Genomic DNA, 576,716 nt, shown 5'->3' with positions numbered 1-576,716 from the left:
GTATAAGGATGCATACTGAGCATCATCCTCCTTCTGCCCACTCCTTCTTGAAAAACCAGCCCCAGTATTCTCCAGCTACCTCCCTCCACTCCAAACTCAATACCTTTCCTCCCTGCAGGCAAGGTCTCCTTGTCTGCCTGCACTACCTGGTGGACCTCACTGCACTCCTTGCCTGAGTCCCCCTTCCAGAAGTATCTGCATGCCAGATGCCACCAAGGCCTCCTCTCAAAACCCTTTATCCTGCCAACACCCACACAGAGACATCTCCTCTTCCCCCTCTGTCACTGAGCCATGTTGCTATCTTGCTCTAACCAGTGACTTTTCCTCTTCCTTGTCAAGCAGCAGCACTGACACATTTTGTCCTTTCCCTTTTCTCTTAGGTTGTCATCCCACTTCACAGCGGAGATGGAAATGGAGAGACAGCCAAACTTTTGGTCCATCCCCACGTATTCTGCACTATTGACCCTGGGGTGGTTGGCTCAGTGTGTTATGAAGGTGGAAAGTGAAGAAGGAAAGACACAAAGGCTGGAAGCAATTCCCTTGTGTTACTCGGGTGCCCAATTTGTGTTCTCCACTTTGGTGTGCCCCTTTCTTGAGGAATCACTCACCCAGGGTCACTAGATTCATTACCTTGGGGGGCTAGAGGAGTCCTGCATTGTCCCTCAGACATGCTGAAGAGCACAGCACCCTTTATTGATGCCCAAACGGTCTTTAGCAAAGAATCATTTGAAACTGAGCTGGGTCCTGCTCTCTCCCCGCAATGCTGGAAAACTTCCCACGGCCATGCCTGCAAATCAGAGAGGGGAAGAAACAGTGCTGGCCATGAGAATTAAGAGCAGAGAGGGGAACAGCAGCTTCAAGTCTCTATTAGAGGTATGTTTTACCCTTTCCCTGAGGAAAACAAGGAAAACATGAAAGCTCAAAGTAAATGTGTATTTCCAAGAAAAATGCTGTGTGATTAAGTGATAAGTTTTGATCACTTGCGGTGGGTATTTCGTCACACAGGAAATTGCTGTTAAGGGTCACTGTGCACGAATTAAGCTTTATTTGCTCCGCATCACCTCATCACACCCCACAGCGTCTGCACTGCCTTAACGCCGTCTCCGCTCGTCCAGTTCTGGGCACACACACACACACACAGAACTGCCGAAGAGATGCTCTGCCGGGCGTGCGGAGTGCTGCTCCCCGGCCGTGCTGGCAGGCCACGCTGCGCAGGGAGCTGCAGGCTCCGCTCCTCACCCCGACGGCCACAACTTGCAGACATCATAAGAGCACCATGACTTGCGAACATAAAAGCACCATGACTTGCATAAATAAGAGCACCACGACTTGCGGACATAAGAGCACCACCTCGTGTCTGTCCTAGAAAGAAACACCCGTCTCTGCTGCTTTCTGCTGCGGCCTTTTGGGGCTGTGTTTTGCCAGATGACGGATGCACATTTTTGAGAGCAAGCATAACCTTGTAAGGAGCACATCCACGGCTCTCCTCTCCTGATAAGCACTGCTCTTCCTTCACACGGAGCAGATGAGGGCTGTTTATTTCACTACTGCTTTACGTAACACAATAAAACAGTGTGCGTGAAGGCGCAGGGGGACGTTGCGGGTTAACAGCGTAGCTCGCCTTGACAGGAATCGGTGAGGTTTGCAGCAGTGATTCTGGTAATTACCTTGATCTCTGACTAAGGTGAGCTCACATCAGTCATTGCTAGCTGCAGTTTCCAAACCAGCTTTACTGTGTGAGCTTGCTGCAGACGGAGAAGTGGGCCATATGTTGAGAAGTCACTGTAAAGCCTCAGTGAGCCCAGGGGAATCTCTATGTTGATTTTGATGGGCTTTAGACTGGGCCGTTACGCTCCAGCAGCCTGCTAACGCAGAACAGCGATTTCAGCGAGGCTGTGCTCAGGCACACAAGGCAGTCTTAGTGAAGAGGTTGAATCAAAGTGACAACGAACAGATAGACAGAGAGTGACTTTGGGGGTAATTAGATACATCAGCAATGAGGGATTCAGACCAATATTTGGTGTGAACTGGAGACCCTCCCTGCTCCTCTGCACGTCACATTAAGAAGAGCTGATCTCTGGGGAAATCCTGTTTGGTTTCCACCTGGATACAGGTGTATTGGCTCTGGAGCTGGCGGCTGTGCTGCATGCAAGCCTCTGAGTGAATATTTATCCAGGCCAGACATAAGCTAGACGACATCTATTGCTTATGCTGCTCTGGAAGCTTCTGGATTTAATTTTCAGAACAGCCAGTAAGCAGAGCCATGGGAACCAGATCCAGTCCTGCTCTGATGGATTCCAAGGCCATCAGGGACTTACAAGCCTCTTGTTTGACCTTCTGCAAAACTGAGTCCATAAACCTCACCCAGAGTTTCCTGCCAGTGGGCCAAGAAGATGAGGGGAATGAGGCTAAGCGTTCGGAGCATGGCTGGCTGGCTTTCTACCGGACTTCCTGCCAGTTACAACCATGGGACCCCACAAGCTTCAGATGTTTTGCGCCATGGTGTACATATAATTTGGCCATGCCTTTCCATTCTGCATCTTGGTTAAGCCTCAGTATTTCTACCTACTCAGTACTCATTTTACCTTAAATAAAAAGGACTGTTACCAGCATGTAAAAGATATATGTAATGTTGATCTGTCAGGCCTGGTTCTTGGCATATCTTTCTGAGACTGTAGACCAGGGCATATGCCTACAAGCATGATTTCCGTTTCCTTGTTGCCAAAGGACTCATGTTGATCTTATTGAGTTTATTTGTGGGAAGGAAAAAAACAGTCAATAAACATAAAATCCAACAAAAGAAAATGCCAAACTAACTCTGACAGGCTTTCTTCATACCACTTCCTTTTGTGGAGAAAGAGCATCTGTCCACTTAAATTAGAGCAAAATATTGAGAAGAAGTTTCCTAATGAATTGGCAAATAAAGATGCCAAAGGGGTGAGCGCCGAACTCTGGAGAGGATATTAGCTTTTCCCCCCTGATTTAAATTCGGTCTTTATTATTATTGTTATTATTGTTTCTTCTTTCCATATCATTTGGCAACGGACTTTTACAAGAAGTAAGCTTTTTAGTGTTCTCCCTTCTATGAACTCAGACTGAACACAGACAAAATTAACTTCTCCCTGGGAGGTGAAGATAGAAGAAAAGGAAACTAATCTTCATTTCCTACCTCTGTCCCCCCGACATTTTATCCTTTATTTGCAAGGCCCTCACATCATCTGTATATAAGAAAGGGAAAGAAAATAATATATCAAATTGGAATCCACTATCTGGAAATATTTATCCACTTTACAGTGGCATTGCCATAAGTATTTTGATTTCTCATCTACTCCAAATTGCACTGCTGTAGGAAAAGTAACCTCTTTAGCCCACCACTGAATTCTGTGATTCATCAGTGAAACAACAGGGTTTTGGAGGGTTCAAAGTATTTCCTTTCTAGTCTGGCAATACAAAGACAAAAAGGAGTTGTTTCTGAGGAGGGGCCAAAGGGGGGAGGGAGAGGTTTGCTGTTCAAAGCAAAGAATGGATTGAAAACAATGGAATAAATTGATGATTTTTAGACAAACACTTTAGAAGATGTCTGCCTCTAGAAACCAAAACAAATACTTCACTAGCATTTAGTTGAAATACTAGTATCTCTTTCGTACTTAGGCACTCTGTAGGCAGAGGTAGGAAATTTTGTTGATTCTGCCGGGAAAAGTTCTGACTTCGTAAGTGTAATGCTTCTGATTTTATAATGTAATTTTTCCTACAGGTTATCTTTAAAATGTAGAAAATATAATTCTTTCATATTTTTGTTTATGCTGCAGTCAGATATAAAGGTTGTAAAGTTGCGTTGATCACAGACCTTGTCTAAAGCACGTGTGCACTTCCATGACACTGTTTATCTTTAGTGTTTGGCCAGATGAGATAACACGGTGGTGTGTCAAACACGTGACATGTGTTATCTAGATACCATGAACACTTTTGTTGCAGGGACATGTTGACACAGCGCTTTCGAGTAGATGAAGACAACATGATGGCTCCACTTATGCTAAGGAACAAGATGAGTGTTCTTATGTTAATCCCCCCCCACGCTTAACACTATCGGCTTGAGCTTGCAAAATGGAATTGCGCACATGAATTCAGCAACAGAAATGTTAAAAAACAAACCTTATGACGGGTACAAGAAGAATTTCATTTTTTTATTGTAGAATTAGAGACAAAAAGGTAGCCAGTTCTTTTATACAAAAAACGTATACCTGCATGGGAACTTGCTTTCAGGTTGGTTTTTTTTAATGTTCTTTTCCTTTGTTAAGAATAAAAGCACAGTATTTGAGATTGACAGGCTTGAGAACATTTGGAGTGAGAAAAATGAAGAAATATCATTCTTAAATTCCACCTTGACCGCTAGCACAAATCACAGCTGGGGCCTCACAAAACATCCCATGCCAAATTTTGCCATGCCTGCATACCTGACACACAAGGTCTGTAAAACTACAGTATTTCAAGTCTGCATCCTTTCTTGGGGGACTCTAAAGTCCACTCTGAGCACCCTACAGACATCCCTCGACATACAAGGAAATCAGAAAGGACATAATTTAGCTGGAAAGCTGCATTTTTGTGAGTACAGGGAGAAATTTAATCTCAAAATAAATAGCTCCTTATGGGCATGTCTACCCTGTGGTATGGAAGACAGCAGAGGAGGGCAGAAGCTGGTAGGGATCTGAACTGAAAGTCCACTGAACCCTGTGTGAAGGTATCAGATTAGATCTAGAAGTACAACAGACACATTTGTGGGATACGAGACTTAACTCCAAGCCTCACAGCTCCAAAGGTAGAACTGGAACGAGGTGATTTCTGGAGGTAACACTACAGAAACCAACCTGGGTCCAGCTGCCTCCCAGTCTCTCTCCCATACAAACGATTTCAGGGGAGGTGAGGATTGCATGACAAATTCAATTAGAGATGAGCCTAAGGGGGAAAGAGGTTGTCAAAACAGACGATTAAAATGAATGCAGTTTGAAGCCAAGGGGAGTAACCAGCATTAAGTCATGCCCACAAGCAAGGAAAAATAACGTGCTAGGAGCTACGAGGTAAACTGGACTCATTTGTTTTTTTCATTGTGTTCCTTCAGTTTCTCGTTTTCCTCCCCTCCCACTCTCTATAATGCTACCGCTTGGCTACACATTAAACACTTTGACGGTCACACAAAATCATCTAACATTTCCATGGCAGTGAAACACTAAAGCATAAACAGTTTATTTCTCGTGAAATTTGTAAGGAAAACAAACATTTTATAAGGCTCCAGTTCCCTCTGCCTTTTCCTCCCCTGTAGCCCCCAAAATTACTGCCAATGTAAAAGACAAGAGAGAAAATAGACCTTAAGTAAACAGAGTCATGAGTGTTATTTACTATCTGCTGGTTATATGCCAAGGAGATATCAACCAAGCAGACATTAGGAAAATATTTATCCAAGCATTAATATATTCTTTACACATGACACATTGCACATCATTATTTAGCTGGGCTGATAACACAGAAGCTTTACTAACAGCATATTTCTTCCTGTGCTTAGAAGTCTTTAAAGTATTTTTAAGCCTAGCAGTAAATCACAGCCTGGTTTGCAGATATATTCTGTATACACATGCATATTCCACTTCAGCCCTTCTAATCACATGGCTGAACATCCACGTCTTTTCTTCCTTGGTCCTTCAGTGTCATTCTTGTGATTGAAAAAGGAAAAGTAAAACAATCAATGTCTGCCATACCCTGAGTTCCTACTAAAATTCCCAGCAGCATCCATCTCCACTGCTTAATGAGGGGACTTAACGGGGTGAAGCAGGTCAGATAATACAAGAACTGAGACAAATCTGACAAGACTCCTGAACAAATCAAGAAAGCCTTTAAAATGTCTAAAGTACTCTATTGTTGCAGGGGTGCAAGGTGGTGGGCCGATCCTGGTGATCTGTCAATATGTCTGTCCCCAGGATAAATCCCAAGATTTCTTATTTTTGGTCTTACTCTCTCTTTTTTTTTTTTTTTTTTTTTTTTTTTTCCCCTAAGCACAGCAAATGAAACTGTTTAGATACTTCCCATATGTCCCAGACAAGGAGATGAACCTCTGGCTGTTCAGACTGTTCCTGTGGAACAAATACCAATTCCTACCTACAGGAATTAAAGTGAACCTGATCATATTGATCGGAAGTGGCATTAATAGGCACAGAATTAGAGGCATGGATTTCTTAACTGTTCAGTTAGCATAAAAGATGTGGGACCCACTGACCAGAGGACACCTTGGACTGAGCTCTGAAGGAGAGGAAGAAGAGGGACAAGGCATGGATGTGGGTGGAAAAGTTCCCTTGCATCAGACCTCACACCAACCCCACCAGGACTCTGAGCCCTTTACAGGGTTGTTTTCAGCTACAAGCCTAAGGGAAAGACAGAGGTGCGGACACCAGGTGTCTTGTATCTCAGCACTGATCTGAAACACTTTGTACTTCTTGATGATGCCATTTTGCCAGCCCTTTCTCAAGTATTAACAAAACATTAAAAGACTCCAGGTCTTACTATGCCTGTTTTATATGGAAAGCTGGAGCCTGGAGAACTTTAGTGACACGGCCAGAGTGGGTGACACCCTCAGGAACAGAAACTGAGTCGTGACTCCTCCTGTCCTGTCTGAACTCCCAGGCCCTCATCAAAGGGCCTGGACAGTCTTTGCAGCTACAGATTTGTGCAGCGATCCACAGGGACTCGTAAAGGCTAAAGCTGCCTTTAAAAATGACTTCTTAGGCATGCAAAAGCATAAAGTTAAAACTTTCTGAGATAAGTTGTAACTTACAGCTCCAGCACATGCCTGCCTGCTAATCCATCATTTCAGTGAAAAACGTCACGAGGAATTGCAAACATTCTCTTTATAACAGCAAGATCCACAGGCCACTCAGTCCAACAGCATCCCACTTTCACTTAGTTAGGGATTTGTCATGCTCTCTAACAAAGGGTTGACTTAATAATGTTCTAATAATTTATCATGCGAAATAGAGAAATAAAGAAGGGAATTGTTAACATAGTGAGATTTCCCTCCCCAACTTAAAGGTTTGAAACCTGGGTCCTGTGACCTCTCTGTGCCATTGGCTAGTGACACATGTAATCGTTTGCATCTGGGACCTGATTTTCCAGCTCTTGAATCAAACTCCCCAAAATCTCTAAGACTACTGAAGTAAGTGAATTGTTCCAATTAGGCTTGTGACTGCTGGTTTGCAGTTTACCAATTATAGTGCACTCCATTTGACAGAAAGGGCAGGGAGAAAAAAAGTCTTCACATTATTTCCCAGTGAGAAACTCTAGAAAAGATAAGAACATTTCAGAAATAACTGATAAGCTACATCCTGCTGGTCCTTGTTTTTATTTATATTAATGGATTAGCTGAGCTGAATCAAGGATTCAGGGTGAGGAATGTCTCCAAGATGGATGGTAAGACAGCGCTCATGTGAGTGATGCTCCACTGGCAGAACAGACTGAACATTGCCTATTGATTTAATGGCAAGAGTAAGGCTTGCTTCAGGAAGAGAGGATTCAACTCATAAATTCATAAATTTATTTTTAAGCTCAGATGGGATCATTTTCCTCAAACTGGTCTCCTGTGTGACAAAGGTTTTCTGCAGCACCTGCCTCAAGCCCATAACTTCTGGTTGAATTGTAACACCTCTCTTAGGACTGTAAGCAGTCTGGATTGAGATATTCCAAAAGTTAAAAAGTGCACCTTCTCCCAGAAAATGTCTTCCATTTCAATGCAACATTAATAGTTCAGCAAGATTCGTAACTTGAACTTGAAATACAAGTGGCAATAACAATATTCCAGCATGGAATTTGTTTGTTTAGAAAGTCTGCTATCATGTTTTCCTAGTATCTTTCCCATGCTTAAGCTGATACCAGTTAATTCTGTTTCCTACATACCTCTGGGATACACATCTCTAGCCTAACTGGTGGAAAATTGGTTGTTGATGCTCAGGAAATAACCGATTTTCCATCTATTATAATGTGGCCTTACCAAAAGTATACGCTGCTGATATACAAACCACTGATTACAGTTTTTAGTTAACAAATGGGTTTTGTCAATTGCCCCAGGCACTGCCTAACAAAGTTGTGCTTAACGGCTAAGACGACCGATTTCTTTGGGGATATTGCTTAAATGGAGCACAGATCTAGCGTGCACAACAGTTGCTATTCATCAGGCGCTGGGAAAAAAAAGCCTGGCAGCAAGCCAGAAATGTAAAGCAGCCCTGTAAGTTGGCAGAGTAGTTTATAATTACTGCTATTAAAATATACACACACACACACACATATATATATGCATACACACACACACGTGAGATTTGCTGAGATATAAAATGCCAATGCTAACTTCAGGGCAATATTTCTCTGATGATTTCATTCCATGATTAAGTATTTCGGAAGGAAGATACAAGAAATTAATTAAAGCAGAGGATAAATACCTTCTTAATTAGCTGATGAAATACAATTTGCATGGAAGTGAATTCTTTTTAATAACTGCTGAATATGCCGGGGGCAATGTTTCAGCACATCCCCAGTTTTTCCCTTCTGTCATCCTCAGGGAATTCTAAATAAATGTTTAGAGGCTAATTCTGATCTCGCTCACTGGTTTTCTGAATTTATTTAACTTTGATGGAATACTCTGGTCTGAGAAATCAGAAAGAGAAATCAGAAAGGGAAATCAGGCCAGCTGATTTTGCTGCTTCTTCTTTCCTTCCTCCTACACAGCAGAGTGAAAAGAACCACTTAGATCAAGGAAAGGGTGAGATATCCTAGGTCTGAACGCAGAAGGGAGCAAGAGAGTTGCCAGTGAATGGATGGGCTTTACTACCCTTACACTAGTATCATGTGAATCCTCATTTGGGCCTGTTTCCTCACCCTCTTCGTTTTCTGACTCCATTAGATATTCCCTGATTAGACATATGCCAGTCCAGAAACTGAAGGATATTCTTGCAGCTATGGAATTGCCGGTGGCTGAGAGATATCATTGTTTATTTGTTTTTGCTTTGATAACATCTTTGCCTCATTAAACAGCCTACAATTAGTGCTAACTTAATATGCAGATGGCTGAATATTTTACTTTAACATCTATGATCAACATGTGGTCCCAGGTCATCTCTTTTCAACATGCTACTCAAACTCTGCTCTGAAGTTGGGATTATTCATTTCCTTGTGGCCTAGTCTATGTCATTTATCACAATGGAATCCAAGCATTTCATAAATGATGATGATAATGGGTTTATTTTCACAGCTCGCTGGTGAGGAGTTAGTTTGGCTGGTGTCACCGTTGCTTTATGGATGGGTGATGGATGTAGACATGTATTAAGAGCCACATTTCTCCCAGGCTTGAGAAATTCAAATGGCCTGTGATTTGATTTTTCAGCTGATATTGCATCCTAGTTCATTGCATATGTTCTGACTATCTTTACCACAGGTAAAACTGTGAAAGCTCAGGACTTCCATAAACCCAAGCTTTGCGAAGCCAGGATCCATCTAAATAACTCCATATGAGTAACTGATTTAAAGATTTGCCCCGAGCCAGATCACAACATGATAGCATGTTCTGCCTCCTCCAGAACTGCAGACTGAGCTTCTGGCTACACTTTCCTCACCCCCTTCTCACATTTGCACCTCCAGTCTTACAAGACCTCCGTATCAGCATGGCCAAAAGAGACATCTCTAAGAGTGTAGAGAAGACAATTAAAGCCTAATTTACAGGTGGCAGCTACTGGTTCCCTGGAGCCTCCTAGGTGTGGTTCAGGTTCCCGTACTACGGAAAACCCACTCTGAATCTCTGACCTCACCAACATTTTAGAATTTGCCTTCTCTTTCACTACTTTTTCCTTTGAATGCAAGTGGTGCCTGGCACCATGTAGGGACTAAAACTGTAGTTTTAGAGAGGGTTTTGACCTTCCCAGTTAGAAGTTTGCTGGCAGCAGAGGCAGATGTGTCCAGAAGATAATCTATTTCAATCTGCAGAGTGAGACTTTCCTCTACATTAAAAAGAGGACTAGAGTTGGGGGTGGGAGAATCATGCGTATAATCATCTGAGACAGTAAAGACTGTCATAAAAAGAGGCTGAATTAACGTTTTCAGGGGCATTTGGTTTCATTATTAAACAGCTAACAAAAGAAATACAGAGACTGCATTATCTGGATGGGATGGGCTTCAGCCATCTGAACAAAGGCCAGATCAGCCAGCTCCACAAGTTGTCATCTCAGCAGGGCACAATAATAAAGGCAGTTTGCCCCTGGGAGCCGAGGTCTTTGCTGACGGCTGAGGAATAGGAAAAGCCAGGTATTACAGGCCCTGTTCTAAGCTTGTATATGAGTGAGGTGTTGTCAGTGGTCTCTTCTTCCCGTGCTTTCCAGAGTTGTTCATTTTCCTCATTCTATTCCCCCTGACAGAAATTCAAAACAAAAGAGGAATTGGAAATGTCAAATTAGTTATTTCTTTCACCATGCTGTAACTAGAAGGGGGAAGCTTTAGGGGGAGGGAGAAGATGGAAGAGGTATTCACAAGCCATAATGTGCCAGGTACAAACAATGGCCCCCAAGTTTATGCTTTTCAGATTTTTTGAGATGAATATTTGTGGGTTTTACACAAGCGAAATAATGTATTTTTCCCCTCTACACACACACTGGGAATTTTTTCTTGTTTTCTTTTAGTGCAATAAAGTCATTGTTGACACCCAACTTGTTAGATATCAACCCGAAGTTCAAATACATTACAAACAGGTGAAAACAGAGTTTTGTAAGGACAAGGTCTGGCCCACCCTAATAACACAGCTGTGCTTGTCCCCTGACCTGTACTAACCAGAGGGTAGGTGAAAGATTGCCTGCCTTAAACAATATTGAATGTACAAAACCAACTTCAGCCTCGCCATGCAGACCAAGACAGAATTTGCAGCCGCCTCCTCATTTTAAAAATCTCCCCACTGCAGGCATCAAAGCCTCAAGGCCAAATTTTCCCTGCATGCTTCTTCTACCTAGGCACCATTATGCTCCCAGTGCTGCAGAAAGCACAGTCTCTCTTACCAAGGAAACTTCTTCTACAGCCCAAGTTGCACAGGTCAGCCTCTTTATTGGGTTACTAAACCTATTCTGGTCATCTGTTCTGCTTTATTGCATCGACAATTTCCTTTCAAAAGTCCAACATTTTCCCTTGGCTTCTGATTTAATTTTCCAAAGCATTTTCACCGTGCTATCAGGAGATACTTCATACTGAATCCTCCCGTCTTCCTTATGGTGCTGCATTCCTACCTGTCGGGGATGGACAGGTGCTTTCAGACGCACTACAGACCCTCAAAAAGCAGTGTAGCTGAGGATTAAAATAGTTACCTGCCCCAGCATTTGACCCCAACTCCAGAGTAACACATGATTTTGGGAGAGGGACCCTCATACTGGGTTTTTAATGGATGTCATCTAAGGCACAAACTTAGACTGATGTCACATGTAGATGACAACACAATGCATGTCAGGAAACATAGTATATAAGGGGGGGGATACTATTTTTTTGTGTGTTTTTAAAGTGTGGGGGAAGTGAAGGGGGAGAATTCAGAACTAGAGAGTTCAACAAATGATTTCTACAAAGAAAAATGCTATTCTTTTTATGCCAGCACCTTTTAGTTGTAGGACTTAAAAGAGTTTGGGGTTCTTTGTTAACCACTTGGACTGATGCCCAACAGTTGTTTTCATTTATCCTCAACATTTTCAACTGCTCCCATTGAAGTGAGATAAAGTAGCAGAAAGAAAAATAAACGGGCTTTCTTTCTCTCTTCTTTCCCCAGCCGCTTGGGTCACTGTTCTGTCTTGTTTTCTGGAGATCTGAACGGGTGCCGTACAAGCCGGCCAAGCAGACGTGGAGGGTGAGGCAGGAAGGACAGCCTGCGGTTGTGGCGAGGGGCTCGCAGCACTGGGGTGCACCTCCCAGCTCTGCTGCAGCCTTCCTGCGCTGTCTTTGCCAAGTCACTTCACCTCTCCATGCCTCAGTTCCTCATCTGAGAAAGAAGATACCACTCCTTTTTTCTCATCTTGTACCAGCTTTGTGTCTACACACCGGAAGATTTTTCAGGCCACGGTAATTTCTTACTACCTGTTTCTTGCCCTGCCTAAAACAATGGGGCTTTGGTCTGTGCAAACACTTAGTTAACAGAAAAATTTAGCTAATAACAAGAGTACTTGTCCAGATCTGCATGTCCTCTGGGTTTGCTTTAGCTTCCTCATGGCCAGAGCTGTTGGAACAGTTTTAATCACTCTGTGAATATACTTGACAGCTTTGAATCAAACCCAAATCCAAATTGAAAACTGATTTGAATTTTTATTTCTTTTCAAACCCAGAACTGAACCTACACTCTTACTTTGAAGACTATGCAAGACTCAAAAAAACCCAACCAACAGAGCAAAACTTTCTCTGTAGCTGGACCAGAACTCAACTAAAAAAATGACTGGTTTGAGTCCATAACAGATTTATTTCCTTGATGATTTCAGTTCCCAGTTATTCATCATGTCACGTCAGCTGAAGTTATTAGGAAATCCACTATTATTTGTGTAAAAATTAATAGCTCCTGAAAGCTTTAAGGACTTTGGCATAAATGGTTACTTGGTAGAAATTTGTTATGAAATTTCATGGTCACTAGCACTCAGACTTCCATTTAGAAAACTTTGGTCAACTAATTAGGGCGAAAAGACAACTAATAAACAACCAAAAAACAACCTGCAGGTGGCAAGCTCTTCCCTGGAACCACCAAAATAGATAAAAATAACAAAGGTCAGCCTGACAGAAATGGTGTTTGGATGTGATTTTCCAGCTCTGTTCTGGCTGCTGATGTGCCTAAGTTACTGTGCTTGGACTTGAGTTCCTCTCAGCTTTAGTTAAAAAAAAAAGGTAAAGAGGAACTTGGGATGTTGTGTTCTAGACAGTGAGGTGAGCAGCAACAATAAAACCCAGACATGGAGCCAAAATGCTCCTGAGAAAGAACCATCCCAATGTCTTGCCATATCTCAAGGGGTATGAGTTTGTGCCTGGCTCTGGATGGCTAAGAAAAGCTGTCCCTTGTTACCAGAGGTGTGCGAGATATCAGGTCGCTCCTGTTGGGGAGCCAGAGGCAGCCCAGTACAAATGCTAGTTGTGCCTTGTTTATGGCGGGCCAGGGAGGCTGGTGCACCTTAATCATGCCAGCTAGAACCAGTTGAAATTTCTTGCCTCACTTCAGTTACGTTTTTTGACCAAGTCTTCTGATTCAGCACAAAGTATACATTATGTTTTGTCTTCTGGTTTTCTTAGTTTGACTTTGAAATGAAAAGTCCTGCAAAAAGCGAAGAATCCAAACATTTCACTTTGATTTTCATGAGGTGTTGGAGTTACTTACCAGTCAGTCTTGTGTATTTAGGTACAGTTTCTTTATGGACTTTGATCTCTGCAACTGCAGACAGCCACTGTCAGAAGCCAAAATCATTACAGATTATCTCACATATGAGACAGGCGTGCACGCGACTGTGCTCTTCTTGGAAACCTTCTGCCTGATGCTGTTTTCATAATCATAAAATCGAGGCCGCGTTGAGTGAACAGCACAGCCTTGTTTTTGACTGGACAAAGAGAGAAAAGAAGAGAGAAGAAACAGGCCTGGGAAAAGCCCACGTATGCCAAATGCCTGCAATTACCTGCCTCTGCCCTTCCTTTCGCCATCTGTGAACAAGTAGTGACGAGTGACTGCAACGACTGGAGTTATTAACCTACAGCTCAGATGAATTAATTCAATTTTAGCTGGAAAAAAATGTTCCCAAACATCCAGGGCTAGGCCAGCAAAATTAAGCAAAAGAAGGAGAAGAGGGAAGACGAAAAAAACAGCCATTGCTCTAAAAATCCTCATATCTTCTTCATTCTTACCCTCACCCATCCCAGGAAAAACTTCAGTCTCAGCCCTATCTGAGCCTTTTGCAGCCACCAGAACAAGGGTCTGGATGATGTGACGAGGCAGCCGGTGGGTCAGGATCAGTGAAGCAGATGTGTTCCTGTGCAGATTATCTCCTGTGTAATATTTGAGATTTGTTCCCCTAGATGGGGCTGTAAAACACATTGCCCGCCACATAGCAGGTAAAAAGAAAGAGCAACCTTCCTTTCTATGGGAGGCAGTTATAGGATTGTCCTTGTTGAGCACTGTGATAAGGTTAGTTTTGCCATGCCAGAAAAGAGATGCACAGAGAGCATCCATGTATGGTATGACAACCCCAGTTCATGTTGCGTTCCCACTGGAGAAGAAAGAGAAGTCTGAAACCAAAGATGAGTCCCTGCTCAGGTGTTGTTCATAAGCTCAGATGGAAAAACAATCAGACAAGATCATTCCAGAAACAGGAAGGTTTCTAGTGGCAGTAACCGCTGTCTGTCTCCTAAGAAAGCCACAGCCATTTGTGAAAACATAAAGGCCATCTTTCCTTCATATCCTTCCCTCCCGCACCCCAACTGCACGGCAGCTCTGCCAAATCTCTGCTACCTACAGGGCTGACATGACCCAAGGCGCTGTGCACACAGCCCAGTGACAGAGATAAGGCCAGTGGTGTTAAAGCAGATGTCTCCTGTCTCCCCGGCTCCCTTCCTTCTTTGTTTGTTGCTATGACCCGTAAGCTGCTTCCACTCCACTAAGTGACTGGTGAGTCACTGCAACCCACTGCGTTGGGAAGATAAAGGCAGTATCCAGAGCACTGTGTGATCAAATGTGCCCAGACACCTGATAAAATCCTCCCTCCCTCTTTCCTCCTCATGGAGGGTCTGTAGGCAGTCCTTCCTGCAGGCATCTGTTTATGCAGCCGTGTTTGAAACCCTCTTCTATGACACCTATGCGGAGACCGGCTGGCTTGGGCTAAGTCCTCTACAAAAACTCTTTGGTCTTCCCCCTCTTCTGCGTTGAATGGTGAAGATGGGGTCAGTGACTTGTGAAAATGTGCCAAACCGGATCAGGTGATCGTGTAGGATTAGGTGCAGTTCCCCACCGGGTGTCAAATCCCAGCACACCCACTGCTAGCCCATTATATTTTAATGGGAGGTGGATGATAAGTCAACACTTCAAAGAGAGAAGGCACGCTGTGGAGAGCTTCCTGGATTCCTCTTTAAGGGAAAGAAAGAATCAGCCTTAATTGAATTCACTTCTTATCTGCTTCCATCATTTTTGTTTCATGAAAGTGGGAGGCTAAAATGGACAAGAAGAATAGCACAGGAAGAGTCTGAAAGAGAAAACAGTTGTTCCCTGTTGCTGCATGTCCCCTTTGTGATTTTCTTCCTTTGCCCTGCATGGATAAAATGACACAAACCTGCCAAAACCTGCACAGAGTCAGATTTTTATCTCCACCCTCCATTACCAGAGCTTTGTCCTTTGCAGTTCGCCAGACCCCACTCCCTGATTTTTGCCCCTTTGCTTCTGTACCTGAAAGGAGAGTTAAGAGGGTTGACCTCTTTTGGACCTGCTGCTACCTAGATAGGTGTAATGTGGCATTTATGTCATTGCGCTGGGAAACAGTCACCGCTTTTGGCTATTGGGTTGCACCTCAAGTGATCTGCAAGGCCCTCAGCTGAGAAGGAAAAGCATTGGCTTTACCCATAGCAAAAGTCATAGCAAAAGGCAGAATTGAGAGGATTTATGTCACACAAGTGTTTTCTCAAAGCTACAAAGGATTTTTTTTCACTGTGGGAAGAGGCATATGTCTTCTTCAGTTTGCCAGTATGGGAAGTAAAATGACAAAGCCAGTGAAGATGGAGCAGCAGTCATAAAAGTACGTGGTGAGAGGTAAATGTTGGCTTCTCCCCATAACCTTTATTGTAGCCTGCTCACACTTGTTCACACAACAAACTTGTCTCCACTAGGTTTTCACCTCAGGCCAGGTGCCTCATGAAAGTGAACCCCAGAGGAACATGGTGTTTTCTTGTAGTGGAGGCACAGCCTGAACCTCTGTGTTCTCTTCCTGACGTCACACCGGATGCAATGGCCTGGGCAAGAACAGGAGCAAAGAGCGAAGTAGGCAAAACCCTAAGGTTACTGCCACAGACTAGCTTCAAGCGCATCAATTACTGTGCCAGTAAAGCATGGTTTGTTTGTCTTTTCTTCTTCTTTTTTTTTTTTTTAAGAAAAGCTCCCATTTCCTGTCCCTCTGGGAGGAATTTCTTCAAAGCCCATTGTTGGAGAAGCCATCGCAAAAGGAACTACTTGGCATTGAAGCTGACCCTGATTTAACATCCGGAGCCAGATTCATGAACAACTATTATACCCTAAAGGTAACTGTTGCTGTCCTGTCACAGACACAGATGGTGAGATTATGCTGCTGTTTCTGCTGCACTATGTTTGGCAGAGGCATGGATTAGGAAATATTAAAAAAGATATTTTGATATCTGTAGTATCTTTGTGTCTCCCTCCATCATACACAGAAATCATGTATGTTCTACTTGGAAGGAACGTGAAAGTTAGGACCTGTAGCTCCTGGGGAAAATGGGAATAAGGGCAACACTCTGGTGTGAAAAAGGGGAACAGCATGATAAAAGGATCTGGGTGAGGTGGGCCAAGTGTGCTGTCAACATACAGCTCTCCCAGAACTAGGAGGTCACCTTGGTGAAAACTCAAGTCAGGAAACAAGAAGGTGTCACTGGCTGCACTTCCAAACTAACGTGGAATAACTAAGGCAGGGCAGCTGGGTAAAGGAAAATCCAACAAAAATGTCAGAGGAATTACGTTTAGATTGGTTTCACAAGGAAATTAAACTTGTGAGCCTGTCCTGTTTGTGTCTCTGTACATGACATGAAATACGTGATAGTATTTCCCAACAATTTTTAAGTCTGTCTGCTTCTTCCAGCCAAATTTAGCACAGATGTGGAAGAATAAAAATTATGTTCTTGCCTATTTCTTGAGAAGAGCTCACTGGGTAGAGGCAAATCCCTCAGAGAAGGACTGTATGGATATTTCCACCTCGACCATTGGAAAATCCGCATTAGTGTGCCACCCTTGATGCACAAATTCATAGGATGTCATTGGAAGTGATGCTCATGGCACAATCTGTTTTAAACTAACACAGACTTAGATCATGAAATAAGTTCTCCATAGTGTCGGGGTTTTGCCCTTAGTGAAGATACCAAAAGGTCAGACTAGCCAAAACCAGTTCCATATAAATGTAATGGAAAACATGATGAGTGAAAGCAACACAAAGTAAATCCTTGTGGTCAGGGAAAACAAGCGTACAAATCCCCCAAACTGAGTAAAACATGCACTTTGGAAAATATCCATCATTTCAGTCCTACATACTTGGGTTATAAAACTGCACCAAGTTTTGAAATGTAATATAGGATACTGACATACTAATTCACACACCCAGGTTACAGATATGCTACATACTGGTTAAAAACTATGCATTTTACAAACTCTTCTGCTTCTAGAAATGAACCAGTAAGAATGAAGCCACTTGTTACCAGGACAGACAGGACACTCTACATACCTCCTAATCCAAGCTGTTGGTTTCTTCAAATACCTCTCATAGAGCAACTTGACTGGAAATGGATATGTGAGCAGTTCCTTATAGCTGAGAAGACCTGACACTACTTTTCCAGTAACTCATCAGAATGAAATGGTGATTTGTGTGTAATCTAGGTGTTAGACTGGGAAAAAAGGTATACGACTGTAAAACTGTCTCCCTCTCCCTAATGGGCATGTGCTGCCTGGTGTATCGTAGGTGTTGGGTGGGAAGGATTCATAGTGGCATGGAAGGAACAAAGGAAAATGAAAATGAAAGGGGCAGAGTGTTCAGATATTAAATGATTCCATTTTACACTGCTGATGCAATCTGAGCAAACCAGCAATTTCCTTTCGGCCTCCGTTTTATGAGCGATCCTATTCAAGCCTTGATAATAAAAGGAACACAGGTGGGTAATTAAGGAGGTGTGAAACACGAACGAATAGCCAGCTTTCTGCTAGTGCTTTTCGCAATGTGTTCTGGAAGACTATCTGCATCGAAGTGCTGAGTGATTGAGTGACCTCACAGACTGACCTGGGGACTAATTTTCTTCGAAAACAGACCAAAACTCAAAAGGTTTCTGTAAAAATTTTGCTCAAAAAAATTACTGACAGGCTTGCCATTCCAAGAACTGTTTAGTAACAACACTACCTCACTTGTAATCATGCTTTTCATAGGTCGTAGCAAAACACAGAGAAAGCCATAGTGGGTCAAACCAAAGGTCCATCTAGCACAAGATGCATCTGTCAGTAGTCAGCAGTGGATGTTTAGCGAAGAGTGTAATTGGGCAAGTATAGAGTAATCCTTACCCTTGCGTTGCCTCTAAGTTCTTGGTTTACAGACTTATTGGAGAGGTTGCATTTTAACCAGCAAGTTTAATAACCTTCTATGGAGCTCTCCTTCACAACTCAATGGGAATACACCATCTATGCACCAACCTGAGCACCAGCCCTCTGAAAACTTGCAGAGGTAACTTCCATCTCCTTTGTTGTTTTTTTTTCTGTTTTGGTCTCCTGGGAGAAACTGAGCACTGCTTGCCTTTCAAGTGAGGTCCTGAATGAGTCATTTTGATTTGGACTATGAGGTTACATTCCAGCAATGGTGATTTTAATTTTTCAGCAACTCCACAGTTGCACAAATTTCAGAGTCACCAATAAGGGTAAAACTCAGAAACCCTCACTCCAACAATACAGATCACTCATCAGAAGTATAGTAACACCTGCAGTGTAAAACCAGAGAAAGCCGTGTAGTTAACGTGCGTTTGCACAGTCTGAAGTTCTGCCTAGTTCAAGGGCACTCCTGAAGCAGGACTAAACCATACAGTTAACATTTTGATTGACCTAACCATGTAAATATGTATATTTTTAGCATGTGTAATATGTCTTAATACGTATGGACAGATGAATTTATATGAATATGTTTAATTATATTACATATACTACCTAAATATTACATATGCACATAGGAGAGGAGAGTGCTAACTGCTTTTTTTATTTTGTTGAGAAGGCTCACAATGAACAATGTATTTAATCCATCTCAGACATCAATTTTTTTCCATATTAATTTTTCTAATATTCAAGTCGGACAAATCTAATTTGAAAGTATTCAGAGTCAACAACAGAAAAGTTTCACTCAGAAAACACTCCAATGAAATGAACTGAGAATTTTTTTTTCTTCTTCCTGATATGAATGCCTTGGTAAACAAGCAGCAACATACCCATATATGCCGCCTTCCTCAAAAGATCAACCTCCTAAGCCTGTCAGAAAATCTTACAAAGGCCAAATACAGAGGACACGAGCAGCTATACTGAGTGACAAAAAGATGCCCTTTGGTCCAGTACACTGCCTCTTACAGCAGCCAGAGTGCAAAGAAGCAGAAAAAGGCGACTACTGTAAAGTTTCCCCTCTACCCTTCAAGGTCTCGGTAAGTGGTAGTTCACGGTCTTCTTAAGCAAGAGTTGCCTTTGGGCAAATCATGTTTAACAGTGTGTGCTGAACTTCTCCTCTGCTAATATGGCCAAACCCTTTTTAACATATTTATCCTTGAGAACTGTGTGTGTACAGCCAGGGCAGAAGGCGACCGATAGATCACCCTCCACCTTCGGTTCCTGTGCTTTTTTCCTCATTCAATTAAACTCTCAGTCAGTTCAGCTGTATGAAGCCCATACACAATGCTAACCAAGCATGGAGAGCTGCAGTTAAACATCAAGGAGCAGCCTCCCTACTTCTGGAGAGGGCAAGTTTGCTTAGTTCTTTTCCTCGGTCTATTTTGGTCTGTGAGAAAGTAAATCTAAGATCACTGGTGCTGCAGCTTACAGCCTCCCTAACCATTTCTCACATTCATGGACATTATGGGAGCCAAGAAAAGGAAAAGGAAAGGAAGCCTGAGCATTTACAGAGCTACATCCTTAAAATTACCCCATACGCCGTTTCCATCTGACTTGTGGGGATAAAAGGGTTTATCTCCTGTTAACTTCTGCCTGTATCACTGAACTTCCATGTTGTTTGCATGTTTTACTGGAAACCATGATTCAAACTCTGCTTTGATTTTTACATTGTTATTTCAGGTTTGCATTTTGTTTTTCTGGGGTTGTTTTTGTTTGTTTTCCTAAAGACTACTTCAGGATGCAGCAAAGTTTCTCAGCCACAGAAATAAAGCTAGATTGCAAAGCTGATGTCTAGATGTTCCTTCTGGGTGCAGCCGAACTGCTGGCATCCTTTCCCAGGGATAAATTTTAAGGTTTGCTGATTACAGTCAGCTAAAAATTTGCTATCTGTTCTAGCCCTCCTGTCCATGGCTTAGCAGGGATGGTTTTAAATGGGGAAGTCACGGTTGTAATGAATCCAACCAGAGCACAGTGATATATCCACAAGAAAAATAATTTCAGAGTGCATATACGCTGTTCCAAGGGTTAATTATGACAACTTCTAAAAATACACAGATGTGTGTGTTTTGGTCTTTCTTTCTCGCCCCAATCCTTGCAAACTGGCACCTCCACTATTTCTGGAAAGGTCCCTCCCATAATGAAATGAGTACAATAATGTCGTTCCTGTGCATGTCCTTCTCGTCACCTAAAGTGTGGAAAGCTGGGTAATTACAAAGTGACCCCAATGGCTCCATAGAGAACTATAATCTTGAGATTAAGTCCATTTAGGAAGCCTGATACCAAATATCCAACCGCATCAGAGTGAAAACAAAATTGCCTACCAACTATCTCTGCTCATAAAAGTGATTTAGATTGGTTCTCCCCATACATGAGTTCTCTGCTGGCCGTCTGAATCAATTAACAAAACAAATAATAGATTGCAATGTTTTTCTTTCCAGCCAGGTTTGTGTTTTATACGAGTGAGCAGTTAAAACATACATCTTAAAATGTAAAATCCTGGAACCTCAGAGGTCTCTTCGCTGCCGAGTGAAAAAGGAACCAGCAAAGCTCATTTTGGGGGGAACAGCAACCAAAGTGGTGTAATTCCTGCTGGAGATGCTCGCTTCAGGGTAGGACTGCAAACTGAACTGCTCAGATCCTTAGCTCCTGTCTGACCATCCCAACACTCACCTTATTAATTCAGTGCATTTAATTTTTCAAGGGGAAAAAAAATGGAGAAGGACCGAGCTTTTAACCAGATCCAGTTTTATCCCTTCTCTGTGCTGCTAGCTTGATTTTCATGCCATAAAATGGAAGCAATTTACCAAATTCTGCTTAGCAGCAGGTTGATGTCTGGCTGTACACACAGCCTTGCTATCTGGATAGATCTGGGCACTTTATTACTGACCTCGTAAGTCACTCTTTCCTCTCACAACTCTTCTGTGCTGCAATGCCATTTTCCAGCATCTATTATCAGCTCCAGCTTTCTGCACTGGCCTTCCCAGCAATTATCAGTATGTGTTGCCTAGGACTGCACTCCCAAGGACTCCGGTAGGCTGCGGGGATCTCAGCTTTCTCTTAATCTCAAAAAAGTCCAGGGTAGCACTGATGAACACAGAAATATTAAAACTTTTTTGCACCCTCCATGTGACACACACGGAGGTGCATCCAGAGTCTGCAAAGACAGACTCAAATGAATTCGTGCCAACCATGAGCTCAGGATACAGCATGAGCTGCCGAGCTCTCCAGAAAAGACCTGAACACCTTTAGCACCTTCAAGCAGGCTCAAAGGAGATAGCCCAGACCCAGCAGCTTTCACGCAGCTGTGGCTGCTTTCAGCCCATGCTGCAGCCAGACCAGCACTCAACAGCGCAAGGGAGAGCACACAGATCACAGCTGAGCATGTTTATCACCCCTCTTGAGCTTTCTTTCAGCCTTGCAGGGCAGACACAGACAATCTACTTTTCTCATCTTTCAGCCTGTCATGTAGTAAATCCTGCTAAGGACACAGGGTCTCTGAGTTCCCCACAGATGTGGAATATCACCCAGATCCAGAACAACATGCGGATTCCCCATGTGCTCGTTCGTGGCTTCTGCAGAAATTTAGCAGCCAAATTCATGCTAGGCCAAACTCCTAAAAACATAAATAGATTGGCTGATACATCTGTTAAATCCCGAAGGGCAAACAGCAGAGACTGTTCTCCCCTCCAGCAACTGTTGCAAGAAGTGGTGCAGCTCACGTCCTTTGAGACGCAAAAGATCTCCTCCCATCTGGCACATAGGTTTGCTGCAAGGAGAAGGAGATCCCGAAGTGGGTGATTGCTTTATTGGTGCTGGGCAGAGCACAGGAGGTGAACAGAGCGGTCCCGGGCTCAGGGAAGCCCCAGGTGCTCCAACACGACTGTGCAGACGCACAAGCCAGGTCTGGCACAGGCACAGGCAGCCAGCTGAGGCTATTTACACTTTGCCTGTGTTGTTGCTGTTTTACTGTTCAAAGTCGCTGCAAAGAACATTGCTGTCCAGGCAAGAGCATGAGGGATTTACATCCCTCTGGCGTAACATGGGTGGTGCATCCAGCCAGGTGATGTGGCTTAACAAAGAGCCCCAGAAAATCCCCAGAGCTTGAGCAGATAAAGGGGAAAGCATCAGGAGCTCTAGAGAGCTGGCAAGATAAATTGTAAGAGGCCTGAGTAGAGAGTAGACATAGTTGTACTCTGCTTATTTTCATTCCCTTTGAAAATTCAGAGGCTTCCATTGCCTAGAGAAAGATGTGGAAAAAGGTGGGCAGACCTCTAATTATCCCACAAAGTCTCCGCCATCATAAAACCTCCAGGGCCTTTATTCTTTGGCAAAGGCACTGGTAAACATGTTTTATCAATTGGCCACTGTAAACAAAGCTGAGGCTTGCTTTGGAGCACGATAAATATGAAATGCAAGTACAGTAGATGCCTGCTAGCCAAACCTGATTCCTAGGAGAGATGGGGGAAATGCAGAAAGGAAGATCCTTGTCAGAGCAAAGATGAATAATATCTTGCACATGAACATGTCAGATGCTTGGGAATCCAAACTAGGAACTATCCAGTTTCCAGTCACATCATCAGAGTTTACTCTGGAGTAAAAATTAGTGACTTTTTCCATTAAAGTCTATTGATCTCTTTCTCCACCAAGAAGCTTCTTCATCTAAATCACAGGTTTATTGTGCCTCTGATTGCTTAAGAGGATGTCACGGGAGCCATTGAAGAGTCACTTAAAATGCTATTTGTCCTACCACACATAGGCAAGCTGTGTTTCCATTTGAAACCTTGCCGCACAAATTAAATCTTTCAACATAAAGTGGGCTTTGTTTGCAAAATTAAAATAATATGTATATGTATTTTACATGTTCAGAGACTCTTGCAGAAGAACGGCTAAACCACTCTGCTGTTCAGCTGTTTAGGCCTGAAATGCAAAGGGAATATTAACTGATGAAATCCAAATACACTGGTTACAGCTTTCTAAATGGGATACAGGTACACGATGCTTTTGCATCAGCAGGTGTAAACAAGGTTTGGTAATTTACACGCATACTTACAGACGGGTCACTCAGGGCCTAAAATAGAATGTGCTTTGTATTCCTGCCTCCTTACCTAAGGAGAACAATTTAGCACTTTTGCAGGTCAAGTAGCAGAGATTTTTGCTTTGACCTGGGAGGTCTTGGTATATTCTCTGACAACCAGTGATGCCCACAGTGTATTTTGAATGCAAAAAATAAAAGAACAGCCAGTCCTGTCAGCGGGCAGACGTTCACTGTTTGTGCACTGTAGGGTAGGAGGATATGCGAGGTACTTCACTGTTTGGAAGTGTGCCTCCTTCCAGAAGATGCCCCTGAGCATTTGGGATGACAAAGCAGTTCAAATGAAATATGGTCTGGGAGACAGTGCTCCAAAAAAGGGCATACAGCTCCCTTATAATGCCCTTCTTTCTGGCAGCATTACCCCAAAACTTTGGAAAAGAACAATTTTCTGTTATCCTCAGCTTAACAAGCAACAGAATGTAGCCCTTTTACTTATTCCTGTATATTTTATGCTTTGGGAGAGACACTGATATCACAGTCTTGGAAAATTGACATTACATGAAACAGAAATAATCCCTTCCACTTTAAACCTTATATCCCAAGATCTCTGAACTTCATTATATTATTGTACTGTCCAAAAATGTTTAAAAGTGTCTCAGGCATTCCACTGAGCAACTAGAAATAGACATTCCTTTCCCAAATCATCTAACATTTATGTCCCAAATATAGAATAAGAAGCAGTAGAGAAAAGTGGTGGGAAAGATAAGGAAAAGAAAGAAAAATTGTCTTTCGTTTTACTGGCTCTTTATTCTGGAGAGGGGTATGTTCAGAAGACTTCAAGTTTGAGAAAGAAGCATTTCACATCTTCCTTTCAAAGCACAATGTTGTTTTGACATTTTTAAAATCTTGCATCCCACAAGGTTTTAAGAATCAGCACTGAAATCAGACATGCTGATTTCCTCAGAATGAAATACTTCCATTTGTCCCAAAAAAACATAGTCCTCAACATCCTTCACAAAGAATTTGCTATTTCAAATCAGAATTAACAGATCTCTGACACTTTCTCTTTTCTGACTGATTTTACAATGTAGAATCTCTTCTCTTGCAAGCTGATGAGGAGAACATTTCTCCAAGGGGAACGGTAGCCCTTTGACACTTAAGAATCAGTCCCACCAAGGGCACAAGAGCCCAACACAGAAAGAGGGAGAATATTCAAATGTCTCACTTTTTCCACTGTTCAGCTTTTCTTGGACTGTTACGTGGATTTTCGTTAGGCTCCCAAGTTTCGAGAACTTTTATTATTGTTATAAACTCTGCTCATGAAGTGGATTTTCTAACCCTTTCATGCCAGACATTTGGCTAAGTTCAAGAGTAGTATCGGTTTAATATCTGACACACGGTCTCATGGGAACCATATCCTGCCACTGACACAGGAATAGATGTTGTCATCAGATAGACCCATTCCTCTGCTGCGCTTCTTGCAGAGCTACCTGTTTTTAATAATGGCGATATTTGAGGAAAACATCTGTGTTACCTTGCCATGTGACTAGAGTTCAAGAGAACGAGCCACACGCTGCAAACATTTCTTGGAATTGTGAACTACTGTTCTATTCAGCATTCAGCTGGAGGTTGATATTCCCAAATACTCGTGAGTGTAGATCAGCAAATGCCTGTCTTTCATCTTGAAACTCAGATTCCTGTGTCAACAAGGCCAGGCAGGATTCATGACCATCTCTCTGCCATCTGCGGTTTCAGACTTCAGATGGCTATGAGACAGCTCCAACTGAATGAGGGGGCTAATTCATAACTGACAAGTAGAGAACCATCACTGAATTCTAAATGAGTTGAAGGCAGAAGTTATTAATTAATCTGGTTTTAGTCTATTTAGTAATATTCCCAGCAAGTTGTGTAATGAAACTGCTGTGTAACTGGGGACACAAAGGGGTGTCAGCTCATCCTGACATTAACCAAGGCTTAATACTTTGAGAACTGACCACCTCCAGAACAATGACAAGATTATTCAACTTGAATTTAATGGAAAGCAACAGCAATCATCACCATTCTGGGAGAATCCAGAACTGCACAGGACAGAACCATATGGCAGTTTTCAAATTTCTAATATGACTGCTATTGAAATTCAGAAATGTTCCATTTCCTAAATTATGACTCAGGGAAGATCGTGCTTTAGCATCCGTCCTATTTCTGATCATCTCCTGGCACTGTCTAGACATACACTCAGGCGTCATTTCCGTGGAGTTTGTTTTCCTTTCAGTCGTGCAAAAGAACAAAAGGAACCTGGGAGAGAATTATTGTTATTTTTGCATTCTTCTACAACTCTATCTACTTCCTATCTCCAAAGCTCTTTGTAAAACAATGGATTTTCCAGTACATTAGGACTTGCCACTAGCCCAAGGATTTTCGCTGCTCCTGGCAGCCCACTGCATTGGCAGAGTTCCCTCTGAATCCTCGACCTGCTGCTGATTGATCCCCGTAATCCAATCCATTTTCAACAAGCCACTTCAGCTCCAATAAAAACAAGGGGCCTTGCTGATTGCTGGTTTCAACTGCAGCTGTTGGAGCCACAAATCTAAAGAGAAATATTTTAAGTCTATTTGTAAAAAATCTACTGGTAAAAATAAAATGATTCACTGCTTTTATTCAGTTAAGCTCAAAGGGAAATTAATTGCAGCTTCTTTTATGCATTGTACCTTCTTTATTATTTTATTCCTATATACCTCTGTTGGTGTGATCATGGTGTTCCTCTAATTAAGTAGATAAAGAAATGTTAGGACTGAATTTCCCCAGGGCTTTGGTATATGTAACAGTGAAATAGCTTGCATAACATGGGTGCTGCAAACATTTCATAGACTTTAAATCTTTAATTTAGAAGAGACTGTTCTAATCTGCCCCTTCTACAGAGCACTAGGCAAACAAAAATCCCATGTCACTCAAGAAACCTTGCACTACAATTACAATTTTTATTTGAGCTGGAAAAAAAACCCCAAAACATTGCAAGATACAAATCCTGACATCCAGACAGCAAACTAGGGACAATTCCCAATGCCTTCAGGTACATTATTCCAGTTCTGGAGTTACCTGCAAAACTGCATTTTATTTTCAGACTGAATTGGGCAAGCTGCAGCTTCCAATCATGTGATCTATCAAAGGTTTTTGTTGTTGTTGGTGGTGTAGAATAAAGCACCTATTTCGTGTAAAATTTTAGGTAGCTTCTAGACCAAGTAATCCATTTTAGGAAAAGATTTCAGAGCAGAGCCAACCTTCTCTTTCCCCTTTGTAATGAATGTTCTCTAGATTCAGACTAACATTGTTCTTTCTCATATCTTTTCCAGCCTTTTATAACTGTATTTCTGCTATGAATATCTGCACCTCCATTGGTTTGACTAAAGTTGCGGACAAATATAGAAACTGTCATGGGATCTCCCAAAGTAGTAGTCATATTTTGAAGACATGCTTCTAGCACAACCCCTTCTAGCACTAAAAGTCACAAAAGAAAAACTGATATAGGCTGATATATTGTAAAAAAAGTAGTACAGAGAAGTCTACAACAGATAGCTGTCAACTATGGTAAATTCTGTTTGAGCTATAAGTTTTTCAGAAATCAGAGTGAGTTACTTTGATTCACTGCAGTAGTTAGTGGCCTTTGGCTAATAGTTCAGCTGTCCTTTTTTTTTTTTTTTAAAGGCTGTTGTCTGCAATAGCTAATTTTACTATGAAGGGCAAGGAGGCAGTAGAAAGTATGGGCCAGAGAACTGTATTGGGAAAATTATGAAAGCCAGTGATTTTTTTTTTTCATTGAACCTTATATGCTACATTTGGCACAGCAGGGGTCTAATGAAATTTTATTGATTCCAAGGAAAGCTTCCAAGGGAAATCTGCGCAGATTCCTGGGGGTCTCTGCTGAGGCTGGAGACCTTAGATGTGCTGATCCTTGGCTGTAGCCCTTCTGTTAACGGGTCTGTCCTTCAGACAGTGGACCAGGAAAGCTCCAAAGAAGCTCTCTGTAAAATGATGCTCCTCTCGGCAGTGCTGCTGCCATTTGCTCGGAAACTAAAAAGATGATAATTTCCCAGAGCACTAGTGAAGTCTGAGGAACTTCTGGTATATTAAGAATTAAAAAGAGAATACTTTCTGGCCCAATTTAGCCAAATATTTGGGGGGGAGAGGGAAAAAAATGGAAATCCTTACAATCTGAAAAGCCCTGTCCCTCAATATCAGTGTAGAACAAAGAAACAATAACTCAGAGTTTGAGCATGAAAAGATATTTGTTTGGGAAACGGGAGAAGGATGGAGAGCTGATCACCCAAAGACACAAAAAGGACCATCTCAGATGATAGTTTCCTTGCAAAGGAGAGGACGTATACCAATTTGCAGTGGGGAGGAACGGAGCTGTCGCTACCAGATAAACTAGAGCAGTAGAGAAGGATATAATATTGCCTACTCAATTTCACAGCCAAGAAAGTCTTTTAAACAACTGGTAAGCTTTGAAAAGGACACTTGTATCAGTAAGATAGATAGTTTACAGTCTTGAAATACACTCAGTAGATGCCAGCTCTATCCATCCATGAACAGAAATTAAGTAGTAGAGATCTAGGGCTGTGCAGAGAAATCCGTCAAAAACAGATAGGCTCTCTCAAAGCCTGCAACTGGGAAGCAAGTTCTGTTGTTTTTAAACCGCAAAAGACTACTGAGGGCCCAGCCTGAGGAGCTGGGGGGTTGTTTGACATTTGCACATTTGGGATCCACACAAGACTTAATTCCCTTTGACCACAGAAGAATGTTGATTGGGTGGGGGAAGAAGCTCTTCAGGTCACCCTGCCCTCAGCTACAGCACGAGATTTCCTCTCTTACAGTATATCAAGAATTAATTTTTCTAACCCTCTTCTGAAGCAAGATTAATGTAATCAGAGTAGGAAGAGTAATGCATAACTGGAATAATGGCAGTAACCTTCATTTAATTGAATATGTTCCCCTTTTAAAGAGTCCTAGGATAGGGGGTGAGCCTTTGAACAGATATGGCAGCGTGGCAGTCTATCTCCATGCACTGTAGTTTTATTGTGACACTCCTACTAATTTTCATTTCTCTAATGATATCGTCTCCATGTTGAGCTCAGAGGGGCTTCTTTCTGCAGATCTCATGAAACTTCAAAGGAAAATATGAGTTCAATTTCTTGGAGGACTGTGATTCTCCTAAATTAAACTTTTCTCCTGGTGAAGAGTTTAATGCAATGGGGTAGTTAGGGGAGAATTTACTACTGTGGAGAAAGTCACCCCAGTAACTAGTCATCACTTAACATTTATTCTCAGTTTAGACTAATTTCATCATTATCTAAGACAGAAATTAAGGCTTACCCTTGTCCCCCCCTTTGTGTAAATAGAAATGTTTTCATGGGATTTTCATGCAAGCAGATCAGGTTTTCCTGCTAAGGGGCATTTAAATATTCCTTGCTCTGTTTCCAAGCCTCACAGGAAAAAAAAAAAACCACAACCACAACACAACAACCAACCAACCGTTGCCACACTGTACAGATCCAGTTCTAAGCAAAAAACACCTATTACAGTAAACATCCCCAAAGATGCAGGTCTCAAAGATTTTGCTTCCCACATTTACTAGAGGTCATAGGAAGCCCTCCATCAGAAAGCGGGGAACCTAAGGGCTGAGTAACGTGCAGTCAGATAATATGTACCTCTTTGTAGCACTGGCACCCAAGAGCCGGGAAGTGAAATCAGCTGAAACGGCCTACTCTTGGGCAGCCTCGTGTCAGACAGTTCACAGGGCAGGGTCACCGCTCCAGAGCACAGACGGCATTTACTCTGCGCTCACATTTCCTTCATTCTCAGATGGGGTCAATTCCCCTCACCTCAGTGACCTCGTAATCTTGTTTCTACCTTGTCTGTGTTTCTTTAAATTCACCATTTAAAAAGCTCTTTAAACAACTGGCCGTTCAGCAGCAGAAAGAGGGAGGGTAAGCAAAGCTGAGGCTGGAGCAGCAAAACGGGCGTATGAACATACCCACTTCGTTCTGCCAGATTTTCAGAGGCAACACTGGCTCGCAGAGCTTGAGAGAAGGGGCAGATTTCACACAGCCAATTCAGCAGAGCTGCAGGCTGGGTCGGAGAGGAAGCAGACAGAGAGAAATTTCAGACTAAATGTTGGGTGCCAGGCTCCCCCTTGCCTGCACACTGGAATCTGCCCGGTTTTGTGGCAGAGACAGATCCGCTAATCTGGAGGAAAAAAAATACATCTGAAAACCCCCAATTCACTTCAGATCAGCTAGGAAAATAGATTACTATTAAACAGTTCTTTTTCTACCACCTCTGTGGCACGGCCAGCTCCCAACTGATGTGGATTCAGAGAAATCCAACTTGGAATGAAACATCCTGAAAGTTTCAGAATGTTTCAGAGCATTGCCTGGTGCAAACTGCAGGCAATAGTGAAGCTTGGCTTAAAGTGGCGTTTATGCAGAGGTGGAGAAATGGACGAAATTAACTTGGGGGAGTTCCACTGCTTGGGTTGGAGATTCCCATCAATCATATCAGTCTGTACCCAACACAAAAATTCTGCTTGTAGAGACTATCCTTATAGATGTGATAGATGATAATAATTAATAAAGGCAGGTGGTTTAGGCATAGACTCAAGGCCCCTACTGTTAGAGCACCACTGACTCCAAGGGAATTACTTTCACCCTTGAGATGGAGAAAGATTCTATTTACTTTCCAGTGAAAATTACTTTAGAAAGCAATTCCATCATTGTTCCTCTGTTACAACAAATGAAAGTTTGTGCTCAATATTTGGGCAAGATGTGGTATAGGAAGAGCTCACAGACACCAGTGTATAAGTTGTTATAAAGCCACCAACATTGCTGCAGTTGCGGCCCCTACAGTGATATCTCTGAAGAGGGAATCGCCCATACCATGTGGCCCATCAGTGCCACCGGTTTTATGGCAGAAAACCCAATAGACTCCCCTCTTCAAGGTTTAATGAAGCCTAGGATTCCCATGTCCTCTGTGATCTTCCAGTCCCGTTCCTTTCCCTTCTAAAACTCACGTCCTCACCTCTAGAGTTACTCTTTTTTATTTTTTCTTTGAGTTCTTTGAGACTAATTTCTCCTTTATCCATCTGTGTTGTTTACCATAGGTAATGAGCAATGCACAATCCCCAAAACTAGATTTACTGTGATGCAAAGTTGACATTAATAGTTAGCTTCTAGTTGAATTAATTAATTAGTCCAATCCACTTATTAGAATGCCAGTGCCATCCTGAGTACATTTATCCAGTGTTGCTTTGTGTGATGTGGAGATACTCTGATTTCTTCAGTCAAAGCATCTGGCCTCCTAAATCTGGGGTAGAGGGTGAGGGTGGATTTCATTCATCTGCCACCTCAGAGAACTTAAGATCTTTCACGGCCTCAAATTTCAGTTGAAAAATGAGAAGGAAAGCTGCTTAGGAGAAATTGCTTGAAAAGCAGCAATCAGGGAGAGGGGATGGTGCACAAAAGCAGAGAACAGGTTTACAGGATGGAGTAGGTTTAGCTATTACTGCACATGTTGAAACTGACAACATAATACATGTCACGTAATTGAGAAATGGTGCCATTTCCTTGAAAATCAGAAGCTAATATATGCAGCCCTACACTGTACAAAAATCAGTCTTTCACCTTGCCTTGGAAAAAAAAACACACGCTATGATTTATGGCAGAGGAAAAGAAGCTTAGATTTTCTTTGACTTCGTGCAGTAGTCCTTCCACATGTCTAATGCACTGCCTGCAGCAATGTTTCTTGTGGAAGGTGTGTGTGTCAGCACTGCCCCTAACAGACTTACAGAGACTGATGAGTTTTTCTTACATTCTCAGCTTTTTCTTTTTCCTTTTTTAATTGTTAGTTCTCACTTTTCTCTTTTAATCCAATTATTGCATTTGCTCTTTCAATCTGTGCACCGTTTTATTTTCGCTCATTTAAGATTCTTGGTCACTTCTTGATGATAAACATCTCTAGTGAAATACTCATGAAGAATGACTTAGCTTTGTGGTGGGAGCTATTAGTGTTCTGAGATTGACCCCAGAGGCCACATCTAGAGGTAAGAGAATAAAGTCCTTAATTGTGGTCAATTGCATCTTTGATCCTCCTACTGTGCTGGCCCACAAAAGGGCAAATGATGACAACTCTGATGATTTTTGTGCTGTAAATAAGCCGATATTTCTGAACAGTTGTAAAGTATTTGTTTCCATGTTGTCTAGGAAGAATTGCATAGATCAGCAGGTTTTGCAATATTGGTGCACGAACGGCCTTCCAGTAGCACTAATAAAAGCAACACTTTGCAAATCATCTCTGCGAATCCGAATGCAGACGTGTAATAACTGCTGGTCACTCCTGGTCTGGAATGGCTTTGACCTGCTGACCTCGGGGTGAAAGGCTCTGTACTGCATTACCACTCCCAAGAGCTCTCTGACTCTCTCTGAGGTTGGGGTTTTTATTATTTTGTAGTTAACCTCAAGACAGCATCACCTACAATGGATAACATCTGCAGAACACTATCTAGGCATCTAAAGATTTTTTTCCTTTACAACTAATCATTGGCACTCAATGAATCTGAAGGTTAAAAAGAAATAGTATGGCCAAATACTCACTGCAGAAACAGTGAAATCAGAATGTGTGTGTAGGGAAATCCTTAATAGATCCTTCCTGTCACTATTCATAGGGTCGTGACATTTCTTCTTGAGTAACGGAAGATGTAATGATTTGGGGGGAATTCATCAAAATTTATTCCTTTTAGGAAGAGAGAACAAATCAACCACTGCCCTCAAAAAATACCCAACAAACTATTCTAGATGAACATCAAGAAAGTTTTCATTTGTGTGATGCCTATACTTCTAGCTTCCATCTTTTACCACTCATTCAGCTCTTCAGACATTGCACTCATTCATTCTGATGGACTGTAGAAGACGCACACAAACAAGCCTTCCAGTGGGATAGGCACCATGCAAATATATGCTAAATACACTCTTGCAAGTCAGAAGCAGTCTGCCCTATCAGTTTTATTGCAAGCAGCCCTTTGGGTCCTAAAATGTCCACTCCTACAGTTCAGAGTAGTTTTTCTCAAAACTCAACATAGAAAGTATTGTCCAGCATGACAGAAGTCTTAACCATACCATAAAAATGCAAAATGCAACAAAACTATCCTTTACATTTCAATGACTTTCTGTCACTGGCAAAAACTATTTAAATGCCCACCTGGCATTCTGCAAGGAGGCTGTTAGTGACCTCACTGTGGAGATAATCACAACAGGAATGAAAGAAGACCCACTTTCAGTGACATTAGGAGGACTGTATAGAACTTACATTGATCTCCACACACATTAGATCTGATCGCTGAAAGCCATATTTTCTCCCATTAACAATGAGTCTTTATTAATTCTGATTATTTGGGAAGCTCTGTTTATGTACCTTTGTATACAAACGATAAATCTTCACTTAATGAGCATGAACGGATTTCATATTGAACTGTCCATCTCATAAGTATCAAGATGTCCAAGAAAGGAAACTCACTTGTTTATTCCCAGCAGTGCTTTGGGATACAGCCTGCAAAAGCAGTGGGAATTAGACATGAGGAAGCAGCAAGATATTTTCCCCATTACATATTCACCCATCAATCATAGTTCCCTTTCAAACCTGGCTACTGGCCACTGGTCCCTGCTGGGAAGATGCTAGAAGTGCAAGAAAAAGGGACATTTTTCCTCTTTGTGCCAACTTTCAGCGTAGAGTTAACTTGAAGCTGCAAGTAGCACAGCCCAGATCCTCTCTGGCAGATCTCTGAGAGAAGATCCATTGTGGAATTTCACAGCTGGATCTCAGCATCTCATTCTGCTCCACGGTCTGACATTTTGGACACATTTCACCATTGTTTCCCCAAATTTTCATCTGCAACTTTATTAAAAGAATAAATTAAAAAGAAGTTCAGTCCGTCAGAAAGTGTGTTCTGTTAAATTTCTTTTTCCCAGTATAACAAGAGGCCAATGAATAGAGAACTCAGGGCAGACATATTACTGTAGATATGGTACAGAAGAACAAATTAGATTTAGAGAAAACCCCAGCTGTTTGAAACTGCTGGCATTTTCTGGCCCAGATTTCTAGGACTTCAAAAAGAAGTCTGGTTGGTTGGGAGAAGCAGCTGACTCTGGGGTGGTCATTTTTTGTAGCAGGAAGGGCAAAAGCAAATATCACTACCTCTTGGATGAATGAAACATCTCAAGGGGACACAGAGCCAACAGTACTGTGGGGAGATGCAGTGCATGCCCAAGCTTCTGATCTCCTTTTTGACACTGAGGAACTAGGAGGAGACCAGGCCACAAGTCATATGGGAAAACATGACCCCAGGAAGTGGTAAAACTAAAATAGTCAAGGCAGAAGAATGTTTCTGGGGAAATTAGGAATACACAATGTGAGGATGACAACTTCTAAAATGGCCCAAAACCAACATTTTAGAGCAGCCAGATGTTGAGTCTGCAAGCAAAGATTCTCTCTAGGATAAGTCTATCTCATAGGCAGAGAATCTTTCTTCTAAACTTCTTGCTTTGCTTTTCCATTTTGGAGGTTTACTCTGTCTGACAACCTCTCTCTTTTCACTTAGATGGCACCTAGACAGAGTGACTTTGGAAAAGGTGAATTTCCACGTTCCATATTTATCACTCAGACATACAGGTGGCGCCAGGCTCAGTGGTGAATCTGGCAAGGTCAAGCACTTTGAAGGAAGATTGAAAACTGACCTTGGAAAAATCTGTCTTACAAGACAGCTATTGATCATTCTTGACGCAAATAATTTTTCACTATTGGCAAAAAGCAAGAGGTCCTCTGTATTCCTTCCTGTATCATCACCACTTAGACATAAGGAACTCTGCTACTCAATTCCTGGTCTTTCTGGAAGAAAAGATAAAAGAAAAAAGAAAAGTAAAAAAAAAAGAAAGAAAGAAAGAAGTTGGCATTCAAGTTGACTTTGCTCTCTTCAAAGTCCTGGACCAGCTCTGACCATCCCCTGGATCTGCGCTCTCTCAGTGGAATGGAATTTCCCAATATACCATGGTCATTCTGGCACCTGTTTCTCTGCAGCAGCTATAAATCTCCTGCAGGTCACAGGACTCTGTAAAAGGAAAAAAAGTTACCCAAGTGTTCTTGGCCTGGGCGTGGAGATCAGGAGAGGGACAGAAATGCATGCCTCATCCAAAGAAAACTCTGCTTGGCTTTACACTGCTAATAGCTCAGTGGGAAACTCTGTTTAACTATGCACATCCTGCAGAGGTTTCTGGGATATAACCTGTTAGACCCTCACCTAGAACACATTTCTTCAGCTTTTGAAGGCTTGCTTGTCTGCAGGGTGTCTGCCAAGCAAAAGAAATGAAGATTAGGGAGCAAAGAAACCCAGTGGCAGCTGTGCATCAGGTCCCAATTAAGACATCAAACTAAACCCTTCGGCCCTAGTTCTCAAACATCCTTGTATATAATATTTCCCATGAGACAGAATTCTTCTGCGAGGTTTATGCTGGCTTTAATGTATAGCATCAGGGTTCAGTAAGCTTTCATGGCATTCATATTGCTGTTTGAGACAGCAGGGTATGTTTTTTCACCCCCATCCCTCCAAATAAAAGATAAGGGCATGCCCTCTGTTATGACATGACTTGACTTGGACTGGGGGAGCAGGTCTGAATTGTTTGACATGAAGCTGCATTTGAATCTGACACTGAGTCATGCTGGTTCTGAGCATTCTAATGGCCTAAATTCTTTTTCTAAATCCTTATTCTAGCCCTAACTTTATAATAGTCATTTGGGCCATTACACATTCAATCAAAAGGGAATTCAACTGTCAGGATCAATCTCACCCAAGCCTAGGTAGAGAGGGCATGCCATTGTACGAGAGGCTGAGAGGTCTGTGGAGTAGAAGTCCACTTACTGTGGCTTCTAGTGACAGCCACCTCATTGTGTTTAAGACACCCTCTGTACAATACCTTTGTGAAGGAGCACACTTTGGACCAAATATCCACTTCAGTTCAAGGCTGAAGTTTAGAGGCAACTGATCAAGACCTCTTCATCATGGCATCTGATTTGGGCTCAGGTCCCAAGGAATATTTTGCCCTGATCTCACTAAAAGTCCCATCTGTACATCCCCTTCATTATTGCAGGGAATACTGTATTTCGTACCATTTTCTACAGTCATAGTATCACTGCAGATTCTCACCACGCAGACAGTGCAAAGTGCCTGGCTTACCAGCGCAGTGAAACTATACATTGCTTTCTGCTGAGAGGACCTAAGTCACCCAGCTGTCCTCACTAACAATTAACTGACTAATCCTGCAGGAGACCACTTAAAATTCCTCTCATGGCACTTATGAGACAGCCCTGCTGTGAACAGGAGCAGCATGCCCAGAGTCAACTCCCACTGCTTCACAACAAAAACCAGATTTGGTTCAAAAATAACAGCAGTAAGAACATCTATGCTGCCAAATCGCTGAGCTCCCTGGTTTATTGTCAGATCCTGGTTCTTCAACTGTCTATGGTGCTTTCCCTTGGGATCCCTTTGGGAGTGGGCTATCTAATTCCTTCAGAGAAATCTCAGTGCATCTCTAGAAGCAGTTTGTTCTAGCAGCCCCTGCCATTAAGAAGGTAGGAGCATTCTGTCCAGCTCCCTGAACACTATCACAGTGAAACATCCCTCATTTCGAGCCCCATGATGTGAAACATATCCCTAATACAAAAACATGGCTACTGTTACAGGCTGTGACACAGTCTGCAGCTTTTTCCATGCAAAACTACCTGAAATAAGCACACAAATAAATTCTTCTTATATCTCAAAGCCATGGAGATGTTACATGTGGCTCAGAAGGGATTGAGAAATGTACCGTGAAGCACTAGACAAGGCCCACTCACTTTGGAGAAGGCTACCTTTGAACTTTGTGGCTGCAAACCACTTTTCTCTGCGTAGAGCCAGGAGTCACTCCTTAGAGTGGGGGCTTTTAGAAGCAGAGATACAGCTGACAAAAAGCCTAGTAGCACCGTGATTCCACAATCTTGGTGCCCACTACTAGATTTCCCAGAAACAACACTTCTGATGGAGAAGAGATACAAGTTCACTGTTGCATGGGCATGCAATATGATGTTTAACCTGGCAGTACACCGGCTGCAAGAAGGCAGACAAAGCCTGAATCAGAATGTTAGATAGGGTCTAACATGATTTGTCTGTTCCATTTCATCATAGTGTCTGCCTGGACAAAATCCTTTCTCTGAATTTCTCAGAATTAATAGAGTGAACCTGAATCATTTCAGTCCTCTACATGACAGGAAAAGCCTAGGATGTTTCTGATCTTGAAATAAGCATTCAAAAGACACATCCAGTGTCTTTCTGAGACATGGCTGAAAGAAATTCCTTTTAAAACTTGGAATTCAGCTCAAGTACTTGAGGAACATAAGTCTAAGTTTCTGCAGTTTTTCTAGGACCAATAAGCCAAATAGCCAAACACAATGTGCGTAATTTCACTGCCCTCGCTGAGAAGGCATTGAAAACATTCCTTGGGGCAAGGTAGTTATCCAAAGCAGGGGATGACAAGGCAAAATGGCTCTTTCAGAACTAGTTTAAGGTTGTGAATGACAAAAGCTGTATGAAAACCTGCATAGTCTTGTAGCCAAAAATGAAGAAGAAACGCCCACCAGGAATTTGGGTAGATTGCTGTCGAGAGGAGGTCTTAGCACTACTGGTCTCTGGCTGCAGATTGAAGCCTCAACAGTTTCAGCTCACTTTTAAACATATGCATGATGTCAAAATGTTATCTCTGGACATAACTGTTCTTCAGAATCAAAGAAATAAACAAGTATTTGTAGGAGTAGCAAAACTAGTGAAGTCTGGCTTCCTACAGATGAATGTCTGAGGCTAAATTTTTTTGCTGTCTAACAAGAGTAAGTTCGAGCTGTAAATTGTCTCACGTTACCCAGCGTCTGATTTCCATGACATTTCTAGCAGCTTTATATTTTTGGCAACTGCGCTCCTCTGTTATACTTGTGGTTAAAATAAATCAGCAGATTTTAACACTGTTGGGGCAGGCGGGGGGTGGGGGGGATGACAGAAAGAAACAGACATATGGAGCATGTAATGGCATGTTTCTCACTTCCTTAGGAAACCAATCTTAAAAGATAGAGATGGCAGAGCCCTACCACATTCTGCTGAAGTGGAGTTTTAATTGGTGAGACGGGTGTCAAGAAAATCCCCTTACTAAAGAAAAGTAAGAAAAAGAGCTTATTCCTCTCTTATGACTCATCTCTATCCAGCTCCTTAAACTACACAACAACTAACACCTTTGTTGGAGGTAGAGTAAGAAAAAGATGAATTACCTCTGAAAATGCAAGTCAGATGATGAGGATAAAGTTTTAGAGTGGATAATTCCCCTTTTCAACACCGGATTCAGGCAAAATTAGTGGTTCTGAGTATGATCTAAGGTTTACCCATCAAGTTACTTCCTGGGGTTAAACATATTAGAGAATTGGAACAGTTAAGAAAAGGCCTCTGCATATACTTTCGTAATCTGATTTATGTTCTCTTTTATCTCAGACTCCACCTCTTCAAGTCATCTTTCGACTAACCTACTGAAAATACAGAAATGGAAGACAGGAGTTGAAACATTCCTGAAATCATCACCGCAAGACACACATCAGTAATTTACCTGGCAACACTTTCCTAGGGAGCACTTCGGTTTGAAGAGAAAAAAAACAAAACGAAACAAAAACAAAACCACGCACCCCCCCAGACAGTAAGTTTTTTATCACTAAGTTACCAGTAAGTTATATATCAGAGGTATGTAAACTAGCTTAGTGAAATTAGGATGTGACTTACAGACCAGACTAAATTTGCATATATATTTCAAGGACTAAAATTCCCCAACTAAAGCAAAAAAAGACATCAAGAGCAATAAATTATTCCTAACATTGCAAAACACTGCAAAGTTTGATGCGGGCTGTGGATTGTTAAGTACTAGTTGGTTAAGCACAACAATGGCTCCATAATCATTTTGATAGTATTATTTCTTTTTTAACATTTCATGGTATTTTCCTGTGAATGCTGGAAATTTGCATGACATTTAGGAGACCTTGCTGTAGGGTTCTGTCTGATTTTTAAGTCTCTTTTCTTTTAAGACTCTAGTCTGGGTGAGCCTTTGAATCTCAGGGCCTCTTTCGAGCACTCTTATGATGCAGATGTTCTTGTCTAGCTCTACCTCCTCATGGTTCAATTCCTTATTTCCAAGGTCAGATCTGACCCTGAAGCATTTAAAGCATTTTCTTTCCCTAATCAAAGGAGGAAGCTTGGCACTGAAAAGAGCAAAGCAACACAGAAGGGCTTCACACAGACTTTCTACACACCAGCACTTCAGCCTCAAAACACAAATAAGATTACATATTAGTAGAAAGGCAAATCACTGCACTGTTTCATCCTTTCCTTGAAAGTCCTTGGAAAAGTTAGCCAGTGTGTGAGGGAACAGGGCTGGCAGTAAGACAGATGTGCTCCTGCCTTTTATTATTTATCACTCAAATGATGCTTTGATCAGCCTCTGTGGGAATCACAAACTCCTGCCAGGAGATTTTAATTCCATGGAAACCATCTTCTCCAGTTCCCGTATCAGCCAGCTCTCCTTGGCAGTGCCTACCTCACCACTGTGGTATCACTTCCCACTATTTGGTGTCAGTATCGGATCACTTATGCCAATGGCATCTTGGTGCCAGCTCTGTGCCAGCACCTGCAGGGTGCATCAGAGGAGCACAAGGAAAGCAAAGATCAGTATTAAAGTCAACAGCCAACATGTGGACCATATTCAGAGTCTGTGTGTTGCACACTGTTTCCAGTCTAACAACATTACTCCCAAGCAGTAACTCCAGTCGACTCCCAGATCATTAGAGAACAATCCAGATATAAATGGGCAGAGCCCTGTTTTTGCAGGTGGGGGAGGAAAACGATCAACCAACAGGAAAAACAGAAGGGGAATATGAGGCCATGGGAAGCTTCTGAAAACTTGTTGGTCAAGTCAGTGATTTTCAGTCTGTCTGTGACTGTTGCACCTGCCAGTCTAATTCTGTTAAGCACCCTTTCAGCTGTCATCTGAACTGGTCTGGGTCCAGTCTCAGAGCCAATTTACTCCCAAACAGAAAGAAAAGACAAAAGCAGCCATAGGGCGATGGAAGAGGAAATAGGAGACTGAAGTACTGAGTTATAAGGAAAGACTTTTGCTCTCTCTGACCTGACCATGGCCCAGAGGTAGGTGAGAGTCTTCCAGGGAAATTCCTGGGAGCTGCCCTGCTCATTTCTTAGACCATGGAGGTCCAGTTTGGAATCAGCTCTTTTTAAGCCAAATGTGCTTGGTGAAAGGACCATCTCTTCCCTCTCGCACAGCATGCTGCCCCTGGCTCCATGCCACTGCCACACTTCAAATACAAACACATTCCCAAACATTTGCCTGCCTCCTCTCCTCCTGGGAGAAGTTCCCAATTGTTCAGCTCGACCTTGCTGTTTTCCTATTCCCCTGGAAACAGCTTGGGAAAGCAGACACTATGCACAGCCTTCTGATGAGGTGAGATAACTTTGGTTCCAGGGAGATTTCAACAAAATGCCACAGCTGTGTTTGACATCGCTAAAGCCCGGGCAGAAAGCATTTTGCTTTGAATTCTAGCACTTGTTTTGGCTGAGCTGGGCCCTATCCTAAACCAGCTGTCCATGTATTTGACTATGATGTGAGGCACAATCCCTCAATTGAATAATGTTCACAAAACTGTTATGCTGAAAAAGATCTATCCTTTACTCATCCAACACAGTCAACCACCTTCGTTGGGATCCTGCCCAAGTTTATTTAAGAGAAGGAAAAAGTTATTATGAAAATTACCACAGTATTTTTTTCTTTTTGAAATGAAACATTTTTGTATCAATGCATAAACCACAAGAATGATCATCAGTTTAATAGTTTCCTGCGGGTGAACTCTTTCAAGTTGAGCTGTCAGTTAGGAGCATGGGTGGGGAGCCCATTTAGAGGAAAAGTGAGAATAATTCCCTTTCACAACACCCCCTGAAGGCAACCAAAGATCAGAATTACTCCGGGACGACTTGCTTCACCCTCCACATGTGGGCAGGTCTCAGCCTTCACCATTCAGCAGCATCAGCATGTGCTGAGGAAAAGCCATTCTTTAGCAGATTGATACCTCTGAAAATAAGTACACGATGTTCTCTGATCTGCAGGTGAACAGAAAACACTACACCACCGGATTTGTGCTGCTGCCACCAGTGCTGAATCATTTGCATGACTCACAAAAGGTGGTGTTATGTGGGCCATGAAGATACAGGGGAGGGTCGTAAAGCAATTGTTTTCTACATATGTTAGTGTTGGGTTTTTTTTAATGCAGGTTACATGAGTAACCCAAAATGCGAAGTCCTTCTAAAAAACAGACTTTTTTTTTTTCAGAAAATCTATTTTTTGTTGCATTGGATGCACATGCAATCACTTTCTGCATTGAAAATGTTAATTGAAGTCATGTAATTAGTGAAACAATAAATTCTTGGGGGGATGGAGGGAATGTGCTAGTGCAATGGGATATTCACCCTTCGTCTTCCAATATGACAAATTACTCTCTTCTGATGAAGGCATTCTAGTTTGGGACCTTGGGTAGCCAAAATCTCTTCCAGCAATGGCCACATGATCTTCTGTAGACCTTGCAAAGGCTCTCATCCCCCAGCTATCAGAAGTGGCTTCTAATTCTGTCTAGATCTTGCTGACATTTTTCATTACAAAACCATGGCTTTTCTTTAAATACATGCAAAAAATTAAAATATTTTAGTAAGTGTTTTTATTGAAAACCAGTGGCTGAATTTAGGGCTTTGTGATTTTTTTAAAACTTCAAACATACATTTCAGCTTTGAAGATGTTTCAGCACTGGCACTGCTTCTTTTACCTCTGAGATTTTTACAGGGGATCTGGACAGAAATGAACATTTTCTCATGCTTTCTCATAAAAAGTAAATGCCAAGTATATTTCCAAGCCACTAGAACCTGAGGTGCCTGATTTCCAGGTTACCCGGTTTCAGAGACATCAGTGGGGCTGATGTTAACGATCTGAAATCAAAGCCCACTTTTTAAGATGTCCACCAGAACTGGCCCATTTTTAATAGTACCATGGTGATAATACTCTTTCCCCATTGTAACTCATATTATCATTGCACAAATATGCTTGATCATGTTTGGAATAGAGATACAAGAGAAAAAAAAGTACATTGAAAATCAAAACCAAATAATGATATATAAGCTCAGACAAATGAGAATTAATGATACAAAGAGTGAACACATGGGAGGGAACAACACAATGTTAATGGTGTGATTCAGTATTTCTCATTTTTTGTGTTGGATCAGGAATTTTTTCTGTGTTGTCTGGGGTCCCACGATGCTGGGATCCTTTCTTGTGATGAAGTTCACAGAATTCCTGCCTCTCTCCCCTCCCACATGTATTATCGTGGTAGCCTAATGCTTCTCCAAAACACATAGCATGTCCAGAATAATCTGCCTATCCCTGCTCCTGACACACAGAATAACCTTGAGTGAAAAGTCACCTACTGCCTGCACCTCAGATTCTCAAGAGCTTAGTAATGCCTACAGCAAAGGTAAGTTGTGAGGTAGTTGCCAGCAGTTTAAAGAAGTTCTGAGATCCTTTGATGGGAGGATGATAACTGAACCTGCATTTGAAATAAATTTTCAAATGTCTTTTTGCTAACCCTTCTTTCTACTTCTCTGTTCTCTCAGCTATAAACAGGACTTTCCCTTTCCTCTGTGTAATAAAAACAAAGAATAAAAGGCCCTTTGGTAAAACTGGCACCATAGCATCTTACTTTAATTAACAATGCAGATTTAAAATAATCACAGATCTTTACCCATTACTTAGACTAAAGCATTACCATGATCAAATGTAATTTAAATTATTGTTGCTGTAGAAAAAGTTCTGTTCTGGCTTGGTAGGAACAGGGACAGAGATCTTAATTGTTTCCATCATATTAGAATAATGTGAAGCTTTCAATGTTTTTCTGTTTGAGGACCCTGAAAAATTTTCCAATAAGGATGAAGAATGTTTAGAAAATTCACATGTGGGATGCTGTATCACACAGTACAGCTTGATTCTGCCCCATTTTTAGAAGCCTGCTTCACAGGCTGAAAATCACCAACCTACATGGTCTTCCCCTACATCTGTCCATGCACGAGCCCCCAAAGTTCAAGCTTACACCATGATATGGAGTGTGATGACAAGATACCAATTTCTAGTGCTGGAAGTGGACTGAGCTTCACTGTGGTGGGTGAAAACTATAACAGAGAGTACTTCAGACCTCCAGAGCAGCCCAAAACCTGGAGGCTACAGAGACTATTCAACCTTTTTCAGGGCTATTGCTATATTGCTTCTGTGTGGGTGAGTTTTAAGCTGCAGCTTTCAGAAAGGAGCACCCCAGGGAAGGTAGCTGTCAGTAGCTGAAGATACTGGGTTTCTCGTATTTGTTTTTCCCCTTTCAGGTCAGCAAATCTGAGTTCTTTCTGGGAAATCCTGTCATCTGCAGACAGTGAGACAAAACCACATCTCCCTTTCTCACTCATCAAGGAAGCATGACAGCCATGGTCCCGTGCTTAGGCATTGGAGCAGATACTGAAGACTAATTAATTAACAACATGATTGGGATTTGCCAGAAAAATCTGCTCTACTTAAAAACTGTCAACACAAATTTACAGTTGCAAATACAACTCGTTGGGGCTAAAAAAACGTATTACCTGTGTACCCTGAACACAATTGTTACATTGCAGGTGCACTGAGCCTTAACTGGAACTCAGCTACGAAGGGTTCTTGTAAGAAAACATTTTCTGTTGTGTTGAAAGAAAGGGGAGGGGGCAGACAGAGCTGCAGTTTTAGGTGTGTCGGTCTGCTACGTATTTTGATTCAAAGCCACAGTTATTGATGCCTACCAGGGACTTTGGTGGAGCTCTGAAGGTTTAGAGCCTTTGTGTGTTCACCCAGCTCCATGGTTCACTCCTATTAAAATATGCCTGGTGAATCATTTGTTGAACATGGACTACAATCAGCTCTTATGTGCCATCAGGTGAGCAATATGATTTCATGATGGTTTAGACAGTGAGATACAAAGGAGGGATACCCTAAATCTCCATAAAATTTGTTCTTGGTGATAGAGAGAGAGATATTTGTCTGGACAAAAGTTCCTTGACCCCAGAGAAAGAAATGTACCCAGGTTCTCTGTACTCAGTGCTTCTGGCTACAGAGGCACACAGTATGCTCGAAGGCATGGCTGTTTTGCTTCTGGGTTTGGCTTCCTGAATTGCTCCACCTGGTATGAAGTAAGAGCAGGAAATTATGGCCAAATTCCCTTCTTCCTTGCATCTTGTGCTGGCAATCTGAGACTGTGCAAGCCTGCATAAACAGTTCCTTACTGCAGGGAGCTCCCATTAGTAACACTGTCTCTAAGGCATTCCAGTGGGTTTTTAGCCTGAGACTGAGGTTGACCTCATACCTGACTTTGATTTGGAGGGAATGACTCCAGTCCCAGCCAAAAACCCAAGTAAGGCAGGAGAAGCTCCACTTCAGAAGAAGTCCACTTAATCTATGGCTGTCTTCTGTCCTTGTTACAGTAACTCCTTCTGCAAAGGATTCAAGATCTGTGGTGGAAAATGGAGAGGGATTGTTCTTGCTCTTTCTTTGGCCTGAAAGATCCTGTTACAGGTGGTATCTTCCCAGATTTCCTATTTTTGCACCTTCTTGGTAGAGATGCAATACTCCTGTATTTCTTCTTAATTTCCATATTTTGCCTCCCTTTTCCCCTCAGCTGTGCTTTCTTGCTTTATTCCCACCTCCCCTTGTTTTCATGCCAATTGTGAATGAGCAAGGACATCTTGAGTGCCCCAGTATGTAAGGCAGGCTGAGGGTTTGAATATATATTCTTACTAAACAGGATTAATTAAAAAAGGATTTTATTCCTCTGAAAGCGTAGCCTGTCCCTTTTTACTACCTGGAAGGTTGCACTAAATTAGAGCACCAGTCAAAATTTAGAAATGACCATTCCTTGTTTGTCTTTGTTTGGAGACATATCTTCAACAGGAACAGTCTTTGAGTACATTTCTTCCCAGATCATTTTGTCTTGTCAATTGCCTAAGTATCTTGACATGTAAAATTTCTAAAATCATACATGTCACATTCTGTATTCCTCTTTCACTTACCTCCTTTCACCATGGCAAGCCAGGCCACTAAGCAGTTGAAGTAAAACTGTCTCTAGATTAATTAAGGTGCTGAGAGTTACAGGCTTCTGTTTTAAGAACTCCTTTCTGCGTAGAGGAATTCAGATTTTATGTAGTCGCAGACACATTTCTTCCTGCTTCTGCCTCTCAGTAGCTCTTCACAGTGAGCCCCCAGCACATCTCAGACCTAACGTGCATCCTCCAGAGGAGATGTTTGGCTGCCCCCAGCAGCACCACAATTCCCTTTCTCCCCTCGTATTTCTATTGCTCTTTTAGAAACCCCTGGTCAGAACTTGAAAGAATGTTAAGTGCTTCACTGTCAACCTCAGTCTAGAAACTCACATTTTAAGATATGCCTGTGCTATTCCACAGAGCTGCCTAACTCTGCTGGCGTGAAGTCAGTGATAAAACTATCATTGGCTTCCACAGAAGCTAAGTCAGGCCAAAGCAGCGTGCAAAGTGCACTTGAAAATTTCACCTGCAAGGTCTTCTGGCCATCAGCAGTATATGGCAGCACTTCATCCCTGTCTGGTTGCCGTGTGTGAGGCTGGGCTTGGAACTGGTTCTACTCTGACTCACTTTTTCCATATAGCTTCCCTTAAAACAGAATACTATTACAGAATTAACAAAAGTTTTGCAGATAAAAAAAACCCAAACAAACCCATGATGAGAAAGGAAATATTGCACAGATGAATCATGATGAGGTTGAAACAACAGAAACTTCCCTATCAGCCTTAATAGTGGGAAACATTCAGTTTAATTGAGGTATCTTCTTTTAGATACTGCAGGCAAACAGGGGTATCTGGTTATCGTTAGTGATGAGAGGAGGGTGGGGAGGGGCTGGGAGTCTCAAAGCGGCTCCAGCAAGCATCCAGGAGACAGGATCTCTCCAGCAGCCTGTTGCTCAGGGCATGCTCTGCGGGCTGGACAGCAGAGTATGCAGACAGCTTTCTCTGGCTTGGGTTCCTTCCAAGATCAAAAATTAAATCCACCTGAGGTAAACGGACTCACAAATCACCTTATCTTGTGTGACATGACAGACAGATGTTTTCCTGTTACAATGAACTGCACAAATGGGACATGTTTTCCTCAGGTCAGGTTCCCGGGTTAATGCCTGGCACATGGAGCTGCCTTCTTGCCTTTGTTAAGGGGGAGACCAAAGGTAAAGAACAGACACCATGGGCTTGCCAACAAGTCAAGGGTTGCAGAAACCAACCAGAAGGTACCAAAGGTGCTAACAGCATCAAGCCACCCCTGAAAATATTCCTTGTGTTTTCTCATTTGGACTATAAGAGATGGAAGCAGGGGCATGTGCATTGTTAGATGTTCACATGGCAAGGACTGCGGTACAAAAACCAAAGTCCATCCTGCCTTGTGGCGGTACACAAGCTATGCAAATACAATATCCACTCTTTTCCCATTCTCTGTGATCTGAATTGACACATGTAAAAGAGGAGTATTTCTGAGGCCAAATAAGCACTGCTGTGTTCACAGGAGTTGAGAGAGAAGTCTACACGGAGACATAACAATGCTTGTAGTTGTTACACTGCCTACCTATCAACTGCCACCCAGAGATTGCTCCCCAGCCTATGGAGCCAGGGATTAGTATTGCGTCAGGACATCCTGCTGCAAAGACACATCAGACCTGGTTCCTACAGCAGGACAGTGACTGTCTGGCATCCATTCTCCATCCCCTGATTAGCAAATTGTCTTCTAGAAGTTGAAAAACACACCTGCCACAGTAAAGCAGAAATGCTTTGCATTAGTAATTTGCGGGAACCTTTTTAACTGCAGGGGATATTCCTATCAGCAAAAGGTAACCCCTAATGTAACAAACAGCTCTACGGTCTACCTTCTTATCCTCCAAGCAGAGAGCTCGGTAAGCAATGTTAACTATTTAAATTATTGCTCTTTTTAACTCCTCTCTCTTCAGTGACTAAAGACAGCACCTATGTAAACAGACTCCCTAAATGTGGTGATGTGTTTGAATCATGTAAATTTCCTCATTCCTTATATTACATCCCACACCAAAATGCTGTAGGACACTAAGAGCTTCCTTGCCCACAGAACTCAAGGCAAAACCTTAGTGATGGTCATGATTTGAGGGTGTTCAGCTTCTTCCAGAGCAGGGGCTTTCATTTTGCTTTCTCTGTAGATTTATGGCCAGGACTATAAACTGCCAGATCAGTGTTATGAAGTTTCTGATGTTGAACTAGGGGACTGAACATGCTTCTAACACTTTTATCAAAACTTTGAACTGTCATTTTATGTTGTCCAGCTTCGTGGGCTCAGTCTAAGCCGTTTTGTTGGACAACCAGAATTGCATGAAATATTGCTCAGTGCAGTACAATAGCTGGCACCAGACCAACTGAAACAAGGATTTGCAGAGACAATTTGATATTCCTTTACCTATTTTCACATAGTACCTGTCAACTATTGGTTTGAAAGAAGGACCACTGAACATTGTGGTATCTAGCCTTCGCAGAGAAAAGATGTTTCTAAAATCTCAAGAAATAAAGTAGTCTAAGCCAAGACAGATGAAGAATTTGGAGAATTTATCCTCCCTGTTTCTATGATCATAAAACTGTTGGTACAAATGTCTCCTACCAATACAAGGGTGCAAGCGAAATGTATGCAGTGTGACTGTCTGGGCAAGGACGACCATGGAACAGGACAAGGAGCTAAACAGGTTGCCAGTAGGAGAGACAACTGAGAAAGCTGACCTTCATGGAGAGCTTTGTAGAACATCAGGCTGGTGTACTAGCTTGAACCCAACCTTCATCACCCAAAAGAATGGTAAACTTAATGAAACCGTCTCATCTTTACCCACAGAGGAGCTCCACAAATAAATGATTAAAAAAAAAACCCACCCCATAAAACTATTAATGTTTAAATGTTAGATTCATTGAAAACATTTTTTTAGGATTTTTTTCTCCTTAAGCATATTTCCAGGAAAAAGACAAGGTAAAGATTTTTTTTTAATGTAATGTAGATTTTCTTTTAACTAATAGATCTTCTGCCTGATATGTCAAGAAGATCCACATCAGTTCTGAATTTTACACTGGAATTCATGGATCTATGTAATTAATGTATTTTATCTTTGTTCAGTATTTTACCTTTATATTGGCACAGAGCTTTTGCTAATGGTATGTGGAGACAGAATCACCAAAACATCTTTAGCCTGCACCCTGCACATAGGAAGTTCTCGATTTAACTAAAACAAAGACATAATTTTCATTGCTAATTTATAAATTCCCAACAAAATTCAGGTTTTGGCTAGGTATTCCTCAATTTCTGGAGACACTCAGAAAAGAACCCATAATAGTAGTACTCTATTCTAGCTATGTCATATTGTACAACCCAGCTAAGTTTAAAATCTTACCATGACAATCCGTCATTTCTGGTAGCACCCAGTAAACTAATTTGCCAGAGAGGGAAAGAAACAAAATTTAAAAAATTATAAGATTCATTAAAACTCAAACTGAAATGTTATCTCCAAAAGATCAAAAAAGGTAAAAAAAGATTCCAAAAATTGCCCAGGCTGAGTACATTTCCTTCTTCCTGAAGAGACTTTAAAAAAAATATATAAATATTTATAAAACAGTTTATACTAACCTCAAATTTTACTATTGTTTTGTGAAACAACAGTTTTCCTTGTAGATCAATGGCAACAATTTTATGGCAATTATTTGATTTCTTAAATGTAATTATTTTCCTGATTCTCATTTATGATAGTAAGCATTCAAGCAGATAGTGAACATTTTCAAGGTCAGAATCAGAAGTTGTATTAGCACATTCCTGCTTTCAAGTTAAGCACGTGCTTAAGTGCTTTGCTAGGCTGAGACCTGACACCTGTTTAAATCAAAACATAACTCCATTGAACTCAGTGGTGTTGCATCTGTACGTAAGCAGCATATGTGAGAAGAAAATGAGACCCATATGGTTTTGAAAAAATCACAGCAAAATGTTCAACTAGTGTTGTGGATTAAAAGGAGGCCTAAAACTCACAGAACTATTGTTATTTTAGTTGACAGCGGTGTATTTATCTGGTATATCCTGGCTGTCTATTATATATTTAAGATAACATAGCCTCATCAATTTATACTAGCTAAAACTTTGACCCTAAAAGTGAATTTAAAATGTATTATGCACTCCAGAAATCAAATCTTGAGAATTACCCTCCTTTAATCAGGGAAAAGAAGTGACATCATATGCTTATCACAGCACAGCTCAAATTTCAAACATTGCACTGCTAGGACCAATCCAGCTGAGTGAACGAATAAAATCTTCAGGACTGAAGACAACATCTGAGCAAACCATGAGGAGTTTGCCTATGAAGAAGATGATGGCATTCATTAAATGAACTATTTCTTTCCAGAAAAAATATAAAAGAGACATTGGACACACACACAGAGTACAGCTACACTGTGACCATTAAAGTCAGCAAGACAGTTAATGTACCTTGGACTGAGCTCCATACTCCACAACTAGATTATCAGGAGATGTGTTTAGCTAGACTAGAACAAGCTATGTTTCCATGATCCCCAACAGACATATCTTCATTGTCATTTGACAGAATTTTCAGATAAATGTCAGTCCTCCTACTGCTTCTATAGCTTGTGTTGTACTGGACTTCTTCGAACTATTTGTGGGGGTTCACTGAATGGACCAATATGTCATCTCTATAGGCCATGAAACAAAAATTCTTGATTTTTTCTTGAAAAGGGTCTGTTTCTAGATTGACCTATTCATTCAAGGATGTAAGTAAGTGATACCTAAAGATAAAAAGAGTTGGCCTAGATTCCCAGCTGTTATAGCTTGGCAGAGATTCACCAGCATCCACATAGCTAAGGTAAAGATCTGGTACTCTCTGGTTTCTTTAAAGATAAGTCAGGAAACTGATTCAGTGAACTGCTAGTGAAAATTTTCTTCTGAAAACAGCACAGTACTTATAACTCACATCTCTTGCCACGAATGCTTCAACCAAGGAAATATTTAACACAATATGCACAATTCCCATTCATTTACCCTGGTTTATTTGAAAGATTACACACACAAAAAAAATAATAAAATAAGACAATGCCCTGTGCAGTTGTCTTTCTGGTGTTTCAGCACAACCTTGAGGAACACTTCAGCTTTATTCTCTTTCAGAATAATGGCATGCATATTGCCGGGACAATCAGACAAGGAAGCAATGTGAAAATCCCGTGAATATCTCAGACTTGAGAATTAGATACCCGCTACCTTACGATTGTGGTCACTAGAACAGTGCTACACAAGTTTCTTGCAGAACTATGATAGCCGGCGAATGTCAATTAGCAAATACGAAGTCAGTAATCTTTTCTGCTAGGTGGCTGAGCTGGGAGGTAAACGTTGATACCCCAGAGTGGATTTCTGCAGGTGCACATCACTGGTGTGTCAATCTGACTTGCTACCCAGTGGAGTACAACACTACAAACACTAAAAGACAGTAAATGTTATTATTAGGAGCAAAGACGAAAATGACAAAAAAAGTGTCTCTGCATACACCAGACAGATGAGCTGCTAAACCCCTGGCTACAAGGCACTGTGGACACTAGGAATTTACACAGATTCAAGGGGAGAGTGAACAAGTTCATGGAAGAGAAATCCACTGAGTTTGCCACCAGTCTGTGCCTGCCTTTGCAAGTTCAAAATGATAACAGTTAGAGGTTGGGAATGCATTAGGGAGAGAAATAGTATGCAGTTACCCTTTTCTCATTCCCTTTGCTAATTCCCTACTCTCTGCCACAACTGGACATAAGTTCCTGAGTTTGACGGAACTGTGGTCTGGTCTATTACGGTTATACTCATGGGGCTCTCCATGGCAAAAAATCACAGAGCCGCTGGCCTGCAATCTGCCAGTTTCTAACAATCATTTGTTGGTTGTACACACACTCAGAATTATTCTGATCATTACTGGTTGCTTAGGTAGGCCAAATGCCAGCATTAGAAAAAAAAATGCCTTGGTGGCAAGCATATAAAGGCATTTGACAATGCAGTACTGACATTGGTAAAGAAACCCTGCTACCCTGGCAATGTGCTGTCTTGGAAAGGCATGAGTGCTGAGCACAAGCCAGGGTAGCCCTGGGGAGATGAATGCAGTGTGTCTGGAATGAAGGCGACATCCGACTTCACACAAAAGCAAATGTCTACTACACAGTTGTCATTACTCTTTTGTATGCCTGAAAAGATGGGACAATTTATAGCTGTCATGGCAAGCGGTCTAGTCAATTCTTCATGCAATGCCTCCGAGTGTTGGCTGGTACAGAAGGGCACGATGAGATCTCCACAACCGAGATCTCAGAGCACTGCCAATCCTCCTCTGCTCTTCAGGAAATCTGGGGCACGTGTCAGTTAACAGCAAGTTCAAAGCCATCTCTGATGGCCCACTCTGACAGGGTAAAGAGTTGAAAGACTCTGAAAAAATGCCATCAACCCCTGGTTAGGGCAGACCGTTAGCCATGGGGAACACTGCTGACAATCCTGTCTGGGACAGAAGACATCCTGAGTTGTCCCAGGCCAAGAAGAGTAATGATAAGGTTCAGTATGAAGAGTGACACAGGAAAGCAGGCATAAGAAAGCTGCAAAAGCAGATGTAAGACAGTCAGAAATCTGTAGCATTTGCTACATTGGGGGATTATAAAGCTCAGTTTTGTTTCTCACGTGTAAGGCCACTCAATACTTTCAAGTCCTTGCACCCCAGACAGTCAGTAAGTACAAACTGGCATCCTCTTGAGGGACCTGCAGATTGAGTGGTGGAGCCAGTGCTGTCATCTGCCAAGGCATGGCTTACAGCAGTAGATGGGACAGATTCACTAAGTCATCCTGCTAACTCAGGATCCTTATCATGCAATTTTAATTATGGTTTTTACTCCTGACCCCTTATTTTCAAAAACAGCCATCGCCTGAATACATCGTGTTATCAGGAAGTTTTTCTATGGGATAGCCTTTTCTGCCCATTTTTCTGCAATGCTGTGACATATTCTCAAGCACACTGTGCTCCTGTGGGATCTACTGTCCTTTTGTGCTTCAAGTACCATTTTGCCATGACTCATGTAGTAAGAGTTGTATGGAGGATACTTCTTCAATAGTTGCAAACTAGTGTAGCTCTGGTGAAATGTTGCTGCCTTTAATTTAATTTCCTAACTGTGCAGGAATTATATCCTACTAGTTCTAACAAGTCCCAAAATTTGTATGCAATTGATCAGCTCTTACAGAGCAGGTCCAACATGGGAGTGTGATGACAAGGGTCAAAGCAACTATATGTGTCCTTTGCAAGCTGATTTAGCATTCAGTGATGACTTTCACGTGTCCTGCAGAGGATGGGGATACACTCTTGATCTGTGTATGGGGAGTGGCTATCTTCCCATGTGTAGCTGGTTTCGTAGAGGTTTCTATAGCACTGCTGACAAAGGGAAATGGACTGAATTTTCACTGGTTGAAGCACTGGCCCAGGACAGATAGGAACAGCCAAATGGACCTGCAAATGTCTTCTGGGCATGGAACTAAAGAAGGCTCATGCAGAGAGGAGAGCCCCAGACTCTGGTCTCACTCACTCTGATGTGAATGCACAGTGACTCTGCTGGACTCAGCACAGGCTATTACTCATATAAAACAACAAAGTTAGCTCCTTTAATCTTTATTTTTTCCTTGCTCTTCTCTGAACTGTCTCCAATTTGTCAATATTAGGAATTCAGTGCTTGGCCCCACATGCCAGGTACAGCCATAACAGAGGAGCTATTACTTCCTTGCTCTGTAAGATGATGCCTTTTGCATATGCAGCCTCAAAACTTTAGTTGTGGGGGTTTTTTTGCATCCCATTGAATCATTTTATGTGCCAGAATGATCTCTCCAGAAACACCGCTGTTTCCACCAGTCTTGCTGCTGCATAAGCTTCTTTTTCCTAATAAATAGATTGGTTTCAGATTTATTTTCTCCACAGTCTTCTTGTTTGCTTGCTTCTCTCCCTCTTGCATTATCTTTGTTTTTAGTAACCCATCTCTGCCTTTATCAGCCATCATCCCATCTCCCAATTAAAGATTGCAGCAGATTTCATGACCAAGAACATATAATGCTCTTGAAAATTTGTTTAGTTTAATTTAAAATCAGCTCTGCAAGTCAAGAACCTAGATCTATACTGATGTCTTCAGTGACCCACCAAAAAAAAAAAACCTCTTAAAGCTGTTTTCATTACTCTCTTAGAGAACATTTTCAACCCAGCAACAGTACCTCTCTCCAAGACAGCTTTGCATTGATTACCTTAGTTGGTTACATTGCAAGACACTGTGATTATATATTTCCCTAAAATACAACTGATCTGTTAATAAAAAAAAGCAGGTTTCCCAGGCAAGGTTAACTTTTTATGAAGCCATTCTGCTGATTTTCATGATTAAAATAAAAGTAAAAATCCAATCTGACAAGAAGATCCACTACAGGTATGGCAGCCCCAGAACAGATCACTAGAAAAGCAATAGCAACATTTACGAATTTTTTTTCTGAACTTGAAGATGGACTGTGCTGCTTTCCTCTGCCCTTTCATTACCTCCCATCAAAGGCTTAAGTTTATAAAGTTATTCCCTAAACATCCTAGGATGCATAATAACTTCTTATCTCTGTATGTTCCTATGTTCCCCTAATAGTTATTGAGGCTGGGTCTTTCTGACCTGACTTCACATATTTTTCTTGGAATAGGATTTATTTTTAAAGGGGATCACTATTTCAGCCAACTTTTGCATCATTAACCACCTCCTCCTCCTTATTTATTTATATTTTAATGAGCCACTAATTTTCCAATCAAGGAACAAGGACAGCTTTGGCTAAAAGCCAGCTGAGACACAAAGACAACAGTAATAGAAAAAGCTATATGAAACCATTCTTTTAAAAAAGCAACAGATAGCATTAAGTATCAGTTAGAAGCTATGACCTGCAGGTAACTGATAAAGGAGGCAAAAGATATCAGGAAAATTACTGCTCCAAAGTGAAAGCCAAAGACAAGTGCTTAAGCAAGAATGTAATAACAGAAATTTTAACAACTACAATCGTCTGTTACCTAACTGGAGAGTGTAAAATTGCTGATAAGAGACAACTGAGAAAAGAAAAAAAATTCAGCACGTAGTTTAGCTCTTGATTTGGAATGCCTATAAAGGAGGATAGGAATACAGAGAAGGACGTTTCACCTTAGACAGTGTGGTCTATCTGCATGTGCGAACTCCCGAAGACTTACCCCAATGTCAGTAGATGATTAGCATGTCATAAAAAGATAAGAAATTCAAGAGGACTGACAGATGGCAAATACAAGGTGAGTTTCAGAAGGAAAAAGCATTTTTACCCTGCCAGTTTTTATCCAGGGAGCCTGAAACCAGCAGAGGTGAAAAAATGGAAAAGTTGATAGATGATTCAGCTGAAAGACAAAGGAAGAATGGAAGGTGGAAAATAAAACTAATGCCAGTCAAGGAAGTTTTAGGGAAAACAGAGTTTGATATGCAAACTTGGTATCAGTTGGACAGATGGTTGGTAAATGTAATGTGAGAAATCTGGGTATTGATTTGACTGTACACAATACAACATTCCACATACAAACTGGCATAATAACATAGTGATAAAGGCATGATTTAGGGAAAGCTTAGTTATTTGAGATCTGTAGAAGACTGTAGAGAGGACACACTGACAAAATGGAAAGGAACTAAATATATGACTTTTACTTGACTCTATCAACAGAGGAACAGGCAGACATGTAGGCAGGTGGTTCTCTCTTTCTGTGTAGTCTTAGTACAATACCAAGATAGTTCTTGTGTGAAAAATTAAAATACATAACAAAGTTTGGAGAGGGGTTTTTGCATGGAAAAAGCACAATGCCAGAAGTAAGGGGACAGACAAAACACTTCTTAACAATTAATTTAGAACTTGATTGGTTATCAAAATTGATAGAGACAAGTTGATTAGAAGAAATAAAAATACCTTCACCCAGTGAAAACACCACAGGTGAATGGACTCTTTCAGCCAGCAGAGAAAGGCATAGTTACAGTCTGTGCCTGAAAGGCAGATCCAGAAACTGAGAAATAAAAGACACATTTTAAACGGAGAGGATGATTAATTTTAGGACAAACTACCAGGGGAAGTGCTGAATTCTCATACGATTCAGGTCAGCACAAGGTGGGATCCATCAGTCAGTGACACACAAGGGAGCTGATTAAGTCATTTGCAAACCATTTCTGGGATTAAGGTCTCTGCATTGATGAAGAAACCTAGCAATAAGCCACACCATCTGACCCAATAACCTGCAGCAGGAAAATGTCTCTGGTCAGCTGCACGTTGCGACCTCACTCTTCCTTGCTCCCAGTCGCAGAATGGATTGCTCCCTCATAAAGTGCCCATCCTGGCAACACAGGAGCTTAAGAGATGAACAGAGCTTGCTTTGAATTGGAGGGAAACTCATATACATACCTTACCAGCAGGGAAACACATACTTTACAAGGCAAACCGCACCTAAGACTTTTTTTTCCTTCCCTCTCTTTTCAAATCAATCAGGCCCTGTAAGTTTGACTCTATATGCACCTCTCTTGCTTTCTGTCAAAGAAAAAAATTCAATTTTAGGTGAATATACAATCTCTTCCATTCAGGACCGGTGCTGGCAAAGCACAGGATGATGGGAAGCTGCTGCTGGCAACATGGAGATGGGCTGTGGCCACAGAAATTCAACGAGATTGCCACGTGCTGACAGAGCTTAGATGCCGCCATAGAGAGTTTGGGGATTTGGGTCACAGGATGCAGCAGTCGGGTTTGCTGCAACTCACTCAGGAAGCAGCAGCCACTGTGGGAACAATCTGTCTGCCACAGACGCTGGTCCTACCACCATTGCTGTCTCGTCCCTTCTCCTGCCGGAGCCCAGGACCACACTCAGCCCTTGTCATCCTGTTCATTATCTTGTCACAACCCACATTTTGGAAAAGCCTGATTGCCCCACATACCCCGAGAAAGGCTGGTTACCAGTGAGATGCACAGGTCTTAGATCCCCTTTGAAAGACTTCTCTGAGCACAACTCAAAAGCTGAAGAGGGATTTTAGACTTGCTTGTAATTTGGACTTTGCCAGGTCTGAGCATAGAGACTTTCAGTTTTCAAGCCTGTCAATCCAGTTTCCCATGCCAGCTTCATATTCACTGGAGGAAATAAATGAAAAAGAAGGGGTAGGAGAGATGAACTTCGTAACAAGCCACATCAGTGTAGGGAAGCAGGGAAAGGTAAGTAGAGTTTATTTTATCAGCCCTGCACAGGAAGTCTCAGTACCAAAAATTGCTCTCATCCCAGCCAGCACTCCATGTTATTTCTGGCACCTTTGTAAATTGGTTTGCAAAAAACCTCAGCAGACCGTACCTCTCAGCTCCCTCCACCTTGAGCATTTTACTGAAAATGAGGGCTGTTCCTGTACTGACAGGTTGAAGCATCTCTTCAGGTCTGGTGATACTGCAGCCAGCTTATTGACTCCAGTTGATAAATAAGAAAGGCTGCCACTGAGCAGATTCTGTTCAAAAAGTCAGCTTTGTCACTAGTACTATCCCAACTGAGTAAATCAAGCCAGTTTAGGTATGCAGATACAGAGACTTTGCACCTTCAACTGCAGTACAGATCTAGTTTAAGGGAAATGTCCTGAGCAAGTCCCTGCTTCCTTGTTTCCCTGGGAGTGACCTGTCGCATTTCATTCATGCTGCATGTATGCTTTCATGCTTTTTTTTTCTGTTTTAATTTCAGCTCTTGTCTTCCACAAAAAATCATGCTCCTACTTCCTGGGGCAAAAGATACATTTTTAAAGCTCAGTTTCAAATTTTGCTTCAAAAAGAACTTGCAAGTTATTCATCGATATCGTCTTGGTCAGAGGGGTAAACTGCTCATTTCACAATCTATCTCCTAAATCTGGTTTTGAGGCATGAAAGCTGAAATAGGGGGGTCAGACTCAGGCCCATCGTTTTGGATGGACCCATAGAGGGCACCAGACACCCATTTTTCAGCGCACTGGCCAGGTGCTTGTTCTCTCCTCCCCAATAACTATGCATCAGGGATGCAGGGCTGGGGACTCCCGGGATGAGGAATGGGAGCACCATGGAAATATAAAATTTGGATTCTAATCTCAGCTGCTGGAATGATGGATATTTCGATTTCGTGCCACTTCCAAATTAAATATGAAAATAAAATGTTGGCTTGATCCGCAATTTCTTTCTCAAGTATCTGATGAAATAGGGAAAAAATCAGCCAAAATATTTTCTTTTCCATTTCAAGAATTCAAACAAGAAACAAAAAATAATCTGTGACACCAAAAGTCTCTTCACATAGGAAAATCCAAACCTTTAATTTGGAAACCATCAAGAAGAACTCTTCTGATTTCTTACTTCTTTTTTTCCCTTCTACAACAGAAAATGAAAATAACTTACAGTTTGGTATCACTGACTGCATTTTTCACCAAAAATGTTTAAACAGGACATCCTCCCCCTCTATCCCCAATTTTCTCAAATCATCAGTCTCCAGAGGAAAAGTTTCAGTGGCCTTTGTAAAGATCACACTCTGAGAAACCCATTTCGCTATTTACCCACCACCAGCGATAAATAAGAGGTAAATGGAGGGGAAGAAGACAAACCTACTATGTGACTCACTCTCATGTGAGAAGTGTCCTGTTTGCCATAACCACAAGTCCTGGTATATTATCAATCACAATGGTTTATTTAATCTGTGAGTGAACTCTAGATATCATCTAACACATCTGCTCCCATCTTGCAGCCCATGGATCTCTGTCCTACAGGCAGAGCCTTTCGAAGCTCATTTCCACAGCTGACAGGATAAACAGGAGCTCAGACAACAGCCTGATGCACCCTATGATACAGGGCATCTGAACTACCTACCAAGACTAAAATATTACACCAGAGCTGCATAAGGATTTACCGTTACACAAACATGGATGTAGCTGGTTAAACAGATAGCGTCTAGCAAGTCACTCTCAGTAAACCTAAATAAATTTGGGAAAGGGAGGGCAGGAACATCAGACTCGGAAGCAAGATTATGATGAAAATATTGAGGCAGTTCCACTCTCTTGGTAACTGTCCAAACTAGCATCCTCAATTCCAGATCCTCCAAGTCTCCCCGGGTTTGAAAACTGCTTGCTTCTGTGAATTTCTCAGTTCAGGCTTCTCTCTTTTTTTCAGCAACCTTTACTCCCCCTTGCCTTCCATCTTTCAAATGTCTCTTCACTTCTTGCGGCATGGAGGATGCAACCTTCACAAGTTTTTCATCAACTTTAGTGGAGTTGGATTAAGCCCCAGATTCCTGCAGCAACTAGAATTTGAGTGTCTGTCTAGGAGCAAATATTTCTTACTGCTAGGACAGACTTTGCTCTGTACTCCTCCCCCATTTCTCTTCCTTAAGTAAGAGATTAGATTATCCTTAAATAATATGTTTCCCAACTGTTTTGTGTGGCAAACCCTCTCTGCTTCCTGCTTTATATGTGGTTTGCTTCCTGTGCACATGGCCTAAGAGATCAGTTGTTCAGCCTCAGGGGGCAATTAATCCCCAGCACTGTAATCTGCACAGAGGCATTTAATCTTTCAGGAAAGATGCACCTGAAAGGAGCTTTTTGAGAAGCACATGGCTGGTAGAAACCACTGAGAAAAGCCAACAGCTTAGCCAGAGGCTGGGAATCTCCTTTCTGCTCTGATCAAGTTTCCCCAGCAATTAAATGTGGAGCCTTCCAACAGAAGTATTTTTTCTAAGGCTGATGAGCAAAACTCCCCAGGATTCAATTTCAAGATCTTCTCAGAGGTCCCTGTTGCATAACGGAGCTTCTCCCAGGGGAGTGTTTGATTCTGCTCCAGCTGGTGGGGGAGTCTTTCCTGGCATTGGGCTGATCTTTCCTCAGCTCTCATATAAAAGTTCAATCTCCGGATAGTGGATCCACAGGGCAGAGACTCTCCCTGTTGCACAAACTCCAAATACACAGGGGTCTTAATCTCTCCTTTGGGTCTGGAAGTGCAACTAAGGTCATAGTCATTTGAAAGCTGAGGTAATCACAGAGTGATGCATCCTTCATGTTGCCACCTTGCTCTGCACCAAGATATTCTGGATTACTTTTTCAGACTCTTCAACTTCAGAGCTTTCCAATAAAGCCAAAACCAAACCTTCTGCCAGGGATTTCTCTGTAACTTGGCTGAATTTCCAAAGTTCTCTATTTCTCATTTGGCTTCCTTGACTTCTTTTCCATTTAGACTGTCCCTACCTGTCCCCTCCAATTGCCCAACCTTTTTTTGCTTAGAGGGTTGGCTGAGGACAATGGGAAACAGCAGAGGAATCCAACTTCTAAAGCAATAGCGAACAGGCACTACGTCCTCTTCTTATGACCTATGCTTAGGGGCCCATATAGGAAGTGAGTACTAGGATGTGGACATCACCCCCTCCTGCAGCATGCTCTCTGTGTACCCAGGGGTACTTTACAGCCATTCAAAACTTAGATTTATGGCTCTGGGGACTTGTTCCAACTTAAATCCCTTCAGGCACTCCATGTTGGGAACCACTGCAGTTTAACATCCCTCAAAAGAGATGACTCGTCCTTCTTCCACTGCCTCCCCTGTTTCCACTCTCTGCTTTGGCATCAATCAGGAGTGTTCACCTTTTTACACAGCTGTAGACCCTTAAGCATCGCTAGGAAGGCAAAGCAGCTAGGCTCACTTTTCTGATTTACCCATCCTTAGCACAGCATTTTCTCCCCACCCAGTCCATCAGAATCATGGCCACTGCTTTCAAACCAGTACAACCCAGCTGCGTTCCCCAGTGCTCTCACACACACACAGCTCTTCTCCAGCAGCTGGCTCAACTGAGTGCAAGAAACAATGCTCTGTCCTTCTCCCATCTTTGCAGTAGAGCTGTAGGTCTCTTCAGCCAAGTCATCTCTCTACTGCCTGCAAAGTTGTACCACTGAACCAGTGCCTGGATAAAACAGCTGCATTTGCAAGGTCTAGTGCTTTCCCTTTTACTTGCCTCACCTATGGAACAGGTCTGCCAGGCACGCAGGTGCAGAGACCCCTTCATTTGTAAGAGGTGAGGCTCACAGGTCACCAGCACACATCAAAAGGACCACATAAAGACCTACATTGAGGGCTATGTTTTCAAACACAGGAGACAGGCACATGGACAAAAAAAGACATTAAGCAGATAATAAGCTCTAGGCAAACATCTCTTGTGAAAATGACTCCCTGGAAGCCTATAGGCTTTCCTGCCATTAATGAGGTTCCTGCTCTAGGCTAAGAGATATTTGTAATGCATATCGCATATGAATGTGTTGAGGACAACGGGGCTTCAAATACGCAACTAGTGCTGGAGAAGCATGGGATGAGGTCAGTCAACACAACTAAAATTAAATTACATTTGAACTCGTGTCAGATGAGAAGATGTTTTCCACAAAGCTGGTCTTCTAGGAAAAGCAGAAGGGGAAGAAAAAACCAAACAAAACCCAAACCCAACCAACCTGTGAGTCATCAGGTTGAAATAGGTTATTCAATCATTCAATCACAATGTCCTGCAGCCACATTCCCCCTCCAGTAAAATGGGTTTGAAGTTTGGAGTCTCATGAAATATTCAGGAAGATGAGCTCAGCAGAATGGACATGAGAAGAGCTGCCTTGTCAGAGCAGTGTTCTCTGCCAAGTCCCACCCATCTCCAGCCCTAGATGGCTGCTGTGGCTCCTTGGACAACACAAAGGAGTTGGGCTGGTGCTGCATAAGGCGTGTCCCCTTTAGCATCCCCCTCTGCACCCCTGTTCTTATTTTTTTTTTTAATTATATTTTGCTCCATGCTTTCATTTATTATCTCTATAATTGTTTGATTTCTCCTCAGTTTCTTTTTCTTTAAACCCCTTTTGTCAAGTATTGTTCTTAGTTTTTTTTAGGGATGGGCTGATGACATTTCTAAAGGAAAGATAAATGGGAACAATGGATGTCTTGGGAAAAGAATAAGAACAGAGAAAATATATGGCAATGCTTCTTCTGAAAACCCCCAGCCTCCAAAGGCTTCCAGAGCCAGACTTGGTTGCTTTGTATTTAATAGCCCTTGACAGATTTTTCCCCATAGACTTGTCCAGTCATCCTCTGAACCCCTGTAGGTGTTCAGCAAATATAACTTCCTCCAGCAAGGTGTTCCAGATCGTCGCTATGAACTGGCTACTGTCAAAATGATCACCTAATTCCATATTATGCCTCTTCTATCTTTAGCATCATTATGGTAGCTGAATTTCTGGTAGACTTTCTGATAGATCTGACAATGCACACTATCAGCAGATACCTGCATCCTGAATTCTGGCCGCAAGATTTTTCGGGTGAAAGATGACCTAAATGTAGTTATTGAAGTTAGTATCAGTGTGATTATTTTTTTTTTAATCATCTGAAGGGAGATGAACTGTATTTGTAAGAAGAAATATAACTGAATATCCACTAAGAACTGGTGAACTTTTAAAAGTTTGTAGGGTTGAATATATATCAACAGGTATTAGCTGCTCGGAGAAAACTTTAAAGGTCCAGTCTGTACACTGAAAAAAAGAGGAGCCAGTTCCAGAAAACTCCTGTCCTGACTTAAGCAAAAACGGAAAGCAAAAAGAAAATAAAAGGGAATACAAGGGGCTCAAGTGTATATTTAACTGATTTACCCCTCTCTGCTTATCCCCCCAGCATCACGAACAGCAAGTAGCCAAAAGGAAATAAAGCAAGGGGGAAAGCAAGCTTGAATTTGAGTTTTAGGCAGAAGCTTCCATGGCTCTTTTATTTAAGTTGCTTTGCTCACTAGTAAAAGATACCTTCAAGAGCTCCTCCCCAAAACACTATCCTTAGGGATCCCAGGGAAGAACACTGCAGTGATTTTATCAGCCCTCCCTCGGCGGCATTGCAAGTGTAGGAAAGGATAGACTTCTCTGGCAAACAAGGAGTGTCCTGCTCCTCAGCCCTGAATCCAGCCACTGAGTGAGTCAATGCAAAGGGAGGCCGTAAATAACCGCAGCCTGTTGCACAACTGGGTGGTGGGGAGGGAGGAATACAGCTCCCGGGCAAAAGGAGTAGCCAAACAGACTGAAAAGTAAAAGTCACCTGCAGTGACTACAATCCCGAAACCTTAAACTGAACTCCACGAGATTTTCATCAGCATTTCCAAAGGAGAGGTGAGCAAACTGTGGATCGAAATATGAAATCATTGGGCAAACTGACTGAACCACAAAATGAGTAACTTCCTCCGTGAGCTCCCCCAGAGGGACTGGTATTGCTTTAAGGTGCATGGCCTCTGTTATGTAAATTGTCTTGAACCCTAAGAGGTTTTGCAGATTTACATGATAAGTAATTGTTTTCTCCCCCAGCTATTAAGCACGGTGTGCGGGAGAGATCTCCGAGTGAGAAGGAAAAGCAGAAAGCTAGAAGGAGGCGGTAGGGAAGAAGGTTCTTGCAACAGACTGGTACAGGAGACTGAAAGTCAGCGGGATAAAGAGAGTGAGAGATGGATTTGGGCAGGGTTATGCAAAGGAAACTCCAGGTGGATATAATAACATCTGGAGCCAGCCAGGCCTCAGGCCAATCTACCAGCGTACACTTTCTCCCAGGGCACCCAGGTGCAGAGAGCTAAAAGGTAGCCTAGGACCAATGCAAAGATAGCCCTGCTTCTCTAAAACATTTCTCCAAATTTCAGAAATCATTAGTTTTGGCAATTCTGGAGCCAGTGATAGCGTCTTTGGTTTTAAAAGGACTTGATGGATTTTTCTCTCATGAATTTGCTTAAATTTTTGACCCTTATATAAACTTTTCACTTGATTGCTTCACATGGCAAGGAGTTCCATTATTTAATTAAATATATAACATGTCACCCTTTCAGAGAGGTATTGCTTCTCCTGGGAATGGTGCTTTGAACAGACCCTGCAATGCAGGGGGTTGTCTGAGAGTACTGATCATGCAATCATCCTTTGAGTCTTGGATAACCAATAAAAAGGGTCACAGAGACATAAGGTATTGGAAAGCTCAGGAAAGCAGAACGGAAGTCCTTCATGGTGACAGCAACAAGAGCAGCCTAGGGAGCAGAGGATACAAGCAATGATTTAGGAGATGAAGGCCATTTTCAGGCACATCATATGTATATAAGGAAATAGATGAGTTGGCATGAGACCACATCTCTACATGCAGTAGTGATATGAGCTGAGGCTGGAGAAGAATCTATGTCTGAGGTGCTCCTCCCACGGAGGAGCAACAAGTCAAGCCTGGGAGCATGAAGTGGCTGAGAGGCTAAGATGAAGACATGAGATAAATTGATGTGGGGAACTAATATCATTCAATGAGGGGAACAGGAGCAGAAGGCTGACATGGAAGTGATTTCTCTGCGTCTAAAGGAGATTTTCAATTCTTTCAGGGAACATTTTTCATCTCCCATTCCTCCAGGTCTTGTCACAACAGAAAGCCTCATTCTCTTCATGTTCTCAGTGGTGCAACTCCCTTCACATCAGCAAACTTACATTAATGGAAGAGAGCAGAATGAATCCCAGGGCTGGAAGAACAAAACTCCCTCATCACGAGTCCCCTGGTACAGCATGTGAGAAGACTCTTTCCTTTTAGCCTTGGAGAGGGTATCAAATTGCTTTTAATGTTGCATCTATCAATGCTGGGCCACAAGACGTTTGTTTGCTTCAGGTGTCATGGGAGCTGAAAAATCTTTTTGTGGGGAATGATATTATCCCTCTAAAGCCTTATCTTAAGGAAAACATATGCAATCTTGCAGCGAAGCCTCTCTCGGTTGCATTTTAACTTAACAGGAGGTTCCTTTCCCGACATATCTGTTAGCACAGTAATACAGGCACACACACATACCCACACCACTTTAGCAACCAAAGAATGCGGAACCCTCCTCAGATGGGCTGGGGGAGGGAGGCAGCCAGGGGAAGAAGGCTTCTCATGCCATTCCAGCTCGGAGATATCCCCAGAACGAAGGGGTAATTACACAAAAGCCAACGATGTTGGTTCTGAATGGCTGCCAGCCAGTGGCCTCTGTGTCAGCAGGGCCCAGCCCCACCATCCTCAAAACACCACCCTGGACTTTCCCGCTGCCTTATGCTGTCAAATGGTTGAGACATCTCCCAGCCCTTGCGGAGAATCCTAAAACTTGCTCTGAAAAAGCACTTACTGGGCTTGTTACAGTGCAGTAACTGCACATTGACCATGGTGCTGTGGGTCATGGCCGTGTGAATGGGAGAGAGAAAGTAGCTCGAATGTTGCTGACACTGCCAGAGAGGGAACGAGTGGATTCTGTGGTCTGAGATAGGGCAGAAGAGGTTCAAATTACTGACAGATTTTGGAAAGCTTTTTAAGTGGTATCTTCAAAGGGTATGTTACTTGTCCAAACTCTGATGGTGTCAAAGAATGTTTCAAAGGGGGCATTGTTTGAGCACTTTCAGATGTCTCACCTTTAATGTCTCTGAGCTTCTGCTCCTCCTGTATAAATGTAATTGCCTACCTTGTCTGTGATTCTCTCTATGGGGAAAACTTTTACCCTCTGGAAGGCTCCCGTAGTCCCTGGGATTGTAAGGAGCAGGATGAATAATCACACCAAATATCTCTTGCAGTCTAAATGTTGTGATTGTTAGAAACTGAATTCTTAGATTGTTAGCACAGTTCTATAATAAACTACTTAATTAATTTATGCCATTATTCTCTCCTTACCTTGCAACTGTTAAGATTTTCCAGTATTTTTGTTTCTAGAACACTTTTTCAAGTCACATATTCCTTTAAAAATGTTAGCTGCTTTTACCCATTGCTATCTTATTTCATCCTAATGAAAACTAAGATTTAAGTAGAAATATGATCATGGCTGGCAGGCAAATCTCTGAAGTCAAAATACAATAAACTAATCAAAAGTTGTCACTATCATTTTTCCAGTTCATTGGGTAGTTATGTCTTCTTGGGATGGGTTTGTACAGCATCTTGCACAGTACTAGAGCTGGTCTAAGCGCTACAGCTAGTACTGGAGCTTGTCTAAGGTTTGTGGGCTTCACTTTTAGACAAACAGCAGTAGTAACACAAAATCCAGCAGCGTGAGTTCAGCCCTGCTGCCAAGGATAAAGCTTCATAGGACCAGCTACTCCTCATCCCTTCTGAACCCTGAAGAAATCCATCGACTACACACCGTATCTCAGAGGTCAGCAGTTTTGGGTTGTTACGAACTGGGGGCCTCTTCTAAAACAAACTTAGATCAGCACATATATATACACGCTCCCGCACACACAAACCACATACATCATTTGTATGATAAAACCTTATCAAAACAAGCAGTCCAGTGCTTTCAGATAATTTACCCCCATAAGAAGATGAAGAGAATGAACAGTGTCATAGACACAAGTCACCTCTACTACCAGAAGTCTAAAACTTTGTGGTGATAAGGATGGCATGAAAACATGGCTATGAAGGAATAAGAAGCATTTGGAAGCATGGGTGTTTTCATGGGGATTGTGGCTAGAGAGGGAATAGGCAATGTTAAACAGCAACAGGGGAAAAAACAAGGAAAATTCTGACATTCAGAGGATCTGAAAGACACTGTAGCATCTCAGGACAGATGCTTCTGTCTTCCCTGCCTCCCCCCTGAATACCCTGCTGAAAAACAGGAGGTGGGGTTTAAGGCAGAGGGGAATGTGTCATTTACTGGCATTGCTTAAATCTCCCTTCCCCCTGGCACTCCTACAACCGCTGTGGTTTTGCTCACAGGCCTACTGTAGGTAGGAGGAATCCCATACCAAAGTCTGGAAACACCAGTAAGGAATGAATCAAACCCCAAAGAAACCCTGCCCCTGAACTCGGCCAGTGCACTAGGACTAAAAGTAGATCCGCTGTGACCACTGCACTAAAGCACAGATCACTTTTTTCTGCCCAGCAGCATCTTACCTCGTCCATCAGCCCAGGCTACTCCCCTTGCTTTTACAGAAACATGACTGGAAACTTCCAGCCAGAGTATTTTTACTTTGTGGGTCAGGTTTCTTTCTGAGGGAGCTGGCTGTTACCTCAAAAGGAAGGAAAAAAAAAAAAAGAAAAAAAAAAAAAAGAGAAAGAAAGAGCCAGCGAGCGAGAAAGCATTTGTTGCATTTTACATCCCACAGTGGCCTGAATCAGAACAGCATCCTCCAGCATCCCAGTCCTCTCAATGCTGTACTGTGGCACTGCTCCCCGTCCTAGAGATACTAGGACAACACAGCAATTTGTTACCGGCTCCTCTGTCCTGAGGGATTAGGAAGATCTCCATTTTTTTGCATTGTGACAGAACATTTTGCCTTGGACTTTCCAGGTCTTTGGTGCAATCCTAAGGCTAAGCAGTACTTTAAAATGAAAAAATGTATTTTTCTGGCATTTATTTCTAGAAGAACTGAGAAGAGCCCAATTTAATATGCAAGACTTCAAGAGGTCAAGCAAAATCTATTCTTTGTATACAATCTAATGCGCTTGCCATAAGTTCAGATTTGTTCACGACCACAACAAAGCCCTTCAATGGTTGAGGAAGATCATTACAGGATTTTCCTTGTTATTACAGCCCAGCAGAGAAAGCGGTTTCAGCACAGCTGACAGAAATTTCCATCTAGCAAACTCTGCAGATGGGCCACAGGCTTCCAAAAATTGTATCAGTCAGAGATGAATTGGATTAAAGATAATCTGCAATGTGAAATCCTGTTAGAAAAGCCTATGGGTCTCCACTGCTTCCAGAGCTGAAACTCTCCTGGATTGAAAAAAGGCAGCTGATGTTTGTTTTGACAGCTGTGTAGAGTGAGAGGTGTGTGTGTGCGTGCCGGGGAACACCACATATGGTGACCATGTGACACGACCCACAACCAGATGAAAGAAAATTGTCTAATATCTCCAGCAGTGTGGTTCAAATTCCACTTCAACCAAATTGGCGGGCGTCACAAATGCCAGCTAGTCCCTCTTCCCTACGCTGATTTAGGAGTGAAAGTATTCCATTTGATCACCTGCATGCTGCGGTTTTCATCTACTCCTAAAATTTTGGGACACCAAATAGGAAAAAGCTGCTGGTTGTTGAATCATCTCATTGCTTCTCCAATTCAAGTTTCTTACTCTTTCTTCTCACTTTGTAAAAATGTTTTTTTCCTTGGAGGCTAACACTACTGTGGCAGCTCTGGGAAATGAAACTTAGTGTCCCTGCAGAAGAGCAGAGTGATGCAGCACCAGAAAATTCACCATCAGGGGACAGGACAGAAGCCCAGGACTGCAGCTGAAGGGATCTGACCTGAACACAGACAGGTTCGGGAAGTCACTGGAAAAACTCATGAAAGAGGGATCCATCTGCAGCTATTAAACAAAAAGTGACCTCTGCTCTCAGACCTCTGCTGAAAGGGTCTGCACGGGAAAGAATGGCTCAGCCCATGCTAACAGTTACCTGTCTGCATTACCATTAATTCTGAGTGACAGAGAGATCACCAGGCTTAGGGCTCTCCCCCCTTCACCACTGCCACTGGAGATGGGGCTTCATTAGCATCTGCTACAGAACATCCTCCTTGAGCCCGTACAAATAATACCTATTGCGGTCTTCTTTTACTTTTGACAATAGCACTCATAAGTACTTCATGACCGTACAGGACTCCCAAATATTACTGTGCCCAAAGGAAAAAAAGGTTCCTCCTGCCAACCAATCCATGGATGACACCAGTGCTGAAATATAAATAGCACACACCCTTTTAACATATTTTTATCCTGGGTTGGTCTTAATACAGGGGAATCCTTGGTGTCTTTATTCCTTATCTCTGTCTGACTATGACAGGTCATAAAAGGTTTATACTATTTCATGCTGGCTAGGAATGAGGGGGTCAGTCCTAGAGACTATGCCACTGAGGTGGGAAGTTGGTGACTTATGGTTCTAACCTTCCTTCTGTAATTGGCTTCCTCTGTGGCTTTGGAGAGAACTATTTTCTTCCCGTACTTGTGTCTGTCTGGTTGACTCAGGCATGTCCCCCATTATCAAGGTACCTGAAAAGAAGTGGCTGATCGGGGTCTGTGTTCAGTCGCTGTACACAGTGCACAGTACAATAAAGACTTGATGTTGGCCAAGTCCTCGTGGTCCTGCAGTAACATAGTTGGCATCAGTGGTTAATCTTCACCCCATGAAGTTATAAAACTGGTAAGATTCAACCTGTAGCTTCACCTGCGTTTCCAAAACTGAGCTAGGAAACTCCTTTAAGTACAGTATTTTCCCATGAAGTTCTCAATGGACTTGCCAGTGGCACCAGGGAAGATATGAAGACTGTTCTGCTTCCCAGTCTATTACTGTAAAACATTGAAATACCATCATCTCGGCAAGGGGAGGATCCTGCTTCTCTAAAGATGCTCACTAAAGAACAAATTATATAGTCCCAGCTGAAGAGAGACCACCTCTCAGTTTGACTATCAATCAAACCTTTCTGTGGACAAACAATCCAGGAAAAGTCCTGACTGCGAAGCTGGAGCAGCTTGTTGAATTACTGCAGAGTGACTTTCCCAGGAACTGCTCTGGTTGCATGTGTCCAGAACATTCTGGGCAGAAATCTTAACGGAAGGACTAGTGTATTTAAACGAGATAAATATGTTACAATGATGATGCTAAAAAGTGTCTTGCCTTTTCCAAACCTCTCCTTTGTAGGGACATCAAAAGCAAAGCGGTTTAGTGGATTATACAGCAGCTAATTCTCCCTCCCTGTCTTGAATGGAACCTGTCCACACAGAAATCACTTGAGTTTCATTTAAATTCTTAAGCTGACTTAATAAATGAGCAGAAAACCACATATAACAAGTAGTTAGTTAAATTAAAAATTACTTTTGTTGATCTTAAAGCTTTTCCTAACCATTTTAAATTGGTATTACCAGAAATTTATTTATGTAAAACTGTTCACACAAGCTTTACACTAAATCCATTAGGAGAATAATCATCCTTTAACTCAATCAGCTCGGTGTTGATTGTAGATCAACAACCATTAAGTGGCTGCAAACAGCCTACAGTTTTGTCAAAAATACCTTGTCCAATTCCGTAGTGAGCTTTGCTAGAAAACAAAGCTTGAGAAATGGTAAGCCAAGGAAAGATGCTACAATGCTCTTTGCTTTTCGGGTCAAACTAAAAGTCCCTTCTGCAACTGGTTGCTGAACATCACAAGATATACTTAAGAAATAAAGACTGTTCCCGACAGTAAAGGGGGGGAAATTACACATGACTCAACTATTTCCTTGCTACAATTTATTAGATTTTAAATGTGTTCATGTTGTACCCATCAGCCTCTCTGCTACTATGGAGACTGTGCCAGAATTATGAAAAATTAGATTTTGTGCTCACTACAAGTTTTATCTGAATTATCTACCTTGTTAGAGGTCATGGGTATAACACTTCATTTTTCTCTGTACCATAGATATACGGAAAGTGGATGCCAGATCATGAACTATTTCACAGGCCTGCTGTCATGAACTCACATGAAAAAAAATAAAGTAATGCACAATTAGCCTTATCTTCAAGAGTTCCCAAGGATGAAGTCCAGTCTACACTGATTTATCTGATCTTTCTTATAAACTAGAATGAGGATAGTGTGGGGGCACAGCATTCACTCTGTGTGATTGTGGCAGAACAAAAGCAGGATGACGGGGATGGTGAGCAGTATCTGCGGAGTGGAACCCTTATGTGTCTTAAATGACCTGGCCTTTGAAACAAATTGTCTTCTTCTGAACAATGCCTTGGTAAACACAAACCACACACTCCAATAGCCAGCTGACCCTCACAGCAGAGGAATCTCTGCCACCCGTGTAGAGACAGAGCTGTAGGGAGAGCTTGCTTTCTGCAGCTGTTCTTGACCCTTAGATAACACTGGAATGACCAAGCTGGGATAAAGCCCAGTTAATGTCTTCCTCTCAAAGATGGTGGTGGTGCAGCTTTGTCAAAGTTTGAGGTTACAAAGGAACTCCAAAGCAATGAGAAAACAAAGGAAGAACATGTGAAATGTGGGATCTTCCCAGATGGTGCACTTTTTAACTTCAGTTGGCAAAACCACGACCCGAGTCACCTAGTGAGATGGATTGCAGTGCAACTGGATGTATATTATCCATATTATTGGCCTAATATTTCAAGCTGATCTTCTGCTTACAGTTCACGTCAGCACGTAGACTGGCTTATTCAACCTCTTGAAAACATCTTGCAGAGATAAAACACATGTGTATATATTATAATCTTTGGTAAGTCAGCGTCTTCTTTTGTGAAACAGTGACGTTTATGGGGGGGGAATGATCATTTTCAGATGTTTTGTTTAATTCAACTAAGCAGTTAGACAGATACTCACAACACAAGAACAGTTCTAAATGTTTTAGAGTGAGAATCTCTTCATCATCCTGAACCAGACACTGATCTGCAGTCCTATGAACTACATTTACACTTTGGGTTTCCTTGTCATAAATTGGAATTTGGATGTGCCACCAGTTTTAAAACCTTCTGCAACACTGTCCCTGTGAGGAGCTCATGGGACTTGTGATTAAGTGGGATGTCGCTTCTTTGAGCTAAGCCTTATTTCCCTTCACACACGCTTTTTTTTTAATAGGTGGGAACCTAAAGCAGAGACAGGGGCAATGGAAGATGCAAAGCTGAGCAATGAGTTAGAGCAGAAAGAAACACTGGAGACACAGTCATTTGAACATACACTGGTTACATGCATAGCCTGGTGAATAAAAGCTTCCAGCCCACTGTAATACAACACCTGAAAAACCACTTGATATCCCAGAAGCTGGCCCCTCTATGTAACAGGAGATTGCTTGTAAATTTAGAAAAGAAATAGCCAAGCTACTGAACTACCGTGGGAAACCTGCCAGGGTATCACCTCAAGAAAGGCAGCCCTGGCTACTGGGACTGTGGTTGCCTCTCATTAAATGCACGAACAGCTTCTGGAATAAGACATTTCTCTGTAGTATTACTCTGGCAGACTGGAATTAAAGAGTCAGAGAGGACAAGCCCTGCTCTCAGCTAGCAGGAACCTGACAGCCATTTTCTGGCCCTGCTTTCCCAGCTGCAATTTGGAAAGGATCACCCAGGCTTTCCCTTATGGGGCACAAGTTAAAAAAGCAGCTCTTTTGTCCATCGCTCTTCCTTGTGCAGTTTAGGCATGACAGCAAATCAACCAGAAAGAATCCATTAGTAAATACATTACAAGAGAATATTTGGGGCAAGTTTGGGCAAGAATGCTAGCCAGTTAAAATGGCATGGATATGTTGATTTCAAAAGACTGCTACCAGTGAGAAAGCTCAGGTGACACCCTGCTTGATGACCATCCAGACTTCCACAGGGAACAGAAGAACAAGGTTTGAAGGCTTGCATTCCTGCACAAACCACCAAGATCAACTACTCTTCCCAGTTATCCCTAATTACAGTGGAGCAATCTCTGATTTGAAGGCCAGGAAGCTACATCTATTGCAGAATCAGGATGTGTCTGGCTGAGATTAGGGTGTGCAAATCTTCACATATAAAGTTTGTTCCTTTTTGATGAATGTCACTTGATGAATATCCTACTTTTTTTAAAGGACTGAAAAAAAAGATTGTGATTGCTCAGCAGTCAGGTTGTCAAAACATCCCTTTTGCTGTCTTCACCTAAAAAGTTGAATTAGACTTGTAGAGGTATTTAAATACTTAACGATGATGAAGAACACCGAGAATCAGATCTACCTCTTCCAGCGGCAGAGAGCTACAGAATAAAATACAAAAAATGGAAGATACTTAACTGCACTTTTTCCACAAGGTGAAATGAGCACTTATAGCTGTGACTTCCCTGAACTATTTTGGATGTCTTTGTAAGGGCAGGATCACCTGCACTCTGAAAAGGCCCATTTCTCCCTTAGTGTAATGGTGTTTTTCAGAAGCACTGAGACATTTATCTGCTATTGAAGTTGAATTCTTAAACCATACGAGGACTGGCAGTGTGGCATGCTTTATCTTTGCTTGTCACATGAAGACAAGTTTTCCTCTCAGGGAAGAGCTATTTCTTTATGGTGTTTCAAAGCTTGGCTACCATTTGATACAGTGTGCTCAGGTTTGGAAGGATCTATAATGCAGATTCCTTGGAAGTCCTGAATATTCTGCAAGAAACACACATGAATTTTTACGCCTTATGACCTTTACAGCTATTGATGGAAATACAATTTCTTCTGTTAGCTGTCAATGACTCAGATTAGCTTCGTCCTCCTCATCTGGAGATATACAGGAATATTAAAAAAAGAGAGAGAATCTATTGAACTTAACTGCAAACACAAAGTGAGACAAAGAGCTGGAAATTTGACAACTGGATGGAAGGGGAAGTTCCCAACAGCTTTCAGACACTTTCCTCCCTCTTCTGATGGTTACTTCTTCCTATACAACCTTTTCTTCCTGTACAACCTTTGATCTAAAGCCCTGTGCAGAGTTACAGAAGAAGAAAGGATATTTGCTGACTGTCCTTCTGTCCCCCTGTAGAGAGAAGAGTCTATATGAAAAGCTGCAATTATTCTGACAGAGTCAGAAGTGCACTGCGCTCATTCTTCAATTCTAGACACTGCTCTCAAAGACTATCTGGAGAGACATTCATCAGCATGGCTGCAAACATTTGCATCTGCATAGTACAGCAGAGCCTGAATTTTATCATACATTATAGGACGGCTGGTTAGGCTTATTTAAGTGTGGGATGGGAAGATATTTTCATTAACTAAACCAAAAATGTTTTATATTTTATATGGAAGGGCGAATGTGGCAGAGCAGCTCACAGTTTTGAAGCTTATGCAAAATGCAGTGAGAAGCTTTCAAAACCATCTGCTCCAGAAGGTTTTTTGCATCTCCAGCATATGTGTTTGTGACATACTAGCCATTTTCCTTGTCTCTCGCTCTCTTCTTTATCACACTGCCACTTTGGGAAAGATAAAGAAAAAAAAACAACCCAAAACCTCCCAAAAAACTCCAAACAAAACCCAACAGGCTATTGTACAACTGGAAGTCTCTCTGCCAAGAGTGATAAAATGTTGCTTTTCTCTTTGTTTCAGGATTTCTTTCCTGGAGGTTCTTTCCAATCCTGGGTAAGTCTGAAAATGTTATGATGTGTTCAGAGTTTTTCCCATTTATTTTGAGACCCAGAACGGGATCTGGAGGCAGATTGCCATGGCAACCTCTATAAAATTTTACTAAATGAAACATGGGTTGTGGATGTTGGGGGGAAGGCACTTGGGTGAAGAGTACAACTTATGTATAATTTTGTGGTAAAAAAAGGCAGCAGCAAAAACATGGCTTGAAACTGAACCTCCAAACTTGTCCTAGAGTGAAAGCCCTATGGGTAAGAGTCTGACAGATACAACCATTTTCTTAGCAGGTACTTTTTAAACATGTAGCCCTTCTCTTTATATTCCCTTAGTGCCCTCCTCTGTCTTGCTACTTTAAACATAGTTTCCTGGCTTTTAACATTCCATCTGCACCCTTTTCAGTGGCACTGGTCTTTGCCTTCATAGCCCGCTAAAGATGGACTTTGTCTTTTCAGTGTGTTGCCATCATGCCATGAAGCCATAGAGGCAACTTGTTGCTTTCCTTCAAAGCTGCAATGCATGTAAAAGCTTTGATAATAGGCTGACAGACTGAAGCTGGTGCCTCTTATGATGAGGAAACAATGAAAGATTATTTCATCAGCCGTATCTGCTGTTGTCTCTCATCTCACTCTTGAGCGGAGACTGCCTTTATGTACACTACCTTTATCACATAGCACCAGCAGAGTTAGCTTTTCTCCAGGACAAGGGCTTCTGGGATTTCTAGTAATGCAATAAAAATTACATGTTGTCTCTCTCTCCCAGCACCTCTGGCTTCTGCATTACATCCTGCAACCTCCAGCACACACAAACCCTTAGAAGTGCTGAAAACAGACAAAATGGTACGAAACTACTTGGTAGCCAGCAAGTACCAGTTCTTCAATGGCAGCAAAAGTCACAGCTTTCATCTGTTATACACTTAGCCTACCCTGGAACATGTATCTGATGTAGTTACCAGTATTACCGTGATGGCAAACTATCTTCAGCATCAGCAACAGCATGCCTTAGAACTTCCACCCTGAATGAAACACTCCTCCCCCAAAATGGGTAAAAGCTTTCTGCTAGTCCTGTCTCAGAACAAGGATAGTATCCTATGACTCAAGATGCTTCTAGGGTGTAAGCAAGTCCAAGTGCGGCTTTCCATGTGAGAGCTGCTGGCTTGTCCAAATTCCTGGCTGTGGCAGGAAATGAGCCAGTAGGGACAGCTGAGTCTGAAAAAATGGGTTACTTTAAGACACTTCCCATTGGGACTCTGAAGGGAGCCACTGTCTCTCGCTGAGAAGCAATCCTGTTTTCTGAAAGATCTACTTTGAGTCTTGTGGCTCTTGGCTACACGAAGATTTTGCTGTGAGGCAGAGAAGGTTGGGAAAGTAGGCCACTCCCTCAAAGGACTCTTTTGCTAGTCTAGAAGTATCATTAAAAGTGAAATCACATTCTTAACTTATGCTGGCAAGTGATTAGGGTAGACCCAGCGTGAGGCTGCCAATAGCAATATGTCAGAGTGAGTATGAATAACTCGGGTAGGTTTCATTTCTTTAACAACGCATTGCAACCCGTGGGTCATGCGTCTGCCAGACTCCAGCATTTGAATCGGCATCACTGACATCTGAGCAGCCACTGGCTGACATTTGATACTGCTCCACTGAGCTCACTAACTCTCTCTACTTGTCCTGCTGAACTTTTTGTGGCCACTCCATCCATTACAGCTACCCAAAGGGACGGGAAATCAATGCTGGTATCAAGTAAATGCAAATTCTGAGTCAGCCGCACGGAGCAAAGGAATCACAGCTTCCAAATATGGCATCAGACACAACGTGGAAGCGGAGAATTGTGGTTAACACGGCTCTGAATATTTCTGGGCATTTTACCCAACACAGCAGGAGCGTCTTCAGATGAATGAACTGGGCTCCTGACACTGTGTGTATAAATTTTCAAGTGGGTTTTGCTGTCTCCTTTCTCCAGAGGAAACAAGGGCCACGATAGACACACGCACATACACACACACACACACAAAAACCATTAACAGAGACACACACAGACAGAAGTCCCCAAGATCAGATTGTTGATGTAAACTATAATAGAAAACACACTTCGGTTTGTGGAAGATTCTCTGGAGACTTGCAAGAAAAAAAGAAAAAAAAAATAGAAAAAGTACACATAAATTCTACTATTTTTAAGCCTCAGTTTCAAGTGGATACTCAAGGTTACCTAAGCAGAGCTTTGACAGATGCAATGTTTAGCTGATTGGGAAGAAAATAGCAGGGTGGGATGTGGCAGCAATAAAATATCAGCATTCCATTGTCACGCCTTCTGAATTGCTCAGCGTCTGTGGTGGGACACTGCTCTTTGTGGACCAGCCATCTGGTGGGAGAGTCCTTAGATTTAGGAGGATCTGTCAGATTTCTGGTTTCTCCATGTGTCCTCCTGGGATGAGGAAAGAAGATGTGAACAACCCATGGATGCTGTGTGCAAAAATGTAGCATTCCATTGGTAATGCGCATGGAAAAGTCTAGCTGCTGAGGGCAGAGATAAGATTTGAAAATGATACTTGGCAGCTCTGTTATACTGCCAGCCCCTTCGCCTTCTCCCTTGGGGTCCATATTTCCTTATTGCTGGGGTTACCAACAAAGGGTTATTGTCAAGATAAAAGACATACAGTCAACGAATCCAGTGATAGTCCCCATAATTACCAATTTAGGTATTCCAGTCTGCCTGCCTTTTTTGCCTGATTCAAAACCAATCCAGAAGGTCGAAAACATGTTCTTGGAGTTGTAAAATCCTAATTTTGGGGACAGTGCTAGCACATCTCTTTTTAGACTATTTCAGTCATCATCTGGATAATCTCTCTTTGCTATTCTGCATCTTTAGCTCAAATGCCTGTGGAAAATTTGGGAGAAAAAGATATTTCTGCTAAAAGTGTCACTGATCTCACAAAATGCTTACTGCCACCGCCGTCACCACAAGGGAAATCAGTGGTGAAATAAGCCCTCAAAACTGAACCTTCCAAAGTCCAGGCTAGCATATGATCATGAAGAATCCTTCCTCATGACCAATCTGATATTCTTTACAACTACCATAAAAGTTTTAAAAAAATGCAGGAAAATGCCAACCTTCTTTAAAACTACAAAAGGCAAATTGTTTGGTTTTCAGATCTAGATCAAAAAGATTACTCTGTGATTTAAACACATTCCATTTTTGCAGCCAGCAGTGAAAGGTCCTGAATTACTGGGAATTTACCATCTGTAGAGAGGAAAAGGCTCAGTTGTCTTGCACAGTTCACATACCAATGGCCTGGTTCTGCCTTTAGCTAAATTCCATTGGATTTCCACCACTGTCCAATGAGGCCAATACTGTTCCCTAAATATCTAGCCAATGTGGAGAAAAGTCAGTCAAAAATGTACTCAGTACAAAAACTCCTCTCACCAGTACAAGTCTTCCCCTGCCGTACATTTAATGCTAGACATTTAGCTATTACCATGTACTGAAGACTTGCTAAATCCAGAAACTGTGGCCTCGGTATAGTTTCCCTTCACTATAAGAAGCTATCTTCCTCCCCACCCCTGAACTTCATCTAGAAGATCTTCAGTCTGGAATCTGAAAATCATAACTGTTAACATTTTTAATCTTCTTCCAGCAGGTGGAGGTAGATGTGTGCTAGATTTCCTTTGGGAAAGCAAGTGAGATATATAGCTCAGAAAGCAATTCTACATGCATCTAAACAACTGTTTGCAATATTTGCTATATGATCTACTGTTTCCCTTTATTTACAACTCTCTGTTGTTTCCTTCTCAACACAGTTGAGGGAATGAAGAGGAAAAAGATTTCTGCATTTGGAATGTGAAAACACCTTGTCTCCCTTGAATCCTTGGGAAACCCTGTGTAGATGAAATTAAAAACTCATCACAAAGTTGAAAAAAATCCTATTACTCTTTATTTGTTGTCTCTCATTTTTGGCTTTTTCCAGAGTCTCAATTTGGAGAGGGAAAGTCAGCGCTGTGCTGGAAAATGCTTTTTTTCCAGAAGTCTTCCGTCTTACAAACAAGGGCCAAATGTCTGAGGTAACAGGAGTTTTATCACATCTGGAAAGCCCTTGTGAAGTTTTCTTTACAGGCTTCTTCCCTTCACCTCACCCTTTGCTCAAAACACTCATGAGAAGGAAGAGTTTCAGGAGACATTCTCCATGTGGGTTTCCTCAGACAGCCTTTTCTCAAGCCACCTCCATAAAATTACTGGTGGCCAGGCACATACAAGAGAGAGGTCACAAACCTTGTGGGGAGCTCTCAAGGGGAGCTTTCTCTGAACGGACTTCACTGGGTATGGAAGGGCCTCTCTCCACTAATGACTCAGACACTCAACTCCAAACATTCCTATCCCACGTTGATCAGATAATGATCTTTAAAAAATTATAACTGCCATCACAATGGAGAGCAGAGGGAGCTGAAGACTGAAATTCCTGGAGGATTTGTGTTCCAACCTGAAGGAATCCCTGGCTTGTCAAAGGGATTAGGGTGAGCCTAACAAGGCTCATCCGCATCTTCTCATGGAAGTTATTTGAGTACATTTGGGGCAACGAGGATTTTTCTCATTTGGTTTCATTTGCAGCCCCCTTTTGATAAGGACTTTCCCTGGAAAGCCTCAGTTGTCAGGGTTAATGGCTTAAGCAGTGTTGATAGATTCTGTTTATGTTGGGTGAGGGGGTTCAGGTGGCCCAGTCTAATGTAAGCTTTCCGTCAACTGTAAACAGCAGCTTTTTATGTCAGAGCCGTGTTTCTGCCTTTTGACAAAGCATTAACAGATCTATGAAAGGAAGAACCCAGGGTGACGACAGTGAGAAGAGCAAAGAGGTTTAATAGGTCATTTCCACCACAAATTCTGATAATTTGACAAAGTAGCATGTCTTTTCTGCCAAGGCCCCAGAGAGAGTTCACATCCGCCATATTCTGGCTCCCGTTCTCAACTCTGCTCCAGGAGCTGTAGGGTAATTTGTGGCGGTGTCTCTGCCAGCTGGTAGGAAAAGTCTTTCTGCTGTCTGTGCCTAGACCTCCCCAGTCTTACGGTGAGCTAGTGGAGGTTCTGCCTGTGACCACAGCCTTTTCCTGAGGCACTCATTTAAAAATGGCTTGGCTGAAACGGGTCCTGCCTGGGAGAATATTTCCCATATGGATTCAGAGGTAGCTTCCCATGTGTTGCCTGCAAGCAGAGCTATTCCTAGTCTGTCAGCTCTGTGATGACAATCACACTAAATTAAACCTTATTCTATGCCTGTGGTCTGGCATTAGGACATGACACCTTGGCCGGTATCTTCAATATCTGGTCCCACCCAGAAATGAGACAGATCCAAGACTCTTTGGCTTACAAGATCAGGCAGTTATGAGGAGGATTGGCCACTGGCCCAACATAAAAGCAGAGTGAATGTGGAGCTGTATATCATGTGATGCAGGAACACCATCTTTCCTCTCACATTCCCAGCACTGGAATGGTGACTGGATATGCAGAAAGGGAGAATGCTACAAGGCACATTCTTTGCTCCAGGAGTCCACATGAAATTGGTTCAGAAGCCAAAATGTTGACTTTTATGCATAAGGATGAGCATTCAGTCAGGAAGGGCAGCGTGAGCCTAAGAGTCGTCCTAGGAACAGGAAAGAAAGGCCAATGTGGGAGATGAAATTTTTATCCAGAACAAATTAGAGGGGGTAGTAGGAGGGAGGGGTTCTGTGGGAATTGTATGATTAACTTACTACCACTTGTGTCCTGTGAAGAGAGCGTCCATACCCCAAAAACTTGTGATGAAAAGCCAGTTTTTCAGCAACGTTATTTACCCTTTCACCTCAGCCACCAGAAAAGGTAAGCACAGTCCTGTTTTGGAGGGGAACTGTGTGGTGATGCTTGTGTAATCCAAGGACCCCATTAGCTTTTAGCCTGGCAGCATCTCAGAAACTTTAACACATGAAGACCTTAAAATCCTGTGTAAATGTGATGGTATGTAAATAACTTTGGTTGTTTTTTGCCAAAGCCGTGTTTACCAAGGGCACTTATATGTGGCAAAGTAAAAAAGGTACTTGGGTCTGCTCCAGATCCCTCTTTCTGCTGTAGCAAAGACCTTAGCAGGGAAACGGCAAGCTGTGCAGTGTGTGACATCTTTTACTGGATGCAGGTACCGGGATTGGAGAAAAATCAGAGACAGCGGGATTTTACTGAGATCACACATCACAGCTTCACTCACTCCTTCTGACTCTGTGGAGCGTAGTGATTCCCAGTGAGGTCTTGCCTACTTTTGCTCTACCAAAAAAGCCCCAAGCTGAGACCACCTCTTGCATCTCTTTCTTTCTGCAGGGATTTTTTCCATCACCTGCAGGCCTTCAGGATAAGATGGAACTCATCTTTATCACCATTTATTAATGTCATCGACTGATGAACTGGCAGGAGAACAATCTGTCTGCTGAGAAACGACCAGTGGGAGGGCTGGGTGAGACAGCAACGGACTGTAATCAGGCTTGCACCATCTGATTTTGCTTCTCTTATGCTGACAGATTCTTGGCTCAGACCCAGTAACTTGCAGAGGGTAAAGGATGGCAGCTAATATTTTGGCATGGGAATTAGCAGCGCTATCCTGAGATGGCATTGCAGGATGTCAGAGAGCCATCAGCTCAGAGGGCTGCAAGGTGGTAAAAATGTGGCTTACAGGGTTAAGCCGTGTTAGAATGAACTTGCTCTGCCAGTCCAAAACAGCTGAAAAGTCTGTTATCTCCATTTATTAGTTTAATCCTTTAATCCACCTTGCTGTCCAATTAGATTAATGAAACTGGAATCCTATTTCCAGCTTGACCTGTGTTATCACACTTATAAAATGGGAATAAAGGTATTTATGTGTCTGAAAGGGGCATGGAGGTTCCTGGGTGAAGGCTGCCACACAGTTTATTTACTGAGAGCTGAATAGCTCATTAGTGACCTGAAGAGCATAGGAGGGCTTGGGGGACTAATCCACTGTCGGAAGACGAGGCGGTGTTCGCACTATGATGTTGCCTAACAAAAATTTTAATGGTTCAAAGGAGAATTTATTGCTTTGCTCAAGTGCTCCTGAACTCACAGATTTTTATTTTTTTTTTAAATACATAATGGCTGTGGCCAAACTGCTTTATATATTAAGAAATGGATCTACTTGCAAGCAGGGTCTGTGATAACTATTTAATGGAAACCAGTGAAATGTTTTGCTGGAATGTCTGTAGGACTTTCCTTAAATTGCTAGAGGTGTTCAGATGAGTTTCCCTGACAAGTGCTGACACTCTTTCTCTCTTTTCTTGGGCCAGATTCTGATCCCGTGACTTACTCTCCAGAGCATTTTCACTTCAATAGTCCTCTTGACTGATGAGACTGTTTATGGAGAAAAGCCAATGCTGAGCCACTCTTGACACCAGCGACTTTTGGAAGTCAATGGGATTGAAGGAGTAGCTACTCACCAGAGAAAGACTTTTCTGAAAGGACTCCCACGCTCCACCTTATACAGTGCCTGAGGTGCATATGTCTATCTCGGCATCAAATTAAAATTTGCTCTGTGCCGAAGCATGCTAGGTCGGAAGGCAAAAGTGGTTAAGGCACTCATCGGGATTTGGGAGACCTTTGTTTAATTCTCTGCTCTCAGACTGGTTCCCTGCATGACCCTGAGGCAGTCCCTCAACCCTGCAGTGTTTCATTTGTAAAATGGGCAGGGTATCACAGCGTTCCTACACAGGAATGCAGCAAGGAGAAAGTGTTAGAGACTAGGTTGTCTTTAATGTCCTGGTAAAGATAAGATACCATGGAAGCCATAAGAGGTTATAATCAATTGAAACAAAGCTCTGGGAATTCTACGTGTTTCTTTATTTCTCTCTGAGCATTATCTGCATTAATAGGTAGAGGGCACATGAAAGGTCTACGATTTTTTAACAATCTCTCAACTCCTGCCACTTGTTCTTTGTCCCCAAAGTCTTATTGCTACATCTGAGATACTACATGGTAAATCTATGCTGAACCACATTTTTTTTAGTCACTCCGTACCCTGTGATCTCTGAACTAACATCTGTCAGAGACTGCTGCTTCGGTCAAAGCCACAGGAACATGAGGTAACACACAGCTTTCTCATTCTGAAAAAACCTGGTGTGGGAATGACATGAGCTCACCCACCACTTTTGCACTGGGTAAACAGCCTGCAAATGGAATTAAAAGAAAAAAAAAAAGGTGCTTATGATTGCAAAGGATCCTGGGAAAAACTTTAAAAAAAGCCATAGTGGTGAACTGTTTCTAGGCAAGTTTTTGGCAGTCATATTGTTCGAAGATAAACCTTGCTCCTGCAGGCTTTACTATTCCCAAACAAGTGTTTTCTGGCACAGGACCTTTCTCACAGAGGCTGATTTGGTGACTGATAGCCTGTAAAATCATAGAATAATTTAGGCTGGACAGCACCTTTGGAGGTCTCTGGTCCAACTCATGCCACAAGACTTCTCTGGGTTCCATCAGGGTCTGTCTGGAGGAAAAGGAAAGATAATACAATGCAGTCAGCTTTGGGAACTGTAATAGCAACATCTTTGATGATTAGGATGGTTTTATAGCTTTTCCTGTTAGGGAAATTAATAAAGGTGTCTTCATAAGGCTGCAACATGCAGTGGGTTGGAAACAAGGAATTAACAGCCAAACCTTGGCTCGGTTTTGAATATACATTCTCTTGCTGTATAATGCTGAATAGAACAATTGTTCTTTTTCAATTGCCCAATGAAAATGCTATCATCATCTTCAGCAGCGGTAACAGAGAGCTTTGTCTAGTGGATAAAACACTTCCCATGAGTCAGGAATCCTGATTTCAGCTCTGACATTGGCTTGCTCTGTCACCTCAGACAATTCACTTTAGTTCTGTGTCCTCTTTTTCCCCTCATCTGCAAAATGTCCTTTGAGATGTACTGATGAAAATCTCTATGCGAGAACTCAGAAATGCAAGTTATTATATTAATTGGGAGTAAATTTAGTCCTGCTTGAATGACTGGACGCTCGATATAAAAAGCCTGGAAAACGTAACTTTTGCTTGAAACAAAGTCAGGTGAAAGCTGCCAGAGAAGCAACATTTTTAGCTTTCAGTAAGCATTTACCCGAATCCTGCTTGACTTGAAAAGTTTAATGAAGCCAAATCTCGAGCTTGGTCAAGTAAGCAAGCTGTCCCTTCTATTTGCAAAACAGAGATACTTCTCGAAAGCTGAACTATAACAAGGATGGTCACTTCCAAACACAGGGCTCTAAGCACAGCCTGACTGTTCTTTCTGCTGGGCTCATACTGACTTTAGGGACAAGCAGCATGTGACAGCCCTGAAGGAGTTACGAGCAGAGAAACCAGGTGATAAGTTTCCATTTTTATTAAACATTCAGTTTGGCTCAACAAGTAAATGCCACTGGGGAAAAGCTCTCAGATCCTACATCTTCAAATATGCTGAGGTTAGGCTCTGCTCTTTGGAGGAATCTGGACACAATATTAACTGGCTTAAGTTCTGTTTTGAAGCTGATTCTACATGTGGAAACAGCACGATCTGTAATTATGCCTGAATGGGCACAGAAATCCTGGGCAAAGAAATGGGAGAGGACCTCTGTCCCATGTAAATGAAACCTTAGCACTCTCTCAATCCAGACAGACAACATCGCTGCAGAGTGACTGCACAACCAGGTCTAGAACATTCCCCTTTTCTAGAACATAAAACAGCCATTTCCAAATGGCGGAAGAACAAAGGAGAAAGATCATAATTGGATCTCACTGTTTGTGGTTTTATTTTTCCCCCTCCCTTGGCTCTCTAATGAGAGTCAGAGATTTGAAGAGTTTGTGGACATGGTGTTCACTGGAGGAGCTTTCATTTCATGGTTCCCCATTTGTGTTCATTGCCAACTTTACAGCTAATTGAAACAAAACTGAGCTTGTAGATTAAATGGCAACCCCTGGGATTTGTTTCTGCAATTACCAGCACTCCTCCTAGACAGTTTCTAATTCAATAGCAAGTTCCTGGACCCACATACAGAAAACACTGGGAAAAATCCCATTGCCTGGATGACATCAGAGTTAACTCTGTCCGGTCCATTACAGTCCCTGCAGTCCTTAACTGTAGGCGAAACCCTGGCCTGCTGAAATCTGGGAAATTTGCCATCAGCTCCATATAGTTAGATGAAGGCTAGGATTTCACCTTGGAAGACATAAGGAACTGTCTTTTCTTGACAGCACAACATTTCCAGCTTCGCAGCTTGCCCTGCAATGGCTTAAGTTTTACGGAGTGCATTTTCCCTCAGTGTGGTCAAAGCTATTCATACATTTCATAAAAACACATGCTTAGCTTTGGAGCATAACCTTTTGTAAGCCCCTAGCAGATACCCTTGTGCCCAGATTGAATTCCCTGGATGGGAAGAAAGAGGACTACAAAATGCAGCATTTGCAAAAAGCTTTTTTAAAGCAGTTTCCAGGGGTTAAATAGAAACCAGCCACCTCTGAACTACTTTCACCAACAGATATTCAATTTGAAAAGTATTCACAGATCAGAGAATGAATATGTGGTTAAGCAGATTCATAATACGATCACTAGGCAAGAACAAAGTTGGCTTTTGCTGTATCTTCTCATTGGCAAATAGAGCTAAAGAGAATGCATGATGACTGGCAATGATTTCTACTACCATATCTGTTTCCATGGTGCAAAGCAAAATTCATCTGCCAACTCACTGACAAACTTTCTCCACTTCTAATTGAATTGAACCTGCTCTCATTCCAGATAGTGCAGCTGGAGAGTTAACCTGATAGAACAGAGCAGGAACCAGCCATATCTGGTTCTGGATCACCTTTTCTTGCCCTCTTTCAGCTCACCAGTAGGAATTTAAGCAAGGAACAAACTCTAAATTGCTCTAAGGGATGTTACAAGCCAAACAATCCTTGTCTCGGCCCTGGGAAACAAGCAGTTTTCATCTAGCTTTTCACTGAATACCAAAGGACAAAGTAAAACTAGAATAGGTATGGGAGAGAATGGCTGGAGAACTTCTGAGTGAAAATGGACTAAGATGCTTGGAGGTAGACAAGAAGACAGATAGGCTCAAGGTCTCTAAAATTACAGGGAGCACTGAGTGAGGGATGGACAGCACCTTGCAAGTTCTGAGAGCTGCAGGACAACAGCTGGAACCAGCTGGAGGTGGGTACAGAGCAGAAGAGGGGAGATAGGTCTTTACACAAGTGCACAGGCAGTTAAACCATGGAGCTCTCTGCCACGTGTCAGCCATTTACATGGGCTCGAACATTAGTTAGACAAAAGCATGGAAGAAAAATCAATCACAGAGGTATTAAAACACAACAGATACCACCTCTGGCACAAAGCCTCTGAACCACAATTTCCCAGAGGCTGAGAGAGAACACCTTGGGGAAGTATTGATATCATCTGCCTTTTCTTTATACTTTTCCCTGGACATCTGCTATAAACTACCAGTGCAGACAGGATCCTTAAGAAACGGGGTATAAGAACATAAGAGCTGTCACCCTGGGTCAGGCCAAAGATCCATCTCTGCTCACAACCAGACACTTGCTCATGCTAAAGGAGGGAGCATAAGAAAGAAATACAGCCCCGCTTCTCTCAGCAACTGCCCCCTGCCACTCAGGTTCTCACAATCTGCAGTGTAAAGACATTCTGAGCCAGAGAGTGGATACAGATGTTTATTTACCTTGATAGATTTAAAAAGTGATTGAACAACTCAGTGGGAAGGAAATCCACCTATGATTTCAGTCTTTACATGAGTTCAGCTGCCTGAGCATCTCTGCCTTCCTGTCTATCTCCTTTCTGAAGCACTGTCTGATTCAGTGAAGCACAATGGAGACGGAGAGCTCAGTGATGGCACATTTCTCCACATCTTGTGGAAATAGGCAGGTAGAAGGGAATGAAATCTTATTAGCTCTCCCAGGGAGAGAAAACATGTCTAGCCTAATCCCTATTAGACATCAGAGAACTCACACAGGGTGGTGTGTATTGGAAAGGTGGCAGTATGTGTTCTGCCCTCACAGGGTAATTGGTTTTGTTGTCAAGTTGGCTGCTGAGACCTGGTCCATTTGCCCAATTCAATCCACACTGGGCTTTCCACATCTTTGCTCCAAAGCCCTGTTTATGAAGACAAAAACAGGGACTTGGCAGCTGCCATGCAAATGTCACATTTTATGAGCAAGACAATTGGTGTAAGAAGAGCTTTTTTCTTTTTTTTTTGGCAGGCTTTCAATCTATGTCCTGGGTCTCCATGCCCCCCGGCTCCCCCACCACACAGTACAGAAATGGACACTGCAAATTTCTGTCTGAGGCCAGCCTTGGCAGTGGAGCCAACGAGAAGAGAAACAGCCTGTGCTCTAATAAGTAAAATATTTATGTCTTGCTTTGGCTAACATACCCTCTCTCAATAAAATATTTTTCCCAGGAGGAAATCTATGAAAGGGAGTGGGTTCCTTTATTATGTCCCCAAATCATTCTTTTCTGCTCCCCTTCAAAAGCCTCAAAATCAAAGGACGCTGTACTCTGAAGCTTTTTGTTGCCATTCTTGACTTTGTTATCATTAGTTATTACAATCATTATATTGATTACCATTATGAATTCTCAAGAGGCCCTGGCTAATCAGCACCCCATTCCAGGAAATGCTCTGACAAATCTCTCACAGCATATGCATACACAAAGCTTGTAGTCTAAAAAAAAAGGGCTAAACAGACTGTTAACCCGTTCCCATGCCAGGGAACTGCAGCACGGAAAATTCAAGCTGTTTAGCAACAGCCGCTGCAGGAGCCCAGGTCAGAGAGGGAACAAACCTCTTAACTGATGCTAAAGAGAACAGCCTGGTCATTCCTCACTGCGTTTCAGGTGACCATTCTGCCACATGAAGAGATCCTTGAGGGACTCTACCTGCAGAAGAGTCATCGATGGTGTTCTGCACTTTAGCTCGTTGCTAGCCTCACTGCCAGCCAGTGCTCCAGGTTTACAGCTCAAATAGCCATTCGTGTGATTTCGGGCAGGCCCTAGTTCAGGTGGAGGGTTACTGGCCTGAGATGTACAGGGCAGATTCACCCTGCTGGGAACTGCCACTCCTGCGCACCAGGATAGACGGCACATGCTGCCTTTCAACAGAACACTACTACTGCTACTGAGTCACTAACAAAATTTTAACCTCTTTCTGGGCACATCATCTCCACTACTCTGCAGTGCAGGTTACAAGATCACTCACGACAACTGCTCTCTCTTGCTAATGTTATATTACAGATGCTTTTGGCCTGTCCCAGGCAGTGACTTGTATCACCTTCCTTATTTAAGGGAGGAGACAGAACTCCTGTACCCACACAAGTGAAGAGGAAAACTCTGAGCTTTGATGGAACAAGATTTCACTTTGGAAAGCTACAGATATGCAGTCAAATTTTGATCCTTACAAAGATGTGCCCATCTACTTAGAAACAAAGCTGTGTCGTCACTAACGTCACTAAGACACATCCTTGCCAATCTGAAGTTCCTCCCCACAGTTTTCCTGTAACCAACTGGCAGGGGATAAACATGAACAGAGGTAGCAGACACTTCTGCTGTCGTAGAGACACCTCCTCCTCAGAATGCTTTTTGCTCGCTGCTTACTTGGATTTCAGGTCAATCTCACATGCACTTACAGATCATTCTTCTCTATCTATCTCTGGCTCCCCATTTCCATAACATCACAGATCTTAATCAGCTTTGTTTATATGTTTACAATACCTATGTGTGAATGCATGAACCTTTGTTCTTGGGGTAAATAGATGAAACATCATTTTCTTTACTTGCCTCAGGCCTTCACTGCAAAGCTATTGCATCTTGACCTTTAGAGTTTCCGAAAGGCAGCTGTGGGACAATCCAAGAGGCACAGCTGTGATTTCAGATGGCCCTTATTAGATCCCCAAAAGTATGTGCATGACAGATATTAGGAATGTCTCAATCTTGGAAAAGGTTTCAGTGGCGACTCACCTTGTTATATCCCAGAGAATCCAACTCAGTCATAAATCCCTAGTAACCTGCCTGCATTATGTTTTTGTGATGGAAATCCAGCTACCAGCTCTCAGATGGCAAAACCCTCCAGATTTTGCAGCTCTGTTTGAACTAATGACCTCAAAGCAAAGGTCTCCATGTGTGCCTACTACACTGCAGACTCACGCAGCCTCTCCTTCTCGGTTGCCATCCTCCCAGAAATTGTGGTATGGTGGGGAGGAAGGAAGGAGAACAACAAACAAAAAACAACCCCAGACTCTGTTACCTCTAAAGGAACCACAAGAGGAAAAGTCCCATGGATACCAATGGCAAAAACACACACAAATTGGAAGGAAAAGAGAAAAGAAAACCCTATTTGGGATTTTAAAAGAAGAGTTGAGCATGCACACACAATACCCTTTGGCAAAGGAACCCAGGCCGGAAAGTGTTGCAACTCCAGCATGCTGTGCTCAGAGAAGGTGTTAATGGTCCAGCCATCCTGTATTATTACACACAAACAGGAGAGGCCCTGCAGAACTGTAGGGGTCTTTAAGATCCCCACCCAGATGGAAAGAGCAGAGACCGTTATGTAGGATTAACGCAAGGGGAGAGCAAGGAAAGGGGTGAAGGAAAGGTAATGTCCCCAGCACTAGAGAGCTCTGAGCTAACAAGGCAGGTCTGTTGCGTCTCACACATTGAAATGGGGATGCCCTGACTGCCCCCCCCACCCCCATCTCAGTCTCTGCTTCATGCGCTCACGGCAGGACACCAGGACACCATCCCTCCTTGCTGGGACTCTGTGGGCCAGACTCGTGATTTACTGACCAGCTGCATTCAGGGTCACCAGTCCCAAACTCCTTTAAATTCCCAGTAGGAGTCAGAGGTTTCAGACACTTTGTCTGCTTGGAAGGAACCACCCAAGATGTGTTTGCAGCTGATGCCTGTAGCTGTGGTCTCTTCAGTATCTCATGAAGATACTGGCTCTTATGCTTGGGGAAAGAAATACTGGAAAGGTCGTGACACTGGCCTATGTGTGTTTGCTTAACAAGAGCTAGGGAAATCTTCACCCAAGTGTCAACCTTCCTAGCCCTGCAACCACACACCAAAATCTTCACGTGGCTATGAGCTCCCAGGCACAAAGCTCTGGGTGAAAGCCAGGAGTGTGTGTGCTTGTGGTCTGGGAATTTACATGCAACACGGAATGGGTGGTGTCTTCCCCAAAGCCTGCCACCACAAACACAATGGGATACCCAAGAGCTGCTTTGCTTTGCCAGTGATGCTGTAACAAAATCTCATGTCCAGAAAAAAGAATTGATGGTATCCAAGTACAGGGTAAAGCTTTGTAAGCATTAATACTGAGAGAAGAGACATTATTAGACTGCACAGGGCTACAGGGTGTAGATGATTCTTCATAGTCCAGAGGTTTTAATAAATACTGAAGTTTTCTAAATCAGCCATAAATTAAATGGGCTTAGATGAAGGAGACACTCAATGAAGTTCTGCTAGCTAAACTCTAAAGGAGAGCCATTTGTGATAGTATTGGACACTCACGAATCTCTACTGCAACACATAAAGTTCATGTATAACCTGCATAACCGGCTGCTACGAGAGGTATTTCATGTCCAGAATAAAATACTGCTGAAAATTCAAACAATAAGCTGAATTTCTGGGGAGGCCAGTACTGGCATTCACATTTGCAGACATGATTCATCACCACCATCTCGATAAGAATTGTTTACAGAAATGTTTGGAGACCGTTTTTAACTGGTCTGTTGAGGGGCAATTCCAGAGTTCTAATCAACTGCACACTATTAGGCAAAGTGCTGGACTGTTGAACTCATGTACAATTTTCCTGTGGATTAGATCAAATTCCTGATGTAGGAAAAACTATTAGGGCCTCTGTTCTGTTTTCACTTCTGAGAGCTTAACACACATGTTACTGACTTCAACCAAGTGATTTCCAACATATACCTGTGAGAACGCAGGATCAAACCACAATGTGTTATGTTTCAAAATATTTTTTCACAATAAGTTGGTTTAGTGAACTCACTTTTCACCCCTAGAGAGCTGACTGTAATGAGATCACGCAGAGAAAGGATATGGAGTTTCACCCTAATCTCCAGGAGACAACAGGCCATATCCAAAAATCCTCTCTCAAATCAGTAGTACTTTCAGTTGTGGAGCAATACCATCTGTGGAGATAATTCAAAGGAAGGAGCAAGGTCAGAATTTCAACTGTCACATGAAGATTTGGAGTGTATGTATCAGGGGTGCTCTAAGGATATGTTTGCTCCCAACTTAGGAAATTCTTCAGTCTATGCTTTTCCTAAAGCCTCACCGCCTGGACTCTTGTGAATATCTGAGCCATTTTTTCTATTGCTCTTTTTTCCCTCTACTTTTATTTAGAAAATAAGCAGTTCTTTGGAATCATCTTTTCTAATAGGAACAACTTCAAAATGCATCATCAAGGTGGGACCACATTTAATATCTTACTGTGAATAAATCTGCTGTGACTTTTCCTTTGGGAGCGGAAATCAGCATGACAGGTTGATTTCAGGCACTAGCTAGATTAGAGCCGAACTGTATTGCTACAAACAAACAAGAATCATAAAAGTCACTCTCATAAAATCGTGTAGCAAATTAATGCAATCAGATCCAACACTCCAGCTAACAAATCTGTGAGGCAAAATGTTTGTCCCTGCCCTATCTGCATCACTCCAAGATTTAACTGGCGTATTTAATCCTTCAACACTGACATTTTACATTCAAGAAAAAAAAAAAGTGGTGTTCGTTAGTTCTAATTAAATTACATGCTTTATTTTTTTAATTAAATAGCCTAAAAGGAAATAAACTGGAAGAAATATTCTAACAAATGATTTAGAAGTATTTCATATGTATCTAAGAAGGAAGCCAAATATAAATTGACAGCTTAGTGCAAGAGAACTTCAATCTGGGTTTTATTGCAATAACAAAAGTGCGTATTTAAAAGCCTTCACACAGAGCATCTATTCAGAAACAAGCCCGAAGACAGTCAGGGAATTAAAAAGAGGATAGTGTTTTGAATTAATCTAGAACATTTTTGCGGATTAGTTTACAAGCCCAGAATGCCTCAGGGGGGTAGGGAGAGCACAGAGCACTGAAGTCAGAGGGATCTGTCTTTTTCCTGTTGCTGGTGATTAGTTCATATCTCTTTGACACCATGTTTACAAGCCCCTAATTGCCTCATTAATACCTCATTATTACTTAGAAAGTGAAGAAGCTTTAAGCTTTGAAGCTGCTTTGCTGCACTTGAAGGCAAATATAGGGTGAATTTTGAATGTGTTGGTACTAATTAAAGTTGAAGTCTGTTTCCTGTTGCTTGTGGGTGGGTGTTAATAGCTTCAAAGAAGAAATTAGGCTTCAATTTATATGACACGCCTCCTAACTTACACACGCAGGAATAAGTGCAAGTAAGAAGCCCATTCCTGCAAACTGGATTTACAAAGGGACATAGATCCACACGTCTGTTTTCTTTCATGCTTTTTACACGTGGACCAGACTCTATGAAGGCTCCTTCACTCTTATATCAGAATGTCTGGAGCACACTGAAGCTGGCCAGTTCAGTCCACGCAGATACAGCACGTACCTTCACACACTCTCATGCATGTACAGGGCACCATATTATCTTTTTGTACCAGCACTAGGAAGAGAAACTGATTAACCACTGCCTAAAAGTGACCTGGGTCCATTTGCCTCCGGCTCTGGATGGACATTGTTTCCATGTCACCCTGGAAAAGCTCATCTCATGATCTTTCACTTCCAACCATATGTATTTATTTTTATATATATATATATGCATATTAATTTAAAAATAAGTATGCATGTATATATACAACACATGGCATATCGCTGCATTCTTCCTGAAACGTGTCTGAAGCTGTGAGATCTTTGAACAGGAATCCAGTTTTCAAACAACTCTGCACAACTCTTTCAGTATACATATTGCAAATAAGCCAATGACCACAATTATGGTTACTGGATTATTGTATAAATGAATAAATGAGATGTTTAGAACCTCACTTGGCCTGTAGAGATGTACTGGCTGATAATGTTTTCGAGGAATTTTCTTCCAGCCCCACACAGAAGAGAGACAGAGCAGACGTTAACCACAACAAAATCATTTCCATGGGAAATTTTAAAAAGAAATGTGCTTTCTTTCAATTAGCTTGTTTTGAGGGGTCTGGGGGATGTTGTGAATGGAGAAGGGGTGAAAGGGAAGGAAAAGATACCCATTTTTGGTAAAAGCATTCAGTTTCTTAATAAGAATTTTGGATGAGAAAAATAGTGAAAAATAGTCTTTGCTGAAAGCAAATGGAAAACCCTACACAGACTGGAAGATTTGGATACAAAAATAAAATGTTTTCCATACAAATTAAATTCCCAAAGAGGCATTTTTCACTAGCATTGTTTTTCAGTGGTGGGGGCTGGCGGGTGGGCACAGAAAAAAATCAAGTCTAGAAGGTTGAACATTCCCCAGTGAAGCAGTCAGGATTTGGCCAACAGTCCCCAAGGCTCCGGGTTTAGCTCAGTCTGCTCAGAGTCGCTGCTGATTAACAGGCCGTCTTGTCACAGGCCCAGGACAGCGGAGTCTTGGCTTACCATTAGCACTCTCAAGGCAGAGCTCAGAACTCAGCCTTTTACGTTCCTCTCATACCTTGCATGTCCTCTAAGAGTTGGTAAAATTCTGACTTAATTCTATTTCGGCATTAAAAACAATCTAAAAATGTTGATGACATTAAATTACATACCTAACTTGGCAGCATCCCTTTACACATGTGACTGTAAAGAACTCAAACATGAAACAGAAAGCTTACCTAAAATTATTGCTCAGAAACCCAGCCTACAAAACTGGTAAGGAAGGAACCCCCTCCTCCTGAGTTGTATTTACAGTGTCTTTGATTTATATCAAACATCTAAAAAAGTATTAAAACAAAAATAATTAAGGCAAGCCAAATCCTTTTCTTGCCAGCATGCAAAGCTTGTCCGACTGGACATATTGAGGCTATCAATCGGTGGTGTGTATTTATAACCTAGTGCTCAGACAACTTGGAACGACAAATGCAAACAGCCACAAAGAAGTCACTTTGCTCGCTTGGCACAAACAAATCCCTGAGATGAAAAGCAGCCTGGCGTTTATTTTGGGCCAAGCTTCCTCATCTGACGATCCACGACGTGGCACGGAAAGGGCAGTGTTACAAAAGGACACAAAGCACACGGAGATGCATCGTTAGAGCAAACACAGACCAGGGTGCCAGATTTTGTTATTCTTGCTTCTTCTTTCCCAGAATGGATGTCACTTTCCCTCCCTTCTTCTCCCCAAAGCACATTGGTTTGGAGCTTGTTTTTTTTTTGTTTTTTTTTTTTTTTTTAAGGACCAGGCTTGTCAGCACAGCCTGAAAAGCTCTTAGAGCTATAATTTAAAACGGAATCGTGTTGATTGAAAACACGGCTAGCATCTGACTGCAGACATGTCTGAAGACTTCCACATGCATAGCCAAATGAAGACTGGTGAGGACATGGTAGGATTTGCCAGAAATATTAAAGCAAGCTCTGTTGGAGACATGATCCACAACTGTCCACTGGTAGTAAGGAGCCTGAGAAATGCCCATCTAGAGCTGTGGTAGGTTCCCTTAACCACTGAGCCATGGAGACCTGCACTGCCTGAGCAATACAAGGGAAAACGACACTGTGGTAGCCAGTCATTCCAGTCCTAGACTGGAGGAGGACATCTCAGAGGGCTCTGGGTTGATGTTGATATCTTATTTATCCTCCTACCAAAGCACAAGAGAAGCAACCCCAGCAGAATGGAAGGCGTAAAAGAAATCCAGCAGAGTGGTTAGCCAGCAAACGTGCAGCTTACTTTTGTAAGAAATTGCCTTTCATGGGGAGTTAGCTAAGAGAAGGGCAGCAAGCTGACAACTATCAAAAGATAATGAACAGAGGTTGCAGGAGACCAGGTGCATTTTGGTTTTAGGAACGCTGATATATGTTGCTTCAGTTCAAAGGAAGTATCTTTCCATCTTCCATGGCTCCTTCAGGGCAGGATCTGGTAAGGCTTCTAGTCCTTATCTCAGTGAGCAGACACTGACACCAAGCCTCGAGTCACACTGTCCCATGCATGGATAATGGGAAGCTCGGCTGTTTGATGGTATAATGCCTTCATTCTTCTCATACCTTCATCCCCTTAGATATGTCAGGGAGCCGAATGCACGAGAAAGTCTTAATAAAGCTTTAACCTTCTGATGACACTCAGGCTTTAAAAGGAGGGTCATAGGTGATTTGGGGTACTTTTCTCTCATTTCACTTAAAAAAAGAAATAGATTTCCCACAGCTCCTTAAACAGCAGAATAGATATGCATATATTTTTCAGTGTATGGATTCAAATCCTTGGTTTCTTTGGCAAAAGGCCATATAAATTCTCACGGATTTGTTATTGCCTGCTATAAATTTACTACTCAGAAAGAATACTATTTCATTTGCTTTATTGTCAGTGCCTTTAAAGAGGGTGAAAATGGATCTAAGTCTTTCATTGGGCATCTTGATGACGGCAGAGAAGAAACACAAGAAGCCAAAAAGGACACTTAAAGAATTGATATAAGGCTCCATCATCTATAATTCAGTTGATAAACTTAGGTCTTCTTTGCAATGAATTACAATGCCAAGAGATTTGTTCTGTAAATTCTGTCCAGAACTTGGCAACACTACTTCTAAGAAAGCAAGCAAACTCCTAGGTTTAGTTCATGTAACCCTGGGGACTGAAGCAATACTTTCCATCTGAATAAGCAGAGGGTTTGATCTCAGTCGTGTTGGCTCTTATGCCCTTCCTATTTTACACAGAGGGATAGGGGCAGTAGAGACAGTTCACCAGCACAGGTAGGAAAAGGACTTCAACCTCAAAACCTGTTTACATATTCATGGGTAAATACACAGCTTCATGGAGTTAAATCCATCAAACTAATGCCATTACCAGGGCAGCTCTACTAATTCCATGATCTTTTACTGTCTCCGCAGTGACTCCATTTAGAGAGGACACTGCAGGGATCTTATCACTGTGTATCAGCCCCAAAATGAGGTAGGCTTGGGATGAGACACCAGGACCTGGACTTCACCAGGGGAAAAGATCCAAGTGCGCAGAAAAGCATTCTTTGTTTTCTGTGATGGTGTAGAGTGAAATCAAGGATTCACACTGTTTGTGCTCTGGAGCTTCTCCAAAACTTATGTTCCGACCCAGACTTGCCTCCATTTATCAAGCTTATTTAGCTTGAAGAGTCTGACCATGTGGCTACCACCATATTAGTATCTGAGATATATTGAGTTTATACTACTGAACAAATTTATGACTTGAAAGCCTGATCCTTGTCATTGGGGATCCAAGATGCAGACAGATGAATCAGTTTGCCCAAAGTCAAGGAGAAGGTGTGTTACAAAGCTGAGGATTAAAAGCACAACCCCTGAGTCCCTTTGTGGCTGGCCACCTCCCAGGGTGATCCTTTCTCCAGTGACTGAAAGATCAGTGAATTGCTCTCTAAATGCTGCCAAAACGAACTCTCTAAAACACAGCAAATGGGATTTTTCACACTTTGACTAATGAAAGCTTGGCACATGGCATGAAAAAGAAAATCCTCACTGCCAGCAGTACATATATATAAAATAATGTTTATTTCTACAGGACTTGTGAATAAGCAAGACATTTTTCATCCATGAAAGGCAGTTTCTGTGTGTATGTGTAAGTTAGCAACAACAAGAAAAAGTATGACTGATGATTCCAATGAACATCATCCCAGTGAGATTCAAATAGTTGTAATTTTTTGCTTCCGAAAAGAAAGTCTCTTTTTTACTGCACCCTGCAAACTTCTGCGTTTATTGTGGCTATATTTCTCTGCTCTTGACAAAAATACATACATAATCCATCCTTTTGTTTCATGTTTATAGAACAGCTATCATCATAGGGCTAGGCATTTATAGATAGAGATTCAACAAAAGGATGTGCTCAGAAAGCACAGCTCAGCTTTTACATTGCCTGCAAGATCTACTTCCATATGAAGGCAAGGCTAGTTTCTGAAAAAGTGTGGAGAGCTCATTCTTCTTGCCAAATTATGATATTGTTCTTATTCTGTTCTTTTTTCCCCTGCTTTCTGGGTGCTCTCCACATGACCAATGCTAACACCAGGAGAGATAAGCCTAACTCCGCATGCAGGCAGACTAAAAGTGATTAGACACAAATTGGGAGCAACGGTACACTATGAACACACTTTCAAAACAGATGGTATTTTCTCTTTGTCTGCTGAAAATGTTTTGGAAAAAGAACACACTGAAAAAAACCCTGAAAATCGTAACTTTGGCAATAAAATGATATTGGGATCCTACCCTGTAGATAAAAGATGACCCAGCCACAAACGGTCTTGCAGTTCACAGCTAACATTTGATACCCATAAGGACAGAGCTCAGCAGAGGACCCTTGTAGGTGTTTTAGGGACTTGCAATAGCATGAAAGGTTTACATTTTCTCAAGTGCAAAAGGATTACTGGGGCTATTGTAAATTTGCTTCAAAGAAACAAAAGAAGAGCTTTAAAGTCCTGCAATAATCAGAAGAAATGTAAGAAGAGATAGGTAAGTTATGATGTGCTTTAGCATAGCATAGCATCAGGTTTTATTTGATTAATTCTTCCCTACAGCTTGTAATGGATATACACAGTGTGATTTCGGGGCAGGAGTAGCTTCAAAGTACAATCTGAGTATCACAGATCCAAGCATGCACAGCTGGATTTCAAATATATAAGCCACTTTGAGTTACACAGGAGGAAGGAAAGGGGAAAATTACTACGATCTAAAATGTTAAAGCTTCTTTCTCATGATTAAGTACATTTACATGTCTTACTCAAACCAGCAGAAGTTGTTTCCAGGGAACAGAAAGAAACAAGTAGGACTCCACACTACCTGTGTGTGTGTACAACATACATAAGTCCTGCTCCTCACCTGCGTCTTCCTAAAAATAGGGCAAAATCATGTTTGGTGATTTGGGCAGAGAATTGGCAGTGTTACAAGAAAATTACAGGTATTGAAAAAGCTCCCTGTCATTTTCTTCCTGTGGGAGAGGACAAGGGATACCAGGTTTCCTCACAAAGGGAGGCAGCCAGATTTCTCCTGCAGCAGGTGCCCTAGAAGACTATGTACGGAAAGGGTAGAGCATACTCGCTGCAGTGGTCCCAGTAGTCCATTTATCAGGAAACATTGCCACAGGCTGTGTTGACATCAAGAGAGAGAATACCATTCCCTGGGATGACGCTGCAAAAGCATTGCTGCAGTGCTGGTGTTAACTTCCAGCCTCAGGATCTCTCAGCACCATTAGCAATTCTGCCTAAAGCTGAGTCCTCCTCGTTAGCCTAGTGATCTCCTCTCCCATTATATAACTTCTTAGGCAAATCTGTTATTCCTCCTTTTTAATGGATTTAGGATGTCTTGGAAAGTCTCATCAAGTATTTGCCTACAGGTCCAGAGAAACAAGAGTACATTTTGTTCTGGACTACTATTAAAAAATGGTATGCAGATAACCAGAACCAAAAAGGTGTCTGGTGGCCACACAAAAGACAGCCAGGCGGTATCACTCCTTTCTATACTAACTGGTAAACTGCTACAGTCTTGACGATAGTCTCATTCAGGAAGGATCTTGGATTTGAATATAGCTTTAGAAGTGTTGCCTGTGCTTGATTTGAAACAGCAGGGAGTCTGAATGACCTTTCCCTGAAGACATGAAAGCTTCCCAGTGGAACGTGGCAGGTCAAGTGTCTAATTACCTTCATGGGGAGATCACCTAGACCATCTCTGACTAACTCTACAGCTCAGAAAGGTAAAATGGCTATTGTTGGAAGAACTTGCCAAGGGGGGACAGGACGTGAAGGAACCACCTGAGCTATATTTGCTGATGTATTAAATCTCCACCATGGGAAATTTTTAGGGACAGACTAGATTGGCAGGGAAAGAAATAGCTGACTTGCAAAGGAGGTCCTTCCAAGCACAGGTGGTAGATGAGACATCGAACACCATAGCACCACCCAGGAATAATATGGGAAAGAATAATTTGGGCACAGGATGGATGAAATGAGGTCAGTGGATATTACTGAGTGCTAACCTCAACCCCCACTCCTAAGTGAGAGGGACATCTGGTTGGGATAGTGCAGGTCCATCTGACCCAACTACAGTCAGGCTAGATGAGATCCCTTCTAAACCTACTTGTCTGAGATTCACGAAACCCAACATATAGACCCATATGGCACTTTGAGATTAGGGAAAGTTCAGATACTGGCCAATTTGTGTTGTTAAGCTCACAAAATACTAAGATAAATAATGGAAAATGCTTCAGCTGCTATTTATTTAGGGCATTTTTGCCATGTGACATCAAAAAGTATTCCAGGGTGGAATTTATTAACATAAAAATGGACTTGGTGAGGCTTTGTGATCTATTAAACTTCCAGCTAACTAGACTTTTGTTTATCTAATCGACAGATGGTGTTTTTCTGAACTGGTTATGTTGATTCACAGCACTGAAGTGGTTACTGGAAAAAAGGACCATGAATTTAATAAGGAGCACTCCCATACACACGCAACAAACGTAAGCCATATTCTACCATCTCCAAAAGAAAAAAAGCAGCAGTTTTTGAACCAAATTACCAAAATATTGGCACGTTTTGCATGTCCATTATGCATGTTCAAAGCCCCTGGAACAGGAATGCTGTTGGTAAATCAGCTGCTTCAGACATATGCACCAAGTTACTGCATTTGCTTGGAGTACTCTGCTCCAGGTTAGGAGAAAGACAATCACGCATAGACTCCTCTTGCAGAAGTCCTGTCCTGGAGGGCTGGTTTAGCTATTTTATAATAAAGACTCATCCCACTTAAAAAAAACCTTCTCAGGCTTCTCATTAATAAATGCCAATGAACATAATATGATACAAGGTTGTAGAAACCAATGTCAATTGAGAAACCAGGAAAAGAAAACACAGTCAATGACAATAAAGAGTTGAACATTTAAAGGACTCTCGAGCAGCTGAACTCACAATCATTCTCCAAACACGAAAGATGTTTGAACTGTTTATGAAATGAAGTGGAGCTTCTGTAACTGCACACTGAACCATGCCGAACAGGAAGAAATCTCTTTGCTTATTAGGCCTCAAGGAGATAATATATTGTGCTAAAGAAACAGCTACAGCCTTTGCTATGCATCAGGGAGATTACTCCTGTTCAGGTAGGTGGGATGCTTTCGGACCTTTTTTTCACCATCTCTCTGATTTAATATGTTTTAGGAATGAAGCAGTAATGTTCTGCTTCAGTTGCAGAAAGAAGATCTTGAAAAGATAGGATCAACCATACTTGTCATAGAAGGACAGCAGAGAAGGACAGGCTTCTGCCTCCATGGGCTCAAATTCAGAATATCTTAGAAAGGATGGGAAAAAGAACTGAAAAGCATATAATGGAGCGTTAATAGTACTCCCCTATCCCATCATTTTGTGTGTGTATGCGTGTATATATATACATATGTATATATATACATATAAACACACTAAAATATACAAACACACACACACATGGATACATACACCTTCCTAGGCGTGTGCGTATGTAATATTATATACATACACAAGCGCAGACTAAACTTTATACAGAGGGAGAATGCATACCGGAGTCTGACACTGGGAAAGGTTTTCTTCAGCATATTTACACGCCTAGTCTCAGGCAGGATGTGGTCTGTCATTGCAGAGGCCACAGCACAAGGTGAGACTTTGCAAAATGTAATACAAGCTATTAATGCTGGTTGGTCTGCAAAATTCATACCTAGTCCTTAGGAGGGAGGATGTTAGGGTTGAGAGGGGATTTTCTTCAAAAACTGGATTGGTTGTTTCTGGAACGCTGAAACAAAAGACACTGAATTGGACACAGGAGGACAAACAGGCAAGGAAATATAAGACTGACTACAGTGCCTACATCATGTTGGTTGCAATACACACGAGAAAAAAAAAAGATGTGAAATGTTAAAACAGTTGTGATAATACGACAGCCTTAAGTAGTAGAGGCTTGTTCTTCTGGCAACTGCATGTTTCAAATCATGAATTGCACAACTGAACAATGATGTTATACGTGGATTCAAGTGCTAACATCAAAAACAATTTTCTGCAGGAAAATCTATACTTGCTAGACACAGGTGTCATGGCAAGTAACAAGTCATGGCATAATAGCCAGCAATGCAACTGCTTTGGGCTTATTACTTTTTGAGTCCAGGACAGCTATATATAATGCCACCTGTGCATAAGAGAGCAGGTGAAGGCGGTTAGACCAGAGACCTCATGAAGTCCCTTCCAACCTAAATTATTCTATGATCTGTAGCATACAAAAGATTGAATCTCATCTGCCATCTCTGGCAGGAGCAGAAGACACCTTCAGCTTCATTCATGGAAAAAGGAAAAGCTGGGTTCTTACTCTTCCAGTTTTGGCATAGGACAGCTTTTGGGGGAGTCAGTGGGACAGACAGAGTTCCTTGTTACAGGAAAGGCATAGGAAATGCAGAGCTTGAAATCCACTGGATGCTTTGAAATTGTTCAAAAGAAAGTACACCATGGCAGAAACAGGAAAATACTGATACATAGCACAGGCCAACAACATGATATTTTTCCTGGGAAGAAGGCGAGAGAAGAGGAAGAGACAAAACGGTAGCTAGCCCTGTAAAAGGCCATGTTCTGGTAAAAAAGTGTTATGCTTCCCTGCATGCAAATACTGATCCCTCACAAGCTGTTTCCTCTCAGATCTAATAATCTTTACCTGTTGGAAACACTCTGTAATTACAGGTTCCAATGCCAGCTTCTCATTAACAAAGAAATCTGCCCTCTATTCCATGGGGCTTTGTTTTGCCTGATTAAAGATATTGTTAAAGCCTCCACAAATATTTTTTGTACCCACATGGACTCCTTATTGAATCTGTCTGTCTTCACTTCCTGTCTTAGTACAACTTACTTGTTAAGTTGTTGCCTCACTGCACCCCTGAAGTGCTTGCCTTTAAGTGGTTGGTGAAATGATTAATATTTATTTAGTAAAGCTCTTTGAAGACGATACATGACATAAATATCAGCTAACACTATTATGCTTGCAAAAAACAATACAGCTTTTGTAAGATTAAAAGCCTATTCCCCCATTAGATTTCTTGAAATTTGTTAAAACAAAATAACGTAACCTTCCCTTTGCAGTTTATCCCTCTTATCTCTTCGCAGCTTTTAATAGACAGTATTTCCCATCTGATTACTGCTAATCACATCGTTATACTGCTTTTACAGCCTTGGGGTTTATTACAAAGCTTCTCCATTACTCCAGATAGGCAGAAAACAGTAGCAGGTAGGGAGCAATATACGTTTTCCAAAGATCAGAACCATTATTTAATGTTTTTGTAAATATTTACTTTAGAAGCAGGCTAAACGTTACTTAAGATTCGGTCTAAACTGCTGTGTTTAAAGGAAAAAAATCACGAGGACATATGGAACTCATCTGAAGGAGAAAAAAAAAGTTACAATTACACAAAAGAATTAATTTCCCTTGCTGTTACCAAAGAGTTGTCTTCATAAAATCTTGTGGCATGCCTTTGTATCTTAGGTGGAACATCATGATACATATCATGTGGTTTGTGGTCTTCCCTTCCTACTGCCTGAAGCTTTGGCTGCAGTTTCCCCAACCTGACTGTCCCACCAAATCGGTACACACCCGCATTGTGCTCCCACTGGGATTTCTGTTCCTGTTCTGCTTTTTTTTTTTTTTTTTTCCCCTTCTTCTTAGTCATCTTACCCACAAGCGGCATAAATCAAGGCGAGGCTGTGTTTTCACAGCTAGGCAGTTCTTGCAACATCAGGGATGAGTTCAGGGAAACGGCTGGAAAACTTGCTATACCCACACACACACACCTGCCTTTTGGCTAATGGAAGACGAGCACAGTGCCAAAGATGTTTGTTTATTCTTGCCCTGGGTGCTTTGATATGTATGCCATCGATGAGGGTAATCGCCCTACCTCACAACACGGCACCCATGACTGAATAGGGCCTCACATCTCCTTATAGACCTCCCAGACGTCTTCTCCAGTGCGTGAGTTGTTGGGTCACGTCACTGGAGATGTCCCTACCAGCCTTTTGATGAGGCCCCTCTGTTTTTTCAGTACTTTGGAAGGGATTTGGGATGGAGATAGAAAAAGGATGGACCAAGTCAAAGCCACTCAGGCAGGCAGGCGCAGCCATGTCACTTTGGAAGCAGTGCTTGCTGAACACAAGGATGCAGTTTTGTCCAGCTGTGAACAAATGCAGCAGACCCCCATGCTACAATGTCACCACAGCATCAAGCCTGTAGCTTTTAACTGATTTATGTCACCTTAGTGAAAAACAACAGGATACAGTGTTGCACTGGAATTAGCCCTTGTGGTATCACATGTGCCGGGACATGGGCCGCACAACCCTTTCTGCTCCCTATTTCATTTCATGTGGGGGCACAGCCACCTACGATGACCATCCAGCACCCTGCATGCTGGTGGGTGGGCTGGGAGCAAGTGCTGAGGCACATTTGGGAGAAAGGTGGGGCTGCTCCAGAGAGAGAGGTGGCGTGGGCACGTGCAGCCAGGCCCTGCCCTCCCTGTTCTCGCGGGGTTGTGTTGTCACACTGGCAAAGCCGGGGCGGCCAGTTGAGAGGCCCTGGTGGTGTCACATACCCCAGGGGCAGATGGGGCGGGGAGGGCACCTGAGAGCTCGCTGCCTGCAAAGCAGCACACACCCGCCTGCTGCCACCACCCCGTGTCCCAACGGCACGGGGCCACGGGTGACACCAGGCCACCGGCACCCAGTGCAGCCATAACTCTGTTGTCACAATGGACCATCCCATGCCACAATTTCGGGACACTCTGTGGGCTAAAAAACCTTCTGCCTCTTTCTGTTTCTTTCTCTGAATGTTAAAACCTCAGGGGAGAACCAGAAAATTAAGTATTTCTTTGCAGGAACTAGAAACACCATGAGGAAAAACAGTCCCCTGCTCCCTTCCAGGATTTTTACCTGTCTGGACGATCCAGGAGGAGAAGAGAGAGAAGAGGATGAGAGTCCTGACTTAGACAGGAGCCGCTGGTGCTGATGCCACAGTTAGCATGCTCTCCTGCCTCTGGAGGCCAGGAGCAGAGTCCATGGGACGTGCACATGGCGGTTTGAAAGTCCCTTCAGCAGCCTGTGTAGCTGCATTTGTTCGTCAGTTACCACAGCAAGTGGTGTCCCTCTCAGTCTTCACAGGGCTGTCAGGAAGCTGTGTTTGTAGACGGCCAGGCTTGAGTCTGCCATCATCCTTGGCAAAACCCCTGCTGGCTCAACCCTGAGTTTTGCCAGAGCAAGGACCCTGCCTCATATTAGTAATTACTGTATTTCATCAAGAAAACTTTGGTAGCTGTCATTCTTCTCAATACAGCGAGGAACTTCCCAGTTTTGGAAAGGGTGTGCAGCTGTGGAGGTGGTGGGAAGGCTGGGATCCAGATCCACTCTCTGCACACAGCAGGACGGGTGGCATCTGGGTCCACCAACACAGCGGGGCTGGGTGGTGTCCTGCGGGGAGAAGGGGCCATGTCCGGCACCCCGACCCCCATCCCTGCCCCGAACAGATCCACAGGCAGGAGCTCCTGCAAGCAGCGGCAACTGGCGCTGTCAGACTGTCCTCTCCTCCGAAACCACGCAGCTGAACAGAGGTGGGCACTTGGGAGGAGGCTGGAGTTGCAGCTGCTGCAACAACCTCCGAAGAAAGCTTCCAGATCCTCAGGGATCTTGGATGGGTTTCTATCAGCATGAACCTGCTCCCGTCTTGTTGGAGGAAGGTGATTCCTCCTGAGGCGTCTCAGTCTGAGTGGAAGCTGGATAGCTAACGGTGCAAGAAGGACAAACACACATTGTGCAAACACACAGAGAGAGGTTTCCGTCCATCCTCCTGTGAGGCTGAGGAGCCTGGTGACCCTCCTGGGGCGGCCATACCGGCAAGGACTGCTGAGGTACAGCCTAGGTGCTGCCAGCGCCATGCAGGGCCCACGTCCTTGACCTGCCCTCCGCCCCGCTGCTCGGCGAGGCCCCGCTACCCCTGGTTTCGAGGGGCCGGGGAAGGCAGCGCCTGTGAAGGCGGCGCCTGTGAGGACATGTCGCCTCACGCCCGGGAGCGGAGCGGGGTCAGAGCGGCCGGCGCAGGGCTGAGGGGAGGGCGCGCGCCTCAGGGCATCCCCTCAGGATCGGGCTGCTCTCAGTTCCTGCCCGGCACAAGCCCCGCTTGGACGATTTTGTGACCTTTTTTTTTTTTGAGTGCGGGAATGTCGAAACTTTCCGATTTTCCGTCAGGGAAGCGCCACGCAGGTGCCGGCGCGGCTGAGGGGCGGCTGGCGAGGCGGGAAGGCCGCCGCCGCGCGGCTCGGCCGGGCCGCCATCGCCCCCTGGCGGCGGCCCTGGGCGGCGGCGGCGGCGGCGGCGGCGGAGGGAGGCGCGGGCGGGCCGGGGCGGCTGCGCCAAACTTTCCGCCGGAGCCCGAGTTCGGCCTCCCCGGTGCCGTGTGCGCCGAGCAGCGCCCGCCTTCCCCGGGGCGCCGCGGCAGCCCCCGTTCGCCGCCGAATTTTAAAGGAAAAAAAAAATATTGACTTTTAAAACTTTTTTATTTTCCGGCTTTATTCCGCTCCCTCCCCTCCCGCCCCCCGCTCTCCCTCCCCATCCGCGTCCCGAACCGGCGGGGCGGGAAGGGAGCTTCTCCGGTCTGCAAAATCAAAGCATGGCGGAGGCTGGCGATGAGAACCGTCCTCCCCAAAGCATCCAGCGCCTCTGACAAGCCCGGAGCCAGCGAGGGTGGGGGTGGGAAAGGGCGGGAGGGGGGAGAGCATGGGAGGGAGGGGGCGGCCAGTCCTTCCCCCTGCACTTGTCAGATGCAGATGGGACTGGCAAAGTTTGTTTGAATAAAAAAAAAAAAAAAGGCCAAAAGAAAAAAAAAAGGGGGAAGAGCAGGAGGAGGGAAAAAAAAAAAAAAAGATCCTAGAAATCCAAAAAGGCTCATCTGGGAAGGAGAGAGAGGAGAGCGAGAGGAAGCGGGATGCAACTCAACCTGACGCTGATCTGCTTCGTCTTCGGGGGGTTCCTGCCCGACGCCGCGGCCCGGCGGGAGCAGATGGACACGGGGCAGTGCGACCTGCCCCGCTCGGTGAGCCGGGCCGGGCCGGGCCGGGCCGGGCCGGGGGGCGCGGCCGCTCGGGGATGCGCGGCTGGCGGCGGAGATCCGCGGGAGCCGCCGGGGCGCGGAGGCTGGGGGGGACACGGGGGGGACACGGGAGTCGGGGAGGTGAAGGGAGGGAGGGAGAGGCCCCCCCCCCCGTGCGTGTGCACGCAGTCCCCACGGACACGCGTCTCCCCGCAGGTGTGGCGCTGCCCCGCGTGTCCCCCCCGCGGGGGGCGCCGGTCCCGGGGGGATGCGGCCGTGGGGGAGAGCGGGGGTCACGGCGGGTCCCTGCCCCAGGCGGGTCCCTTCGCGCCCGTGGGCGCTGCTTGCTCCGATCCTGGCTGGGGCTTTTGTGGGGAGCTGGGGGAAAGGGACACCCCCCCCACCCGAGGGTGGTGTTCCCCCCGTGGGCTGCCTCCTGCCCCTCTCTCCCTCCGCTGCTGAAGGGTCCCCCCTTCTCCTTCCCTTTAGCAAGGAGAGCTCAACTCCTTCCTCTGGACCATCCGCCGCGACCCCCCCGCCTATCTCTTCGGCACCATCCACGTGCCCTACACGCGGGTGTGGGACTTCATCCCCGACAACTCCAAGGCTGCCTTCCACGCCAGCTCCAGTGTCTACTTCGAGCTGGACCTCACTGACCCCTACACCATCTCTGGACTGGCCAGCTGCCAGATGCTGCCCCACGGGGAGAACCTGCAGGACGTGCTGCCCCGGGAGCTGTACCGCCGCCTCAAACGCCACCTGGACTACATCAAGCTGATGCTGCCCCACTGGATGACCCCAGACCAGCGGGGCAAAGGGCTCTACGCTGACTACCTCTTCAACGCCATAGCTGGTAACTGGGAGCGCAAGAGGCCCGTCTGGGTGATGCTTATGGTGAACTCCTTGACGGAGACGGACATCCGCTCCAGAGGGGTGCCAGTGCTCGATCTCTACCTTGCCCAGGAGGCCGAGAGGATGAAAAAGACGACAGGCGCAGTGGAGAGGGTGGAGGAGCAGTGTCACCCGCTGAATGGGCTCAACTTCTCCCAGGTAAGGAGGCTCCTGGGCCTTGTGGCTTATCCCAGGAGGTGGGGACCATTCTCCTGGCATTTTGGTTGGGTTTTGGGGACGAACCCCAAGCCCGTTGCAGCGGGGTGGATTGCTTGTGGGCTCCAGCGGCCTTTGCGTCGGGCTGCCCCTTCTCCATTGCGCCTACCCATGCTGCCTGCAAAAAAACCCCTGTGTTGTGTGCAGCAAGTACTGCGTGTTTATGATGTGTGTTATTCATTTGAGAGGCAAATGTCCAGGGTGTGAGTGTGTGTGTCCGCTGGCTTGCCACTTATAAGGGAAACTTCCACGCCTCCCATCCTGTCCTGGAGCTGGGTAAAAAGTGCTTGCCTTTTTTTTTTTGTTTGCTTGTTTTTCAAGTAAAGCAGCTCTGTGGTACTTGTCAGGAAAAGGATGAAACTTGAACAATGAAAAAAGAAATTTCAACATTGTTCAAATAGTTCTAAGTACGTGCAAACTGTCAGTCGTCTTTTTAGTAGTCACTCCAGGTCAAAGCAAACTGGCTCACGTTGCCCTCACGTACTGGGGGAAATTAAGTGTTCGATCTGCATGGATTTTTTTCTCATTTTAGAACAGGTAAAGTTCAGCAAAAAGAAAAGGACGTAGATTAAGAAACAGAAGTTATTGGTGTAACTGGACTCCAGAATTCTTTCAGTGGATTTAGCTTTAAACAACCAAGTACTAAGCCATGCAATCTATTTCATTTCGGTGGATTAATCAGGAACACAGTCACAGCTATTGACTTTGCTTTGTGAAACTGTTTATATGAAATCAGATTTACTAGAAATTCAGGAAATGAATGTGTGTGGAAGAAAACAAATAATCCAGGGGAAATTTAAGATGGTGTCAGTTACTGCTATGATATTTCGTTTTTAACCTGCTTTTCGTCATTAGTTTTGGATCAGGCTATTTCCAGTTTTATCTTACTGTCTTAGTTTGAGCAAAAAAATTCTTGGTGATGTGGGAATAAGGATTAAAGGACTGATCTTTGGTGTGATTAAAATGTCCTTCGAGTGCCTTCACCCCCTTCTCTCCTGAAGTGTAGTGGGAACTGTTTTAAGGGGAAGAAGTCTGGCTTTCACTAACATTCGGTTCATACGATTTTTTAACTAGAAGTCTAACTTTGCGTACAGCCTTCAGAGGAGAAGATTGGTCGCATACACTTTTGGAGGGATTTTCTTGTTTATCAACAAAAATAATTAAAAGAAAGCCCCTCAGGACCTTTGCATTAATTAACACACATGCAAAACAAGGAATTCATTTTACCTTGTTCTGTTTGAAGGGTTTAAGTGCCTATCCTCCCTGTTGAACCCCTTTTTAAGGTGAGGTAAAAATAATTAACCATTCCAGGCATCCAATAGCATTTGGTTGTATTAGGTCAAAAATGTCAGTTAGAATCAAGCACATGAAAGCTCTTGGTTAAAAATGTACCACTCGGAAGCCTTTTAAACATGAATCATATTACATTTTTTTCTTTTTAGAGAGAACGAGTGCGACAGAGAAAGGAAAACGGACAGAGTACAAAACTCACTGCTGCTCTTACCATAATTTTGTTTTTCTCTCATCCTAAATTTTAAAGAAACACAAATTTCCCCTTTTGTTTTGCTACAATAATAATCTAAAAAAGAACAGCAAAGGTATTACTGCTATTGGGAAGTAAAGGACAATCATTTATGCAAAAAGTTTGTGCTGATTAAACAAATACATTACATTTTAATTATTACAGAGAATTGACATTGCTGCTAAAATAGATCAGCATTCAGGAGGATTTTTCCTAGGCTGAATCTTTTTCTGGGAACAAGGCCACCACAACAACATGAGACAAAACTAAACAAAACAAACCAGATATTTATTTTCTTGCTTCCTCTAGATTTCATGCATCCTGACACCTGGCTAGTTGTTTAACAATAGTAATTTGTAATGTTATCACACTGTCTGGCAGTCCTACTGCTTGGTGTATTACAGTGCTAATTTAGTGGAGTGGATTACTACTGCTAGGTTTCGCCTCCCAATTTCAGGTCTTGGAGTCTTCCTTAAGCAACACGTAATTAAAACACACTAAAATGGAAATCAGAAATTGAGCAGCTTTTGTCTTGTAGTGTGTTTGCACAGTTTGATGAGAACATCTGTGATAAATTACGGTCCCAAATCTGCTAAGGGCATCAGCAGTTTTTACCTGTTTTCAGCATTACTGTTACGGGAATACTGCACATAATTTCTGCATTCAGAATTCAAGTTTTAAAACTGTGCCTTGCTGAATAATGTCAATGCTTTTGTTTCCCCTGTCCCCAAAGTCCAGTATTTTTGCCCTAAGCAAATTAAAAAAGAGAAAAAGCTTTTTTTTTTTCACTTCTTCCCCTCAAAGGCAGCTTTGTGCTACTGCAAATATTTAATCTGACTACATGCACCAAATCGGTTAATCTGATACTGCGAGGAGGAGGAAATCTAGGAGTGGTCCTGGTGTGGTACTTAGTTTTGATCTGCTCTGAAAGAAAGCGGATACACTTGCATTTTTGACCAGGAACGATCTTTGAAACGTTCTGTGCGTTGCTTTGAAATGTTGATTGTCTTAGCCGGATGAAAAGATTAAGGTGGCTCATATAATTAGCTGCTTCCTGGAGAGCCAGCTCTTGCAGGTAGAGCACGGGCACATTGTTTTCTATTGTAAACGCAGAAACTTTGTAGTTTGATGCTCTGCTCCCCCTGAAATAGAATCATAGAATGGTTTAGGAAATCTCTGCTCAGTGTTCAGTGCTGCTCTCCCAAAGTGGCACTGTTGGGATTGCCCTCCTTTCCCCATGACTTTTCCTACTTGCTTTCCACAGGGATGGCGGAGGAGGGAGCATCCTCGCTCCCCCCAGGACTCTGGTCACACAAAGTCCGGGTCCTTGGTATTGCATAGCTGGTGGCAAGGTGTCTCAATTGCAGCAAAAGGCTGGGTTGGGAGCCTGTCAGGAGGGGAACTCACATCAGGTTTGGGTCAGGTTGAAATTTCCCCGCTCCTTGTTGTATGAAGTTTCAGGGTTTTCACTGGAGGTGGCACAGAGGGAGCTGAGCCGCACAAAGAAGGGGAAGCAGACGGCTTTTCTGTCAGACAGCACAGATGTTTATTTACAGAGTGGCCAGAAAAGTGCAAAATCAGGTGTGCCAGGACTGAGAAGAGCTGGTGGGGGGGGGGATGGCATTCAGGGCCTTCTCTTGTTGGGGTCCACTGCAGCCGGCTCCATGACAGGCCGTGAGGACTTGTCCACATGGCCTCCCGAGGGCCAGCTCGGGAAAGGATTGATCCTTCCCTCTTCTTTGTGACCCTCACACAAATCTGTAGTGAAAAGCTGTCCCCAGGCTGACATACGCTGTTGCGGGAGCAAGGAGGATGGTGACGGTGACACCTACAGCTGCTCAGGTCTGTCTGTGTCCACCCTGTTCACCCAGGGCTGTGGCGGGACCCCTGCTCAGCACCCTCGGGCAGCATCACCTCCCCACGAGGAGCCTGTGCAGTTGGCAAGGGGAACGTCCTACTCCTCTACCCCAACTGCTCCACCCTGGGGAGGTGGATGGCAGCTCTCGCTCACGTGTGGTTCTGCCTCTCAGCAGGATCCCCGGACTGAGACAGTGTTCATATCCCTTCCTCCAAGTTAGAAATAAAACCCCTCTCCCGTCCCATCCTGACCTTGCTCTCTTGAGGGAGAATCTGCATTCAGCCTGCGCCAGATGCCCTAAATCCCAAGGTTTGTGAGGAGAATTTTGTGTCAGGGCCAGACTCCATCCCGACCTGTCGGCGGGGGAAGCTGTCAGGCCGGAGGGGAGCCGCCGGCACCCCCTTTCCTCTGCCTCCCCTAGTCTGGGCTTGCGGAGCCCTGACTCTGGTCTTCTCTGGCCTGTATCATTTCCAACTGCAGGGGGAGATGTTAAATATCAAACCAGTGTTGATTGGATCAGAGACGGCCTCAAAGAAAGAAACCTTAGACCGTGCCAGATTAAACTTCACACTTCACCATTCTTCCCTTTTCATTTCTTTGCCGCCTCATTCTCTGCACAAATAAACCTTGTCTCCCTGCTTCCTACCGATGAGACAGCATTCAAGGGGCAGGAATGACTTTGTTAACAAAATCAGTCTTCATTTCCCAGGTCCTGCTGTTCTATCAAACCCTGGGACATGGTGGCTTTGATTACTCTAGTGATAGGATTAGAGGGGGAACAAGTGCTGGTTAATAAAAGGCCGATGGGTGGTCCATCACGTTTGGTCACTGACAGATCTGGAGTCTTGGAGCTGGACCTTCAGTGGCAAAACAGCATGACGCAATAAATACATAGACAGGGCCACGGCCTGGACTTGCTATTCCATCTCCCCTGTCCACCTGAAAAACTAAACAGTTCTGTGATCACAAAGCTGGGACTCTTGGAGCTGGCGGGGACCGGTATAGCCGACTTCAAGGGAAATTTGCCTGTTTATACTAATGAAAGATCCAGGCTCAAAGTTTTCTGAAGCGGATTAAAGGGCTCAGTTTCAGAGCTAGTTGACTTTTGACAGTCTGTAGTTTATTTGAGGCAGTATTATTAATTTTTTAATTTTATTTTCTTACAGGAAAAGTGGTTTTTGCCTAATAGAAATTGTGCCTTTTTGCTTTAAAAAAATTTCAGGCTTCATGAAAAGGGCACGAGTTATCAAGAATAGCTTAGTATCATCTGTTTTGATTGCTGAATGTTGTTGAAAGAAATGTTGTTAAAAGTTTTGATTATACATGGTTATACACAGAGCACATAGTTTTCATCTTGCTGGCTTTAATTAAACTATCACCCCCTTCACCTCCCTGCACCTTGGGGTAAAAAAATTCCCCCTGTAAAATTGACCTCGGGGTAGAAATTCATACAGCAGAAATAGAAATCCTTCCATTTCACTCCCTTTGAACACTAGTGGAGCTGCTTTAGGTCTTTACCAGGGGAACTGTTGGAGGGTTAAACTATGCAGGTATTAAAACTACAGTAGTCGCAGTAACACCTGAAAGGATCAGCAGCTGACATTTTATAGCTGTAACTAACTGTACGTGTTGCTCTTTACAGGTAGTTACTGTGTGCTTCTTCACCACAGCCCCCTTGAAAGGCCCACCCTGGCATTTGATGCCTATTAAGAAAAAAGCCAGTCAGTTAACGATGGCTCGAGGGGCAGCTGGCAATTCATCTATTATATATATTATGTATATAACTGCAAGAAGTGTTTTTAGAACAGGTTAGATATGAGCCCTTCCATTCCGTCTGATCCTTCACATCTCCCTTGGTAAGATTCAAGCCCAAGACAGGTGTACCTGCCACCCATGAGCAGATCTGCAGAGGATTCTGCCGGTTGACTTGTTTGCAAAATTATGGGTGCTGCTTGTGATCCGTTTTAAGCAGGAACTGCATCTTTGTAAGGTGGGCTTTGAAAAGAATAATTCCCCAGAAAACAGTGGCAAACAAGTCTGGCACTCTAGGGAGTCCCTGCTATATTTGAGGCAGCCCAATGTTACCGACGTATAGAAGTCAAATTGCAGAATTGGGCCATTTTTTTCTGTGTGTGTGGTGAGAGGTGAGGTCAGAGTGGCGTCTCCGGCTCCAGCGATGCCTGGTCCTGGCTGCAGGGAGCCCTGGTACCCCTGCAGTGTGAGAGGCACGGGGAGCACCCAGGCACACGCTTCATTCCCTGGAGGAGATTCACTCCCCGAGCTCTGCTTCGGGAAAGGGGGAAGAAGAGGGACATTTCACCCAAATCCATCCCCATAATTAGGCACTAACGCTGCTTTCAGATCCCTGTGGGATCTCCCCTGGAGCAGTTTGCCACCTCCAAACTGCTCACCCACTAAGTGCAAAATACCACCCCCTGCTTTTAGTAAATGATATTTCCACAGCAATGATTTTCTCTCTGTTGTCAGCTGTCAGTTTCTGATGCTGTTGTAGCAGCAGTCAGGATCCTGCCCAGGGCCCAGAGTGCTTTGCTTATAAACAGAACGAACCATTGACCTTAAAAACCTCAACTTCAAGTATAGTGCAACCTACAGTCCTCAGAAAGTCTTTAACAGCCTCCCCTCAGCTCCCTAGTGAGTAGCAATCCATGTTATAAAGCCAGCCCACATCATTCAGGCTAGTCAGAGGTTCCTGTATTGAAAAGGCCAGAAATGATCTTAAGCAAGGGCACTCATTCACCCTGCACGCCTGCAGAGATGGAGATCAGCAGCAGGACTCCTGGCAAAGCATATTTGGGAACTTCAGAGGGACATACTATAAAATAACAGGTTTCCCCTGTGCTAGGCTTTACACTGCAAACCCTTATTAATCTCTTCACTGTCATTAGGAGTTGATGAGACAGGTAAAAGGCAGAAGAAATCACAAAGTTATTCCTTCAGCCACATGAAATTGGTGTGATTTCTTTCATCTTTTGGTCCTATTAGAGGGGTTCCCTCCATGCTTGGATGAGGGACTGCAAAATGACTTCCCCAGAGCACAGCGTTTAGGATAGGACAAACCCGGAGATTTTCAGCAACAACCAGTGTTTTGGAAACTTCATTTTTTTTAACTTTCAATAGTCAGAGTTAGAAGAGCCCTGTTTTGCAAGGAAACATATCTGCCTCGTGTCCACATACTTTCCCAAATCCTTCTTTCAAGACAACAAGCAGTTCAGATCCTAGATGCTACCAGACTTAAAATCCACAGAAAGCACTGCGGGTTGAGCACAAAACTTCATTATCTTTCTGCACCTCTCAAAGTATTTATGGGCTGCAGTCAGTGAGACATTTTTCTGAACATTGAAACAATTTGTCAACCTAATATTCTTTCTATAACCCATGAAGCATTATGGTTTCCAGCTTGCTTGAGACACCAGAAATTAAACTGGTGCCTGCAGAGCTGAAAACTGCAGATATCAGTGTTTGAACTTAGTATCTCAGTTCTTGGATGGGAATTGGAACAAGGCTGTGCTCTCTGCAGAGTGGGAACAGACATATAACTAAAATGCATGACTGGTTGTATCCGTCGCAACAGCTAGTAGTTATGGCATCTCATTCATCTCTGTGGATTTGCTTTTTGTGGTGCTCTAGAGAACATTATAGCTGCCTTGTGTCATTGTTATTGTTTATTGCATCTAGTTGTCATTTAAATGCACAGAGAATTAGAAGTGACACAGTTAATACCTGTGTCAGCAGCTCAAGCAGGAATTAGCACAGATGACTGCTACTTTTATCACTAATTATTCCAACAGCAGTCCTTAACATTTGGGTTTCCAATTTTTAGAGCTTCTGCTGCAAGTCATTTCAGGACTTCTAGCACAATATAAATGAAAGTTGCTAAAAACTGTAAATTAAAACCATGTGTTCAGCATTTTGGGATGAATGTTGTATGACTTGAGGAGGCTCATTAGCAAAAGTATTTTTAGTTTGAATGAGATCAAAGACCCTAGATTTTCCACTCTGAGGGTCATTTAACATAGGCCGAGACACCCCATTTCTCATTGTACATAGACTCCCATAGGCCAGTTATGCCTGAAGAAATCATCATCCCTGAAATATTGCAATTAGATTTATTATCAGTGGATCACTGCTGATCACCTCTGACCAGGCACTGTGACAACACTGAGGGTTGAAGAGTCTTGCAGATGTCAAAAGGGAGTTTTATTACTGACTTCTTCAAAATCAGGAGGATTGCAGCCCATACCAGTGGGTAGCAGTGTTAGATGTAAAAGACCATTGGTATGAATCAAATCCTGTATGTTATACTCATTCCATCGTATCCCTTGAAGCCAGGGATAACACTGAACCATTCGCAGGAACTCCTGTTGGCAAACAGAGGAAGGATTGTAAAAAAAGAAAAATAAAGTGTTCTGATTTCTTTTTTTCCTAGGCTCAGTTAACGTGAAAGTTACGAAACCTTTCAAATGGATTCCAGTCCAGAGGTTCTTGATGCTTGGGTATCCCCGCAAAATTTACTGAGATGGGCGTAGAGAAAAGCTAGCAATTTAGTCATTGCCAATGTGTTAGCTGTAACCATGCAATTAAGGGAATAACACTAAATGCTTTACGTTTTCCCCAGATTTCATCAAACTTGCTTCTTCTACCCTAACTCTTGTGTTGGGGCACTCGTCGAGAGACACAGATATCTCCAATACATAAAACAGAGAAGAAGCTGCCTTCATAGAGCAAAGCGATATTCCTCAGGCTCCCTTTGTGAGCCAAGGAATAAGAAAAAGGAAACAGAAATCTTCAAGTTACTTTCAAACCTCTTTCCACTTTAATAAAAGTCAACTTACGAGGAACACAGGGAAAATATTTCTTTAAAGTAGGAGATTCTATATCTTGAAAGTGTCCCCTCAATATTTTAGAGACTGTATTAAATCCAAGGTCTCCATTAGGCTCTCTCACTTTTGTTAACAATCACAATGAAGACTGATTATTCTCTGTACACGTTCTGCCACCACACAAATTTTGCTTTCCTTTGATTTCTTGCAGGCTTTTCCTATTACAGGTGACAGCGTAATAGTGATGGGGAATATTTATTTAAATGTAAGACAAAATGCTCATGGTATAGGAGTTTGCAGAGTCAGCAGAGGGGGAGAGGGCAAAAGAGTGATTTGAGAAACATGCTCAGCTTTTTGAAGGTCTTTGTATTTCTGGCGTGTGATTGATTTACAATTTTAGAAATCATCAAGATTAATGTTATTCCAGCAGTGAAATGTGATGGGACACGTCCCAGTGTGTCCCACTGGTTCTAAAGCACTGGTAAAATCATCATAGAACTACTAACTGGAAAAGAGCTAAGGCTTGCACCATCTGAAGAGCGGGTTCTGACATACTGGGAGCCAGCTGGGATGCTAACTTGTAGCTTGCTAGTAGGATGCTTACTTGTAGCTCATGTAATTCTTTATTTTTGGTATATCACAGAAGCAAGAGAGGCGCAACTATGCTCAAGGGTCTCCAAATGATTTTTTAATAAGAGTTAAATAGTCCTTCTTTTTCATAATGACTTTCTTTCCTGATTAATACAGAAAAAAACTAGAAAGAACATTCTCAAAAAAGTTCATTATTTGCTTGCTGAGGGAAATAACTCACTAAGACATAGAATCAAACTCAAGTTTCTAGAACGAGGTTATAGCCAAAACAATTCTAAGGTTTCTGGGCCCCTCTGTACAAGAGGGACATTGAAGTGCTGGAGCATGTCCAGAGGAGAGCTACCAGGCTGGTGAGGGGTCTGGAGACCAGGTCATATGAGGAGAGGCTGAGGAAGCTGGGCATGTTTAGCTTGGAGAAGAGGAGGCTGAGGGGAGACCTCATTGCCCTCTACAACTACCTGAAAGGAGGTTGGAGAGAGGTGGGTGTTGGCCTCTTCTCCCAAGTGAATAATGACAGGACCAGAGGAAATGGTCTGAAGTTGCGGCAGGGGAGGTTTAGATTAGATATTAGGAAGAATTACTTTACTGAAAGAGTGATCAGGCACTGGAACAGCCTGCCCAGGGAGGTGGTTGAGTCACCATCCCTAGAGGTGTTTAAGAAACGTCTAGATGTGGCACTTCAGGGCATGCTCTAGTGGCAGAGATTGTAGGTTGTTTGGTTGGACTCGATGATCTCAAAGGTCCTTTCCAACCATGAAGATTCTATGATTCTATGATTCTAATATGGCCTGGCCTTCAAACAACTGGGATGCTATGTTGGGAGACAGCTGCAAGCAAACTGAAGTTGAGTTCTTTCAGCATTTCTCCTTTTCATTTGCAGAACACCAGGGAGATATTTCCTTTGCTTAAGGGTGTGAGCATCAGGTCATGAGACCAGTTTATACCATCCTGAAATAATCCAGGTCTTTTGTTGGTGAGATGAAGTTCAGAGGGTCAAGGCAGCAGGCATTCGCAGGCATGAAACACTACTCAACTTCATGGATTGCCTTGTCGCTGTATGCAGACTTGTGCTGACTAGCTTTTTACCCAGCTAATTGTGTGAGGCCAGGGAGGATTTTCTTTATTAACTCAAGTGGCTTGGCTGTGAAATGAGACATACTGTACAGTATATAATTCAAGCTCAGTTTCAAAGGCATTTTTGTTGAAGCTGGGTATCCAGAGAGACCTGAGCCTTTAACATGCATGCATCTGAAATGCGCTCTAGAAACTTAAGGTCAGCATTTACACTGGTTCATGTTCCAGTAATGGAATAGTGCTTGCTTTAAAAAAAATACTCTATTTATATCTTAATGTATAAAGGTGTGTTTTTTCTGAGAAAGAAACTGACTGCTTTGAGCACTTGCTGTGTGTTAGCTGTGACTGGATTAAGCTTGTAAGGGATGTGCCATGTAGAGACTTCAGAAAATTATGGCTCTGAAGCTGAAAGAAAGCATAGTTGGGTGCGCGTGGTGCACATTCTCAAACCTGAAAGTATTAGTTGTTGAGAATCACTTGTAGTAGTACCCTTTTGTGTATTGGGAAGTACAAAGAGCTGTAATCTCCCAAAAGGTGTCATATTTTGGCATATTTTGGATGGATTTTGTCATTACTGACAAAGAGATCCCAGTGGAAGATATCCCTAGGAATGCAAAACACAATCACCAAAACCCACACAAGATCTCTTATCATACTCTCTCTAAAGCTGTTGCAGATTCATTTGAATTACACTGAAAAGATTTATCTCTTATTAATGGAGCACTCTTCATTTTTCAAAATTGAGTTGTTGTGCAACACATCAAGTAACAATGTCATAACACATCATAAATCAGTTTGTTCACTGAAGGATTCTAGATGAGTTAATCTAACATCCTGGACACAGTTCATGAGTAGTTAATTTTAGCAGTTCTCTTTGATATATATCGGTTAAGGCAAAGCAACTCCAGCCATTATGGAGAAGAGTCAAAACTGGTTAACGGCAAAGCAAGTACAGACAAAGATTGTTCAGAGATAAAGCCTTTGGCAGATCATTCAAGGGATCTTTGCTTTATATAGAACAATTGTAGCTCCAATACCAGCCGTGCAGACACTCTGGGACAAAGAGAAAACACACACACACACCAAACCACAGAAGAAAACCACACACACCACTTGGTACTTGCATCTAACAAGAAAGTCAAGCTAAAGTTCACCAACCCTGACGTAGTTACCAAAGAACTCCATGGCAGGCAACGAGATGGGAAGAAATACCCCCAAAAAGGCATTCAGGAATTATTCCCATTGTTACTGGGAGAAACTGAGAACGTTTGATTTGAAACACAAAGTCATCCGGCAGCCTGCCAAATGCCATTTATCTCAAGGTCATGCAACATAAATAACCCCAAGGGTTAGCTCTAAAGCAGAGGAGCAGGAGGTAGCTAAAAAAAATAGGCAAAGGGATTCCTCTCTCTTCCCTGTGGATGTTCGGCATGCTACTGACGAGGTTTCAAGACCTGGCACTCCTAACAAGCCTAGTATATTAAGGGTAGTAAAACACACCAAGAGCAGGGAGTACAGCTGAATGTGGCGTCATGGAAGGGACCGCGGTTTGAGACCAAGCCACTAGGCTGTCATGCATTTTCTGCAAGAATTAGTCAGGGAGACTAATTAAAAAGGAAAAGTCAGCCAGAAAAAAAATTCCTCTTGGAAGTTAAGTCTAAAAAGATGGATCCCTGTTATACAGTAGGAACAACAAACATTTATTTACTCTTCAATTGGGTGGTCACACACATTTTCCCGTTTTTCCAACACACCAAAGTATCAGAGCCTTCTTATGAGCCTTCTTATATTTTTTAAGAGAAGAACAAGCGTAGCAACTGTCACGTCTAGTAATCCATCATCCCTATCAGACAGGGAAGGAAGGGGTGTGTTTTGCGGAGATCGCTTAGACCTGTGAGTATAGCTTTGAAGATACCAATGGGAGAGTCCCCAAAAGACTTGGTACCCGTTCTTTGTTCTCTTTGGTAAAGCTCAGTGCGGTTCCTATTAAAACAAATTTAACAAGTATGCAGTTCTTGAACATAGAACCCAAACCTGCATCCCTGTGGTCCTCAAAACCGGGCACTGTATCTTTCCCCCTGGTTTATGTAGAAAGGAGTTCTGTGTAGCCACATAATTTACTGACAGAATTAGGAACAAAAAAAAAGTTAGTCAATATTCTTCTAATTTACTTGTGATTTAGATATAGGATTAAAAAGCAGACTGAGTGGAATTAGTCGTGGTTTCATGTTGAATTCTTGATGCCATGAAAAAAGTGAACTAAACTCACTAAGTCAGAAGGAGAGTTTCAAACTGCAAGTGTTTTGATCCAGCTTTCCCTTTCCTGGTTTGGCCAGCGCTGTTAGAGATGGCTATGCAGAGTCCTGTACATCTGTATGATCTGAGCACCAGTCCTTCTGAACAGAAAGGAAGCAAGCTGGGCACCTGGATGAGGAACGCTGATCGTTAATATATACATATAGGACAATTTTATATCTGTAAGCCTTACAGAATGTGGTGGAAACTGAGGCATGACTTCAGAAGCTGAACTGTTTCAAATATGTTATTACATCTGGGCTAAGACTGTGATTTATCCATCTAGAAATTTCTCTTATGCCTTTCAACTTATTTAATACTTTTAGAAAAATAAATATTTGTATGTGGAGTGACTAGAGTCAATGAGATGGTGATGTGAAGGGGACATCTACAGAAAAGTCTAGGATGATTGCAAACTCCATAACCTACAGTTCTTCAGGCGAGGGATTATGGGACACATCTGCATCCCTTGGCGAACAGAGCAGCTCCACCCGGCTTTGCACCCTATTTTAATCCCTAACGATACTGATTTTCTCAAACCCAAATGGTCTTTAAAAATGGCAGAGAGCATAGAATTGCATCATTAGCAATGAACCAAAGGCTTTTGTGTTGCAACAGCTTTTGTTGAGGGATTGATTATTGTGTTGAAAATCCACTGATTTTGGCACTGGCTGGAGAACTCAGCAGTTCCACTTTGCATGTCCTGCCATCATTCAATGAGCAGACCCTGTTGCTAGACATCGCAGTAGGGCAGCCAGTTGGCTTCTCCCAACCTCCTTAGGTTTCCAGATGTCATAACAAAATGAGAGAGAGCGACTTAGCCATCTTCCATTTGTTTACGCTGGAGCTGCTAGGCAGAGACCAAGCCACAACACTGCACAGCTTTTCAAAAAGGACTTAATAGGCCTCTCTGTAAACAGATCTAAATATTTGCTCCAGTGACATTTATCGCATCACACGTCTGGCGCGAGTGTTTCGTCCTTGTTTTGCTTGCGTGTTTGGATTCTCTTATAAACATTAATGAAGTGCTTGAATACAAATGAATAATCCTCCCCCATTCTTCCCACCCTGGAGGGGAGGGGAATGGGAGGGCATGAAGTAATAATAGTTCAACCTTCAACCCGTAATTGCTCAGTACATTTTGATGACAGCTTTCGTTCTCACACGCTTTAAAAGACTTTATTCGGCGTGTACATCCATGCAGAAGGCATTGCACCTTTCTTCAAAGGCAGCTGCAGCTGGGGTTGGGGTAGGAGGCAGTTAGCACACAGCAGTGTGTCATTTGATGTTTGATTAGTCGTAGCATGTTGACCTTCTGCTGGGTTCCCAACAGGATGGCAGAATTGTGTCCCATCTACAAGGCTTTTAATAGGGGATATATTTAATACATTATTCCCTAGGCATCTGCTGTTAGCTATTGGCTGGACAGACTAATGTGCCTGAAACACCTCAGATCTAACTCCATATGGCTGTTCATCTACCTCTTGCTGGAGAACTGAGGTCATTTAATAGGTATTTTGCAATTATCTATTGCTCAAATATGACTGGAGACAACGTGCTTCCATATAGCCCCTTCCATTCTCTCAATGCCTTTATGGAGGACATAGGCCCTAGAAAGTGAGAAGCTTGGTTTGGCTTTTGATTTCCTCGCTAAAGGAAGGGGGTGGGCATGGATAAGGAAAGACTGAGCAAACCTTATTTCCATGAGTGGTTATCGTAGGGGCAACCTTTAGAATATTTTTATATTGTCTAGGGTATGAGGCCATAAAAGAAATGTGTTAGATGCCTGTGTCCTGATCATAAGAGGGGTGAAGTTGTGAAGCATATTAAGGCTTCATCTCTCAAGTGGCTTCAGACTGAGAAAACACTGAGTAGCTCCTTCCTGTGAGCAGTTACAATACTACTCCTTTCCCTCTGTGCAGTTCAAAATGTCACAGTATCTTCCACGCACAATGAATTCTCATGATCTCCTGTCAGGTGGGACAGTGCTTTGCTCAAGATGTCTTTAGTTTTTGCGGCTAAGTTTGTAGGAGCAGTGGTTTGGCTTCCTTGGAAGCCAATAATAAAAGAAACTCTGTATTAGACAAGAGGGTCTCTTCAGAAATTCCCCAAACTCATGCAAATAAGCTCTCAGTTCTTTGTTAAGAGCAAAACTGCTGCATTTAAGTGTGGGACATAAAAGAAGTAATCAATGCCTAGAAAGTAATCAAAAGTTCATTCTTCAGATAATCTTTAAGAAAAAAATCATCCTGTACAAGACATTTGTAGGCTTGTTGTCTGCAAGAGTACTAAGCGCAAAGGATTTATTTCACAATAATCAGGCCTTGGGAGGTCAAGATTAATACCCAAGAGGAAAAAAATGCATGTGTTTCCTTCATCTGAATGATTAGGTATAAAGTGGGTTAAAAATTAATACTGTCTTTGGATCTGCATGTATATGAAACGATTCAGTCTGCACATACTTGTGTACTGTTAGAAAGTGCCTGTCAACTCCATTAATTATCAAATTGCTTATTCAGTCTATACATTCCTTGCATAAATCCATATCAACTTTGCCTCTTGTAACAGCATTTGTTTATATGAACCGGAACTCTCAATCCCGAGCAGTCTAAAACGCCTCTCGAAAGAATTTCTTCGTCTGTGCCTACAGAGACCCAGACTAATTGCTATTGAGAGGGTGCTCTGGGGTGCTTTTTTGGTGGGGAGTTGGGAGTAACGAAATCGTCTAGAAAGGTGTTCCCTTGTCACCTCTGTCCATGTTGATACCTCAAATAGAGGAGACTAAAGTTGTTACAGTTCTCAGCAGCTGTAAAGTGCACACTGGAAAAAGAAAAAGCTGGGAGAAAAGGACACAAAAAAGAATTTACTGATATTTTTGTCATCCTTTGCCTGATGTGCCAACACTAGTGGAGGCTTTTTTTTTTTGCTAATTTATAGTCCAGTGCATTCCAGGGTCCCCGTCTCTCAAGCATTCTGCCCTTCGCTCATTTGCTGGAACACAAACATGGAAGTGTATTTGGAACTCGCTGGAGCCTTAAAAAAACAAAATTAAGGCAAGCTGCCAGATCAGAATCTAATACACAACATATGTTTACAGGGTTATAGTCTTTTGCCATGCTGGCTTTAGCAGCACTCCAGTGTGAAGTAGAGTAGATGCCTTCCAAGACCTTTTATCATTCATCGTGCTTATCAAAACAGTAAAAATACTGTTTTTATTTCAGCAAACGTGCCTTTCCTCTTGTCGGAAGCCCTTTGAATTCCCCTCCACATTTGGGATCAATGGAAGAGTATGTCCTTGGTCTTGTTTGTCTAGTTCTCCTCCTCTTCGCAAGAACTCATCTGCCTCAAGGCTGACCGGTTTCATCCACCAGTTTGGCAAGCATCCCTGAACAGGACCCTTAGTTTGTAAGGAGAGAATAATGTTGACCCCCATCTGCCTTGTGCATTTGTAGTGTAAATCATGGCACTCTGTGAGGAGTCTATGAAGAGGAAAGGGTTGTCCAAGTGTAAGACGAAGAGGAAAGGGTTGTCCAAGTGTAAAACAAAGAGGACTGAAGTGAAGGAGGTGTTTTAAGCTAACTCATGTTACCTCAGCTTGTCCTAATGCAAGAGATGCCATTGATTCACACTTAGTTCAGGCCACAGGCTGTAAAGAATTAGCCAGCAGTGACACAGTTTACCTGTTGTCACTTTTTAATAACCTGACTTGGCCATTATCAGATTTGAACCCCAATTTACAGATAGAGTGAGAGTTCTTGATAAACATGTAAACAAGTATAAGGCATTTCCAACCCTGAAAAATGAGACCAGGCTAATTCTAGACAACATAAAGCCAAACCAGTCCATTAGTCCTGTAAAGAAAAGTTGTTTGCTTCAAACTTTATGCCTCTCTTAGGAGCCTTCAGCACTACAGGGAGGTTAGTATTTGGTGTGGCCAATGAGTCCCACTAAGGCTCTATTGTTCCCTTCTGGGGTCTGTTACCTATGCCTTATACAATGCTGGTATCTGCTCATCCAGTGGTACCGCCAATGCCTCCACTCAATCTACAGAAAAATAGGACCATTGAGACTGCAGTGGAAAGCTGTAAACTCAAGGCAAGGACTTTTGTGACAGCCTAAGATTTAGGAGTGGAATGCAATGGACAATGCTGCAAGGCAGAGGTAATGGAAAACCGGGACCAGTTATGCCAGTTTCCTGTCACCTTCTGTGGCTGCTCTGCCCAGCGCGCAGTGTAATAGCTGCTAAGCTGCTACAGCAGCAGCTGGATGTAGTCTCTAGAACGGGTAATCAGTAACAGTATGCAGAATCCAGGAAAACTGAAGTGTCTAAAAATGTTGTGGGATGAGTCAAGGACTTGGTGTGTATGTGGGGCTCTGAAAGAGCTGTAGCCCATCACTTTTTCTTCTCCTGCTCCTTCTCCATATATAGGATGTACCTCACGTGATCCATGAAGCATGCTAGGCCACCTGGACCCCATGAGCTCTACATGCACTACCCCCAGCTTATCAAGGGCTGTGCTTGCAGGCAAGCTGTATTAGCAGGAGGAAAGACTTGTCTGGGACCTCAGAGACAGTCCTGACATGGCCCTTTGTGTTTCAGTTCTCTGCATGTAAGATGGGCAAGATATTAGGGCTATTTATTTTTGTAAAATGCTTTTTTTAAACAGAAACAGTGCTCATGTTATTATCTTTATTTTGAGGGAAAAAAGAAGTTCCTTCAAATGTCTCAATTTCAAATTTAAAGTGAAGCTAGAAAAACCCAGGAGTCTCATCAGCAAAATAACAGTCTGGTGACTGACCTAAATGGACATTTTTGTGCTGTTAGTTCATGACAACAAATTAAAGATAGAAAAGATTGAATTCTTAACTTCTTTCTTGAGATAAAATTGTTGTTCCCTGCTGAACTGTGGAAAGCAACAGAGGTGGAACTCTCTTAGCAGCTTTGGATGAATATGTTAATAGAAGAGAAAGTTCTCGGATACTTCCTTGACGGGAACTCTCTAACACAACTCCAGGGTGCCTGACTAACAGGTTGGTTGATGTTGGGTGACTTTACCTCTACAGAAAATGTTCTTTACAAACATCAGGAAAGTTATAGTGCTTCACAGTTTACGAGTTATTCTTGCTCACAGGAGACTTAATATGTATTTTCATCTTATTTTCAATGGGTCAGATCACATCATCTCTGCTCACATTTAGTAGTGTCATGCTGTGAGCAGACGTTGTTCTTGAAGTAATTTTGGATCAAAATGGGAGGCAGGACGTGGCAGTTTTACCTCAACATTTCATCAGGGAAGTCTCTCCTATAGTGTCCTAGCTTGAAGTTGATTTCAGAAATAAAAATCACATATATGGAAGCCACACAGGCTGAAGTATAAATACAGATCTTGCAGCTCTTGAAGCTCCATGACTTCATTCTTTGTAGCTCACATGACCCAGATCTCTTGCCTTTACCCTTTGACCACAGACAACCAACTTGCCCTTTCACTTGGGGAGACAGATTGAAGAGGTGGTCATGGTTTGGACTTTCAGTCCCTCATCTTTTTCTTCACTCCCAAGAAGTGTCTTCTTTCTGTCGCTAAGGAGATTAGCTGCCTAGTTCAGCTTTTGAATCAAAAGTTTAGCCCTCTGCTTGCAATGCTTGTTTGTCTTTGCTGCTTGGTTTTAAAGCAATTTCTGTATCCATTCCCTATTCTGTTTCAGTTATATATAGTTTTATTTGACTGGTAAGTGCAGAGTAAGGTTTAAAAGAGTCAGTCAGTAAAAGTCCATGTTGGCAAATGCCTTGGACACAGTGACTATTGGGACAATGACGTCTTCCTGACATAGGCTCTGTTTCCTATATTTCAACAGTATTCTAGGTCCTAATCACTTGCTCTATGCAGAAAGCATTTACTGTATGCTTTGCTGCTGCTCAAATGCAGATGTAGGTTTCAGATTATGAGATTTCAAGTTCTGAGAATCAGCATGGGTTTTAATGCTCTTGGTGACACAGCCAAATAGTGTTGTTATGATAAAATTCAAAATTCCTCTCTGAAGCACCTCTTTCTAGTGTTGCCTCATGCATTCTCAACTAGCAACGTATTCCTTTGTCTAAGTGACTTCCACTGTTGGAACTTTTTCCTAACATATTTAAGGTTTTCCTTTACTACTTCCAGATGTAGTCCCTTGTTTTACCATTCTTTGACTCCGTAAATATATTTTCTCTGGTATTAGTACTGCTCAGTTATTTGGATAGAGCTGTCATGATACACAAGATCATGCTCTCTCTTTTAGGAGTCACTTACTAAGGAAATTTTTAAAACTATGGACAAACAGGCTTCTGCAGAGACTGAATTTCAATGTTGTCTTGTTAACCAAGATTCACACCCTTTGTGGGACCAGTTCGTAGAGACACCTCGTGGCTGTCAGGAGCTCTACAGAGCGCATCGCAGTCATGTCAGATTGATTTATACTAAGCCTTAACATCAGTCATTTGTAGAGTTATGAGGGAGGCTGCCAACCTGCTAGTTAAAAGCTAGAAATACGTTAAGTTCTATTCTGATGGGAACAAGTAAGCAAATCTGTTCTTAAGTGGAATTACTGCCACCTCCAAAAACAACAGCAGCATGTTGTCTGCCTGAGTGTAATTAAAACTATCAAAGGCAATTTTCTATTTAAAGAGAAAAAAAATTGGTTAGTTCCTAGATTCCCATACTCCAGTTTACACTCCCACATTTCCCATTCCGTAGAAGTAATGTAGAAGTAACGCAGGCAGCTCAGACTGCATGCATTCAGTTTGTTGGTGCGATTCTTAGCTTCTTAGTCAAAAGCCATGCTAGCCAGTGTCAGAAAAGCAAAAAAACAAGCCCCATTCCCTTCAAACACACAAGTCAGGAGTGAAATAGACAGTAAGCTTTATGCAAGAGAAAGCCAGACTGACTTCTTTAGGTTGCAGGTCATCCATTAATGTAGATAATTTAAGCAAGTGAGTCCTGGTAAGATTGCTCACCAGGCAATAAGTCTTTCAAATGGTAAGTGAGCAAGACTATCTCCCTGAATTGGCAAAGTGTGCAGCTTTTCTTCTGTTTGATAGAAACTCTTCCATGAAAGTGGTATTTTAAAGAACAGAAGCCCTTAGAGGAATAAAGTATATAACCAAGCAGTTTTACTGGATATAATTGCTCTAGGCCCAGCTGAATAGAGGCCTTGTGATTTCATTAGTCTTAGATGTTTAGATCCAATTATTCAAAATCACGTCATAATCAAATCACAATTTTATATATGTATGTAAATCAAAAGGAGAGGTAGGGAAGTAGAAATAGTCCTGAACTGTTTGTCATTTCTGTTACCTCTCCTTTTCTCAGTGAAAACCGAATCATACAAAATGCTGGAAACCATCTTTCTGTAACAAAGGAGAATAAAGTCCTTCATGTGCTTTGCACAAGGCTGAAAGAGGCTTTTCCTGGAGAAATTAGTCAAAAGGTCCAAAGAGTCCCTGAAATTCAGGGGTTAGTTTCTATTTACGGCTGGAACAAAGAGGCACAACAGTCGCAACAAGGACAGACTTATGGAAAGTAAGCATTCAGGGTATTTTGCTTCTAATGGTCAGTCCCCATCTTCATGAACATATAAACACGAGAGCAATAAAAAAATGTCTGTCTGCCTTTCTGATTTCTAGAGCGTCTCAAGGGAATAGGAGAGTGTCGTTACAGAAGATGACAACTCCAAGTCAGCAGTGGGACTTCATAAGGATTTTTCTGCCTTAATCTAAGACCACCTAAAAAAAGTTAGAGCTAGGTGTGTGTGTTGAGTATCATGCTTGAACTGAGACCGTATCAAGGGGCACTTCCACACGTTTTCCTAAAATGCCCATGCATTGGGCTGGATGTCCAGCTAATACTTCTTTCTATTCTATGAAACGCATACACTATGTAGGGTAACATTCAGGTCTTCCAAGTATTAAGGCTTTAAAAAAAAAAACACAACTCACCATGTTTACTTCAACTTTCCCTTTCTAAATTGCTTTGACAGCCCTGTGCTTTTCTAACTCGTTTCGGGGAATATCCAGCCTGCCATTGGAATTATTTGAATTGTACAGAAAGAAAGGAGGGCCTGTTTCCCTCCGAATTCCATATATTGTGTCGCTGGAGCTTTTCATGTTCCATAAACAATGCTCTCTTTTTCTAACCCTCTCCCCCTCCTGCCCATAGCCTGACTTTCTATAATTTTCTTGACATGGACAACTCAGCATTTTTGTGAAAAGCTATGACTGATTTTCTGCAGCTTTACAAACAGGAGCTTGCTAGTGATTTCAAGAGGATCAGGTAGTGTGCAAGCGAGATTGGGTAGGGTCTCTGGGACTTCAAACACGTCTCAGCAGTTCATCTGGTTGTGAATGATTGTTCTCCCTTAAAGCAGTCATGATCTCCCATTGGCAAGTCTCCTCTCATAACTGAGGAGACATTTGGAAAAAGGTTGGTATTTTTAAATGTCTTCTTAATCCCTGTAGATCTCTAGCCACATACAAGCTAGTGGCTTCATTTTTCCACACACCACTCTTTTTTTAGTTAATAATCCAGTGAATAAATAATGTGAGTGAAATCTCAGGAGGTACTTAGAGTTGCGGGGGCTCTGGAGTTTAAATTCATTTCAAGCTTCCTATGAGTCTCTGAATATTTGAATGGTGTTTCATGGTCTGTCTTTGGCGACTCATGAAGTTTGATCCCAGGAGAAAAATCACAGCCTAGATAAGTAGCCATAGTAGATATTGCAAAAGCAGTAGTGCTTCTGTAGCTCTTCAGTGGCTTGATGCCTCAGTATTTTTTTATTTTCTTTACCAGGAAGATGGATAATTTCCAGTTTTAATGACCATGCATGGGAAAGATGAATAAGCAGTATTTGGGAAGGGTGTCTGATTGGTCACACCCTCGTCTGGCTGTGCTTGCTGGGGCATTTTGCGTAGCATTTCTGGAATACTTTTGAAGTAGTGAAAGGGTTATTGCAGCATTTGATTTCAGTCTTATAAAGGCTTTAAAAGAAGTGCCAAGCCCTTGTAGTCTGAAAGCAGCAACACTGATCGTGTGCCATGTCACGAAGAGGAAAAAAATCCCTTTCAGTGTTTGGACTGAACATGAGTGTCACTTTAAAGCTCTAGGTTGCTTTTAAAACTGCCTTGCAGCCCGACAGCTTTGCGGTGGACCTGAGAGGTCCTGGGTTAATGTCATCTAATGCATCCTAATGGGTAGTCTAATTGTAACTGCCATTCCAGCTGTCCCTTGTGTGTTTAACTCATGTAAATGAAAAACACAGCTTTCCAATTTACTCTTCAGCTTGAAATATTATCTTCTCCTTGAGTAATGTGTTTTAATTGCAGAAGCAAGATATAACATATATGGAAAGAGTGGGTGAGACTACGAAGATTGTATATAAATAGCAGGGCTTAGCTTTTTCTTTTCTTCACCGTTGAACTGTCTTTTCTCAGCTGACTGCTGAGGCCCCAGCTGATCCGGAGAGGGGATAAGAGAGCAGGTAGAGGTGTGCGGTCACCTATCCCAACTCCCATCTGCTGCAAGATGTCCAGATAGTTAGACAGCAGCGCTCTGAAGCATGAACATGCCCACTTGATGTCAGTCTGGAGCGACTCTCCTGATTTACACTGGCAGAGAAGATCAAAACCCAGCTTAAAAATTAGGTGGCAGAGACAAAAAAAATAAAAAAAAAAAAGAAAGAAAAGAAAAAAGAGAAGTCAGCAGACACTCGGAGGCCAGGAAAGGCTGCCAAACAAGCATTCCTGCCCTTGCTTACGATTCTCCCCCACATACAACTGGCTGTGTACGTCTGGGAGCAGCCAGCATAGTGATCTATTCATAAAGGGCCAAATTCAGGAACCGACCTGCAAGGCTTGAGTACACTGACTACACACGAGGAAGGTGGGGCGAAGGCTCAGAGGGGCTTCTTGGAGTTGTGCAGGACAAAAATCCCCTTCTTTCCAGCTAGCTGAAAAGCAGGCGCACCAGCCGGAAAGAATGGTGTAGTGGTTAGGGCTTTAACCTGGGACTCGGAACAGCAAGGACTAGTTCTCTAGTCCATCAGAGACTAGGTCAAATTTAACTTCTGGGTTATTTTCTTTCTCTCTCAGGACAGGGGAAATACAGCTCAGCTCTCTTTGTCTTGATGTTGGTAGGATTAGGAGAAAACTTAAGATTTGTTGGGATCACAGAAAGTCATTGCCTAGAAAAGCCTCTATCCTGCAAACGGAGGTGGCCCTGTGCAGACCACAAGCTCTGTCTGGTCTTCTGCACCCTTGCAGTGTCATGCAAACCAGCTGTAGGCAGGCCTTTTCCCAGTCATCGGGAGAGGAGACATGAGGGGTGGAGGTTGAGCTTGATGTGTCCCTCAGTAGCCATTAGAGAACAGCAGTTTTCTCAAAGCATCTTGGTTTGTAGTTTGCAGGCAGCAGGTAAAGATTAATACCCTGATTAATGCACTCCTGGCTCTCCTATCACCCGGCCAGTGCTCTCAAAATCGAGACAGGATTATTCCATTTAGTCATTCAGGAAGCGCCATCTAGGCTTAGAAAGCAAAACAAAACCTAAACCCTGTTGGAATTTCACTGTGTGCACCTGGGCTGAACTTTTCATCTTCCAAAAACCAGAAGGTACAAACACCTCCAAAAGACAAGCCTGAGAATGACCTTAAAAGCTCCCATCTGTGGTTACATATGCTTTGACTGGAGCTGGAGGCAGCCAACAGGCAGATCGCTGAATGGTCCTAAAACAGTGGCTGTAGACACAGGGGAACTGACAGAGGAGTAACACAGTGCCCTGAGGTCCTTCTTGATTGCCCCTTTCTGCTGAGAGGAGAGACAGGGGTAAGGAGGAATCTGGAGATAAGCTATGGAAGAATTCATCCACGCTTTTCCATTTTATGAACATGAAAGGAAGTTAAATGGAGAAGGATATCAAAACATGAATAATTTCAGAAAATTTTGAATGTACTGCTCTGGTTGAGACTGATTTAACAACAAAGACAAATTGCTGGGCTTGCATGGATGCTTGATTTGAGGTAAAGAGAGGTCCTGATTCCAACTCCCTTATGTGAGATAGGAACCACAGTTCCTCGCAGCTATCAAAGTGCTCCATATCTGCATGGAGAACAGAAGGCGCTTACTGACAATGGCCTTCTTGTGCAGACACAGAGACAGCTTGTGCTGCTCAGGGCTAAAGAGAGGAAGGGGGCAAACTCATGTCACTTATAGGTTAATTGAGTAAAAGGGAGCGATGTTTTAATTTTCCTGTAATCGCAGCTGCCTGGGTTCTTGTGAGGGACCTGACATTACTTAGAGCTCCTGCAGGGATACTCTAGTTCAGATACTGCCCCATACTCACTACAGGCCTGAAGCAGAGAATAGCCAACGCTGCAGAGCTATGATCTGGCCTTCCCTGCACTTGATTGGCTGACCTGTGACATGTCCAGTCCTACCAGGGCACATCATGGAGCACATAAGCTACTGTCATCTAATGATGACACTGTTTCTTTACACTGTTATGGAGGACTTCATTGAGATCCCGTATTTGCTTGATGTAGAGCCCCTGAGTCGGACAGCGTAGAGGTTGTGATGGAGACAGGATGCTTCTCCTCAAAATGGACAGCCAACTGATCTAGCTGTGTTTTTCAGGACAGGGGCTTCTGTGTTCTCATTACAGGTTGTGTGTTCTTAGCCTCGCATCATCCATCTTACACCATGGGGAAAGAGTTTGTAATTCCAGATATTTCTGTGGTTCTTCTCAAGTCCTGGTATAAACTCCCATGTGTAATTCACAGCATTGGGTTACCCAGATGAAAAGCCAAGGCAGAAGGTTATTACATGGAGAGAAGGAGATTTGGGTTTAACTCTGCTTCATATATGCAGGAACAATGTGCGGCTTCTGCAATTACATTTGTCTGGGTTTTTAAACTCCTGTGTTAGATGTGGAGAAGTGGAAGTAATACCATTGCACTAATAGTTGGAGACAGAGGGGGGAGATTTGTGAATAGTTTGTTAATCTGAATAAACTGTGAATATGCATATGTAGGCAAGAGAGAGAGAATTTCCTTCTTGTATGTGTTTCTTTTGAAGCAAGTATCTCTCTGCCTTTTTTTTTTTTAATCCTGCTGTTAAATAAGAAGTGATCAGCAGTGAGAGATGACAGTACTGTGCATCCCCTACAGATTAATGTGGTGAGGAAAATCAGCCAAAGCCTAAAAATGTTCCAGCAGTTGGCATATTCTACAAAAGACACCAGCAGTGTATAGCTGGGAAACTGGTCCTTTTTAGAGTTGAACCCTCCAAAATTCATGTCCTCTGCGCCCTCCCAAGATGCTCTCCTGGGATTTTGGTTTCAGGTATGCCTGAATAGGAGGAAAACAAACCATGTCTAGACATGTAGTAGCTTTAATCTCTTTGGTCAAACTAGTAGGTTTTAGTGGCAGCTGTATGGCAGAGGCACAAAGGGATTTCATGCCCATGAGAATTTTATAGCTAGAAGCGTGAGGTTTGAGATTCAAGCCTCTGACCATACACTGTCCTCCTTGGGACAAGAGAAATCCCTGGGGAAGTACTGCACAACTCTAGGAGCAGGACTCAGCCTGAACCAAGACATTGCTGTGCTTATAAAAGTTAAGAAAACATTGCCTTGGTCCATAGCATTCAGCTGCTGACCGTTGCTGTTAGGAGGAGGGGAAGTAAGTTGATTTCTGCACTTCTTTCAGCACTTAAGCACAAATTGAGGTGAGTTTGTATGTGATCTGAACTGGCCTGCCCTTATCCAATATTTACATATCCCTAGTAGCGTCTTCTGGGTCAACTGCTGGTTGAAAAGAATGTTTACAGGGAGCTTCATCTCTATTTTCCTGCCCTGCTTAACATCTAAAAAAGCAAGTAAATCTGATTTCTGTGACTTGTGAGCTGTGTTGAGGAGAACAGTTTTTGCATTTGGAGCTCATTCAGGAAACGTTTAATTTTTCCTGTTATTAGTGGTGTGTAATTGGTAACCAATCGCAGTGGGGATGCCTCTAATCTGATTAGTGAGCCATTCCTAAAAAGGGACAGAAAGACCAACTGTGCATAACAGATATTTTTTGCATGTAATTGAACAGTGCTTCCACTATCTAAGTCCTTATATAGGCCAGGGAATATTGCTGCTCTTGTGTCTCTTCTCATTGGTACCCTCTTAACCTCTGAGATAACCTCAGATCAGCATCTGAACGTGAAAATGCAGTTACCAGTTGCTCCAAGTCTTTCCATGGAAAACCTACTTGCTTTAGCTCAATATTGGCTTTTCCTCTTCTTTTTTTTAACCATGCATTTTAAGATAACTTACCTTTGGGAAACAAAGGTGGTTGGGGCACTGAGCGGATGCTTCTCTGCATTTCAGCTACTGGCTGTCCCCATCCTACGTGCACGCAGGAGTTATCCTGTGCTTAAGTGGCATTGCTTAGACCAGAGGGAGCTGGCCATTTTTCACAAATGCTGTCTACGCTTGGCCAGGGCATTGCAAAATTAATAAGGGATACTAATTATAAGGCACAAATGCTTCAGAAAGGAATTTCTTTGGTGAAAGATCCTTTGCGTATGTGCCTGGGCTAAACTGTTTTCTCTATGTGCTCTGTACAGAAAAGACTTCCCTTACACCTATACCTCTGTGAACCCACCTCCCCGATGCTAAACTCCAAAGGGTTTCAGACAACCTGGACAATTAGGGGCTACTCTCAGTTTTCTCATATGGTACAGCATTTACTAGTACATATCATCTTGCCCTAGTATTTAGACTAAGAGCTCTTTGTAAGAGCAGGCTTATCCCTAGATGGCAGTTGCTGTATAAGCCTACAGAGCAACTGGACTCCATGACACAGGCAGTACATAGTATTGCATCTTTACTGATAGATTTTACTTTTAAGAGGTTAGGTTATCACAGGTATGTGAGTAAAAGTATAATCTTGACTCAGGGTTTATGCTTGATGTATTTAAGGAACAGCCTACAAGGTAGATGGGTTGCTTCAAACCTGCAGGTTCTTTTAATGATCGGCATTTCATATCCCTAAGGTATGTCAGGCTCTGCCAGGTTTTAGCTTTGGGTGATATGAAATTCAGAAGTCAGTTACTAACAGCTACAGCTTGATTGCGTATGTACACACAGAAACACACATGCTGAGGGAAACTAGAAAAACAGATCTACAAAAGAAGCTATTTATCCCATTCTTTGTTTTCCTCCTTCGGCATGTGAGCACAGCTGGGAATCTTGCTTGGCTGGGTGTTTGCAAGAGGGCAGATGGTTCATGCAAAGCTTTCTGCTGAAGGCGAGCTGGGAGTTCGGATCACGACTCCTCCACAGAGGTAACTCAGTGTGAGGAGCAGAGCTGGACTGACCTCACAACATGAGAAAATGAGGCTCAGTAAGTGATTTGGCTAAGAAAAATGGCAGAAGAAAAGAAAGTAAAGAAAGCCTCTTCTGAGAGGGGGGAGTTTCAGTGGCCTATTTTCTAATGATCATTAGAAGATTAACTGCCAGTCATGTTCCCAGTTAGGCACTCTCAGAGCTTATTTGATCCTGGGCAACAGGTTTATTTGCCTAATTTATTGTTGCTCTTAGACTTTTAAGCTCAAATATAAATTAAAGGCTTTTGTTCTGTGCAATTTAAAAGCATGTCCAGGATGGGGAGCCCAATATTTGGCTTGGCTTCGTGTTCTGAGATGTATTTCAAGAGCTTCTGGGCATTACTAGGATGGACTTGGGACTGATGTTTTTTTTCTGAAGTATTTTGGTACTTAATGTTTCTGCATTAAGAAGAAAGTCAGTGCCAGCTGTGAAGTACTAAGGAAGAACAACTGTTGCAAGGAGCCAGTTAGGCAAGCCAGTTGTTGGAGGACGGCTTATAAAACAAGACAAAGTTAGAAGCTGTTTTGTTATCATAGATAATTTCTGTAAGCATTAGGGATAATACTCTGATTTGGAAAGAAACTTCCAAAGAGGTCATGAGTACACATAACCTAGTGAGGTACAGTTAAAAGATCTGCTGATTATTCTCCAAGATGGCTCAGAATGTATCTGCATTCAAGAAACTCTGAATCTGTCAATAAGCTTAATAAATGTATGGGGAATGTCAAAAGGCTGGCCCTCAGGATGTGCTAAGAGAAAAATATCTCCAGCAAGACAAAGAGTGAGTGGAATCCATGCTGAAGGAAGCGAAAAATAAAGTCTTTCTCAAATCTTATAAAAATGAGGTTCTGCTGAATCAAGGTTCAATGCAAAATGGAAGTGGGCTCCACTAAGTAAGTTTGATTTTGGTGACAGAACCTTAGTTCTTTTTCAGAGGTCCCAACATTGAAACAAGGAGGACTGTACTTTGTACGTAATACTGTCTCGGATGGAGGTATTGCGGGTCTGCTGTATCAAGTGCTGGCATGGGACCTCACCGTTTCATCAGTGGCTGATCGTTGTCCTTGGTGCGCTGGCTGACCAGGGCAAGTCTTTTCAACTCTTCCAAATTTTGAATGCTTACTGAGGAACACTCTGAATTGTTATGGATGGTATTTATACCCCCATTATGTAGGGAGACTGTGGGCAAGGAGATCACGGCTTCAAATAGTTTCCACCCAAGTGCCTCTACAGTGCAACGCCTGCCAGATTTGCTAAGCTCTTCAGGGTCCCGTGCCTCTTCTCTCTTTGAAGCGAGTTGAGATATCTTATCCCTCAAAAAAGATACATTTGGGATGTCAGTAATTGGGATATATTGTTCTTGGCCCACAGGGAGTCTGACGCAGCAGCTCTACCTTAAATACAGTGATCAGCCTGCAAAAGCCAACAAAATCCCACAGACCAAGTGATAACAACTGTTTCACTTTCTTAAATCTCCCAGTAATCTGAGGGATGAATAAGCTTCGTAGCTGAGAATTGCTCTTAAGTACAATTTACTGGGGTTTGTTTTTTAATACCCGCATTTATTACAATTTTTTTTTTTTTTAAAGAAAGTCTTTTCACAAGATTTGCCAAAGAACATAAAGGTTTGTCGTAACGGATCAGATCACTTATCCTTATAAATCCAGTACCCCATATCTGCCAGTGATGACTTGGCTCAGCTTGAGAATCAGCTTGTATAGTACAGCTGGGTGCAGACATGACTTTACTACTCCATCCTTCCATCTCCCATTATACTGACCATGGTGGCCTGATGTTAACATCCCCTTTTTGATAGCATCAAGGCTGCACTGCCTCTGGTTGAGAAAGGTTCAGAGGAAGCAAATAGGCTCCAGAGAGGCATGGACGCACCTTTGGGCTGAAAAGCTGTCCTCTGACCAGGTGAGCAGCACTGGTCCTTCCTCTTTTTTCATAGTGCTCAAAACTTCAAGGGAACTTGATGTAGACTTTTTTGTGCCGTGGTTCAAGTTGTTTTAGAGGTTGGAGTGGTGGGAAAGAGAAAAAATCGGAAATGCGGTATGTGGATCACAACCACGGATAGCAACTGCCAAAAATAATGGGATGGGTCTTGTTCTCTGGGTAGTCTGCAGTAAAAACAGAGATTGACTAAGAACTTCATCAGTGATCAAAGGCTTTCAGCTGCTTCTTGTATGCATTGGTGTCACAGATGCTTCCTCCACTTCCCAGAGATGAAGCTGCGGCAACTAAAAGGAGGTGTCACGCATAAGCTGAAGCGAAAACCTCATGCTACTGTTCCTAAGGTTGCAGAAAGCCTAAAAAGACATTTCTGCACTAGGAATAGTTAGACATTTGGAGTTTTTTCCTTGCATGTTACACAGCTATGCCATTATGGAAAAGTAAGTCAGTACTATGCAAGCCATTGGGTGAAATATTGTTCTGAGGGAAGAAATCCAGCTGCTCTCTGCCATGAATAGGCCATGTAACCTTGGGCCAGTTGTGCTCAGTTTCCCTTTTCACCTTGTCAGGCTTTAAACATGTGCCACGAGACAGTTGTGCCTGTTGAAGGAAGAGGCTCAGCCTGCTATCCTGGGGAGATGTGGGAGAAGAGAAAAAATTGAAAACCCTTATGTTTTAGATAGGAAAAAATATCCCAGTTGTGATCTACTGTTGCATGCATAGGTCAGGGAAGGATTACCCTGCGGTTAAGGAAGAGGATTGTATCAAGGGACAAGTTCTGTTCCCAGCTCAGCCACAGACTTCCTTTCGGACCCTAACACTTAATTCTTTGTGACTTTGTTTACTCACCTGTCTGATGGGAATAATACCGCCTACATCAGAGGCGAGTTGTGCTACTCTATGTTGATGCACGTGGTGTTAGTTAGGGACATTAAAATGCTTTGTTATCCATGGATTTTAAAAAAATGCAGTGTAAGTGGTCAGGGCTGTTACTTGAGATTTTAGTTCCAGACACGGTGTCACAAGACAAAATATCTCCTTTTATTTCTCACTGTAGAGTTATAAAACATCCAGTGGGCATAAGGTTGTACTTCAGAAAGCAAGTGCAAGTTTTGGACAGCCCAACTAAAATCTAGTTTCATTTTTAAATTTCGTAGAAGTTCTAGTTTCCATAGGTATTTTTCATTTTACTTTTATTTTATATTTACTTGCAAAATGCTCCTTTGAATTTGTTAGTGTTAGACATCCATTGTCCAGTACCATTAGCTTCCATGTTTGATGTATCACATTTTACATTATGTCTCCCTTAGCTTTAGAGAACTAAATTATTCCCGTGCTCATTACTCAGCTGAAATTTGGAAGGAGCTTCAGATCTTTTTTCCTTAAAGTCTGTTTTTGTTACAGCCTTCACTAACTCACTGAAAAATCCTCTGAGGAAGACACCAAAGAAGAAGGTGCAAGCCTCAATTCACTAATCCTGTCTGATCTCAAGCTGTCTGATACTTGAGGTCAGCTACAGAATATGATTTTATTCATGAGACTTCCTATAGTATAAAGGGTACAAGTTTTATATAGTGTATAAAGATATATTTAAAAAAAAGCAACTTCAGAGTAGGTTGTCTGAGGTCATTAGGAAGGATGTAGCTTCCAGAAGGGCCACCAGTTTAAACAGCCTGACAGGTTTATAGTGGAGAAAAAGCCCCTTGCCCTCAACAGCAGTAGAGTACTAAATTGCAGCTCCATCCAGCCATGCCTTAAGAGCAGCAAGTGCTTTATTGTGTGTGATGAAACCACTGAGCGACCCAGTGGGTAGGCCAGCCTGTCTCACAGGGCCACCAAGGTAACCTCATGAGTCTGTGGTGGTTAGACAAGCCCAGAGCTGTGAGAAAGTCATGGTCCAGCTGAGGTTGTCTTGAGCCATGGCGAAACCCACAGCCCTGATAAAACTAAGCTGTTGCAAGTCATATGATGCCTCACTACCATGTTGGAGAAGAGCTGGATAGGGAATGATTAGTAGGGAAGCCAAGGGTGCTGTAGTCTCCATCTCCACTGGGATGTGGCCATGGCAGCAGGCATTCCTTATTCACCACTTCACTGCTGGCATCCTCAGTTCACAGCTCATAAGCCTAAGGGCTAACATCCTGCTGTAAGTTGCCTTACATTTAGTCAAGAAAGAAGAGGACCTCAATATGCTGAACATACCAGGGAAAGATCTCTATAGGTTTGTGTAAAGAAACTCAGGACCAAGTCCCTTTCTCATCCTATTTATTCCCTTTCAGAAGGCGGCACATGAAGCATGGTGGAGAGCAAGGATTTGCTACCCGGTGTAAGAGGCAGCCTTGTACTCCAGGAGTAGGAAAAGTGTAGCAACTCTGTCACTTGGGCAGGGACAGCCTTGAACATCACCGTTTGTTGCACATTATAACAAGCTGCTTGTTTGCTACAGAAAAATAGCCCAGCTCCATTTGATTTGAGATAAGACAAGCAGCAGCCTTGGCAAGCTTCATCTGCTGTGGGTTTCCCCCCACCTTTCATCCAAACAGCTTAATCTTAAAGCCCAGTAGGAAGGGAGCTTTGTATCTTCCTTTTGAGTCAGATAGGATTAAGTATAGGGCAAGGAAGGAGGAGCCAAAGGAGCAGCTCCACAGACAGTCTCTTCTCACTGCTGCTTCCTCCATGTCCTTGAGAACATGAGGAGAACTTTAGAGCTCAGAAGAAAAGAGTCTTGGTTCCTGCCTTAGTTTTCTTTCTTTAGGGCTATAGAGTCCTATTGGCTCATTTATACACATAATCCAGTTTAGGACTTAAGGAAGCTTCCCCCCCAGTGATATCTTAAGAGCCTTAAGGACTAATTTTCTCTCATTAGCCCTCCATACCTTCCTTCTATTATTTATCAGGTCTGTAGATACATACTCAAGGTAGAGAACTAGCTGAGACATCTCTGTGCAATAAGTAGAATAAAACATACACAAGAGAATAACTAAAGAAAAATTAGAGAAAAAATAAGGTAAATAAAGAAGAAAAGAAAAATATAGAGAAGCTAACAAAGATGCTAACCCCAAAGCATGCTCCCCCTAGCCAACAGCCCCACAACCACAAAGCCATCTAAAGCACCTCCTATGAGCAAGTACTCACTTTTTTTTTTTTTTTTTTGCCTAGCTGAATCTGACCCCCAAAGCCCAAGCAAACTACAGCCATTCATTTTTATACTTCTTCTGGATGAGTCATTCACACCAGGTGAGGGTTTAAGTACACCTTCCTCATAGGCAGGCTGTTTGCATCTTCATTGAAGATGAACACCTGTATAAGGCTTAATTGCTATTAGTTGCAGTTATTCTTGCTATATTAACCATTAGAGGGCTAAGGGGGAGAGGTATTCTGTTTGCTTTCTCCAAAAATGACTTCTTAATATTTGGTTTTCTGTTACAGAGATAATCTCTATAATTACTGCTATACTGGGTAAAAAGTAGAACATACTGATAGTGGGGGATAGGTTAAAAAAATGATGAATTAGAAAGAGAAGTAGGTATATGTGCTTGAACTGTGTAGGCTATAGGGCGTGACTTGATTTATGTAAAGAGCATGTTAGCTATAAAAGCTATTGCAAAAATTTAGTTTGAGACTTCAATGTCTTTTTCACATCCTGGTCTAAAACCGAGACTTCTTCTTAGTACTTTATAAATCCTTACTCCAAGGCTAAAATATTTAATTTTTGTCCTTTCTTAAAGTCAGATGTTTTCCTGGTGTGAAATCAGTATTTCTGGGTTAATGTGTTGTTCCTTCCCTATCTCTTTAGCTAGCTTTAGGGTCTGTAAGCAGGACTCACAGCATCTTCCGCTTCAGCAGCCACTGGGGTACTTTGCTGGTCCAGGATATTGCTGGAATTTCATACCACTATTATCTGTTGCCCTTGGAAAATTTGTCAAAGCCACTTGTGTACTGCCCTTGTATGTAAGAGACACTTCCTCAGGAGTGGAGACAGGAAAGTGGGGGGGGACTGGGGGTGGTGAGGGGGAGCAGGGGTCCATCCCTGTGGTGCACGCGTCTGGATGGGGAGGAAAGAGATGAGGGGAGGGGGGCGGCATAGTTTATTGTGCTAAGGGGAAACAGAGAGGACATTCTGCCGGTGCTTATTGACACAAGCCTCAGCAGTGACTCCGGGCTTCCCCGCTGGCTGTGAGTGATGGGCAGAACAGGCCGCTGCCTTGTTTGGTGGGATCTTGTGCAGACAGACTTCTTGTGGAGGGATGGGTCCTCCTCGGGGAGCTGGCGAGAGGACAGGATCCTTTGGCTGACAGTCTGCCTTCAGGGGACAGACATGTTAGAAAGGCTACAACTATTAAATTAGGGGCATCTTCTACAAGGAGCCACCTTTGAATTCTCCTCAAAGCCAGCTGTTCTGGTGCTCAAAGTAAGAGTTATTTCTGTCTGGGATGGCCACATGGGGCGCATCCAGCCTTAAGCTCACATCCATGACCATTGTCCCCACTGTCCAGGCTGCCTCCTCTTGTCTGGTTAGGAGTGACAGGAGCGGATTTCCCAGCAGAGCAGCTCAGGCACAAGGCAGAAAGTGACTCATCCACAATGTACCATTTTGGTCTGTGAGCTGGTCCTGTGCAGGCTGCCTGTGAGGGCTGAGCCTGTTCAGGGAACCTGAGCCATGGATGCAGCACATCCTTGGTGCATGCTGTGCCCTGGAAATACAGCCAGAGAGTGCTGTTGTTCATTTAATTGTAATTTAGGTAAGGATTTATATATCTATTCTCAGAAAAGCCCCCAGAAGAACCCTGGGTGCCCTGGCAATTTATCTTTCCCATCATGAACAATAAACATGCCGTTAGAGATTGAGGAGGGTTATGAAAATCTTAACTGCAGTTGACTGAGGCAGAGAAATTAAAGCATGACAGGAGTCGGTTCTTGTGTAATCGTAGGAGTTTCCCTCGAGTAAATGGCTTCTGCTGAACGGTTGGAAGACCAAATTGGACTGGTTTGACTTTCAATGCACATATATCTTGACAGGGAGACGGGAAAAGAGGGAGCATTTATGTATGGATGAGCAGGCATAAAATATGTACTGAGATAGAGAAAGATGGGGAGTTAAGGAAACCAAGATAAAGGGGAAAAAAATGTAGGAGAAGGCATTTGCTGTGGCTTTGACCAGCGTTCAGGACTGTATTAATTAGCTAGTGCTAAAAAGGAAGTGATAGGGTTGCAGGTGAATGAGATGTAGATCAGCTGGAACTTGCAGGAAAGGTTTTGCCATTAAGAGTGGTACTCTTCTGGCTGGGCAGGGATATTTGGAGGTGTGAGGAGCTCTGGTTACAGGTCTCTGTGTGTGGGAAGGTTTCTACATTCAGCTCAAAGGACCATTAATCAACAAGTCCAATCCCTTGTTTATCACAGGTCATTGAGAGTGGCAGCTCATTATTCCAGTGGAGAAACACGTAGTGGCTGGGTGGCCGAAGCATATTTTCCAGACAGTTGGCCAGTCTTGATTTTGAAGAGATGAAAAGATGATCCACCTTTTCTCTTGGGAACTGAATGGTTAATCGCACCCTCCTTTTCAAATTTGCACCTATGATGCTTGTCCAGATTTTGCAGGCACTAGAAGCTATGGGGTGGCTTCTTAAGGGGACCTCAGGCAGGATAAGAGCAGCTGATGGTGTGGCGAATTTCCTTGAAGGTGGAAAAATACAGGCAGCTGACTTTCAAGGAGAAACGTTCCTTTACTGGAGGTAAACTCGGGTACTGCCATCCCTGTGAACTTCAGCTGTGTGCCTTAGGACCAATAAATATGTTGCTCTGCCCAAGGTCTGTGCTAATTGAGGGAATGCCCAGTGTTGTTAGCTGACCTTGAGGGAACACAAGTCCCTTTAGAGCAGCAGAGTGCGATAGGTATTTGAGATCTGGAGTAGCTGAGGTTTTGCTGTGGCCAACTTGGAGCTCACGAGTGTGCTAAAACGTCACCCTGAAGCCACAGACATTTGGAGAAAGCCCCATTGTATCAAAATTGTGGTTAGACAGGACAGTCAGTGAAGGTCAGTGGAATACAAAGCAAATAGTGTGTACAGGAGAAAAAACCCCATGTTTTCTTGCAGTATGAAACTGAGACCAAGGTGATTGTTTATGGAGAGAGCCATTCGCAAACAGGGAAAGGCTGCCAATGATACGAGAAGCTTTTCTGATGGATAGCAGGTGCTCCTCAGACCTGAATGAAGAAAGCAGCAACTAGGAGGACCTTTGTTTCTGGACACTGTGAACTAACAGAAGACAAACAAATTTCTAGGTCTGTAGGAAGTAGCAGGAAAACAGATTACTACACTGGAATAAGCCAAAGGTTTGAGCCACGCCGATGTGGGGTATTTACTCGAGACATCCAGAGGTCGTGTGGTGGGAACACATGTGTTCAGGGAGTTGTGTAATGGACACAGGCCTGATCTTGAGCTGGAAAAAAGCTGCAGAGCAAGGAGGTTTAGAAGGGCTTCTCTGGGTGTGAGCATCAGGGTCATGACTCTTCCAGTGCTCTGCATCATATCCACCAAACAAATTTTGGCTAGTTATGGGTGCTTTACACTGCACTGCTTCGCAACTGATTTTTTCCCTTGCACAGGGACTATCAGTATTTCTAAGTAACTTTCCTAATAAGAGCAAGAAGTCAAAATACTTGCCAAGGAGGTGGAAGATGCAGTGAAAGGAAAATTTCAGGAGAGTTTTGAGTTAGAAAAGTTGCGCTCAGTGTATTCAACCTAAGTAAAACACTTGGATTTGACAGGATAACATTATTCTTATACAGACAACAGTTTCTAATGAAACATGCCAGTCTGCTGGGACTAGTAGATTTGGAACTATTTTAGTTTCAGTGTTGTGGATAGGAAAAATAAATTAAAAAAATACGCAATTTGGAAATTTATGTTTTTCCTGCTTACTTACACTAGGTGAGAATTTGGCTCAGACAGCAGGTCACCATCTGGTCTTATGGGGGATTTAGGACTGAGAGTCTCGGAGTACTGGACGTATTTGAATTGAGGCCACTTGTAGCCTAAGCCTTGAATCCAGTAGTGCTTTGCAGCTGCAGATAAGGATGAGGTCATACGCCAGATTGTGGTCTCCACAATACATCATTACCAGGATAATCACATCTGCAAGAAGGACTGTTAGCGTCATGCATTATTGAACGAGATCAGGTACTTGTACATCTGAAATAAGTCCAAGACTGTGTAATTTGCCTGCTTATTAGTTTCCAGGGTGAGGCTGCCAAGAGACCATTACCAGGAGTTATGTGAATTGACAGAGAAGGCTCAGAGGGCAGTTTGAACCTTGTGATGGACAGGCATAGATTTTGCAGTCAGTGGGCTATCAGTCTAGTTAAAAAATGATGGTCTACAGACATCCCATTTCTGGTGTATTTGCTCTATCTTTTTCTTTCCTTAATTGCCTGATTTCCAAATGCAGCTATCTCCAATACTGCCATTAAGGATCAAATCCAACTGGTTTAATTGGATGCTGTTCATTTAAGACAAACAGTTTTGGCCCTGAGAGAATTTCACGTTTTAAAATTTCCACTCAGATACTTGGCGTCGCTGGGGTATGTCTAGATCCAGGCAAACTCACTTTGTCACTGCTCAACAGATGCAGGCTCTTCCGCCTGCGTTCGTCCTCAACAGACATTGTATAGGCATATTAACTCCGCTGTGAGCTTGAGACAATGCGTGATGGCTTTCAGCATGGTACGCCCAGCTGTGTACTCACAGCCAGCATTTGTTTTGGAGCTGGCTCATTTCTAGCCAGTTTGGAGCATAAAGGAAGTGCAAGACCACATCTGCTGGCAAATTCCATCTAGACATACCCAGAGACAACTATATTTTGGAGATTGTGACACTGCACTCTGAAAAATAGGGTTTGGGATTTATTCTTTCTACCAGGCATACAAAGGATAGCAGACCAGAGCAGAGAGACTGAAAATTGGATGCTCAGTCTTAGGCAGTTGAAGCAAAACCTGCCAGAAACGGCCAGTTGTACTGGCTGTTTCAGCTGTAATGGAGAATTTGAATCCTTTTTAGAGAAGTCCTGAATTTTTATTTTTTCAGGCTGATTCCTGGCACTTCTTTCAAATCGGGACTTCTAAGGCACCCTGAAGGGAGCACTTCAAAATGGCTAGACGCTTTTTAGGAATGTAGTCCTAAAATCCATCCTGTGGGTCCTAAATGAGTTTTATAATCCATAAAGAGCACTCTGGTCCAGCCTTCTGCATTACTGGTGAGCCTTACTCAGGAATTAAGCCCGATCTTCTTTTTGAGCTATAGCAGCGTGTTTGGAAAGACTGCAGCCTTGATTTGAAAGACTTTGCTAGAAGGAGGATGTACTCTGGTTCCAGGGACAGCAGTGACGCCTTTGATCTCCTCTACTTCCTTCTCCTGGCAAGCTGCAGTTGTGACATTTGGTGTCTCACCAGAGTCTCAAACTATAGGTTTTTGGGAGCTGTTTTGTGGCCTGGGGGAGGGGTGGCATATGGAACAAATGTTCTGCATTCAATTGCTCCCCTGGGCTTCAGTGCAGGCTCAGCACACTAGCAGATCTAGACAAAGGGACATGGTATTTCTGAATTTTGGGATTTGAAAAACTATTAAAGTCATTTTCCCACTATAATGTACAAGAATTCTTGAAACAAAAATAAGTTCCTGTCTCTGCCACTTACCCAGAGCTTTAAAGATGCAATCAACCCAGCAGTCATCCCCTCGCCAGAAATAAAAATATCCATGGTGGGGTTTTATTTCCTTCTTCTGGAGACCTGGGATAAGCAACACATGATTTGGTGCTGCTGACATCTGGCAGCATCGTTCCTATTTACTGTAAACACGAGTCATCGCCCATGGAGTATTTTATTGCTTGTGGTTTCCATCTTGTTGTATGCAGCAATTATGCACATGGCGCAATCTTTCCATGTCAATAAAAATGTTTCATTCTCAGCAAGGAACATAAGAATAAACCCAGCAATTCTTATGGGCTACTGTGCTGAGTTAAATGGGATGTGATGGGGAGGAGCGCTGCAGGGGGCTCGGCGGGGAGGGCAGGGTGGCTTTCTCCTCTGGGGTCACTAGGTGGGACTCGGGGGCTCAGGGGCAGTGGGCTGAAAGTTGGTGGGAGCAATTGCTTCTCCAGCCTGTGGCTGAGAAAAGGCCTCACAGCTTTTGTTTGCTTTGTTGGCAAAATGTTGTGCGGCAGGATGCCTTGTGAGTGCTGCTGGAGACTTTGCTTCATGCTAATTTCTGTTTCTGTCTTTATAATTTTTTTTCTTTTCTGGTTATCCAGGAGTTTAGAGATGTTTTCAGTAAAGGATTCATGAGAGAATCTTCAAAGGGGACCACAGCCAGGGGAAAATCATAAGCATGAGTGGAAAAGTAGTGTTTTACATTAGTATGAAAGCTTGGGGGAAGTCACTTAGGCCCAAATCCACAAGTTGATTTAAGCCTCTTATTCCTGCTTAGGTGCCCTGCTTTCCCTTTGGAGTTAGACACCTAAAGGTCTTTATGATAAAGTACTTCCCACTTCATTCTTCCCTTGGCTTATTGGGAAACTGAGTACAACGTTTGCCTGCTTTGGTGGGAGCAGCAGGGCATTTGTCTGGGGCTCCAGACAGCGGGGCCAGTCTTAGCAAGTCATCCGGCCTCTCTCTGCAGACGCTGGGGAGGGACAGGCCCTGCTGGTGGGTGATTCATCTCCACAGAAGATAGGTGTCTGAGATACGTGGGATGAATCGCTCCCTGGAGGTGCCAGCTTCTCTCCTCTCTCCTGTCAATGGAGCCTAGCCAAAGAGTTTAGACTAGGCGCCTAATTTTTCGGCAGCTAATGGTATGGGAGGCAAATTTCACCCCCAGGAACTTTGGGTGGAATTTAAGCTGTCTGAAAATGACAGTTGTGCAAGCAATAATAAACAGCCTGTAGTTCCACGTCTGGAATCTCCTTATAAACATGGGCATGCAAATCAATTAGATAAAAATCTGAACATTTCTGAATCTCCTGCCCAAACTTGAACAGAATCTTCCCTTCACTCTCCAAACTACATATATCTCTTGTTCTGCCACACAAGCAACCTTCTCCTTGTTTCACACAGGGATGAGGATGCGGGAGCCTTGTGTTGCTCTCAGAGCATCTCATTTCCGGACATCCCTGACTTGGCCAGGGTGGTGAGAGTTGGTGCTGGGAACCTTCTGGGAAGAGCCCAAAGATCACACTGTGGCATGATTCCTGGCTCAGTGCTGCTGATCGAAGCGTTCCAGATAAGCTAAGATGTAGATAAGCATCCCAACTCCTGAGTGCTTATCCAAACCAAACCTTTCAACATTTATCCACCTTGACTGTACATGACTTTGCCCTTAGCAACAGAGATTACACCCACTTTTTTCTTCTCCACTTCCAGTGGAGGTGCAAGAAACTACTTGAAGACAAGTAAAACACCTTAGGCTTTTAGGTTCCCACACCTTTCTTCTTTCTCTTTCAGAAACTACTCTGATTATATATTCATTTCTCATTGTAGTCACTACCTGAGAAACCGCAAATTCAGGTAGGGGTGCGAGGCAGCCTGTTGCAAGGGCAAGTGCTCCCTAACTCTACTAGAACGGGTGGGTTGGCCAGGGCATGTGGGTCTCCCTTTCAGCAGCATCGGTTCATGGTTCCTCACGGGGATGGGACTGTAGGCTCATGGTACCTGCCCTTGTCTGATGTGCCTTGGTTCTGCTAGCTGCCTCTGAAGGGGGGCATTTTATTTATTTGTTATTTATTATTTTTTGTCTTCCCTTCTAGGCTTGAATGTTTTGTTGGACTTGGTTTTTTTTCCCCTCTTTCTCTTGAATCCCTGGAGAGAAGAGAATAGAAGTGACCCCAACCATTGCTCCCTTTGCTGTCATAAAAATGCTGAGGTGCCTTGGGGCTGTGTCTTGCTCGTGCACTCAGGGTAAAACCAGTATCTGACATAGGGTCAGGAAGAATGTTTCTCTGAGTTAGACTGACAGAAGCCATTTTTTTCCTTCTGTTTTTGTTTCCTGAGTAGCATGGGGTATGGGCCACTTTCTCTGACCAGCAGGCATTATCGCCTAACAAATTACCTGTTCTTGCAGGGACTTAGGGTTTCTTCTTTCTCCCTGTAGCACATTGTATTTTTTTGTGGCTTTTGGTTTTTCAAATTAAAGATTTTAAGTTGTTATAGATTACGTGGAAGTGTTTTGTGGCTTGTGGTGTGTAGAGTTATGTGGAGTCAAGTTTGGTGGACCTTTCTGAATAAATGTTGTTATACATTGACTGCGAGGGGCTGCATGTGATGAACCAGAAGATTTCTGGGTTTGAGTCCAGGGGTTCTTTGGCTTCTCCATTCGTTTGGGCACATACAAGTAAATGTTACTGCACTTTCTTTCAAAAACCGCCTTAATCTTTATATTTATGGGGAATTCAAACTGTCCAGAGGTGCTAACTCACCATGCAGCCTTAGACGTTCATGTACTCTCATTCGTTATTCATAGATCAAGCAACTCATTGGCAACCATATAAGAAGCTTCAGTTCTTACCTGGAAGGTCGCCTCTGAAAAGAGGCCTTTCTTTTCCCATGTATCTCTCCCCTCAGCCTTTCCGTTAGGGAGGACTGGGCCAAGAACACAACTTTTTGCACAGAAAACTGAAATAAAAGTAGTTATACTCATAGAAAAATATAGTTTTATTTATTATGAAGTAAAAAATATATGTTGGGTGGTTCTGTGTATACATACTGTATGGTAAATACTAAAAAGCTTCCATTTTACACCATCTTCCCCCCTTTTCCTTTACAATAAATATTCTGGTTTCAGTGCCTTTTTTGATGGATTGGACAATTCTGATGCACATGATTTATTTTAATCCCATGAAGTGTTAATTTTTGACAAACCCCCCACTTTTCATCAAACATATTTTGATTAAAAACATTTCAGCTAGCCCTACTGTCAAGACTCCAGGCACAGATGCTAATTGGTATAAATTGTGGCATGAATGTGTATGCACAGCAGCTTATTTCCTGGAGTCCTTTGAATGGGCATCAGATGGAAAAACCTTTGAGCACTAGTGATGTGACCTGCGTTCGACCATGGTATCTAGAAACAGTGGGTCCACATCCTATGAGTTATTCACGTTTCGCTACATTTACTTTTAAAATATTGAAACAGTTTTCTGAGTAAATGAAAATTCTCACTGGCAGAATGTGCTGCAATACACATGAATATTATAATCTTGGACATATACCTTAAAAATATTAATTTAAAGTACAGTTGCGTGTTTTGTTTTGCTTTTCCTGAGAAATAAGACCAGACACACCCAGAGAGGTTAAAGAGGGAAGGTAAGAAGAACATTTACAATGACTGTATGAAAAATATGACTAGTTTTCTCCTGGCCCGTGGTTGGAGGAGCACTCTGGAGGTCTGTAATCCAACTTCTTGCTTGAAGCAGGGCTAACTTCAAAGTCAGGTCTGGTAGCTCAGAGCCTGGGCCAGTTGAGCTTTGGAAATCTGCAAGGAGACATCTGCAAGGACCTTTCTGAGCCCCTCTTCCAGTGCTGGACCACTCTCAGGGTGAACATTTTTGTTCCCTGATATCCAGTTGCAACCTACCTTGTGCTATTTGTGTCCATTGCCTTTTGTCATTTTTTCCAGGCACCTCTGGAAAGAGCTCAATTCCATCTTCTCTTTAACCCCTTTTAGGCAGTGGTTAGCTCTCTCCCTTTGCCTTTGCCTCTGAGTACTCAACTAAGAAATATTTAAAAAAATCTCACTGAAGTACCTTGTATTGGTTTAAAAAAAACCCAAAACCCAAACACAACTTACTAAACAGCACTGGCAGTTTTATCAGTAATTTCCAGGAGAGCAGAGTTAGCCCAATAGTAAATCCTTTCATGAGTCCATTCCTTCATGTTTTTAATGCACTTTCCAAACCAAAAGAAGGTTAAATGCTCCCTAATACTCATCCTAACCAAACAGAAGTTATGACCTCTCTAAGCTGTGACCTCGAAGGGCAATATTTGCAAAAACAAAACTGTCAGACCAGAGATGCTAGGTGTTGATAAACGTTAGTGGGCAATTGGCTGTGCAGACATTGGCCACATCTCTCTCTCAGACGGTTTCGGTTTCAGGAAACTCACTTGAGTTGCTGTCTTACGAATGACAACAAAATGAGACCTTTTGGAAGTCAACCTTCCCCTTCTACTGGGGACAAACTTGCAGAAACCAAACACATACTTGGGTCTGTGTATGGAAAATATGTATGGCACTCAAGCACTTGTGAGGTTACTTCAGCAAGGGGAACTTAACCAGCCCAGCCAGACACTTGCACAGATGTGGGAGGTTGGTGGGTGGCGGTGTTTACCCGCTTGGCATATGGTGCTGCAGTATGTCTGTATTTTTATGTGTGTATCTTCTCTGTGCAGCTTCACCCTTCTGCCCTGAGTGCTCAGGAGCAATTCCTCTGCTGGTGTATGTGCCCGCAAGCCCCAAGGAAATCAGCTGGGAAGTTGCCCTAATATTTTCCATTATCTTCCCATGGGTTAAGAGCAACTCTTTCCTAGGTATAACATTATGAATGTTGAGGAGTGCTTAGGTACTTAGAAAAGCTAAAAATGGCCTCCTCAAGTGCAGCTGGATGGTGGTCAGACGGATCTATTTTTACTTGACGTGGGTTTGCACGGAGGCATCCATGCACGACTTTCTGTTGTTCCTGGAGTCTTTCAAGCATATGGTAAATAGAGTTTCAATGGGTTGGAACCTATTGCTTCAGGAAATGTTGTTACAAATTGTTTTTCCACTGCAGCGCATTGAGGGTTTTTCATGCCACCCCCAACATACGCTGTGAAATCCAAGTGGTCTCCAGAAGGGAGTGGCCGAGAGGTTTGAGGCGATGTGAAACACATTAGGCTTGCAGAGAAAGTGGTAAAAGCATCACGAAAACATATCAGAGTGTAGAAAAGCAGGGGCTATTACGCAGAATGCAGTGAAACCATGTTTCTCTAACTAGATTAGTTTACATCTTGTGGTATATAAAGAAATAAAAATTACTTAGATTGCAATAAGCCATGTTTTTCTAACTAAATAGATTGGCTTATGTTTTGTGGCAGGGGGAAAAAATGTTGATTAAGAGACTGTTGTTGTTTTTAAGCCTCACTTGGCAGGCTGGATTTCTGATGCCTGCGTTGTTTAGTGATGATCTTTGGCTATAGTTGTGTTTGGGGCACCTTCTTTTTTGTCTAGGTCTTCTCCTTAGATGCTTATAAAAAGAAGTTGCCCATAAACACCTATGGGCAAAGTACATTTTTCTTTACCAGTCACTCTTCATTCATTACAACTATTCTCCATCTCTCTTGAATCTCAGCCTCACAGGAGGCTTTCTGTTATGTAGGGCATTTCTTGACCAGGAGACCCTTTTTCCTTCACATCAAGTGTTCTCATCTGTTTTACCTGCAAAAATTTTGTATCTGTTTCGAGAATCTCTTTCACACAAGGCACCCTTTATGATGTCAAGGTCTCATACAGTTTTCCTCCTAAATTAAAAAAAAATTAATCCTAACGTATATGGGCAGAGATCCAAGGGTTCCAGTGTGTTTTCCATTTATACCAGCTGGCAGATCTCATTTGGTGAGTTGAAAATGCGAGAAATTGAGCTGAATGCCCAGCACAGCAAACTGTCATAGGTAGGACTAACATGATGAAAAAGAGGGATGGATTTGTTGCATATGGGAGACATGCAGAGAGCTTGAAAAAAAATAGCGTTTTCATGGAAAACATTTAAATCCACAGTGCTGGGATAAGGTTTGAAATATGAGATCAAGCCGTCAAACTTTGATTTAATTTTTTTGGGGGAAAAAGAATGTATCTCCCCCTTTTTGCTAGACTAAAGCATCCATTGGCTTTTGTGGCATCACACTTGTGACCTGGGTTTGGAAGAAGGCAGTCAGTGGATTGTTGGAGAATTCTAGTTTTGTTGCAGATCACACTCACTGATAACTGAGCACTGTAGAAGTCCTCACTTCTTCCTCTGAATCAGCTGATACTGCCTGTGACAAGATACTGGATTTTGAGGCACCACTGTTGTGATATTATCTGTCAATGCCTGTGTTTCCACAGGTTAGAAAAAAACCCCACAGTCCTTTTCTACAGTGTATGCAGACTCAGAAATAATTACCTTCTGGCAAATTGTGGTGCCTCCAAATTGTTCTTTGTAGCTTGCTGAAATGCCGTCTTCTGGGAGTCAGCTTCATATAGTCAAGGTATGCACTGCACATTAGCGTCTGTTGAACACAGTAAAATGAGTAGAGACTAGTCAAATTCATGAAACTTAGAAAATTGGGTACTTGGCTTGTACCCAAAATGAAGAGCAGGCAGAGTAAACCTGGCACAGCAAGGTATCTCTGTGTGGAAGAAATAATTAAACAAAACAGAAGAATATATCTACCTTGAAAGCCTGCTAGAGTCAAATCGAAAGCAGATGGAAGGCATTTAGAAGAAAATTCAGGCTGGCTGAATTGCATTCAGGCAGATAAAAGACTTTGCTAAAGAATATATCTTCCACTTAACACAGAGAGGAAGTCCTACAACTCATGTGGGCTTCAAGTGATGACATATGGTTCAAGTATCATGGTCCTCTTCTGAGGAAACAGCACAAAGGCTTGTCACCACCCTGGTGAAACATTCAGAAGGCTGCGACAGGGCTGAGTCTGTTCTCTTGAAGCAGAAAGCAGAGCCAAGCACTCTGATGACAACAGATGAGCAGAGCTGATATTTTTTTAAGGAAAACAGCTTGTAATTAGAGGCCTTGAACCCCTCACCCGTAAAGGATTTGTCCTTATGTTGCATAGATATGGGGCAGGTGTCTCAACGTATTGAAATGTATCTGAGTTTCATGAAGGAAGAATTGGCCATGCATGTCTTCAGATCCCTGTTTCTTGGTGTGAAACTGCATCCTTCATAAACACACGCAGCAAAATAAACCACATCTATGAGGAAATCTTCATTTCTTTTATGTGCTGCTTTTTGTGAGGCTGTAAAAAGTGCGTGTCCTCTTGTTACAGTTGAAGATTAACTCTTCTGAGTGTGTGAACCACTTTTGGGTTCACTGTGATTACCAGCAGTCTCTTTGTTAAAATAGCAAAGTTTGTGACAGTTGCAAGATGCTTGTGGATAACCACTTCCAGATTTGAGGTGACACCTGCTGGTGTTGAAATTTGAGCCAAAATGTGACAATCATCTCATCACAGTGCAGAATCGCAGTATGTGAGTCACAAGATGTACTCACCGAAAAATCTCAACTTTCAAAGCTAAAATGAACCCCAAAACTGCCTGTCATCAAGCCTCTCCCCCCATTATTCCTGGCCCTAATTAATAAGGAAGAAATTTTAAACACATGTAAGGCAGTTGAAGGTGTGTGTTAGTCACCCAAAGAATAAACAGGGAAATTAATTAAAATAAAATGATTCATTATAATTTATTCTCCCAGCTACATTCATAATGATGTGAGAAATATTCCAAATACTATTAGAAAAGCACTCCCTCCGCCCCTAGTATTTCTGGCACCTCTAGAAACAGCAAGTGCTGAAACTCCCACGTGAGGGATGTTTCCTGTGAGCTGTACTGCCAGATTGTACCTGTATTTTTGGGTAAGTATTTGAACATTTGCCTGCTTATGGAAAAAGAGGCTGAAGCCTGAACTTTTCTGAGGGCAGCTGTTACCAGGTGGATCCCCACATTTCTGTGCTGGGGCCAACCACAAGTAGTTAATAGGAAGAAATGCGAAGCGATGCCTAGAAGAGGTGAAATGTGAGCTAAGGTGGTAGCTCAGGATGGGGCCCTGGAGGTCTGTGATGGGAGATCCTGGAGATCAGAAGAATCCTTGCATTGATTTGACCCCCGGCTTTTTTAAAGGGCAGTGACTTCTTCCTTTCCCATTGGGCTTTTAGCTGCACAACACAGCCTGCCACATCAAGTCCTTCTACTTGCTCATTGTAAAAAACAAAACATGCCGGCTCCTTCTCCCCGAAAAAACCAACCCGGCCGCCCCCCCTGGTAACTGTCTGGGTCTCCTAAGGTGCTCTGAGTGAGTGTGTGTATCTGTCTGCCTGTTACACATGTGTTTAATTCACATATTTTCTACTGGAAGGGATGTGAAAGTGTGAGTTTAGAATTTGAAACAGAACGTTGGGGGTTATAAAAATTTAGCTTGGCTCAGAAAGGCTGTGTGTAAGCACAGACTTAATTGACTTCTGCTGCCTCCGATGGGTCTCTGCCAGTCATTCAGGCTGGATCGACGGACTGTCACGTAATCTTTGCATTGGGGGAGCTGGACCAACAGTTCCACAAACTGGGCATTTATTTTAGGCATCCCAAGGGGATCCTGGAGGACCAGCCACCAGATCTGTAGCCTCTCTTGGGACGTTCTTTGTGAGAAAGACATTCACCTGCTCTGCCTTCATGAGTTTGTTGCCACTGTTTAATTTGCAGCCGTTGACTTGCCTTGCCCCTTTTTCCTTTTGCTGTTGTGTCTTGCGATCTCCTTTCTCAAACTGCTAAATAAACACTCTGTAACAGTGGTAGAAGTTCCTAAAGAGCAAACCTACCAAGTGCTAGAGAAGGAGAGGTTTGCAGTGCTGCTGGAGGTGGAAAACAGTGCCTGGTAACTGCATATCGACTTAAGCAACAAAAAGGAATTCAGTAGAGAAGCCTGATGAGTAGTCCCTGTTGAATTAATGTGGGAAGTTTTATAATACCCGAGAACTACTTAGCATTACCTTTCCAGAGTCCTTTTCTGCTTCAGGTGGTCTTCATGTCCTCAAGCTCCTCAGACCTTCTGGTCCTGCATTAGTACTGTCAAACTCTTAAATCTCTCCTTGCAGGAAGAGCATAAGAAGTAGTTTCAAGCCAAGCTCGAGGTCTGATCTGGGCTGTGTATCTGGAGAGGAATCCCTCCAAGTTTACTTGAAGCAGTTTTGCCATTCACTGAAACACCGTGTTCATTGAAAAACAATGTTCCACCAAAACACTGAAGGGGAAGTTTTATTCTCTTTCATTTGTTTAAGACCAGGGATTTGGCCTGTGAATTTTGTTTATTGAAATATGGAAGGAAAGTCTGTCTGGCCCCATCTTTGTAGTATCTGAACTCTTTCCAAGTTTTTGAGGGTGGGGTTGCAAACTTAGTCTTCTCAGGCCCTTTCTAAAAGTGGTATGACGGTATTTTTTGCTGTGTCTGCGCTGGCATAACGGGGCGTGTTTTTACCCAGTGGTAACTCACACATTGTAGTTATGTGCAATAAAAATACAGCAATGTGTTGCAGCAGTGAGACTCCCCAAGATCAGACAGGGATGCTCAGAGTGCGGAGCTCATCATCTCATAGGGAAAAAACAGCAAACAGCCTGGTCTTAGGTTAGTGTTTTTTTCAGAGATACGTATTATCTATTAGAAGTCTCAAAGTACCTTAATGTAGTTTCACAATCTGTTGAAGGGTAATATTTTTATGACTGTTATCCCGTTTTGTGGGGAAAGCCTTCGTTGGTATACAGCACTTGAAAACTGCATATGAAAAATGTATTATGTATGTTAAATGACGTGTAGATGTGGTGCTTAGTAACAGGGTTTAGTGGTGCTTTTGGCAGTGTTAGGTTGATGGTTGGACTCGATGATCTTAAAGGTCCCTTACAACCTGTGATTCCATATGCGAAGAAGTGATCAGATGGAAACAGAAGGGAGAACTTCTATACTTAACCTTGAAAATGGCAAAAGTTGATGCTATCTTTGCTGGGATTACAGATGACCAAAAAATGTGCATTTACTTATTGTGGAAGATATTGAATAATTTTTATTTGCTCTAAAATGTTGCTATTTAAATTGGGGAATTGTTTTTGTTTTTATTTTATCTTTTCAGTTAAAAAGGGCCATCTACTTTCTTTTCTTTTAAAATAGTTTGATTTCTAAATATGAAAACCTGAACCTTTATTTTAGAAAATGTGTCTTTCATTACTGATTTTAATTGTCACAGAAACTTTTTCACAATGTATGAGGTTTTGGTGAGAAATGCCCCTTTTCATTGAAATATTTCCAGTGAAAACATATTGCCTAGCTCCTCCTTCGCTCACCTGTGTTTGTGCCAGGTGTAATTTAATGATCGCAAGATTGCTAGATAACTAAGATAAGTGGGATGTGATATTTTTTTTTTTTTTAAAGCTACTAGGGGAGTTTTTTAGCCAACTTCTGTGAAATTAATGAGAAAAATGTGGAATTTGAAAAGCACAAACACCAGTTTCCCTGTACTTTATTTTGACACTTGGTGGGAGGCATGTAGCCTTCATTTACTTCTACTGGAAAGGTGCTTATGTTGCACAAAGAGGGCTTCCTGATCCTAAATTAGGCAAGAATAAATAGCCAAAACAACTATAGGAAAAGAAAAATCTGCTTTGTCAGGAAATGAGGAGACATTCACTTCTCATTTCACTAGTTAATAAGGACATTTTAGGTGCTTTCAGCAGGTGAATCCTCTCTTGCAAACATGAATCTCAGGCAGGGTTCCTCAGGGTCCCATGAAACCTCTCAGCAAACCTGCGTCCATTTGGACGCAAGAATGCTGGAATGAGCTTGACCTGCAGTTGGCCTGGAATGAGTTACGTCTCCAGCTGGAAAACATGCGAAGTGTGATGGTTTCATACGGTTAGATATGACCCTAATCCCAGCAGGATTGCTTAGTCCGACATCAGGAACTGAAAATGTGACTGTTTCCTCCAAACCACCTTCCAGTGCTTCCTGAAGCTCATCCATCACTGTTTAGGCGTAACAGCTCTTAATGTGGTAAATTAGTGACCTTAACGAAGAACAGAGGTGCAGTTTGATATCATTTGATACCATTTCAGTTGGTACAAGTCAGTTTGATTAATTTGCCTGAATTTAACCAGAGTTAACCTCCCTTGGATGTTGCAATGATAAATCAGAAGAATAGGTGATCTGATACGTAGAGTTCCCCAGCTTGGGAAGCTGAGAGTGGGTAAACCTGACTTGCCCATGGTGGAAGTCAGTAAGAGTGCATTTATTCTGGGTTGCATCACTGGATCCCTTCTGGTCCTGTGCATAATATTTGTATGAGTATCTATCTGCCCTGTCTGTGAAAGGAACGAAAGCCCATCTGCATCTCCAAGTGGAGAAAGAGCAAATAGTAAATGTGACTATGTTTAAAGTGTCACAGATCACTGAGATAAGAGAAGCTGCAGGTGGCAAACACGCAGTGTAATGGAGGCAGGGCTAGAGCTATGTGGGAGCCAGCATAGGAAATGCGGGCTAAAAGCAACAGTTGTCAGGAAATGAATCTGGAAATTATTGTTGAAACAGCCCAGGGCGAAGCTGCAGAACAGAAATGGCTGCTGACCTCCTAGGGTAACTTGTAAGAGCTGGAATGAGTAAGCAGAAGAAAACACATACTTTGGAGATCAGAAACTTGTATTTGCTCTGCGTTATAATGCAAGGAGGGGACATTTGATTAAAATAGAAAGGTGATGAAAGAATTGCTAATAAAAGAGTACTCCTTCGCAGAGTACGTAATTAAAAAGGGGAACTCATTGCTTCAAGGTGTCTTTGAGATCAGGAACTTAGCAGGAATTAAAAATAAACAAATGCAAATCCCCCAACCTGTGATATTTCCATGGATAAGAAGAATATCCAGTTTTGTCAACGGTTCTGCTTCACTGCATAAATTCACCTCCGACTCGTCAGGGTTAATACTCTTTTCCTCTGAGAAGGCTACTCGAACTGCTTACTGATCGCAGTTTTTCTCTGGAAGTGCTGGCATCACCAGGAGCCAGGCACGGAACAGGGGACTAGGCTGACTACTGATGGGATGCAGTATCCCTAGGTGGTGCTTTTAAGGCGTCTGGCTCTGGGTCTGTCCTCATAAGGAACATTGTTCCGACCAGGGGCCGCTGGACCACAGACAAACGTTATTGCTTTTGGAAGCAGTTGTCTGGGATAATGAGGTGACAGACAGTCTCCGTGAGGAATGCTTAAAGGATGTTAATCTCACCTAGTGAGAAGGGGCTGCAGAACTGTGGCACATATCACGTAATTAAATAGCTCATTGCTACAGGATATTGTGGAGGCCAAGAGTACAGATGGATTTGAGAGGGGAGTAGACACGTTCGTGGAAGGTAAGTCCGTGAGTAGCTCCTAGTCCTGATGCGACCTCCAGTTCAGGCGGTCCTTGAAGTGATGATTTCCAGACACCGGGAGGACGTGCCATGGAAAGCCACCATTTTCTATGTGACTTTTTCTTTTTTACTCTTTCCCTTTCAGTCACCGTGGAAGACAGAAGAGTTAACTCAACGGATGTAGACTCTGATTCTTCTTTTGTTTTTATCTTTATATACTTAAGGGGACTTAGAAATTCCTGAAGGGCAGATGACTCACGTTGGCAAGGGGTTCAGAAATCGGAGGATAGTCTGAAAGCCCTGGGAAGCTAGATGGGAATAAGGCAGACATATTATGCTCAACGAGTACTTAAGCATATGGAATAAGTTACTGGGGAATGGCAGGCAATGTAAAGACATTATACTAAGACTTTAAGATGATACTTTAAGGTGATACTTTCTAAGTTCAAGGGACACCTCCGTCTCTCTTTTGAGGAGGGGCTTGGGAAAAGAGCAGCCTTACGGAAAGGAGTAGGATTAAGAAGATTGCTGGGAAATGGCAGGCAGATCGTGCTGCATGCCCTTTCCCTGTTCCTAAAATTTCTACCGTCCTCATGAGAGGAAGGGAAAATAAACCGACGAATGGTAATGCTCGGGGTTACACAATCAGGGTCGGAGGCTGCTGACCTTGCCGCTAATGGTTTATGGGCAGCCACAGGCGTCCACCGCTGCCCCGTGTTTTTGTTACACATTATCTAGCAGTTGCCAAATGACTCCGTCCCAATATGCAGGAAATTACTTGAGAGCTATATTTAGCAAGATGAGCCCATATCTTGATTTGGCTGGAAGCTGAGGCAGATTGAATTAATCTAGGGGAAAGACGGAGCGTGTGGGGTCCCGGCAGAACATTTTTCCCCAAGTTTCCTGAGGTCCTCTGACCTCCCTGGGGTTTCTGTTGTGTACCAGCCTGAGGGCCGTCACAGTGAAGGCTGAAGAAAAGGGGTTTTTTTGGGTTCCTGGTGCTGCATGTTGCTGCACAGCCCAAGGTAGCTGGTTCCACCACCGCTGCAAAGCGAGGACATCAGCAGTGCGAGTGAATCCTCCTGAGGGACCACAGGGTGGGCTCCATCCTTCTATGGTGGCCCTGACGCTGCGATCTCAGCCAGCTCCTTTGCCTAAGGCTGGACATGATCCACTCGTCAAACACGACGTTTCCCAGCACTCTCCTACCTCAAGCTCCCTCATGAGCTCCCTGGCTCTCATGCAGCTCTGGTTTCTCAGCCTCTTTCCCACCAGAAACTGGGATTAGGAGGCGAGATGGAGGTTCCTCCTCTGGGTGGTCGCCACTCAGAAAAAGATGGCTAACAGTCAGATTCTCCAAGAGCAGCCCTTTTCCCTCCTTGTCCCACCTGGTGGTGCACCAACAAGTTGTCTGTCATGGGGCAAGCCACGGCACTGGCTCAGCCCCAGGAGAGAAGATACTCGCATGGCTTGAAATCTGCACGTGGAGGGTTTCTCTCTGAAGCTGTGCAGGGAGGCTCTCCCTGCAGTTACCTACCCCGTGTGCAGTTGTCTTCTTGGAGGAGTGTGGGGAGTTGTTTACAACAGGCTTGATTCACAGACCACAAAATCAGATTGGTTTTGGATCAGACCCCGTAAGGGGTTTGTGTTGTATTTCAGTGCACAGGAACACAAAAGAGCAGAGTCTGGTTATTTGCTCAATAATTAGCAGCTCCATCCCCTAAGGGGAGATAGATCGGAGCTGGGATGAGTCTCTAACCAAAGTGCCTGACGTTCCCCTGCAGCTACGCAGCAGCCAGGTGTTGTGGGAAGGAGGGATTTTATCAGCACTATGCACCGTTAATGAATATTTACTGTGCAGTGCGCTTTCAGTGAGCTACACTGGTTACAGGCTCAGGTGAGGCACGGAATGTGATCTCCGGGCAAATGCAGAGCCCTGAGTTTCCATTTAACATAGTAAGGTGTTTTGCATGGCCTGAATACACAGTGGAAGGTATCTGACAGGAAAGAAATGACATGATAAATACTCAGTGAGACACAGCATCATAGAATGGTTAGAGTCGGAAGGGACCTTAAAGATCATCCAGTTCCAACCCTCTGCCATGGGCAGGGACACCTCCCACTAGACCAGGCTGCTCAAAGCCCCATCCAGCCTGGCCTTGAACACTTCCAGGGATGGGGCATCCACAGCTTCTCTGGGCAACCTGTTCCAGTGTCTTGTCACCCTCACAGTAAAAAATTTCTTCCTAATATCTGATCTAGATCTGCCCTTTTTCAGTTTAAAACTGTTACCCCTCATTCTATCGCTCCACTCCCTGATAAAGAGTCCCTCTCCATCTCTCCTGTAGCCCCCTTTAAGTACTGAAAGGCCGCTGTAAGGTCTCCCTGGAGCCTTCTCCGGGCTGAACAACCCCAACTCTCTCAGCCTGTTTTCACAGCAGAGGTGCTCCAGCCCTCTGAGCATCTTCATGGCCCTCCGCTGGACCCGCTCCAACAGGTCCATGTCCTTCTTGCGTTGGGGGCTCCAGAGCTGCAGGCAGTGCTGCAGGTGGGGTCTCACCAGAGTGGAGCAGAGAGGCAGTATCACCTCTCTCAACCTGCTGGCCACGCTGCTTTTGATGCAGCCCACGATGCAGTTGGCTCACTGGGGTCTGCCAGGGAGAAATGCTAAGAGAAAGCTTTTAGCTCAAAGAGTCGGTTTGAAATGTCGCCAGTTTTTTTTCCCATCTTCTCGTATTTTCATTAGAGAGTCAGTTTGCTGATCTAAAAACCAAAAGATAGCGTCATGCAAATTGAACTGGGCAGTGAGGTTGTAGTGTTGTGGGTATGGCTGCAGCAAAGCCCCAGGGTCTTCAGCATCCTCCACCATGTGGAGGTGTGTTCCTGTCGTTGGAGCCGGGCCTCAGGGGAGCAGGACAGTGTGGGGTTCCTCATGGTCCTCCGCTTCTCTCATTTGGGGCAAGTAAGTGATAGTGTGTCTTTGCTGCAGGTCTGAGATCTTGTGAGCTCTTCAGGTTGTGTGAGATGATTGCCTTCATTCACTGTAGTATTTAAGCATGTGCAAAGTTCAAAGGGAAACCCAAATGTGGCTGCTTTTGTGAATCGGGGTTATCCTGCCTAGTTTTATTCTTACCAAATTAATTGATGAGATTCTTTATAAATGTTGTCCCAGCATTTGGGCTTCTGACATCTGCCCTTTCAAGTGGGCGATGCAGTGACTGAGTAGGGCAGTTGCATTAATTTATTTCTTTTAGGCGATTGTAGCATTCAGTGCATTTTGAAAGTTGGCAGTGCTAGAACATGGGTGGCTATTGGCATGTCTCTGACGCCAACTCACAGAGAGCCAGTCCTGTCTCCCATTGTCGAAAACATACCCTTGGTTTCAGCATTCATCACCATTTGTCTCTCGTAATTGCATTTTCTTGAGTACTAGAAATTAAATCAGCAGTGACAGAATATTTATGGCTCAGAAATATTCTGGATGATTTCTAGAGAAGCTGTTTCCAGTTTGGTTATTTATGTTCTTTTATCATGGGTTTTATAGTGGGAATGGAGAACTAAACAGCAAAAACCGTATGAAACACGCTGAATGATTTCCTCCTTGCGCCAAACATACATTTACGACAGGCAAAGAGATGCCGGTGTGTGCAGTTCAGACTGTGGCCAGTGCTTCGGCTGCTACCATCGGTGTGCAGAGAGGGGCAGGCTGGTTGCTGAGCTCACCCGGCACGTTTTCTTAATCTGGAGGTTGCCATCATTCCCTGGAGAGAGGGACGAACCGCTTTGATCTTCTCCCCCACCGTCGGTCTCACTCACATACGGGCATTGCAGATGAAGCTTGTCAAGGGGTCTGACCGCTCTCCCTCTGGGAGCACCGCGGAGCCGGGCTTTTCCTTGCTAGTCAGAGTGAAAACTGAAATGTCTAAATTTCCAGTGAAACAAAAAATTGGAGGAAAGCATTCAGGAAATTGAGAAGTGAACTTGTCAGCTCCGTTTCCGTGACGTCAAGTTGTTTAAGACTGACTCGCCTCTTGCACTGTCCCACTCTCTTCTTGTCCATAAGGCAATTGAAGTAAAGCACTTTGGCTTTGCTGAAATCAAAGATTTTGATAATTTTCCTTGCTAGAAATGTTGCCAATGTCAGCATACTTCTAAGAAGCGTTCTTGTATTGGTATTTTCGCAGATAAAACTGTTCCTTATGCAAAACTGCCTATTCTCAGTGATAAGATCTTTTTACAGTCCCTATCCTGGTCTCAGCTCTAGCCTCCCTGTGTACTGTAAATTTTTATCGCATGCTATAAATAAATAGTAATCATCTACAGAAGGAGTCTTGATCTCGCAAGGGTGTGTCACGATCTAGCCGCAATTATGATGTACTGCCAGTTGAACTGATGACCCTGTTACTGTTTGCAATTTTGCACATGGCTTAGATCAGGGTAGAGATACGAGTGGCCAGCCTTCCTGCAGGGTCCCCAAATCTTCCACGTGGCTGTGAGCCACAGGACGTCTTGCCTGTCTCAGAGAGCTGAGGGAAGGAGTGGCTGCAGGGCTGGCTCAGCTGCAGGCAGAAGCAGCGTTTCTCTGGGCATCCCCCGGAGATGAAGAGTGCTGGATAAGGGATGTGAGTGCCCTGGGATCCCACTGCGGCTCGGATGCGCTGGCCCTTGCCGCCATGCTGCATCCTTTCCAGCGATTTGCATGCTTTAAGCAGCCCTCGTCCCTAAAGGCTTACGGAAGGTGTGGGTTAGATGCTTTCAGGACCTCAAGCAGGTTATGGCTGCGAAGATTGACCGTGGCATTGTTCTGCTCTCATCTATAAAGACCGAAATAAATCATTGCATCAATGCTGACAATCCTTTTCAGATTTTTCCCTGGATAGCTTTTACGGCTAGAGCTGACTTTCAAAAGGCCCAAATTGCTATTCCTGAGATACTGTAAAGAAATCCTGTGCAGCAAACAGTGCACATAAAATAAAAAATAAAAAGGGGGACCTTTGTCTGCCTTTAATAGTCCAAGTGTTTCCTCAGGCATTGCAGGCAGCCTGCCCTTCCTGTCGGGATGGCTGGCTGCAGCAATGGAGATAACGGCGTATCTTTTTATAGGATGCTACAGACCGTAGGTGGAGACCCCAGTTCAAAGTGCAGGTCACTGAACTCCTATAAATTGTTCCTGACATCCCCGATAAAACCCATGCTCTCCCTTCCTCTCTGCGTCTTCTTTTAGCAAGGGGAAAGGGCTGGTAGTAAAGATACTATTTTTCCACTTCAGTCAATACTTTGATGTTTAAAGCTGTTTAATATTCATTAAAACCGCTCCTCAGATGTAATTGCAAGAATTACACTTCCCTTTTTATGATTGTCTGTAAGCGTTGTGGGACAGGGAGTTAAAACCACCTCCGGGACAGAAGGATGGTACGTCCAGCACAGGGCTTTCCCCCTGCAGAGGAGCAGGATCAGGCCTGGGGTCCCCCTGCCCCCTGATAGAGGCCAGATGTATGGGGGCAAATAGATTGTTTCCTGGGAGAAGACATTTTTGAGTTAATTGAGAGTGTTTGGAAATCTGTGCTGAGTGGTGACATCCCTGCTCTCCCCTCGCACGCCCCACTCCTGGCAAAAGGCACTGTTTTAATCTTTTCTGAAAGAAACATTTAGATTTCTTATTTCAACATAAAATTAATTTTGAAATTTGTTGAAAAGTTGTCTATGCCTACTTGTCTTTAAAAGGGTTTTGTTTAGGCGATGGAAAATCTCTGAGAGGTGAAGTGAGATGCCTGAGTTTGAGAATCCAGAAACAAAAACTTTTTCTTGACTAAAACTAAGAAAAGTGGAAGGAAAAAATAAAAATCTTTTGAAGGCAACCTAAACCAGTAGTTCCCATTAGTGTTGACAATGGGCTAAAAAAAGAAATACAATCAAGTATTCACCCACCTTGGGATGATCTACTGGGTATCTTTGTCAAGGTCTTTCTTCAATTCCTGCAATCTAAGATCCTTTCATGTCTCGCTGTGACAATGCATCTGAGCATTTCACCCTTTTTCATTAGAATGTGCTCACAGGCAACTGCTAATACCACTATTGTTTCGAAGGGAAAATGGTGAGAGACCGATTTATCTTATCTAATTTTAGTTATCTAAAAATTAGACATCTCGTCTAAGCCACATCGTAGTTGATTTTCTCCCACTGTTAGATCTTCTCATTGGGGTTGTGGAATGTGGGCAGGGAGGCTGTTTCTGCCTTTGGGAAATTTCTGAGCCATACTAGCAGGGGAGGAAGAAAAGACAGGAACTGATTTATTTCTTCTTTGGTAGCATAGTGCTCCAAGTGTCTTCTCAGATGTGAATTTGAACATCGTGCTGCAGCTGTGAGAAATGCTGCTCCTCTGGCCATCTGCTCTTAGAGGATGTATGGTTAATGAGGCTGGGGAGTCATGAAGGAAGGGAAGCCAACCACTTACCGTCTTCGTGAATCTTTGCCTGGGAGACATTTACTAAGGTGACGAATCGGCCAGAGAGGCTCAGATGGACCTTTCTCTATGACTACATCTAAGAGAGAAGTTGTGTACAGATGCAAAAGCCTTGAAACATTTAAACTCAGCAATTAGAGCAGGTGGCAAGACCTTTCAGGGGCATATTTCCACCTGTGATGTTAAGCTCCATTGGGATTTCTTTGCAGTTCAACTCCATGCTTCAAGGACTGTCATTCAGCTCCAAATGCGCTCCAAGAGCTACAAAAGAGCCACTGTCCTCTGCTTAATCCGTGGATTGTATGTCTCTATTGGTGCCTGGCTGAAGTATAGTACACACAGCCCTAATAGAAGCAATTAATGTCAATCAAATGATACCTCCTCCCACACACCATTTGAACTAATACAACCATCTTAATTGCCCAAGTTTCTTTGCTTTCAAAACTACGTTCCACTTAATGATGCCTTTTCTAACACTGAAAGTCTGTTGTAGCAATCCTGTTTCTACCAAAAATAATTTTCACCAACAATTCTCTCTCTCCCTGACTCCCTTTCAGTCCTTTAACTTTTGCTTCCTTCATCCCCAAGCTATGCACAAACCAGTTGGCTCCAGCCAGTACTAATTTCCTTAGTTGTAGTAGTGAAGCACTTGCATAAAGGCAAATCTGACGTTTGACAGGGTGGTATTGTTCTGGTTGTGTTAGTAAAGCTTCTGAGTTGTACAACAGGGTTTGGAAATGCTCTTCTTAGCTCCGGGAGACGTCCCGAGAAAGGAAAAGTGAGTTGGCACACAAGGAAAGTGCAATTGCTCGGTCACATTAAAGCTGAGGCAAAATGTTTCTTTTTAAGGAGCTTTAAAATAGTCCCTAATGTAAAAGCTTAGCAGCTGCAGCAACACAGAGCCTGAATAATTTCCATGTATTTGCTGCAGCAACACGGAGCCTGAATAATTTCCATGTATTTATGTACGTGTGTGTGCCCACATGTGTGTGTATTTTTTTTCCAATCCGTTTGCGCCATTGCCGTAATAAGCGGCACGATGTCGCATGCTCTCAGGTCGACACTGATTTATTTGCCACTCAGGTGTGAAGAACAACCCGTTGGGTTATGTCAATCTGAAGTGGGCCATCTGATTTCAATTCCAGCTCCCAACAATTAATGCCTTACACACAGTTTCGACACAATACCCAGCTTACGGCCCTATTATGTTTATCATCAGACCATGAAGTATTAGTTACAGCAAGCCAAAATATGTCAGATACCTCTGGCTTTCTCTAGCATTCTTGAGAGCGAGTTAAAAAGAAAATGTTTCTTCTATGAGCAGGAAACTGAAGCTTTGAAACCCTTGAACGCACATGGTCAGTCTGTGAAATCTACTTTCAATTCTCCTTGCCAAACTTGCTGGAATGGATTTGAGAAGAAATCAAATTTCCAACACTGAATTAGAAGAAGAATGGTATATTCTGTGCAATGGATGGAAACAGGTGGATATCTAGGTGTAAGATAGGAGCGTAAGATAGGAATCACAAGGGAATTGGTTAATTCTTTTAGGCATGGCAATGCGGAAATTTCTAGGCAAGACATAGGTTTCATGGTATTCAGTGAAAAGGTGATTCTTGGCTTAAATTTTATGTTAAGTAAAATATAAAAGGAGAGCTTGCTGGCCTCATGGGCCAGGTGGAATGAGGAGTGAGCATCATGGCAGGGAGAGCTGAGGAGAAGGATGTGGACTAGTTCCTAAGAGCTAGGGTGGGCTGCTTTGACTTGGTCAAAACCTGTGCTAGACGCTTACATTCTGACAAAGTGAATTTTCTGGAAATCCCCTTCTTGGATGTATGTACTTTTTCTTTTTATCCTACGCTTGCTCTTGGAATTTCTGGGAACTCATGAACTATAAAGCCATGATTTATGGGTCTGCAAGTTCAGTGCTCTCTGAACTTCCTAGGTAAAATGTTCTCTATAAGCAACAACATCATAATACTGTTTTTTTCCACATTTCATACCAGGAAACACAGAATTATCTTACAATCTCTTGCCCTGTGCTTGTATTGGTAGTGTCTAAGTGATCCTATGGCTATAGGGGAAGGATTAAAATGTGGGTAGGTAGGTCGGGACATTTATAGGTTTTTAGTGGAATGGATGGCAAGCAGGTAGGTGATGGGGTTGCTCAAGCTCACTGTGCAGAAAGAGTCTATCACATCTCTTAAAGCGAGTCTGAAGAATCAGACACCTGTCCTTGTGCTTGTCTGCTGATCTGTCAGCATGGTGCTGCTGGCTGTTGTTATGGGAGCTGAACGCTCCCAAACGAAGGCAATGTCAAAGTGCTTAGTGCGCTTCATATGAATTCATGAGTCTGTGATGAGATACTTGTACCTACAAGAACTCTTTGCCTGAGTTTCCCTTGCATGTGGAGGAGCCCAAACATGATAACAGCTCTCATACAGCTTTTATACTCTCTATCCTTCAAAAAATTAGCTAAGAAATTGCTTTGAGGAATGGTTTTGTTTTCTGTTTATTTTCGTGGTTTTTTTTTTTCCCAAAAGAAGGCTGAAGATGTAAATCCTTTGATGTATTCTGTTCTGGATGGTATAAGATATACTTAACAAGAGCATATATTCACTTTATAAATGTGTATTTCCACATATAAGAAGGGAAAATAAAATTTCTAAAATGACTGACCCATTCAGTAAGGGAAGAAAGAGTGACTTACCAGGGCTAAGTGTTTGTCTTGTCACTTGATGGAAGTGGAGGAAGATTTCTCAGACGCTATCATGATACTAAGAGTATTAAGGGTGATTTAATAACAGATATTTTAGAAATAGTGTGGGCAATCCCAGCAATGTGTGTAGAGCAGAAAGCTCTCATCACATCAAGAGGATGCTTCGCAAGCGGTTGATTGGTATGAGACATAAGGATTTTTACCACCCAGCTGTACTCTTCGTCTTATTGCATAGGGTTTTGTTCTGTCTGTATGTGCAAATAACCTTTGAGTAAGCAATTTCAGTTTAGGGGGCTTGTGACTCCTTAACTCAACTTCATGCATTCATGCCTGGAGCTATGGGAGGATCTACCAGTCCTCAGTTTTTCACTAAAGATGGAGGCTATCGTCTTTTGAAGAGATTACGTGCTATGCATTGGGTAATAGGTCTTGAACGGATCATTACCATGAGAAAGTGCTCTTTTGCTGATACAATGATTACTAGCGCTGCACTGAAGAAATTCAAAATTCTCTTCTGTGTTTTTGTGTTCCTAATGTCCTCACCAATTCTTTCCTAGCAAATACTCACAAGCAGCAAAGAGGAACATCTGTGGGACCAGAACTCAGCCCTGCTATATCAAAGGTCCTTGAGTCTGTAAAAGGGGATGGGAGAATCTTGAGGAACATATTTTTTTGTCATAGTCAAGCATTTTCAGAATTGATCAGTGCTTTTATGTCATATTTTGAGACTGTCTTAAAAGGTCCAGATACTCAGAGGGTACTACTTACTTTCAGTGTGTATTGCTGATGAGATAGTCAGGTTCTATTGCTTCATTGAGGTCAAAAATACTTCAGCAAAAGCTGTGTGGTGTTTGAAGTTTCAGTTATATGCATAGGGAAAATCAAGAAGGGACGAGTGTGAAATTTGGACATGTGTTTCTATGGATTCTGTCATCATGAAGTACAAACTCCTCTAAGTCACCCTGTTATTTCTCCTCAGCAATGGTCATGGCAGCAGGGAAGTATAATCGTAAAAAGATAGAATAATTAAGGTTGGAAGGCACCTCTGGAGGTCATCTAATCCAGATTGATCCACCACTCAAATGAAGCACAGATTCAAAGTTAGGTTAAACACTGAAGCTAAGGTTGCTTAGGTTACCAAGACTTTTTTTTGGCAAAGTCAAGAATTAAACTGAAATTTTCTTGTATCCTAGTGTGCAGCCCCGCAATTACAACTCTAATCCATCGTTTGTAAGTGATTTAAAAAAGGAGTTGGAAAACCAGGCTAATCTAGTTTAGTTTATGAGTTGGTAGCATCCCTCCATCCCTGGAGGTATTTAAAAGACGTGTAGAGGTGGTGCTTAGGGACACGGTTTAGTGGTGGACTTGGCAGTGCTACGTTGACGGTTGGACTCAATGACCTTATAGGTCTTTTCCAACCTAAGCGATTCTACGATTCTATGATCATCTTATGTGGGCAAAGGGAGTGTTCAGTGGTAGGACACCAAGTCTAAAGAGTAAGCGACAGAAGGGGCATTTGAAAAAATAGGTATTTTGCTCTGAATGCATTGGGGAAGAAATTTATGATGTATCATGAAGGTTTTAGAAAGGCACCCAAATGCTTTCGTTTTATACAACTGATTACCTAATGCAGTGCTCCAAAGTTCAGGCTTTTACTAGCTGACTAATATCTAAAGACGTTTTCTGCTTGTTTTCTCTGCAAACCTCATTGCACTGACAAGAAATACATTGTCCATATGGGGTGAAGAATGGCATTTAAGTATCGTGTGTTGAAATCCCACTCACTTTTACACATTATGCTTCAAAGCCCTGCTTCCTGGATACAAAAGTAGTTGTGTTTCCAGCAGAAGGTTTACATAGTTTAGCATGAAGTAAAAGCACCAGGGTATGAAGCCAGCCATGTATATAAAGCATTAAACAATTTCAGCGCAAAGCTGCACAAAATGCCTATTAAATTTAACAGTACTATTAAAAATCCACATTTAAGCTTTCTTTGTTTCTAGCAATGAGTCTTTGAAACGTGTAAAAGTCAGTTAAAAAATCCCCGACAATAAAAAACGAAAACCCAGCCTTTGCTTGGTACGTAATTTCATAGCAAAGACGAAACGTCCTGGTCCCATGCTTCCCAATTGGTCTTGCTCCAATCCTGAGCTGACTTTTAAGCTTTCTGGAGTGTAAATGTTCCCTTTATGAAGTGGGCTATAGCCAATGCCCATGGAAGCCTCTCCTAAGGAGGTGTTATTTTAATATATGAAGGGCAGTCATTTCATTTCATAAAGATAGCTTGTTCCACGGAGGAAATAAACATCACACTTGACAGATGCAGGGACGCTCAAAGATCCTCAGCTCCTGTGGGGGCAGGGGAAGGCCTATAAAGCTTTTCTGTGTTCTCTGCATTATGGTGCATGGGCCTTTAGATGTCTTCTCTGAAAACCAATTCTGCGGTATAACTGTAGCCACCTAATAATTTTATTTTACTTTTAAATACCATGCATGAATGCCACGGAATGCAGGGAGAAGCATGGTATTATGCGAAAGGGTGCTGATAGCAAGTGCAGAAGGGTCCTTAGGTACGTACATAACCTTCTCTATATTCGGTTGTAGTGAACTTGCTGGGAACGGGCATCAGGCAAGGTGTGATCTTACACTTGACCAGTTTATGGGTATAGCATCTCTGTTGGCATAAAAGAGTGCAGCTTAATGGACTTCTGCAACTCTTGTTTCTCTTAGCAATTTGTCTTGCCATCTGTCCCAAGCATGTAGGATCTGAGATGGTGGATTGCCCCCAAAAATTCCTATTTTAGATTCCCTCGTTTTGAAGATGTTGTGTCCCAGCATGTTGCAGGTGACTGCCCTTTACAAGATGGGTGCCATCTGTGTCTTTGATTTAATTCCTTTTGGATGTTGTGTGTACTTTGGGCTGATCGACGAGTAGTTCTGATGTGAGGTCTAGAGGCCAAAACGCTGGCTTAGCAGCTGGAGGGAAGAGTTCAGATGAAAGCGATGAGAAACCTCCTGCCTTATCTATTAATCCAATGCTGTATTTGTTATCCAGAAATTATGGGGAGCTGGCTGCCGAGCAGAGGTGAGGCTTATCCAGAGTTATTCCAACCGCATTTCTCAACGTCGTGTTTGTTGTGCTTGGAAGGAACTGGATCACTCTGTCGTCTCTCTCTCTCACTCCCTCTTACTGAACATAGTAGCTATACTATATTCTTACTGGAGACCTGTGGCACTTAATGGTGAACCAAAGTTGCTTCGTTTTTCCCTCATTTGATGAATGGAGCTGGGGTTGAGGTGGGCAGGGGGAGTAGAAGCAAGGAGAGAAGGAAAATTCACCTTGAGAAAACCCAGGTTTCCTTAATGAGCAAAAGATGTTATGCTGAGGACAACACATATTGCAGGAACTTTGTTGGCCAAAAAAAGGAAAAATGCTCTGTCTGTCTCACAGTGCTTACAACCTTTCTGCGCAATGCAAGAATGCAAAGTATATTGGAGAAAAGAAAACTGAAAGAAAGCTTAGGTAAAATTCCCTCTCTGTCATCCCAGTAACCTATATACATGCCATTCTGTTGCCCAACATTACTGCTGCTTGAATGAATGCAAAAGACAGAGGCTGTGCTGAAATCCATAGTGCTTTCTAAATAAAGCTTGTAGTATAGGGAAACATAATTTAATTCCCAGGATAAATAGCCCAGAAATGGAAGAATTTGCTTTTTCATGCACAATGTATAACTTCTCTTGTAATAGAAATAATTTCATCAGCAAATGCTGGTGTTGGCAATACTTTAGCATTGTAGTAACAGTTCTGTGATAAAACAGTTTGTTATTTCTTTTCATTTGTTTTTTCATGATTCATCATATATTATGCACCAGCGATAGTTCTTACCAGTAAAGACTGCTGTGGAAACAACCTCTCAGAACAGTGTTGTATGATGTTGGATCCACTAGTGTCAGGGAGTTTCTTATGGAAGAATTAAATACCACAAAATTAGTTGTACAACGTTCCAATTAAACTTCAGTTTCCTTTTCAAACGCTTGCAGAAATGGCAGCATCTACTATATATTTCTTTCCTTGCAAATTTGTATTTGCTCTTTGGATTTTGCTTTTCAAAAGTTTGTATTTTTATCTAAATTAGTTCAAGCTGTCACCAATACATAAGCATTTTTTATTTTTCTTCCACACAGCAATCCTCCCCAAGAAAACAAAGAAAACAATGCTTAATTCACTGCTTTGCATTTTTCTTATAGATATTGCATGTATTCTATCTCATTATTTATTTCAGCAGCAGATAGACAATACTACTGTAAAAGTGTTTTGTTGCGATGGAGGACTTTTTGGGGGTTTGGTAATAATCTTGGGGGAAGCCAACCAGTGGGATTTGGCAGCTCCATTCTTTTTGCTTTTGCTCCCCTTGGACCAGATGAGTTTCTTACTGGTTCCAATGGGGCTTCTTGTGGGGTAAAATACTATATAACATCAGTGAAGTTATGACAATCTGGCCCTCCCTGTGCAAAGTGATATTCAAAGTCCGCTCCTCTAGGGACTAAGAGAATTAGAGAATCTGCTAAATAACAGCTTTGAAATGTTTTTTTCCTATATAGATGTACTTGTTTTGAATGGGGAGAGGAGTTTCCTGGACAATTTCCGAAGCTGGTGTGAAGGAGGGAGGGTGATGGACCAGCTCAGCAGCTGTTCTGCGAAGCCCCTTGTGTGTTAGGTCCTACACAACCAAAATCGGTCAAGTCTCAGACATCACAGCCTGGCCTCTTGTTTCATCATTTATAACCGTGAAAAGTAAGGGAAAGGTGGGTGCAGAGAGGTCTCATTTTGTTCTAGTGGCATATTTTGACCACTCTGTGGTTATTTTGCTCAGACATAAGCAACACAACACAAGATGTAGGGCACAGTGAAGCAACGCCTGGGAATTCTGCCACTGATGCTAATGGTGTTGCTCTCTAATCCCTTTCCAGCAAAGGCGAGATGATGCATCAGCAAAATGGCCGCCCACACTGGGAGAGACACCAGGACCATTCACAGTTGCCGAGACAGTGAAACAGTATTTTGGGGAGGAAAAAAAAAGAAAAAGCTCATTCCTTAATATATGGTCTTATAGGGTAAATATTTATCCAGCCATCTAAAGGCAGGAGTAATCGCTGCAGTTTTCCCTTCACTCAGAGACTGGAGATTTTCCCTGACTGAAAAAAAAAAAAAGAAGTCCAATTTTGTGTATGTGAAGAAATCAAAGCATTGCCCTTGAAATGGGTTTTTCAGCTGTCTCCTGGGTATTCTGGGGTTAGTTTTCACCACGTGAGGTTCTGAAGTGCATACTCAAAGGTTCAAACACAGGAAAATTGGCTATCACTGCCAGCTCTGTTGGGTGGGGAGAAAGCAGTTCCTTTATAGAAAAAGGGGAAAAAAAAGGAAAGACTTTTTTCTTCTTCTTCTTCCAAGGGACTATACGAGAATGAGCTGGAAGAAGTCTTGACTTTTATTATATCCTGTAATCAAATTTGAGCATCTTATTTGCTTCTTTTCTCCAAGACCACCCTGGCGGTAACAGTCCACACACACACAATTTTGGTATGCATAAACCCATAAATTTCATAACAAAATATAGGAGCTGAGGTTGTAGGAGGACTGTAAGGCAGAAGGTGCTGAAATGTAAAGTCTGTGTGTGTTTGAAGGGATGTCATTTATTACATACTTCTGCCTTTAAAAAAAAAAAAATCCTTACTGTTACCACACAGACTGTATAAATATATATTGCCTAATGCAAGACGGTGTGGTGTAAAGATTTTATGGGCATGCAGTAGCTTAGCTTGAGTAGCAAAAGCCTGAGCAAGCTCTGTATCACCTCAGATGTGTGCCAAGAAAACATGTCCTTGGCATAGGCAGTGAGAACATCCCCAGTGACGCTGCATAGGTGTAAATCTAATGAGGATAATAACCCATATGCTTCAGGGCATCAACCCGTTACTGGCTGCCTGGGATTAGGAAGGAATTTCTCCTTTGGTTGTGTTATTCTAAAGCCATTTATTGTGGGGCTCCACACACTTCTCTCTGAAGCCTCTGCCACTGGCCACTGCCGGAAGAGGATAATGAATTTGATTGACTACCTGGAAGGGCCTGATCTGGCAACTCATGCGCTCTTCTGCGAATTCTGTAATGATGCCTCTTTTATGTGGTTTGGAAAATGTTTTGATGGGGCACTTTGTGCACATCTCTCTGTAATGCCAGCTCCTGTACAGCTTCTTTCATGAATGCATGGAATAATTTAGGTTGGCAGGGAGCTCTGCAGGTCTCCAGTCCAATGTCTGGCTGAAGGCAGGGCTGCTCAGGACCTTGCCCAGTTCAGCTCCGAAAATCTCCAGGGGTAGGAATTTTGCTGTTTCTCTGTCTGTTCCTCCATGGGGACTTCCCAGCAACTTTAGTAGGAGTGACACTTCTACATACATCTGTCTTAACTTGAGCTGTAGAAAGGTGGAGGCTCTCTAGTCACAGTTGGTAATTTTTTCTTTCTCCTGTAATCAAGGGAGAGATATACATGTCTCCTGGTGGAGTTTCTTTCATCCAAAGATAGGTGGCTGAGACCACCCTTGGCCTGAATCATTTCTGGCAAGGTCTGTCTTTCTCCAGTGAACCTGGGAATAACGTAGATATCCCCTTTAGATTTAAGAGCTACGTACTAGGCAGCAATAGTTACCTGGAATGAGTCTCAGCCAAAATACAAAGTCATCCAAGGTGAAGGGAATAGTGACAGCTTATGTAATACAGTCTTATGAGCTGACTAGGAAAAAAAAGGCCCAAAATAGTAGAGAAGGTAATTTCTTAATTTTTAATGGTGTAGAACTACTATTCCTGAGCAACAAGTCCTTAAAGGCAGCAACTTTCTCGATACGACTTTATATCTGACTTATTGTTGCACATCTAAAATCAATGAAGATTTATCCTGTTGAAAAATGGCTTCGGATTTCAACAGTGTCAGCTGAGACTTGAGCTCTGGAAGTTTGATGTGGGCTATCCTTACTGCATCTGCTAGAAAAATTCAGACTGTTACTGTTTCATAGGGAGAGAGAAAGACATTTTAAATAAAATATTGTGAAAAACCACATCTGTCTTTTAGGTGAGAAAGAAAAAATAGTGGGAGGAAAAAGTAGGAAATTCCATCTGACAGAAAGGCAAGTAAAAAAAAAAATAAAAAAAATTACAAAATCTTTTAAAAGATTCTGGCAAGAAAGCATTGGCAGCTCCTAAAATTCCACTGAATTCTAGACTTCCCCAACAAAATCTGCATCCCTGGAACTGGATCTGGAAAATCCCTGGAACATGGTGCTCTCCAAACAGAAAACAAAAGCACAGGTTCTATCACTTGGGGAAAAGAGCCCCCAATATTTTGGGACGAGGTTATTCCAATATATTTCTGCAATGAATTGCTGTTTATTTCTTTTTTCACTTGATAAGCAGAGACCTAATGCTTATCATACAGTCTTTTATATCTCAACAAGTCCCAGTGAATTCTTGAGGATGAGTAAGGTTTTCCTATTCCAGCCTAAAGAGAAAAAACAAGTCAAGGACAATTGAAAAAATCACTTTTTATCCCCATCTAAGAAACTTCCATAGCTTTTATTAGCAAATCCAACTGAAATCCTTCCTGCAAGGCAAAAACTTTGCACACTGTCTTATTTTCAGGATGCCAGGGGAATAAATGGAGTGATGGAATCTGGAAAGACCTCGCTGCAATTCGAAAAGTAACTTTCTCCTTCCTTTCCTCCCCGCCTACTGCCACAGCAGGGGAAAATTATGGGAGTAAGAAAAATAAAGCTCCCGCAATGTTAAAGCTTGCAGCTCTGTCAAATAAAATTTTCGATATTTTTCCGTAAATTATGAAAAAGAGAAAAAAAAAAAAAGGGATTCATGTGTAAGTATGCTGCCTGAATGGTGTGCCAAACTAGTGCGGGCAACCCACACTAAGAGTCCACAGAGCTGCTGCATTCCTCACCCCGCGCACGTGGGCAGCGCTGGATGGGAAGGGAAGCGCGGAGGAGCAGCAGCTTTGGCTTCCCCGGCCTGGGCTGGGGCCAGCATAGCTGTGGCTGGTGCTCCGGAGGCGGTGCGCGGCGACGAGCCCGGACCCGGCACAGGGGGGCTGCCCTCGCTCCCCCGGAGCCAGCAAGAGGCCTCAAAAATGGCAAAGCTAAACACGCTGTCGGTTGCCTTTTTTTTTTTTTTTTTTTATTGTGGGAAAGGGTCTGCTTCTTGAAGGCGGGGGGGAAAAATTTGTTTGTCTTAAAAATCCTGAAAAGGAGGAGGTTTCAGGAAAAAGGAGAAAAAAAGGGTAATGTTTCAATTTGGGTACATTTATATAATATCCCCTTTGGAGCTGTAGTTTGGTTAACCTCTGTGGGTCGAGCTCCCAGCTACAGAAACCTCTCCTCAGGCTCGCTGGCCAGAGAGACTCATGAAACAACCACCACCCTGCTGCTTTGTGGAAGATTTAAGCAGGGAATTTAGTCTCTGGAGAAAAAGGGAACACAACACGCCCAAGCAATCATTGCACTAAGATTTTTTTAATTTTTCTTTGCTAATTTTGTAGGAAGACTACTTTTCTTTTCCAATTAACTCTAGACGGGATTAACATTCTCTGCCTCTGCTTGATCCTCAGGCCATTACAACTGTGTTTTGCTTCTTATTTGGAGGGACATGAAACACATGATTAGGGTCAATGGGATCATGTTGGTTTCTAATGGGAAGAGATTCCATCCAGCGCTTACAAATTGTCCCAGTTAGAAAAAATTAGGTATGCTCAAATCTCCAGGTTTTCCTGCAGGAGTTAGCTCCTGCAGAGCCTCTCTTGATGCTGCTGGTGATGCTGCTGTTGATCCCACTGATGCGTAATACGCGTGCGTGTCTACAAAACCTGGACTTATGGTCTTGTGAGAGTTGGCAGCCAGTTGGTGAATCTCCTTCTCAATATGTAAGATGTCCCAGGTCATGTTTAATGAGTGCCCCGCTGGGTGATGTTTGCAGTCCCGGCACTGGTGTACTTTGGTCGCCCAGGGTAAATCACCTCTTCTCTGCAATGTCGAAAAAGTCACCAACTTTGTAAAAGTGGTGTGAGATGTCATGAGGAAAGTATAATAGGAGAGTTAGGAAATTATGATAATAATTGCAATAGGAGTTTAGGCTGGACCTCTCATTGGGGAGTTATAGGAATAAGTCAGTTGGGGAGTCAATACCAAATTTTAACACAATTTGGTTTAAATATACATCCCTGTGAGTATTCAAGCTATTAATGAGCGGTGTATCTTTTTCAGCCCCTTTCCTCTGCTCTGTCTGCTAGTTATCTGGAGCCTCTTGTAAAGCAGCAGACAGTGGTAATCTCTTTCAGATGCTCCCAGTATCTGTCTGTCTATGTCTTGGCCGGATCACGAGTGAAAAGAGGATCATCAAAACCAGAATAAAACAACACAGCAGCCATCCAGCATGAAGTGATGGAAATTTGTGGGTGAGAGAAGCTGAGTTTCTGCTGTTGCTGTTGTGTTTTGTTTTTAAATGCAGAGGGCATGTCACTGCTTCTCAGTTGTCATTTGCTAGGTCGAAGCGATCTGTGGCTCCAGAAAGCTGTGACGTAAATAGAATAGAAAAGGAAATATTTTGTCAATTGCTGAAGCTGGCCGTATGTTGCAATCAGATGTGCAGGAATTAGAAAAACAAGGAAACTTTGTGTATAGCATCAAAGACAGAGTTGGCTCAGCTTTGGAGAGCAGAAGGATGGCCCTTATTGTTTGTTGACTTTCTCCCAGTTTGCATGCTTACAGCACTTGAGCTCATGGGCATGTTAACGGTGTGTTGACACTGGGAGGCAAAACCCGCGTCTCATGGGTGCAGCGAGCCTGTTAGGCAGCCGAGATATCAGAAGTAGGTTTATAGGGACATTGTCATTGCCCACGGCAGGGGGGTTGGAACTAGAGGATCTTAAGGTCCCTTCCAACCTGAACCATTCTATGATTCTATGATCCTGAGTACCTGGAGCACCTGAGTACCATGACAAGGATATATCTAAAAAAAGAAAAGGTGTCGTTTCAATGGATCCTACAGAATGAGACCGGATATTCGGGGCCATATTGCTATTATAGGTAGTTAAGATCTCTCCCCTGGGCATGTTGTATCATAGCCGTACAGGACTATGCTTGTAGATGCTGAGCAGAATCCTTATCGCCTTTTTGTTCTGCATCAAGTTGTTGTTCTTAGAAGGTTTGACCCACTGTGACCAAATTTCTACTGGAAGTTATTTTTGGCTGGATTCTCAGTGTCTGGTAAGGGTTGATTTTGTGCCGTAGCCATGCTGTTTCTTTAGTGATTTTTAGCAGATTTCTCCTGTGTTTTGTTATTTCTCTTAATGAAAGATGTAGGAGTTAGTGGCCTTACTCTCCCATCATTTTGATGGAAACTGGCCTTGAGGGTTAAAAGTTAGTGGAGAGCTACCGAGACAGGTAGATCCAAAGGGAGCACAGTTAGACAGGACAAAGGAAATTAGTCTATAAAGAGCATTCAATGAGAAGTTCAAGTTGTCTTGGAAAAACACTTGCACAAAAAAATTCCAGTAGGATTTGTTAAAAGTTGGGAAAACGTTGCCAAAACACAATCAAGGTCTTATGCTGGGATGTGTCTGACAATGTTGACTGTTGACTGTACACTGATGCAACATCTGGGGAAGCGTGTTAGGAATTCAGGTCCGACGTGCACTTCACCTCTCTTTCTACCTAATGATCCATATGCACTATTTCAAACATCCCCATTTTTCAAAAATTATCTGATACAAAACACTCCTTTGTTCCCTTCTGGAGCTCAGGTTTCTCTCCCTAACCCCATGTGCTAGGAACCCATAACGGGTGAGATATGCTGCCCGTCTTTGTGTTCATCCAAATGTCAAGCATGCTTCAAGGGATGTTTAGTCCTGAACTATCCTTTTGCGCACCAGGAACAAAGCAACCTTTCCTTGATTTTTGCAGAATGAATGGGCTCTTGACATAGACAGCTTCTCTTTTCCATAACACCTCAAGCACAATATTAGCTCTTGAGTCTTTGTTCATGATTTGAGGCACAGCAGCTCTCCTGTGTCTTCTCTGAAGACTGGATTTTCTTTTGTGTTCACGGGTACATTCTCCAGAGTTCACAGATGCTTGTGTTCGGTGGCACTCTAGGCTGCGTGTTACCAGCCAGTCTCCAAATGTTTGTATAGATTGGAAACATCTCCCATAGCCTATCTGGCCTGGCCCTGTGAGGGACGACAGTAGGGAAGGAAGAGGACATGCATGTGCTGGGTTTATTGCCAGTCCTGAAGCTGCTTGAAGTGTTCTAGATGCAGCTGCTAGGTCCCTCAAACTGTGCTCATCCTGAGAATCTCAAATTAATGGCCATGACTGAAAGCACTGACCACCTGTATTTTCTGAAGTTGTGTCAAAGGAAACAATGGTTAAGGTGAGGAAAGGGAAAGAAAGGGCACTCACTGCTTTCAATATTTTTAAAGAATCATCAGTTTTATTTAAGACTAAAAAAAAAGATTTATATCTAATAAAAGTGGCATTAGTGCAGAGCTAAATAATTAACATAATCGTGTCTAATTTCAGTATAATTAGCATGCTGTAATTAGAAAAGCCATTAGTGTGGCTAATACATAATTAGAACATGTATAAAATTAGCACAAAGGTATTTTAAGTATAGGGTCTGTTGTACTGTTGGTTAATCTGACGCAGTCAGTAAAGCTGCTGCGTCATTTTGCGTTTCAGGTGGCTTCGGGTGGGTAGCTCCTGTACTTGCGTGGCAGAGGGAGCGCTGGAGGGTGGCAGTGCAAATGATACAGCTGTAGTTCTCCGCTGTGAAATCTTTGCTGGCAGAGAGTGTGTTGTCGGGCAAATAATTTTCATGGGAGGATGCTCAAGCGTATAAATTAGCCCTATGTGGATTAACAAGCTTTTCCTGCCTGCATCCAGCAGACAGCACATTTTGGGAATGACCATGCAGTACTCCTCTGGATAGAAAGTGTCTTGGATCCTGTAGTCTTTGGCAGGGCTGTGTCAGTTTTCACCAGCCAGCGGTGTAGTGGCCTTTTGAATTGCGGCTGGACATTCATTAGTGGAGAGGTTAAGCTGCATGAAGGCTATTTAATTACAGACCTACAATGGTTTCTGCATGCTTTCCCTGGAATTCATTGTACGTTCAGGAAGGTGTGTAAATCAAACCACCGGCACATCAGGCGGGGAGGTGGGGGCTGAGCTGGAGGAATTATTGGATGCCCTCATAAAACTTTAAAAGGCTTGAATGTCAAGTTTAAACTCTTGGGGCCTTAAAACTTGAGTCTCAAGGCACTTCTACCTGCTGTTTCATCACATAAGCTTTTCACTGTTCATGAGCTGCAAACCCAAGATGATTATGACTTCTATTTCCCTGCAGTGTATTTAATTTCCCTTTACTGTTGTCATCATACCCATGTCTGAACCACCTTTCATCTCCTCCTACCACTCATCATCCTTTCAGTTGTAGCCAGTGATGCATAGGCTTTTTAAATAGAGTGTTCCTTGTAGGCTCTTATATCAAAATCTGTTTAACCTCTGGTGCTTTCAAGCTTAAGGCAAAATCGCTGCGTATTAACAGTTCTAATGCGTAACTGCACTCAACAGGAGAGTTAGCAAATCTGCAGAGCGATACCGCAGCACAGAGGGGATAAGCGTGCTGCCAGCTGTGGCTGGATGCTCAGCTTTACGCTCCCCAATGAAGCGATGGGTGCCCCACGCTGACCCGATGCAGCAGCCGGAGACCTCTTGTGCCACGGAGCTGTGGACACCCACCCCGGTTGGCCTGTCCTTATAATGTAAGAACTAGAGATGGTCCTAAACCCATCTGGCAGAGTAAGGCAGGCACTGAGCTCTTCCCCCCCAACGCCACAGACAGACTTTCCAGACATTTCCTTGCAATGGTTTTCTTCATGGGAAACACCAAGTGTCTCATCCTCCGCTGTCCCTGCGTCCCAGGGAGCCTCCTTGCATCCTGTCTCCTCGTTCTTTATCTCTGTGTGCGCAGTCTGTCACCGGGGTAATCTTAGACGCTTGGGTCTCTTCTCTGCTGTAGTATTTAAGAGCAAACGCTCTGCATGCACCATCAAAAATGTTGTACATGATACCCTAAGTGACATGGAGATTTACAATCAGATAAAAGTAGCAGCATCCACAGCAAAGCAATTAAGCTGACAACTCGGTGTCTCAGATTTGAATTTAGAGGAAGTTTAGGGTCACGAGCAGTTGAATCTCCCCTTTGATTAGGGTTGGCTGGAGCAAAGCAACTGCAAGTAACAGTTCCTAACGTCTCTGCCAGAAACTAGCTCAGGAAGGCTGGGCTGTGTTGTTGTTTCTGTTTGGCGGCTGGAATTTCTTCATATTGATCCCTTCATCACCCCACAAACCAAACCCTTTAATAGCAGCTGTAGCAAAAATGATAGAAAGTGTGCCTGGGGAGGGGATCCCGTATTGAGCTCTTGGCTTCCCAGTTAGTTCAGACATTACATTTTTTAGGTCAAAGCAACAACAACAATTGTGACAACAGACGAACTTGTAGATAATGGTTTGGTTTGGTAAGTTCCCCATAGAATACTCACTTAATGCAAGATGCTTCAGTTAACACTCAAGTCCAGAGAGAATCTTATCACTTGATGATCATCTTACAAGGGAGAGAAAAATTCTGTGCTACACAGTGCTCATTTCCTACAGTAAGTGAGCCTCTTGGCTCAGTTTAAGGCTTCTTGTCTATTTCCATCCCACATATTTATTGTATCAGTCCAGTTTTATAACATCCTAGAAATAATTCACTCGATTTTCTTTCAGAGTCAGAAACCATGGTTAGGCATTGGATTGCAGAGTATCAAAATGCTTTGCTAATGAGAAATGGGCAAATGAATCTAAGGAAGTAACTCTACTTTCCCTGAATATTTCCTCATGCCTGGGACCAAATCCAAAGCCAAGCTGAGCCTTACTACTAGGATGGATTCGTGTTTTTCCAGTGTTGTTTTTGATTGCTTCTCACATCCCATCCCTGCTTTGGAGTTTGGGTTTGGATAGAAGCAGCAGTGATGAAAGTTATGAAATGGTTGTTTCCGTCATGTCTCTGGCCCAGTCAGCCACAGAAATAGTTAGAAGTTTTGGTGGAGCCTCTGAAAATTCATTTTCAGCCATGAACTTTGGGGAAATCTGGGGATGGCCTGGGAGAGGCTGCGTTCTGGGGCTTTCAAAGCTGCCTAGGAAGATTATCGCTTTGGAAATGCAGACTCTATATGGGAAATAATGGAGATATATCTTCATTTGGTCCTATTTCAGCACCACTGCTAAGGTGCAAGGAGTAAAAGAATAAAGATTCCCCTTTTATCTCATCTTTGTGATGAGAAAAAAACAGGGGGGGGCTTTGGTTTAGCAAACCTTATCAGTTGTTATGATTTGGTTTTGCGAACCTCAAGCTAGGGAGGTTGGGGTCTGTCTTCCATTATATTCTAACCAGAAAGTTCATGCAGAAGAGCTTTTCTGCTCGAACTATCCTGAATTTGTCCTAACTTCAGTTTAATCCCACTCTCAGCCCGTTAAGGTCTGTCTGTCACTGTTGTTAATGCGTTACGATATACTGCACAGGGTTTGATAGACAAGTGAACTCTTGGAGGGTATTTATCATACATGCACACAAGCACACACAGACATATATATCTTATATATATATATATATATATATTGCAGTATTACGAGGTTCTCTTTCATTTGACCACAGTGGTTTCTACTTAGCCACAGAAATCTCATACATATACTAGCCAGCTCCTATTTTCATTTGTGCTGGGGTGAAATCAAAATCTACTCGGCATGCTTCAAGTGAAGGCAGACAGTGTGCCAACACCATGCCACCAAGGGAGAGAGTGCTGTGCTGAATTTTGTCTTCTCTGTCTTTATAGTGCTTGGTGAGCTGCAGCCTAAAGTGGACCAGAAAGAGCAAAATGAACATGGTGATTATGTGCTGGATGTACTGGATGTGAACAAGACTGAGAAATTTAAGATCAACCCTTATAAATACACTTACAGTGTATGCATATAACTAAATTAATAGCAGGCATAACTCTTTTAAAAGTCACTTGACTTTAATTGACATATCAATATAATTGGCAATTATCTTAATTGATATACATGGCATAAATATTGTGCTCTGGAAAGCTTCCAGTCCTTCTTTATTAGCGTATTAAGCCACAACATATGCAGATTACATGGAAATACCACTGAAGCATTTGTTAAAAGAAATTCCTTTCTTATGTTTCTTTCTTATATTTTTTATATACATGTGTATATATGTAAATATGCAGGAAAAAAGTCATGAGGACATACTGAGTATTGTCAATACAGTCTTTTAAACAATTTCAAGTGATTCCACTAAAGGATTTCTACAAGTTTCACACTCTGCTTTTGTGGAAATCAGCTTTCAAGTCAGTCAGGCTAGAGATTAGATCCAAAGATTTAAAACCCCTATAGATCAAAAGCAGATGCTCTTAGAAGACATTTCAGCCAAGACAAGCCGTCTGGGGACATTGTTACAGCGGGAGAAGACAATTTATCATTAAAACATGAAAGCCTCTGTTCAATAATAACCAGATGTATTTAAAAAAAGAAGGAAAGGAAAAGAAAAAGAGAGAGAAAGAAAAAAAAAAATAGGGGTGTCAAGGTCTTGATTCATTTGTCTCCCACTAGAAATCATCTTTATCCCATACTTAGGAAACGAGTGCAGATTCTTTGATGCCAAGACATAATAGAAGAAAAACTGAAACATTTCACATTGTAAATCCTTGGCAATTGTCAAGGAAATTTTAATTATATAAAAATCTGTGATGCCTTCGGTAACGATAAGGAGCAATCAAATTAAAGAACAGTTTCCATGACTTGAAGTAAAAAGGGGGAGAAGATCTAACAGGAGCATTTCAGGTCCTTCTGTCTTTCTTCATACTGGTTTTCCCATCTTCACTCTGACTTAACGCAACTCGGCGACAGTGCTTAGCTTTAACCTAAAACCTCCTCTCCAAATGTCATTTAAGCCTTCCCCATATAGCAGAGGGATTGCTGTGAGCCACAGATGTGTCGGGAAACAAGGGCACAGTGCGATGGGATGAGTTGCCTCCTGGTGTGCAGCATACCCATACGAGAAACAGGAAGTGAAAATATTAAGATCTCATTTTTTCCAGTCTCTAACCACTAGAGAGCATCCCTTCCCAGTGAAATGTATAGCTCTGTAACACAGGAAATGCATTTGCTGCCAGTATATGGGAAGTAGGAAGTCCTCTTCACTCTCTATTCTTGTTTTACAGGCCATACTATAAGAGAGTGGGTGTGATTAACAACATTTGTTATAATATATTTAAAATTATTTCCAGGTCTGTGGTTAGACATTTCAGGCTAAAGTTCCCTCTAGAATGAGTACATCTAAGGACTCGGAGCGAGTGATGTGAAGTCAGGACACGAATTCTTTGCCATTGCCACCAAGCAGGTCACAGAGCAATCTGCCCGAGCTCCCCAGTCCACCCACAAAATGAGACACAAACCTCATGGCTTTTCTCATAGGAATATGGAAGCGAAACGCACATAGCATCAGAGAGATGGGAGGGAACTTGCTGAAAAATGTTTTCATTGATGTTGGTGGAAAACGCTCATTCTTTGACATGGAAGCTTTTGGGAGAAGTATGTTGGTCTTAATAAAGCTCTGGGATGAAATTTTTGATCCGTCAGAAGGAGAGATCTGTGCATCCTGCACAAGTTCAGAGGGGAACACACAACTTGTAGGGCTTTTTTCATACCTTCTTTGAGCCAGGCAGATTTCAACTAAAGTCTCTCATTCCCTGGGTATTCTGAAGGATAGAATCATAGAATCGTAGAATTGTCTAGGTTGGAAGGGACCTTTCAGATCATTTTGTCCAACCATCAACCTAACTCTGCCAAAAACCATCACTAAACCATATGTTTAAGCACTATGTCTAAGCACTAAATACTTCAGGGGTGGTGCCTCAACCACTTCCCTGGGCAGCCTGTTCCAAAATGGAGCAAAAGGATGGGCTCCTCAATCTCTGACTGTGATGAAAACCTTTGTCCTGTCCCTGAGGAACCTTCCCAATAAAACTGTTGTCAAAACCAATAAAGAGAGAGGTTGCCAGATTCAGTAAAATGTGAACCTTATTTTGCCTGTCATATTGAGTATCTTCCATGTGAGGCTGTCTTATCGTCTGCTTTCTGTCTAGCTTCTGCCTGAGGTATCCTTGATAGCGGATTTGCAAGAAGGAACCAACTGATCAGGTAGGCAGAGATGATGGTTGGCCCCTCAAGAGGACAGGGAAGACCGTTTAGAGAGTGTCTCCTAGACTCTGTGACCAGAAATTCTGGAGACACAGGACATAGATGTTTGTAGATTTCCAGGGCTCTTTGAGCACGGAGCACAAGTCAGAGGTCTCTTGGCTGTAGGTGGCTTCTGGGTTCTAATCAAGCACTGCTACAAGGGTTCAAAACCAGGAGATTTTGTCTGGGTGAAAATGTTTTCCAGGGAAAGTATAAGGAGACTGTGCCAAGGTCTGGAAAGCATATCAGCATGCCAGCCCTCTAGGAACTGGAAGCCTTTGGCAAACTAATTCCATTCCTTTTGCTTTGAATAAGAAAAGCAAGGCATTGCCATCTTCTAGTCCAACAAGAACAGTTATGATAGAAAGTACTCAGCTTTCCGGAAAACTCAACTTGGGTGAGCTGGAGAACTGTCACCATAGAAAAAAATGAAATTAATTGTATTTTTATTTCTCCTCTGTGTGCCAAGCATAAATCTGTTTACTGTGCCAAGCATAGTAATGTTGACGTAAAGTATCAAGAAAGCATGAGATGGATGCTAGCTTTTGACTATTCTGTTGATGTCTCTGGAGCCACGTGGTCGTTTGGAGAACTGTGTGGACCAACAGACCCACTGGGGACGACAGTCCTTTAGTGACACATTTTCAAGTTGAAACATGCAGCTATTGGCTGAAGGCATATGGTCTGGTATTGCAATTTCTGCTATTTCAAGTGGGCTTCATCTCCTTTTCTTCATTTGGGAAGAAGTCTCTTTGCATCTGCCTTGAAAGGCAAATGTTCATAAGCAGAGTGGAGTGAAGCAGAGAAATTGAGTCCAGGGCCAGATGACAGCACTGCTGTCATCAGAAAGCCGAGTACTGTCTTTCTTGTTTTGACTCACAGCGGAAGATCTGACTTAATTGGATCCAGACTGGATATCTACGTGGATTTGGAGACCCCAAAAGCTTGGGAGTTCACATCTGGGGTTCTTGCCATAGGTTTAAAGGCAGAAAAAATTGGAGAGAAGGGGCTGTTCAGCAATCAGGGGAAGACAAGATCAAGGCAAGTGTGACTTGCAAGGGAATGAAATTCATTGTCCAATGCTGTTTCAGTTGTACTTGTGTATTCTGCACGTGCAGAACCTCGCCCGTGCTTCTAGGTCCCTTAGTGCCTGGGTTTTGGAAGGTGTAGATCCACTAGCACCTGGGTCCCAACGGCCACCACACTGACGCTGTGGCTGCTGTTGCTGTGCCTGAACAGAAGCTTGTTTAGGGCACAACAAGTGGTTCATGTGGCCACATACACCATTTACACAGTGTGGGAGATCACACACATAAAAGTTTAGTGCAGAAGTGCACAAGCACAGACTCACACAGCCCTCGGGCCTTTTCTGTTAACAATCAGACCCATAAAGCACATTAAAATAAACCTATTTTTACAGCTCTGCACTGCTGTTCAACCAAGCGTTTCAAGAAGCAAACAAAAGCACCCACTGCTCTGGAAATACGAGACTTCATTCCTATCCAGGAGCACAAATTGTACTCAGGAGGGAGTTATGAAACCCTGTTTAAGTTCAAATTTGTATTCAGTTTTACATACCTTTGATTCACCCTTCTGTAGGAGGTGTTTTTAATTTTTAGCTTTTGATAGCTCTATACTTTTGTTGACAAACCATTTCCAAACAGTTTTTCCTCAGGGTTTTGAGAGCATGAGGCAGAAACAAGTGAGGTTTTTTGCTTCTCTTTTCCAAGTGTAAATATATACAAGAGGAAAGTATGTTCAAGTGCAGAGAGCTTTCTTGACAACTGTTTCATGGCTGCCTGCACAGTGAGTTAAAGAGAGCATGAGAAGATGCTCTCTGTCCACTGCGAGCCCGCTCTCGGGCAGGGCTGAGTTTAGGGTCCCTGCGGATGGACCTCGCTGCAGAGTGGCTGAACCCCTCCACGTCTGATCCATCCTGATCACTCAGATGAGGACTGGGTTTCTCATCGGGCACCAAAACACTTTCTGGCTAGAGAGTTCCTCTTTTCGTCAAGGGCAGCCTCGTAGTGTGGACTTAGGACTCAAAGGGGTGACTCTGGGGGGGAGAGGCGGCTACTGTCAGAGAGGCATCCTCTGAGCAAAACAAACAAACAAACAAAAATACTCTCTGTCTTCAAAACAATGTCTTGCAGCATCTGGAACAAAAGAGTCTTGATTTACTCAGAGATCCAAACCCCAAACAAATGAGCATTTATAGTAATTGATTGTAAATGCAGAGTTGTTTGTTCTCCTTCTAATTTCTCTTTGATTTTCCTGAAATCTTTTCAAATAACATCACAAATCCTCTTGCGTTTATCTAGCTAAGCGAGCCACTCATTTTTCCCAAACCTTGCTTGGCTGTAAGGGCTTTAAATATTGCAACACTTGACATAAAGCAAAGATTTTTGCTGATAAGCATGCGTAATGGTTCAAAACTGTTCCAGCAAGCAAATCTGGTTTCTCAAAGGTAAGTGATACAAAAAGCTGGCCTTTGATTAAATATTCCAATCATTACATGCTAATGGTGCATGAAGCTGTGATTTATCAGCCAAAACAATGTGCTGGAAAATGAACATAATTCATTAAGCTTGAACCAAACTCCGCTTGAGCTTTCCACTCACAATAATTCTTGGCCGAGAGCAACTGGTGTCATGCAGCAGAGGCCTGTTTGTAGGAGACTTCTCATTTTTTATGCTGCTCTGCTCTCGAGACAGGAAGCTCGGCCACCTGAGCCGTACTCTGCAGAAAGCAGCCACCTCAGCATCCATCAGCAGCGCTGGCCTGAATGCTTGTAAAAGAACCGGGGGCCACGTGGGGAGGAGGGTATTTTTCTTGCATACCTGTTTCAGGCACTGCGAGCTGGTCCCAGCGTGCCCTGGCCAGACACGAGGTTCAGGACGAGCAGGGACAGATCCTCCCCAGGGCACAATTTCAGGGGCTCGCTCGGCCTCTTCCAACACCGAGTGAAGATGGCAAAGAGTTGTTTTCGCTCATGCTGGGCGCAAGCAGAGAATTACCGCTCGGCTCCGGCGTACCCCTCCTCTCCGCCGGCTCCCGCCTCGCTGCTGGGAAGCTGCGGGAGGATGGACTGGTAGCAGATCCCCTCGCCTTGGCCTCCTGCCTCCGCCCTGGGAGAACAGTGCTGGGCGCCAATGAGATATAATTACTTGTCAGGCCGCAACATGTTTATTTTTAGGCACGCCGATGTGAGCTGGGGACACGGGCTGATCAGAAGTGGTTTCGTGCTCGTTGCTACCTCAGAAGAAGGGTGTTTGACATGGCTGGAGCGCAGGGCTGGAGATGGTGTGCCTGCTGCTAGCAACACGTGGGGCTCTGTTTTGATAACATCCTGGGGCTGGTTATCGTGTGATAACAAGGAGTTAGGTCTGTTTATTAAAAAAAGATGTCTGTTTTGTTACTGTGTCTTTGCTATAAAAGCGGTTGGGGAAAGGAGAGGAGAAGATACCAAATGGATTGTTGGTGTAGCTGCAGAGGAGGTTCATCACTACAGAGATATTTGTACCATCAGATTCAACTCTTAATGTAAATCAGGGCCAGGAAGCAGTTTAGTCTGTTCCCCATAGTCTCAAAACCTCAAAACCGCCGTGATTAAGTTCCTTCTCACCCACTTTGCACATCCAGCTGAACACTGAAGACATAAACCAGAAGAATTTCCTGCCCCTCACATCACTTTATTTCTGTGTTCAAACACAAACACACGGAAGAGAAATAACAAAATGATTTATAAAGTTTAACCAAAACCAACTTGTGAAGCTTTAAGAGGAGGCAAGGGGAGAGGGAGGAAGGTATTTTTGGCCGGAGAGGTGTAGGCAGGCCTGTGGAATTTGTGCCCCGGCTGATATGTGGTCACAGGGCTTGGGCAGCAGCAGCAGTGTCGGGACGCACCGCAGCAGTTTCCCCAGAGGAGACAGTGTGGCTGTCATCACTCCCAATAAAGCCAGAAGTCCAGATAGGATGGGAAAGGGATGCCAAGCACCGTTTGGGAAGGTTGCCCAGCACAGCGTATGTGTGATAACATCGAGCTGCGGGATTGCCGTGCTTTCTGCCCATGTTGCTGCAGCACAGGGTGTCCGAACCGCGCTGGGCACCCACCGGTGGCTGCTGTGTGCCTGCTTTCTGTGGCCCAGCCAGGACTAAGCCAACAAATGTGGTGTCGGGGCATCACGTCTACTGTGGCTTTTCTGCTCCAGAGACAGCAGCGTGAGGCTGGAAGGGCCTCTCAGTTCAAGCTTGATGGTTTATGTCAGGGATGATGGATGGCTCTGCTTGTAGAAGTAGGCTACACCTGCGGTTAGCTGGCAGCGCACACACAGCCGTTCTGGGAGGCTGCCGTGCTGTGCCACTGGTGTGATTGACTGATCTGCTTCTCTTTTGATCTAGCAGAAAGCACTTGATAATTCTCTAAGAGGGAAGAAGGGAAAACCCCTCTCACCTCCATTGCATTGTGTAAGCCCACAGCTGTGGGCTGTGCTGACAGCGTGCTCCTGGGTGGGGGCAAGGAGAGTTAAGAACAGGACTGAGCCTGGCATCTTGGGCAGGGATCAGTGCTTGGCTTCTGCAGAAAAAAGTGGGGGACTACTCTGGAGAGTGGGACGGATGAGCTCTTTGTTGCACCTTGGTTCTGGGAAATGAAAGGATGCCGGGGGCACTGGAGGCACGCGAGAAAACCATCGGGTGGCTCAAGAGTTCATGGTGCTGTAGATTCGAGAAACACAAAGTGGGGAGTGGGTTGTCCTCACTGAAAGCTAAAAGTGTGATGGGATGTCCTGGTAGCTCTGTTGTGTGGACACCAGTGTCCCTCCTCCTGCTGTGTTCTTTCTGCCACTGCTCCTCTTTGAGGATCAAATTAGATGCCAGGATAAGAGCTGTGATCATAAAATACACCCATATATCCAGTGTTTTTAGGGACAAGACATCTCTAAGCGGACAGAGTGCTAAAGACATTGAGCCAGGGAAAGGAATGAGTGTAAGGAAAATGGTGATTAAACACTTAGTTTTTCCAAGGTCTGCCAGAATCTCTCCATATGACCTTTGGAAATTCCTGCATCATCTTGGCCCACCTTCAGTGCTCTGAGTGCAGCCCCAAGGAAGTGCAAACAAGTCCTTTCATCCACTCTTTATTTAAATTACCAGATCTTCTGAGCAGGTACTGTTTTCTGTCTGGGTTTGTACAGCACCTGCCAGTAGTACACTGCTGTAGTGAGTTGTGAGCAGGGGCTCCGATCTCCTGAGATACTTTTGTGCCTAATTCCTATTCAGTAAGAGCTCCTGATTACTCTGGAGATCTTGGTTTAGGGCATAGTGGACCACAAATAATCCTCCTGGCACACTTTGGACTTTTGCAAAAGAATAAAATAATTCTTAAAGTCTGTGTGCCTGTGTTGCTAACCCCTCAGACACATTCTGATTTATTGGAGGACACAAATTTTAACCTTGAGCTTCCTTCTTAATATTCATTCATTATTTTTTCCATTGTCGTTTACATTCCATGTTGCTAAAACTAACAAAATGTTCATGTTAACAGAAAGTCTTCTCCCTGCTGGGCCCCAAATTAAACATTCCTGGAAAGGCAGGAGGCAGTTGCTTTATTCTGCATTGCGAATTAGCATGTTTGCATAACTTAATGGTCAGTGCATAAGGCAGGAATTCCAGAAGAGATCAATCTTCAGAGCTGTGTTTGACTTCATGGGCCGAGCATCCTCCTCTCTGTACGGCATTGCCGCATAGGCTGCTGAAATGGCCTTCTGGTGTGGGGCTATCCATCACTGGCTTTGTGTCTGGTTTCTGTGAGGAAACCACAGAGAATGAAAATACGTCAAACAGCCTACTGAAAAGCAGACTTATCACTTCTCAAAGCAGAGAGCAAGCAGTAGCACATCCCATTGAGAAAACCAGCTCCAGCTTATGAAGAAGAGTGCTGAATTCTTCCATCTTCAGTGGACACACCTCAAAAACCCATCTTTACCTCCAGCTGCAGCTCTCTTAGTGCTGTGAAACCCCATTTGAGGGATCTGGGGAAACTCCACTCCAGTGCTGCCGTATGTGTTGTCTCAGCTGCAGCGTATGAGCTGCTTTGGAGGAGGAAACCACCCATGAGCACATTATTTCCTGTCCTGTGCTCTGCAGAAATTTCTTCTTTAAGAAAACAAGTCAGGATTCTTCCCAAATGTACATTTTTTGTGTGTGTTTGGGGTGTTTCCCTTGCCAAGTTGAGGCCTGATCCAGGCTCGGTCAGATAAAGGGAAAAAGCTCCCCTGGACTTCCACAAGGGTGAAAGTCTAAAGGACGGGGTGTATTTGAAAGAAGAGGAGGGGAGGTTACTGTGCTTGTAGATAGTACACTGAGTAGGAAGTAGCATCACCAATATTTCTAAAACCTGGGGTGGTGCCACCAAGCTCACAAGGTGCGGGTTGAAATCATTACTGTGTACCTCACTATTGCTGTTTATTTGTATTAACAAATTGTTGAGGCAATCGTGGGCCAAGATCCAAATGGCTTAGTTGCCATACAAGCTAAAACCCCCAAAATAAGCTCTGCCTAGGGAGTTCACGGTCTCCAAGGAAGGTTTGCCCACCCTTATTGCCCACAAGCACTGTCTTATCCTATGGAGTGTTTCACTAAAGTCACCGTGCAAGTAGGACAACCTCATGGCCAACATAGCACTGGAACAGGCTGCCCAGAGAGGTGGTGCAGTCTCCTTCTCCGGAGATATTCAAAACCTGCCTGGATGCATTCCTGTCCAGCCTGCTGTAGGTGACCCTGCTTTGGCAGGGATGTTGGACTAGATGATCTCTGAAGGTCCCTTCCAACCCCTACAATTCTGTGATTTGCAGGGAAAGTTTGGGTTAGTAATTAGAATATGACCACTCTCAGGATCCTAAGCACGTATTCCCATTGATGGAGCCCACCCTTCATGTTTCCACCTAGATCCACTCAAAAATTCAGGACACAGTTTCTCATAATGTTTTATGGCAATCTGGGAGTACAGAAGGATGATTCCCTGAAGAGCTGATAGGGCAGAGTTAAGGACTTCCTAGCAGAGTTACTTCAAATTTTTGCTTTTAAAAAAATACCTGGAACTGATTAAACATTTTTTGCACTATAAATATTTACTCTGGTTTCTTAGAACTGATAATACTCAGTTTTAAAAAATGAACCACACGCAGGATGTTAATATTTTTAATATTTTCGCTAGTTCTGCTTCTTAGAAAATTTTCACCCTTTTTGCATAGTTATCTTACAGCCCATGAGGTATTTCTCAGATCGAGTCTAGAAAATCTGTTTCTATTCTGTCTCATTCAATGTCATTCTACTGTCATTTCAGTATTTCTTTCCAGCTGGTCCCCTCTTGCTTTCTTCTTGCTGTGTTCAGTCACACCTCACAGCCAAGCAAGTTAAAATACCAGGCATTTATCACTCTCTGGTAGTATTTTCTTAGTGCTTTTTGCTCAACGTTTTGTGTTTTTCCTTTTGAAGACACAATGGTACGCTTCCCAGGCAGGCACTAAACATTCTTCTTTTATTGTTCAAATCCACTTAAAATCATTGCAGTATGCTTAAAGATTTTTTTTTTTATGTACATCAAAAAAGAATTAAGGAATATATTGAAATTTACAGATAGGCAGTGGTCCTGTAAAACTTGTCTTGTCCATAATCAAGCATTAGAGTTGACAGTCTAAGTTAACAAAATCCTCAAATATCCGGGATGTGTCTTTAAAAACCAGATACTTCATTTTCTGAAGTTTACTGCATGGGACTGAATTTTTTTAGTATATGATCATATTTTTTCACTTTGTGTATTTAGGAAATATGAAACTAATATATGTTATCAATGCATAAGAACTCTCCAAGTTCTCCTTTCTAATAAATTCCCTCTTTTGCTAAAAGAAATTGTTTTGTTTGGGTGGATAACCACTAACTCCTCTCTGCCATATTGCAAATTATGAAGTGGTTTTGGATGTCTGCTTTCTAAATGAGTGTATTTGATGTAATAAATACCCAGACGTAACTGTTGTCTTAAGCTGGTCAAATTATTCATTACAAAAAATATTGTTTTGTAACGACATTAAGTCTCCTCATAACTGTTAAGTGGGCAATTTATGGGAATGCAGGCCATGCCACAGGTTAATTTATGAACTGCCTGCACACGCTTTTCATTATTTATTAATTTGTGATTAGTCACTTGAATCAGCTGATGTTGACTCTGGTTTTTGATTGGACAACAGAAGTGTGATGAATAGGACAAGAATTAATTGTAAATTTAGATTTGTAATGCAGTGGCATCCATCACAAATGCGCAGAAGCATTTGTAAATGAGAAAGGCAGGCATCACCCCAAAGGTCTTCCAGCTGAGCATCTGCTGAGATCATAAGTGCATGCAGAAAAAGGTTGGGAAAATGGACTTTGCCGCTGTAGTGCTCTTGGCAAACAAACTTCTTGCCAGTTTTATTTTAGGCGAAGGAGAGTTTTAAGACAGAGTGACCAGAGGCAATGAGGTGTAGGAGAAAACAGGAGAGACTGAGTGAGTGAATTTCTTTGAAAATGTAGCCAGGGGTGAGGAAGGCAGCATGGGGCAACTGGAAATGTAAATTAACCCTTTGGATACCAAATGAGAGATTATCAGTAGAAAGAGGTTGTCCTTGAAGAGGTAAAGACAAATAGTTCTGGTTCGGCAGCCAAAAAGGAAAAGAGAGCAAAATAGAGGTACAGGCAAGATCATCAAAACGATGGGATTCATAGCAAGAGTGTGGAGGGATATCTGCCCAAAATAACTGTGTATCTCATGCTCAAGAAAAAAGGTGACGTCTGAACTCAAACCGGTAAAGAGAGGCAGGGTCTTTAAGTGTCTGGATGGAAAGGAAGGCCATGTCTTACAGTTACTTTGCTGGAAAAATGTGGAAGGCTTTGACCTACGCTGGATGTGAAGACCTATAAGACCTACAGAGAGGTCCAGTAGATGAGGACACCCTCCCAGGCTGTGGTCCTGAGGGATGAGCAGGAGAATTACTCTCACCTAAAGCACCCAGGATGTCTCCCTGAAAGGTGGTGGTGGAACTGGTGTCTGTAGGTTGAATAACATCAGTTATGGGTGTCTAATTGATTAAGGGAGAATGCAGGCTGTTGTTCAGGAATTTGGTGAGGGTGCTGGTATAGGGTCAATTTTGTTTTAAATGACAGAAAACTAAAGCTGGTGATGTCCTCCTGGGGTCAGCTTGAGGCTGGCTTGTAGTGCACGCATAATGCACAGGTGTATGAAGTTGAATGTTGTGAAGGCTTTCTGTCTTTGTTAACTTTCATCCTATATGTAAGGATGTGTGATAAGGTCAGATGCAGACCTTGCAGTGCCTGCAATGAAAATACAGATATTTGTCCTAGGACAATTTTGGAAGCAGCTATTGGATTCTTTAGTTGGGCGATGCACATCCAAAGCAGTGCAGACAGCAAAATATTCTTAGTATCCACTGGTTGGCCAGCAATAGAGGGGAAGGTTCAAGCCATTCAACAGTATCTGTCATGAAGCTGCTATTTATTCATCTTTATTATACTAAAGTTCCATGTGTTTTTGCTATTCTGTGAGTATGCTGGTCTGGCAAAGTTCTTACAGATCCCTAAAAAGGTGACTGTTTTTAGAATTATGTGTTGTTTCTGGTTTCTTTTTTTTTTAAATTTTATTTTATTTTTCAATGGCTAGAAATCAATTGATCTTTTTGTAGCTGGCAAGCCGGGGTAAAGCATACTTAGAGAAAGCTATATCCCATGGAATTTTTGGCTTGCTTTCTTAAACTGTGGCAGGACATCCTGATGCTATGAAATTACATGGAAAAAAAAGTCTTGGAAGAAAAGGTTGGGATTAGTAGCTTTGTTACTGAATGGATTTGATGAGTTCCTGCTTTGATAGGAACATTACGATGTTGAAAAGTAACAAAATCTTTGAAGAGCACTGGCAGATTTCGAAATGAAAATCGAATGCAAAACTCTGGAACATTTTAAAGAATAGGCACTTCATGTTTATTAAGCCCCCTCCATGACTTACAGGTACTGAGCTTGTCTTTACAACAGAAACATCTGGCTTCTTTGCTGTCTTTATTAAATTATTCCAGTGATTCAGGAAAAAAAAGAGCACTGAGAGAAAAAGGAAGTAAAGCAAAAAAGATACATTTGTGGAGAGGGACTGTGAATAATGCAATAATTTCCCTGTAGTTGCACCCTAAATATCGTATAGAGTGAGGCTGACACAAGGGAGAGGGAGAGAGCGGACATCTGGACCAGCAGTTTTTCAGATTACCAGAAATTTTTGACATGTTACTTGGAAAAGATGTAATTAAGATTTATTTATTTTTTGAATGTTCTGCTCTTTTGTATTGTTTTAGCACACATGGCATTCATATAAATCAATTATAATAATAATAGTCTATGAATATAGCGTCTCATCCACAGCCCACTGAAGTCTATGGGAGGGCTTTCCATTGACTTCACTCGGCACTGAGTCAGCCTCACTGAGAGCCTTTGATCAACCAGTAACAGCCATTAAATTCTCCCACGTCCCTCTGTGTGGGAGAGGTGGCAGTTCTCATTGCACATTCTGCTGCTGGACGCAGCGAGGAAGGGAGCGTGTGGGTGACTGGTGCTGCAGAAACTCAAGCTTTTTGGTCAACTCTCCTCCACCGCTGGCCTCTCCTGGTTCTTGGTGATCGGGAGGATCACGGAAGGTTTATGTTGCTGCATTTGACAGGTTCATTTGACCGCTGGAAAGCTGAGTCATTGAAGTCTTGGTAGGTAGGTCATGCTACACAAAGGAGTGGGAGATACTGGAAGATCTACTGAAGCCTGCTGCTTTGGAGGAGCCCAGCAGACCGTGCATGCAGTTAAAAAGGACCCACTGGCCACCAATACGCTGAGCTGTGGTACCCAAGTTGCCACCAGGAAGGTCTGACCTCCAGAAGTGGTTTTGAACCAACACACCCTGGTTCCCAATTGTGCTAAGAGCATGCACACAGCCTGCTATGGCAGCTCAGCTGACAGCCCCTAATTGCTTTAGTTATGAAAGCCCATTTGTTTCTGAATGTGGGACCATGTGTAAGATAAACATGGGGACTGGGAAAGCAGTGTAACAAAAGCGACATTATACGCTTGGTTTTAGCCAATAGGAAAAGCAATCAACTCATCTTCAGCTCAGCTATGGCTTCTATAACTCACTCGCTTAGCTACTGTCATTTTCCCAATAAATATTTTCTGAATGTAGAACTAGGAAAAGAGTCTATTGTTTAAATCAAACAATTCTACACCACATTAAACGCAGTGGTTTTCTCTTTATTATCTGTTGATGAAAAGAAAAAGATGTCTCCCTAAGAAAAACACTATTACATTAAAATAAGAAATGATGGTAAAGGAATAAATCACATTTGCTATGTAACAATATAGCAGAAAAGAGTCCTCTCTTCCCAGTGCCTCTCAATCGCTGGTGAAATCCAAACTGCTTGGAATTACTTTTAAGCGTATGCATTCGTAAGTAAAGAGAGTAGGAATAATTAATTTGATTTTGAGCAGTTGTCTTCCAAATAAATTCCATTCCACAATGCTGGTAGTGGTTATTTGGTAAAAGAGAAAAGAAAAAAGAGCCAGACCCTGCTCAGGCTGTGGGACTTTGGGGTCATTTTCTAAAGGGTGAAGTTATTTTGTTCACTGTGTCTTGAGCTTGGAACAAACAAACCCAGACACGTTTAATGTAAAAGATATTGCGCTAGTATGCTATTGATATGCCAGCAAAGCCCTAATCCAGTGCCTGTTAACATTGGTTAGTGAGACGCTGTTGACTGCAGTGGGCTTTGGAGCACACCCAGAGACAGCTTCGTGTACTCGCTAGTAATCCTTCTGCAGGGTGGAACCTGGTTCCTGGCATTCGGCAGGAATTTCCTCATTTATTTCATTAGGCTTTGAATCAGACCGATGTGGTGATTTTCATCGCACCCTGTGGTAGCAATCTCAGGATCTGATATCTCATCATTTAGGCTCACTTTTTTATCGGAGGACGACAGGGCCGCATTCGGAGGGCAGTTCAGCTCAGCTGTCTCAGGCTGCTGGCTCCAAACATCTTTCTCTGGATGCTCCCGTCGTCTGTTGGCTCAGTATGATGGAAGGAGCCAAACTGGAGAGATAAAGCAGCTAACTATCAGATCGCTGTTAATCAGATACAATCAGTCCCACCTCTGTTGATCCATGTGTAGCCAGCTTAGGGTATTCTTAATGCATGAAAGATTCAGCTGAATTGTTTGGCACTTGAAGGTCGTTGAGAATGCCATGGAGAATCAAACCCAGAACTTTAATTTGAATAATCACAAGCATAATGGAAAAAAATAATGAATGCAGTGCTTTCTTTTTTGATCCAAAAAGCAATTAGTCCCAAACACATAGGAAGGAGGAGGACAGGACATGGACAAATCTTCAGCATTTACAAATAGTGTGAAAATTCTGCCATCCTGAGAATTACTTTGATTAGCAGCAGTATCGAGTTCCGAAATGAGATCAGGACTCACTGTAGAGGATACAATATATGTACCTGGTAAGGGATGTCCTCTAAAGAGCATGGAGACTGCTAAGTAAAGAGCTAGTATTGGGAGAAACCAAAGTTAGTGACTTGCAAAAGTTTTCTCTGTTAGTGGGAGAGCCCAGACCAGGACCCTGCACTCCTTTCTTATCGTTTGCTGCTCTCTTCTCCCACTTAAGGGATGAGTCAAGGATAGAGATTTCAATCCTAAATTAAAGTATTACCTGAAGTCATTATGCAGCTTTAGGGAGGAACCTTGACTTGTGTTTGCAGTAGACACTTACTTGTGCTATTCTTAAGGAATAATGCATTCTGTTAGTCTTTCTTTTCTTGAAATCACCTGAGTTGGTTTGGCCAGCATGTGTGACTTCTCCCTGGCCTAGAGCCATCACCACTTGGGCTGTGTGCTCATCTTATCTCACCAGCTAATCAAGCTCAGGCATGATCAGGCTTTGCATGGGGGTTTGCCAGGGAGAATCCAGGGTGAGCGAGGAAGGAATGGTGAGGTTTGCGAGGCACGTTTTCTCCCTCTGGGTCAGTGCCGAGCCACTGAGTCAGCCTGGTTTTTGGGGGTGGCACCTTACCTGTGCCATCATGAGTAATCTACTGTTTCTGCTTAATGGCAAAAGGATGCAGTGAATTAAAAACAAAACAAAACAAAAAATCAAAATCAAAAAGCCAAGGTGTTTCAGACCTTTGCCTTAAATAAAGGTTTGTTTTACTGATAACTTCTCTTAGATGAGCAAGGGAAGCCATGATGACATACAGTGAATTATATATGCTGGGGTGAAGGTTGGTGAAGATCTGCTTAGTCTTCTTGCTCCAAACCCTAGGAATATTCAGGGAAAGCAAGACTGGATTGAAAAGTAATGAAGAGAATTGCCTTTTCCACATAAGATGTAATTCATTAAGCAGTAGAGCCCATCACTGTAGGAGGGTATGTGGGACATGAAATTAGCTAGGTTAAAAGGGGGTTGATGAGAAGATCCATGTGGCCATACCAAGCTCCACCCAAGGGCTGTCGCAATGGAGTGCTGCTCAGGGTTTTCTGGAAAGGGGTGAGTGATGCAGGCTGTTTTAGACTGGTGAAGAGGAAGTACAGGGGTGATCAAAGAGCCTCCTATAGCTATTTGAAGGGTAGCTACAAAGACGTCAGTGTCAAACTCTAAGGAATGCCACATGATGAAACAGTAAGCAAGAACAAATTGCAGCTTGGGAGGTTTAAATTAGACAGAAGGAAAAATTTATTCGCGAAGAGGGTGGAGCAGCACTGGAAGCACTCCTGGTTACCCAAGCCGTCACGGTATCTCTGTCCTTGGAGACTTTCAAGACTTGGCTAGACAAAGCGTTGGCTGACCTGACCTAATGTCAGCAATAGTCTTGCTATGAGTGGAAGGCTGGACTGAAGATTTTTAGACATTGCTTCCAACCAGCATTTCTGTGATCTTATGATATCCAGTGTGGAATTTCCTTAAAATTATGTCATTAAAAATTGAGTCCCTGGAACTTGCCAGTCTCCATTACAAATCCCTTGTCCTGATTTCCCTTCTGCTGGTGTCTTTTTTCATCTACACTGCCAAATCACGTCATACCCCCTCGCAGGGTATGTCAGCCACCGCACCTACATGAAGAGTGTCCTCTGCGCTTGCTGAAAAAATATTTGCAAAACAAAAAGCATAGGTTTACTTTTTGTGGTACTTACACCACTTTCTGCAAGCCTCTTTGGCCGATAGCCTGAAAAAGCTTTTTTAGCCCCAGGTTGGCATTGCTTATGCCAGCTTTATTTCTAATGGAGTTTTGAAGTACCTCCTGGATTTTTATTTGAATCCTTGATTACCAGCTTCATCCAAAGGAAAGACAACTCCAGCCTTAACCAACACTTGAAAACCAGAATGGGTCACCTAATGCCACTTTGTTATAGCAGCTTGTGGCAGGAGAAACCCACACCTCATCAGTGAAATTACAAGAAAAGGATGATTTGAGGCTGTACAGTTCTGGCTGCCATCTCTCATTCCTATGGCCATGGAGATGCAGCCACAGTAGGCCCCCATCCAAAGCTGAGCCAGACATATTTTACATAATAAGAAGATAAAATGTTTAGGCAGATAAGTGAAAAATAAGGGGCAATCTGCTTCTTTTATTTTTTTGTCGCTGGCTATTTGCTTTCGGGGCTGTAATAATTTATTGTTCCTTTTCTGTCCAATAGGAGAGATAAATGAGGGTGAATTCTTCAATGAGCAAAACATACATTTGGAAACATCATTTCAGTATCAAAATGAGATTTCCATAAGACCTTGCTGAATGAAGCTGTAGCAGTATGTCTTCATCCCTCACTAGGAAAGGAAAAGCAGCCAGAAATTTCAAGACTAAATTGCCTTGTAGTTCGTCGTCTTCTTTCTTTGTTATTTTTTTGTTTATAGAAAAAGTGAATTTATTGAGCATGGAAAAATACTAGATTGACAGCTCTGGAAAATTAAATCCTCTCTTAATCCAGAGTGCAGATGTGGCACAGTCAGGATTAATGTAAAATGCTTCTTGGAGATCCAAAGAAATCATTGCGAGTCATTTGGCAGAGGACGGACGCTCTGCCCCGGCAGTGATCCAGGGGGGTTTCAGAGGGCGCAAGTGCCGGACAGTGCCGAAGGGCTTAAAAGTCAGTTGTGCCTTTGAATTTCTCTGTGCTGTTCTTGTTGCCGAGCCGCTCTGCCAAGGGGAGTGTGGAGTAAGGGAGAGGGAAGGAAGGCCAAAATGGGGAGGTTTACGCTCATTAAGAAGTCATTTAAGTCACCGGACAGGCTGTCAGCAATTCACTCTGACAGAAATGGATGGGTATCCAGAGTGAACCTGTCTTGAGAAGGTTGGCATCATTTCTGGTTTCTGTAGAGACGATCCTTGAACAGTAAGAAGCTGAATTTTGACCCGAAAGCCTGAGAGCTTGGAAATCTCTGCTTCCAGGCTCTGGGGCTCAGCACCTCTCCATTAAGACCTGGTTGGTGCTGATGAACACAGATAAAAGGTTTCACTGGTAGCAAGGCAATGTAGCCTAATGCATGAATATAGCATGAGTGTATTAAGATGAGACTTGGCATACACCCGCAAAGCCGAAGTCTATACCTGACTGGAAGCATGTGAATTAATGCCTTCTGCAGGTGCCACCTGCCCCTGATGCTGCCTGTGTGCCGGAGTGGGCCTTGGCTTTGGGTCCAGCATGGACCAGGTGATGCCTTTGCACCTGTACAGGCGTGGATAGGCAGCGCTAGAGAGCCCCTCACCTCCGAGCCACAGGGAGTCAGGGAATTAATGCCATTAAGAGCAGAGGATCAAAGCTCCTGCCCAGTTTTTCCTCTTCACCTCACAAGCCCGTAGCCGGAGGAGAGCCGTAGGTGGTAGTGAGTTGGAGTTGGTGCGTTCAGTCTTTATTTTGCATGCTTCAGGGGCACTCTGTTGTGTGTGGGGAAGGTTGTTTGTTTTTATTTTGCATTTTTTCTCTGAAGTGTATGACTTTTTCATCAGGGTGAAAATCTGTCAAATGGCCGTTTCAGACTGCCTAGAAATTATGAGGCTCTGGAATCTATTAAAGCATAAATGTCAAAAGAAAATTACTGCAGAGTTTCTCTGGCCTTTCTTGTTTTACTCCTTGATGTTAACTTTCCTTGTTTGCTGATGTATGCCTTTTGTGCGGGGGTTAAAGAAAAAAAATCTAAAAATCTTCTTAAAAAAGATGCTACAGTTAGTAACTAGTTTTGTGTGTCTGCAGAGTGCAGGCTCTGTATGTGTGTACGTGTATGTAAGGTTTTCCATCAAGATAAACCTGCTTAGAAAAATGTTGTGGTTAAAAAAGAAAAGGGGAGGGAGAGAGACTGTATGCCAGAAAGCCATAACTAAATAATTCTCTTTTTTCCATGTGAATATTTCTGAATTATACTTGTAATGCACCATAACAACAAACAACATGTTTCCTTAAGTGTAAGTAGATTTGCTGTTGGGGAAGTCTGTGCCAAAGCTATTTTTGAGCAAGCAGATGTCAAGGGCCTAAACAAAACCTGAAGTGTGCATAGGCGTTATGAATTGCACTCGCATTTGGAGACAGACTGAAGACAGAGAGCTTGTTAAATTTTACTGCATTGTCTGCAAAAAAATGCTGTTTAGATGACTACGTGGTATGAAATTGATTATGGCGTAGGTACCAGCCCTTTCCAAAGCTCAACCTATAATCCTTGATTTTCTTTTAAAGCACTTTATACTTCCAATATACAATTAAATAAAACTCAAAGAGGGGTCAGATCCTCTGATGGTAGGTATGACTCACCAGCCTTATTTCTGCTAGCCCTGAGGATCAAAACTTGGTCCGGAGTAGGTGCCATGGGTGGCTGTGGGATGTCCCAAGTAGGAGATGAGCAGTACCAGGAGCAAGTGCAGAGAGGGAGAGTGTATCCTTTCTTTTCAAATGCTATGAATAATTTCCATGTCTATAGGAGTCATCAGGACTTACTGATGTATGTGATACTGGGAAAGCAATCTTTAAAGGCAAAATAAGAGACAACGCGGAGTTTAACTGCATTGTGAACTTTTCTTTCTCCAGTTTCTTTCTGCATAGATGTGTGTAGTTTATTACATATTTCAATATAGCACTGGGAAAAGGTTTGGGACAGTCTGAAGGTTCCAAGGATTTAAGAACTGGAAACTTACAATTAATTTTGGTGAAGGAATTGCAATGGATTTAGATGTTTTAAGCAGCAAAGAATGAGCTAAGGGTCTTGCACTGTTCTGTAGGGCTGGAGTAAGTCCAGGCACAGTTTGCTGCTGGGAGGGAAGTTATGACAATACCGCGTCTGGAAGGACAGGACGACTTCTCGGTTCAGTTTAGCAAAGCCTGGGGGCCTGATGCACATTTACACGAGCGCTCCTTTGCACTGTGGTGGAGGTGTTGATTATTGTCAGCAGACTGCGATGCCGTAAGTGAAAATCAGACGTGTTTTACAGAGAACACTAGGAAGGTTGGCAAGAGACCCTTTTTCCATGTTTGCAAATAATGTGATGTGAAATTCAGCAGCTTTGTGGCTGCTGAAAAGGACCGCAGAGAGTCTATTAGGGCACATGTGTTTCCAAACTTTACCAATGCCGAAATACCTCCCAGTAGGTGTGTACCAAAGAATAAGGCATTAATTTCCTTCAGCACATGCTGTAGCACTGAGCTGCACCAGAAGGGAAGTTTACAGAGTTCAGTTTGATCGGTGGAAGTCTGCACAAGGGATCACTAAAATCCAGTGAAATAATATTGCGGTCCTTAGAAAATGAGCTTGGTGAGGCTGCAGCGATACCACATCCCAGTGATCCCCTCGATCGTGCTCAGTGGGGCATCCATCACTAGAAAACATGTCTTGTTGTCTAAAACACCGTCCAGAACTCGTCACATGTTTTATTATTACCTCACCAATTATGTTACAGGATACTCTTAATAAAATACTTCATGGAGAAGATATAGTAAATTTAATATATGTGCAACACCTTTGTTGTACTGTGTCTACTGCTAATTTGTGATCCACCGGCACCTGGTATGATTAGTATTAGCAATAAAAGCCTACAAGGCCATGCAGCAGATCCCAGAGCCTGGCTACAGATATGCCTGAGAGGGTAAAAAAAAAGTGGTTTTTTCCTTTACTTTAGCTTTATGACTGTTAAATGATGCTGAGATTCCCTGAGCATCTCTGAGTCTCATTTGCTGCACAAACACGTGTGATGGCAGATATGATACGTGATTTCAGGAATGACATTTTTCTTCCTTGGAAATTCTCTATATTTACAATGTATAATAGTTTTTTCACTGGAATCTTGGAAGTTTTGAAGAAAGTTAGTATTAGTCCTGAATTTAAAACTAGAGTTTGATCTTTTTTGTATTGCTTCCCATGAGTTGAATTAGCTGGAATTAAGGCAAATAATTTCTTGTTGGATTGCTACCGGTGCTGAAAATCAAATAGTTTGGAGGTGAACTCCAAAGGAAATTTTTTTTCATATCCTGAGTGAAATTAACCAAGAATAGCTTTAATTCAAACACTATTTTCAGACTGCAAGATTTTCCATGACTTCCGACAAGAACGATTGTAGAGTATTTTTAAAACTCAACATGTTATTAAGTTGTGTCAGTCTGAGAAAGAAAAATGTGTAATAACTTATTCTGAAATCTTTGTAGAAAAATGTTTTAAATTATTTTACTTTTTTCCATTTAAACACTTGAGTGAATATTCTATATTTATTTAAATTTTTTAAGTGCTAATAGTTTAAAGTTCATTTAAATAAATCCATGCAACATACGCCATGTTCACAGTTTCTCAAATTTCTAGACAGCAGACATACAAGCATAACATTCTTATTTACTACAAACTATGTAAAAGCTTAGATCAAGAGATTTCATTTGTGAAAACTCCTTTCGACATGTTACTTGTAATTTTGACTTAGAATGACTAAATTCATTGAATGGATTTGGGCAGGAGATGCCATAAAATAGGCTTTAATAAATTCCATGTACCTCTGAATAGCTCGGAGACTATGAAGTGGAAGCCAGCCATACCATCTATACATTGTGCACCCTCATTGCAGCTCAGGTGGTGCAAGCTGGGGTCTTCCCCCTCGTACAAGTGGTCAAACGAAAGGCATAAAAGGTGAAGATATGACTGCCTGACCCAATGCAGAAGGAAATGTTCCTGAGATACTCCACCATCTGAAGTTGGGTAGAAAGGGACTTGAGTTTCTTCTCACAAGCTCTCAACAGGAGTTATCGAGAAGACAAATCCATGGTATGGTTGGAAGGGACATCTTCAGCCTCTGCAAGGTCAAACAGTGCAAATTTTATGGGTGATTATAGGGCTTTGCAGGCCACCACCAGGTCCAGGGCATCTGAATGAAGGAAGACAACACACTGGAGAAGGCAGTCCAGGAGAATGTAATGACAATAGCAGCACTAGACCTAGGTTTGTGAGAGGAAACAAGAAGATTACCTCACAAAATAAATATTACTTAAGCTATTCACTTAAGAAAGGAAAGTTAATGCCTAGGCATCATGCCTAAATGTAAGAGATTTATCCTTCTCTTAGAACTATGCTGCTTCTGCCAGAAGTTCTGCATTACTGCACTAGGTTCTCCCGCGGGACTACACCACCATCTGGTTCAACCTATTGTTCTAAGGACTTCTAAGACTATGTTCAAGTATCTAACCTACATTCTGTATGCAGTTATGCATACGATTATTTACATTGTTACACACGTGCACAGGCTGTTTATTGAGAAGTGCTGAGGTTTACGATATGTAAGCAATGCCCTGTAGGCTGTAGTAAGAGTTTGCAAGACTTCCAACCCAAGGCACAATAGTTCCCCTTATAAACAAAATCCCCAGTCAATGTATGTTTTATTACACTCTTGAAGAATGCACTTTCTTCTCCAAATCTGATTCACTTTCACTTATTGTCTGTTGAAACATGTCTTTTTTATAATTCAGAGGGACTTGCAAGACCCATGGCCAGTAGAAAGACTCTAGTGAAATCCACCTTGGGTAGAGAGGGAGAGGCGGCTGCTATAGTCTTTATCCCAGCATACAATGATATGGACAAGAGTGGGCATGACTGGATGTCCGTATCTGAAACAAGCCACCATGTGAGATAAAGGCCCTTGTGTGGGAAGATGAACTTGATGGAGGTGTGGTTGTCTGGAGCACTGAAAGATGCTGAGTCTCGTGTGTGCTGGTGGGAATTGCACTGAGTCTAGAGATGAGTCTCATCACTGTGGCAGGATCAGTGCCTTGCTGTCCTTGGTAATAATGTTAAAGCCAGGGAAGTCTGGAGAACTGAATTTTCCCCAGGAGTACTGCAGATGTTCGTAGTCAATGGAAACAGTGCAAAAGCTTGTGAAACCCAAGTGAAATGGAGAAACCTGTGGTGCAGGGAGGGTGTCATGCAAGTAGCATGGCTGCCGATGGAGCCAGATTTTCTCCTCACAAACATCAGTGACTCTAATAAAGCCCCAACCTGTCTCCCACCTGAGAGATCATGGCCACACATACAAATGCAAAAACCAAAATCCATCTATTTGATTAACGTTCCCTGGGCTCCTCCCTGTGGGCTTTACACCTCGTCAGTAGGGTTCACTTGTGCAACGAGTCTGCAGGAGGTGAGGATGTTTGGCGCCTCCCTAAGCTGAGACTTTAGTCTGGAAATCCAAGTGACTTTACTCTCCTGACATAGGAGCGCTTTCAGCTTCCTATAATTGCACTTTAATTATTTGCAATTTAACTGGAGTCGAGGAGTTGCTACTCCACAAGGCAAAGTGCTTGTATTTGGATCCTGCCTGGGGCTGTAGTTGCTTGTAGTGGAGTTATCCCTCCCAGGTACAGAGTCCTTGGGGTGGCCTTTTGGAGGTTTGGACAATGCGTGTCCATACCCAGTGCATCCTTTAGGTGTTCAGACAGACTTTCCTTTCAGCTTGAAACTGGTGGTATAGGAACATCATCTAGAACCAGGGTATATCAACATTGTCTACAGCTGGGATGGGATCATGCTAACGATCATTGCATGCACGTGTGTGCACACAAGCTGGAACAGCGTTGCTCCATCCACAGATGGCTCTGAGGGGAGCAACCACAACACTGCGGAGAACCTCTTAACGCTGTGGGCTAGGGCTTTACAAGCAAGAGAAAACCCCAGTGAAAACAAACAGCCCCTGGGCTAATGATGTGCTGCTCGTGTTTTGTGAATGGGGATGTGGGACAAGGATGCTGGAGAAAGGCAGGGTGGATACGGAGCTGTTTAGCGTGCTCAGTAGCTGGGGGTCTTTTTCCTGTCATGGTTCAGTCAAGCACAACCTCAGGTTTCAACGGCTGGTTAGCCACATCCATTCCAGGGTTTAGTTTATTATATTTTATTGTTATTGTTATTGTTATTGTTTTGTAACCAGGAGGGCCGCAGTGGTTTCCAGCGTCCTACATCTCTGCAGACCTTGTGAGCCTCTCCTGTGTGAAGTGGGAAGGAAGGAGAAAGACACATTTGAAATGAAAACAAAATAGGGAAAAAAAGAGCGCTGGTATTCGCTGAGGAATGCTCCCCACAATGCTGAAGTTGCATAAGTGCTGTCTTTGTTTCAATCAAAAATCTGCTTTTTGGGTTGAAACAAGGCCACCACTAACAAGGCCAGGAAAGAAATTTCCTAATGGTTCGAAGTGAATTTAGGATTTTGATGGAGCATTTGATTCTGGGCATGGTTCATATAGCTGAAGAAACAGAAATACAGTCCCTCCACATCAGCCAATACATACAAAAATGCCTGAGCGCAGACGCAGCCCAGGCACCCTCGCCACATGGCTAATGGATTTGAAGGGGAACCCTGTTCCTCTGTGAGCAGGGGAAATGATGAAGTGACAGATAAGGGAACTCAAAGTGAACGACACAAGGTATTTTTGCAGCATTTAGGATGGATTTTATGGTGAGATGGATTGATTACAGGCGCTCTTATTGGGCCATACAAATCCTCGATGGCAATGAACCAGCCCAAGCTGAATTTGGCTTAAAAAGTGCATTATATAATCCTCTGAAGTTGCATGGAGTGTGTTTTCTTATCTGAGGTTTTTCCCCCTTTAATTCCTTCATTTCCTTGGTCAGTTCCTGAAACATTCCCTTTTTTCTGTTTCAACATTCATCACCCTGAGAACTTGTTCGGGAGCAATGGGCAGCCTGTACCAGTGAGCGTGATGGTTTTTCTGCTGTATTTCTGTGTCTCAGAGCATCCTTCCGAGGTTCCAGGAGAGAAGCAGGTAGAGCTGTTTGCCACAAAACACAAGTGCTATGTGGTGCACGTTCATTATTCAGCCTCACATCTTCTCTAGCCATGGGCCCGTCCTGCACGCACCCTGCCCCTTGAGCAAACCATGATTCTCGTTAATCCAGAGCTGCTTCTCAGAAATGGGTATGTGGCTCCTATCGTGGTGTTCGCCTGTAAGAACTGGGTCAGTTCCCACCTCCCACCCAGCCATCAGACAGGATCTGGTGGTAAATATTCAGCATATAAGTGCAGTGATCATTATTTCCCATGTGTTTCTGACCGATTTGGGGCAGACAGGCATTTTGGGAACTTCCTGAGTTGGAGGCTACATCTGCAACAGAGAGCTCAGACCACTCCCGACAGTAAAAAATCTTAGACAACTTCATCCTAAAGTGTCTCTGAGTATCCCAGGTTGGCTTTCCCAGCAGCTGCTAGTCAAATTACACCACCTGAAAGCAATGAAACCCAAAAGGAAAGAAGGGAGAGAGTGCAGAAAAACACTATCCATCGCCTTCATAAGTAACTCACCTTTTCTTCCCGTAGCAATAGTTCTTTCTGTCCCAGCTGATTGAATTTGACACATTTTAGCCATGCCAACCTTTGGCTTTCAACACATCTCTCATATTGTGGTCAATTATTTTTTAGCAAAAAAATCTGCACTTACACTAGTGAAAATAAAATCACAAGGGCCATCAGTTCCCGTCCTTCAAGCATAAACTCGCAACGGTTGAGGTCAGGAAGAAATCACACCGCTCATGGCAGATTGAGGCTTTGTCACCTTCTCCTGTAGCATCTGGAAGCTGCAATTGCTGGAAGCAGGATAACGACCCTGCTGGGCCAAATCCTGCCATGATCAAGAGCAGGTCTCTATGAGGCTTTCCCACTACGGAGTATTGTTGTACTTACCACTTTGTTTTCCTCCCTCGTGAAGCTAAGCCTACGTGATTGGCACTCGTTACTTTTCATTCTTGGCCGTGCGGGCAGTTGTAGCAAGAGTAGGTCACACAAGAAATATGTGGCAGAGCCAGCAGTAAAAACCCATCCGCTTTACCCAACTCACAGGCAAAAGAGACAAGCCCAGCTTTCTGTCTCACAAAAAAAAAAAAAAAAAAAAAGCCATTTTAATGAGAGTAGCCCAGAGGGGTTTGCGTGGGTGGCAGATGAATGATTCAATGTGTGTCCCAGCGCACAGATTTCCTGGACTGTAAAGCCAAAAAGTGAGGATTCCCTACTGCTTGTGCTTTCTTCTGTGAAGCTTTTGCAAATTTCTGCCTCAGTTTCCACATCTTATATAAAGCCTGATGGTCGTCATCTTCTTTTTCTCAGTAAATTGAGATCTCTAGTTGAAAACTACTGAAACTTGTTAGGTTGGTACTTTCCTTAGGGGTGGCATAGTGTGATTGGCTTGCTTGGTTTATGGCAAGGAAGGAAACATGCCTCTTTCTCTCTCAGCTTCGTGTCCTGGCAGGTCGTGCCATGGCCAGGAGGAGCGTCATTCCACCATCACCCATGCCAGAGGCTTCTCTTGGACAAAGCCAGGTGGACTCATGAGGTTCCACCTGCCTGTAATGACTGCCCTCGGATGACATTGGCAGATTTCCTTCCCTTCATCATGTAGGAAGGACTTGACAGTCTGTATTACAGCTTTACAAGAACACAAGCTTGCAGGGAATTTTATGGATGAAATAAATCTCTTTAAAGGAATGCCAAGACTCTAGGACACTTGAGATTTGGGGTTTGAGTGTGTATACATTTATTTGTATATATTTATATGGTTCTCTGTTTCCACATGCCCCTCTCTGTGGAATAGTAATGATCCTGCAGATTCCCCGCTCTCATGACCACCATGAAATGTTGATACATTAAACTGCCTGAGCAAGATGCTGATGCCCTCCATCTTCTCCTCAGGGGAGAGAATACAACGAACCTGAACTTAATGGGGCAGCCAGCTGCTGTGCTGGTGTGAAGCCATTGCTTCCCCAAGGAGTGAAGGTTACAGGACTAATGAGCATCCAGCAGCAAAAAGAGGATCTAAAAGTTTCTGGGTGGTAATATTAACACTTTGGTAATGGCTTAGAGGAAAGCCTTAAGTCTTCTTGGACCTGGCTTCTGCCTGGTCGAGAAACCACGGAGCTCAGATGAACGTTGTTCCAGCTGGAATGGAGCCTCCGAAATGCTCAGTCTTGGAAAGAAGGAGAGGCAAAAGAGAGAAGTGAACATAGACAATGGGGAAGGGAAGATGGAAATATCAGAAGACTCGAAGAGAGGCATGAACCTCTTTTGCTCTCTGGATGCTGCTGAGCCACCCCTTTCACCTTGAGCTGTTCTCAAGAGAAAATGGGAGGGAATCCAAAGTTGCACTTGTGTCTTCAGAAAAGTTCCCAAAGGGCATCTCTTCACATACAGACACAAAGACACACATGCACATTTCCAGATCCCTGTCTTGCACACTTCCCATGCTGAGGAATGTCTTGCAGGGTCGTGCTGTCAGCGTTTCCAGCAAAGACGGTTAATACTCCTACGCTTGCCAAGCAGTGGATATAGCTAGGAGAACACGTTTTTGTTTAAACAGCAAAACAAGCGAATAGGTTCCCCATTCCTTCCCTCCTCGTGTCTGCAATTCAAGTGGACTCCTAGTCCTGGGGTATTATTCCTGGCTGAGAGGGAAAGTTTATACGAGTCCCTTGTTAACGGCTCTTGGCAGCTCATCACACTATTCCTGTAATACTGCAGCACAGGTCTGGCTGGGGAGCAAAGCGCAAAAGAAGATGGGAATTTGGGAGAACCAAGAAATGCTTCAGGTCAGGAGCCATATACCATATGGGGAGACGGAGATGTGGAGGTGGGGTGAACAGATGAGCTCCTTCAGGCCTGTATCCAGTTCATGCCCTGGCCTGGGGAGAGGAGGACAAAGCAAGGAGAAGACAGCAATCGCCTCTTGGGGTGTGTTGCCCAGATAAACCTCTTTCTGAGTATGTCCATTTTCAAATGTAGAAGTCCCTGGAAAAAAAAAATACAGGAGGCGTATTGTTGCCACTTGTACAAGACTTGAAGTACTAGGCTTTAGGTACAGCCAAGAAGAGTCAGGTTTGACCTTAGTGGGGTCTTTTCTAGCAGGAGAGGGGGAAGAGATTGGGCAAGATGTCAAGCTTCCATCGGAGAAGATTTTTCAGGGGAGATTAGGTATGCGTCTGTCAAGAACTGGCTTATTTTCCGAAATTCCATATTAGACCTAGAGATTTCTCCGCATTACAGGTCCCAGGAGACTAAACTGTAGGCTGCCAGCAGATGTCATGGTGATGGTTCCCACAACAGCAGAAGACTGCTTAGGTGATACACACCTAGATAACCCTAAAAGACCATTCTCCACTGTTCCAGGCAATTTGACTGGAGTGAGGTAGAGGAACATCATTGTATCTGAATGCTTAAACCAGGCATCAGTTTTCTGTACTCAGCCTGCAGCACTGGTCTAGGCTGCTCAAGTTCTCCTCTTCCACTGTTAGAGCATCTACAGAAGGTCTAGATCAAAAACAATCTCTAGGCAATTGTGTGTATGCGTATAGGGGAGGAAATCCTTCCTGATCCTGAACACATCTGAAGTCCTGAAACAGAAGGGTTTTGTTCTATCCATTCCCTGCAAGCAGGGCCAGGATTAAGAGAGAGTATGTCAGAGTGGGTCCAGATAACCCCATTCTCTTCAGCCCCATGAATGATGAGAAGGAAAACACAGCCATTTCAGTTGCAAGAGAGGCCATGATGATCGCCCAGCCTGATGCACTGAAGCTGGTTTAAAATGTGCTTTCTTGAGAAGATCATACAATGGTTTGGGTTGGAAGGGGCCTTAAAGATATCTGCTTCTGGATTTATTTTTTTGATGTTAAATACACAAACAGTAACTCCCTCGCCATTCAGATTAGCTTCATAAGGTTTCATAAAGAAAGCAGATTTGACACATTTTCTCCCAAAGTGTTACCCTGTATAGTCCATACTGTCTTTAACTGTCATAATCCAAAATCACTCCTGTGACTGCACCTGTGAAGAATCTGGCCCTGGCTTTGGTGCTTGTCATCTGCACTTTGAGTTTCTGCTCTGAATAGCATAAATGGGAACAGGATTCTGCCACTTTGGACATTCAATGAATTTGGAAAGTATTGCCAGCAAAGGTCTTAAAACTTCATCTCTCTACCACCCAAACCTCTAGTCTGTGTCTTTGGGAAGGATGCTTGACATCCTGAATGTCCATTTTATAAGGGAGGCTTGCCTGTGAGCTTGTGTGGCTTTCATAGTAATTAATTTTAGTACAAGCACCCCTGTGTATTTGCAGAGCTGTAAAAATATGGTCAGATCAAAAGTATTTGATTTTGCCTTTGGATGAACGCTGAAGCCAGCACTTAAGGGAATAAATGAATGTTGGGTGTGCTCTGTGCAATCCTTGCTCCTTGTACAAGATGCAGCATGAATATTCAGTAGTAAAAGGAAGGGCTTCTCTCCTCCAAATTTCACTCCTGGGTAAATGGAATGATTTCAGTTGTTCTCATGAACCAAGGATGGGGCATGAAGGATCCTTCCTTCCTTCTTTCCTTCCTTGCTTCCTTCCTTCCTTCCTTGAAGGATCCTTGAAGGTGCTCAGTTCCTACTGTGAGTGACCACGTCCTCCTTTTCCCCTGGTGTACGTCCTTTTCCATGGTTTACCTTCCTGGGGCAGGACTATGGGAATGCAGGACTGGCAGAGATCTCCTCTGTCACTGCATCCAAGCTCCTGCTTTCTTTAGCAAACAGATTAATTATTTTATACTAATTGCTATTAAAGGTATTATTACCATTTAAGCATGTATGATATATAATTATGCAATTAGGGTAATAACGAGACTCATAAGAGACACTACAACACTATCTTCTCCCCTCTTATACCCAGGCAAGAGAAATGAGGCAGGTCCAGATGAAAGAGGAGTGAAAGAACAAATCTGGCGCTCTCCCCCTTCCTCTGCAAAGTCCTGTGTTGCAGACACCTCAGGCTGAGCTTGGATTTTCAACCCTAAATCCCATTAAGCCTCTGATCCCTCTAGCAGGGAGCCGCGATGACACTGTATCCCAGGGCAGCAGAGCAGAAGCTGGAAGCTTCAGGCCTGGGGTATTAAATCAAAGCTTTCTTGCTGGGTTTAGGTAATCCAAATGGGCACTGTTCCCTTTTGTTCACCAACAGGCCTGAGGGGGCCAACACGCGGTTATTTTACTGGACTGGGAGTACAAAAAGATTTTTAAAGGAACTAATAATAACCATATTAATAATACATCTGGAGAGTATGTCATAAATTAAGGGGCTGAATACCTTTGGAGTGGCGCTCTTGCCCATGTGAAAATTCCTCTGTTGCCTTTCTTCATCAGAGGATAGTTTATGCATTTGAAATAAAAATCAAAATACTTCCTGCTAGGAGATCAGAGTGCAGAAACTGCAAGCATCCCAGGTACTTTACTGCAGCCATCTGTTAAAACCCCAAATCTCACTTCTGGCTGGGAGGAGGACTCGAAGCCATCCCTGGAGAAAGCCATGTCCATGGCTGCCACCTTGACTTAGGAGGTTGTTTTAGGGCATTTCCAAATGAACAGACAAATCCGGCATTACTGGAGCTCAGTTAGAAACTGGGGGAGTCATGGCTGGATGGACTATTGGTCCTACACATGGTGGTGGGCTCCACCTCCCAGATGAAGGTCACTTCAGCAGCTGCCTGTCACACATGGCCATTTACATTCAAGCCACTTCGGGAGCACAGATGATGTTAGGCTGTATTTGAGAATGTCTGCAACTAATGCTCCAGGAAGTTTATTTGTTCTAAAGATAGACGATATTTGACCCAGGGGGAGATCTAACCTCAGTGTTGTTGTGGGGTGAGGTGGGATTGACATTTCAGGCTCCTTTGCACTGGTAGCCAGGTTTCTTGTCTTGCAAAAATTTATTGGGAACTGTGATGGGGTATCTGATGGAAGACTGGCATGCTCCGCATTCCAAGAAGCTTTCCAGCCTACAAGATGCCCATAGCCAACACCACTTCCTGACTCCTAATGGATCACTCGGTGGGAGGGATGTCTGTCCAGACAGCTATACTGAATGTGGGTGTATTTGATGTACTGCCACCAAGTGCCTTCTGATCAGAAGCCAGCTGGGGACCTATAGAGTAGATTTGGCTTTATTTTCTAAGGCATCATTAAGAACAAGTCTGGCTTTTGCTAGAGCTGGACCTTGCCTCCAGCTGGACGTGGGAGAAAGCAAAAATGCAGGTGACGATGGTGACAAGACAGAAGTTATTCCAGGACAGACTTCCCTTGGAGCAACTTGTCTCTCTGAAGTGTGCAGTTATGGGGGGAGAGAGCTGCCTGTCAGCTACCAACGCAGCAAGGGCTTGAGCTTGAGTCTCCTTGGGCTGCAGCCAGGCTGGCTGGAGAGGATCCATGCGTAAGGAAAAGGTGGAAATCCCCTCAGCGTCGCAGCAGAGTTCAGGTTGGAAGGCATCTCCAGAGGTCTCTAGTCCCATCTGTCAGTGAAAGCAGAGCCAGCTTTGAAGTTACAACCCTTCTACGTGCTCCCTTGAGCATCCAAGTCCCTCTCAGTCCAAGTAAGCCGTGTTATCTTTCACACAGGGGATGTGTGCTAGCTCTGCGCATTTGGAGAGCAATGGGTTTGGAAGTGCTCTAAAGCACAGCTGAGCTGGCCAGTCCCAGCACCATCGTCAGCAGCGTGGCTGTGCGTCTGCCAGGAGGTCATCTGTGGGCTGGAGCAGCTGCAGCTGGAAGGGAGTAAGTGAGCACAGCCATTGGGACCACTCCTGCCCTCTGGAATGAAACCGCCAACACAGAAAGAAAACGTGGAAGGGGAAAAGAGAAGTCAAGTTAACATGTACGAAGTCCATGACATAGCTGGGAATAGAAAAAAGCAGGTTTTGAGAGTCATGGGCCAGGAATTATCCAGTTGGTGAGGTTGTCTCTCCAGTGTGGCATACTCTGGCCATGGTCTTCTGCATGAACGCTGCCCTGATGTCCTGCTTCCCCATGCCCAGCTGCACTTCAATGCACAGCTTGATGGCTTCAGTCAAAGGGCCTCCAGGGAAAGAGGAGGCATTTATGCTGCAGAAATCCAATCTTATGCTCGAAAACGTTCTTTTTTTTGAGTAAGAGGTTAACAAGGTTGAACAAAGAAAACGGGAGGCATGGGAGAGTGTTACCTGGGGCAGCATGGGGCTGGAGCTCAGCAGAAGTGGTTTCTGACACCGGCTAGGTGTAGTTATGTCACCCTGACCTCCCATGCTTCAGTTTCCCCATCTCTAAAAGATCTCTAAAAGTAACCCCTTGGGTGTTATTCCTGTGTGTGCTTGCTCACACCATGCAGGGACCTCGAGTTTCATGGCATTCAGGACCTGTTGGCTCTCCTGCTGTTCAAACCATTGCTGGGCTCCGGTCAGCAGAGGCAAGGGGAGGATCTAATAAAGCTTGGTGTTGACTTGCACTTGGTGGTGCGGCTGTCAGATAGAGATCAGCAGCGATACAGCTGAATAAAGGCATGGACAGGAGTTTCCCTCCAAGAGGAATGACTTTGTGCTAAAGGGCAGAGCTAGGGTACCGCAGGGACAACCGATGTTTCTGCAAGTAGAGAGGGGAGGACACGTTTCTGCTGGTCAGTGCGGGGCTGGCTGTCTTGGGTAGGGCAGGTTTGTACCATTTCCAGCAGAGACCGCGTGTTTCTCTTCCATAATGGAGACAAACTGTTGAAATGCACGCATTTTGTCAGGCTGGCACCATCTGATCAGAGCAAGAACCATCTCTGCTGGAAGCACTTCCCTCATCCCTGCATGCTGCTGCTGTTGTCCCTAAACACAAGTGACACTTGGGACTATGTAGGGTTGCCACAGTCAGAAAAGAATGTCCCTTCTCCCTGGAATCTGATAGCATGTTACCAGGCATGCTGATAGAAAGCCTCTATTACCAGGAGGTAGTGACGTCAGGCACAGGCCGTCTACAGGGATAGAAAGTGGTAACGTAGGTAGTTAGGCAGTTTTATTTATTTTTTCCTAGCCATGTACTGGTTTTCTGAAATGTATATTCTGCCCGGGGAGCACCGAGCAGCGTTCAGGCGAGCCCTTTCTCGTAGCTGCGCCTTGAGCATCACTGTAAGCAAACACAGAAATCACCATCGGTGCTCGGTGACCCTCGCTCCCGCTTGACCTGCCGGGCTGGAGATCTCTTTGGTGAAAGTCTGCTATGTGTTAGCAAGTAACTGTTCAAACACAGATGCTGCCTGTGTCAAGGAGGCTTTTTGCTCGGAAAGTACAGACAAATATTGATCCTCTATTGAGCCTGGAGAGCAGGCTGGAGCAGCGCAGTGACGTGCGATAGGAGCTGAAAGAGATCCCACGGCACAGGAATTGAGGACGCTAAAGGGCCTCTTATTTGCTGATCGGGCAAAGCTTGACGTGCGTCTAATCCCCCCGGCCACTGTGGTCACGGGGGTTTAGCTTTAACCAGTTTCTAATTAAAAGTGTTTACAGATGAGCACTTTATTTACCCAGCATTAATTATAAAGGGCTTTACTCTAGCGGGGAGCAAACGAGTTTCCTGTCTGCTCTAGCAAAACCCTTGCTGGGACCTCGCTTTCCCCAGAAGGTCCATAATAAAGTTATTATAACGACAGTCTTTGTGATGAGATCCTGAGCAGATGGGGGCAGGAGAGCTGGGAGCGTTTCCACCACACATGCCCCCACTGTCACAGCTTTAGGAGTCCCCTTTTTCCATGTTTTCTGCCTGGACGCTTGCCAGTCACCATCCAAGGTCTTCTGCGTCCAGAAGTCGTTAGTTTAAACCCCGGTGTAATCACGTATTAAGTTAATACATGCGTAAAATGAAAGCAGGAGGATGTTGTCTGGTTTAAGATGCTCTCTGTGGTTGGAAAAGGGCTGAGAGCACAGGGGGGATGCGGAATCACGGCTTTGTGGGTCCGTACGTGTCCGTAAGAAACAGCAGCGTGTCTCCCAGCAGCTCGAACACAGCCAAACGCTAAGTATTTTTTCATGTTTATCTGCTTTCCTTGTTTGAGTTAAAACCAAGTTTTTCCCCCCCCACGCCATGCCCATTTTGACAAGATTTCTCAGAAGGTGAAAAGCCAGTTGGGAAATTTTCATTGCAGAGCAACGGTGACCTTTGGTTCTGAAAAAAAAAAAAAAGGGTTCATTTTGAAATATCAAGTTTAACGAATTATTCCTTCCTAATTATTTTCTATATATTTTTCCTATATTTCTCTAACAGTACTATTTTATTATATATTGTAACAGTCTGTAATTCTATACACATTTGTAGTAAAAAAACTTCCAGAACTGCTGTTCTTGAGAAATTTCGGTTCCTGGGAACTGAGGCTCCAAGATGTTGACATTTCCCACACAATTTGCTGTTCTGGCAATTTTTAGTGATAGCCACCACTGCCTGCAGAACTGCTAACGCAGTATGTGGGAATAAGGGATCAGATGGTAAGAGCCAGCTTCAGCCTCCTCTCCTTACAGTGATGTCTGTCGATTTATTAAGGAGTTTTGTAGGACTTTTTGTCCCTTTTTCAGGCTTTTTGCTGCAGTTTAAAATTCATTCTTTAACTTCTAAATAAATTATTTCTTCAAAATTCAAAAGAGAAGCTCCAGGTACCGTAGCCAAGACCTGACACAGAAAGAAAAGACTAATTTTGTGAATTGCTTGCATACATCCATATTGAATTCAACTTTATTTAAAAAAGCTGCCACGACGTAATGCCCAGATACCAAAATAGTTAGTTATTCCCTTGTGAGTGTAGTGTTGTGATTCAGGTGCCTTTTCTTTAATGTATTGAGGAGAATTCACCATGAGAGAGACATTCTGGTGAAGAAGTGTATTTGATCATGCATAGCACATGCACTTTAGGAGCAGTCTGTAGATCAGATGATACCTTCTGCCTTGCATTTCTTTCATACCCTATATACGATTTTATTCTTGCCATGATCCAGTACACAGCCTTGCAATGGTTATGTTTAAGCCCTCTCAGTCTAAGTGCAAAATACCATCCTTTAATAATATGGGGAAAAAAGGGAGGGTCCAGGAGGCATCGTTAAAGAACCCCATAAATCTGTGTGTTGCAGATCATTTGGGCTTGTTAGACCCCAGCTGCATTAGCTACGCTGCGGACCGGTTCCTCCCCACGCCTCTCTACTGGGAAGGATGCTTTTAGTGACAATGTCACCTTGGGGTGAGTGCGTGGCTCTTCCTATCACACATCTCCCCGTGTTGCCTGGCCATACCTGGAGAGAGATGTTGGCCCGTGGTGAGAACTCGTGGCGTCTGAGATGGGGGGGCTTTGTCGAGGCTTTACTTCGCTGTGAATTTGCATAAGGCTGTATTATTCAGCTCAGCAGTTCCACCGCGATCCTTAGGGTAAAGTTGTGTTCTAGGCTGGTGCCCTGTCTGCAATGAATATGCCTGTGAAAGCCCGATTAATGCCAAATTACACTTAAGGGAAATCTTTACCTTCAGCTATGATATTGTAAATTATTGAATGCTGCAGAGAAAATTACCACACGGTCCGTCTAAAAATACCTACCTCTGTCATAGTCATACAGAGCTTCAAAAGGTTTATTGAGGGAGACTGGGAGATTAATTTCCGTTAAAGATGCAATTTCCTTATTTAAAAAAAAAAATTATAATTTAAATGGTGCTGTAAAAGCTAAGTTAAAAATAAAGGGGAATCGTATGAATTCAGGGCCATGTGCTCACTGCAAAACTTGCTAGACACGTATTATTCTAAAGCAAGCAAGTGAAGGAGGGACCAGGGACCGGTGACAGCACGTGAGACCTTTCTTTGCTCCGTTTGCGGTGCAAACGATGCACTGCGTGTCTTGAAACCTACCAGAGCCAGCGATTAGCCTGCAGAACCAGGGGATGGGTTGTGGTGGTGCCAGTGCTGTGCTGGGGCCGAGCAGAGCGGGGAGCTGGGGCTCTCCTCTGGCGAGCTGGGCTGCGAGCCCAGCCTTCGGTCCGCTGCAGGATCCTCTCCGGGGTCCTGCGTTGTGTTTGTGTGATGTTTAATTGGTTTGGTGCCTTCTCAGAAATGCCTGGACAGGCTCCCCACGGGCTGTGGGAGGTCCACTGCCTGTCCAGGAAGCCCCTGCGGGGGTGGGAAGTGCCCCAGCAGCAAATAGATCTCGCTCGCTCCTGACCATGGCTCCGGAGCTGTGTCTTCTCTGCATCTACTGCAGGGCCTTAGAAATTACCTGAATTGTTGTGAATTGATGAACTCTTTCCGGAGAATTGCCCATTTGGTGAAATGTGCCCCATGAAAAATACCTCCACTATTCCTGGCAGCAGCAGCCGGGTACCAGTAAGGGCATGGGAGCGGAGTAGTTACCAGTGGGGCCTGAGGTGGGACTGTGCTGAGCACCAGTTCAGAATGGCAAAGGAGCTGTTTGGCCTGGCGGGTCATCCTCGCTAGGTACAAACCCGGTCTGCAAGGACAGACCAACAGCCATCTCCCCATCCAACGCCACATGCTGCAGGCTGGGCGCTGGTTGGTGAGCAAACCGGCTTCGAGCCTCTGGCTGTGGCAAGCAGGACAGTTAGTAGATGAGAAGAGGTGGTGAGAAGCACCTTTGCTTTAGGGAAGCCCTTCACGTGGTGTGAGCAACGCAGGATGCTGTATTTGTACATCCACAATAGCCAGGCGTCTTGCCTTCTTTGTGTGAGTGGGGCCTTGAGTCCCCTAGCGAGCAAAAATCCCCAAACTCTAATCCCACCTATCTCCAGCTGCTATTTTATATCTTTAATCTGACATGGAGGCCCTTTAGCCCATGTAAGCCTGTGGATCTTAAAGACTTACCCCACCAATTTACAGACTGTAAGTAATGGTTTTGTCAGTCCTTCACCATAGGACCTCAGTGAGAAATCATTTCACATCCAGGTCCATCGCATACCCCAAGCGTCATCTGAGGCCAGCAGGGTTTCCTCCACCGCCCCGCGCTGCCTCCCCTCCTCCCTCACACTCAATACGTGATTTCACTTAAAATGACGGTGAAAGATGTGAAAGAAGATACGCACAGCAAGATGTAAAGCCCTCCAGTCTGTCAGCGTGCCTGGGGAAAAAAATAAAGACCATCACGGGCAGGAAAATTGTAATCTGAGAATCGACAAATCGACAAATCAGTATCGTCAAAATTAGGGGTTAGCTTTGGTAGGCAGAGAGGAGTTTGGATGGTGGTCCAAGGTTTTATTAACAGGAAGACTCCCCGATGATGGCAGCATTGAGATCTTGGCCCCGACCGAAACCAGGCTCCTTCGTTCTGCACAACCAAGCTGGAAATTTGAAGAGGCTCGTAATGCTTTCCATTTTGACAGCACTTCTTCAATTCAGACACCATTGAGGCATTAATAAATGAGACCTCTTGACATCCTTGCTGTGAGTAGGACTACATGGCAAATGGATTTTCCAATTTGTTGAGGTTTTGGGTAGCAAGCAAAAGAAATTTTGTTCCGTGTTGGAACAAAAAAAGCAGAATTGTTTTGGGTCATTTGAAACATTTTCAATATATTCAAAGCACTTCATTCAGATTTCAACCCCTTAGAATTTAATAGAAAGTAGAGTCTATTTTAAAGAAAGTAATTTTGCAGGAAGAAACCAAACTTCTCAGTGGAAGTATGGAAAAAGACCATTTGAATCTTAAAAAAATATTTCCCTGAATTTTTCCAGTAAAGAAATATTTTCATAATGACTATAATTTTATTTTTAAACCATTTAATTAAAACAAGAGATTTTCTAAAGAACACTGGACAACCAGTTGATACCTTGTGTCAGCTCTATCTGTTTCTTGTCTCCCCAGGTTGTTCTCCTTCTTACCAGATCTAGTTCACAACTGTGGCTAAGGTTAATCCCTTGGTTTTCCTTTTTTCCCAGGGAAACATCCTGCAAAGGCACCACAATTAAGAGGATCTCCTTAGATGTCCCTTTTCCCAGGGGACAGCTTCAGGCGGTGGCCTGTGACTGTTGAAATTCCCTTGTTGGCTTCAGAATATTTTATGAAGAAAGTTTAATGAAAACTGATGCATTTCCATGGAAATTTTCCAATTTTAACCAATTGGTATTTTCTAACAAAGAACATTTTGTCAAAAACATTCCCATCCAGTTTTTCCTGCCTCCTACCTCAATTACGTCTTTAAAAAACAGACACAAACAACACATGTGTAACTGGATAACAGCATTTCAATAGTCTAGCAAGGGGATGGAAATCTGAAAAAGATTAGGAGAAAACAGGGAGATCGCTATCAATGTTGAACCAGGTGGGGGGACGCATTCAGAACTGCGCAGCCCTGAAGATGTAAGATCCACACTTTTCCCTGTGCACGTTTCTGTGCCGGCTGCCACCTTCAATCGGAGAAATCACCCAGGTCGATGAAATTTATGAAGTTGCCCGGTGATGGGTCTGCATTGTAAATAAAGGCAAATTAGCTGGCAGTATGTTAGCACGTATTTCACATGTGTCACGGCGTAATAATGAACCTTGTATCAAAGTCTGCAACGCCATCTGAGTTTTATATGCCCCATTTCCTACATGTTTTGAACAGTGGAACCAATTTATAACGTTATGATTTTTCCATACATAATTTCTTTCTTATGATTTCCATAACTCGGAGTTTTTACTATGGCTGGGGCTGAAGGCAGCCTCGTAAAGGATATGAAAAGAGGGTTGGCTAAAGTGTCTCATAAAAAAAAATAGCTCAAGCGATTTGCTAGTGACTCTCTATGGGTTTGATTGTGCCTTGAATTTTGGACCATGCCGGGAGCCAGCAACCTGCGTTTCCAACCACCTTCACACCGTGCAGCCTTTCACACCAGGCGTGCGGCGTTGCTGTTTGGCAAAGTGGGGATCGGTGGGCCAGGAGGAAAGGGGGGGGGGCTTGGCTACCTTTGCTCGTTCACCGGCCAACGGGGAGGAATAGAAATTTACTCCCAGTTTAAGCCAATCTGAGGGCGTGTTGATGAAGTGGTTAGAAAAGCTCAGTGCGGAGCCAGAAGCGCGAGTACGTGCCCTGCTCTCAAGCTGGACCCTGTCTCCCGTCAAAGATAAAAATAAGCTGTAAAAGCAGCTGGGTATTAAAAGGAGGGGTGGGTATGTTATTTGCCACGACGCTTCGCCGGGTACGGTTAGTACAGGAGCCAGATTGTTTTCATTGTGCTGGGCAAGGGGATGGGGCGGGTTGGGGAGGTGAGGGTACCTGCACCGGGGGGTGCAAGCCGTTTTCTCTGTTTGGCATCATTCTGTGAGCATCTTGGAGTCAGCGGATACAAACCCAGCATTTTTAGACAGGTGAGACAACTTAGCTATAACCTGGTGGTCAATGAACATCCTTTGCTCTATGGAGAGAAAAAACAAGATACAGAAAGGAGGGGGGAAACCCCAAATATTTGTTTCAGCTACTTCAAGACAAAACCCTTCCAGCTTTTGTTTCCAATTGGAAATTAGTAATTTAGGAAGAGTTTTAATTTAAGCAAGGTTAGAAAAGGAAAACTTTCAACACTGAAGTTCTTTATTTTAGGCTTGAACAATGAGTGTAGTTTGACCCAAATGAAAATTTTGGCTTGTGTTTTAATTACATTGAGGCTCCCCAACAAATCTTCTCCAAAGCCAGCCCAGGTTGAACCAAAACACTCTTTTCATCCCCACCCATTTCCACCCACAAGTTGAAAAAACAGTGTGTTATCCGTGAATTGCAGTATCTTCTGCTGCTGCTCCCGAGATGATGCTATACATCCACCATCCTTGCTCATTGCTGTGCACCTCTGGGCCCTATGTATCAGGACTTTCCAAACATTGCAAGTGAGCTGCTTTACCCCCACACACACTGTGCTTCCTTCCTGGACCCCTGTACCACATGCAGTATAACAAAATCCCTGCAAAAGCAGCCTCTCAATCAAAGCCACTCCCAAATAATTACCTCTTTGCTTTAGGAACACGGTCCTGCCTTTGCCAAAGCCACAGCCTTTGGTTACCTTGGTTTCAGTCATACCAAGTGAAACCTTTTATGGCTTTCTTTCCCCCACCTGGGAAGGGGTTCGTGAGAAGCAGGTGTTGGTTAGCTGATGCTAACCAAGGTCTTTTGCCCTGTGCCTCCTTCCCTGCACAGGAGGATGCTGAGGGATCGAGTGGAAGGGTGGAGAGGCAGATGGGGAATAGGGAACACCTGGCCTAAGAAACACCAGCTTCATAAATCTGTGACATTAAACCCTTTGATCTGTGTCTTTCATATCTCTGCAGTATCACTTCCACCATGGGCCCAAGGTCAGCTTGAGAGTTTACCTCCCTCTCTTTCTTTCTTTATTTGATAAGCTTCCCTGCATTTAGTTAAGCTGGAAAAAAAAAAAAAAAGAATTTCAAGGGCACCATTTATTTCCCTGTACAACTATATATCAAAAGTGTACCCTGCTAGTACTGCGATCTAATCTTGTCACAAGGAGGAGTTAAGAAACTGTCTGTTTAACACATCAGATGATGCAGGTCTTGTCCAAACTAACAAGCATCACAGAAAACAAACTAGCTGGGTAGCGCACAAGAACATGTAAATACTGCCTCCTGTCACTTTCCCCATTTTTAATTTCCAAAGTTTCCTTTTGGAATAGAGTAGATCATTTTCCAGGTTATGGCTATTAGGTTGCTTATTCAATTAGGGAGAAACTACATGTTGATAGGAACTGTCTTTTGGGCATGGATGTGGTCACGCGGTGATGGTGATCTGCTCTGGAAGCCACTGGAGCTTCTGTTCTGCCCGAGCGGGTCTGAAGCCCCTCCAGATCCCGTGTGATGGGTGAGTAAGAGCAAAACGGCCTAATAAAAAATACAGATTCTTAAGTAATCTCCTCTGCTGTGTTTAGAAGTTGATGTGGACAGCACAGCTGTATGAACCAGGCAATCCTCCTAATTGATACATCTGCCAGATGCTAATGATGTCCTTTTCCTAGAAATGTATTACTTGTAATCCAGAGAAATTAGTATTGTGGGTTCATACCACGTGACTCTTGTCTCAGCTGGGTAAATAGCATGAATCACTTTCCCCTTTCAAAGCCTCTCAGCTGCTCGGTTCCAAATACCCATTTAATCTGACTTTATAAGTTAATAAATCACTCACGATAATTAAGCATTAGCTCTATGTGCCAGCAGAGCGCTGGGGAAGGCGAATGGATTGGTGCAGTCCTGTGTCTTATAAACTCTTTTGCACCAGAACCATCTTCCCCGGGGTGCTTGGAGCCCAGCGCTGCCGTGTTTGCTGGGGTTAAGAAGTGATCATTGAGCTGATGACCGGCTGCAAAGTGAGGCTGTATCCTCCTGGGGGTTAGCGATAGCGGTGGCTGTTTTGCAGGGTGAAGAGCAGATCCCTGAGCTGCTGAAGCAGGGAAAGCCCTGGGCTCAGAGTTTGCTGGTCACAGAGGTGCTTGGAAGCCTTAGCTTAAAGGTTGGGAGAAAGGGGACTGTATCTCACCTGGCTTCAGCCATTTAGGAGCTAATACAATCAAAATGGCTTCTCTGGTGGGCAGTGAAGAGGAGGAGACAAGTATAGTCCGCATATCTAAGACACGTTGAGGGTGTGTTTGCTGAGCGGAGATGGGGCCTGGATAGCTAATGCCCTGTGCCCACGTTGTGTTTATGCAGAGCCAAGCTGGAGTCATCTAACCAGGATTCAAAACCTGGCAGCGTAGGTGTGCTCGGGAATTGTCTTTGTGGGTTTATGTATTCTGTAACTATCCCAGTCTGAAGTCAAGATGCATTTACAGAGCCATTCTGAAGCTCTGTAGTACAGAGTCAGGTTTTTTGGGGGTATCTGAGCTGCTATATTTTAGGGAAGATGGTGTGAGTATGTGCTCCCCAGGCAAGCCATGTGTACCTTGAGCTCTGGTTGTAGGAGCCAGTTCAGTGTCAAACATGACTTGAACATCGGTGGCTCTTCGCCTTCTCTCATCCTGTAGTTGCTGTGTCTTTGGCCACAGGTTTTTAAAGGGAGCATAACCTTGAACTCCACCTTCTCCGTTAATATGGTGGTCTGTACCGCGTGGCATTGGGCAATTGATGATTTGTTTTTCAGAGATGCTGAGCACCCTGCTTTGCCCTGAGTCTCTGAAGACTCAAAGCTGTAACTGTGGCCACAACGGCTCGTACCTCTGGATTGGTGTCTGCCACCTCCAGCCCCAAAAGGAGAAGGACCTGGGGGTCCTGGTAGACAGCAAATTATCCATGAGCCAGCAGTGTGCCCTTGTCGCCAAGAAGGCCAATGGCATCCTGGGCTGCATAGGGAAGAGTGTGGCCAGTAGGTCGAGGGAGGTCATTCTCCCCCTCTACTCTGCACTGGTGAGGCCACAACTGGAGTACTGTGTCCAGTTCTGGGCTCCCCAGTTCAAGAGGGACAGGGAACTACTGGAGCGAGTCCAGCGAAGGGCAACCAAGATGATTGTGGGACTGGAGCACCTCCCTTATGAGGAAAGGCTGAAAGAGCTGGGACTCTTTAGCCTGGAGAAGAGAAGGTTGAGGGGGGACCTGATTAATGTTTACAAGTATCTAAAGGGTGGGTTTAAGGAGGACGGAGCCAGGCTCTTTTCAATGGTTCCCAGCGACAGGACAAGGGGCAATGGGCACAAGCTAGAACATAGGAAGTTCCGTTCAAATACACAGAAAAACTTCTTTACAGTGAGGGTGACAGAGCACTGGAACAGGCTGCCCGGGGAGGTTGTGGAGTCCCCTTCTCTGGAGATTTTCAAGACCCGCCTGGATGCAGCCCTGAGGGATGTGCTTTAGGCAATCCTGCTCTAGCAGGGGAGTTGGACTAGATGATCTCTAGAGGTCCCTTCCAACTCTGAAGATTCCGTGATTCCGTGATTCCGTGAAAAGCTGTGGATGCAAAGTTGTAGGTCACTTTTCTGTCCCAAACCTTTTCCCTTGATATCATAACCCCCTCACTCCTACCCTTCGGCTCTTCGGCTTTGCTGTGCGCAGAGATTTATACGCAGGAAATGGAGAATATGACATTTTGTTTGTGCCTCTGTGTATGTGTAATATCTTTAATATGAAAGTAGTTGCCACTTAATTATACAGGCTAAAGACCTCCATTCAGTGTGTTGTATGCAATTTATGGGTCTCGGGTCTCCCAGACACGCATTACAGCCGTGTGGCAACACCCAGGTGACTAACATTCCTTTTTAATTTAATTTCCTTACATAAATAGCTTCATTAAGGATCAGTTATTTGGGCAGAGAAAATACTGTTTGAATAGGTCAGACTAAGCCATTGCATTTAGGACCCTGCTACTGTTACAGCTGAGAGCAGCACCAGACCTCAGCAACACCCTCCCGTTCGATGGTTTGCTCTCACCTTGAGACTGGGCATCTCCCCGGTGAAGGTGACGGACATATTTCAAAGTTAATTCAATGTGCAAGGTAGGATTGGAGCTTTTGTGGGAGCAATGCTAAGGAGGGTGTTTTCAGTCATCTCGTGGGTGAGATCAACCCTTTTGCTGGGATTTCCAGTTTGTTCGGTTTTATCTCTTCAGATAAAAAGTTTTCTTGCTTGCAGAGTCTGTTCACATGACACCTAGAAAATTGATTCCTGTCTTTGATCCTCTAGTTTGGCACCTGGAAAAACATGGAAATCAATTGCTGAACTCCTTGGGAAGCTGCTGGCAGTCCCCTCTAGGCTCTGCTGTGGTGCCCTGTGTACGCGTGGATGTCTCAGGGCTCACGGGACTCATGTCCGAGGCTTCAGGCAGTGAAGGGGAGGGAGAAACACTGGAAATGGGCTGAAGAGGGAGGTATCTTTTCATTCCCTGCACCCAGGGTTGCAACGCTTACACTGCATAACTGCTGTCACAATATCTGCAAAGGCAGATTAGACCAAAATTCCTAACTGATCATGGAAAAATTATCTTCAGGCTCTTATATTAGGGAGTTTTTCCCCAATAATACATTAACTTACCCCTTTCGCATGAGCAGGAGTACAATCCACGTATCAAATTAACATAAAGATCACTTTCTGAGGTAGCCAAGATTTTTTTCCCCCCAGAAGCACCAGCACATTGCAAGCTGCCAGGCCAAAGTTGCACAACATTGCCAGAAAGGTGAATATTGCTGGTGGCTTTGGTATTTCCAGGCTATCTCCACAAGATTGTACTGTTAAAAGCATATTCCAGGAACGTGGGAAAATGAGGGGTAAGTTGCACATTCACGTAGCTCTGCTATTTTGTATGACATTGTGTAAACGTTTGTAAGTGGTATAAACACTCTTTGTCCAGGATATAAGCCAAATCCTAACTGTCTACAGGTAGGACAGAGCACTCTCAGTAGACACACTGTTATATCATTATCTGTTATGTAGAAGCATCTGATTTTTATTACTCTCCAAGATAGGATATCAGGCTCTGTGGACTATCGCCCTGAACGTGTGTGCAAGGCACAGGGATGGCTGTTTCTTAAAACGCTGGCCAAGTGTAAATCTTACAAAACGCTTTCGAGATGGGTGGTCTTGCTTGTTGGACACAGGCTTTCGCTTTTCAGCAGGGAAAGGGTTGAGTGATGATTATCTCTCACTTTTTCCCATTCCTTTTCTTTTCATGATAAATAAAACGAGCCTTGCTTGAAGTGATTGCTTTTTAATGATGCATGTCAGACGTGAAAGCAGTATCGCTCCTGTTTGAAAAGGGCATGTAATGTAACAAGCTGGCTGAGTTTCATTCCCAAATCACCACCGTTCCCTCTATCTGCATGGAAATAAATGAGTTCTCGTTGCCTGCAGAGGCTGAGGGGGCCTTACCTTGCCTGGATATTACCTCCTTGTTCTCTGTGGGGGAAAAAGGATATAAAATAGCAGACCCCCCAACTTTTTTTTTCTGATTGCCAGACGACCTCCGAGTAGAAAATATGTGTGATCCCTGAATACCTGTCCGAGGAATTACATTTCTGCGAGGCTCATAACACCATTAATAACTATGCTAGCTCCCCGTGGGGTCCCAGCTCTCGTTTGGGTATTGCTGACCTAGGAATAGGTTAAGCAGTTTGGAGAGAAAAATCTTAGAGGCAGCTGAGCCTGTGGAGAAACCTTGAGTAGGTCTTTTTTGTTGTCTCAAGGTTGTTCATGTGGACACCAGGGACTGAGAGGTCACCACCTGTTGGTATTGCCAGTCCGTGGCAAGTGCATGTTAAAGCGGGTTGGTTTGAACTCCTCTGGAGGACTATGAAATGCTGCAGCGAAGGGGAGGAGGGAAGGGCTACCTGGGGATGTCAAGACCAGGTATGCATGGCAAGCGCATTCGTTATTTTCCTCAGTAATTACCCTGTGTTGCAGGTGGAAGATAAGCCTGGGCTTGATTTGAACCATGAGCTACTTTCAGCCTGGAGAAGGAAGGCTCCAGGGAGACCTTACTGTGGCCTTTCAGTACTTCAAGGGGACTTATAAGAAAGACGGGGACAGACTTTTTAGTAGGGCCTGTTGCGATCGGACAAGAGTTTTAAATTAAAAGAGGGTAGATTTAGACTAGATATAAGGATGAAGTTTTTTACAATGAGGGTGGTGAAACACTGGCCCAGGTTGCCCAGAGAGGTGGTAGATGCCCCATTCCTGGTCACCCCATTCAAGGTCAGGTTGGACAGGGCTCTAAGCAATCTGATCTAGTTGAAGATGTCCCTGCTCATTGGACTAGATGACCTTTAAAGGTCCCTTCCAACCCAAACATGATTCTATGATTCTATTTGCAGAGCAGGTGATGGAAGACATCAAGTCAAAGAGGCAGAAATGTACCAGCTCTGCCCCTTCATCCTTCGCATTCAGTGCACAGTCTCCCAGAAACGAGGATGCTTTCCAATGCATTATCCAGTCCAATTTGAAATGACCTGAGCGGTGAACCAGCACTTCCCCTGGCAGCTTGTTAGGATGTTTTCTCCTCCTATCCAACTTATATTTCCCGTTTCTTTATTTCAGCTCATTGCTTCCTTTTGCCTGGCTGAGGGCAAATGTGCTTCACCACTAAACAGCCCACAGCAATCAGGACTTCAGTCATGTACCATTAATCCCTGGAGCACAGCATTACTTGTTCACCCTGCTGCATGCTCCAGGAGAGAGTGAATGATTGACACTGGTCATAAATGCTTATAGTGTTAATTCTTTAATGTCTTGCTAATTTTAATTTGCTCTGTTCAGGTTGGGAGGGGTGTGATAACAGATGCTGGACAGAACACTGCCCCTTGTCTGCTGCTTATCACTGCTGGAACCATGCCTCTCCTATCCTAGTTTGCACAGCCCCAAGGCATGGAACAAAAATGAAGGCTATTTTCGTATAAATAAACACCAAACTGCACAGAGTTCTGCATCTTTGGTGGCCAAGAAAGGGAATCTGTGTGCTGGAATCTGCTCCGTGAAGTAGGCATAACCTTTCTCATGCCCCTTATTATATGCGAGGGCTTTGCCTGGCTACTTAAACCCAACGTCATTTTTAGAAGGCCTTTATCCACTAAAACCCTTTCCCGTTTCAGCCTCAGCCTTTGCCAAGCACTTAGGCAGGTGGAGCATGATAAGGCCATGAGCTGCATTACACGAGACGGTGCTTGTACTCATTGTTGCCCTGCTGGAATGTGCTCTGAATTCCTCCCAAGAAGGTGGTTACGTTGGATTCATCTGCTCCCTCAAAATAAATCAAACACTGGTTGCACAAAACCACCTTTTTGGTTCACGTACGATGTCCCGTGCTCCTGAGAGAGAGTGGAGTGTGCTGCGTTGTTTAGGTGGAGATTGAGATACAGCTGATGAACTGGTGGAAGCTGGAGTGATCCTATCCCAACCTTCGGCTTGGATTCGTTGCCCTCCAGGGCTGGCTGCATCATTTGGTCACGGCATTTCTTAGCAGACAGCGCTGTGCTGCTCAATTCTTTTTCACGGTGGTCCATGCCACACTTCTTGGGCTGATCTTGTCAGCATCGCACTCGAGACCTAGATTTCATCAGATTCCAAGCCCGGTCAAAACCACCAAACTTCTGCCAGCATTTTGAATGAAGCAGTTAGAGTTGAGGGTGTTTCCAGTGTGGGCAGTGGTTAGCAGAAACTTCATTTCATGATGGTTTGAGCTGAAATTCATTCATCTTGGTAGGATGCTCAGGAAGACGAGTATCCCTTACATGGGTAGGGAGAGCCTTCCGACAGGTTCACAGAGATGAAAACACAAATGAGTTCATGCCTGGTAATTTGGATAAAGAAGTAATTTCTCCTGTCTCTATTTTTGCTTCCATTTTACAACTAATCATAGATTACCTTTGTATTTTTTTAAAATGTCCATTTTTAGCCTGATTGCAAACAATAAATCCAAACCTAAAGTAAGCAAGAACATCTGACTTTCAGCAGTTGCAAGGGGGGATATGACAGCAAACTGGCCTGTCTATCCAAGCTTACATTTTTAAAAAATATGTGCAAAGTGATGGGATGCAATGAGAGATGATTTCCACGGGTCACCCTGTACTTTCCTTTCCCTTTGAACAGCATCTTGCACGTGCCAAGGGCAAATAAAACATTCTTTAAAAATACAGTCAGCTACACTGACTTGTAGCTAATGGGGCTGCACAATTTTGGGAGGTCGTTTTATCACCTGGTTGCTCCAACAAAATCTGAAGGAGGCTCCGATACCATCGGAGAGGATGATGGAGCTGTTGGCATCGTGGTATTCCTTACATTGTGGCTACTGATGAACGCAGCAGAACCCAGTGGAAATCTTCTGTTCCTGAGCCCAGGTGGCAGTAAATTGTACTTAGTAAAGCATGCAAACCAGATACTTACAAACCTGAGGGGAAAGCCATGAAATATTCATGAAGTCTTTCTTATGAAAGAGGCTTATTCATTTTTTTATATATATATATATATATAAAAATATATATGCACACTTTTGAAATCTATTCAAACCAAATAAGACTTTCTTAGTCACCTTGCATAAAATAGGAAAGCAGATGACTTTGGTTCTACCTCTATTATACAGTCATCAGGAGACTGAAACAGCTCTGGCAAAGGAGCCTCTGGTGCTCTGCCGCCTTCTAAAGACGTGTGCCTTTCTTCGGGCTCTGCTGGTGTTTCGGCAGAGCAGCTGCTCTGGGGGAAATCACTTGCTGCTGCCTCGATGTAGCCAATCAATCAGTCGTTATAATTTATCACCCTTTTTGCAAAAATAATGCATAACTGTTCAAATGTGTCGAGGGACGAAGCTTTTCATAATCCAGGGAATGGCAATGTTGATGATACGGTGGAGGCCAGGCTGCAGCTGTGCGCTCGCTGCCGGCATCCCTGCCCTCTCCATCTGCACCACGGGAGCATCGTTCCCATCTCATCCCACTGTGCCTGCACTGGGGCTCTGCCGTAAATCAGGTTGGTGACTCCAGAAGCCCCAACAGAAAATGTGTCCCTGGGGAGTGTGCCCAAGCCGTGCAGAAACCCAATTCCTTTGCCAAGAGCTTAAATACAGAGACAGCCATCCTCTGTGCTTGTATTGCTTATCCTTGACCTGTCAAGAAGTACCCTAATTTTTTCACCATTTCCAAAGTCCTTTTTGAAAACAAGGAAGAAAAAGAAAGGGGAGAGTGGAGACTGTAAATAAAAACCAGAAGATTATTTTAGGAGTTTTGCTTGATGCCTGAAAACAAGTAGTTCTAAGTTAGACTCTCACTTGACTTTTAAAGCAAAGTCATCTGATTTAGAAAAGAGCCTTCTATTCTTATCCTTATTAAAACATAGGAGAATGTTTGTGGGTACATTTGCTAAAGTAGCTTTTTCTTTTATGGAATTTCGTAAGCAAAGTTTGCCAAATGCTCTCCATATATTATGATATGATAATACTATGATTATATTATGATAATGACAGAAATAGTAAGTTAGGAAGTGAAATCACTGGTGAAATTACTTTAATAGGCAAGAAACAGCTGATGTTGTTTCTGTTTGATTCCGGTGAGGAATGCTGTCCTGCTCCCTTCCTTAGCTCCCAAAATGTCAGGTGCCAGAATAACCGAAGGGTTGCGGGATGGAAGGTATTTTACCCACAAGTATCAACATTTTCCTTCTTGATCACAAATGTAAGGGTCTCTTTTCCCTATTTGGCATTATTCTCGGCTGGAACCGGTTGGCACAGTTTGCCCTTTGGAGCTTTGTGAGTGTTGGGAACCCCTGGCCGGGGGAGAAGGAGCTTCTGCTCGGAGTAGCTGCGCTTGGTAGGGCAATTTGCCACGGCCCCACTTAGCTGAATTTTTTGGTTTTAATCTTTTAGATTTCTTTCTGGTCCCCGTGTTCCGAGAGCTCAGCTGGTAAATACTTGTGGAGTCGTTTTAACATGTGTGCTAGCCAGAGATATGTCAACTTGCTGTCTAATTAATATATAGTAAATTCTGTGGGAAGAGACCGTTTCTCACTGCGTTTGAGGAAAGCTAGCACAGTATTTTCAGTTCCCACGGGAGCTGCCCTGCTCGCTGCAGTCAGACGGCTGGTCTAAGCCGGCCCTTTGGTTTCCTTCTCTAATCCATGGACAGAGAGAGGCACCTGGAGCAGAAAGCTCACTCCTGCAGCGCAAGGATGGGCAGAGCTGCCAGCTGGGGTCTCTGCTGGCTCAGGTTAGCTGTGTCAAACCCCGTGGCTGATTTCAGATCGTGCTGTCACAGGTAGCGGGGTTTATGTTTTTGTCTGGTTTTCAGGAGAACGTCCCCTGAATGGTGGTGTCAGGTTGGGCTTGGTGGGGTTGTGAAGGTCTGGCAGATGGGGGTGCCCTGGTGATGGGTGCCTTCCCAGGTCTGGGAACCAGCACACAAATAGGCAGTGAAGCCTTATACCAGTCCTGGCTGTGGTTACGTTCCCGTGCTGAGGGGCTGGCCTTGGTGACTGCTTGTACGCGTGGTGGCCAGTGCTGCAGTTGTGACCCAGAGTCTGAAAGCTCAGCCCTTCACGCTTCTGGCTGTAGCAAAGATAAAAAGGTGCAGCGAGTACAAAGGGTGCTCCTGCCTCAAATCTGAAAGTGTTTTAGCTTGTGCAGAATTAAATGGCTTCAGGAAATATAAAATGCTTGTTTCCAGTTTCTTAAAAACACTGGAAAAAAAACTGGAAAAACACTTTGGCGGGAAAAACCCGCCAAAGCAAAACCAAACCCTAGCAAAACTCCATTAGATGGAGACGGTTTCCACACAGTTTCTGTTTCAGTGGGAGGCAATCTGTTCCTTTTTACTTTCTGTTATCGCTGGAGAAAAAGGGTTTTGCATGAAGAATACGAAGCTGCTGTAACGTAGGTGTGTGCAGCCTGACTTGGATGCAGTTCTGTGTCTAGGCAGAATTGCAGAGGAGCGAGATTGGGCGAAAGCATAGCAAACTGAAGTTAAGAAGTCGATTCCTTGCCTCACCAGATGGGATCAGGGCATTAAGGATCATGCCTGATGTGGCTCCAGAAGTGAGTTTCCTTGCACACCTCCTCGTTAGCTGCCAGCAGGTACTTAGGCAGGGCTCTCAATGGCCATGGCGATTTCCTTTCCCACCCCAGGTATTCTTCCACTCACATTCCGGTCCACAGGGTTAATATCTTCATCATGTTTTATCTATGGCCAAGTTTGGCAGCCAAACATTCGCTCTCACCTGTTTCTTCATTTGTTTCATGTGCTCTCCTTTTACGGAGAAAATATCACTGGCAAAAACAAAGTCTGACATCACTGTGCCTGGGGTCTGTTTATTTATCCTTTCATCACCTAGTAAGTATCTAGGACAAACAATATTGAACTGGAAGACGCTTATGTACCTTTCATAACCTCTTCATTTTGTTTAAATGCCCCAGCCTTGGGCTGTATTTAACATGAAGCTCTGGGAACTGCGTTCATAAACCAGATACTCAGCTGTTGTAAGTTACTGTAGCTCCATTACAGTCAGCGATACTGGGCTGATTTATAGTAGCTGACCTGTGCAGGAGCCAAGGAGAACACATATAAATGGCAGACATTCCAATAACTAAATTAAGCATGGGAAAATGCAGGCTAGCTCCTTGGAAAATACTCCTAACCAGGTCTGTAAGTGCCTGGAACAGGTACCCAGGCGAAGTGTTGGAAAGTTTGCCTTTTGTATGTGTTGCAACATGGCAGGGATGGAGCGTTTGGAGAGCTAGGAACTACCCAGAAATATATTAACCAGATGCTGCACATGCCTGGGTAAGGAGCACAGTAATAAAATGACTTCACTCTTGAGAAAAATGCTCGGATTGAAACCTGGCCAGTTAGTGGGTATTTCTGTACCGAGTCACAGCGTTTGCTGTCTGCACCTCCTGACGCTGCCCGACAGAGCAGATGACAACATAAACGCAAGATAAAAATTATCAAACCAGGTCTGGGCAAGGATCTGGCTGGTTCAGCTTCCAGTGGCCACAAGCACATTTATAGGCAGATATGCAGACATCGTCCCATCCCCACCTACCTTCCGATGGTGTGCAGCTCACCTCAGATGAAGGCCATGTTTGTATTAAATATCGCTTGATGGATTTTTCCCTGAGGTCTAAGAGTTAAGACATCTGTTTGCTCAGCCTCCCAGCCCGCCCTGGCAGCGTGCTCCACCTCTGCATGGTGGTGGTGTGTTCAGTTGTCCACCCGTTTCATGTCCGTGCGTGGTGGCAGCTCCCTGATGCACGACACAGCTTGTTTCTTGGTATAAGGTAAGGGTAAACAAGGGTTTTGTCCATCTTACATGACGTCATCCACGGTCCCCTTGGGCTGGTGCAGTTTCTTCTGCTGTTTGAAATTCATACAGATTCAGAATTCACTTGTGCTGAATTTTGTACGTTGTATTCCAACATAACTCAAATGGATGTTGGAACTGAATGCAGAAAGAGGCGTGAGGATGCCTGAAGGTAATTCATTGGAGAAGCGAGGGAGAAAGCTGTCCCAGTCCTGAGGCTGCCTGAAGGTAATTCATTGGAGAAGCGAGGGAGAAAGCTGTCCCAGTCCTGAGGCTGGACCTGGCCTCCATGCACTGTGAGTAAGATCCATGCCAGTCTTTCTCCCAGGGGTGATTTTCATCTGAGAGTCCTGGATTTTCTGCAGAGTCCTGGAGAATATTCTGCAGCGTTGGCTTGGCTCCAGGTGGTTCTTGCCTGGGCTCTGCCTCATGCCAAGCAGCTATTGCTTCCATCAGTATCTTTGCTGTAGTTGCTATCTCACTGCATGGTTAAACCATTCAGCGTGGGATTGCTCCTTAGGGATCATCATCCGCCTACATGTAGCAGATCAAAGCCTCAGGCTGCTTCTCCATGTTATATCTAGTGGCTGATGTGTCTTCATGAAGCTCAGATGACGGTAATGTCTTCCTTATAACTCTTGGTGCACAGCAGTGCCATCTGCGTTAGGTCTTCACTCCTCTCTCCACTTTGCCATGAGCTCTGGGTGGAAAGTGTGTTGGCTAGAAACCAGACAGTGCTTCGGTGGAGGGGAGCTTTTCTCATACCGGTCACCTTGTGCGCCTGAGGTGTGTCCCAAGAGTGCTGCCAGCACCTCCTGCTGCCTCTTCACAACCTCTCAAGGTTTCTTGAAAGAGCATCAGTTCTTTGGTTTCAGCAGTAAACGCAGCTGGGCTCTTCTGAGGAGGACCCAGGGCTTGCTGGGCATTTTTCATTGAAGCGTCTGCCGATCCTTAGGCATGATGAGCTCCTTCAAAGAGCCCTTAACGGTGCCCATTGTGTCCTCTGTTGAAACAGAAACCACTCTGAAGAGTAGCGTGTACATAACGAGACCCCTCAGGCTGCTGTGTAATTAGTAAACGAGGCTAACCAGTAGCACCGTGCCGAGGTGTTTTGTCTGGCCTTGCTCTCCACCGGTGTGGGTTGTTCCAGGGGGCACACCATTTTTCATTCCTGCTCTCAAGCGGGCAGCATGCAGTCGAGTTCTGTAATAACAAACAGTGAAAAAGGACTGGGCTTTGTGAGCTTTAGGAAGGAAGGCAGAGAATAAAACATGGTCCATTAACCTGCCAGAAAAGATACATGGAAGACATAGGAACGACTCCTAAACCACCCCGCTAGAACATGAGAATTTTTTTTTTCCTAAACTGATTTCCTTATGAATTATTTTTTTACTGCATAATAACTACCAAGAAAAGTATGTTTTAGTTATTCACACTGACCTTTTAAACTTCCAAGAGAACTGCATATTTTCTGAGGCCCCATGTAGGGCCTATTAATAATTATGCACTCCCACTGAGCTCCATTGATTAGTTTGGGTCTTATTTCACACTGTAAAATGAAAAAAAAAAGTCCCTAGTGTTTGTGTGTGTTTTTTCTTTTTATGTTCAGCTCTCCTCGGCTATAGATCAAGTTTTGCTGTTAGCACAGGTTTCAGCCCGTATGGATGCGTTGCTGTGCTATGGGTTCCAAAAACCAGGGAAAAGGCAAGATTAGATGGCAGGAAAAGAGAGGAAACGTGCAACTTGTGATCCAGCAGTGACAACAGAGTTAAGCTGGTGTGATAAGGGGCAATGTGAGTGACAAGACTGTGCATTAGTATGCTACAGCCCCACTCATGCCTACGCTTTCATTTCGGCTAGCAAACATTTCTTTGTGAATAAATCTACTTTCTTGGCAATGCTGTGTTAGTGCTTTAGTTTCATTAAAGAGCCTGGAAACACCCCAGTGGTTCAGGCTGAGATATATAATACTGCTAACACAGATTTGTTTCATAACCCACAAACTATTAAAAATATTAGTGTCCTCCTGGGAGTTGCCTTTAAAGATTCCCTTTCTCTTTCTCTCTCACTTTCAGAGCTGGGCTAAGAAAGCCAGCAATAATGCAAAGCAAGCTCAATTTATTCAGCTAAAAAAATAGATAACGCAGTATTTTACTACTTCTGAGCAGTTTCTTAGTCTGAATGTTGCTTTGTGTTCCACTTCTTATCCAACGTAAACAGCCATAAAGGCGAGTTGCTGGGACAACATGTGGACATTTCAAAAGGTAGACTTTACCCGTCCAAAGGGAGATGACTTTTTGTTGGGAGTGAATTTAGTCTGGGACTTTGTAATGGGATATGTTGGTCCCTTCAAGACTGAGCAGGGAGCTCCAAGTCCCTTCAGGACTGATCAGGTCTACGTGTGTGTTGAGGGTCTTTATTCTATCCATCTGACAAAGAAAATAATAACTGAAAGAAAAGTTATCAGTCCCTGGAGGGAACTTTGGAAGTGAGCAGGCCCAGCATCCAAGGTGAGAGCTTTGGGGTGTAGGGGGAACGGAGGTCTCCTGGGAGCTACAGCCAACAGGGCTGTTAGGACCTGCAGGTCTGGGAGCAAAGACAGGAGACTGTCTCCAAAACCTCCTCTCCTTTCAGCCAAGGTTGCTCAGGGAGACCGAGGCACCAGGAGTTTATTTTTGGTGGGGAGATGTCTACCAGCTTATGTGCCAGAACTGGTGGGGGGAAGGAGTCTGGAAAGCTGATGGGGACGTTAAGAGGAAGGATGCTCCGGGTGGTGTGCCAGGGTTTGGCTTTTAGTTTTGTTAATGGACCTTTTGGGGTGTTTGTTTGGACTTTGCAACTGGGCATTCAGGAAGAGATGAGACAAGAAGGAGGAGCCCAGAGTCATGGAGTGTGGGAGCAGCCTTGCTGTCCAGAGCATCGGACAGCATCACGGATGGACGGGAGCATCATCTGTTAGAGATGGGCAGGAAAGCCCGTATTTCAGGAACTAAAAGCCTATTCCAAACTTTAATTTGGACGTTCAGTTAGGCATAGTGAGCATCAGATTTCCTCTTCACTTATCTCCTAGGAGAGTCAGGATTGGGTGGAAATTGTTACGAGGAGCTCTTCTGCAGAGCTGCTGCTTCTGTTATTAATGTCCCTCACAATAGCTCCATGAGGTCCCAGCAGAGATGAGAGCTTCCCACCCCACCATCCCGCTGTGGTTTCTGCCGCTTGCTCACGTAGCGCAGGCTGCTCCTGTCTAGTTAAGGAAAAGAAAGGGTGCAGGAAAAGTGGGCTCTTTGTTTTACAGAAAGGGGATGGAGCACAAAGAGAAGCAGTAACTTGTGCAAAGTCAGCCGGGGCGTCACAGACGGAGCTGGGAACTGTGATGTAGCTCTCTTTCATCCCAGTCAGTATCCTACCCACAAAATAATCCAGTTTAGTTCTGCTGAAAAAGCAAAATATATAAATATTTGCTTAAATCCTAGCTACTTTGCATAGCAACCTGATTCGTGTAAAAGTTTTTATGTAAGATTGGCAATTCAAAGCCTGAGATATTTTTTTTTTCTGGGTCGTTTGAAGAAAGTGTGAAGAAACTTCTGAACTGCCGAATCCAAATCTGAACCAAATTTTCCCTGCTTTGAACTCTGCTTATTGCAGACTGTAATAACATTCATCCACATTTCATAGGGTATCCTTGCAGATGGAAGGAAATACAGTAGCGCTGTTTGACACAGAAGAAATTAGATTTACGTGAAATTCCCTTTCCCTGTGTCCCTCGCTTTATTTCCACCAGACCTACAGTTAACAATCAGCAGTGTTTCACTTTCAGACAGTGTGGTTTTCATTACAGAGGCTAAGGGAGTTTAAAATACTCTCAGAGCACACAGCATACATAACATCCTACCCCATTTCTTTTGATTTCCCTTTGCGGCACTAGCGTTACAGATGCTGTACAGAACGTGTTAGAGGACACTGCTTTTATTTGCCATCATTACAAGGAGGAAATCTATTTAGAGACATCTGTTCAGGCTCTTTGATTTCAGCTGAATGTAAGACATCTTTGATGAGGAGTTGGTTTTGGAGCAAGGTTCTGTCAAAGCCTGGCAGCCGTGCAAGCCGAGGGAATATGGCATCGCAACGCGCCTCCAGCCTAATCGGCAGGTGTGGACAGCACGGCTTTACCGGGAGGGGGAATTTAAGCTCTCACCTTGTCAGGGTTACCTTTCCTCAGTGGGAAGTTCAGCTCCGTTGAGGATTCACGTGGGGTCAGCTCCGCTCGGCGTGGAGGGAGAGGAACCTCCACGTGGGGAGTGATCCCGTCTGCTGGAGGCTTCCCGCTTCACGGCAGCCCCGCAGCGAGGGCGCACTGCCTCCGCCTCGCCCTAGGCAGCGTGGGCATCCTTTTTTTTTTTTTGCCAGATTCAGAGCCCGAAGTAAAGTAGGCACAGTGTTTTTGGAAAGAAGCATGCTTTTCCTAGGAGCTGAGGTACTTTAGGAGGTGCTACTGAGACTGAGCTGGAGAGCTGTCTGCCTGTTTCCAAAGAAATGGCGAAATTTCAAAGACAACACTGGAGATTTTGAGAGGCAGGGAGGGTTTTCGAGTATAATCCTCATCCGTTGGCTTTCAGATCCATGCTTGGGTAAAATCTAGGAGCAGTTGTTTTCTTCGCAAGGGCTGAGATACGTTCACACATTGGATTATACCATCCAAGAGCTTGTTTCCAAAATGCCTCCTTACATGATGCCAAAACTTGTAAGGATGAGTTATATGGGGTTTCTGGGACCACGAAGGGCTTGTTCTGACTCTGCTTCTGCCCACCTGATCTTTAGGCTATATTACTGTCAGCTACTCTCAGTCCTAATGGAAAAGGGCAAAAAGAAAGATCTTAGAGATCAAGTACTTCGTAAATAGAGTTTAATGGTTTTTTTTTCCTTTCTACCCAGTTTTAGAGTATATCCCTGAAAGAAAAAGTTACGTCTTAAAGAATTTGCTTTCTACGTTTGGATTTCATAAATATGACAAGCAATATTCAATTTCTGTAAACTCTTGTTTAGGTTGGCATACCACACACCACAGATATCATATGACATACGCAGCGTGGTGTGACTTGATATAACATTAATTTCTTGCTGTGTGAAAACTATATAGCAGCACAAATAGCACAGCTCACTTTTAGTGGTGTGAATCCACGGTAGGTGGCTAATGCTGCACTCATGTGTAGTCAATATAGGTAGAAAATCAGGCTTTGCAATTAAAAAATCATCGGAAACATGCTTAAATTTGTCAACATAAGCCACTATGGGATAAGAATAAAGTTATTTTTTTAAAGTTATGTAAATCTAGGTTTGTATCTTTAATTACCAAAGGTAGGAAATATTGGAAACTCCATATTTTTGGAGTGACCGAGGATGATCCAGGTCTTCATAAAGCTTCCTTTTATTCTCTAAAGTGCTAATCTCATGTATAGTTACTTATAAAAGCAGGGAAATCCTCAATGAAAAATTATAACCACATTAAGCAGTTTCTGGGACATTTCTTTATAAAAAATAAAGAAAGTAAAACAGTTAACTATATATTTTTTTATATATATATATATAAGGTATACACACACACACATATATAAATCAGCAACATTAGAGCAAAGCAGTGTAGGTTACAGCTTTCCCTGGAAAATCCTCATCAGCAGAATGCCAGGCTGAATTATAGATCAGAGAAGATCCCTGGTGTCCTCTGTGCTAAATGCTCTGTGGTGGAGTGAGTTCATTGACTCTAGTGTCAATACTGGTGACATATTCGATACAGCTCGTTTAAAAAATGCTATCAAAACTTTTATGGTGGACAGCTGAGTTCTTGGCAGTATAACTTCTTGGGGTTTTCTCTTTTTACCCAAATGTGCCTGTTTTCTGTGAGAAGTTGGATCCGTATTGAAAGCCCATTGGCCAAACCTAATATTGTTCATTCCAAGAGACTTTGGTGGGTGGCCAAAGGATTAGGGATTTTTCAACAAAACTGCAATATTTTCCATTAGAAAAATCCCCTACGATTTTCTGGGAAACTCTAGTACTTAGCTTCCCATGTATCTTCTCTTTGTCATCATTGTCAGAAACTAACTGGCATTTCTCGCTGACATTTTTAGAAAAGAATATTTATAATAGAAACAATGCAAATAAAAATATGTTGGCAGAAACGGGTGACATTTACAGTATGATATAGTCCTGACATTTTTATGCGACCAGTGGGAATTTCGCCTGTTTGATGACTGATTCTGTCATTCTTCCATCATCTGGGTAGACCCATTCAGCTCAATACAACTACTTAGCTAACATCCCCAGTCTGCTCTCTAGTGAAACTCATGGCTGGGAGAGGAGGTGAAACAAACCCTAATGTCGTAGATAATGAGCGATGTTGTTGACCGACTGCGCTGTGATGAACCTCAGTCACCACCTTGGTTAGAATAGAAAGGTTTGGATCAGAGAGCTTATGTGCTACTTAATATATAAGTAATTAGGTCTTCTAGTTCAAGGGAATCATTAATTCATAACCTCTATGGAATAGGCACAGAGGGTCTTATAGGCTATTATTACTGCAGGGTTGCCAAAGTCCTGCTCTAGAGACGAAACCGCCCTTTATGCTGAAGTCTAGCACAAGGCCTGTGCACTGGTGACTGGCCTTACTTGGAGATCTGAATTTAATTTGAAGGATTTTCTGACATCCTTCATCCCTGTTGAAAAAAGGAGGTTGAACATTTGAAGACGGAAAAAAGGAGACATGCAAACTCAATTATCTGAAACTTGGGAAAATTTCTTACACCGAAAATTTCTTACACAAGTACTGGGTACCAAGAGATGCTTGCCTGTACCCAAGAACGACAGAACTAGCACCAGTAGCAAGAAACAGATGCTGGTGAAACTCTTATTAAATATAGGACAGTGTTTCTGACAGGTGATATGATTACCTGCTCTGAGACAAGTCACCAAAGGCATGGCTGGGTTCTCAATCTCCTGATGAGTTTTAGAGCGGGTGTGATTTTCATATTCAACCTAACACCCTCCTGGAAGAGGAACCCCCCTTCCGTGGAGATTGGCCTCAAGACCAAACTGAAACAATGCAATCAGTCTAAGAGCTTGTGATATTTTATATCTAGGTTATTTCAGGTTTAAGCATCTGAGGGGAGGTTGGATCAAATTATCTAATAATCACCTCTGACCTTAAATTTGGGAGGAAGGAGGAATGATCGCCAAGGAAGAGCTCGGGTGCCCAAATGCTTTGCTTATTTTTTTGACGTACTGCAGCTGTTGTAGTGAAAACATATTGCCTCTTCCAACAAAACTTGTCCTGCTTATGAGCCCTCCATGTGGTTTTGCAATGTTAAAGAAGATTAATGCTAACATTATGCCATTAGGACACAACTAGGTCAACACCAGTGGAATCTGAGAAGTTCTGAGAACTGATCAATTAAATTCTGACTGAAAAGTTTTTCTTAAAAATAAGGCACATTCATTGACGTGGCCTGTGTTGATTTTGACGGCAAGTGAATGACTTCGTATTTCATTTCACTAATGCTTTGATATGGCTTAGCTTTATTGATTTGATTGATTTTTTCATTTTGACATAAAATATCTTCATCTATTATACTCCCGAATTAGAAATAGAATTATGTTGTTAGTCTGTCAAAGGAAAAGGAAACAATTTTGCTGTTACTGAAATGAAATGCTTCAGCAGGTTCAAAATGCATTGTTCGTTGTTGTGTTTCTTTTTATTCCCCAAGTTTTGCTCCAGGAGAAATTTTGAAAACTTGCCCTTTTTGTTCTCAATTTGGAATGAAGACACGCTTCGTGCTTGGTCTCCAGCTGAATAGAAATGCTGCTTCCTTGCAGTGTGGAGGAATAACAAACAATAAAATGATGCTGACATCTCTAAAGAAAAAGCCCTCCAGGTGAACAGATTTTAAAAGCTGGGAAAAACAACATGCTTGGAGCGGGAATTATAGTTCAAATCCATTTGGTCCATGTCTGGTTACAAAAGAAACCCAAGCCCCCTATGTTTTGAAGCAATGGTCTGCCATTCCCCATCCCTTTTGGTCCACTCAGTGCCACAAAAGAGGTGAAGAACAGAGATGAAGAGACAGACAGAGGGACGTCCTGGCTCTGCAGTTTCAGTTACTGGGAGAGCAAATAGGAATGATTTTTTTGAGGTCAGTTTACAATCAAGGCAGACTGGAAAGGGTTGTGTGAGTGGAAGAAAGGGCCAGAAACAGGTCAGCTGAAAGCAGACTCCAACTACATGTCGTTTATCTGGTTGTGAGAAATTTCTAATTTTTCCAGGGCGTGTGAATCTACCCATTTCAGGGAGACAAAACAGGACACTGCAGGTTTTTGGATGAGAAATTTCTTCTTCTCAGCCGATGAAAAGCTAGAAAGAAAAGAGGCCAGCTTCCAATTTCTGAAGCAATGAAGAAGTTGAAATGTGGAGGTAGGGGAGAGACAGGGAGTATTGGTTCAAAATAATTCAGAAGAGGTCAAGAGTTGATGTTCCTTGGCAGGTGCTGAAAGTTGCAGAGCTTTATTTTCATGTTTCTCTCAACAGAGGGAACTGCGCGTTCAGGCACGATTTTTCAGAGGAATTAGGTTTGTTGCTTTTGACCTGCATGTGTTCTGGGAAGAAAGACATTAATAAATTGCAGGTGTCAAACTAGTTAGGGTAGCCAGGTAGCCATCAGAACGAAGGACCCCTTTCAAGCCAAATTCTTCTAGCAAACCCAACCATTTGCTCCATAAAGAAACACACACTTCCTAGTATGCTAAATTTTATAGCCCGTAGGAAAAAGAGAAACACAAACACAGGAAGGGAGGAATGCCGCAGAAATGGTTTTGTTAGAGGGAGGTTTGATTTCTCTTCCAATGCAGCATTCTCGGTTTTGTTGTTTAGTTTTGATATAATTTTTTTTTTCTCCTTGTGGTAATGGCACATGTAGCTGGTTTTGTTTTCTACATGCCAGGTAGTAATTAAAATTAGCAATTTGGTAATCAGCATCTTGGCCTTGGGCATTAGAAACAGATGTACTAAATAGTGCCAAAAGTTGTTTCAAAATCAAAGGAGACTGATGGTGAGGACACGTATTGAGGCAACTCTGTTGAACTCAGTGCGTCCAGTTGACTCATGCGGGAGGGGATGAAGCCCAACATTTCAGTCAAGTCTTGTCATTTGCCGTCCCAGGCAGAAGGTAACAGGTTGTGTGAACTTTGCCACGACTTGGCCTGAAATCTCATAAGTAACATCTTGCGATAGAGATCAAGATCATGTCCCTGAAATCTGTCCATGAAGATGAACCAAGCCTTGCTACACAGCCCAAGCCCTGGCAAACACAGTGCAAGCTGCTTTCTGCTGTTGAAGTTGTTTTTCCTTTAGCTCTGCAGTTCAGCAGTGGGTGAGGAAGCTCTGAGGAGGTTTTGTTTCCTCAGCAGAAAGCCAGATTGACATCAGCTTCACCCTCGCTGAGGAGAGAGAGTGAAAGAAGGAGTAGAACCTCCACCTTCCCATCCTGCTCGGCATCTTCTCCGTCCTTGATGGGAAGCCAGGGACAGGGACACAATGAGGCAGCCCCAAAACATCTTCAGCAACTGGCCAACATTCACACTGGCCAACCTCATACACATATCACCCCTGCAGGAAAGCCTACAAAGGGACCCAAATCTTGATAGTCTTCCATCATAACCCATCCCTGTATTTCTCCTGCTGCTGGGTCCATGCACAGGCTCGCTGCATGGGCTCGGTCTGGACAAATAGCAATGGGTGTGGGGCAAACTAGGGCTGCCGTCACCCGGGGATGCCACCGTCCCTCCATCCCCTGCAAGCACTGATGTCCTCCACACTCCCTCCCCAGGAGCCGGGAGCTGGTCCAGCAAGGCCAGCCAGTGCTAAAACCAAACTCTGCTTTTTTACTTATTTTATTACAGTCCGTAAGAGTGGGCATTGGCTGTGTCAGGCAGCTGTGGTCTCGGCGGATTGTGTTTGTGGTCGGGCTCTCGGGATTCCTGATTTCTAGTCCTGGCGCTGCCGTTTGCTCAGTGTGTGGCCTTGGAAGACTCACTTAGGTCTGCTGTATGACAGTTTTTCCTTCTGTAGGATGTGGAAGTGACACCTGTGTTGCTGAAGGGCCAAGCCGCAGCTGGGGTAAATAGTAGTGTCTTGCTAACGAGTATAACCTCTTATAGTAGCAGCTCAGAGGGAAGACATTAAAATAAAGGGTGTTACATGTGAATCCTGCAGCAGTTATTTTCTATTGCAGACACGAAGATGCTGAGTTCATGGGTCATTCCTGAGTAAGGCTGCGTCTGCAGAGTGTGTGCCTCCATTTCCCCAGCTGTTAAAAGGGAAAGGATTTTTTTCCATTGCTCTAACAAGAGAGAATGAATTAATGTAGCTTAAATCGTTGCCCAAGCTAAATCCCTGGATGGAAACTTCTTTCCGTCTGCCTCACCACTAACAAACCTGTGCGACCCTATTGTCTCTGAGCAGTTGAGGGCACCTGAAGTCCTGAATCCTTGCGGTGAATAGCCAACAGTGCTGATGTCTCTGTGAGGATGGTGGTCTCAAGTGAGAAACCAAGTCAGGTGGTGATTCCTATGTGTACCCACATGACTTAGGAAGGAGTCTACTCCTTTTGTCTCGAGAAGTAACTGGGTGAAGCAAATAGTGGTTCCACCATATTTTTGTCTGAGAGTCTTAAGTGTGTATTGGCCTGTTCCCTGGAGAAGTGGAAGGAGGGCTGAAGTGTCCAGGTTCTCCTTATACTTGGTTCCCTCCATGCCCGTGGCAGTAACCTCAGCAGAATCCACTGTCAGCTGCTCCAACAGATCTTTTTAAGGTGTGAAGGCATCAAGCTGAAGAAATATATGGTAAAACAATACCACATGTTGAAAGCACAATAGGAGTAAGTCCATTTTGGCACAGCCTTCCACCTGAAATCCCTTTTAATTTCAGTGACGTCACATTCCCGGTCTCAGGGAACCTATAGCAATATTTTCTGTGCCATAAATAAATCCACTTGGGGACTAATAAACTAAACTGTTGCTAATTTGTAATGTGCCACTTTTGCAGCAGTATCCAAAATTCATATGCAGTAAGATTCCAGGGCTGGAAAGAATGAGGTGGCTTGTCCCTAACCACTGCTTAACTTTTTAAGTTACACTGGTGAGTCGGGTGCAGTTTGGCTTTTAGTGAGACCCCTGGGGAAGCAAGGCCATCTTAGCCTGCGGTCTTAAAAAAAGGCTATTAAAATAAAAGCATACCTATAAATAAAATAAAATTCAGGGAAATGATGTCTTTGTGACTGAAGCAGGAACACTTGTGCCATTCAGGGGCCTTGCTTGCACTTCTGACTATCATCACTGATAAACATGAGCAACTTTGCCTCCATATAGTTTATAGGCACAGGTGGGCCCTCTTGCATTTCGGATCTCTCTGCTTGGGATTATTGCTTGGCTCAAGGAGGCCTTTTGGTCTGAGGTCTGGTTGTGAGTGGAGGGAAGGGGCGTGTGGCATCTCAGCAGGGCGGGTTGGTGCTTTCTGGCACAGCAGTAACTGCTGGTTATTATTCTGATGGCCAGTGTCCCATGTGTACCTCGGTCCCCTTCTTTCATTGTGTTGTGGTCTGATTGTTGGGGCTGATCTTAGATTAGGCTGAACTTTTTCCAGGGAAAAAGCAATACTCCAGAAAACACAGAGATGCTGCTTCTCCAGGGCAGATCTGTATGAGAGTCATCAGGAGACTGTTTTGAATTTGCCCCCTTTGTTGCCACTGGAGAAGGTGGTGTTCTCTGTTTTGTCACACCCGGGAGCGGAAAATTTTGCTCTTGCAACTTTTTGGGCTCATATCAGCATGAAAGAAAGTGTCAGAGGACTGGGATTTCTCTCAGGACACACTGCCTTTTTTCTGACAGCTCTTTGGGTGGTTCATGACTGGGAAGGCATGCAAAGCAACCTCAGAGAGCCGAGTACCCTACTGTTATCGCAGAAGCATCAAGTCTCTGCCTAGCTTGGCCTCCTCTTTGAAAACCACTTTTGTCCACGACTGGCTCCATCCTCCCATCTATATGGGAGATAATATGCAGCATCTCACCCGGTGAAGTGACACTCTGTCCCAGGATGAAGCTGATAGATCCTCAAGCACAAGGAAAACCCACAGTAAAATAATAATCACAGAATCACAGAATGGTAGGGTTGGAAGGGACCTCTGGAGATCATCTAGTCCAACCCCCTGCCACAGCAGGGTCACCCAGAGCAGGTTACACAGGAACGCATCCAGGCGTGTTTTGAATGTCTCCAGAGACGGAGACTCCACCACCTCTCTGGGCAGCCTGTTCCAGTGCTCTGACACCCTCACAGGAAAGAAGTTCCTCCTCATGTTTAGGTGGAATTTCCTATGGTCAAGTTTGTGCCCATTACCTCTTGTCCTGTCCCCGGGCACCACTGAAAAGAGCCTGGCCCCATCCTCCTGACACCCACCCTTTAAGTATTTATAAGTGTTGATAAAGTCCCCCCCTCAGCCGTCTTTTTTCCAGACTGAAGAGACCCAAATCCCTCAGCCTTTCTTCGTAAGAGAGGTGTTCCAGTCCCCTAATCATCTTTGTAGCCTTTTGCTGCACCCTCTCCAGCAGTTCCCTGTCCTTCTTGAACCGGGGAGCCCACAACTGGACACAGCACTCCAGGTGCGGCCTCACCAGGGCAGAGTAGAGGGGGAGTATGACCTCCCTCGACCTGCTGGCCACACTGTTCTTGATGCACCCCAGGATGCCATTGGCCTTCTTGGCCACAAGGGCACATTGCTGGCTCATGGTCATCCTGTTGTCCACCAGGACTCCCAGGTCTCTTTACACCAAGCCGCTCTCCAGCAGGTCAGCCCCCAACCTGTCCTGGTGCAGGGGGTTATTCCTCCCCAGGTGCAGCACCCTACACTTGCCTTTGTTGAATTTCATAAGGTTCCTCTCTGCCCAACTCTCCAACCTGTCCAGGTCTCTCTGTATGGCGGCACAGCCTTCTGGTGTGTCAGCCACCCCCCCCAGCTTTGTGTCATCGGCAAACTTGCTGAGGGTGCAAGTCATAATCGCATACTTTAAGATTGCAATTTGCTATAGAGTATAAAGAAGGATTTGTCAGTTCTCTCCTGAAGGAGTTACAGTCTGCCACACACTTCCTATGTGGTCCTGGATAAATGGGTTAAAGCATCTCTCTCTTCTCTGAGAAAGGATCCCAGAGCATCTTTTCATCCTGATGTTGTCACTAGAAGGGTGGATGGGACAGCTGAAGTTTTCACGTTGCAATGGGCTCGTGCACGCAGTCCATAACTAACGCACTGGGCACCGGCCAGCCAAGCCCCTCAAGGTCTTCCTAGCAGTACCAGCTGGGGCAAAGAGCAGAAACGCTGATAGTGAAGGTCATGTAAGCACCATAGACAAACAGTGCCTGACAGCCTGAGCTTCTGCAGGGCTGGTTTTGTTCTGTATTTTTACTAGATAAGAGCTCGTGTCCTGTTGCCGTTTCCCTGGGGCTGTATGTCAGCCCTGTGATTCTGCAGCACTGTTTGTACGGGGAGGGCACTGCAGCCCTCCCCAAAGGCTGGAGATCTTCGAGTGGAACAGGTCTCCAGTTTCAGCAGTTTCTCTGACTTGTCCGTGAGTGAATAATTGGCACCTGTCTGGAAAACCTTCTCATATCTTCTATCCTGATCAAACTTGATCTCCTCACTCAGAGGGGACCCACCAAATGCGATGGTTCAGCAGATAAACCAGTATAGGTTTAAATAAGGCCTAATAGGAAGAAGTATTGTTGAGTGTTTATTGCAGGGTCAGGATCTCTCATGTTAATCTTTCCCTCCAGCACTGGTAACCCACCCAAAAGTAACATCTAGAAGTTCAGGTATATGGGGCCTTTGGGAGCTCAGTAAGTTGCTGCCTGCCTGCAGAGCTGCCCTAACAGGCTGCACAAGTGCTCTTAAATGATGATTAAGTCAAGTTACTTTCTTGTGCAGTTGTGGCAGGCTGAGGGTTGGCGTGCGGACAGCTATTTATGCTTTACCTGGCACTCGAACTTGTTGCATCGCAGTAACTTCAACTGTGGTTTGCGTTCTTAGCGCGTGAGGCTCCTTCCCAGCACATCCCTCCCCAAAACACTTACAAACCATAGGGGGACTTAAGCTGGTCTCCACATGAAAATAAATTTGGGGTTGTCCACATCAGCATTTAGTTTGGATTAGGAGCTTGCTTTTGAAATATATCCCTCAGTCGTAACCCGGTGGCACCTTGGTGCTTATTGCAGATTCAATAGGCATTTCGTCCATGGGACCAGCCTTGTGCTAAGCCAAAATAAACCTCCTGAAATGTATATAAAGTTTATATCAGGCCCCACCTCTCCCCGATCCGTTTCTGTCGGGCCACGCTACTTGCCAGTTTACCCAATTCAGACTTTGGTTTTTAACAGCTTCCCCCAACCCCTCCTCCATCTCACACATTACAAGAAACCATTTTCACAGTGTCGCTGTGATCGGTGTGAATCAGTGACACTCACAGGGGCAGGGTTTACTCACTTGAGTAGGAGCTGTGCCTTGAGTAAGGGTTGGCCTGTGAGGTGTGGAAAATTGTCCTCTTTGAGTCTTTTGACCATTTTAGACCCTGAGCGATTAGCTGGTATGTGATTGCCACAGCCAAATTAAGATTCCGTTCCCTGACATTATTCAATACACTGAATAGTGGTAGAGCCTCTGCCTTCTTCTTTGTCTTCTCCCTTTCCCTTTCCCTTTCCGTTTCCGTTTCCCTTTCCCTTTCCCTTCCTCTTTCTCCTTTCCCCTTTCCCCTTTCCATTCCCCCTTTCTCCCTTCCCCTTTTCCCCCCTTCTTTTTTTTCCCAGCCCTGCCATCTGGTCCTTGCTGGGCTGGAAAGTCACAGAAGCTGTTTTCTGTCAATTTGTTGATATCTTCTTCCTCTCCTAGCCTGGCACAGACTCCGCTTTTGTTAGTTTTCCTTTCAGGAATACATGTGCACTTCAGCATGAGGTCTGACAACCTTGACCCTCTAGGCATGACTAATTCCCATTTACAAGACCACTACAAAATCCATCAGATCAAAAGTGTCGGGAAGTCAGGAAAACCCCGGTGCGTACGGCAGGCTGGAGTTGGTCTCCCTGTGCTGCGTGACAGAGTGCGCTCGGTCGGCCGTGCTTGGCTGTGATAAGGTCAAGTAGAAGTGGTGATTGGAAGGAACAGGAGGTGGAGGGGAGGGAAGGAGGGTTTCTCAAGCAGCTGGTGATGTATTCTTCAATACTGTGCTGTTCCTAGCCAGACACCATGGGTCTAATAACAGCCAGGGTTAAGGCAATGATATAAATTGAAACGAAGGAGTTACGAGATGTCTCATGGTGTTCGAAAACCTGGGGGTGGAGGCTTTTGTGGGGTTGAGTTTGAAAGTAGGAAAATAGCAGCACAAAGCTGCTAAGAAGCTTTTTGGAAGCTGCCTTCAAAGTTTTATCTTTACGCTGCTCAGGAGTGGTGGTAGTGATAATCCCGACTGGTTGTGGGGTTTTATGTGGGCTGGGTATTCTGATAGTGTTTTTTATACAAGCCTGTCTTAGAACTGAGAAACAGGATGAGTAGAGCGTCCCAAATATCCCTCTGGTGGTCTTGTCCAACAGCTTCTTCTCAACCAAACTCTCAATGACTTCAGCTCCCTGTGAGGCCAACTCTGAGTGCTCCTCAAAAATCCCACCCAAAGAGACAGGAATCAGGGTTACACAGGCAGTCTGTGGGTCAATCTCTTGACACATTCAGTCATAGCCCACAAAGCCAGCAGAGAAGAAGAAGAATAAAAACTTGCACAGATGTGAGGTCTGAAAGAACGAGAGCGCTCTGTGAACGAGGTCTCAGGAGGCAGGAGGTGGCCTTGAGTCAGCCATGGAAGAGTCACAAAAATGAGGTTTGTATTTAGTTGCCCAAAGGGAGCTGGAAAAGAGCGAGAGAGAAAGACAAGGTCTAGGGGGAACAAGACAGTATTGAAAATAAATGAAAGATCTCTATTTCTGTTGCAAGCATGACCCTTTGACTTCAGCAGGGCTGGAGCAAATAGAGTTTGGTTTTATGGACACAACTCACATACAAATCTGAGCTAGAGTGCACGGGAGAGGCATATAGACAGCTGATTCAGCAATTTTGCTGGCTTTTTCACGTGGAATTGTTTGAGCCCCTTTTCATTTTCCCCTTTGGACTTCAGGATGGGAATTTCAATATTGGTTAAAACCTTCTCAATAACGTCTCTGAAACCAAAACCTGGTATGAACTATGGGAAGGCGGTTTTGTAGAGCTTCTGTTCTAACCTGGAAAGTGCTGAATTCTCTATGTGTGGGCCTGATCCAAGATCCATAGAAATCAGTCTTAGGCTTGCCATATGCTTTAATAGAAATTGGACCAAATTGCAAAAGTTTCCTATTCCTCTGGCCCAGTTCTGTGGATTTTTGCTCACTCAATTTAAAAAGAACAATTTATATCATGAGAAACAAACCACTTGTGTTGTGTTTTTCTGTTTGGATTTTTTTGCTTAATGTTCTTTCCTTACTGTTACTGGCTGAGAAATGGTGGCTGTGACTTTTTTATTGTTTTAACGGGACATAAGGAGGAAAAGTTATTTAAATACTCGCTGAAGGAAGTTTTCTCACTCAACTTGGGAAGTGGAGAGGTTGGTGTGAAAGATGCCCCACTTGAGTACTCAGAAGAAATGAGATGTCCACCATTTGATGGTCAATTACTGTGCAGTGTCTGAGGCTTTCGCCTGGAAAGCAGCAATGCCGTGGCAGAAAATACCATGCTAATTGAAGACAGCTCCTCTCCATGACTGGTTCTTCCCACCTCCATGCATCATAGTCCTTTGGGACGTGGGTTCATGAGGCTGTGACTCATCTCCGCCTTCCCATCACCCCTTCACAAGAAGGACACCCATTGTGTCTCACTCTCCTCTTACCAAAGGGGATTTATCCAAACCCACATGAGCAAAGCTAACCCACATCTTCTAAACACAAGTTAGTGCCTTTGCCACGGGGCACGAACTTTCTTTCTAGCTCCATTGCAAGTCAATACTGAGACACGCTGGCTGAGCTCTTGTATGAATTAGGGCTGGAACAGCAGAAAAATTGTATGGGTGGTTAGGCTGAGGTAATTAGTTTTTGTTAGCTGAGTCTGTAAACCTCTGGCATTCAGTATCCTGCAGTCTACTGGGATTTTCATAGCCTTCACCACCATGGGCCCTCAGCACCTATTGCAGCTCTGGGCCACCCGTGCAGTTTTGAGCTCTGTTGCGTGTCAGGATCTTGTTGGGTTATTACATGTGGGGAGTCCAAAACGTGCCACCTGCTAGCAGCCAGCTTCACGTTCAGCCCCAGCTGCGAAGGCCAAAGAATGCCCGTGCAGTGCAGCACAAGGGGAAGCGTCATCTCTCCAGCGTTTGTGTCTCTAGGATGGAGTCCTGCATGGATTCCTTCCGGGCTGAGTTTACTGCTCAGTCTTCCCTTCACCTCGTCTCTGCCTTGTCACTTTTTTTCACAGGACTTGTAGGAACATAGCTGCTTGGAGACCTGGCCATCACCTGTTCTAAGAAAGGGCAACAAATTCAGTAGCCTTAAACGAGAAGGCTGCAAAACTAACACAGGGACAAACGCATTCTTGTCCCTTCAGGCTTCCAGTGCCTTATACATTTATTTTCAAGGATGAATAAATATGGTGGAAATCATCCACATACTTCAGCAAAGACAAAAATCGAAATAAGCTCAGGAGTGTTTCATTGTTTTCTTTTTTTTTTTTCCCTCTAAACCTTTTTTTAGTTAATCAAGCTTGTAGTTTGCATCGTATTTTTGACAGCTTATACTAATAACTTTGTACAGCCTGCAGCATAAATGTCGCCTGATGGAAATGAGAGAGATCCCTTACATATCCTGTACATATGTCAAGAGTAGCCCAGGACCCTCCTGCTCAGCCTTTGCTGGGGGTGCAAGTGTGGTGTTTCTTGTTTTGGATTTAGGGTTTGGCTTTTTATTTTCCAACTTAATGTACTAACTCTGAAGCAATAAATACTTCGAGAACAAAGTTGGAGCAGCTCATTTAGGGCAAGATCTGACCATAAGCATGTGATGAATGGGCTTCAATTTAAATGCCAGTGGTTGGGGTAGCGGCAGGCGGCGGCTGCCACTCGAATCCTACAGCATCTACATGTTCCAGCCACAGTAGACCTCATTTAATGAGGCAGATTTAGTAGGGGTTTAGCCTGGCCTCTGGGATTTCTGAAGCTGCCTTTAAGAACCCCCACTAAGGAGAAAGGAAAGATGTCTAAGTAAATGCAACTCTCTGAAGGAAATATCTCCATCACCCATAAGAAACTGTTAAAATTGGTCCTTCTCAGTTTGTCCCTTCGTTCAATTTTTGTAATCTATAGGCAAAGAAGGTAGGAGTCCCTCACTTTCATGGTGTAATTGATGGAGTGGTGTAGCTTGGTGCAAATCCATCAGCTTGAAAGAATTACTGCTAGATTATACCAGTGAGAATCTGAACGTAACTGATGTAAAGCCAAACATTTGAAAACCTCAAGGATACTGAGTTCTGACTTAGCACAGCTCAATTTCAGCCAAGCCGGTATTGGTCTGAGATGAGTTTTATTGTCGGGAAGCTGCTCCAGTGAATCAGGCTTCATTTTTCCTTGCTGACAGTCAAGTGAAGATGTGTCTCTGAGCAGTAGGCTCTGCTAAAGTGTAAGTGGTGGCATTTTTTACTTGAGCCTCTTCAAGGAAATGCTTGAGTGCTGTGGAGTTATATGGACCGGGTCCTTACAAAGCTCTTGTGAGCTTAAGGCTTGTCATAATCTTCCTTTAAAAAGGTCGGATTGTGCTGCGCTACTGATCTGAGAGGGTACAGGGTTGTGCCCTGGCTGAGGATCTAGTTCAGAGTATGAATTGCCAAGCTTACTATTATGAATCTGTCATTATTATGACTTAGCATGGTATTAATCAACGAAGTGATGGTACAGGGCAGCAAAGGATCTAGAATGTAATAATCGATGATTTAGCGCTTGTTAAATCAACTGCTGGGGGAAGATGAGCGCTTCCTGAGCCTGGCCTTGCCATTTTCTATTGAGTGAAACACATTTTCTAGTGTTAGCCTTTTTTAATTGAAAGCCATATAAGCCTTTTGGGAGGTAGTGGGGAATCCAACAACTGTAGATCTTTTAGAGAAAATAAATAGACTTTGTCATCTGTTGCAGCACTGTCACACTGGTTTACATTTACAACTGAAAAAAAATGAGGCTGAAGACTATTTATTCCTATTATTTTCCCTTGATTTGTTTCTTTCTGTGCTTGCATGTGTGGGTGGGTTTTTAAAGTTTTTGTCTTGCTTCGTTTTGCAATTTTTTATGGCCCACATTCAGACGTGTTACAGCTCATCTGCAGGCTGCGAGGCTGGAGCGCATGAGGGTGGGCAGTGTTTAATTCCTGCTTATAACTCAAACAGGTAGTAAGTGGGTAGGTTATAGTTTAGGGAGTGGGAGGAAGACAGTAAAACTAAATGTTTGGGAATTTTTCAAAATGTCCAATGACCATAGTTCCTATGTAGGAGGTGTCCTTCCCGTCCCTCTCTGCCCCCCATTTCTGAATGGTTTCGCAGAGCAGCTATGACTAAAGCTTCGCTAAACTGAAAGTGCCACAGCCTGGAATGATAATCAAAAAAGATGCGTGTTGTTATAAACACTCAATCATTTTCCTTTTTTCTTGTGGAGTTGTTATTAAGCCCAGAGGTTCAGAAGTTCAAAAATATAAAGGAATAATTTGTACAAGAAAAGAAAGGAGTCTATTTCACAAGCCATTGATGCTTCCACTGGGAATTAGCAGTAGCTGTTAGAGTAGCCGGGGTCATACAGAGCAACCATGCATTCTGCTCCCACTTAGGAAACCCCTAATTTTTAACTTTTTAACAGCCACAGGCTTAAGTTTCTGGCAATGAGAAGTGGAGGGAATGTTTGAGGAGCTCTTATTAAAAAAATAAACTTCAAATGATGATTGACTCCCCTTTTATGTCTCTAGAATGGGGCTCATAAATCTCAACAGTTTTCTCTTCAATGGCTGCTTGTTCTTTTTGGTTGGTGACAACTTTTATTTTAAGCAAGCTCAATTCTTAAATTAACCCTTGTGTTGACTCAAGCCTCCTTGTTTGTCTTTGCCTCCCACGGATGGAGAAAAGCTTAGCATACGGTAACAGATCCATTCCCATTTCACGGTTGACATGAAATCTGGGCATCGGTGTGTCGCTGGAAGAGGGAGGAACCAGACTTCAGGAGATCCGCTTCCAAAGAAAGCACTGAGGTCGCAGTACTGAGACTCCCCCTCGGGTCCTTGATGTAGGACTTCTGATAGGCAGGTGAGCACTGAAGGTTTAACTTATTTGAGCACAAATGTTCAAATTCACATCTGGGCATTCAAACTCCCAGTCCCATCCAGTATGGATGGGTTCTGGCACTCCCTCCTTTATCATGCTTTTAATAGAAACTATAGGGATATAGTTGTCCAGCGGACCCTGTATTTTTACTGTGTTTAGAACAAAAGAAGCCCAGTAAGGAAATACCTAATAGAAAACCCATAAAAATCTCAAGCAGCATCAGCCACTGAACCCGCCAGAAGACACAACTGAAAAATGGGTTGACGAGGAAGAGTGCCGTGCCCGTGGGGGTCCTTTAGCTACTGAGCCTCCTTCACAGGTATGCAAGCTCTGGGAGCCAGCAATACTTGTACTCCAGTGCCTGCCTGTGTGTGGCCAGCCAAATTTGGAAGCTCTATCTTATATCTTTCTGTCAGTGACCTGTTATACAGTCCTGGGGCCTAATGCTTGTGTCAACATGAGGTTAGGTTTCATGGCATCCTGAGCAGAGCAGGAATGTCCTGGCTTATATTTGTCTCCCCAGGAGAGGGAGAGGGTGGGAGAGAAGCATTCAGCAGCTACTGGGCAATCTTCTGCCATCTCTTGACAGGTAGTGATATAAATCAGAGGCTTGAGTGGGACACGAAGGCAAGACCTTGTTGCTCTGTTTAGATCCCTATCAGCCGTGATTAATTCAGTGCTATAGGTGGAAGGATAAACGTGGCTTCCTGTAATCTTAATTGTTTCCACCGGCCTTTGAACTGATGCATCCATCTGGTAGCATTTAGTTGTGAATACAAAGGGTCAAACCGTGCCCAAGACTGCATGGTAGGCAGCAGGACCAATTCTGAGAAATGCCAGTGCCAACTGGGAATTGGTCTCTTGGTCACACAGCACAACTGAGGCAAGGAGACTCGAGTTAGTCCTGAAGAGGTGGCTTGCAATATCATCTGGAAGCTTGAAGTTGCCAGAGATACTGAATTTGTTACAGAAAAACTGGCAGAAGTGCCTTAAGATGTCTAGGGATGGACCAGAAACTTCATCTGATGCTACAGGGACTTCTGCTCTGCCATTCCCAATGCTCTTATGACAAGTCCGAAGAGAAGACAATGTGCACTGCTCTTCTTGAGCAACTCCCATTGTAATTGAAAGAGATTTGGTGGATCTTTTGCAGAACTACTATCTTCTTGAATCAGGAGTCCTTCCCCTCCTCTCAAAACTCTCTGTAATGGCTTAGGTTGCAGTCTTTGCAAGCAACTGACTCATGCACTCGTCCATCTACCTTCAGCGCTACGCCACAGGGCTTGACTTTGCTTTGACATTCTTGTGTACAAAGCATTCCCATGATAATAACTTGAAAAATACCATGCTAGTTTTACTCCCTCTTTAACGTCGACGTGTACCCATGGGAGATTCTGAAAAGGGCAGCAATCTTGATATATTTGGTGGAGGGGGCGTGTTTTTGAAAGCAGAAAGATCTTTGGCAAACGCAGCCTGCAAGGAACAGAACTAGCTTATTTCAGCTGACAGCTTTGGAGAAAACCAGCATTGCTAAGTTTCAAATTAGTGTGGGTAGACACTAATAAGAAAATTTAGGGCTAGCAATTCAGAGGGAATAGTTTATTGCTTTTTGGTTAATCCCTTTTCAATTTCTATCAGCATGGAAAGAGCAGAGCTTTTTCTCTTAGTCATTTGTGCCCAAAGCAAAATGCGATGAAAACAAGCAAACTAAAATGTAATTTAGCTTCCTAAAAGCAAAGAGGAGAGGTCACCCCGTCAGAAAAAAGGAGTCAGAATTTTCAGTTTAAACAAGACTCCATGAAGTCTTTGTCTTAGTAATGTTTGTATCCTAATGCTTTGAATCCAGTAACTTTAGTTACCAGAGCTCAGTAAAGATTGTTTCTTGGGTAACTTCTTTTGCAATCTATTCAATTTTTGCCTCTCTATATTAACTGTGTGATATTTTTCTCAAATTTATACATGGTTTGGAGTCATTTACTGAATAATTGCAGACCTGCAGTTCATTTTTAAGTGGTCCTGAGCATTTGCTATTCAAAATCTAAGCTAAGATTCTTAAAATTTGATAATTACACCTCAACATCTGAGGAACAATTAAATGGCAAGCATAACTGCTCTTGTACAAAATACAGACATGGGGCAAAATTCCCTGTCAAGTGAATTAGCAAAGCATGCTTGGGGCAAACTAAGCTGACTTACCTTACATCTGCAAAGAACTTGGTCTATAAAACCACCTGAGCCTACTCCCCTTCTTACCTACTTTAGGGAAGGTAAAAAAATCATGAGCAAGGAAGAAATGCAGAACAGATGTTATCCTCAAAATGAGCTGCTCCCCCACAGGTTTGTGGAGGATGTCATTTCCTACCCCCTGCATCATCCCCTTCTCCTCCTCCGGGGCGTGCAGGCAGGATTTCAGCGGGTGTAAATCATCAGAACGATGCTAAATTGCACCAGCTGAGCCCGGCTCAGAAACTCCTTGTGCTCTTAGGACCTCAGCTTAAGAAATTAAGTCAAAGCTGGAAGTGATCCTTTGTGCTCTGCTTCGTACCCACGTGCCGCTTTGGGATTCCTCGCTGGATGTCTTCCCTGCTGTCCCAAGGTAGAAGAGTAGAATGAAGCCTCTGAGCTCCATCCCCACAGTCGCGATTGTGCAAAAGGCTGCTCTTCATCTCAAAATAGGCTTGCTCTGGGGAGTCGCTTTTCTTCACCTTTGGGTCTCCAGGACTTGTCTGAGCTGCGTACCCCGGTGCAATGTCAGCAATGGCTCTAGGATTTCTGGGAATCTTCCTGGTGAAGCACAGCTGTAGAGGGAAAAACCTCCTGAACGTTTATGGAGTGTTTCAGGGGATAGCAGAGTGTGCTTGCCTACACGTGGGTGTATTTACAGAGCATCAGTGTTAGACAGGCAGGGGAAAAAGAGGGGAGGGGGAAAGGGGTTTTTTTGTCTCCGCTTCTGGGAGCGCATCTAAGGAGTGGGAGATGTGGCTAAAAGGGCAGAAGGGAACCCTGAGGTTTATCTCTTTTTCAGGTATTTCTTCTGCTGTTTCTACGTGTGGACTAGAATGGTGCCTGAAAACAGTATTAATTACCTTTTTAGTTATTTCTTTATGTGGGGAAATATCCCACCTTCAGGAATATTTGAAGCTGTGCAAAGAATATTATTCTAGTCCTTTCTTCCTAGGTAGAAGGAAAAAGGAAACCAAAATATTACTTGAATGAAATGCTTTCTTCAGAACTTGCCAGTTTGTGTAAGCGTTTTACAGCAACATCTGATTCTTGGCTCTAGCCAGGACAGCAAAAATCTGAATGCTCTTCTTGATTCCTTAGCGGCTTATCCTCTCTGGTAGCTGGTTTCGTAGGCCTTCTCTGACTGGTGTGGAGACTATTTAGCCTAGGCCAAAAAAAGCTTCAAGCAATACGATCTTTTAGTCCCAATGATAACGAAAATATAGCAGTTATAGCTGTCTCTTGAAAGATAAGCTCCTGTAATTCATAAACAACAGAATTACATTGAGGGAGCCTAATATATAGTAGAAAATAAAGTGTCTGAATTTATCATTCTGACCTTGAAAGTTAACAGGGTAGTTTGTTACAAATAATTAATTTTATAAATTTCTTCCCTCTTGGCAACTTGACTGTGAATAGATTGCAGTTTCTCTGAAGTTATTTGTTAGCTGAATTTATTTGCTGAATAATTGATGTAAATAACTGGGTGAATAGTAAGTAATTATTCTTGGCCTCCGCTTAGTTTGAAGGCAAGTGCTTGGCTACAAGTAGATGATATTAGAAATTTGAGCTGCTGTGGTTTGATGGGAAAGTCACCTTCATTCCCTGGCTAACTGAAGGTTGGATAATTTTTATGTAATTTGCTCCTTCCAGGCAAAAATCCTGTAGACTGCAGCAGAGCTGTAACACCATACAGGGAGTCTGCAGCACTCCCTGGGCCACGAGGGCAGTAGCGTACGGATCTGCTGCCGCCTCCTTCTCCTCCTGGGCAGTCTTGCCCATGTGCCCCGAGCTCTGAAGTGACATTTATTTTGTCTTGGATGTCTCTGCCTCTATGCTAGCCCTTTGCTGCGTCTCCCTCAGAAAGGCAGCTGAAGCAGGAGTGGCTGCATTTATTTCTTGTTAAAGTCCTGGCCGTGTCTGTACCTTTTCCTACCTGTCCCCTTCGACAGAGGACTTGGGGATGAGGCCAGCAGTTGCTTGGAGCAAGCATTGCAGCTCCATGTTAAAACATCCGTGTATCAGCCGTCGTGTGTGGATTGGTGAGAGCACTTTAAAGGGTCCATTCTTGGCGTCAGGCTGCTTCCCTGCAGAGGGACCCCATCGGGCCGCCTTTGAGGAGCACGCTGGTGTAGCTCCAGCCTTGCCCTCCCGCAAAGCGCCTGCTTGTCTTCCCGGTGAATTATGATTGATCACCTCCGGTGCCCTTTCCCAGGCTTTGATAAAACACGCCTCCGAGCAGTTGTCTGCAGGATTTTTGTGGCCATCTGTTGTTACCCAGGACTCTAATGTCACCGCCTAATTGTTTTCCAGACAGGCTCCCTTTGCGCAGGCTTTTTGCTGGAGGAGGAGGTGGCTTTGGGCATGGGCTGTTCACTTGCGCACTGCTTCTGCGCCCAAAAACCCTCTTGCTGTCAGCAGGAGGATCGGGGTGAACCGTTCCTCTGGGCCCACTTGTGCCAGTGCAGCATCTTTATTCACAGAAGTCGTGCCATTTGTGCTGGGCTCTTTCCCCTAATACTTTTAAGGGAATGAGCCTTTTGCTGGGGCTGTCAGTGCGATGGGCAGAGCGCTACGCGCCCCTTCTGCAGCCTCCCTCTCCTGGAGCTGCTACGTCAAAGCACGAAGGGCTGGAGCCGCTGCCGGTGCTCCCCAAATTATGCGCTTTGTAAGGTCTGCATTCGCAACCCTGAAGCTGATCATGAGGATATAATTTTGAATTTCTAGGAGGAAAAAGAACTTGCCCTGGTGAGGTCACCCGGGGATCACTGTGCCCCAATAACAGCTGGCACAGGTGGGATCCCACTGGCCGTTCTGATTAATGACGTGCTTTTTTATAGAATCATCATAGAATGGTTCAGGTTGAAAGGGACCTTAGGGATCATTTAGTTCCACCACCCCCGCCCCGCCATGGGCAGGGACACCTCCCACTAGACCAGGCTGCTCAAAGCCCCATCCAGCCTGGCCTTGGACACCTCCAGGGATGGGGCATCTAGTGGAGGAAGACCTGAAGTGAGTACTCGGCAAGCTCAACCCCGGTGATTATTAACAGGCATGGGGTACCCCGTGCTTGTTCACCAGTTCCCCCAATAACAAGAACATCTTGCATAATAAAATTAATTCAAACTTCAGATAACGCTAAGCTAAAAAAAAAAATATCAACCCAAAACAAGCACTTATCCCTGATGAGTTCAGCTCCCTGCTTCCTCTTGAAGGTTTCCTTTTCTAATGCTGTTCCAAATCTTGACTTTTTTTTTACTCTCCCTCTCTCTCTTTTTTTTTTTTTTTTTTTTTTTTTTTTTTTTCCCCCCTCCCCTTTCCCTGCTGACCCCATGAGGACGCAGTCACCTTCAGGCTTAGGAAACGTTCCCTTTTCTACAGCTGCCAGCTCGCTCGTGTTCACATGGAGACTAGAAAACCGAGGCAGTTGTTGCCCCAAAGTGTTTGTCCTTGGCCAGAGGTTGTAGCTCCATCTGGCTTGCTAGAAAGAGCTCTGCTTCCCGATGGGCTGTGATTTACGCTCCAGCATGCTGACGTATGTTGAAATTGGCACCTGTTTGTGCTGATACCCAGGGCTGGGAGTTGGAAATTCAGGACATATATCTTTACGTCCCCTTCAGCCGTTCTTGCTGCAGGAGCAGCAGTCTGGAAAGGGACCGTGCTGGCATCGCGAGGTGTTAAGCTGGGATGGCTGAAGGAGTTAATCTGCTGCCTCGCTGTAATATAATAGAAAGAAAAACATGCCTGTGGGGCTAGTCCACTTTACTATGTAGCTTCAGCTGGTAATTAAAAAGAAACAGTTCAAAATTAAGCAGTAACATGAATAAAACCCCAAATTAAATACACCCAGGACAGGTCGCGTTTTTCAATGGATGGATGCTTAGCATATCGTGAAACCAGGCTTTTTAAAGAAAAATATCTCAGGCTGGGTGCCTAAAACCAGGAGTTCCCCAAACTCCCCTAGAACTTTGCTTTTTTTCTGTGAGGGTGCCCCTTTCACTGCAGCTCACTCGTCACCGGGGCCGACTGGTACGCTGCGCTTGGGGCACGTTCCCACATTCCTCCTGTTACGCTGGAGACAAAAAAGTAAAACCGAAACCCCAGATGGGCCCGGTGACTATTTTACTTGCGAGTCAAGAGCACAAACGTGGTTTCAGGTTCTTGGGAAGGATTTCATGTGCCTCCTTTGAAGGTGATGATCCTGAAAGTGGGGACAATGTGCCCATTTAAGGTGGAGGAAAGCGATCGTGGGCACTGCCCTTGGGGCATCCTGCCAGGCACCAATTTGGGGAATGCAACTGCTGAGCAAAGTAGCTGGCCGTGACCTCCTCTGTGCATAGATCGGGCAGCTGGCTACTCTTAAATAGAGTGGTGCAACCAAGCACGGTGATAATTTAGAGGTAAAGGCGCGGGGAGCAGGGAGGCGGGTGGGAAGGAGTGATAGGAGAAGAGGTATTTTCAACCACAAGCTCCCCAACTGGCAGACTTCCAGAAGATGGGAAGTGTTGTCTGAGAAAAGCTCACCCTCTGCTTACCTCATTTCTTACATTCTTTCCCAAAGTATCTGTTACCAGACACTTTTGGGGGGTGTTGGATTTATCTGGGATGGCTGCTCTTGTTTCAGTGACACCTTTAGTGCAACGTGCTACAGCCCCCGCGGCACCTCTCCTGGAGCACTGCTCTCCTCCGCAAACCTTCTCACAAACTTCTAGTGCGGATTTCCCTGACATTGAGGCAGCATTTGGGTTTCTGAATATACTGGTTGGCTATTGACTAGTAAGTGGTGAGATACCCACAGGAAAGGAATAACTGAGTGGAGCTGGAGGCCACGCCAGGCTTGCTGGGGTGGTGGGCACAGGAAGGAACAGAGGGGGAACCAAGGCATACAGGAGCCGGGCTTGCAGCCGAGCCCAGGGCATCCCCAAATAGGCGGCAGGGCATGTCCAGTTTGTCCTGCTGGACCATTGCCTGCTTTATATGGGTGAGAAATGTCTCTGCCTTCCTCTACGCCTATGGGTTTCACGTTGTGTGGAAGGGCTACTTTAGACAGCCGTCATCCGGTATCACGCAGTCCATCACCTTTCTCTTTGTGGACTTGGGTCCATCCATGTCAGCTGAACACTCCAGCCTTTAGTTCCCGTAATGGTCTTTCTGATATCTTCTATGAGTCTGTTTAAAATCAAACCAAGTTGCCAGCTGCTCAGCCCTTGGAGAGCTGGTATTCCTCTGCCACAGATTAACATGGAAGGTGTAAAGAAAGAAGAAGGCAACAATTTACACCATCATCTGATTTGATTAAAAACTAATACGGGATTTTTTCAGTCACTGGTAGGCATTTCATACGCAGTGCTGTGTTGTCTGGCAGCGTAACACAGCTCCAAGTCCCATAACTGAGTAGCTGAGGTGAGTTCCAGGGAAAAGGCATTTTCTTCTGAACCACTCTTGCTTCGGCTGTAACAAGAAAAAAACAATAAATGGTGTCCCTTCTAGAGTGTGGTCTCATGCCAGAGCTATGAATAGATTTTACTGTCTGTTTACCTTTTCGTTGACAAGATCTAAGGCTGCAGTCCACAAGTCTAACTGGTAGCACTTGGACCTGCAAGCCATCACTGCTGGGGAAGGTGTTGGTTACTGGAACTTGTTGCACTTCAACAGGAAAAACACTTGCAGAATCAGACTGCTCAGAGTGTAACTATTTTGGTGCAAATATTTAGCCTTTTAGGTAGGTTTAGTCATCAAAATTAATCTACTGAAGTCTGTACAACTGAGAAACTGGACCTGTGCAAGAGTGCTGGATGCAAGTAAATCCTGCATACAAAAGCCATACCTTTAGGTTTCAAATTTAACAGAAGTAATTCTATCCCTTCCAGTATTTCAGTTTTGATTAAGTTGCAAATCCTCCCTCATGTTATTTCTTAATTAATTTGCCTAAGCTTGCGTTTGGGCATTGACCAAAGCAGAGAGTTATCCGACAGACTTACCGCTCGCTTACACCATTACTGGTTGGACATCAAGCTGCGTTATTGGCAAAAGAGACCGTGCCAATTGTGGGGTGAAGGCATTGAAACTAAAACATCCTTCCACCTCAGTGTGGTAGTTCACAAAAGGGGAAAGGATATGGATATTCTGTATCAAAGCTCTTTTTTTCCCTCCCTTTCTTCTAAATTAATCTGGACTGTAAGTACCATTCTTGGAGGAATTTAAAAGACATGTAGATGTGGTGCTGAGGGACATGATTTAGTGGTGGACTTGGCAGTGTTAGGTTACCGGTTAGACTTCATGATCTTAAAGGTCTTTTCCAACATAAATGATTCTATGATTCTACCTTTAGAAAGTAACACAGTTCACTACATTTAGAAGAAGAGGCTTCAGATCTTATCCTTCTTCCAATAGTGCCAGTGGTACAGCTGCTGCCGACTTCAGTTAACAAATTTAAGACCTTGTTTTGAGGTGTTTTGACCTATTTAAGGTGGGTGTGGTATTTATAATATCTGTATTGGGAATGAGACAATGTTTCTAAAGTGCTGCCCAGACAGAAATCAACCCCATGGTCTTTGTTTGTTGTCTTAATGACCTTGTGAAGGGAAGACTTATATCTAAGAGCACAAACTCTAGCCAGCTCACCTGTTCTATCAGGTAACCCTCCAAAACCACAAACAACTGCTCTCCAGGCTTTGAGTTAGTGATGTGCTGGCCCTGGCCCTGCGAAGCCAGGAGCTTGGTGCAGAAGCAATAGTATAGTAGGGTCAGCCCAGGGAACGCGTGAGAGCTGCTATCAACAAGGAGAGTCCTCCTCTGGCTTGGGGGTCTTGGGGATGGGGGAGTGGGGTCTCATACACATCGCAGTGTTTTCTGTCCAGAAATTGTATCTGTTGTTTTCAAATGCCTTGATTCAATCAAAACACAAAGAAAATACAAAAAAAAAAAAAGAAATAAAAAATTCAGTTTTGCACACGTAAGTTCATCATGGGAACTTTGCATAAAGAGAAAAGTCAGGGGGCTGAAGTCCAGCTGTTGGAAGCCAACTTCAGCAGGAGCTCTGGGTGTGTGGGGCTGGAGCCCTCATCTCCCTGCAGCTTTCTCAGCATCAAGAAAACCAGTCGTAGTCCTGGGGCTGCACATTAGTAGTGTGACTGCTCTGCACGGGGCCGTGCCTGCATGTCACTGGCGTGGCTAAGCCGGTAGGATGGGTGATGGTGAGGGGTTTCTCCAAGTGCCTTGGTCAGATTCGAACTGTTTTATTAAACTAGTTAATTGGCAGATTGAAATAGAGGGGGAAAAATCGAGGTCCTTAGGTCTCCCTGGTCAGTGCCAAGCCACAGACTGTTAACTACTCCTGCCTTTCAGAAGCAATAACTGCGGGTTTGGGGAACATATGGAACCAACTAGCCGAAAGGCTTTTATGAGGAGCTTTAACAGGGGGCACGGTTTGTGAGCAGAAATTCCAGTGGATGAGTTAATAGTTTCACTTTCCTTAGCTGTCCCTTTATAGGAACAACAACAACAAAGTCAGGCGCGTTCCTCCCACAGCCCCGGCTGTACAATGTGCCGATGCATCCAGGATTTCGTTTGGACACTGGGGGAGTCCTTTAGTAGATCCCCCAGGACCTGTTTTTTTGGAGCTATTTCCTGATGCTGACCTCATTAGGTGAGTTTCACAGCTCACTAATTCCTAGCAACAGCGCAGGAGATGCAAGGAAAGGGGAAACCCGTCTTCTGGAAACCAATGGAACTGAACAGATTTGGGCAAACACTTTTATTGCTTTTCATTAATCTGTAAGATCAGGGACTTGTTTTTTTTCTTTCTTTTATTTTCTTTTTTTTTTTTCCTTCCCCCAACTCACTATTTTGCTCTGAAACTGTATATTTGATTTTCTATTTGAGTAGAGAGAAGGAAGACACCAAAAGAACACCTGAAGAACCATATACCTCAATGTTTGTGTTGCAGTTTGTTTTGAACCAAGCAGGAGAGGAGGCATTTCTTTTCCAGAAGTGTAATTTGAGCACTGACAGGATATAGTCACACAAACGCTTCCAATAATGCTTATTGAGTATTTGCATTGTGGTGGCATGTCTCCAAAAGAGAGAGCAAAGGAAAACAATAGTTGCCTGCTCGAGAGCTGACATCATAGTATGGAATTTAAGTACTTGTTTTTGAGCTTTTATTATTAATCATGGTTCTATGGAAAGGTCATCCTGTAACTCCAGCTACCGGAGTCCTGTGAATGCAATGTTTGTAGTTCAGCCTTGATAAGTTTAGGACTGTAAAGTCATTTCTCCCCTGTCACGTAAGAGTGAAATTTGTCTGAGCACCAAAGTTTGGCCTGAGAGTTTTCTCAGGGTTGACTTTCTCAAGTCTCCTGTATAGCAAACACACCAGAAGAGCACAGGTCCATTTGTCTTCAGCTTAATGCAAAATCGGTTTCTTCTGTTGTAAATCTTGAGTTTGTTGTCTATTTTATTGGCAATGTATTTTATAAGAAGGTTTGGGACCATTCAAGTATTTTATCTGGTAATAAGGTTTCCTTGTCTTATTTTACGATGGCCTCTTAGATGTCCCACAAAGCTGTTCTTCCATTGTGGCACCATTTGGAACCTTAGTTGGACAAGGGTCTGAAGAGGTGGATCTGGCAACCTTTGCACCTGATTAGAAATCCATAGTATGGTCTCCTAGACAAGACGATAGTCATAGAGTTGAGCTGCCATCAGAGGTTGTCAGAAATTGATTTCTGACACAGCATGTGAGCATTCAGGATAACCAACCAAAGTCACCACACACACACCTACGCAAAAGTATTAAAAATGTAGAGCTGAAAGGATACAGCTAACTCTGCATCCTTGACCTGGTGTCCAGTGATGATCATGGCAAAGAATCCAGGTACTGAATAGCATATTTTAGAAAAGTAAGCATCTTATTTCTTCTTTTGTGCCATTCAGGACCTTATGACCAAAAGATCTTACGAGCAGCTGACATAAGCCAGGCATGATGCTGTGTTTGATGAGGGTTAACTTGGTTTTTGTTCTGTGGGCTTTTTTTACTCTCTTCAGCTAGGGACAAATGCATATAAGATAGATAAGGAGAAATCTCTCCTGTACAAAGGCCATGATTTTTCTTCTTTAGCTGCCACGTACAGCACTAACATGTTGCTGGCTTTCAGGAGCCTTCAGATGTCCAGTCTGAAGTTGCAGACTTGTGGCACGATAAAACAAGATATGTGACTGTTTGTGAGAGTACCTTGGAACAAGTGGGATTTTTATCTAGCTTTGTTCCCAAGACCAAATACGATGAAGAACACAATTTCTGGTGGAAAGGCGCAAGTGTTCCTAAACCCAGTCCAGGTACACATCTATTCACTTCCCCTCCCTGTTTGAAAAGGTGGAAATACTTTTTTAGGTCTGTTTCTGTGGGTTGGATTTACTTGACTAAAAGCCAAATCTCGTTAAAATCTTGCATAAAATCAAACCTCCAGCCTCTCCCATGGGCTTGCAAAACAAAGTTGAAACTGTCCCAAGGCAACTCGCTTCGCTGCTGATACCAACACTTTTATGCAGTGCCAGCCTTCAGACCTTGCGACCCAATGCAGTTCTGTCTGCTCACTTCGTGTGAGGGGTTTGGAGGTCTTCTAACGTTTGATCTTTTTGAAGTTGAAATTTAAACGCCTTAAGTATTCAAGTTTATTTATATATGAGGTAGACTTTTGTAACCCATTCCTTCCATTCACGTGTGACTCCTGGCTCTGTAATCCAGAGGCAGGGGTGGGGGGAATGCTGTTTGAATATCAAGGTAATGAGTAAAGCTGTCAGCTATGGTCTTCACTGGGCTCGTTTGGTCTCTAATCGAGGCCTGCAGTGAGCTTACACATGAGTGGCAAAGGCTGGTCTTTGCAGATTTAGTTGCGACTGAAGTGCATGAGATCATAGAGGCAAAAGAGCAAAGGTTAAAGCACGACAGCAGCACAGATACTGTTGGGTGATGGTGAACAGTTGGCACGAACATAAGAAACGGCCCAGTCTTGTTCACCAAGAAAGGAAACTTGGGGTTCACACAGACCTTCCCCCTGCTGGGGAATCCTCAATCGAAGCCACCAGTGATACAAGAGCTCTTCCCTATCTCAGCTCTGCTGCGTCCCCTCTGACCTTCCCGTGGCAGAAATGACTGGTCCAGCCCCCTTATCCTTGAGATGGCCATAGTCTGTGCAAAAGGGCTCCCAAAAAGTCTGGACCAGTGGTTCCTGGCACTGGCTGGGATTGGTGGTACCCACTCTCTTAGGCACTAAAACAGGACCCATAGGTTTGCTCCGAGGGCTGGGCGGGTGTCTCCAAACATCCAAACAAAATCTGTGCATTGGGCTGCTGCTCTGCACAGGAGAATGACATCGCTCAGATAAAAAGGCTTCCTCCTGGGAGGGTGAAAACCCCTTTCTGTTGTCCATGGTTGATTGGTCACAAACAGGGGCCAGAGACAGCCATGCAAAAATGGCTTTCAAAGCGCGCTGATGTGAGGACCATAAATTGCGTGAATAAAAATGCACTTTCCCAGAGTCAAAGTCATAACTTCCCATCACTTCCCAGAACAAATACTGTCTGCTATGTTTATTAGGTGGGACTGTGTATAGGCAGTCGCTCTAAGTGTGTTTATTTTGAAGTCATCAGTTGTTCAGTAATCTCAGGCACCTCTGGGAGATTTAACTCAGATAGAGGTTTAGGCTGGAGGTCGTGGGGTCACTGATATTAAGATAGAGAGAAGGAAAGGAAACAGCGTTGTTTTTGTGGCATTATCTGAACAGTAAGGAAAAATAAATTCAGGTTTTAAGATGGCTTTAACCTGACTCTGAAGGAAATGGCCTACAAATCCAGCCAACGAGCAGGCGGCTGCGAGGAGACCCCGCTTCTCTTTAAGTTTGTTTTGAGCTGCCTGTCTGAAAACCATGGTGGTTATGGCTTGATTAAGCAAGACTTCTCTAGAAAGCTCTTTAAGTGGTTACAGTCTTCCTTTAGCAGATTCAAGTGTTTGAGATTCTAATTTTAACTTTCCTCCTAGAATAAAATCTCTTGAGTTGCTTTTCGGGCAGGAGTTCGAACCCAGCGATGAGCTGCCCCGCAGTGGCAGCAGCGTGCTGGAGGCCAGCTGGTGGCCAGCATCACCTCGAGGTCCCAAAGCTGCTCTGAGGCAGAGAGCGGGGACATCAACGTCCTGACACTAATGACATCTGGGGTCCGGTGCGTGGGGGTCCATCTGCTGTTATGAACTCCAAATCATTCATTCCCTCTCACGTGAACTCTTTAGTGTCTTATAAGAAGTGAACTTGTACTGTGGGCTTTTCTGCAACCTGGCACTTATATTCAAGGAATATATAGGCAATTTTCTTTAAGACATCTAACCTTCTGCAAATGTGACCGAGATCAGGTAATAGATTCCAAATGTATTAGGAGGGGACAGACAGACATACCCAGACCATTAATGCACAGGACTGGTTTCCTCAGGAAGGCAGAATAACAACAAAAAAAAGACACACACCCCCCAAAAAAAAGGCATTGGGAGTAAAGTAAGGATTTGTTTATCGCCTTCTTAATATTTTATCATAAAACACACTGTCTTATCCTCAGGGTTTGTTAGTGGTTTGTATATGTGTGCGCCTGTGTGTATACATATTTTCATATATAAAAATCCAGCAACCTCCATTGTTTAAAAAATCAAAAATGAGGAGGATTTCACTAAAAGCATTTTGGGAAAACCTCTGCTCTCAGTTTTCATGTCAACGTTTTTCTAAGCTTTTATTTTTATTAGCCAAAATGTTTCGAATCCCCAGGAAATCCTGGGATGAACCATTTCCTCTTCGAGCTGTAGCCCTTAGGGGAAAAAGAAAAAGCTCAGATCCTTTCAAAGGTTAGAAATTTTTCAAACTGTATTTTTTGCAGATTTTTTAAATTAGAGAAAAACTAAGTTAGGAAGATGCTTAACTGCAGGCTGTGGTCCTGGAAAAGATTGATCTCTTTGTAGAAAAGCCTGAAGAAACCTTTAGATCTGGGCAAGGAAATCTTTTAGGCATGGATTTTAATGGGGAACTGATTACCGAATTGAGGTATAACAGGTTCAGTTGAAAGACCGTCTTTATATTTTTTAAAAGTAAATTAAAAAATAACATTTGCTTTTCCTCAACCAATTTGTGTATGTTAGTTAGCATGTAACTGCTTTGTACTAAGAGGCTGTTAATGCCCTGGAGGTACTATGATGATGATGATGGTTGTTATTATTATAAAAAAATCTCAGATCATATTTGTTATATACCTGAGGTTTTGCAGGAGTAAATGCAATTGGCTGTTTCCATTCCTTCAGACAGAAACCATAATTTTAAACTAATAAGAACTTCCATCCTGCAAATACATTATGTACATTTTTAATTTTAAACTCCTCTGAGGTTCGCTTCTTGAAGTGGGTTCAGTTGCTTCAAGTTAAGAAGGTAAGAAGATGTGTCCCAGACTGCAGCTGAGCTGGGCCAGCTGGAGCTCGGCATGGGTTATTTTACCCAGGTTTTGAGATCATGGTTATTCTTTGTGATGGGTACGGCACTGCTGTTAATAAAGGAGAGAAGCTGAAAATGTGGTGAAACGTGAGGCTGAGGGGTAGAGGAGATGTCTTTTCATGAAAAATGACACATCAATGTAATTTTTCAGAACTCTGAATTTGCAGTCACTACATGTCACTTTAGGAGAAGTGCATTTGCTTATTTATATAATTTGTGACAAACTGTGTTAACTGCTGTTCTTCTGATTTATTCGTCTACTTTTTATCAAGTTTGTTTGGAAGGTTCTTGGAAAGCCGAACATGAAAAGCCCAGACTCGGTGGTTCAGTAACTGGTATAAATTATTCCCATAGTCTATCACAAATATACAAAGACTTGTTGTAAAGCATGTGAAATTGAGTAGCCTTTTTGGCAATGCAAGGAAAAAAATATCATCTTTAAGGGCATCTATTTTTTTGGTTACCTAAATTTACCTAGTAAAGAGTGCTTCTGCTTTCTTGGTATTTTCAGGTTTGGGATGGGGACACTGGACTAGTTTTCTGGGACAGTGTTTTAATTTGGTATCTCTGTTTGCTTTGCAAAAGTGTGGGTGAAGGGGGAATAACTAAAGCAGGGAGACAAATAATGAATTTCCTGAAGCTTCTGCTCCTGGAAGCACGCAGAAAGTCCCAATACAACAACTGTGACTTCAAAACATTTTGATTTTTATCAAAAACCTTCCAACTGAGTTTGGGCTTTGAATTTAAGCTAGCGGACAGGAAACAGTCAGAGGCAATAGAAGATTACTAATCTGGGGGCTTTTTCATTCCAGTGTCTCTCATGTAGCCAAGTAGTCAGCAGAGAAAGCCTAAAAGTTCTCAGGCCGTGGCCTCTAAGCAATATAAATGTGTGTGAAGTTGTACTTTGTGTGGAACATCAAGGGGTTTGTGATAAGGTCTTCTGCTAGTAGGGGATCTTGCATCTGACTTCGCTTCCCGTTGGGAATGCCTAAAGATCAGCCCTTGTTCTTGGAAGCCAGGATGGGTCAATGGACTTCAGGTGCAGGAGAGTTTTTCAAAGTTTGGCCTCTTAGGCTTTTCTGCTTTGATTCCCAATATTTTAAACTTCTCACCTGTTTTACTTGTATGTGTTTCTACAGGTGCTGTTTGCCCTAAACCAAACTCTGCTCCAACACGAAAGCCTCCGAGCAGGTAGTCTGCAAGCCCCATATACCACTGAAGATCTCATCAAGCATTATAACTGTGGAGACCTGAATGCTGTCATATTCAACCATGACACTTCTCAGGTAAGAAAAAGTGTTGCAGATGGGCCAGCTGATTGAGGTCAAATCAGCTGTTTTAATAGTGGTCATCACTTTCTCTCCTCTTTTCACCTCTTCCTTTTGATGCCCTGTGTTTTCTTTCCGCACATGCCTCGTTTGCCTGGTGAGAGTGGGGTTTCCTTGATATTGCTTGAGTTCTAGGGAAGGGACTGCCTGGAAAACTTCCCTAGGAATGTGCCTGAAAAAAACGTTAATTATGGATGTTTGTGGGGCTGTTGAATGTAATCCCCTCATTAAGGGGGGTAAAAAAAATCTTTGTAATATTTGAGCTTATATATGAAAAGGAAGTGAACCTTATGTAAATACTCTATAAAGTAAACAACTTCTCAAGCATGTCATAATTCAATAATTTTGTATGCGTCTCAGGCAGCCCTTCCGTCTCTGTTTATCTTAGTTATCCAATGCTATTAAAAACTCTCGATGGAGCAGAAATCTGCTTTCCAGAGCAGTTTGATAGTTGGTGGCAAACTCTGAGATTCTCATCTAATACGTAGGTTCCTCTTTCTCCTTTCCCATTAATTCTATGGAAACTTGGTCTTTGGATGGCATCTCATGCCTCTCCTTTTTTGATAAATGTTCCCAGGTTCCTGTCTCAGGTGCAGTGACTTACTTGGAGTGGACCCATATAAACTTTGGCAGACACAGTATTATATGGTTGAGTGATGGTTTGTGTCACTGTTATGTTGATGGTTGGACTCGATCTTAAAAGTCCCTTCCAACCTAGATATTTCTATGATTCCTTATATGTTTTGCCAATGAAAGTCTATTAAATCATGATAGTGGTTTACCATTAGCAAACACAAATCAAGTATAACTATGTGACTTCAAGAGGGAACTGAGATAGGGTAAGCTCAGTCTGTTGATTGAGGCAGAGGTCTCTGAGACATCTTATCTTGCCACCGCTATCTCCATTTGCACAAGGCTCTTTGGGTCACTTGTTTCTCAGAGGAACAGCTGGGAAAGCGAGGAGGGCCCTAACCTGGCTGTAAGGTAACAGTCGCCCAGCCACACTCCATGGCTCGGGTGCTTTCCCAGAGGTCTTGTATGCCCCTCTGAGAAGTTCCAGGTAGAAATGTAAAAGACACCCAGCAGCATCTGGAGCTGCTCTTTCATGTCACCTATCACAGAACTAGCCTGTGCCTCGACAGGAGAGGAGAGACATCAGCTTGGACAATCAGAGGTCCTTAAATTCTGGACAAATGGTCATGTCTTCTCTTTTGCCTTATCTGGTTATCATTTTCAAATAGCAGAAAGAGTGGTTGATGGTAATGAGTGGGATAAAAACCCTGTGCTGTCCCAGTTAATCCAGTCCTAGAAAGGGAAGCATTGCTTTCGCGTGACTAAGCAGGACATAACGGGGTGGTTAACATGGCAGTACCGAAACAGAAGTCTGCGTAGTACCAAAGCTGCCAGAGCTGGACAGCCTTGCACTGAAAAGTAAAGGAAGAAAGCAACTCAGGTAGGAATATGTCTCCAAAGATGGGATGTGTGAATTAGAAAAGGTAGAGAGCTCATGACTTTAAAGGATCCTGGAGAAGTCGGTGGTTCTAACTATTCCTGCAATGTCAAGGCACAGCACACAAGGAAAGTACATAATGATTTTGGAGAAATAACTCTTGCAAAGTGGGGTGGTATCTTTGCGATGGATGCAAAGAAAGGACTACTAGTAGGTAAAACCACAAAGACAATGCTGGCATCTGAATGTCCCATGTCATCTTTTAGTCTCTATCAGTGTAATTTCCTCAGCAATAAAGCCTTTGTCCTTGAGACAAGTTGTGGCCATTCACACTGGTTGCATTGACTTGCGGACATCTGTGACTTGTTGACACCATGTCCTATAACAGACCTGTGAGTTAGGCATGAGAGGAACAGATAGATTGCTGCAAAAACTCCTTTATCCCTGCAAACTCTTGGATCAAATGTGAGTTTAAAAACAGTGTTAAAGAAAGAAGAAAGAATCCAACAACCAATCAGAGTTCAAGTGCTGGTGTTAATCATGGTCCCAGAGCGCACACAGTTGATAGAGATTATAACGCTTACAGGCTATGGAAAATTAAAATCCCTATAGGTATACTAGTCCCTGCAGAACTCTAAATGTTGTGGAGCATTTTCCTCTCTCGGTTGTTGTTTTTAATTTGGGTAAAGAGGTTTTTTGTTTGGTAGTGTTTTTATAAACCAGCTTTATACCATTTATTTTTAATTGCAAGCAGAACAAAATAGAAAATGAAAACCTAAAATAAACTCCCTATTCAGGTCAACTTTTGCCAGTTGTGGTAATTCCAAATTTATTCTGTGTGTTTTTTGCAAGGATGATGGACTGTTTCTTTGCCCTTTGGTTACCAAATTAGATCAGTCTGGCTTAAATATTACACATGGGATCTTTCTCTTGAGACATAAAGTAGGCACAGGGATTTATCATGTGCTGAGAGTGTATTGCAGGTCTCATCAGGTGACAACAAGTGATTGGCCTCCAAGTGCAGAAAAACTATAAATATCCCAAGTGAGATGTATCATCACTTAAACTTCAGGGTAGGTACCCATGCCAAGCCTGGGAGATGAGGGTATCACAGTGTTTTTAGGAGGTGTGCCCGTTCTTCCATGACATCCAACTGCTGGCCCAGCTCTTCAGAGGTGTGGTAAATCCTTGGAGCTGGTACCGTTAATGCAACTTTGAAATATCACACAGAAAGGAACAAAAGATCAGGAATGGAGTTGTAAGACTCAACGCTTATGTGATGGTGGAGGCCTGGGATTCAGCTCTGTCCCACAGAGGCATGTAGACCCGCAGAAAGCTGTAACTCATTCTGAGGACTCATTTGGGGGCTGTTCATAAGGCTACTAGTCCCTGCTTGACCCTTGAAGGTTAGCGGGAGCTGCAGAGTAAAGGTGAACCTGTCCATCAGTTGCCTCAGTTCAGAGCCATTGGTTTAGGTCACTGTAATGAACCGGGAAGTAGCTGGGAAAGTCTAACACAGCCGTGGGGACCGTGGTGGTGGTCGTGATGTGGAGTATATATCTAGGTGCAGTAACTAAATTCCTCTAGTGTGAATCTTGGGAGATGGAGCATCTTCAGTACCCATCTGCCAGATGCCTTTAGAGCAAAACTTATCCTGGAGCAGAAAGAAGGACCAGAAGTAGAATAGTAATACTGTAGATATGAGGTGTTACGGATGAGTTTCTCGAGCCTCTTCAGCCTCCCCGGGGGAGTTTGGGAAATGTGCAGTTTCTCAGCACCAGTCATGTTGACTGCCGTGGTGTTTGGGGGGAGAGGGCAGAGTCCCCGGGGCTGAGCCTGTGCCAAGGGAGTGCACAGAAGGGACAGTGCTGGGAGGAAAAATGCAGGAAAAGTTATTTCCTAGACTGAAGGCACTGAGCTTGGGCACCAGGTCAGAAAACAGCTCCTTTGGCACTTGGGGACAGGGACAGGGACCGGGATGGGGACAGGACCTCCCCAGGGAGATGCTGCCTGCCTTGGGGCTGGGAAGCCCAGCTTAGCCAGGGCAAGGTGATTGAAATGGAGGGGCGTGAGCAGGCCCCCAAATCCCATCTGCTTTCCTGTGCCAGAGCCATCAGCACTGATGACAGTGGAGGACTAAACAAATCCTACTCAGTTTCAGGTTTTTGTGTTTTTTTTTTTTTTTTTATTTTAATTAAGAACAGTGAAAGGGGGAAACACCTCTGCTTTCCTGTGGTTATATTACATTCTTCATTCCTTTCTCTCTCTCTTTTTCTTAAATTTTGTTTCCAGGCACCAGTTTTCCAAACGTATAAATCCTTATTTAAACTTAATAAAATTTTAAGGGGCTGAGTTTATTCAGTTAGACTATGACCCAAAAGTGGAGTAGGAAACATCTCTCCTGCTTCTACAGCCTTCTGCGAACACTTGATTCTCCTGTGACTTCTGCAGTCAAGAGGCTTACAATGGAGTTTCTGGGCAGAGAGTCAAAATGATACTGAAGAGAAAGTATTCTAAGTTAAAGATAGGATAGGCGTATTTTCTGCTTTTTCTTCAGACTTTTCCCCCTCAAAGAAGTCATAGTTTCTTTCTCTCCTTTTGACAAAAATTCTTTATAAGTAGCGAGGCATCAGATTAGATCAGCAGCTTTAACTTCTGTATTCTGTCTGGCGCTCTCACAAGGGAATTGAGGTCAGTATGTCCAGAGACATTAAAATGCAAAAATCTGTTAGTGCAAAATCAGAAAATGACCTACCCCCAGAGAATACTTTTTCTTACCTGAGATCCTTAAGAAATTGCCTATTGACCTGAAGCTTTGGTGAGGGAAAAGGAGAGTGCAGAGCAATTTATCTAATATTTTATTCCCTAAATCTGATGTGAAAGTCTTTATTTAAACATTTTGAACTGTTGCATTTGAGTTTTGTGTTCAGGGATATCATGCACCATTTATTTCCTGTGGTTGGTTTTGAGATGTTCAATTTTTCGAGGAAAATCCTGTAAAGCAGATTCATGTTTGCCAGCCTGGAATTAGCTGGTTCTGTGTTTCCTTGTAGTATGTGTACACTTTATTAAGAGGGAAATTGAAAAGCCGAGGCTGAGATTTTTCTCCTTCAACCATTTCCAAAAACTGTACCTGCGGCCTCCAGCTGCTGTTTCTCCTCTTCTGTCCTCAGCCACTTTTCCTGACCTGAGGAGAGGCTCCTGTCCAGGAGAAGGTGGTTTCTCCTCTCGTGTTGCTGATCTGGTGTACCAGAGGCATGCAGCTACACTGCTTACTCTGTCGACCGTTTTCTTCAGGCCAGGTCCTACTGGTTGAGTACTTGTTATTTGCCTGTCCCACGTAGGGTTAGCAACGCAATTCTAGAGTCATTCCTGCCACTTATAAAGCATCTTTCACTTAGAGAGCCTTTATGTTCTGCGTGTGGTTTAGACTGTATTGAAAGCCCATTGAAATAACGGAGAATATTGCCATGCCTTCAGCAGTGTGAGTCACAGTGGGCCCAGCCATCATCCAAATATCAAAAGAAAGAAATCAAGTTAGGCCAGTGAATAACCCAGTTTACAGGCTTTATGCACACCTGAGTATAACGAACAACTTCTTGCCAGGAGAGGTGAGGTCTTGGCTTCATCCTACACGGAAAAGCAAGCTGTGCAATGAAGTTACCTGGCTGTCACCACAGCCTGCAGACACGTCTCAACCCCTTTTGGGGCTCGCTGTGCCGCCTCCTTCAATCTGTGTCCGTCAGAAAGAACTGAGCTTTTTGTACAACTTACTAGAATGATGTCACCCGTGTCTTGAGTTGCCTCTGCAGTTCAAAATCCCACGGACTCACGCTGAAACACAGTGTCTGAGCAGTGGGTGTTGCCTTCTGAAAAGCATATGATGGTCCTGATAACACATTAGACATCCATATGCTAACACCGTGTCAGTAGGCAGCCTCCCTAAACTAAAGAAAAGGTTTAGTCCACCACTTCACAATGCACTTGCTGTTTATAAATCACCAGGTTGTGTTATGTACTCCTTTAAAAATGTTATCATCCTGCATTTAAACCTGCTGTTTAAGATTTAAGGGTCCTGATAATTCTAATTACATCATTAACTTGCCCCATTCTCGTTCTGGATAAAATACAACTGTGTTTCTGGCTCACTTCTCAAATCAATGAAAACTATCTGTGGAATGCCCCAGCTTCAATAACTGCAGAAACACACAGCTGAGACCATTAGGTAGAGTGTTGAATGACAAGCAGACCTAATTTGTCCAAGGAATGGAGTTTTATCTAGGGCAAAGGAAGATAAATCCATAAACCGAAGGCACAGCTATTGTAACGCAATGCTTTGGAAGCATCTTATCGTTTTCAGCTGTAACAAAGTGCAGGCGAACTGGCACAGCCTCTCATTCTTCCAGGGAAAATGATTACAGGCTTTCCAGCGAAGCAAGTGCAAGGTTGTCCCGGGCGCCAGGGGTGCGGGTCCCACCAGTTTCTTATTCTGGGTCCAGGCGAAGGGTCAGTAATGCTTCCAGGAGTGCGTGTTATAATGACATTGATGGCAGTCCCGACTCTGCCCGGGTGTCTGGCGACACGTCTGCTCATCGCCGCTTGTGCCCCGATAGCGAGCAGAGGATGTCTCCCACCTTCTCTTCCTTGGGCTGTAGCACGGGATGATGCTGGAGCGGTGTTGCCTTCCCGAGGTTCAGAATCGCTCCTGATCTGCCGCTGTGGGATCGTACTTGCTTTCCACTTGCACCTGAGTTACAGCTTTGTGTCTTGGTATATTGTGAGCATTTGGAAGCAAAAAAACCAGAAGTGCAGCCAAAATTTTCCAAGTCTAATTTTCATATTATGTCAGAACAGGATTCCAGATTGGAGCAATATTATATTTTGGCTTATGTGTTTCATAAAATTGGTTACAGATCCAGATTGTGAAAGTTAAGTCTACTTGTTGATGACAGAGCTGTGGAAAACACTGCAGAGATTATTTTTTTATTAATAATCTGGAACATGCCCAGATAATTTTCATGCTACAGGTTTTCAAAATAGGTTCTTGCTTGAAAATTTTCATTACATGTTTGCATTTAGAGTTACCTTACCTTGGAAGTTCCTTCCTTCCTTCCTCTTCCCAGTTTCCATGGAGAAAGCAATGGGAGAGGAGAGAAAGTCAGAGAGAAATTGGAACAAGGCATTTAACGGCAAAGATTTTTCTTTCAAAGACCGCTGCGTTATTAGAAAAGGAACATATTCACCTACAGAGAAGAGCTGATTTACATTAAAAACTTTCAAGGATTGTTGACTACCTGTATTTATTAGTAAGGGAATAAACTATAAAAGCGTATGAAGGAGTGATTGGTAAAAACATTTGGAGTTCAATGTAGTAGCATGCTGCTTTCTGTGCATTGCTGTATGTTTGCTGTAAAGCACTTACTATCCCTTCTTTTTAAAGAGCTGGTTTATGAAGTGTTTCTTGGAAAGACTTGTTCAAGAGAAATGGGAAAGACTTGTTAGTTTTTGTAAAAATATCTTGTGGGTTGAATGTACAAAATGCTTTTTCTCCCTTTGTGTTTTATCCAGAAAATGTATTTGTCACGTCATTATGACAGGGAGGAGAAAAAGCGGGACAAGGGGGCAATTTGGTTGTCCTGGCTGACTTGGCAGGATTAGTATTAGACATTATCTGAAAAGCCTGTGTTCCTGGGTACTCTTTGACACAACAGTTCTTGGTCTGACGCTGTTGTTGTGCATTCCTGAATTGCCAAAAACTTAAATCAGGTTCTCCAGTGTAAACTGGTTGTGCTTTCTGATGGTGACTTCAGACCTGGAATCTTCTCTCCACTGGGAGAGGTGATTGCTGATAAACCCAAAGTCAAGGCTTACACACTTCCACTAGCTTAGATGCAAAGAAGTCAGTTTCAAGGATAACTTAGTTTGTCTCTACTTCACCGACTTCATCTGAATTATTCCTTATTTTTCTCCTGATTGGTCCCCATTCCATTTCAAAACGCTTTCTTGGAGATATTCTGCAACTTTACATCCTATACTAGACCTCTCAAACAACCCCACCTTAAAAAAACCCCTAAAATTAGTTTGAAAGTCATGATCCAATTTGTTCTAGATGCCAGCATGACTAGAAAGCTTAGGCTGGTTGGACTGGGAGTAGCCTGGAGTTTTGCTAGGACCGAAGACGAGGACGGGGCCATCTCAGCATTCCAAGCTCTGCCTTGTGGTGTCAGCTCCGGAGATCTCGTGTCCAGCCCAGCTGCTGTTGCATTAATTAACCAGCTTTTTGCTCCTTGCTAAGTGACGTGATATTTTGCAAACCATATCTTTTGGATCACGCTTGTCTTGGGTTAAAATTGTATTGCAAACTTCACCTAAATGTCCAGGCTTTCCCTAGCATCACACTAAGCGGGGGTGGGAAGAAACTCATTGAAGAACCCTGAAGAATATATATCCAAGACAACCAAACCCGAGTTTGTACCCGCCACTGACCAGCTGTTCTCCCACTGTGTAACAGAAGACAAAATGAAAAATACCTTTGGAAAAAGAATTGCAATGCTTTAATAAGCCAACCCCAAACCCAAACCTTCTGGCCCCAGCTTTTTTCACTTTATTGCCCTGCTTTGCCCTTTGATAGGTATCTTTACTTGGGTGTCATGGCAATATAATAGGTGATGGTTTTAGTGTCAGAACAGGAAAAAAAAATAATATTCTTTGTCAAAGGAAACAAAGCATTTGGAAGGGAAATAGAAAAACTTGAACTTTTCCATATGTTTGCAAGCTCGTGAAAGCTGGCCTCAAAAAAACCCCAATGTTAAAGGGGTTTTAAATGGGGTGGGAGTATCATTTGGTAGTTAGGATTTACCCTCCCCGCTGAAACCCAAACCTTGATTTGCATACACTGCAGGCTTGTCATCCTTATTCAATTAATGAACAGGTCCCTGTAATCTGGCCCTAAATATACACTGCATAGTTGGGTGAAGCTTGCAGAAGCGGGGCCGGGATCATTGTTCTGACTGTGTTTTGTTAAGATTTCTTTAATCAAAACATTCATTCAGATAGAGAGGCCGGCTGCATATTTTGGCATCGCTACCAAGGGGAGCAGGGATGGGGCTGGGGTGGGGAGGGAGGCCTTGGGGGAGGGGTTGGGGTTGCTGGTACTTACTTTTTTTTTTTTTTTTTTCTCCTAAGTGCTTGGAAAGCAACTATTTAACTGGTGTGGAAAAACAAATAGAAAACATACATGGAGGTCATGACTTCTCAGGGATTTGTTGAAAGTCTTTTTTAACAGGGATAAACCTATCGCCCCCCCAAGCTGTTTTTGAGATGCATGGCCCATCCCTGTCGCCTTTCTGCTTTTATTTTTTTCCTTCTGTTATTATTTTTTTTTAAACTTGCTTTTTCAACCCTAAAGTGTGGGAGGAGAAGGTAAAACCAGGCAGGGCATGCGGCTGTCGTTTGGCCAGGTGCGACCTGGGAGAACAGCCATGGCAAGGGGGCGTTTGGGGCTCCCAGGAAGGGTCTCCACGCAGGTGTGGTGGGGCTGAAGCTGTAGGACACAGGCGTCCGGACTTCTGTGCCACCTGCAGAGCTGTTTTTTAAAAGTATCCTGCACTACCCATAGAGACTTCACTAGCTTTCAACCAGCTTTCCCCCTCCACGTCTTCTGTTTGTAATTTTCCTCTGTTTACCAATTTGGATGCTTCAGTGGCTCATAGACCTGAGCTGGCCAATTTGAAACTCAAAGACCTCTGTTTTCACACTCAAGTTGCTGTGCCATACTGAGACTTTCTTTCCTTCCTCACTTCCCTTCAAGTAAAAAGCATTTTTGCCTTTCCACCCCCCTCTCCAGCATCATCCAGATATTTTCTGTGGGTTTCTGATGCCCTACAATATTGGCTTTGTGAGAGAAGACCCTTCTCCTCCTCTTCATGGCTACTTCCAGGGAGAAGGGTGCAGGCAGGCTGCCAGGGCCACTCGCCTTCTGCCTCTTTCCTCTGAGGCAGCAGACAGAGGAAACAACGCCTTGGAAAAGAGCAGTTGGGCTCATTGGCATGGGGGTGTGAGACACCCCAACGTCAGCCTCTGCCCTGGGAGCCTGAATTCCCCCAGCGGGATGGGAACGGGCGTCCTTATCCATGCAGCACGATAGGAGGTCTTCAGCTCAGAGAGGATTAGACATGCCTAAGTGGAGCAGAAGTGCTGGAAACTGCAACAATGCATCCCGGTTGCGGTGAATCAGAGCCAGAAAATAGTTCAGGGTTCATAAGCCCCTCTCCGTTAGGACACTGGTTCTCAAGACCACAATTTCCACCAAGGGACAGCTGGCTGCCCTTTGCCTTGCAGTTTTTCATGGCTGTTCCCGGCTTTTGGAGCTTTGGGACCCTACAGACTCCTGCTAAGCCAAGGGACGTGATGGAAAATCTGTTCCTGCTGTGGAAATGCCGAGTTGGTCCAAACCCCAGCAGCGCTTCCCGAAGGGCTCGGTGGCACGGGGACGGCTGTGGCCGGGCAGGGTGGCTGGTGGGCGAGTGTGGGTGGTGGAATTGCGACTGGGGTTTTGACGTGTGCTCAAAACTTGCGGTTCTCCGTCTGCTGTGAGAATTGTCCCTGGGGAACTGCTCCTCTTTCTGCAAAGGGGTGGGAAGAAAACTGGATGAACACAGGCTTGGGATGTGTTTCTGGGACTTCAGATCAGTCTGAATCTGTATCCGAGTTTGGTGTCAGGGTATGCTCCGATTAAACCATTTTAGCAGCACTAAATCCACTAAATTGACATAATTATCCTGACTGCGACCTGCAAAATGTGCTGGATGTGCCTGTAATATATTCTCAAGTCCCATGTTAGGTAGATGTTTGCCCTGGGAAAGGGAAAAAAGTGATGCAACTGACTTACCCTGAACATCAAAGACTCACTTAAAGTCCACTCAGGCTTCTAATGTATTGCTTTAAATTTTGGTGCTTAGAAGAAAGCAATAATGGGTTAATCACAATGTTCTTGAACTGGACACCATTTTGCAGAGCTCCTTCCTGGCTTCCCTTTTCCATAACAATCTGAAGCTCATCTTCTTGGTACCTGCCAGTTTTGGGTTAAATCAGATTAACCAGACACCTCCTCCTTGGCCAGTGAAGGTCTCCGTCAGGATGGAAACTCAGGAGCGCTGGTTAGTCCAGTCAGCAGCAGCATTCATCTCTGCAGCAGCCACGTCCTCCTCGTGGAGATGCTTGCTCTTGAGGCCCATTCGCTTTGCACTATTTGAATCCTTTGTATCAGAGGCTGCAGTAAGTGGATATTGCTCTCCCAGATGCCAGAAAGGTCCATAAATCATAGGGAAACAGGTGTCTTCCAAGCCCAGAGCAGTATATTTTGCAGCACTGCCGTAAAAACCACAATGCCCTGTCAAGGCTGGTTAACGGGAGGGTATCCTCCCCTCATAAACGAATGATAACTCGAGCTCAGATGTCAGCCTCTGACCCAAGGAGGGCTGGTGTGAATTTAGGGCCGTTCAGTTTGTCAGAGGAGCTGGCGGGTTTCGGGATGCTGCTTTGGCTCCCTGGCAGCCCCTGTAAGCCCCGCTGTCAGCTCTTGAGATCCTTATCTTGCGTAGCGCTGTCGACCGTATAAAAGTTCCTGACCTGCGTGGTACAGGGGAAATCCCTCAAAGCATGATCCCTTACTTGTCTTCTGGCCTCTGCCCACGTAAAGCTCATAAACTAGAAGACTAATAAAGAGAATGCAATCTTTATCATGTTTTAAAAAAAAAAAAAAATTAATGCGGTCGGTGTGATCTGGGAACAACTCCCTGCTAACAACTGGAGATAAGGATTACTAGCACGGAGGCCGAGCCCTCCTGTCGGGGAAAGATGGATGGGGTTTGTACGGAGGTGCTGGACTGGAACTCGGGAAGCTGATGGCCAACTCTTCGCCTTGCCATAGACATGACCCTGGGCGTGCCTCCTCCTGTTTTCTCTATTTAGCCTGCAAACGCTCTGGGGATAGAAGGAGAAATAAAGCATTTTTATTGTTAAGAGATTCCCTTGCAAGGATCAGTGATGATTCTGTACTTGCGACAGTCTGGAGTTTGGACATTGCACAGGGGGTGAGGCTGGAAAGCCATTAGTTATCTGCTGATTAGGAAACAGTGGGAGAGAGGAGTCTCAGAAGCCAAAAGGGTTGACCAAGACATAGGAAGATAATGGCAGGAAAGATTTCCCATGGCAAGGGTTGGCTTCCCATTTGCCTATCTCAGCTTCCTCTTCTCCATCTGCAGGTAGACTTACAGTTGAAGACCACCTCTGCCTGCACGCAGGCAAGAAAGCGCACACAGCCCTTTATTCTAATGTTGGTAGTACTGGTTTTTCATTGACATAATCTTACAATTTGAACGCACGTTCCAGGCTAGCATCACTGGAACAGAACAAGACTAAAAAAGGTTATCAGAGGATTGGGAAATGTAGCGTATTGGGGTAGGAACGATAACGCTGTTCCTCCACATCTGATTGTGATTTGATACTGGACGGAATCTAGAGCAGTTCCACCGTAGCCAATAGATCCGAAGCAGGGGAAAAAAAAAAATTAACTAAAGTTGATGGTGCTTATATGTGTCCAAAAAAAATTATTTGCAGATATATATTCACAAGTCTGGCATCGGGCCTCTGCCCAGAAAATTTGTCCAAATATTAAAAAATAGTAAATAAGAAAACGTACTTAAATATAGTCCAGTGTTTATGAATTTTTGGCTGAACTTTGGCAGCAAGCCCTAAATGTGATAAAAGACTCTGCACCAATATATTTTGCTTTTCTCTTTTTTTTTTTTTTCCCCATTTCTCTCTCTCTGTCTCTATTGACAAAGCAGACAGCATAGCATAGATCTTGAGATATGGCTGAAGCATTTTTCTAAGCTAAAGAATGTTGCTAGCTCTTATGCTAATGATTGCAGCAGAATCCCAACCTCCTTCCACAAAGTATTTGTGGGAAGAGGGGTTACCACTGAGCATCGTCTTGGACTTTGGATCTTCCTTTGGGTCCTTCAACAGCTAGATTCAGCCAGTGCCTTGTGTGTAACATCTGTTCTCAAGTTGGAAAGCCTTGCTGTCCCCATTTTACAGATGGACTTTTGAGAGACAGGAGGAATAAAGCCAAATGCTTCAAAGATACTTAGTGGAGGTTAAGTGCTGAGTTCCCTTTGAAGGTCTAAACCCGAATGACAAGCTTGTGATCATGCGAGAGATTTGTGTTGCCCATGGGAACAGAACCATTTTTTCAGGGTAGTGTCATAACCACTCCACAATCCTTCCTCTTTCTTCTTCCTAAAGCTCCCACTGACTTCAAAGGTGAAGAATTATGGCCCGCATCCCACAGCACTGTGAGCTCGGACGTGTGCGCAGAGCCTTACCCACACATATATTCCATCAGGGATACTGACTCAAGTAAAATTACACAGGCAGCGTGGAGGGGAAGAAATTTCTGCAAGACTGGGACTTAACTTCTTTTTTGTTCTCATATTCTCTTCCTTTAACCTCAAAAACGTAACTAAGAAACAGGCAGGTTGTGCCTAATGACTGAGTTTGGGGGTCCATCTATACTGTCCATAGGAATGCCATAACCCAAAGTAAATAGGAATAGAAAAAAGAAAGAGTTCTAGCTGATTCAGTCAAACAAAATATTTTTTCTTTTGAAGACCTCTGAATGAAACATATTATTGAGTTTCCATGAGAAATATGTGGATAGTGTGTGTATGAGTTGGTTGGAGTCTCAGAAAGCTGCACGGCTCGCAGAGACTGGGCAGGAATAATCTATTTCTCTCTTGGCGTGTATCCACTACAAAGCGAGCGCGCCCCAGGTGATGGGTAGCACTGTGTTTTCCTGCTGACCAACTGCTGGTCTCCTAGATGAACAGCAAATTCAGAACTCAGGATTTTTCAACAGTCACATCATCCACCCCGCTGCACATTTCAATACTAGTAGCAGTATTCAACTGTTATCAGGAGGTCGGTCCCTAACCCACAGGCACAGGAAACGTCTCATCCATTCACTCTCAGTTCAAAACAGCAAACACCCATCATTAAAATGTTGAAATTATTTTTCATACTGACTGGAAACAAAAATATTCGATAAAGTGGAAGAGGAAGGTGCACCCCTCTGGTGCATTCTTTAGTCCATCCTTTTAAAACAACAGATTTTCTTTTTTCAAAAAAACCCCAAACCTTAAATCCTGGCTGCAGTTAACAGCTTCCTAATTGCATGCGACTGTTTCTTGACTTCCTGATCCCTGTCTGGTGGTTAGGAATCCAAAGGGTTTCTAAAATCAACAGGAGCAGCTGCCTCCTTGAAGCCAGGCATGGTGTATGTCACCGACTGTGGAAAGGATCTGCGATACAGGGAAGAGCGGAGGTGATTAATGGGGCCAGTGTCGTAGCCCAGAGTGTGGTTGCACTACTGTGTACGGGCACACTTACTTCCATCATTTATCTTCTGTCCTCTGCCACACACACGCAGAAAGATACGCACGTGTTTTATTTTTGCCAGTGATGGAGCAGTTATTAGAAATACAGGAATGCACAAGGTGCAGCAGGACCGGTAGCTGATGATGTGCCTCTAGAGGTGATGCTTTCCTTTGTCTTGTTCCTTGGACAAGCATGAGAAATGCTGACAAAACCCAGCCCTTGGTTTTAAATTTATCTCTCTGCCATTGGCAAACTCTTTCCCACAGAAGAGAAAGGAGGAGAAAAAAAAAAAAGCCAAGTAAAGTGATGCATTTTGTGGATGGTATTTTAGGTTAGGTAAGGAGGGGGAAAAAAAATGGGTTGAATGTGGACGTAGGGTTGCAAGTGATGGAGTTGCACAAGCTGAAGGAAGGTGTATGCCTTCTTGGCAAAGATCATCTTGCCCAAGGTCTGAACACGTCTTCTGTCCTTGGGCCATCCGGACCTCCAGCATCAGAGCTTTCCCTTGGCTGGAGTGGGATGCCAGAGCCATTCAATCCCCCAGTACTGATGCTCCCACTTTGGGTAAGAGCAGGTTGTCCTCACAAGCAACGCCATACCTTGCTTTGCCCCAGAGCATCACAGGTGATTCGAGACCAGGTCCCATCAGTTCCCGGCCTTCACTTCCCTTCAGCCAGAAGCGGGGAAGAAGAGGCTTCTCTTATGTGGGTGTTGAGCCTTCAGATGTTCTCAAAAAATTTCACCTTCTGTTTCAGCCTCCGAAGGCTTCTGGCTCAGCTACATCAACCCATTAAACACAGAGCCTCGGTACAGAGGAGATGCAAAGACTTTTGATATCTACTTGGACCGACTGATTTACAGCTGTGTGTTGCAGAGGTCATTGCAAGTGTAAAATGGCTACTCATTGCTCAGACGTTATTCCTACAATAAAAATCTCTCCCTGCCTTTCACCAGGAATTGAAGCCATGACATCCTTTGCTGCCGTAGCCAGCGGCATTTTACCCCTCCGACGCCAGCAGGCTGCTCCTGCGTCCCTTCGAGACAAATGCACGTTCTCGCCAGACATCGAGGCAGCTTCCGTGTGTATTAACAGGAAACTGGTGTCTGCAATAGGTCTGGCTTCAAGGGACTGTTATTATTTGTTGAGTGCTGGCAGAGGGCTAAACTGAGAACAAGGTGCAAAGTTCTTGCATGCTCTGAGGAGTTCACAAGATAACGCTGGCGAAGCCAAGCCATGCTGGAAAGCCCGGAGGAAGGAATGACTCAGGGTAATGCGGTTGAACCCTTAAGGAGGGATGTGCTGTGAGAATTACAGTGATTTGGCAAAGCAGGTTGTGAAGTCGTAATGTTTGGAAAATCAAAGGTCCACCTGGTCCACGTGGACCAATGGGCTAGGGCAGGTCACTGTTGGCAGCAGATGAACTCCAGCCTCACGGGATGCCCCAGCTCAGGAGATGCGGTGCCCGTTTCTGTCTCACCCAGCTGGGTACAACCTGTGGTGGGAATTCAGAGCAAGGCCTAGACTTGTCCTTCTGCATAATGCATGGTGAGAAATCTCTGCTACTCTGTCCCCCATACATTCGGAGAGCTGCAATGAAAAAGCTTTAAGGAGAGCCACTGGGAAGATGGAAATTAGTTCATTCCCTAAGAGCTGCTGAAAGCTTTTGGAGGCGCGGTATGAGTGAAGAGGGTGGGAAGAGAGAAAAATTGTCATAAAATCATGTGGCCAAATGGGAAGGTAAGAGGTGGTCTGAGAAATGGAGACTAAAGGCAAGTTTTAGAAAACGAGTACAGGAATTTGGTATAGTAGAAAACCAGAGAAAAAATTAACCAAAATAACAGTGTCCTTGCATCAAGTATTTCAGCACAGTGCGTGAGTGATGTTCCCCGTATGGGCTGATCAGGCAATAGCATTACCACCGGCACAGATTAACACTGGAAATCCTGGCAGCTTTACATGTACCCGGGGACTCAGAAATCTCAATCTGGGGTTTGCAGCTTAAGCTGCTTTCCAGTGGTGAGGCACAGAAAATTGACAGAAGGTGCCTGGGTCCTCTTAGCGGTCGTCAAACACTGTCCACCTACAGCACTTCTCGCTACAGGGCCCGTGGGCTCCCAAGCCCTCATGGTAGACCTTGGACCACCATGTCAAGGTACCATGTCAGGACCATCATGTCAAAACAAGCTGCCTGTCCTAATAACCAGAGACTTCTGGATTGTCTGTCTGCTATAGCTTTGGTCCCATCTCATTCCTGGTTCTGCTGCCCTGATTTGAATGGTCCTTGGGGTTTCCACTTTTCTTCTGCGCCTATGAACGCAAAAATGGGGACTGAAGGAGCTGGTCTTGTGAAAATCCTTTCCGCTCCCTGGAAATATCAGGAACTTTCCAGGGATTTACGTGCTGCAATGCATGGTCTTCTCTGGTGAGATCCAATAGCATCTAAAGCTGGAAGAAAGATGTGGGGGTTTACCCTGTTTACATCTTCCTGCGTCTGGATTTGCTAAACTTTCCTGCCTTTTTAACTGTTAGGTTATTAAAAAGGAGCATATACAAGCCAAATCTTGCAGTCCTTACTCAAGTTCACGGTGACCTTGTCTGAGAACAGATTACAGGACTTGTTCTGGTATTAAATAGCCAATGAACTGCGTTGAACAAGCACAGAGTAAAGGTTTTAGAAAGTCACCCGAATGTAGCACCTAGAACTACATTCTGATGAATGAACAGAGAAAAGTCAAAATGAACTTCAGTTTCATTTAGTAAAATACTAGTTTAATTTCCAAAAAACCCTGTGTGTTAAATGGTGATTTGTTTTTCCTTTGTAGAGTTCCTAGCAACCTCACAAACTCCCATCCTGCAGTGTTGGGGTTTTTTTCTATGATAGTGATGCTCAGGTGGTTTAAATAAGGCTAGATTAAAACATCCAGTGTTTTGGGCTTTACTTAACCACTGTCACCTGAGCTTCTATCTCTCTCTCTCCATTTCAGGTCCCTAATTTCATCAATACAACCCTCCCGCCCCACGAGCAGGTGACGGCTCAGGAGATAGACAGCTACTTCAGACAGGAGCTCATCTACAAGAGGAATGAGAGGATGGGGAAGAGAGTGATGGCGCTTCTAAGGGAGAACACAGACAAGAGTTTCTTCTTTGCCTTTGGAGCAGGTATGGCATGAATTTCTCTGTTTTAATCGGTTATTGTGATTTGGAAGTAAAGTGGTTTGAGCGCTTCAGGATTTTGTCTCTGGTCCTGCAGGAAGATTTCTCAGGGGACTTACCTTTGAAGAAGAAAGGCTTTTCTTTGTCTAAACCTGCTCCTGAGATGTAGTGAGTTGGTGTAAGAGGTGGGTTGCTTTCTATCAGATAGTAGAAATGTAAAGCTCTTCGTGCTTTTCACGCAGTTGTGTTTGTTCCCTTCCCAGCCCAGCCCATGGGGTGCTTGGGTCATGTTTGCACCCTGGTTGTGTTTGTGGCTGCAGGTGTAGGAGATGGGTGAAGTGCCTTTGCGTTTGCAAGCCCCGGCACTGGTGGCAGCGACTGCGGGAATACGACAACCCTTGCTGTGGCGTAGGCACGTGTGCGTGGCTCGGGGTGCTGGCCTGGGGTTTTCGAACCTTTGGGGGTTGCTGTAGTTAGGCTTTCTTGATGGCTGATTTAGCTACTTCGGTGGTGTGTGTCCGTACAGACTGGCTGGTTTTTGAATGAGCGTATGAGTCATGTGTGTAGCTAAATACCAGCGTTTTAAATCACTAAGTAAAAATCCATTGCGTCCCTCTGCCTATTTAAATTTTCTCTGTGAAGTCTGCGGAACAAAGATATCTACAGTACTTCTGCGAGTCTGTGACAGTACGTGCTACTGTCCTTTTTCTCCCCTTTTCCCCCACTCCCTCCCGCCCTCCTTTCCAATGGAATTCACATTTCTGTGTGATAAGAGTATAAATAATAACTGTTCAGGCCCCAGTTCAGCAGAGTCCTGAGCACCGGCTTAAGTGGCTCTTTGAGCTCCCTCGACTTCAAGGCAGCCCCAGATTGTCGTGCCGAGAAACGATCCACTCCTCCTGCTCCCCCTCCTTGACAATTCCTCATTTTTGACAGAACTTTGCTTCTCATCCCATGGCTCTCGCTATGAACTTTGGCAACAACTTGCCTTTCACTACTCACTTCAGTGGGAATTTTGATTAAAGACTGCGGGGTTTAGCAGAGATACATGCATTTTGATGTATTTATTTTTTGAGTGTATCCAGGCTGAATTTTCCCAAGCTCATTTAATCTCAGGCTTGCCTGATATTTCTGTCCGAGGAGTTTTGCTTAACTGTTTTTACAGTAGGAAAATATATCATGGTCATTCATAATTGGACAGGGATTCATGAAGACCAGCTTGTTGAACCTATGGAGCAAGGTCTATCAGAGATTATTGAACATGATGGTTTTGATGTGGTCTCTGGTTTTGGAAGTCTCTTAGCCAGTATATGCTGGAGCTGGGAGGACAGACTGGACATCATTGCCCGCTGTACATGCTCTTCCTGGGCATCTGTTACAGACCACGGCTTGAAGCAGGACCTTGGACTAGGTGGGTCGTGGATCCGATCCACTGCAGTTATTTGTATGTGCAGATAACAGAAATGAAATTAAGCAAATGGTTACTAATTACACATTGGTTTCCATAGAAAGTCATGTCTGAGTTGTGGAAGGTTTGAGCTTTCATTCCTCGTCTCTATCAGAGAAGGGGAAGCTACCTACCTGAAGCTCCGGGGCAGCACCGCTTGGGAAAGCTGGCTCATAAAGACCAAGTCCCGTTTTGTCCTTTGCTCCCTGTTTTTGGTGCTGTTGAAAACAGCCTTTGTTGCTGGGTTATTTCTTTTTCCCATCACCAACTGTAAGGAGACAGAGCAGACGCGTGCAGCAGGGTTTATTGAAAACTGGGGTGCGGGAGACGCCGAGGCAAACTTTTTGTTTTGGGTTCTTTGTTCCAGCATCCATCCCTTCGGCCTTTCTCACTGAAGCGGGCCATCCCTGCAGGCCGTCCCCACTTTAAGTACAATTAATTCCTCCTTTCTTCTCCGGGGTGCTTTTTTCCTTCATGCAGTAAGTACTGAGAAATTTATTAATTTTTCAATGCCAAAACTTTTATGTGGCCAAAGTGCAAGCAAGTTCATTTTCTCATATGATTCAAATCCAGTTTTTCTCCTGAAGGTTTTTGTTGGTTTGGTATTTTTTTCAGGCACTGAATTACAAGAGTGGCTTTTTTTGATACATTTTTTTATTTTGCATTCTTAAATCTATTATATCTATTTCTTGAATTTTGAGGGGGTTTTTTGGTATGTCATGAATTCAAATTGTTTTCGAAAACCTTGAGGGTTTGGTTTTGCTTTGAATAAAACTGAAGGCTGTTTTTGATGAAAGTTGAGGCTTTCACATATTCCCATGAATTCTGAAGTGCGAAATTTTAGGAATGCACCTTTGGTTAGGACAGGCACAATGGAGTCTGCAGGAGTCCGTTTGCTCTCAGAAGAGTGCAAGTTATTTCGCTTCAGTGAAGATCCTGTATATTTCAGACTGACGTGATAGAGAGGAAATAATTTGAAAAAAAATATTCTGAATAATATATTCCAAAAAGTATTGTTCTTATGCTAAGCATGATCTCTGCATTAAACCATTCATTTTGAGGGTATTGGAACTAATGAATGAATAATAATTTAATTACGTATGTATATTATGAATTGGTTTCCAAATTTCGTAATTGCCATCATAATTTCTGGGAAGGGAAGAATGGAATAAAACTGTGCTGGCAAATAAAATGAGGACAATAAATATTTTCCTAAATAGGAAAATAAGCCTGTTATGAGAAAAGCACCTTGGAAAAACTTCACCAAATGCAATGTTACGGACCCGGGCTGCTGTAAGAGGGATTCCCAAGCCCTGCACGATGATTCATTTGGACGTGGTGGCCTCCTGTAACTCACAGGTATAACTGGAGCTTGGGGACAGCCTCCCACCCTGAAAAGAGCCCTCCCGAGGCAGAGCCCCACATGGTTCCCCTGGTGGCCTCACCGTGGGGAGCCATACCTTCTGGAAACTGCTGTCGTTAGGTTTACCTGGCTTTTGCGCAACAGCATGTAGCAATTGAAGCTCTGTTGCTTTGTCAGGGCACCATCCTCAGCTTGATTTAAGATCCCAGTGCCATGGATGGGTAGTTAGTAGTGTCTAACGCTGCATTAGTTTAATGAGCTTGACTAAGCCAGGAGACATGATGCAGACGTCTTTGCAAATGACAGTCTGGTTCGGTTCAGCATATCCTTCTCAATGACTGCAGCAGCAAGATGTTTTATAGACTCCTTCCTCCAGGATTATGTACTGTTGTTTAGAACAAAAAAAAAAAAAGGAACCTCAAAACCACACACAGGGGTCACCATGACCAAAAGCAGTAGTTTACAGGATGAAAGTCATGGCTGGCTCCTGTTGTCAAACAAGACAATGATCTGGCTGCCCGGTGGTGCAGGAGCCCAGCCCTACTGCGCTTGTGGTTGGAGCTGGAGGATGCCAGTGTCCGTCAGCAGAAAGCGTGGTTGGCGTTGTGGGTTTGGACTGGCGGAAATCCCTTCTGGGTTGAAATAGGGTAGAGTGTCTCCATAACAAAAAATTTCCTTTCCAATCAGAAAAACCATAGCTTATCCAGCGTAAGCTGAATTCCCGCCTGGCTGGATGAGAGCACGCGGCTGGAGGGGAGTGCGGGTGGTGGGAGATGTAGCGACTCCTCTTGCCAGACCCAAATAAAGGCCTTAAGCCTTCACCTAAGGCAAGGTCCTGCGCTTTTATCCCACCTGGTCTGGCTGGTCAGGTCACCGCTGCAAACATCCCCACTGGTTTTGGGTGGAAAAGGATGAAACCCAAGGAAAGGTGCAAGAAATAAGAATTGCGTGGAAATCAGTGCAGAGTGCCACTCAGGTACAGCAAAAGTCACCCCGGGAAAAGCACTGCTGTTTTGTTGAAGAATACTTATTTCCTAGTGAAGCTGTGGCTGTCGGGCTGTTTGGAATATAGCAGGCAATTCATCTAGTTGTCTGTGCAACCCTACATGTTCATGGTCTGGTTATTAGCTATTTTGTGTATGGAATTTTTTACCCTCCTCTTCCTACCTTGCTTTTAAATGAAGGCTGACCAAAGTCAGCTGGAAGTTTTGGGTTTTTTTTTTTTTCAGTAGAAAACTGGGCATTTAGGGAAACAGAATTTTTCTGTTTGCTTCTAAAAAGCAAGTCTGCTTCTTGCAGACGTCGCTCAAAACCCCAAGCGTTTGAGTGTCATCGTTTTTTTTTCCTCTGTAAACCGGGATTCCCAGTTAAACTCTTTTGTTATGTGCTGCTTGGAGCTGAGCCCCAAAGACCTTGTGGTAGAAGAGGTGGTTCAGTCTGGTCCATAAGTGAGCACGAGGGTATGAAACATCGAACAGACAAGTCCTGAGAACGAAGGATTGGTGAGGGGACAGGCATTTGAATATCCAAGCAAGCTGAGATAAAACAGTTTTTAGATCCACAAAGTGAAGCAAAGCATTTTTATGCTGTTGAAAAATCTTAATTTCTTTTTTTGTTTCAGTTAGAGGTATTAAAACAAAATAATTACACATTTCTAAATGGAGCTCTTCAGTTTACTGCCATTATTAAAAATAAAAAGTAGATTTTTTCAATAGATTCCCCCTTCCTTGCCTTCCGTGACATTATTTGCAATTTAAATGCATTGGAGCAGTTCAGACTTCCAATTTACTCCTCTATAAAACACATAGAAGTGAAAATAGCCATTTATTCTTTCTACTTTAATTTCTTTCTCCTCTCCAAGAAAAATACAATCTTTGGGTAAAATGGGACCAGGGTCTATACCCAGCTCTGTACACTTCATTCTTCTCCTGCCAGGGTTTACCGTATTCAGACTTAATGTGAAAATCTCACCATACCGATATTCACAGTAACTATACTCCAGTAATGAAACGGCATTTATTGTTTGTGCAGTGAGGTGATATTTTTTCAGGTAACAGGCATGGTAATTTTTCCCTTTGAGTGAATAAAGGTAGCAAAGTAGAGTACTTTCAAGTAAAATCTTGAGGTTTTCTTGGTTTTTGTGTTTTGAAAATCCATCCGGGGTTGCTAGGAATTATTGATCCGTAATAACAGTGAAGCGCCTCAGACCTGATATATACAGGCAATTTATAAACGTCCGTTTACAGTCCAGGAAGGGAGACACAGCCAAGAGCATATGGGCTGTTAAAAAGAGTTAATGTTTTGGCAACTAAGACTGCACACATGAAGTCGATGTTTAAGCAAAAAAAAAAAAAATCACTCTGGTCTATTTCATTTTTATGGGCGAATAATTTTTGAGTAACACTTATGATAACAGATGGATAAATTTATGTCTGCACTTGATTTGAACGATAATTTCCTTAGGATGTTTTACTTACTTGCATTTCTTTCTTTCTCTCTTTTATGAGAGCTGTCAGTTTTGTATCTGAGAGCTGGATTTACTGCTTCAGAAATTCGGATGCTGCTCTAGTTCACGATGTTTATTAGCAGCCAAATCAGTAGGCTTTAAGACAGTGTGTTTGGTTACTTTTAAAAAAAAAAAATATCATGGAGAATATTATTTTAGTGCTGAGGGAAAGCTGAAGTGCAAGTGCCAAAGCAGCTCCCACGGCAAGAAGGGGATCAAACTGTCTCTGGACCACAGTCCTGCAGTGGAGGAAAGCACATGTTTTTCCCACCCCACCAGGTCCAAGCAGCCCCCTGCATCTGCGAGGCTGGAGAAGACCCAGGCTGTTGGCCATGGTGTGGTGGAAGCCAGAGGGGGCTGGTGGCCACAGCCCCTGGTGAAGTTGGTGTGTATTAACAGGGATCGATGCGCGTGAAAGTGGGACATCTTCTGATCAGGTGTAGGCTTAGATGGCTGAGACTAGGTACCTAATGTTGATGGATTAGGTTTAACTTCCTGAGATGTTCTGCAAGAAAAAAAGATACAGGCTTTGTCGTAGATATCTGTGTGTTCCCATGAAAACAGAGGAATTTCTCCCAGAGCAGGAAGAGCAAAACTAGTATTATTTTTTTTGATCGTTTCTATCCTCAGAACAGGTGAATTCCCTCCTCATCCTGCAGAGTTCTCCCAGCCAGCATTGAGTGGTAGCATCATCAGTAATGGTTCTGATAATCATAAATTAAAATGTTAACGATAATCATAGAATCATAGAATAGTTTGGGTTGGAATTGACTTTTAAAGGTCATTTACTCCAACCTCCCAAAGAATAATGCTACATGTTGTTTCCAAAGTCTTTTGTAAATGTTATCGGGTGGTTCTTCGTAATGGGACTCGGAGAAGTGATTTGCACTGTGTTTTCACTAGGGAAAGAGAATTGTGCAACTTGTCTATAGGATGGGGTTGGTGTGAGAGCACAGTGAGAATATAAAATCTCCCCTTCCTAGTCCTCAGCTGCAGCTCTTTCCCTTTTGTCCTCTCTACAGAGGATTCTCAAGGGAAGTTTCAGCACACGTCCTTTTAGATACTGGAGATACCAAAGGGAGGAACAGGGTCACCCTTCACCCGCTGGAGTGAGTAGGGAGTGACAGACATCTCCAAGGTGACCCAGGTCTTGCGTGGTCTTGACCACTGCTGAGATGTGCTTATTTTTCTACAAAAACTGCAGAGGGCCTGGGGAGGTACCCAGATGATGTAGCTGTCTTGAACATGCTTCATCCACACCTAAAAAGGTGACCACAACTGAGATGGAACGTGATGGCTGTTGAATTTGGGTAGGGGGAGGTGGAGGTGGGAGATTTTATTTTTTTTGTTACTGGAAACCATATTTCTACTTAGTAGTTCAGGAAAGGAAGTGATGGATACTATACGCAGCTTAAACACAAGTAATTAAAATCCAGAGAACCTTTGTGAAAGCCGTTAGCACCTGCCACCAGATCTGGCGGTCAGGTTCACATATGTTACTTGAAAGTGGTTTGTTTTTTTTTCAAAAGGGAAATGCCTCGAGGCCGCCATCCAACTGCACACTGAGGACTCGGGATTTACAGATGTTGAATATGCAAATAGCTGTTTTTCACTCCCAGCTGATGCAATGTGGAGAGCAAATTGGGCACGAGGTTCCCAGCAGCACAACAGTGGGTGTAACTCACTCAGCCTGGCATCGGAAGTCTGGTCCTCCGTCTTCCAGAGTTGTGTAGCTCTTCCCCATTTCTATTCTTCGTCTTGGATCCTCTGTAAAACATAAAAGAAAAAAAAAGGAGGAGGGGAAAAGAAAAAAGAAAAAACACTTGCAGGCTGGAATATAAAGAGACTTTATCCCCCGGGTCAGGCGTCCTGGTCCAACACTGATTAGTGGTGCTACTGACATCACTAGCACAGTTCATCAACGGGTTGTCTCAGTGGAGCAAGAAGTTGGCGACCAGGAGATTGAACTTGGCGAGCCTACAAACGACAAGAACAGGGTGAATTAACAGTTTGCAGATGCTAGAATTCCCTTTGCTCATGTTTATTTGGGCATCCAGATGCTTATAGTGAGGTCGGCCTGTTTTTGTGTATAGACTTCTTTTACTATTCGGTTTTAAGGCAAAGTATCACTTTGCTTTTAAAAATATACTTGAATGCTAATTTCGACCAAAGCCATGTAATTGATTCATTTAAAAGTCTGCATTAAACAGGCAATGCCTGATTCTCTTTTCAGGCACTCTGTTGTAAATCAGGAGATACCCCACTGGGGAAAAGCTTGTTCCAAGTGCAAATCCAGCCTGTAGCCTTCTAAAATAAAAATAAAATTTAAAAAAAAAAAAGGGGGTGGGGTAACTTTTTTTTTAATGTACATTGATCTTGTATCATATGGAGGTTTGGAAGCCTCAGAATATTTCCTTTTCACCTGAGGCTGAAATCCGCAAAGAGAGAGCGCCTGAGTTAGAGAGGCCAAAATAAACGTGCTTGCACTTGCCCTGTTGCGGAAAGGGAACCACCGTTCTGAAGGCTGATTCCTGTAATTCCGATTTAAGAGAAACTCCTGTTGTATAACGAGATATCAATTGTAGAAACACAATATAGCCTGTGCAATGGTGAGAGATATCTTGAGGCTGCTGTCACCTGTACCAACGAAGGAAGGCCGGAGACGTAGGAAGAGAAAGGATGGATTCATGTAGTTGGCCTTGCACTTTGCTTTTTCTCCTGGTGTGTCACCGCCTAAACTGCTGAGGGAAGCTGGACAAGCCCTGGACAGCCTTTGGTCCGGTGGAGAATTCGTGGCGCTCAGCGGGGAGTTTGCCTGGATGCTTCTCCCTGTCGCTTTCGTCATTGCTCCACTCGCGCAGGGTACAGCCCCAAACCCAGGCCTTTATGTTTGCTGGCTGCAGGTATTCAAGTAAATGTTAAAAGCAAATAAAATGGGCCTTGCAAACCGCAGTGTATACATTTACCATCTCTGGTGTAATTCTTCCCATGATGAATAGGGAAAGTTGCCTGCACGCAGTAGGACTTTGGTTTAAAGAAACGCATACGTTAATGTCAGCTCCTCTGAGTCCCTGACATTTTCATATCGTATTTATTATTACGCCTGTGTGCCAAGTTCTACTGTATAAGTCTAATTCTGCCTGCCTGTTCTCAAAGAAAAGAAAACTATATTGGCCCCTCCTGTCCTATAACACAGAGATTTTGGCTATGCCCTTGCTGTATTTCTCTTCAACATTTGCGATGTAAAAATGTAGACATAATTCAGGAAATTTTCTCTTTTCAGAACTGCAAAGAATCATGAGAGATTTACACCCAGGCTTAAGAACTCTGCTGAACAGGAATGGGCTTAAACATGGGCTGAAATACTCTTTCACCCACACACACATGCGAGAACGTGCTGTGGATCCGCAGGCCACCCTGCAAGCTCTCAGGAGACCAGGCAGAGGTCCCATATAACTCTAGATTTCACAACGAGGGTGTTGAAATCAATATATGGATGCCAGACAATTCATCACTTTCTATCCCAAAAGTGTCTCATCAGAAAACTCCCAACCAGCTTTAACAGCACTATTGGGAAGACTTTAAAGGAGCGATATGGAGAACCCCAAGACTTGCGGTGTTTCTCTAATGCTGAGGTTTCTGTGGGATGCTCGTGTGAAAAAGCAAACAGGATACAAATTGCAAAGGATCCGAGGACCGTGTCTCAGCTGGGATACCTCTGTGTGCTACCTGCAGCGATTAAAGTGTCTCCACACCCAAGTGTACTTCCAGTCACCCTGATACGTGTCGTTGTCCCAAAGCAAAAGGAAATTTGGCTACTCGGTTTGCTTATACTCAGAGCCCCATATGCTAGGACAAAACCTTCATTGGTGTTTCACACTAATGTGAGTTGATGGGGTTGACATGGGCTCATGTTCCTTTCTGCTGCCCCTCCTGCCTGGGTCCTTACCTCCGGTGGAGGAGCAGGGATGTCCCAAGGCATCCTAGACCACCAGAGCTGTATCCCCTGCAGCTTCCCTGTCAGAGCCTCAGGCTATTAGAGCAGAAGCTGCGAAGGGAATTTAGTAGAGCAAGGAACCAGTTTGTACTGCTTACGTTGTTGGCTTCTTACAGGTTCAAGCCATTTCTGACCAGTTTCAGGGCCAAGTTGCAGGAGGACAGTGTATGGAGAAGAACCAGCGGTCTTCTCGGTGGATTGGAAAGACAGGGCATGACTGCTGGCTAGAGTTAGTTGTTTTGCAAAAGTAGATGTGAAACCGAAAGCCTTAAAAAGCCTGGCTGTAAATTATGTGGATTTCTTGAGGATTTTTACTGGTATGGAAACTGGGACTGGAAATCTCATTAAACTGGGCGTTCTTGTGAGAGTTCCAGGTTTTTTTGGTCATGGGTATGCCAGGAATACCGTCAGAGCGAACTTGCTGAGAAAGGATTTATGGATTTGGGATCAGATCCTATTCTCCCTGAATTAATGGTAGTTCTGCAACTGACATCAAGGTGACTGGCATGTGCACCTGGATGAGACAACATTTATGTGTCTTTCCAGTTCTTTAATCTAGGCTGCTACTTTCACGTTACTGGAAAACATCAGTGCCCTCTTTATAAACCTGTTAAATCTCAGTTCCATTGTTATTTTCTCTGGAAGATCAGAAGAGACGTGTCAAGGAAAAGAAAACGTGTGCGCTATATACCTCTGCCCAAAAAAATATTTAAGTATCAGAAATGTAAAGTGAAGATAGAATTACTTAGAGAGGCAGAAGGGAAATAATTAGAGCTCCAGCCAGCAAAAAAAAAAGATGTCATAAACTTTAGTTATTCACCTCTCGTAGACATTCAAAACACAAACTCTGCCACTGTTCACCCGTTTTATTGAGGCCTGCAAAAAGCAGCAGAGGTCTGATGGACAAAATTGCTTTGGTGGCAACTGAAACTGGGCTCAAACCCATGTCCAGTAGCTAAGCTGCCACCTGAAATTGGAATAAGTTTGGGTTGATGCCTGAGTCTCAGCTCCCTTTCTGCTCTGTGCAGTAGACCTAATGAAACCTTGAGTCTGGACTTGACTGATGGGGAGTGAGAAGCAACTCCAATCCGTGGAAAATGTCGCTGTTTCAAACTGGTTTTAAAAAAAGATTACTAACAAAATTTGAAAATGTGGGAATTCTTAGCAAATACGGAGAACACTGGTACTGGGGTGCTGCTTTTGGCAGAAGCTCCAGAGCTGTTGCTGCTGGAAGCCCACAGGTCACCAGCTTGGAGGTAGCCCCAGAGGTCTATCTCTCGGTGGACCAGTTTGCTAAAGAGTTCTGAACTGAAACATGGCGAAAGTTCAGAACTATCAGGCTTTACTCCTATTGACTTCCAGGCAGACAGTGGCAAAGGGGAGGCAGATGTATTAGTAAAAGCCAGATGAATCCATTGTGGAACTTCTGTTTTTTCAAGAGGTATTCAATCAAATGCTTTAATTTCGATTAGACTGTTATTCATCAACTGAAAATTACTCTGCCAGAGAACTTCCAAACACCTTTTTTATCTAGACACAACTTTTTGGTGGAGTTCAGCTTTGTATCTGTCACTGGCAGAAAAGTGAAATCTCCATTATTTTCCTGGAATAATTTTGTAGGACTGAAACCCATGTGACTTGTATCTAAAATAAATAACTTGAGTATTTTAGTATTTTTCTGTACTGTATTATGGGAAATACCTTAAATACTGAGGTTTGCGAACTTCTAAAAATTGTATTTATACACTGAAGGTAATTGGAGAGAAAAATCAAATGCCACCACTGGGTTAACTCCATATGAAATTTGGCACCGGTTTTCAGTATTTGTACAGAATTCACGTTCACTTTGTGTTTTTCCTTGAGGTGTTTGAGGTACAGCAAAACTGCCGTGAGGTTCTTATCACTTAGCGATCTGGTCTGGTTCCAGTTGAAAATTTTGCAGTACCTCTCCCTGGGAGGATTGTTTTAAAAGGAACAGGAATCTGCCAAAGAAATAAAGACTTCATTATTGACATCAATGCTATTTTTAATCTGGTTTCCTAAGGAAATGAGGTTTAAGCGATCACGGTGTTTGTGAGTATGTGTGTGTGTATATAGGTGTGTGCGAATATGTCTTTCCCCCTTGTAAATATTTCATCTGTTGGCTGATTATAACCAAACTTGACAGGTGGCTAGAGTCTCCAAGATAATAAGTTCTTGCATGCTTCATGAAAATAAGTGATTGCATACAAGGAAAAGAAATTCATAGTGCTCATCCACTGAAAGAGCACAGCATGAGCTCAGCTTTTATGAGATCTCAGGAAATCCCTATGGGAGAGGGAGGTGAGGCACATCTCCGCAGGCAACTGCCCTTTATTGGTTCCTCTGCATGCAGGAAGATGTGGTGTGTAGTCCATGTATCAATCATGGCATGGTTTGACCAGAGCAATGAGGTTTAGGGTAAATAGTTATTATCTAGAGTATCTCAGGAGCCACGTATTACCTCTGGGCTGCCCTCTAATGAGGTGTTCATTCTCAAGGCCAGAGCAATACCAGGGAGCAGGTTTGTAAATGTGACCGAGGCATGGCTCCAGGATTCTCTATAAACCTAATGAGTCGTGGGCACGCAAACTGTGCAACCTCACTACTGCTAATTGGCCAAGTGTGCCATCAACCATGGCCAAAAATGTTCTTAAGTAGCCAAGGGGTGAAAAGACCATCAGAAACTCTTATGAGTCCAGGAGGCAGCCTGGGGCAGCATTCCTGTGTGCAGAGTTGAGGAACGCTTTCCCCAGACTGAAGGTCATTCCCATGAGAACTGAAACAGCTCACTGGCAATGGGGAACAAAATTAGGAAACGCAAAAAAAAAAAAAAAAAGAGCAAATTATGACGTGGAGGAAATTTAGTTTTGCAACATTAGCTTATCAGACAAGGGGATGGCTGTCACTTTAGCAGTTGGAGAAGATGCTCAGAAAATGTTGTGATGAGGACAGCACTTGAAACCTTTCCAGAGCAAAATACAGATGGAGATCAGAAAAGCCAAGCCAGAGTTAGTTCTTAATTTTTATTTTTGTTTTTCCTTGAGATTGAAAATTATGTACCTAGTATCTTGGTAACAGTGATAACTGTTGGGGTGGGATTCTCCCTCTTGAACTGTAGGTGTCTGAAAGTTCAGTGTATCTTATGGGTAAGATCATCAGGTTCCTTGCAAACCCCCAGAGAACAAATCCTCCCACTTATCTCAGATGCATATTTTGAGATGGAAGGAATTGCCCTCTGGAGACATCTTTTTACCGACTACAGAGGAAACCTAGTAAACTGGCCTCCAACAGATGCCTGACTTTCAGATGAGTGGGATTAATTGAACCCTGAGAGCAGGAGTCAAGAATTCAGGGTGTTTTGTCCTTACCTCTACCTGACCTCGAGCAAGCTGCTCAGTGTACAAAGAGCTGAGCGATGTTTTGCGTTGCTGCCTGTGGCAGAGCCTTATTAGTCCTGAAGAAGAATTGCAAGTAGAAGACTGATGCAGGACTGCTTTCCATCTTGCCTTGGAGAACATCTTGGTGTGGACTCTAGGGGGAAAAAAAAAGCCCTTTGCCACCAGCTCTGGGTGGGAGAGGGAGACCTGTAACCCGCAGTGCACAACTGTTGCATCCTATCATGATATGGTTGAAGCCCAAGGTTGGCCAACCATTTTCTTTACCTGTGAGCCCTAGCGCTCAGAGCAAACTCTCTGTCTTTGCGATTGCACAGAAAAGATGGATTCAGAGGCACAGAAATGTAAAGCATTTCCATCTTTCCTCACCTCTCGGCTGCAGGGAGAGAAAGCCACTTTGGTGCAAGCCACAGTCGTTCATCAGCCTGGTCTGCCTGGAGGCGTGTAAAGGAAACAGAGCCGCTGACGAGAGAGCAAGCTCTCGTTTCTGTTCATCAAGGACGGTTATCCCTTTTGCAAGGGAAGAAGGAAGCAATCAAAACAAAACAAATGTTTTGATGTATGATGTGTCTGATCTATTTTTTTTTTCCACTGTTCTTTTAAAGCAGAAACCAGGCTAAATGCTGAAGTGCTGTCAACGAGGAGCGATTCAAACCTGGAGACCCGTTGAAACGGCTTTCTGATAGAACTTGTCTTTTTGCATGCAAGACTTGGGCGGGGGGGGGAAATAGGAAGGTGTGTGGGTGGGTTTTTTGTTTTGTTTTTTTTTTTTAGTATTACAGAGAGACTCACCAGACAGTCTCCCCTGTGGGGCCACTCGCGGAGTCTGTGGTATTTATTCAGCATCTCCCTGAGACACCAGCATCTTGGAAGTTGTCTTCCTGAATTTACATTCCCAGTTCAATCATCTCCTACACAATAAAAGCTCCAGTCTTGGCTTGCCTTTAACTTCTGCTCTGCGCAGCGCCCCCATCAAAAGGGAGCCCTTCCTCCTAGCGATTTTGTTTTCCTTAATACCTGCCAATCACCCCGCTCGCCTTTGCCCAAAGTTTGTTGTCTTTGCAGTTGGTCACAGCGTGAGCTACCAAAAACCTCGCTGAGCTTGACGGGGTATTCTGTTAGCCTAACCCTAACACACGATCTTCCACCTCCCCGGCACACAAAGGGCCTTTTCACCGGCCCACCGCAGCTCGAAGATTTCATTTCATGTGTTACAATTAATCTGTATTTATTGCCACTTATCTTAAATGGCTAACAATATCAAGAGTTTAAGAAGTGCTTTTAATGTCAAACTGGGTCAATTAAAACTCTACTTAAAATATTTGCAAAACTTCTAGCCTGAAAGTTGCCCCCTCAGTCTGCTGTTAACCAAAATGTTTTAAATAAATACACGCAGCTTGAGGAGACTGACATTTGGTAAAATTCCCCTTGATGTTTTACTAGAATCCAGGATTAATTTCCTTACTCCCGCATTCGCTCGCTTTTTTTATAAAAAGAGAAAAATGAATAGTATTTTAGGTGCTTATAAATATTTGAAAGGTTGCTTCAGTCAATTAAAAAATCTCAGGACATAGCCTCAAAACTTTTAAGGCCAGAAGAGACCATTAGATTGATCAGTCTGATCTCCTGGAATTTCATCCTGTTCTTCCGTGGACCCCAATAGCGTGTTTAACTCTGAGCTTCAAACCGTGGGCCACAAGTAACAGTTTTATTTCTTTTAAACTCTTGTAGTGTTGTATGTGGGCACAGGAAATAAAGTACTAGAATGTAAGATGCTAAAAAGTTAAATAACAAAAGAGCAGCTTTTACTTGTGCATGTCGAGTTTTGCTGGAGGTTGAAGGCAGCTGGAGGAATCCCCTTTTTCCTCTTCCAGAAAAACCCACGGTTTTGCCCTGAATTTTTTTTTTTTTTTTTTAAAGCTCCGTTTGCAGGATGGGCTTAACAAATTATGTGAAATAAGTGCTGGTGTACTGCCCCTGAGAACGCTGAACCCTGATGTTGTTTAGCCAAGGTTGCACCATGTTAGGATGGTGACACAGAGAGGTCCAAAGAGGGACCCGCAGGTAGGGCTTAGTTGTGTTGGATGCAGTAGATGCACAGAGTAAGTGAGATCCCAGGCTGGAGGAATTAACTACCTAAGCTTAAAGCCTGTCCACATGGAACTATTTGGACTTTAAGCTCCGATCCTCAAACACTTACACTTTCCACGAGCAGTGACATTAATGAAGCTTGGTTTCCTATGGTTTTAGGTCGTTTGCTTGGATTCCCAGCAGTCTAATAAGGTTTGAACTGTAGCTGAGGCATTTCTGTTAATTAGGGCATTCGTATTATCTTTATGGGTCTCCGATGTCCCTAATAAGGCTCACCCTGCAACTTTTCTTTCCGCAGGAGAGATCGGCGAGTCTCTATCCAGCCATCTGTTTTCATAAAATACGTAAGAAAGGACTGTCTTGGAGACAGCTACTCTTCTGTCTAATAGATTTGAAATTTGCCCATGGGTTCAGAATATTTCAGGGGAGATCACAAAAACAAAAGCATATGTACAAAGGGACAGCAGGATCCTGTAAGCCTCGTGTTCTTTGGAAACAAGGTTAAAATGAAGTTGTCATATTTATGCAGTGTAAATATTGCACAACTTCAGGACACCAAATGGTTTTGATCATTTCTTTAGTCATTTCTTCTTGTAGAATATTTAATTAAACACATCTGGTGTTCTCAAATGATCTGTAAGTCCATTTTTATAGGTTAGAGATGGAAACACATCTTGAAGAATTGCTTTTGTGTAAGAAATAACAGGAAAAAAATTTTTTGCTGCTTGCCATCCATAAAAAAGTGTGTGGTTTTTGTCAATTTGGAGGAAAGCTATTGTTCTTTCGTATCAGTGTTCTAATGAATGCAAAGATATTGGCTTGTGGAATGTGCTTTTATTGCTCATTAGTTGCTGTCCTATTTGTTACTCTGTGTGGTTTTAATCTTAATCACTGTATCAAGAAGCCAAGTGATGCTGATGACTAATTGCATCCCAAGAATGGCAAATAGCACAAAGCTGACAGCTTGCAAACAAGTCATAGACTGTTCACATAAACTGTTTTTATTTATTTTTTTTTTAATGCTTGTGAGCAGGAATACTGCAAGTTTCCCATTACTGCTTTTCATCCTCAGATTACGGAGTCCCGTCAGCCTGGTTTCAGACGTGTGGCACAGAGCCCCGATTCATTTATATTCTCCTCTTTAGATCTGACAAAAATGTGTCTCTTGAAAAGGTCAGGTTTGAGATCTTTTTCAAGACCTGTGCCATGTTAACCAAGGCCCCACACAGGCTCTTATCCTGGACAAGGAATACTGCCTTACACCGACTCTGTTAAAATCCTTCAGTTCCTCAAAGAGCCGTTTAGAGACTGCGTGTTAATATTCAGAGCTTTCTTGCGCGGAGGTACCAGTGCCCTGGGCAGCTTCGCAGGAGGGCAGCGGTGACAAGCCAAGAAGCGTAACAACGGGGAGGTGAACGCTGTGGAATCTGGTGGCAGTGTATAGGAAGGGAGGAAACTAGTTGCGATTTCCCGTCAGATGGACTAACCTCGCTCTGCACGTCTCTGCTGGGAACATTTGAAGGCGTTAGGCTAGTTTCCCTTGAATTTGATGGAAGGTGGAAGTTCATGTGGTTATGTTCCTATTTGGAAAGAGGTGGCTTTGGCAAGAGGAGGAAGTTTCTGTTAACGTTCCTATTCAGGGAAAGGCTGTGATGTAAACTCAAACTCCCTCCTTACTGTGTATCGGAAAAGGAGCTCCTTCTCCAAACACAGATCCATAGGAAAACACATGTTGCTGATTCCAATGATCAGGAAAAGCTTGTATTTTAATGCTATTTTCTACTAAACTTAAGTGTTCAGGATTCCGCAGGCTCTAAGCTTCTCGTCTGCTTCTATTGGATCCAGAGAAAGAAATAAGGAGGCTTTGCCAAAATTTGGCTGAAATGAAGGAGATACTTGATTGAGTCTCACCAAGGGGCCGGCAGAGAGGAGGTTGGGTACCAGTCCAGTATGGCACGGGCACCAGCCTACTGTTAACAAACTACAAATGCAATTGTGTTGAAAATCTCTTCCTGCTGGGTGAGAAAGGGAAATGAATACAGGAAAATAAAACTTGAGTCTTAAAAGGGAAGGGGCTTTGTTAAGTGCCGTCTAGTTACAGCCTTGGATCGTTGTAACTGTGGGAAAATGCGATGAGACAGTGTACCCAAGCACATTTGCCTTTTTTTTTTTTTTTTTGGTTAATTCTGCACTGTTGTGCATAAGCAGGCAAAGATGGATTGTCCCCTAGTTCTGTGCATAGTATCGAAGAGAGCTGGATTTAATTGTCCTGCATTTATTGTACAAAAGGAATGAATTACGAGCCACTTTACAGCATCTCCAGTGAAAGTGATTATCATCGCTGCTCCTCGCCAGAGATATAACTCTGTCAAGCAGGCTCCCTCCTCTCTTGGGTTCCTCGGAAAAAGCTCGTGAATTTGCTGTCTCCTGCCAGTGAAAGCTCAGGGTGAAACACAAAACCAAAAGCTGCCAATAGCTATATATTCAGTTCAGATGTTGTAGGAATTTCTTATTCCCTTTTTTTTCACTTTTTTTTTTTTTTCCCCTCCCCGAGTGGAAGATCAGTCAGGATTTTTGGAGCATGCAACTGAAATAGTGCAGCAGAATGTTTTCCCAGTTGACTGCTCTTTTGATTTTGTAGGTGAACTGTGTGGTTGAGGAGACGTGGCTGTTGGCTTTAATTAGGTTTGACCAAGGCTCGTGCACACTTACAATACAATTGGTCACGATGCCATGGAAAGGCACCCTTCATCCCCCCCCACGCCCAACCTTATCTCATAGCTGTTTTCACGCTGCTCCTCCCTGCAACGTGTGGATAACCCCAGGAACAGGTTTAAGCTGAGGCGGATGTACAAAAGGAATGTTATGGGCTCTGCCTCCGAGACTGTACAATAACTCATCTGCAGAAGAGCAGGGAGTTTTTCTCTTTTCATTTTCTCTTGACTACCGCGGCGTAATAAAGGACAGCGGGATGAACTGCAGGGACCGTAACACTGCCTGCCAGAAGGATGGGATTTTTCTGGGGGAATACTCCCCAAAACATTGCGGAACAGCAGCTTCCGGGGGAGACTTTGTGTTGGGGTTTGTTTAGATCTGCAGAAGTATTTTCAGTACCTTCAAGAGAGCTGGGTCACGCTGTGTGCTTTGGGGAGCTGTGGGTCCTGTGCCCTCTGCTAGTAGGTTTCTTGTGCTGCCTTGCAAACAAACATGAGATTCCCGTGTGCTCACAGATATTTTTGTGCCTGGGACAGCCCAGATAAACAAGTGAAACAGCACATAGATAGAGATAACAATGTATACACAACTGTGTAAACTCTTACAAATGGGGACCTTTCTGCACCCCTCCACATGAACAGATTTCACATGGATTGATCGACAGGTCTACAATTGCCAGAAAGTCTGTTCTTAAGAAGAAGAAGAAAAAAAAAAAAGCTATAAAAATCCCCAGACTCTAATGGCACTACCAGGTAGCATGTGCAATTCATTTAACTACGGGTCTACAAACGTGTTAGCTCATAGCTGTGGTAACACTCATGGCAGCAGTCCCCAGGCTGAAAACTGTCCTGCTAATTAGTAACAGCTAAGAACAGAGGTTATGGGGAGTGTCATAGCGACAGGTCATGAATTAGGAGAGGAGCGTTTGTGGTCACGTCTTCTGTATGCGGAGAATTAGTTTTGAAACAATCCCCTGTGTAACTGTGCTCATGCATTTTGGAAAATCAGCTGCTTAATGCACAAAGTAGTGATGAGTCCTTCACTTCTTCCGCTCTGTCATTCAACTGATTTGTTCGCAGCCCTTTGACTGTAAGTCAGAGGAGTATCAGCAGCAACAGAGCAACTTCAGGAAAGAGGAGCTGGAAGTTCACCTTATCTTTTGCAGGCTGAAAAGATTGTCTGAACGTTGAACAGAGTTGCTGGGAAAAGTTGTGGAGTTAAACGGCTGGAGGAGCCTTCCATGGGACCGGGAGTCGTGGGTGGCCACTTGTCCATCATCCAAAAGCGGGTCAGAGTCTTCTGGGAAGAGCTGGATGACAGCCTTGTGACAAAATGGCCCTTCACTCCAGAATGGTGCTTTTTGTGGGAATATAAGGGACAGGTTCTCCAGGAGGGGAAAAAAAGCACAGTGCAGTAGGATTAATATTTTATGCAGTGAGACTTCTCACTTTTTTCTTTGCAAATAGCTATTTGCCTGTCGGTTGCTAGATTAATTTGGAATGTGGGAATCAGAAGTTTAGGTCCATTCCTGATTCTTGAGTTAACACAAGGAATTGAATGCTTGATTTCCTTTTGGAACAATTACTGCAGGAGGAGGACAATGATGGTGGAGCATCCCCAAGAAGAGCTATTCTAGAAGCGTTATCGCATAACAGCTTATTGCGTGGTACCTCTCATGGCCAATTTAATTGGATGGCATTGCTCTTAGGATTCACTACGTGCAGATCCCAGGGCTAGATTTTCAAGTACTCAAAATCTTGAGACAATTTGGCTCCTCAGTCAAACAGAAGTTCAGTGCTCGGTAACCAGAGCCTCTGCTGAGGGCTGGGTTTTCAAAAGGCGTGAGCCCTTAGCAGTTTTGGAAACCTGGCTGACTTTCAGCGCGAGCCTGTCTTTAGAAACCTTTTATATCTTCATTGAGCACAAAGGGACAGACTGTCGTATAAGTTTTGTGCCTTCATTAGGAGGAACCAAATCCCGTTGATTTCAGCGTGCGTTCTGGCGGGGTCAGACCTCTCCAGCGCGTGACGTGTTACCACCATGCTTTAAAGCACTGCCATGGCAACGAGGGCAGCAGCCCCAGTGGCAGAGGAATGGGAAATGGCGCGAGGTGAAGAAGGGACATCCTCTTCTCATTGACAGAGATTTCCCCATAATAGAAAAGGGGAAAAAAAAGCTTGATAAGTCAAGTGGCTTGATTCGTAAGTGAACTTACTCTAAAGTAAACACAATGCCGTATGTGTCTCATTTGCCAGTGAGATCATCTGTTTCTTTGTTAGGGAAGAAAATGTGTTTCCCTTCCAAGCCCAGGGCCACTCAGGCAATTTACATGAACAAATAAAGATGAGGTTTAGCAGCACTAAATAAATAAAATACAACTCTAAGTGGCCACCAAAGAACAGAGCTGCTCGAATGGAATAGTGCTGGGACGCGAGCCAGGTGGCTGCTGTTTGCCATGCCTGCTTACGATTCCCCATCCAAGCACTGCTCAGATGCTTCTCGCTGAGGTCAGGTTTATGGCTGTAGCAAAACATATACTGGGAGATAAACAAGCTATGCTACAGATGAACAGCAGGGCAGGGAACATAAAGTAAATCTGTGCCTTAGCCATGCTCTTTGCAGAAAGTAGTTGGGCTCTTGCCAGAGCAGCGTGGATCGAGGCTGACTGAGGCAATGAATATTCATCTCTCGGTAAAAGAGATGGACAGCTTGTTTCCGATGTCTTGTACCAGCTGCATCCTGCAGTTGTTCATTGTATTGAATGGAGTCGTTCCTCATTTGCTCCTCTTTGAGATCAGGATCTGGCCACCCTTTATTTCGGTGCTTCTAGGCGTGGAGCAGGTGCATAAAATATTTTGCACATGGGGAAAAATCAAAACCCTCCACCCCAAAGCTGCATTTCATCGTAGATTTGGCTAACGTGTAAAGGCTGTAAGTGCCGTTGGTTCATTGCTATTTCCTCGTTGCATTAAGAACTGGTGTGAGTAAATATCAGCTGGATAGGACTCCTTCTCCTTCCATTTCCAACTTGGACTGCAGGACTGGCCACTGTGAGTAGGGTACCGTGATATCCCGGGTGTCTGTAGTACAGCTCAGTTTGGGAGTGAAACTGATGCACTCAAACAAATCTTAACCTTATGTAAAACTGTTACCAGTCAAAATGCCTCGTACCACTCCGGAAATAATCACTCCTATGCGCTGCTCGTTATGTAGCTTTCCTGTGTCCAGGTCTGATATGGCGTCATGTCCAGGTCGTTAATCTGAGCAGAATCGTGTCTCTTTGTTCTGCAGTCATTACTTTTGGCCATAGCTATGTCTTAGCTCCACCCTTAATGCGGGAGGCCTGAGAGCATGGGCTGGTTTCTGAACAGATCCTTATTTCCACTGAGTGGGGGAGATGAGTCACTTTGCTACGAACAAGTAGCTGAGCTAATGCAGAAGAGGTTCTCTGGTCTGCTCGGGAGTGAAGGCTCTAGCACTTACAAATTTAGGCTGGAGGAGGAGAGGTGCTGCAGGGTTTAGTATCTGTTCAGCATGCATGAACACAGCTGAGTGATGGAAACTCTGCAATGGAGAATTGGTCCTCCCACCCTGTCCACTGGAAGTGAGATATCTCCTGCTCCTGTCAGGATCTCGTGTCCACAACTGAGCAATCTGTTCCTGCAATGGATTTATCTCAAATGAGTTAGTTACCTAAAATGCAGGTGTCTCATCAATAGCCAGCAGAAATGAGCACCTCCAACGTTACTTCACCCATCCTGGTACAGTTCTTAAAGCTGCCAAAACTGAATTTCTCTGTTTGCTTTTCGCTGCTTCCTTTGACAATAGCGGAAGCCAATACAACTATCTTAAACTAGATATCTAATGTGTAGATGGCTAATGCTGTGTGGCATTAATCTCTCCAAGAGTACTCTCTAATCTGAGTTTCTTCTGTACTCGTGGTTGTCCCTGACTTTCCACTCTAAAAGTCACTCTGTGCAATCTGAGCTTAGGTCAAAGGCAATTAGCGAAATGCCAAATTCTTCTGTCAGTGTCATAGCTGCAGTGTTGCTCAAACACTCTCAGGACTTCTTACGATATATTCTTGCCATGAGGGAACTGCTGTGCAGGCAAGCTGCGCTGGGGCTTCCTTGAGTTCCTTTATGTCCTTATTTATTTGCTCAAGGTTCAGGAGGAAGCCTGGTTTGACAGCCCTCTCAAACCTCTATTCAGTTACATACAGAATGTTTAAATAACTAATTTTAGATCCCATCATTCTCCGCTCCCTTTCTTGCCTTCCCTGCCCCATCTCGTTTGTGCATTCACTCCCCCACACCTCCCCAAAAGGTGAATTTAAAAGAAAACAAACACCTAGAGCATATGTATAGCATTTGACTGTGTTCATAAGCTGGAATGAACCTAAACTGCACCAAAGTGTTTAGTGATAGGGACTTTTAAACCAATGAAATCTTTCAAAAGCTGAGTTGCTATAATCTGAATGTAACTGATGTGGAAGCTGTGGGCTGTAACCTGTGTGCAGGGCAGGAGTTGGATGAGAATATCAATGGAAAAGTCAGTACAGTGCTAGAAAGGCCAGTGCTTTGCAGATGGATGCATTTGGCCTTTGGGTTTCGCATCTGTTATCCTCAAGCATTGCCATGAATGCATATTTGAGTTATAGTTACTCCTGTCTGTAGCTAGGCAGATAGGATGTGGTTGTTCAGTGCTGTTATTAGAAGTATTCTTTATATTAGATCACTGTTTTAAACGCTAAGACCTAGATATTCATGCTAGCTGACTCCAGGTACTTGAGTGAGGTAATTATATTAGTTATTCAGACATTATAGGATTTGTCATGCATATCTCAGGAGTAGGAAGTATACCTCTCCAGAGAAAACCTCATCTCTCTCAAGAGATTGATCTCACTCTCAAATTGTCTGTCTGTCTGCATTGACTATAATGGAGCCTAAGTAAAGTGCTGTGGTTAAATACCTACAGATAGGCAAAATCTGGGCGGGGAATTGGTACATCCCAAGGACCCTACGAGGGGAACAAACCAGCATAATTCTTCCTAGTTGACACGTAAGAGACTGAACTAATATGCCCAGAGCAAAACAGAAAGTCTGTGGCAGATTTAGGAACTGATCGTGGGTGTTCCAAAGCCCAGTTACAGCCTTAACCATTTGCATGCCATTACCGCTGCGCACGGCTGATGTTTTACACCCCTCCAAACAAAATATACATTTCTAAGACATTGTTAAGATGTCTGTATATTTGTATATATGTATATATAAATTGATGTTAAGATACACCTGCATTTCCTGATGCCGTAGTTACCAGATGTTATTGAAATACACAATTTTTCACAAAAAAGGCTGTTAGGGCCAACCCAGCTTTGGCTGATGTTGGATTGGAAATAAATCCGTTGAGAATTACTGAATCCAAAGACCTCCCCTGGATCAGGAAGCCCCTGAGCTGCAAAAGGCTGGCAGCTGGCAGAGGGTATCAGGGAAAGGATCCCTGGTGTTTGTGCTCCTCACTAGACATCTCTGTTGGTCATTGGCAGTGGTGAGACGGTGAGTTATACGTGCCTTCCCGTGTCATCCAGTACCTCTGCTCTTACGTTGTTATGGTAGAAAATATTTAGTGTCTGGTGAGCTCAGCCTAATCCTGATGGACCCTTCCCATGTCCCAGAAATCAGCCACAAGTCGACAGCGCAACTTACCCAGAGAGAGCGAGAAGAGCCTGGGTGGGCTCTTGCAGCCTATGAAGGAGCATGATGCAGGAATCCAAACTTCTGTTCAGCTTTCCAACAACTGCGGTGCCATGGATGCAGCCAAGGATCCAACATCGAGAATCTCATGGGATATTGTGATGCTGCTAAATTTAAAAGAATAAGACTATTTTTAGCATAAACAGTTAACAGTGTCCCACAAATCATATTGAGAGGCATGGTTCTGGTTATAGATCTGTAACACATTTGCCATGATAAAAAGCAGAGCTGCATCAGGTGATCTTGTTAACGCAATATTTGTACACTTGGGTAATAGATGCAGCTGTGGCTAAAAAAAGTTTTAAAAAAATAAAAATCAGCAGTTCTATTTTACTAGCAATTATTCATTTATAAACTGTAGCAGAGGAGTAGCTAGAATCAGAGGCAAGATCTGCTAGTCTGGAGGTCAAGAAGGACTATAAAATGAGACACATGTTCCACTCGCAGGACAGATGTCCTTTCCCCTTTGCTGACTCTCCTCAACACCTGCTGCACTTTAGATGTATGCTTACCTTCAGCTTGACTTCCTCTTGACATAAACATTGCTTAAAGTTTAACATGTGCTCACAAGCTTTGCCAAATAAAGATGGACTTAGGTGCGTGCCTAAAACTTTCCTTAAATTACCCTTCTAAATAGTTTCTTTTCAGAGTCTTGAGAGAGAACTTCTGCTGTCAGACTCGTTGATCTTGATTTTCTAAGGGGCTGGGAGACGCTGGAAGCGCAGACCCTTCTCAGCCTGGTCACCCTGGTGAATATTTCACTTCTATGATATGCATTACTGCTGAGGGCCAGGTTCTTAGCCAGTACAGATATCGTTGGCTCTAGTGGGCAGCTTGGTGTGGGGTGAGCCAGTATTGGCCCCAGGTCATTGGGGACACTCAGAGGGTTCACCGCAACCATGGATGATGGGACTTCTTACGGCACTGGTTTCTGGCTCCCTTTGGCTCCAGTCAGCTGTTTATGCAACTTGAGTGGTGTCTGAGCTAAACGAAAACGACTGTGGGCCCTGAAGTATTTTGAGTTTGGGAAACATGGGGAAAAATACGTGAAGAAACGTACTCATTACTTACCTCACCTGTCCAGTCCCCAGTAGGTCTAAGGATTTACAAGGAGCTCTCCCAAGATTAGACATCCTGGATTTTATGGGGTTGAGTTCAGCGGTTTGTGAGATCGAGCAGGGAGCATTCAGTCCTGAATTTGTTTCAGATACTAAATTTAAAGTCTGATGGGGAACTTGGGGATTATTACTTTTTTTTTCTTCTGAAGAGTTTTATTTTTTTTGCAAACTGAAAACAAGGCCTGGTGCATAAAATCCCAGGTAATCATTTTCTCTTAGAAAACATAATTTGCTTAAAATTAAAACTATTTATAGGCTTAATCTGGCAATATACTTTTCGAAGGAAGTTCACTTGGAGTTTTTACAATCCTTTACTGGGATACCAACGTGAGCAGTTCTAGTTTGCAATTGTAGAACGATCTTTTGTCTTGAACTTTGATTTTACAACATCATATATAAAAAATTAGTTCACAAGTGCACATCAAAGGCTATTTTCATCCTTTTGGGCCTATAAGATGCCATTGGCTTCTAGAGATCAGCCTGGTTTCTTGGCTCTTCATTATCAGCCACGTGGCACTGTTTAGTCAACTGCTCCCTCCTGTGATACATCCAAGAGAAGCTCATGCCTTGGAGAGGCCCAAATTCCTACCATCTTTGAAATGCGACTTGTTCTTCCAAGCTGGACCTGTCTTGGGTCCATTGGGCAACGTCCTGGGAGTTCACTTAAGGAGTTTTTCCAGTAAATGTAACTATTGCGCTTTTGTCTAGATCACATTTGAAGAGGTGCCTCTCCTTCCCTTTGAAAGAGTTATCCGTGTCCCACTTGCAGGATCTCTGGGAGGATGATCTGTGACTTAGATTTGCTTTCTTCAGCTGAGACAATCCTAAACTCAGACCTGCAAACCTGAGAACCTTCAAGCTGAGAGAAGCTTCAAACTTAAATCTAGAGCCAGCTCTTGTTTCCACAGGTGATTCCTGAGGGATGCAACAAGTACTCCAGGTGGTAACTGCATTGTACAATGTCTCATTGCTCTGTGGGAAGGGAAGTGGCTGAAACTGAGGTCCAGGTGTGAGTTTGGGGCCATTTGCAGGTGCTCATCCAGGTGCAGGTTGTGTGGCCAGTGGGGTTGCCGATACCTTTTCAGGCCTGTGAATTCCCCTCCAGTAAATGTGCTGCAGCCTCCAATTCCTGTGCTCACTTTCGTCTCTGCTCCCCTTGTTGTTGGCCTGGAGAGATGCACTAGGAGCATTTAAAACCCCTTTGGGATGAAGCCTGGTAGCTCTACATCCAGCAGCCTCTGAGCCAGAGACTGCAAGCAGTGCCTCAGCTCCACTGAGGTAGGAGTGGAGCCACCACCAAGGTAGTGGTGGTCCTCCAGAGGCAGGCTGCCCAGCCTCAGAGGCCAGTGGTGGGACTTTGAGTGAAGGGAGATAGATGGGACTGGATGAACCAACAGCAGGGTGGCCTGGGAGAAGTAAGGGCTCCATGGAGTTGTGATGTGTCGTTCGGGATGCATTGGCCCCACACCATCAGGCGGTGTCAGGGCGCCAAGGGGACACAGTGCGAGGCCCAACGGCTCACGTCTGCTGAGACAGAACATGAGAATCCACAGTGGAGCCAGCCTCTCCCCCTTCCCGTTTCTTCTTCCAAAAAATGGCTAATGTAAATAAATTGTCTGTTCACATGTGTTTTGGCATCTGAATGGAAACACTTGTCTGTGCACCCCCTGCTCCCTCCCTCCCTTGCCGCTTTTGCTAAATGAGCCTTTTTCCTCAGCCTCAGCTCAACCCGGAGTTGTTGTGTTGGTATTTCCCTCCTGGACTGATAATCAGCCGAAGGAGCGGGCTGTAAAGCTGGTGACATATACCAGCCCTAATAACGCCCGAGAGCTAAAACGTCCCCAAGCCCTGGTTTCTGCAGCAGATGAACATTGGGCAGGGACCCAGGGACAGCCCAAAACCTGTGTGTCAGGCTCTGCTCGCCTGGGTCTCTGTAGGAGCTCAGACTTGTTAAAAACTCCTCCCTTGGTGCTAGCAAAAGTTTGGCAGTATCCGTGGTGCTTCCTGGAACACCAGTCTTGCGTGGAAACTCTTGATGTAGCTATACCTTAACATTACTGATAGTAAGTTACCGAAGGGGAAAATAACATATATTTAATAATAAAATTTCATTAAATCATAATACAAATAGGTTATTGCAGGGAAAAATCCTCATACGAATTCATTTTGACCGGGTCACTCCAACTTCAGGTTGTTTTGCAGAGACCAGGAGAAGAGAGGTGGTAGGTCCCATGTTACAAAATACTTCAGATGCTTCCAGTTGGAAAAATAAATATTCAGGCACTTAAAATACACCTTGTTAAAGGAGGAGATGGAAACATATTGTCATCCTCCTCACGATGTGCGTCTCCTGTGCTGCAGGATAATCAGCCACCGAGACATCCTTAGTCTTGTTGGATTATTTGCGGCGGCACCTGCCTGAACTTTCTCTCTCCTGATTAACATTTGATTAAATCCACTTTTAAAATGCCAGCATGACCACAGCACTGGGCGGGGGGGGAGCACTTGCAAAGAGCGTTGTGCTCTCCATCCTGATTGCATCTGAATTAATTATGCTAAGTGCAGTGACAGGAACAATATTGATGTAACAGAAGTTTATGAGGTTGATGTGGTCATTCAGACAAGAGGGCTGTAAGCAGCTTCACGTGCTTCAGCTGTGGCCTCCCATGAGGAGAAAATGTCATCTCATTATTATTCGGATTGCCCTGATTTTGGGTAATTTCTTTCTGGGAGTGAGGTAGTTTTGGAATCTCATTAGCTTACCAATATTTGCATGTGTTAATAGAGTTCTTGTTTTTAACCTTCCCTTCCTTCCTTACTGTTGCAAATGGGAGTTTGGTGAAAATCGGGGAGTTGGGTTAGGGCGCTGAAAACTTTCTAGATGGCGTTTTGGACCTGCTGTGCCGTCTTCTGTTTGTGGACCCCCGACCCAACGCACGCCGTTGTGGGAAGGTGTTTCCTCTCCCCGTGGACTGGGGAGCAGAGCTCCTGCAAAAACACGGGGGTGCTACTGTCTGCTCAGCCCTGCCTTGCCTCGTGTGCCGGAGGGGAAAAAGTCCCCGTTTTATCATAAGGATAAATAGCATTTATCTGGTATCGTTTTTTACCTGCATTTTATACTTAATTGCCAGTGCCTCAAAGTTTGTCAAAGTTTCCTAGAATCATAGGCTAGCTTGGGTTGGAAGGGACCTTTAAAGGTCATCTAGTCCACCCCCCCGTGCAGTGAGCAGTGACATCTTCAACTAGATCAGGTTGCTCAGAGCCCTATCCAGCCTGACCTGGAACGTTTCCAGGGATGGGGCATCTGCCACCTCTCTGGGCAACCTGTGCCATTGTTTCACCACCCTCAATGTAAAAAATTTCTTCCTTATATCTGGTCTAAATCTTCCCTCTTTTAGTTTAAAAACAGTACCCCTTGTCCTATTGCAACAGGCCCTGCTAAAACGTTTGTCCCCATCTTTCTTATCGGCCCCCTTTAAGTACTTAAAAGGCCAGAATAAGGTCTCTTTGGAGCCTTCTCTTCTCCGGGCTAACAGCCCCAACTCTCTCAGCTTGTCTTCATCGGAGAGTTGTTCCTGCTGTGTGAACCCAGGACCAAATCCCACCAGGAACAAACATCTTAAGAATATAATCCGTGTTCAAGTACGGTTATCTTCAGCGGCAGAGTTAATGGGCTCCCTTTTCAGCAGGTTGTGGTGTGGTGGAGGGAATAGCCACGAGCTGTGCTGCACACAGACATCCTGAGGTCAAAGCAGGGCTTCTCGGGTAGTGTTTGGCAGCTCCTCATAGAGGGAACAGGAAGCCATTCCCACTGGAATGGAAGCGTGCTCTGCATTTGCTAAAGCCTAGGACCTCCGAATGCCCACCTCCGCGTGGACTGCTGGATCAAGCAGAGAATTGCATCCTCAACAGCAGTTGTATTTCATATTGTACGACTCAGCCATAAAAATCCAGCCTTGTGTTATTGTCCTTGTACTGACAGGCGTTGGCCCCAGTCTGGTTAGTCTACCGTGATGGTCTTTAAGAGAGGATGCCATGAGTGACTTCAGCTTCTCTGAGTCTAATACACAATAGATAAGTGCTTGGAAATCTTATAAAAGAGCTTTAAAGCAGTTTTCTCAGGCCTAACAAACATCTGTGTGCTGTGTTGTGGTTTTTTTTTCCCCACTAACAGGTGTCTGTGCATGATTTGCTTAAAAAAAGTCTTTTGCCTTCCAGGCAGCCCATTATGGGGATGCAAGACAATGAACAGATATTTTGTCTTGCTCTGGGATACCTCTTTCTGTTCTTCCGAATCCTGTGGCCCATTGGTATAAACATAGCTTTCTCTGGAAACTACACAGAAGCTCTCCTATGAGTTTATGTTTTGAACCCATAACAAGTGAGGAAAGGAAAAGAGAAAGTTGCTTTTTTGGTTTTGTTTTTTTTTTTTAAAAAAAAAGTATTATTATGTTTTTTTCTAAATGAGTAACAGAAAACTGTTCTCTCAAATATTTCAGGTTGTGGGTTTTTTTCCCCACTTCCCTTTCTGAAAAGGAAAATGAACAGTCCTATAACTCATTACAAGAGAAACTCAGGGGAAGATTCTTGGGAAAGCTTTCATGGGGGCAAAGGGAATATCTTTCAAGACTTTTCCTGAAAAATGGCCTACTCTGTAACACCTGTGCCTGGAATTAAAAATGAATGATGCTTGTTTGTTTAAAGAATTCTTGGAAAATTCATTTTCAGGGCAGCTACAGATTAAAGGTTGTTCTTACTTTTTTAATTTTTTTTTTTTTTTTTTTTGTATAGCTTTGCTGTTTGTTTGCTGTAGGCTCATTTTCCTTTCTGCAGCTTCTCTCTCGTTGCTGCGACGCCAACTGTGTTCCTCCCGTCACCTTCTCCTGACTCAGACAAAAGGTCCTGCAAGTGGGAGCCTGGACCTGCTTTTGTAGGGTGATGCCCAGTTTGCTCCTGCAGATCTCCGCGGTGACTCTACATTTGTTTCACCCTTTTCCCATGAACCCAGTGAACTCCCTGGATTTCTATTATAATTTTGGAAGGGATTTCGACTAGTTCATTGGTTTGGTTTGGGGGGTTTTTTTTAAAGGGTTTTCTTGCCTGATTGCTGGAGGCTGAATGGGTGAACAAAAACATCTGGACTGAAAAAAAGAGAAAATAAGTTAATAATAGTCCAGATAGGCTTGGTTGTTGAGCTTTGAGTCTGTGGCAAGTAGCTGACTGTAGCTGTATTAAATTACCCTCTGCAAGTATCTAGTCTTCATTTGTAACCCAGCCTTACAATTTGCTCCATACTGATTCTGCACCCAGTCCCCCTCCCACAGTTCCCATTTTGAAACATAAGCCTTTTACTGATTTTTTTTAATTTTTTTTTTCTCATGATGGTGTGGCTGATAATAAATTTTACCATCATTTTACCTCTCAAAGGGGCCGTTTGTAGATTGGTCCTTACTCTTGCTATATTGTCTACAGGTATTTGCCTCCTGCATAGTCAAGCAGTGTGTTGTGGCAGTGGGTAGGTTGGTCAGGGGATATTTCTTTCCCACCGGCGATAAGAATTATTGAAAAGAGAAGCAGTATAAAGAGAATAAAGCAGGTGACATGTCAAAGCATAATTACTGTGATTGATGCTTTTGCAGTATGAAGGCAACATTACCGTAAAAAGATCTCTTGGATCTCCTTTGGAGGTTACACGTCTGCTGACTATCAGGGTAGCAGTTTTCAGATTCATCACAGACCTTTTATTTGCATTAATAAGACAGCTCCACTTCATGAAATGGTAGAACAGCACATCATGGCATATAAAGAAGTTGCTAATCTCTCTCTTGCTTGGTTTTCCAGCTTGGGTAATTGAGTAGTTCCATCCTAGTCAGAATTAAGAGCGAGTAAATGCTGCCCATCTTTGTTTACTCTATACTGTCCTTAGGCTTGAGATAGCCACGGTACTTTCCTCCAGCCTCAAAGCTGAAGAGGTTTCATGACCTGGGCGACTGTCAGTAGGACATGAAAGGAAACTGCTTCATTGGGAGGAAAAGCCTTATTTTTCTGTATGCTTGTTCTTCACTGCCGGTATCTGGACCCGTCTAGCAAGGCTGCCCGTGGTTGAACTCTTCTTCACTGACTGGGAAGCCTGAGGAGCCTCACTTTGAAGCATCTAAGAAGCATCCAACATGGTGCAATAATTCAGTGTGAATAACCTAAATAAGGCACCATAGTTCCTGTGTGTCTGGTGCTGGGATCCCTGTGCCCAAACGCCCTAAAGGGGATGCTCTTCCATGGAGGCTTGGTTTAGTTCACGGGAGATGTGGGGAAGGTTCCCGTGCTGGCCACAGGTTTTGGGCAAACCAATTGGCTGCTTCTCTTATCAGAAGGGCTGAAATATTTCTTTTCTGCCTTGGCTTTGGGATGTGAACGTGCATTTCTAGTGTAATCCAAAGTTGTAGGTTGAGGTTCAAGGAATTACTGTGGTGTAGCAGAGTAATAATTAAGAGGCTGCAATGTCCTTATTTTACATATCTAAGTTCCCAGTACAGGAGATGTGCTGTACCTTTTTAAGCAGCTTTATTAAAGGACTTAAAACTGCAGGTGTCCATTAACTGTGGTGTGTATTCTGGTGGAGTCTCTATGTCTGTGCCACCAGAGGAAAACTCTCCCTGTGCTTTTCCAAACTCCATCCAAGACAGTGGTTGGAAATCAGTGGAAATGAATGCCGTTATCAGCCCACGCTCCGGATGTTGAAAAGCACGATTTCTCTTCCAGGGAAAGAAATGTGTTTATACTCCAAGTTGAATCAAAAAAAAAAAAAAAAAAAAAAAAAGCAATGTTTAAAAGGGTTTGGAACAGAAATTTCAGCCTGCTCCAGAATGAACTTCAGTGGAAACCCCACTGTGTTTCCCTCTTGAGGATGACCGAGCACTGCCAAGCTTTGAAGATAGCAGATTAACCATCATGCAAAGGTATAACCTGTGGAATCATTTTAACATTGATATTAATATTTCCAAATAACATGACAGTCAAAAGTGAATGCTATTCAAAAAGTAAATGAATGCTATTAGAAAGAAATTATGAAAATTCGAACAATGATATCACAGTGCCCAAATGATTGAAACAGAATTTTCCCTTTCAGTATTTTTTTTTTCAAAACGGACATCTTCTGCAAAATGTTTTGAAGCTGAGGCAGCATTTCCCAGAAAATACTGCTTCAAAAAGTTATTTTAATTAGGCAGATTCAATGCATATTATGAAAATGAATAGTTGCTTAGGTTTGTAAGAGAAAAGCAATGTGGAATTTAATAGCAGAATATTCTAATGAAGTGCATCTTTTAATCAATAAATTACTGTCATTCTGGTTCACCATCTTTCTCCACCTCCTCTAGCAGCTGAGTACCAGCTGGGTTGGAAATGCTCTTGTTGATATAATGGATGCAGACAGCTAATTTGGTAGTGTTTTCACCTACTTTGTGCTTGTCTTTATCTTTACTCTCATTTTCTCATGGCCTCCTGCTTCAAACCATCCCCTAGATGGCAGGACAAAGAGAGATCTGACAAACACACTTTCTTTTGTGGGTTTACGAGGTTGAGTAGCTAAAGGATTGTTTTCATTACTAACATCCTGCTGTAGTAAAAGATCAAATTTAATACATATGACAATTGTTATATTATTTAATCCACTGTTTGCCTTCTAATTTAGCTTGAGTTTGCCTTGTTATTTGGTATGTTAGAGGAAGGCTACAATTTAGCTATTTGGCACACCCTTATCATCACATGTACTTTCATATCACATGTTGATGGAGCCCCCAGCTGTAAGACGTCACGGGATAGCGATCTCATCAGCTTGTCCTAGCTGGCTGGGCGGGAGGATGCATCTGGTGTCAATTCTGTCAGATCCCTCCATCACAGTTTGGCAGATCTCTTGGTTTACGGGAACACAGGTATACAGGGTGCCCTGTGCTGTGCCAGGGAGACAGGTGTCTGGGTGCTGGGTCCTGCGCTTGGTGTGTGGAGATTACCGAATGGATGCATGTCTTTGGGGATCTCCGGTCAGGTGGTGGTGAGCTGCATCTGCGCGAGTTTTCTGGTTATCCAAGAGGGTACCTTCATGCAAGGCCTGCTGCGATATCGTTGGAGAACAGGAGAATGGAGTGCTGTATCCATGCTGCCTTCGGGGAGCAGTTCCCAGCATGGACCTCCCCAGACCCGTGCCCGCCTGTAATACTTGGTGCAGGATAAAGCAGGGCAGGGGGTGAGCTGACTGGTGGATGACCAGGTGCATGGTGCTCAGGACATCTGCTTGGCCGGTTTCTGTGCAGCAGTGCACTTGTACCCTTCGAGGAGAGAGCGCTGCTGGGAAGCGCAGAGTGATAGCTTTCATATGGCTTCAGAACTTTGTGCACCTGACATGACTCAAAGCTTAGGAAAAGCCACCAGACTGCGTGGTAAAGACCAGAAGTGTGAGCAGCATGTCTGGGGAAGTCGGTTCATGGATCCTGTGTGATTCTAGGAGACTGCTTTTTATTAAACTGTTTTTTATTATGCTCGTTTGCCAAACCTGAGAGCAATAGAGAGATTTTCCTTTCATACTTGAGAAGGCGTGAGAAAGTAGAGCCAGGCATTGCGCTGCTCATCCCAGAAGGGCAAGTCCCATCTCCAGCAGCAGGATATCTAAGTGAGCTTTGCACTGTATCTTCAAGGGCAAATCATATGGAAGCCTTCCCCTGGCAAGCAACCCTACAGAAGAGTAATTTATGTGTAAGGTCCCTCTCGGAGCACTGAGCATCGTCCAGACCATGCCTGGCTACTGCTGGTAAGAGAAACTGCCATGGAGTAATCTGTGGCATTGTAGGACTTGATGAGGTTGGTGGAGTTTGTAGCTTGATATCATGAATTGCTAGAAAGGTTTTGAGTGGTGCTGACTTTCCAGTTCTTATTGTTTTGGAGTCTAATAAACCACTTTTGTAATTATAGGCAGGCAAATTCTGGGTCCGTTGAAGGAGACTGAGCTCCTGGGTCACTATTCCTGAGTGCTGTCCTGGCTACAAACCAATGGGCAGCGGAGCAGCGTTCCAGCTCAAATCACACCCAAGTCTCTTATGTGTGTGTGTGGGTCATGGTGGTGTTTTTTTTATTTAGTTAGATACGAGAATGTTTTGTAAATAGCTGCTAGGATCCAGGATAATATTATGGTGTTTTCTTTGCTTTTTTTCTGGTTTGTTTGGTTTTTGGTTTTTTTTTTTTTTTGTGGTGGACAAAATGTTTCCAGTGGCATGTTAGGAAGAAAGTCACATTGCAGAAGTGAAGATATGATTATCAGACTCCCTTTTATTTTGAGGATAAGCAGGATTCAGCCCATCAGAGGCAAGATATTTGCATGTGGCCATTCCATTTGTGTGCCACACATGTGATCAATTTAACCAGGGGAGGATTTAGGCAGGGTGGGGAGGCCGATGTTTCTTGTGACATGTGGAATGTTAAGCCACAAAAATGCAACCACAAAATCAGCAGATTAGAATTCCCATTTGTAAGGAATAAATAATCATTATGGTGAGATAGTCCACGAGGGATTAACACGGCTGCTTCCAATTCTGTTGCTCTGTTGTTCGATGTGCTGTGACTTTTTTTCCATGCGTATATCTCCCTCTTTTTTTTTTCCCTTTGTATTTTCCTTTTTTTTTTTCCTTTTTCCTGGTTGGTATTCTAGTTGTCACAGTGATTTATGGGAATGAATGCAACTTCGCGAGGTTTGTCTCTGTACATACCTCTTGTTTTTCTTCTTGCTTGTAATTATGTTATGCACCTGTTGTTCCCCATCGGGGCCCACGTGCTCGGAGAACCGATGCTCACGTTGCAGTTGGTTTGCTCAGTTTTACAACATTTGTTAGTCGCATCTGATAGATCTGTTCTGGCTCTGTGCCGAAGAGCTGCCTGGCAGCATAAATCATTCTCGGAGTGAAGAGAAGAGCACGGTATCTATTTCAGGTTCCCACCCACCAGAGCCTCATAAATCTACACAAATGTTTCAAGAAACAGGTTTGATTGTTTAGAATGAGCTAATGCTGCAAAGCCCTTCTTAGTCCTGAACTGAGTCTGGGACTCTGACTCCCCAGGCTTATAGGGTTAACTTAGATTTATAGGATATGTCTACATCGCTCTTAAAAAGCAAGCTTGAGAGCAGTGGAGAGCATGTTGGCTTCTCAGCTCCACAAGCTTCTCATCTACAGTGAGGCCTCCCCGACCATGTGTCTTGGTGCTGAGTACCTGATGTCATGTTAACTGCTCTGTTAACCTGCCTGGCATACGCAGGCGCGTGTCTGCATCCTCTGATAGGAAGTCTCCAAGCGGGGGTGTTGAAAGCATTCCCCAGCCTTTTCTCAAGCCGCAATGTGTGTGTATCCTTAATTTGCCCTTTTCGTCCAAAGACTAAAGAGGAGGCATAGGCTGCTTTATCAGACAGAGGAGAAAAATGTGCATTCCTGGGGATGACCTCAGGTGCTCTGAATTGCCTTGAGAGGAGCCTCTCTTCTCCACTGGAGGGAGACTGGATTTCTAACTTAGACCTGTAAGAGGTGCGAATGAGGGAGGTGGTGTTACCCTTTGTGAGCCTTCAGGGCCATATAGGGCCTTTTTGTCCAGAGTGAGAAATGACCTGGGGCCATTTGTAGCTCACAGCTCTTCCATGGCTTTCTGTTCCAAATTAATAGTCTAACTCCATGTTTATGGAGTTATCCTTTATCCCACATAGATCCTATCTGGTTTGTCCTGAGGTATTCACTCTGGTTTTTGTAGATCTCTCTTCTGTGCTAAGGGAATCCTTGGAATGTGACAAAATTCTTTGGCTTGCAGAAGTTTTCTGATCATCCCTTGATCAAAATTTTACTTGGTGGCGGAGTATCTCTGTTCTCAACATTTTACCAGTGGACAGATTTTCTCTTCTAATATGGTTGCTGAAAATATTCCCAAGTGAGTAAGGAAGTCAGTCTTTTGTGTATCATCAAGGAATGTGTCAGCAGTTCCATAATTGTCACAGCTAGTTTTATAAACTTCACAGGGGACTTGGGCGGGAAGCAGGAAGAATGTGGGTAGGGTCTTTAGGTCAAGGAAATCAGCATTTGGCAAAGTCTCTGAGCGTGATTTCAAATGTAATCCAGAAGCTACAAGTCTTACTGTGAAGAGAGCAATTACTGAAGGTCTGTTTGCAGCTGCAGTGATTTCTCTGGTGCTGAAGAAGACGTTGTCTTCTTTGCTGCAGAGAGAACAGATCAGTCCTGCCTTCTCTACCTGTGTGCCTGTTTGGATGAAAACTGTCAATGTTTAATAGTACCAAGACTTCTATTCTGCTTTTAAACTTTGCTGAAGCCACCAAATCGCTTGAAGGTCCCTAACAAAAACTTGGAGAGAACGTGATCTCAGAAGCTTCATTTCCATGGGAAGTCAGACTGAAAACGGGATCGGCAGTGAGCAGCGGTTTGATGTGTCCATCTTGTAACATTAGGTTCCCAGAGCACAGGTGTATTTAGAAAGGACCATCAGAAGTTTCGCGCACTATTCGTCTTTCAGACAAAAGAATGGTAATCAGCAATAATTCTCAAGGGCCTCCTTGGAATTCAGGATTAAAAAAACCCACCAAACTTGGTATTTGCCTCTTTTGTGCTGATTTTCCATGTAATCATTGAGGATTTGATTTGGCAAAGTGCTTCATGCCATGCCTGACTCTGACCATGTGAGGAATCCCATTGACTCTAGTGAGGCAGGAGCATCGTGCTTGGCAAAGCGTGGCATGCACTAACCGGGCAGATTCGTGTGATTACAGAGCATTTCTGCGCGATTGATTCTGCAGGTCAAGTGGGGGCTTCAGGTATTTCATGCAGGCTTGAAATGACTTCACTTGTGTTGGCGGCAGTGACTTCCAAGGCAAGATGCACGAATGGTTACAGTATTTCGCTATAAGCTTTGAGGACTGGCTTTGACATTTGCTCTGTCCATGTACTGAAGGCCAGTGCCGTTTGCTCCAGCTGTAAGCGTGCAGACCCAGCTGCAATGCCAGAGACGTCACTCCACTTTGCACTCCAGATTAGTGCATTTTAGTGATGCTAAACCAAGGAGGTTTGGGCAGATTTATGGCCTTTATAAAGGTAATTTTTCTTATGGAGCTGTGAGCCTTTAAATAATGTAGGTCCTGCACCAGAGATGCTAAGATTGAGGTATTTATGTTTGATAAACTATGTCTGCAGTGTGTTCACTAGGGATGGACGAGGAGTCATGGGTGATGAAGCATCCTTAGACTTTGCTAGAGAGGTGGGACTATGTAGTTAGAAACCAGCTAATTGCGTCTGACCACCGGTCCCCAAAATGTAGGTGACAAAGAGGGGGAGCAATTGCTAGCTCTGATACTGTGAATGGAAGAATAGTCTTTTAAGGGAGCTTGAAGTTTTACCTCTTGTGCTGTTTATGCAAACCTCAGCAAAAAAGGAGGACATGCGGTTGCAGACCATCCCTGCTTTGGGATAGCTGTGTCAAGGAATGAAGATGCTGGTGAACCATTTTCTATTAATTGCTCTCTTTTTAGTGGATGCACAGAAAGTTTTGACACATTCATAAAAGACAAGGTCACCAAGTGGCTCATTAAAGTTATGATTGAGGTGTAACCTCTGCTTCAGCAATTCCCTAAAGCAGAGAGAGTGGAAGGATATGCTGAGAAATGCTCATCTGTGACATATGTGGTTTTTCTACTATTTCTCTCAGCACAGAGATACTGTGTAGAACCTGGGCTAGAGTGGCTGCTGGGAAAATGTCTTGCTTGTTTATTTTAAAATATAAAATCCTCTGAGTGTCATTTATATCCCTAAATGTAGTAAAAGAATTGCTGGCTATCTCTGTGCTGTAGCCTCTCCTGTTTACAAACAGATGTGTTACTGCCTTAACTGGGGATTTGGTATAAATTGATCAAAAAAACCCTCCTTCCAAAATTAGCCTTGTAAAATTCCCATAACGACTGCATGACAGAAAATTGGCCGAGTACCTCCGCGATGCTCCCCAGCCTGTGATTTGGAGAGGCGACTAGATGAAAATGTGGCCTGGCTTGTTTAAGGGTAGAGGACTCTTTCCTCTGCGTGCAGTTGTTGCTATGTGAGAGGAGCTGTGGCTCTGAGGTCGTGAAGCCAATTTTTAGGCTCTCTAGTAAAATACTTCATTACTTAAATATGCATTGTCTTTGGGGAGCACCCCTCTCCTCTCCCCTCCTTAATATACTTCATCATAAACTTCTGCAAAAATGTATAAATAAATAAAATAATCCAGGTTCCTTTTTCTTAAACAAAAATTTAATTAAATGGAAGTTAGATCCCTTTGGAATACAGAAAAGCAACTTTAAAGACACTCTAGACATCGGCTTTAAGGATTTCCTTCCCTCTTTTTGCCTAATAGACTCCAATCCTAGGATTGTATTTCTTTGCTTCAATGCTAAAAGACTTCTTAAAAGAAGCAATATTCAAAGGCCTAACCCAGACATTTTATGGGATGTCATACGTTTTCAGCTGTTCATAACATAAAAAATAAAATAAAATACTGCAGGTTACTTTATCAAAGAGAAAGTTGATTTGTAATTCCCAAGGTAGAATTATGAAAATACCTTGAGAGCATTACAGGAACAGACATTTATGAGAAGTAATAAAATTAGCTGACTGCAGTACAAATTTGCTGAATGCCTTTGGAGGAGAAAATACGTTCCTTCCCCCACTGCCCAGAGAAAATCAGATGAAAACTGTCAGTTTGTGAGGCCTTTTCTGTGACAAATCAAAGCCATTCTTTAGCAGAGTGGTGTTCCTGCAGTGTTACCCTGGGAAAATGATGTAGACCTGATCATCCTCCCACTGAAACAATAGAAAAAGAGCTAATGGTATTGACAGGAGCAGTACTGAGTATTAATAGAATTTCGTATATGGGAAAGGGGCTGTTTCCCAGCCATCTTCCATCCCCAGGCTGTTGCTTCACTGGTTGGGTTGACTGGAAGATGAAGGGGGCAGGATGGGAAGACTTAGCAAGGGGTCAAAGGCCAAACCTTCATAGGTGCCAAAGGCACCATAGAAAATCCATAGGCCCACAGAAAATCCAACTCTCAGAACTATCCTGGTGAGAGAGCAATTGTAGAGCTTGTTCCGTCTTCTCTTTTTGAACATACATTGCACCACCTCTCTCCCAGCCCACAAGGAGGAGACCTGTAAGAGTTGGTGGGAGTCCTCTGTGGAGTTGCATGCATCCTGTGTGAGTCAGAGTGTGACCCTAAGCCTAACAGATGCCATCGAAAAATTTCAGGACCAGGTGGGGCAGTCACTTGCTATTGCCCTGCGTATAACCAGTAAGGTGGAGTCCATTAAGATGTATTTTCATGGCATCTGGAGTCATTTTAAGGACACAGAGAGATCTCTTTCCATGTCCCTTTTGATGAGCTTTTCCAGTAGTTTTTACTTGCAACTGGCAAAATAAATAAATAGATAAAGTACCTTCTTTCTCCTTTGAATGTGTCTCACGTAGCTTCTAACTGACCGGGTTGTACCTCTCTCTGCTAAACTGATGAATCTTTCCACATTTACACGTTTTCCTAGCAAAGACGTGTATAACTGCAGTCAGTACATCTCCGTCTCACGCTAAATTGACCAAGCTGCTTAAATCTCCTGCTGTGAGGCCTGTTTCCTGGTCCTTGAATTATTCTGTTGATGTTCTTTGTATTTGTGGTTTCTTAAGAAAACAAGGCTTATGTGGGTATACTGAAAGTGGATTTATGTGTCCTCCTGCTCCCCTCCTTTCCCCTCCCCATTAACCCTTGAGTAATTTCACAAAGGCAGGAAGAGTCTTAAAGATCTGTAGGCTGCACATGTTACCTGAAGATACGCACCCAGGTGGAGGACGGGAATCCTATTAGTGCCCTAATGAGGGAAAAGTTGGAGCGTGTGTGCTCAGCCGCTATTAGACATCGAAAATCCATACTGGAGCAACCTGCCAGAACTAGTTTTCTTGAGTTACGCTGCTGCTGACAATGCGTCTTTTGAAGGCTGGTTGCTGGAGTTGTGCGTGATGGTCATGGCTTAGTCTCGCCGTGCTCAGATACCGAACCAGGTGTCTTGTACATCCAGCCTGGGAGGGCAGCGCGCCAAGAACTGGGGTCTGTGGTCACTGATGAGCATCCAGGCTCATCGTCCGAGAGCTCTAGCCTGTGTCCCCTGTCTGCAAAAGTCTCTCTCGGCGCTGGTTGTGTTCCTGCCTGCCTTGTTTCAAGAGGCAAATCTGTTCAGATGGCTCTATGTCTTCATAATTCACCACGCTGACAGTCTGTCTCGTGCGTGTGGATTTTATTGGCAGCGTTTTAAGAAGAACTTCCAGATCATGGATGAAAATGTTGATTAGTGTTGGGCTCGTTACCAATCCCTATAAATTTTTTTGCTAGAAAACGCTCCCATCACAGATGATTCTCCATTTTTTACAGCTGCTTTTTGAAATCTTTCAATATAGACAGTTTTGAGGTTTTTTTCTATGGATATTACATAGTTCTAGTTCTATAAGCAGAAACTTAATCTCCTTTGGTTTACTACTGTAATTTGATGCAGTTTTACCAACTAATGCTGAATAATCTCAGAAAGGAAAGCATTTTTTTTGACACTACTATTTTCTCTAATGTCATATTGACCACCACAGACGATCTAACTTCTTTCCTAAGGGTCTTCTCTTCTCAGTGAGTACTCTCTCCCATTTGTTCTTCGAGGATTTGTTCCAAACAACCAAAGTCAAATAAAACGGTTGGACTAGATGATCTGAGAGGTCCCTTCCAACCTAGGCGATTCTGTGATATAAACTGACTTAAATTTGAATTTGTTACTTTTTTTCCCCCTGTATCCTGAGCACAGTTTGTTGATTTGCCTGAACTCTATAATGCCATAGGTGGTATTGGGGCGGGGGGAATAAAAGGCAGGATTTGCAATATGAAGTACTTCAACAGCACAAGAGAACTGAAACCTAAATGCATTTCCTTTTCTCAGATCCGGGTTTAATCTTCATTTCTGAGTCTGTGCCTAATTTATTGCAGAATCTCTCACTTGTTCAATTAAATTTTGAGTGTTTAGCAAAATTACTTAAGTGAGAGAACATATGCCTTCAGGATATGTATCTGTTTCCTGGGCTAAATATGATTTCCTTTTTGTCTTCTGTTGATTAATCATTTTGGTTCTCCCTCTCTCTAAATCTAGTTAATGAACCAACTTTCCTTAATCCCATGTGAAACTTACTGTATGTCCCATCAATAGCATTATTCATGAATCTTGTGTTCCCCCGTAGCTAATAAGAAACAACAGTCCAGATATCATCCATCATCTCCACTATGGGCTGGAGCTCCAGCTAGAGCAAGGGAAAGAGGACAGATTACTCCACCTCAGCATCTCCGAGCAGAGTTGTTTATAAACGAGGCTGAGGTTAGAAATGCAGAAGAGCAAATTTCAGTCTTCATCTGAAACGTGTATGAAAGTAAATTATTTTTAGGCGTCACTACTGAACAGACTGCTGTTATTAACAAATGATATGACCAACATGGGTTGCAACTTCAGGCAGTGACTCTTTCTAATTTTTTTTGTGATGTTGGAGAATTTTCATCATCAGATGTATCCGAGTCTAGCACTGTAGTCCTTATTTAGACCTCTTGCCATTTTTCCTCAATTTACTGCTTGCCGAATGGGCACTGTTGTGTTTTTCCGTGGTGGGGAAGCATCTTCCCCATGTCACGCTTTGTCAAAATAGCCTTTGCAGCTTCATGGAAAAGATGCACTCCATCTCCGCAACCCTGCAGCACGCGTAGCTCCAGCGGGAGCGCAGCCCCATGTTTGTGAAGCGTCCAGACACTTAGTCCATGAGCATCTTCTGACTGATACCAAACTGAAGACCTGGAAGAAGACTAATTTTAAAGTTCTTCTCAAGCAGAGAGTATGGGCAGGGAATATGTTTGCTGCAAAAAGGAGGGTATTGATGAAAGGAGAATATATTTAACTCAAAGCCAGTGTTGACAGAAGAAACAAAGAATGTAGATTAGCCATGAATGAAGATGGACTGGGTGCTTTTTCAGCATCCGTTGGCTCAGGGGTAAAAACAGATGCCTTTGGGAGAAGCTCTGGGCAAAACCAGGTGTGTGTCAGCTTAATTATGAAAAATATTGTATGAAGCCATGTCTCTGGTAAAAAGCTGGATTTGCTAATCTGAAGGGCCTCTTCCACCTGAAGTACAGCCCATTTTTGAAAGGTTTCCCTGCTTAGATGGAAAAATCTGTACAGCATTCTCTAACCTTCAGCTTAAGCTCCTCCACCTCTTCTTCAGTTTCCTCCACCTGCCTTTGATGCCTACGTATCTCAGAAATAACAGAATAGAGGATGCGGTTGTCTCTTTCATTAGTGACATTTCAGCAATGGAAAATATCAGAAAAGTAGCTGTTAAAATTCCTAGGCACAGTCTTCAAATTTCTTGACCTTTTCTATAAACTATATGTGTGTACATACATATATAAAAAATATATATATATATGGGCATGTATATGTATATGTCTATACCCATATATAAATTGTGTAAATAATATATACATGCAAAAGCAGTTGCAGAATATGCATTTTTCCACACTTACATATTTTGAACTTGTATATTATCTCACACAAAAAAAACCACAACACGAAACCTCCACAAGAGTTCTTATTTCCTGCTTATTAGTCTTTTGCAAATTTACTCCTTTTCAAAAGCATTTGAAAAGCTTTGCTGCTTTCCTCTCATATGGAAAGCAGTAACAAAGACTTTCTACAGAACAGCAAAATGTAATCCTAAAATTTTCAGGGAAGGCTTTTGAAGTACCCAGTGTAATAGTGCGCTTGTCCAATTTTTAATGTGTTGGAGTTTTTTAATCCATAGTGTCTTTAAATTATTCCCATCAGTTGCAGATTTAAGGTGCTCATTATTTTTTTCTTGATGCATAATGTCAGTATGTTAGATAACTTATGTTTTCCCTTTATTCTAGAGAAAATTCCTAAAAGTAACTAGATTCAATCCCGGTGCTACTCAAAGAACATAATTAAGCATAATTATGAAGTAAGTAAGAATTCTATGAAGTAGAACTAGTTCTCTTGCCTCAAAATCTTGTTTTGATGCAATGAAAACTACATAGTAACTTGGGTCAAGGGTGGCAAAGAAATAGTGGAAATATATCCCTCTCCAGTGTTTTCTGTATCTGAGAAAATCCAAAGATCTGTTACAATGTATTCAAAGTGAGCCACCTTGATTTTAAATATCTTTCAAAAGAAAATTTCTGAATACGTTGCAAGAAGAATACAGAAACCCAAGAACAAAATATTTCACATAACAACTGACTGATCCAAAATAATTTCGCAAATACATTTTAAAACGTTTGTCCTGGATAAACCAAACCAGTATTTTTCTTTTTTTTTTTTCTTCTTTTTTTTTTTCTGTATCAATTTGCTGAAATATTTTGTGAACTGGAAAAAGAAGCTTCAATATCCATGCACTTCTATCTGGATACTCTATGCACAGTGGATTTCCTCATAAAAGAAGAATTGGGATATGGCAACTGATTTTCCTTTTTCGTCGTTCTTCTTTATTATTCTTATCGCTTGACACGAAGGCTAAACTAGTTCATGGCTCCACTGAACGTGGTGCCATACCATGCAGAGTAAGATGTGGATCCTGTGGTGGTACGGTTTTGAAAGACTTAAGCCAGAGCGTGTCAGATTTTACAATTCATTTCAGTAAACTAATTGTTGCTCATTCTGCGGTCACAAGGAAAAGCATTTAAGATACACATATAATCATACACATTTCTTGACCTAGAGGCTTACGGGAATGAGGCCTTAATGCTGTTTACCACCTTGGGGGACATTAAAATGATGGGACTGGAAGGGCTGTTTAGGTTATAGCAATCTAATTATACCCTGAGGACAGAGTACCACAGCGTTCAAAACCAGCTGGTGGGGAAAATCTCCTGTGGATCCAAATTACATCTTTCATTAGTTGAGCGACTAAACTGTGACAATTTTAAATGCAGTTCACACAAAACCCCCTGCTTTCGGTGGGTATTGGGTGAGTGTGTTCTGATGCTTCAGTTTCTCAAGAAGAAAACTTGATTTTCTTTTTTTTTATCTCATTTTTTTCTTCTTTTCTGTAGCTGCCAGCAGCGCTACAGGTACAGAGTTACTCCATTTCAACAGAAGCAGAAGGGTTTTGTGTTGGATCTGCACAGTGGTGTAAATTTTAAATTGTGGATCACGTTACATGGTGTGTCTTAAAATACCTGTTCGCCACCGTTCCTCTCCACAAGCACTTCTTCTTTGCTTCTTCTCAAATTTGACTGTGGCAGCTAAGTGGAAAATCTGAGTGAAAGGAGGGAGTTTGCCATAACTGTCTGGCTGGTGTTAGGTCAGATAGGAGACACGTAAGATACCGGACATCATGCTCTAACGAAAATAATAAAATATTGTAGCTTTCTGCAGGGAACTAAAGGAAAGGAGAAAGAATGATTTATCTCCTCTAATGTGTTAAAATATTTCTGATTCGCTTCTAAACCTTATAAAACTTCATTTGTAAATCTAAGTAACCAAGCTTAGGTTGAGCTTTGTTTTTCAATGCTTCCCGGGCTTTCCTTGGGGCAGCCACTGCATTTTATCGTGTCTGTTTGTACACGTGCATAGATATAGATACAGATTAAATGTCACCAATACCTAGCTGCCCAGGTCATGGCCTGCTTAACAAAATGACTGTTCAATCTGGGAGTGCTTTCTTTAGGATAGGGTTTCTGCCTGTTTTCAAGGTAAGACAGAACAGTCAAATATTTATGAATGTTACAACATTCCAGATTTCCTTTCCAAGGCTACTTGAGGCCACTTGAAGAAGTAAATCTGTCGTGGTGATGGAGACGAGCTTCACTTGCACGCTTCCTTTCATCTCTCTCCAAACAAACGGTTCATTCACACTTCCTAGGTCAATGGTAGCAACTGTGCTTGGTTTCTTTGTGAAGCAAGCAGGACCGATCATGGTCATTTACATGATGCTGGTCTATTCTTGAGGAAAGGATTTGCACAGTCCAGGCGCGTGTTCTCTTTGTTCTCGTTGTCATGCATTTGATGTATTCAAGTTGACCGGTCGATAATCATGGAGACCCTATGTTTACCCTGGAATCAGGCAGACTGGGCAGCTATCTTCCTTGCACAACTGTTCTTCTGCAGTTGTTTCTCCATTAGAAATTATTCAGGGATTTTTCCCTAAGGCAGTCACAAGCTACTGCGATGACTAATGAATTGTGGTTGCTCTGTACAAGGCCAGATTTGGACCTGTGACTTGGAACTGAAGGATGACCTTCTCAGTATCTCTCTTAGAGGTCCTCCCACTTCTGTGCCTTTCATGCTTACATCGGCGCTTTCTCTATTCCTTAATGAAGTGACAACTCCGTCTATTTCATAGCCATTTTTCACTTGACCTCCCACGGTGGCTGTCAAGTTCAGTTTGACTTTGCTGCAGATGGGGCTCTGTGCCTAGAAATCTCGTTCTAGCCCTAAAAATTAAATCCCTCAGCTGCTGCTAAGGAAACTTGGCTGGGTGGTGGGAAACTCTATCGTAACAGGGCTGGAAGGAAACCTTCCTCCCAGCTGCAGAGAGGGAGCAGGCTGGTCTGTACCTCCTGTTTCAGACTCTGAGCCCCATCCCCACATCTCTTGCCCAGAGGATGCTCGTCCCTTTCCCAGCTGAGGTCACCTGGCAAGACCAGCCTCGCACTGGCTGTCCTCCTGGTGGTGTGATGCAAGGATCCGTGTGCTGACCTAAAACAAGTTGCCTCTGTTCTTGACCAATCCCATGTCAGGTTTTTGTGTTCTGGCCAATCCTTTGTTGCCGTTTCGGGCCAATCCTGTCCAGCCATCCACCCCAGGAGAGTATATAATAGGCCTAAGTAGAGGCAGATGTGGGTTTGCTCTGCTAAATGCAATGCCAAAATTTCTGTGGGTTTGGGGCCTTGTTTTAATCCTTCCTGATAAGTAGCTGTCAGTGTCCCATGCAGTTATGCTTAGTGGTTCCTTGTTAGCTTTTCTCAGCAGGGGCTGCTCCCCTCTCGGGGAGTGCAGGAGACAGCTTGGGCGGCTGTAGTTTTTCATCTCCAGCGCTCATCTGGAAGGCACCTGCTGCGTCAGGCTGGGGAGCGGAGCGGGGTCGTGGACAGACGGAAAGTTATGATGTGACTTGAGAGCAACCCATGCTCTCTGGTGAAATCCCAGGTGTAAAGAGGTTGCGGTTGAAGCCATGAGTGAAACTCCCATGGATGTCAATCGCGCGGGTTTCACGTCCGACACATTCCTCAGGGAGAAGGTGGCCAACTGTGTGTCCCATCAGTTTTAAGGAGAAGTGAGCAGATAAATGGTGGAGGGGGAGGACTGTGCACGGTCATCTCCTGGCCTGCCCTCTGTGGGATCACGTCGATGAAAGCAGTTGAGTCACCTCTCCCTGGAGGCGTCTGATGGATGTTACAGCCAGGTCTTGGCACTGAAGAGTGAGTTGGGCCGCGCTGCCCGGTCTGCATCCCCAGCTGAGGCACGAAGTAATGTGTTAGCCAAATGTTCGCTCAAGCACACCGTAGCTGCTTAGCTTCTCCTGTGTGAAAGAACTTCCTTCCCTTCAGGGTATTCCCTTGATTTTTAAAAAGTCAAGCAAATATTTAAGAGTGGATTAGAGTCTAGCTCAACATATCCATCATTCACCATCAATTATCCAGGTCATTAATATGATTATGCTCAGCTCGGGACTTCTCTGTGTCTGAATGTACCAAGAGCTAGGAGGAACTAAAGGTGGAAATTTATAGCAAGAACCTTTCTCTCCCTCCCCCCCCTTATTTAATTGGCACACAGGCTTTGACCTAAAGTGTAATTTTCTGCAACATTTAAGGCAGATAAAGTGTCTTTAGCAGCCAAAGGAAAGCTCAAAGGTAACATTATCTAACTAGCAAACAGATGGAGGATTTAACATTCTTGGTAGCTGAAATTTTGGACTCTGGCCAAACCATGTTAATGGATTTTTTAGCAGTCGTTCTTTTCCTATGAAAGTGCAGGACACAATTTTTTTTAAAAAAAAAAAAAAAAGGGGCAAGGGAAACATCTAGCAATACAGGAATACAGGCAGGAGCAAGGAATACCAACTGGATCTTGAGCAGTGTGGGGAAAAAATAAAAGGTTGTGTTTCAAAAACTGGGGCATGGCATGTAGGATGCAATTAAAGAAATAAGATAGTTCACCTCAGAAGCCCCAAATCTTTGACTTAATGGAGGAGACAAGCCTGTTGAATAGTAAGAGGGATTGTCATTCAGCGTTAACTTTGCCTTCCTATGAAAACTGTAGAGGAAGATGATGTCCTTTGAACAGCTCTTGTTCCAACTGAGTTGCAGAAAACAAGGCAAAGTCTAAACTCCCTGATCCACAGACACGTCCAGCTCCTTGTACGCTTGCGGCAAGCCCTGGTGCTCCCTTACAGTCCCTGGTATTTTGCTGCGTGCCAGAGGGCTTTCCCCATTACCACAGCCATAAGCTTTCTTGCTCCGTAGCATATTCTCTCTGTGTTTTAAACATGACAGATTGGGCCCTGAAAAAGCTATGTAATGGAGACCACAGGGCTCAGGAGACAGGAACGTGTTTTCCAGGAGTTATTGATGAAAACTCTGTGCTGTGCTAAGCAACTAAGGGTTGAGCCCTGGAAAAGCCTGATAATTTGCCATAAATTGGATCCACCAAATCCTATCATTTACTCTCAGTGAATCTTCAAAACCATATGAAACTTGTGAATTTTTCATTAAATGTCCATATTTCATGATAATAGCTTTTATCTCAACACTTGTTTGGTGAGTTTTGTTATTATGCTGTATAAACATTCCAGTCTCTCTAGCAGGGAGCTGGGAAGTATCATGTGACTGAACTAATTAATAATCGATAGGAGTAAAGATGCTAATCCAGAGGATTGGGTTGAACTTCCAGGCACCTCTGTAGAGATCTGGAACCACTCATTTCACAAAGAAAAGAGGCTGACGTGGTAAGGTTGGGAGGCATTTGCTTTGACTAACCTTACCCTTTTCCAAGCGGAGGTTTGGGAGCAAATGGATGACATTAACACTCTACGCTGATTACAAAACGCTGAATAAATCATATAGAGGTCTAATTCCACCAGATCTCATTACCACTGGATTGAACTTTTCACTAACTTGCTTGTCTCGAGTGATCTGAGTCAGCACATCAACTCTGAGCATCCCAGGATTTGGGAATGCTGGAAACAGATCTGGTTCCAAACACTGGCGCTGAAGAGCATTCTTACAAGTCATTTTCCAGCAGGCAAAACCTAAAATATTACAAAGAGAGAGTCGGAGGCCAGCAGAAACTCCAGCTGAGAGCTCGGAGCTGCTCCAATGCCAGAGCATCCATCTTTCAAAAGTTTAATGAGATGAGTTTCCATCAGGCACTTTCACAACAGGGCCACCAGCGGTGGCCTTGGACGTGGTGTCTCGCTCCCCATGGTGTCTGGACAGCAGGAGCTGTGGTTCAGACCTCAGTGAGAAAGCAGGAGGGTGAAAATTTGTGAGAGCTAATTAAACGAGACAAGATTTTGCCTGGCAGGAATTCATGCCAGATATACGACATCCTGGGAAACCATTTCAGGCTTTGCCATAAAGTGATTGTGGAGAGAGAGTAGGACGTCTTGCCAGACTTCACTTCAAATATAGTACTACAGCTTTTCCTTTACTTTTTTTTGGGGAATTGGTATGGTCATAAATTATCCGCTTAGCACAAGGTTAAACACAGGACAGCGAGAGCTGCGAAATCTCATAGATGAAAGGCCCCAGCATAAGTAGGGAAGTGGTCATACATGATGCTATCAGGCCACGCTTCAGCTGAGCATACAAAGCATGCTCTGAGAGCTCAAGATATTACCATCAGTTTCAGGAGCTCTATATTCATATTCCTGCTCTACTACTGGCTGCCTGTCCGTCTTCGGACAAGTTTTTAGCTTCTCTATGCTTTGAATTCCCATTATTAAGTAAGGATGGTATACCTCCCTCCTCTGCTGCAAAAAACATTAATGCCACACTAATGATTGGAGACTGCATTAAGGAGAGCGGCAGGGATCTAAGTAGTAATGCTGCCCTGCCATGGACATCTCCTCACCAGCAGGTCCTAGCTACAACCTGGGGGCTGCAAGGTCTCGGGCAATCACCCCAGCGATGACTGGTAGATGAAACAGCAGTTCATTTCTTCATGCAGACCCAGCCTCGCGTCCTGACCAAAGAAGCATTTGAAGCAGCATCATCAGTCAAGCACAGGCGAAAGAACAAGCTGTTAGCAGGACTTTGGTCTCTGCCCAGACACCCCAGCACACCTGTGGTGTCAGCTCTGCGTTACCACAGAGGAAAACCAACTCCACGATGGCTTTAAAAACAGTAGCGGCACCTGAGGAGCAGATTATGTTCCCTCAGAGCTCCTGTGGTACAGACCAAGCTTGTTCCAAACCTGGCCTCAGGGTTTGTGCCTGCACTCTGAAAGTAGGAAGTGATGGAGTTTCCAATTTAGGTCCATTTCTAACACCTTACTGGACCTGTGACTTAGGGAGGATTCACAGAAGCAATTCCTTGGCTCAGAGCTGAAGGTGCAAAAAGATCTAGCTGATATTTGGACTAGACGAGGGGACAGTGAGGTGGATTGAGAGCTGGCTGTGCGACAGGACTCAGAGGGTTGTGATTAATGGAGCAGGGTCAAGTTGGAGGCCTGTAACCAGTGGTGTCCCCCAGGGGTTAATACTTGGACCAGTATTGTTTAACGTATTAATCAACAACCTGGACAATGGTACAGAGTGTATGCTCAGCAAGTTCGGTGATGATACCAAACTGGGAGGGGTGGCTGACACCCCAGAGGGCCGTGCTGCCATCCAGAGTGACCTAGACAGGCTGGAGAGCTGGGCAGAGAAGAACCTAATGAGGTTCAACAAGGACAAATGTAGGGTCCTGCACCTGGGGAGGAAGAATGTCAGACACCAGTGTAGGTTAGGGGTGGACCTGCTGGAAAGCAGCTCTGAGGAAAAGGATCTGGGGGTCTTGGTAGACAGTAAATTGTGCCAGCAATGTGCCCTTGTTGCCAAGAAGGCCAACGGAATTCTGGGCTGCATAGGGAAGAGTGTGGCCAGCAGATCAAGGGAGGTCATTCTCCCCCTCTACTCTGCCCTGGTGAGGCCACAACTGGAATACTGTGTCCAGTTCTGGGCTCCTCAGTTCAAGAGGGACAGGGAACTACTGGAGAGAATCCAGTGTAGGGCAACAAAGATGATTGAGGGATTGGAGCATCTCCCTTACGAGGAAAGGCTGAGAGAGCTGGGACTCTAGCCTAGAGAAGAGAATGCTCAGGGGAGCCCATCTTAATGTTTACAAGTATCTAAAGGGTGGCTTTAAGGAGGATGGAGCCAGACTCTTTTCAGTGGTTCCCAGTAACAGGACGAGGGGTAACGGGCACAAGTTGGAACATAGGAAGTTCCGATCAAATATGAGAAAAAAATTCTTTACGGTGAGGGTGACAGAGCACTGGAACAGACTGCCCAGGGAGGGTGTGGAGTCCCCTTCTCTGGAGACTTTCAAGACCCGCCTGGATGCAGTCCTGAGTAATGTGCTCTGGGCAATCCTGCTTTAGCAGGGGAGTTGGACTAGATGATCTCTAGAGGTCCCTTCCAACTCTGAAAAATTCTGTGATTCCGTGATATGGAGGAATATTTCCATTGTGGTAGGCAGTAATTGAGCTTTTCAGAGAAACGACACTAATACTAGTAGAAACTCTTAGGGTTAGATACTGCTTAGCTAAGATTGGGTCAGTTAGAGATATATTGCAGTTGCACTTGTATAATCTGGATATTGTTTCTGTATCACGTTCCTCAGCTACCTCCAGCCTTTGGAGATCACCGTGCATCCTAGCTTTCTCTGTTAAAGAGTCATAGTTGCCTTTGTTCCTGTATTTTTTAATTCACCTGTTTCTACATCACATATAATACAATTTAATTAAAGGCAGAGTTAGGGAGGGCCTCTTCCACAGAAAGAAATTTGAATACTTCTGAGTACTTGAATACTTCTGAACCGTATCTCAGAGGGAGCAGTGAGCAGGTGTTGGGGAAGAGAGATGAGTTCTGAGAATAAAAAAAATAAAAAGGTTTGGTCTGGAAGAGTAGCAGCCCACAGATGCGTTTGCTGATTCATTGGAAATTAAAAGCAGATATAACAGTTTTGGGAAAAAGTTCTGCAATACCAGGTCTGCCTCTGTGTACAGACACTTACGGTATTGTTTCCCCGGTTCAGGAGGGAGAGGTTTTTGATGTTGTATGCCAGTCCAGTCTCATCCAGCCCACATTTTAGTCTCCTGTGGGTAGACATCAGTCGTAAACAGATTGGAAAACTTAGACACTTTTCTTGGAAGGAAGCGTAGGAGGTTTTTTTTGTTGTGTATTTTTTTTCAACGCACCGCTGATTTCAAAGCTGTGTGGTTTGGGCAATAGCCCAGAATTCTTGGGTTTCTATCCTCCTTGTTCATCTTATAAAGCATAAATATCATATTTCCTCTACAGGAAAATACATACATACTTGTATATCTGTGTGTATAATACATCTGCATTTGTGTGGATGTGGAATTGTTAATATTACGAGCTTTCAGGATCAAGGTGCTGGATGCTGAATACAGCAAAACAGCGTTAGGGAAAAGGAGCTCAACACTGGAAAGGAAACCGATCCCTGTCGTGGCAACCCTGTCCTCGCGTCTTACTTCTGCCACCCCAGTGCCCGGGGCTGGCAAGTGGTGTTTAATGCTGTTTGTTAACTGCTGTTGGTTGGCGCGGGCCAGGGATGGAAGGAAGCCACAGCAGAGAAAACCAGGTGCTGGGGGAGCTGTTGGCAGCTCAGAGAAATTCTCTACCTCGTGCATCAGCGCTGGCCATCGCCCCACGCGCCGTCAGGGGACAGTGAGGTCCTCTCTTTCGCGGTGACTCAGGAGCCTCGGGCAGGGCTTGCAGTGACTAATGGTTCGGTAGCACGCTTTGCAAAGAGGCTGCTTTGCTCTGATGTCCTGGCCAAATTCCTTCATGGAAAATTGGATGGGATGCTTTTCGCCTGCAATTCCAGATGCGCAGAGTATTCCTTGCTGCTCACCGTTGTAGACTGCCAGCTAGTCAACGTTAAGGTATGCTGTTTTTTCTGTGGATAGCTCAAGGATTCCCTGAATATATCAACTATTATAGTAATGTTTAGAGACTATAATGGATAGGAAACTTAGTTTGCTACTGCATAGTCGTGCTCTACTACTGTACTAGATCTGTCGATAAAGAAAGCGTGTTGCATTTATTACTTACTGAAAGATAGTCTCACTCCTGTCTTCATTTTCAAAATGCTGGAGAGACCATCTTGCAGTTATCCATAAAGAGTGAAAAAATGGTGGGATCTGATCTTTCCCATAAGCACAGTATTTACAGGAAAGCTCTATTTTCAAGAAAGAAGCAATAAACACACAACTCATTGAATCGCAGCTGAAAACTTGAGCTGAAAGAACTATCTTTCCTTCTTTGACTGTGTTCTGTGCTCAGAGAGGGCTGGAGTTGGGCGTCATCCAAAGGGCAGTCAAGTGATCAGAAAGTGGGATCGGTGAGTGATGGGGCAGAGGGTGCCCGAGCATGGGTGTAGCGTAACGCACAAGTGCAATGCAAACACTCTCACCGAGCTCTTGCACTCGGAGGTAGACTTCAGATAACGTGCTGACAGCATCAGTCAAAGAAAAATAACATTCTACCCAGTCCAGTGCGTTTGACGCTGTGTAGAAAACTGCCGAGGGGTTGTGAAAGGCGCTCTCTGTTGAAATAAAGCCAGTGTGTATAACCTTTGCTTTCTGCGTGCAGTCGCAGTGACACAGGACGGGAGGGATGGATGACAATACCAAAAGAAAATCCCAGCAGCTCTGGTCACAGCAGTGGTGATACTGAAAAACATTAGCTTAATAAGGTTCATTGCTATAGGGATTTTAATTCTAAGGTTATAGTTCAAATCCTCCTCTTTCGTACGAGCGACTTGTGTTGCCTGTTGGTTCAGGCAAGGTTGTATGCAGCAGAAGCTCTGGTTCAGCTATTGAGTTGTATGAATTTAGGCTACTTAACAAAACATAAGTATATTGTAGGTTGCCTGCAAATCTGGAAAAATGGTTATTTGTTGGTTCCAAAGTAAGTGTGTTACTGACCACCGCTGTTTTTTCTGGAATAGCAATGCTCCATGTTTCGGTTACTTTAGTACAGCACCAGGAGATATGGTTGTGCTGTGGCTTTGAGAAACAACCACAGTATAAAATAATTATTTTATTTTTATTTTTTTTAAATTGCCCAGCTGCACATTAAAACACAGTTCTGCGAGCAACTCTGCTTATCTCAATGGGACAGCTTTCTAATTAGCTCACACTTGTTAAGTGAAGTTCCCAGCGTTGAACCCTAGTTTCTGTCCTTAAACTGCTTTGAGATCTTGCTTTGAGGGCTTGCTATGTATAATTTACAGGGTGTTGTCAGTTGAAAGTTCCTCTGCTTTTCGTGCATCAAGCACCATTCAGGGCAGCTGGCAGTTGGCTCAAGATAATGATACTATGATAGGAAAGATGGTCGGACGTTGCCAAAACTATTAAACAGCCCATCTGCCTGCTGTGTGCCAGGATAAACACTGCTCTGCTGGTACCGGTCTCTTGGGTAGAAATGGAAACATCTTCCAGCATAGGTAACGTGGGTCACAGCTCTTCAGAGAGACACAAGCAAAGGCTTCAGTCAGCATCAGGGTGTTTCCACTATGCTTTGTCTTGTTCAGGTTAGTATCACTAGTAACAGCAATAATATGTGTGCTAGATACACCAAAAATTATCAAGTCTGTGGCAAACCTGAAATGTTGATTTAGTCTAATGAGCGTTTCCCTCAAAACATAGAATCAGAGAATGGTTAGAGTTGGAAAGGACCTTAAAGATCATCTAGCAACAACCCCCTGCCATGGGCAGGGACACCTTCCCCTAGACCAGGCTGCTCAAAGCCCCATCCAGCCTGGCCTTGAACACTTCCAGGGATGGGGCGTCTACAGCTTCTCTGGGCAACCTGTTCCAGTGTCTTGCGACCCTCACAGTAAAGAATTTCTTTCTAATATCTGATCTAGATCTGCCCTTTTTCAGTTTAAAATTGTTACCCCTCGTCCTATCGCTCCACTCCCTGGTAAAAAGTCCCTCCCCATCTTTCCTGTAGGCCCCCTTTAAGTACTGGAAGGCCACTATAAGGCCTCCATGGAGCCTTCTCTTCTCCAGGCTGAACAACCCCAACTCTTTCAGCCTGTCTTCAGAGGAGAGATGCTCCATCCCTCTGATCATCTTTGTGGCCTCCTCTGGACTCGCTCCAACAGGTCCATCTCCTTCTAATACTGGGGGCTCCAGCACTGGATGCAGTACTCCAGGTGGGGTCTCACTAGAGTGGAGCAGAGGGGCAGTATCACCTCTCTCAAACTGCTGGCCACGCTGCTTTTGATGCAGCACAGGATATGGTTGACTTTCTGGGCTGTGAGCACACATTGCTAGGTCACGTTGAACTTCACATCAAGCAACACTCCGAAGTCCTTCTCCTCGGGGCTGCTCTCAATCCATTCTCCGCCCAGCCTGTATTTGTGCTTGGGATTGCCCCAATCCACATGCAGGACCTTGCACTTGGCCTTGTTGAAATTCATGAGGTTTGCACAGGCCCATCTCCCAAGCCTTTCAAAGTCCCTCTGTATGGCATCCCTTCCCTCCAGCATGTCGACCACACCACACAGCTTGGTGTAGCCTGCAAACTTGCTGGGGGCACACTCAATCCCACTGTCCATGTCACCAATGAAGATGTTGAACAGCGCTGGTCCCAGTACTGACCCCTGAGGAAAGCCGCTCGTCACTGGTTGGCACTTGGACATCGAGCCATGGACCACAACTCTTTGAGTGCGGTCATTTTGATGTTTTAGTGGGTTCTGGTCGGCTGTTGGCACTGAGAGCAAAGCAAGTGTAAAATGCTGAAGAAGACCTGGTTTTCATAGAGAAAAATAGCTGTTTTCTGCTGTTATGCTGATAAAATAAGTTCCCAGTACTGGTTGTTAGAATAATACTGCTGGCAGAGTGAGAGAAACAGAGAGACAAGAGAGATCATGTTTCATGGGCCATAAACTGGGGCACACTAAAATAATCCTCTCAGATATGGTCAACTGAATATGAATCCGTGTAATCTTGAACACACTCTGCATGAACTCAGAATTAATCATCAGAAAAAATGAACCCGTGAACACAGAGCTAGATGTCAGGAGGAATATTTTGTTCTCGTGGTGAAATATTCAAGATCAACTCGCGGCATTGTCCTACAAAGACCGTCATAAAAACTAACCCAAAAGATGTCGTTATGAATTATTTGCTGGGAGCCTGACTATCCTTTGCTCAGTATATTATGATGCCATGTGGCATTTATTCTCCAAAGAGATTAGGAAGTGCAAAGTCCATCATTAAATAAAGCTCAGCTGGAGAACAGTGATGTTTTTTTCTCTGATAGCAACCTTGGGCCCTCTAAGACTGATACTTAGTAATCCTTTGAATTAATACTTCAAACAATTTGAAAAGTGAGCTTTGGTTCTAATACCGACAAGTCTGCGGATCTGATGTCTACAAGCATGGAAAAAAAGAGGTGTCTGCTGCTCTGGTGGGGCTCCTCGCCCTGGACTTGGAGTTGAAGATGAGCATTGTGGCGATGGTGGGAAAGGCAGCGGTCGCTGTATCCTGAAGTTCATTCCAAAGTTCAGTCGTCAGTAGTTTTATCAATATACAGTCATGTAATGGAACAAATATGTTGTTCTGGGAGGAAAGTGGATTATGCTTCTTCTAAAGATGGGGCAGCAGCGGCACAGACCAATTACTTTGTAAGGAAACCAAGTGAGTGTTTCTTGATAGAAGCAGTCCCAATATCTCAACTACAAAGAAAATACTTTCAAGTAGCGTTTTGATTACAATTTTCTTTTTGTTTCAAAAATAAGAGAAACTTCGGAGCGTTACTGTAGGATTCCCCAACCCTTGGTTCATTGTGACTTTGAATGCCTGGGACCACTGTACAGATCTCCTGACTTATCACCCTCTTTCTGGAGCCCCATGATGTAGCTTGGAAAGGAATGAGAGACAGAGGGGAAAGTGAGACTTCTTAATGTGCCTCGGGAATTCACGACAGATCTCGAATCTCTCTAGGAATGTTTTTCTTGTTTCACTCTATTGGGAATTGGCTCTGACATAGTAAAAAACATTTTCAGAACAAGTCTCTCATTTTTTTGGCCTCTCTATTGCTCTTGTCACTGACCCAAAGCCTTTTGATTTTTTTTTTTCTTTTGACGTTCTTGAGTTAATTGGCCTCAATGAAAAGTGTTTTGTTTCCTGCAGAAACTTGGCTGTGAGAAAAAGTGTGGAGGTTGGGAGAAAGCTGGGACAGGCCAGTGCCAAAGGGCTTATATAATAGCCCAGAACAGTCCGCCAAAATATAGTGTGAGGGCTTTATAGGTGGAGTTCGGTGGGACGAAAAATACTGCAGGGTTTGGACACAAAAATGCCAATAGGGCCGGCAGAAAATTTCTTACTTCAGTCAAGGATGATCTCAATTTCATCCAGTGAAAGGAGCAGATAATTATTGAAGCTGATAATTATTGGCTGAATTCCTGCAAGAATGCATATTGTCTCGGTGCTTTTACTTAATAATGTGAGCCTCTATTTAGGGAAAAGGATCTTGTCTTCCGTTCATGTTCTGCTCACTTCTGAATCCATGTGCTCGGTGCTCTGGAGCTCTGTCACCTTCAAACCAGCTGCAAGCCGGGACCACAGGTTGCACAGGAGGTGCCTCCTAGGCATTTTTTTCTGTTGATTTCTGTGGGTTTCTGATCAGATTGTGTACAAGGGGAAACTTTTGAGTGTTGTAACCAAGAATAAAGAGCTAGGCTGGACAGGTTCGTAGCCCCAGAAGTGACTTTGAGTGCTTTGAGCTGAAGATAGAAGGAAGCACAGTTTCCTTGTGTAGTTTTCTGTAGTATAAAGCTCTGATCGGCTCCCTTGAATTCAATGGGGGTCTTGTTATTGGCTTTAAGGGAAGAAGATGGGACTCTGTAAAGAGATTTTTGGCTCTGCCAAGGAAACGTCCTGGCCCACTTCTCTGTGGTCAGACATTGGGTTGTCCTTAGCATGAACCACTTGTTCCATAGGTATGGCCTTAACAGCCAGGGAAGGTCCCACCATCACCCTCAGACTTTATGGTACTGCCTGTAGATCTTGCGGAAGAGAGAGAGGCTGAGGATCGGGAATTCATCCACATTAACAGAGACCTGGGCTCAGTCTAGAGCAGTGGAAATGATTTATGTCTTGTTTTGTTGGCCGAATCAGATGGTTGAAGGAAAAGTTATATTGGGTCAATGCCGAACAAAAATGTTTTCATTTTCTCACCAAAACAAAAGCCTGGAAGAAAATTCAGGCTGTGCGAAGTGTTTAATTGTTTAATTTAATGTCCATGTTTGTCTTCTTTTTGAAATGAAATGTACGTATATTACATTTCAGTAAATTATTTCTGAATGCTTTGAAATAAAACCATGATTGTTTTGTTTTGTTTTGTTTTTTTTCTGGAAAGAGCAAAAGAGAGTATTCCAGTACTTTTAAATTCCTCATCAGTATTCCTCAGCAAATGTAATTTGGGAACTGTTTTGGTTAACCCAAAAACGAATTTTTTGGCAGATAAATAACACAATCTAAACCATCCCCACTGTGTACAGTTCCCAGCTCCATCATGAACTCCCTGTTTAGGCCTGAGACCCGTTGACTTATCTGTAGGACTGGTTCATATGCACAGAGACACAGCCGGAGCACGTGCAGAGGCACAGCTGTACCTTTAGCACAACAGTCGCCACAGATGAAGGAAGTGGAAGATGAGACTGCTCAGTTTGTCCTTAAGGAAGCTTTCCTTTTCCAAAAGTAAAGTTTTAACTGGGGAGAGGTTATTTTTCTTTCCTTTTCTTCTCTTTTCTCTTTTCTTTTCTCTTTTCTTTTCTTTTCTTTTCTTTTCTTTTCTTTTCTTTTCTTTTCTTTTCTTTTCTTTTCTTTTCTTTTCTTTTCTTTTCTTTTCTTTTCTTTTCTTTTCTTTTCTTTTCTTTTCTTTTCTTTTCTTTTCTTTTCTTTTCTTTTCTTTTCTCTTTTTTTTTTTTCAGAATAAAAATTCAGTATTGTATCTTCCCTGTTCCTCCAAGTGATTTCTTTGTGTTCTGTATTTTGTAATCTTTGGGCCAGTGGCAATGATGGTTTAAATCGGTGTGACTCAGCTAACACTATTTAGCTTCTAACTCATAATACTTCAAAACGCGCGAGCCCTGACTTATCTCAAGCAAATGACTGCTTCCCCTGGAGTCAGCTAAGGCTGCTGGTGTTATTAAAGTGAAGCAGGAGTCCCCGTGTTCTGCTGTGTTCAGGTTTAAACAGTAAGGTGATGACACTTCTCTCTTGCTTTTGTTATTTCTTGGAGTTGTTCTCCTTCCTTTTGGTATGTGTGGTTTAAAAGCAGTCCATCATGTTGCAGACTCTATAAACTGTGGGTTGCTTAATTTGTGTGATTCATAACACAAGAAAAAAAGAACCATCATCATTCTTGGTATTACATCCAGCTCTGTTACCCGGAGCATTGACCTTGACCAGCTAATGATAGGTATTTAATAAATGTGTGTGTGTGTATATACAGATATAAATATTCATTATGTGAGGTCTGAGATCGTAAGGGAATGCTGGCAGTGCCAAGTTTTGTTCGATGGTTTGGGCCTCCAGCTGTGCCAAACTCTGCGTTCCCTTAATGTACCATTAAAACAAAACCCAGGCTTTGCTTGAATGTCATCCAGCGTTATTAAGAGGAAGATCAAGCGTAATCTTATTAAGCTTGTCACTCAGAAACCATAAGGGTGCCGCCTTGGTGCGTCTAGTTGGTCTACATGTGCGAACAATTTTGCCTCGTGATACTCAAACAGGGGCTGTTATTCCTTAATGAAGGCTGTGAGTAAGAGAGCTACAAATTGCGATGCAACTCGGTGATGTGTGCGCACACCCTCGTGTGTTAACAGAGAGGGGGCGAAGGCGTAGATTGTTTGCTTGGATTTTAACATATTCCTCAAGCATGCTTGAAGCCACGTAACCACAATGTTTTTCAGAATCCGTTGTGTGTATTTTGAGGTTTCTAAACTTCCGTAATAACTTCACTCAACTTTTGGATGTGACCATGTGTCAGAGTGGACAGCCGTGTCATGGAAAACTAACAGGACCACTGCGTCTCCCTCTTTTTTTGGTTTCACTAGAAGTCTGCTCCCTGGGCCAATATTATGAGAGAGATATTCAGTTAAATCGTTGCTTATCTTCATTGTTGCTCCTTTTCCCCAATGTTCACAGCTGGGCAGCAGGAGATAGCAGTGGAAACCACTGGTGTTTATACCAGTGTAAAACCAGAGTAATGCGGTGGTGATTCAAATCAAATATTTCTGCTTGCTCGAAATGTGGATGTATATAGAAAATCTGTGTGTTTATACATTTATAGAGAAAAAAACTAAATTGAAATTAGTCAGGATGTTTGGCCATGTGGCTGGGAATAGACCTGTGTGGGTGGAATTCACAAAGATAAATAGTAACGAGTGGAATGTAGATACACATTTGATGGTCTGATTAGGAATAAATTTGTAATAAAAAGAACTTCTCTGCAGGCGTAGCATGTACGAATTAGTACTTCAGGAATAATACAGCTTTCCATGACTTTTGCTCAATTAAATTTAACATCTGTGAGCAAGGTATCCTTTGCGCACGGGGATGCGGAGGCTTGATGTGACTGTTTGCGTGCACGAAGTAGCTTACGAATGGAAGTGTTTGCAGGATGGAGCTCATCGCTGCTGGGTTGTGACAAGCTGTATCCAAGACAGGTGGCACACGAGCTTGGGAGTGACAACTTTTGTATTCATACAACACCTTTAGAGAATCTCTAAATATTAGTACTTAGGTTTTTGTTCTTTTTCCACTACACAGATGGTGTCTTTGAGAAATAAGATTTACTGACTCTCCTAGGAGAGTCCTTCCCATTCCTGGCTAGAAACCCCCACTCCTTCCTACCACAGGACCTTTGGCCAAAGGCCTGTCCATCCTTCCCAAAGCATTTCTTTCTTCTGTTTTGCCTTTAAAGAAAGAAAAAATATTAAAGAAAAGACACAGCTGAGGAATCCTTTTTCTAATTTCTACCAAGATCAGTAGGGTTAAAGCTGATCTGATCCATTATTCCCAGGCAGAGCTGATCCTGAGTTATGACATTTAGAGGGACCAAAATGGGTACTTTCTAGCCCAGTTTTCTATTATTCCACAGACTTGGCTCTGCTTTGCACTTCAAAAGAGACAGATCTCCAGATCTAGGTAGTTTAGATCTCTTTCCACGCCACATGCATCTGAGGGTCTTGCAACACCATATTAAACAGCTTAATAAATGTCTGCGGAGTGTTCCTGCCTTCCTTCTCTCCTCGGGGGCAATAGTTTGTTGTTTTCTGTCTTGTTTTGCGGGTTGGCTTCCTGGTGTTAGAGCAGGCATGACTCAAGCAGCCAACCTCCAGCTTGGAGTGGAAGGTGGGAAGCAAGTCTGCCTCCTGAAATGCCACAGCAGCACCATCTACACCTGGTGACCCCAACCTGAAAGGGTTTTGTGGACTCCTGGGGCTTGTTTCTCCTGTTTTCACAGAGAGAAGGGCTTCAGCCTACAGTCTTAGAGCACTCCTTGAAAAAGTCCATTTCCTGCACTGGTGAGGCTCACCATGATGGTGCAAAGGCATCGTTAGCTGAATTAAAAGGCTCAGAAAGGTCTTTTAGGACAGGTTTCCTCTGTGTTGTTGAGTGGATTTGGAGATGCCTGGTGTAATTCAAAGGCAAACAATCTATGTAACACAAAGCTGTTTTCAATGGAGATATTCGCTTGAACCTTGAAAGTCATGGAACTATGCTAAACTGCCCTTTCAGCAGTGCCAGATAAAACCACAGAGCAAAACTACATGCAATTGCTTTAAATCCCTCATCAAGGATGAGCTCGCAAACGTGCTTGCTGCAGTGTGCTCCGCTGTATGGCAGAAGAGAAGGGGTTGAGTCCAAACTGGAGACCAGGTTGGAGGTGTCATGCAGACCCAGAGGCTCCACGGCAACAGATCTCAGCAAAACCAGAGGGGAGCCAGCAAGAAGAGGGGACACATGTCTGGGCACAGCTGAGTTGGGGTCCATGAGGTCCATGGAGGACTTGCCTTCAGATGGTGATGGAGGCGCCATCAGCGCCATTGAGTACGCCTTGCCTCAAGTTGTTCTCATTGATGGGGCAGCCTCCGAGTGCCACGGGCACGGTGCTGGTTAACTGAAAGAAAAAGCCATTTCCAGGTTTGGGTGACTTCACCTCACCTTATTCACAGCCTGATTTGGGAACTTTCTGGAGTGTTTTTCTGCAACAACAGTGACATCCAGTGGCCAGCTGGATTTTTATGGGAAAAGCATGAACCATAAGCGGTCTTAACAATGTGAAGCTTTTATCTTTAAAAAGATACTAACTAAGGAGGCTAGGTTTTGGTTTTCTTGAAGTGTTTCCGTTTTTAAAAATTCTGGTAAAATGGCTTCTGTTTTCCTCTGCCAGCAGGGCGCTGCTCGAGAAGTGGGCTAGAAAGCATCAGTACTCTCTGCTCCAGCAGTTTGTCCTATGTCCATAAATGTCAGGGGGCCAGCGATTTGCTGAGGAATCTCTGTGTTTTGTGCTATGGCATCACCACGTTTTTCAGTTGTGAGACATCCACAATCCAAATAAACCACCAGAAAGGGGCGCCTGGAAAAGATGAAGAAACCAGTGTAGCCTGTAAAATAGTTGACTGTGAAGTCAAAACCGGAAAGAACAACCAAGGATCCGTGTCCTGTCAAGTGGGAGCCTAGATTTGTGGTTTTCAAACAGAAAATGACAGCCTGTCTTGTAGTCTTTTGCAGCAGTTTCACAGGTTTGACAGATGTTGCCCCCAACTAACTTTCCTGGCGTGGTTTAATTTCACACTAGAGCAAGGTTACAATGGGTTTTAAATTCGGTTTAGAGCTGTGCCTGTGCAAACTGGGGGAACTGGGGGGAGCTTAATGAAACGATCAGCGGGCAGGTTCAAAACAAACACTGTTTCACACCGCGCATAATTACGTTGCGGCCAGAGGATACTGTGGAAGCCAAATGCATAGATGAGGCCGAAAAGGGATTAGACAAACTCAGTAGTCCAGCTCTGGAAGTCACTAAACTTCTGATTCTCAGAGCCTGCAACGATATAGCAGGTCCTTGCCACTATTTATTTCCATCAGAAAGCTTCTAACTGTGTCCTTACTTCCTGCCAGAAGCCTTTGCCTAAGGTAGGCAAAGATGCTGCATTTCATAGCACTGGCTGTGTCCTAAGACAGGCTGAGATCCCACAAGATCTGGTCCTTGGTGGCCCATGCCTCGGAGGTGTCTCCACAAGCTCGATGAGATGCTCTGTATGCATAAAGATTTTTTATTGACCAAGATGCTTTCCAAGGCTTGAGGCTGCCCTGAGCTCAGACTCCATCATTGTAGGTGTTTCAGTAACACGTTCACAGTCACCTTCTTTCAAAGCACAAGCATGGAGCAGGGAGGTTTGAAAACAAGTTTTCTCCCCCCTACCCCAACCCTTGCCTGGCTTTGGCAAGCAGGTCCATGTGCATTCCAGACTAGTTTGGGATGGCTCGAGGGATTTGCGATGGGATATGAAACACTTTGCTCGGAGGCTACCTGCCTAGCGCCAGCTGTTGGGGCTTTAGTGCGGTGGCTGTCCGGGGGCCAGGCGGTGGCTTACATGAAAAGACCTGATAACTTTGGTTCAGATGGGATCGCGTTGTCTACTTCAGCAAGGCTGCAGGCACACTAACAAGGCACCTTGGGCAAAAAATGAGACCGCATTTCTTTACCTGTTTCCTCACTGCTTGAGGTGTTGATGACACTCAGCAAATGATAAACTACATCAAGATATGCATTTCATACCAGACCACCTGCACTTAGGTGATCTGGTGGTCCTAGCCAGTCTCAGAGATGTCTCAGCACCCTGAGAATACTCTTGGAGATGCTGGATTTTCTCTAGGTTTTCCTCAGACTCTTCTCCTTGGCTCCTGCTGCAGTGCTGGCGGTGGGTGAAGTTCCCAAGATTTTGTATATTGGCCCTGTCCGTTGGAGAGGATACACAAGGGACACAGACACCCGTGTTTCCTGTCACACAGCTCCATGGCTGGTACACACCTCCAGTCACACCTTGTATCACATCTTTGTGTAGAAAGGTGTGTTCCCAACAGCATGATTCAGTGAGGAGCATGCATCTTAAAAAAAAATTTAAAAAAATTTAAAAGTAAATCCCATGTGTAGTTGTAGGCATTCTGCTGTAGGGGAAAATGCCAATAACCATCCTTCGTGCAGTGTCTCACACTGAGCAAGCCCTGTCTTCGCTCCCAGGAAAACCTGGGGACTAAATAACAGGCAAAAACCTTTACTTCAGTCATACCTATGTCATTTTCCTCCTGCAGATTTCTTGTCCTGGTAAGTTGATCCAGTCTATACCAGCAAACACAACAAATACACTTCAGAAAATAAGCACTTTAAATCTGTAGGCTTTGCTGCTTAAACCCCCAAGGGACCTTTTCCTTAGCATAGACAGGAAGGGATTGAATTCCTCATATCTCAAACATACTGGGATGAAGTAGTAGGATATTATGAGCTGCTCATCCACCTCCCTCTGCCCTTTAAACCTGGATCCTTGACGTCTAGCGAGTTATTTCTTTAAGAATATATACTAAAAGGGTCGTCCTCTGTTGGACCTTCTCTATGTGGACATGTAAGTAAGAATGTAATGCCATGTGTCATATAAGAATATGATACAGCCCAAAAGGCCTCATAACCAACCAGAGCACAATGTCCAGCACAGATAAACACAGCTTCCCCTCCCTTGTAAACTCTGGCACATCAAGAAAGGTGAGGGACAGGGCAGAAGAGGGAAGGATGGGCTCTGGGCAGTGTTCAGGAGCTTCTGGGCAGTGGTAGGGTAGCTTGGTGGGCCATCATGCCATGTCTCATAGATGCTGAGGCTAAAGGAGCTCTTTAAACTCACATGGTCAATGGAGAGAGAAGTGCACAGAGGGCTTATGTCCTTCCCAAACCTGGTATTTGAGATGTTGGAATGAATTGCTCTGTGGAGGTGCCCGTCCTCTCCAGTGAGATTGACCAGCTTAGGCTAGTCACTTCATTTTGAAATGTCTACGGCAGCGATGAACCCTGTTGTTGTGTTGGTCTGATGCAGCTCAGTTTTTGCTGTGGTCTGACACAGAGGCCAGAGGAGATGCTTGGGAGGTGACCTCACTTCAGTTCTCACTTGGGTTGTTTTTCTTAACCTAAGTGAAACAGCTGGTTTCGAGATAACTTAGGGGTTTGTAAAAAAAAAAAAATAATATAAATTTATTGTTTCCCTCATCATATATTTAGGGCCAGTCTGCTAGGGAAGGTGTACAAAGTCTTTGCAGATAGCATGGAACTGAGCAGCTGAGCCCACGTGATGGCACCGTATTGGGCCTGAAAGCGAAGAGCTATGCCAGCATGGCACCAGTCCCAAACTGGTAAGCTCAGTCCCATCTTGTGCTGAGCTTGTTGAGGGCTTTGCATTGCACTCCAAGCCACTTCCAGAGAAGGATTTCCAGCGTGTGACGTTTGGGTGCCTCCAGAACACCTCCATGCCCTCAACAGGAGGGATGTTCGGAGGGGCTAAGAAGAGACGAAGAGCAGAAGGGGAGAGACATGAGAGGGTTTTATTACATTGAGAGCCAGCAAGAAAATAGAAGGCGGCTGTGTGAGTCTGTCTGTCCTGCAGACTGAGGAGCTCTGAGTATGGTATTGCATTGCAGTTCTCAAAGACACCCCAGGGAAACAAAAATCTGTGCTCCATTACCCTGGCTTCAATTCGGAATAACCCCCTCAACTTTTGGCCCCTCATTGTTCCAGTCTCCCCACAGCTACGGTGTGGCCTTTCTCCAGAGCATATTCTGTGAGCGCTCACGGGTGAGAGGGAAGAGAGGTGATTACATGCAAGGAAAGAAGGAAGGAGAGCCATGGGGGGATTGCTGGACATTCAAAGTGCTGCACATTTTGGCCTTTTATGTTTTATTGCTTTCCTTCCCGTGACTGTCCAAAAGTGGCTATGAGTCAGTTCCTCACAACTGTGGAGAATAACATCAAACAAGAGAGGGAAAATGATTTCTCCATCTGCCTTGGAGAAGGGGTGGCGTGATGTAAGGAGGCTATGATGAAAGCCTGCCTTACAAGACCATTGCACGTGGCTCGTACAAATTATTTTTTAAGGCATGCTTTGGACTTGGATGCTGCTGCCAAACAGGGAAGGAACAAAGCTCATTCCCTGCATCCCCAGCTCTCTTCCCCAGCCTTTTGCACAATGCTGAAATTTCCGAGTGCAAAACCGTGTCCTGCAGCAGAGCAAAAGCCAGCAATGTGGGGCAACAGGCTTTTCTGAAAGATGGGGTTTCAGAGTCCCTGGCTTTGTCTGAGCACCGAGCACTCTCCTCCCTGGCAAGGACATTTTGGGTAGCGTCAACAGACCTGGTGGGGGTGGTCTCTGAGGCTGCTGAGTTTCTGCGGGGTGCCAGTTCACTCACCCATGAGATTGTCTCTCGCACCATCTATTGTCCTTTTTTGTCTGGTTTTGAGTGCTGTTACTGCCCAGGAGTTGCCCCAGGGCACTCTCAGTTCTGTGCTCTATCTTTGAAATTCACTTTCTCTTTGGGAAGCCCACCCGCAGCTCTTGATTCGAACCTGAAGCCTCCAGGAAGCTTTTGTTACAACTGGTCTGCCTGAGGTGTGGGTAGGGATGCATTTGGGCTGCTGATGGTACATACACTGCATGTCTCATCCTCCGGCATGGAGTATGGCTCACGCCGTTTCATACTAACTGGGGGAAGTGGGGGGACGCTGGAGTCCTTCCAACCACTCCCAGAAAATGCCCCTGCTGGATCCCCACAGACATTAATTTTGTTCGTGTTATCAGTAAAATCTAAAATAAAAATTTTCAGGCAATCCTAACACCGTATTCATCACTAGACGCTGCATATCACCCACCTTGTCCATTACCTGCTGTCATTCTTTATACTCTGATGAGGCAGTTCACATTAGAAGGATACTCGAGCTGGAGGAAACTTTTAGAGGCATCTAGATGCAACTTGCAAAAGCAAGATCTGTGTGCAAATTCAGCATTTGCTCCTTGCCAAGGTGCACTTGAGATACTGATTCAAGGCAATCCCTATCGCTTCCTGTTCTTCTATTAGGAAGAAAAGAGGAGCAATCCTCTGGCAGTGATAGCAGACTAAATCTGAGTCATCGTGAGAAAGGGTGAAAGAGCCTCCAATTTTTAAAGGATGATATTCACTAGCAAAGAATGGCTGGGTGCAGTGATAGAAGCAGCTATGATGCTGGAGGAGGAGTGAAAAATTTGGAGAGTTTATCCACAAAGCTGGTTCCCCATCATAGGTCTGGGACATCTGCCAAGGTAGGAAATAGTAATGTAGGGTGTCATGTGGTAGCTGTAAATTCATGCTGTTACCCAGAAACCGTCGGGTTAGACTTGAATGCTATAATGGAGAAATTAGCAAATTCAGATAAAATTAATTGTCTGAACTGTTTGCTGTAGCTCCTTACTACAGCCTCGTCTTGCCGTGTTCGTCATTCAGCTTCCAGAATATTCAGTTTGACCATTCTCAGAATAAGAGAAATGGAGACATACTGTTGGAGGCAGCAAGCAAAGGAACCAGTGAGTATTTGCCCCAGCTGTGAACGTGCAGCTTTTGGCATTTGCTTTTTTGCCTATGCTAATTCTCGTGAAGCCCAGCTGCCATAAACGCTCTGGTGGTGCCAAGAGCCTTGAAAATCGGCATCGAGAGAGAAGGAGGAATAGAGACTGCCGCCTCCTGATTGCAAAGCAGCCCGAGGTCTAAATGGCAACAAAACGTTATACATAACGTCTGATTCACCGTGTGGAGAATGTAAAGAATTGAGACCTCCCGACATAGTTTACATTGGCCCTTTTTATGACTAATTGTGCAGAAAATAGCTCTGCTTGTAGTGTGCATGGAAACAGTTCAGGTTTCTGCTGTGTGTCAGCTAATGGGCTAGCAAGGCTTTTTTAGCACAACTTCAAAGGCTCTGGCAATGGAGGTCCTTTGTGAGGGAATTATCTCCTGCTCCTTTGTACCCCTTTATCCTTCTAAGCCACGGAACAAAGAATTGTGAAACAAAGGCACAAAGTAATTTGTAGTAGATCTCTAGACCTAGATAAAGTACATAACATTTGCTTAAAAACATTTTTTCTGCTTCTGTCATCAAAACAAGGTTGTATTTTTCTGCGTAGTTCATCTAACTTTTGAGGGGTGCAACCTTACGCTTAGGTATGCTATAGATGGAGGTCACCAGAATGTCTGAAATGGTAAAGGAGAGCTTTGGTTTCTGTGGTCAATTAGAAAATACGTGGCTGTTACTGTTAGAGTTGGCTGAGAAGTGTATTTCTCTCCACCTCAGGATATTCCACTAAGAAAGGAAGAGAATGCATTTTTTTTCAGCAGTGTGTGTGCGTGTGCATGCGCATGCTTTAAGGAAACAATGTATTTTTCACCTTGTAGTAAAAAAACAAAGAAGTGGTTTATTCGTTCTTTTTTCCAGTGAAAAATGAAACCTTGGGGAGATAAGGAAATGCATTACATGCATCTGCTTTGTGTAGTCCAAAGCACAGTTCTTAATTTAAAAAAAAAAAAACAAAACAAAAAAAACCAAAAAAAACCCTAAAACACAAAACAGGGATGGAAGATGTTTGATTAATGTTAGCAACCACGCTGCATAACGTGTTCCTCCAGTGTCTCCAGATCCCCTGTCTTGAAAAAACAAGATGTGAGTGAAAGGAGAATACTCTTGGCCTCATCAAATTTAATGAAGAATCTCCCCCCAGGTGCAGTGAGCCACACTAGCCATTCCACTGCATTTATGTTCAAACTGCAAAATGACTCTGTGTTTAGCACTGGATCTTGCCCACAAGCAAATCCCATGAGTATCTCCTTATCCTTAGAAGGCAGAAGGACTGTATCCACAACTTTCCTGATGATTTTTTTTTTTTTTTTTTTTTAACTTAAGCTGTTAGGAGAGGCGGTACCATATACCTCCATGCCCAAGAACAGACTTGCACTTCAAGTCCCTGTCTAGAAAATCTTTTATGTCTGCTTTCTCTCCCCTTCCCATACTTGCGTGGATTTCCCGGGGCAGTTGGTGTTCTGACCTCTTGGATCCAGTTTTCATCAGCTGTCAAGGTAAATTTGGTTAATACTGCAGGAATAGTTTATTCAGCTTTAGACTGAAGAGGGAATAGTGATGGAGAAGCAAGAGCATTCTACTGTCTCTGTCTGATATGTCTCTAGATACACTAACTTTTCAGTAGTTATACTTTCTGGATTTTTTTTTGAATGAAAATTTTCAGGCCAGGCAGAGAAATTTTTAAAAGTGTTTAGCAGACGCGTACACACACACACACATATATATATAAAGAGTTCATTTTTTAATATCTGTAAATAAAAAATAAATCCACTGATGTTATAAAACAAAAAATGGGCAATTATTACATATTCTGTTTGGCTATATGGACAGCCAGAGGCTGGGATTTGATGATTTTTGCTGAGCTAATCCTTGCTGAGCTTAATTGTCTCTAATATATAGGTTAAGTTGGTTTTCATTACATGCCATAAGCTGTCGGAAGTATTACGTTGTTGTCTAACAAGTGAATGCTTATCTCAAGTTGTGTGTGACTAAAGAGAGTCATGTTATGTAAGAAATTTCTCATAGAGAAATTTTTCCTGGATTTTAAAACTGGGCAGGATGTTTACGATGGACTTAGCAGCAGGAGGCAAGCCAAGACATTTCTTCAAGGAATTCTTTAACCCTGGAAGTATGGCAATGGGACGAGGGTGTTTTCATGCTTCGCTTTACCCACCTCCAAAGGTGGACCTCCCAAGTGCCACCTTTTTCCTTAAATCTTCCTCTTACATATGTCTCTGATCCAGCGGAAGAGCTCCTTGCCAGGGGTTACCGTGGATCACTGTTGGGAAGAGATGCCTGTGCTGGGTGGGAAGGCTGCTGGTTTGAGCATGTGTACTTTCAGTTTTTTCCATCACTGAGGTAGAACGTGACTTCAGGTTGCCCGTACTGTTCATAATGAGATAATGAGTTGGCCACAACAGCGTTACTGTGGTGTAAAATAAATGGATACAAAAGCAATCACAGCATGTGAATTCTGACCGAGCAGAGAAGTTAAGACAAGTAGAAGTCAGAGCTGGTCGGTATAAAAGTCTTGCAGTCAGGTGGAAAGGATGTATTAACAGGGAAAGTCGATGGTGAGATGGGTGGTGATTTACCCAGATGGAAGTGGGATAACGCAAACAGGAAAATTTTAGGCAGAGTCTAAAGGTAAGGCTTTGCAAAGCTGGCTCGTGCCATTTCCTAGCAGTTGTTAAAGCTTCAGAATTATTTGGGGGTCAGCTTGAAAGTTGTTCTTTGGTTTTGATTGTTTTGTTCTGTTTTGTTTTGTTTTGTTTTGTTTTCTCTTGGTTGAACTGCAGCAATGAAAATATTTTATTATGTGTTGATTTGTGGACCTAAAATGAAATAACTGTGTTCACATTCAAGTTTTTAATGAAGATATTTATTTATTCAGGAATTTGGAGTTGGGTGGGGGGAGGTGGTTTATGAAAGCTGGTATTCCTTCATGTTAGGAAGGGCAAAATTAGAGAAATAAGCCTTGGAGCAGAGGGAGTGGAGATTTGTGATTCAGAATTTAGTCCCTGGTCTCAGAAGAGGCCCTGGGGGCATTCATTCCCCACACCGGTGGGTTTTGGCTTGGCAGGAACCACCTCTTTCCTGTAATTCCAGTACAAATCCAACACAAACTCCCAGATAGCTGGAGGACAATTCCCAAGAGAAGGGGTATGGCAGAGGACTGAACACCTCGGGGTGACTTACCCTGTGGAAACACACATCTCACCATGCTTACGTTCTGCCATCCTGCACAGCAGATCACCAGTCCAACAAGCTAGCAGCTTTCATCATGGTCTCCACACAGAGGGCAGGAATGGGAATTCCAGGAGTTCTTTTGGTCATCTTTTGGTCTTCATCCACCACTTGAAGGGACTGGCGGGCTTTCCTGAAGAGCTGATGGTCCTGACATTTTGTAGATGAGGAATCAGAGCTGCTGTAGAGTTACATTTTTTCTGGGTTTAAAGTGGTTAAAATCGGGTTATTTTGCACTGTTGTGATGTCAAAGATTTGCTGGATTCAGGACAATTGCTTTACATTAAGAAATCTCCTGGCATTGAAGACTCTGGTTCAGAAAAAGTAGTGTTGTACCACAGACTCAGAAACATCTCTGACTTTGACACCTTTGACTTTGGTTCCTCAATGTCACTTTGCCAGTGACAGAATGGGGACCTTTGTTTGCCTTGGCCACTGCATAAAAAAACCAGGATATGATCAAATCCAGTTAATCACTCACAAATGTCTCATTTCTTGAATCTCTGAGGGTGTGTAACACATTTTTGGGACTGTTCTCCGTTCCTTTGGCTTTTGTTATAAGTAAGTTAGTCAGGGGAAAATCAAATTTTGAGTTTTCTTAAAAGGAAATGGAGGAATCCTGGAACACACTAGGGCTTTGCAAATGTACGTTTAATCATTTAAAGAAATGTCTTTTGGCTAAAAGCTCTTACCAGTGCTTGCAAGTTGCACTAAAAGCCATACGACTACATCATTCCCACAACTGATGCGAATTAGCGCCCTTGTTGGCAGCGTAAGCAGAGCGATGCAAGCTTAGTGAATACTAGGGACTGAATTACTCTCAAATTCATAGCGACTTTGTGCAATATGGGTGAAGTGTCCTAGGGGCGACTCTATGCCAGCTCCTTACACAGTGGCACGCGTGGAGAGAGACTCGGGCATGTCCTGCCTGCCTTGTTTTTTCTATTAAAAGCGTTTGGCTCTGCTACGGAGCCGGGCAGTTAGAGATATCTCCTGCAAACACTTACACTGTGCTTAAGGCAAACGCACGCTCTCCAAGCAGCAGCAAACCAGAGGAGCGCGTTTTCACACGCGGCACGTGGTGGAACTCCCTGCTGCAAGATGTCACGGGGCAAAAAGTGCATGGAGGTAGAGGCTTGAGCACATTTGCAGTGAATTGGTCTATTTAGAGCTGGCAGTGAGACGCGATGACCTGGGTGTAAATGGGGGTCACCCAGCCATGCAGAGCTGGAAGCTAATGGACATAATGGAGGACAATAGTTCTGTCCTTTCCCGTTGTTATTTGTGTATATATTTATATATCTTTAATATTCACCATGGGACACAGTTGGAGACAGGTTACTGGGCTACGTGGATTTTAATAAACCTGTTAGTGGAGTTCTTGCCTCCTTACTTTATACCTCTGACCCATCACGAAAACAATGTTGGACTCTGACAATAGGTTGAAAGCTTTGGAGGGATTACACTGCCTTATTGAGGCTGTACTTAAAGCCCTTTGAGGGCTCCCATTGACTCCAGTGGGATTTCGTTCAGACCTCAAGTGTATAGGACTCCCTTAAGTAAACTCTTCCAAGGCCCATACATGCTGCAATACTTATTCGGCTCTTTGTTACTTCTGTGAAAAGGAATGCGACCTTTACACTTCTAGTGAAGAGCTCTGCTTTACAGGACTAAATCTTCACGTTTTGGGAGAGATAAGGTTACCATCCCAGCTCCTCCCAACCCTGCGGTGCAGGTGGCTGAGCAATTCCTGAATCACTGCCATTTTAGGGAGATGAGCGCTGAGCGTGCAGTACAGCAGCTTCAGAGCTTCTTCATAAGCAGATGTCCATGAACGATGGTGGGCAGGGTGGACAGCTGGGGTTGTAAGTTGTTCCAATTCGTGAGTCAAAACCCTAGTAATATTCTTTTCCCCACTGCAGTCGTTCTGATATCCGTGCTGGAAGTTCCTTTAGTCCATGCACATACTAAAAATGGCCACAGTGCAGGACTAGACTAGCAATTCATCTAGGTTTTCTTTTATCCACTCAGTCACTTGGCCATGTGAGGGCAGGGGTGTTAGATAAGATGGAAGAATACCTTAGCAGGCTGTACAGTTTTTTCCCCTGGCCATTGCCAAAGGCTGTAGCAGGCTTCATGGTGAATAGTTGAGTCTGAATTCCAGCAAATTGTGTAACGTTCCTTTCTTGCTCTTGAGCTGGTCTAGCTTCTGGTAATTTTGCCTCCCAAACCTGTTGTTCCAACAGGAGAAACTCAAGTGAGTGAGAGGAGCCATTTGATTGACAGTGCTATTTTCTACCTGTATTTTAGGTCACTTCCTGGGTAACAACACTGTGATTGATGTACTGAGACAAGCAGGATTTGAAGTGGAGCACACCCCTCCTGGACAACCAATTGGAAAGTAAGCAGCTGCCCACAGATTATTAATCACTTTCTCTCCTCCTCTTTTTTCTCTCCCTTTTTCCGTGACTAAGCAAGATTATTGCATTACTATAGGAGGTGGGTGAGGGGGTGAGGAACCTCTCTTTCCCACCCAAGTTCCAGACAAAAAGTGGATTGTAAAGCATCTGTAGCGTGAGTTTGGAAACAGATGGAGCCTCAGTGGCTGGGTTTTTTTCACTTGTGGACATTATTCATATCACAGCTGCTTAACTGCACCAGATGAGAAGCACCACAGTTTCTTTCTGTTTTCAAGAAACATCTCGTTGTGCTCATTTTCCCCCATAGCTGCTTTTGTCTTTTTCTCTCCATGGGGTTTTAGTTGCTTCTCCATTGCAGGGCAGTAGACTGCCACCAACTTCATTTTTCAGGCCTCTCCATCAGGCTGCTCGTCTTCGTGTTGGGGTTTCAGTTTTGCCTGAAAGACCAGATTTACTCTAGCAGATGCACCTTGGAAAGTGTGTTGGGTAGGTAAAAAGTGATTCGATATTCCCTGAGATTCTCCATCCATCCGATCAAGTAAAGCAGGCAAGAAGGATTGCCAGGCTCCTGGCAATCTTCATTAGAATAAAATATGACACAAAGTCGTCCTCAAGTGGTGAAACAGACTTCCTTCCTCCCGTAGACTTTTCTTTTTCCTGGCTGTTTAGATGAGGTCTCTGTCTAAATATACCATAGACAAGAAAACTGGGAGGGATGGTGAGAGACCATCTAGCTTTGCAAAGTTAACCTTTCCCCTGCATTCTGCAGATAAAAATTGGCTGAGATTGCTCTGTCATAGGATTGTTATCCTCATTAGGAGAAAGCGTTAGCAGCATGCTCCTGTCCCTGGTGGGCAGACGTGACATGGTCCAACTATGAGGTGAGTTTCAATATGGAGGATTAATCGCGGGGCTAGTAGACCATGTCTGAAAAAGCTATGTTTAATATAGTTGGAAAATCTGGCTGATCTGACCTTGTTTGTGAAACACCCACAGTGATTCATATAGAATATAATATGGCTCAACTGTACATAAGTGTCTTTGACAGAGCATTTGTCCTAAATGCTTCTTGGAATATGTTGAGCAATAAAAGCACAGTCTTAAATAACAAAGGGGAAGAGAGGAAGAAAAAGCTATCAAGCACATGGAAGAGCATATATTCCGAGGAGGTTTAAGAAGCACTGTGGAAGAGGGAGAAAAATCAACATGGCCCAGGGAACAGCATTAAACACTGTAACTGGATGAAGCTGGAAATTGTGGCTAAAATCAACCAAAATGCCTGTTTATAAAAACACAGCAAAACAGAAGAACCAAGCAAACAATACCCAAACTGCTGAGGTTTACCTTCCCTAGGTTTCTGACAAAGAAACTTTCCTTTCAGGCAAGCAGGCACTTTCCCCAGCCATTTTCATTCAGTTGAAAGTATCATCTTCCCATGAAAAATATTTCAAATGGAAATTTTTGAACTATTAATTTATTGGCTGTTTGCAAGCCCTTGAGAAGAAAGAAAGATACAGTAGTGTGAGAGATGCCCAAGAATAGTCTCTGCTCTTTATGGTCTTGGGATATGTCTATACGCATCATCACAGACTTGAAATAACATGATGGGGCAGGAAACTTGAAACAAAGCCACGGCTTCATGTTGACTTATTTGCAAAAAGGGGCACCTCTGTGTATGCATTCCTCCACCTTGGCAGCAGTGTCTCTTGTTCATGACGTCTTCCCTAAAATTGTCAGTCCCTGGGGGAAATATACTTGAAAGCAAGTGGACTTGGACTCCTGCCTGGAACAATGCATATGTCCTCAGTTGAATTATCCTACACTCGGTAGCTTCTGTTCCCAGCTCCAGACCAGAGTGTTGGGCAGATTGGTCCCTTTGTCCAGACTAGTACCCTAATTTCAGTGGTTTCTGTCTAGAACATTGGACATACAAAACTTATATTAAGGGCTATACTGATGTGCGTGAATACTGGATTGAGTTGAGAGAGAGCATATGGTTGTATTCCGTAAAGATTAGATGCTCTGCTGATGGACGTGTTCTTACGGTCTGATGATCCGGGCAGCTCAGCCAGTTTTAGATGAGACTACAGAAAGAAAAAGAAATTGCATGGTAAAGAAACACAGAATTGCCACTAAATTGCATCATTCAAGGTGCAGAAACAGTAGATTATAGAAAGTTTATATAGTCCATATATAGATTATAGTCTATATAGTATACATAGAAAGTTTAAATAAAGAGAAATTAAATGTATTCACAGGAAACAGCTTGCTGCCTTTAGAAAAAAAGAAACTCCCAGACCTGCACATCGGGAACTCTGTTTTCATTGTCCTACAGCTGGGGCTGTAGCCATCAGAAGTGCTTGGGGCTCCCCCTCCTTTTTAGAATAGCCAGTATTTTACCATTTCTGTCCGAGCTGCAAAAGACTTGTCTAATCAAACACAGTTATGACAAAAGTTGACAGCATATTCAGAAAGCATGGCCAACTAATTGTTGTGATTATGTTGCTGTAGTTGAGAGTCTTAAGGAACCTTACATTTTTGTCTACCATTCTTTTTTTGCTCTCCTCTTTCCTTTTTAAAAGGTGAAATAAAAACCATTTGAAAACAGATAGGAAGGCCCAAAAGAGGAACCATGTCGGGGTAGTGGCTATACTAAGCATGTGTATACATAGAATAAACAAGCAGAAGCTTAATAAATTTTGAGCTGCCTGCGAGCAGAAATTGTTTTCTGGATCGTAGAGCTGCAAGTGTTTTCATCTTGATTCTTGTGGAGCCGTACGTGAAACAAGAGGTGTTTCTCTCTTCTGCTGAAACCCAAAGGAGACATTTCTGCTTTTCTCCCAAATAAGTTGTATAAGGGAGTCAAGCCCACTGCATTGCATTCTGGCACTGACAATTGAAAAACTGGATAGTGTTCGGGGAAGATCAGCTGGTCTCTAACGTAGAGGTTGGTGGGGGTGGACAGCACATGGAAAAAGTGCAAGGGGCGGAAAAAAATGAAGCAGCTGCATGCTTATGTTTTGGCCAAGGAAATTCAAAAAAGGATTGTTGTGGACAGATTGTGCCCAGAAGGACCAACTTGAGCTGGCACATAGGAACGTTTGGAGGTATACCACATTGAAACTGAGGGTGGGTTTGGCTGAATATCAATGATTTCTTGACAGTAAGTTGCAGGACAATCTTTCTCAGGTTAAGTCAGAAGCCCCGGTATTTGAAACAATGAAAGTAATTTCATCAAAACACTCGTGCTACATCCTACTTACTACCAATGCTGCCTTACCAAAAAAGCAAATACTATTTTTCTTTAGTATCTCTGTTCCTAGAAGAGTATGGTTTATTAGGATTGAATTGATTAGTAGTCTGAGCTTTACTGTTTGGTAATAATGAAGCAGTGGTATCATAAATAGGTGGGGCAGTGCGGTATTGATGTCTCAGCTCTGCCATCCATTTCAGTTTCAGAGAGGACAAGAGAGTATCTTTTTAGAAAATAACTAGTACTGTTCCTGTGTATCAGAAAAGCCTTGGGAAGAGTGAAACAGGACAAAGACCAAAACTGTTTATGCTTTCAGTTATGTACAGGCTGGGTAAAGCCAGAAGATTGTTGGCTTCCTCTGTCCACAATGCTAAGCATGAGTTGTGAAATGGCTGCTCTTTCAGCCGACCAAAATGAATACCTAGTCTCGCGTTTCTGTTGTCTAGTGACAAGACCAAATTTGAGCCAAGTTCTCCCTTTCTTAAGGTCCTGGGGAAAAGTAAAGTGAGACCTTGGCAGGCTAGAAGAGATAGCCAAGACATGGAGGGGTTTAACGGTTCCAGAATCAATGAACTGGCAGAGAAAAGCTCATATACGGTACATTTAGCTGGCGTGGAGCTACTTGGGAGCTCTCACCAGCTGGATTTCTGAAATCCCCTAGCTCCTGTTGGCCTGCCTGGTGCTGACCTTCCTGAGCCTCTTCTAGTATCCCACCAGCTGACTACTGAAAATACCTTCTTTAAAGCTCAATACCTTTCTGCAAAAGAAACCCTGTTGTACTCAGCGTGCAGAACAATGCCATAAACACTTGAGAACTTATCCTTACATTGGCTTCATTTGTTTATTTTGTTGCCTGAGGGAAAGTGTCCCGAATTTGTTTGCCTGACAACCTTCCACAGCACTCGTATTTGCTTCTTATTTTGCTGGCTGTCCTCCTTGTCCCCAAATAAAGGCATTGGAAGATGAATGGCTGAATCAGTATCTCATTGCTTTGCTCTGAGATAAGAAAGGCAACCTTTTTTTGGTGGGGCTTCTGCCAATTGGCCATCCCTGCCCATCTCTGTCTTCAGAAAGCAGGGCTGCGTGCTTGCCGCGGGGAGAGAGGAGGAGATGGGAGAAAGTTTCCCCTCAGATGGATTCCAGTGACTTGAGCAGATAAAGGGCCACAGCTGCTTCACATTTAATTGGAAGCAGCCAAATTGCAAGATCAATCCCGGAAGCACCTGTGTCCATGATGACTCTATTGTTACTGGATTCTCAGAATCGGCTCTGACCTTCCGCCACACGCCAAGTCCTGACGTACTGCACACCGTCTCCTCGGCCAGAAAAACACGCGGCTGTGCTCATTTCCATCAGACTGCTCTTTCGGATATTATGCTCAATGCTACCTTCTTTCAGAATGGGAGAATTCAGGACAAGCTTTTATTTCTGCCCATCTGAGAGTTCATTGTAAGCTCTCTGAGCTCTACTGTGAAAATTAATTACCCTTCGTCCTTATATTTGAACTTCCTGGCCCAGTCAAAGCAGCATGTCTTTGCTGTTGCGGCTTATTTCTTTCCTTCTTTCTGAAGCAAAGACCTTGCTCCTTCACCTTTTCCTATAGCATCCTACAGGTGTGACCCCGGCTCCCCTACTCAGCATTGTCACATGGTTGAAGGCTCTTTGCTCCACTGTGAACGCTTTCTTGTTCCCCATGGGATGAAAGCACAGCCGGTCCACACAGTGGTGCAGCCTTTCCACTCCATCAGGACCCATAACCTTCAAGAGGTGATATGCAGAGACGGGAAAATGTTTGACATACCAATTTGGGGCTGTATGGAATGTTAAAAGTGCTAATTCAATAGATTACATCCCAGAAACTTACGGATGCCATCAGAGCCATCAGGAGGCTCCCAGCAGTTGCCAAGTTCCTTGGGATTCCTAAGCAACTTGGGTTTTCTGGTGCCAGCCTGGCAGGGTTATGCTGCTCTGCTTAGCTGTTAATGTTCAGGATGTGTTTGGGAGAATGTTAAATTTGTAGTGAAATAAGTAAAATTTTATTTAGAAAAGAGAGAAATGAAAAAAAAATAATTGAGAGATGGGACACTTTCATTGGGAACAAGTGAGTTAATTGAGAAAAAAAGAAGAGCTGGGGAGATGTTAGCCCATTCTGGATCTCATCTCTTCTGAGGCAGGGAAAAATGCATACTTTTTTTTTTTTTTTTATGTGGGTGGAATAATCTCCCCGTTGGGATGCTGCAGTTCTTCTTAATCCTATTGTAAACCTTTGGATCTTTCACTTGATCTGAGCCTGAAGATCATACTCCCTTCACTAGCTTCCTTCCCTCAGAAGAAAAGCAAACCCATTATTTAGCAAACCCATTATTTAGGGAGGTTTCTCTGACAGCATAATTTGCAGTAAGAGGTGTATAGGGATTAAGTGGGGTTCATCTGCATGCATTGGCAAATTTATTGCCTTATCTAACATTGGACAATATAACTACATAATGCTTAAAATATTTAGTCATGAAAATGTGCACATTACATTTTCCGGAGATTCCCACGTGCCTTTAAAATATCCTCCTTTGCAATTTAATTGTCTTTGTGTCTATAATTACGTTACAGCCACAAAGCATAGGGTCTGAGACAGTCGAAGTAGCTATTGGGGAAAGAAATTGAAGAAAAGCTCCAAGAGATAGTAGAGAAGCAAAGTCAACTCACGAGTTCTCAGCCACAGAAACTTAATTATCCTGTCACTTCCTGAGCAGCACATTACTTAGGGCCAGTGAATCTGCATGTTCTCTAGACCACCTTTAGAATCATAGAATCATAGAATCATTTAGGTTGGAAAAGACCCTTGGGATCATCGAGTCCAACCATCAACCCCACTCTACAAAGTTCTCCCTTACACCATATCCCTTAACACCACATCTAAGCGAGTCTTAAACACATTCAGGGATGGCGACTCCACCACCTCCCTGGGCAGCCTATTCCAGTGTCTAACCACTCTTTCTGCGAAGACTTTTTTCCTAATGTCCAGCCTAAACCTACCCTGCTGCAGCTTGAAGCCATTCTCTCTTGTTCTATCACTAATTACCTGTGAGAAGAGACCAGCACCAACCTCTCTACAAAGGCCTTTCAAGTAGTTGTAGAGAGTGATGAGGTCTCCCCTCGGCCTCCTCTTACTCAAACTAAACAGTCCCAGCTCCTTCAATCGCTCCTCGTAAGATTTATTCTCTAGGCCCTTCACCAGCTTCGTTGCCCTCGTCTGCACTCGCTCCAGCACCTCGAAATCTCTCTCATATTGAGAGAGACGTGCTGATACACATGATATACGATATAAACACCAAACACCTTCTGAAAGAGTGGAATTTAGCAAATTGCTACAAAAAAAATCTGTGAAAGACCAGCATAATTCATGGTGTTGGTGGAAGAATAGGGAACAGAACTTCTCAGGAGTTTTGTGCTTGACTAGTTCTCCCAGTGGGACTTTCCCTTTTCTCTACAATCAGATTTTATCCTTGGCAAAATTTCTGGTTTCTTTTGAAAAAAATTATTTCATATTCTGTATCATTCTGTTCCTTGGGAACTTGCACAGAGGGCCACAGGGGAACCTGGGCTTGCTTCTTTTTGCTGACGGGCAGCTTGCTCGCTGAGCTGTCGTGAAGCCAGTGTTAAGGATTCTAGGTTTTTTGCTGCTCTGCAGCCCATTGGTTTTAGGAGATCTGTATCTCAAGCTCTATAAGCTATCTTATAGTCAACTGACAGAGGCTTCAAAAGTTCTGAGCTAATTCTTACTTTATTTTCTAGCCAAGTTTTGGAGTTCTGGAGAAGCTGATTTTTCATCCTCTTTCTGCTTCCAGCCAACTCTAACGCGGATCTTTTCACCCTGAGGTCATTAGTAGAAGATTAAAATTCTGGTCTATAGTTAGTAGAGATAAAACTGATCCAGACTGCACTGAAGTCAACAGCAAGGCTTCCATCGGTGCCAGTAACTTCCAGAGGTCATCTTTAATATGAGATTGTTGCTGATTGTTTCCTTTCTTTGGTTGTGAGGGGCCATGAGGGAAACGGTAGAAAACTGAGAATGTATTCACACAGTTGTGCAGGCGCTTACGGTAGCCAGTATAAAAAGACTGGCTTTTCCAGAGGACTGCTCATGGGAGTCTTAGCCAGACAACCCAACTTGCTTGCAGTGGGTTAGAGGATTAGATGACTAATCATTTTGTGAGATTAATTCCCCTCCTATTTGAAGGACTTGGGCCCCATGTCCAAGTCACACAGTGTCATTCTTGAGCCTTTGGAAGAGTTGCCCCATCCTCTCCCCAGCGTTATATTGAAACAGTGGGATTGTGTGAGTTCCGCGTTTATGTACGCAGCCTACACTTGTCCTGTGGATTGATGGCCTCCCGTCCCAAGTGATATCAATCTGGGCTGAAGTGCAGCTGTACTTTGTAACAGCTCAAGGGGCACGAAGGTATCAAGTGGTATTGTGTGGTTTGAAAGATGTCGTTTATCTAAGGAAGTTTGTGGTCTGTTTGCTGTCACTCTGTCTTTGCAGTGCCGACTTCCCTTACCTTCACTATCATGTTGTCAGGCAAAGAGACCTCACACGTTTGGACAGATAGCTTTTCCACTTCCAGAGCTGACTTCTTTTTCCTTCAGCAAGAGGGCTGTGGGTTGTGTTGCAATCAATAGAGCAACTTGATTCAGCATGAGTGTAATTGCTGGTAATTTTGCTTGCTGGGAGCTCTCTCACATGCACGTGTTCCTAAAAAAGGAACAGAAGAAAAGGAGTCAATGACTTTTTTCATTGACAGTTTCACTTAAAATTCCTTCAAGAATAGTACCTTAAAAGAAAACAGTTGGGGATACAGTTTTCTATATAGGAATACACTAACAAGTGCATTTTCCATCTTTCATGAGTGATCAGGTGTTTATTGGGACATTCTTCACAGGCTAAATGGGGTTAGAAGCCCTCCAAAACAACATTGTGTGGCTGGTGGCATGGCCAAATGACTCCTTGTGGGTAGATCTTTTTGTGGCGAGCTGTGAAATTTGCTGACACCTTTCTGAATTACCTCCACAAGTAGGAGGTCACTCTTAGGTACATATGAGGTGATGCTGTGCCATTTCTCGTCCAGTGCAATGCAAAATAGCATCACTTTTAACAGCTCGTGGTGTCTCAGCCAAGCCAGGTCACTTCACACAACCCAGTTTTGGGTCTGAAATGACTGTGTGGCTGTCCCTTTAGGAGAACCATGATGAAGGGTCAGACTAAGAAGCACGTATATCAGCACGTATATCATGTATGTCATGCTCCTCCTAGTTAAGTGCTAGTAGTAGGAGCAGGAGTGCCAAAAAAAGTAAGTTCTTACAACAAGACTAGTAAATTAAGAATGGTGAATATATGAAGCTCTTGTCACAGTAAATAACTTAGAAGCCAGAATACATTTTCATGTCATAATCATTGAATCATTTTTATGAGTAGTCAAAGTAAATTCACATGTAATCTGTAAAGTATGTAAAGAGTTTAATTCATCCAGTAAATCGTGTGTTGGGAATACTGTACCCAGCTCCAGATCAGATATACTTCAGGGAAGCTTTAAGGTTTTAAAATCCTTCCACAAGCTAAACTGATCTCCAGAACCTTTGGAGGTTCACCCTCCTTTGGAGTTCTTGCTCCATTTGAGTGAATGTCATGCCAATATGTTTCCCATTTCCTGGGGATTAAACTGCTGTGTTTGATGACTCAGAACTTCTCAAGAAAGCAACTCAGTCACTCACTCTGTCTGAAGCGGCCTCTGGTGTCTCAGAGGACATGTCTTCTCTTGCGCGGTGATTCATGATTTCAGAGCAGAGGATCAGCTCTCTTTTTTTTTTTTTTCTTCCCACAAAGTTAATTAATAAAACAAATTTCTATTAGTGGGTGTTGAAAGACTTTGGCTTTCCACCTACACTCCCAAATGCTCTGCATTCCAGAGAGAATGAAAAATGGACCTGTGAATAGAAACAGGAGGGAGGAAAACCAGATCAGACGCTGTATATGGACGTAGACATAATGGCTGTCAATTGATGCGATGGAAGAACAGCCTGAATGAAGAAAATTTCCTGCAATCATCATTGCTAAAAATACACTACTACAGTAATCCAATTTGAGAATTAATACATGCAAATTTAGAGATAAAGTTTGAGGCACAGGGAGTGACTGACAGAAACTGAATTATCCCTTTGGGCTTCCACCTTGACCTCTTGCTTGGGCTGGTGGTTGCACAGGCCGCAGTTGTTCTGCATGTGAAAATCAGATCCTTTGCCACTGTGACAGACCTCTGAGACTCCAGTTGGTCAAGAGAAGCAGCTGGAGGGTTTATCCCATCGTGGCCACTGTGGACCTGGCTGTGCCCATCTGTCTGCCTCATCCGTAGCCCCACCATAGTACAGAATTTTTCATCAGCACCAAGAACTAGCCTAAATACTCAGCGTGGTCATAACTCCTGTCAACTTCAGTGAGAAAACAGTTGGTCTCGCAGGGGACCAGAGTTGATGGAAGGACTAGTTTGGAGATATTTCCCCATTTTTCCACTGTATGGGATGTCAGACCAGCTCACAACTCCACGAGTTCCACTCTCTGCTGGTTGCAGCTTGAAGAGGAAGAAAGACTTAATTTGGTGCTCTCGCTTGTGGATAAGAGCACACTGAAGCCTTTCTCCACAGACACCCAGGACACGTGTCAAGTCAGGGATACTAAGGTTTTCCTGCTAACCTGTAACATCTCAGCAGCAAAGTTGTAGACAGGCTCCAAGCGCTTTGGTATCCAGTGCCCTGTCTGGCCACTAGATTTGAATCTCCTGTCATCTGACCCCAGCTTCACATTTCCAAATTACTCTTGCAAAAATAAAGGCAGTCACAGAAATACCTCTGTCGAGACAGCACATCCCTGTTTATGTTTGAACGGCCGATACAAATCTGGAGTCCCCGGCGATCAAAGTGCATATTCATTGAGATGAGCCCCATGTTGCGTTTGAAGTGAGCGCAGCACTTTGAAACAAGGATGAAGCAGGAATAAATCAGGGTGAAGGATGTGGGGCATTAACTACTCTACATGAAATCCCTGCTGGAAAGACGTGGCCAGTGTTCCAAGGTTTTCCTTGGAGAGCGTTCGGAAGTTGCATACCAGCCTATTTGTGGAAAGCTAAACAGTTCCCTATTGTCCTTGATGTGAAATGCTTCCCAGATAAACACTTTCCCCCTCCATTGAAGAAAAATGATACAGCCTACCCAGAGCTCTAACACAGAGGAATACACTGGGCTGCTGCTCAGCCTCTGCAAAGTTGCCGGTTTCTGTAGGCGTTGAGCTTTGCTAAAGGCTATAGTTCATGTACATGCCAGCATTGTTAACACAAGGCTGTTATTGAGTGAGACTGGGGTAATCTTCAAGGGTTTAATAACGTTGTGTGCCTGCATCTTTGCGTCTCTGGGTTCATTATACCCCTGGAATGTAAATCCCAATCCACAGTGGCTAAACAAGGTTCACATGGATCTCGAATACTTTTGTGGTGTTGTCTCCTCCTGGTATCTGAAGGGGAAAGAAAACATTGCTAGGCGAAATAAACTCACATGGTTCTCTACAAGGAAAGCAGTAAACCTCTGCTGCTGTAGTGGGTTTAGGTTTTAACATTTGTGGCATTTTAAGTCATTTTGAGGAATTATTCCTAACACCCACAGAGTCAAGGCATCATATTCCAGCACAAGGAAGATCCAGAAGTCCCTGCATGAACTTTGAAGAGAAAAAGCTGATTTCTGAAATCAGCAGTGCTAAGAATCAAGGCTATCTAGCACCAGGGTAATACTGGTAGTGGTTTTGTCCAGGTCAGTGGATGGCTCTTCCCCTGCTTTTCCCATCCTGGCAGATGCAGATCTGAAGGATCTTGTTATGTCCTCTCCTCTGACTCCGGTTTGGACACAAACGTGGTTTTGTTGGGTGCCTCCTTCCTTCCTCTATAGTGCCACCCAGGCTGAAGACCACTTCCCGGGAGCAACGGGTCATTCCATTCATTGACCTACAGTCAGTGGATGCGGTAGATGCACAGATTGGCTTTTTGGCACCATTTTGTCAAAGCAAACCTTGCTTTGTATTTTTGACAACAGAATCATCTTTCTTCCCCTAGAGGTATGTGATTTCTTGTTAGCGTTAAATGAGATTTTTGCACACGTATGCAAATACGTGTGCAAAATTCTACATATAATACATGTATTACGCATATATTATATGTAGATTAGGTTTTAGGGCGCAAATGAAACTGGGAAGTGCAACTTCCATTGACATTTAGCAGGCATTGAGGTTTTAAATCCCTGCGGAAATTTTAGAAAGATCCCCCTCAAGGAGCAGGGACATTGACTTGAAAGAAAGCAGAGTTAACAGGGGGTTTATTTGTTTGTTTTACAAATGTAGCCATGAATATAGAGCAATTTCTGTGTATTCAAGTATTCATACTGACAGCAATCATTGCTGAATGGTCAGCAATTCCCCCTCAAGTCAGTGAAAGCTGGCAAATGAAATGCACAGGCAATTAGAGGTGTTTTAAATGAGATGATGGAGCAGGAGAATGATTTTATTTTCTGCCTCTTTCACTGTTGGGGTTCACTGTCCTGCTTCCCCCCCTCTTTACCTCCCCTGCCTTTCCAGGAAATCCCTGGTCAGTCTGTGAATGATGAGGTCTAGGTGTCCTATGGGTTTTTTAATCGTTGGACTCTGGTATCGAGGAAAAGGCTGTGCTCATACCTGAGCCTTTCCTCATAAAGCCTGTCTCCTTCCTGCTTATTTTCATATAAATAAGGACATACAGTCTTTTTTGATCTCTGTGCTGCTTGCGATGATTCAATTATAGCTGGCTGTCAGATTAGGTGTTACTGGAGAAGGGAGGAGGCCGAGGGACAGACAGGCGTATGCGCGGGGTGTCATCATTTGCTTAGGAAAAGAGCATTGCTCGAGTAGCCTGTGCTTCTGTTCAGAATTAACGTCTCTGTCTTGGTGGGCCCGGTGGAGCAGCCCCAAGCGCTTAGTCTCATTGCAGAGAGATGAGTCAGATGAGTTGTTCTGCGGTTTTAATTAAAATGTCTTATGTGGGGCAGCATTTCAACAGCACGAGGTGGTCGTTTCACAGTCTGGCCCACGCTTATCGGTCCGCAGGGCTCACGCTGGCCTCACCAGCATCTTTACTGTATTTCTTCTCACTGTCTTCATGTGAGGTGGGGAGTTATCCCCACGGGTGGATGGAAAACTGGAGCATAAAGAAGTTTTTAACTCCCTGAGGGGAAACTATGACAGTACAGCTAGTTTAGCATTAGTTAAACTACTAACCGCTAAACCACTGGGCGATCCCTCCCCTGTAGGGATTTCACGGGCCACACTCATGCTGGGAGAGCTGTGAAAGCCCTGGCAGCGCTGTGTTGCTCCAAATAAACACGAGACACGTCTCAGCCACTGCAGAGCATGACACAGAGGTCATCTGCGTCTCCTGGTGCCTGGGACTTACACACTCCTCGCAGCACTTTTCTGTACAAATGTTTCCTGTGTGGAGCTGCTTCTAGTGAGAGTAAAAGATTCGTACGGGCTTTCTGTTTCTGGGCTTAGTGTCGCCTGGTGTGTGCCTGTCGATCTCATACTTGTGGTAGGGAGACATCACCTATCCAGGATTGATCTTAGCTGCCAGGGTAGACCGCGACAGCAGAAAAAAAAGTCAAGGGCTTTCTATGTCTGACACTAACATAAATTTAGCTCCACTGTGCAGACAGCGTAACAGAAAATGGGGTTCCCCTGGGACCCTTTTGGCTAAGGCAGCATCCCAGACCTGTGCTGTGAATCCAACACTTGCAGTGGAAGGTGATCTGAGGTAGAGAGGAGGCCTCACTTATTGAAAGATGAACTCCCTTACAGGAGAACTAGCAAGGAATGATACTCAGTGTGGATTCAGCAGCAGTGGCAAAAGCCGAATGAAGGTTGCAAGTGCAGAAGTTGAGTGCTTTCTCCTCCAGACCCTTTGAAAATGAAATATATATTCCAGCACAGGCCATGTTGCAGAGATGACCTGATCCCATGAGGCTGGTAGGAAGGCATGCTCTCTGTGGATGGAAAAGACAGTTCACTTCAGTAATATATTTTAAAAAAAAACCCAACTTTAAACTACCAAATTACTCTGAGAATCGAAGAGTGATTTTCAGGTAAAAAGCTTTCTGCTAGCAAAGGAATGTTGACTTTTCTGTAGCGTGAGCTGGATCACAGCACCACCTCAGGAGAAGTCATAGTTTGGTCACTCTCAAAGTGTTCCAGCTTTGCGTAGTGATAAGAAGTTAATGTGGCTGCTAGAACCCGTGCCAGATGCCAGGCATAGTTTGGATGAGTCTCTGACGTCTGTTCGACTTGTGATATTACATGCTTTTCAGTAGCGAGGCAGTGCTGCAAATACTCGGCCGTGATACCGTCTCAAACAACTGGCACTTAGATAAAGCATTTCCAGGCAAACAAACAAATAAATAAAGACAGACTAAGAAAACACACACGCACATACAATGGAGGGAGTAGGCTTCCTAAATGACTTGCTGTGCTCTGGGGAGCAGCAGAACAAGTGGTTTTCATTTTCCTGGTGTTTCACTTACTGCCGTGTGGGGTTCTCTTTATGGGAGGAGAGCTGGGCTTAATCGCGGGTTTTGTGTATGTCTGTGTGTGTGTATAAACAGTTTATTTAGAACTTGGGTCTGCTCAAGCTTGTGACAAGAGCCATTTGTCATTCACGTTCACAAAGCATCCCCAGTGAAGGCTTCAACCACTGCCAATCCGCAGTCTATTTTATTATTTTTCCTTGACAAATTAAATCTGCAGAGATTATACAAAGAGCACCTGAGGATCTTGATATCTCTCTGGTCAAGGAAGCCAATTGGCCTAATTCTTCTGCTGGGCCAGCAGAAAGCCTCTGGTTGCCATGCATGGACATGCCCTCCTTTTCCTCCATTGGAAGATGACTGGCACCAGAATTGCTCCAAAGACTCATCACTCTTCTCCCCTTTTTCTCAGCTGAGGCTGTTAGTAGGGGACCTAGGTAGACCTCCATGACCCCTGGTGGCCAGTGCTAACCAGTTAGACACAGGAGGAAGGAAGCACTGCCTTTATGCAAACCTTCCGCCTCCTCCTCCAGGATTTTACCTGTGTTGTTTATTCCTTGGAGCAGGTGAGCCCTCAAAGCTCCTTTGCAATGGGGTCTACAGCAGAGTTCAGGGAGGGGGGCTGCAAAGGCTTCGCACGGTTGAGTCATTGTCATTGTACCCTCATGATATTCTGGCTGTATCTGTCTGTCATCATCTCATACACTTTGCTTGTCAGCTTGCTGAGATGGAGCTCTTAAATGTGTGCATAGTTCATTTCTGGGATTCTTAAATGTACCAATAAAAATAACAGTAATAGACGCTGCAATGAAGGAGAGAGATTTTCTGGGGTCAGTGCAAGTTTTCCTGTTTTAAGGGGAGAAGAGCTTGGCCCCGTTGTTTGTAACTAGTCAGTGAGACTTGCCTGAATTCATTAAAAATTAATCTTTCTTGTGGCCTCAGATGCCTCCTAGATGTTACAGCTGTAGTCCAAGGTCTAATCTCACAGGTTTCAATTAACAACCAAGAAAGAGACTATAAAACCTTCTTTTCTTCCTTAAGGTTGCAGCAGCAATGTGCATGCTTCATTAATGAAAAATTTTAATGAAGGATGGATTTGTAATACAGAAATAAGTATTTGATACAAGCAATTTCATCAGCATGAGTTAATACAGAGGGGGAACCCAGGTAAAACCAGGCTAATCATAGAATCATAGGGTTGGAAGGGACCTCTGGAGATCATCTAGTCCAACCCCCTGCCACAGCAGGGTCACCCAGAGCAGGTTGCACAGGAACGTGTCCAGGCGGGTTTTGAATGTCTCCAGAGTTGGAGACTCCACCACCTCTCTGGGCAGCCTGTGCCAGGGCTCTGCCACCCTCAAAGTAAAGAAGTTCCTCCTCATGTTTAGGTGGAACTTCCTATGCTCGAGTTTGTGCCCATTGCCTCTTGTCCTGTCGCCGGGCACCACTGAAAAGAGCCTGGCCCCATCCTCCTGACACCCACCCTTTAAGTATTTATAAGTGTTGATAAGGTCCCCCCTCAGATGTCTTTTTTCCAGACTGAAGAGACCCAAATCCCTCAGCCTTTCTTCATCAGAGAGGTGTTCCTGTCCCCTAATCATCTTGGTATCTCTCTGCTGCATCCTCTCCAGCAGTTCCCTGTCCCTCTTGAACCGGGGAGCCCTAAAAATATGTAGAGAGACCTTCTGTGAAGTCCGTTAACATTAGAGTTGATAGAACAGCATGAGACATTAAAGCAAGTGGAGCCTGGAGGAAGAGCTCTCCTGCCTTCATCGTGTTTCAAGGGCTCTGTCCATTACTGTGCAGTAAAAATGCCCACAGACAGGCTGAAGTGTTGTCTGAATACAATTTCTGACAACTGTTTTGTTCTTTTCTTGGAAGCACTCAGGCCCTGTGATAAAAACAATGCCAATGGGCTGTAGCAGTATTTTGGAGAAAGGCAGACTGGCTCTGTGTTCCTTTTTTTAGCTCAGCAGCCATCAATGGCTAAGCAGATCAGATGTTTTACAATGTCAGCTACAGAGAGGAAAAGTGGATTCAGTGTAAGAGAGATGTGGGATCTCTTGCAGGCATGGTCTTCTTACGGCTCTTTGGTTCCACACTTCTGCCTGCTGCTCAGTTTAAGTGGTCCGTGTCTCTCTCCTCCTAGTGATAGCAGCTACTTATGTGCCTGTGTTATCTGTCGTCTTGCAATTGTAAGAGCCTGGATTGAACAAGGTACTTAAGGAAGACAACTTGCCATGCTTGTACGGGTTTGTGATCCACTCAGTATCTCATCTCTGCTGCCGGGGCCCAGCTTCAAGAGCATCAGAGGGAAGTGCAGGGAAAAAACGTCAGGCATACCTTGAATAATCTGCCCTTAGTTCAAGTCTGTGAAAATGTTTGAGTCCCTCAAGCTAAGCATTTGGTACCTTGCTCAGTTGATGTCTCTGTAGAGAGTTTATTTTTAAAATGTGATGGGAAATACGGACTCCTGCAGGTGTTTCTTCTCTCCAGAGGATCCAGCAAGAGAAGGGAAACCAATTCCCAAAGGAGACAATCTGGGAGCAGAATTCAATTTCGATTGCAAATGAGTAAGATACAGACAACAGTTGTGCATTGGCTGTAATTCTACTGAGGAATCAAAATTGAGCAGCCAGTTTGGGATTTTTTTATTTTGTCAGTCAGCTTCTTAATCTTGAAACCTGTTTGGATGACAACTATTGGGATGGAACAAATGCGTCCTCACTTTCTTTTCTATGCTTAAACTGAGGTCAGGAATGGTTTGGGAATAACAACACGTGAGATGAGAATAGTTTTGCAACTGAGACCTGCCTTTATGCATGGTGTACAGCTCAGTGTCCCAAAAGCTAATGATGACTTGAGAGGAGCAGAGCAGCATAGACATCAGGAGCACCATTGACTTAAAATGGAAGTAGGAGAGAGATGAGTTTTGGTGAGTATTTCTAGTTTGATTGTGGCAGCTGGAGGAGAAAGAAGGATTCAGCCCTTGTCTTCTTTTCTGGTCACTGGAATCTGAGATCATAACCAATGAGATGAGATGGTGGCATTTCGTCACCATTGTCCAGTTTCTCAGACACTGCCCAAACCACCATAAATATGCTGTAGAATCAGAACTGGCCCAAAACCTAAGCCCAAACCAAAACTTTGGAAATGTCACAATTAGACCTGGAGAAACTTGGCATTATAGAACTGGATAAGAATTTTATGCTTTGCGGAACCTGTTGAATGATGGAAGTTAATTTCCAGCACCTGAAAAATCTGCTGCGTCTAATTAATATGACATCATCTCGAAGAAACATATAAAGATCAGAGAGTTTATAAAGAGGAAACAGGGATTACATTGCCCAGTAATAAGTCCACCATTGTTCTTTATTACAGCAATATATATGTGTATATTAAAAAGTTATTAAAAGAAAAGAGCAATATATTTACCCTTGATGCTAATGGTTTTCAAACAATAGCAGAAAAAAGAAAGAAGTGTGGAACAAAGCTTTAAAATATTCTGATTCAATAAAAATGCAACCCTAAAATCTTCTTTTGTGGTGTAATACCGTCACTTTAGATTCATCAGAAATGGCAAAATTGGACAGAAGTCGGGATTTCCACTCCAGAGGTAATGCTGATACTCCAACATTTGTTTCTCTCCAATATCAGGGAAGAAAAGCAGAAATATTGAAAATTCATTGCAAAGTCAGCACTCAAAAATTTGTTAGAAGAAGCTGAAACATTTCAGGTTATTATGTGGCAAGTCTTTCAGTGGTACATGGACATATAGGAGTTGTAATTTGAATTTGAAGCCCTTTCTCTCCTCTGTGAAGCAGAATTCCAGAATGAACCAGGTGTCCCAGGACAGCTGCGCAGCTACACGCTGCCACGTTGAACGAGGATGCTTGAGCAGAAAAGAGCTCATCTTGATCTGTGGAGTAGATGGTGTGTCCAAGGAGCTTTGAGTACAACTTCCATAAAAGAGTGACGCACCAAAGGCAGCTGTATGTTATGAATATTTTCCTTAAACCAAACTACCCAGGCGGATATAGCTTAGCAATAAATTGGTATGGTGATAGTAAGATAGTGAAGATTTAGGGAATAGAGCTTGAGGTGGCGCTTTGTGTGCCGTGAGAAGGATCTTATTTGCTATTAATGTGGGAGATGGAAGCAAGACTGGAGGGTCGACCCATCCTTCGTCTGTGGGCACAGCCCATCTGCTGAGGCCGGAGTGTGCGGCTTACACAGTTTACGCTAAAGATGCAAGAACAAAGGATTCAAGAATTGAACGAAAATGTCAAGAAGGGGAAATAAGTTCAGAGCAAACTGCAGTGGAACATTTTGAAGACAGTTTTGAAGGCAGGGTTTGGGTTTTGTTGGGTTTTGTCATTTTTATTTATTAGTTGGGTTTTTCTTTTTAATTGAGATCAATTTTTAAACAAAAAAGGCCACGTTGTAGCATTTAAGTCCTTGAAAACAGAAGACTAAAAAAAAAAATATTTAAAAGCTTTGTTCAGAAAGTGCTGAAATGAAACATTCTGACTTCTCCGAAATAAAAGAATTCATATGAAAATGTGGAAATGGCACGTTACAAATGTTTCAGCTGTCCTCTCTTTTTCATCAAATTCAACCGCTCAAGTTGCAAAAAGTTTTCCTTTCTTCTCCTATGCCCCAGATCAGCTCCACTTTTAATGAAATGGAATAGATAAAAAAAGTTTTACTGGCTTCTCTCATTTTATAGTTTCTCGAACTGGGGAGGAAAACCTCACCATCCATGGGAATATCTTGACCTCACAAGCTTTTCACTTCATTTATGCACAGAGTTGAGGGTTTACATACGTATGTGTACGCTGAGGACGAAACTCCCTTTCAAACTAAGGTCACGGGTCTTGAACAACAGTGGTCCTTCCCAGAGAAATACTCTGACATGGATTCTGAGTCCAGAGATACCATCCAAGTTTTGGGTGGACTGTAATCTAATTTAACTACTTAACCTAATTTAACTGGTCTTGAGATGTAGTCAACTCTGAAAAAAACAATTTTGTTTCCAAATTCTGTTAAGGAATGGAAATGCTTTAACTTTAGCATACAGGCCTAAGGCAACTGCATCCTACATAAAATAACCTCATTATAATTAAGCCAATCAGGTGAATGAATAATCATGGGTTTCACACGTATTCTCTTTTGCTGTCTCTTGAGCCCAAATTCATCCTCAGTAATTTCTGGGGAGAATCTAATTCTCTGATCTCTTCTTTGGAGTTACTCTGTTCTGCAGTAAAAAATATATATATATATATATATGTGTATATATATACATGCTTTCGTCTTGAAGGAGTTGAACTCCGTGGGGGCATGCACTGGTGTCACCTGGTTATGTGAGAGACCGTGGTCTAAATCCCTACTTCACATCCCTAGTAAGAGGCCCTAGAAGCTATGCTGGGGTGGGTTAGGATTTCTGCCTGTTTTTCTGTTCTCCTTTTGTTTGCTGCTCTCCCAAGAGCTTTGAAAACCTCAGCTTCATCCTGGAGTGGAAGAGAAAAAAAAAAAGTGTAAAACTTCTTGTGGGACAGGACATTGTGGTGCCCATCTTGTGGGTGTGCGTGACTGCTCTCTCTGAGAGATGCGTAAGGAAAAAGAAGCAAGAAGCAGATGTCTCTGTGGCCTGTGGCAAGGGGAGCAAAGATGCGTGCGAGGGACTGACGAATTCCTGCCTTGACAAAGACTCCCAAACTGGAATTTATGAGAATCCATCTATAATAAAATGCTCTTAACTTAAGTGTCTGGCTGTCATCCGGGTGTGCATCCCATGAACGGTGGCATAAGGATAAAGCTGCCACATCACACATTCCTTGCTATCACCACAGCTTCTCTCTTGACGAAACAAAATCTTTCCTTGTCTGACAGTTCTGAAAATTGAAGCAAGAAAACCTCAGCTGTACTTGGAAGCGCGTGCAAAGCATGGCAGTCTTCTGAGCAAAACTTTTCCATTGCTCGCACTACAAAGACAAGATGCAAATAACAAATTGGCAAACTTGCATTTTAGAAGATTCTGCACATATCTGAGGGAACAGAAACATTACCGCAAGATTGCTGACAAAATAGATGGATGGTTTGGTTGTGTGGAAGATGTCTATGGTCAGCAAAGGCACGTCCTCTCTCATGAGTTAGAGCAAGGGCAAACTCCTCGCCCTGCTGAAGCCCAGGGGAGGCTCGATGGGACTCACCCCAAATGTTCTTAGCATTACTCCGGCAGGGTCATGGGCAGAGGTGTTAGTGGGGTCTGCCCTCCTTGATGCTCCCCTCAGATTATTGTCAATGAATCAGTGGTTGGGAAAATCCCTTGTGGTTGGGATGAGGTGTGGTGCAAGGTGTAGCGTTAACACCACGCAGCCTCCACCTCTGGGGAAAGGCTGGCTGTTGGCAAGGGCTGTTCAGAGCAGGAACAAAATGTGTGTGCTCTGACTCTCTGGTAGGACGAGGGGTAACGGTTTCAAACAGAAGGAGGGTAGATTTAGATTGGATATTAGAAATAAATTCTTTACTGTGGGGGTGGCAAGGTACTGGAACAGGTTGCCCAGAGAAGCTGTGGATGCCCCATCCCTGGAAGTGTTCAAGGCCAGGCTGGATGGGGCTTTGAGCAGCCTGGTCTAGTGGGAGGTGTCCCTGCCCATGGCAGGGGGGTTTGGAACTAGATGGTCTTTAAGGTCCCTTCCAACCCGAACCATTCTGTGATTCACCCTCCAGAGGAGGATATCAAGCCCAGAGATGGTCACGGTCCTCTGAACTGCAGAGGCTGGATACCTGATGGGAGGGGTAGGAAGACGCTTGCCTAGGGAGAAAGAAAGGCATGGCCAGACTGCCAGGTGGCTTGGGCTTGAATGAAAGTGGAACCCGGGCAATTTTAAGTCTGTGAATTATGAAAAGAAGCTCTTACAGGACTTCATGATGTTAATGTCATTTCACTGACCAGATCCACTCGATAACCCTAGCAGATCCTGATGATGAGTCAATTTTCTATTGTCAGTGCCAGCACAGAGCGACACGAGAGACCACAAGGCAGAGAGGGAAATGCTGAGGCAGCCTAATGGAGCGTGCGGCTCAGCCTAGACAACTGGCGTGTTTTGTTTTGTTCTTTTAATTCTTGAAAAGAATTAGAAAAGGATGGCAAATTTCACCAGAAGTGAAACAAAACCACAGCGCTCTTTGTCTGTGGATTAAGTGTTTTCAAGAACTAGCGAGAATAAATGTTTTCCTGTTTTCACTCTGTCTTCTGTACCTTAACCCACGTAGGATATTTGCTGAGATTCCCAAGTTTTCTTGTTTGGACTCCGTTATTTTAGAGAACTTGTTTTGCAGAACTGTGCATCCCAGGGAAGGAAATTAAGGTCAGAGATGACAAAAACCCACCTAAGGGCCTGAAATACTTTTAGTTTCTCAAAGACCACCCCATGTGGGAATGATAGATTTTAAAATGGGTGGAACCTCTAAGCCTGGAGTTGTATCAAGTTATTCATGAAAAATCTCTGAGATCTTTTGTGTGGACCAAGATATTTGGGTGGTACTTTCTCACTCTTTCTTCAGAAAAAGCACGGTGGCCTCACAAAGTGCAAACTAGCCCTGCTTTTTCTCTGGATTTAAAAATAACTATGTATCTTGAAAAGCTGTCTCAGCAGTAGTGAAGGAGTGGGAAAAAAAAGTGTATTATACCCCCATGGTTTCATACAGTGCAGCTGTGCTAACAGAGTGCATTGAGACTGAGACCAAAGGAAAGGCACAAAATAGTCCATAAAATGATCAGTTGAATCTAACAGTAAAGCTTCATGCAATGGAGAGATCTATTTTCCAGGTATCGAACTGCAGATGGGAGATTTTTGTCTTTTTTTTTTTTTTTGAGGGGGGGAGAAAAAAATCTGGAATATTAATAAATTTGGGCCCTTTGTATTAATAAATTTTATACCGAAACCAATGGGGAAGTTATCTGCTGATAGGAAATCTACCTAACTTTGAATTAAAATAGTTAAGTATTCTTACAATAATATATTTGGATTAAATATCCATATTCTGTGGGATTAAAAATTTTGATTTTACTTCTGGCTGAATGCCTGTACAATGATGACCAGATCTGAAAACAACCAGGTTTCTAGATTTATTAAATCAGTTTTTAAAAAATTTCATTTATTTTAAAGAAGCAAGCATGCATCAACACAGAGCCTTCAATAGTCCCTTCTAGGTCTTGGGGTACTTATTAGTAGTAGAGGAATAATGGAACAAGTATTGACCAAATGTAACATGCAGTTGCCACTGTGGAGCTATTCCCCATGCATCGGCTCTAAAGTACAAGTGGTTAGTTTATAACCCTCTTTAGGTTACAACATTTTAACGTTTCTTCAGTGTTTATTTATTCTCTTCCCAAAGAATGTTCTGAAATATTGAGTTTACAACCTGTGGCTCATGTGATGGTAGTGGAAACAATTAAGCTAGAAGCTTTCAAAGCCACCACTGGGATTTTGATGCCCAAACTCATTAATTTTAATAAGAAGTGAGCTGCCAGTCGTCTTAAGTGGTTTCTAAAATCTCAACCCATAAAAACACTTCTCTACTGGTTCCAGTTTACTAGGAGCTCAGAGCAAGGTAAACATACGTAACAAAATAGTAGGTGTTAAAAGGTGGAAAGTATGTATTCAGATGCCTCTAAGACCATTCAAGGAATAAATGGCAGCCTCAGCCTTGAGCTGGCAGGTGGGGCTGATGTGGGGGCTGCTCCTACCTTCAGCATCTCGTGGAATTACTGACTGATCAGAACGTGAAGCACAATTTCAGTGGCAAGGAGAAGAAACTCAATGGAAACAGAAATCTTGGCAACAGCTCAGTTACAGCTGTGATGATCACATTGCTTGTCGACTTCGGGCTCTCTCACATCTGCCCCATGTTCTTGCGTTCTTCACAAGTTTCTGCCCACCACAGCTTTGTGGCCAGGGTAGTGCTCTTGTCCCCGGTGTGCAGATGGACAGCTCGGTTGCAGGAAGACCTCACCTGACCACAGTGAAGAGCAGAGGTATCTAGAGTAGTACCAGGATGAGCAATATCAACTGGGGCAGTATCAACCAGCTTGTGTCCCCATTGCTTTGGCATAAGTGCAGGAGGCGATGAAGCTGGGGCTTTCTTGCCACCCATTGCTGCCTGCTGCCATTGCAGTTACCCACATGGTGGTTGCAGGTGCTTGGTCCAGGTCCTTCCTACCTGCCTAACATGTCCTATCCAAGTTCGCACCGCGCTATCTTTCAAGCTGCTAAATGGCGGCATTTGCACGTTGATACTTCACTGATCCACCATCACGGGTGGATAAAAATTAAGAACTGTCTGCTGTGGCCCGAAGGACCCACCCAATGCAAACCTATGAGAGCCTTTCCTTTTACATGAGTCTGGAGATGGCTTTGCTTCAGCCATGCGCCTATGTCACAGCGTAAGAAGTCTTGAAAGCTTTGGAGAGCACCAAGATCTCTCAAAGAATGTTGCTGCACTGATGAAAACTCATCCTCAACATGAATCATGGAAGAAAGTCCTAATGGGGAAAAAAAATCCAGAACCAGTAGATCTCTCTGTGATGTAAAATAGAGCACGGAGGGAGTATGAATGAGTTTGAAAAGGACTCAGTAAGAGTTTGGATGCTTGGAAAAAGAGAAAAAATATGGGATTTTCTTGTGTCTTTTATTAGTGAAAGCAGTCTGGGAGAATTTTAGAATTAGATTAAACAAGTGTCTTTCTTTTCTGTATCTGTTATATGATCTCCGCAGGGCTTCATGAATGTTAGCTACAAGTGACAAAGTTACTGTAGTTTTTGCCCGTGAGTCTCATAGTAGCAACTATTAATTCTCAGTAGCTATTGGAAGGACCTTTGGGTGAAACATGATGCAGTGGAAATAGAGATGACCATCTTGACTGCTATTGTAATGGACTTCAAAAAAAGAAAAAAGAAAAAAAGCTGCCATTAGTAGTAGATGTGACTTTTTCAGAATAGAACAAAATGTTCCATAAATGAAACATGTGGTTTCACTTGCAGCACATTTTGTACATTGTCACCAGTGAAGTTTAGGATTTTTTATTACTTTTTCATTAAAATGTCTTACTGGTTTCACTCAGGAGGCAAAACTTTTCACGTGGCTTTAATTGTTTCTGTCATAAAAGTCATAGCATCCATGTAATAGAAATAGTTTTGCGGACCACAGCTTTATATTGCCTATTAATTCTCTTCCATTTTCTTTACCTACAACTCATTGGGCCATCCCAGAGACAGAAAAATTTCCTCTCTTGCAATTAAGACCAAGCAGGAACTTCTACTGAAGTTAGGGAAAAAAACATCACTTTGTGTCAGCCCTGGTTTACTAGATTTTTGTTTCAGATATCTTAGCTCACGAATGTAAGTTGACGTGGCCACATATCAAAGGAGAGAGTTTGTATTGACTTTTGTCTAAAATTAGCGAAACGCTAGAAGATTAAAACAATAAAAGGCCTTTTTTCTGCATAGTTCCAGTCAGATGCAAGAGGTGGTAGTACTTCAAACAGGAGTGAAGAGCTCTGGCGGTATTGTTTCAAGGTGGCTTTGGACAGTTCATTTACCCCCTTTTTTGCTTCATGTCTCCGTTATACAAAACCTGCCGGAGTTCGGGTCCCGTACATCCCATCCCAGCAGCCTCGCAATTAGGCCATGCTTCTCTCATCAGTCTGGGCTTCCCTGTCACCACTCCTAACTCGGATGAACAGGCATAATTGTTATTGTAGTCAAAACAACGACTTCTTTTCCACAGATGATATCTGAAGTTGAAAATAAAAAAAAAAAAGAAGGGAATTAGCATTATCTTACTAATTTAAGATCAGCTTCTGTTAAGGTATCTGTTTACCTCAGAGAGAGTCACAGTTTTGCCATTTAACCTTCAGCCCAGCGGGGGAGGTGACGTTGACCTCTACCGCAGGCTCTAAGGCCTGTAAGGAGTAATTAAGATGCCAGAAAAGAGCAATAGCGTATCGACTGCCTTTTCCTTCTCTTTCAGTTTAGTGTTTATTTGAAAGCTTGCTAGGAAATGCCATTGCCGACTTCAGTTGCTGCCCCGGCGCAAAAGCCTTTCTTCTTGTACAACTTCATAGCAACCAGGAGCACCCACCAAGTAGTGCAATCCTCTGCTTTCACTTTTTCTTAGCACGATCCCTTGCTTATTCATCAGATATTTAAATGTTGTGTTTTGCAGTTCAAGGACAACAAAGACAAGCCCAGCCTTAGAAGGGACCTCGGCGACAGCCCTGCCTGCTGTCCAGCTTTCTGAGCAGGTCCCACTGACTTCTCCTTCCCTGAAGCCCCTGCAGATGGACGAAGAAGACAGCCTGTCTCCTCACCTCCTCTTGCCAGACAGCATCAGCCAGCTGGAAGAGTTTGGCCGGCAGAAGAAATGGCACAAGAAGCAGCACAAACACCATCGCCAGAGGCAGTTCAATGACCTCTGGGTTCGGATAGAAGACAGGTGAGTCACATCTTTTATGGTCCCTGTCCTCTTCCAGCTGTCTCCTAACTAGCTGCTCTTTACAGATCCCAGCTCTTGTTGATAAGACGATAAGGAGGGTTGGAGAAAAGCTACATGGGAGAGACAGGGAGTGAGGTGGTTTTTTTAGGTCTTAACGAAGAACTACGAGGAAGGCTCTAGGCATGTTTGATCTAAATGTAAAGAGAAATAAAGCTCATGCTTAGAATATTTAAAATATACAGAAACAAAGACTTGGCAGCGTGAAAACAGGAAAAAAATGACAACGGAAAATATTCTGAGTTTGCCCGCTTTCTTCCAATAATTATTTTTCAATCTTTACTGTCAGTTCTCAGCCCAAAGACTCGCCCATTTTCCAACCATGCGGAATACTCCTGGGAGTTTTTAAGATTCTGACATATCTGACTTCCAATCTTCTTAACTGTGTTCTGAGACAAAAATTAAGTACTTTAACGTCTCTATGTGAAGACAACGAAGGCAGGCACATGTCCGTGGCAATGCCAATCTTGGTCCGAGGTTAAAAACTCCCATTCGCTGTTTTAATAAGAGCCTTCATGTTTGACCAGGGCTTCCTGATGTGTGCTTTTAGCATTCCTGGGCAATTATTCTCCCGCCTCTAAAACTGGGAAAGCTCTTAGCGCATTTATCCAAGCCAAGTCATGGGCATATAAACAGACACGATGTTTATAGATCTGCTAACAAGTAAAAGGAATGAAATAATCTGTTGGGAACTGGCGGTTCGCCTATACATGTAATGATTGTCTGTCTTTGAGCGTTACTCTTATCCCTATTTTCATAACACCTGAGTGCCTTTCAAGTAAAATGAGTCAGAGTCTCTCAGAGGCTTCTCCCTTTGCTAAGGAAAAAAACTCCACGTATTTGTGTTCTGGGATATATATATATTTTTACTTTTATTCATTCTTTTTAATGGAGTGATTGACTCGTAGTTTATTGTATTCTTTTCTTGGGGTGAGTGGTGTAAAGGTTGTTATTAACGTGGTGCTAATCTTAATGTAGTAAAGCTGTTTCTGAGGTTAATGCCAGCCTTGGCAAGAAGGATCAGATCTGGATTCATTTGTTTTGTTCTTAAAGTGGTTGGATCATCTCCACAGAGGATGTTTAAGCGTGAGCTAAAAGGTGTTAGGTCCTACATAGTTGATTACCCTGAGGACAAGGGACTTTTCTGTCTTTCTTCTGCCTGGGGGGTGCCAAGTTGTGGTGTCTCATGATGTCCCAGTGTTTCACAGGGGCGTCTGGTCTGGATGATCATATGTGTCATACAAGTGATGTGCTTAAATAGTCAGATCTGGTGGGATCCCGGCAGGTTGGCACAATCCTCCTGCCCGCATCCTATCTGTCCGGAAAGGATATTGAATATTGGGCCTGATACGGCTGTGGAAATGTGCAGCTGGGGGCTTAAAGCAGTGATGCTTGCATAGCTTTGGCAGACTTTTGTGCCTTTTGCTGTTTTTATTTCAGTAAGAAAGTTTCCTAGGAAAAGTTTAAAAGGGTAGTTCCCTAGGTCAGAGTTAAATTATTCACTCTGTGCTCCCGCGAGATTTCCTCTGAATCAAAACCTTTTACCTCTCTACTTCTATTTCATAAGGATGGAGACTGGGATAAGGAAACATAAGTTTCTGCTCCCACCACGCTGGTGATGAACCAGACGCTGTGTGTGTCGCCAGCCTTGCTGAAAGATCCCAGGGAGATATTAGTGGGAGATCACAGCCCTAGAAATGAAGAAAGGCTGCAAGAAGGGAAGTCTGCCTTAGTGCTTTCAGATGGTTTTAGTGCTTCTACAGTTTTGGAGTGACTTCTGGTGTTTTCCTGGGAACAAAACAAAACAAAAAATACAAACTGCTCAGCTAAATCAGAGAGTCCCAACCAGCTCTGGTTTCCCCATAAATTGGATGGGGTCTCAACTTTCATAAACCAGCTGCTGCATATTGTGCTTTTGGCAGTTGGGTTTCATCAGCATTAATTGCAAGCTGGACCTTGCACAAGGCAATAAACAGCGAGTTCTCTCTAACTGGTTCCTTTCTGATTGACAAGAAAAGAGCAGAAATGCGTGCCTGTCACCAGACTTTGTAGCGTGATCATTCTTGGGGAAAAAACAGCGAGGATGGCTAATAATATGGGCAATGGAGTCTTACCTGTGCAGGAGAGAGGCGTGTGAACTTCTATTGTATTGCCTCAATAATGTTCACCGGCACTCAACAGTGAGACTGTTAGCATTCATTTCTGGAGGATAATTAGTGTACTAGAAGTTCACACTCTGGTCTGTCCCACAGATCCATTTACATATACTTAAATTGGAGCCCCATATTATTTCTGTATGGACTGAGGTCTCTGCATATAGTATTACCTTGAGCTATGGCCCCATATTTCCCAGTGGTTCTTCTTCCAGTTTGAGTTTCTTAACTCACCTGTTGTCACCTGAAACTTGTTCACCTTTGAGACAAAGTAGAGGGATTTAGGTCATTGTTATGGCTTTTGGGTGAAAGCTGCATAAAACTCATTGTTTCCATGCGAGGTCTCCAGAATTCAGCTGTTTGAGCTGCCTTTCAACCTGAAAAGTCAAAGAGAAATAATACAGGTGCAGGACAAATCCAGGCAAATTTAAACCAGATTATTGATTCTTGGATGAACCTCATTGAACTGTGAAATGACTGTGTGTCAGAGCTGTGACTACAGCTCTTTTCCAAAGCTTTATTGACCGTGGATTAGAGGACTTTATGAGCCATGAATTGCAGGGCTTTTATGCACTGTGCATTTCTAGGCTATCTCATAGACTTCCATGGAAATCTTGGGGTGTTTTTTTAAGCTACCAACACAGAAACAAAGGAAATGAACAGAGAAGAACAATCTTAAAGGAACATCAAAGGTCTGACTCCAACCTATAAAAGCCAGGAAATCCATAATTAATGGTTCCACTAAGACTTCGGCTCACACAGTCATTGGGGTCTGATTTGAGGTTATAGCTACAATCTGAACTGGCCTTGTGAAAAATGAGTCATCATTTAATGTCACACATCATTATTAGTATTTACTTTCAGTTATACCTTGGAGATTGTCCTTTCCTTTTTGTTCTGGCTTAACAGCTGAGGCTTTTGAGTTGGCACCCCTGAGCGGACGGTGTTTAGATTTGTGTGTTGGAGTGTTAGTGCCCCTGTGGAGGATGAGAAAGCTTCTGCTCTGTCTTCTCCCTGTCTTTGACAGAGCTAAGATTTGCTGACCTCCTGGGTAATCGGCTACGCTGAAGGCTATTAAAAAATAAAAAATGCTGATGAAATGTGTGGTTTCCTCTCCCTTCTGCCTCCTTCCCCCCAAATCTAAACAAAATGAAAACGTCCTGCCTGGCTGCAGCTTGTGTTTGAAAATGTTTGTCAAGAATCAAAATTAAATGGAGATTTCAAGTAGCGGGATTTTTTTCTTTAACTACTTGATTTTGCAGAAACGTGCAGATCTGAAGTCTGTCTTTGGGAGGAATTTGAACTTAGACAAAACTTAAACCCTAGCTAGCTCCCGTCGCCAGAAGCCAGCTGGGGCAGCAGGGAGGGGAGGCAAAACCCTTGGGCTGGAAGGCTGCAGTTTGGCGTACAGAGTGTGTTATTGTTCCTGTTGACACTGTGTTAGCTAAGCTTCCCCTTGTAATATATATAATTAATTACAGATCATTCGCTGGCTTTTCATGATGAGCTGCCCGGTTAATTGGAAGAGTAGAGAAATGTCCGTGATGTTTCAGAGTAGTCAATGAAGCCCAGACCAGGATCGCACCTTTGTTCTAGTGGGCAAATGTTTTAAGGCTACGAACAAAACCAGCCCAAGAGAACAGAGAACCTCTCCCAGCTGAGGCAGGGCGGGAGGAAAGCTCCTGGGAAAAAGGGAGGGATGGAGGGGAGTTAGTAGCTGGCAGGGTGTTTTGGGAGGTGTGAGGTTTGGAAGGAGCGATGGCAGCCGGGAGATGTGAAAAGGAGAAATACAGTGGTGGATGAAGGAATCAGAGTGGATGTAACGGGATAATTCAGAGGTTCATTCCCACTGCCGAGGAGGAAATCTGAGTGAAGATGGTGTTTGGGAAAACACTGAGGACACTCCGATGCTTCACTTGCAGAGGAAAGAAATTAAAGGAAAAGAATTTTTATCAGAAGAGAAAAAAAGAAATTCTTGTCCCAGATATAAGCTCGCCCCTGCAAAACCTGCCATTAGTGCGAAATGAAATGAATTCCCCCTGTAATCGGAAATGGCATTTCTCTGATAGCCCAGTGCTGACTATTCAACTGCAGATGAATGCAATAACATCACAAATATCAATTTCTTTTGGAAGCAACAGTTATTTTAGGCAAAAAAAAAAAAAAAAAGAAAAAGTTATACCAGTGATGGATGAAGGGAGACAATGTGTAATAAACTGCACTAAGCGTGCCTGCATAGAGTGAACCTTATCAGTTTGGATGGAATTTAAGCACTTAGCCTGTTATCCTTTCTTTCAAGACAATGCCATGATGGAAAACAGAACTCTGTCAACTCAGACAAACTTTTAATTTCACTTAACTGCATCTGAAAGGTAAATTTCAGTAAATGAATCCAAATTGCTTCCTTTTCACAACACACGGTGCTGAAATACAGTACTTAACTTCATTAGAGAAAAGGCTGCTTTTCTTTAGAGGAGACCTAGACACTTTTGAAGTCTAACAGGTAAATTGTGGTCAGATGATTTCCCTCCATATGGCAGCTTTGAGCTTGAAATTTCCATCACTGGGGCCTTGTTTGTTTAAATTACTCTATCCGCCTCCCTGGTAAGGATACTGCTCAGAGAATGCATGCCTACTGATGCTCACGGGGAGGGGGGATCACTCCCTCCTCCGTCCTGTCTCCGTGCAGCAGGGTAAGCGGTTGCCCCCATTGCATTTATTCAACCAAGGATGAGGATGCAGCTTCAGGACCTTTCTAACTCGTTATAGTGAACCCGTCTCCCAACGGGACCACTCCAGCAGCCAGGAACAGCGTGAGCGTAGGTGTGTTGGAGTCTCACCTTCCCTCCCTTGTCACACCTCATTGCTGTTTGGGGCTTAGCTGTCTTGTGTGGCCCCTTGGCTTTCCTCCAGCGCTTCTGTCTACCATTTCCTGCGCTGTTCTCCTGGCAGGATTTCCTTCTCGGGGAAACTTTCATGATCACAGTTCCTATCAAGGGCTGCCCCCAGTCTGCAGTCCCCGCGGCATACATGGAGAAATATTTCATTCATCAGGAACGTACATTCATCAGAAAAATCTCATGGTTTGACAGCTTGGGTACAAGACCCTTCTGTCGCTCTGAGTGGTCTCAAAACACCTCCTGGACAAATGCTCCCTCCCAGTTCCTCGGTGGAAGCTGAACCTTTATATCTTCAACTGGCCTGAAGTCTGCTCTAAGTTTGCCCATTTTTTTATGAACTCTGGTGGATATACAGTGGCCAGAAGACATTTTGGGCAGTGAAATAGCGGATCAGTTGGTCCTTCCATTTCCCCACGTTGCATGCCTCTTTCGAGCGTGCAATTTTGCTTCTCTGAAGGCGTCCTCAGCTCCTCCTGAGCAGAGAGGAAAGCATTTTCCCCTTCTTAGTTTCTCATTGTTTCCATTTGATCCCCCTTCAAGATGAGCAGATGACTCGATGCCTCCTTTAAAGAAGCACTGAGGCTGGCAGTTCTTTCATCGTGCCCTTCGCACAGCTCCAGGTACGCAAGCTCTCCAGTAGAAGTGAAATAACAGCGCGGTACAACTCAGTGCAGTATAAATAAGAGGTAAATCTCCTGACTGTAACATACACTACAGTGATGACATATCCTCCCTCCCTAGATGGTTTTTATTGAGGCTTCTTGGATTATCAGGTTGGTCAGAGTGCACAGAACGTATTAATTAGAGCTGTGAAGCCTGGGCTCAGCACAGAACTCTCTCGTGCATCGCAGTAACGGATGGGGAGTCCTGCCGTTCGTGTCCAGAACTCTAACATCCCCCTGCTAATAGACCTTCCCTGTCAGCTGGCCATGAGTGATAACTTCTTTCCCCTTGTAAAGTCAAAGAGTTAATTTGTTATCCTCCAGATGGGGCTGAAAAGATGTGCAGCCACACTTTCACCTGCTAGACACGTGAAAAGATCTGTATGTTTTAGTTTGTTCCATTGTCATTCTCTATAACGTGCTGCTACTGTGTGATGAAACAAACACAGATAAATTAAAAAAAAAAAAAAAAGCCTTGCATGTTTATTTTCACTATTTCTTAAGTGTCTCACTGCCATTATGAACAATTAATGCGAAGCAGTGTGCATGTCCTATTTTAATGAAAGCTATAAATACCTGAAAATAAAATCATTAGAGATAAAGAACGCGGAAGTCTCTTGGAAACAGGGACATAATTTGTGTATAGATTTCAATTTTATTTCATGAAACGAAATTCTTTATTGGTAATGCATTAGGTATTTTATTTTTGTGAAATTTAAATCCATCATGAATATTAAATCCATATTTTTGAAGGCAAGCAAGGAACAAAACTGGAACACATGAAAGCTAGGATTTTTGAACAGTGAGGTATTTTTCAGCACTGGATATCCAAGAACGCTTTCCGCCTCTTCCTCCACAATGCTGATTAAGATTGAAAATACAATGCAGGATGTTTTATGGAACCTATTAAGAGATTTCTCTTGCTTTCTTGTTTTCTGCTTCTCACATGATATGCATGGAGTACAGATAGTCCATATGATATATTTATATCTGCCCCCGTTTGGTGTATTTCTGACTTGGGCTGAACATAGCCCTGCCACTGCTAGCTTTGTTAAGCCACCTGAGATCTGTCTGATGTGGCACAAACAAAACGTTTGCTTAGGATTCAGTTTCCAGAAGGAGCAGCTGCTGAGTTATGATAATCTCTTCCTGCGTGATGCACATCCCCACTTGTTCCGCTGCTTCTCAGCCAGCGCAGTCTCATTTCCTCACCCAGTGCCAGGCCTCCTCTTGATTCTGGACAACCTGTTAACTTTTCAGTTCTGTGGTTCGCCATTTTCTGCTTAAATATTCTCTTTCTGCGATACTCTACGTGCCTTTTTTTAACTCTGACTTCATGCGCTTGGCATGGGCCCTGGAGCAAGGAGTAGGAAGGGACCCCTCCAGCATCTCCGCCCCCAGACCTCTGCGCTCACCTCCACCTCTCTGAGCTCACCTTGCAGGAAGCTGTGATGCTCCAAACGCTGCGCTTCGCTTTGCAGTCAGTCCATGCCAATGAAAGTGAGGGCTTTTGGAGCCTACAGCCTTCAGCAGAACCTCTTTGAGATGGGGCCACGTCTCACTTGTAGCTAACATGTCTTTGCCACCTGGCATTACTGCAGCCTGCAGTAGGTAGGAGGCATAGCTAGGCATCCTTCTTCATTTTTAACTGCGAGGTAGATCTTTTTCGTGTCATTTCATCTTCTTTGCTTTTCCTACCATTTTCACACAGATGTATGTGGGGCCAAGAACTCTACAGGCTGGACAAGACAGTCAGCATTGGCTTCATTTAATCTTTGCTAATGGTCATCATAAAGCAGTCCAGGCACTTTCTGCTGATGCTTTTCTTTCTCTTGACAACTTGGCAGCCTCGTGGGCAGTCTCTGTGATGATGGCCGATGCCAGGAGTGTTGGGGGCTTGTTGGGGGTGAACAGTGGTCTAGACACCTACAGTAATAAGTCGTTAGCAAAACCGTTATTCTTATGCATTGGATCAATTTTTTGTTTCTCAGGCATCAGAAATGCACTTACAGTTGGCATTGAGCTGGGGAAAAGGGGTCTGTAGGTATAAATGTAGTTGCAAGTTTATTTTACTTATAGCTTGTTTTAACGTTGATATTGAGCTACCACAGTTGAATAGGTTAGGCTCTAATTAAGTCTTGAGATTCCCATCCACAACTACTCAGTGATAAAAATAAGGTTCCGGGACTGGACCTATGCTACAAAGTGTCTCCTGTGGAGCGAGGCAAAAAAGGAGGGCGCCTATTCCACCGAAAGAGTTAACGCTAAGTGAGTTTGACTGTCTTCACTGTTAATATGAGGCTTTTTCTCCAGCTATTTTTAGTCTGTTCCAGCAGTGTATCCCACTGTGGTCTGGTATGCAAGAGCTTTGCTGTGAGGTTTGCAAACACTTGTATTTCTGTGTTGTGAGAACAGAGCGTTTGTGTGTTATTGGAGCGTGTGTTCCTTCGGCGACTGAAAGGAAGGGCAGACCGCGCATGTGATCCATGCACATGTTTATTGTTGCCTGTGAATAACCATGTACAGCAAATGGGCTCTGGAAGAAAGCTTGTTAGCAGATGTCGTCATGGCCCTTCCAATTTATAAATATGAGCCTTGACATTTATATTTTCCATATCCAGGGCTTTCACTAGCCAGATGTTCTGAGGATTGGCTCCTTGGAGCCTTTAACTACGACTCCTCATGGCATATTGTCTATCATCACACACACAAAAAAATAAAACCGTATTTCTGGCTCCTATCAAACAGATAAGAAAGGAAAACGTACTGAGTACCCTCAGGTAAAGGGAATTCCTTTAAATCTGAAATGCACTTTAACAGAGCTCTAAGAAACTCTTTACGTTCACTCAGCTGAAAAACAAGTTGTCTGGTTTAACAGGCAGAGAAAATTCAGTACACAGTAGCGCCTTTACCCTGCTGTTTGGGGTGGGTGAAGAGTGTGGTTTGTGTTAAACTTGCAAGGCTGACTGCAGTTGCAGACACTGGAAGAAGCGCTGAGTGGGCTCATGCCCAGGGTGAGTGTGATTCCATAAACACAGAAGTGGGTGGTAAAGCACCTGCACTCCCTAAATTGCAATTCTTTATAGAGGTGTTTTTCCCGTAGCAGGTGGTGTGTTTTCCCTACTGAGCCGGGTGGTGGCCAGCCCCACATTCAGACTCCTAACTTATAGCGCTGCCCAGCTGGCAAAATGTGGCTGTTGCCATCCTCTTCAGAGCGAACTGAATGGCTCCCGAGGCTGGTACGGCCAGCACCGACCCTGCGGGGAGGTTGGACCCCTGTGCACATGAGGTTTGGAGGTGCTGGGGTCAGGAGCGAGACGTTTCCCCACTCCTCAGGCTATGGAAGCAGCAGAGACCCATCCGTGCCACGGCTGCTCCTTGCACTGCGCCCATCAGGGAGAAAAGTTTAATAGACTCCTCTCAAAAGCTCCATTTAGGTTGAAGGTGGGACCTCTGAAAGGACGCTGCTTTCTGTGGTAATGGCTCTCTGCCTCTCTGCCCCAGGGATACGCAGATGTGTTGAAGAGATCTCGTACCATGTAAGAGCCAGAAGAGACCTTCTTCTCAAACACTGCAACCCTAAGTTAGACTTATGTATTTGAGTGATCTTCGTATCTGGTAGCAGTATCTAAGCCCTAAAGAGATTGCAAATCTGATGTCCCCCAAGGTAAAGCTCCAGACTTAGCAGAGCTACCTAAAATTCATAAAATATAAAATGCTTCGTCTTCCAGTGAAGGCACTTGAGTTACTGTAAAGAAAAAAAAAAAGTCTTTAAAATTCAGTGGAAATGCAAACACACAGCACTGTCAATGGCAGCCCAGAGGAAGAGGGGAAGGGATATGGGATTTATTTCTGGTTCTGCTATTCCCCTTCTGACTTGTGAGTTTCATGCCCTGTGAAATTAAGTGCTGAAAAGTATGGCAGGGAGGAAGACGACATTACTGTTGTGGTGGGCAGTTGGTTTCTATGAGGGGTTTAACCACAGTTGTACAGTGGTAGTGGGTTTATCTGAGAAGACGGATTCATGGTAGAGTGAAACGGGAGGGAATTTGATTCCCTGACACTCCTGGCAGCGTGGGCTGCACTTCGTGCTGAAAACCCAGCAGGACCCCAAAGGTCTAGCTGTGGTCTAGGTCCGGTTACTCACTGGGATGAAGGAGAAGTAGGATTTATTTAAATTCATATGGGTTTAATGCTGTAAAAGCCAGGTTCCTGCAATTATGAAAATGCCAGGCCAAATTCCGATTTCACTCAGATCTCCTCTTTACAATTCCTGAATAACTTAACTGAACAAAGTAAGCATTATACCTGGGGCCGGAGCCCGCCACGCTGGAAGGCGAGGGAGCTCAGCCCGTGAGCTGCTGGGTGCCGGGGACGCCTCATGGAGCGCTGCCGTCGGGGGACATGGTGCAGACCACGCTCAGAAACGCTCAGTTCTGCAGAGACGCTTCAGGGTCTGGGTTATGACACCCGGCAGGGAAAGCTTTTGCAGCCTTTCCCGCCGGGCAAGCCAACGAGCAGCTTTTTATGAGCCACCGGTGGCATCTCTGGGCTTTCAGAGGGTTTGGAAGGGCTTGGGGAGAAGTTTGTGCTGTGGCTGTTATCACTGCCGTTGCTTTGCAAGCAGCAGGAGGAACCCAAGCCTTGTGGGCAGTGCAGCAATTTAATGTCCTTGGCGTTTCTGCCTGGTAGATATGCCCTGTGAACCTTCTATTTTTTATTTTGAGAGTGGGTCTGTTGGAAAGAAAAAGAAGCCAGTGCTTTTGTTAAGTGGAACAAGCTTGAATTCAATACTGCTCCAAATAACAGGTTCAAAGATCTGACCCAACCTTAATTATTCTTACTAAAAGAGACTCTGGAAAAATACAAGCAGCGAGCAGGAAAGTGAGCCCAGTGAATTAGAGAGAAAAATGCGATACAGGCTAAGTGGAGAGAAAAACTGTTACGTGGAGATGGAAAAAGAACAGGGAGAAGGAAAAATAAAATTAAAATCAAATGGAAAAATGCAGTATATTGGACATCCATTTAATCCAGTTTATATTTTGGTTGTTCGTTCTCTTCCTTAATACATTGCACAGGCATCTTCTTAGCTGAAATAATTGTGTGTCTTAGAGAACAGTCTTGGAGAAAATACTTAATTTGACAGGATGTTTTAGGTATTACCCCACTACTGCCTATTCTAAATCATTTTAAAATCTGGAGGGGAAAGTCGATATCTTTTACAGTGTTTAACAAGAAAGTGACAAGGTCAAATATATACATCTCTATGAGCGTATGTGTTCCCCAAGCACATCTAAACATGCATGGCTAATTCTGTGCATCTGCAAAAAATATTTGAGCCGTAGGGCCCACACAATGCCAAACAAACACTTGAGCGCGCATAGGAGAGGGCAGACCAAGTCACTCTGCTTCTAATTAATTGAAAGGTTGAACCCAAAGACGTAAAATATGGATTATGGTTTTGACCACCCCAAAAATGCCAATTGTTTCGCGTGTGGGGGCTGTATTGGTGAGAGCAGGCAGTTTGCAAAATACGGACAAAAGATAGATATTCTACTCATGCTTGGGTTTTGGTTCAAAACCACCTGATTGCAGCACCAGCAGATGAATTCTCTGTGTTGTGTATCATCAGGTTGCCCAAAAACCTTCACAGATTGCATCACCGGCAAGATTTTTACAATACTAAGCCCATCTGTGTGTGCACCCTTGATGTTCTTGCTTACTTTGGCTGTAAAAACTGCAATCATTGTCTGTCCAAGGACCAGTGAAACAAGTACTTGGTTATTTGAGCCGTGATGAGGAGTGCTTTAATTGCGCATACTAATCAGGTACACAACCAGATGTGTGCAGTGGGTGGGGGTGAGTTTGTGGATGGTTTTGAGCCCACATCACTATTTAGACTATCATAAACACATCTTGGCTCAGATGTCTCTGTGGAACTGGTGAAACAAAGGGCTCTGAGCTATCTCTTCTTAGCAAGGGCCAGGCCCTGGGTAGAACTGGGATGCATTATCCCGGCTCTGTGATTGCCTCGTCCCAGTGCAGAATCACGGGGGGATATTCCTAGGATATTAGAGAATCATCAAAGGATTTCTTAGAAGGGCAAAGGAAAGAGCTAATGTTGTCATCTCCTGCCTCGGGACCACCCAGACACTCTACAACAAATCATGCGTCTTCAGCTACAGTATCTTGAATTATAGTTCACAGGGATTTTAAAGAATTTAATTTCTTTTTTTTTCCCCTCTTTTTTTCCCTTTTTTTTCCTTTTTTTAAAGGATGACATGTAGTTTCCTGATGGGCTGGTTTTAATAAGGTTGAAATCTTTGTTGTTGCCAAATCAGAGAGGACTATAACATCTTTAAGTCATTAGATGGGAATGGGGTAATTACTCAGAGGGTGTGCTTCAAAGGTTATTGGTTTTTACAACGTTCTGTGTTTTTACACCATTCTGAAGTTGTCTGGAAAGGAGCGCTGGGCCTGATTCTGCCACTGCCACATGTGTGGGTGCCGGATTTGTATTTGCAGGGTTTTCCTGAAGGATTTCAGGGTGGGAGGTTGAAAGGGGCCATACGCAGTCTCCTGTGGGGATGGGGAAAAGCTAAGTGCAGGCGACTTTCCCACATGCTGAAAGGTCACTTCAGAAGAGGGTCCTCAGGCCGTGCTGGAGTTGTTTCTCACCTGCTCCTTCCCTCCTTGCCTGCTACATCCACACGTCCACCTTTGCACCACCTGTGGCTTGAAAGATGTTCTGCGCAATTTAGGATGCCCCTGTCAGTGTCACTCCAGGGCTGAATTTGTCATCACGGAGGCATTTTGCAGGTGGCCTGAGCAATCGGGACCTGCAAATCACAATGAGAGTCTGCAAAACGCTTCATGTTTGGTTAATGCTGGTGGTGTCACACTAACGCTTCAAGGTCTTGACTCAGACGAGAGTCAGGGGAGTAATAGAAGTAAAGTGATTTAACGAGGTTTTGATGGTTCCTTGGTGGGTGACATGGGGATAAAAACCAAATCTCCTCGCTTCCAGCCCATGGCCCATCCAGAAAGGGGGTCAAAACTGCACCAGAGGTATTTGAGCTAGATTTCAACATTGAGCCTCCTCCTGTTTACACCAGTGTGGCCTCCCTGGAGACACTGGGCCAAGCAAGCCACCGTCTCCTCCATCAAGTCAAAGCCCAGAACCAAGACCCCAAAGAGGGGACACCAAGCCCTGCCATGCCCATTGTTGGGGAGCTACTATGGGACCGAGGAAGGGAGCTGTGTCCCCCCCAGCCGCTGCTTTTTGCACTGCAGAATGGGCAGTTCTTCTCTTTCCCACCCTGTGGCCTCATCCCAGTTTAAGAATCTGTCCTTACCAGTCAAAACCATCACTGCGGCTAGACCTTAGCTAGGGTTCAGGAGACCTGAATTTGAGAGAGAGAGATCTTCAGAAGCAGCTCATCTTGCTACCTTTGAGACACGCCTTTGAGGGCAAAGCATTGTCCTCTTGAGACGTTTTGTTCTCTGTGAACTGTAGCAGGAACACAGCTGAATAGCTTCAACTATAGGGCTGCATCTGAGATAGCTACAGTTAATCCCATCCTCTAAATCCTGTTAAAGGCCAGGCCATCTGAAGGACTCCCTGTGATTCTCCTTGATGGCATCTTATGCAGGTGCTGCTGACAGATGCGGGTCCTGCATGTTCAGAAAAGGCTGGTGCCTCACATTGCTTCCCCAACCATCCCATCCTTGCATGCAGTGTCCTGCTCACCACCACCACCCTTCCTGTGCTTGAGCACACAGTGACAGTGTGGCTCGGGGTCCTGGCATGCTCGTTCACAGCTTTCTGTCCTTTACAAGCCAATGCCTGGTGAAACTTGTGCTTCCCTTTTCCTATTTTCTGATCTAGTTAAAGACATCCCTGCTTACTGCAGGGGGCTTGGACTAGATGACCTTTAAAGGTCCCTTCCAACCCAACCCATTCTATGATTCTATTCTATGATTTTCCCTCAATATCCTCTTCTTTCTCCTAGAGATAAGCCACGGCAGACATAGTCCTAACAAAGAGCAGGGCTGGGGGAATGGACCTCTATCAGTGGACACGCACTGCCCTCTGCCTCTGCACAGGGGTCGGAGGCGCACAGGTGCCCACTTCGAGGAGGGGAATTGCTTGCTGTCAGTCTCTAGAGGAACCAGAGCATTGAAATAAGGCTGGATCAGAGCTTGACATTCCTCTCAGGTGGAAAGATGGTTCCCATTCGAGTCTCATCAGAAAGAAAGCTCAGATCGACAGCGACGGGTCGTTGAAATGCTCCCGATGTTGCTGACCCCTCTATCGATAGCGTGGCTGCAGCAGCCTCCCCGCGACTCTGCGGCTGTGCTGCTCCCGGAGAGGGTGGATGTTTGCGGTGTGGAAAATGGCCAAAGATCTGGGCTCCCAATAACCCCGGGGAAAAGGGAAAATAGTAGAGATAAGGCTCTTCTTTGGCTCGTCCCCTGTCTTCTCTGTTGGCCACAAACCAGTGTATGATATTGCTTACTCATTCAGACGTGCAAAAGCAGTTTACTACACTACTGCAAATACGTAGTGGCCTCCTCTGGACCAAAACTGGATTCCTTAATCAGATCCAGGTTGGATTATTTTTTTTTTTTAATGAACTGAACCTTGCAAAACCATGAGCCTCTTGGCCTTGATCCCACAAAGGGCTCAAGGACGTGCTGAGTTGTAGGTATGCGAATACTAGCCTTGCTTGTGTGCTTGCGGTGCTTAACATCCTGCTAGTCTGGGACCAGGAGACAGCATCCTGCAGGATTTATCCCTCTGGCTGCATGAACAGTGTCCGTAAGGAAGGGAGCGATGGAGAGATAGGAAAAGGGGGAATGGAGCCTATGCTGATCTAAAGAATCCCTTCCAGAAACACATCAGCTACTGATATGAACATTTCAGGAGATGGGGACTTCACATTCCCTTTAAGAGGTTACTCGAGTGGTCTTCACAGTTGACTCCTTGTGAGATATTTCTAGTGCGGTTGTTTTCTAGTGTGATTTTTTTCCCCCAACGTACTCTTTTTTCCCCTTGGTCGAGCACCGATTCTTTTCTTCCAAATGTGTGGTCAGACTTCTGGCCAGCCACCTTGTTTGCATACTGCAACGCGTTGGTCCCAGCGCTTTAAGCAGATGTATTTTTCAAATCTTGATTAATAAATTTTGGTGACATAAATAGGTCTGGTTAGTTCCAAGAATAATTGTCTTCACTAGCAGAACATTATTTCTGATCACCAGAAAAATAACGTGATCAACTCCTTTCACATCTGTTCATTAAATGAAAAGGAAAAAAAAAAAAACTAGGGCAAAATTCGTTTGAAAAGAAACAGGAAGCATATGCTTAATATCATTTTAAAAAAAAACCCTAGCCATCATAAGGTTAACATCAAATCACAAATGCAAAACAGCCATTATTGTATTTACTCAAAAATTTTCTTCGGGTTTACTAGCTCTTTAGGTTTTCAATTGAAACATGCATTTTTTCAGGGCTGGCACATTGTCTTGATAAGCTTCTTTCATCAGATGCTATTGTAAGAAAGGCTGTCTGAGTCCACATTTGTTTACATTTATTAAAAATAGTTGTCATGTGTTTATATAGCTCCTTTGATCCAGAAAAATCCCCAAACATTTTGTAACTTATGCTTAAAAGGGTCACTCTCTCCGCCCTCAACAGAAACCGTGTTGGGACTGAGGCACGGCAACAGATTAAAAATACAGAGAAATATCACTGAAATTCGGTCGGTCCTCACCCCCTCAGAGCACCGTCAGTTTTCCATGAGCTTCAGAACAGTTACTGGGACCATAACGGCAGTTTGGACTTTGGGGGCAAAAAGTAGTGAAAAGACCAGCTTCCTAGAGATTGCAGACGTCTGGCGACATCTCAGCTAGACCTACTGTTTCCAGTTTTGGGCATCTCACTCCAGAGAAGACGCAGATCACCTAGGGAGAGACGGGGGGTGGGGGGCGGAGGGAGAAGAAAGGATGGAGGAGGAACACCTGAGGACTTGCAGAGAAAGGCGGGCGGGATTTTTTGTTTAAATAAGGGAAGGCGGACGTGAAACATGGTTAAGTCTTCAAAACACGTGAAGGGCTGCTGAGATGAGGAAGAGAATAAACCTGTCCATGGGGACATGAGAAGTCATGAACTTGTGATGTAGCAAAGGAGATTTGGTGAAACATTAGGCAGTAATTCTGGACTTCAGGAATGGTGAAATGCTAGAATAGATGTCTGCAGAGACTCTGGAATTGCTATCATTGTAGGGTTTTTTTTTGAGATTGGATTAGACATAAATGTCAGGAAGGGTTTAGATCTTGTTCCTGTCTTTGGGACACATGGGCCAGAAAGTCCCTCCTGGTCCTATCATCTGTAATTCTGCTGTGGTGTCAGATGTGGTCAGACGAGACCTGCTTATATGGATAAACCAATTCACGCTAACAATTAGTTTGTGAGCTCCTCGCAAAGTCCTTGCAAGATAAACCGGGACAGAAATTCCCCCAAAGGCTTGTATGTATGTTTGTTTTATTTTTCAGTTTTAAAATGCTCCCAAATCATCAAGGTGCTCCAGCATGCCCCTAGCGCAGAGGACTTGAATCATGTAATTGGATTCAGAAGGGTCTCTTCACAAAGCCTCTGCCTGGGGCCCCATTTTTTGGGAAAGTTTTACATGTTCTAATGATGGTAAGACAATGTATGACTAATGCACTGATTTGAAAAACTGCCCTATTATCTGATCAAAAGTACAAGCTCATGAATATGATACCGCAGGTCATTTGGCTAAAAGATACCTGGAGTCTTCCAAATTTTTAAAACAATCCCATACACAGAAGCAAAAAATAGAGGTATGAACAGTGGAGACAGTAGTTGCCTGTTCGCCACAGATCATGTGGAATGTTTTATTAAAGATATTTTTATCAGACACGAAAGACTGAAATACAGAATATCCTGGGCTGGCAAGACAAGGCGTGATAATAATTTAGATCATTATCCCTCAGATTTGCGATTCATTTTTATTGTTCTCTATGTTGATTTCAGGAATGATCAAAACCTCCCTGAGGACAGTGGAAACTTTCCAGTTGAGTTCAGGGGACTCTGCTGCTGCCCTCATCCTTAGGGAAGGTCCAAGGGTCAGTGAGGTCCTACGTGCATGTGCGAACGTGCTCAGAGGGAGTTTGGAGAAGTCATCTCCTGACACCAGGGCCACCTCTAAGATTAGGTTGTAATCTAACCTGGCTGTCTAGGGCCCCTCTGTAACCCCTAGGAAGAGAAAGACCCTGAGCAAGAGTAAATACCCCCCAGAGACCTGCACTAGAATTAGGTGAATCACCTTCTGGAGAAGTTTCTTTCCCCATCTGCTATAGAAACAGCCTGGTTACAAACTTGGAGGTTTTACAAGGAGATTTGTAGCATTTGGTAAAAGGGATCGTTCTCTTTGAATATCTATAAACCACCTTGGCAGTCGGCAAGGATGCTAGAAGTAAAGTTGCATTTAAGAAAATGTCTTATATGGATAAACGGTGATTCATTTGCCATTAGCCCGCTTTGTACACATTAATGGAAGAGCACCATTCCTCTCTTGTAAAGCACTTAAGGGTTTTTTAAGAAACTAACAACCCCACCTAAGGGTATTTATCTTCACAAGGAAGCCTTTATAGAAATCTAATGTCTTGAAACCAGAAAATGACCTCACTGACTGAGGAGAAGAGCAGTAAAAAATTCCCAGGTCTTTCGACAGGAAACCCTGGGATTTTAAGTAAACCATAGGGTTTTTTTTCCCCGAGAAAAAAAATACCTGTTTTCAAGGGAGGGAAAAAAAATCAACAAAAAAACCCAACAAAACATTTCTGGCAGTTGACCAGAAAATGGAAACGTCATAAGGAAATGTAAAATCTTGATTTAAGGCTGCTTTAGAAATCCCTTAGAGGTAGTTGGCTGATGAATGGGCTCATGATTGTTTTACGGGTTCCCTGGCCAGCCTGTGTCCCCCATCCGACATCTCACACAACACATCCCTGAGGTGCAGAGAGACAATTTGCGCAAGGCGCATTTTAGCCTCACTGGAGGATCAAGGCCATAGAGTGAGTCAGGAGCAGGATACACCCAAACTGCAAGTCTAAATGGCATTTTGGCAATGGTTTTTAAATTGAAACCTCCTTGGAGTTTAAAATTTAACTTAGGGCCAAATTTTGTCGTTCTGTAAAGTGACAGACTGTAACCAAAAGATGAGTACAAGGGCCTACCCATACTTACCTTAGGGAAAACTGGCACAGGGGAGAAACCCCAAAATTGTCATCCCACTGTCAGCGTTGCCAGATCTGTGCACCGCAGCGTCACTCACCAGGATAAATGAGGTCTGGATCAGAAGTTGGAGGATGACTGCATTTCTGCTGAATTACTCAGAGCGTGTAGTACGTAGTTTTGTCAGAAGTATGTAGGCTTTAATGATGTGGGAAGACCATTCGTCCTTGATGTTACATATATTACAGGAGCTTGGACAGACAGTGCCTAATCTGGCATCAGCCATCGGCCATTGCCAGCACTAAATTAACCACTCAAAAAAGCTGGATAAATTTGAAAAAGCGGCACTAGCTTCTCCCAGATCAACCCTTTGTATTAAGTGTCTGCAGCAGTTTTGATGCAATATAGCAGAAGCTCTACAGCTGTGTGTCTGGTATCATCAGTTCAAGACATAAACCAACCGCTCACCATGGGAACTTAGATAAGAGCTTTCTCTGGCAAGGCTTGATTTCAGAATTTTCTATTTACAGCAGTGTGTTCCTCTGGAATGAGCACCGCTTCTCACTGTCAAAGACCTAATACTGGTTAGATGGATTATCTGCTCCCACGAAGCAATTCCCATGTCTTTAATTCTAGACGGCCTTTTCTTTTTATTCTGGTTCATTGCACATTAGTTAAGATCACTTCTAGCTACAGAACAACTATCCCACACAGAAGATGTGGTGACAGTATAAAGGGTGTGGGAAGAAATGAAATTGATTATCCCAAAACCCGGGGTGAAGAGTCATGTGCAGTGATTGTCTATTGGATTTGATGTTGACCCGTGTGTGTGTGTTTACCAGTGGCCTCTTCTGGGTGGACTCTGATCTTCTCACAGTTTGTGGTTGACTCAAGACGTTTAAAGCATCTGAGATAAAAGCTATCTTGTTATTGCTTAGACAGAAAGAGACAAAAGCCTTCAGTGCTACTAAGTTCTATTTCTGTGCAAGAATCCGGAGCAAGGTATTGTTCCTTTTATCTGCTCTTATGCAAGACGCAGCCTTTTTCTTCCAAGGTCAGGATCTCAGATACTGTATCTAAATATTTATAGGACTGCATAGCTTCTTGCCCCATTAAAAAAACATTTGACCGTCATTTTCAGTGCCTCCAAATCCCCTTTATGGAAGATTTTAAAAGTAACACAATGAATCTGCAGGTATTAATGTCACGTCTTGTTTTCAGGGCAACTTGTCTTTTTCCTCCTTGCTCCACAGCGATACGCCTTGGTTTTAAGTAAGTCCAGAATCCACCTTGCACAGTTTGCATGCTCGATTGTGCTGCTCTGTGACAAATGGTGGATTGTGGATCATGCAATAATGGATGCAATGGAAGCATTTTATGAAACGGGGATTACAAGTTAAAAATTCCAAATCAATTGTAAATGGACCTTTTTGACCTTCATTGTCATGGGAATCATGCTGAATTCCAAGCTACAAATTCAAATCAAAGTACCGACTAACGCTACAATCAATAAGCAATCACACCGCTATTGAGGCAAATACAGGGACAGGGAAACTTCACACTGAGTCTGGTTTTGGCATTGTGATTTGATCAAAAGATCTAAAGCCAGGAAAAGAAACAAAGCTGCCTGGTCTCCTGTGCTCAGAGTTATCAGTTGCGTTAAGGGGATCCAGAGAAATTCCTTATGACTTGTGAAACAAGGGAAGAACATGTTTTGTGGCCCCTCCTGGGTTTAGTATCCAGTCCATGGTGAGTAAGACATGTCTCTGAGACACGACAAAGTTTGAGACCTTTGGTGGCAAGAAGGTACTTGAGAACGTAAGAATGAGGTCATCCTGGGTCAGCACAAAGATACATCTATCACAGTCTGATGCTGAGCAATAATGGATGCTTAAAAAAAAGGATGTTAGATATATCAAGAGTGATCCCTCCTTTGGCTGTATTCTACCAGCAGCCGGAAGCTGAGGGACATCTGGAATCAGAGCTGTTTCCAGATCATCACACTTATCAGCCCCTGGGGCTCTCCCTGCACATCTAAGACATGCGAACAGTAATAATAATTGTGATGGTCGTTGTTGTTGTTGCTGCTACCACGTAGAGTGACAGCTCACAGCGCAGAGATAAGAGTTCTCCTGTTTAATTTCCTTCTCTTGTGTTTTTCTTTTAGCACCACCACGTTGCCTTCCTATATCAGGATAACCAACGGCTACATCACAGTCAAACCTCCCATTTGGATTTCAAACCGGCTGGATCAGAGACCGCGTTCAGATCTCCCATCCCAGCCTCAGCCTACAAGCTCAGCTTCAGCCGGCATTTTATGGCCATCAATAACTTCTCCTCTCTGCGTGGCCATAGCTTCTTTTCTCCTGAACCTACTGCAGCCTTCCTGACCACATTAGTATTACGTGCAATCCCTTGGAGTAGAGGAGAGAGATAATTTATGAATGAACGGGAGGTTAAGACAACAACGGTTACAAGCTGGACCTTCTCAGAGAATCAGTAGTGCCTTCTAGCTGGTTTTTGTCCTTTTGCCCAGATACATTTTGAAACTCTAAAGCTTTATTGTAACACTGACTTACATCTTCTTTTTGTAGAAGGATCTTTATTTCCCATAGTGCTATGGGGTTTTGTAAAATATACATGTTCATATAAAGAAAAAAAAAGAAAAAGAAAAAATGTATTTATTCGACTGGTAAACTTATTTTTCTTGTTGTATATGTTAATAACATACCTATTAATCAGTAGCGATGGTGAAACAGATAAATTAATATTTTCTATATTTGTTTTCTAACTGACAACTCTGCAAATGTCTGAACTGACACCAGATGGTTTCTTTAACGATTACTTTTTACAGCAACTGTCCAATAAGTACATTTCTGGCGAATTCCTTTATTTTACTTTTTTTTAATCTCATTAGCATAGCTTACACTGAATAAGGCAGATCCTGCTCTCTGTGGCCTATGCCCATTAGAAAAATAGGTGCATTTTTAACTCACGTAAGCTGCTACAACCTAAAATCCCAGTTATTTTTATACGACTTAGTAAGTCATTAGTCAAGATAACCCTCTAAGTTCCCCTGTTGTCTTTAACTAAACTATTTAACTTCTTTGGAAATTACCAGTTTCCCTCTTTGCCCTGGGATTAATTCATTAGCTAACGCAAATTAAGACAGCTTTTTCTTAATAAAAAATGTCTTTTAAAGTCTGGAATAATCCCACTGGAATTATTTTCTTCTCTCCCTCATGTTAGATAAACACAAGCCTACAAACTTTCCCAGCTTAAATGAGAACAGAACTTGGTCTGTCTGTAGGGTGTAAAGGTGTAGTATCCTGTTAACCTATAGAACTTCATTGTACCAGTTGTATTAATGCAGATGGACAACCTGGAGGGCAAAAAACATCTACAAATTCCTGATCGTCTTGCTATTATGCTGCTTAGAGCTGGTATTTCCATGCTGAATCACGGCTTGGCCAAAATCTCCTGAGTACCACAGGAATCAAATTAAAACCTTCATCATGGAGATGTACAGAACATTCCTCCATTTGTAGGCTATGGTACTTCTGTTGACTCAGGTGGAAACGTTGTGACACCTTACACTCACCGAAAAATTTGCTGCCCTATCCAAGCAGCTACTTTTCATGAATGCGATGAACAACATCTATGGGAAAAAAAAAACCATGTCCATCTTAAAAACTATTAACATTTAATAAAGCATGTTGATTTTTTTTTGCCCCCCAACAAAACATGATAAAAAATCCCTTTGGATTTCAATAAGAAAATTAATTTTGGTTGAAATAGTGGTTTTCTTTCTAAGTCATCTACAAACCAAAAATCCAGAACACATGATGAAAACATCTTAGTTAAAAAAGAAGACTCAAAAAAATACAATGCAAACTTTTATTTACCAAAAAGCGGTGCTTTTTCACCTTGAAAAAAATACCAGGTGATAACGATGATGATGATAGTAATAATACTGATAAAAGTCTGACTGAAAACAGTCATGTCACTTTCCCACCAGCCCTACAGCATGGTTGCCAGGGCTGGCGAGATGATTCCATGCAATCTAAAAGTCTCCGCAGTGAGAGACGGTTTAGGATTCATGGTTTGTTCGTCATTTTACCAGTTAGTTCAGGAAAGCAGGTTAGGAAATAATTAGACTGCAAAAGGCACATATTTTTATTTGAAACCGTGATGAAATACTGAGCTTTTCCATCACACATCCCAACCCACTGCCTTGCAAAGGCCGGGGAGAATACAGATAACTTCTTTGTGACTTACTGGTCGCTATGACCTCCAGCCTTTGCTCTGTTTTTGACAGAAGGTTGTGTAGATTTGTGGTCGGTTTAAGTGGGTACAGCAGACAGTGCTATAAGCCACCCTTATTTTTTTCCAAGCACAACAGCTGATAAGGCTGAATGGAAAACTTTGAGCTTCGCCCCAAATGTAGGCTTCAAGCACGGCCTGTGCATACTTTTATATTGTGTATTTTGGCTAGCGGAAGATTAGAGATGTTAGTTTTGGACAGAAGCCATTCACCTTGCATAATATTTATTGCACGGGGCTGGATATTGGAAACATATTTTTGAGAACTTTCATTTCCATTTTATTTGAGCTGTTGCCCTAGAAATGCCTCCATTTGAATATAGTGGCTTAACAGATCTTCAAATTCAACCTTAACGCCTTTAAAAGATGATTGGCTCTCCTGCTGTATTCAAGACAGCGATCAGAACTGAATTATAATGTCTTATTTACAAAAACAGAACTGGAAATAAGGTAGGCAAATCTTAAGGGTGATGATAAGTTACATAGTAAAAGGGAACAGCCAACAAACCAAAAACCAATGAATGTTATTTGTTGTTATCTGATCGAATCCAGCAATGATTCTGCGGTACCATCCCAGAAATAATTCCAGGTGCTGGAAAACTTACAGTGTGACTAGACAAGACCGCATAAAGATAAGGCAGAGAGAAAAACAGAAATAACTTGTCCAAAACTGTAAGGAAAAACACCAATGGGACCAAGACTAGAAATTACAGTTCTGCAGTTTCCCTACCTGTGGCTTTCTCCATAAGCCTCTGGGGCTGTTTTTGAATATTAGGAGCACACAGGTATCTCCATGCTCACAGCTGTCATTATACCGCACAGACTAGTCGCTCCGTTGGGCACGGATGAGATTTTTTTTTTTTTCTCCGAATCACTCCTCCACTGGACCATACTATTCCATATTCATTAGCGCAGATACCGCGGGATGTTTGACTATCACAGTATGTAAATAGCTTGGATGTGACAAGTATGTTTTGACTTATTTGCATTTCCTGGCATTTTGTCCGTAATTCCCGTGAAATGAATGAATGTTACTGGAGCTCACCCAGTTTCCCTTGCGCTGGTGCCCCCCGCGTTTGTCCCACTGCAGCGCAGGGGTCAAAGCAAGGTGGCTCCTGGCTTTGGGGTCAACACGCTTGACTTCTGCCACCTAAAAGCACCCAGCTCACCTGGTCTTCTGAGCTTCCTCTGGTTAGGGGAGAAGACACGGCTTCCTTACAATAAATAAAAGATGAAGTAGCTTCCTGTAGGTCCTCGCTCAGGAACCCCACGTGAACGGCTTCAACACGGGTCTCTAAGCAAAAGTTTATTTTATTCCGTTGATTTTACCTTAAGGTACGAGTTAGGGTAACTGTTTTCAATCTGTGGCTTGTAAGCAAAGCAATACTAGAAAATGAGACCCCTCACTGTGATTGATAAAATGGATTATTTACTAGCTACAGCAGCCCTGTATTAATTAAAATACACTAATACTAGTTAGCACAGATCTGTGCGCATCCGTTGCTATGGATCGTGGTTATATTCACCATGAGTTTAAAAAGCGGGCATCACACTTGATAACGTGCTCTGGAAGTAACGCTGACTACCAGCTTCATGGGACTTCAGTTTTTCCTGTGGGTTTCTTGGAAAACTAGAAACCGACTGTTTTCTTTTTCCGAAGGAAAGCTCAGATTCCCATATAATCACAAGATTCCAGGACCAGGGTATTTAACAAAAATATCCATGTCCACTATATATAATAGCAAACACCAGTGATACTGTTTACCTCTGAGAAACACAATCAATCAGGAGAGTCACGCAGTGTCTGGCAATCAAGGACGTCATTTTGGATGAGTCAAAAGCTGAATACTCGTAAGGTTGAGCTTTTCAACGCAGCCACAACTGATACCAATAGAATTCACATTATCTATAACTGTAACATTATAAATGAATGCTAATTAACTGCCAAGCTCTTGCCCTGGTGGAATAAATATCCCATACCACCAGCAACAGATCTAACTTCCACTCTTGCATTGTTTTAATGCTTTTCTTGCCTATGTTTAACTGTGGATGCTATATTAACATGCATTGCCACTTGGAGAACCAGTTAGCAAGCTGGGACAGAAGGTATTCTATATTTTATGACTGATGTAGTTTCTCTGCAATCCCTTGGGCTGTTGAATAATGCAATACCTCTTCTGGCAATAAATGATGAACATGATTTATGATAACTATGCTTTATACAGGTGTCAAAAATCTGCTTTGTTGAACTTCCCTTCCCGTTCCTCCAAGCTCGACTGTAATTTAGGAACACCCAAGGTACAGGGTTGTATATTTATCTAAGTTCTTCAGTATACATTTGTGGAGCAGGAGAGAGATGGAAAGAGAGAGAACTTAATCTATGTTTAGTGCATTGATTAGTCAAATTATATGACCCAGTCATTACCATATACCACTGCTAGGGAGGAATTTCCCATCATATATTTATGTTAGAGAAACCAAAGTGCCAAAGTTATTATCTCAGCATAAATGTTATCATTCCAAACTTTGCTTAGTACCATAAGATATTTCTATATTATATCCAAAAAGCATATGGGCTTGTCATATCTCTCAAGCGATCAATGTTCCATGGAGCGTGCTAGAGTTCAGCTTCAATTTAAGCTTGGTTCAGCTTAACTGAAGCAGAAAGATAATTGCCTAATTTTGCGATCATAGGGTGTAAGAGAGAGCGCGCGCGCGCGCGCGTGTGTGTGTGTGTGTGTGTGTTTGTGTGCGTGCATGCATGTGTGTTTTCTCCCAACCCAAATGCAACCTTTCCTGTGAGTAGCTTTTTCAGGAGGCACCTTAACCTAGCTACAGGTAGAGAGGTCTTTCCAATGCATAGTCAGTACTTTTCTTCTACAGGAGCGATTAACCATCCTGCAGCTTCGTGCTCACACTGAATTTTAAATTGCATGTTTGTCAGTTTTCAATTCAAATGTATTTCAAATATTTTTTCCTGTTCCGCCTCCTGCTTTCGTGAACTGTTTTGAAGAGTGTAATAAAAAGATGCTTTCTAATATTATTTTGTCAAAATATTTTTGTAGCATAATATATTAATAAAATGTTATTATAAATCCATAGCTCAAGAATCTTGTATGTCTAGGTTCTTTCCTTTGCACTAAAAGCTAAGGAATTGCTGAAAAAGGGAAGCATTCGGTTTGCTGCTTTCCTTCTGCCCAAGACATGGGATGGAGGACGCGATACTCTAGGGAAGGTTCCTTGTAAAATGATGTGGTTTTGTCGAGTCCATTCCTGTGGAGATCTGGAGAATGTGTCTTATGTACTTGGTTATTAGTGAGAAGTTGCTGCACCTGATGCATAACGAGTCAGTCTGGAGCAGCCTCAGTCTCTGATGTGTGTCAGTTGAGAGAAGCCACTTGGTTAATCTCATGGCATGGTTTGAGCGGGGCTTGAGGAGAGGGAAAGGCTTTGACTGTCAGATACAGGACCTGGGAATGGAGCTTGCCGCTACCATTTCAAAGGCTCAGTGGGAAAGCACACAAAAAAACCAAACACAAAGGCATTTTTTTGGGTGTGGAGGAGTAGGGGGTTGCAGGAGCAGGGATCTTAAAAGACGTTGACCTGAATTCAGGGGGAAAACTGGTATATGGATGAGACTGAGGCAGAGGGAGAAGTTTGGGGTGTTTCAGTCCTACATCTGCTCATTTACACCCTGCCCAGGGTAGCGCGTGGTGAGTCCCACAGCCTTTGGGGCAGACACAGTGGCGTATGGGACCACAGCTGGATGGATGGATGGATGGATGGATGGATGGATGGATGGATGGATGGATGGATGGATGGGTGGATGGGTGGAGCAGGAAGAGGGTGTGGGCAGCAAGAAAGTGCTCCATAGGGCTAAGGACAGCAGCATTGCCAACCCAGCAAGGCTTACAGTAGCCCACACTGTGCCACAAGCTGCTTCACCCGGGCAGCAAGGGACAGGCAAGAAAGCACCCCAACAGCATCTACAAGATGATGTTATTTCTGCAGTGTCGCTGGGCCTTTGTCAGCCTGAGTGAAAACAGAACTGAGCTCTTTCTTTTTAACGACTCCCTTCCCTCACTACTAAATCCATTAGCCTGGACGCTCACGGTTGTAAAACAACATTGAAACCAGCAACATTAGTTACTGTCACTGCTGTTAGTCTTCAAGCAGTGCCCCGGGGAAGCACAAAGTCAGCTCTCACGTGGGGCAAGGGGCAGCAGAGCCGGGAGGCCGGTCTGTGTGCTCAAACTTAGCTGGAGTGTGTGGAAAAGCCCAGATGAAGCATCTGCGTTCGCTCCTGGTGGCAGCGGGAAGCGCTTTCTCCAGTGCAAACAGTTGGTGTCTTTTGAACCACTGCTGTTGCTGCTGGCAAACAAAATAGCCCTGGAACTCTGTCTCCGTCGGGGCTGGAGCAGAAGCTACCTCTCCACACCAAGATACAAAGACACAGATATTTACTAATTTTTCTTGGCATATTCCTCTTTCTTGCATCCAAATCTTGCCCTGTAGCTGACATCATTGCAGGCTTCTTGCTGATCGCAGCATCATTGTTTGCTTCTCAATTATGTGCTAAATCATTCGCTCTTTAACACGCTATTTTGAGAGGACTCCACCAGCGAAGCCGTTTTTAGAAATATCCACCGTAGGAAATGCAGTGGGAGGTTCAGACCCTTGAGCTGGTTTGAACTGAGCTAACCATGGCACAGGAAGGCATCGCTGTTGCCACACAGAGGGGAACTTCTCTAAAAACATCGTTAAAAAAGAGCCCTTCTCTTGAAATACCAACTAGCTGGTCAAAGCTTCTTACGGTCGCTATCTTTGGACTTGCAGCCAGTTTGGCGAGTCCATGTGGCCCAGCCGAGCTCTTAACCCCACGCTCCCTGCCCCGACCAGTCTCGCGTTGCCAGCTGGCCCTGGCCGGTCCCAGTCTGCCAAGTCCTTTGCTCTGAAGGGTCCTGTTCGGCCGCAGGTCTGAACACGATATAAACCTTCAGCCAGCAGAGACGCATACTGGCTCAGCGGTGCCGTTTGCTTAAGCTTCTCCTTCCCTTGACCTCTCTCTGTACTCCAAGACTGTAATTGCAGCTTTTTACTCTAACTTGAGATTTTCCTGTTTATAGAATTGCACCGGAAAGAGGGGAAGCTGCGATGGGAAAAATTCAGGGCAGAAGATTGGGTTTCTTGTGGAACAGCTTAGTACCCGCATTGCCGTCCAGCAGCCTATCTCCTTTTGGGATCAGTGCTTTCCAGTTCCCAAAGCACCCGCGTGCCACCCACGAGTGCTCCCCATGCTGAACGGGTTGGAAGGAGCATTGAGCTGCGTGAAGCCTCTGCAGGCTCTCCATCTTTCAGCCTGCTCAGTGGTTTCCAATTGTTTCAGCCTGTGACCTTCTCGTATTGCGCTGAGAGTGCAGACCCCCGGCGGTATTTGTAACGCATATAACACCTTTTCTCAGCCTATTGCAGACTGCGGAATTAGGACAGGGATCCCCTAAGGGCCTGTGGACCACAGGCAGATGTCCCCGAGCGGAGATTTGCACCACTGTCCTGCACCCACCTTTGGTCCAGGCTAAGGATGGATGGCTTCTGCAGAGCAGCTCAGTGCAGAAGTGCCCAAGCGCAGCCTGCTGTCATATTTGCTTGTGTATTTATTTAGTCATTCATTTATTTTAATTTTAAGCAGTTTAGGCTTAAATTAAAATGCAGAGTGGTTTTGGTCCTCTCTTCCTGATGAGCATTGAAATGAGGGAAAAATACTCAAGAGACCTTTTGCCTTTTGCGGAGGGGTGTCATTTTCTAGCAGAGAACTCAAGCATAAAATAAATGCCTGTGTGTCTTTCTCTTTTGGCAAGTATCTTTTTTTTTTTTTTTTTTAAAGCACGTTGTGCTGTGAGCACGTGTGGGGGTTGTTTTAGCACATCTCTCCCCTTCACCTTCAGTGCAGGTTTGCCAGTGTTTGTTAACAATTGAACTTATTACCTCTCCCTGAGCAGAGGTACTAATATAGCTTCCCTGTTATCTATTGCCTGCCGCCCAGCAGGCGATAGATACTCATGAAATTCCTAGCAATTATTATATTTGAGACCTCCAAACCCATGTGAACCGTTTCAAAAATTGCTAGTTAAGGGGCAGTTGCAGCACACCATGATCACTTAACCACTGTCGTCTTAGAAGTGAAGCTACGGTACGACTTACAGGCAAATGTATTTGAGGCAGCACATCTGAAGGAAAACACATCATTGCCCGCGCGATTAATCACCTCTGAATCCGGGCAGAGCTGTTCCTACTGCACCCGATTTGTGGGGGGACTGAACATGTCGTACCAAGACGGAGTTTAGCTTAGCGTTACGGCAGTCTGTGCCTCCAGCTCCAGACTCATCCCAAAGATGTGCCCATCCAACACCGCCACGCAAAGGAGCTCCATAGCATCTCCCGGGGCTCAAATGGAGCAGAGGGGACCACTGAGAAATATATCAAAACATCAGGGCCCAGTTGGATGTGTAGGTGGAGCCAGAGGAACTCCAAAAATCATAGAAGATGTCCAAAGACAAAAATAACCAGACAGCCCCAAGTCTGCTGCCAGTAATGGAAACGATAGTAATGGGAAAAATTTTATGTGTTTAGATTGCTAAATAGCGGGAATATGATTACTTAATATCACTGGGGTCTTAACATTTAAAACACTTAAACTTCTTATTGAACTTTACAAATTCTGTATTAGTTTTTTTAACATACAGTTTGTCCCACTACAAAGAAAATCCTTGTAATATCTCCCTGTACGTTCAGGGAGTTTCAGGGATTTGGTTTGGAAGGGCAGCTAGTAACAGCAGCGCAAACATGCTCAGACTGGGATAAAAAGGTGCCCAGCAGCCACACAAGCTACACCTGCACCAGCCCGTGCCATCTCACGCACCTAAGGGTGCTCTTTGTGTCAGCACGAGGATGTCTTGAGAGCACCACTGTGTGAGGTTCAAGTACCAGGACATCAGGATGATGGAGCAGACCTCAAAGCCAGGGTTCTGCCATTGCCACCATAGTTTTGAAGATGTAAAAAAGGATTCAGGACTCAAAATCCCAACAGGTACATCTTTGAGTTAACCTGTGCCTACGTAACAGCCCGTATACCTAACAGACCACTCTGCGTGCAGCTTTGGTGAGAGTTTGAGCCAATGTCCAGCCAAAAGCCTTCCACTGACTGTCCTGGGCTTTGCATTAAGTCCTGAACACCTGCTTCATTCAAGCAGCAGGTCCCAACCCTGCAATCTCCAACACCTTGCTCCACAGCATGCCAGCACTTCGTTATGCTGCACCTTCGGGTGCCATCATCCAAAGCCCTGCACTTTATTCCAGTTTTCACGTTTAACAAGGATATAGTTAAAACGGCAGAACAAATTACACGGAGCCAAACCTCCATCGGGCTGATTTTCAGAGGAATGATAACAATAATAACTGCGACAGTGAGTTCACGCTAACAGCCCTCATTCACACCTGGAGCTCCCTGCCTTCTTGGAATGAAATGCAGTTTGAACAAAGGGACCAAGATAATGTGAGAAAACATCAACAACAGGCAGATAGAGGCAAGGCAAATGAAAGACAGATGTAGGAAGGAAAGTGGGAGCTTTCTGCTTTGATTTGCACAGGCCCCGTATCTTTATTGTCCTAAGGAATATCAGTTTGTTGCCCTAATGATATCAGTTCTCCAGACCTCTTGCATGACTTATGATGCATCTTTTCTTTCTTCATGTGAAAGCCATTGGTTTTAATTATAACATGACGGATACACAGCCCCAACTAGCTCTATGTGGCTGAATTATTTGAACAGCAGTGAAGTATGGCCCTTTTCCTTTCCAGAGATCTCTGCAGCTGTTTGTCTTGGCAGGGGTAGCTTTGTCCCCAGCTTCATCCTGTGTGAAGTCCTTTCCACCCACTCACGTTAGCTGGAGCATTCACCTCATTTTTAGTGGGAGCGTTATTATCTTCTATTTTGCACTGGCAAAAATAACTCTCAAAAGGGGAAGAGGCAGAAACTCACACCTACCCATCTTTCTTGAACAAACCGTCTTCATCCAAATTGCAGGAAGCAAGCACTTCGAGGAATTTGCCAATAATTGTCTTTCTCTTAGCAACGGTCCAGACCAAAAGTGGACACAGAGTCTGTGATATCATCCCTCAACCAGAAGGATCCTCCTGAAGACATCAGTTCAGATAACGCGCGCACTGCAAACACAATAGTGGTGGTTGTGTGGTTGTAGGGTGGACAATGCTGGTTGTGTTCTCTGGCTGTGCGTGGGCCAAGCATGGCCCTGAGGGCAGGATCCAACCCACACAATGACTTTAGCCTGCTGCCGCCTTTTCCTCCAAGGGAAATGCGAGCAGTTCATGAAAAGCCAAACGTTTTTGTCTTGGCCCGGTTTGTGGCGATGTGCATTGAGTCCGATCTGCCACTACGGAGCCCATGAGGGAGCACAAATGGAGGCATCTCTCTATGCAGAGCCTGGGGCTTGGTTCCCCGTCGCTAAGGGCTTAATGATGACACAGCAACATCTAGGTCTTTCCCAGACGTGGCTGAGCAGGCCTATAAAAAGACATATGAAGTGAAATCACGATGCATGTGGAGAGAATAAAATTCTAAGACCTGGTTGGTTTCTCTTCATAATACCTACCTTAACTTTCCTTGAAACCTCAGCCTTCCAGGGTCATCTTTATCCAAAAGCATTAACATTAAGGGAGTAGCGGGGGGAAAGGCTGAAGTATGGGTGTTAATGGAAGAGTCAGACATGAAGACAAAAGCGTATACCAGGTTCGGAGCCTCCGTATCATGCTGCCAGCAAAGGCTCTGCTTGAAAGGAAAGTACCTATCTCAGCATGCGGTCAAGAGGAATAATAAAGCTCTAGTCATTTAGAGGCAGGGAAGAGGAGAAAAACACTCATAAATGTGCTGGCTTATGTTTCTCCTGAACTTTCAAAATAATTTTTCTCTCCTGCCCAGAGATTAGTCACAGACGCAAATGATACCATATCTGGGGAAAAAGTTGGATGGATGGTAATGATCTTTGGGGAGAAGGAGAGGAGGAAGGGAGCAGACACATACTTCTCTCACTTTCTCACCTTCCTCTTTCTCCAAGCCTTAACATACAAATGAAAGAGTTGGGGAAAAGTCAAATGTTTGGGTCCAACCTAGAGCCGATGGGGGGCTTTGGGTCCGGCCTGAAGCCAGTGGGGGGCTTTCCATTGCTGTCTGGTGGGTTGGGAGAGCTGACCTCGACACTCCATGTTCTCCCAGGGCTCCCACTCTGAAAGAAGCTTGATTTCTCCCAGAGGCTCCAGTGAAATGATTTTCAACACATTTTTCCAGACTCAAAATGAAAAAACTAAGGGACTAATGAAAGCATGCTCATAAATGCCACTCTTTGGGAAAGGCTAGCGCTTGCTACGATTTTCAAAATAAAACTCCAGTTCTTCCAGGCACTGTTGAAGTACTCACTCAGACTTCACAACACCCAGAGGTGTCAGGTAAGGCAACAACCTCAGCCCCATCTTAATAAGGTGGGAAAATGAGGTGGACAGTTGGTTTTATGACATGCCTGAAATCACAAGGGACAGCTATGGAGCAGGATTCAAAAGGCAGCCCTTCCTTTATGCTACACTGTTCTCAGAAGCATGGCTCATTTATTTCAATTAATAGAGCTTTATAAAGGCTCCCCTGCCTCCTCCTTTTTTTGGCATGAATTACTGCAAAGACAGTGAATTAAAAGCACCAAAGGGCAACATTTTCATTTAGTGTTTAAAGAAGCTGTTTCCACAAAAGCAGAATATGTGAAATTCGCCCCAAAGAGTGAACTTAGAAATACTCTAGAGGATTAGAATAAAAAAAGAAATGCCCTAAAAATCTTTTCTTGGACAAGGCTGACCTGACAGTTCAGCTCTGGAGTGGTCTTTCTGTGTAATACCAGTCAAGTGCTTCAACCAGCGACTGGTTCCTGTCACAACGTTCACTCAGGCATTGCAGGATTATGGGTTTCTCCAACCACAGGAGATGAAATTCTTTAAAAAGCATGAAGCTTATGCATGTAGTCCACCGTCTCCTCATTTTCTCTCTTCAAAAGCATGCAAGATGGGATTCAGTTCATGTACCGTGCACTGTCTGAAAGCTGTCACCCAAGTTTGCTTCCTTCCGTGGTGCCACCCAGACTGACTCTTCCCTTAGAGAAATATTTCCAGCTTATGTGACTCGTTGTCAGCTATTTTAACAGATGCTGTTGTGCTTGGTCCCAGACAGCTTCTGCCCTGAGAATGCAGTTATTTGTGTAATGTTTGCAAAGGCATTTCAGTTTGTCTTCTATGAAGTGTGACCAACTTCAAAATCATTAAAAAAAAAAAACACGACACAAAAAACACCCAAAACTCAACAATGACTGACTCATAGTGTTTGTGCAGCTCCACTGTTTGCTGTGACCATGAAAAATATCTCTGATGTGGCAGGGATGTGTTATGGCAGAACTCGCCAGGCAAGCTTGGAACTGGATGAAGTGCAAAATGAGCTGTAACTCCACCTAAAACACTTCCACAGAAGGATCTGCCCAGAGCTTGACCATGTCAAAACTTACAATTTCCCAGAATTAGAGCCCACCATCATCATTTGCATAACATATTTTTGTCAGAATTGCAGGACTGAGTGATGCTGAGACATTCAGTGAATACCCCAAACCTTGGCTGACATTTTTATTTTATATATATATGTGTGTGTGTGTGTGTGTGTGCGCGCGCGCGTGTGTGTGTGTATGCATATCAGGTAAACTCAAAAGGGTCCATTATGAGACAGAAATGTATAGTTTTTAAATCTGGCTTCGAATGACTTATTGTTACAATGCTCTTTCATACTGTAAGTTCAGAATGAAAAAAAGCAACATGGTTTGGCTTTGTACAAAATAAATATCCTTAGATGAAACAACCCAATTTTCAATTTTGTTTTTAATTTTTAAGTACCAAAATAATAATACATCTGTCATTGATAAAAGGCAGAAATGTTTAAATGTCAATGAATGGAAAAATCAACATTTCTGCTCTGGATGAAAATGTTGCTTACACTGTTGATATTACAGTTTCATTGTTGACTTGCACCTCCCCTCTCTCCTAGCAGCATCATTCCCCTGTTCATCCCGGTTTTGAGGCCAGGAATTGGCCTTTGCTTAGCTTTTGTACGGGCCTCTATAACTAGGGCCTTTTAAGTACTCATTCCTTCTGAGCTTATAAGGCCTGTTTTGAAGAATAATTGCTAATGGATGGGCCCTATCTAAATCAAACTTCTTGTAATCCACCCATACTTCCAACAGCTGAAGACCCCAACTCAATCCTCTCTCTCAGCAACTTTGCCTTGAGCGCAATCACTGTGTGGAGCAAAATGTCACTGCAACCTGATAATTTGATGACGATGATGGTGAAGTGCTGGGCTGCACAAGGTAATAATCTTTGGTTAAGCCATAATCACAGCACTGGAAACCATTGGTTAATCATGGAAACTTCATATTCAGTGTGGTCTTCTGTGCTGTTCCAAGATGTTATGAGAAATGACCATAAGCAGGCTGACAGGAATGTATTTATGGTGTTATTCACATCTTGTGGCACGCACACCACATGCCAGAGGTCATCGGCTTGTGGTTTGTTTTGAAAAACAGGGTTCACGAGTAAGACCCAGTGTTTGAAGATGAAGATGTCTGCCACCCTCTGTTCTCTTTATTGGGAGAAATGAGGCACCATCTCCAGCTTAATGTTAATAAACTGTACTCTCTTTTACCCATGATTTCTTCCATGAGAGCAGTCTTGAAGTCACACTTAGAGCATCACACTGCAGGAAGTTACAAGGTGCTGCTAACATGTGCTGCAGGTACCAAAAAGACCGCCTGTGACTTACGCCCAGGTACCAGCCTCTCACCAGGAAACAAAGACTGGTGTGGCACCAGTGGGTGGTGAGCTGCGATGGGGACCTGCAAGCTCTAGAGGATCTCTATAAGGGTCTTGTTTTACTCTGAGGTCTCTATGCATTGGGCCTGAGCTTTCTGGGGAGCCATGTGAAGGGCTATGGATGGCCATGCTGTCCTCATTAGGGTTGCTCAGCCTATGCGATGGCTAACACCAGCAAGGCAAGAGCCCTGGGCCAGCAGAAACCTCATCCTAAATTCTTTGAATTCACAGATGCAGAAGTCTCAGGGTTACACGCTTGTGTTGAAACAATGTTCTGAAATCCATGGAATGGTCAAGTGTGCCAGTTCTTCCCACCTTGCAAGAGCCCATGTCTGGTCTGTCACTGCTGACCACAGGGCAGCAGAGGCAGGCAACGTCCGCTACGCAGCAGCTTTCAGACAGTGACATGTGGTGGAGCTTAAACCCATCCACAGGCACGCTGTGAAGCAGGGTTTCAGCTGGTCGTGCTTCCTCATGCTTCTCCTCTGCGCTGGGACACACAGATGCACAAAGCCAGCTCAGCGCTGGAAAGGCAGCCCGGTGAACTGCCTCTTGCTTGGGTGGTTGTTGAACAGCTGTTTCAGCTGTGACATAACTGCCTTTAAACTTCAAAAGAATTCTGTTTCTGAGTTGAAAACATACGGATTGTTTCATAAAAAAGCAAGGACGAGATGTTAGCAGGCCATGGAGCGGGTAGTGGACACAGTGGAATTGCAGAGTACACATAACATCCTGTCAGTCCCGTATTCTACTCGGCTTTCACTCCTTAGGGGTCCAATCCTGCAATTTTTTCTCAAGCAATAACCTCGTCCATGCCAACAGAGCCTGCTATTTCATCTGCTGGTAGCCATGCTGGAATGTGTTTGCTTTGGGAGTGATTGTGTGCTTTGCTGGTGGGCTCAAAGGAGAGATAAAAGCTAGTACCCGGCTCTGCGGAGTAGTTTCTATCGGGGCCAATGAACTCATTCCTAAAAGATTCCTTTAAAAAAACTGGGTCTTTTGCAAAGCCAATGTGGGTTAGACCTTTTGTGGGGTAGGTGGAGTTGAAGCATGACCAGACACAGCTCAACTCTGTTTCATGCCACCTGCTGCCCCGCTGAAAACTTTCTGGTGCCAGTTGAGACAGGCTGAGAGTACAAAAATCACACAGGCTGGGTTTGGGGGTCTGGAAACCTTACAAAACGCCGAGGACGCCTGTCTTGTTCAGACAGTTTTGCCACAGCAGGTCTCACAGATGCTCTGTGACACTGGAACTGCACCCAAAATTCTGACAAAAAAAAAAAGATGGAAATATTTTGCTGCAAAACCTGATCATTGCCTAACTGATACATGCAAGGAGGAGAGAAGGGATTTTATCAAAAACAAACAAATCGATTCCAATCTGGAGCTACGTCATCAGTCTGATGGACCCCAAGTTTTTCTGTTTCACTGACACGGGAATCCTTCCTTTTCCACGAATGATGACTGAAAGCTTCACCTTGCAAACAGCTCTCTGAATTAAATGGCTGCCCTTGAATTAACTCATTGATGCTGGCAGTTAGAGCACGGCAATGGAAGAGAGGTAGGAGAAAAAAAAAAAAAAGAAGAAAAAAAAAAAGGCGGTGCTATGTTTAAAAACAAACGAAAAGTCTCTCAGCTGCCAAAACCACAGTCAGTGGAGGGATGTGGTGGTGGTTCCAGACTGTGGCAGTGAAAAGCGACGATTGTTTAGCTGTTTTGGGGGAGGGGAAGCACACTCCAGCAACGTCATTACGCAATTAGTCCTAGAGCCGCTGCTGTGGAGAAGGAGCACCCTGGTGAGTGTGTGAAACTGGATGAGCTCCCGATGCGACGGACAGCAAAGTTGGAAGAGTGCGGCGGAGGTGAGGACCACCACTCCTGGTGGGTCCCTCCTGCTGAGTACAAGGGGTTGGAGGTATCTCAGACACATGAGATTAGGTGTATGGGAGGTCTGCTGTGTCACTCCTACCCTATGGACCAGCTCCCCAGGAAGCAATAAGTGTCCCTTTCTTTCACCCCAAAGATGCTGGTGACAACAAAACAGACAGTGTGATAAGCTGAGCATAAATGGCTACAGTTTAAACCAAGAACCGGCGGTTCTAATATGTATTGAATACCGAACATGTAATACCTTTATGTTAGGAAATATGGTAGTGACTAAGAGAGCTTGAGAGAGGACTCTGACGTGAGTCACCTCAGCCCGTTGAAATCCTCATGCTGGCACTGATCACATCTTGGATTTTTAAGGGTAGACACATGAGGTAGGCATCCAGTGCTCGGCCACGAGACGAGCAAGTGAAGAAAACCTCACACAACTGACAGAGCCTTCAGAAGCAGTGCAATTTCAAAAACATACTGGGATATATTTCTGCATCACTGGAAGTGTTTACTTAGAAGCCTTGCACTGGGTCAATAATTGCTGTCAGGTAGTGCAACTCCAAAAGAAATATATTTAGTCTTCAGCTAAATCACCCTGCTTCTAGATTAAGGATCACGCTGTGCAGCTCTGTCCCACGAACTAAACATCCTCACCTTAATGCATTCTGGCATCAGAGATTTGCGTAGGTGGGTGGGTTGGAGAGGAATTCGTGCTGTCTAGAGCTGAAGATTGTGCGAAAAGCCACCCGAAACACACATTGTCCTTTGCAAAAATAATCGAAAACTGATGATCCTCCCACCCCAAAACCACAGCGCTCCTGAAGCCTAATTCCAGAGGGTAGCCTAAGTGCTGCTCTTTAAGCGTGTGTTGCGCAAAGGCAGGTGAAGAACTGCTGCTGTGCAGGGCGGTGGCATGGGAGGAGAAGCGATGCCCCAAGGGCTACCAGGTAATTTGGATCCTTGAGGCACAAAGTGGGTAGTGGGAGCTGATGGGGACAGCAAAGCAGATGGATCCCCGGCCCAGGTCATACGGTTGAATCCCCAGTGCCCTGCCCTGCAGGAAGCCTTTAACATCTGCATCCCTCATTTTCCACTTGTGCTATAATAGTGCAAACCGCGGCAGCGCCCATACGGCGGGTATCGACGCCTGCATTCCCACACCCTCGGGCCTAGCGCCGGGCCTGGAGCAGGTCAGACCCAAACGCGATCTGTATCACGGCCTGTGACACCTTATTTATCCTTTTGGCTATCAGTGATGGGTATTATATTAATTTTCCCTGTAAATGTTATGCTTTGTGCAAGGATGGGACTTGGCTGTTGCAACGGAATTGCTCTAAGTTACAGCAAAAGCAACAAAAAAAGCACTCCCAAATTATTCCAGATAGATACTGTGCTGATATACAGCAAGACTTTGTTTATGTCATGTGCAATTAGATTTGTTTTCCACCTTTTGACAGGAGCATTTCAGTCCAGAGTGAGAAGAATGAAACACACAAGCAGCAGGAGGCCGCAGCCAGAAATGCTCCCTTCATCCAGGGAAGAAAAGGCTCTTACGTTGTGAAAGGGAGCCTCCTGTTGTCTTCCAACTGGCATTTTCTGGCCAGCTGAAAGCTAAAATAACCCTTCCTTTATGCTTTCAATACTATGATCTAATGGATAAATGGATTTTTAGTACAAAGCATAATTTCCTCCTGTGGTTTCACTCATCACTTAATGGAAAGGCCCCCTAATGTATTGATCGCCATAACTTTCTGCTTACATCCCAAACAGCGGCTGCTCAGCAGCACCGAAGAACAGATTGTCTTAGAGCGCTGCAGTTATCTAATAATAATAATAATAATAATTATACTAACAGCTCCGTTGCAGCTGGCTGCCTGAAGCTGCTGCAGACTTGCAACGTGCAGGCAGTTTGCGAAGACCAGCGGTCAGAAGGCACAATTAATTTTTGCATGATACACTTCACACCTCTCCTCACGTTTTGCTGAAAGGAAGGCACAGGGTCGCATCTCCCTGGAGTTTAGCTAAAGACCAGTGATCCTCATTGCACTATTCAGCGACGTTGCTGCAGCTGACCTGAGAGTGAAGCCACCCCGTAATCTTTCGAGCAACTGCCCTCTTGGTTTGCGTTGGGCACTTGTGATGCCCGGGAGATGGATGATGGCTCCTACCAGACCAATTCTGCAAAGAAAAACACATGTAGCTTTAGGCATGGAGAATACTGGTGCACCGGGGCCATAGAGAGGGTGAAGAGCAGTGGAGACCCCATCTAGGCCTGAGCTCTGCCCTGGGTTGATGGCTTCCAAAGGCTGAGGAGCAGGAACAGTAGGGTATGAATGTAAAGCAGGAGGGCAAGCAGAGGATGGACACTCTAGGACATCTCCATGAGAACAGAACTTGAAGATACTCTGAACCTTAACTCATGTGCACAAAGAGATGCTATAAGGACAACCTGTAGTGCATCAACACAGCTCCTACGGACTGATACACTGCAGGGCCTAGAGCGGGGTGGTGGTGGGGACAGATTGGGGGCTTCCAAGGACACATGTCCCACAGCATCAACCACTTCCACACATGCTATGCACATGCTCTGCAATTATTTAGGGCTGTCTTTTTAATTTTCCTCAGCTGTCTCCATTGTAGCAGAAGCATCATTGCTCTGAAGGGGCAACTGAACGTCAGAAGGGCAACACTGATGAAAGGCGGGGATGGAGAACCACATTTTCCTAGGGAAAATGAAGTAACACATCTGGAAAGCGAAGCTGCATATTGCATGCATTTCACTGTGGAAAGAAAATGCCTTTTAAAATCTAAAATCAAGAAGTTTATGGGAAAAAAAAGTATCCTGGAAGTTAACTGAGTTCATATCTTCCATTAACATTTCCTATAGAGAAATATTCCTGCTTCTTTGCTCCACTAGTCACGGGTTTTATGCCAGCTTCAGTATTTGGCTGTTGCCTTCTTAAGGCAGCTTGATGGCTTAGCTGAAATTAAATTTATGGCCACAACCCTCCCCTGACCAAGTCTCACCTCCTCAGATAGATCCAGGTCCGTAGCTCCCCCTGAAGTGCAGGGGAGAGGAGGCATTGAAATCATTTGGGATGATCTAAACTTAGGAAGGAGGACAAGCAATTTCTACCTTAAAACTGAATTTGGATGCTTTCACCCACTATCTGGAAGCCCTTACCTGTGGACATCGATGGATACACTTCAACTAGATTCCTAAAACTGGGCTGTGAGAAGATCTTGGGAAAAGTTCAGCATCCCAAAGCTCATCACAGGACACTGAAACCAAACCCATCTCTGCCGCTGCCGTGGCGAGCCCTGCAGCTCTTAAGCCCATGATGCCATGCACTCGAGTTAGCAGCCAAGAAGTAATTTTGCTTCCTTTTTCCTTGAGTTTTTTTTTTTGTTGTTGTTGTTTTGTTTGTTTGGTTGGTTTTTTTTAATTATTAGGAAAGAAGTAAAACAATTCATTGTTCTGGAGAGAAAATATCCCTTGAGCCTAACTACTGAAAAATCAAACAGCATTTGAAAAGCAAGACAATAAGGCTAGCTTGAACTCACAGAGCATCAGAATTGCTCTGGCAGGAGCACAAGTGATTTTCTGATAGATGCAGTAACAATGCTGCAATTACATGAAACAATATGTAAACTGAAAATGCAATACCACCCCGCTATTTGTACACTCCCTGTTCCACTGTCATTCTCTTATTGTTAGCCCTTTAAGTATTGTCTCTCTTAGTTCTTTAAATACTTCATTAGCGTGAATTGCCACCAATCTCTTTGTCTCAAAGAAGAATATTTTCTCCCACCAGGACTCTAATGAAGCCAATTTTTTAATGTGAGGAATTCAGGCTTCAGTGATATCTCCATGCTCTTGACAGTTTAAGTGGGAAAGTCACAGAGAAGCACCTGATACCAGCAGAAAAATAACACCTGAAAACCTGATGCAGGGTGGGAAGTATACAAAAGTGAATCCTTCCCTGTGGGGAATAATTTAGGGAAAATTTGTGAAGGATGATGAAGGTGAAACGTATCCACCTCTGCCCTACTCCCCACCTATGAAGCACAAAAGGATGCTGTAAGAAATGAAACTCCTCCGGATCATAAAACTAGTTTTAACCCCAAAGAAAAAAAAAAAATGAGTTGACTTGTTTTGATTGATGTCTTGTGGAGCACTCAAAAAATGATACGATCTCTTTGCCCTCCAGCCCAGGAACACCGCAGCAGAGGGCAGGAGCCCGCAGCCTCCTGGCTCGTTCCCTTCTATGTTCTCTTTGTAAAACTTCTACTGCCATAGTGCCATCTAGAGACAGTTACAGAAATTAAAGGGGTTTTGTTGCTAAGAAGGACCGCTCTTAGTGTTGTTTGAGGGTTTATATGATTATATCCCAGCAATTATTATTGCTTACTAGTCAAGCAGCCTTTAATTTTAACTTTGGGCTCCAGTGGTTTGATACCAAGCCCCACTGAGGCCAATGCAAAGGCATCTGTTGGGTTCGGGGCTGTCAGGTTTGGTCTTGTCCTGCTTCCATAGGATGGGGGTGTCATCGCGGTTAGCTCTTTATTAACATAAAAGTGCTAACAGAGCACCCATCACAGCAAACAGCTTCAGACACTTGCACTTGTGACTCCAGGGACAGTGGTACCTGAACCACAAAAAATAGCATTACACTATTGGCATTGGTATATTTTCCCTAAAACCCAGTGCAGACAGAGAAAGAGAGCATGCAAACACTTGCTACTTGTTCTGGTATTTTAATATCGTCACGTCCCTGTGCCAACCTGAAGAAAAGAGAGTATTTTGAAGAGTGAAAAAGGGATTTCGTGAAAGAGAATATTAAAAATCTGGTCACATTGGAGGGAAAAATAGCATGCTGACATTTAAAGTGCTGGCCTGATAAAGAAGACAGAAGTTTAATTCCAGATTTTCAGCTGCATTACAGACACTGCAGGACCTTGGGCATATGTACCTTAGTTTCCCTGTTTCCTATAGAAAAAGCTGACAGTGACTCCTCCACTCTGTCCTTATCCCCCCCCTTTTTTTTCTTTCTCTTCAGATCCCTATGTGGTTGCTCAGTACCTCAGCCATGGCTTGCACTGTCATAAAAGTAATGAATAATATTAATAAAAAATATTGCGACTGTCTCTCTACGTAAGAATGATTTAAAGAAGATGTTTTCTTACACTCGCAGGAGAACAGATTTACAGACAAATTTAAGCTACTAAGTCAAAGGCAAATTATGGAAACATTGTAAAGTTAAGGACAGAGAAATTACAGGAGATATAAAATTCATGATCATCTTGCAAGCACTGAAACACCTCCTCTTAATCATAAGCCAAAGGTCTCAGATGGCTTCTCCTTGGGCTGGTTGTCCCAAGGAGAAAGCTGGATTAAACGGAAGGCAATAAAATACAGAACTCCCCCATGCCTGCATGAGAGCAAAATATGCATCTTTCATACATCCCTAAAAGATCTATCATTACCCATGGTTATAAATTTTCCTATAAAAGGAATTGGAAGGCACAATATCTTTTTGGTCACTTGGAAAGAGAAGACAATAACATCATGATGAAAATCTCACTCCTGGGCTGGTTTTGCTGGGGAAGAGGAAAAGCTTCATTGTTCTACAACAAGTACCTTGTCTAAAAAAAATAGGTTCACAACTAAATACCTCTGTAGGTCAGAGTACATGGGAACATGGTAGAAGCATCTGGAGATGTGATTTTTGAGCCTACTTTTGCCTCTGGGGCTCACATGGGTGGACCCATGCTGTAGGGCATCTTGAACATTCAAAGCCGAGCAGTTGACGGTGGGTGGACATGATAATGGCAAATCGCCCTCTTGAGAGCCCTTGGCCGGTAACACTGTGCTGCCAAGTCCAACAGTAAAACAATAAAGAGCTAAAAGGAGCAGTACTAAATATTCTGCTTTTCAACATTTTTGTCATTTTAATGACGTCTTGCTTGTCATCATTGAACAAATACTCCTTTTCCAAATGTGTCTCACTAACATTTGGTAGTACAAACCATCTACTAAGCAGTTGCAAAGACCATACAGAAGACTTTGAATTATCATTTGTTTAGGACTACGTGGGTTAAAGTGTGGTTTAAAATTACTGTCTAAACAGAGGGTCTGTCTCTGAGACAAAAATGGGAATCATTGACATTCATGTGTGCATTTATGGACTTTGTTCCAAAACCCATATTGCAAATGATACAAAAATAAGAAACCAACCGAATTGTACTTCCTCATGTGCAGACAGGTGACCTGCAGAGAACAATTCCTAAATAGCAACAAACCCATGGAGCATATCCTACCGCTGAATCTACCACAAACCAAAGGAGAGGTGGAACTGAGGACCTGGCCCTCAAGGATAGTCCAGAGCATGACCTGGAGATGGGTCAGAGGAACTGATGGGGCACAGAGAGAGCCTGATGCCCTGACAACAGGGACTGTTTGGGTTGAATTCTGCATATTCATCAGTCTTACGTGAGCAGGGCTATGGGTGAAACAAGCAAAAGGTACTTGCCCATGAAATACACTGGGGTGAAGAGCCCAGGGCTGAGGATGAGGGACCTGAAGGGAGTGAAAGCACAGCAGACCCAGAGATGGACTGTCACCATCCTCTCTCCTGATGTGGGGCTGAGCCCTAGTAATGAGACTTGTCCCCCTGCGCTCTGCTGAGCCAGGTGGGCTGCCAGGGCCCACAGCATTGCTCTGACACGGTCTTCTGCAGAAAGCCAAGGACCTGGGGCAATCATCAGAAAGGCTCCCCATGGCGCTGCCTCACCTCCTCCCCAGCCTCCCCTGGGAAAATGTCCCCTCAGCGCTCAGGACCACAAAGAAAAGCGTTGCGGTAGGGGAATAAATTCCTCCCACGTATTTTCTCCAACACAATGAAATAATGCAGGCCACGAAGCTGACACTCTGCCTCTCACGCCAGAGAAGCGAGAAGATAGCTGTGTTTTAACATTAGCTCCTACGTATAATTTCCTGTAATTGTAAAGCGCTTTAGAGGTACTTGTGAACTTGGGCAGATAGCTCCTAAGTAAGTTGATGAATAACCCAGGACTGACTCATCTCCTAAACAGACCGAGCGCTGAAGGAGGGAACGTGGAGAAAGGTTTCGCCTTCCATTAGCAACACTATCCAAACAACTGACCCTCTCCCCGAGAGATTAGTTCACAGCAGGTGAGCTATAATCTGCTCTGATCGGCAGGCAAGGAAAGCATTCATCCCCGCTGCATTACAGCCAGAGCTTTTCTTCTCTTTTTTTTTCACGCATTGTGAGCTCCCGACAAAGGGCTCCAGCTATCAGATCAAACAAACATTTTGCCACTTATTTGCAGAAATGGTTCTGGTCCCAAGTTGGGATGGTAACCGGATAAGGACCAGCTGATGAGTATTTTTTCCTGGCATGGCCATCAGCGCTTTCTCAGCTGGAAAATGGTCATCTGATAGCGTCCAGAGCAATAGGCAAGTTTTTGATTGGGTTAATTTTGTGCTGGGAAGTTGTTGACAATTTATAATGCTAGAGATATCTGCTTGAAACTATTATTTGAACGTAGGTGGCATTACCATCCACCCGATGCAGTTGGTTGTCAATTGGAGAACATTTTTCACAAAACAGTCATGCTATTTCTGGCTTTCTGGTCCAGACCCCCATGGGAAACCTACAAGATACCATTAAAAGATAAGTTTTAATTCCCAGATCTGCTACATATAAGGACTTATGGACTCACTAGTTTTTATGGCACATATACTTCCTTAAAACCAGCAGCAGTGAACCTTCATTAGGTCACAGCCAGCAACTATCCATCTCTTTTCTCTTTATCTCTCTCTTTGGCCAACAATCTTATCACTTCTCACCTTGCTAATGCCATTGCCTTTTCTCCACAGGTACCAATCAGACTTTTCTCTCCACGAATCTGAATAACTAACAAAATCCAATTAGACTCAGAGCGATTGTTCTCAGCTAAGATTTAGTTTGAAGATGGCGGTTCTTATTTTTGGAGTGAAAAAGACCTTGTGTGTTTGAAAGATTAGCTGTTTGGGTTTGCGGGCTTGTTTTTTTTCTCTCCCACCTATACCTACAGGTCTGATAAAAGGTATCACCTCTGCCTACTCATACGGCTTTGCCCTCCAATCCTGTTAACTAAAAGGGGGGACGTTGACGGGGGATGGTGACAACTGCTGGCCCAAGGAGCTTCTGCACAGCTTACGGTTCAGTGTGGGTGCCTCTTTACCAAGCTGGAGTCGCGTACGGCTCAAAGAGACATCTCGTGGCCATATTCTATACTGCAAAGGAGTTATTTTGTGTGCTAAAACATCTCTTCTGTGCCGAGGTCCAAGAACTGCCCGAGTATAAAGACTAGTCCCATGGAGTGAAACAGCAAAGGGTGCCAAAATACCCTGCACCTAATTCAGCCCCAAGCCATTCTCTCTGGGTGGCTTCAGAGCACGAAGAAATTTGAAATATAGACATATTATGTGCCTGGGCATTTAGCTGGGACTTGTAAATATGTAAGAAAGGAACAATTTGGCAGGGGATGGCAGAGAGCTACAAAATCCTGAATCACTAGAGGAAATCATAAAGGGGGTAGCTGCTCACCAGCGCAGGACTCAGAGCCACCAAGTGAAGCTTTTGGGAGCCACGTTCAAGCAGGAAGAGGTGGTTCCTCCTGAGCAGCAGAGCATCCGAAGAAGTCCTTGCCAAAGGATGCTGGGGATGTAGAAAGTCCACCAGGGTCAAAGGAAAAATTGGACAAAACCCCTGTGCTGCAGCCACTCATTCTGGGAAAGAACTTTGGGGAAATACGATGTCCTTGCATTACTGTTCCTTTTTCTGAGGTATTTCTCACAGCTGCTGCAGGAGCCCTGCATAGAGCGCTAGGCAGACCCAGCACAGCTGGTTTTACACGCACACATAAAGCTACAGAGGAAAGTGGGAACATCCTGGGAGCATGGAGAAAGTGCCAGTTTGATTCCTGACTTCTTCTATTTGAGAGCCGATGGGGAAGGTGAGCAGAGAGAGCACATCGGCAGCGGGGAGCCTCAGCTCTCAGTTTAACGTGGGTAAGGTCAGGCTCAGCACCAGGGCTTTCAAGTGAACTGGGAAAAGACTCTGGAAAGGAGGAAGCCAAGGACCAGCCAGGAGGATGCTCTAATGCATCGGCAGTGAGTGGTGAGGCTCTGGTGCGTCTGTGGCTTGCGACAGTCGTGCAATGAAAACCCCATTGCACGTTGCTCCATAAAGAGTGCTGGTGGCCAGTTGGGGGTGCATCCTGTGCCTGGGGCTCTCGGGGACACTTGCCAGTGTAGGTTTGCGATGCTGCATCACCTCCGTTTCTTTCCACTGCCAGTCCAATACTGCTGTCCTCTCAACCAGTAACCCCTCGATGCCCTTCACCTGCACAGCCCCAAGAAATGACCCAGAAAGGGTGAAACACCGCAGATCTCTCATATCCCTGTTCTGGGAGTGGGACCCATTGCCCACTCCCAGCCACTGAAACAGCTTGAAATAAGTCTCCTTTATGCCCACCCCCTGACTTTCCCCTTTGCTTTCTTTCATTTCAAAATGTATGGCAGGGCTCTGGCAAGCAACCTTCCTCTGCTCACCCCCGTGTCTGTGAGACCCAGCACACCAAACCCCAGCACTAAGGTGAGGAGTTTTGAGTACCTGAAATAACTCCACTCCTCCCAGAGGCTTGTGCCATATGGAAAAGCTTCCACTGATGCCAGGACACTCTCGAACATCAGATTGAGGTACAATTTAAGAGTGCCAACACCACTGACTGAGGCAGGAGGAGGGGGCTGGACACCAGGAGACTCTTGTGCACCTCACCAGCTCTGCAGCTGCCAATGAGGCAGACCTGCTCCCCGTGGCTTCACTGTTTTGACTGTACATGCTTCAGGTAAACCACCATCTCTTGGACCCCAGATGAGGCCGTTGCCTCCTGCAGCAAGCAGAATACAAATACACAGGATTTGGCGTGCCAGTGTATGCCTGTAAGGGAAACGCTCCTGATAAAAGCTGACACTGATCCCAACTTACCCCAATAACATGTCGCTTGGTCTTGGCTTGCTATGAAGTATCCCCTCCCACTCCCTTGCCTGCATGGACCCCCATCCTGAAGTCCCCCATCCCTGGACAGGGAAGGATGGGAGGCTGAGCTCTAGCTTCACCTCCTGTATTCCTTGCCCTGTCCCCATCCCCTTCTGAGCACAGTGAAGCATCCCAAAACATATCTACCCCCCAGGGGTTGAAGACCTGCCCCACCACCCCAGAGCCTCTATGCACTGCTGCATGAGCGATGCCCCAGGTTTCGAGAGATACGCAGCTCAGTCCCACAGTTAGCTAGGAAAGGGGTTTAAATTAATCTTCATTGGCTCCAGCTAAATGCTTCCTCTGTGATTAACACCAGAGGTGATTTTGATAGCAAGATTCATTGTCAAAATAGCTTATAAAACAATTCCATAAAACTGTGTAAATCTTGTGTTGATCTTACTTTTTACAAGGAGTCTTAAAGCCATATATCCCAGCACCATTTACAAGGTTGTTGCAGGTGTGGGACCAGCCTTAGAAATATAGCTACTACTTAAACTGTGTATTTTACGAGCCTGCGGAAACATCCGTTTGAACCTTAAAAGGAGCCTTCCAGCCCGCTTGCTTCTTTGTGCAAGAGACTAAGCCATTGCCCATCGGACTTCAGTACCTCCTGAGTCACAGCCAAGGTGCGGGGACAGGATTCCTTTGTCAACACACCTTAGCAAAGTTTTGCAGTACATTGAACTTTGGCTTCAGGAGGAGCTGGGCTCCCCAAGCCCAGGTTTCACTACAAGCCACCGAGCACCTTAAAGCCACTCGCCACTTGCAGACGTGGTGCTGTTTTGCTGTGGGCTGCAGTCATTCCTCCAGTGGGGCTCGCAGGCTATTTACTGGTGCTCTGGAGCGCGAAGAAACAGGTGGAAAAGGGAAGAATGAATAGCCCAATCATGTAAATCAGATGACAGAAGGCATTTAAGTAGGCAATTGTATACTGTAATTACTTAATAGGTATTTAACGGACATCAGGCTGAGTCTGCTGGAGATAAAGGAAGAGCCAAGAGAGATTTCTCCCCTTGCATTAAAAATGATCAGGATTTTAATCCCGTATTAACACTCAAGATTACATCCCATCCTCCAATCCCTCTGAGCTCTCCTCCAGCTCCCAGCGCAACAGTCCTGAGATCGCACAAACCACGGGGACTGAGCCCTCCTCCCATAGCATCCACCGAATATAGCATCTATTAGGTCCCAAACCATCCCATACCTCTGCTTTGCAGGGCACATGGGCAGCCACCTGCCACGCTGCACCCAAAAGAGCACTGTGCTTTGCAGCTGGATACATGGGCTCCCCATTTATAACACTGAGGAAACAGGTTGCACTTGGGTTTGAAGTTCAGGGACTTTGGGTTTTAATGAGGATTTGTTCTTTGACCTTGGCCAAGCTGCTTATTCCTTCCTTTAAGGAGCAACAAGGCTCCTTCACCTACATGTGACCTGGCAAAGAGAAACACTTGGTGACCTGCAAAGCAGTGCCACCATTGCGACATGGGGCTATGGGCAATCCTCTGCCCCACTGTCCCCACCTTTGTCCTCCTCATCAAGTGCCTGGCCTCACCTTCCCAGCGGATGTGTCTCAGCGCCCTCTTATCTCCTGCTCATATCTTCTGTGTAAGACCAAATATTGACACTGCTCAGGAATGACCCTTGGCTGTGAGCACATCTCCTAACCTTTAAAGATAGCCGTTGACCTCTCCCCTCATCCCTGAAGCTCACAGGACAAATGCAGGAAAGTGTGCCAGTGACTCACTTAAAAGCTGTTTTACAGGAGTTGACTTCTGCATTGCAACAGGTCTTTCTGAAGGGTCTTAGCGACACTGAATGACAGACATTTGGATCAGTATCGTATCATCCTCGGCTGAAATAAACTTTTCTTTAGCCCTACCGAGGCTCTATTTCGTGATGTCTCGCAGATTTAATGAAAACTAAAGAAAATCCTTCTCTGTTTTGTCAAAATAGGCCTTCTAAAATATCTTCCAGCTCCTGAACTTGACAGTGTCCTAGAAGTGGTTGTGGCATGAAGAAACACTAAGCTGGAGGGGCTGGGATCATCTGCAGGTTACACGCTTGTACAGCACCTGACACACTGAATCTCACTGAACTGTTAAGATGTTGTTGCAACACGATCAGTAATATAATATTACATGAAATACTTTCTATTTCTTCACTGAAAGCGTTATCAAGCATTAGAACAGGCTGCCCAGGGAAGTGGTCGTGTCACCATCACTGGAGGTACTTAAAAGACATGTATCACTTAGAGACATGGTTTAGTGGGATTTGGCAGCGTTAGGTTTACGGTTAGACTTGGTATTAAAGGTCTTTTCCAACCTAAATGACTCTATGATTCAATAAATTTAATGTGCTAATTATCCATGATAATAACAAGTAACTTTATAGTTGAATTTATGAAAGCCCATTATCTGAATCTCATTTGTATGTAGCTTCACTGGGACTTGATAAAGTGCTGGGCTCATTCAACAACCTTCCCTTCAGCCAGGGCACTGATCCAGGGGCTTTTCCTCTCCTCTCACTATTTATTTCCACTAGACACGAAGGGGTCTGATGGGAGTCTACTCCACACACAAACCTGGTTGGAACCTGCCCGTTTGAGGGATTAGGCAGGGACTGACAGACCGATGTGGGCAGAGCACTCACGCAACCCCCTGTTTCCTCTGGAAACCAGGCTAAAAATAGGGGACAGGCAGTAGAAAACCAGACAGGAAGGCAGGAATGGATCTATCAATAGCTCCTGCCCTGTTTCCTGCTCATTAGTGTCTCTCAGCAGATGTCAGGTAATCTTTAGAAACCCTTCAAAGAAGCATTCATTTATCAGACATTTCTGAAATTGAGATAGAGGGAATTTGGACCCTGTACATTTATGGACATTGAAAAAAAAAAAAAAGGAGAAACATAATAAGAAAAAAAATCTCTTCTGAGTGCATGCACTGTATATCATTGACAATTTTGTTTCTATTCTTAATACAGCCACGGACCACCTGTGGACTTCATACTACATATACAACTAAATGACCATGTCACACCGATCTGTCTCCCCATTCCCTTGGTGCTACCACGGCTCCGACTGCAATCCCAAGCAGAACAGGACAGAAGACACATGCTTTAGCTGCAGCGCTCCTCCCAGGAGGTGAGAGGCTTGAATTCTAGGTAAGACTAATTTGCTGTCTACAAAAGCTTTTCAGCAAGATGTTAATGATGGTGGGTAGGAGAGTATGATACGGGTTTCAGCTTGGTACGTTAGTATGCTCTTCCAGAAGTGAGAAAAAGGGTTTTTCACCAGAGCAATGGATCAGCCCTTCCTCCAGCCGCAGCTGCCGGTGATGGTGTGCGTTGCTCACTAGATGGCGAAGGCTGCCTTCCTCCCTGCACACCGGCCGCCCCGCAAAGCTCCTACAGAAGCAACCAGGGATGCTGCTGGGGATGGAGGAAAGGGCTTGGATCACGGAGAGGAGATTTAGGGGAGACATTTGGAGCCTGCTAAAGGAACAGGGGAAGGGAGGGTGGGTTGTTAAGGCTCAAATGGTGGCAAGGTTCTCCTTGAAGGTGTGGTGCCACATATTTGAGGATCTCCCTCTTTGCCTGATTTGAAACAGACCTTTAGGTGAGGCCCCAGCTACCAAGAATTGGTGGGAAAAGAGATATCCCAATGAGCCTCTTCTGCAGCTTTCCTCCCACCTTCAGGAGTCTCCCTGTCTCTTCACGAGGATCAAGCTGAGATGACCCACGTTCGTCCCTCAAATCTAACCAGGGAGGACACAGGGTGATACAGACTCGGACTGATTCATCCTGAGTCCCTGAAGTGCTCTTGGGGCAAAAATCGCCCTTTAGAGATGACAGCTGTCTAACATGAGATGCTCCATGACAATGTCTATCAGCCACAAGAAATCTCAGTGCAAGGCTCCCGCTGCTGTCATGGGTTGAGCCCTGCCCGTGTAGAAAGCTGTGTGCCACCTTCACAGCACCCTTCCTCTGCTGTCCCAGGGGTGTTCAGCAGATGAAGGATTGCAACGGCAAGGACAGGAGCATGGCAGAGCCTGATTTAAGTCCTTCCGCAGAAGCTGTGGTTGTTAAAGCTGAACCAACCTTGTGATTTGTCAGGTTGGGAGACTTGGCTGCCCCAGGTACCTTCAGTCTCTCAAACACAACTAAAAAAGCATGAGAAAGGACAATGCTCTATTGAGGGCGCTTGGCTACAAGTCAAAGATGTCATTCTCAAACAAAACAAACAAAAACACCCCCACCCCACCCCCAAAAAAAAATCCATTGAGACAAAGCTGTGAGCCAAGCGAGACTGTTTTGAAAGTGTTCATCTGCACTAGTGAGTCACAAACCAACACAGCAGCTATGGAAGTGAGTTAGAGGAGGGTAATTTCAGCCCCATTTTCAGCAGCAGCTGGCTCCCAGGAACATCCTTCTCTTGCGAGTCATCGCTCTTTACATGGCAACTTTTGCGCCGTTGTAGCCAGAGTTCCTTATACAGCCTCAGCTATTTGCAAACAGCTCCTCACCCACAAACGACAGTATTTTCAGTAACACCAGTTCGAGGAGGAAGAAAGCTCTCTACCAGATGTCTGTGTTTTCAGGTGAAAAACTGGCTGAAACAAGCTCAACTCTGTAATTTCCAGGCTCCCCGTATGCATTACTGGGTTTACTTTGGCCATGGCCAGTCCCTAGCTCAGCTCCCTAACAGCCACATTTAGGCATGAGCAGCATCCTACAGTTCTTGGCTATATTGGGCTTGAAAACCTCATCTCAGCTGTTTTTCTGGGTGATGCTGGTTACTTGGGCCCAGGTGCGCTCGAATTCACGTGTGCTCTGTCTGCTGAGACCGTATGAACCTGCGGCCGAAGCCTGCAGAGAAGGGCAGAGCGTGTGTGCGCTCTCACGGGCACCCAATTCCAGCGTGAGTATAGTGTTCATGGGAACGCAGGGTGTACAGGTGCCAGCTCAGGCATCCAAAATGTACCTTTACATAGTGGAGCATCGCCTATTCTTCCCCACGGGATGCCATCACAAAAACGAGAACCCATCCACACGAACCTCGCAGCAGCAGCACCAGCAAGTCCACACCTGAGCCTATGGACAAGTGCTAACACGTGCGACTAGTGATACGTGGAATATATGCCCAGACATGAATATATAGGGCAGCAAACAAGTTTTTGAGCAGTGCTCACGGCCGTTTGGCATAAAATTAGCCCTGAGGGTAATGTTTAGCAGCCTGCGTTTTTTCATTGCTTCCTCTAACCCAGGATCCATTATACCCCATACTATATCTTTTGCAGAATAATGCAAACGTATTTCTACTGAGAAACCCAAGGCTGTTCCTACCCAGCTCGCTGGGATATGAAAATACCTGGAAGGTAGTACTGACATTTTTCCTGAAGCTCTTTTCTATTTAACAGAAGCAAAGTCACGTTGCTGAGAGACCCCTTAGTAACAGGAAGCAGTTGTCCAGTTTAAAGAACCAGCTAGAAAGCAAACAGCTTTGCCTCCTTTTTAAAGCCCCTCAGGACAATATTTACTTTTCTAAAATATCATTGTGCCACGGCTTTGGGACTTTGCTTGACAAACTTGGGGGTCTCTGAGCAGTTCAAAGTGGGCTTGACCTATAGCTGAGCATGGAAAACAGGAACTGCATATAAATAACTAAATTACAGAGAGATCAATTCTCAGTCAACTCATTAGCAATGCCCGGCGTCTTTAAGTGATAACTCCACTCTCTAAGACCTTTACGTAATTACTTGCACAAGGCACATTTTACCCTTTGGTTCGCAAGTTTCATAAATGAAGGTTAAGTTTACTTAACCACCCAGGATTTACCAGCCATGTTAAAGCATAAAATGCGCGTGCTGCCAGGTGTCTCTGCAGAAACCGCCTTGTTGATTCAGAGACTCCAAGGTTAAATGATGGCTCCTGAGTCCAAGTTAGTTCCCCATTGGGGGACGGGAGGATCTGCACTGTAACATTGTACCACAGTTCAGCCGAGGTTGATTTAACGAGGCTTGGAGTTAAGATAGCAGTGATTGTGAAAACCTGAATGAAAATCAGGGGTTTGCTGTGCATCGCACCCGCTAACAGAGATCTTCACCGTGTCACACTCCAGTCTGTTACAGAAAGATGCTATAATTTTTTTCCTAGCCACATACCTTTTTTTATCTTCCGTCTTTCTATCTACACTATTCACACACATGCACATCCACAGGATGCATATTTATATAGCCTGCATAACTCTTACTCCACACAGTCCATACAACTGAGTGATGGGCCAAATTTTCAGCTGATGGGAACCAGCATAGTCCTCTTAATGGTTTTGGCAAGTCACACAAGGATAGATTTGGTGTTTTCAGCGTGATGGGTTTGTACCTATGTGTTTCACTCTTTCTGGACAGCATTTTGGATGTGTTGGTTGTGCTCTCCCCACTTGCACATACATTCAAGTCTTTCAGCCACCATTGGAGCACCCAATGGTTGCTTGCGTACCAGGAGAAACTGGGTCAGAGGCTGTGAAGCCACTGGCTTGTGTAATGCAGGAAACCTGGGAGAGAGCAGCCAGAGGCAAATGCATTTCCCATCCTCTAAACCCTGCTCTTTACCTGACAGCAAAGTTGTCCAAACTTTGCCCCTCAGCCCAGGTATGTTCCACCAGAACAACAAAATGGGCCATGATGCTCTCTTCCAAGGAAGGTCCTCAGGTATGGCCAAGGCTGGACCCACCATTCCATGGAGCACCTCAGCAACCTCTCCCCACTGCTGCCTCTCCCAGACGTCCTGCACTCCCTCCTTCAGCACGCGGTCGAAACAGAGAGGTGTCTCCTTGTAAGTCACACACGAACCCGGGCAGGAGCTGAGAACTGGCATGCACCTCAGGTAGTGCAGAACGATCTGCTGGGGACCTCTTCTAGTCCCATCAGATAACAGGCATGCCTGAAGTCCGCTCATCTGAAGTTTTCTGATCACATTTCCAGGCACCTGACAGAGGAAGGATTGGTGTATCTTGACTTTCAGTGTTTTCAGATGGAGTGAGCTAGACCATCCTGGTCAAAAGTTTGGCTTTTGTAGCTATGCTGTAAGTCCTCTGTCACTCAGAGCAACCCACTGCTGTTCTGACAATCCCATTAACACCCTCTGATCCTGGGGAAAGTGCATAAAAGCACAACAGTAACGTAACTTGCCACTCCATTTTACACTGGGAAAACAGTGACCTCAAGTCAGTCAGTGTCACAGCATAAGAAAGCTCAGCTTTTCTCCTTCCCCAAACGTACAGCCTGCCTGAACCAGAAAATCATATTCTGTTCAGATTCCCACTGCTGTCCTCTTTGTTCTAGACACCAAAAGAAGATCAATGAAAGAGGCTTCCAACGCATTTGTTCTTTCACTGTGATCATCCACAAGGCTGACCATAAGGGGAGGTCTACAGTCATAATGCTCCTGTGTGCCCAGAGTCATGTCCGAAAAATTATGCATTAGACATCCGATGGCAACAACATCCACATGTTGGCCTATGGAATAGCACAGGGAAATTTGTACATACCCAGTAATTCCTACTAGCAATACAAGGGAATGCTACAAAGGTCTTACTTCTACCTCCACTTTCCCCAAGTCTCACCAAGTTGCAGAGTTGTCGCTAAAAGGTTTCCTGGGGTTTCCAAGCAAAGCAGATAGATGGCCACAAAGCCCTGAGTGAAACTTCTCCAGGTCAAGGAAAAGAGTCCAGATTATTTTGGATTCACCTGTAGAACTTGGCTTTGTAACTTAGGTAGGGCTAATCAGTACCCAGGTGCTGCTCAGTTTCTAAGTTATTTGGAAAGGTAGTTTTTAAGCTACGCTGCAGTTGAATAGTGACCAGTGTTTCCCCACTGCTGATTTGGAAATGTACGCTCTGCTCAGGCTGCCAACAGAGGGCGGGAACCGTAGGTGCCGATGCACAGATGAAAGTGGCTTGAACCAGTTGTATCTACATCATCATTAGACCTGAATTTAAATAAGAGTCAGTCCCATTCAGCCAAATTTTCTTGCGGTGGACCTAGAAGCAGAATCTGAGCTGATGTGCATTAATGTGAAGCATAGAATCATAGAATGGTTCAGGTTAGAAGGGACCTTAAAGATCACCTAGTTCCAACCCCCTGCCATGGGCAGGGGCACCTCCCACTAGACCAGGCTGCTCAAAGCCCCATCCAGCCTGGCCTTGAACACTTCCAGGGATGGGGCATCCACAGCTTCTCTGGGCAACCTGTTCCAGTGCCTCACCACCCTCACAGTAAAGAATTTCTTCCTAATATCCAATCTGAATCTCCCCTCTTTCAGTTTGAAACTATTACCCCTCATCCTATCAGTCTACTCCCTGATAAAGAGTCCCTCCCCAGCTTTCCTGTAGGCCCCCTTCAGGGACTGGAAGGGGCTGTAAGGTCTCCCTGGAGCCTTCTCTTCTCCAGGCTGAACAACCCCAACTCTCTCAGCCTGTCTTCATAGCAGAGGGGCTCCAGCCCTCTGTTCATCTTCATGGCCCTTCGCTGGACCCATTCCAGCAGGTCCATGTCCTTCTTGTTCTGAGGACTCCAGAGCTCGACGCAATACTCCAGGTGGGGTCTCACCAGAGTGGAGTAGAGGGGTAGAATCACCTCCCTCGACCTGCTGGCCACGCTTCTTTTGATGCAGCCCAGGATGCGGTTGGCTTTCTGGGCTGCAAGTGCGCATTGTCAGCTCATGTTGAGTTTCTTGTCCACCAGCACCCCCAAGTCCTTCTCCTCAGGGCTGTTCTCAAGCTATTCTCCGCCCAACCTGTATTTGTGCCTGGGATTTCCATAACCCAGGTGCAGGACTTTGCACTTGGCCTGGTTGAACTTTATGAGGTTCGCACGGGCCCACCTCTTGAGCCTGTCCAGGTCCCTCTGGATGGCATCCCTTCCCTCCAGCAGTGTAAGTATAGTGTGGTCTTGTTTCATACACAACTATAGGATGGGTTTAATACCATTTCTACGTATTTAACACCATATTTAACAATCTATAACCATTCCTAAGGTGATTATAACCACTGATGAAACACATTGCTCATGTCTGAACAGGATTACGGCATCTCTCTACCACTGATTATACACTTTCATCAATGGAAACTTGATGAATGGTGGGCAGTTGAACTTCCAACACAACTAATGGGTCAGAACTTCCACCCTCTATGATTCTGGGTGCTTCTGCGCTTAATGTTCTTCTCAAGGGACTGTTGGTACAGCCATCATGGTCTGAAGGTATGAACACGGCAATGTTTGCAAGAGGAGGTAGTATCTTTTATTAGAAGGCACGTAGTTGGAAAAATTAGGTCAAGTTTAAAGCACATGAGCCTTTCTTCAGGTCTTGCCTAATTAAAACCCTCTGACCATTCATTCTTCTTGCAAATCTAAGTGTGATTTTAAAGGCAGGATAGAAGTGGTGGTACAAAGATTTTGTAAAGGGCTTAGCACAATAGGCTATACATTGCAATAACTACCCGTTAGTCTTGGGGAAATAGCTCAGCCTCTGATCTGATATTTTAGCAGCTAAGAGCTCTGGGTAACAGATCCTACTCTGAATTACTCTCTCAAAACCTTATCAAAAGGAAATGGAGCCTTTTGAAATCGCTGGCATCTCTGGAAGACTGGTTTATCGAATTTCCCCGGGTTCAAGCAGAAACCCTCTGTTTTCCTCTGCTCTTTAACCTCTTATTTAAAATGTCATTTTACTTTGAACTGCCAAAAGAGGCAGCGAGGGAAGCAGCTAGCTCACCATCAGAAGGAGGTGAAAGCTGAAACTTTACCCGTCCTTAGTGAGTTTTTCCACATATCAATGGCATGCTACACCAGTGTGTTTATTTTTATGACTAGAGCATATCCCTTAACCTCAGGGATCCGAACATTTCCCTGGAATGTACAGACGTTTCGTATCATTTATTTCCCTGTGGCCCTTCCCGACACCAGCTCCACACACGCATACATAAACACACACGCTTCTATTCACATTCTCTTGATCATACTGGTGTACACAACCAGACATCAGCTTAACACAAACACACACACATTCATATCCATAGCATCGGCCTTATCTATACCCCTCTGCATAAAATATAAACGTACGCATTCCTGTATTTAGAGGTACGTATTTACAACACATATACGAACATAAATGGCTGTGATTTCTGTGAGCATCTATTTATACAAGCCTACGTGCACGTGTATGTACCCCTAAGTTTGTGTTAAAATGTACATACATGGAAAACCAGGACTGCAAGGGGTGCTAACACATGCCACCGAGTCCCATGTCTGCTTAGGACCTTGCTGGGTGGCTTCCATAACCAGGGAAAAGCATTTGGATGGGATCCAAACAACTTCCGTCAGCTGAACGCTTGGATTTCACTTACCTGTCTCTGTATCAATTTTAAGGGGAAAACTGCTGCCTGGGTCTAATAACCAAAATGATGGGCCAGATTCCCCCTCAGAAGCCCTACGGCAATTAGGATTCTGTGAAGTTGCTGCTGCTTTGCTCTATTGTAGCTCTGTCCCCTTGCCATATTGACTCAGGCTCTAATGAGATATTACCAAGCACTGAGGTTGCATTCAAACTCTCATATAAGCGGCCAGCTGAGGATCGGACTCTTTTATCAGTTTGTGCTACTTACTGTGGGCCAAGGTCTTCAGCTGGTGTAAATCAGCACAACTCCACTGAGGCCATGAAAAATGAGGTGCATAAGTTAAGCATCTGTCTCAATGGCTGATGTTTATCTTTGCTCCCATGGCCTCAATTGCACTTAAGATGAACGTAAACCCATGAAAACAGTTTAATGGGACAGGGGCTTTCTGCTGATCATCTGCATACAGCTGAATTTTACTTCATTTGATTGCTAAACCAAGTTCAACAGATATGTATGTTACAAATAATTTGTCATGCTCTTAGGCGCGTTCCACCCCAGGCCACAAAATGTTCGCAGTAATTGAAATATACAGCCAAATTCCAAGCTAGCATAAATCTCCACTGATGTCAAGCCATATGGAAATCCATATGATTTGAGGGCTGTAAAAAAAAAAAAAAACCCCAACAAAAAAAAAAAACAACAACAACCCACCATGCCTTTTAGTGAGGGACTTATGCAGCTCAATCTGATTAGTCTATCACAAAGAAGATTAAGAGGTGACTTCACTAGGATGTCCAAGTACAGCTGGAAAAAGAAAATACCAGGTACGGAACGGTTCTTTAATCTAGCTGAGAAATGCCAAGCGAGATTCATTGCTTGGAAGTAAATGCCAGACAAATTTGAATAAGCAATAAAGCATAGATCTTGTTAACACAGAGTCATTGATCAAAGGATAAGGTGGACTCTATCATTGAAAGTCTTCAGACCGAGGTCAGATTCTTTTCTTCATAAGATTCTTCCGTCTAGTATAACTTGTTGGGTTCGATACAACAGTAACGACATCAGCTGTTGAACCTGAAGTCATCTAAGAGGCTGTGACTATTCATAAGAAGCCAGTAAATTAAGATTGAGAAAAGCCACTGCACTATAGATAGGATTACATTTACTACAGATTGATTTATCTTCCACTTGAAAATAACTGTGGGACTGCTAAGTAAAAACTTTAGAGCAGAAACCACAGAGCTTGATAAAATACAAACTGAAGGACAAACTAATGATCCCTTCTCTTCATAATTACTTATTTACTTTAAAGCCCGGACAGTTATCCCTGAAACGATAACATTTTTAGAGCTGCAGAACTCAATTCTGTTCACTTCCTTCCAATTATAGTACAGGAAAGAGATGAGCCCTCTCAAACACAAAAGAAGAAATATTACTGATCACTGAGAAAGAAATCTGTATCTTGCTAGAACTGCATTCCTCTGCAGCAAAACGGATGGTTTTCAATGGAGTCCAACCACCAAGTGCTGCAGTTGCTCCAAGTTAGAGCAAAATAAATAGGATAAATCTAAGAAAGGCCCAGGTGCCAAGTTCATTTTTTTTAAAAAAAGTTTCCAAAAAATGTCTTTGCACCATCTGTTCTCTAGCAGTGGTGCATTCCTCAGGCCGCGATGTCATCAGCTTCTCATTATTATTTTTAACGTTTCTTCGAAGTCAATCAAAATCAAAGACAGAACAACAGATTCGGGGTGTTTGTGCTCTGTTTGCACGCTACGTTGTGCCAGAGGTGCATAAGGTTATTTGCTTATTTCCATCCATGGCTCTTTGGCAGCAGAGCTTGAAGTCAGAACCCCAGCTTGTCAAATAGATTATGATTATATCTAATACATAATCACAATGAAAATGAGATTTTAGATGAAAATCTAAAATTGGGACGGGGTGGGGGTGAAACCAGCTCGCTCCAGGCAGCGTTCTAAATTCAGTCATTGGTTCAAACCCCTCCTACAACCCACAGGGCAATGCAGGATCCCTGTGTTTCTTGGGAGACAATCCCATACTTTCACTGAAGTCAGCAAGATGCTTTGTTGTGCCTCTGCTGGAAGTTTGGGAAGGTTTTAAACCAGGGATGTCCCGGGCCGGGGTGCACACGTACCCTTTGGGGTACATTATAAGGAGGTACCTCCTTGGAAGCAGCACGGGGAGCTGTTGGAGCCAGGAGGATGCATTTGCTGACTGCGCTTTCACCAGCGGCAATACCCGCAAAGGAAGAAAACGTTGAGGAAAGCCACGCTCCTCATGCAGAAATAAAACCCACTTCTCATAGAAATGAGCAGCAGAGCCCAGAAGTCCAGATCTCACTAACACACTAGTGGCTTCCCCGTGGCTCTGCTCAGCTAACGGCTGGGTGAGGAGCTGCTGCTTTATCCGCACACACTGCTTAACTGTGATTTAAGAAATAAACCTGCAGAGAATGGGATTAAACAGACGGGGTGGAGGTGCAGGGCATTTCCCTGGGATTAGGAACTGCCTAAGAGGTTGTCCAAGGCACTTCAGCACCAGATGAGGCTCAGCAGCCATGCTGCTAGGGCTGGAGGGAGACAGGAGCCAAGCCGCAACCAGGGGAAGTGCCACCACCCCAGAAAAAGGCCCAGCCCCTGGGGACATTTTTGTGATGTTTGCTGGCCCCTTGCAGAGGTGAATGTTGTTGGATAGAGCCATAGGGAACATGTTTCTGGTGTCAAAATAGACTCCAGCCCTATCTGGATGTGCCCTATCTGATCTGATGACCAGTGAGTCATGACCAAAGGTGACTGAATTATGTCAGGTCTCTGCTCTCCAGAAAGGTCACTGACCTGCAATGTAATGTCACAGAATCATAGAATCACAGAATCATTTAGATTGGAAAAGACCCTTAAGATCATTGAGTCCAACCATTAACCTCACACTGCCAAGACCACCACTAAAACATGTCCCTAAGCACCACATCTACCATACCTGATGGGTAAATGGTTACAGCAGTATTTCAGCCTCAGACGTGGCCTCATCATGCTGGAATATTAATGATGTCATTATAATGTGGCCACCAAGTCATCTTGCCTCTGTAGAGATTCCCCACCGTCAAGATTCCCCCACCTTGAGCCTCTCCAGACAGCAGCTGAGCCCCAGCGCCCCAGGCTGAATGCAAGTACATGTTCTTTAATTCTGGCTGCTATACGGCCCTGGGTGTTTTCTGCCTCAGAAAGAGGGGGCGAGGGGGAAATAAAAGGCAATTAATACAGAATTGGCATGCACGTTTTCCTTTAGCAAGCTCAAGGTCACAGCAGAAGTTTCCCCACTACATGGTGCTAGAAACCAGAGGCAGATAGAAATCACTGCAGAGCAGAGACTATGGTCTGCACTTGGCAAAGACTAGATCTCCAAACACTTAGATGACAACACTTTGGAGGATAAATCAGGCTTCCCGATCCTATTCTTTAAGCCCTTAAATGGCTGGAAGGTAGTAATCCAACAAGTGTTTTTCATCATAAATCTCTTGCTCCTGAGCCCACCAGACGGATAAGCACTGAATACTTTCCAGTGTGTAGCTGAACGGCAGCCTCTTGGGGGATCGCTATATGGCAGAAAACACCACCAAAAGTTTGTGAAATTGCAGGCAAGGTGCTGCACAAACCCCCTCATGAACCCCCTTTGTAAGATGGACAAGTCAAAGTCAAAGGTTGGAACAACTCCCTGGTTCCCTCCCCTCTCCCCCACCAGTTTGTTTCTGATTATTTTGCACACAGATCACAAGGCAAAACAAATGTGTCTTATTTCGCTAGGGAGGGGAAAGGAAACACACTTGATGGTACTTTAAAGAAACTTTTTTTCTTTCCTTTCAAAAACAACAATTCAAGCAAATTAATAGGCCCAGCCTGACGAGTATGAGTCACTTTCAGTACAAACTAACCACAAAAGCTGGAAATCTGGTTTTAAATTTAGAGGAGAAGGCAGAAAATAAAAGATTATAAAATAATTCACCCATTCTTTGAAGCATGCAATATTATCGGCCATCAGAAGAGAACGATAGGCTTCCAGCATCAGAGATCGTAGCACAACCTCTAAGCCACGGCCGAGCAATAAACAGAGCTCTTTAGTGACCAAAAAATTACAGAGTTTGAAATCGAAAGACTATAGCGTGTAACTAATGCAGACAATAAACTGCACTCCCCATGTGTTTTTACAGCTTGATACTCCATTAACATGAACAGGGTTTTCTGTCAATTTGCACAGATTCGCCTTGGAGAAAGATCTCCTTTACTGTCTTCCCAAAGTATTTTTTTAAAAGCTGTCTGTTAATGTGCCTGTGTCTACCCCTACTCTATTTTTCTGTATTCCTCTCGCACACAGATATCCACCCTGAAATGCAAACCGATCTTCTGTGGACGTACACATGTTTCCTATTGACGACTGTGGGATCCATGTGGGTGTTTGTCCGTGACTTACAAACACGCACATGCAGACTCATATGCACTTAGCATTATTCCTGTTGGAAGTCTTGATTTAAATGATTTCTTCAAAAATCGCAGAGGAGACGTGAGGAAAATAGTTCTCTGTAGCAGCAGCCCATGACGTTAGGTAAAAGACTTTTTCTTCCTACAGCCCTGAATGGCTACAACAGAGAAAACTGGGCTCCTAAGGACAATTGTAATGTGCATCCCTGGCTTCAGATCACAGTCACTTCAGCAACATGCCAAAAGACATGCTAGCTCTTCTCTCGCTGGCTTAGCTCCCACAGCTTTCTCCTCCATGAGGGCTAGCTCACCAAAGAAGCTGGAAAACGAAGCCTCCAGCTTTTTGCCCAGTCCTAGCCTGGGCATCATAATAGCCCAGAAGCGCAACCAGCAAGCCAGCCTCCCTCGCGCTCAGCTGCAGCTTACCTCCACAGCCATTTTCCTTTCCTCCCTGGGCTTTTAGCTTGGGCAGCTTTGAGTAGAAGTCAAAATCATGCACATTCCTAACAAAAAGACCTTGCCAACCTTGAACTTCTGCAGTTTCACAAAGAAATAGTATCCATACACAGTGACTACACATACACAATACAGCTTTGCAAAGAAATAGTCGCTATATATTGTGACTAAACACACACACACACACATATGTATATATAAAATTAAGGGCAAGACACAGCATTTTCCCGTGCCTCAGCCCCAGAGACGGCTGATGTATTAGGGCTGAAAGATTATGTAGATATCGACCTGAGGCAGCAGTAGTGTGGGATAATTTAGTCCCAAGGGTTAATTGACTATGAATGATCTTAAGATCACCAAACAACCTAACTAATAGCTTGTAACAGGAGCTTTACATCCAAGACACGTACAAGACATAGCATCTCGCAGCATCCCACACATCACTATACGCCTGCCATTATTGCAGATTCAATATGCGGCGTGTTTTATGCTCTGTAGTGTTTCTTATATACACGTATTACATATTGTGTGATATATATTTTGCATTATATGACATACTGTGTGATACATATTTTACATTATATTTCATATTGTGTAAATTTGTACAGAAGCAAGGACTGGATGCCAAACTATATTAACAACAACCATACAATATCCGTTAAAAGCAGAAATCCAGAAGTCTGGCAGCGCTGGCTGGTGCTGTGCACACTGTGGTGTGCGGTGGGGGCGGGGGCAGGATCGTGATAAACAGTGTCCGGACTATTTTCCCCATCTGCCAAAGGAGAAAGTGGGGAGACGACGCAGTTTTCTGGCTCAGTCGCTTGGCTACACGCGAGTCACGCTTCCAATTTTCTGAATTTCACCCATCAATGTGTTAAAACAAAACCTACAAGTAGCTTTCGGCACTCCTCTGCCCCAAATAGTCTCTGAGCCTCTAGAGTGGAGAGGCACAAGGTGGCCACGCAAAACCAAACCCTGCGTGCCCAAAACCAGAAAGCAGCCGGGTCCAGGGAGGGACAGCCTTTGCGCCCCCCCCGCCCCCAGCCTGCTTGCTCCGGGCTCGGCTTAAAGCGCAATTAGCAGCAGAAATTAAACTATTTTGCCACCCCTCCGCCAAACACATTTGTTGGGGGAGGAAACTGCCAACTGCCAGCGCGGGTGGCAGCTGGGTGGGAGCGGTCTGCCTCCACGATTGACGCTAAAGCACCTGGATTCGGTGTAAATCACCGACTCCACGGGAAAGCCCTTGGGGAGGGAGAAAAGGAGGGAGAGCGGGGCGGGGGTGGGGGGCTGAAGGGGGATTTCTGATGATTTCACGATTTTCATTTCACGAGGGGCTTTGGGGACCGAGAGGCAGCAGCAAGCCCATAGCACACATGCGTTCTCGCGTTTCTGGTCGCAAGCCCAAGGCGAGCCGGTGCCTCTGTGCTCGGAGCCGACCCCCTTTTCCTAAAATAACGTTTGCTTAACGCCCACGGCCGGCTGTATTTAGCCTTGAAGCTTTGCTTTACTCGCTTTTTCCCCCTCCTCCAGCCCGGTGTCCCCCTGCGGGGGTAGGTCCCAGAGGTGCCCGCACGATCCGGGGTGCGGGTGGCACTAACGGGGGACGGCCGGCACCGCGCCGGGCTGGCACCGGCACCTCCCGCCGGCGCGGTGGAAGGAGAAGGGCCGTTTGTGCCTCCCGCGGCCCGGGACCCTCGGGGAGTAGCGGGGTGGGGGATGCATCGGGGGTGGGGGGAGCATCAGGGAGCCCACCCTGCCCGCGGCCACCGGGGGCTGAGCGGCTCCGCTCCCCGGCGGGAGGGGGGGAGGAGGAGGAGGAGGAGGAGGAGGAAGAGGCGCGTTTCGGTGCGGCGCGCAATTAGCGCGGGGGTCGGGGTCCCGTCCGCTCCCTCCCGGCTCCCCCCGCACTGCTCTCGGTGTGCACACGCCTGCCTATGGATCATTTAAGGATGTGTGCATATCTGTATCTAAATCATCGTTTCGGTAATTATGTACAGCTCAAAGGTCGTTTATATATATTATACATATATATATTTGGAGGCCATTTCTTTACATATGAACATACACGTGTAAACGGCCGTATATTTGATAAAGTCTTCCTGCAAACACCGCATATGTGCGTATTCACCTTTTCCAAGTCTAAGATATCTGTAATTGTGTGTATCATACGAATATACCACTTCTATAATTTATGTCTCTAATTCTCATTTAAGAACGTAATTCATCTAAATATATGTACTAAATTTAGTTGAGGGATATACTGAAATTAAGGATATACATAAATTTACTTCGAAATATTTTCTACAGTATGGAGAGCTGTATATACAACAATTTCGAATTACAAGTAATGTGTATATAATGTGCCTCATCCGCATGAGGCATATTTCATCGCGTGTTTCACAAATGTATCGTGTAATGAATTACGAATTTGTCATGTGTGTCATATATATATATACACAGGTATAATTGTGTGCGTGTGCGCGCTAAACTTGTAAATTATCGGGGAACGAGCAGGACGAAGCAGGAGGCAGAAGCCCCGGGCAGCCATCTATCAAAGAAAACCCACCCCGGGGGACATAAACACGCTGATTTTGTTTCGGAGCCTGGCTCGACTCACCGGGAGAAATGTCATTTCGAAACCACGGGGCAGCCGAGCTTGTCCCGCCGGCGGAGCAGCCCCCGGGCCCTGCGGTGCTGCCCCCGGGGCGGGAGGGTCCCGGGACCCCCGGAATCCCCGCCAGCCCCTGGCGCAGCTGCCCCGGGGCAGGTAATAATGGTCGCGGGGCTGCGAACGCGGCGTTTCCACACGCGTGTTCGGGGGAGAAGGAAGCGCGGGTACCTGCGAGCAAATCTCTGCAGAGAAATTAAAATAAAGATGCAACAACAACAAAAAAAGCCCAAAATATCATAAAAATCGTAGCGAAACGGAACCCAACAGCCTCTCCCGGCGCGGCCAGCCCCATCCAAAGCCACTCGGTGTTTGCAGCAAAAATCAATCGTTGGGGGAAAAAAATACTGGTTTGGTTTGACTCGGGACAAACGTTTTTCGACATTTTGGTAAAATGATTTTGCATCAGCCGCTGTGATTGTGTAAAAAACCCTTCGGGATCCAGCCGGGGAAGGGCTGTACGGCTCCGCCGCGCCCGCAGCAGCGAGAGAGGAGGGGTCGGAGCGGGGAGGATAGAAAAATTACAGAAGGTGTGCGGGGGTGTTGCTAAATAGAAAGATGGAGGAAGACCGAGAGATGCTGAAAGAGAAGGGGGGTGGGCGGGGGGGAAGATGGTAAATTACGGGAACAACAGTCAGAGAGGGGCTGTGCGGTGGAAAGGGTTTTCGCGGTGGAAAGGCGGGTTTCGCCTCAACTACAGCTCAACTACGGGGGCGGGGGGGAATATATATATTATTTTTTTTTTAAAGGAAGAAATATAAAGAGATCTGCAGCTGTGCGCCAGGTGACGGTGGCCGGAGCACCCGGCGGCCGGGAAGCATCCCGGGATGGAGCCCTCGTCCCCGCAGCCCGGCTCCGGGGCGTCCCGGGGAGAGCCCGCCTGTCTCGGCGGTTTGTTGCTCGCTAATGATCAACATCTTTATTTGCTAATTAGAAGTGCCTGGCGATGCCGGCGCCTTTAGCGCACGGCCGGCCCCCCCCCGCCCCCGCTCCGCCAGGAGACCACCCCGTTGGGGCATCTCTGCCGGCCCCGCCGCGGTGCCACCTTCCCGCATGCACCTGCACCGGGAGGGAGGGGAGGGGGGGAAACGACACGACACGACACACATCAAACATCCCCCTTCCCCTTCCTTCCAAAACCAGCGACACCGTCCTGACACCGCGCTAAGAACCGGGCAAGTCCTGCAGGATCCGGCCCTTTTAATCTAATGCAGTGCGATGGTTGTTTTCCCTATTTATTTTTTTTTTTAATTCTTTGTGTTTATTTTAATTTTTTATTATTTGTTTTGCATCCGAGGGCAGCACGGCTCCCCGAGGGCGGCCCCGGTGCATTTCCCTCGGCGGGGCGCAGGGGGTGCAGCGGGACCGTGTGGCGCCGCGGGCCGGGACCTGCGGGCGGGGGGGCACTTTTACTCCTGGTTTCTTTCCTTTTTTTTTTTTTTTTTAAATCCTTTTTCTTTTTAACCTGTCCCTGGAGGAGCGAGCGGAGCAAAGCCGCCCCACGCTTTTCCCCTCACTTCCCCCAAAAAGGAACCGAGAAACCCACCCCAGCAGTCACCTCTCCCACCCCGGTATTGCCCCCCTGGAAAGATGGGGCGGGGGGCAGGTGCTGAGATAAATGTCTCCGGTTCTGCAGCCAAATTCCCAGCAGCCCGAATAAACAAACACTGTCACCTTCCTGCTCGGGGACGGGCGAGTCCCCCTGGCCCCAGCCCTCCCCGCTGCCACCCCAGTGAGGGACACCCCTCACGGAAAGGCAGATTTATTGTCCCTAATCAGCAAATCGTTTAGGTCATTACAAGCCCATTACCGAGGGACAGGCGGGGCGAGGAGAAACCTCGGCCGCGTCTTACCATGTGAACCAGTGTCTTTGAAAACCGCAGAAGAGAAAAGGGTTCCCTGGAGATTCCCCCGTTATCCCTCTCCTACAGGGATGCCCCCCACCCTGCTCCTTCGCTCTCATCTCCTGCTTTCCTTCAGCCTCCTGCAGCCCCCTCGAAAGTGGTCCAGTACCCCTAAATCTGACACCCCCATCCTTGCCTGTACCTCTTCCTGTATCATTTGCAGACAAGGGCAACGCATCTTCCCAGTAAGGTCTACGGGACAAGACCATTTCACTGGGTTTGGTGGATTATTTTCATACCACTCCCGCCTTTTATAACTTTTTCCCCTTACTTCTTTTCCCAGTCCCTGTCACTGACATGTTTTCAGTAAAAACACCAGGGATTTGGTGCTGCCTGTGCTGCAGGTAACCCGGGGGTTGCCATGTTCATGCTGGCAGTGCATCTCATCAGGGGGGAGTTTTGGGCAGAGCCTCTCGGGTCTGCGTCCACTTGGATCCACACTAGGCATCCAGCTTGGAGGAAGGCAAAGGGGGCGACTCAGCCCCCTGAAAATCAGAGCTCCTCTACCACCCCTGAGGTGGCATCCTGCAGCATCCCCGGTACCTACCCTGGGTACCAGGGATATCACCAGCCACATGGAGCTGGGGGCTGCACAGATCCCCTCAGTGGGGCCAGAGAGACCCTTGTCTCCCCCCTCACCCTTTTTACCTCCACTCTAGTAATTATGCAACCTCTCCTGACCCTGCTTTCTATCCCTTTTATCCTGGCCTCAGTGCCTGTTCGCCCAAGCAGGCAGGGCTGAGCCGTTGGAGATTGCTCTGAGGTCCTTCCATCTGGCACTTTCTCTCTGTTCCCCCACTCAATAAATAAAATAAGGGTCACCTTTTTTTTTTTTTTTACTTTTTTTTTTTTTTTTTTTGGATCACACACCAAGGCCCATCACAAATGAGACCCCCGAGGCTTTGATGCCTGTGTTTGGACACAAGCAATTATCTCTAATTATTGTTTTGCTTTTCAGTTTGCCCAACTTTCCGACAGCCTTGAAAAGAAACTTCAAGGAGGGGGCTCAGCAGACTGAATGAGACATTTCTCCACGAAAGCCCCTCCCGGAGCCCCCTCTCGCTTCCATATTGAGACACACAAAATCTTCACAAATGTTTAAGTACAATATGGGTTTGGCAAGGGGTTTTCTTTTCTTTTTTTTTTTTCCTGGCTTTTTTTTTTTTTTTGAGGATGATTTCTAAAGACACAGGAACATTTGTACAAATAAGGCGCAGATGGGAGTGGGGTGGGGGAGCACACTGGAGCTGAATATCTGGGAAGGGAGGTGAAATGGTTTTCAGCTGGGAAGGAAGTGGAGAAACAGAGATTAAAACCCCCTTAGACTTTCCCACCACTCATAAATAATACATTAAATTGCACTTACTGCTTTCTGCTCGCTGAGGAGCGCTGGGCAAAGGCCCCAAGTCCCAAAGAAAATTCACAGTCTGAACGAATGGCAGGATTGGGAGGCAGGAATGGGCAGAAAGAGTGATATTTTGGGAAGCTGTCTGAAAGGATGGGAAACAACTAAAAATAACATGTCGAGTCTATGCCCATGCATGTGTCTGTCACCTGCATCTACACACACAGATGCGTGGGTTTTCTCCTGCTGGCAAAATGCATAGGGATATATATGCACCTACACACACACACATATATATATGTATACAAACGTGTAGCCTGGGCACAAATATGCTCACAGCCCGAAACACATCTGTGCACACAGGTATCACACACACACACACAGTGGGTGCGCACAGAGGGCTGTGCACACCTATGTTCACATCCACATATGCACATCCACAGGTCCATCGCATCTGTGTGCTCATACACACCAGGAGGTGGGAGGAGGATGCAGATGAACAGGTAGACACGCTTGTAGTAACAACCATAGACCCCTGCGCTGGGTGTGTATACGGTAAAGTCATTTGAGAGCCAGGATTTTACTCCGTCTGCATCATACATCCCTTCCAACTTCTTAAAGGGATGGTAATAACAACTTCGCGACACAGGTCTCCCACTGAATACCCAAAGCCTGTATTTTAACTGCTAACCCACCATTTATTTAGCAATCCTTCACAGTAACCAGAGCAAGCTAAGCAAAATATGTCCAGCCTGCTGAGACGCATCTTTGGCTGAAGGACACCGATCATTTTCTGCTGCTAAAATTCCTCTGCAAATCAACGCCATCCAGTCATTAGTTCTTCACGAACCAGCCTTAACGGGCCATCGCATCTCCATCCAAGAAGAGGAAAACACAGCCCTGCTGCTACCCCAGACCTAATTGTACAGGCCAGGGGTGGCAAAAGCGGGGGAGTTTTTGTTTATCACTCCCCTCCTTTGGCGGTAGCACTGCAGAGAAGTGGTGGTGTAAATATTTGTCTTTCTGCCTGGCTGTCTGTCAACATATATGTCTAAAGAAACGCTCTGACTACACATACATAAACACAAAGTGATAATGCATGTGTATTTTTACCCATGGAGCTTACATATGGTGAGTGTACCATTATATGTATGTGTATGTATACATACATGCTTATAAATAAATGCAGGCATGTACTTCCCTTGGGTATTTTATTTTACCACTTGATTATTAGCAGCGGTAGCAGTAATAGACAGATTTCTGTCAGATCTAGACGGGTAACATAAGAGCATATTATCCTTTTAGGAAAGTAATTAGCATCAGGGATCTGATTCCTTTTGCTACCCTTCTAATTAATTATACTTGGTAATGCCATCATTAAGAAGAGCGGAGTGTTTGTTCTTTTAATCTCTGTGTAAGGGACATGAGTTGGGAACAGGCTGCTTTGGGGTAGCTTTGCTGCGCTCTTTATTCCCCCACTCAGCCCCCCCCCTTTTTTTTTTTCCCCAGCCAGACTTTTTGCACCCCCCCCCCCAAAAAAAAAACCAAAACAAACCCACCCCCCCACCCCCAAGAACCTCCATCAAACTCCTCCCTCCAAAAAAAACTAGGAAATACAGCGAATTAAAGAATCCTTGACTTAAAAACGACCCATATGTTTGCAAACGCTTTCCAAATGATCCCTTTCTGAATCCATGTGTTGTGCAGGGGGTGGTGGGGAGGAGGTGGCGGGGAGGGGGGAAGGACACCCCGCTTACAGATTGCGGCTCTGATCTCTGGGTTTTTCCTGAGCTCGGGGGGCTGTCTGCGGCACGGCGTGACCCTTCTGCCAGGGGTCGGTGCACTCGCCCGGAGGGCGGCCGTCCCCATCGCGGCGGCACAACCGCGGGCCCCGCTCCCACACGTGGGGTCCCGGATCTAAACTGCTAATTGCATGGGTTCACAGATCCTCCAGCCCAGCGCCTCGCCGAAAATCGGCTCCTCGCCGGGCCCGCATCTCTTGGGGGGACCACACACAAGCACCGCACAGAGCTTTTGTGTGGCAGAGAAAAGGGGACGCATAATAGAAAGGGCGAGAAAGAGAAAAAGAGTTGGTAAACACATTGGCTGTGGTACCTAGAAACCAAGGCAGTGCGACAGGTTCCCAAGAGAAGATCAAAAGTTGGCCTTTGGGATAAGCAACTGAGCAAACTCAAGTATGTTTCTATAATGAACTGCACAAAAGCAGCAGCAGGAGTACCGCGCTAAACTCAATGAGCTGCTCATAAAGCACTGATATGTATATTATATAGATATTCCCGTACCTGCTGTACCAGTCCTGGCCAACGTAGGTGTGTGCGTTGGGCAAAGTACAGCACATAAACCTGCCATACGCACCAGGCGCCGCACGATCCGTAAATAGATATGTGCCACAAAGATACAGGCAAGTAATTCTCTCCACAGAGAATTAGATCAAAAAATTCCGAGCTCTGCCATGAGACCCCGACAGGGATAATTACACAACGTCAGCTACAGGTACCTGCAGAGACGTGTGAGTTTATGGGCACAAAAATAGTGCTGAATGCACAAAATCTGTGCATGTACATCACATACAGCCCTTCGTGTCTGACAAAATAAATCTATGTGTTTTGAGGTCCGTGTTATATAGCCATATAGTTCCATATATATATTTCAGCTGCAAAAATGTACAATCAACTGTAGATGTAGCAGGCACAGATGGCCGTGAGTTTATTATTGTGGTATACGGGCTATTTTGCATCTAATAAAAAAAAAATCACACTAACATGCTGCTCAAAAATATTATCTGTTCACTCAAAAATGTACAGTGAGAATTTTCTTAAGAGGGCGGGATGTGTTTTCATATTCTAAAACTTCAGCAGCCTAGGAGATCATTAATGCTCATTTATCTGTCACCTGACATGACATCTGTCATGTCACTTAGCTTTCCATTAAGAAGAACAGGGAGCAGTTATATTAAGTTATGTCCCGGCTATCTTCATGTAAAGAAAAGACCTCGTTTGTTCCAGGAGCTAATATGCTGGTTTCTGTCACCATTACTCACTGAGGCAGCAAGTCCGGATGTGACAGCCAGAGGGCTGATACAAATGCACATGGACATTTAAGGTCCAAAAGGAACATATACACAGCGTAATCCCAGTTTAACATTATTTTAAAATAAGGAGGAAACACTTGAACTCTCCCTACATAATGATATGAATGGATAAGATTACGTGGTTTTCAGGCGTGATTAGCCATATGTCTAAACTGAAACGAGACAAAAACAAACCAAGCAACTTTGCAGCGCCTGGTGCTGAGCTCAGCGCTTTTTAAAGAGGACAATACGGAACTCATTCAACTGAAGTGTAGTCATAGCAATTTTTTCATTGAGAGAAATATGTTGTTAGAAAAACCAAGGGAATATAGCAGCTTTAATTTGTCCGTTGCTTTAGAAGGAAGACACTTAACGTTACCCAATTTTCAGCTTATATTATGAGTTACAATCAGTTTGAATCCCATGCAGTAAGTCTAGACAGATCCTAATCAACAGTGGTTTCTTAAAAATTTACTTAGACCACCCCCTAGCTCTAATCCATTTATCTTAATAAAATAACCAATATGGATTTGTAAAGAAACATGCCAGTAAAGACAGAAGAGGGTCAATCCACGCACACGTGTGTGGGGAGCATCTGTGATGGAAGGGAAGGAAGAATACCAATTTAAAACTGTTAGTAGCAATTATTTTTTTGCCTGTGTGCTTACACCAGTACACATCCTCAGCCCTCACTGAGAAGGTGGACGGGGAACGCTGAACTCTTTCTTAGTTTGCAAGAATTAGGGACTAGCCAAAGAAACAACGATGTAGCAGGCTTCAGCCAAACAAGAAGAGCTTTTCACAAGGTGTGTTGTTACACTGCAGAGCTCACTGGCACAAGTTCAAAAACAGGAGTTCAAAAACCAATCAGAGCAAATACTGGAAGGAAAAAAAAAAAGTCATCCTCAACACAAAAATGAAGACCCAACTTCTGGCTCCGAAAGCCACGCTGGAGGGCTGCAGGAGGAGAGAGAGGCAGGCGTTCCTCCAAAGCTGCTGTGGATTCAGTAAGTTTTGGTACATGCCTCCAAGCTGCCCCTGGCCAGGGGCTGGAGCAGTCCAGTCCCTTCGGACACATATCGGCAGCGACTGAACCTCAATCTCCTCCATCGCTGGCAAACACAGGCACTACCCAGATACCACATAAAACCAGAGGACGGAGGTGTGCTTCCTCCTTGTTCTCTGGATGTGTTTTCATAGCAAGGAGTGATCCTCTGCCTGGCCAGAGAAAACTGACTTTTAATCACCATCTACAGACAAAAGCAGGTCTCAGTCTGTTTTCCAGAGGGACATCCCTCCTAGAAGCAATGCGTAAGACCCCAAGGCAGAAAACAGCACAGGATTACGGGTACGACCCTAATATTGCCATTGTCTGCATGCTCAGTGGCTGGTTTAGGGGAATGGTATTTTAAGATGTCCTTAGTTTTGCAGAGGAGCTTGTGACACAAAAGTGTGACTCTGCCATAGAAATGAGTGCTTAAGTCATCGTCTCCAAAGTCAATTTGTGTTTCTCATGTGTCTGGAGGAACCACCTCCCTCTTCACTGACTTTAGAGGCAGTTGCACTACCTGACACCAATCGAGCAGTTTCTGGTACCTTTTGAACTTGCAGATTGACAGGACAATAATTTCAAGCCTCCTGAGGAGGGACCAGCCTCTCTCAGGCATCTTGAGATGCATTCGAAAGCATCTCAAAATAGCCTCTAGAATCCTCACCCTGTGGGCTGAGAACCACAGGAGAAAGATGACTCCTTCCCCAGATGTGGTCTGTTCTGGCTCTGCAGCAGTCAAAGGTTTCACACTACCTACCATGAGCCAAGGACACTCCCGGCACTTGCTGGCTGTCAACTTTCCATTAACCAACTCTACAGGTGAGCTGAATGCCAGGTACAAAGTCCATGTTAATAAGCAGCTTGGAAAGAGCCCATGGTTGAGGTACCATACCACAAATTCAGCAGAAGTCACCTAGAGGTCTCTGGGCTTTAGGGAACAGCTTTACAAAGCCAAGGACATCCTGTGCCTTCCTCCATGGGTTGCCAGGTGGGTGGTGAGCAAGACTGATGCTCCTCCGGGATCTTCCTCAGGGGAGCTGGCGGGGTTTAAGTGCACTGAAGCAGCTGCAGTGGCACTGAAACAAGTGGGTAGGGAAAGAGCAGCCAGGGGGAGCCCAGGGCACCCCCAAGTCTCACAAATGCGATCTGGGGTAAGGCTACTCTCACACAACCCTTGGAGCCTCACATAAAGCAGTGGTGTCTGTTTATTTACTAAAAAAAAAAAAATAAAAGTCTTTCTGACATGGCTATGAGCCTTTCCCTTTGCTGACAGCTGAAGAAAGCGATGGAGCTCAGACTGCCAAGAACCTGGAGAGGAATTTTAGGAATGTGTCAATTAGCTCAAGAGAGTGATTAGCAGTGATTCATACCAGCTTAGTGGCTCTTCCTTGCTGCTTTCTGGCCACATGATTCGGCAGGTGAGTTTGCCCAACTTGAGCTCGTTTTGGCCGCCTGAGCCAGTTTTTCAGCCGATGACTTAAGAGGTGTAACTTCCCCAGCAGCAGCCGGGTGTGGGTTCAGGCTGGGTGTGAGTTACAAGCTGAGAGGGAAGATGGAAGTTATTCCAACTCCAAGTCCTCCCGAGTCTTTAAATACTTCAGTTCACCTCGGCCTCACTGAATGCGGTCCCTTCACTTGGCTATAGCTTTTCTGTCATCCTCCCACACTCTGTATAAAACCAAACTCCAGCCCTCTGTGTCCTTTAAATTATTTGCCTTTATTGTACAAGCTCCAAGAACAAAGCTAAAGAAAAACAATGAAAATAAACAAATTTTAAACACAACCACATTTCATGCCCATTCCTCAAGCCAAGCTCTTATTATTCCAAAGAACAGGGCCACAAATATGAGGGACAAGAAGTGATAAATGAGTTCCTCTGACAAGCAGCAGATCATGGTTCTTGCTCAAGAAAAAGTAGCTCACACTGCTCTTTTTAGGTCATAGATATCATGAGACTTCATTAATGACTCACAAAGTGCGCAGGGAGCTTTAAATGAGAACTATTTTCTTTGTGTGCAAAATAAACTGATATTAATGGCTGGAGCAGGAACAAGTTGGCAAGGTATAGGCAGACCACAGTGTGGTCAGCACAAATTACTGTCATTTGCTAGAATAATTGCAGTGGCAACTGTTGCTGTTGTTGCTAAGAGGGGTTTTTTTTTCCCAGCCTGTCTTTGTGGTGCACGCTATTTATGGCCAGATTCTGCCATTCCTGTGGAGTCAAGGCTGCGCCCTCTGAGGTCCGGATCAACCTGGCTTGGGCTGTTCTTAAGGATGGACACAGCTTCACTGCTCCCAGCTACAGTCGCTGCCCGGGGCAGGTAACTCTACTGACATTGGATTTTGTGGAGCGGTAGGATGGGATTATGGCCTGTTCTATTGCAATTTAGAGGCTGCGGCCCCTAAATCAGTGGGTGGGAGGGGGCAAAGGATGTTGCAACATGCTCCATGTGTCCTGCCACGTGGTGGAAGGATACCCCATGTCACTTGGCAAGGGGCATGGGACCACTTTCAGGCTTGCGCAGAGCTGGTGGTTGTCTCCAGCTTCCTACATCTGCCACGTAGGACCTTGGAGCAGGGAAGACTTGTGGCTCTGTGCTGGATGCCAGCAACTTCCCCAGGGGAGCGTGAAGGAGAAGCAAAGGGTGGGGGCTGAAGCATCTTTCTCCTTTTCTGTCCAACAAAGTAACTGAATTGTGCATGAGCCAAAGCTGGTCACCAGAATGGAGGTAACAGGGTGTTGGTCTTAACAGAAAGAATGGAAGAAAAGCACAGAGCAAACCAAGGAAAGGGGATAAAGAGACATGAGTGTAATATTTGTTTTCCAGTCACTAGAAGCATTTTAAATATGGTGAACCAGAGAGCTGATTTATTAGCATCCAATTACCCTACGAGAGCAGAACAAAGAGCTGAAGCTGTGCCTGAAGGGAAGGTGATGCTTTCTAACACGGTCGGCCCCGAGCTCCCCCTGAGAAGTGTACCTGATAATTAAAATCAAAGAGGGCCAGGTGCAGCCTGGGTACAAAAGGGAGAACAAAGAGGTGAACTGCTCTTTGAGTGAGAAAGAGCACGATTTCCCTGTTGCCTTCGACACAGCTTTGTATTCTCAAGTGATCTCTAACTTCTGATGTGCCAGGACTCTCCATCACACATGATATGAATGTGGGAGATGCCACCTTTGAACTCTTCGTGCTCACATTAAAGCTCACAATGACACCACTCATGAAGGACGGATGCTCAGTCCCCTTGTTTTACGTACCTCCAAACCTTTCCCAACCAAGTTACCCGCACTTTGTACTGAGGGGTGCAAGGCCAGAGCAAGAATAAGATAGGTTAAGTCCAAGCTGGGTGGCTCCTACTACCTGTTCTGGAGGTGAAAACGCAACATCAGAAAGACCTGAACTGTCTCTGGGCTTCAATGGTCGCTGCAGACTCAATTCTTTTTTCTGTGTGTGAGAATTTGAAAGCAGACAATACGTTCCAGCTCAACACTTCAAAGATAAAAAGCGTCCAAAAACTATATTGAGGAAGTACTTAAAAAAATCGCACAGCTTCAAAATCTTAATACCAAGCATTATGGCTGAATCTTTATCTTCCATTATTAGTCACAAAATAGTGGAAGATCTTGACTTTTCATCTCATGACTAAAAAAAAAAAACAAACCACTAATATCCAGTAAAGTATTGCAGTACATAAAAATCATATCCAACATGAGACAGAATAGATCTCTCCTGTTGCTCCAGCGTCTGAAATTCCCTTCTCCATACTCCCTAGAGGATCTGTGTTCAAAACACTGCCATTTAACTAATTAATACTGTCATTTAGCATTCAAACACAAAAGCAAAACAAGCCCTTGGTGCAAGCTGGGTCTCTGGCCCCCTGACTTAGTCCCAGCCCTCCGTTAGGAGCGAGGAGTGAAAGAGTTTTTTCATGCAGGAGATCACAGGGATTTGGCTGCAGCATCCCTCATAAAATAATGGATTGGCCAGTTTATTTCAGCAACGGCAACTACGCCATTGCTCCCTCTTCTTTCTCCTTCCTCCCTCCCTAGTTTTATCTGCATAAATATTAATACTGCAACTCCTAATTAAATCCAGGAATATATTTACCTTCACAGATGAGATACTTAAGCGACAAGAGGGGCCTCTTGTTTCCATGAAACTTTGCAGCCTGTAAAATGCAGTAGTTCTTTCCAGGGTTATTGCTGCTCAGTAAATAATGGGAAAAGATGAGGAATATTTCTGAAATAGGTCAAGTACACTCCAAACAGAAACATGCTAATAGGGAGAGATGTAAGAACAATGTCAAATGTCAATGATCACAAAGTAGCTCACGAATATATATTTACCGAATGCAATGCTTTTCCGCTGAACAGAGTTGACATAATGACATGCTCTTAGAGGAAACTTTCCTGGTTATTTTATTAGAGGTGTTTTTTTTTTTTTTTTAACTGAAGTACAACTGGAAAGTTCCTACCCTCAGAAGACAGGCTCTTTGAATAATAATAATAAAATAGAAGTCTGGAAAAGGCAAACAATGCCTGTTTTTCTCAGAATGGTTTTTACAAAGCAGTCAGCACAGCCAATGCAACAGTAGAGGCGAACTAGTATTGACCAAACCGTTATGTTTACAGGAACATCACACAGATTGATGCTAAAATCAAGGTAAAAGACCCCAACTGCAGCTTCCCCGCCCCCAAGAACTTATTACCCTGTTAGGAGAAAAATCTAGGCTGATTTGACATGAGATTTGATAAATCCACACTCTCTGGTCCTTATCAACCTTGTGCGTGCAAGCAGTTTGACTGATAACCTGTTATACTATTTATGCTACAACCAGCTAAAAAACTACTTCCAGCGTGGACATTGGCTGACCCATGTCAAACAGGACATACTGAACGGGGTTTTAAAAAGTCTGTCTGGAGCCTGGCAAATTGGTGTTCATGAGCTGGATGATGTGTGACAAAGCAAAGCCGGAGGGCTGTTATTCCATTAAGGCTGTGGGCAAAGTCCAACCCTTGCACAGTTCCTCCCTCTCCTCTGGGCCACTGCTCCTGGCTAATCAAAAGCCAGTGTGACACGTCCAAGGGAAAAACTCAGCATCATGCTGAAATCAATAAACCAAGGCATCTTACGCAAGACACATGAGCTAAGCCTGTCCCACTGCTCACTACCAGGAACGTCCCCGCTGTGTTTATCTTCTGCTACTGCTTTAAAACTCCCACATCCCAAGGGACCAATGGGAAAAAAACGCCATGGGATTTGTTTGCTTTGGACCCAGTTCAAGTCAAAACCATGAAAACGGTCCATAACTAACTTTTGATCTGAGGTGATCAAATCCAGGGATAGGCAGACTTGGGGGGAGGTCCCTGAGAAAGGCATGGAGCAGCTCAAATACAGAGGAGAGCAACAGCCACAAAAAGTGGGTCGGAAATCTAGAAAACATAACGTATGAGAAATGGTTGAAAATAATGTGTTTGTTAAGTCTAGAAAATCCAAAAAGGACACAGTCTAACAGTCCACTGCAGTGGTTTGGGCCGGGTTGGCTGATGGCAAGACAACAGATGCTCTCCCCCACCTCTCACTCCAAGGAGAGGAAGAAGAGAGATAAAGAGAATTACAAGTTTAGAAAAAATCTAAACTACTTTAATGAAGTATTAGTAATAAAATAAAAAAGGAAATAATGAAATAGATACCATACATACAAATACACACAAAACAGTATCAAGCTCCCAGGGAGATGCAACCAGGGAACTTCCAGACTGGACTCAGTGACAAATGGGAATTGGAACACACTGACCAGGATCAAAAGGCAGATGAGATGAGGGGTTCCTCTTCAGACATCAGTCATTGAAGAAGAAGATCCATTGAAGAAGGAGATCCATTGAAGAAGGAGATCCATTGAAGAAGGAGATCCATTGAAGAAGCAGTCCATCGAAGAAGAGCCCTTGGAGAGGAGCCAAAGAAGAAGAGCCAACCTGAGCCCTTTGGTCCCTCAGCTTTTATACTGAGCAGGCAGGCGGGATGGAACACCCTATTGGTCTGATTGGGTCACCTGGCCTGTACCCTCCTCCCCACAGGTGCGACCCCTCATCAGGGTAAACAACCCAGTCAGTGATCCTGGTTGCCATGGCAACGAGTAAGCGCAAGAGCCTCTCACTAAGCACAAAGTTGGCCCTGCTCTACCCCAAACCAGGACATCCACAAACCCACGAATGAGAAGAGGGAGGTTATAGAGTTCTGGGTCTCCTACAGGAAGGAGACAAGGGGTCTTGTCCTTGAGCTGCAGCAAAGCAAGGAAGTTGTTAGACATTACAGGGAAAGCTGTTCAAGGTGAAGACAGGGAGCACTGGAAGAGGTTGCTGATGGAGGTTATGGTACCTCCATCATTAGGGAGTTTTAAGAAGAGGCTTGATGTGCATGTGCCAGGAATGGGTTAGGTCTAACTGTTTAGGTCTTGGATGAGGAGGACAAATCAGTACCTTGTCAAGGTCCCTTCCCACTCTGTCTTCTAGGATTTGGTAATTCAAGCATATATAAAATTCACTGGACACAATTCCTCAGACACAGTCAAGGTTCAGTTCATTAACTACAACCTCTGTTCTTTGGAGATGGCCTTACCCAAAGTCTTACAGAAAAAGCACCATGCATTTCGGTCTCATTGGACTCCAACCCACCTTGATGCACTAAAGATGGCTTCATAAATCAAAGCGGGGATGAGCAGATATCTTATCCTGGTAAATTAAATATGGGCATCCTGATAGCTGGGGATCCAGGAAGGCCTAGGAGAGTTGGGGACCAGGGGTACAATGTGGACCTGGCTCCACATCTGAACACCCCCCAGCCCCAAGATGTTTACATCCAAGCTGTTGGTTGGAGGCCTCCCTGCAACTTTCCCATGTCGGCACTATTGTGAAGCTCCACATGAGGGTTTTTTTTGTGCCGGGAAGCCTTTCAGGGATCTTTATTTTATCTAAATAAGGACAAAGAGCTTGTACAGTGCCAGCGCTGCCCCACTGGAGTCAAAAGGCAGCTCTGTTCAAACACTAATGGCGCGAGGCCCGAAGATGCACAGCTCTGGCAAGGAGGACCCGGGAGGCGACAGTCTGTTCCTGCCAACCAGAAACGTGGCTGTTTATCCAAAGGAACAGTGCTCTGTATGAATGATGATAGGTTTATTTTGCAGTCAGCGTCACAAATTATGGCGCTTTTCCATCTATTGTCCTATATGCTAAGTAAACATCATAAACCATTCTGTGCTATGTGCTTCTGAAAATCGCAACGCAAGAGTTTTACCATCAAGGAACAATGAAAGGGCAAACAAGGAAGCCAAACCATATAAGTTAGCTTTGTTTTCCGTACAGCGGAGTAGTGTATAACTTGGTTTCTCCTGTCATGTCTTTTATGGTGTTTTTTTAAAGCTACTATGTCATGTTACACAGCTCCATTCATAAAATTAAATTCCACAGGGCAGGAAATCATTCCCTTTTTCATGATCATATCGTCTGAACCCATGCTGCAGGCGACAGGGAGAAATTACTAGTCCTGATGCACATTTAAGGAGTTTCTTCTGCTGCACGGTTCCCACATCAATAAGAAACTCTGCACATGCAGCAAGGCAAAAACCCACCGGGTAGGCTGAAACGATTTTTGTGTGTGCATGTGTGTGGTTTGGTTTAATTTAAAGATGTGCAGATAGAGTTTTCACTCAGCGCGCGGTATTCATTAGTGCAAGGCAGCAAACTTGCCTGAAGATCTGAAGGCCCCAGAAATCAAGCTGTGGGCGGGTAGTGATTGGAAAGGTTTAAAGGGTGATGACTTGATAATTTCCCTAGTCCAGAAGCCTGCAGAGAACACACACATACAAAGTCTGGTCTAGGACTGCCCCATATCCCAACTGCCCTGAACGTAGGTACTACAGGGCCATAGGGACACTGGTCCATATGGACATAGTGATGTGGGATGGACCCACCTAGGGGTCCTGCAGACAAACCCAAGTAATGGGATGTCTCTGTTCAAGGCCTGTTTGGCCCATGGTCTATGGAGGTCTCACAACTGGCTACTGAAAACAAGAGAAATAGCTCTTAAATGTTCAACAGCAGTTTGAAAATGAGAGGACAAAAGATAGCGCCCATCCCTAGATGATAATGCAGCTCCTTCTGGGTTTGCCTTGATAAATGCTCAGACACTGCTTGGACAAGACTGGCAGCCCAGGTGGGACCAACCTACAGGTCTGCATGAGGTTCACCGGTGTAGTTCCCCCACCATGGTGCTGGAATGTCCCTGGCACTGTTGCTGTGCTAGAGCAAAGATGACCTAATAACCTGTCACCCACCTCATGTACGGCAGAGCTTGGGAGCACCTCTGCAGCAGCAGCTGTTGGGAACAAACAGTGGGACCAGTGAGGCCCCCCTGACTCCATCCCATAAAGGACTGATGGGAATCTTCTCCCACCCTCTGCCTCCAAACCACACAAACCTCGACCTCCACCTGACTCACCTGAGTTTATGGACTGAATCTTGTGGCTGTCAGTCACCTCAAAGCCTTGTTTTGCTCTTCTTGCATAGGATGTGTACAGCACACAGGGATTTCAGAGACATCCCACCACGATCCAGGCTACAGCTGCATGAACTCAAAATTCATCCTATTGCAAAGGTTTCAAGATGTAAAGACAAAACGTCCCCTATTTTTAATAAAAAATATCGTCATGGTCTTTCTTACCTGTTGATTGCATCTCTTAGCAAAATATACCACCAGACAGAAATACTGGCATTTAGAAAAGGGTGGTAAATCATAAACAAATGCTGTTGCCAGCACCGTAATAGGGCATTTGGACGGTTGTGTGAGCTTCCCATATCCCTGACATGAACTCAGCTGTGTACTCACATACGAAAAACAAGCTTTAGGAACATAACCAGAGAGATCATTTATTATTTGGAGTCCTTTCTCAAGAGACCTCATTACATTTTATTGAAATAAAAACAAAACAAAACAAAACAAAACCAACAACCCCCTTATATTTCAGCTCTACTCATTTACTGTAACTATGACACGGTACAAAAAACTGCAGAGCTATCAAAGTAATATAGTATATTACCTTTATACTTTCAAAGCCATTCTCTTATGGCTTTAAGAAAGCTCTAACTCCCTTCTTCAAATGTGTATAGCACATCCAGAGTCAATCTTATGTTGTTGCATACTATAAGTTGAATATATCTGCACATGCACAGCTGGAAATACTAATTCTTGAATCTGTGGGTGAGGAAGCATACTTTAAAAGCCTATATATTATATATAATACATATTTGTAAATGCACATCCCTCCCTATCCTGCAAAATATACGTACAGTTTGGTCTTCAACCAGTTCTCTACCTGATATATCTGAGGAAAGGGTCATTCTGTAGTTATCCAACTTCCTAAGCTTTCACTTGACTTCTCCTGCAGTCGAATATCCCACCAGGCAGAGAGTACGTGCAGGGCACCCGTCTGGCTGCCCGGGCAGGGAGCAGTCCCACTTCTCCCCCACCACAGGGTATAAGCTTTATCTGACTCTAGTCTACAAAAATCACTCGGGCACTTCACTCACTGACCCCCCGCTGGCCACCAGTGGATGAAGCACTGTCTTTAGATACTTTCCTCCCCCCACGACCAGCAAACCCTCTGCTATGCCATGGGTGTTTTGCTGAACTGCACGGTGAAGCCTTGTGAAAAAATGTGCGTATTAATACAGCGATGATGAAACCCCTCCTGCAGGGTTTGGGCTTGTCACCATTTAACCCAGCTTTAGAACACGATTTAGCTTAAAGCAAGCAAGATCCAACCCCAAAGTGAAGGGTGAGCGGGAAGAGGAGGAAAGAGAGTGAATGGTCTTTATCAACACGCAGTTGTCCTTGGATGGGAGGTTGCGAAGATGGGAAGGGATGCCCAAATTCTTCCCTGGATACGGGAAATAAAAAGTGAAGTGTGGAAAGTGTGCAAAGCTCTTCCACATTCCCACTGCGCCCACCTCTGGTGTAAATATGGGGAGCAAAACACAGACCTGGGAGAAGCAGCTGAGCGATTTGTGAGACAGAAAACGCAGACCCAGCAGCCTGCACTCCCTCCCTCCCTCGCTCCCTCCTCATCTATGTCACTTGGGGGCTGAAAGCATTATCTTTTTTCAGCAGTTTTGCACCTCTGTCTCTCTTGGAAAGTTCCACATCAGTGCAGGGGGCTCGTGGATGGAGATGCCAGCCCCGCTGCTCCCCACAACCCTCAGTGCGGGGACCGATGCGGCCGGTGTCCCTGCTCTCCCGAAACCCAAACGCAACACTGACAGACGGGTTTTAATCACGCAAGGGCCGATAACCATCAAATGCCACTAATTTCCAACAAATTATCTAATCCAGATGCTTGCCGGATTTGAGTAAACACTGCACCCAACAGGATCATAAAACAAATAAGCACAAAGCGGTTTAGGGTTTCAGCTCTCCCCCCACTAGCCCGGGACCCTCAAACGGGGAAAAATGCAAATCAGGTGATCCAGCACTTGTGTTTGAAACCAGATCGGTTCCCATGGGATCACATAAAAGTCCCCCGTGTCCCCCCCGTCACCGCAGAGCAGGCGGGCAGCCCCCTGCCCAGGGCACCGGCAGCAGGGGGGCAGGAGTGGGTTTGGCATAGCCGGCGCTCCGGGCAAGACGGGCGACAGCCAATATCGCTCTTGGCAGGAGGAATGATCACGGTTGGGAACACGGCAGCCGGCTGGGAGGCATTTAGGGATGTTGCCGCCTCCCGGTGAGCGGAGGAGCTTTGCAAAACCTCGCTGGGACCCTGATTCGGCCCCTCTCCCCCTCCCACGCGGGGAGATGCTCAGCTCCAGTGCTGCGGCATGGCTGTCCCACAGCAGCGCAGGCTGACCCCCACAGCATCACCCCGGCAGGAGGAGAGGACGGCATGCCGACGGAAAGAAGCGGAAAACATCTCCGGCCTGCGTGGTTTGTGCATACAGGCAGCTGCCTGCAATCTGCCTGCCCGAGGAGGGAGGCACGGGACTGCGCTGCTGGCCCACCGGGGCTGGGTTGCCTCTGAAACCACCCCAGATGGTTTTCCAAGGCAGAGGAGAATATAGAATTCACGTTTTTGGAGAGAAGTGCGCACAGAAATTTGAATGGAGAAGCATGGTTTTGGCAGTGTAAATTAATTTGGGAAATGGTTAGTAGGTTTTATTCTGTCTTGGGGCAAGATGTAGATCCCATCTCATGTAGGACCCCTTTTTAGACTTCAGTTTTGCAAGGGCTGTGACCTGGAGAGCCACACAAGAATGTACATATACATACACAAAGTGTATCTATACACACACAAAGTGTATCTATACACACACAAACACACATCATTATAGATAATTTTTCCCCCCCCCTCCTTCAGCACCATCCTATTTTCTTGAATAGTTCTCCTCTAGGATCACACATAAGACGTTCCTCCAAAGGAAAGGCATATTTTCTACAGTCATATGGTATTTTTCTGATATACACATATGCCTTTTATAAAGTGTGTAGGCAGAGGATATATTTAAATATACACTACATACAGTCACGGACCGATACTGTATGAGTGCACATGGCACAGCCATGCTCTGCCAAGTCCGGGGACTCATGTAAATAAAGGATTTATTTTACAAATTTCCTTACACACAAACACGCACACGCAAACGCACTGGAAACATATGGGATGGGAAACGTTCTTTTGCATAAGTCTGCAATATTGGATTCAAAGATACAATTGCCCGGAGGTTATGTAAGCTTTGAACAAGGAGGGGGAAAAAAATGTAGTATGTCTGAGCAGGCCTTCTGGTGAAAAAAGGGGAAACGGCACCTCCCCACTTCCAGCGTATTGTCTATTCTGTTTCAAATTGGGGAAAAAAAAATGTTTTCCCAATTCCATAAACAACAGCCATCCTTCTTTCAGCAATTCATGGTGGTCCTCGTTCACAAATGTTCATAAAAAAACATAGCCCCAACTATTCGCCTTCCCAGGCTTTTTTGCTGTATGAAGAAATAAACCAGCCGTGTTGCCTGTTCCCGAGAATTTTCCGTCCTCCCTCTTCGCAATTAAAGCTGATCTCTCCTTGCAGCTTCGCTCCCCTCCACTCCCCCTCCACCTCCTTGTCTGTCTAATCTCCCCTTCCCCTCCAAGTGCGCTATTTGGGTTTGGAATTATATCTATTTACCCGAGGTGGAAGTTGCACAACGGATGTGTTTATGCGAGAAAATTATATCACTGACAAACGCTGATTGGCATGTGGACATTGGGAGAGAAAACTACAGAGGACATTTTCATCAGCTTGGAATAACACAATGATTGTGTTTTCAGCAGAGCTAATGGATCACATACCCCTGCTCACCCTGATAGCTGTTTACACAAAGGACGGCTTCCCAGATGCAGCCAAAAAAAGAAAAAGGAAAAAAAAAAAAGCTTAGAATAAGAAAACCCGCCCCAGCAAACGGAGTAATAATGGTAATAATGGGCGATCAGGGATAATCCTGCGGAGGAAGATCATGGGTCTAATTCTTCTTTGCACTGAGATCCCTTCACACGGTGCTGCTGGGGAAAGGGGCGTTGAAGTGGATGCAAATGATAGGGTTGTGCGTAGGGAGGTCTTCAGCCTGCCGGGGTGGGACGAGGCCCTGGGGGGCACGATGACGAGCCCTTTCCCCCATCTCTGTGCCGGCAGCGGTGCCGCAGGGTGCGGGTGCTCCCCGGTCCCACCACAGCCCCTGGCTCTGTCTGGCCTTGGGGAGGAGGATTCCTCCTGATGGAGATTTCGGTGATGGGGGCCTTTGGGGTAGTGTAGGGAACCTGTTCTTTTGTCTCACAGGCGAGCAAAGAGAAAGTTGGATTTTTAGCACGGAGATCATCTGGTCGGTCTCTGCTCGGCCCCGCTTCGAAACAAAAATAAGGAAGGGGACAGAAGTGTAGGTGGCCAGGGGAACCACAGCACCCTCCCCACCCCAAAGCCCCCTCCCTTCTCATCATGCATTTGACCTTCTCTAGAGCTCACCTATTTCTTATGCAAATATGTATATCAGGGAACAAAGCTCTCAGCCCAGGGAAAACACTTTACACAAGCTCTCATCGCTCAGAGCCAGGCTCTGACAAATGAGATCGACAGACAGAAATACACAATTTTTGTCAAACACTTTTTGGAGACCAGATCTGCAACATCCATTTTATCCGTCTGTTTCTATATATTCTCCCTTCTCTCTCTCTCTCTCTCTTTTTTTTTTTTTTTTTTTTTTAAGCAAAGATGCCATTCATCTAAAAATCAAACAAATGACCTGTTGGAATCCAGACGGTTCATCTACCGCATGCTTCCAATTTCACATCTATTCGTGCCCTTGAGAAATCTAAATCTGCCACATGCTGTCCAGGGAAACCTGGCTGATTTCGCTCTTTATTGCTTCTTACATGCCTCGGTGTTTAAAGAAGACCCGTCTTTTGAACAGCAGCTCACAATCTGATAATATTTCTCTTTGAAAAGTCAACATACTATCATTGTTTCGAATTCAATTATACAGCCGGCTTTCTCTCCGTGGTATGCAAGCACTATATTTAGGTTATATTAAATTATGTTTTAATAACATCCAATGGCTTTTTTTTATCCACCTCAGCCTTTAAAAGTCTTAGTCCCTCCAAAGGAGGGGGTGGGGGGGAAAGCAGTTTATTAGTGCATCACTTTAGAATTGTTTTTTAATTGGAAACATTTTGCGGAGAGAAGACCATTAATAAAATTCGATTCCAAATCAAACTTCTCTGTGTATGTTATTTTTACTCTGCAGTCAAATGCTTTTATTAGATTTAAAACTTTCACTGTTCTTTTTTATCTCTAGCTGTATAATGTTCTACAATAAAAAATAAAGGGCCTAGCGACTCCAAAGTCTGGCAAAATAATATACTTTTTTGGATGTCTGTGTATGTTGCCAATTAGTTTTGCTGTAAATACAGACCTCCATCCATCATCAGTCTCTGGGTGGCTATAAGAGATCTAATTTGTTTCAGATGCCTTGTGCTTGCCGAGCTGTTCACCAACTCTGCTGACCTGCTGCGAAGACCAAAAGCTGCAGAAGGATGACTGACAAGGGAAACTGGAGAAAGACCTATCTACTCAGGGACGGATCCTGCCTCCCAAACGGGGTAGGAAGGGCGCTGTAGGCTTTCCCCCCTCCCTCCTCCCTTCCTCTCTCCTCTTTTCAGAAGCCCGCAGTTTTGGAGAGGAGCTGAGAGGCGTAAGACCCGCGTTAGGGAGGCTATGACAGGGTAATGGAAAACTCTCCTCCTCAATCCAATCTCCCACCTCCCCTCTCCTCCTTTTACAAGCCATGCTTCAAACCTCCCTTTCCCTAGGAATTTTATGAATGCCTGAGCCCAGCCAAAATAAACTCGTAAAGGAAAAGTTTCAAAAAAAGGTCAGGGACCCATACGGCAAGTGCGAACCGGTAAATATCAAACCTCGGGCCAAGCGGCATCGCGCAGGAGCCTTACGGCCATACGCAGCCCAGCCGTGCAGTGTTTGTCAATCGAAAGGGTATTTGATTCTCCGCTGCCTGCACCCGGGTCCTGCCAGCTTTTTGTCCCTTCCCACTGGCATCCCACAGTCCCCAGGAAGGCACCTATGGAGGCAGCGGCACCCCCAAAAAGGCACAACACAGGGAGACCTTTTCCTCCCGAGACTTTCATTCTGGGGGGGGCCAGATCAGAGCCATCAGCCTGGGGGTTCATTGCAAACAGCCAAAAACATCCATCTACATTGTTTTTCCACAGACAGTTGGGATTCCCACTGACTGCACGGTTTGCGTTTTGCGTGTTTGTGTGTGTGTAATGTCCATTTCTTATTTTTTTTTCCCTACAGAAATTATTTTCTACAGGAAATGATCCTTATCTATTTAGGGGGGGATAGAAAAAAAAAACAAACAAACCCACCACCAAAAAATTAGCCCATAAACAGAAAAATGTATGGCTGCTCGCTTACTGCCGTGGCCAGGATTCGGCTTCCCCCCGCAGCAGCACCACCGGTGTGGGAGCTGCTTCTGAACTGCTCTCACAAACCTCACAGCCCAGATCTCTCACCCCGGCTTCGTGGTTTGCGCACTCAGCCCACAGGAGGGAGATGGGGGTTTCAGGTCCCACCTTCTCTCGGAAGGCTCAGACTCGCGGTCCCCAAAGGCACGCGAGCAGGGACAGGGTGGGAGCATCGTGTAGGATGGGTCATGTAGGAGGCAGCTCAAGAGCTGCTGGGATAAGGGATCAAACAAGGGAGTTCGTCTTGGCTGCATCTGCTCAAGGGTGCTGGAGAAGAGTCCTGGGTGCTGATTATTGCTATAATTTTTAAAGCACTTTATATGGATAAGTTCCTGGGTTGCAAGCCATAGTAGAAACAATCCCGAGAGCTGAGACCAGAATAGCTGAGAAGGGGCCAGAGCAAAGCTCCTGCAAAGGACAATGGCTGGGGAAGAAGAACGTGGTGCTGCCTCCTCACTCTCCCGCCCTTGCTCTCCCAGCAGCAGGCACGTGCGTGGTGCCCACACTCCACACCCAACAAATAGGCTCTGCCACAAAATCCTTTCCCCTGCCTGTTTTGCAGTTCTGCTCCGGGGGTATTTTTTGGCGAGCTCAGGGACCCAGAGCAGCCCCGTGCTGGGGATCAGCGTGTGCAGATCACCCCCGAGGGGTCCAAAACCCACCCCAACTCGGGAAGCCCTGGGCAGTGATTTCCCAAGCAGCAGCAGTCGGGCTGAACCAGCCACGGGCGGCTGTTTCTGCAGTCGCGTGGTGAAGGAGATGGGGAACTGATCCTGCATAGAATGAATCCAGCTACAAAGACTGGGGTTTGGGGGTGCATCCACCAGGAGGAAGGGCTGGGAATGCTTCAGTTAGCATCTTTGCTTAAAAAACCCACCACCATAATAGCACAGAAGGGTTTATAAGTGCCTTACTGTGTCCAAGGTTAAGATGCTAAAATTGCTTTGGGGAAAAGGCTGTAGGAATGGAAAGGCTCGACAGCCAAACTACACCAGGACGGTGGAAGTGGTTCCCACCATCTCACCCAGGTGCTTGCTCCCTTGCCCTGGCAGACGGGGGGGGGCACAGAAAGCACCGTATGGTGGGGGACACTCCCAGAGATCCACCCCCACCGGCAGTACAAGCAAAGTTGGGCATCCTGGGAGGACCACCTGAGCCCCCAGCACGCGGCCAGGATCTGCCAGGGCAGCTGGGAACACTCACGTCCTAACCCACGCCAGCTCCGCAGCCATCTGTCCGGGTTATGGAGATACTTGTGAAAACCTGACACTGCTTTTCAAAATGAGCATCATTGTTCCAGTGCTCAGGGAGGGGAGGGGAGCGAGGGGAGGACCCTCCCTTTTCAATTGCAGGGCATGCTTAGTTTTCGTCGTGTTGCAGGGGGGAAATTACTTTTACTCAAAACCATATGTAGAGCATCAACAAATGCACATCCTGTGAAGTTGGGCGTGTTGCAAGAGGGATTACAACGCTGGCAATTTATAGCAGCTGCCTTAGTAGCCTCTTCTTCCACGCATTATTCTGTCAACATTGTATTTTCCTTGGAAAAACATCTACAGTAGTTTAAATCTCTTTACTGAAAACAGATCTACTACAGGTGCTTTAGAGTTCATCCACGGGATATGAGAAGGTTGAACGTCCCCAAGAAAGGGAAATTTATGTCAGTAATGACTAATTGATTTGCTTGGCTTTAAAATCCCTAATGTATTTTCACATTTTTCCCCCGCCTTCTTTTTTACAGTGCTAATAAAAGAAGCTACATCATATATTTGTGTTATGTGTGGGTTTATTCTGGGAAATCCTTACTTTTGCAATGTGTTTATGTTTTCCCTCATTTCCTTTTACCTTTCCTTTATAAAAGGGCTTGTTTTTATAGCAAATCAATAGGTTAAAGGTGAACATTAATGAAAAAAAAAAAAAAGAGCGTGTTTGGAAAATGTATGGTGAAAACAAGGCAGAACTGGAAACCAAATCTTTGTTCACTGGAAATTAAAGACACACTTTCCACATTGAAGTGGGATAAATGCAATATATTGTGGTAGAGCACAGTGAGAACTGCACACTCCTCTCCAAAGGCTCCCAAACCCAATCCCAGTCCCCAAAGTCCCTAGAAATGTTCTGATCCTCATAGGAATGACGAGAGGGGTTAGTGCATCTCTGTTGGGGGTCTTTTATGGAAAAGGTTCCAGCAAGATCCTTTGCAAAAATAAATATTTTTACTAAATCTCTGGAGCAGCTTACAATTCCCCCAGCTCACAATTACAATTTCCCCATTAGGAAACTTCCTTGAAAAACCCACTTTGGCTCAATTGGAATGTGTTTTTTCAACAAAGCTGAAACATTTTGATTTCAGCCTTTTTTTTTTTGTAACTTCGCTCTGCAATCATTCATCATTCTCCGACACAGAGTATTCAACAAGACAAAAATGGCAAAGTCACACAGAGCAGTCAAACGGGCTGTTCTGAAAACGACAGCCCATTTCATCTGGAGGGAAACGTTGCTCTGTTTTGGGGGAGGGACACAAAAGAAAACAGCGGTGATAGCAAAATTATTCCCTTAAACGTTGCGATTTCCAAAGCAGCAGAAAGTGGTTCCACCCAGGGTTTTGTTAACGCAGTTGCAGCGTGTGCCAGCCTGTCCAAACATCTACCTGGAGATGCAGACAAGGGCCCTCTCCATGACCTTTGAGGCCACTAGATAAATTTCAACTGAATTTAACACATGATTTAGTGGCAGAGACAGAGGCAGAAAATGGGTACAAGCATCATTAAATCCCTGAGCACCGTGGCAAGGACAGAGGCACAGAGAGGGGTGCAGGAGGCCGTTGGTCTTCGTGGCTCTCCCATGGCTTGAAGAGTCCTGTTGGGCCAAATCACGTCACTGCACTGTGCCTCAGTTTCCGTCAGCGCTCCGAGGCAAGCTACGGGAAGAACCTTTTAAAGCATGTTTTGAGATTTGCAGGTGACATTGTATCACAATGTGGCCAAACATATGTCAGCATACCACAGTTTCCCCTCTATACCAACCAGAGAATAGGATTATTTAAAAGACCGCTTGGAAGGACATCAAGTAAGAAATGCTGTTGTCTTTAAAATAAATTCTTCAGCTCTGTGAAATTAACGGCATTCTGCTACAAAACTGTCCCTACTAAACTTGCATTCCAATTTTAAAACAAGGAGACTGAAGGAATATGCCATGAATCACTAAAAAGCCATCTAGGAACAGAGGCATTCCTTTAAATTAGAAGGAGTATAGGAGAGCCTGGGAGAGGGAACACGAGGTCTCCATATGTCTCTATATGTCCATACAGCCTCCTGCATACGATTTATAAACACCCTATGGAGCAGGGAACCGAACTTGCGAGCTGACAAAAGCTGTGGAGGTTACGGAATGGATGGTTGCCCATTTCCTCCTGGGATCCTACTGTCAAGATCTTCTGGGATGCAATCCGTTCTAAAATCAATTAATTTTTACAAGGACCACTCCCGCTGAACCTTGCAATATCCATCCTCTGCCACTGTCTACTCGAGTTATTACCCTCAGGTCACGGGAGCTTTGGCACACCGAAGTGTGCACATGGTGGTGTAGGTTGCTGGAAGCTATTATCCCAGGGAGCTCACAGGATACAACAACTTGGGGATGTTGTTTCCACTGAGAACCAGAAATCACTTTCTGGGCTGACTGATGTTTGAAGAGGGGCCATCTGTGCTGCCCAAATCGATGCTGACAACTGTGTTTGATGTCTCTGTCTCAACCGGTAAAGAAAAATCACTGCTCTGTTTTCTTGACTCTGCGATTTCTGACTTTGTGTCAGTGGAGGATAAGATGAGGAGTTGGAGGCTGACACTGCAGGAAAAGGGTTTGGATAAAATATTAGGGAAAAAGAACATCTCTTTTAAACAGGAAAGCCTGGAAGAGGTTTTCTGGGGAGGTGGTGGGATCTCTGAAGGTGAGAGCCATTAAGAACAGGTTAAACAAAGGTCTGACAAAGAGGCTTAGTCAGAGCTGGACCATATTTGGGGCAGGAAATGGACAAAGATGACTCTGATGGTCATTTCCAGCACTATTATCTGTTTCCAATAACGCTCAAGTAACCTGTGGTGCTTTAGGTTGAGTGTCTTTCTTAAAAGGTGCTTAGTCCAAATGCTGTCCAGAGTTAACTAATTCAGATCCAAGGGGCTGAAATGGTCACACCAACCACACCTCCTCCACCCAGTCTCAACCAAAGCACAAGATAGGGAAACAGACCCACATCCAGGGTTGATGGAGGTCAGAAGAAAGCTCCTCTTGGAGAAATGGACTCCATGTCAGACATGAAACAGTGTGTGTTTCACACTGTTGAGTGAAGAGAAAGCAGTTCAGAAGCAGAAACCCCAGAAGATTATTTTTAATTACTGTGTTAGGTTTCAGCATAAATTGGAATATCAGGGGCATGGGGACAGCTGCAGAATCTCTTCTGTGATACAAGTATTATAATTACCAGTGAACCACAGTAGTAAGTCCTTTGGAATACCTGGTATGAAACACAGACGTGCCAGGATTACCCCTTTCATACTTGAAGCTCTTTATAAAATCATTACAAAACCAATTACAGAAGTTCTAGAATTATAACGGTTAATATTATCTTTATATCGCAAGGATTCTCTATCCCAGCCCAGAATAGGGAGGAGCTGCCTTGGTCTAGGTCAGCGTGATGTCAGTGTCTCAAGATGTCTAAATGTTTTAACCCAAATTTGGCAGCCATATGCGTTCACCTCAGCTATCTGAAAATTAAACATCTATGTGAAATGACTCCTCTAGACCCTTCCCCTAAAGTCACCAGAGAAAGGTTCACCTCTCGGGAGAGGTCTTCATTCCTTCCTACAGCAGATGTTAACTAGGCCGGATGAACCATCTCACGGAGACACCACGCTCACCATACAGGTTATACAAGCAGTCTAGATGATATTAGACATCTAATATCTATGCATCTGACAGGACGTGATATCCTATCCCTAGGAATATTTCAAATGAATGGGTTAAATTTATCAGTGTAAAAACTCTACCTCAGTGCTTTATATCCATGATCCAGTTTCACGAGAGATCTATTTGATTTTCCTAAAGAGAGCGAGCCAGAGCTCTGCCTGTTACGAGTCTGCAGCGCTGCATGGTCCTTGCTTTGAGGGAAAATGCTCGTTCCAAGACACCAGAAATCTTTGGTAAAGGAAACACAGGGTTTGGGTTGGGTTTTTGTGTTTCTATCAAATCAAGATATCAGATATGGTTGTTATTATTTAATAATGATAATAGTAACAATTTCTCAGATGTAAAAGTAATACAATAATGATAGGCTTCATGGAACATACAAAAAAAGACTAACAAATATAATCAGTTGCAGAAGGAACTGAAGAAAATCTGGGACATGAAAAGCAGAGTAACAACTGTTTGTGGTGAGCTGGGCTTTCATGATGGGGGTATCACAGCAGCAGCATAAAATGGAAACAGGGTCTACTGTAAAGCCGTGTGTCCTCCAGATGGCAACATTGATTGGTATTTCTAAAGGATTTTGGAAGGAACAATCTTTCTCTGGGATATCTGGATCAGTCTTTGACACAGACTTGCAACAGTGCTGTGGCAGGAAAAGGCAATATCTTTGACAATATTCATGACAGAAAAAATGAGGCGGAAAAGTGGAAGTCACTACACGGCCTTCGGATTCAGCACATTATTCCCAGGAAAAAAAAAAAAAAAACCAAAACATTAACATTTATGACACAACTATCTGGAAAAGGACAAGGAAATATTTTAATCCCAAAAATAAATCCCTAAGAAGGGATGAAGACCATTAAAGCTGAAAAAATGACTGTGATCTTAAAGATGCTTCAGTGCCTTCTGAAATCAAAGTATTTCCCCTAGTGTTTTGGGTCACCAGGGCTGCTGGGATGAAGACCACTCTCATTCTGCAACAGCACCTTAACCTCCACAAGTCTCGAGATGAAGAACTGACAATCGAAGGACATGACGGTAGCACCTTGGGCTGCAATAGTAATGGTATTTAGTGTTCTTCTGAGGCTTTTCATTGAGGATTTCGTAACCCTTCAGAAAGGAGATTAGGAGGATGAATTGTAGTTAAGTCTGAGATTTACATGCCTCGGCCACAAATGAATTCTATTCCCTGAGCTGAAGCCAGGTGAAAATAAAGAAATGGATTAGCTCTTTTGCTTTTATTAGCTTTACCGAGGTATAATTTTCTTTCCGGTGAACTATAGGTCAAGTTGCACTGCAACCACATAGTATGAATTCTGCCTTCATTTTGCGATCACTACAATCTCCGGAGGTCCTGCTCTTAAACTGGCCAGGGTGCAGGGAGGGCTTAGAGGTCAAACACCACATTAGCACGAGATTTAGGACTAAATGACAGGCTGGTGTGAATTGGCTCAGCACAGGTGACTGCAAAGGAGTGTCACCCAGTGGGCTGGGAGGAGAATTTAGTCACGTATTCTGGGTTGGAAGAGGTGATTCACATTGGCTGAAATCTTCCACAACATTGCGAATTAGAGAGCAGATAAAAAAGAAAAAAAAAATCTATCAATTTCTTAGATAATTTGTTTCTTTTTCATTTTTTGCTAGTTCATGCTCAAAATGTCTTGAGGTTTTCATGGCTCGGCTGTCCTCTCTAGTAACGCTGGCTATTAATGAAGGGTTTCCTGGAAAACAGACGAGTTCAAAGTTTCAAAAATCCTGTTTTCCATTGAAGTTTAATTTCTAGAATAATTTTCCACTTTCAGCAAGAATGAGACTGAAAAGCAGAGAACATTTTCCATTAAAGTCTGCGGAGAAATTTCCTTTAGTTTCTCACAGAGGACTGCAAGGCTTGAAACAGCCTCCACTTTCACCACCACTGCCAGGACAAGAGCCAACATCTTCTGCTTCCCTCTTCTGCCTTAAATCAGGCCTGAAAAAAACCACTGTATTCCCCATTTCTAGGCACAGATGTGCCATTAGTTCTCCTTTTACGTGTCATCTAACCAGGCTACTTGTGATAGTCATATTCCAGCCCTCGCTTGTTTCAAAGTAAACGGAGTTGCCTCCATATACCTGTCCCTACTGAAGGAGATGAAGCTAATCTCTTTGCCTGACGGGGAGAGTTAAATGGAATTAATTTGCCCAGGGAAGGGCTAAGACCATGGTAAAAGACTTTATTCATCCCTGTAGATCTCTAAGGTGATGATAATTCTTCCCAGTCCGCTATGCTTCCCATATATTTTCCATACTGAAGGCTCACCAACAGGTTTTGAGGCAGCCCAGGTGTGATTTCAGCCAATATTTTGGGTTGGTGGTTTTTTTTAAGTGTCAGTCCTGTTCGGACTGCTGTGAACATAAAAAAATTAAATAAAATACAAAATGCTACAGATGTTGAGATTAGAGTTTTAGGGATACAGGATGAGATCAGGGCTTTGATTTCTTTGTCCACCAAAAAATCTAAAAACTTCAATGTTCAGTTTTTAAAAATATAGTTTTTGGTAAAAAGGAAAAAATAGTTTGGAAAGAATGGGTTTTTTTGTTGGTTTTTTTTAAATATCTTCAGATAAACTTGTAAAAAATCAAGCCATACTTTTACTGAATACTGAGAACGGTTGCAGAAAGCTTTTTCATTAATTAAATTTTCATTGGAAACCACCCAGCCAAATGTGTTGGCTCAGAGCCATTCTCCTCCACAAGCAATCTCTTACCAGGGTGGGCCTGAACCAAACCACGGGTGACATGTGGCACCTTCGCCCATCATGGGCGCAATCTGTGTGCCAGTGGTGGGAGGGCAAGGTTTGTTTCTTCTCCCTGTGTCGTACTCGCCAAAATTGAAGCAGCGTGATTTAAACCTGCAGATGTGGTCTTGGGTTGTAGATGGGAACCGATGCAACAATCCTTTATTTATTATCTTGGTAAAAGCAAGGCTGCCTTTAAAATCTGACTGATGTGCTCACAAGCTAATACACGGGTGTTAGAAGGGGATCGCTGTCCTTCCAGGAGATGCAGACAGCAGAAGATTCTTCTGATGAAGCCGCAAAGCTAAAATGTTAATCTGATGAATTCTACCTCTATGGCTCTGGAGCAAGAGGTTAACAAAATACTTTCTGTGCCAAGAAGCTGTAAAATAAGCTTCATTTTAGATGTGATAGGGGAATATCTTCTTACTAATTGTACCAAGGTGCCTGCTGAATTAGCTGAGATATGATATATCAGCAGTCACTGTAAAACCTCTGTGTGAAAACATCTAATAGAGTCAAAGAAACCAGCACTGGAACAGACCCCAAGGCATATCAGCTGTGCCTAAACCTAAACCAGGCTCAGCAATGCCCAGTCACACTGCACAAACCCCCTGTCTGAAAGGAGATGAGCTGTGATTATGTTTGTTCCTATTCACTTCTGCTGGGTCTGACTTCCAGTGGGGAGATCATTCAAGGCCCACAGGTGCCCATCCCTAACTGTATCCACCGATGCTGTTATTGGTACAGAAGCAAAGCTGAGACCGAAACCACACTATGACTTCACCTTTCCCTAATCTCTCTTCTAAAAACCATACAGAGAGAAGCAGCTGGAAATATTGTTATCCCTATTCTACAGGTGAGCGTGAAATAGCACAATTATCCCTGCAATCTGTGCCATGGAGATACCACGACCAATGCTGTCTGCATTTTAGAGAGTGATGAAAGATTCAGACCGAGCCTGGTTTTTCTACAGCCCTGGAAAAATGCAATCACAAGGTCCTAAGCAAGGTCCAAATAGGACCCTGGCTTAGATCCCAATGTCATATGGAAATCTGTGATGGAGATGGGAGTGGAGCTCCGATGTCCCATCTCCCAGGTCTGTGCCACCGCTGGCAGCGCCGCACTTCTCTTCCTATTTTTCTTTAGCCACATTATAGCATAGACTTATTTTTCATGTTTTCAAGACCAAATCTTCAAAATTTGGGTCTGGTTTGGAATTGTGTGTGGGCCTTATCTTTTTGCTCTCTAAATAAAGGGTCATTTCCAATGCTCTACATCCGTTTCAGTAGAGGTGATTTTATAGCGGTAGATTATTCTAAAGTATGTTGGGTTTTTTCCTCAGGCACCAGTAATACAATTTACATGTCCAGTGAAAGCCAGCGTTTATTTTCAGTAATTTCTCCCAATTATGTTTATCAATAGGTATCTCTCAGCAAAACGCCAAATCTCGCAAGCATGTTTGGAAAGTCAAATATGTTTGCGTAATACAAACCTGTGTCATGTCAGGAATTAGTTTGACTAATAGGCCTTTAATTAAATCCTTGTGGGGTCTTGGTGTGAAGAATAGACCCAGTTTCCAAAAAATTTAATTTATAAGATAAATTCACAAATATATCCGTCTAATAAATCTTTCCTACATCCAATATTTGTCCTAGAAACAATAACAGGACAGATAATTTATTAGACTATTTCCTATTGCATTATAATGACTACACTTGATACCTTAAACGTGTTCTTCAGAGCACTGGAGTGATGGAGGCTATAACTAATGAAGATAAAGATTTCCAGGGCACATTGATCCAGGAGAGACATACTTAGTGTAACTTCCAGACCTATATGTAATCACAGAAATATTTCCCTAGAGAACACAAATTATAGATGGTTCTAAGGTAATACCCAACTGCCACTGGAGACATTTTGCAGAAACCACAACAGGAAATGTTTATTTTCTCAACCCTAATAACCCTTTCAATACAAATTATTTTGGATTTTTGAGAAAATTACATTAATTTTCAATTATTTTTTTTCTTGCAAGATACTTCACATTTGTATAAAGATCTGTATTTTTCTTCACTGCCTTTTCTTAAGCCAGATCCTTGGTTTCTCCCTTAAATGGCGGTTGTGTAGGAAACAAAATGCCACCTGAAGTGTCTCCATTTCTCTTCCCTCAGAGAACAGCACACTTGCAATACAGATGAGCACAGCAAAAGGTCAATTCTACTGCGGCGAAAACGCATGGGAATCTTAATAGTAGAGAACGGAATGGAAGTGCCAGCTCTAAGACGTAGTCCCAGCAACCAGAAATACCATTCTGGTATTTGTAAATACTTTTCAGAGCGTTAGACCTATTCCTAATCTATCAAGCTGCCACCCCTTGAATTCAGAGAGATCAGAGGAAACGTGCCCTTGTCGCCCTTCTGTAGCATGTCTGGTTGGAGCATCCTCTTCCTCCAGTGGCAGAGGTCCTAGGTTTTGTGTTCTTTACAGTCTATTTATTTTACTTCATATTGATCATAATATTAATAGTAGCTTTTCCTACCAAACAAGCCAGTTCCAGGTAAATCTAGCGAGAGACCATATGTCTGGCATGGAAACCGCGCAGCTCGCCTCCTCATGTGAACCGATGGATGGCTTCACTTAATTCAGGCTGAGGGGGAGGAAAAGGAGTGGAAGACAACAGCTGAGGAAAGAGTTACATTATGTTTTGATCAAGCTTGTTGGAAGGCTCGGAAGTGCTTGATTTATTCCTAATTGTATTGGATAAAGTTCAGCTCTTAAATGGGCTTCTCAGCATCGCTCCCGCTCAGTAGGCAGGTCTCTGCAGGTACAGCTCTTCAGCCTTCGGGACATGCATCTGAGGTCAGGCAGCCACTCTGGCACCAAAGGCTACCAAGCTGAAGTCAAGATAGCCACCTCCCCAGGAGTTTGAAAAACAAAGCGCATCAAAAAGAAAACGCCAGCTTGGGTTGCTGATGGTTTTTAGAGGAAAATCTAATTTGCAACCTGTGGTTTGGCTTTCAGCGTTTTGTGCGCATGGATTTCATAGTGGTGGAAACGAAGTGCTTAGTAACCTTGGCTAGTGCTAGCCCCGCTCTGGGCAGACGCTCCCCCAGGAAGTCTCAAGTCTCCCTGGTCCAAATGCCACCCCTGCTCCAAAATCCTTTGCATGCGATTGCAGGCAATAACACAACTATTCAACACTAAGGAGTGTTTTGAAGAACAGGGGACACAAACAAGTTGGCAAAGATGTTTCCCACCAGTTCAGAAGAACCGTCATGCCTGAGGACTCATCCTCATCCCTAATCCAATGAGCAGGGAATGCACTTGGTTTTTCACATGGGTTTTCACACGCACCGGACACTAAGCCCCCGGCACCACAAAGACCAATGTTTCTGTATCACGCCAATTCATTTCCTGCTGCCAAGTACATCTCTACCTGGGAACGGAGGAGCTAAATGAGATCAAGTCCCCTGCAACTGCAAAAATGATGGAGACGTAGGATATACAGCGCTTCTGCTCCTGTCTCCCCTCTCATATTCACAGAGGAAGCTGCAGAACATTTCCCCCAAACTTGTAACAAGCTTCAAACAAGCTGCAGAAAAGACCAAAAGCCACAAATTACAACATAAAACAGGAGGAGAGCAGGAAAGATTACAGGCACTGAGATGCCTTAGGGGTCCTGCGAGCAGCAAGGGGATTTGTTAGGTGCTAATTCCCCAGTGATCCTCAGCGGCGGGCTGCGCTCTGTGCTGCAGCTGAAGACAAAAAGGGGTGACAGGTCCCAGCTTCTGTCATCTGATGAAAAACTTATGCCTGACCCTAAGCTTGATGATTTAACGCCCGTCATGTGAGCAGGACTCCCTGACGAGGCTCCAGAGAAATTGCTAACACCAGCTGGAGTGCCAACACAACCAGCTCCGCGTCCTGCCTCTAGCTGTGGCCGATTTCCAGTGCTCCAGAAAAAAGCAAAGAAAACTCTCAGAAGCCAAGTTACGTAACATTTACACAATATTATAAACTAACACGGTTCTGGTTTGTTTTTTTGTTCCCATGAACATGATATGACTCAATGGAAACTACTCTGCGGGGAAACAGGCGGCACATTTTGAATCTTAAGCTTCCAGAAATAAGATACTGCTCACAAGAATTTGGAAACGGCGTACCCGTTGGAGGGATGAGCCCAGCTCAAAACCTAGAGCTGAAGAAACCGGGAGTTTGGGAACAGGTGAAAAAAACAACAACAACCTGCCTCTGATCTGACTGTTGCACTCGTGGTAGCACTGGCCCGAACCCAAGCTGCGCATCTACGTGAGCTGTGTGTCAATATTACAGCATTCGTGCCTACCTTGAAACAAAACAGAATAATCCCGTAGTGGGACCTTTTTTTTTTTAATTCTTCCTTTCTGAGTACTTCTTAATGTCTGCACCAGCATTTCTTAAAATCCTGTTTCAGCTGCTACTTATAATCCTAAAGTGGTTTTTGAAATCTGCCTCTGAATTTCAGGGTGTGAAGCCAACTCGAATCTCTTGTCTCCCCATCAGCTCTCCTGACAAGGATAAAGAAGGACAAAATGTTATGCAGACTTGTTGACGGAGGTGAAACCCGGTGGTTGCCAAAGACGGTTTCTGGAAACAGTGCAAACCCTCCACTGAAACCCTACTGGCATGCAAGACAATCTTTGCTTTTTACTAGTAGGCCCAAAACTAACATTTTCATAATAATTTTCCAGTATCAAAGTGATAGTTTTTATCCAAGACAGCTGAATACTACAGAACTGTGTAACAACAATTCAGTGCCAAACATATGCTATGTATATATTTTAACACCTTTGATAATAATAAAAAATGCATGTTCCTAGCAGTTTTCTCAACTTTCATTCAATAACAACATCCTCGAGTTGATGCTTTTTGTTTTCCTTTCATATTATTACGAACCTGTGTTTAATTCTCAGTGCCAGTTTGGCTTTTTAACCTCTCTTTCTACATTCCACTAGTAATGTCTGATTAAGAAATTAGCCTTTCAAGTGCTATAAAAAAATCCAAGAAATACAGTAACACAATACCATGGAAAACTGATATAATCTTTTCAAAACTATAAAAATTGGTCACCCGAAGGAACATCTGCATGGTAAAAATTTTAAACAAACTGGAAAGGAATCAGATAGCTCATAAAGAACCAAGAGGCTAGGAGAGCCATTGGTCGTTTACATATTTTGCTGTCATCCTGACTTGGAGAAGACTATCATTTTGAAGCATGTTTCTTCAGTTTTAGTTACCAGCATCTGGAATGAATTCCAGGATGGAACACTGAAAGTTTTTAAAAGGAAACTCAACCTTACAATAATTATTCCTTAAATCATTAATATGGTGAAAGTGCCAGATGTAAAAATACGAACAAAATAAAATAAAATGTGCTCCCAGGTATCACTCAAATCCCTAATGTACATCTGTCTGTTTTCTCAGTTCATTAATATCTGTTGTAGCCTCAGATATTTTCTTTTATGTAAAAATTTCCACTTGCTTGTTATGTCTTCTGTCTCGCATTAGAGTTATTGCTCTACCTCTCAGAAGAGCTCTGGCTGTGTACATTGCGGAACTGTGGATCTACTGTAGTATAGGCTTTCCTCCAGCAAAAGATAACAGCGTATTCGTCTTCTATCCAATAGCATGGGAAACTTTTGGTTTGATGGATATTCAAGAAGGACACCATCCTGGAAGAGTGATTTCATGATGACGCCAGGGCTTTGTCAGAATGGAGCTCCTCACAGGGTCCAGGTTTTATTCACAGCCACAAGATATGATGCAATGAGACCTAGGTGTGAGGGACTGTTTGGCTTGGTGAGCTTGGAATAGGACCAAGAGCCTGAAAACCTGGCAATTCAGCCTACAGCTTCACGCCCTGTTCATGCTTTCAAAGCAGCGGCATGAAGGCAGCAGAGGGAGGGACGAATCTCACTGTAGATGAATACAAATAGTTTGATGGTCCATCCTTTTTGGGATGATGACCCAAATCATAAGGCCAAAATCAAATTCGCGTTTGCAAGTGAATTCACTTTAAATGTGGTACAGATCAGCAAATAGTTGCACTTAAATCACTCGGGAGGACTAACTTCATCAAAAACTCCTGGAACACCTAACTAGACCCCACCAAAGCCCCAGCCATTCATTTGTTTCCACTAATGTCCCCTGTCCCTCCACAAAGAGAATGTCTCCTCAGAGCTCCACTGAGTACTCCCAGCACCGCTAAGCATTTTTGTAGATTAATGCTTGTCTGCATGTTACTAATTAGGCCAGGCAACTATATAATGAGATGCTTACAAAGTTTATTCATCACTAAAAATAAATGTTAAGCATCTGGTTTGCAGGCTATTCCCATGTGCCATTCAGGTCTGCATGCTGTAGAACCAGATGGAACCGGAGGGAGACCAATCACAGCGCAGAGGGATTACATGTCTTAAAACCATGGTTAACTTAAATAAGCAAGTTGCCATCCCTCCATAAATCCCACATCTACCACCAGATGTGTGACAAGACTATTGCACGGGGCTTTCCAGCTCAGGCTGCCCTGCTCTGAGGGGGCAGAGGAGAAAGCCGACTGCTCAAGGCAAGGGCCATCTCTCCCTTGTACGCAGCCCACTTGTCAGCAAAGCCACTCTCTGTTGGTGACTGTCTGAAAAGAAAGCCCTGGTGACTCACAAAGCAAAAAAATCATCAAATGGGGCTCTGCTAAGCAAACTCTCCTTCTCTCCCGGGCAGTGGTTGAAATGACTCATCTCTCGGCTAAGCTTTGGGGCGAGTTTCTCTCTGCCATGTTAACCAAATGCAAAGTGGGTTTCTCAAGATGGTTTTTGCAGTGAAACTATTGGTGGTGTTTGCTTACAAGCCCTGATTTAAGTACTTGGAGCAGCAGCAGATCTAAACAAGGACACTGTGTCTCCTGAAAGCATTCATTAGCCTGTGTACAGGCTGCCAGAGAAGGTGGGATGACAGCTGGAGACCTGTATTTTCTTTTTTGCTCCTGAGTAAAGCTGTGCAAGAAGAAGCACTTGCTTGGTGTCATGGGCTTCACACTGACTGTGAAAGCAAGATCTGGGAGATCCCAGGGTGTGGGGGAAAGGATGTCATTCCTCATCCAAAGGAAGAGAGGAGGAAGGGAAACAACCCAATCCAACATCAGCAGAGGGAAGGGAACAAGCTGGGTTTTCCCAGAGCTGGCTGAATCAAACCCTCTGGAGGAGAGAAATATTTAAACTGTATTTCTCTTTTTGGAGAGGCTGCTTTCAGATTGGGAGCCTTGTCTTGCTGAGCACTGCTGAGCATAAATAGAGGAGCTGATTTCTTGTCATCCTCGAAGCGCCAGCCATCCCAGGAAGCACCGCACAAAGGCAGAACGGATGGAGGGGATAACTTTCGCAGCAAAGGTAATTTTTTAGCACTTGCGGTTTGTCCCTAGAGAGGAGCACAAGATGATAAATTCGTATCTGGATTTCAAGGACCCCAAACTCAGGGTTTTCAGATTCTAGGTTTTTTTTTGATTCAGTACATTATATTGCTAGGGAAACATAATAAAGTATGTTGCTTTCAGAAACCACAGAGTACAAGTAAACTATGTAAATAAGATTATTAGCATAAGAAAAATACTCCTTTCCTCTGACATGAGAAATCTGCAAAAGCTGTCTGAGTGTAATAAAGGAACTATCTCCCACTCTTTACAACAGCAGTGGACCTTTTAGCTGACTGCTATCTGGCCGTTAAGTGTTGCACTCTACAACATTTACTAGATTGCCCAGAAATACAAAATGGCCACATGTATGATGAGTATGATTTTCAACCTTTGATACCCCAAAATACCAAGATTCTCAAGAGAAACTGTGGCACAGAAGAAGCCCACAGTGCCCCAACCTCAGACAATCCAACCGCAAGATGCAAAGCTGCAGGACGCATGACTCCTGAAGCTCCACTGCTCACTCAAATGGCTGATGCTACATGGTCCAGATTTCCTTTCAGTTTGCTGCCACCCCCTGATGCCGCAGAGTCCTTGATGTGGGGTGGAGAATGCTAGGAAGAGCCGCAGCGGATGTGATCCACACTCATCTGTGTGATGATAAGCAGAGACACAACAGAGTGTCAGGAAGGGTGGTTTTGTGGTTATGTGGTTCGCCCATGGCCCAGAAAATCAGTCTCCACCATAGCCTTTTTTTGCTTTATCGGAAGCAAGTCCTTTAATGTGGCTGTACGGCACTGAGAGCTTGAGGCAGTTCAGCGCTGTGCTGGTGGGAGCCATGGAGGTGTGATGCATGGGGAGACAGACAGACAGAGGGACAGAGAAAGGACCACGATCTCATCAGAGCTGACTGTGTTAGAGCCAGGTTAGACAAAAGGGGATGGATTATGGACAGCTACAGCAAAGCTGGAAAATTTTTGAGAAGGTTTAGTAGCACTAGATCAAAGGTGGTCATCTCAGGAGGGGAAGGAGCTTGAACACATTTTAGTTACGGAACCATCTCCAGCTAGCTGGAAGCAGTGGAGACCCCTTCTTTCAACATCACCCAGTGCAGGAAGAGAAGCCAGCGAAAAATGGGGTTGCAAGGTGTAGATGGAGAACAGCACAGGTCAGGAAAATGGGGTCTTCTGGAGCTAAATATGCACAGGTGGTGATGAGAAGAGGGAGAGAACAATTGCCAAACTAAACCTGTGTGGTACTGCAGCAGAAAAAGAGGTAAATAGCAGCAGAGAGGCTGGGAGGCAGGTTCAATCGATGCCTGGAGAACCAAGTGCAATTCTCACAGCCCACCCGACCAGAAAGGACCAAACTGCTTCCATACACAGACCCAAGATCACAATCAACTACCCATATACAGCCATTACAATGGTTTATTCCAGCTGGAACAAGCCTGAATGCACCACTGAAGAATGGGGTTGAGGAGAGTGAGCTATAGGTCATTGCTGTGGACCATTTGGCAGGATTAATCCATGGATCCCCCAGGGAAAATGAAGGTGGACCAACTAGTGAGCGTAAATAAAACAGCTGATGAAAATGAAGACTGTCCAAGTAAGGAGAATATTAAGTAACAGGCGTAACGCACCGGCTTGCCTATGTCCTATTTTCAATATATTTCCTATATTCAATATATGTCCTACATTTCACCTTGGCAAATGACACAGACGCATATCTCGACAGAGAAACCACCAGAAGTTAATGCCACAAAGTCAGGGCATAAGCGCAGGCTCAGTAACAACTGCACATCAGTGCCCCAGGCAGGGTGTTCTCTATTCTGGTTTAGGTTAACCCATCTCCAAAGCAGGATTAAGCTAAATCTTTTGAGAGCAGGCTTAGGACGAAAACGTATGTCCTCATGGGGAACTAGTGCCTGATGCCAGAACTGGGGCCACTTCTCCACGGTTTTGAGACCACTTGGAAGAACTGAAGCGAAGGAGAAAGCAAATGATAATAGAGAGGCTCAGCAAGGACCACATAACAGCGCAGTTAGGACGATGTCAGAGGAAGTCATATTGCTCCTAGCAAAAATATTTTGTGGGTGGCATGAAAATACTCCTGCTGGCTTGTGTCCATTTTAATTGGCACAACGATCAGTTGCTATCACCTTGGAAACTAGTTCATATTTTATAGTTGCGATTTATGGCGTAAGTTTAAAAAACTCAGAGCCAGTAAACAGATGGTATCGGGGTTTTGGTACAGAAAAAAAAAATAAATCCCTCCTGACATCACTAAAGGATTTTACCCATTGCTGTTCCTGAATGCCTGAAACACAGCTTTTGGGCTCTGGCTACAGGGAAGTTTTGAGGCTTGACTCCTTTTAGTCCAAAGGAAAGTGATCTCTCAAACAGAGCCAGGGTCTCGTGTCCAGTATCTAACAAATGGAAGGGGAATGGGAGCGAGACGGAGCACATTCCACAGCCTGGTGTGTTTAAGGAAAGGGGTATAGCTTTCACTCTCCCGCTGTTAGACAATAATGCGCTGACTGAAAATGTCAAGCTTCAGTTTAAACAAAATAAAAGACTGGAGGGCCCAGGGCAGAGAATTTAAACACGTATTAATGAGGGCTGCTAATACTCTGACATTTGCTGGATTTTTAATAAACTGATGAATATTTCTCCTTCATATTTCAGTGACACGAAATCGGTGCAGCACAATTAATTTCAACAAGTTTCGGTCAATGGGGTGCGGAAGGGAAACGAACATACAGCGTCACAGACTTAAATTGGAAGTGCTCTCACTTTGAGCGAGTAACATGGAACCCTCCACATGAGAAAACTGCAGCTTAGGACCTTGAGAGGAATTTATTTATTTGCAGTAACTGATTTACTTAGATAATAATAATAATTAGACAAAAAGAAGAGGAAGGCAGAGAGAACAGATGATTAAAGCTCCCTTAAGAGTGCAACAGAATAGAATGAAAGACATCCTAAAATGTGGAAGGACAACATTTATGTTAGCATGAAGTCTTAACTTCATATGTTGATAACAAACCAACAGGGAGAAAGAATATTTTCTGGAAGATGTTGAAGGTTCAGTTGTTATTGTAGCAATGAGCACTAGAGCAACATCTCTTTACTGGGTTATAATCTCTCCAGAGGTGCTTACACAAGCGGTTCAGAAGGTACCAGTACCTAACCAGAGCAGTAACGCTGCCACACAACCAGCCATTGAACGCTGTAGGTTGTCGTAATGTTCCCAGCCTCTTTGGGATAGTTCCTTCCCCTTTTGTTAGCTACAACAATATTTCTTTATGCGCTGAGAGGCTTCAGGCATAGGCTGGGTCCCTGTTGTGCAAGCTTTGGTTGAAACGCCCAAGAAGCAGAAGTCTGGCCCAGAGCCACCTGGGAAGTTTAGGTATGGGTTACCTCTCAGGCCAAAATGGTACAGCAATAGCAGAAGCCGCAGCGCTGGTACAAATTGAGATACAGAGCACAACTCTACTATCTGAAGAAAAGCAGCCGGACAGATGCTAACTCTTGCATCACTTAATGTGTTACGGCACACGTACTCAATCACAGCGATCCTGAAAAAGTCGCATACACATGACTATGCTCGCCTCCTGCTAGTAAGTGAAATTTGTGTGCGTGTAGGGGTCTTAGCTTTGCTAAGAGAAACCCTGGGGTGCTGTTATCCTAGAAAGAAATGGGCTGAGAATGTACATTCTGTAATAAAGAGAAATTTTTTAGCATGTAAAATGCTAGCTCTCACACTAAGCACATGGCGCTGAAATCCTACACATAAGAAAGTTCAAGCAGAGAACAGAGATGGACATCCTCTCTCCAGATTTTAGTGAAATTTTAGATTTTGAAAATAAAGCGTTCACATTTCTTCATATTTTTTTCAAACTATCAATCTACAAAATTTTGAAATAAAAACCTAAGAATCTTGAAATCTGAATAACCTGTAGTTTAACAAAATTTCAAATAAACATTAAAAGGGGATTTTTAAAAGTCATTTGGCTCCAAAATGACAGAAAGTGATTTTGTGTCAGGTTGTGGCTGTTATTATTATTCCTTCTATTATTATTGCCAGCATTAACAAAATACTTGTATCCACTAAAGCCTAAGAATGTCTATCAGGGACCCATGTGCTGGGTATTTTACTGATGTTTATTTGAAAGACTGTCCTTGCCTCAAAGAACTTCTAATTCACTGTTGCACCCAGGGGAACAGAGCACAGGAACAGTTGCTTAGCACAGGAGCTGGATTATCACAGATTCCTAATGTCACAAGATACATCAAAACCCAGTCCATCATCATCAAGAGTAAAACAGGAGACCTGAGGTGACCCAGGAAAGCTCAAAACACCACTGCATCTTAGCGAGAAGTAGACCAGACCTGAAGAGCTTGCAGACTAAACAGATGCAGAAACAGCCGGGATAAGGAGAAAAGAGAGAGGAAAATACCGATTCAGTCCTACAAATCAGGAGGTAAGAAACTTCAGCACTGAGCTAGCAGAGCACGGCACGGTGGAAGAGTTTCCCAGAGTCACCCAGATACAGCAGATCCCCAGTGTCCCAGCCTGGAGTTAAAACTACAAGGACATTCTTTGCAGATAGCACAGCATGCAACGGGAAGGGTGTCTGAGAAGAAAGTGCTGTAAGGGAGTCATTACAGTGTTAAGTAGCTAATACATACTAGGATAGTGTTTAATTAGCATGGCTCAATGAGCTACCGCCACCTGGCTGGACCATGGTCACTGGTTATATGGCTATTCTTACTGAAACTAGAAGTTTTACACCTGCAAAAACTGCCTTCCTTGTAGTCTAAGCCAAGGTTTCTTGCCTTACCACTACAGCAGGCCAAGGGCTTTGGTACCTGCCCAGGTACCCAAGCTCTGGTCCCAGTCCTTCCCTGAAAGCTGTGGTCCTTCCAGCAGAGGTCGATGGGCAGGAGACCTGTTTGCGTTTGCACCTCCAGAGCTTGCTGCTTGGCACTGCGCCGTGAACAATGTTGATTTTAGTAATACATCAGGCTGGGAGCTGCAGCAGGACAGATCTGCTGCAGGATGCCTCTGGGGAAGGGTTTGCTGGTCCAAGCTGTGAGGGCAGTAACGGCATCCACCACCATGGCTACCTTCAACAGGGAGCCCAGATCAGTCCTAACCCAGGCCCACAGCTCCTCTGGGGGCTGTGTGGCTCCTGGCAGCTCCTCATGCCGCCATAGATGTTAGAGATCACCATCTCCCAGACCCTAGAGATCATGCCCAAACCCTGATGGTTTTTGAGGCAGACAAGAAGGAAGTTGAAGGAAGCCTGGAGCTTATGGAGGCGTGTTTCCCTTCTTGCTCTGCACAGTCAGAGTATGGGAGCAACCTCAGCGCTGCAGTTGGCAAATGAAGATGGTTCCCCTCCCCGCAGCCAAACAAGCATCCCCAAGGGAGAGCTTTTTTTGCAATCAGGCTCATCATTTAGGTTTCATCTAGTCCCCACAAGCCCACAGAAAATGTGCAGAGAGACTCCTTTCAGCCCCTATTGGGCATTACCAGTGTCAATCCCAGCGTACAAAGTAGAGCCCTCCTGTCTCCACTTTAAATTAAGTCTTAAAATATGGGTAAAATATGATGGATTTGTAGACAATTGCTTAGGGAAGGAAGTGCTGAAGGGGATTCATTACACTACGGGCTGACGGCTGATGCCTAAGTATTGCAAAACCCATGGGGTTTCCAGAAGGAGCTTGACATGAAATATGTGGTGAAGGAACAGTACGGGCTGCAGAAGCCACGGCACCCTGGAGAGACAGATATGAAATGGAAATTACTGAGGCCAGTGATGGCCACAGAAAGAATAGGGAGCTGGGAAATACCCAGCCCAGTTGGAAGAGATGTGGGACGGGGAGGAGAGAGGAATACTGGATCCCAAACAAGAGGAGTTCAGTTCTTTCTCTTCCTTTCTAGGGCAGTCCTCCTTACGACCTGTACAACTCAAGAGATAAGCTCTTTGTGATGGATGTTGGTGATTTTGGTATTAGATTTATAGCCTGTTTTATAGGAATGGGAGTCTGGAGACCTGGATTCTTGTATCTCATCTCTGCTATCGATTTCCTGAATAACCTTAGTGAGTCGTACAGACCCAACTTTTCAAGTGTGGCATGCTGAAATTCCATGCACAACCCCATGGTCAGCCCCACAGCGAATCCCTCCTACGGCCTGTAAGGCCCGCTTTGTAAATTGGGAAGTTGGCCTCAATTCTGTGAGGCTCCGTTTCCTAAACTGTTGCTAACGGTATTATCCTTCTGCAAGGTCCTTCCAGAGGCTCCCTTTATTCATGCTCACAAAGAATAACAAATGCAGGCACAGAGGAGGTATGGAAAAACGAGCCAGATAAAAGCATTATCTGAAAACTGCATCACCACCTCGGCAAGTGGAGCTGTATCAGAGGGGCAGAGGAAATTATTGTTTCCCCTATCTCCCTCCAATCCTTCACTCACATCCACCCCTACAGAGACCTGACCAGAAAGAGACTTAGTTGACACTGAAAAACAGAAACCAGCAACCCTGCAGGATTATCTAAGGCTACCCCAAATAAACCCACCCAAAAAAAAGGCTCGTAAGTACTCAGTACTCATTCAGCACGTCACCTGATAATCTTGGGGCAGCTTACAATGTCTGGCTAGGGAGCAGCAGGCCCAAGCATTTTGGAATAGCAGACTAAGTTAGATGACTAAATATGGTATTTTTTTATGAACTTGGAGCACCCACTTTGGAGTGTTTGGCCCAGGATTGATTCCTTTTGAGACCTAGGCCTTTGATCTCACTGCTAGACAAAATAATTAAAGGAACTGAAATACAATCGAGGTTTCTTGCCAGCTTAAAAAAATTAAAAAAAAAAAATACTTGGATATCTTTTTTTGACTCTTCAGATAAAACATCACGTAGAAAAACAACATGGTGTCTCGAGCTTATTCCATCAACTCCCTTCTTTTATTGGGAGGGAGAAAAATTGGAAGCATCAGGTAACCCCAGGGGGGATGCTCGACTTTAAACCAGACGCATTTCCCCTCTAAGGACCATTACCTAAAATGCTCTTTTCATACTGAATGCCCCTGCTGAGGGATTTTGTTTTGAAAGGGGGCCTCTGTTTGGAAAGAGGGTTTTCTTTGTTGTTGCAGACGCAGATTTGGTAATTTGGGTGGTACTTCATTTTCCTTGACCCAGTACTGGCCAGCCTGCTTGATGGCTCCACTTCAGTGACAAAGACCATGTCTCACAAAATAGACAGGAGATTCCATGGCTGGAGCAGGAGGGAGAAGAGGTCCATGTCACGAGGCTGTGGAAGGATTTGATGGGTTCCTTATAGTTCCTGCCACCCTGTCTGAGGTCTCAGGTCTAGTTCAGAACAGCCCAGTGGTGCTTTTTCTCCTCCCCAGTGAGAAAAGAGAGTGGCAGAGTGGTTGAGGGGGTTTCCTACAGGTCCAAAGGTGCCAACTGGAACCTCACATGGATTTTATGCTATAAACTGTCCCAAATTAACCCCAGTGGGAAAGGATACATGGTGATTTGGAGGAAGGAGTCAAAAGCAGATGTGACATAGTAACTTCAATCACCTCCCTGGAGACCTTAGGTTCTTCAAGTAGGCTACATCACTCATGAGGACTGAAAGAGTCACCTCTAGGGGTTTCATCAGCAAATTCTGATACCTAGAGAGCGAGGGCTGAATGAAACCTCTAGCCTTGTCTCTCAGTTTAAGCTAATTTTGCATCCTCTGACCATAAACTGGTGTTCAAAAGCCAATGCCTGGAAGTTGAGTGAAAAAAATCAATATTTACCTAAAAGGGCACTTTTTTTATCCTTCACACTCACCTTCCATCATGAGGCATCTTTCTCACCCCCCTAGGCCTTTTTCTCTTTCTTCCCTTTTCTCCTCTCCAGCCTCACATTTTGAGATCCTGACAAGGTAGGAAGGCAGAATTCTGGATTTCCCCATCACTAAGCCAGTTAAAATGGCTATTTTGGTGATGGTCCCAGCCTCGGATAGGTTGCCAGGACTGAGGCGAACCCAGTGTGACCACACAGTCTGTGAGTCCTGGGCTGGCTTTGAAACCCTTTGGAGCAAGCACTTCCCACTCCTTGCAAGCATTTTGGACGACATTCCTTCATTTTACATTTTGTTCTGTGGGAGTACATTTGTTATTAATCACTGGCTTGCACATTAGTACAGTGCTTTCTAACAGTTAAACCAGATATTCCATCCTAGCAACTCAAATTAATATTTGTTTGAATAATCTATTTAAGATGATGTCTGGCCAGCAGTGTGGTCTGGCTGGCAGCACTCTGCTCTCCCAAGCGGACGTTTTCATTTGGTTTGTTCCATATTTTCTTCCTCTGCTCTTATTTTATATCGTCCCCCAAAATCTTCCATTCAAATTGCTTTCTTCAGCAATGGTTCCTCTTGCATTCAGTCCATGCGGGTCAAAGTACTGTTTTTGTTGCTTGTCCTGACTGTTTTGGACAAATGGCTCTATTGAAACCAAATATTTTTGAGGAACTTATTTTTGTGGTTTGTTGTATTGTTTAAGATTCAAGTTTAGATACATATCCTCAGTACAGAGCATATACGATACATGAAACAAAATACGCTGTTTGTATGGTATGTGTGCATCTGTGTTTATTCTAGTATTTTGCAGCATGGCCATTGATTACATATATCATCGCACTGATGTTGTTTCAAGGATTATCTTCCGCAAGATCAAAGTCTTTCTGTTTTAATTAATTTCTACCACGATAAAAAATGATGAAAAACTTGAAAATAAGCAGACGCTGATTTAGGATGAGTATAAATGCTCTCGGTTTTTTGAGAGTTTTGAAGTCTGAAGCCAACTTTCACAGTTCAAACTTGTCTCTAAAAAACATAACTGAGCAGCAATTCATGTCCAGTAGCAATTTCTCCACTGAATCATACTCAGACTCTGGTCCAAAGTCCTTCTGTGTTTTGAGGAAGTATGAAGCTTTTCTGGCCTGGGTTGACCACAAATTGTCTTGGAAAGCAAAATTTTCAGAACTGTTCATTTTCAGAACGTTGCACTGGCAGAAATTGGCTTTGACAACACTCCTCTGAGGTGCAGGGATCAGTGTAATGTGCTCTGACTTGACAAGATGCTGCGAACACAACCTGTGTGGTGGGAGTCAACTCTGCCCTGTCAGCTCTGGACCAGGTCCACAGAGAATAAACGTACGGGAAGAGGTAAGAACACAAGTTCTCCAGACCTCAGTATTTTTCAAACCCTGAGACACTATACATGTTGTGGGGCATTATTGTTCCTTTTTACTTGAGTATGTTTTCATAAATCTATTTAAATCAACTGTGATTGCAGAAAAATAGCTGCAAATGACTGCTTCCCAATAACACGTGTTCTAGGAAAATTATTATAAAATTTTTCCCTCATCTAAAGATGTGTTTTCTGTAACGCTTCTCACTGAAATTAAAAGAGACTCTTCCATTTGCCCAAAGCACTAATTCTTTTTCTCCAGCTGCAAAACAACAGGTAAACTGCAATGGTCAGTCTAAGAATTCCCCGCTTAACCAAGGGAAATCAAGGATTATTCTTATTTCTTTAACTTTTTTTAAAAAAATATACCCAATTAGGATAAAGTAATATCTTTTTCTGAAAACCTGCATTTAAGTTGATAGACACAACGACTTCCAAGAAGTTGTTGCACAAGTCTTTACATCACAGATGATTTCCCTTTATTTGCAGTCTTTCAAGAAGGTGGGAATCCTGGAAATTATGTATGTTCGAGTCCTTATTTCATTTATTTTGGTCATATAATCATTACTAGAAGAAAACAGCATAAACCAGAAAAGTAATCTGCCTTTCTGTTGTATAACAGTTGCCCTATCAAATTTCAGACTGGGATATTTAGTATTGGAAACACAGACCATAACATATATCCATCATATGTATACTTACATTAACTTATAATTTCATTCATCCAAACACATGCTGTATAATTGCTGCAATTTATATGTCCCTTTATGATTATAACGTAAAAAGCATTAATAAACTGGCAAGACCCTTGACCGCATGACCATCTCTTCAAAAAACCCATCGCCGTGTACTCCCAGGTGTTCCAGAGAAAGCCAAAGTCCGAGTTTGACAAACCATACACTCCCCTGACTTTATGTCCATCTCTCCTAGAAGGTCCTAGTATGCTGGGCACAGGGAAGCCTCCCCTGTGCTAGCACCTTCCATGTGCTCCTCCATATGAAGGTGTTGCCTTGGGAATACATGTTTTGCCCCACTAAGGATGCGCTAAGGTCAAAAGGCCCACTAAGATCTAGCTCAATTTACCAGGGTCCCACGAGGACATGAGTAGGGACATGGAGAGTTTCCTACTCCAAAAACATCTGCAGATTTTGGAACTCATGGTTTGTTTGTTGCAAATAGGTATTGCTCCAAAAGAAGTCTCTTAAGGCTGGAGGATGAAAATTTCATACTGGGAATGCTTTTTACCTCAGGCAACCCTTTTCCTGTAGTGACATCTTGCCACCTCAATGTTCAGCTAAACAAAAGATGTTGACCGGAACAAGGACACCCATAGAGTATGAAATTCCTCTCCATGAGGGTGAACTACCAAAGGACCTCAGCACCCAACGAACAAAATAAGAAATCAACCTCTTTAAACAGGTTGGCCTTCAACAATTTCTGTACATCCATGAAACTTTCATTCAATCACAAACGATAATAGCAAAATAGTAGCCCATAATTCGTATACCAGGCAAAATATTTTCTCCTAAAGACCAGAAAAGAGGACCGGGGAATAGAAATATATTATTACAGCTGTATCCATTTGTAGATATGTAGAAGAGGTACAGATAGTACTGTGTGGTAAGACAAATTGGGAGATTCAACCAGATACTGGCAGGTTGGTAGATCACTGAACACAGAACAACTTTACTAGTACATGACCAGATTTTACATAAAGGCGACACCTTTAAACACTTGCAATCCCTTTTTATGTACAGCGGTTAGTAGGATGTAGAAATTTTATTGTTCTGTGCTTATTTGCAAGACCTTGTCTTGAGATTAGTCCAGGACAAACCCTTTCTGTCAGCTCACTTCTGAAATAGAAGAGTTTTCAGCTAATCTTTGTAGAAATCTATTGCAATCAAATTTGCTCAGAACAAAAGCCAATATACCATACTTACTTTAAAAGCTCTTTCTGTCAATGACCTTGGTGTGAAAGCAGTATGCTCCATTGCTATTTTTTCCCCTCTATTGTTTACCTTGAAAAGCAGCTGGTCCTTTATGAATATCTCACTATTTGACTCAAAGGCAGAGTATTTTAACTCCTTTCAGGAGTTATTGTAACTCCTCTTGTAACAGACCCTTCCCTTGACCTCACTCCCGCCCTTGCCACCTACAGATTTCCACGAAGGTTAGAATGGAGATTTGCAAAACAAAAACGATGTAAGATTTTCATTCTGCATCACTAGATGGCAATTGCTAATTATTAGCAGGGCCTAGATGCACAAAGTACTGACTGAGCTCATAAAAAAGTATTTATCACTGATTTATGGAGCTGGGGGGAGAAGAAGGAAAGGAGAGACTTTCCCCTGAAAACTGAAGGTCTCCTTTTCAGTGCTTTGGTTTGTTTTTAAAAAAATTTTGGGAAGACGACACGGGGGTAACTGTTTCTGGGGTTTTATATTAACTTTAAGAAGTTTCAGTATTTGTTAAAACCACCTCTAACACTAAGCTTTTGCAGCTCCCATTTAAGTCCATGGGAACTGTGAGCCCTTCCAGGACTGGACCCTCTAAACACTGGCTTGCTGTAACCAGCTTCACATACCGCCAATTCCCGAGCCTTTATCCAGGTTTTACTCAGCCTTTACTCAATCAAAGCTCCCACTTAGGGGCAGTAAATAAGGACTTTAGGAACCGGCCCAATGGATAGGTTCCACAGCAGGCAGGACAACTATTATTAAGCGTGGGCGTTAGTCAGCAATAAGCCCTCCTCCACCTCTTAAACTTTTGGTGTTCCCACAAGGGAAGCTATTGAAAGCCTGTGCTTTGTAAGTTCAATTCCCTTTGCTGGCTTATAACACAGCTGCTATATATTATCTTATACATTTGACCACAAAGGTGCATTCTATAGGCAAGATTCATCCGCTCCTGCCATCCCTTTTTATTCATTCACTGCTTTTCAGTGTAATGTTTGGGGACCCTGTTCTCAGCCACTTGTACATTTCAGCACTTGAAACACACCAAGAGGGACAATCGCTTGACTGATATCTCCATCTTAGTATCTATACCCGTCTCTCTGTTTCTCTAGCTTTCTACCCAAGCCATTGTGTGCGCCAATTGTGCTATCATAAAGCAGAGTGTTGGGCTGTTTTGTGATGATGAAGAACCATGCAATCACAAGCTTTATTGCATACCATCCCATCCAGTGACCCCTGTTCTTATCATGAGAGCCCATTCAAGGGGAAATTACACCAGACTTCAACAGGGAAAGTGTCCCTCTGTTTCCAGGCTATTCAGGACAAAAGGTGAGAACCGCAGAACAAGCCTCTTCTGCTTTAATTGTGAAATGTTTCAAGCAATTGGGGGGGGCGGGGGGGGAGGTGGGAAGGGGGGCTAAGGGGGATGGGGAGGGAGAAAAAAAACAAAAAAAGAAAAACTCTATTGAGATCAGGTGGTCCCATTTCCCAGAGATAAACAAGTTCAATAATATACTGGTCAACAGAGTTACCCTATCCTCAACAGGCTTTTGTTTTTTAAAAAAGGACTAAAATAACCACTTGGAAATGTTAAACCAAGGCATGGCATTTTAATATGAAAATGGAGGCCTAGTATATTTTTGGTCCCTCTGACAACGATTGCCCTCAATTAGATCACTTATACTCAGTAAATTGGTTGCTGCGAGGGGTTTGTGATCATAAAAATAATTCATACATGCCAAGTTGCTTTCAAACCTGGGGTTGTTTTTTTTTGCTGTTGTTGGTGGGTTTTTCTCTGCTTTTTGCTTATTGCCATAGAAACAACAAGTGCATATTTTGGCTTGCTTCCAAAATAATATTCAAGAATGTTCTTTCCGTCCATTTTTAAGAGGAATCATTATGAATATTTGAATTATATTTTCCAATTAGGTGAACTGAAGTGTTTTCCAGCAACTCTGTTTTTTTTCCCCTCATTTATAGAAAATGTGAAATTTTTATTACACCAAGGACTTTCAAGACAATAGCTACAGAGACTATTTTTCAGTACTGTTTGTAATATCTAATTCAGAGCTAATTTTTAATGGACAGGGTTCCATGGGGATTTGTTTGCAAATTTCATCAACTTGAGTTCCTGCTTCATTTGCTGAAATGCAGTACTTGGAATTGACCCAGTGAGCAGGAACACTCTGGTTCCTTTTAAAACATTACTGTATATTACAATAAACAGTGACTGATTATCAAAAATAAAATGCTTGATTGTCTACAGATTTAGAGCAGGCATTTTTGTCTTGGATGAACCATCGAGTTAGATTCACCACTGACACAGCTTAAACAAACACATAAATTTTATTTTGAGCCTTCTGTTTCTTCGGAAGCCGATAGGATGTGCTCAGTTCCGAACGAAAGCAATTTCACAAGGAAATGCTTCTGTGATGGACACATTTTGTGCTTAGCTGTCTTTACTAAAAAGCATAGCTGAGTAAATCTCAGCACCTTCTCTCTGTTTCACAAAACGTTGTCATTACAACTCTTTTAGAGTCTCCAATGATATCAGTGTCTTCGTCCTTTTTCTAGCATAATTTTAAATTTTCTCTTCTCACATGCTCCTTTATATTTGCCCTGGTAACACGCTCTTTGGCCTGGGTCCTGAGTGGACGAAAGCAAATCCAAACTTGCCAAACCCACACTTTCACCCTCCTTCAGCAGTAAAGTGTCTGTCACTTGAGAAGGAATCCAAAGCCCTCAAATCATTAAGGGATTGCTTAAAAAGGGCTTGAAATGCTCCTGTCTCTGGACTCTTCTACAAAATATCTGCTAGTGGGGTTTTACTCCTGGCCATTTCAGGTGAACTGGACAAACACAAAAGAGAAGAAAGCATTTTTAAACGCAGGAGCTCATTTTAGCAGAGCTTGTTTCTAGTGGCCCTATTGTAGACACCAAGGACTTGCTGAAATGCTAGTGATGCTGGGTCAATGGAATCGACATCTACAAACTCTCCAGGGTGTAAACGCTGGGATTTGTTGCAAAAACAAGCTGTATTTTCCACCTCTACCAGCATAAACCCAGTCAATGTGCTTTGTACTTCTGCAGAGGGGTAGAAATAGCCTCACATACTGAACTCATACAAGACTCTCTTCCAAAGCGGGCTGTAGATGAAAAAGGTCCTGAAACTTCTGAAGTGTCATCCAGGGCCTCTCAGCCTCCCTTCCAGCCTTGGTCTTGATACAGGATTGAGTCAGACTCAAAAGCCTTTGAATCTCTGAAAAGCCATATCTACTGGTCATTGTGCCTTGTAGGAGCACCTCGTCCCAAGAAACCGCTAAGATGAAACATAGCGGAGATGTCAAAAGCATAAGGCATTGTTCATGTGGCACTGGGGGAAGGCGCGGGAGCGGAGGAGGGATTCTCAGCTAAAGGGAATTTTACAATGCCAAAGTGTGATGGGCTCTTTGCAAACAAAGGTGAGGGTCTGGGTACGCCCAGTGCCTCTGATCTCAGAGTATGGTGGATTAGGTCTATAGGCCCTGTTTTGTAGAGTTTCAGGCTAAGCAGGCAAAATAAACCACTGTTCTATATCCATCCTGTCTTTCACTACAGCATGAAATAAACAATTTAAAAAACCCAACTATTCAGACATGTTTGATCAGAAAGCACTTAAGCAATAGAGAAGGAATTCACAGCTTTTGATATTACATTAATACACTAATATCTTAATCCTTTACCAGTGACGGACTACACATTTAAATCCCTAATGGGACCTGGTTTCCAAATTACATTATTTAATGTTTATTCAGTGAATAATCCAAATAGTATTTAACACCACTGAAGAAAAAACACACACACCCCCTGGGCAGATTGTCTGCGTTCCCTTTGCTTCGTAATTACCCAACCAAGGGCCCTATTAAATAACTCCATTTTTTATGATCTTAAAGTGAAATGAACCCTCCATTTGAACATTGAACAGAAGAAACACTTTCGGCACACATGTACACTGTATAAAGTCCAGCTCCGCGTCAAAAACTTTCTACGTATCAAGATTGTTTTGATCCATTTGGGGACTTTCTAGCCAGACATATTTAATACCCATGGGCCTGATCCAGGCCCCATCCTGGAAAGAGAACAAAAGCAAACACCAAGGGAACATCAAAGAAATAGAAATGGCTCGTCAATGAAATCTCTGTGTGTGGAAGAGGGGAAGTCAATTGCCTGTAACTTTATAATAAAATTAATGCACTTTCAATAGGATTTGTACCACCCAGGTGTGGACACGGCTGGTGGGGCTGTAATCACCCAAGCTTCCTCATTACCCAGGAAAAAGGCTCTTCCCCTTCTCTGTGGTGGGAGCTCAGGCAGCCGTGAGGCTAAGGGAGGTCTCTGAGTGATGGGGCTGCTGTTGGGTGGCATGAAAACAAGCAGCTCTGCACCACGACAGCATGTCCTGGTGCTTCCTCCCCTGATCCCCATGGTGCTCCCCTCCAAGGCTTGCCCCGCAGCGTCCCACTCCTGTGGACCCACAGGGATGGAATGGCGCATTCAGTCCTTTGGGAAGGTCAGTCCCATGGTCAGCAGAAGTCACTTGTTTCCCTGGGGAAAGGTGCTTGGTTTCTCCAACGAACAGAGCACGACCCCTCCATGGTCAAAGAGCCATTTCTAAGAGGTAAAGTGTCTTCTTGTCCCCATGCACACCTTGAGTAGAGGAAATCCCTACAGATATATTATACCTGCAACAACCAGATGCTCCCATCACAGTCTCCATTTTCATGCCTCTCCTTCAACCCTTGCTTAAATAAAGGCCAGGATTTGTTCTTCTTTCATTGAACATCTCTAATTGAAACCTTCAATCTTTGGTACAGAAATCAATTTGAGTAGATCCCGAGGCTGTGAGTTAAAACGTGTGTGCGGAAGCAGAGCGAAGTTGGGGACACGAAAGACAGGTGGGTTTGCCCCTTTTTGGAGTGAAGAATAATTTGGGGATTCATTTGTAACAGTAGCAGAAAAAAGGCTTTTCGAAGAGTTCTCCTTGGCTAAGATCTGCTTTGTATTTGTCACAAATAGCCAATGGTGCTTGATTCTAGCATTTAACTGTTTCAATCTGCATAGTTTAAAAAAAAAAAAGTAACAAGCACAATTCCAGAGACATGTGTTTTGACATCAGAGCTTCTAGTAAGCTGTCAATATCTCCATTAAAGAGCCCTGCTTGGAGAACTGGACATATCAACAGCTTCAAGAGCATGTGGCTGCCTTGCGATAGAAGGCAGACGTGTGAACGGATGGATTCAGGGATGGATGGACAGACAGACAGCTCCTAGTAAACCATCAGCTTCTGCAGCGTGAAGTTCTGTATTCACTCCTGCTGTCCCAGATCATGACTAGCTGCTCCTAAAAGAGAAGCTGTTCAATACAGGGTGGCCCAGCAACTCCCTAAATGCACTGCAGAGGGACGAGGCTGGTCCTCCCCTGGTACTCCGCACCCAGACTGGCAACGAGGGGTCGGTGGAAGACTGGCCGCCCCACACACCAGCACAGGGGCTTTTGGAGGGACGCTGATTTAAAGACTGCGTCATGAACGCATAGCACCTAGAGAGTGCAAAGCACTTGCTCTCAGCATGAGACATTCGACTTTCCTGCCTTAATAATACAAGGAGATTTTGTTCCCAGCATTACCGTTCATTTTTATGACATGATTGGCTGAAAGAATTATAGGTCTTTTCTGCAGACCAAGGCAAGCATCCCCAGAAGCTATACTTTTCAGAGGGTTTGGGTGGTATTTTTTGGACTGTTGACCATAGGGTATATTAGCAGAAGCAGAGAAAAGAAGAAATAGCACCTGATTCCTTTCCTTGTAGAACAGGGAACCTCAGTTATTAATGAGATATATGAGGTGACTCTTATACGGGCCTCACTGTAACAAAGCCCCTCATAATCACCGGTGGATTTCATCCTACCTTTATACGAGGCAGTGAATTTTTATCCTTACTGCACTGAGGGGGAACTCCAGCACTGATGGAGTAACTCCCCCAAGGACTCCCCAGTGGGGTGGGAACCTGACCTGCGCCTCCTGCATCCCGGTCCAACCCGCGCTGCTTTAAGCAGCACAGTGTTTCGGTGAGTGATGCCGGGAGCCAACACAGGGTTGTGTGGACGTTGCAAAAAAAAAGAAGCCAAAATGCGCTGCACAGTCTGAAATCTGAATTTACCGGCAGGGTCAGGGAGCTATTTTACTTGCTACCACTGTGAACTCCGGGAATGGAATCAATTAGTATTAGTTTAAAACATCATCTGTTTCAGTTTAACAGAAAGCTTCTGTTCAATGAAATACAGGGTTGGTAAATGAAAAATAAAAGTTGATTTGGTTTTAGTAACTCCTAAGGTACTATTTTAGGTGTGGCAAAGAGGTATATCATACAACTGCCACAAACGTGTGTGACAATACATTACTCTCGTTTTTCTTCATTTCTTCATGTAAGAATATCCCTGCGTGTCACGCATGAGCGCAAATCACAAATCTGTGCTTAGCAAGATGTTTCACCAGCAACTTTGCAGATGTGTGACAGCATTTTCTTCAATGATACTCTTAGGTGATAAACCAGCTACTTTTAAATGGACGTTTGCCCAGGTAATTAAAACCATCTTTAAAATCTGGATGGAAGAATTCCTTTCCAGGCATCTATTCTATCTTTAGAGAGAGAAACTCTCTCTATGCGTTGGCTGTTTTTACCATAGATTTTACCAGGCTATTGTAGGAGGATGCATTAGAGAGCTGCAAAATATGAGAGTTTTCCAAGGCAATGAACTCACTCCAAGCAACACTGAAAATTTTTTTCACAAAAGTTTTTAAAACTACTGTCAACCTTTCCAATTCAAAAGAGTCCTAACACATTTCAGTTCCTCAGGGGCACCACCAGCTTGCTCCTGATCTAAGCGTCTTGCAAGACTAACAGCATATATTACTTTATAGGTAAAACAGGAGCGATGTTATTGAAAACTGAACTGACAGTGATCTTACCTATAGAAAAATAAATCCATCGGCTGCAGTTTCACGCTTTAGTTTCTTACCCGCAGTTATGAGACCAGAGCTAAAGGACGCTACAGAGACAATTCATTTTAATGTTACTGTTCCAGCATTACTACTAAACTGCTTGAATTTCTTGTCCCATTTTTTTGTTCTCTGAATGCTCTTTCCCTCTTTTAATACTTTTTTTTCCTTTCTTTACTTTTTGGAGAAATAAAAAAATTACAAAAAAAAGTCAAGAGGAGGGAAGAGGACCAGGAAGGTTTTTTTCTGTCCTGCCTCCTCTGCCGTTTTAGAAACAAAGAGACAGAATGAAGGGAAAACCAAGGGAGAAACAGCAGAATATTTTTAATACTCCCATCCCAACCTAAGCAAATAATGACCTGTGCAAAACATCAACATTTTTCAACCAGTTATTCAAAGCTTCATCAGTCCCCCAGGTCCCTCAGCTGCGCCTACTCCAGCTGGCAGAGCAACCCTCTCCTCTCCACGTGCCGTCTTCACACCACGACAGCCATAACTGGCGGTGGCACCACTGCTCGCGCTGCGCAACTCCCTTCAATCTACTCTCGTGCTTCAGCAACGCTGCTAAGAAGCCCCCATGAAGATAGGGAGAGGAAAACAGAGACGAGTGGGGTTTATTTCGCTGGGGACAACTCAACCCTCAGCGGCGTGATGAATTGCTGAGGGAGCTCGAGAGGAAGGGCCAGCCCGGCCTCCTGCAGACACCCAGCGCAGCGCCAGCGTCGGCACAAAAAGCCGTGGAGAGGACTCGGGAGGGAGTGTGGGGCGAGGTGAAACAGCTGCTGGGCTTCCTAATCAGTGGAAAATGGTATCACGGCCCACCGAACACTGCAGCAAGGAAATGCAAACGTGGAAACTTATAGACGTATTTTTACATGGTGATAATGATTTTAGCATCTGCATGAAGTGCGTGAGCCAGGGCCTGGATCCCTCCTCACTTAAATCACTTAAAGTCATGTTCTGCCTGAAAGTAATAATCTGTTTGCTTTTATTGCTGTCTTATAAACTTTCCATCCCAATCTACTAATGAAATAAAGTGACACAAGGACTGTCAAATAAAGTCTGCAAGGGGGGTGGGAGAGGAAAGAAAGGTTTGGGCTCGGTGAGGCAGGGCAGCAGGAGCACATTGAAAAAGTGAAGTCCAGGGGAAGAGGGTGGTCGTTGATCAGGAAAGTGATTCTCTGCGGCTTCTGAACTTTTCTAAGCCTACAAAACCAACCCTGAAGCATAGCTACCAGCTTCCTGCTAGATGTTTGCTAGGCCACCAATAGACCTCACTGAAGGAAGACCACTTTATGCAGGGAGCTGAGACCTCCAGTGACAAAGTATTAGGAAGCTATTCCCTTTCCAGATGGTGTAACTGATGCTGATTAACCTAAATTATGTCATGCAGTGAACAGTATCAACCCATGCTGTGTGCACCATCTCAGATTGCAAGAGAACAATGGGGAGTGGAGAAGGAGACAATGGAGGCCACGGGAGTCCGGTACGCGGCAGGGTCACAAGGTACAAAGTACAACAGTAAAATAGGTATTTTCAGCCTGCATTTTCCTTTGCTGCCGATCTGCTGTGCTTCTGTGCTGCGGGACAGAATGACATGACATCGTCTTCAATTAAACGCGTTAAAAGGTAACTGGGAAAGCAGAGATATGATTTCGCTTCTGTTATCATTATTATCTGTTACTATTCTTTTTAATAAAATTTTTAATAGATGGGGACCAAACCTATCTGGGATCTGACCCACATCACACAAGACTGAGTCTGGATTTGCAGAAGTGGGAATCTGCACTCTCCACGTGGGCTGATACATTTTGCCATTCCCTGAAATAACCTAATACACACTTTCATGTGCTTATAACACAAATGGCTGACAAAAGCATTAATTTTTATTACAAGGAGAGTTTTTTTCACAATTCTCAATATTTCCTGCAGAACAATAAATTCATTTTAAGTTCTTCTGCATCCATCTACCTGAATGGACTGCTGGGGAGAGAAAGAGGAAATAGAGATCTGTTTGAGACTAAGGACAGTCTGATCTCTCTAGGGATAAGGACATACGTATTTATGTACATTTATGTCTGTTGTTTATCATAAGATTATCTTCTGCAGGAACACAAATCTGGGAGACGGGAGGACAGAGGATAAACAACAGAATAAAATTAATTATCTGCTCAGACCTAGATCTAAATGACTGACGCAGCTCATCTCTGCATGAAATTACTATTGTATAGGTATATAATACATTCCATTGGAAAGCCTTCAAGTATTAAATTTCAACTCTACTCCTGTGAGGAAGGACCAGTTGGTCCATTAGACACTGAGTATGTGATGCTGAATACCAAATACATTGTTGATCAACGTAACCAGTGAGAAAACAACACTTGGCTTATTCCAGAAAAAGAGAAAGCCTTGACGCTCGTGATTTCAAGTCCTCTTTTTAAATCACTCTCTGAGAGCAGACTAGATGAACGTGTGAGAAGTGAGGAACTCCTGAAAGAAGAGCAAAAAAATGGGGCGTTAACAGATAGCAGACGTCGCCTTTGGGAAAGAAATCCCCTCTTTTGATTCACGTGGCTCCGAATCACCCAAACTGTCAGCATAAATTTTAGCTTCCAACAAGCCCAAAATATAAAAGATAATTTTAGACATAATAGCCTTGTTCCTTACGTCTTGCTCCAAGTCCACGCGCAGCCATCAGAGCTCTGCTTGTTGCATTCTCATGAAAAACCATAACATTGACCGAGGCTAAATTAACCCATTTGTCAGCATCTGCTGTCCTGTGCACCTGCGTTGGAGTTTGTAACAAAATCCTAAACTAGCATCACTGGGCTTCAGGTTCTGGCAAAAATGGCTTGCAGAGTACATGCTACCCTTCTTGAGACTTCCCCAGGGGATGCGACTCACTGGAGAGGTGGATGGATACTTACACAAATGTATCCAGATCGGTTTAACCTAGAAATTTCAGGAGATCAGGTTTCCCAAGAGATTCCCTCGGTTGTTAAAATATGTTTTATCATTTTTTCCCATTTTCCCTGCGTTTGATTTTTTCATGAAAAAGTCACTGTAGTGCCATTGGTTCTCAGAGAACAAAGAAGCGCAGACGTTGCAAAAAAGAAGGAAAGAAAACAAAACCAAATAATTGAATGAGACTGTTTTAAATAACTCCCGAATTGTCGCAAGATCGCAGAATTCATACACGAGGCTGAAGAGAGGGGGAGCTAATTTTCTCCAGAAAAAAAAACTGTGGTCCTTTCTCTATATTACACCATTCTCAATTTTTCATTTGCAAGTGTTACGGCATACGCATGTAAATATTCATATTCAAAATATTCCTCTTGAAGAAGCATGCGTGAGAGGGACATTATGGAAAAGTGGCTGGATCAATACCAGGGTGAAAATGGGATTCAGAGCTATTAAGGCATCTGTGTGCCTCAAGCCCAGCGTGCAGGCTTTCACTTCTTCCCTTTTCCTGGGCTCTGACCGCTACAGCTGAGACCCAAGACCCTTCCGTGATGGACAGACAGGAGCGATGAAACGACTTGAAGACTAAAGAAATTTAAGGAATTCCCTCTGTCTAGCATATCAAAAAGTTCAAAAGTTACCACCGTCTCAATGGCTAAGCAGCAGAAATGTCAGGTGTTAAAATATTTTTTTAGAGAAAATGAGAAAGGCAAAAGAACCACCAAAGGCTGGGTACGAGGTCCAAGATAACTCAAAGAGAATTCACACACATATTTGACACACCAGGCTATTTTCCATCAGACTAAAATAGCAAGAGAAATTTTATATTCTCTCTTTTTTTTTAGGTGTTCATATTAAAAGTCTGTATCAAAATTGCAACAAAAATTTGGGCTGCGTATTTTCATTCCCCAGAAAACGCAAATCCAGGACAACTTATTTAGAAACACATACATGCCAGAATTGTTGACCTTTTGACCCAAACCACCTATATAAGATAGTGCACAGCAAGAACATAAAAGGAGCCAGATTAGGAGCTGGAGATCCGTAGATTCTCTTCAAAGGATTTGCAAAAAGTAACTCATATAAACAAGTCCATATCCAGTAAGATGAAATTTAATATCTATTTTCTGCACTTCTCTTGCAGGCATTTTTAGGATCCAACATTAACAATGGTTAAAAATGAAGAAATTTAATCTTTTCTCTTTTTTCACTATAAAAAAATAAATCTAGGGACTTTGAATGTGTTATTTAATATATGACAAAAACAGTTTAGTCTTTTCTAATTCCATCATACCTTCATATTGATAAAAGTGCCCCCACTTTTATTGGGTGGGAACAAGTAAGGAAGGGCTTTCCATGTAGAAGAAAAAAAAAAAAAAAAAAGAAGTAAACTAGACCCAAAGTTGTCTTCCGAGCCCATCATTGGCATTTCTAAACCAAAAGATCTCCTTGAAAAGCCCGAAGAAACATATTTTACAAATAATACAGTAGGCTTGCATACAGCATTGATGCAAGTAGATCTGGCAGGAAAAGCAGGGAGAAGAGCCCAGGCAGAAATCTGTCAAAATATAACATAACTGGACAAGGATACATGAAGACGGAATCAGGGAAAATCCACATCCCAGAAAACCATAAAGAGAGAACAGAAAGCACTGGCTTGCTTTGAAAAGCCACATCTTAGAGGAAATTTGAGATCTCTGAGGGGCATAGCAGGCAGAGAAAAAGATGCTACCAGAGAAAGAAGGTTCAGCCTTTATCAATTTCCAGAAAATCTTAATGCACGGACAGAGGAACTGCAAGGAGGAGAGTATCTGCCTGCTACCAAACCTAGTTGGAATTTTATTTTGGAGAACCCAAAACAATAAAGTTGTGAGAAAATTAAAAACCTTCATTTCAGCAATTTTTAATATAATGCTTTGACTTTCCTTTTGGGAGAAACTCTATTTCTCCTTTTTAATTATATCTACTCTTTAGCTAATATGCAATACACTGAATAATTTTGGAAAAAAAAAGTTAAAATCAAACAACACATTTTAATTTTCTTGTTTAAAGAAAGTTTATAACAAGCTAAAAAGTGAAACTAGCTGAAAAGGGATTTAGAAACCTTCTTTAATGAGAAATTTGGAAGTTGAGGACTTCTTCTTCAGAAGTAGAATAAAGCCAGACTGTAAGTTTCAAATTTTTGCCATGTAGAAGACTTGTCCTCTACAGAGCACCAAGAGTCACAAATAATGAATGTTCTGATAAAGTTGTCCTACCAAAAATCCCATCCCTTCATTAAATCTGAATCATTAACAGGCCACCCAAGAAAGCAAAAGAAAACTGGATTTGACTTTCTAAGGATATTTCCTTTATTCCTGGTGGTCTCTGCCATTCTTAGAGACTCATTTTTCCTAAGCAAACAAACTGGCGTGAAAAGAAAAGCTATTCCCATCCATAGATCGATCAGATTAGATCATATCATATCCCTGTCAGTCTGTTGAAATCTATGGGGTGCTTTTGCTCTTGGAGAGCTAAGACTGCAGCTGGTAAATTTTGGTACCAAAAAGAAGAAATGAATATCGATAAAAGCTTCCTTCTCTTTCTCTGCCTGCCTAAATATATTCAATCACGTGGTGCAGAACACAAATACATACAGCGGTATAATAATTTAAAACAAGCTTTTGTACCATGCAACACTTTCCTTAGAGACACAGGAACTTTTCTATAAAAAGTGGAATTTCTATTTATTTTCCTTGAAATTATTTTCCTTCTATTTATTTTCCCTGAAAATAAAATAGTGGCAACAAAGAAAAAAAAAACCTTCCATTAGGAATGTCTTTAATTTTGTGTTACTTTTTCCATCTGTATTCTTTCTATAGAAGTAAACCTCAACTCCAAGATGGTTTTTAAGATTTACATGTTTATTTCATTTTGTTCAATATCCTAATCGGTTCACAGTAAATTTGACCACACACACATACACAGTGATCCCAGCTGGTTGAACGTGGCGAGCCAAGCCAAAGGCACAGTCAAAAACACAGCCCTGCTGCTGAAAACTTCACAAAATTACGAACAAGACCCTTAAAATTACAGCTTGGCATCACACGCCAGCAACCACGATGATAATGCTGTTTACAGGAAAACAAGCTAAAAAGAGTTCCCTGCTCGTCGGTGCTTAAAGAGTTACAGTAGAGGAAAAACTTGCATTTAAATACTGTTGATGTATAGATCTGCTCCTGATTTGGCCCAACGTCGTCATTTTCTGTTGTGGTTTGGGCAGAAGCAGGTCTGACGATGCTGTGCGTTCCTTGCAGGTAGGAGAATGACACAAATTAATATCTAATGAACTCATTCTTCCAGTGTCTTAACCCTCTTTTCTCTCTCTCTTTTTTTTTTTTTTTTTTTTGGCAGTTAATTCATTATCTGGTGCCACTCCCATAATTCATTGAATTGTAAACTTTTTTCCTTTCTTTTTTCCCAATGAATTGTAAAGAAAATTGAATTCCAATTTTCAAATTGAATTTTTGAACCCAAAAAATTGAATTCCAAAACCAAACAAACACAAGGGCTTGTTTGCAGCCTTCGAGGCTGCTTTACATTTCATGGGAAAACATGGGGGAAAAGCTGAGGCTACCATTTTTAAACTATAAAACCCCCCAGTTTCGAAGGCATTTGGTCTGTCCTGAGCCGTGGCACACTCTGTTCATCAAAACCCACACTAGAGTGAAAAGTCCTTGGTGGAAACACCCAGGACATCGGTGCGGGGAGCCGCCAGACGCAGCGGGGAGGGATGGTTCCCAGAGGTGAGCCATGACCTGGGCACCCCGCAGGAGGAGCAGCCCAAGGATCTGCCGCCGGTCTGTGAAACTTTGTCCCTTTTCCTGGGGTTTTACATAGAAAAGGCACTGTGCTGCAAGTACTTGGCTCTCCTCCCTGAGAGGAGATCCAACTTAAAATTTGGAGACGGATGCAGTGATGCTCAGGGAGTGTGGACAAGGGCTGTGAAGATACCTGCTTCCATTGCCTGAGCCACTGCCTTTATTTTTTATGATGCTGGAAGCCCCAGTAAAGCCAACAGAAATTCAAACTACATCTATCAGTTCAGTGGAGGAAAAAAGAGGCAGAACCAGACGACCAGATTTAAAAATAAAATGAGAGAAAACTAATATTCAAAAACTTTTCTTCCCAAGGGATGCCCTCGGAAACAGAGCCTGAGTGTGGTGGGATGGACAAAAACACACTTTGTTTCTAAGCAGCCTGGACTTTCCGCGGTACGTGGGTGCTCTTTATGGGAGACCTGGATGAGCAAGGGCGAGATCACAGGGTGCAAAGATCAAATACACCCTCCATCAGAGCCAGATAATGACTTGAGGACACGGAGGCGTTTTGTGCTGCCTGCAGCTCTCCTTGCTCCGCTTGTGAAGCTAATCACGACCCGAGCCGCGTTGCCCTATAAAGCTCGTTATCAAGATTTCACATCTGGCCCGCACATCTTAATTTAATGGTGATATGGCAGCACCCCCTCTCCGCTGCACAGCACAAATTATCACGTTGCTTTCTGAGGACATAAATCTCATTTAGCATTTCTCCCCCTTCAGGGAGTTTTACAGGCCAGAGAGGAGGAAAAAGATACCCACCCGGATGCGCGTTAAGGAGCTGCTTAGCCCCCTGTCCCCGCCAGATGCTGCAGCTTTGCATGTTTAATGCCTTCCCCTAAACTCCCCGTGCCAGGCTACAGGCTGGCAGAAGACCATGGAGGTTGATGGGCACCAGCTGTGAACGTGGCCCATTTTTTGCGCAGAGCCCCTCGAACCACCCGCCTGTCACTTCGACTCGCTCCTGTTTCTTGGGTTTTTTCGCAACAGACACGTAGAAGGAAAAATTCTGCCCCGTTCCTCCTTTCTGGAGGACTCCTCTGGTTTGAGTTCTCCTCCCCGGGCAGCAGGCAGAGGTTCCATGTGCTCCAGAGGCTGGTGGGTGCCTCCGGAGCCCATGGTGGAGGCAGAGCCGAGCTTCTCAGCCACCCCATAACAAGATTTTGGTCCTGACATCTTGATTCAATGCTCGCCCCAAATTCACAGGAAAACCAGTTTTCTGGCTAGGCAAATTAAATCAGTAAGAGGGGAAGAAATTCCCAGCGCCGTAATGGGGACAGTGGTGTCCACAGCCCCATTCTTTCTCGAAACTTTGTTATTATGGGATGGAGTGTTAAGGATCTGTCAGCATTTCTATTACAAACCTCAGTCTTTAGAGGTTTATAAACGCAGCCATTTAAAATAACACTGCATTAAAAAGTAGGTATGTGAGTTGTCAGCAGTGGTGTTTCTGTTTTCTTTAAGATGGTTTAAAGACGTTTTAGCAGATTATTAGCCTTAGAGAGGTCAAAAATAATCAGAGGTGGTTTTTCGGCTACATTTTTGGCTACCTCTGGATAAATAATGGTTTAATTTGAAAAACATTGAGTACATAATATGAACTGTATTTAAGCAACAACAACAGAAAAAGGAAAAGCCTCAGTTAATGGCCATGCTATTTATGCTTTAGAAACGGCTCCTGCACATGCACAGCGAATGCTCAGCTTTTAAAACTTTCCCTGTGATGTGGGTAACGCGATACAACAATAGTGACATGGACGGGGCAGTTGTTCCCGTGTCCTGAGCTCACTCCTCGCAACCCCGCATCACCTCCAGGGGACAGGCCACCCCCGAACGGGGACTGGCCCCAGACAAGACACTCAGCATGGGGCCCCAGAGGCTCAAGGAGGGGGCACAAGGGCACCTCAACCCCCCTCTCTCAGCCCGACCTCCACCAGCCGTTTCTGAGCAGAGCAAGTTCTTACCCCACTTCAGAGCCCAGGATGTGTTGGTGCATGAGATGGTGCCCTGCTCTCCAGTGGGTACCAACAGCACTGGTACCTCCTCCCACGTGAGAAAGCCCAAGCCATGGGTGGGCTAACCTCCAGCAGTGTGAACAGAAAACACAGACAACAGACATTTAGACCTTCACCTAGGTGCGCATTTGGGCCATCTCATCTTAGGTGAGCAAGGGGCACACCTAAGTTCATGACCAGAACGATGATGTCTTTGGACTGGACCTTGCCATGGACCTCAACCAACTGAGGATGAGTCCTGGAGACCTCATGGTCTGTGAAACCGAGGGGGAAAGAGCGGAGAGAGAGGGAGAAACTGCCTCAAAACCTGCCCGTGTGCCATTAAATGCTCTTACCAGCAAAAAGTAAAAATGGTATTTTTTTCTTTCCCTCCATGAAGAAAATTGCAGGCCTGATATTTTGTTACAGCAATAATCGTCCCTGAGATTGGCTTGCAATTATTTTCGTGAGCCTGACCTTCGAAAGTGAAATGACATGAGCGGCACAGCATCCATGGACCCAGGTAACAGCCAGCTTAACAGCTTCTAATTATTTCCCATCAACTCTTGATCTTCTTTACCTGATTGTTGCTTCAAAGTATTTCAGCAAAGAGGAGATGGCCTCAGCACTCTCCATTTATCTCAATGTCTTGGTGAAAGTTTTGGAGCACTTTCCTTGGGCAGAGTGTAGAGACTGCCTGTGCTGCCTGCAGCACATTTTAAACTAACAAAGCAATGGTTTAGTGCTAAACTTATCATTTTACTCAGACAAGCGATTTGAGATTTTTTTCGTATTTAATTGTTAGCGTCTTTGCTGGAATATCTATTTTGAAGAGTGTTCATACACAGGAACTTAATGAAAATCATGACCGTGGACTAGTTACTTTATAGTAATTATGTCAAATGAAAACTTTGAAGTGGGAGTCTCTTATTCTGGAATAAATAACCAATTTCAGAGCTGGATGAAAATAAATATAATCAAGATTACGTTATGGACAACGTAAAGAGCCTGCTTTGCCTACCCTTCACTTTGCAGAACTCATTGCTCAAGAGCGATGTGAAGACAGCCCCTCAGTCTGCCCGGAGCAAGTGCTATGGCTTCCTGAAATCTTCTCCTGACATCCCACTACTTCAGCCCCCCCATCCTGAGAGCTGACCAGAACCCCCCCCCGGAAAGGACCAGATGATATTTCCTCCTCTCCTCCATCAGCTCCAGGCACGTGCCAGTTGCTGCCCTGATTCCCATTTCTGCTCTCCCTTTCTCTCCCATGTCTTTCTTCCTTCTAGAATTTATTTCTTCTCTCTCTCTAGCCTGTTATATATTAAAAAAAAAAAAAAAAATCTGATCTAGCCAGCCAAGATTACGTTACTTTTTCTGTTTATTTATGTAGCTGTATTTCTGTGAGCCCGCGACCAAAAAGGCAACAAAGAGCAATGCCTTAAATAGGCTGCCCGTGGTGGGGTTTGCCTGGCGCCGATAAGGCAGGGTGCTGCCCCTCTCCGGCACGGAGGCCTCGCCGTGACTTAGCTCCACGAGCTGTTTTCTAGCTTTGCTCTTCTTTTCTCTTCCCTTTTCATAAGCACTTGTCCTTGGGACTTGGTTTTGCTTTCTCCTTCCAGAAAGCAGACCGGACTCCAGCAATAACAGTAGCAGCAACAGCCCCAATCTGTCTTCATTAAAACTTTCTTTTCCCAGAAAAGGCAGTTTCACCATCTCTAACACTGTCTAACCATGGTCAGAAAGGGGTTTCTTCATGACAATGGATCGGGATTAAGGGAGATCATTCAAAAGCGAGAGCCTTAATATTCTGCATTTCAGATGCTTTCATGTCTTTTATTCTGCTTTCCGGAGTCAGAGATCTTTGTATTCAAAGCCTCAGACATTATTTATAGCACTTTATGGAGACAGACCCATCAGCACCAGGCTCTCCAGACCCCTTCATCCGATTTTCGTTAGCGCCGTACCACAAGCCTGCGACACTTAGCAAATGAGAAACCAAGACTCAGAGGCACAACAGTGCTGCATCAAATTGAGCCTGTGTCTCTGCAAACCCCACACAAGCATCCCAGCCGCCCGCGTAGCCTTCCTCCTTCGGAGGAACTACAGATTTATTTATTAGCAAAAGGCCGGTTGCGCTATCTTCTTGCAGTCACCTACAGCATCTTCTTCCCACCCACTGCTACAGCTGATTTGGGGTTTCGCCTGTTATCCCACTGGAAGAGCGGAATTTGACCTGGTGGTTTCGCTTCTTGCCGGTACCCAGGGCCATTTTGTCACCCTCAACCCAGGAGAACGGCGTTAATCCCATAGCACTACGAGGCAGCGACTGCACAAGACAAAAGAAACGATAGGGACGATAAACTCTGCAACAGGGGATGAGTAAGGGCTCTCACGCCTTCACCCCACTAATTTCTGCTCAGACCTTGGAGAAGCTCCTACCTTCTCCCCGTACCCCTAGACCCAGTCACAACAGGCGCTGGATCAACCCCAGACCACAATCCACGACCCACCTTCTGTAAGCGGATACATTTTGTATTTAATACCACGGTAAATTAAAAAATGGCAGACCACATCAAGCTTTTATTTCGCGTACAATAAAAGGGTTTCCTCAGTCATAAAAAAATGGGCAAGGAGAGGGGGAAGAGGCCACCGCACAACAAATTCCTTCCTTAGAGTCTAGAGAATTTGCGGGGGCGGGCTAGGGGGGAAATTTGCCAGTTAATAAAATGTCTTGTATGAATTATACGTCAGGACTGGCCCCAAACGTGAACCAGACACGGTTTGGTGTGCTGGGATCACTGCACTGGCACAGTGCAGGATCACGTCCAGTTCTGCAAAGACTGGTGTACAAGCTTATCTCCAAAGTTTAAGCTCCTCCTGCCTCCAGTTAAACAACGAAGGACATGTGTAAGTATTCACATGCTGAAGGACTTAGTTTTACAAAGAGTGCTTTGTTCTGCAAAGGTTGCCTACCCTGGAAGAAATACTAAAACAATAGAAAACATCACAACTGTTTATCCTCTTGGTTAACAAAAAAAATAATGTAAGCATCCAAATACATTTGCCTTATAAATATACTGAGATTTTGCCCCACGTTTTTTCTGATGTACTGGATGCAGATGTTAATAATGAATTTCCGTACCCAAAATTCATACACATCAGTAGAGGAAAATCCATTGACTTGAAGGGGACGTTGCAGCAGCCCAGGAAACCAGCTCTGTCGATCTTCCAAATTGAAACCAAAACTGATTTTAAAAATAACTGCGGCGACGATTGTTGCCTTTGTAACAACTCTGGCATTAAATCCCCTTATCATCGGTAAATAAAGCAGTTACGTATTCTGCATATTGCTCACACTGCTCAGTGCCTACCAGCCCCAGGACGGTGCTGGGCACTCTATCCACGGCAAGATGCGCACAGTCCTCATCCCAACGTCCTTGCGACGCGTGGGTAAAACCCCGGATGGGTGGCAGGAGACCTAGGGATAAGCTTCTCGGAAAACCGAAACAACTCACGTCAAGACGGAAAGCAGTGTGTTTCCACACCCCAGCTGCCTAACCATTCATCTTTATCACGCTATATTTATCTGCCGCTCATAACAGTTTGTTTTATAACGCTTTTTTGTTTAGGTACAGTAGCCTTCCAGATTTACACAAGGAAAGGAGACAGGGTTTGCAGAGAGCCCAGCCAGGACAGCGCAGGGACTGCCGCGTCCAGTCATCCTTTTATCGTCCCTATTTCTCTTCTCCGCGGCAGAGCGGAGCTCTGTGGAAGCCTCGTTGCGTTAGCGCGGTTGTGGTAATTTTAATACGGGTTCCCGCAGCAGAACGAGTACATTTACTGCTGCGCTGCACAAACACCACGTCACGAGCGGAGCGCGCCGAGGACTCCCACAACTTCCACACCACATACCTCCCATGCAGCCATCCTGATAAATACTTCAGGGGGAAAGAAAGGGGGGGGGGGTGGGCAAAAAAAGGGAGGGGGTGGGTGGGAACAGGATATTTTAATTGACTTGACACTAAATTCCACTCCCCGCATTGAATCAACCGAGCATTAAATTCATGTGTCTATTATGGCATGTGCAGATGTGTCAGGGTACACACGTAAGTGTTTCCAGTCGCTCACTGAGTTATTTTCTTGTTGAATAAAAATAATGTGAAACCCATTAAAGGAAAGACCAACAGAATTTGATAACAAGATGCAACAGCTATCTAAGGTTTTTGAACAATCCCAACAATTTCGGGAGAGAAACAGAACTTTTCAACACTTCTTCCTAATATTCACTAGAGGTAAAGTATTTCTTGGGGTGGAACCGAGGGCTTTTTTGGGGGTTGGCTTGTTGGGGTTTTTTTGAATGCTACTGACTGATCTTACTTTTTTTCTTTTTTACAGAATAAAATTAAGGGAAATTGAAAAAAATCAATATTTGATCTGTTTTTTTATAAGATCTTTGTCAATGCTGGAGCAAAATATTTTGACAAATAAGATGTAATGTTTTCCAGCATAAAATGTCTTCAATTTAAAATTAGTTTAAAAAAAAAATAATAAAATTGAAAGGAAAGACCTCAAAACTTTTGAAACAAAATATTTCAGTTGACTGAATGAAGGAAATTTTTTTCCGATTTTTGGCACATGTGAAATTAAGACATTTAATAAGAAAACGCATAACACCTTGGAAAACTATGCCAGCAATGTTTACAGGACAGAGGGACCACGATGCCATCACCTCTGTACACAAACAAGAGAGGGCCAAATTCCCTGCTGGCCTAGCCAAGAAAAGGGTATTAAATCATGAGAAAATTTGTCCTCCAGGAAGAAAATAATCTTTTTTTCTTGTAGGCAGAGCATCCTCTGGGCTGGTGTAAACCACCGGGATGCAGTTAGAGGATGTGGCCTCACGTTTTTTTAATGATTCCCATCAAAATGCCGGTGGGAGCCAGCGGGGCTTCGGAGCCCTTCTCCGTCGCGGGGGTTTGTACAGATCAGACTTTGTATTGGAACGAAGCTGCCGGTCCCTTTCACGCCACCAAAGTCTCTGAAGTCACCGCATTCGTTTGCACGATGCCCGGGATTTCTAAGCTGTTTCCCCGTCTTCCTTTTTAATTTTTTTTTTTTTTCTTCTTTTCCTTAAAATTATGATTTAAACTGCTGAGGGGAAAAATGCTGCCCGTCTGTCACGGCGCAGGGGCTGGGGAGTGATGGGGTGGGGGGGTGGGGGGTCGGCGGCGAGAGCAGCGGGGCCTTTCAAACACAGCAGCCGGCCCAACCTATTGTTATCTAACTCACCCGCAGAAAATAGAGTCCGATATTTCCCTTGAATCCAAAACGATCTACCACAGCAATTTTCATTACTCCAAGAAAAAGAGAGCGAGAGAGGAGGGGGGGGGGGCGGGCGAGGGGGGGGTAAGGGAAAAAAAAAAAAAAAAGACATTACTTCTCTGAATTACACGCCACTTTCATAATTCTCCCTGAAGTACCACACAGGGACTGTGTTGAAGGGAGGAAAATGAAAACAGCTGTGGAGGTTTTGGGTTACACTGCAGCTCCGTGCTGCCTTTGGCCCTTGCCCACCAGTGCAGTTTGTTCTAATCCTGGTCGTGAATGTCCGTATTTGTTACCGCTCGCTAAGGCGAGTCTTCTGCCTCTTGGAATAATAAAAACTGTTGTGCGCTTATCTGCTAAGCTGCTTCGACAGTTGCAAAAAGTCATCAAGTCAGCAAACGCGCCCGGGGCTGTCACTCAAAGGGGCTGCCCAAGGCCGCCGGCTGGGACGGCCGCGCCGGATGATGGGGGCTGGTGTGCGGGCAGGGAACGCCGGGCTGGGGGAATCTGGGGGTCCCCCCTTAGGGCTGGCATTGCTCTTGCACCCCAGAGCTCCCCTTTCTCCTCCTTTTTTTTTTTTTTTTCCCACCCCTTTTTTAATTTCTGCCACACGCGCCTCAAAACAAAGAAGGCATCTCCATCAGTAAACCAGCTCCTAAAATAGGTCGCATCATTTTCAGAAGGGATTTTTTGGCTCCCGAGGCAGATTTTGATGAATACGAGGTGGCTTGCTTTCAGCGGGGCTGTGATTTAGAGCCACCCAGCCCTCCCCTTCCTCGCTCCCGCCCCGCCGTGCCGGCCAGGTCTCCTCTCCGTCCTCCGTCCTCCACTCTCCCTTCAGGTCCCCAGCGCTGCCATACTATTTCCTGCTGCTGGACTCCTATTTTCTCCCTAATCCCTGACTTCCTCCGCACTCTCCAAATAGTTCTCCTCGGCCTCAACTTTATTAACTTAAGCTGTTTATTCTTCTGCCGCTAGAAAGTAATTCTGTGCGTTCCCTTTTCCTCCCTGTGTCCCCCTACCCCCATCCCCAACCTCGCTGCACGCTGAGAAAACGTTTGTCCCTTTGGAGAACCGGGAATATTTTCCCCCCCAATGCATTTGGGGAGAGACAAGCTGGGGGAATGGCGAGTTCCTGGCAGCTCCCCACCGGAGGATCGTATCTGTTTTTAATTTAGATAGTTAAAAATCGCAGCCCCGCTGGAATCTGGAAGAGGAGCGTGTGTGCGTCTCTGCGTGTGTGGTTGTATAGGCGCGCATTGTTTTTGTCTGTATGGAAATAGGGTGACATGTTTATTGTGTGTGTGCACGCGTGTTGTTTTTGCTCATGTGGAAATGGCGCGGCGCGTTGTTTGTGGCCTGCGAGATGCCGGTGCCTGCGTTACATCCGCCGAGCCTGACGTTTCTACCCGCGCGGGAAAACTCCCAGAGAGCAGCCGATGGTGATAGCCACTACGGATCGACCAGCTCCACCACAGTGACCTGAAAACCTGCCCTGGGAAAGCCGGCTCACAGCACAGCACAGCACAGCACAGCACAGCACAGCACAGCACCTCAGGGGCAGATGCAGAACAGAGAGCAGGAACGGAGCCGCGGCCATGGATTTGGAAACACGAGCACCTGCGCTTAAGCACCTCGAGTCCCGCAGGGAGCAACAGCAGTGTGGTGTAGACCGGGGTTACACCTCCAAAGGCCAGGCTAGACGGGCAGCACCGGGATGTGTGCCCAGTCGTGGCTGAGGAAAGCCGGCAAGCCACTGGTATCTACTGGTACATCTCTCCTTATCAGCAACATCAGAGAACTCAGTTGTATTTTGTGCTCCTCGGCCCCAAAACCTGAGGATCTTTACTTCTACGTGCAGTACACACACAGACCTATATATTAAAAAGCACATACAGGACCATATATGTATCCATACGCATGCACACCCACTGAGTCTTCCATATATTCCTCCACGCACAGTGCGTGGAACTATGGAAAGCAGCCTGTGAAGATCCCAAGGCGGTGTGGAGGGGAGGTTGGGGTAAAGCCTCTGCCTCTAACGCAGCTCACTTCCCCTCCGGATCCCAGCAGAACTGACTTATTACAGGAGCTTATAAAACTTCCCCTGAAGAATAATTGCAAAATGAAATAAATTGCCCTAAGTGGTGGCCAATAATTTCTCCGGGGACGGAGGCTATTAGACCAGCCGGGAAGGTCCTCGTCTCCACTCCACTCTCCTCCAACTGGGACAAGCCCCGTCTAAGGGGCAATGTAGCCAGAGCGTATTTTTAGGGGGTGATTAATTTGTGTCTCTATCAAAGGGGAACTGAAATCACTGTTTGCCCAGAGCCGCTCTTGGCAATGGGCATATCCCAGCGGCAGGGCTCACCCGTGAGCGGACAGACAGCCAGCCACGAGCCTGCTGCCAGGGCTTTGCTGTCCGTTCGGTTAAAAAGTTTTCCCGATGGATCCGAAGCCGCCTTTCCGCAATCTAAACCTGCCACTCCGTATGTTACCCACGGCAGGCGGAGAGCGCAGATTATTCACTTGGTTGCTGCTCCTTCGGGATATTTGAAGAATATTCTCACATCTCTCTCAGCCTCTAAACTCCAGAGCGCAGTTCACCTCTGGAAAACCTCTGGAAACCTCAGCTCCTTCTCGTTGTTTCTCTCTGTACTCCTGAATTGCCGAGGGAACAAATTCCCTCTAGCATTAACCAGTATTTTTGGCCTCTGCTCAACAGCTGACCCAAGAGGAGATGTTCTATTGAGATTGAAAAAAAAAAAAAAAAAAAAAGAAAGAAAGAAAGAAAAAAGAACCCAGCGCATTCCCTCCCCCTTTTCCTCTTCCTCCAAAAAAATAAAATAAAATAATCACACAAGTGATGAAAAATGGGCCATGTGTAAAGAACTGCAGACCCCAGGGGCAGCTCTGGATTGAACTCCCTATTTATACACGGTTTTACATTATTATTTACTACAGTAATCAATGTAAAAACACTGCCTACCCTAGCAACCCCTGTGTCATATGGTGTGTATACATCACCTCTGGGAAGCAGGTCAGCTCTATAAAGAAAATCAGCCATATTTAACGTGAAACTCTGTAGTTTTTACAATGTTTTTAAAAAAGTTTTACAACATGTAGAAATGCTTCCATAAAAGCAGACTTATTAATCCCAGTTTTAAGCTGTCTTTTAAAGTGTAGTTTTCTTACACAAATATTTTCCTTGTCTCCCCACTGCTCCTTGCCCGCCCCCCCCCCTCCTTTTAAATAACGTTATAATAGAAAAGGAACCAGGTCCTCAGGTGGGGAAGGCAGCTCAGCACCATCCACCTCCACAGACCCCCAGTTTCCCCCCAGAAGACGGGGGAAAGAGCATGGTTGCCTACCCTGGAGGAGATAACTCTCCTGGGCGCTACCAGCCATGGAGGACATCCGCAGACTTTAGCATGTTTTCTGATGGTTATTCCAAGACTGAGAGTCTTTGCATCAAACGTGAGGTTCTCAACCCAGAAGCCTAAATTAGGAACCTAACTGGCCCCTTTCCCCACCAAGGGAGGGCTAGAGACAACTCAGGCCTGAATTGCCCTCTGGAGATGCCTGTCCCTTATGAATACTGGAAAGAGTCTAGTGTAATTACTTGCCTAATTTAGGAACGAGATGAAAAACAAGCCTAGGATTTATTCCTGGAGATATCTCCCTGCTCAGTACCCACCACCGCTCGCTGCCTGAGCCCCAGGAGGGCTGCCCACCACCGCCCTGCCTGCACCCCTGGCCCCATGCGGTGGGGCTGAACTTCCCACCACGGTGTCTGAGGTACCACGGGTCCAACCGAGCAGCATCAGGGCTGTGTGAAAGGGATAACATCCTCATGCCACGGGTCCAACCCGGGGCTGCCGACGGTGCTTCGGCTCCCGGAGACCCATGAAATTGTAACTCGGTCTTTCACTCATGGAGAAGAGCAGAGAGACCCCAGAATGACCCAAGGAGGGCACCAAACCCGTGGCGGAAAGTTTGGGCACTGCGGACATGGCTGCAGTGGTGTCAGACCCCCAGGGCATCCCAGCAGCTGTGTCCTGGGAAGGGGCTGGGATATGGAGGTGAGCGCTGCAGGTCCTCCCGCAGCCTGCCCACCTAAGTAAAGCCACAACACTGATGTCCATTTTTGCAGGATCGTTGCTTAAATCTGCCTGGCAACTTCTCTGAGGAGCACTACAGATCAGAAAAGCCCTATACAAATGAGAGCTCTGTATTACTGCTTTATCATGACCAATATATTAAATAAATTTTTAAAAATCCACTGTGTTGGCATTTACAGTTTCCATTAGACAGATATATAAAAATTAGCTCTCAGATATAACAAGGTGGCCTGCCCACCCCCATTTCTAATCCTCACAGCAATTCCCTTTGAGTAACAGCCCATTTTACAGATAGCAAAACTGAGACATGGAGGACTTGGAAAGGAGGCCACACATTTTTTTTCTAAATCCTGTCAGCCAGCGTTCCAAAGCATCACCTCTTTACAATAAGGACTGGATGCTGCAGCCTTTCCGTGATGCTGGTCCCTGCCATCTGGCTAAACCTAATCACACCCACCGCTGGCCTCATCTCTGTAATAAGCTTGACCACTGCGATGGGGGGATGCTGTTTATCTTTCCCCCTGCCCCGACCCCACTCCGCAGCTTCCCTTGCTGGTCCTTCATTGGACCCAGATTTCCACCCTGCCTGCTGTTTTTCCAGCAGTAGCATTTTGGCTCCTGGCAGACTGGAGAGAGACATTTCTGTCGGCAGCTCAGGAATTCTCTTTGTGTCTTTCCCGAGTTTAGGCTCACCTTGATGCTAGTCTCTGACCCCTCTTTAATGCAGAGGAATGTGTGAAAAACTTATTCCCCTTTTCATTAAGAACTCATTTAAATTCACCAAAAGGTGACCTGGCTCCCTCCACTGTGGCTATATTGTTCTCTGCCGAAGCTGTTTTATTTCTGACTTCGAGTTCAACAGAAAAGTGAGCTCTTGCTTCCACTGATCCAACAGTTTAATTCTTTGGCATCAATGACGAATAAAACAATGGGGAGACATGCTTGAGGTACGCTCCTCATGCTCATAAACAGTCCGACCAGCTACAAGGAAAGGCTGCGTGTCCCTGGGTGCAGCGTCCTCCTCTTAGCTTGCTTAATTAGCAACTGTGGTAAGAATGGGAATTTGATTTTCCATTAAAAACTTAGAAAAATATTTGTTTTGCTTATTTGTTTTTCACAACACACCAAGCGAAAGCCAAACCCATCATTTCTACTCTGGTTTGTTTTGTTTTTTTGACAAGTGAAAAATCGACAATCCCAAACTTGAAGTGTTTTGGGGGCTGATCTGGAAAAGGTGCCAATGCAAACAGTGTCATCCTTTGTGCTAAACTTATCCAGCCTTTTTTTTTTTTTTTAAAAAAAAAAAAAAAAAAGGAGAAGCCATTTTTCATCCAAAAAGCACTTTGGGAAATCAAAGCCCAATTGTCAACTCACTTTATTCTCAATCTGATTCTTATTATTGTCCCTTAATCTCCTGCGTGCTCGGAGCTGGACGTGCCGCAGCAATGCGCGTAAGTCTGCAGGCACACCACGGAGATACACGGAGCTGGATACATTGGGAGAGGCAGCAAAGGCACTTGCCCAGACGACCCCATCATCTTCGGCGATATGAGGGGCAGGGAAGGGCGGTCACCCCTCCCAATGGAAGGGAAGGTGAGGCAGGGGTAGGGAGGACAAAGGGCGCAGGAGTTGCCATACTCCCCTCTCCGCTATTAGATCAAGGCTTTACCTGGCCAAGACGCGTTCCCTCATCAACTCAACATCATCCCTCTCCAGTGCATTGACCGCAAAATTACTGTTTGTTTCTCCCAGCACATCGGGAATGCTGGGCAGGCAGAGACACCCCTGTCGATCCTCCTGCAAGCACCTTAATTGCAGAAGAGACCTGCTGATGTCCCCGGCGTGCTGGGGCAAGCCGGCTACCCGGCGTAAAGCCACAGCCAGCTGCAGTTTTCCTTATTTGTGTCACTCGTGTATTTGGCCTTCAGAGAGGGGGAGGAAAAGGTCTTAATACAATTTATTTTTTAAATGAATCTATTTAAAACTATGGATGCCGACTTTTCAGTAGTCTTCTGGGGGCTGTTACAAAGGGGCCCTGGTTGAAATCTATCTGAAGGGAGTTAACCACAGCCCTTTGCTCACACATGTGGTATAATGTAGGCTCTTTATTGCTTTTCTTTACTCCCCACACACACACATTTAAGATATGCAGAGTAAAGCTTTTCTAAATATCCTACAAGTGTGTTTGTGTGCACACTGGATTTATGGCAGAAAGGGGAACCTACTTTTGCCCTCAATTAAAGAAGCCTGTGAGCAAGCAGGACTCAACACCAAGCTCCACACAAGAGCCAGGAAGGAGCTGCTGGAGGGTGTAAAGCAGCCTAGTGACTCTTCGAGATGACAAACACCTCAGACTTATCAGCAGAATGAATTCACACCCCAGGATTTCAGAAGAAATGATCCCCAGACACAGGACTCGTGCGTCTCCTTCCAGAGAGAGAAAAGCTGATCCAACCGTCCATGAATAAAGATCAGTCCTGCGAAGAGCCAAAGGCTTGGATTGATCTCCTCTACCTTTTGGGCAGCCAGCTGAGACACACAAGCTGGGAGCATGGTCACCTGAGACTACCTCTGTGGTCAGAGGAGAGAAACCAGCTCCTTCGGGGGCAAGTTTAAGGCCTTAGACTATGCCTGAAACATCTGTTGGAGATGTTTCTGCCTCTCCGATGCCTGTCCAGCCGCCTGGGCTCAGGCTGGGTGCTTCCAAGCCCAGCTGCATGTCCTCCTCTCCCCCGGGCACTGCTGCAATTGCAGGGCTTCGGCCTGAGTGAGATGAGCCAGACCTCACCTATCACAGCCAAAGCCAGTGCGCCAGGGAAGGAATATTTGGACCACCTACCATGGCACCTAGGACAAATGTAGGTGTCAACCACGACATCTGTGCTCCAGAGCGATAAGAAGGTCGTGCCACCTACCACCTGGTGATGCCAGATCCTGGCTCATTAACCACAGGGAAGGGACAGTGAGCTGTGCTTCACTCATCTAAAATTGGCACCTAGTTCTCACACCTACTTCTCTCGCTTGACCATCAAGAGCAGCCAGCATCCAGGACCACTGGACAGATGAGCTGAACATCTCCTCCCTGCCATATCAGATGCCCTTATGGTGGTCTTAGACACTCTCTGTCCACCCCTCACCTTAGTGTCAAGATTTACACCAATTTTCCACAGCAGCCTTTTTCAGATGCCTGGAGATATCGTGCATTGAGTGGTGTCACAAAGGGACAGAAGCTCAGCTGGTGTAGATCAGCTCCAACCAGCTGAAGTCACCAGCTGAAGACTTGGCCCAGAGTTGGCATCCTAACGTTTAAGAATCCACAAATTGCAAATCCAACCTCAGTTTTAACCTTGTGGGGTTTTTGGAGCTCTGCTTTGCTGCGCTAATGTGCTTTTAACGTTGTTTCTTCCCTGGCATGCATGTTATATTAGCACACACGCACACGCGCACCCTGTGTACACAGAAAGTCTATAAAACAGGGCACTCGTATAATTTTAAAATAGACAAATCAGTTTAAAGCATTAAAGCAAATCTGGTAAAAGAAAATCTCTCCTGGGTTGACATTCCGTTTGCCAAGTTTTAGCTTGGAATGAATTTTTATGACCGAGTTATAAACCCTCGAAAATAGAGGTTTATAATGGAAATCTTGACAAATCCTTAACACAGGCCCCATTGTAACATATTCTGTACATATCCCATTGATCTATGGTAATAACAAGCTTTATATAAAACATTTTAACCATGGGAGCGACGTGGTTATCTTCAGGCTTCCAAAAATATTTTTCAAATAAATAGGTGGCTTTTTCAATTGGGCAAAATCAAGGAATTGAGCATTGAAAATGACATCTAAATATTCATCTGGATTTTTAAAATGCAAAAAAAAAATAAAAGAAAAAGTCACAATAATTCAGAACCCACGACGTTTCTTTGGCTGAAAAGCAGCCACTGACTAAGCAGCAATTCTGCTCTGATATAACTCTCAACGCAGGACGGGGTATTAGCCGCGAGCAACAGAAATGACTTTCTCAGAGGATTAGCTGTAGGCCTGCAACAATGAGCAACTTAAAAAGCAAGCTATTCCCCGAGCAGGCACGCTGATAAAACTAGGATTCAAAGGATTTTCATGTTAGGTCCCCAAAACCTCCTTCTGTCCCACAAGACACCCACTGCCTTTGCCCTGGCAGCTCCCCACCGCTGCCTTGTCTTGGGCTTAAGCCCAGGTTTGGGCTCCCTGGCATGTCCAACCCAGGTTACTGCACGCTTTCAGCTCTCCTGAGGCCAGGGACACTGTGCCATAGGGATAAGGGGTAGCCAGAGCCGTGCATTTTCTCCTGCCTTTGGTATAGCAGAGGTGGTGATGAGTGCTTTGGGGATGGAACCAGGTGAGGAGCACAATGGGTGCCTTTCCGTGACGCCTTCCACCCTCAAACCTGCATTTGACCACCACGCCAGATCCTGGACCTACAAACCACAAAGTGTCCCCCTAGATTCTAAAACACGGGCATCTTTAGGTGGGCAACCTCTCTAAGGGAGAAGAAAGGCAAACACTAATTTTCAAGGCAATTATATTTGCAAAAGTACTTTATCCATTAATTAGCAAATGCTGAGACTGCAGCTGCATCAGTCCAAGGAGAAATAAAAGTCCTTTTTTTTTTTCTGCTGCTATTAAAAGCACTCGTTCTCTCTGAGATATTTTTAAAACATGAATTTTCCTAATATCCGAAAAATTCGTAGTCCTTGCTATTCAAGGTTCAAGTTCACAGATGGGAAACTGAGGCACATAAATTATGAGGAACTAGAGGTACTTCAGGCTTTTTGAAGATATTCAGATATTGAACTGGACACGCAATCAAGATGCCAAGAGCTTTTTGTGAACTGGAATGCAAAGGGAGGAACCATGTCATGTGTATTTATTTGTTGAAGTGAGTTTTCCAGGCTCTCTTGTGAATCAATTTAAGAAGACACCTTCACGAGATGATTCAGACCATCCTAGACGCAGTCGAAATGAACCACGTGCTGGACATCCTTGTCTCTCTTTTCCTGATGACAGAGGGAACCTAAATGAGCAACCCCAATAAGTCCCCTGAAGAGAGTCGAATAGCTTGTCTTGATAAAGCAAGAATTTAGACTTGCACTTCCAGCACCCTAGAGAAGCCTGGAACTACCTCACTCACATCCAAGCAAAGGGCAAAAATGGGTATTTTGATGGTGCGTAAACGGGCAGACGAAATAAAGGTGCTTCTGCACAAACAGATGCACGTGCACGCAGAGAAGTACCATCGCCAAAAGCGTGATTTGCTTTCACTGATAAAAGCAACTTCCTCTTCATGCAATCGTCCCAGCCCGTAGGTCTGAATTCCTGCACTTGCATCCAAGGGAGCGAGCCATTTCCATCTCTGATGCATTCCTCTTACTTCCATTGAAACCGATTACTACACTGCCGCTTTAGCATGAACATAAATTTTTCCGACTTAACATGTTGCTTTAGGACTCGGTTCCACTCGACAGTAGACTTCCATATGTGCTGTAATGTTTGTGTTTCTAAGCAATGCCTCGGTAACCACATCAGGGTTGCCGAAAGACGAAAACGAAAAGCCTGCTTTTTAATTTTCTTTTTCTGGCGATCTCAGTTGGAAACTCGAAGTAAAAGAAGGTGGTCCAGCTTCCCCAGAAGAAACGTAGCCCGTAGGGCCAATGTGTTGTTGACACACACCAAAAACATTTTGGTGGCATGCGTCTATTTTAGAAAAAAAATAAACAAACACACTTCACTGCGATTAGGTTGGGAGAAAAAAAATGTTAATTTGCTGACATGTGAGAGGCATAGCAAAATATCTTGTCCTTGTGGAAAATGCCAGCAGGTGTTGTCTAGGGACATTTTTTTTTCTTTTTAAATGCCAGAATGCTTCCACACACACAGTTCTGGCAGCACCCTTTTGCATATTTTGTCGAACGATTGACAAATTAGCTGCATAAACTTGCATGAATTCCATTCGCCAGCTATTCATGAGCAAGCAACAGTTTATTCAGATGCCTTGACCAGAGAGGATAATAGCTTTGCTTTTCTTTCCCCCTCCCCACCCCCCCTTTTTTTTTTTTTAAAAAAAAAGGGCAAGATCTAAATCTCATTGTAGTCTATGGAGAGATGCAGAGGTTTCAGGATCATTATGAAAATCTGGTCTGACACGTACTATAGAATTTCACTCCGCTGCTCCTGTAGCGAGCCCTAGAATGTATGCTCGACTGAAGACCAGCCCCATTATTTTGCCGGGCTTTGAGAATCAAGCATTTATGCCTTGGTTCTAGAAAGCATTTAAACACATGCTTAAGTCCCTCCCTAGTCAATAAAAGCACTTAAACACATACTTTGTTCCTGCTGAAGTCAACTGGATGTTGACACAGCAAGTAGCTTGCTGAGTAGAACAGGCTGCTAACGGGGAGCCTCAGTGAATTGCATTACTGTACTTGGGAGCTTAGAATTGGGGATGCATTTCTATTTTATAGCAATCAGACGATGGACTTTCCATCCCGTGTGGCTTTTAAGGACGTTAAGACTGGGTCTCCTCTGGCGCTGGGGTGCAAAGTAAAAAAAAAAAAAAAAAAAAATATATATATATGCATACATTTTGAACAAAGCACAAATGTTCTCAAAGATGTCGTGCTACTCTTACCAGGGTGCCTCAGCCAGGCCAGAGCAAGCCTTTGCAATGCTCCCGTTCAGCTTCTCTCGGGAGATATTTATACGCAAGGCAGCCCACACCAGTGCCAAAGGACCACTTCCCCCAGCCCTCCCCGCCGCAGAGACACAGAACCGCCCGTGGCAAAGGGCTCCCAAACTCCTGCCACATCTGCTTCCACGGCGCTAAACCGCTCTGGTGGAAAATATTCCCCCTGGTCCCCTCTATCTCAAACCGTGGTCGTCTCCCTATGGAGCAGACCACCCCAAAGCAAAGCTCCAGCTCTTCGCCCCGCCGCCCCCGCGGAGGCTGCCCCAGCCCCGGACCTGCCTCCCACCGCACGGAGCCGGCTCCTCTGCGCCTCGGTGAGGCTGTGGGACGCGCTGGCTGCCTCTGCTTCTCCTCCTCCCCATTTAGACATTTATTCTAACCTCAGTGAAGTGGTTAGGGGCACTTAAGAACCAGTTATGGCTCATTAGAGGCTGAGCTGGGTTGGTGGGAGCAAGGAAGACTCCGAGAGCTGCTATAGCCAGGTTTAACGGGATTTTGCTCCCCGCAATGGCACCTGGATTCAAGGGGCCAGCAAGACCCCTGGGAAAGAGCCTAAAAAGGAGAAGCCAGATTTTTTTTTCCCGGACCGCGGCAACTGTGATGCCTCCCCTTTGAAGCCCAGCAGCAATAGTCCAAACCCCAAACGATGCTCCCCTGCCCCGACGCCCCAGGGGGAGTGCGGGCTCTCTGCACCCCCTCCCCAGCACCCACACCTCGGGCGAGGGGGGGGTCCCTCTGCCCACGCCACAGGGCAAAGTCGCATAGAAATGGAAGTTACTGTAATTACAGCTTGCCTGAACATATGGTTTCAAGGATCTTTCGGCGCGTAAAATGCATGAATATGCATCATAACTGGATGTCACCGCTTAAGTTACATAATCCTGCACAAACATATATTTAAGAAGGACCCGACATCCTCCGTTTTTAAGGGGCTTTAGCAGTGATTAATTCTCTGAGCTTATTAATCACAACATGTGTTAGTGTTTGATAAATTGCCCAAAAGTTGCATTAGCTAATAAGTGTAAGAACAAAACGAAATAGTTTCATCTGTTTTTATAATAAGACAAAGAGCATCATGGGAGCATACACGGTGGTCATGAATAAAAGAGAAACATTCATTTATGATAATTGGTTTCAGCTCCCCGTTTGGCTGGTTCTTGTGACCTAAATGTATCCAGTTGTTTCCTTTCTTTCCCGTTGGTTTTTGGGTCACTCCTAATGGTTTAATTCAACAAAAAATGTCTACCATTTCCTGTAACCTCTGTCTTTTTTCATTCCTCCTTCCAAAATGTTTTTTTCTGTGCCGCATCTAGAGAAATCTCCCTCTCTCTCTCTCTCTCTCTGCTTCCTTCCAAGTGAACAAAGTCAATATTGTTGACAGAGAAAAGGTTTAACTCCAGGCAAAAGGAAAAAAAAAAAAAAGTAATAGTCATTTATTTGTCTCCACTTTTGAGTTCACAAGGGTTTTTTGTTTGATCCTGGCGGTCAAGACTTTGACACGGAACATGCCCCCTCTGACCATGAACAATTTATGGAGGGAGAAAGAGACAAAAATCCTCATTCATGTTTAAGAAAGCAAAGGAAATGGCTGTAGATTAATATTTGTGCATTTGTAGCAAAATTTCTGATAGGTCTGTAACACATTCAGCCACCCTGGTTGAGAAACACAAGAGGCGAAACTCAGCCCTGGAGAGTTGAGTTTTGTTACTCTTGGACACCTTTCAAAACATCAGCCCTCATTCTGCTTTTCTTAGGGCAGCTTTTTCTTCCAGCAGAGAGTGAAAAATACTGTATGGCATTTGCAAGGCGGCGGCGGCGCGCGCTGGCGGGGTTACCTTGAAGCACAAGCGGGGAGCGCCTGCCGCGGCCCTTCCATTTGCGCTCACGCCTGGTGCTCCCTCAACATCGCGAAGTGGTTTTACGTCTCCCGTTTGTCCCGCTCAAAGCAACAAGCAATGAATTTTCTAGCACGAGGTCCTGAGATCAAGCTGGCGGGAGACGCGGCGGCAGCACCGCCCTGGGATGCCAGAAGGCTGTTAGCACTCAGTGGAGATACCCTAACGTGTGCCATCAGGAGTCCCTGTTCTCAGTTATATTCACCACATACAAAACTATTTGGGCTGAAATTCTCCTTTGCCAGGTGTCTGCCTCCAGCAGAATTTTCTAGGAAATTACAAGGAGGGTGGGAGAGGGGAAGGCCTGGCAGTATTCCAACACAAGATTAGAGAAAAGTGCTTAGTCGATGTAAAAACAAATTCTAGCAATTTTTTTTTTTTTTTTTTTTTTTTGGAGACTCTCTCACGCCTCCATCCTCTGGAAAGGGGACTGGAAATTTGGTGTCACCCTGGGAACAGGGATGTGCCTTTTGCATCCAAATTTGGCAAAGCGAAAAGCCTTTGAAAACATCCCACTGAAGATTTATTAGCCTTTGGGAGAGAAACCTCTACAGATTCTGTCTGCCTTGATCTCACTCCATTTTGGGGCTTCTGGGGCTTGCTTCTGGGGATTGCTCAGGACTTTCCTTGCTATGACTCCCTTCTTGGCTGCTGGATGCGGCTGCGGCTCCGGGCACAAGAAGAGAGAGCCAGAAAGCCCTCCCTGTCATCTCAACCCCTGGGCTCCCCCCGTAGTCCCTCGCTGCCCAAATCACACGAAGAGGGGAGCAACAGAACCGCAAAGCAGGAGAAACCGGGGAATGACCAGGGGGAAGCCAGAAGCAAACAGCCAAGGGAGAGATTGAGCCTGGGGGGACACTTGCTACAACACCAGGGCATTGGGACCAGGCAGAAAAATGAGGCAGGATAGTCTGGCAATGATAGGTAATAAAAGCATGGACAGATAAAACATATACACAGGAAAGTGCATGAAGGCCACAGATACGGCCTTAATTCTCATGTTTCGAGGCTCCTGAGTTTCAGCCTTAAATTTCTCACACGTAACAGTTTGTGTCTGTTGCCGTTTGTGGAGCACCCAGAGCTCTCCACCAGACCAGGACACCAAACAGCGAAGCATCTCAACTGCTACATCAACCACCCACTGAAACAGCTGACAGGCTAAAAAGGCACAGCAGGAAGACGTAAAGAAAGGGCAGAGACGGTTGGACTAGAAAATGGCATAATTTTGAGTATGCTGATTGTACGCATGAGGTTTAGTGAACTGCAGTCATAAATCAAAGTCTGCTCTCAAAACTCTCACACGGCTGTTATCCAGAGACCCTCTGGCTGGAAATCGCTTCCCCACAAAATCATGAGTTTGACATAAATACTCATGTGATTTTAACTATATGATATCTCGGAAATTTTTAGCCCTTAAGAATCAGCGTTCCTTGCAAACTTGAGCAGTAGAAATTCTAGTTTTCTGTAATTGAAAGCTGTCCTTGCCCGCTGGATGGCACACCTCAGAGGCTGAGGCTTTCAGAAAAGAAATCCAACCTGGAGAAACTCCGCTTAAAATCACGGGCATCGCCAACACTTTGTAAACTGGCAGTACTCATTCCTAAGCATGCCATAGAGGCTGAGCGCATAAATGGGTTCAAGGCATGATAGGGCACATTTGGGGAGGACAGCTGTATCTGCAGCTAGTAAATGCAGAGGCCCAAGCACAAATTGCATCATGAGCAATTGCTGGAAGATGCTTCAGAGAAGACTTATGCTATATTTGCCCTATTCCTTGGGATGCATTGAAGACGGGCAACAGGGTCCTGGCTACATGGACATCTCCATCAGGGCAGTTTTCCTTCTCTCTACAGGTGCAACCCATGGCAGAGCTCCAAGTCACAGCCTGGATCTGGGGTCCTTAGCTTTTGGGAATCACAGCTCACGTGTGCCATCACCGAGGGTCATGCGAGGACTCTCCTGCCTGCAAAGGAAGAACAGCCACTACTTCCCTGAGATGGTCCCCCCCTTGGCTGCTCTGGATTGGGGCTGTATTTTACTCGACACAGCCATAGGCTGGACCCCCATATCCTCTGCCGCATCACCCAGCGCAGCCACAGCCACAGCGAATTTGGCTGCAAACTCAACGTACCTCCCCTATGAGTACAGCAAAGCTTGCAACTGCAGGCCAAACAGTGTGCGGAAGGGCCAGAAAACTCCTTGCATGTCAGAAAATTAAAACCCACTGTCTAGACAAGAGATCAGGAATTATCTTAAATTCCAAGCAGTGATAATTGACCAAGGGGAAGGGAAAGAAAAAATGAGAAAGGCCTTATTAACAAAAGGGATGATTCTTTTAGAGTATGTCATACCAATAAGAGGAAACTATATGATTTCACCGTCATGATGCTGCTAAAGGCTCATTGCAGCAGGTTTTCTTCCTAGTTCTGCACTTTTCTGTCTCGGAAAACCCATGCCTTTTATCACATGGAGTCCTGGTGCCAAAACTTTCAACGGAGACAGGCTTGTTACTGCACGAGACACCTGCTTTGTGTCCGTTTGCATTAGTCATGACTGAAAACCTGATTTAAGGGAACTGCATATCTTCTTAGAACATGACACGCATTAAAATGTTATTGCATCCTCTCAACAGCTTCAGAAAACTGTTTTTCTCTACCCTTATCCAGCCAGGGGAACTGGTGAAGCCAACTTCTATGCCAGGATAACCACACAAAATACAACTACACCATGGACTTCGGATAGAACGGTCTAAGGAGCTTTGTGAGAAAAACTAGCACATTACTGAATACTCAAATTCCCTGTGCGTAAGCTTTAACACCCAAAACCACTCTGCACACTCCTAGGAGCTTTCAGAAATCTCCAAAGCAATATACCATAATCACTTCTCATACCTAGTTTCAACTTCTAAAGATTTTGGGGCACAAGCCTGCACAGAGCTGAGCCCCTCCGCTCCCCCATCACTTGGAACGATGTTAAAACATCATTGTGAGTCTCTGCCCTTGTCTCCTTTGCCTCACACCTCCGTCCTCATCCTCCTCCACAGTCACAGCTCAAGGCTGCTGGGAGATGCTTTGTCGCAAACCCAGCTGACAAACACCGAGCAGGCAGCTCAACCGGCTTTTCGTTTGGGTTTTCTGGTGAATGGTGTTGGAAAAACTCCGAAAATTCTCCTCTTGTGAAAAATCACATAACTAGGAGCAGGGCACAGAGAGCAGCAAGATTCACATTTTTCTGTAGTAAGACTTGCAATACTCAGTAACAATACTCAGCAAAGTCAATATTCAGTAACAAAACCATTTGGTAGGAGAAACGCATCTCTAGTTTCTTTTGGAGGCAGCAGGTTAATTAATATTGAGTGCCTGTGTCAAAGACTGGGGAAATCTTGCCGGGTGCTTTTTGTTTCCAGATCGGCCTGACAATGGTATCTGCAGCTCCTCCAGAAATACGAAGACATACCTTTAGCGACACATTCTGGTTCAGTATACCCCAATTATCTCGACAACGCTTCGAGATGATCTGCAATTCTACGCAAAAGCAGGCGTGACAGCCAGTTTTGCATTACGCGGCATCTCTGCTCCCTGCTTTAGACGAGCTCTTCTCGCTCTTGAGGGGGACTCTTACACGTCCCCGAGCTCCACAGAGGTCCTGCAGGGCTGTTGGTGTGTAGGTTTAGCTGCGAGAAGCGACTGGCTCTAAATCTTATCAAATTATTTCGATTGCATGAATTGAGCGGCTTCCTTATATCCCCAAATATCCCCAATTAAGCACGCAGCTCCGCGAGTGCAGGATTTCCATCTTCAGAGACGCTGATACGAGCCTTCCCACCTGACCTGAACTGACCATGAAATAAAAATGCTCGCTGCTTCCTGAGGTACAACGATTTACATCTTTGTAAATAAGACATGGGCTGGATCTCTATCTGCACGGGGCTCTGGCACGGGAACTCACATCTGCAACTTTGCAAACACTAACAGTGAGCGTGACAACAGCTGGGCCATTTTTCGGTGCCGTTCCACCCAGCCACGTTGCAATGGTTCCGTTTCGTTATATCCCTGCATGTGTTTTCTCCTGTTTCGCTCGCTATCACGCCAAAAAAAAGATACCTTTAATCTAACAAACAAACAAACAAAAAAACCAAACAAGTGACTCTTCCATTAAAGTACGAGCGCTTTCTATCGTATTCTTTTTGTTTTGCCCATTTAGTGGCCCGCGCAGTCCGCTGAAGGGTGGGTGCGTTGACATGCGCGGCGTGTCAGCGTATCTGCAGCGTGGTGGGATTTACGCAGGGTTTTGCATATGAGAAGGGGAATTGCTCGCCTTGCAAGCTATGCAGACGACGTGCTTCTCGTTACGACAGGGTGAGAGCTGACCTGCCCCGTCCCCAGCCGGAGGCTGCTCCAGGCACACGTTTCCTTCCTTCTACCGGCGGCTGAGGCTTCTTTCGCAGACGCCGAACGGCAATCTGGGGGGATTCACCTGATGTCTCCAAGCCCAGCATCGGCTTGCGGTTGTCACAACCCTGCGAAGAGGCACAGTGGAGAGAAGCTCTGCCGAAAGGCAGAGTGGCAGGATTTATAAAATATTTACCGGAAGAGTAAGTAACTCCCAGAAGCAGTGCACGCAACCACAGCCAGCTCTGCTCCAGCAGGGCAAGGCAGAAAGGAGTGTCACTGCAAGGTGCCCTCACAGAGGTGTCACTTTGGCGAGACGAGGTCCTGCAGCGGGTTGCTCTGCCGGCACCGCAACCCTTCACAGACCGTTGGGGAAAAAATCATTTGTAGAAAAGAAGACCAAAAACCATGCAAAACTTACAGAAAACCTCACCCTCTTCTCAAGGCGGGTTTGGATCACAGCACAGAGATAGAGCATGGCTTACCCGGGCTGGCAAACAGCGTAAGAGGGCAACCAGGCAGTTTTACAAAGCCAGTTTCCAGGTCCGGCTCCCACGAGCCCGCAAAGCACCCGGAGGCAATGCCAGTGAGCACCGGCATCTCTCCGCACTCCCTTCTCTCGCCCTCGGCAGCGGAGGTGCTGGAAGCGGCTTCTGCTGCAGGAAGCCCTTTGTAGGATCAGGGGCACCCCCACCTCACACCCAGCACCCACGTTTCAGGCATGGTCAGGCCTGCAGGAGCACCGTCCCCCCGCATCCCGAGCCAGCTGCAGGTGCAGCCCTGGCTCAACCCAGAAGCGGGGTCAGAGCGGAGAGCACGGCGCTGGCCCGGTGTCTTCACAAGTTGGTTTTTTTTTTAAAGGTCTGCAGTTTTTCACACTTCAATCCAGCCAGGCAGGCAGCAGTGCCAAAAGATGGCTGTACAAATTCGTTTTGCCTGCTGGACGGAGGAACTGGGATTAGCAGAGCACGGGCTACCAAACTGCCCCGCAGTCCGACAGGGGAAGGGTGAGAGACAGAGGTGACATCCCAAAAATGGTGTTGTTGCCATCCTACCAACCTCAGGTCAGACTGAAAACCATGGTCTAAGCACTAATGATAAAGCAAAAGCCTCTGCCAAAAATATAGGCAGGACATTCCTGCCAGAATATACGTTAAAGAAAGACACACAATTATTTTTTAGAGTTGCTGGCACAGTGCTCTCAGGAAACCTTTCCCTTTAAACACTAAAATTAAACAAACACATGAAACGCAGGGAGAAATGTAATTACTTTATAGCTTGACTTTGGTCTATTGCCTCGGGTATCCAGTTCCTTTTCTTACTGATGTGGAAACTCAAATTCCCCCCTAACAGTGTCATTAATTCCTTGGCCTGGGGAGCCCAGCTTTCCTGCTGCATTTTGCATCAGGAAATCCCAGCTGCCCGCACCTTGCTCCGAAAACGGCTCTGCAGGTGACAGCGGAGCCCCTACCCCGCTCCCGGCACAGTGAGGGGGCAGGAGGGCTCCCCTCTCCCCACCCCCCGCCACCTCCCTGGGAAGGGGGGGATTAAAACAATTGGGTTGACAAAAAAACAATTAAAGACCCAGGCAAAGATCAAGCTCCTCTGACCTCTAGCCCTCCCCAAACTCCCCTCACCTGCCAAAAAAAATGACAAAGGGTGTCTATTTCTGCTTGCCTTTTTCCTAAGAAAAACACCTTCCCCTCTTCCCTCCTCATCCCCCCTGCGGCTCTTCCCCCCCGCACACAGTTGGAGCTGGCTAAGGTCGGCGTTAAATGAACGCCCAGCCCTAAAACACACGTGGGACACCGTCCAGAGGCTGTCGAGAGACTCCCACTGACGTGGGTGAGCGTGGGTGCCTCCCACGGACCACCCGCCCCGGGATCAAAACCAGATTTTGGTGCCCTGTGGAGAAAGCCAACGGGTTTGGAGGAGCGCTGGGAGCCCCACAGGAGGAGAAGCATCTCTCCTGGGCTTACCTTCCCGCTGCCCTGCCTTCTGGGATGCTGATGAAGTCCTCACCGTCGGGTGCCAGCCCGACCAGGCTTCCACCCTAGCTCCTTCCCTGTGCCCGGGACGCTGCTCCCAGAAAAAAAAACAAAAAACAAAAAAAAACCAAACAAAAAAAAAGGCTTTCTTGGGCACCGTGCAGAACTTCCCAGCTCTTTTCAGAGAGAAATCTTTCGAGGTCGGTCCTGGAAGCAGACCGGTAGCAGCCTGCCCTTTGCAAGCTGTCATGTAATTTAGGAGGAACCAAGACGGGCTCCGTGAGTATATATACCCCTGTGACACACACACAGACACACAGAATGTGCCTGGCATCTGAAGCAGCCGATGCTGGATTTATCCCTTCCCTTTTTGCCAGTGACTGACATAAGTGCCGGGAACTCTTGGTGGAAAACTGCTTATGAGCTTTGGGCCTGATCCAAACCCCACTGAAGACAAAGGAAAGGCTTGCGATTGCCTTGGAGCTGGCTTTGGATCAGTCCCATTATCTCCGCTCGGAGAGCAGTGTACAAACAAAGCAGGCGAGGGCTGGGGCATGGTAAGCCTGTGCCCGGAGGCCCGTCTCCTCTGAGGAAGAGAGAAACAGAGAGGCACATCCCAGCCTTCCTTAAAACATCAGTCCACAGCGCTCCCGGGAGGGGACGAGCCTCAGGAGCCGCACGTGGTCACATCCAGCCCTCACTCCTGGTGGGAGATGCCCTGCTCGGGAGCTGACACCCAGATTTCCCTGCTCGGGGTCGGTATCAGCCATAGGAAACCTTCAGAGCCAGACTCACATCGTGCAAATCACCCACCCCACAGGCTGAGTCTACTTTTATCCATAAAACACCATCGGTTTGGATATTCCAAGACTGTGCGCACCCGTGTGTCTCAAAGGACACAAGGGTCCCCGTAAACTCTTTATATTCCATGAGAGACCCAAAGAGTTACACACTCGCAGGCTCCCTCCCACCTAAAATCCACAAGCCCATTTGCTTTGTCAACAATTAAGCAGCAATTTGCATTCCTCCTGGGTAAGAGGCAGCCTGCAGGACTGAAAAATGGTTTGACACTGTTTCATTCCACTTCTCCTGGCAGCGCTACCTTTCTCCTCATTGACTTAAAAAAAAAAAAAAAAGACAAAAGCTGAAAAAATAAATTGTTAAGTCATGCTTTTCTATTTTAAGGCATTTGTTGTAAATATACAAGGCTTTTTTCCCACGGGGGGAATAAATGAGAACCACGAATCACACCAAACTTACCTAAGCAAAGAGCAAAACGATTCTCTATCCTGGGATTACAGAGTCGCAGACCCCTGACCCTTACTTTGTGGAGTTTCGGCTACACAACGTTTGCAGCAATAAACATATTTCCATTGGAGATAAGAGGTTTTTTTAACCAACACCCTTCTACTCGTGCCAACCCTTAGTGTGGACACAGTTACACTACACCATGACAACTCTTCTTGGGAAACTGGTAAAAAGCTCCCTTGCACCCCCCAAAAAACATTTGAATCGCTGCATTTTAACAGGCTGCCGTGTGTCAAGTGAATGACAATAAACAGCGACGTGCGCGTCCTTCGAACGAGATGAGCACGAGCCAAAACGACTCACCCTCAGCTCTTTTTCACTGAGGCTGAAGCTGGGGTCTGGCTCGTGTCCGAGATGGGCTCAGACCCTGCAGGCGATGACGGGGGCTGAGCGGTGGGTGGGAAGGTGCGGCGATGCACCGACCTGCCTCCGAGCTCACCCCGAACAGCGCTAGCCTAAGAAAGGCTGGCACAGCTTCAACTACGCTCAGGTACCCCAAAAGGGGGCAACCCTGGGGAGCAGAGCAGCCCCTACGAGTTTCAAAGCCCTTTGACGTTTTTGTGATGCCAGACACCGAAAATCACAGCCGGTGTAAGAGGGTCAGGTACCCCCAAGCTTGAAACACGCAGCGCTAAGTTACTTTTCAATCCTGGCCTGAACTACAGCCTCGCAAAAGCATAAGTCTCTAGGATTTCCCACCCCTCTTCCAAAGAGGCAGGGAAGAGAAAGTGGGGATTTAAAGGGAAATTAGTTAAACCTCATAGCATGCAAAACGAATTCCCTAACCAGAAGGGTCTTGCCACATCCTCGGTACGGTGTCACGGCTTGAAAACATGCCTTGTTTTCTAAGCTCATTTATTTGCTAGAAAAACTCAGCAACTAAAGCATGTCTTAAAGAAATCCCCAGAAAGGCATCTGCAAACAGTTGCACTGAAACTTCAATTGCTGCTGAACGTAATTCACGGCAGAGCGAAACCCTGGAATCTCTGTGAGCGTGGGGTACAAACAGCTCAAGGAGGTGTTTGGTACGGAGGAAACGGTGATGCTTCTTCCATTTCCCATGAATATCATATGCACAGCTCCAGCCATATGTTGTGTTGAATCTGCCACATTCTTCGGTGGTGGGCACAGATGTGGACAGATCTGACAGATCAGGGTCCTAGGGTCACACAGGAGTAAATTGGGGGCAGATGATTTGAGAGTCACGGCTTATTTTTAGAAAAAAAAAAAGGGGGGGAAGAAAAGATTGCTAAGAATCATTTCTGCCATGTGTCTGAACAAGAAAAGCATTTATCTCACGAAGAAAAAAAACCAAAGAAGAGTTCCTCTCAAATAAGGGGTTGGTTTTAAGAGGGGTTGACAAAGATTTTTCTATGCCCTCTATAGATCATAGGTGCTGCAGAAAAGCAAATATGTTGCCACGTATTGCTGTGCTTCATTAACAGGTATGATTTTCATGATGGTCTGCATCACGAAATGGTCAGATTTCAAACGGTCTCCAGCAATGCTCCATCTTTGCAGAAGCAGAAGCAACACCTTCAACAAACAGGCAAAGTTTCTTCTCCGTTGCCTGACTAAAGCTATCCTCTGGCTGTTCCTCTGATTAGTGCTATTTTGCTTACATGTGCGCTGTGGGTGATAAAAGACACTGAGGAAATGGAAAACTCTTTCCTGAGAATACAATCGCTGCTAGAAGATGGAACAGGAAAAAAAAAAAAAAAAAAAAAACAAACAAGTAAAAAGAAAATCAATGCTAATTCAAACCCTTTGGATCACCAAAATACAACAAAAAGTAGCAGACGCACTTCTGCACATCTATTATTTATGGTCCTAAGAGCATATTACACACACACACGTGCTCTCTGCCTCCTGCTGTACGAAGTTTAATAGCAGAGAGTGAGGATGAAGTGTCACATTACTTCATTAGTCCCACAAACTGCACTGCTGAGCATTTACTGGTACGCTGCGAGGCTCTGCAAAACCAAGGCACAAATCAAACCCTAACAGCATTTGCCAAAGTACAAGAAGAGTTTTACAACACTGCCTGCCACGGTACAAGAACGTCCCTTTCCAAGGCTGCTTTGAGAAGGAAAACAGAAGAAAAACCCTGGACCAACCGGATGGCGAGGACAAGGTGCTGATGGCAGGAGTGTCCTGGCCAACCTGGACACCTCAGTCTTTGCATTATGGTGGCGCCCAGACATTTGCAGCGGATTTTTCCAGCCCATCAGCTCAAATTACTGACGGACAGCCTGGGACACTTTTATTTGCACCAAGTAAAAGCTTACCCTGGAACGTGCCATGGATACGAGCATCCCAACCCAGGTCTCAGAGGTGTTGGAAATTGCTCAGAGAACAATGTCACCCCTTTGCTCCCCGAGACGAGTGCTCTCCTGGGCCCGGGCAGGAACGGGGTGAAGCTGCTCCTGAAAGTGTAGCTGGAGCTTTTCCATTTCCTTTTATGAGCCACTGAGGAGTTGTAGGTGCAATCAGTCGCAGGTTTTTTTCCTATGTTTTTCCTGTCTGTTTGGCTGAAAGTAAAAGCCTGGGTTGATACAGCTTAAAATCTACCAATGTCCCTGTACCTCAAGGTTTCTCGCTGGCTGCTTCTGGGTCTTCTGAGGGGTCACACCAACTGGAAGAAGGATTCAGATGGGATTTAAGCTGTGTGATGCTGGGCCAAAGCTTTATGAAATGTAGCTTAGTGATTAACTTGTTGGAATAGGGATCAAAAAGCCCAGCTTGTTAGGTAAATATGGACATTTCAGCCCAGCCATACAAGCTCCGGGCAGGGATCATGCCACTTAAACTCTTATGCCAATTGTCTGAGATCTCAGTGCTGAGAAGGGTGTCAGGCAGGTGGAGGGGATGGTATTGGGCTGCTCCTGTGCTTTGGAGACTGCTTGAGCTCATCAGAGTTGCGTTTTGCTCAAACACCCAGCACCGAGCACGGCAGACCGGCCAGGAGAGTCAGACAGAAGATGAGATGCTACAGGAGCTGCAGTCACTTCCAACTAGCTTTTCTTTTCTGTGGGATTTGTTTTCAGCTGGGTCAGCTCCCTGACCTGGGGAAGCACAGAAGTTTCCACATACAAGGCAGGGGACTGGACCCAGGGTGAGGAAAAAGTAGGACCATCACTCCCAGAGGTAACAGGAGCTTATGCCAGATTAACCCGGCCACTTAACTTCAACTTGTCCCTAGAACTTGGTGGTTCAGAGCACTTCCCATTAGGCCAACAGACAACCAGGGGCTGGACGTTTCCTTCCTGGAGAGATGTTTACCCCACAGAGGACAGGCAGAGACTGGGCACTTGTGGGTCAGAGCAGTACCATCAGGTAATGGCAGCGTGAGATGCAGCGATGGGCAACGTGGGGGCTGCAACAATGTGCCAGCCTGACATAACTCCGGGGACAGACCTGGAAAGCTGGGAGTCCATGAATGCCTACCATCCCTTACAGAGTGGAGCCGCTTCCAAGGAATGAGAAGCTCACCCCAAGCTAGGATTTGGGAGGAAGGTTTTTTTTCTCCCTGACCACTGGTTTCAATCACTTCTGTCTTACCAGTTGTTTCGCAGGACATCAAATAAGCAAACTTCCCTTAAAAACTTATGTTAAAACAATGACTTTTTTCCTCCACTCGAAAAACAGACTACCAGCCTCAAAATGCATCCCCTGCTGGCAGAAGAGAGAGGGGACATTTTACACACCCTCAGTCCCCCCATAGACAGGCTTGTGCCTGATCACTTCCATACATGTGCAAATCGCATCACAAAAACATATGGGTTTGCGAGATCACAGAATCACAGAATGGTTTGGGTTGGAAGGGACCTTAAAGATCACCTAGTTCCAACCCCCCTGCCCTGGGCAGGGACACCTCCCACTAGACCAGGCTGCTCAAAGCCCCATCAGCCTGGCCTTGAACACTTCCAGGGATGGGGCATCCACAGCTTCTCTGGGCAACCTGTTCCAGTGTCTCACCACCCTCACAGTAAAGAATTTCTTCCTGATATCCAATCCAAATCTACCTTCTTTCAGTTTGAAGCCATGACCCCGTGTCCTATCACTCCACTCCCTGATAAAGAGTCCCTGCCCATCCTTCCTCAGAGATCGTCTGGTCTGTCCCTTTGAGTGCAGGCAAACAACACTTGAGAGATATGTGCCTGGTCTGCTTTCAGACCCCTGACTGAAGACTCCAGGCAACGCTAGCTACAGCTTCACTCACCTTCCCAACAGACATTTTCTCTCACCTGAGTCTCCCCAGTTATAATCCAAGCTCCTCATCCTCTCTGCAACTTCCCTTGCCCAATGGGATAACGTGTTACCTAGATGCTGTTTTCTCTATTTTCCTTTCTGTACAGTAAGAGAGGAATAAAAAAGCAGAAGGGAAAGGCGGAGAAGAGAAATAGAAACCGTGACAGGAGAGAAACACAGGTCATGTTTATGGGTGCCACCCTCCAAAGGCGGCCCCGGCACTGTTGAGAGCTGAGGCTGGAAGAAGGGGTAGTTCAGGTCCCAAGCCTGCCATAAGCTCCCTTGCAGGTCTTGAAAATTAGTGTCCCTACTTCGGTATGTCTCAAGTTTGGGTCAATCTGCCGCTTAAAAAAAAAAAATAAAAAAATCTGCTTCTCTCGACTGTTCAAAGCTTAAATGAACATTTGCAAAGCTCTAGAAGGAACGGGGTGACGGGCGCTTTCAGAGAGACAAAGCATTATCATCATAAAGTGTAATCTTGATGGTTTTTAAGGGCAAGCATCAGCTTCCAGCAGTAATCTTTAAAGCAACGTCTATTATCCAGAAAATCGGCTTTCAGCTAATGGTCTGTTACAAGTCACACTTGGTAAAACTCCATGCTCATTTTCTTCCTTTTTTTTTTCCTAAAAGCACTTGGAAATCCTGCAACAGCTGCCTGAGGGGAACACCAGAGCCCAGCTGGCTGCCGGCGTGTAGCAGCACGGAGAGACGAGGAGGAGCATGTGCCTGCTGCACATCAGGGAAACCTCCAACCTGGGCACCACGAACGGCTTGAGATGCCTCCACGGGGCAGAGATGTCACCCAGCCACCTCTCCACCAGCCTGCAGGGATGGTTTGGGGACAAACACTCTGTGTTAGGGCTCTGGTCGGGGATGAGGGTCTGTCACAGACACCTCCTTACATGGAAATTTGGGCAGCAAAAGGCAGAAGGGGGTGGTGTCTTTCTAAACAGATTTCTCTCAGTTGAGACTCCCTGGAGAACCAGGTTACTTAAAAGAGCTTGAACCAAAGTGCCCAGAGTGGTGAGAAACCCCACTTAGCCAGGCTGAGCCCCTCAGCATCCCCAATGTATTTACTGCTCATCTTTCTAGAGCTCGTGCTCTCCCAGGTGAGGAGGTCTGTGAGAATCACAAAAAGGTCTAAATGGGAGCAGAAACCACCAAATCTTTGAAACGTCATTTCCCAGCCAGCAACGCATAGGTCAAAGAGCAGGTCAAAGATGGAAAGCAGGAACCTCCTTGCCACGGCCACATGGGGCTAGGACTCAGTTGAGGAATCTTCCTTCATTCTTGGTGGAAAATATGGATAAAATGCAAAAGGGTTTGGTGGGGTTTTTTCCCTGAATGAAAACAAAATTGCTCTTCATTTTAATATTTTTGTCATTTTATGCCATGCTGCCAAAAATGTTATGAACGTTTCTAGAAACCAGCCATTTTAAGGTTTTGGTTGCCAAAAGCAATGGAAGCAAACGGTGTTTTTTCAGCTTTTTATAACCAAAGTCTCATGGGGAAAAATGAAAATTTTCACTGTGAATTCTTTCCCTTTTATTTACTTTGCTAGAAAATAACTTTCTACTGGGAAGGTGATAAAAATGAAAAACAGCCATTGTGCAGTCATTTGACTAATCTTTTCATGGATTTGCTGGAAATGCAGCAGAAATAAAAATCCCACCCGTTACCATGACAGGTCTTTCCATTTTTCTGAAAGTTTACGGCACCCCAGCAGGGCCGGCTTTGTTTTTAAACAAGCAGCGGCTAAATCCTGGGTTTGAAGCCAGCAGATAGACGATCTCAGAGGAAACAACACCACTCTTGTAAAGTGCTATTTTTCTTCCTCCCCCCTGGTTTTTGGATTGAATGGTTTATTTATGATATGAAGGAGGGAAATATTTTCATTTATTCTAATGAGGAGCAAAGTCCCGGCTGCAGAGTGAAGGTAACCTGGTTTCTTCACAGCTCTCCCAAGGATTACTTGGGTAGACTGGAAGAAGTTTTACTCCATAGCCCCAGGCTTTCTGCAGCAATAGCAGGGTGAAGACACCCCCGCAGCCACCATGGGGAAGTCCACACTCAGTGTCAGGGTAGACCTGAAGGTTAAAAATGAAAAGCATTTTCCAGATTGCATCCCGTTCCCGGCTGCAGCACCCCTGGGCCCTGATCTCCAAACTCAATGACTCATAAAATTTGTGAGCAGACTATGAACAAATGGAGAGCTGCAACGAGACCTCCTAAAAGCAGAGTAACCCAGCTCCCAGTTGCAATGTAATCTACTGTCTGCCATGGCTGCTGGCTGACATTGGAAAAATAAAACAGGAGGGAGAGACCCAAGACATTTCCAGCTTCTGTGTGGCTGAGGAAATCCCAGATGCTTCATGCAAAGCCTCTGAGCCTCCGGGACTCGATCCGGGGTCCTACTGCCTGTTTTGCCCAGGGACCAAGGAGAGGAGAGTAAAACAGCGAATGGTTTCACTACAAGGAGTGATCAAGCAGGCCCCCAGCTGGAAAAGAGATGCACAAGGGGAAATGTGATTTGGTTGTACAAAATCCTGGGCTTGGGCAAGAAGCAGTTGTTCATGATCTCTTCCAACACCAGAACTGGGGTCGCTGAAGTGGGAGCATCAAATGAAACTAGCCTGTGGCAGGTTTAAAGCAAACGCAAGGAAATGTGTTCGGTGGTTCAAATGCAACCTGGCGTTAAGCTGTGGGACTTCCACAGGATGTATAATTAACAGGTAATGCAGGTTAAAGGGGGCGCTGCACGAGTTCGAGAAAAAAATAAAAACACCGAACACTGAGGGTTGTTAAAAAAAGATTAAACCACCTCTAGTTGAGGAGGTCCTTGGAGAGTACTTGGAGGACGGGGAGTATTTGGACATGTCCTGTGTGCTTGCCCTATACCTTTCCCCTTCTGTTCATACCCCACTTGCAGCCTCAGTCAGAGACAAGATCCTGGATCAGACAGACCGTCAGGGTGGCCACCTCTGCTTTCTGAGATCAAAATCCTGAAATGTCCCATGGAGACATGCCCAGGCCTCAGCTGCCCTCACACCTGGAGATCCTCCCACCACCTCCAGAGAAGCTGCCTGACTCCAAACAAAGCACGGTGGAGAGCTGACGTGTTGAAGATGTACAGCTGCCATGACCTACTTCTCTGGCAGACGTGGACCTGCAGAGAGCCAGCCACCAGTTTTGTGACTGACAGCTTCACAAACAACAGATCATTTAAAATGAACCAAACCAACTATTGAATTTTCCCTGTAGTAGAAGGAGCTCCCTTTTTTCTTTTTCTTTTTTTTTCTTTTTTTTTTTGAAAGGGCAGCAAGAAAACAGCCCCGAGTACAAAGAAGAGACCCAGCCCATAGGAGTACGCTCTGATAGTAAACTCTTTCCACAGGCACACACATTTCTGCCTCTCCAGGGTCCCTTCAGGCCCTAGACTTCACCGTGAAAGCGTGCAGGACCACACTGGGGACCATGAGGATTAAGGTTTTCACTGCCTCTGTGTGTATGGGTTGGAGGGAGAAGTAGATGAGACTAAAGGTTTGACTTCTTTCCAGTTTAAGGTTTCCTACTGCAATTACAAACCAGGATTCACAGCCTTAGTATACAGGAGACCAGCACAATCCTCCAGAAGCATCTCAGATGCCGGTTTTAGCTACAGATGATTATCCCATTGTTATTCTTCTCCAAGTCCCAGTACTTTCCTCAAGATCCCCCTCCCCAAGCCCCACGAAGGACTTCCTAGCATCCCTGAAATTCGGTACAGAGCTAGGTATCTCATGCTTTGCCCAGCACATGTGGAGAGGACCAGGAGAGGAACAGCTTATGTATGACACAGCTTCCAACAGGGCTCAGCCGTGGAAGGCGTATAAAACGGTATCAGCAACAGCTTGGTAGAAAGGAGCTGTGTTGGTGTCATTTAACACAATGAAAAGCATAATTGGTTACAGCTGACAGACACAGAATTGCATTAAACAGAACATTGGATGCTGGGCCATGGTTTACATCAAATTGTCAATCTCAATATGGCAGTCCCCTAAAAAAGCCGCTTTTTCTGTAAGCCCTCAGGAAACATAGCAAATCATGGCAACATGTTTATAGTCCTCAAATGCCACACAAGGAACCTGATACGTATCTTTTATGGTGGGATATACTGAAGGGCGTTTCGGCGCGTCCATACTCATTTTCCAAATACATTGCACAGCTTCGTTAAGCCTTCCTGAATCTCTCAGAGACAGACGTTTAGATGGAGCCGTGGAGTGGGCAATCCTCAAGGCCAAACTCACCCAATAAAAGTGAGATCGCTTGCCTTATCTCCATGTTGGTTTCTGTCTTCGTGTCTGGCAATCAAGGCTGGAACCGGCAGCGACGACACGCAGATCTTTACAGCCTGCCCCTGAACTTCGCCATCTGCCGCTGCCATATAAACTGGTGGCTGCTCTTAGACTTTGGCACTAACTTGACACCAGCAGCCGCAGTAGAAGGACGATATTATTTACATCCAAACAGAAGTTTGTTTCCGTGCTTACTGTGGCTGGAATTCAAGTTATTCCAAGATGGTTCAGGGTTCCTGCAATTGTTTACACAGCAGGTCCTTTGGGGAAGGGTTGCCTGGTCCTCGCTGCACCCTCCGCCTGCCTGCAGCCCCCTGCGGCGGAGGGGCGGGGGGAGAGGGCACTTGGGTTGGGGTAAATGGAGAAGGCACCTTCCACTCAGTCAAAAGCATTCTTTGTTTGGGAAGATACACCAGGTCTTGCTGCACTTACAGCACACCCTGCCGTGTTTGGAGGTTTCACGAGTGGCAGAGCTTACGAAACCTGGCGTCCTGGGAGGTTTGTGGGTTAGATTCTCCGGTGTCTAATACTCAGGCTGAGGTCAAGCTGAAGATTCCGGGGAGGCTAACAGAGCCTCTTCCCTTCACCCAGCTTCAGATTTTCATGTCTCTGGTAAGTAGTTAGTCTTGCTAAGACCTCCAGCTCTGTGACAGCTTTTCCACCAAATCTAACAGGTCAGTGGAAACGAGGGCAAACAGACAGACAGCATACTTGCTTAAGGAAAACAAACTAAGAATTCACACAGTTTAACTTTCAACTTCAGAAGAACAGAATTACTTACAGCAGGAAAAAACATTTTAAAAACTCAAACAAGCTGTTTAAAATGATGATCCCAATTACCTACTCTGTAGATGACCTACTGTGATATCGGCATACCTTCAGGGTTTCAAGATAAGGAACTACAACGCAAGGTAGATCTTTACAGCAGGATGGCAGCACCCTGATTTCATTCGAAGTTCTGTTTTACTACCGTGAGTGCTCGATCAGCCTTGCAGAAAATAGCTTTGAGCTAATTTTATTAAAGAACAAACAAGAAGAAGAGTCAACAAAACTGTTCTCTAAGTTTTAAATAGCAGGAGGGGAGGAAGCTTTATTGCTTTATGCTACTACATTACACAGATACAACAACAGCTGTCAACAATAATATTATCTGTATTACAACAGAGATCCCAACTGAGACTAAGGTCTCATTGTGCTGGACACTTATAAAAAACAACAAGAAACACACTGTAAGAAACCACCCTCTAAAGAAACTCCAGACTAAATAGGCAAGAGGGAAAGAAGGGCAGGAAATGAAACGACCCCTGCTTTTACAGATGGGAAACTGAGGAATGCAAAGGATAAGTGACTTGCCAAAGGCTGCAATAAGAAGTCTGTGGCAGAACCATAACTGAGCCCAGATTTTCCAAATCCAACTCCAATACCATCCAAATCCGGTAGCAGGCTTGCCTTTAAATCAGCCCTAATAACATTACGGTTGGATCTCTCTTGTAATCTAACTGGAGAAAATCAGAAGCGGATACACATTTCTTTTTTTTTTTTTCTTAAGAGCACTCTTATTTAGTCCACGCCACATTTTGCTCAGGACTGTAAATTCTTCGTAAAATGGGTCCTTTGTGTCTAATTTTCTCCACTTAACCTAGAGGCTGCATTTTTAGGTGCTGTGCCAGACACAGACTTGTTCCAGCGACTGGGCACCCCCCTTCGTCTTCTTCCTAATGCTCCTTTACACGCTGGAGGCTAAGAAACCTGCTCCCCTCCTGCTCCCTCCGCAGCATCTGCAGGAGATACGGGAACATTTAACATAACCCTCACGCTCCCGGCACGCCGCTGCGAACGGGAAGCTCCTGAAACAAACGCCACAGCCCTGTAACGCAACGCGTTGGATGAACACTTAACAATTACGCGGTTAACGAGAGTCAACATGATGATTCGATGTTAGTCAGAATTACCACGGTTGGCTTACCCGTTTTTCGGCTTCTCCTGTTCTAAGCCGTCTCAGCGGCCTGCATTCATAAAAGACACAGATCTACCCATTTCAAATTGCCCCGTCGTGTAAATACTGTCAGTACAAATAAAGTAATTACTGTCAAACCATCTGAAAACGATCAACACGCTTCGCTGCGAAGTAAGCAAAGTCCATAACAAGATAGCAATTTGCACCTTTTTTTTTTTTTTTTTTTTAATTTGAGGAAAAATTCACTTTCTTCGGTGCATAAGTTAAGCATGGAACATATTATTTAATCCTAATGCAAATCACACCAGCAGGAAATGTCGTAAAGAAAAAAGTAATCTTCTGAAGGAAAAATAAATTATCGACCACGTTAAGAAGGAAAGAAACATTCTCGAATAATTTCTTTCTTTGTTGGTATTGGCTGGCAGCATAATCCTTCCAAGTAAATTGTAATTTCCAAATTAGATTATACATTATGTCATATTAGTTTTATATTAGAAAAACAAACTGACTGAAAGGAAAAATGCCAAAGTCGACTTGCCTGGTAATGTAAAATTTTTGTGTTTCTACTGTGAAATGCTTAATGTTTCTTTCTTTCTTTTTTTTTTTTTTAACAAGTTTTGCAGCAAACATAAAACCTAAATTAAGGCAAGATATTTACTTTACCTGACCAAGCCCTGTTTGAAATGCAAATAGGAAAGGAAAGAAGGAGCGTTTTCAGGACACCGTATAACCATAGCAACAGCTATCTCCGTGCATAAATACAGATACCGGCATGGAAATTTTTATGAGTTATGCATCAGTCAAGAATATAAGCACCTATTGCACTCAAAAACATCTTACATTTAGTAAAAAATTAAACCTGCACAGGTCAAGTGATTTAAAGTCAGGAAATGGCAGAATTGAGAAAGTCTGTGAAACTTTTGCACAGCTCCTTGGCTGTCCCTGTTAAACGAGAGTCTTTAAATACACCACCCTCTATTTGTTTTTTTCACACAACCCCTGCTGCGGCCACTGACCAGGAAGGATGGCGTTTGCTGGGTACAGCATTGCCCAATGTGTCTTTATAACCTTCTGGAGCTGATGCTTGGCCCAAGCCTCCTTCACAATGTCCTTCCCAAACCCTGCACCCAAGAGGGACTGCAAGCGTGTTTTCCACACGCTTGGCTTGCACTTCACAAAACCTTAAAATACCGCTGAGCAGAGATAATGCTTTAGCTATAACGCACGCCAAATGAGGTGCAGAAGCATGGAGTGACCCAGGAACAAGGCCGTGTGGCATCCGGGAAGAAAGCAAGGTAAGTACAGGGCTGCAGGGAAGATGAGACTGAAGATGCCTCAGCACACGTGAGTTGCTGAGACCAACGAGTTGCAGGATATTTTGAAGACAAACATCCAGGTGTAAACATGGAAATACTGCAATTTCTTCATCACCTGCTAAACTGTCCCGAAGAGAAAAGGTACGTCACTGTCACTACAATTTTTCAGTAAGTTAAAAACAAATTGTAAAAACAATCAAATAACCCTGGGCACTGCAGGAACCGAAAGCCCAACAGTCTGTTTCTCCGAGCAGTTGGCTGCAGATGCTCAGGAAAATGGACACCTAAACTGACCATCCTTCAGCTCTTCACCTGTGCTTCTCTCCCCTTCCTACACAAGGCTGGTTACCTCCTTTGTCACTTCCTTCTCAGCATGGGGAGGGGAGGGGGGTACAAACACCCTGGGAGACCCTCTGGTCTCAGTCCCTAAACTCAAAAGTAGAGTAACCACAGAAAAAGTCCAGCTTGGACATTGGGCGGGGAAGATGTTCGTAGTCCGCTTTGGGGACTGATTTTCACAAACAGGGCAAAAATCATTCCCGTTTTATCGAATTTCTACTGAGCTCAGGCAAACTTTGATTTTTTCTTTTCAGTAGCTTTTTCCTGGCCAAATCCACACGGTCGTCTTGCAGATACAGCAAAATCTTTCCCACCTTCTCACAAACAAGGAACGATTTGGACTGCTCCCTAGGGAGCAGTAACATCCCTTGGAGCAGCACTTTCCTTTCTCTCTCAAATGATGGTATCGTTTGGGATGCAGTTTTCTTGGGGGACAATTCTAATCAGCATGGAAAAGTTGAGGCTGGAAAGAGTAAGTTTAGGGAAGTTGGAGGCAATCAAAGCAGGGGTGTTACTGGGGAGATTTCTGGCAACTCTGCCATGAGTATAAGCTCCCGAGTGTGTTTTAGTGTGTGCTTTCTTACATGTGTACACATGAACACTTTGCTGAAAGCTGTTACCGCTAACCATGAAGTTCTGGAGATAAAATGAAAGGAAAAGAAAATACTTTTTTTTTCTTTTTTTTTTTTCTTTCGTTTTTTGATAATGGGAGTACTCCTTTATGGCGTTTCCAAGTTCAGATCAGCTGGCAAATAGAAAATGCTTTGGTATTAATTAAAGAAACCGAATAGAGAATGTAAAGTCCTTATACATATCTTTATACGTATAAAGGGAAAATAACCTGTAATGGGAAAGGAAATGTAAGAAAGGAGGAGAGATCTCTGCACTCCAATCCAGCCCGCAAACACTGCCTGTGAACCCTAACAGCGAATACTTTGAAAAACTATGTTCAGCATCCTAAAGTTACTTTTGCCGCTAGACTCCTCCCCAATGACAAGACCACCAAAAACTGACCTAGTCCTCCATATGCCCAAAGGAATGTCTGGACATGGAATCATCTTAGATGTTAAAAGAAAAAAAAAAAGAAAAAACCGACAGAAATTTGTCCTCTAAAGACCATTTTGAACTCAAGTTTTAAATGAACCAAAACAGAGCTTTACATGCAAGTTCCCACTTCATCTCAGCTACAATCTCACTACTCCCGTAATATAATACTATAAAATACAACAGGGTGGTTTTAACTCCAATATATTTTTATATCATCACAGCTACAGCAACATTACCATTATAAAACAGACAGATACACAGACATGTCTATCTCACTTCCTGCAAAGGTTACACTTACAAGCTTTTTAAAAGGAGCCAAGAGATTACTAATAGATGTACTAACATGGTGGCGAACAGGAGCACTGCAAAGTACAGGCCATTACAAAACCCTCAGTAAAAGGTAGCTCTGAGCCGTGATTCTACACAACCTGTTGGCTTCCATAACAGTTTATAATCTTTTTTAAAACATCTATTAATCACCTGCTAATCCTTAGCAAACACTTCTAAGTGGATTTTTCATACATGTATAATCTTGGGATTTTGTGTGACGCTGTCATTGATGGTAGTGCAAAGCAAGCAAGGAGCCAAGCTCCATGCTATGTAGCCTCACGTGATTTATCTGTTTGATCACATTTGATCATGGGTATCATGGGGCACCTACTAGGATAGTTTATTCCCAGTTTGGTCTTGTTGTGCTAAACCTCTAATGATTTACACAGCCCTTTCTGTCTCATTTAATCCGTTATATACATTGTTTGCATTTAGATGGCTAGAAATGGTTTACTAAGATGTAACCCTATGATTACATCACGTTTCATGAAGGACCAGAGATATTACTTTAATCTAAACCTCATCACAATGAAGTACAGGCCCGATAAGAGATTTTGTAAGTGATTTGGTGTGGTTTTGATCTTCCCTAGTTTCATCCATCTCAAACTTGGACATTCAGCCCAAACTTCTCTACTTAGACCAACAGAGAGGACTTCACAGAAGAAGGAAAAGAAACAGTTTTGCATTTATTCTTTTCCATCACACCTTAAAAGAAGGGCAGCTGATGAGCATGCAAGTCTGCAAGATGCTTTATTTCTTGATTCCTTACTCCTAACCCATGGGCCTTCCTCTCCCTTGACATCACCAGGTCCAAGAGTCTCACTGAGTACGATAGAGGATGACATTCTAATGGAAATTATAAGGAACTCCTCCATGATACAGCAAAGGCACAAAACGCAAAAGATATAATCCTTCAGTCTTCTGTAAGGCAATATCTAATGTATGTGAGCAAGAAATTTATTTCCCTGACATCTTGATACAAAATTATCTGCTACAGATCTTTGAACTTTACCTCTATTATTGGTCTCAGTCAAAGAAAGGGCTAAATGAGTCATGACCTGACATGGTGGGTCCCACCAACCCACCCTCTCTCATGCAGGAAACCAGTACTTGGCTTTGGCGTGAAGTATCTTTTCATGTTTTCCCTCCCAGGCCTGATCCCAGATATTCCTTTCTGCGATAACATTCCCAGAGACACAATCGATGTAAGATCTATTTTACGCACATTCATCAAAACATCTATTTTCATCTTTTCTTTTTTCCCCCCTTTTTAGACAGAGCTAACAGGGATTTTGCTGGAGGACCAAAATGCAAGTTCAGGTTCTAAACTCCATGCTCAGAGTACAGCCCTTCACAAAACCCTTTGTGACACAAAATGCTACCAGCGGCTAGGGAGAGGGGAAAGAATAAAAGCAACAATTCTGAAAACCAAAGGCTCTCACGATGTCCATAAAACAGCAGTTTCAAGAGAGTCAGAATCCCAGCCAAGAAAGACAAGACACACATACACGGACATATACAAAGAGTCCTGGAGACCATGTCCAGAATGATATAATTGGCTTGCAGGCACACTTCAATCGCTCCTTCATTTAGTAGACTGCCATTATTTAGCTTAATAGGAACTCAAAGAAAGGAAGGCGGAAGTTAAATGAAGTAACCTCCCACCCAGCCCTGAGGTATTATACTGGCTTCCTTTATAGCGGCTCATTTGTACCTATAGAAACTGTTCTCAATGACACAGGGACCAGGGATTATTGTCAATAAAGAACCTGACTTGATCATAGTCACCCATTACCATGAATGCTACTCAACAGCTTCTGCTATTAAAAAAAAATAATCCTTTTTTAGCACAATATTTCTTGCCACTGAACTCCACTGGAAAAACGTATACTGCAAACATCTGCTTTTACACACAGCCTTTGTGCTGCGATTTCAGAGGAAGCCTGAAAGGCTCAGTCCAAGGTTGTTATCCGGGGACACATTATTTAAATGAGGATCTTTAATACACCATGTCAGAAGGCCATCTTCATCTCTGTGATTCCAGAGAAGTGGAGGCGCTGCATTGCAAAGAAATTTGGCTTCTTACCTACATAAAATAAACAGTTTCAATGCCTGTAGGTCTCAAAAATAGTAGTAAGGGTTCTTTTTTAATAATCCTCAGTCTACTATTTCAACAGCTAGACTACACATTGCATCTCCCCCCACGTATAATACAGCTGCTTTATGTTGGCCTTCTAACTGTTCATTATTTTTGTTTTTATAATAAGAAATGTAAGGAAACAAATGACCCTTTCAAAGTGCCGATCTGTTAAAAGAAATAGCAAACAATCCCAAAGCCACAGAGACTCTTCTGTTGGCACAAGAATGGTGGCCCTTAGTCATTTCAGGCCCCAAATGAGATAACACTTTGAAACAACATTCATTAATGTTTGAAATCCCAATACAGAGCAATTTAATTCAACCGGCTTTGTTCTTTAGAAGAAACCTAAAGGGGAAGGCGGGAAGGGTAAAAAGACAGCTTAAGTCATATAAACTTTCACCAAAGAACAAATCAAAACATCTGAAGTTCATTCAATAGGGCTGACTGGCCTCAGCAAGAAGACGACAAACAAAGAAGCATTGTATTGTTCCGCGGAGTGAGGTTTTTCCAGGAACATCCCGTCAGACGCTTTCCAAGCGAACACCATGCAGCTGAGAGTAGGTGGATTTGAAACAGCGTAAGATCAATAAAAATCCAGCTTTCCATTTCACAGGAAGTCGACTGTTAAAACAGTAACGTACTTGTCCGTAGCATGTAAAACAGAAAGGCCACACAGAGGTTGGGCGTCGGGTTACTGCTCAATGTGTCTTAAAACGTGGTACATACATACTGAACATCTTCCCCACCCCACCCTGAAAGCTTCAAAAGCCAAATAGGCCAAGCCTTTTAAACAAATGAATGCAGATAATCTGTGACAGAAGGCAAAATCCAACCACCTTTTCCAAAAAACCAAACGGTCCCATTTCCTCTGTTAGCCCTGTAAAGACCTTCTTAATACCGCATTTTGTCACCCTGTCTTTAAGTCCCAGGGCTCACAGAGGGGATCAGTAGTGAGGACGTTACTGACTGTGCCCTGACTCAGCACAAAAGGAAGTGATGGAGAGGGCATCAGTGTGACACCAAGAGTTACGCTGGTCTTAGTTGTCTACTGCTCTATTTTTTCATGTCATTTGTTCTTCAAAGTTATGCACGGAAAGAGATCTGAAGAAGAAGCCCTGATTCAAATGGTCTTTGCATGCATCCGCATTTGGACCAGCAACACGACAAGAATGACCCAAGGTCTTGAATGGCTGCTGCATGGGGTATGATTCAACAGAGAATGACTTCTGAAATTGGAAGAGATGACTAAGATGGGATGTGGTAGAAATCAGTGGGACCTTGATTACAGTGAGTAGAATGAGTTGTTTACTCCCCTTTCCAGGGCAAAGCCTGGGAGATAGAGAAGAAAACAGTAAGGAGCAGACTGAGAACAAACAAGCAAACAGCTCTTCCCCCAGCACCTGGTGAAGATAAGGAACTCGTTGCTTAGGATGCTATGAAATGTATGTGGGCGCAAAAAGTGACCAGCAAATTCATCAGAAAAAAAGGTTAAAAGAGTGATGCCTGAAAACCATCACCAGACGCTTGCCCTGTTGTTGCAGTTTTTCTTTGGTGTACCTTGTTGACCACCATCAATGGCAGAGTATCAGGTTGGAGAGACCTTTGGCGTTGTCCGGTATAACCGATCTTACATTACATGAACTACCACAGCCACTGCCTGTGTGTGTTCCTAGCCTGCAGCAAACATGAGGTAATCTGGACTAATTTAACTCACCCAGAAGGAGGTTTAAGATAGGTTGAATTGCCTCACATTTGCCAGTGGCCAAAACACATACGCACAAAGTTATCTCAAGCTAGCCACCAGCAGCCAAGACACTGCCAAGCCCCGCGGCACTGACCATCGGCTCCGCATGGTACAGAGTACACTCTAGACCCAGAAGATAAGTCCATCTCTAGGCTTGCTCGTCTGATTGAGCTTCCCACAGATCCCACCAAACCAACCATGTTTCAGTCACAATCTGGTCTTTGGGGTGTACCTTCCAGCCAAGAGATCACAGAGATATCCCAGTCGATGCTGACGAGGTTCTGACTGGTTCAGGTCTTGGCCACACCACTCGTTTGGGAAGAAAAGATTTTCCCAGGGAGGTAAAAGCAGAAATCAGGTGAAGCAATTCAGTTTTGCCTTGTTGGCTGGGCAAAGCCAGCAACTTTCCAGGACAATTTCCAGTTTAATGTTTACAGATCCCAGCTCAGGCCCCAAGTTCACAGTGAGTATAACCTCTGGTTTCAAGACGAATCCTCAGCATTGCTGCAGCCACTTCTCAAAGGCATCTTGCTAGCCCAGCTTTCCAGGTTTGCTACACAAGTAAACGTTCTTGCTTTTGAGGGATTAATCAGACCCTCTTCAGAACTTCAGGGCAGCTTTTTTTCTTGCTCTGGTAACACTGCTGCAAGGAATCCATGCTGATGTCGATAGTCTCCCACAGGAATGCTGCTGCAGGACCATCTGCAAGTGATTAATAACTGGGAAAGAGCAAGCGAAAAGGTTCCAATTGGTGATGAGGCTCCAATGGATGCTCCTGGGGTGTCAGAAGTGTTAAGATGATACTCAGTCTTCTTATCACCATTTGCCTGCCTTTCCAGAACATGGATGTGAAGAACAGCCTGGAGGCACGAGTGGGAAAGATCAGCAGCCCCGGGGAGGGGAGATGAAGTGACTGATCCTTCTGTATCAACGGCCATGTCTGCAAGACCTTGCCTGTGAGTCGCATGGATCTTCTTAATGGTAAGGGGAACCAGATGCTCATTAGTCAAAGATGTGGCTAACGTTCAACCAAGGGGATGCTGGTCTAGCTTTTAACCTGTGGGTTTGTCTGCCTGCAAAATGGCAATGGGACCCTCTAGCAGGGCTGTGTGGGAGTTAGCGATTTCAGCACAGATGGATTTGTACAAACGTCTTATTAGATTACCTGACTCCCAGGTTCTCTGAGTCAGGTTGGATCCTCACCTGGGGGCAACAGAGCAATTCAGCCGGCTAACATGGAATCAGGCTAACTTACACCAGAGGAGGTGGTGAGGGATTGAAATAAAGCCAGCACTTAAAGCAATCAAAAACCTGAGTTTCTTATGGAGATGGATCCTCCAAGGTCTCCATGGAGGGAATTCCTATTGACTTCAACACACAAGGAGAGCTTAGAGGAGCAGACCCCTGAACCTGGGTCAAAGCTATGAACGATACCCAATTCTGCTGCAAACGACATAAATCAGACACATTCATTCCAAACCAGGCCCTGCAGCATGACCCTTAACCAACCTTTCAGTGAACCTGAGATATGGTTTTCAAATTTGTAATGAAACCTGAAACTAAGTGATTTTCACCTGGCTCTGGCTTTCACAGAAAACATTTCACAGCAAGCTTTATTCCCTAGGTGTGATCCCTTAATTTCTTTGTTAAATTCAACCAGTTCTTTGAGCTGGGAGAGCTGAAGAGTAACCTGGTGACAATTACCTGAAATGCATTAAATTTTGTGTATGAATATGAGCTCACCAAAGTGGATACCTTCCATGGAGTTCCCTAAGGAATTCTGAAGACACACTGTTTCAAAATCACGTGCCTCAAAAAAAAAATATAATAATAATAAAACCTATGCTAGATTTTCATGTAAAGGTTTCCACACCTGAGTTGTATCCCTGGGCAGGAATGATAAGAGAATATAACAGTAGTTAGTGCAGCCATCAATCATCTTGAAAGCTAGTCCCACGAGGACAGTGCTGGTCTACAGAAGGGCTTCCATACCATAGGAAAAGCCAAGTCTGGAGTAGGCTGTGTGCCATTAACGTGGGCAGCTCTTTCATATTGTCTGCTGGCAAAGAGTTCCTAAAGGTCCTTTCTGAAGGACTGAAAGGTCCTGCCTAGTTGAAGACCATTAACAAGCTGGGAAGGGAAGGGAAGGGAAGGGAAGGGAAAAGGGAGGGGAAGGGGAAAGGAAGGGGAAGGGAAGGGGAAGGGGAAGGGGAAGGGAAGGGAAAGGGAAGGGAGAAGGATCTGCATAGATCTAAAATGTATTAACTTGCCACCCCCCAACACATATCTTTTAACACCTAAATGAGTCAGGACACACAGCACTGAACCAAGGAAAAAGTCAACTGCTGGAGCAATATCCTGATTGAAGATGGAGCAGAATAAAAACTCAGCAAAATTCACCAAGCCTAAAAGCAAGTGCAAGAGACTGCTGAGGGCCTGTGCTCAATCCCCCAACTAGACTTCTAGTTCAGATAGGGCACACTGAGTGTCCCAGAGCATCACTGAGTGTCTTAAGTCCAGGCCCCCAGTGGCTAATTCCAAACCTTCACAATCCACGCAGGCGCCCCATTATCCCTGCAACCGCGGAGGAATAGGGGCCATAGGTTAGTGGGGAACCGGTTGAACAAAGCCAATGTCTTGCTGCTCTTACCCTCCTAACAGAGTAGCCCTGATGGTAGAGAGCAACAACTCAGAGGAGAGGTGTGTGGCAAAACACCCCTTTAAAGCTCTGCTCACCCCAAAACCATCACTCTGGGCAGTCTTTTGGCTGGAAATGTAACCTCTGACGCTAGAGCCATATGTGAACTGAGTTACCAGCAAGGGAGCTCATACCTCAGTGCACGGGGTGCATCAATAGCCACCAGAAAGCAGAGACGCTCAAGCATTCCCAGAGCTTCACATCCCGCTTGGTCGCCAAAGATTTGCTCAATAGACACGGTCCAATCAACCACCCTTTGAACCAAGGATCAGTGCCTGTTTTCTTTCACACTGGATTTCTAGACAGGTAGCGTTGCCTCACGTTTGATAATACCCTTGTTATAAAGGACACAAACCCATGATTTACTCTGCAAAAAGCATAACGCTAACTGAAAATAGCCTAGGAAGGATATAGCGTCATACCTAACACTACATTAAATGCAAACTGAGAACCTGATATATTTTAGGAAAATTCAGCACACTCTAGACTAATAAACATTTTACAATATTATTGCACATGTTCGTTTCACTTTGTACAAATAATCATTCCCTTCACATCTAATAAGTCTGCTTGACACATTTGTGGCCTTATAAAAACACCTTCAAGGGTCTTGTTTTGAGGCATTGATCATTTATTTGTACGAAGCTCAAAGACAATAGCTAACGGTTTCGATGGTATAAAAGTCTTCAGCTGTGATCTTTGTCTTGCTGTTTGTTATCTCAGAGCTCTAAAATAATTTAGAGGAGATTTTATTTTAATGAATGAAAAAATGGCTTTTTTTTTTTTTTTTCTTTCCCTCTGGCAGCAACATCAAATCAATCAAAGTGAAGGAAAAGACCAGAGCTGTTTGCCTTTTAGCGTGTTTCCAGGGCTGGAAACAGAGCGCAATTCGGAGCCCTTATTTGCAGTTTATGCTGTCTACACAATTGCCGGAGGTGCCAGAGGCCGGGAAAGCACGGACTGAAAATCAGGCTTCCAACCATTCACCTGTGGGGACATTTGGAGTTGACTTTACCCACTCTCCAGAGACAGAGCTTAGATCTACCACACCTTAAATCAGAAATAACTGATGTAGATGGAACTAGAAGAGTGTCAAAATCCTAAGTGTAAATGGGCTCATAAACCTGGGTACCCCAAAGCTGGTGCACATTTCTAACCTCACTCCTCACAGCAATACCACCTGGTTTTCTTGCATCTCAAAGCAAACCCCAGCTGTTTGTCTCTAGTGGGCCAGATCCTCAAGGAGTGTAAATTAAAGCGGTGTCATACACACCCGTGAAATCAGATGGATTTAGGGTAGCGAATACGCTTATCTGCGGTGATGGTTGCTCCGTGGCGTGTTATGACACAGCAGTCCTGGGCTGACAGAAGGGAACAGTCACCGAACGTGGCACTGCTTTTCTAGCCTTTTTTTTTTTTTTTAGCAATCCACTAAAATGACAACGTTTTCATTAAGCTCATGATAGGTGATGTATGCTCCAGAGTTAACCAAAAGCAGAACCTCCACTCCAGTTATGACCTCAGATACATGTAAAGTCAAATGAGGTGCCAGGGAAATATGATAGAAATAGGAGAATTATAAGCACTTACGTAACAATACAAGCATTCTGAAGCTTGGTTTACAATTAAAATGAATATATAATTAACTGCATTTTACTAGGCCCAGATTACGTTCAAAGCACGCTGAAGTAGATTAGCAGATTTACAGAACACGCGTTAACTAGTTGTACGAGACTAAGTTTCCCCCCAGGCCAACTCTCCCTCGTGCTTTGGTGTCATTGCTTTTAACGTCACATGATACCCAACAGGACAATACAAAAGTTAAAGGCCAGAAAACAAAACAGTTGCTAATCTTAGGAGATCTCTGAAAAAAATCCACGGCCTCCGTTTAAGGCCCAGCAGTGGGGTCACGTTCTTGTCAACTCAGCTTTCCCTTTTTCCCAGCCTCCAGAAGACCTACCCAATTGCTCCAGGTACATCCCTGAGGGGTAAAGCCAGCACCACCCCCAAACCCAGGTTAACGGTTAGGAAGAAAGATATCCCGGAGGACACCCCTAAGGCAGCGTGTGCATTCAGGCTCGGACCTGCTCCCATCTTCTTGGGAAGAGTTGCAGCGAGAGAGTTTGGTCCATACTGGTACCAGGAGCTGGGACTGCTCCAGGGGTGCAACAGACCCTCTCCGGCTGGTGCTGGCTGAGGATCTGATGGTCCCTCAAACCCCCTCACCTCATTGTGCGCTTGCAAAGATTTACAAGCCCATTCTAGCAAATTACGGTGGATCTGCAGTTCTTAAGGATCTGCTCTCACCATGTTTACTCAGCCTTCTTTTTTGTGCTTGCACCCACTTTCATTTCTATTGGAAATTTACCAGAAAATGTACAAAACCCTTAAATCATACTAAAACCCATTAAACCTGAGATTAATTTAGTCTTAAAGGTTAGCTCCATTTTCTTACCACTATTTCTGTCTGCAATCTGTCTTCATCAGACACTAATTAATAAGCAGACACAGCTTTGGAAAACTGCCTTTAATCTTGGGAAAGTGTAAATACTCATGGTTACTAATGCAAAATCTCACTACACAATTCATCAGGAGATTGGAACATATAATTTTCCTTTATAACAGCTTACTGATTTAGAGGACTAAAAGCACAGGTGAAGCTGAAAAGAAATATTACTTTAGAAGTTTAAAGCATTTTGCTTTATTTTTTCTCTCTGCAGTGCCAAAGCAGTTGTATTTTCCTAAGACATTTTCTTTTTTTTTTTTCTCAGGCAACAGGATTAGATCCTCCCATGATTTACACCAAGAGCCTTTGCTTGAAGTCAGGGTTTGTTACTCCTGATTTACAATGGTGCAAGTCATTTGGGGATTAACCCTGTCCAGAACTGTGCGCAGAAAGGGGGGTCTTGTGACAGCTAGGAGGTAAAATATTGCTCTCCAAATTATATTTTTAATGATCGCTTCCTTTCATAATGATGCAAGATTATATATTGACTGTGAAGAGCTATTTATGTGCCATGACTAAGATACGTTTTCATCAAACATTTACTTCTCATGCCTAGAACTAATTTGTATTTGATTAAAGGTTTTCTACGCGTTTACAGGAAAAGATTATTCACGTTGAATTGCTTTTCTCAAACAAAACAAAACAAAACAAGTTTGTGAGTACTGCCAAAATAGTGGTTTAAAATACATCTCTTTTTACTCTGTGCTTCACAGTAGGGATTTCTTAATCAATACCATGCTGGCTAGCGCAGATACGCCGGCGGCTGGGCGAGGCCAGAGCAGCCGCGCTGTGGCAGTAGACGACGCGCTGATCCCTCGCTGGAACTGCATCCTTCGCCTGGACCAGAAATTGTCATCTGTGGGGTACACCGTGATCCGCAGATCCACAGCATACACATGGGAAGATGTTTTTGGATACATCCCATTGCCAAAAAGGAGGACAAAAAAATAAATCTTATGCCATTCTTTGTTCTTGAAGACCCTCAGTGATGGCCAGTCCAACTCTTCCCCAGGCAAGCTATTCTGACAGGTACTAGTTGTGCTCTGCTTTCATCCTCTTTCTGCATTTTCTTGGGTAAATAAGCTATGCTGGTTTACCAAACCGTATCTGATAGGCTGCTTAGGCTGGAACAGTTTCTCTCTCCTTTCAAAATGACAAAGGTGCATGGAGCTCAAAAGTGGCTTCTTCAAACCACGTCTGCCTGCCCGGGCCATACAGAAAGCATCAGGGCTTTCACAGAACCATAGAATCTTCCCGGTTGGAAAGGACCTTTGAGATCATCGAGTCCAACCATACCAAAGTGGATTGCCAAATTGTAGACTCATCTCTGCAAACAGTCTTCAGAGAGTCTGGGGTAAATCCCAAATCACCCTCACACATGCTGCCTTCAGAGACACAGTACCTGACCCAGCGCTTGGGCTCAGATCCATCTGCTTTCCATCATGTTCCCCAAGAAAGTGGGAAAAGCGGGATTCATCTCAACTGACTGCAGCCATCTAAAACAGAGGTGTCTAACCCAAACTAGTCACTCGGGATCCCACAATAGCCAGTGGAGAGAAATGCACCCTCTCTCAGCAACTTCAGTACTTATCTTAGGATATGAGGGATCGCCCTGTGGAGAGGAGGTCTCCCCATTGACCACAAGGGAAACGTAGACTAACCAGGACCAGATCCTCCCAGTTAAGAAGTCTCTAAACATTCATGAGACCATTCCCACTGCAAACCCTTCTGTCCCTAAGTTCCCCAGACAAGATCTCCATGAAGACCAGAAAGGTTTAGAAAAGCAAAACATCCAAGGCAGTGATGTACCCATAAACGGGCATCGCATAATGGCAGGTCCATGCCAAAACCCCAAGATATAGGCAAGTCCCATCATTTTTGCACCTCTTGCTTACCCATTCTTTTCTTTCTTTTTTCACTATCACCCCTTCTGCTCTGTGCCAAAGCAAAGCTGCAATATGTTGAGCACATGGGGAAGAATTCTCTGCAGCGGCATTTAAAAAAAAGAAAAAAAGGAGGAAAAACTCCTCTGAAAACCGTTTTAGTTATTAAGACACTTGGATTTTTCAGTATAAATAAATTTATTCGTGAGAGCACTTAAGACAAGTTCTAAGGTTAACAAACACTGCACTATGCAACTCACAGCTGTGACAAATATTTAAGAAATCCGATACAGCATGCCTAAAAATTATTCATTTGCAGGCCTCGTTGCTTTTGAAGATCAACTGTTTTATTTGTAATTTTTGACATTTTCCTTCTTTTCCTGTTTGGCCTGTGAATTTGAAAGGGTTGTAAACACGTACTCCAGCTCTCTGCCTGAGGCGCTGGGCTGTTGTCAGCGTGCCAAAAGGAAAAGGAAGCTGATAGGTCCTTTGGTACATACCGATATGAAGGGCTTGTAAAGATAGTATTTGTTTGTTTTTTTTGATCTGACTTTGAATCTGGCTGTAGTACCCAGCCTTCAGGGAAAAGCAACTTTTAAATAAATGCTTCAAGATTGTGCAAACATTTCAGTAGTTTCAGAGTCCTGGTGTTCTGGGTCAGGGAAGGAAGAAAATACATGTCAGTCAATAGAGATGGAAATGATAAAAAATGGTTAGAGCTACGGTCGTAATTTTTTTCCTGAGCTGGGTGACGGGTTCTTTCGGCGGCTGCATCACGTGCTGTTTCACTCATGTGCCTTTTGGCCGGCCTATAAAATGCACTGTGGATTTTATGCATACGCGCACACACACGCTTGGAAACAAATTAAAAATGCACCCTTCTTTCAAACTCATTGTCCTTAGGTACCATGATTCACTAATATTGCAGGATCTAGAAAAAAACACAAACTTGCTAGTTTTTCCGTTAGTCCTCTGAGAACTTGGAAATGGTTATTTCCTTTTAATTCTTCATTTTGGCTATATTTCTGCGTTAGTTTTTTTTTTTTTAATCCATTATTTATTGCCCAGCTCTCTGTAAGGCGAGGTGCTGTATCAACATATAGGTGACACCAACGCACAAACCGGTGGCCGGGGCAGTGGGAGCAGATCCCGCTCGCCTTGGAGAGCTAATGAACTCCAGGGCCAAAGAGCAGGAGGAGAAGCAGAGACAGAAGGAAGTGAAACGGCTCGTTCAAGGCCAAGACCACAGCAATAAATCTGGGAACATAGAATAGAATCATAGAATCATTTAGGTTGGAACAGGAGCCACATCTTCTGGACCTTTATCACAGCAGAATAAATCGGCCATTTCTCATTTGCCTTCTGTACTTGCCGGTTACTTCCCGCCCATAAGTCTTGAATCTTTCAGCAAATTGCAAGGTATTTTTACAGTCGGGAGTGTGTTTTTCGAGGCAAAAAATATACTTTTCTCATGGGTCATTAGGGGAGCTGGGAAGGGCTGGGTGTCCCAGAGGAAGAAGAGCTGGGAGGACAAAGCCCATCCCTTGGACGCTCAGCAAGGAATCAGGGATAACGCATACAACTAGGGAAACACAGGTCCTAAACTGACACAAAACCAGGCATCAATTCCTTTTTTACATAACCTGATTAATACTTTTTTAAGTGGATCTGAATTTTTGCTGATGCTTTTTATCACCTAGAAATTGGAAGGACTTTTTGTTGGTTGGATCTTTTGCTAGAGTGTTTGTTGGGGTCGATCTTTACTAGGAAACAGCCCTGAAGGTTACACGTCTGGTTTAAAAACCTAATAAAGATAGGAAAGCTGGGAGTTTTGATCAAGCTGGCAGGACAAGAGGAAGATCTGGAGGCACGAGGTCTCACAGTCAACTCATACCAAAACACGCCTGGTCTTCTCGCTCATTTCTCCTGGTGCTAAGTCAGTGACATTAACAACATGCGCTTTTCCCAAGGGAAAAACCAGCCCTGAGAGTCCTGAGAAACGCTCCACAACAGAAGCACATTGCAGGGGCTTCTGCCCCATCCCCATGGCCCATGAAAATTTGCAATTGAGGAGAACCAAAATCTGCAGCAATACAGGGGGGATTTGAGGTGGAACAGAGGATAACCAAGAGGAAACCGGGGGGAGAAACTGAGGCACAACAGTTAATGATTTCCCAGAAGCTGAAGAGGTGGCCAGGGTGAGGGTTTCCCATCCCTCGGACCGCACATCTTCCCTCTCTGCTTGGCTGAGCCGCAGACAATGCACAGCGCCGGGGCACGTTCTCCCCCTCGCTGGCAGCTTCTGAGCATGAAAACACTGGAGGCTCGGGCAAGGAGAGAGAGCAAGAGGAGGAAGGAGGAGAACTGATGCATCCAGTACGTTTTTCCCTGGCTGGGAAGTGCTGGCTGCCGCCGAGGGGCCAGCGCAGCCGCTGGGGACCCTCCAGCCCTACAGCAAACTCGGGGGCGCTGCCGCCTTCCAGCCAACACCGGCCACGAAATTCAAAGCAGCCCAGGTTGTTCCGCTATTGCTGGACCACCAGGCCAGCTCCGTGGTGTGTTTGAAGGGAATCTTTCCACGCAATAAAACCCTCAGGCCGTTATTCCTCGGATGCTTGGCAGCGCGCTGCTGTCACGTTTTCATGGCAATAGCAGCCTGCGGGAGGTGGGATCCCAAGTGGAGACAGTTATGAGGCTGTTAGACATTTGTGGCACAAGCCAGGGTGGGGTTTTGTTATCCAGCATCTAACAGGGTAGCATGTCCTCTCCTCGGCCTGTAACTGCCCCACAGAAAGCACCGCTCCATTCTCTCCCCGGCTTTACCCCCGCTGCCGCACATCCATCCCACCAGTGGCTGGGGTTTGGGGGAATTTGTCTCTAAATGGGAACCAGATTGGAAAACGGATTAGCAGGAATAAGATAAAGAATTAAACCCAATCAGCAGGCGACCGCGTTTTTAAAAGGCACAGATGCACGCGATTAGCTTGCCGCATGTGTTCGAGTCAGATCTCAACATCAGAGATGGGTTTGGAGAAAACCTCAAATCCCCCAAGAGTCCGCCGGGGCCCCGGGGCGTGCCTTAGCGTGGTGAAGGCTGCGCGCGTCCCCGGAGCCATCCCTGGGAAGCGCAGGGACTCAGACAGTCCTTCGGCTCCCTGTCCCCCAGAATCCGTCCCCTTCGGGAGAAGAGGACATCCCTCTCTGCTCACTCCAGCAGCGGGCAGGCATTTCCATGCCCCTCAGCGCTGGCTGCAGGACGCAGACTAACGAGGAGACGGAGTAAAGTTAATCCCAACATCACAAAGCCTGAATAGTCCCAGATTGTGTTTGGGGAGGGGGGTGGAGGGGAGAAACAGCCTTTTTTTCTCCTCCACACCCAGGTCACGGAGTGAGTCAGGGGTCAGGGAATGAGGGTGCTAGTCCAGCTCCACCCGCTCCCCAAGCAAGGCCAAGGAGGGTGAGAAAAGTTAGGGAAGGGCTTCCCACCTCCAGCTGGAGGAGGTGATGGCCGTTTCATCACGTTGAGAAATGCTCCAGCGTCTCCTGGCCTCACGCTTACTTAAGACCCATCCGAAAAGTAAATATTGCCGAGAGACAGAACAGCATCTGCACACTATCAAGTTTTCCTGGATCTCAGGCAGCGCTTGGGGTCACCAGCTTCAAGGGGTGGTTTTCTACTGGGGTGACAGGGATGGGACGGGGAGGGGAAGGAGAGGGAGGAAAGGGGGAGAGAAAGAGATTGAGTTCAGTGGAAGGAGAACTCTGATTTTTGGGAAGCCCTTTCTTGCTGGCAGAGCATCACCATCAAGTTCTTGTTGCTTCGACATTCGATACAGGTTCATGAGTTCAGTAGGAAAACTTGAAACCAGAAAGGGCCAAATCCTGACCCCAAACAGGCAGGGAAAGCACTGGCCCAGCCCAGGGAGTGCTGTAATTTAGCAGCCAGACCACCCTATCGTTCCTAGAACAATAAAATAATCTTACTTCTATAGGACTAAATCCCGAGCCCAGCATGGCTCTTTCCAATTGGTGACAGCAGAGTCAAGCTGTGTGGTTTGCAGCACCATCAGCTAGGGAGCTCGGAGGATTCTGCAAATATTAATTCAGAGGCAAAAGTCGACCATGAGAGGGGGGACAATTCTTTCGCTGTTTCACAGCCGGGGAAGCAGCAGCAGGGTTCAAACAACAACTTGATTTCGCGTGTGCTGAGCCAGGCTCTCTGCTGCTGCCGGACCTCACCTGGGCAATGCTGGATTACAGCCCCCAGGGCTCTGCCCGAGTGATGGCGCCAACCGCAAGGGCAAATTCACCAGACAACTGCACGTGCCCACCCTTTGCCCAGCCTTCTGCCCCGACCAGGGTCGAGAGCCGTCTGTCTGAAAGGACGATGCAAAAATAAATGCCCTGGAAGTGGTGTGTGTGGGACCATTTACCTGCAGGATGGTTGCCCCTTGCTCTGAAATAGGACTTCAGCAAAGGAGGGTTTAACCTAATGCATTGGGCCGTAAGGCAGCTGTGAACGAGGGCAACATTGCAGTAAGTTGCAGCACTGCATCTGGCAAATTTGCCACAGCTTTGTCATGTTCGGTCACGTATGATTTGAGGAGTCCACCTCAAAAGTCAAAGTTTTCTAGAGCCTTCTTTCCTGAGGTCTTTGTGGTCATATGTGCATGCAGGGGACCATCTACAGTGGATTTTGATCCAGTGGCTGATCTCAAACACATCTTTACCCAGGGAAGGAGACCATAAAGGTTCATCAGGACCAACCTGGTGTCTTCTCTTCAGCTGTTTTTAATCAGTTAATGTAAACAGACATTATTGGGCATGTTTTAAAGAAACGCTGAACTGAGTCAGATGCAGTTGCATCCTGAAGGCGCCCATCTCTCACCACCAAAAAAGGCAGTGCTGTCTAGCTCCACAGGCATGTTTTTCTTGTAATCAACTCAGTTCAGAGATGAATCACACCTTAAGTTCCTGTAAGTTTTCTGAAAGTCTTCTTGGAGGAAAGAGAGGCCCCCTGCGAGGTTAAGGCTTGGCCCCCAGCAGGCACCAGAGACGCCCCTCGGGCGCTGACCCTGTGTCACCAGCCTCTAGGACTTTAATTCTCACTGGTTTTGCTGCTCATGAAACAACTTTCTAGCACTGACAACTGGTGTGCCGCAGCAACAGCAAAATTGCACCCATGGTGGTCTAAGGAGATAAGCAAGGCTGGGTTTGAAGGGAGAAGGAATATCATTTGCAAAGTAGGTTTGGCTGCGTGGAAAAACACAGCATCTTCGTCATAACTCTGCTGTGAGACCCACAGGTGACCCCCTGACAGCGGCGGGGTTGGGTCCTGCCTTGGTGATTTTGTTACCCGTCCATTCCATCCAGCCAACCCTCCCTCCTGACACGACAGCCACAGAGTCCCCAACACAAATGGCTTTGCCCAAACTCACCGGCGTGAGGCAGAAAACAGGGGTCAACTGCCCCTTTCCTCCTCCCCATCCCACAGCCACCCTCAGCTCCAAACCCACTCTCAGCCCCAGTGAAAATACTCCACCTCCGGTAGCCCACGCGGCCACTCCAGCCCCAGCTGGTCAAATCCAAGAAAAAGATTTGTTTAAGCTTTTTCCAGCATGCGTTTTACTGCAGACATTGCTTTTAATAAAGGCTGCACCACAATCCTTTTCATAATGGCACCGAGCAATCTAGCAATATCCTCATGCACTTAGAGAGTGAGTTAATGAAGGAATAGGTTAATTGAGATCGACTTCAGTATGGAGCACGAGCGGTTGAGCCGAAACGTGGCATAAAATAGAAATGAAAAGAAAACCCAGCTCCTCAAACCAGCCTGTAGAGCTTTCTGGCCATACACGGAAAAGAATTATTATTTCTTCTTCGTCTTCTAATATGTTCGACAGTAAAACCACCAATAATATGAAAATAAATTACACCTGGAGCAACCTTATATTGCACTAACAGTCTGGCTCTGATTAGCCTTGCCTTTATCATGCATGCATCGTATTAGTCCGTTTCAAAGAATTCGCGGAGAAATTCATACTTCGACCTTAAAACAGAGAGTAAAAACACAGCTGAATTTAATTACCCGCTGACCGCATGCACTGGGTTAGGTAATAAAATATAGAAGCAGTAAGATATGTAATGCTTTATTAAGCTATCTCAGATACAAGAGCATGCCTGGCAATTATGCCTGAAGGCTACTGAAGGCTACTCAGAATCTCTCGCGGACCACCCAAAGAGAGAGCTAAACAGAACCTGGTTCTCACTGCACAGCAAAGACATCCATAAATAATACAGCTATATGCAGGCGAAGTGCCTCCTTGCTCCTATCTGCCTTCAAATCCATATGTTTATCAAACACACATTGCCCTGGCATCAACCTATTCTTCTCAGCCTTGCTCGAGACATGGGTTTTTAACGCTTTCCCGGCGCACTCTTAAGCCCGGCTTAGGCCCCAAGTTTATGAATGTTTAAATAAAACAGTCAAAAATTAAATAAAGCCTAGAAATGGCCGGATGAGAAAGGCAAAGCCGAGCCTGCCTGCCCTCCTCATTCCTAAAAGGAAACTTTGGCTGCAATTAACGTGGACGGGCAAGACAGGAACCAGTTTGCAGAGATGTTCTGCAGATAAATAAAATGTTCAGGAGCGCACAGCGCATGCCGGTCACAGGGCTAGGAGACAGAAGCAAACAAATCCTATCTTAATTCCAAAATTAACAATTTAAAGGACTCCAGTAATAGGCACAAGCTGCAAATACCGGCCTGACCGGATCAATGTGTTGAGGCGGTAATTTTTGAATTACTCTAAACTAACATCAGCTCTTTTTATATGCTTCATCCATACATGCCCATAACCTGTAAACGTACACTAATAAAACAGAACTATACAATGAATAACAAAAAGGTTGTCACAAACAGAGAGAAAAAAAAAAGCCCATCAGAAGATACGTTGCCAGGGAATTGTACTATAAACTGGATAACCCAAGTTTATAAAGAGATTCACATTTTCAGGCCCTCATCCAGGCAAGGGGCCCAGGTTGTGGGTTGCCAGGGGGAAAGACAGTTGTCTGTCCCTCTGCTCCTGCACCATCCCCACGCCATGACGTTGCAGGGTGCCACCGAGAGCTGGCCACCCCAAATCTCAGCAAGAGCTTGGAGGCGGGAGGCCAGGCAGCAGGATCAGCCCGGAGGCAGCGGAGCCAAGGGAAAGGTGAAAAAGGGATGAGATTTGCAGAGATCGAGGCAGATTCTCCAGCGGGAGGGGAGCCTGAATCAAAACCTCACATCCAAACTTTCCTGGTGACCACCCCTTTTTCTCTTCTTCCATTTCCCTTCTCAGTTGTTGTTGGCTTCGACTACAGACAATTTAGGGTAGGAACACTTTTGCGTGTGGCTGTGCCATCCCTGGAGACACCACACTTGGTTGGAGTCTGCAGGCTGTATATAAATATAATCACTGCCATAAGAATCGAATTAGAGAGGGATCCAATATTCACATCTAGCCCCTCTTACTCGTAACCAGCTGAACCCAACTCGCAGATCCCAGAAAATTTCCACCTCTGGCAATCTTCTCCCCCGTGCTTGCCATGCAGATCCGCTCCTCTTTTCCTGTGACGGGAAATCTATTGCTCTGTGTATTTAGGTTTAGGTTTTAGCTTTTTTTCATTTTAATAGGAGAATCAGCCCAAAGCAAAGGCCAAAATTTGAATCAAATCTTCCCAGAAAAAAAAAAAAAAAAAAAAAAAGAAGAAATAACCAAAGAAAGAAAAACCAACCCCAAGTTTGGGTCACTTTTTCCTTTCCCACATTCCCTGGCTCTTGTTCATTTGTTGCTCTTCTGCATTTCAAGCTATCTGGCCAGGATCAGAGGCAGACTTTCTTAAACGTATTGTGGTGTGAAAGGCTGCTCTGGAAGGATTTCTGGCCACCACTCTCAGCGCAAGATGGGTTGGAAATCTCCAAATAGTGCTGATTCTCAAAGACTTCCACAGCGCAACGCTGGAGGGGAAATAAAGAGCTCTGGAAAACAGCCATACTCGCATCTCTGGGAGCTTGTGAACTTTCATGGTAAAGGGGAATTGAGCAGCAGCTCCATCAAAGTGACACCTCTCTGGCCGGATCAGTGTTTACACGGATCACGTTGTGCTCTGCAGTGTCCTTTAGCAGCGCTAGCTGATAAGTCTCCTACTTGATGCCACGTATTTCCCACCACCGAGCCAAACAGACAGGACCCGCTCGAGTACTTTGCCTGCTGCTGCTGGAGATGAGGACCCAGGGGTTCGGACCTCAAACCCCCTCTCTTCACACCAGAGTCTGAGCGTTTCCTGGGGTGCTATATTTAACACAGGTTCCCTGAAATCTGTCCCTAGTGTTTCAGAGTGGGGGGTTTGGAGATAAAAACCAGAGCCTTGTATGCCAGATCAGGAATTCTCGCAGACAACGCCTGCACAGAGTGCCCTCGCAACAGGCAGCGGGGGAGCCCTGCTCGTTCGCATTCTCTTTATAAACAGTTGTTTATTTTATTATCTTTATTTGAAACAGATTATGCAGCAGAAGACTTCTGGAAAAATCTTTTCCATCTGACTACTATTTTTGGCAACATACGGTACAGGATAGAAATGCGCTTGCTTGCGTTTATTTATTTGTCTTCATCCCAAAGGCTGCGAACGGGGAGAAAGATGTATTAGAAGTAACTTCAGAGAAAGCCTGGGACTGTCAATGTAAAGACAACTCAGGTGCAAATCAAAAGCCTTCCCCTGGGGCCATGTGTGGGCCACGTTCAGCAAGACAGAGTTAATCTTTCTTTAAGAATTCATTTTTGCCTCAATACTAGGTCCTATCTGAGCTTTGCCTAAGAAAAGAGCTCAGGAAACCCAATACCAAACCCAACAATCTCCACGACCAGAGCTGAAAGAGTGGCTTCCTGCTGCAAGGAGCAGAAGACAACCCTGATCCTCTGATGGGAACCAGAAATGAAAGGTGACAAAGACATCTCGAAAACTGCTTCATTGTGATACTCTTACACCACAAGGGACTGTTCTATTGAATCAAAGGCATTAACAATTTTTCTAAAGAAATTAGCCAAAATAGCTATAGAGCACAATAGAAGATGATAGTTAGCCTGTACGATTCAGTTAAAAGCCTTGTTTCACCTTTGATATCAGACATCAGTAAGCCACAAGGACTATGGGCACAGGACACACACGTTTCAAGAGAGGCTGGAGAAGTTTGTGGATTGTGCGATAAAATTAGTTGTCAGAACACCAAAATACAACCATCCATTTCTCTGCATATGCAAAAAAACATGAAGGAAAATTAGGAGGGTGGGGGTGTCACTTCATTTGAATTGACTGGATATTTTTCTTTATACCTTGATTACTGATAGGGGATTTTTTTCCAGCTTACTAGTAATTTTCACAGACATACACAATCCTTCCCTTCTGTTCCCCCATTCTCAACAGAAATGAAAAGGAAAAGAAACAAGAAAAGAAGAGATATTTTTTTAAAAGAATTGGGGAATTATTGCTCAAAGTAGAAACTATCCATTGAACTTTGCTTTGAGAGGGGGAAAAGAAATTATTTCCTGTCAAAAACATTTATGCAGAGAAAACCCCAAAAACCTCAGGCTTTCCCTTCCCGTGTGTAACTGCTGAACCTGTCTTCATGATGTACAATTTCTTTATAGGACATGAACACATGCATTCGTAAGCCATCAACAAGGCTTTCGCACAACCTGCAGTGCCCGTAACGTCCCTATAAAATTTTCACTTAAACATTATTCATTGATCCGCTTGTAAACTTCCCAAACAGCACGTCGCCTAATTAATCATTTTTATACTAGATGCAATTGTGTGTTTAAGCTGCAGAATGGTTTGCTGTGGCTAATCACATCCATGCACTGAGCAAAGACGGAGCTGTTTGACAATTGAATATGAAGCTTTAATTATTCTATTCAGAAACAAAGTTTTCATTAGAGAATCCCAGAGCAGCTGGTTACTGTAATGATGTCCCTAGTGGAATTACAAACAGGATGAAAAGGGTTGGACAATGTTATTTGACTTACAGCATCGCGATGTTCATTTTGAAAGCCATGAAGAGTTGGACAAGATCCTTTAAGCTTTCTGTTGCTGGTGCCAAAACTCAGCTGGAGTGTGTTTTCACGACACTCTCCACTTCCTATTGTTTTGCAAAACGCTTTTTCCACCTTCTTGAAAGGACTCTGAAAACAATACACCTCTGAGAGCGAAGATATTCTGCTAGGAGGAGCTACTGAGCTGAGCACAAACTAGATGTCCTCTCTGGATCCCTGTTGTCTATGACTGCATGGAATTACAGTGCGCGCGGCTTTGCCCTCCCACCTCCAAACTCTTTTAGGGAGCAGATGTAATAGGAGAAGGCGCCAGTGCCATTAACGCTGCCTAATATGGCACACATTCCCCTGGATGCAACCCTACCTGAGTCATGCAAATGTGGATGTTAACTGTTCAAAGATGTGGGTGCAGGGGCACGAGGAAGTCCTCGGTGCGAGTTGGACCAACTCCAACCCCACATCACACACTGCCCTAATGACTTTATGTCTAGCTGGGAAACAGAGAGAAAGACGCGTGGGCCCAGTCAGAGTGTGAAGGAAGAGCCCATTACTCCTTGCCCCGCTCCTTTGCTGTGCTGGGGGTGACCGTAAGAAGCTGGGGCAGGAAGGAAAAGGAACTAAACAAACCTCCCAGTCAATTACATTAAAATTCAGGAAGTCCAGTGAGGCACCGCAGCTTTCAGGGGAACCTTCGCAATGCCATCATAAGCACTCTTCCCTATAATAAATTCACCTCAGCTTGTCCCAGTCTCTCCCTTTATAGCAAAGGTGGTGAAAAATGGAGTTCTTGACTCCTTTAATATATGCTCATCCTTCTAGAGGACTGGGAGGAGGAAGGAGGTTAGGGGGTCAGGGCAACAATATAAACTGTCATGAACGATCCTTTTTCCTACAGAAAAAGCCCTTTCCTCTGCACAGCCCCCTCAAGCCATACGTGCTAATGTCCAGAATTAGGCCCTGAAATATAACATCTCTATTGAATTCTCTCCTCCCATGCTGCCCTCCCTCCAGGACTTCGCTAACCAGTTCAGGCTGTGGAGGTAAAAGTCCAAAGACTATTAGTAACATCCCAAATGTAAGCCCACCATGAGAAGAAAAAAAAAGAAAAAAAAAGGGGGGGGGGCAGAAAAAAGCTCATGAAGACATATATCCTGCTGAGCCACCAGAGAAGCTCCAGGAACATCAAACACAGAACCAACTCCAGTGAGTTCTGATGTGGTTTCAATTTTGGATTCTGTCATTGGGAAAGTAATCAGGTCAATCAGAAATGTGGTGGAAACCCAGCTGAGAACATGAATTACTGCACATTCTGGACCACCCAAGACCAGAATAGGGGAAAAAAAAAAAAGCCCTATATCTTAGTAATACTATAGCTTTTATCATTAGGGCTAGAATTATAGTTGCAGTGAAACCATGGAAACAATACAGGCTTGTAAATGCTTCCCATTGAAATCTACATCTATTTTTTAGCATGTGTGTCCTATTGCTGTATAAAACTACTGAGAAAGTTCAGTTAGGGCTGAGGGTTGGGGGTCACATCCTCAACGGATGCAAATGTGGAACAGCTCCAGTGCTGGGAGGATTCAGCCCTTTGTTGAATTAAATTCCATCTAGAGACCGATTTTTATTTTTTTTTCTCCCTCAGTTTACAGAAAAATCTATTTGGGGCATTTGTGTAAGTAAGTGGATGTGATTTCTTTTTCAAGGATGTTTGGAAATGAGAAACTGAAGCACTGGAGAAGTCTCTCACAAGACTTGGTAGTGTCCCTTTCCCCCCCCAACCCCCCCCAAGCAGCTGTGAAAATAGTCTATCTGGAACAAACATGTGGATTAAAATGGAGATATTTCACAAGTGCAACCCTCTGTAGCCAGGCTCCGCTCACCATTCCCTTTCCACAAGTCTCACTGAGTTCCCTAGAGCATGATAGAGAAAAAGGGAGCGAGTGAAGGAGATAACTCCTTCTAGGCAATACGAAAGGCTTGGGTAGGGCCTGCAAACACTCTCTACCATACACAGATTTGTTGTAATCTAATAAACCAACTGACTCACCCTTCAGGTAAGGTGAAACGTGAACAATTCTCTGCTGTAAAACCAGCCTAGTTGAGGCTAGAAGCACTCAGAGAATAAAGAATGTGAGATGCCTGAAACGCAAGGGGTAAGTTAAAACCCGAGTCCCAGGGAGCCAGATTTCAGGCATTAACATCAGCCACAGAAGTCCAAGACTGTCACTTTCAATTTGGCCTCCACAAAAAGAGGCCAAGGTATGCGATCCGGACAGCGTGTGGAGCTACACGAGCCAAAAACAGAGTCCCCATTTCACCTGCCCCAATTAAATCCAAAGAGAAACCCAAAACTTTCTTACATTGAGGGCGGTCAAGCACTGGAGCAGGTTGACCAGAAAGACTGCAGTCTCCACCCCTGGAGGTGCTCTACACCCAGCTGGGCAATGTCCTGAGCAACCTGCTCGAGCGTGCCCTGCTTTGAGCAGGGGAGTTGGACTAGATGATCTCCGGAGGTGCCCTCCAACCTCAACTGGTCTGCGTGAAGACTTTGCTTTTGTCCTGCCTCTGCCTAAAATAGGCTGATGAGCTCCCTCCACTTGAAAACACGGCCAAGAAAATTCTCTGAGAGCAGAGACTGGCCAGCGAGCAGCCTCCAAACTCCATGGATGAACAAGGAAATGCAAATCTCTTTCTCCACAAAATTAATATAGCACAGGACCCCAAACACTACGGCCTACAGCTAGATGCAGCTTGCAGAGCTCTGAGGACTAGAATACATGGAAAATTTATTTTTTCTGTCTTTGTCTATCCGTTTTTAGACAGGAGCGTGGGGAACTGAGTTAGCAGGGTCATGCTCTCTGCCTCCTGTGGTCTGCCTCAGTCTAAATACTGTCCACAGTAGAGTCCAAAGCACGTTCTGCTATGGTAATAAAAAGATCATGGTCATTTCAAAAGCAATTAAGGCTCATAATCGATTGTGTTTTTTACCACAGCCATCCTTGCCCTTGAAGCACACACCCAAGCGGAAAGGAATTGATGGACATTTTCACATGCCCTGCATGCCACTCAAAAGACTTCTCTTTCTATTTCTGGCTAGTCAGATCCCAAAAGTCTTCCAAAACCAAAACACTATGAAATAAAATCCCTAAGAGGGGACTGCTTTTACCACCTCGTCACTGTCACAGAAAATGAGAGGGAGAAGGCCACAGTGGTTCTAGTCATTCATAGCTAGGATTTTATCAATAGGAGAGGATTATGGTCCTGTGGCCAGGATCAACCAGTGAAGTTGGGCTCTGATCCCATGGCAGGGCAAATCCCATCAAGGCATATTATCTTCCTTTCACATGGGTGGTGCAGGCAAGCGACTGCCATCTCAGATGGTGTCTTCACAGTCACTTACAGGCAAATGGAAGCATGTTCTGCCTATGCTTCCTGCTGAGCAGATGCTCTGCAATATGGTGCTTGAGTCAGTGATAGTGCACAAGACCTCTCCATTCAGACTTGGCCAACTCTCTGATATCTGCCTATAAGGAACTGCGTAGGTGAGACCTTGGTTTCATTTCACTTCTGCTGTGTTCAACTCTTCATCCCTGAAAACTAAGCATTGGAAATCTGGTAAAAACCATCCCATCACCTACACCCCAGTCCCTTGGCGGAGGGAGGATCCTTGCTTTCTCATCCCTGACAAACAGATAACCTTGAAACCTTCCACCCCAGAAGCCAAGAGGCTCCTTGCTGAACAGGTACCATGACCAATCAAAACCTGCTGAACTGGGAAGAAGTGAAAATATTGTCGTCGAGAGTGCAAGGGATATTTGTAGCCCTTTGAAAGAAGAAAGAGACGAATGTGCCTTCCAGGTATCCTTGTTTTCCACTGTCTTGCTCCCTTTTGCAGGCCCATGAAATACCCACCTATAAGACTCAATTTAATGGGTCACATTCCATCATCCCAGGTGTTAAGGAAAGAATCGTAGAGCAATGAGTTCAGGACAGAGCCCTCAAGATCCCCAAGCAGTAGCATCAAAGTTTGACAATGAAATTATGATAATCACTTGCTGACTATTGGATCAAGCCAGCCTTACAGCCACGTTAGAGAAGATTCAACTCAGCTAGGCTTCCCCAGCTCAGCTGCAAGGCAACAAAGCTCCTGTTTTCTTTCAAAGCCTTGCGAAAATGATAGTCAATACAACAGACTTAGCCTTAAATTACTATATATACCTACGTGTATATGTATCTAAATAAAATAATCAGAGAGGGAGCAAAAGTTTGCTGGCAGCCTGAGGCTTCCCTCTGACCAGATGTACGCAGTTCCATTTCCAGTAAAATTCCATGGAAGCCACTGGCATCCCACTGGGATGTGCCATGCACATATTAACTTGCTAAAATAACAAGGAAGATTTGCATGTATTCTGCTGTAATCTATCACTTTTCTTTTCTTTTTTTTTTTTTATAGTCACAGTAGTATCAAAGCAAAACATGACCGTATGGAAACTCAGGATCACAGGCCAGCTCGCTCCTGCTCATCAACCTCAACCTGCTGCGCTGGGTCCCCTGACACCCTGCTCACTTGGTTGGAAATTTCTTGGGCTAACAGGACTGCAGTCCTGACCTTCTGGTACTTCTCCACTGTCACCATCTCCCAGAGTTGGGATCTCATAGCCATGAGAGTCCTGCAGCCAGACTGATGAGTTGTTTGGCTCCCAAAAGACAGAGCACATCCTTTCCCTGACAAGTATATGCTTTGAGACACAATGCTGCAAAAAGTTCTTCATTTGAATAGACAATGACCAAAGCCTAAAAAACCTAATCATTAGCTTAATGTTTGCAATAACCTTCTGCCTCCCTTTGGTTTTATTTTGGCTTGAAGGACAGCTATGACAAAGAAGATACGCACCATTCACAATGAAAACAGATTGCTATATTATAAACAGAAGAGTCTGGAGATAAGCCTGACTCAAAAGCTCTAGTTCTAGACACTCCCAAAATTTTTTTGAAACCTCCTTAGAGACGCACAACTGAGCTGCATACCTCATAGCCCTCACTTTTGACCTCTGCTTCCCTGTGACGAGCCGGGGACACGAGCAGAACATCAGCTAAGTGCTAAGCGGAGCTGGCTGCCCTTGTGAAGTGTCTCTGCCTAGGACTCTGTCATCTCCTCCCACTCATTCATGCCCTCCATACTGCAGCCTCATCATCCCAGACCCCTAATCACTTGATGTACACACTGTCCATAAATTAGGAGACATCACAGTGTTATTTGGGGCACTGAACAAGATTACTGTGCAATTACACCAATGAGCCACCTTTATCTCCGGGCTTGAAATCATGCCTTTAATTAAAACACTTTAAATCAATAAAATTATACTGTAGCCATCGACAGTACATACAGTTTTGCTTACTGGAATGACCCCCATTATGTTCAACGGGAGATATGTTTCTGCCTGATTCAAGCACAGCAAACACAGACTTTAAGTAATGGCAAATGTCAAGTAGTTTCAGGAGGAAATAATTATAAATCATTCATGACGCCCTGCTATGTCCTAGCTGTTGGTTGGTTTATTCCTCCTGATTAGTGCTAATTTGCATACAACTCAGACCAGTGCAGCAGTGATGGAGGCTCCTCC

General features: G+C 44.1%; 1 protein-coding gene and 1 long non-coding RNA gene across 2 annotated transcripts; one reads left to right on the top strand and one right to left on the bottom strand.

The window, feature by feature from the left end:
• Positions 1–103,859: 103,859 nt before the first annotated feature.
• Positions 103,860–407,118, top strand: TRABD2B (TraB domain containing 2B). The gene is made up of 7 exons (XM_054211574.1): positions 103,860–104,090; positions 104,577–105,137; positions 266,938–267,084; positions 284,003–284,177; positions 356,173–356,263; positions 381,405–381,674; positions 401,873–407,118. The coding sequence occupies exons 1-7, from the start codon at positions 103,983–103,985 to the stop codon at positions 402,093–402,095; spliced, it is 1,575 nt and encodes a 524-aa protein (XP_054067549.1). The 5' UTR covers positions 103,860–103,982; the 3' UTR covers positions 402,096–407,118.
• On the bottom strand, positions 176,938–184,579 carry LOC128913628 (uncharacterized). The gene is made up of 3 exons (XR_008468021.1): positions 184,332–184,579; positions 183,070–183,647; positions 176,938–177,276 (listed from the first exon to the last, which is right to left on the bottom strand). It is a non-coding gene; the product is annotated as an uncharacterized LOC128913628 (long non-coding RNA).
• Positions 407,119–576,716: the final 169,598 nt, after the last annotated feature.

The sequence above is a fragment of the Rissa tridactyla genome, chromosome 8 (genome assembly GCF_028500815.1).
Source record: "Rissa tridactyla isolate bRisTri1 chromosome 8, bRisTri1.patW.cur.20221130, whole genome shotgun sequence".
NCBI lineage: Eukaryota > Metazoa > Chordata > Aves > Charadriiformes > Laridae > Rissa > Rissa tridactyla.
Note: the sequence above shows the minus strand (reverse complement) of the source record. Positions and strands in the feature narration are given on the sequence as shown.

What these genes read in the sequence shown, in the direction of transcription:
- TRABD2B (XM_054211574.1), top strand. Translation starts at nt 103,983, where the DNA reads ATGCAACTCAACCTGACGCTGATCTGCTTCGTCTTCGGGGGGTTCCTG. An exon ending in AGTGCGACCTGCCCCGCTCG is followed by an intron (nt 104,091 to 104,576) that starts GTGAGCCGGGCC and finishes CCTTCCCTTTAG; the next exon opens with CAAGGAGAGCTCAACTCCTT. An exon ending in ATGGGCTCAACTTCTCCCAG is followed by an intron (nt 105,138 to 266,937) that starts GTAAGGAGGCTC and finishes GTGTTTCTACAG; the next exon opens with GTGCTGTTTGCCCTAAACCA.